At 40.5% G+C, this 576,716-nt stretch overlaps 6 protein-coding genes across 14 annotated transcripts; 3 read left to right on the top strand and 3 right to left on the bottom strand.

Moving 5' to 3' along the window:
• Nucleotides 1–31,127: 31,127 nt before the first annotated feature.
• Nucleotides 31,128–87,292, top strand: rpn2 (ribophorin II). 3 transcript variants are annotated; one of them, XM_059652764.1, is made up of 18 exons: nucleotides 31,128–31,283; nucleotides 43,133–43,320; nucleotides 45,168–45,263; nucleotides 45,944–46,119; nucleotides 48,031–48,106; nucleotides 52,756–52,890; nucleotides 56,842–57,018; nucleotides 58,920–59,038; nucleotides 59,281–59,386; nucleotides 60,814–60,905; nucleotides 61,052–61,166; nucleotides 62,711–62,905; nucleotides 65,063–65,149; nucleotides 67,007–67,102; nucleotides 70,505–70,580; nucleotides 73,791–73,920; nucleotides 82,746–82,823; nucleotides 86,981–87,292. In XM_059652764.1, exons 1-17 carry the CDS (start codon nucleotides 31,265–31,267, stop codon nucleotides 82,795–82,797), a joined length of 1,935 nt encoding a protein of 644 aa, XP_059508747.1. In that variant the 5' UTR covers nucleotides 31,128–31,264; the 3' UTR covers nucleotides 82,798–82,823; nucleotides 86,981–87,292. The 3 variants fall into 3 exon arrangements, with proteins under 3 accessions (XP_059508747.1, XP_059508748.1, XP_059508749.1); XM_059652765.1 differs by lacking the exon at nucleotides 82,746–82,823 and having other exon boundaries at nucleotides 31,139–31,283; XM_059652766.1 differs by lacking the exons at nucleotides 31,128–31,283; nucleotides 45,944–46,119 and having other exon boundaries at nucleotides 43,204–43,320.
• Nucleotides 87,293–100,340: 13,048 nt separating this feature from the next.
• On the bottom strand, nucleotides 100,341–188,491 carry LOC125461482 (glucagon family neuropeptides-like). Its single transcript, XM_048550312.2, has 9 exons — nucleotides 188,472–188,491; nucleotides 138,360–138,485; nucleotides 107,191–107,363; nucleotides 106,979–107,061; nucleotides 106,087–106,206; nucleotides 105,214–105,318; nucleotides 103,204–103,338; nucleotides 102,305–102,387; nucleotides 100,341–100,831 (listed from the first exon to the last, which is right to left on the bottom strand). The coding sequence occupies exons 4-9, from the start codon at nucleotides 107,056–107,058 to the stop codon at nucleotides 100,824–100,826; spliced, it is 531 nt and encodes a 176-aa protein (XP_048406269.1). The 5' UTR covers nucleotides 107,059–107,061; nucleotides 107,191–107,363; nucleotides 138,360–138,485; nucleotides 188,472–188,491; the 3' UTR covers nucleotides 100,341–100,823.
• On the top strand, nucleotides 108,230–161,284 carry manbal (mannosidase beta like). 2 transcript variants are annotated; one of them, XM_048550075.2, is made up of 3 exons: nucleotides 108,230–108,316; nucleotides 130,480–130,709; nucleotides 160,076–161,284. In XM_048550075.2, exons 2-3 carry the CDS (start codon nucleotides 130,560–130,562, stop codon nucleotides 160,181–160,183), a joined length of 258 nt encoding a protein of 85 aa, XP_048406032.2. In that variant the 5' UTR covers nucleotides 108,230–108,316; nucleotides 130,480–130,559; the 3' UTR covers nucleotides 160,184–161,284. The 2 variants fall into 2 exon arrangements, with proteins under 2 accessions (XP_048406032.2, XP_048406031.2); XM_048550074.2 differs by lacking the exon at nucleotides 108,230–108,316 and adding an exon at nucleotides 122,498–122,634.
• Nucleotides 188,492–189,633: 1,142 nt separating the features above from the next.
• On the top strand, nucleotides 189,634–359,173 carry LOC125461484 (proto-oncogene tyrosine-protein kinase Src-like). 4 transcript variants are annotated; one of them, XM_048550317.2, is made up of 13 exons: nucleotides 189,634–190,017; nucleotides 270,075–270,344; nucleotides 288,228–288,327; nucleotides 292,167–292,181; nucleotides 305,309–305,407; nucleotides 309,922–310,025; nucleotides 324,006–324,155; nucleotides 328,442–328,597; nucleotides 330,483–330,662; nucleotides 334,693–334,769; nucleotides 345,785–345,938; nucleotides 348,161–348,292; nucleotides 353,531–359,173. In XM_048550317.2, exons 2-13 carry the CDS (start codon nucleotides 270,083–270,085, stop codon nucleotides 353,737–353,739), a joined length of 1,638 nt encoding a protein of 545 aa, XP_048406274.1. In that variant the 5' UTR covers nucleotides 189,634–190,017; nucleotides 270,075–270,082; the 3' UTR covers nucleotides 353,740–359,173. The 4 variants fall into 4 exon arrangements, with proteins under 4 accessions (XP_048406274.1, XP_048406276.1, XP_048406277.1 ...); XM_048550318.2 differs by lacking the exon at nucleotides 189,634–190,017 and adding an exon at nucleotides 261,206–261,307; XM_048550319.2 differs by lacking the exon at nucleotides 292,167–292,181 and having other exon boundaries at nucleotides 189,635–190,017.
• A 42,051-nt stretch (nucleotides 359,174–401,224) lies between these two features.
• On the bottom strand, nucleotides 401,225–403,153 carry blcap (bladder cancer associated protein). The gene has a single exon (XM_048550046.2). The coding sequence runs from the start codon at nucleotides 402,867–402,869 to the stop codon at nucleotides 402,606–402,608; it is 264 nt and encodes an 87-aa protein (XP_048406003.1). The 5' UTR covers nucleotides 402,870–403,153; the 3' UTR covers nucleotides 401,225–402,605.
• Nucleotides 403,154–468,392: 65,239 nt separating this feature from the next.
• ntsr1 (neurotensin receptor 1 (high affinity)) lies at nucleotides 468,393–575,825 on the bottom strand. 3 transcript variants are annotated; one of them, XM_059652762.1, is made up of 4 exons: nucleotides 574,730–575,825; nucleotides 551,669–551,870; nucleotides 539,342–539,432; nucleotides 468,393–469,140 (listed from the first exon to the last, which is right to left on the bottom strand). In XM_059652762.1, exons 1-4 carry the CDS (start codon nucleotides 575,405–575,407, stop codon nucleotides 469,122–469,124), a joined length of 990 nt encoding a protein of 329 aa, XP_059508745.1. In that variant the 5' UTR covers nucleotides 575,408–575,825; the 3' UTR covers nucleotides 468,393–469,121. The 3 variants fall into 3 exon arrangements, with proteins under 3 accessions (XP_059508745.1, XP_059508746.1, XP_048406112.1); XM_059652763.1 differs by lacking the exon at nucleotides 468,393–469,140 and adding an exon at nucleotides 523,763–525,289; XM_048550155.2 differs by lacking the exon at nucleotides 468,393–469,140 and adding an exon at nucleotides 532,095–532,458.
• Between the last annotated feature and the right edge of the window lie 891 nt (nucleotides 575,826–576,716).

Raw genomic sequence — 576,716 nt, 5'->3', positions numbered from 1 at the left:
TTGGCAACATTGCCTGAGGAAGTTTGAGAGGTCTGTATTCCAAAATCTTAGATGCATTTATAGTGTCATAGAATTACACAACACGGAAACAGACCTTTCGGTACTTACATCTACCACTTCTTCTGGCAGTTTATTCCACACATGAACCATCCACTGTGTGAAAACATCACCCTGCAGGTCCCTTTTAAATATTTTTCCTCTCACCTTAAAAAAGCCGCCTAGCTTTGAACTCACCCAACCTAGGTAAAAGACCTTCGCTATTCACCTTACCTAGGCCCCACATGATTTTATAAACCTCTATAATGTCACCCCTTAACATCTTATGCTCCAATGAAAAAAGTCCCAGCCTATCCTTATAACTCAAACCCTCAGTCCTGGCAACTTTCTGTTGAATCTTTTCTGAATCCTGTCCAATTTAATAATATCTTTCCTATAGCAAGGCAACTGGAACTGTACACTGTACTCCAAATGTGGCCTCACCAATGTCCTGTACAACTTCAACTCAATATTCCATTTCATCTCCTCAATGGTCTGAGCCATAAAGGCAAGTGTGCTAAAGGCCTTCTTCACCACCATGTCTGCCTATGATGCAATCTTAAAGGAACTATGACCCTGGACGCCTGGATCTCCCTGACTGACATCACTACCCAGGGCCCTACCATAAGTCCTGCCCTTGTTTGTTTTACCAAAATGCAACACGTTGTATTTATCCAAATTAAACCTCAGCCTATTGACCCAATTGACCAAAAGATCCCTGTGTAATCTTAGATAAACTTTTTCACTGTCAACTATACCAACAATTTTGGTGTCATCCACAAATTTACTAACTATGCCTCCTACGTTCTCATCCAAATCATTTATATAAATGACAAACATAATGGATCCAGCACTAATCCCTGCTGAACACTGCCAGTTACAGGCCTCCAGTCCAAAAAAAAACCCTCTACCACCACTCTCTATCTTCTGCCATTAAGCCAATTTTGAATCCAATCGGCAATTTCTCCCTGAATCCAATGGGATCTAGACTTACTAGTTAGTCTATCATGCGGAATCTTGTCAAAGGCTTTACTAAATTCCATGCAGACAATGCCTGCTGCTCTTTCCTCATCAATCTTTTTGGCAACATTCCTCAAAAAACTTTATAAAGTTAGTGAGACATGACTTCCCATTCAGAAAGTCATGCTGGCCACTCCCAATCAGTCCTTGCCTCTCCAAATGTACGTAAATCCTATCTCTCAGAATCCTGTTCAACAACTATCAAACAAAGCATTTTTCATTCGTTTGTTGTTTTCTTTTACAGATGGATATTGATTTTAAACTGTTGTAATTGTAGAGTGCAGTTGTAGACTGTAATAATAACATTTTTCTATGGAATTTATCTTAGAAGGCTTACTTTAAGCATTTTGGTACTGGTAATGCAGATTGGAAATTGAGCTTTTAGTTTTAAAATGCTCTTTAAATGTGAATAGGATGAGACTAATGTTTGTAGAGATTTTAGTTGAACAGAAAAAAATTAATTTGCAAGCTTTAATTGACAGGTAGCGCTAACCTGCTGTGGGTGGAAAGCCTCAGATATACTATTGTTGCTGGAAGATTAGAGGCAGAAGCAACTTAAAAAGAAAGATGTAACCACGCCTGATCACTTTGAAACAGCAGCCTAGTCACTGGCTGAACTTTGCAAGAAATTGGCAAAGTGTCAATTCTGGTGAATTTCATGTGGCTTGTGAAATTTCTCATGCTATTTTTTGAAATTTACCTGATTACTAATGCACCATGCCTCCATAGTGCCCTACTCACCCTATCTTCACTCTCACTTGAGGCAGAATAGTTACCACTGCCAAGAGTTAGTGATTCCAAGCATCAGCACCATTTTTAGCATGCACCCAATTCAAGCAGTGACAGCCAGTGCTGTGCCTTTGCTGTGCATGTGGTGGGAAGGGATCCAAAATGAAATGCTTCTCAAAGCAGTTTGGTGGCACCATTAGCACATTATGCAAATACAAGTACATATTCAGACATTTATTGCTATTTGATTGAGGTCAGTTAGCTCAGTTGGCTGGTTTGCAATGCTGAGAGACACCAGCAGCTTGTGTTCAATTCCTGTACCAACTGAAATCCTGCCTTCTTAACCTTGCCCCTCCCAGGTTAGGGAGGCAGAGACAAGCTGAGCTTGTTTTGGGATGCGGTAGGGGGAGGGGAGATTTTGAAGCTTGTGAAGTCCACATTGATACTATTGGGTTGCAGGGTTCCCAAGCAGAATATGAGGTATAGTTCCTGCAACATTCATGGTGGCACTACAGGAGGCCCAGGATGGACATGTCTTCTGAGGAATGAGAGGGCGAGTTGAAATGGTTTGCTACTGGGAGGTGCACCTGTCCTCCCTCCCACCTATCCCCTCCTCCCACCTCAAGCCCCACCCCCATCTCCTACCCACTAACCTCATCCTGCCCCCCTGACCTGTCCGTCCTCCCTGGACTGACCTAGCTCCTCCCTACCTCGCCACCTATGCTCACTTTTACTGGCTCCATCCCCGCATCTTTGACCTTTTCTGTCTCTTCTCCACCTATCTTCTCCTCTATTTATCTTCTATCTGCCTCTCCCACTCTCCCTATTTATTTCAGAATCCCCTTCCCCTCCCCCATTTCTGAAGAAGGATCTAGGCCCGAAACGTCAGCTTTCCTGCTCCTCTGATGCTGCTTGGCCTGCTGTGATCATCCAGCTTTACACCTTGTTATCCCAGATTCTCCAGCATCTGCAGTTCCTAATATCTCTGAAGCTATAGCAGGCACCCACTTATAGCGTCATCCTGTCCAAGAATCATAAGGGACTCCTAATCTTTCCCTGGTGATTGTCAGACATTTTCTCATTGTTCAATGTGGGATGATCACATACTTGGAAGCCTTCAAAGAGTTGAAAATATCAACATTTGTTCAGCAGCAGCAGACTGAAGGAAAAAACAAAACAAAAGCTGCATTCCTTCTGGGGATAGATGTTGCTTGTAACCTGAAAGACAATTTACAGTGAACAAGTTAATACTGCACCCAAGTAACATTTATTGGAATAAAACAAATAACTCCAAATGCTGGAGATCTGAAACATTCAAAAACAGAACTTTCTGAAGAAACTCAGCAGGTCAGGCAGCATCTTTGAAGAGAAAACAGCATTAATGTTTTCAGTCCAATGCCCTTTCTTCAGAGCTGATAGGAGCTTGGAAAATATGGTATTTATACTGATGACATGAGAGTTGGAGGAGAAAGGAGTGACCTGACAGATAGAGGGGGGCCATCAACAATCAACAATCCCTTTGTCTGTCCATCCTTTTTTGCCTCTCTCTTTCTGGGCTCCCCTAACATTTATATTGGAACTATCCTGTCCAATTGTTACATCCAAAGTTGAGGCACCTGTCATGTTGAAGATTTTCCACCTCCTCACAGTCCTCATTTTCTTTCCTCAGAAGACAGTTGGTGATCTCCCAGTTTTTCATTGTCTACCCCATTCACTCTTTCCCCAACTAACTAACCACAAATTCGTCAACTGATTGCAATGGACCTGCAGGACTTACCATGGCCCACTCGACAGTGATATGGAACCCCCCACCCTGAATGCCCCAAGCAGCTGACAGGCCATGTCCAAGCCCCTGGTCTGAAATCAGATGCTGCCTTAGCTTACTCTGCCAGGTCTCCCAAACTGAAGGCAGTCTTCTTTGGCCTATCTGAGGGATATGGGCCAAATGCAGGCAAATAGGACTAGTTTAGCTTAGGAAACCTGGTTGGTACAGATGAGTTGGGCCAAAGGGTCTGTTTCCATGCAGTATTCCTCTATGACTATTTCCCTTAAACTTTGACACCTGTCCATTTGGTTGAAACCTATGCAGCATATTTGCCACACAGTGTAGGTATAAGATTGATATAGCATAATGTCATATAGCAACGTGTTCACCTCTTTAACTGATGATTGCTAACAACCGCAACAAACTGTCTAGCTTTGTGTCTGTACTAAACAGCAAGGCAAGTACAATGAGATTTTAAGCTCTGGTTGAGGAGGCAAATTGCTAAAAAGCATGATAGAGGTGCTATGAAAATCAAAATGGGCACAAAGTGAATGAAAGCAAATACTGCAAGTAAGGACCCTTGAGATGCACCCTCATTGAATCTAAGAGTTGGGTGCCTGTCCTTGAAAAGAAAGAGCCCTGGCAGCAGCATTGTCATAAAAGGTGCCAGTGCAATCTAAAGTGCAACACTGAAGTGCACAATCATGTTCTAAGTGCATCACAGATGTATCATGAAGATTCAGGGAGGTTGGCATGTGTCCATGGATGGGGCAACGTGGGCGGTCACTGCCTTTGGATTGTGTCCTGAAATGTTAGTGACTGCTTTCTACGATGGAAGCCTGGAGTCACCAGGTACCCACTCTTACTTTCAGTTTGGGAATAGGTACCATTTTGTTTCCCTCTGTCAGCTAGGAGAATGGGGAGGTCATGTCAATGAGATAAGATTATGTAATAATAACATGTTAGTCAATGAAAATGGATGGAAATCGACCTTTCATTACTCACGTATGTCATTCTTATCTCGACATTCAAAACTTGGTTGGAAAATCAGACTATTTTCTCTCAACTTGCAGTTCTGTTCTGCTTGCCTAATTGACTCACCAATTCCTAAGTTCTTTAAGAGTTTGGAAAATTTGCCCCTTGGTTGATTTTACTTGCTGGAGAATTCCTAATTAATGTGCAATGCTACAACCTTACAAAGCCAATGCTAATAGATTAATGACTACAAGTAGAAATTTATTGTGGCTTTGTGTCTCATTTAGATTGTGATGCCCAGAAAACAGCACATCCTGCACTCAAACATCCCTGTTAATTCTCAAGACTAATTATCTTCTTAAATTTGGTACTATTTTGCCGGGTAAATTGAACTCCAGTGGAAGCCAAACTGATGCCAAAACCTAAGTGTAAATTTGGAGAAAATTATTTGGGTTTATGTCACACAACTTAAAAACTGTAGATTGTTCTTTTGTTTTTTTTTCACTTCATAAGTGATGTTTAAGAGATTTCATGACTAACAACAGTGCTAACTTCAGAATAGTCTATTAAATCCTGCATTACAAAAGAGTGTGACATTGAAGAAGATGTTAGCAACTGTTTTATTTTGATCCATAATAGAACCTAGGAAATCATCTTAGAAACTTCAATGCTCACCAAAGCTAACATGAAATGGGATTAGATTGTTTAAATTATAATAATTAAATATAAGCCATTTACTTTAAATGTTCATTACTGGATTAAACTAACAATTTAATTAAGAACTTCCATATATAGATACAGTATACAACACACCTTCTGTAAGTTTTATGGACAAATGATTCAGCACATAGTTTTTAAAGCTCATAACAAAACCTTAGCTCACTCATTTCCTCTTTCATACCCTTAGGTGATCTGAGGTTAATTTCAGTGTTATATTTGACAGTAACCATCCCTAATCATCATTATAAATTCCTTTTTGTCACACTGGCACGTAGAACAATTCCATACATATTCTTTCCTGTTACGCACTTTTGTCCTGATTCTTCTAACATTATCCCTGCAGATCTTTCTTTAATCTGCCCTCGTACATTTTCCTTGATCCCTTTAGTTTGCAACTAATTTGGTTTAGCGCATGTTTCAATAAATGTCAGATCACTCATGCTCTTCACCATACTCTTATGCCTGTCCTTATCAAATGCTAACCACTTTTCAATGTTTCAATGTCTAGTCTATACAAAATTAAGATTCTATTAATCCATTATATAATTTTCCCCGTAGTGTTAACAAAGGTTAAACAGCATGTTGAAACATTAAATAATGTTCGAGTATATTTATTCTACAATTTTTTTTTGCTTCCCTGATTTATTTTTCTGTAATATTTTACATATCATCATCCACTTACTTTTGTACACTATATTTTTCCTTCTTTCATCATTTTTGCTATTGCTTTAAAGCATGTATAAATTGTGTATTTCTTTGCACTTTATCTATATTTATATTTTTAAATAATGTGCCTGGCACTGAAGATTGTAAATTATAGACAAAGCTAGGTTTCTTTAGTTGCAGTATTCATTTGTTTTTCACTGAAAGAAGGAAATAAGTCTTGAAATCGGGGACTACAAAAGTGCAAGATTCATGACTGAAGTTGGGCCCAGGCTGGAGCTGAACTGAGATAGTAAATGCTGGAATTCAGAGCTGGGAGCAAGTAACAGAAAAATCCCTCATATTGGGAAAGAGTCCGGTGGGAGCAGAGATTACATGTTGATTCACAGAATGCAGTACAGTCATAGAGATAAACAGCATGGAAACAGACACTTCAGTCCAACTTATCTATGCCAACCAGATATCCGAAATAAATCGAGTCCCATTTGCTAGCGTTTGGCCCAATCCTTTCCTACTCGTGTATTCATCCAGATGTTTTTTATATGTTATTATTGTACCAGCTCCACTACCTCCTCTGGCAGCTTGCTCCACACATACACCATCCTCTCGTGAAAAAGTTGCCCTTTAGGCCCCTGTTGAATCTTTCCCCTCTCACATTAAACCTGTACCCACGAGCTTTGGACTCCCCTATCCTGAGGAAAAGACCTTGACTATTTACCCTATCCATGCCCCTCAGGATTTTATAAACTTCTATAAGGTCACACCTCAGTATCCGATTCTCCACAGAAAATAGTTCCAGCCTAAAACTGACAAGCAGAATTTTGACACACAGCAACCAAAGGCTGATGATGAACATGGAACTGTTGGAAGGTGGAACAGAGAAATCAGTGATATCTGGAGGTGTGTGAAAGCTTCCTGAAATTGTAAATTGGTTGCCTTCTTGTGCTGAATTAACTTTACAGTTCAAATGTGCTGTTACAAAGTCGGATCATATAGTGCTCTTGGGAGTTGTGCAATTGTATGACTTAAGCAGTAACAAGCTCAATAATTATGTATTGCAGTGAGACTATTCCAGGTGATGAAGTTTAAGAAAGACTCACAAGGTGCATTCTAATATGCGTTTGTGGCGATTGTGAGAGAAGTGGAAGTAGGAGAGAGGGAAGTTGTTGAGATTAATGAATCATTGGATTCATAATTGTATAAGCAAGTTACAATGATGACATTGGTATTATTTAACTTGTAGGGACATAGATTTCATTATGAAGAAAGAATTATTTTATTGGGCGCATTTTGGAGAATTCTTTTGTTATGTTCTGAATATATAGCTTTGCTTGAGTGAATGGAAATGGGGACAACACTGAATGCAGGGATGAAGATAACATTTTAAACATATCAACATTAATCATATGCCAGTTGGTCCAAAATAATAAAGAATGAAATGGTGTATACGAGACTTTGGATTTCCCTTTCTAGTGGTAGAACCATTCATATCTGCTCATTGGTTGTCGGGGCAGCAAACCCTGCCACACTGTGCTCCAGGTCTTAGTGTGATATTTTTTCTCCAATTAATCAGTACTCCAGAAAATTAAACAATTTAAGCAACTATTATGCAATCATCTGAGCAATTTGTAGATTTTAATATCAAGTTCTTCTCCATTTTCCTACAAAAAGAACTGAATATATACTGAATCATAATATTTTAAGTCAGTATTTAAAAGTACAGTAGAATCTTATCAGCATCTTACTGACATGGATTGTGCTGCAATGGGCCTTGTCAGACTTCTCATCTTTGGGAGCATCGTGTTTCATCTTTTATTCTTTCCACAAGCAGTGTGCAGTAAATTTCTTGCTAGGCAATGGCAAGTTGCCAGTTAGGGGGGTTTATTACTTGTTCAGAGCCTCATTAACTGCCCAGCTTGCTTTATTAATATTAAGCTATCTATTCTACTAACTCAACAAACAAACTGGACATCAAGAAAATTCAACAGAGAGCAATTGACACTGAGTCATAAAGTGTATCTAAGGCTGGGACAGATAGATTTTTAATCAGTAAAGGAGCCAAGAGTTATGGGAAAAGGCAGGACATTGGAGTTAAAGATTATCAGCTCAGTGACAATCTCATTGTCCTGGGAACGATGTGAGGTAAGATGGAGCCCAGATGGCAAGAAACCTCATTAGACCTCAAAGTGAAATTCGCTCCAAAAATCTTAATCCAATTTAGACCTAGTCAAAAAAAGTAAGATTCAGCCCAAAATACTTTTTGCAATGGAAACACATAGATCAAGAGCTGTATCCAAAAACCTGATAATGGTTTATCTGTTTGTCTTATAGGTAGTAAAAGAAAGAAATTGATGGGGCAGCAGCATATCCAAGAACCAGTGGTTTGCTGGGTACCAACATGGAGTCAGTAGATGAACATTCTGGAGTGCATGTGATGTTACCAACAGTTTACGTCATGGAAATTTATAACTCATATATGCAGAAGTAAACAGAGTATGGGAATAGGATTTCATTTTGGATGCATTCAGCAATCCAAGGAGAAAATTGTGCCTAAAACTGTATTAGCTTTGAGATATATTTCCTCCTCAGATTTCTGATCAGTCATTTAAAATCTGTGTTAAATGCACGTAAAATCTGCCATGGATCAGCATAATCAGGCAGCATTTTAGAATGTTTTTTTTCAATGTTTTGCTTTAAAAATATTCCTTTATATATTTGAGTGGTATGATTATTGCAGTCAAATTTGTGTTTAATTACAAAAAATATGCACTTTTATACTGTGTTCAATGTTCAGTCAGCATGTATCAATGATCATTTAAATAATTTAAGACTACATTTAAAAGATATAGAACAATTTAGTTGGCATTTTGATGTAAATTAGTTTCATAGTTACTGTTGAAAAAATTATATTCAAAAGCTTTCAAAATATGCCTATTATTCATCCTGTGCCTAAATAATACTTAATGTTGAGACCCCTCTAAAAACCCAAAACCAGACACAATTAGTGGAAACTCAGATTATGAGGTTAAAGAACATACAGTGAGCTGAGCCATAGCAGTAAAGAATTTGGGACACAGCAGGATCAAGCAACCACATTAAAAGAAAAGAAACGATTGAGGCACAACGTGAAAAAAAGGCAGGGAGAAAGGAAAGTTCTTTATGACTAAACAAGGAAAAAAAGATTTCTTATTCTCCTAGGAAATGCCAGAAGTAATTGTTATTCAGAACTAAATTTTAGATTTAATTTAGTATTAATAGTTTGTAATGGTAGTAAATCTAGAAACTACACAATTTAAGTATTTGACCAGGTTTTTTGGAGAGTGGCAATCTCACACAGGTTATAGAAGAAGGGAGTTCTGCATTTTGGAGAGGAGATTTCTCTCAGAGATGTAGAGGCGTATTTCCATTCTGACAGACAGTTTGTAGCAGATGTCCCTGGGAATGTGTCAAATCCCAGGAGTGTCTGGTCAGGGTCTGGAGCGTGTAAGTGGTTGGGGAAGGTACAGTTGTGGGAATTGGGGGTCAGTTGAATAGTTGGCTCAGAAGGTAATCTACAAATTCAGTAGTATAACTTTTTCTGAGTATTTATTTTACTTAAATTCATTGTAACCATTCAAAGTCTTTGACTTTTTTGGAGAGTTCTTAGCTTGGAGGAATTGCCCACAGGAAAATTCAATTTCCCAGGTAATTCTTTTGAATTGTGCTATAATTGGGATTCCACAGGGTCACCAAGGACAACTGTTATGTACACTGGCAGAATGATATTATGGCCAGCAGAAAGTCTGCCCCATCACATTAAAATATATCAAATATTTAAGCTACGGATTAAGTTAAATTAGTTTCAAATGTACAGTTAAAGTGTAGTCTTACTTTTTAAATATTATTTCAATGTAAGCTATAACCAATTCTTAGTCACTACTCATGGAGGACCAAGGGTACACCACAATGTCACTAGTAACTGTTTCGGACATCTTCAAGAATAATAAGAAACAGTACTAGTCGCTATTCAAGACGGTACAGTTGTCAACTCTAAAATCCCCTGCTGGATTCCCTCAAAGTGCAAAGCTTACATTTTTGTGGAGATTTTGAAAAAGCTCATTATGACTAAATAACACTTTTCCAAGACTATTTTTAACCTGCACTTGTTCTGTTGAGAATATAATAGTACATATGTGTATATCCTGCAGACAGCGCAAGTAGTGGGAGTGAATGTTGCTGTGCTGCGGACAACCTTGATAACTAAAAAGTCTGTGTTTGTTCACTTGGGTCAGCTCCTAGCTGTTTTTGGTTGCATCACTGGAGCTCTTTGCCAGTGCTTTACCTAGTGATTCAAGAATCGATGCTATAAGAGGAGACAGGGCAGCACAGTAGGTTTTAACAGTATCCTTTCACTGGGATCCTGGCTTGAATTCAGCCCAGACTGATGCCATCAATGTCTTTCCCATCTGTCAACCATAAAAATTTTAAGAGCCCATGGACGAATATTTTGGATTTTAGTTTGATTAGATTGAGGATCTAATTTAGTTGAATTATGTGAAATTGTGGCTCGGGTAATTAAATGAGTGAAATTGACTTATTATAGGGTTTCTTGTACATGATTTGTGGAAGGCTTACTTGTCCTTCATCTAAATGGCCGTTTCTTGTTAGATATTTTCTAATGGTATTTAGTGAAACGGGGTTGAACAATCTCAATCCTATTCTATGGGCATAAATCCATAAAACTAAATTGCCCATAATTCCATGTTAATTGGCCAATTTCATTCACTGCAACCACAATAATTGCTGGTGTAGTAGAAATGAATATCCTATACTAATTTCCAACTGAAATTGAGATCAAAGAATTTCCAAAGAAATGCAAATAACCTTTACCCCGTCGTGTACCTAGTCTTGGAGCACATGACATTAGATATGATGTTTAAAAGTGAAGGGGGCATCCAGACTACATCAAGTTAAGGCAAGTTAAGATTTGAAATTCGCATTTTTCTAAGCCATCGCTACAAACATGCAGTATCTTGTCCACAATTTCAATCTTGAACCTATACAATCATCAGCAAATTACACATTAGCAAATAAGGAATAATGGGCTGAATTTTCTCAGCCCTGATCAAGGGCAATGGTGAGTCAGTTCGGTAAATACGGTGAGATTGGAACAATCAGATTCTCAACATAAATGAAAATAAGTCCGACTTTGCATCCAAGCTTTGAACAGTGAGATGGAAGTCGTGTTAGGCGATAACAAGAGGCTCATTTATAAGCAGTAACATTTCATTATTACCTATTCTCACCTCATTTATATGCCACTTCGTAGTTCTCCGCATGCCAGTGACCAACAAAATGGTGATAATTCTGAACACGGGAGTCAGAGCAGATACCTTTCACTCCTCTATGTCTCTATCTTAGATTGTAGCCCCTAACATTTCAGGAAACATACCATGGTTAACACTTCTTGCATCTCTGTTCATGGAGGTTGGCACCAGTCATTCTCCTGCCTTACCATATCTCCAAGTCATTAGAATATTGCGTTTCACTTCATTGCTGTGCTTGAGAGGGCACTGACACCAGACCACTTTCCTCTCTTGAATTGCAACAGAGTTCTTCTCAAGACTCTTTGCTTGTTCTCCTAATGTTCATTCACTCTGCACCTAACAGCATGCCTACTTATTTTGCACTTTTTTTGTGCATTGCTGAAGTGATCATAATTTACAGGTTCACTGTATTTCTGTTTTTGTATTCCCTCTTTGTTCAGGCAGGAACAGAGTCAGCTTACCATGTTTGTCAGCAGTAATCAGTCAAGGAGGTAGACTTGTTGCTATATGGCACTGCGCTACATCAATGTAGCATGAGTTTACATGCCAAACACACTGTTTCAATCAATCCCCATTCTGAAAACTTATGGGGAATAGCCCTCTGTCAAGCACAGGGGACTGTTTTTAATCAGAGAATAACAACACAGTCAGTCAAGGGCATCATCTGATATCAGTCCAGAGGCTCGGACACAATCAGTCGGGGTCTTGGAGCAGTCATGGTCGGGAGTTCTATATTATTACAGTCTGAGAAGTGGGCCACAGTCAGGCCTATAGGTCCAATGCAACCATTTCGGGAATTAGTGGTCAGTCAGTTGGGAGTCACACAGAGAGCAGTAAGGGGTCTGGTCACACATCAGTCTGGGCTGTCCTTGCTAGTTGGTCAAGGGAATGGCCCATAATCAGTTCTGACAATGATAAGACATTTCCTATGCTTGAATATTAAGAAAAGAGTGGAACCCCCACACTCAGGATTCTAACATTGTGTTGCATTAAGGCTGAATGGCCCCTGCAGTTTGATTCTTGGAGCTGCAGTTACACCAATAGTCAATCAAACAGTGTGATGACGTAGCGCCACAATACAATTACAAATATGAATTTTTATATGTTATGAAGAGTCTCGTGCGCCACCTATGTGCCCTCCGGAGAATTTCATTTTTATTTTCATTATAACCCATGTGCTGTGAAGGATTATTTATGGTTAACAAAGACTGACCTGGTGCGCAGCTGGATTTTAACAACAGCACTGTTGGCAGACACCCTGAAAGCTGGCCCAGCTAGAGGCACCTACGTCCCACTAGTTAACAAAAAAAAGCACTGCACCATACAACGTCCAATGAGCATGAACTGCTGTCAAGCAAATCTGTAATTGTTCTGGTTTACTCTTAAAGAGATCTGAACGTCTAACACCAACAGCAACCCCCACTTATTCTCTGCCTCTGGGGTCAGCTGACTTAATCTTACCTCCAGTCCTACAGAGTGAAAATCAGACCTTTTGTGGTACGTTCAACTGAAGTGGTCCAGTTTCCAAAACTCGAACAACTTGCCATAATACAATAAAGACAAAATACTGCAGATGCTGGCAGAGAACACTAGAGAAACTCAGCAGGTCCAGCAGCATCTGAGGAGAGAGAAACAGAATAAGTGTTCTTGATCTGAAGTGACCCTGCTTCAAGTTCTGAGGACGCTGCCAGGCCTGCTGAGTTCCTACAGCGTTCTCCATGTCTTTTCTGCCATAATCCAAGCCATTGAATATTGCTTGAAAATAAATCTGTTCAGTTCAATTTGATTTGAAATTGGTTTAAAATTTACTCCCAATAGGCAGAGTAAAAACAAAAAAGAAAAGAAATCATAGTTTGGTCATAACAATAGATTCTAAAACTCAAGTTTAATGAGGTTTTGTATTTTTTTCATTCAACGCAATTCATTCTTAGAGTGTAGATATTGTTGGTTATTCATCTTTGCTTGCCACGTGGGTTGGACAGAGGGCAATAGATTGATAAGCTACAGCCAGGTGAAGAAAGGCAGATGGAGGCTCAAGTGAAGTATAAATACTGCTATTGATAGGATGGGCTGAATGGCCTGTCAATGTGCTGTATTTCCAGTGTGTGTGTACTCCTATGTATACCAGGTTTGAATCTAGTCACCAACACAGACTGTCAAATTCTTTTGCTTCAATGGTCATCCGTGATATCAATTATTGAAAGTGATATATTCAGCAGATAATAATTCAGCTTCAATTCCAATGACATAACATGCTCTTTATACTAATTAAAAATATTATATGAAAGAAGCAGAACATTCCCATCATGGATGGCAATGAATTTTAGTTAAGATCTGTGACAAGCTCAACCACTAACCCTGCTGGATGGTTATGGTAAAACAGTTCACAAATCATCAAATTACAAATTGCCATCTTTGTTTTGCAGAATATTATAAAATTTGAAAAGAAATACGTGTTTTGGTTTAAACATCTGCACCGCAGTACTTCAGGGAGAAGTGGAGGTTAATTAGTATTTCTTGATCTTAACATGAATAAATGGGATACTTGTATTTCACAAGCAAGCTTCATCATGGAATACCTACAGTGTGCAAATGGGCCATTCAGCCCAACACGTCCACACCATCCCTCCAAAGAGCATCCCATCCAGAACCATTCTTCATGTCTAGCCCACCTAAACTAAACGTCCCTGGGCATTATAGCATGGCCAATCCAACTACCCTGCGCATCTTTAGACTGTGGGAGGAAACCCATGCAGACCCAGGAAGAACGTGCAAACTCCACACAGAGAGCCACCCAAGGCTGGAATCGAACCCAGGTTGCTCGTGCTGTGAGGCAACAGCGCTAACCACTGAGCCACCCCTTCAGGTGCATTAATCTTGAAAGAAACATCTTACATTTTACCTTCAGATTTGGCATTGCGTGGAACTTTACGCTTCCTTATAATAAGTTCCCAGATACATTCTCCAAATGCTGGATTATCCTTTTCTCAATGTAGATTCTGACTAAAGGTCCATGAGAGAAATGAAAATCACACATAGATTGGCACTGAGCTACATACACCAGGAAAGCTCGATTCTCAATCACTGATGAGTTACTTGATTGAACCTGAGCTGGCATTAAATGTTACAATTGGCTATAGTGTTGTAAGCTAGAGAAGATATAGCCAGAATAATACCCTCTTCCCATTCAATAATCTTATCTTTTCTCCCATAAGCACCTAGCGTATCTAAATAAAATCTGAAAGAATGGCGGATGCTGTAAAATTGGGGTGACATTGGCCGCCTCAATTTCTCTGCATCCCTTACCCATCCCAACCCAGTAACTGACTGCACTCTGTGCTCTCAGATCCAATCCTGACTTTGGAATTAAGCCTGCTGATAAGGGTGATGCTGCTGTTGTCTGGCAGAACAACCCCTACATTGCAGGGGCTGAGCACCTGCTCTCAGGTACCTTCTCCATCTCCCAGGACCATGACCCCACTGTGGAACATCAGGCCATTGTGTCAAATACTGTCACCAACCTTGTTTCATCTGGTGATCATATCCCCACTGCTTCCAAGCTAATAGTATCCCAACACTACAAACCTTGCTTCTAACTCCTTCCCGGCTCTGAAGCAGGGTCACTGGACACGAAACATTCACTCTAATTTCTCTCCACAGATGCTGCCAGATCTGCTTGAGGTGCTTACAGTGCCTTTGTTTCTTTTTTTATTTAAAAAAGTATACTTTATTCATAGAATATACAAAAAATAAACATATTTATACACCTACCCCGTCAAGCTAGCTGCTCTGGGTTACCAACTAAAGGGAAAAGCCAAAAAAAACAAAGAAAAAACCCCGGCGATCGTCTCCCCGCACAGTCCCCGTTGGCCTCCTAACCAGTTGGGGAAGGCGCCAGCTGGGCCCAGTTACCGAGTGGGGCCCCTGTTACATTGCGGCCGAGGGGTTTCATATGGTGGTCTTTCCCCACCACGCCTTGGCGGTGGCTGCCCCAAGCTTTAGCGCGTCCCTCAGCACGTAGTCCTGGACCTTGGAGTAAGGGGTGCTTGCAGTGTCCTGCATCATGAAGAATGATGCAAAATATTGGTTTCAAATGCCTGGCATTTTCTGTTCTCCAAAATCTATTGCCCAGATGCATCTTTCAAGCACCCCACACTTACTTTAGCTGTGTTCTTTTTTTTTAAATAGACATAGAAGCTTTTGCTGTTTGTTTTCATATTTCTTGCCAAGTTACTTTCATAATCAATTTTTCACTTTTTATTAGCTATTTAGTCATCAGCTGTTGATTCCTTAAATATTCCCAAATCTTTGACGAACGAATAGCCTTCACCAGTTTATATGCTAAGTGTTTGCTTGGATACTCTCCTTGACCACCTTTGTTAACCAAGAATTGTTCATCCTTCTCATTCTTTTTGACTGGAAGCAATTTTTGATGCTATTTATAAAATAGCAACTTAAATATCTGCCACTATTCATCTGCTGACCTTTCTCTATTTTCCCAGCCTACTTTAGACAATTGTTTTCTCATAGCTTCGCAATTGCTCTTATTTAAGTTGAAGATGTTGATTTGAGGCTTGACTTCCTCTAAAAAAAAATTTTACAAATTTGTTTTCCATGTTACTCTTACCCATTTGATTTGTACAGTCAATTTGCTGATTAAACGATTATAGTGCCCTTCTTATTGTTTCTCCAACAGAGAAGCAACTCTCAGAGGACTGTCGACAACTCTCACTAATAACTTGCTTCCATTGATATCCCTTCTAAGGGTGGCATGGTGGCTCAGTGGTTAGCACAGCTGCTTTGCAGTGGGGAACAGATTGGGAAGCAGATTTTGGAAAGGTGCAGAGGTAACAAGGTTGTTGTCATGGTTGTCTTCAACTTCCCTAATATTGGCTGGAACCTCCTAAGTGCAAATAGTTTGGATTGAGCAGATTTTGTCTCGTCTGTCCAGGAAGGGTTCTGACTCAACATGTAGATAGGCCAACTAGAAGGGAGGTCATATTGGATTTTGTGCTCGGCCACAAACCAGGCCAGGTGTCAGATCTCTCGGTGGTAGAGAATTTCAGTGCTAGTGATCACAACTCCCTGACCTTTAATATAGTCATGGAGAGGGATCGGAGTTGACGGTATGGGAAAGTATTTGATTGGAGGAGGGGGAATTATCATGCTGTGATAATGGGAACTGCAGATGCTGGAGAATCCAAGATAATAAAATGTGAGGCTGGATGAACACAGCAGGCCCAGCAGCATCTCAGGAGCACAAAAGCTGACGTTTCGGGCCTAGACCCTTCATCAGAGAGTGGGATGGGGAGAGGGAACTGGAATAAATAGGGAGAGAGGGGGAGGCGGACCGAAGATGGAGAGAAAAGAAGATAGGTGGAGAGGAACGTATAGGTGGGGAGGTAGGGAGGGGATAGGTCAGTCCAGGGAAGACGGACAGTCAGTTGTGTTAGGGACATTAAAGCGACTCTTGGATAGGCACATGGATGATAGTAAAATGAAGGGTATGCAGGTTAGTTTTGATCTTAAAGTCACATAATAGGTCGGCACAACATCGTGGGCCAAAGGGCCTGCACTGTACTGTGCTGTTCTATGTTCTATCAAATTATATTCATTTATTTCTATTTCTGCCATCAGCTCATCTATCTTGTTACATATGTTGCATGTATTCAGGTAAAGAGCTTTAAGCTTTGATCTTTTACCATGATATTTACTCTGGTGCTAATCTTTGCTGTAGTATTTTCTGAATTTTTTCTGCCCCTTCCTGTCACACCCTGTCGTTCTTCTCTTCACTATCCTGTGCCTCTGTTCTCTCAAAATTTGTCGAACTACCTATCCAATGCTAATAGTCATGAGAAATTAGTCACATCAAATTTTTCCCTAACTAATAAAGATAAGTTTGAGGCAACAAATATTTAGAACATAGAACACAGAACATAGAACATTACAGCACAGTACAGGCCCTTCGGCCCTCGATGTTGTGCCGACCTGTCATACCGATCTCAAGCCCATCTAACCTACACTATTCCATGTACGTCCATGTAGTTCATTTCAACAACAAATATTGTTGTGTTACATCTAATTGTCAGAATATCTGCACACCAGTCAGACACGTTTTCAACATATCATCACTGTATCATGGACCTGAGGATGAAGGTATCATATTTTTTCTTATCTCTCATCACTTGAAGCATAATATACCATTGGAAATATACTACTCAATACTGTTTTGTTGCAATGTAATCACTCAGTGTTAAACCAGACACTTTTGTGGCTGTGAATGTAATGTTTCACCCATGGGAGGTTCGCTATGAGAAAGTTTAACTCTTACACATTCATCAAGCAGGTTAGATTCAATGGTAATCTCTAGACTACTGATGTAGAGATCATGAGGCAAGACAAATTTATTTGTTTGTGGGATGTTGCCATCACTGGCTGGCCAGCATTTATTGGTTCCCCCAGTTGCCCTTAAGAAGGTGGTGGTGAGCTGCCTTCTTGAACTGCTGTGGGTTGGCCCACAATGTTGTTAGAGACGTAATTCCAGGATTTTGACCTAGCGACAGTGAAAGAACAGTGATATATTTCCAAATCAGGATGGTGAGTGGTTTGGAGGGGAACTTGAAGGTGGTAGTGTTCCCGTGCACCTGCTGCACTTGTGCTTCTAAGAGAAAGTGGTCATGGGTTTGGAAGGTGCTGTCTGAAGATCTTTGTTGAATTTTTGCTGTGCATCTTCTAGAGAGTACACACTGCTACTATTTTGCATCAGTGGTGGAGGGATTGGATGCTTGTGGATGTGGTGCTGATCAAGTGGGCTGCTTTGTCATGGATGGTATCAAGTTCTTGAGTGTCATTGGAGCTGCACTCATCCAGGCAAGTGGGGAGTATTCCGTCACACTCTTGACTTGTGCCTTGTGGATGATGGACAGGCATTGGGGAGTCAGGAGGTGAGTTACTCATCGCAGTATTCCTAGTTTCTGACATGTTCTTGTAGCCTCTGTGTTTATGTGGTGAGTCGAGGTGGGTTTCTGGTCAATGATAACCACCAGGATATTGCAAGTGGAGGATTCAGTAATGGTAACACCATTGCACGTCAGGGGATGGTGGTTAGTTTGTATCTTATCGGTGATGGTTCTAGCCTGGCATCAGTGTGGCATGAATGTTACTTGTCACTTGTCAGCCTTTGGAATATTGTTAACCGATTTATATTTCAAGTGTAAAGATTTTATTTTATAAACTCCACAGAAGAAATGAACAATGTACCTTTTACATCAACTTCTGCCATAACAACCTGAAAAGATAAAGAAACAAATGTCAAACTTAAAGAAAGCCAAGTTAGTTGCCAGAAAGCCAATATACAAAGCAGAAGCAGGAATAGGCCATTCAGCCCCTCAAGCTTGTTCCACTATTCAATAAAATCATGTGTGATCTGATTGTAGCCTCAAATCCACATCCACACCTATCCCTTGTAACACTTCAAGCCCTAGTTGCACAACCAAAAGAATTGTATTTGGCAGATTTCACTTGATATGAAATGCCGCAGAATGGTTTGGGGAAGTGTAGGTGGCCAAAAATAACTTGGCAGTGTACAGAAGGTTCCCTAGAAGCTGAGACAATAAGCTGAATGCAAGTTGGAATGGAAAATGCTGCTACTGGCCCCATGGTGCTGGATGCCAGTAGGATCTTCCCAGTTCCATTATGACTTTTCTGCGCTCAGCTTTAATTGGTGAAGGATCATTATACAAGAAAATGGAACCAATTTTAGTTTTATAAAATAGTCTGTTTAGGAATTGGACAAATTTTCTTTGGCACTCTATATTGTAAACGTGTGCGGAGAATTCCTACGTTAGCAGTCTATCGAAAATTGAATCTCTACACTATACTGCCAGATCTATTGAGTTTCTCTGGTAATTACTGTTTTTGTTCATTTCAGAACTCCAGGATCCAATTCATAAACTTTGCTTGTACTCCTTTGAGAGAAGGCTCATACTCCATTGAGTTGAGAAGTTTCAAAGGTGATCTAATGTTAAGGTTTAAAATGATTCACAGATTCGACAACGCATATATAGTGAAATTGGCTTCTTTTCTGACCCACAATCAGCACACAATCTTAAAATTCAAGCTGGTCCATCTAGGAATGCAATCAGCAGGAAGCATGTCTCCAAACAAAGGGTAATGGAAATCTGGAGGTACTTCTATTTTTTTTAAAGAAGCGTCTGGACCCAAAACAATAATTTTCTTGCTCTGTGTTGTCTCTACACTACACTGTGTTGTCTCTGACTCCAGCATCTGTAGTTCTTGCCAACTCTGAGTACCTCTACTGAAAACCTGGTTCGATCCAAATGATGAGATTCTGAGACAGGTAGGTTATTATTAGGTAAGCTGTTTCAAAACAAAGGCAGGTAAATGGAGTTTGTAAGTTGGATTCCAATTGAATGAAGGACTAGCTGATGTATCTAATAGTCTACTGTTGTTCCTGTGTACATTATTTAAAAGTTTGCTGAACAATGCTCAATAAATAGCAGACTGCTCCATCTGCAGGACAACTAATATGTGTACAGGTTTATGTAGGATCTGTGTAATTATTTTAAGAAGGTTATCCAATGATAATTAAAATGTTATATTGGTCAGAGCTGATATAATATTCATTTAACAGTCCAAGTTGTCACAATATACAGTCATAGAGTCGTACAGCATGGAAACAGACCCTTCAGTCCAAACCGTCCAGGCCGACCAAGTTACCCAGACTAAACAAGTCCCATTTGCCTGCAGCTTAGTAAGTTTGCAGATGACACCAAAATTCAGTCAACGCTAAGATTACAAAAGGATCTTGATCAGTTGGGCCAATGGGCTGAGGAGTGGCGGATAGAGTTTAATTTGGATAAACACAAGGTGTTGCATTTGGGTATAACAAAGGCAGAACTTACACAGTTAATGGTTGGGCCCTAGGGAAAGTGTTGTGAACAAAGTGGCCAAGGGGTTCAGGTTCATGGTTCTTTGAAGGTTGCTTTACAGGTAGACAAGTGGCTAAAAAGGTATTTAGCACGCTTGCCTTCATTGCTCAGACCATTGAGGAGTTGGAATGCCCTGTTGAGGTTGTATAGGACATTGTTGAAGCCACATTTGGAGTACTGTGTACAGTTCTGGTCACCCTACTGTAGGAACGATATTATTATATTGGAGAGGATTCAGAAAAGATTTACCAGGATGTTGCCGGAACTGGAGGTTTCGAGTTATTAGGATAGGCTGGGAATTCATTGGAGCATAGAAGGTTGAAGGGTAACCTTACAGACATTTATAAAATCATGAGGGGCTTAGATAAGTTGAATAGCAAAACTCTTTTCCCTCAATAAACATTGAGATGGGAGGGACAACATTATGTCAGTTCATAACTACACCTTCATGTTGCAATTAGACATATTTCTTCTTCACTTCATTGACTAGTTTATTAGAAGTTTGCATTTCTTTGTTTGTAATCTTATGGAGTAAAAATATGGAGGATGAAATTCAACTCATGGCTATCCCTTTGTGCCTGGAGAATGGGTGGTCGGGAGTTCAAAACTGGGACCAGAGTGCGGTTGTTGGGCTTCCCTGTTAATGTCCATTTGTCTCATTCAGAGATGTCCGAAACAGGATTGAGGTTGCTACTGTATTTTACAGTCAGGGGGCCATGCAGGTTGTAAGGATGCAGCACAAAATTCAGGTACAAATGGCATTATGCAAGATGTACCAGGTTTTGAGCTGCACTCGGAGGGGTGGTGGATCACCTACAAAATACCTAAAACTTGTTCAAGATTATATTTTTCTGGAATTAGATCAAGCAGAAGTGCTGCTCCTGATTCAGCATAAATAAAGAAAAGTGCTGCTAATGTGGGAAAGCTCCTCATTGCACCCCGCTTAGCACTCCTTGCCCTACACTCACCCCTCCTCCCAATGCTCTCCACTCATTCCTCCCCCCCCCCAACTAGGAAACTGGAATTTGTCAGGCTTCAACGAGAGGACTTAATTGAAGCATCCATTTGGCAGCCACAGTTCAACAAGTCCACTTAAATCACAGAGCCAATACCAGATCCAGTGTGGGTCTCAGGTCGATGTGGAACAACATCCTCAGCAATCACTCCGTCAATTTTCTATTCACTTTGAGTACATGCTCGATTCACCCTAAATGGTTTCCAATTCATAGCTGCATGGCAAACATAATTTTGTGCAGTGACAAGGATTTGTTCATATTAAAAGGGCAATAAGATTTGGAGTTTAAAATCCAAGAGTACTTTGCAGAAAAAAATGAATGAGAACCCAAAAATGTGTACTTCTGGTTATTTTTCACAGAACTTTTAAACAGGCTTGTGTTAGAGCTGGATTTAATTTTTGCATATTCTTCAGATAATTTATATGTAAAATGTAAATTGACACCATACTGAGATCAAAAGATTTCTTGGAGTATTTCCCTCATTATATATCCGATGATCGCTTGAACTCTACATGCAATATGTAAGTGAATGTTGGAGGTTTGGGCACTGGAGGTGAACCAATCCTTTTGCTGATATATAATTGATAGATACACTCCAACTCATTTGCATTTTATGCCTAAATTTAAAAATAAAGCCAATACAGTAGATATTAAATGTTTTTCTATATCACTCACGTTCATGCTCGCCCAAGCTTTTTTTGCAATCACTTGTCTTCCATACTATTTGTACAATCTTTCATCCTTTCCATCTATCAATATTATCCAATTGATATGTATCAGCTAAATCAGCTGCTTTCCATTGAGCAATTTGGATTTGGCCTCTTGCACAATTCAGATTTTACTGCTGTATCATGGGTAGTCACGCCTTTACCTGCACAAACTATAAGGTCTAGAGATCCCTCCTTAAAACTCTCTACATCTCTTCCACACTTGCCTTCTTAAAGAAACTCCGTAGAACCTGACTCATAGGCAAAACGTTTGGCCATCTGTCCTCACATTTCCCATATAGTACTGTGTCAAATTCCATTTGATGACAATGACATGAAGTACATCGGTTTGATTTAGTAATTAAACGTGGTAAGTGTGTGATACTGGACTCGATTTTCACAGAGTGGCTGATTACACGAGCCTTTAAAAGTGATGGGCAGGGCCCCATTCTAGGGTTCCCGCCTGATTTTCATCACTGGCAACATATGCCAGGTCCAGTATAAGGGTGTGGATAGTGACCCTGCAACCAGCACTCCCAACTTGACCCTTTCCATCATGAGGTAAACATCTCATGCCAATAGCAAATTTCATGTCATCTTGAGAAACCAATGTCTGGTCATCCATTTGCATTGATCCAGTTCACAGATAGCTTCATTATGAATTCTTATTTCCAGTTCCAATATTCATTCATGGATTAGCTCAGCTAAGGTCTGCTGCATGTTTGGTTTGATTAATTGATACCTTTGAAAGGTTAAGAAGTCATTATGTTTTAAATCTAAATGTTTATTTGGGTCAGATTTAGAATTGTGAAATGAGTGAAACTTCTGGCCTTGATATCATAATGGCCAACTCAGAATGCCACATTAATGGAGTTGAAAAAGCAGCAGCTTTTCTCAACATAGATTTTAAATTAATGTATTTTTACTAGATTTCAAAACTTGCTGTTGTTAAATGGCCAATATTTTTGTAATGAATACATGTGGTTTGGAGTGAGTCATTGGAGGTGGCATGTGAAGGATTCAAGGGGAGGAAATGGAAATGGAAATGGCCTAGTGGCATTATCACTGGACTGTTAATCCAGAGACCCCGGTAATGTTCTAGGGACCTGGGTTCAAATCGCACCACAGCAGATAGGTGGAATTTGAATTCAATAAGCATCTGAAATTAACAGTCCATTGTTGATTGTTGGAAAAACCCATCTGGTTCACTAATATTGTTTAGGGAAGGAAACTGCCACCCTTACCTGGTTGAGCTTACATGTGACACCAGGCCCACAGTAATGTAGTTGACTCATAACTGCTGTCTGGGAAATTAGGGATGGGCAATATATGCTGGCCTCATCCCATCAATGGATAAAGGAAATAAAAAGAAAAATGCATGAGACCAACAAAGGGGAATTGTGGGGGGCGCTGGGGGGATACAGAGGCTGCATGAGGACACAGATGTAGCATTGTGACTGAGTGGGTTGAGGGCTAGAGGGCATGACAGCCTTTGACACAACTGGGACAAAATCACAGAGAATTAAGTTCAGCCTGTTGTTTTAAACCATTGCAGCACTTTGGATGTGCCACATCCAAACTTTTTTCTAGAATCAATCAATGGGATGTGATCTCAACCTGCCTCCCCAGAGTGAAAACAATATGCATAGGTGTCAATTTTATGGAGATGGAATTGCAAAGCTGAGAACTCAAGTTTCCCTCTCAATGGCAAAATTCCAACCCATTATTCTGGTCACAGGTCATTGAACACCTTAACTACATCTTTGAAACTGACATGTCTGTTAGTTCCTAGCTGATTTCCTCCCCTCCATTTATTCTCAACCTACCTTTGTGAAAGTTACTATAATGGCTTCTCATCTTTCAGCATTCAGTCTATTTGAAGGATACATATTGGAAATGTTTTGACTCATCTTTTTCCTTTACAGATACTGATTGGCCCATGGTGGATAAGAATTGCTATTTTTGTTTCTGATTTCCCACATCTGTAGTTTGCTTTTCATTGCACAAGTGAATAGAATGGTCTGTTTAGCCCTAACATATACCAAATGTGCACTCATTTGCAAATGAATCACAGATTATTTCTCAGCAAAACTGGAAAAATGGAATCTCAAACATTAATTCTTCAGGATGACCACATTGACAATACCAATATTAAAATAGGCTTTTAAATGACCAAGAACTGAAAGAAACAATCATGAAAAATGATACTAGAACATATGGTAAACAATTGGAGATAATGTGGAAATAACTTTTCGACCAGTAACTTAAGCTTCCGATCAGAATACATTATAAATCACTCCCAGTTTATTCTGCCATTTGGATCTGGTGATTACATTGCTGTTTGGAAATCACTCCCAGATATCCATTATTTTTCATTTAACCCTAAAGGATTGGCACATTTAAAATTATAATATATTTTTTCAACAAACTGGAGTGTTTGGCTATCTTTCCTGAGAATAGTTACAATTGTTAACTTTGAAAAGAAAACTTTAAAAAGAGTAAAGCACTCTTTTTTAAATCCCATTGCCTTGTCTATGTCTCATATGGAAAATGGGTTCAAGCTGCAGGCAACTGAAAATATTCAAGCGCAGTTACCTCAGTTCATTTTCAATAATTCAGAATTTTTGGTAGTAACGACAGCAAAACTATCAGCACTCACCATTACGACTCCACTGAAATCAACTGCACCTCAGGATTTCTCAGAAGTGGAAATCCATAAGCTTCTCTCAGTGATTCAAAAGTTACCCACAGGGGACCAGATTTTTAAACAGCGGAGAGTGAGGACGGGTAAAAAAAATCCACAATGTCAGCATGCCTGCCAGTTTTGAAAACAGCACTTAGATGTAAGAGTAGGTCACTTGGCCCTTCAGGCCTACCCTACCATTCAACTAGATCCTCACCTTTCTGCCTTACGTTTTATTCCTTTGTATGTTAAAAATCTAACTCTGCCTCGACTCCTTTCTGAGAAGGAGAACTTGACACATTATTGACACACTGAAAGGAGGAGTTCTCTTGATCTCCGTCTTGAAAGGGAAATCTTTTGTTCCTAAATTCTGCTTCCTGGTTGTGGTCTTCCTCATATGAGGGAGCATCCTCCCAATATTCACCATATTAAGGTCCCTTCAGGACCTTGTATGATTCGTGAAGACCACCTCTCATTCCTCTAAACTCCAATCAGTATAGTGAATCTTCCCTGAACTGCTTCTGTTTTTTTAAAAACCTTTTTCTACTTGCGGCAACCAAGGCTGTCCACAAATGTGATCTCAACAAATGCCTGTACACCTGCTGCAAAACTTACCTACTTTTATATTCCATTAGCCTTTCAATAAATATCAATATTCCATTTGTCTTCCAAATCACTCATTGTACCTAAATCCTAACTTTATCATGAATCATGCACAATGACACCTAGATTCCTCCTGTACTACTAAGTTCTCTAATCTCTTTACATTTAAATAATGTTTTGCTTTTCTACTCTTCCTTTGTCATTTTCCCACATTGTACTCCATGTGCCAAATTTTCATCCACTCACCCATCCTTTGTATATCTCTCTGCTCTGTTCCTCCCTTTCATGACATACTGTCCTATGTATCTTGCTATCATTGGCAAATTTAGCTTCCATTTTGTCACTTCAATCATGTTATAGGTATAGATTGTAAATAGTTGCAACCACAGCACTGATCCTTGTTGCACTTCATTATTTACAGGTAGCCAATTGAAAAGACCCATTTATCACTACGCTTTGCTTCCTGGTATCTAACCTATTTTTTATCTATGCTAATATATTATTGTCTACTCCATTTGCTCTTATTTGGCAGTAACTTTTGATGTGGCATTTTACCAAGAGCCTTGGAAATCTAAGTACACCACTTCTATAGGTTCGCTTTTATCCACCTTGCTTGTTATTTCTTCAAAAAGAACACTCCAATGAACTAGTTAAAACATGGTCCCTTTCAAAAAAGTTTGTTGACTAATGTCATTTTGATTTTCTAAATATTGTACAATAACCTTCTTAACAAAGCAGTTTAACAATTTCTTACTTTAGATACTAGGTTAACTGGTTTATTGTTTCCTGCTGTCTGTTTTGCTCCTTTCTTGAATAAAGGTGTTCTATTAATGAGTTTGCAATTGCTAGGACTCTTCCAGAATCAAAAGAATTTTGAAAGGTTATAATCTAGCCATGTACTATTACTGCAGCCACATCTTTTAACACACTAGGATGTAGGAAATTGCGTCTTGGGGACTGGTCAGCCTTTAGATATGTTAATATTCTCAACACTATTTTCCCTGGTGATGAGAACACAGCGTGGAGGTGGAGGAACACAGCAGGCCAGGCAACATCAGAGGAACAGGAAAGTTGACATTTCAGGTAAGGGCCCTTCAAGAAGGGTCTCAAATGGAAACTGAGTTCTTCCTGGCCTGCTGTGTTCCTCCAGCTCCATACTGTGTTATCTCAGACTCCAGCACCAGCAGTTCTTACTTTCCCTGATGATGATAACTGTTTTAGGTTCCTCCCTCTTGTTCATTTCTTAATTTTCAGGCACCTTTGGAAAGTTTTCTATGTCTTCCACACAGACATAAACTACCAGTCTGATGCCTTTCTCTTTCCCTTTCTTTAGAACATAGAACATTACAGCACAGTACAGGACCTTCGGCCCTCGATGTTGTGCCGATCTGTCACACCGATCTCAAGCCCATCTAACCTACACCATTCCACGTACGTCCATATGCTTATCCAATGACGCCTTAAATGTACCCAATAATATATATTTATATTACTATCTCACTTCCTCTCATACTCTGATTGCTCTGCTATTTTTTGAGTAATGTTTGCACATCATAAAATCAGATCAAATTTCTGACCTACCACTAATACCTTTGCAGATTTGTATATTATGACTTTCAATTTCCTAACTCCCTTATTCAACCACAAGGATGCAACCTTCTTAAAGAGCCTTTTTTTTCTCACTGGGATAAATCTTTGCTGAAAATTATTAAGTTTCTCTTTAAACGTCTAACACTGCATCTCTGCTATTGTAGTTTTTAACCCAGGTTTTCAATTCATTTTAGCCAGCAGTGCCTTCATATCCTTAGAATGATCTTTATTTAGGTTCAAAATGCTAGACTCCATCCCTTGATATGATCCCAGAAAAGACGAACAATTTATGTTTCAATCCCTTTAAGAGACTGTTAAATTTATGTTATTATCTGGTTAGTGATCTGGTAGACAAAGTTTGAAGTCACAAGTGCCGATTAAAAAGAATAATGCCCCAAGATTCCTCCGTTGAACAGGTAAAATAAATATCACTGTCCAAAGTTAACAAAGCACAAAGATTTATAAAGTGGATATAATTATACTCTAACATCTGGAATGAAAATGAGACAAATATGGCTTAACAGATAAATTGTGGGCCAAAAGCTTCACAGAGTACATCAAATAACAAATGTGCTCTACATAAATTGCATGCATTTCTCAGCGATTCATTCTCAAATGTTATTGACACTGTTAAGACACTGCCTCAATGCAGTTCCTAGAGCTTGTGTTTTGTTTGTTGATCAGATAAAGCAGTATCTTAGAGAAGGGCTAAGACATTTATCAGAATGATGTTGGGAATGGGTGATTCAGTTTTGTGGAGAATCCAATAACGTGAAGATCAGAGAAAAGATATGAAAAATGTGTTCAAAATCATCAGGGATTTTCATCATCAATAAAGCGAAACTGACAAACGGATTAGAAATCAAAAGACACAGACATATGGCAAGATTTTATCATTTGGTATTCAGTGCCTAAACAATTATTTGAACAAAATTCATTTGTAATTTTCCAAGGGGAATTGCATTACACAAAAATTTAAAATTGCTGATGTGTAAGAACATTTGATAAGGGACCGTACGATCAATTGTTACATAATTAAGGCTTTTGTCATTTGAAGCAGTTGGCTGAATTCTAAATTGGGGAGATGTTTCATAATAGTGGATTAAAGTGTTTAAATGCCAATTAGGTGAAGTTAAGAGTATCAATAATTCTAAGAGGGCTCTTGTGATGCAGTGGTAGTATACATATCCAGGAACCAGGAAGCTTGGGTTCTACCTGCTCCCCCTAAGGAGCCGTCAAAACTCTAGTGCTGATAACACTGCTGCAATTGCCATTCAGTGAGATAAGTCAGTAGATTTTGAAGGTGGGATTTTCTGCACTAAGGGGCAGAAGTCTGAAGACTGTTTACGCCTCCCATAGCATGTTATTGATCCAGGACAGGCTGTGAAAAGTCAGTCTGTTTAGGACCGACTCATCTTCAGAATGGGGACCAATCCAGTCCCAGTAAAATCAAGTTCTTAATTTTTGCCAAAGAGACTCATATTTCAGCATAATATTAAGTGACACCTTGGCATAATGAAAAAAGGTAAACATTCTATGTCTTCAAATCACATCATGCAAATATTATTACCAAACTTCTGTGCAGGCAGAGTTCCTTTAAAATAGTCTTACTGCATAAATTGACACAGGGATATAAATGGTAACAGATGTTACAGTTATACAATGTGCAACAGATTCCTGTATTTCACCATGACCAGAGTTCTAAGTTGCAAAGTAACTGGAGAATCATTTCACTGCTGACTACATTTTTTGTTCAAGCTGTAGGGAAAAAATATGGTTCTGTTCGAAGCAGTTTTTGTCTCATAAAACAGAAAATAATATTCCCATTTATCAACAGCTCTTTCAAACATCAGTGCACATACAAGTCACTCCTTTATTATTGCAGCCCATTTCAAAGTGTGAGGTAATCATAGAGCCTGTGACATAGGATTCATAATCAGTGAAGAGAAGGTGCTTTATGGCTTGATGCCAATATTATTAAAATAATGAAATAATTTTTTCTAAGGATGCTACATATTCAATATTCTCCAGGGAAAAGTGGCTCGAAGTTTATAAATCTGTAATATTTTCCATGAAGCAAATGTCTATTTCTGAAACTGAACAAAATTAATCTTGAATTAAACTTGATACAAAACATATTTGCGGCTTTAACAGGCATGCAAGGTATATGATTCATAATGGAAGTAGGCAGTGATGGCTTAGTGGAATTATTGCTAGACTGTTAATCTACAGACCCAAGTAAAGTTGCGGAACCTGCGTTTAAATCCTGCTGTGGCAGATAGTCGAGTTTGAATTCAAAAAAAAATTGGAATTAAGAGCCTAATGATGACCATAAAGCTATTGTCGCTGGTTGGAAAACCTCCTGGTTCACTTCCCCTTTAGGGAAGGAAGTTGTCATTCATACCTGTCTAGACTACTTATGACTCCAGATGCAGAGTAACATGGCTCTTTACTGTCCTCTGACAACTAGAGATGGGGAATAAATGCGGCTTTATCAGTGATGTCAATATCCCATGAACCTAATTGATGTTACCAATTTTTTTTTGTAATTAACCTGTTCAGAGATGTTATTACACACCTCTGAAGCAGGTGAGATCTGAACTCAGGTCCCTGAGTCCAGGGGTATGGACATTACCGCAGTAGCACAAAAAAATACAATAAGTCATAGCAAAAGCCACTTAATTAACTTGATGCAGTTTATTGTTATAATACCAGTCAGATTCGCATTCCAAAAACAGAAACTGCCAGCAAAACTCTACTGGCCAGTGGGGAAAAAGCAACTTTAATGTTTTCAGATTAGTGACTCTTCATCAAACTGTTTCATTTATTCAATAAATGCATAAAACATTGGAAGATAGTAGGCCACTGCCATTGATCTTTCTCTACCATTCAATGAGATCAGGGCTGATTTGATAACCCTCAACTGCACTTTACTGCCTTTTCCCCACACCCCTTGTAGATTCAAGAAAGAAATTTACACTTTAGGGCTCTGCGGTTGTGTCCCTACCCCTGGGCCAGAGGGTTTGGGTTCAAGTCCCACGTGCTCCAGAGGTGTGCAATAACACCTCTGAACAAGCTAAACAAAAACCAAAAGAACTGTGGATGCTGTGAATCAGGAACAAAAGCAAAGTTACTGTAAAAGCTCAGCAGGCCTGACAGCATCTGTGAAGGAGAAAACAGTTAACGTTTCGGGTCCGGTGATCCTTCTCAGAACTGATGGCGGCTGGGACAACGTCAGTTTATATGCAGAAAATAGGGAGGTGGGTGAGGTAGGGAGTAAATGATAGGATAGAGCCTAAAGAGAGAGAAGAGCAGTTGGACAGATAAAGGAGTTGCTAACAATCTCTGTCTATGGCTTGCTGCAGTGTTCCAGTGAAGCTGGAGGAACAACACCTCATTTTCTGCTTTTGGACCCTACAGCCCACTGGACTCGATACTGAGTTCAATAACTTTAGGGCCTAAACTCTCCCATGTCCCAGCCCCCCACCCCACACACCAGGCCTTTTTAACCACATAGCCTGCCACTACACGCCCCTTGTTGTTAGTCACTAACAGTCCCCATTAACAATTATTCACCCTCCCAGCCCGATTATTATCAACTTTTTTGCCTGTCCAACTGCTCTTCTCTTTCTTTAGGCTCTATCCTATCGTTTACTTCCTTGCCCACCCTTCCCACTCTATTGTGCGCATGTAAACTGACGTTTTCCCAGCGACTACCAGTTCTGAGGAAGGATCACCGGGCCCGAAATGTTAACTCTGTTCCCTCCTCCACAGATGCTGCCACCCGCTCAGCTTTTCCAGCAACTTCTGTTTAGGTCTCTAAACAAGCTGACTGAGGGTGGGAAGCAATACAACATTTTCGCCTCAGGATCCATTAGAAATTAAACGTGGGATTTCTTTCCAAACTCCTTCCCGATCAATGAATGAAACGCTTCCATGAACTGACGCTGGGGCGAGCCCACGTGACTGCCGCGCTCACGTGTGCGCCAGGGCGGCGGGGGTTCGATGATTAACCGCCCACGGCAACCAATCGGCTCCCAACACATGCGCATCACCTCCTGCTTGGTCAGACAAAGCCCCGAAAAATATACATTTACAAATCATATTCGTCCATCAAAAGCAATTCCGAAATTGACCATCTCTCTCAATTTAACACATTTAATAACTTTGATTAATTTCATCAAACACCGACCGACAGTGAGGAGTACAGGGATGATGAAGGGAGCGGGAGAAGTCATTCTCTGCCTTCGCTGACGGAAACAGGACGCTGTTTGTCATACGGATTTAATAATTTAGTGAATGTCAAGTAGAGAAAAACTGAATCGATTAATGTCTTCACCGTGAACTGTTGCAGTGTTTATGTTCATTCCCCTTCCTCCCCACGTCTCCCCTCATGAAATGGATGAGTCTGCTAACCCGGAAGTGTATGTGCGGTGGGTTTGACCTCCTTCCCTCCCGTCGTCTGGTTGGGTGCCCTCCTCCCCCTCTCCGTGAGGCGCCATGACAATGAGAGCAGCAGGTAACTGGGGCAAGGGCAAGGTGGCATGAGGTGGGAACAGCTTGTTGTCTCCTTCCTTCACTCGCTCACTCCGGCCTAGAGCGCCGTGAGCCGGGGTGGTGGCCACGAGAGACACCGAGAAAAACCAAGCGCTTCGTGAGGACGTGGCTTCTCTTCACCACCCTGCCTTCCGTCTTTGGGGAAAGAGGGAGCCGACGGGCAGGCAGAAGGAAGGGGGTGTTGGCGCTAGCTAAGGAGGGGGATCTAGCTGCTCGTTGTGGAATGGGTTCGGGTGTTGCTTGTGGTTCAGCACCGAGTGCTGTATCCCGAGCTTTTGAACCTCGAGCCAATAAATATGGAGCCGCAAATGCTTAGCAAGTCAGGCAGTGCCCGAGAAGCAGGGAAGTCAGCGTTTCGGGCCATGGGTGCTGCTGCCTGCCACTCCTTTCAAAATTGTAAATTACACTGTTTCTTAAACCTCCCAGTGGACCCTTGATCCTTTAGTCTTCTGAAATGTGTTGTCTCCACTGAGATCCCAATGTTTTGTGACACAGTGGTAGTGTCAAAAGTTTTAAGTTCACGTACTACATGCCCTGGAAGTTTGGTGTAACATATCTGAGCGAGTAGATTAAAATAATTTGCAGGAATTGTAAACTCAGTTGGCTGGACAGCTAGTTTCTAATGCACAGTGACACTGACAGCATGGGTTCAGTTCCTGTAAAGGTTGAAATTTCCAACTCTGCCTGAAGTGCAGTGACCCTCAGGTTAAACTCACTACCAATTATCTCTCTAATGAGAGAACACTACATGTGGCTCTATGGGCTTTCATTGTGCCCAACTCTCCAAGCAGTCTCTTGAAATCTATTCAAGTTTACCCCTCTCTTCCCCCACTTTCCAGCCTACTCAAAGCCACAAAATCATGATGATCAAAGTTTTATCATGGTCTGGTGCATTAGTTTGTCTTTTCTGGCTTTTGACATGATGAATTATGTTATCTTCCATTTTGATCACTCTTTCATGATCTGCCTATGGCCAGCACATCTGTAATGCCTTCTCACTAGGTGCAATCTAAATGTGTGCAGAACAAGTTCTGAATTTTTGTTTCTCATTTCTATTGTGCTAGCCACTGATATGATCCATAATGTTACTGATGGTTCCCTACAATTGTGCATAACTGTTGACATTAATGGCTTTGAAGTTCAATGACAGCAATGCCAGAGTTTAAAAGCTGTTCAGTTTACCATCTGGCTCTATTTCTACTTAGTAATACTCAACCTGATAGTTCCCAGCTGAAACAAACTTCAAATTTTATTCGTCAATGGAATGTCTGTCTCTACACCTGTATGCACCACTGTCTAGCTTTAATCTGTTAACCATTTCGTCAATATATCAAGCTCTCTGTTTATAAACCCTTCTAGAATCATAGAAACCCTTACAGTGCAGAAGAGGCTACTTGGCCCATTGATTCTGCACTGAGCCTCTAAAAAGCATCCCATCCCGAACCACTGCCTCTTGCCATGTCCCTCTAAGCCAGCTTGTCATGGCTAACCCACCTAGACTACACATCTTTGGAGCAATTTCGCATGGCCAATCCACCTAATCTGCATATCTTTGAACAGTGGAAGGAAAATGGAACAGCTGGCAGAAACTCATGCAGACATGGGGAGAATGTACAAACTCCACATGCTTCACAACCACCCATGGTTAGAATTGAACCTTCGTCCCTGCTGTTGAGAGGCAGCAGTGTTGGTCACTGTGTCACAATGCTGGACCAGGACACTGCCCTTCATCAAATTCAGTGCAAATACTCATCCATTTTTCCCACTAATCTTTGCCAATCTCCATTTACCCCTTCCTGGACAATCTCATTGCCTGCCCATTCCATCCCACCGTGACATTACTGCATGTCTTTGCAATATCTTGAGGTCCAATATCCCTGCTCACATCCTGTGCTGTCAAATCTCCAGTATACAATGTTTCCTTACCTCTCAAACTTTAGCCATTTGTCCTGACATGCTGGAACTCTCCTAGCATTTCATATCACCATTGCTCTCCCCAGTTACTGTGTTCTCTTTAAAACTTAGTTGTTCACAATTCCTTCAGTTAGCTATATAGTTTTCGCTTTAACCTTTAGGTTAAAATTTGGGATATACGTAGAATAAAGTTAACAGCTAAAATACAGGGCAAAATTTAAGACTTCAATTTAGTTTTTTAAAATCTGCTAATTTGTCAGTTAACAGCAGTCCACAGAATAATACTTCAATTTCTATGGTTAGCATTGTTGCTCATCGCATTTCGTTAATTGTGTCACTGCTTTTCAGAAAAGATACCCTGATTGGACAAGATGTAACACTTAATGATATTATTTAAAGCAAGGTTGGAGCAGAAAAGCTGAAATTCTTGCTGATTTCAATTACGAGCATCTCTGGTGTGGTTGGTTACGGTACAGCCAATCCCCAAGCCTTGAATGGCATCTGCACATACATAGCACACTGAAGTTACAGTCAAGTTTCAGAGAGATAATGATGCTCAGCGCTGATAGTTTGCATTTGATCTCCATGGCAAGTCCATTCCCTAGCCACAAATTCCTTCCCTCTCCTTGGCAACTGTCAGGTTGAACTCAATTGTTTGCAACCTTGCTATTATACTTGGACTTTTAATCACATCCATGTTGCACTAAGACTGCCTATTTCCATCTCCATGAAAATGGAGACATGTCCCAACTCTCTCCCAGCCTCAGTTCATCTGTGCAAAACCCTTACCCATATCTTTGATTCCTTTAGACTATTGACCAGCTGCCGGTTTTGTGTGCTTCAAAAACTTGAGTTGACCAAAAATCTGCCCATGTGTAAAGTCACAGCAAGTCTGTTCACAAGCTACCCTTCTACTCTCTGACCTATTTTGGCTTCAGGTTAAGGAATTCAATTTTAAAATCGTCATCTTTGTTTTCACATCTCATGGCTTTGACCTTCTCTGTCTCTGTAATCTATTTCAGTTCATCAACCCTCCCAGCTATGTGCAGCCTAATTCCGTGGCCTTTTGAGGGTTCTTGATTTTATTCATTCCAGCATAAATGCTAAGATGCTACACTCTGTAATTCCTTTTGCATATCTCTTTCCTGCACCCCCTGTTTGATTTCTCATGCCGCCTCTAAGAGGTTCATAAAGCCTAACATTTTGATGAGCCTTTAGTACTTTATACTAGTGTCATTTTATGTTGACTATGTCAGATTCATTTATAACATTTCTGAAGCATGTTGGGGTGCTTTGTTAAAGGGGCAATGAATTGTTGCACTCATTTGAATGATAATGGAATGATATGGATTGCTGATCCACTGTGATCTTTACTGCAAAACTTTGAAGTTACAACTTTATAGTATGAGTTTTTGTTTCAGATGTGCTGCCTTGCAATTTTAATATTTGCTTTCTACGTGCCATTTCTCGTCGAAGTGTTCCAGTGTTTCACATCAGACATAATGTTTTGAAGTGTGTTGATGCACAAATATATCAACCTGCTATCTGTTTCAGTGGTTATGAGAAAAATGGCAGTCAATTTGTTGGTAGTATTAGATTGGGGAATATTGGCCAGAATACCAGGTGAACTCTTCGTTGAATGGTGCATTGGAATGTTTTTAACTGAGCTAGCAAGTGAGGAAGCATTTAACAAATTCATACTTTTGACAATGCAATATCTTCTTTACTACACTGGAGGTTTTGCTTGTCTTGGTTTGTGAAAGACCTCTGCAGTTGGATGCACTTAATTTCTGAATGACATTGTCAGTATCTAAACAAAAACAGTGCCACAGGAGCAGAAAATATTTGAAGCAAAAACAAAGTAACTATACTGAAGATATTGTCTGAAATGAATCTTGAGTTTTCTGTTGGCCAGAACTGAACTGGAACAGCTTCAAAAGTAGTGGTTATGAGAGCAATTTAGACATTGGAAATCTCTGGTGAGCAATTCAACATACATCCTGTAGATAGTGCACTAGTGGGTCTCCAGCATTTTTCGTACTGTGACCCCAGTTAGAAGCTTGACAATTGCCATAACTTCTTGATGTGAATTGAGAGAATAGGACTGGAGCAAAGAATAAGACCTGAGAGAGCAAAAGGATTGGGATGGGATTCGTAGTGGTCATTGCCCTCAACCTTGTAACCCTGCTTGGGGTCAACACCCTCACTTGTGGAAGCCCTTTGTACTCTCTATTGCAACTGAGTATAGGTGGTCAAAAGAGTGAACCTTAAAGGTGGTTGATGGTGTGCCAAATCTAACATCTCTCCTTGATCTTAAGACAGATCTAAAATCCCACATAGGGGATTAGTGAGCAAAATTAGGGCACATGGTATTGGGGGCAAAATACTGACTTGGATTGAAAATTGCTTCCTGTCAGCCAGCCAAAGAGAAGTGAAAACGGGGCCCTTTTGGAATGGCAGGCGGTGACCAGTGAGGTACCACAAGGTTTGGTGCTGGGACTGCAGCTGTTTATGATATACATTAATGATACAGACGAAGGCATTAAAAGTAATATTAGCAAATTTGCTGATGACACAAAGCTGGGTGGCAGTGTGAAATGTGAGGAAGATGTTATGAGAATACAGGGTGACGTGGACGGATGCATGGCGGATGCAGTTTAATGTGGATAAATGTGTGGTTGTCCACTTTGGTAAGAACAGGAAGGCAGATTACTATCTCAATGGAGTCAAGTTAGGTAAAGGGGAAGTACAACGAGATCTAGGTGTTCTTGTACATCAGTCAATGAAAGCAAACATGCAGGCACAGCAGGCAGTGAAGAAAGCTAATGGCATGCTGGCCTTCATAACAAGAAGAATTGAGTTTAGGAGCAAAGAGGTCCTTCTGCAGCAGTACAGGGCCCTGGTGAGACCGCACCTGGAGTATTGTGTGCAGTTTTGGTCTCCCAATTTGAGGAAGGACATCCTTGCTATTGAGGGAGTGCAGCATAGGTTTATGAGGTCAATTCCCGGAATGGCGGGACTATCATATGTTGAAAGATTGGAGTAACTGGGCTTGTATACACTTGAGTTTAGAAGGATGAGAGGAGATCTAATTAAGACGTGTAAGATTATTAAGGGATTGGACACTCTGGAGGCAGGAAGCCAGAACAGAGGACACAGTTTAAAAATAAGGGGTAGGCCATTTAGAACAGAGTTGAGGAAAAACTTCTTCACCAGAGAGTGGTGGATATATGGAATGCTGTGCCCCAGAAGGCAGTGGAGGCCAAGTCTCTGGATACTTTCAAGAAAGAGATGGATAGGGCTCTTAAAGATAGTGGAATCCAAAGTTATGGGGATAAGGCAGGAACAGGATACTGATTGTGGATGATCAGCCATGATCATAATGAATGGTGGTACTGGCTCGAGGGGCCAAATGGCCTACTCCTGCACCTATTGTCTATTGACAGCAGTAAGATTGCTGGATTCTCGATCAAATCCCTTGGACTTACTTTGACCACAACTGGACTAGAACAGTCATATAAGTAACAATTGTGAGAGCAATTTAGAAGTTATGAATTTGAGGTGAGCAACTCCTGTTTACCTAATCCCCCTCTACCAAATACAGAAGTGTGATCGAATACTCTCAGCTTGTCTGCTGTATCCAAATTGAGCAACATTCAGCTCAGCACCATCCCTGATAAAGTAGCCTAGTTAATTGGCATCTCAAACATCACCTTAAAAATTCACTCCCTCCCCTGCATGCGCACAGTGGCAACAGTGCTTCCCAAAGTGGAGGTGGAGACTCCCAAGTGAGTCGCAAGCTATGTGTTTGGAAGCCTACATTTCTTTGAACCTTAACTGTGTTTAGCTTTTCACTATTTAGGGATTGCAATGTTCTGTGCTTTTATGTCCAATATTGATCATCTTACCGTTACCTTTTTTTGTGAAGTTGGGGAGAAGTATTTGTGGATTGGGAGGCAGGGTGTTAGAATTTAGTGTTTGTGAGATATCGGGAAACAAATTTAACCCAATAGGGTGTTATAAAGTGGAGGCTGACACCTCCTCTTCTCCCCCCCCCCCCCCCCCCCCCCCCACCTCCTGAGAATCAAAACACCCAAAGAGGAGCATCTTTCCCTATAATCTGTTAAAAGGAGTGTGAAATGGGGTGTAACCTATCTTTCAGCAACTTCTAGTGGTCCCTTTTAAAAGATTGTGCTTTTTCTATGCTTGGAGATGTCTGTGAGCAGCTTGAAAGTTTTTAACCATAGAGAGCACCCAAATTGAAACATTTGTATCTATAGGCCATACCGTTACCAAGCCAAGCAGCATTTTTTTACCAAGTCAATGGGGGTTTTGAATTTCACTAATCAACGTGAACTAGGCACTTAGATGCAAAAAACCTATCAAATTTAAATCTGATTATTTTTACAACCGAGGACAAATCCAATTGCAAGAAATTGTTATGTCATCACGGGTATAAAAGAAGGGGGCTGTAGGAAAATCAGCAGAGCTAATTGCCATCTGCTAAAGATAACAGTTCTTAGCTCTTAGAGAAAACACCATCTATTCATAACGGTACCACCGCACTCCTAACTAAGATTCCTGACAGAAGGATTGTGAGCAAAAGCATTCCTGATGGAGAAGACACAACATCCTGGAAGATGTAACCTAGTTATAAGTTTGAGACACTAAATTCCATTGTTTTGTTATATTAGTGGGGCCTACAGTTATTGGAGCAACATACAGTTGGAATCTTGGGTTATTCGGAAATGGTTAGTAGTTAGAAGGGATTTGTTGGTTTAGTAACAGTGAACAAATTAAATAAACTATTAAGAGTTAAATAAATACATTGTTACCTGTTGATTGTAAAGTGAGTGTCAGGGATTTACTTGATTTAACCACTAGAAGTTGCTGAAAGATAGATTACACCCTATTTCACACTCCTTTTAACAGATTATAGGGCAAGATGCTCTTGTTTGGGTGTTTTGATTCTCGGAATGTGTGGGTGGAGGTTCAGCCTCCACTTTATAACACCCTATTGGGTTAAATTTGTTATACCTTGGCCCATTTTTTAAACATAGCTTTTTAATATTTTTATCTGAGCTACAGATAATGCCAACTAACTTTGAATTGCTGGTAAATTTGGATAAGATTTTCTGTGTTTCATGGAGTCTTGCCTCCTCTCCTTGCCCATACTTGAAAAATGGTGTCTCTCAAGCTATACTGAGAGAAATACCTATGTTCCTTGCTTATTTCCGTCACTAAAGAATATATTGTACTGTTCAAGCTTCAGCGCTGGTCCATGTGAAACGCCACTCGTTAGTTCTGCCTATTAACCCATTTTCTGTCATCTTCCACTCAGCCAATTCCCGAATCTCCCAATTCCCGAATCTCCCAATTCCCGAATCTCCCAATTCCCGAATCTCCCAATTCCCGAATCTCCCAATTCCCGAATCTCCCAATTCCCGAATCTCCCAATTCCCGAATCTCCCAATTCCCGAATCATCTATTTCCTTTCAAGACATTAACTTTCTTTTATGAGGAACTTCAAGTACCTTCAGGAAATCCATACAAATAATGTCTATAGATACTTATTTATTTGTCCATTCTTTCATCCTTTACAAACAAAAGTTCTACCAAGTTCACCAGATTCCTTACAAGTAAGGTGGCGCTGTGTCTTTTCAAGATCACCCAATCCTTAATTATAGACTCTTATCAATTTTCCTTGTATCTCCTTTTTTGGTCATAGAAGATAAAGGGTTGAGCATACAACCAATATTTATGTAACAATAACCAATGAGTGGCAATGTTTCTGGCATTTGTCCAATTGAATAATCCTAAACACTATTTGAGTAGTGACTAAGTGTTTTTTTTCCCCTCTGTTAATTGAAGAACAAAATGTTTTTGAAAATTCAATTTCACAGTTTTAGAAACATACAAAATAGGGGCCAGGAGTAGGCCATTCAGCCCTTTGATCCTGCTGCACCATTTAATATGATCATGGCTGATCATCCAAGTTGGTAACTTGTTACTGCTTTCGCTGATTCTAGTCAGTTTTCTTCAGTACAATGAGGAAAAAATTGCACTCAATCATCCTACTTACAGATTAAATCTACAAATAAATATTCATTTTATTCTTAAATTTACAATGGTTGTGGTGCCATCATCTCCCATCAGTCTCAGCTGAGCAGAATGGCCAGATTGGAGACTATTCACTCAATCCTCACCTGAAAAGTTAGCCAAAGCCAAACTGCAATATTCTACCTCTTTCAAACAGTAATAAATTGTAGCCTTGTCATTGTAGCAGAGGATAATTGGAAAAAATATTTTTAGTTTTGGTTTTTATTAACAAAGTGTTATCCTCCATGGCTACAGACTTTATGTGCGTGATTTTTTTAAAACTAAAGCTATATGTAAATTTATTCATTGTTATTGGCATCACTTTCTTTGGGAAGATTTGAGAAAAGTTGTTCTTCTGTCAGTGTATAAAATACTTTCCCTTAATAAACCGGAAAACTGTCTAGGGCTGGCTTTGAAGTTTGCCATGCATGTTTTGTGCTTGTTTCAGGGCAAAGGTTCAGGGAGATTCTTAAGCTAAGAGTCCATAATGTCATATTTTGCAGATTAGTTTATTGTTAGGCATCAGCCTAAGCTGTCTGGATACCTTCTTGCAATTGCTAGCATTCTTCTCTGATGCCTTGAGTTCTGTAACTGCTGCACAATTAATTACTTATCGGCAAATTCAACAACTTGAAGTTTGAGGGATAGTAGGAACTGCAAATGCTGGAGAATCCAAGCTAACAAAGTGGAGAGCTGGATGAACACAGCAAACCAAGCAGCATCAGAGGAGCAGGAAAGCTGATGCTGCTTGGCCTGCTGTGTTCATCCAGCTCTACACCTTGTTAACTTGAAGTTTGAATTGGATTCTGTACCTGTTGTTCCTCCCTTTGCCATGTTATCAGATGATGTGTGCTTGCCAGGAACATCTCTTCAATACAACCAGAGAAGAAAAACATATGAGCTGCGAAACAGTACATAATTCAAAAGAATCGGTAGATGTGCCCGTAATTTCAAGAGATTAAAATGGCAAATAGTAACAGTTTATCAGGCTTTGTTTGGCTCAGTGGGTGGGTTTGGTGGAAAAGCAATTTCAGACCTTGTAAATATTTGTGGTATCTGATGCCTTACTGGCATCCTGTGTCTAAATGGATACATAATTGGTGATATTTTTCATGTCAGCTTCATATGATATAATATGAAGCATGGTACCAGGGAATGTTCTGATTAAAGCCGAGGTAATCTAATAGAATGACTACAACATCAGGGATATTAAATTGTGGTAACTTGTGTTGAAGCCAAAAAACATTTTAAAAATATCATTCTCTCCCTCAAAAACTATCACAGAAGTGTGCCTGCATAGAAGGAAACTATTTGGCCCGACGTTTCTGCACTGCCTGTCCAAATGTGCATCGTGACTTGGTGCTATTTTCCTGCTTTTTCCCTGTATTCTTGATCATTGCATCTGTTTAAATAATCATCTTATGCCCTCATGAATGTCTTAGATGAGTGTGTCTCCACCACAATTCCTGGCATTCTGTGTAGTATCTACTGATGTATGAATAAGTTTTGTTCATTTTACATTACATTAGCTTATTTTGCAAATCATTTTAATTCTCAGTTTTGATCTTTTTACATACAGGAATAGTTTCTCCCCACCTTCTTTATCTGGACTGCACATAATCTTGTAAACTTCTGTCAGGTCTATTCTTCTTGGCAGCCGTCTTTCTAATTTTTCCTCAACTCAACTGTCTCATCCCTGGAACCATACTTAAATCTTTTCCAAACACTCCAATGTTTCACTCATTCTTATGGTCTTATGCCCTGAGCTGTACAGAGCACTCTGGCTGAGGTCAAACCGCTGTTTTATACAAGTGCAGAATCAACTTTTTGCTGTTGTACTTTATGCCACGCTTCATAACGATCAGCATACTGTATGCTTTATTAACTGCTGTCTCCACCTGCCATGCCTCCTTTAATGATTTGTACATATGTAAGCCCAGGTCCCTCTGCTCTTGCACCCACTTAAGAATTATATTCCTTATTTTGTATTGTCTGTCCATATTTTTGCTCCCAAAACGCATCACTTTACTTGTCTTTGCACTTCATATGATACCAATCCACCAACTCCTCAATTTGGGTGTATTGTTTTGAAGTTCTACACTGTCTTAACAGTTCATAATATTTCATATCATCTGTAAATTTTGAAACTGTCCCCTGTACACCAAAATCTAGTTCATCAATATATGAGGAAAAGCAAAGGACCTAGTACTGGGGAACACTACTGCAAGCTTTCCTCCAGCCTATAAAATATCCATTGACTGTTGCTTTATATTTCCTATCACTCAGCCAATTTTGTATCCACATTGTTGCTGTTTCTTTTGTCCCGCAAGCAATAACTTTAAAACTCTGTTGTGTAGCACTGTTTCAAAAGCCTTCTGGAAATCCATGTACACCACGTAAACATCATTTACCGTAATCAACAATTTTTGTGATAACAAGGTGGTAGATTTGGATGAACACAGCAGGCTGAGCAGGATAGCTGACATTTCAGGCCTAGACTCTTCCCTTAAAGAAAAGCTACCTCAAGTTAATTAAGCATGGCATTCTCCTTTAGAAATCTATGCTAGATTTTCATAAACAGACCACTTTTATCCTCTGACTACTAAGGTATTCTCATTAACCTGTTCAGAGATGTTATCTTACACCTCTGGAGCAGATGGCACTTGAACCTGTGCTTGCGTAGGTATCCAAACCATCTTTTATTCATGTGACTACTAGTTCTATCCTAAGTAATTGTTTCCAGAAGCTTCCCCATCATTGAAGTTAAACTGACTGATTTTAAATGTGTTTATAGCCTTTTGTTTTTGAACAATTGTGTAATGTTTACAGTTTTCTAATCTTGTGATGGGTCTACTGAGTCTAGTTAAGACTGTAAGATTATGGCCAGTGCCTAGTTGACTAGGATAAATGTATAAATGAGTAACATGAAAGATTTGGGGAAATTTTGACCATTACAAGTGTTAAGGTTAGTGTAAATACGTACAGTATTTTACTTGTAAGTACTAGTGTTTACAGTGTCACTGGTTGCTCGACCTAGGAGATCTCATTCTAGTGCATTGGCTTAGATGTAATCCTCCCTGATGTCATGGTGAAAACTGATGCATAGTTATCTAAACAAGCTTGATTTGAGTCTACTAAATAATTAAATTAAATAATTGAATTTTTTAAAAAAATTGCATGGGATATGGGTGCTTGCTGGCTTATGCCAGTCTTTTTTGCCCTGGAGAAGTTGTTGGTGAGCTGATTTCTTGAACATGTATGGTGTAGGGGCACATACAATGCTATTAGGAAGAAAAGCTACAGCACTCTAGGACCGAAGAATTGATTGCATGTTTCTGGATTACCTATTCGCAGACATACAGAGGTTCAGATAGTGTTTCAAATTCTTTATTTTTTTTGAAATCCTACTGGCATACAGATTATGTACAGGGTACAAGAAATTCCAAATTTAGCTTCTCACCAGTAAGTTGCAGAAATGCTCCTTACCACCGCAAATTTCTTTTTTTTTTCTTCAGGTTCACTGTCCAGTTTTTTTAAGCTCCTGACATAATTAGAACACTGAGCAGAAGTGAGAGATCTTCATTTATCAAAGGAATATTTGTCTCCTGATTTTTTTTTTAGCTGCCAGTGAATGATGTCCGCATCAGTCGATTCTGTAAATTCAGGGAAGGCCAGGATATATCTTTACAATGTGCTGGTTTTATTTTAATGGAACTCAGGTGTTGTTAATGTACTTCAAATTAATGAATGTTACAGAGGGAAAAAATGAGTTATGTTATGTGTTTTCTTATGTTTCAGGTACTGTGACTCTGTTCACTTTGGCTTTGTTAGCCATTACACAAGCTGCCACTGTTAAACACTATTTGTCAGGTTCTGACATTGAAAGATTAGCGCAAACTTTAAAACAACCTTATACTAATTTGGAGAATGCCTATTACACCATAGTTGGCTTGCAAAAGCTTGGGGATCAAGTACCAGATGAACAGGTAAGTAGTTATAAAAAGAGATATTTCACTAGCTCCAAAGCTATATTAATGCAACATCTTTCAACATTGTAAATTGCCCAAGCCATTGCACAAGAGCTTAATAAAATGGATTGAAACTGAACCATACAGTGAGACATTCACTCAAATGTCCAAAGGCTTGATTAAGGAGGTAAATTTAAATAGGGAAAGTGGGACAGAAAAATGTATTGTTGAAATTCCAGAGTTTAAATCCTAGAACACTTGAAGGGGTGGCTACTAATGGCAAAAAGTCTAACCTAAGGTCATTCGGGGGATGGGGGTGGGGGGGGCGCGGGGTGGCAGAGGCAGATGTGAAAAGTGTCTGTGAGGGTTATGGCTTGAGGAAATGAACATAAGGGAGGAGTGAGGCCCTGAAGGAGTGAACTAGCATTAACACTTGGAAATCAAAACTTTGATTGACCTGAAACCAACGTAGATCAAACATAGGATGAAGTCAAGTCGAGAGGTAAGAAAGGGATGATGAGAGTTTCAGTGGTAATGAGTTGAGGTGAGCATAGTTGGGTACTGTTACAGAGATGTCAGTAGGTAATCTTGATGGCATGACGGCTTGGTCAGAAACTCCTCTGAGGGTCAAATATGACACCAATGTAGCAAATGTCCTGGTTTTTACCGTAGCTGGAGAGACGAATGCAATCAGTCATTTGAGAACAGAATTACAAGTGGTGATTGTTATCAGTGGATTTGGTCTTCCACATATTTAATCGGAGGAAATCTTTGTTCATCCAGTTACGGATGTTGAATCAGCAGTCTGATTGTTTAGCAATAGCAGAGGAGATGCCTTGTCTTGTAATCTTTGCATTCTCGTAGAATCATCTTGACTCTCCCCCTTTGTTATGGATGTCATTACACCATCTGCAAATGTGATATCAGTTTTCACATAAAGACTGATTACATCCACGTACTGTATCCCTCTAGAAACCCTAAATCCTTGCACCATCTTGTCTTGCATTTATCCTTACTGGATGTGTCTACTCTCCCTTCCCCTCTATTTATTTTTATTCATTTATTTTTTGATACTGTTTGCACATTTTACCTATATGGATAAAGGTGAAGCATTAAATGGTGATGTGGTGTGATATTTTGGAACACTGGTATTATGTGCTGAGTTACAATGTTACAGTAGATGGTTGCAGTCAGTCTTTGTGAACAAGAATAGGCTACTCAGCCACTCAAGCCTGTTCCACCATTCATTGAAATCATGGCTGATCTGTGGCCCAACTGTAAATACCTGCCTTTGGCCCATATCCCTTAATACTTGCACTTAACAAAAAATTAATCTATCTCGTTTTAGAATTAACAACTGATCCAGCATTATTGCTATTTGTGGAAGAAACTTGCAAATGTCTACCAGCCTTGAGTGTAGAAGTGCTTTGAAGTAGTGTTTGATCCAATGTACTAAGGATTTCCCCACCCTTAAATGTACCTAGTGCCGGCTGATGCGAAATAAGGAAGGTAACAAAGGTTATGAGAACTTAAAAGTTTGGTTACACGTTCTGTGTTTAAGGAAAATCGGTAAGCTTCAAGAATAGAATATCTTTCGTGAGGCAATTAAGAGTTTTGTAATTCTAGTATCTTTAACATATTTGCTAAAGCTTTGACTACAGAGATTTGTGGTTTGTCCATGACTGCATTTTAATAATTTGGTTTTATACTCTTAACAATTTTGGAGCCACAGTGAATGGATTGTTCCATCAGTATTTTTTTTAAGAAGACGTGTAAGCAATTAAAACTATTTTTTGTTGGTTTTTGAATAGACATAATTATCTAACTAGCAGAAGGTGATTTCTGGTTTTGTTCTTTTCAATCAGGCCGCTTGCAACTTTTTGAAATCACAAGTAGATTCCAGAAATGTTGATTCTCTTTTCTACACTGCTGAAGCAAGTCAGGCCCTCTCTAATTGTGAAGTAAGTTATGCAGAAAATAACTTAAGAAATGTTTTATTTTACTGTTGTGAAATGTAAAGCTATTTAAAAGTAACTTGTGATTTATTTGGCTTTCTATGGACCCAAGCAAAGGTACAAGTTGCAGGACCTCTTTGGACAATTGTAATTTCTGTGAAAAAATGATATTTTACTGAAGGACCTGTATGAAAGTACAGAAGTAGTAGACATTCTGGAAGTGTGATGTTCTGAATGGCATTTGTACAAGCATGTTTTAAACACCAATACTAGCTTGATTAGCTGTATCTGTAAGATTTAATAATTATTGATAGAAATTTCATGACATTAATGCTGCCAGCTTTACATTGAGGTACCTCCATCACGTTTCTATAGCAGTGGAAAGTTAGTACAGTTCTGTCCAGCGTGAACTATTGTCATATAGTGTAGTGTAAAGGATGTCACAGGATTAGTAGCAATCTTCTTGCCTGGGACAGCACTTCACTACTATTTTTGTGGTGAAGTGCTGCCGACAAACTAAAATGCGGCCCCTTTACTTTATAGATGTGTGCGTCTATCTTGTTGAGCTGTGGAAAACAATGGTTTCCTATGAGAGCTGACAAGTGGGAGAGGGTGCAACTGTGAATGACTGTGCAACAAATAGGAAAGGCAATTAGCAGATCCTTTTGTCTCAAATGTATTCACAGATTAAAGTCAACAATGAAACTCGCGATCTCTTGTTGGCAGCGGTGAGCGATGATTCTTCAGTTACCCAGATTTACCACGCAGTTGGAGCTTTGAGTAATTTTGGCCTTCCTGTGGCATCTCGGGATGTTCTTGCAGCCCTTTCTGCTCACATTTCTAAGGATGATGGATCCTTAGGGTAAGGCTTTCCTTTACTCAGTCATTGGTAAGCCTTAGAAATTTGAAGTAATCAATTCATTTCAGTGTGACTGTAATGAAGGTGAATTGTGGGCTTGAAAGTACAGAGGGGCAGGGAAGTCTTGAGCCTTGACCCCTGACAATCAAATTCCTGAAGCCCAGGCAATTCAGCTATAGTTGTGCTTTTATTTCTTAATCACTGGTTTGTCCTCCTTAAATTAAATTAATCCTGGAAGTAGGTAATAAGTGCTGTTGTCTTAATAGTTGATAATCCAAAATTAGATCAGTGAGGCCTGTTTATAGCAAATTGAAATAAATGCAGCTGAATAAAAGTACATGGATTAAACTTTATATATACCTCCTAACATCCAATGGTGAATAAAGATGAATGTTTGAACAGACCAAAACCCCTTTAAAATAAATTAAGAAAATAGCCTATACCCTAACCTTTTTGTAAATTAAAGGTGAATTTGCATTCCAGATGCAATTTGACTGGTCAATCTACTTGATTATAAGCAAATCACACTTTATTTTGTCTGTATTTTAACTGTAGTGTAATAATAAAAGAATTGGCTTAACTGTAACTACTGAAATGCATGACAAAATAATATTAACAAATTAACTGTTCCAATATAGTAACATTCCATAAGCACACCCTTGGCGAAGGCAAATTCAGTAAAATGGATTGCCGCATTTGCAGTTCCAGCAGCTAGAAGAGAACCCCACTTTTAGCTGTAAAGTGAGGGAGGAATAAGAGTTTCCTCATCCAACTTCAAGACTCCAGCAACTACAGAAAACTAAAACAAAAAAAATCCTGCTTCTGTGGAAGCTTGACTCCACCAGTCAAGCTACTTCTATTGTTCCAAATGTTTAATTGAAAAACCCAAGGCCTCACAAGCTGTCTACTTCATTGGCTTTGAGCAGACTCGTCTTCACCTTTGTCTCAGCCTTGCTTCAATTTAAGAAAAAACTAGGACAACAGGCACCTCCTTAGCCTTGGTATTGTCACGCTGTACTTGGAAATACTGATCAGAGATTGCAAATGTAATTGAGATTATAGAAAATTGTTATGCTTTACTTAGTTACTAACTACCACGTAATGCATAAATTCGAAAAGCAGGAAAGTATTAGGACAGCACACTGGCTCACAGCACCAGGGACCAGATTCAGTTCCACCCTCGGGCGACTGTGAAGTTTGCGCATTCTCCTCATGTTGGCGTGGGTTTCTGCTGGATGTTCTAGTTTCCTTCCACAGTCCAGTGGTGTGAGGATTAAGTGGATTTGCCATACTAAATTGTCCATAGGCCCTGGTTGTTCAGGGATGTGTGGATTAGGTGTGTTAGCTATGGGAAATGCAGGGTTGTAGGGAAAATGTAGGGGGATAGGCCTGGTTGGTTGTTCTTCGAAGGATTGATGTGGAGTTGTTGGGCCAAAGAGCCTGTCTCCACACCATACGGATTCAGTAATTTCATTCTTCTGAAGTGTATAGAGAAAGTTATCTGAGAATGATGGTAAAAGTCATTTTGGTTCAAAGGGATAGTATGAAAATTACAAAACCAAATCAGCCTGAATCTTGGTAAAATAAGTAATCTCATCATTTCAACTTGTTGATTTATAAAAATAGTAAGATTACAGATACACTACGTTAGTATAATTTGATTACTCTAGTTTTTTTTACATTGTGACATGAGATTATAGGGCCGTTAAATGAAGCCTCTTCTGATCACCACTTCAATGTACAGTAATGATTGTACAATTATATAAATAGAGATTGCAAATATATAAATAGAAATTTGCCTTGGTGAGAATTGAATGAAAATAGTTAAGGATGCTGACTATAATAAATTTAACATATAAAGGGGAATGCAGCTCTTACAATTAACATCCTTGAATATGGTGTTGTTTCTTACAGAATTATCCATGCATTGTTTGCAGCTTCTTACCTATCTCAGCAGGCTGATCTAAGGAGCATTCTGGAAGAGATTGAGGTATATACTTTTTTTTCCCCAGTACTGGAATCAGGAAAAGAAAGGTTGCCATTGGTGACAAGTGGATTGCGTTTAAGTTTTTAAAAAAAATTCTGTTTGTCTTAGAATGAAGCATTCCTGTCGGCAGTACATATAGGATCAATGATAAATCTGTGTGTGCAAACACTAAACAAAGATTGCTATACTATACATGCAAATTCTAAAGTAATGATAATATTGTTTGTATGCACACTTGTGAATTTCTGCCCAGTTAAATAAAGGTAATTCGCAAGGTTTATGAGATTTTACAATTGATGTCTTTTATTTGCGCAGAGCTAATTTTGGTTTTGTTTCAAAAGTATTAACTTTTCAGCAAATAGTTACATGTATCTGTACTTGTGCACTTTGGAAACTACTTTATATTCAATATTATGAAAAGACCAAAAAATGTTTCTACCTTTTAAAATATAACTAAATTTACAATTTGATCATTATGACAATTTTACATGTCACCGAAGGCAGAATTTATGGCATGCTGTCATTATTATACTCGTGTAATATAATGCATTGAGCTATTTTCCCTTCCTACTAATCTTGTCTGAGAAGCTCCCATGTCCCGAGACAAGTTCCAAATTGCTTGTTGCCTTACTTTTCTTAAATATATGTAGTAGTTCTATTAATGGAAAAACAGACTAGTGGAACTCCCTTAGCACCCGGTAATCAAGCCTCTTATTTTACGACAGTGGACTAACTTAAGTGATTCACAGGTTGGCTTATACATTTGGAGGCTCTACTATTCGTATCCTACCGCAACAAAATCTTGAATGTTTTAAAAAATGTATTGAGATTCGGGTTGTATCCTTCACAAAAGCACTATCTTTGGGAAGCAGAGTGATGCCAAAGTTGCTGGCTCAATTCCCACACCAGGTGCCCAACTTTCTCCCCCCGCCCACCCACTAAGAAAAAGAAATGGAGGTATGATGATTATTGGGTTAAGCTCACTACCATTCACCTCTATAGATGGAGAGGTGCCTTTCAGGTATCAAATATCTCTCTGATTTAGAGTAGAATTGAGATTAAACATATTTCTTCAACAACAAGATGTAAATTACATTTGTACTGTCTAAAATCAAGCATTTTGTGACAAACTGTTTTGTTATGAGTATTTTTTTGGATTTCTGGATTTGTTTTACCCGTTGTCTCATTTTTCATTTGCTTCCAGACTTGTCGTTCAGCTTTATTGTTTTCCTACGTTTTGATGCCTAAATAAAATTAATAACTGTCTGGGAAATAGCACTTTATTTTTACTAGTCGCATCCCATACCTCACTGGATCTTTCTTATTTTCAAAAGATAGGAAAATAATTCAGTTCTAGACTTTGCTTAAGGCTGAAGTTGCCGGACAAATCCATTTACAGCTACAAAGCAAGCAATCGCTATGTTTTACAGCAGTTGTTAAAATGTTCAAGTGCAGTTAAAAATGAGTAGCAGGCACTTCACTAAAGTATGCTGAGATTAATTTTCCTACTTACTACTTGTTAGACACCAAATATGGAAGTATCTGATTTAACCAGCTTCCTGTGCGTGAGTTCCAGGGAATATGATTTCATTGGAAAATGCAGTCAGATAAATTGCTTTCTTAGAACTACCAAGAACTTTAGAATTCACCTAGTTTAAAGGCAGCTGTTAATCAAATAGATATTTGAACAAATTGCTCTCTGTATTTATACAGTTTTAAAAAGCCAGAAGATAATTGAAGCAAAAATAAGCCAGAAGATTCTCGAATGTATCAGAGATAATGGGGACTGCAGATGCTGGAGATTCCAAGATAATAAAATGTGAGGCTGGATGAACACAGCAGGCCAAGCAGCATCTCAGGAGCACAAAAGCTGACGTTTCGGGCCTAGACCCTTCATCAGAGAGGGGGATGGGGGGAGGGATCTGGAATAAATAGGGAGAGAGGGGGAGGCGGACCGAAGATGGAGAGTAAAGAAGATAGGTGGAGAGAGTGTAGGTGGGGAGGTAGGGAGGGGATAGGTCAGTCCAGGGAAGACGGACAGGTCAAGGAGGTGGGATGAGGTTAGTAGGTAGCGGGGGGTGCGGCTTGGGGTGGGAGGAAGGGATGGGTGAGAGGAAGAACCGGTTAGGGAGGCAGAGACCGGTTGGACTGGTTTTGGGATGCAGTGGGTGGGGGGGAAGAGCTGGGCTGGTTGTGTGGTGCAGTGGGGGGAGGGGACGAACTGGGCTGGTTGAGGGATGCAGTAGGGGAAGGGGAGATTTTGAAACTGGTGAAGTCCACATTGATACCATATGGCTGCAGGGTTCCCAGGCGGAATGTGAGTTGCTGTTCCTGCAACCTTCGGGTGGCATCATTGTGGCAGTGCAGGAGGCCCATGATGGACATGTCATCAAGAGAATGGGAGGGGGAGTGGAAATGGTTTGCGACTGGGAGGTGCAGTTGTTTTTTGCGAACTGAGCGGAGGTGTTCTGCAAAGCGGTCCCCAAGCCTCCGCTTGGTTTCCCCAATGTAGAGGAAGCCGCACCAGGTACAGTGGATGCAGTATACCACATTGGTAGATGTGCAGGTGAACCTCTGCTTGATGTGGAATGTCATCTTGGGGCCTGGGATGGGGGTGAGGGAGGAGGTGTGGGGACAAGTGTAGCATTTCCTGCGGTTGCAGGGGAAGGTGCCGGGTGTGGTGGGGTTGGAGGGCAGAGTGGAGCGAACAAGGGAGTCGCGGAGAGAGTGGTCTCTCCGGAAAGCAGACAGGGGAGGGGATGGAAAAATGTCTTGGGTGGTGGGGTCGGATTGTAAATGGCGGAAGTGTCGGAGGATAATGCGTTGTATCCGGAGGTTGGTAGGGTGGTGTGTGAGAACGAGGGGGATCCTCTTGGGGCGGTTGTGGCGGGGGCGGGGTGTGAGGGATGTGTCGCGGGAAATGCGGGAGACGCGGTCAAGGGCGTTCTCGATCACCGTCGGGTCCTTCAGGACCGCAACTTTCCCCCCACGGTGATCGAGAACGCCCTTGACCGCGTCTCCCGCGACACATCCCTCACACCCCGCCCCCGCCACAACCGCCCCAAGAGGATCCCCATCGTTCTCACACACCACCCTACCAACCTCCGGATACAACGCATTATCCTCCGACACTTCAGCCATTTACAATCCGACCCCACCACCCAAGACATTTTTCCATCCCCTCCCCTGTCTGCTTTCCGGAGAGACCACTCTCTCCGCGACTCCCTTGTTCGCTCCACACTGCCCTCCAACCCCACCACACCTGGCACCTTCCCCTGCAACCGCAGGAAATGCTACACTTGTCCCCACACCTCCTCCCTCACCCCCATCCCAGGCCCCAAGATGACATTCCACATCAAGCAGAGGTTCACCTGCACATCTACCAATGTGGTATACTGCATCCACTGTACCCGGTGCGGCTCCCTCTACATTGGGGAAACCAAGCGGAGGCTTGGGGACCGCTTTGCAGAACACCTCCGCTCAGTTCGCAAAAAACAACTGCACCTCCCAGTCGCAAACTATTTCCACTCCCCCTCCCATTCTCTTGATGACATGTCCATCATGGGCCTCCTGCACTGCCACAATGATGCCACCCGAAGGTTGCAGGAACAGCAACTCATATTCCGCCTGGGAACCCTGCAGCCATATGGTATCAATGTGGACTTCACCAGTTTCAAAATCTCCCCTTCCCCTACTGCATCCCTCAACCAGCCCAGTTCGTCCCCTCCCCCCACTGCACCACACAACCAGCCCAGCTCTTCCCCCCCCACCCACTGCATCCCAAAACCAGTCCAACCGGTCTCTGCCTCCCTAACCGGTTCTTCCTCTCACCCATCCCTTCCTCCCACCCCAAGCCGCACCCCCCGCTACCTACTAACCTCATCCCACCTCCTTGACCTGTCTGTCTTCCCTGGACTGACCTATCCCCTCCCTACCTCCCCACCTACACTCTCTCCACCTATCTTCTTTACTCTCCATCTTCGGTCCGCCTCCCCCTCTCTCCCTATTTATTCCAGTTCCCTCCCCCCATCCCCCTCTCTGATGAAGGGTCTAGGCCCGAAACGTCAGCTTTTGTGCTCCTGAGATGCTGCTTGGCCTGCTGTGTTCATCCAGCCTCACATTTTATTATCTTAGATTCTCGAATGTATTTGGGTTATTTTTAACTACTTATTGTTTTGTTTCTTATCTAGACGTTTCCCATTTATTCTGTGCTCTGTTCCTTATCCTCTGCTTACTGTCTTGCTGTCAAATCTATGGCATGCTTGTTTAAGATAAGTAATACTTTCTTTAATGCTGCAAATGTTGATGAGACTTTCACCCTTAGTGATAAAAGGAGTAGTGACAGAGTATTCGAGCAATCTTACCATTCATAATGGAAATAAATGTTCACAATTATGACTATGAAGTTATTCTAAAGTTGTAAGTAGAAGATTAACTACTGCCATGACAAATATCAATTATAACGTTTGGAGAAGAACAATTCAGAACCAGTTATGGAAGCCTCACATTGCTTCTGTGAAGTCGCCTTGATTTTAAACAGCATGAAGATATACCACACAAAACAAAACTTTTCAATGTAAACAATAACGGAAGTTCAAGTTTTTCTTAATTTAGGGGGAAGAAAGCCTCTTATTGTTAACCTTTTTGTTTAGGATCTGGTTGCACGTCTTGATGATCTGGGAGGCATTTATCTTCAATTTGAAGAAGGATTAGAAACAACTGCTTTGTTTGTGAGTGCAGCATATAAGCTTTCTGACCATGCTGGAACAGAGCCAGCAATCAAAGAGGTAAGCACAGTGAAACTGAAAGAATTAATTATGTTGTAGAGCTAATACCCAGTTTACTTAAAAAGGAAAGTCTTAAGTGATGTTGTACCTACAAGTATATTCTCAAACATCCACATATACATTTCCTGAAGATTCTCCAAACATCTTAATGCCTCTAGGCTTTTAGAATATTTTGTTTAAGCCACTTTCCATGGGCACCAAGATATGCTACGTCCTGGTTCATGGTAGAGCAGATGCCGATTGTATTAATTTTGTTTTTCCTGCATAGTATGAGAAAACCTGATAAGGCAGCCTTGGCTCTCTGGTAATGCACCAGCCTCCAAAGTAGAAACACACAGATGCAGGTCCCACACCGAGCCCGGAGTTGTACGTGGTTTTCAGAGCTGGGTCATGCTGAGATGTTATGTAGGTTTGTAATTTCAGCAACAGACATGTTCAGACTTTGCACCAATCTGATTTGGTTTGTTACTGTCACCCGTACCCCAAGGTACAGTGAAAAGTTGTCTTGCATGCTTTACAGGCTGATTGTGCTACATAAGTGCATCAGGGTAACAGAACAGCGTGCAGGATACAGTGCATGGCTGCTGAGAGATCTACATTAATATTTAAGAGGTCCATTCCGAAGCCTCATAACTGTGGTGAAGAAGCTGTTCTTGAATCCATTTGTAGATGTTTTCAAACTTTTACTTCTGCCCCGTGGGAGAGGGGTCTTTATTATGTTGGTTGTTTTCCTGATGCTGCCTGAAGTATGGATGGGAGGTTGGTTTGCTTGATGGACTGGGTTGTGTTCACAACCCTAGTTTCCTGTGGTCTTGGGAAGAACCATACCATGCTGTGATGAATCCAGTTAAAACTGAGAAAGCGTTAGTGGACCTTAAACATTAACTCTGTTCTTTCCTTCACAGATGCTGCCAGACCTGCTGAGCTTTTCCAGCAACTTTGTTTTTGTTGTGAAAGACAATATTGTGCTTTCTTAGCCACCACGTTGACATGGTTGGGAAAGAACAGGTTTTTGGTGATCATGACTGCCAGGAACTTGACACACTCAGCCATCTCCACCTGAACACCATTGTTGCAGACAAAGACATACCCTCCACTCTGCTTCCTGAAGTCAATGACCAGCTCCTTCATTCTGCTGACATTGATGGAGAGATTGTTGCCTTTACACCATGCCACGAAGCACTCTGACTTCTTCCTGTACACTCTATCTTGTCATTGTTTGATATCTGACCTATCTGTCATCAGAAAGCTTGTAAATGGAGTTGGACAGAATTTGGCCACAGTAGTGTGTGTGAATGACAAGTATAGTAGAGGGCTGAGTACACAGTCTTGCGGCGCACTGGTGTTGAGGATTATCACCAGAGGTATGGTTGTCGCCTATCCTTACTGCAGTCTTTTGATCAGGAAGTCGAGATTCCAGTTACAGAATGGGGAGCAGTGTCCTCGATCTCGGAGTTTGGAGATGAGTTTGTTTGGAATTGTTGTTGAAGGCAGAGCCTCTTCCTGTGGGTTTACCCCCGAGAAGCTTGATCTAACATCTGCAGCGGTGGCCGAGGGTCCAGGTGCACTTCGGACACGTGACATCAATTCATAGCCCTTCATTTCAAAGCAAGCATAGAACGCGTTCACCTCATTGGGTAGAGATGAACTGTTGCCTGCGATTTTGTTCGACTTCGTTTTGTAGCCCATATGTCATGTAAGCCTTGCCACAAATGATGGGTGTCCGTGTGGTTAGTCTGGGCTCCAAGCTTAGTTTGGTATTGCCTCTTGGTGCCTCTGATGGCCTTACAAAAGTAGTACCTGAATTTCCTGAATAGGTGAGGGCCGCCTGACTTGAACACTTACAGCCTGGGACTTCAGGAGAGATTGGATCTCCTAGTTCATCTATGGACACATTTAGTGTCCATTTCCCACTTGCTTTGTACAGGAGCATGAGAGCTTAGACTGGACACTTGAGCTGTAGCACTGAGATTGTTTTAATTTTCTTGATGAACTTTATAGTACAGTAATGCTGTGGACGGTCATTCACTCAATCAAAGGAATTCCAAATGTAGTTATATCTAGAACATAGAACAGTACAGCACAGAACAGGCCCTTCAGCCCACAATGTTGTGCCGACCATTGATCCTCATGTATGCACCCTCAAATTTCTGTGACCATATGCATGTCCAGCAGTCTCTTAAATGTCCCCAATGACCTTGCTTCCACAACTGCTGCTGGCAACGCATTCCATGCTCTCTCAACTCTCTGTGTAAAGAACCCGCCTCTGACATCCCCTCTATACTTTCCACCAACCAGCTTAAAACTATGACCCCTCATGCTAGCCATTTCTGCCCTGGGAAATAGTCTCTGGCTATCAACTCTATCTATGCCTCTCATTATCTTGTATACCTCAGTTAGGTCCCCTCTCCTCCTCCTTTTCTCCAATGAAAAGAGTCCGAGCTCAGTCAACCTCTCTTCATAAGATAAGCCCTCCAGTCCAGGCAGCATCCTGGTAAACCTCCTCTGAACCCTCTCCAAAGCATCCACATCTTTCCTATAATACGGCGACCAGAACTGGACGCAGTATTCCAAGTGCGGTCTAACCAAAGTTTTATAGAGCTGCAACAAGATCTCACGACTCTGAAACTCAATCCCCCTGTTAATGAAAGCCAAAACACCATATGCTTTCTTAACAACCCTGTCCACTTGGGTGGCCATTTTAAGGGATCTATGTATCTGCACACCAAGATCCCTCTGTTCCTCCACACTGCCAAGAATCCTATCCTTAATCCTGTACTCAGCTTTCAAATTCGACCTTCCAAAATGCATCACCTCGCATTTATCCAGGTTGAATTCCATCTGCCACCTCTCAGCCCATCTCTGCATCCTGTCAATGTCCCGCTGCAGCCTACAGCAGCCCTCTATACTGTCAACGACACCTCCGACCTTTGTGTCGTCTGCAAACTTGCTGACCCATCCTTCAATCCCCTCATCCAAGTCATTAATAAAAATTACAAACAGTAGAGGCCCAAGGACAGAGCCCTGTGGAACCCCACTCACCACTGACTTCCAGGCAGAATATTTTCCTTCTACTACCACTCGCTGTCTTCTGTTGGCCAGCCAATTCTGTATCCAAGCAGCTAAGTTCCCCTGTATCCCATTCCTCCTGACCTTCTGAATGAGCCTACCAATACAACTGCTCGTTTCTCACCGAAATCAGTTATGATTGAATATTATACATCATATGTACTCTTGCCATTTTAACTAAAATAGCTGTTTTTAACTGTTGCTAATATAAATTTCTATATTTATATGTTTGGATGATGTGCATACCATGTAAAAGATCTGAAGAAAAAAATATTGTTATGTACAGCCTGCTAAGCAAAAATGGACCACTGGAGAATAGAGAGAGTGTGTCGATTAAAGTTTTCGAAGATTTGTGGTTCGGGGCATGGATGATGTTGTAGACATGCTCACGTTTCATTTGCAAACGTTTCATCACCCTGGTAGGAACACCAGCTAACCTCCAAGAGACATGACCAATTCTCACTTGTCTCACCACACATTGATAATGCAGGGCACAAATTTGACTGGGGCAACACATCTATAGTCGCACAAACCAAACACGGACATGCCAGGGAATTCCTTGAGGCCTGGTATTCCAACCAGAATTCCAGCAGTAAACATGTTGGATTAGACCCTGTGTACAACCCATCGAGAAACAGAACCAGAAGTAATACCAACCATCCCAGCAAACTGAGGCATATAAATAACAAGCGGGACAGACACTCGACACTTCACTGGAGGACCACTGACAGTGTTACCTAGCAGGGTTGCAAAACATTTGCAACCAAACCCACAACTCCTCCGTGAGCATGTTTACAATCTCATACTGTGTTGGTTTGTCAATTAGTTTTATTTTATTCATATCGGTACATGTGCAAAATTTAACTTTTCTCTTACTTTCAGGATCAAGTCATTCAGCTTGTTAATGCTGTATTCAGTAAAAAACATTTTACCACAATGTCTGAGGCTTTCAGCATTGCCTGTGCTGCTGCAGCTTTGTCCCATAATCAGTACCATATTCCAATCATTGTGGTAGCTGAAGGAATTGCTTCTGTTTCGCACAAGAAGCCGAACCTAAAGGTAACTTCTAACCATTTGTACTCAGTGCAACTTTTGTAACAAAAGTAACTTTGTTGTTCAGGCTGAGAAACATTTCCCCTTACTGAAGTGATAGGAATTTGAACCTACTTTTGGTCCTTTCTCTGATTCACTGACTTCAGTTGCTGTCTTAAATAATCCGAACATGTTAAGAGTTAATTATCGCTGAACAAACTGCTGTGAATTGTGGAAGGGTGCAACAATAATATCCTTTCACAACTTGACAGCATGTTTTTTTGTCAGTGCGAATATATCTTCAATTCCTCTTGGGGTGAACCAAGTTAACATGGTGAATGAGATAAAACAGCTTAAACTTGCTGCTTATGTGAACATTACACTAAAGTATGTGCTGTATTTATAAAAATATGAATATATGCAATGTAAAATAAAATGTAGTGTGCGTCAGTTTGAGATGGAGTTGTTTGATGGATGTTGGGTCAAATACCTGTATACCTGGAATCCAGTTTTGCATAGATGAGAAATGACAGCAATGTGGGAAAATATGGATCTCAGCTATTACTTTTCAGTCTGCTGTTTTCACACTTGCTTTCCCCTACCTTCACTCTGCCTCTGAGTATAGAATCCGCTCATGTTTACGTCACCCATTTCTCTCCCCAACACCGTTATAATCTGGAACTCCATCCACTCTCCCCCCTGAACAGTGAATGGCAAAGGAACCAGAGAATCTTCAACTTGATTCTTGCTGTTTGTACTCAATTGTTTAGCTTTAAAATTTATTTTTTTGGACAGGGTAATAAATTACAGTAGGGAAACACTTATTTTTGCCTGCCTGACTTCTTTCTTCACATTTGTTTTCTCTTTCTCTTTTTTTTTAAAAAAAAGATCTAATTTACCCTTTTTTAACTTGATACATGCACTGGAAAATCTTTGAATATTCCTTTGCCTCTTGAATTGGGAGCAATTTATTGGAATTTATTCTGGCTCACATCCCTAATTTTGGATCCACATTGGTGACAAGGGAGGAACTGATATCTGGATTTGGACCTAATTCGGCTTAAAAGAGCATGTGAAGGTTGTGTAAGGTGTATCTGAAAACAAGTAATGTTCATCTTCTGATGCTATGCTGTTATTATTTTAGTCAATTTTAAATAAGATGTGAATCCATCTGGCCAAATGACTCGCCATGTGAGTGCTTGGCATTTTCAACATTGCCATTACTGTATAACGTTTGTCACTGGGGAAAACAGTGCACTTTACACTTATTCAGGTCACTGAACAAAATTGATAGCTATTTTATGGAGTGTTAAATTAGAAAAAGAACTAACTATATGGTGTACATCTGTTCTTGATATTTAAAATCAAATTATGGGAAATTAATTGGAGCAAAATAATGTTTCATGATGAAAATGGCAATGAAAGTTTTCGTTAGGGTGACAACTGAAGCAAGTTTGTTAACAAGAACATTTATTTTTGTTTTCATGCTGCACTTTTTTTTGTTTACAGGATTCTGTCTACATTAGGTGTTTAGAAAAACCATTTTTGACACTATCCTAAATATAATGTTGAGCTAATTGGACATAAGACTCGGCGTTTCTTTTAGAAAGGAAATCTGCCATTCTTCAATTCTGATTGGTGTGACTCCAGATCTACAGCAGTGTGTTGACTCTTAACAGCCATCTGAAATGGCCTAGAAAGCCGCTTAGTTTAAAGGCGTTTTCAACATTGTGAAAGATTTTAAAAAATAAATGCGCACAGTGTAGACTGTAGTGTCCATAACAAGAGGCCAATTGTGTTCATCTATGGTTATATTTTACAAGCAGCAGAATTTGACATGTAATTAGAACATATCTTCCATGAAGTGGCATATCTTAATATTTATCATTATTCTCCACTTAATTTTGCCTTCCATTGCTTGTTTCCAGTTGCGTGTGACGAATATCTTGTCTGAGAGTCTGACTTCAGCTGATGTTCAGCTTGAAAATGCCAAGTCTACTTTGACAAAAAACACAGTTCTTCAACAAACATCCTTTGCTTTGAAAGAGTAAGAAGAAACTTTGTAACTATTTTCTGTTGTCCCTGTAGACCGCCTGAAATGGTTAACACCAAATTTCACCATGCGTGGTCATGCTGTTATAAGTAACTTGTGTGTAATGGCTTTAGCAATGGACTGTTGGCTACATGAATTTAGAAAGCTGTTGAAAGTTTAGCTACAGCAAATAGTGCTGAGTTATTGTTAATCATCAAAGGATCACACTATGATTTTCTTGGTTTTTTTTTCTATAGTGATATCTTTGAATTAAATTTTATGGAGATAAAGCCACCAAGTGGATATTATGACTTTTCTATCAATGTGGAAGGTGATAACCGATTTATAGGAAACAGCGTGGAGGTATGTGTTTTGCTTTAATTGGCATGGATGCATTTTTTAAATCATCTATAAATATGAAAGGGCAGTTGCAGTAGCATTTATTTTGTTGAATCTGATGTAAGTTGTTGTAGTTGTATGCTCGTAGAATCCTAATTTCATTTTATAACGTCCTGGTCCAAAGAATTATCATGCTGGACTTGTAACATTAACTCTGTTTCACTTCCCACAGATGCTGCCACCTTGGCTTTGCCCTGATAGCCTGCTGTCTGCCATATATAAATCTGATCTTCCTTAGTTAACATCTTGCTTTAATTTTCTTCCTGTCACTCCTCCTTTTCCCCCAGGTCGTTAGGCTTCATCCTCTCTTTGGTTGTACCGTAACGTTTGCAAACAGTGTTTAAAGATAAATAGGTTTATGGTTGTCCTGTCTGAATGTTTTGTAACTTTTGCTTCCTTCACTGAAATGCCAAATCTTGCCTTTACAGTTTAGTTGAAACTATGTCCAGCAGGCCACAAGAGTGTAAACTTGATGACTTGATAACATGAAAAAATTATTAGATTCCATATTCTGCATCCACCAGAAAACTGGTCATGCACATAAAGTAAAAGAATTAAATGGTGCTGAACAGGCATCTTTATCCTGGGTTACCAAGCATTATAATATCAAAGTCTCTTTCTGGCAAGCTGTAATACAATGACTGGTAGTCTGGCAGCTCAACAGTGTTATTTCAGTTTTATATGTAACCTGGTTCTTCCACAGCATTTCTGTTGAACTTGTATTGATTCACTAATGCGGCTTTGCCATATTTGAACTTGTTTTCTATAGTCCTACCTTTAAAATTTCAATTTCAAAAGTACAGAATCTTAGAATCACCTTCTGTTGTGTGCCATAAGAAATGATGTGCCTTCTGTAATAGTTTAAATATCAGTTTTTTTCATCAATTCTGACAATTTGACTGATCCAACTCATGCTGCTTCCATGTTATGAGAGTGCAGTCACACATAAGTGTGGAAGATAGTTCATTTCTATATACAGTTTGTCTTTAATGTTGTAAAAACTGGTCCACTGGCTTGTCACTTGTCAGAATTTGAAAATTGTCATTCACAAACACATAGTCCTTAAAAGAATCCCATTTCATAACAGTAGTTAGAAACTTAGGAGCAAGCGTAGACTATTTGCCCCTTCAAACCCCCTCTGTCATTCAAATTGATCATGGTGATCCTGTGACTTAGTGCATATTCCTGCCTTCGCTGAAGATTCTGCTGTTGGCTATACATCATGGCTGAGGGGCACCCTCGAGCACCCTGACTTCTCTTTCCAAACTGTTCTCACACAGTTGCCTCTTTAAAACTTTGTTCCTTTTCCTATCTATTAGGACTTCTGTTGACAGTTTTCTTACATAGTAGTGATTTATAAGTCTTTAACTTGTCAAATTTTTTGATCTTAGATCAAAGTCAAGGTTGCCACTGAAGTCGATATCACTAACGTTGATCTCTCAGTAGTTGACAGGGATCAAAGCATTTCACCAAAGACCACCAGGTAAAGCAAAGTAGTATTAAATATACTGAAACATTTGTAGTAATATGTGCCACTTCTGAAATTAAAATAATGTTTTTGAATTTTTTCAGTACATAGATAATTGAGAATATTTTTAAAATTTAGTTTTCAATATTAATTCCCATTAGGGTGACTTATCCATCAAAAGCCAAGGGGCTTATTACTGCTGACAGTCACCAGAGCTTTGCATTATCATTCCAATTGACAGACGTGAATACTGGCACTGAGCTTACTCCACATCAAGTATGTATTATACAGTTTAATGCCAACTGTCTCTTTTCATTTGTCTTTTGAAACAAGGATGCAGTTTTACAGTCTTGTCTGTTTAGACTTGCAGAGTTTCTGTTCTAGAATTAGAACGCACAAATCAATGAATTGGTGCTCAAACTTATTTTGGGCAAATGCCCATTTTAATATTAGTCCAGATCAGTGGGCAGAATTTTTCAGGGTTGCCAAAAGAGGCGACCATCCACCCTGGGAAGAGGTAGGAGAGAGACATGTTGGTGGCATCCAATTAGAGGCTGTTGGATTACTTCAAGCCCTAAGGCCTGCCAGTTCAGTGAGAGGATCAGTACTCCAGCAAGCAGTGGCCCATGCTGAGGCTGCAATTTCAGAAGCAGGGTATCTCAAATAGGAGGACCTTTTTGGAGGGGAGGGAAGTTTAATGCAGTAAAGCATTGTCCAGACATGCAGACTCCAGCATTCAAGTGTGGGAAATGGTGCTCTGTAGTGCATTGCATTGGAGGTGACCACTGTCACTGTTCAGCCCTTCTATGATCTGTGGAATGCTTATCAAGAAGGCTCCCGTCACCATCCTGAGAGATATCCTGATTCAAGTAAAATTCTCACCTTAATTAGCCCTTAATTAGCCACTATTCAAAGGTTTTACCAAGGATCCCAGTGCTGGAAAAACACTGGCTGAGAGAAGGCCTCAGGCATGCCTCCTGATGATTCTCTCCACCATATTGACAGCATTCCCAGCTCCGAGAAGTTAGGATCACTCGCTAATTCCAAAGGAGCAAAACTATTTTGCCAGCCAAGGCAACATATTTAGGAACGTTGTTCTGATGGAAGGACATCAACTTGAAACATTTTAACTCTGGTTCTCTCTATGAATGCTGCCTGATCTGCTGAACATACCTAGACATTTTTGTTTTTGCTTCTGTCCACAGAATTTGTTAGACTGAATTTTTTTTTCTGAACTATGCTTTTTGTTTAAAGAATTGCTACAGTATTCTCCACTAAGCATCTATATTCTTTTGCCTGATTTAAGGTTGAAACAAGAATTTTGCATTCACCCACAGTGCTTTAAATACTGTTGTAGCCAAATTTCTATATAAACTCCACTTTTCCTGCTGTTCAACCTCCTCCCCAGACCAGTAAAATGTTATAGCAGTCTTCATAATTCCAATGCCAAATTGGGCTATTTTTAGGAATGATTTTGATATCTAATGTCTAGCGAGTTTTGAGATCTAATATCTAATGTCTCACTTTTGTTTTGTATTGGAAGCTGGAGTCATCCAAAAATCAAAATGACCAAACAACAAATTTCAGGAATTGAAGAAATCTGCTTGCAGTTTTCCTTAAAACTTTGAGCAAACTGTCCTGCCATTGGTGCAAGGCCTATAAGCTGCAGAGTTACAACGTTATGAAGTTTCGTGCATTATGCAATATTTAGTTATGAAAATGCCACACTTTCTGTGCAGAAATTGATTGAAGTAAAATATTGACCTTCTCAATAACTTGCTTGTGCAGTATTAAATTCCACGGTACTTTGTATGTTTTAGACTTTTGTACGTCTCTACAATCAGAAGACTGATCAGGAGGTCGTATTTGTGGCTGAACCAGATAGTAAAAAGGTGTACAAGTTTGACCTAGATGTGGCAGAGAGAAAATCTGAATTTAACTCAGTTTCTGGAACCTATTCCCTCTTTTTGATCATTGGAGATGCAACAATTGAAAACCCAATTCTCTGGCACCTGGTAAGTCTGTGTTCTCTGACTGAAAATTATTTACTGTTTCAAGATGAGTGCAATGGTAAAGCTAATGGCTTTTATTTTAATGAGCTCACTAATTTTCTGACTATCTTTGCATTGCTTGGACACATTTGATAAACCAAGACTTGAAGTTTTGCAATTCCTTTTTTCTCTGCTGCTAAGTTTATAATGATACTGTTTAAGGTCATGTTTTCATTTTAATATGGCAAATATATGCCCTTTGCTTTCTGGTTGAGTGCTGACATTACAAAGCTGTTTTACAGTTGACTGAAAATAACCAGAGTGCTTAAGTGTGTTTTCCCAAAGAAAAACTGCCACTATTTTATCTCACTTGTTGCAGGCAAGGTTATTTTAATATCTTTGTCTAAAGCAGGTAAAGTAAAAAGTAAAATATGATCACTAACTTTTTTTAAGCATATCTATGTTCTCAAGCTGAGAGGGTATTATGCGAGGCAAACCCCATCCATTAAAGCTCATGTCACACACATTATCAGAACGTACAATTGTGTTTTTCATTACTGAATGACATTCATAGTTTGAGCTTTCTTTTGTACTACATGATTCCAGAGCAAAATTCACATGCCCTATATTGAACACTAATTCATTGTCAGTGAAATGACCTAATATCACACCGCAAAGGAAGGAAATGTTCCATGATTCAGGACAGTCAGAACTCCATCTGATTGAACATGAGTGAAGAATGTATTGACAGAGTAACTGTGCATTGAGTCCAGTTAAAATATATGCATCCAGTTTTTAATAAAAATCTGAGTTTGGTGATCTATCTTATTTAATATTTTCAAATGTGATCAAGGTAGTAGAAATGGTAAGAGTTTATCCCTTAATAAGCAAATTTTTATCATTTTTACTTGTAGTTCCTCATTGATTATAAAACAACTTTTTTTGGTTGTTGAAAAATATTCATTTCATAGGATGGCTAAGTCCAATAGAATCCTTTTGTCAGGAATTGGATTGCCATTGCCTGTAGTTCAGTATATTTGATGCATTGTATACACTGTGTATTCTAATATTTACAAATAATTAAAAACCACAACTATTGTATTTGCCAGTCCATCTGTTTTGCTTTTTACTGACTGAAATAATTACTTCCATGGAATTCTATGAAGGAGTCTTGTCATTTTTCAACTCGAATCAAATCAAGGTATAATGGCAATTGTTTATTAATCCTAATACGCAATGTCCTGTAGAATTTAGCATGCTTGGTGCAAAATTTCCAAAGAAAATTGATTGGAAATGGCTATTTAAGGTATTTTACTGAAATTCATCATATAAAAATTGTTAGGCACGCCATTTCTGCCCAATGTGTGAGAATTATTAACCTACAGCAACTGTTACTGTTAAAGTAGCAGTTGTCAAACATCTTGTGGTTAGTTACAATTCTTTTGCTATCAAACTGGCTTTTTGAAAACTACTAGTTTTCAATGCACTGAGGTAGTAGGAACTGCAGATGCTGAAGAACCTGAGATAATAAGGTGTAGAGCTGGGTGAACTCAGCAGGCCAAGCAGCATCGGAGGAGCAGGAATGCTGATGTTTCGGACCCAGACCCTTCTTCTGAAACATCAGCCTTCCTGCTGCTCTGCTGCTTGGCCTGCTGTGTTCATCCAGTTCTATGCCTTGTTATCTCAGTTTTCAATGCACTAGCTGGATTTCAGACTGTGTTTCCAGTCCTCCTTTAAGATGTCCTTTAAAACCAACTTCTTTAACCAGACCTGTCCAAATATCTCCGTGTGTTTTTATTTCACTGCACTCCTATTAAGGACCTTGGAATGATTTATGTTCGAGAAACTATGCATGTATATTATTCTTATGAACTGGATCAAGGTATGTTTGGCATTCAGTAATTTTCTTTGGTTGGAGTAAAGCTATAATGGGAAAAATGCGCCATTTGAACAACATTAAAGTAATTCCTTGGCGGGGGGGGAGGAAATTGCTTGACATGCCTTAATCTTTCAGGTTCTAAACATGTGTTTTAGATAACTTAACCTTGCATGAAATGTTTTAGTTGTTTGTAATTCAAATGCAAAAACTAGAAAGTCAGATTATGACTAAGGCTTTTGATGTGATTTTTTTTTCAATCTACGCAGTAAATCTATAGATATATATTTTAATTCCCTTCATAGGCTGACGTTGCAATTAAGTTTCCTGATGAAGAGGCTCCAACTCCTGTGCAGACTCAGAATGTCTTTGCCCCCAAGCCTGAAATTCAGGTAGTTACTAGTAAAGTAGCTGTAAACAAATGTCATTAAAATAAAATGTTGTCTTGATAGAATATTATACTGTCCATTAGAAAAGCAAGACATTTTAGTGTGCACAATGAATTGTACTAATTACATAACTCATACTACATGTGACCATCCTTAAGATGATACCATGTTTTGGACAGAGGTGGGGACAAACATGCAGGTGATGTCACCAAATCCAATCGATGCATCGCTCTAACCAACAGATCAATTTTAAAACACATACAACTTATGCAATCAATAACCTGAAGAGTGGCGCAAATGAAATCTATAGAACAGGATCCATGACCCACTAGCCATTGCCAGGACAGTTGTCAGATCTAAACTGTTCTTCATGGTGCTTCTAGCTGTGACCTATCAGATCCCATTGCTCATCAATGCAACATATTAATTCATCAAAGTTTGAGAAGAGTAAAGTTCAGTATATATTGCCAGTGTGAATAAATTTTGTCTTAATCAAATATGTTCGGCCTTAGTCAATAGATAGCAATTTTCCTCTTCAAAAATCGCAGTGTCCTGTTGCTTCAGTTATTCCATCTCTGCGCTGTAATCGCTATTTGCTTAATGGAATATTTAATGATTTCGTCTCGCTCTTAATGTAGCATCCAAAATTAATGATCCTGAAGGCTATCCAACCTGAAGAAATGGTCTTTCTCTAAAGTCTCCCCATCTAACTGTAATTTCACATTTCTGAAGTTATTTTATGCTGTTTGGTTCTCTATGGTTTTATCATTTTAATAATCAGACTGCAAGTTTACTATAAATTTCTTATTCTCTGCCCCTGACCCCAAAATCCCCATTGCCCTCAACAATAGCTTTGACTGTATGCCTGCTGATTTTTGGGAAACTACAGATTTGGATTGCTCTGTTCAACTACATTCTTCACTATCATTGTATTTAAGCTTATTCACACATTACTGTATCTTTTTCCAGCGTAATTGTAATTTTTATTATTTTAAATATACACCCCTGTATATTAAATTTCAGCTGCCATCTTGGCACACCAATCACTTATCTACCAGGGATTTTGCAGTTTTTTGACCTTAACTTCAATTGTCAGACTTCACCTCCCATGTTCTCGGTTATGAATGCTGGTAGCACAGCATGGCAAGATTAGAGGGAACAGTTTGATATTTTGGGGTTGGTATCCCTTGTTTGAACTTGACCCGAATGTTGATCTGCATGATTGGTGTTAATTATCCTTTCTTCCAGGAAACTTCAAGGTCAGGAGTCTGTTCCACCTTGTTACCTCCTTTGTCCCACCTCTTTTTGCCTACTGCTAATATCACTGCAAGTTAGTCATCTTCTGTTCTCCACCAAAGTACACTTTCATGCCAGAGAGTGATTTTTAAATCTGAACTGTCATCTTTCTGTACTGAGTGAATTAAACAGAATACCTGCTTTTGACGTAGGTATTGTCAGCCTGATCCATTGTTTCTTTGTCATCTGGCAAACTTCCACCACCATGTAACCCCCAGCTTTCCAAACCCCATCCCCCAGTTTTCTTCCCGCTCTTTCATAAGGAGTTGGTCAACGAATGGGACGTATCGTTCAATGAACGTGCATGTTTGCAAGTAGATTCAATTCTCTGCTCTGGGCCTCTTCTTTGTAAAGCATATATGTGAATTTTGGAAAGTAGAAACCTATCCATTTAATTGATTATCTTGAAATAGCATTTCAAGAGTTTGAACTTAGAATGGCATCCATAAAAATGCAAATATATCGATCGTTTTAATGTATGGCCACAATCTTTAATGTTGATCTTCTTTTAAAACTCTGCTTGTTTTTAATATAGTAAGCTTTTAAACATTATTCTCTTCACAGCACCTGTTTCGAGAGCCTGAAAAGAAGCCACCCATTGCAGTCTCGAATACTTTCACTGCACTTGTTCTAGCACCCCTCTTGCTGCTTATAATTCTGGTAAGTAGTAACTTTGTCTGAGTTTTGACTGATTCCAGTGAACTGGTTTCAACTTAAGCAAGAAAAGACTTTTTAACTGCGGAATTTTGCTGAGCCCTTTTAGGGAGCAATGAATTGCATATTGTAATATTAAAACTAAAGATTATTCAATGTCATCACTTGTTAGAAAAATGCTCTTGTAATTAAAAGCATAGGTTTTCAGTTCATTACGGAGCCTTTTGGGAAATGTCATCAAAGCCTGCTGACACTCTATTCTAGCTGTTTGAGAACTTTATTTATTTCTTATTCATACATGGGATGTGGGCATTACTGACATAGCAAGCATGTGTTGCCTGTCCCTAATTACCTTTGAGAAGGCGATGGAGTTGCTATCATGAGATGCTGCAGCCCACTTGATGTAGGTACACCCAGAATGTTGTTACGGACCGTGTTCCAGGATTTTGACTGAATGACAATTAAGGATCGCCAATGTATTTCTGAATCTAGTTAGGTAGTGGCTTGGAGTAACTTGCTGATGTTGACGTGCATCTGCTGATCTTGTCCTTGTAGGTAGTCACACCACGGTAGTTTTTTACAGCATGGACAGAAGCCCATTGTGTCCACAATGGTGATTGAGAATGTATCTATTCCAAGTGTATTTTCCAGCACTTGGACCATAGCCTCTTGTGCTGTGCTGTGTTGTTTCATATACTCATCTAAAAGCTCTTAAATATCTTGAGGGTTCTTGCCTATATCCCACTGTAAGGCAGAGTATTTTAGATACCCTCAACACTCTGGGTGAAAAGAAATCCATCAAATTCCCTCCAAACCTCCTGCTGCCTCACTTAAAACTTTACCCCCTGTTAATTGACCAGTCCATGTGAGGAAAAGTTTCTCAAACTTTGTGCACCTTGACACCCACACTCTAACCCCCAGCTTTCTCTGCTCTAAGGAGAACAGCCCCAGTTTGTATCTTCAGAGTTGAATTATTTCAGCTTCATGAATCTATCCTGCGCTCTCTCTAGTGCATTCACATCATTCCTATTGTTAGTGACCTGAATGGTACACGGTACTCCAACTGTGGCCTAACTAACATTATGTACAGTTCAGTCAGAGCTCCTTACTCCTGTATTCAATGTTTTGATTAATGAAGGCATTCTTAACCACCTTATCTACCTTTCCTGCTGACTTCAAGGATCTATGGGCATGCATAGCAAGGTCCCTCTGATCCACTGTACTTCAGAGGGTCCTAGCATTCCTTTTCTTTGTTAGTCCACCTAAAATGCATCACATCACACTTTTCAGAGCACTACCATGTAAATTTTTGATCTGTGACTTTCCAGTATGCTGCCATGACCTGCCCGCAGGTCTTGTCCGGGACATTTTAGGCTGGGGTGTTATTGAAAGCGTACCAGAATTAGATCCTTCCCACTCCCTGTGTGCAGGTGTCGATAGACCTGAATAAGTTAGCAGTGGATTGTCTCTCTGGCGATGCAGACCCAGAAAGTTGTGTTCTGAAACCACAATTACGGATTGACTGCTACTCTGTTTCCTCAGTGGATCAGGTAGACAATCAGCAGAAGAAATTCCCAGTGAAGGAAAGATTTCTAGAGTGTAAATAGTGGTCTAGTGGTGTAAATACTTAAGTTTCTGATTACATTTTGAGATTGACTGTTAACTTCAGTAGAACAGGATCCACAGTTTCCTCTGTTCAATTGAATCAGTCATGATCAGAGTTTCATGAGAAGTTGAACTGATCATTCCAAACCCACTTGCTCAATAACTGTTGCTGGTTCTAAATTATGCTCTTTTGCTCAGTGTCCTCTGGAGTAACGTACATACAATTTTTAAAATCTTCATGCATACTGTATTTTACGGTGACAAAATTGTCATTTTTATGTCTATTCACGTAGATTTAATTAAAAGGTTTTTAAAATGGAATATGTTTAGATTCAATTTGGTCTGTGGTTTTCTTTTCAAATGTTATATGAATGATTTGCAGTACAGAACTATTATTTTTATACGTTTGTTTCTTAAATGTTAATTTAGAGTTCCTAAATGGAATGGGAAGACTAGTTTGAACATTAGGAATTTGTTTCTTAACCTGTAATTAATTAATTAAGCTTTTGTCTTTTAGTGATGATTGAGATTGTCCAATTAAATAATGATGAGTTTCAGTTTGAAATTAGTTGTACCAATTTCACAGTAAAGGATGGAGATAACTCAACTCAATTTCTGCAGTAACTTTAGTAACTGCATAACTTTGGCTGCTATCAGCAAGGATTTTTAGTAAGTGGTCTAGCTAGCACATGAGAAAAACCTACATGTTTATGATAAAATCCAAACCGTTGCATGCGTTTCTGGAAAAGCAATTGTTACATTCAGCATTATGCCAATGCATTTTCCTGGGAAGAATCTAAACTCTTAAATTGTCTCCTTTTTTTAATGACCTGAAGCTGTAGCTTTAATTTGCAAGATAATAAAGTGTGAAGCTGGATGGACACAGCAGGCCAAGCAGCATCTCAGGAGCACAAAAGCTGACGTTTCAGGCCTAGACCCTCTCCCATTATCTCCACTTTAATTTGCAAGATTAGTTGATCATCAGTGCGAGGCTTTGTTCCCATGCTGATTCATATTAACTAAGCAATGTCTAAGTAAATAATATCTTAATGTCTATTACAAGTATAAAAGGTAAAATTGGAAGTGTACAAAATACATGTTTTTAAGAACCAGTATAAACAAATGGAGATTTTCAACTATCAGTTATTAAACTACTTTGCAACCCGCTTCAGAACCAGCACTGCAGAAAGTAAACCTGACTTTGGAAAAAGTGACATTGAACTGAAGAATCAGCATTATCTTTGTAAAATAAGGACCTTAGAAATATATAATTTCAGTATGTGATAAACAGTTTGCACAGAAATGGCATGTACTTCATGAAGACTTGTGATTACAGATGCCTTCAGGGCTTCATTTCAGGGTTTTCTTGATAATTGGCAAGTTCAGATCACAACTTCTTCTGATCCATTGTATTATTATTCTAAGATGGTTTGTGACCCACTTTTTGGGAGTGTGGGTGTGAGTTAGTTATCTGTAGCAATATGCTATCAGCAATCTTAGGCAGCCTAGTGAGTCAAGATCTCCCATGTTTTTCTGTTTTTGCTTGGGCATCCCAGGATTTAACATTATTGGCAGAGGACATAACTGAAAGCTGCATCACTGATGGATGTGATGGGCTTTGTTTGCCGTCCTTTACATTTGCCCTGTACAAAGTTGTCGGTTAGAAGGATGAGATGACATCTTTTAAAGAAGGCATGTTAAGCTCTAAATCGTGATATATTTTAAGACTGGTTTGTGTTTTTGAAAATAGTATATTACCTTTGCAGATTGTGTTTTTAATTTTAAACAAAATGTTTTCTGCAGTGGATCAAACTTGGTGTCAACATCTCTAATTTCACCTTTTCTCCGAGCACCATTATCTTCCATTTGGGCCATGCTGGTGAGTTTTTAGCAAGTTAACGTTGATTTGATATAAGTGAACACGGTTATGATGAGCTTAGAAAAGATAGACAAAGGAAAACTCCTATCAGCTAACTGGCTGTTAGTCCTTGTACACAACCTGAAGGTTTTGGGGAAGATGGCTAGAGGAGGAAAAACTATTCTTTTTAAATGCATTAAGTGGTCATGATTTAGAAATTGTTTACAAGAGTGGTGGAAGTAAAGATAATCAATAATCAAATAAATCCAATTGGCACTTGAAGGTAATAAAATTGTGAGGTCAGCTATAAGAGGGGAAAAAGTACTAAATGGATTACTCTGCAGAGAGCTAGCATGGATCTTTCGGGCTATATTGCCTCTTCTGCAACCTGAATGGCTATGATCAGCAAACGTGGTACATTCAACATTTTTTTTAAATAAACTGGTATCAGGAACTTGCATCAGAATAAAAAATGGACCAAGTACTTAATAATTTTTCAATTAAACGTGTGCCCATGTACTGAACTTAACTCTCTCAAAAAGGAATAAAAAATTGCATCTGTTAGATAGTTAAAATTATGCACAAAATTGCCTTTTGTTTCTTTCTACTCCTTCATAAAAATTTTTCTATTTATTTTGTCAATACCTGGATTTAAATCTGATATTATGCCTGCTAGAACTCTAAACTGAAATTGGATTGTGCGATTGTGCAGAGCATTGATGTGTCTAATTTCCTACAATGGGCCAGTATTTAATCGCAATGATGGAATATGCTGTATATTTCTGCTCAAAAGTGGATCAAAATTATTTGAAGGAAAGCTGGAGAACAGATCTGTAAATCTTCTTTTAAAATCTGAATTTTTCCCCCTAATGTAGTGGAAATGTTGCATCTACGTACCCATTCGTTTGTAGGTTTTGTTTTGTGTTCTACACGCTCCAACAAGAGCATTATGTTCGGAAATAAAATGTTTTTCTATTGTAATTGAATTTAATTTTCAAAATCGAGTTGGAAAATTTGAAGCTGTTTCTAATTAACTTGGTTGACTATTACATATTGTGCCAGACAAATGAATATTCAACGTTCAGATAACACTTGGCCCTTACCCCATTCAATCAATCTTGAGACAGAATGAAAGACAGCTTCCCCACTTAACTTTTGGCTATGTATGGTTATTACTGAACTGTCAAATCAGAGGATCAGAATGAGTTTGAATTCAGTTCAAAAACAATAAAAATCTAATAGTGTAAGAAAAAATTGTGACCATAGCAATAAGATTGTTATAAAATCACAACAAATTCCCCAAATTTGTTTGGAAAATTAAACCCGCTGTAGTTGGCAGCATACCAGGTTGATAAAAGACTCCATTTTAATTCCCTCTAAAATGGCTATCCAACCTGCACAGTAGGTGTTCAATAAGGTGATGAACACTGTGTCCTCTAAGGTGATTTAGGAAGGGGAATCAAATCCCAGCCATGCTATCAATGCTACTGTCTTGAGAGATTTTTTTTAAACTTTTTTGTTCAAATTGAAAGAATCATTTTGATATGAAAGCAACAATCTCACGTACAGTTTTAAGTATTACTCAGAGGACATACATTAGCGTAACAGACAGATTCATTCTTGGAGATATAATCCTAACATAAGTAATGAATTTAGTGTTTAGAAAACTTTCCCAAGAAGTCTCCAACCAGTACTGTTAAAAGTGGGATATAACCTCAATGGGAGGGACAGGTAAGCAAACACCCACCTGAAATCCGTCATGGAGCAAATCCTTGCATTCAGTTCTGCATTCCACAGTTTCCCTTCCCACAGTAATGCCAGATTAAAGTGTCCCATATCCCCATGCTGCTAGACTCCAGCAGCCCTACTGCAACATTGCTAAAGTCCAGGATCCCGTTATAATTGACTAAAAATTCTGGTTGGGCAATGTCTTTGTTTCTTCAAAGTGTCACTTAACAAGGTAAATATTACCTTAAATATGTTTATAGGGCAAACTATCAATATAAGACAGAATGCCTTTTACACTCTGTGAACTATATGATGAGAGGTCCGCTTGTTAATGTTTTAAAAGATCTTAAAATGGGACATTAGCCATTTAACTATCTCTGAAATAACCTTAATACCACTTACACAAATAGTTTGCCGTTTTGAAATTGTGCAAAATTACATTTGTTTCAGAAATAGTTGTCACTTTCCCTGTGATTTAATAATTTTGACCATTTTGCTTTCATTCAATCATTGTTTTATTCCCCTATTGTCACAAAATCATGTGTGTGTTTGGCAAGAAGGAAATATTGGGCACAAGCTGAAAGTGAGGATGGAGCTACAAAGTTGATGTAAAGGTTCCAATGGAAACAGAAAAATAGCAAGAAAAAACTTAAATACAACACAATTGAACTCATTTAAATCCTGGTTTTGTATATGGTTGGACAAGTCAGCAGGGGCTCCATATTTAGCTTCATTGTGGACTGGTGTGAAGCTTTCTGTTGCAAGGTTTTGTTATTAGTATTATGTATCACTGATAAATGCCTTAAGAGCCATTGCATTGTTTTTATTTATTGGCGAGAACCTATTTATTAAATATTCTAAGTCAAAGTGTATTTAGTTTTCTAATGTCTAGCAATCAATTATTGATTTGAAACCATGACAGTTTATATGTCTTGAAAGACAAGCCGTATCCAGTAATCAGAGATAATGGGAACTGCAGATGCTGGAGATTCCAAGATAATAAAATGTGAGGCTGGATGAACACAGCAGGCCAAGCAGCATCTCAGGAGCACACCTCTCTGATGAAGGGTCTAGGCCCGAAGCGTCGGCTTTTGTGCCCCTGAGATGCTGCTTGGCCTGCTGTGTTCATCCAGCCTCACATTTTATTATCCCGTATCCAGTAATGATGGTGCACAATTTGAAATCTTAATCTGCTTGTCTTTTACAAAGAAACAGTTTAAAGCTTTGAAGAATTCAGGTGTAAGTATTTTAATGGTCTTATGTTTCATTAAATTAATGAAATCAGATGCTACATACAGATAGCTGAAGTTTAAACATTTATGTTGGTTAAAAAGAAAATCTGAATGCAACTAGCAGTTTTTGATAAGGAACATGTTGACCACACATAGCATCCTCATTTTGACCTGGTCAGTGGAGTATTTAGGTGCTGGCAGATTAAATTCAGCATGAATGATCTCTGTACTGATAATCCTTAAAGTTTCTTTTTTTCACTGCTTTCATCAGGAATGTTGGGACTCATGTATGTTTACTGGACTCAACTGAACATGTTTCAGACCCTGCAGTATCTTGCCGTACTTGGCAGCATCACGTTCTTTGCTGGAAACAGAATGTTAGCTCAGAAGGCAGTAAAAAGGTAAGGAATTCTCATCTAGCCCAAATACTTCGTTGATTCTTTATTGCTGTATGTTTGGTTGTTTTAAGCTAAATATATTTAAAGGACTTTTTAAATACAGTTGAAGTTAAATGTTTTATAGGTGTTATAAAGAAATTAAATATTTAACTTTCAACAAGCTAAATGAACAGAGCTGCAGCCACCTCTCACAATTCCAGAGTGATCAAGATTTTAGAAGTCCACAGAGGGCCAGTTTTTTTTAGGAAGGTGGAAGCTTCTCACTGAACATCTAAACTGTGGAGTTTACCACCTCTATTTGGAATGTCAGTATAACTGAGAAAATAAACCATGGGGGTTCCATCACAATCTTGATCGACTTAAGTGTGCTGAACAGGAAAAGTGATGGGAACTAAACAATAGGATTAATAGGATTTTGTAAAGAGCGATCTTGATTCCTAAATCTGTTGCTGTGGGTCAAAAACTTCAAGATCCCTAAAAGCAAATTCCACTACAAACAAAAAAAAAACTAAACGCCTTCTGTAACACATTATTTTTTGAGGTATCTGTAATAGTTTAACTAAACTTGTTTTAAAAAAAAATTGTTGTATGGGATGTGGCTACGCTGGCAAAAGTTGATCAGCCCTACATGCCCTTAAAGTGATTAACTCCCTAGGCCATGTCAAGTAAGAATGGCAAATTCTCTTCCCTAAAGAATAATACTGAATCAGATGTGTTTCTGCACTATTTAACAACGTTTAATTCCAGGTTTTTTTTTATTGAATTCACATTGTATCTCTGGTAGATGATTGCAATCAGGAGGGTAAGGTTTATTATTGGGGGAAGAGTAGTTACAATTCTGTTAGGCAAGAACTGAGTAACATAAAACGGGAGCAGATGCTGTCAGGGAAGAGCACTATAGAGATTTGGAGATTGTTTAAGGAATGCATACTGCATGTGGTCGATATATTTGTCCCTAGCTGACAGGGAAGATGCAGTCAAGTGACGGAGCCTTGATTCTCAAGAGAGGTTGAACAACTGGTTAAGAGGAAGAAGGATGCTTATATAATGTTTAGGAAACAAGAAATGGAAAAGGCTCCAGAGGGATACAAGTTATCCAGGAAGGAGCTGAAGAAAGGGCTTAGGAGAGCTAGAAGGGAGCATGAGAAAACCTTGGCAGATAGGATCAAGGAAAACCCCAAGGCTTTTTACACATAGATGAGGAATATGAGAATGACCAGAGAAAGGGTAGGGTCGCTCAAGGATTGAAAAGGGAATTTGTGCACAGATTCTAAAGAGATAGAAGAAGTCCTTAATGAATACTTATCTTTGGTATTCATATCTGAGAGGGACCCAGTTATGGAGGAGGACAGCGTGAAACAGGCTGGCCAGCTGGAGGAGGTCAGTATTAGTAAGGAAGATGTATTAGGAACGTTGAGGAACTTGAAGATAGATAAGTCCGCCAGGCCTGATTGGGATTTATCCAAGGATTCTATGGGAAGCAAGGGAAGAGATCACGTCATTTGGTGATGATCTTTTCGTCCTCACTGTCCACGGGTATAGTGTCAAAAGATTGACGAGAGGCAAACGTCATTCCCTTGTTCAAAAAAAGGAATAGGGATAACCCTGGAAATTTACAGGCCAGTTAGTCTTAAGTCAGTGGTGGGCAAATTATTGGAAAGGACTCAGAGAGAGGATTTATGATCACTTGGAAAGGCGCAATTTGATTCATGATAGTCAGCATGGATTTGTGATAGATCATGCCTCAAAAACCTTATTGAATTCTTTGAAGAGGTAACCAAATACATGGATGAAGGTAGAGCAGTGGATATGGTAAACATGGATTTAAGTAAGGTGTTTGATAAGGTTCTCCATCGTAGGCTCCTGCAGAAGGTAAGGAGGCATGGGATAGGGGGAAATGTGGCAGATTGGATTCAGAATTGGCTGACCCTTCGAAGACAAAGGGTGGTAATGGACGGAAAATATTCAACATGGTGCCCAGTTACAAGTGGTGTACCACAAAGGATGTGTTCTGGGTCCTCTTTTTCTATTTGTGATTTTTGTAAATTATTTGGATAAAGGAGTGGAAGGGTGGATTAGTAAGTTCGCAGATGACACAAAGATGGAATGAGTTGTGGATAGTGCAGAGGGCTGTTTTAGGTTACAAAAAGGAGATTGATAGAATGCAGAGCTGGGCTGAGAAGTGGCAGATGGAGTTTAACCCTGAAAATTGTGAGATGATTCATCTTGGAAGGACAAACTTGAAAGTAGAATACAGTGTTAACAGAATTTTCTTGGCAGTGTGGAGGAGCAGCGGGATCTTGGGGTTCATGTCCACAGTTGCCTGGAAGCTGCCTCCCAGGTAAATAGTTGTTAAGAAGGCGTATGGTGTGTTGGCTGTCATTAGTAGAGGGATTGAGTTCCAGAACCATGAAGTTATGCTCCAGCTGTACAAAAGCCTAGTTCGGCCACATCTGGAGTATTGTGTCCAGCTCCGGTCGCTTCATTACAGGAAAGATGTGGCAGCATGGAAAAAATGCAGAGGAGATTTACCAGGATGTTGCCTGGAATGGAGGGAAGGTCTTATGGGGAAAGTTTGAGAGAGCTAGGGCTTTTCTCTTTAGAACAACGATGGATGAAAGGTGACTTGATAGAGGTGTACATAATGATCAGAGGTATAGATAGAATGGACAGCCAGAGACTTTATCCTATGGTGGAGGTAGCTGTTATGAGGGAAGTGGGTTTCGAAGTGAGTAGAGGTAGATATAGGGGAGACATCAGAGGTAGGCTCTTTACGCAGAGAGTGGTCAGGACGTGGAATGCTTTGCCGGAGAGGGTAGTGGAGTCGGCCTCGTTAGGAGCATTTAAGCGGCTATTAATAGGCATATGGATGATAGTATAAGGTAGGAATCAAGGTTGGATAGACCTTAGGATTAGTCTAAAAGTACAGCAGTACTGTGCTATGTTCTGTGTTCTGTAGTGGAACCTGAACCTAGAACATTAGCACAGGACTCTAGATTACTAGCAGCGTTCCCTCTAATTATCTCTCTTGCACCACAAGTCTCCAAGACCTATGCGTGGAACCTTGGAGTGGCTGCATGCATGATCAGCTTAAACTGAACTTAGTCAGAACGTTGATTACTAACTCATTGACATTACAATGCCATCTTACTCTATATATGTAACCTAGTTAAAATAATAAAACATCTTTTCAAGACCTTTACAAGAGCATGTGAAAGAAAGATTAATGCTTAGCAACATGTGACAGATAATATGTGACCAGAAGCTTTGTCCGTGAATTGATTTTTAAAAAGTATTCTGATGGCTGGGAGAGGGGTAATAAAGTTGCCTGCCTGTGTTTACGAGAGCACAAGCAACTGACTTGACAAGATATCCGAAGTATTGATGGATGTATATATGTATGTACATATCTGCAGAGTTTTTATGTGAAGTAATTGCCAAACAGTCAAAGCCCTGTGCAGTGCAATGTAATTATTCTACCGAGAATACCTTGTTCTAAATTCCCCAAGCTATATCGTCTGCAACTATCGAGAGACCATTTTGACTTTTTTTAAAATTGGAGCATGGTAACGCATCATGAATGATAGGTCAATAATGCCTGGCTCCCAATTTGCAAAAATTAAGTGTAAACCAATTCAACTTGGGCAATTACTAGGGCAGTTGTAATGCAGGCAGCTAGGACCAGCTGTGATTGGTTGGTACAGACAGTGGTTACTCAAATTGGAAGTGACCAGTGCCAGTGCTTTCTAGTACATTTCCACAAGTGTAATTTTCCTAACAAAGTAGGAATAAACGGAACAGCTCTTTTCAGGGGGGAAAAAAATGCTTCAAATGTAATTTGCAGCACTGCATTCCCATAGAGGAACTAAAATCTCAGCCAGGGCCTACTGAATGAAACTTAATTGCAATAAAATGTTGTCATATCAAGGAACTAAATTGGTGTGAAAAATTAGATTTTCCTGCTTCTTGTTGGATGACAATCAGTATTAAATATTGCTATAAAAAATTTTACATAGAACAATACAGCGCAGAACAGGCCATTCGGCCCTCGATGTTGTGCCGACCTGTGAACAAATCTAAGCCCCTCCTCCTACACTATCCCATCATCATCCATATTTTGTGGCCTCTTTGATCAGAAACCTAATTATTTGAAAAAAGGAAGGAAAGTGGGACATTTTATTTTAAAAAAGTGAGTTGGTAGATCATTAGAAGTAATGTATTTTTAAATACTGTTATTTTACATTCTATTCTGACTACTATTTATGGAACTGATGAGAGAAAAATTCCGAAAGGTTTGATTAGATTAGCTTAGATTCCCTACAGTGTGGAAACAGGCCCTTCGGCCCAACAAGTCCACACCGCCCCTTGAAGCATCCGACCCAAACCCATTCCCATTCCCTGTAACCCACGTACCCCTGAACACTGCACGCAATTTAGCATGGCCAATCCACCTAGTCTGCACATCTTTGGACTGTGGGAGGAAACCCACGCAGACATGGGGAGAATGTGCAAACTCCACACAGTCACCCGAGGCGGGAACCGAACCCGGGTCCCTGGTGCTGTGAGGCTGTAGTGCTAATCACTGAGCCACCATACTGTGTCATATCTTTCAGCATTCAAATAGTTTTGACCCTAACCGCCTTCCCCATCAGGATATACTGTGCTGAGCACAAATGCTCAGTGTGAGTTTGTGTACCTGACTGTGCTAAGCAAATTAATAATGTCGGGAGTTTCAGAATGTTGTCTTTATATTTGAAAGGTAATTTTGATTCAGTTGGCTTCTGGAGCCTGAAATGTGTTAACTGTATTTTACTCTAATCTTCCACTTTCTTAACTCAAAAAATTGAAATAAATTGTAACAGAGCTGCCTGCCACTAATGTGTTCAGTTGCTCAATCATGCAATTGTATTTATTGTGTAGCCACAAAAATGATATCGGCACCTTTTGAAGACTATGACATTTCAGCTATAAAATGCAAAAATAGCCTTTTTATTATTCTGAGGAGGCCAAATCTAGTAGTTATTCAAAACTCATTTTTAAAAAAACACATTATTGTAAGTACTCTGTGCTAAAGTGTCATTCCATGGTATAACTGGCTGTCAGATCAAGATGATTCGTGTTTGACAAGATGATCAGTGAGATTTTCCCCACTTTGGTCAAGAAACGCCGTAGCGTGCCTTGGATCAGATCTGCTATCTCCCTGGATCATTGGATTAACATACTTTTCCAGTTGCATCATTGAGAGTTAGCACACTGCAATTTAGCATTATTTTGGGCAATCCATATTGTTTGACCTCAAGAGCAATTTGTGTTTATTAAAATACATTTTACATTGAAAGACAACTCAAAAACAAGGCTAAGGACAGGATTTTCAGCAAGATCCTACAGGAGACAGAAGTGGATTGAATTCTAAGCTTGTTTGCCATTTTTGAAAAATGAGGATGTTGTGATTTGATCATGAGAATGAGGTATGCCATGAAGAAGCAGCACCTAAGTTGGAGAGTTTGAGTGGTTTCTGGCCTAAAAACATAGCGAGGCTTTGGACGCCCCAGGAAAAACTGTAGCTTAAGCACTAGAGGTGAACAGGACTTGGTGCAGGATAAAATGTGAATAGCAAAGTCCTGGGAGTGATGCCATTAGTATGATGAAAGTTTGGGTCATCAGCAAAACATCAAGTAAACCTGAGATGCTGGTCAGAGGGCAGAGTATTAGCTCAGTCATTCTATGTGTTCTGCTCAAAAGCACGTCTTTGGCTTATTGTCTACTAATTCTTCCACTCCCCTCCAGTCCAAATTATTTTCTGTGCTATTTTGGTTGGTGATAGTTTGCCTTGGCTTCCAAGAGTTTTGCTATTGTTTGTTGTTGTGCTCCGTACTAACGTGCACATAATATTTTAGTTTGCATACATCTATTAGCTTTATCAACAAATGTTAGCTCATAAGCTAACAGTATATTGAATTGAGCCAAAAATTGGGATAACAGGACTAAATTGTGATTTTTTTTTGATATCTCAAATAATATTTAATTTATAAAAGAGCTGTGTATTTTCTGTTACATGGAATGTAATTTTATATCCTTTGAACATTCCAGGAAAATGACAATTTATATACCTATTTTGCATTTCAAAGTCTCAATACATGTGACTGAATTTATAATATATATTTTCTGTACGTATACAACATGTGCAAGTAAGCTGCTCGTCTTTTTGAATCCGAGCTTTTGATCTGAATTGTTGTGGGCTGGACCAAATCCCCTCAAAATATTTTAAGTGATACTATGGACCTTTCTTATTTTAAAGGCAAGCATATAACACGTTGCATTCCCCATGCAACTTGATTAGTCAACCTAGACTACTTTAATCAAAATACACTTTTTACTTTAATTGCAGCATAAAACAGACAAAAAGAAAAGAAAATTGGCTTCACTGTAACTCTGTCAAAATGCTTACCAAAATAAGAAGTATTAATGACTACTAATTAACTGTTCCAATATAGTAATATTCATTTAACACACCTTTGACAAAGGCAAATTCAGTAAAATAGATTGTCTCTCATGCAGTTCTAGCAGCAGGAAGAGAACCCCAGCTTTTAGCTATCACAGAGAGGGGAGTAAGAGCTTCCACATCCAGCATCAAGACCTCAGCGACTGCAGAAAGCTTAAAACTAAAAACCCTGGTTCCTTGGGAGCTTGATCTCGTCCATTTAGCCTGCTTCTATTGTTCCAATTTTTAAAAAAGCCCAAGGTGTCTTAAGCTGTTCACTTTATTGCCCTAGAACAGACCACTTGGTGTCTCTGCTTCAACTTATCTTCGCTTTTTAAAAGAAGGACAAAGTACACCTCTTAAAGCCAATGTATCGTCACAGAATGATCATCTTTATCACTGGTGATTCCACTCTTTTAACTCCCCATCACTTTGAAAACAATGAAAGTGTTAATCTACACACACCCAATTGCAAACAGCCATTCCTTCTACGTTGCCAGGCTGTTCAACCATGGTGACTGCCAAAACTGAGCCAACATACATTAACTGGCTGTCAGATCAAGATGATTAGTGTTTGACAAGGTGATCATGAGATTTTCTCCACGTTGGTCGAGGAACACAATAGTGTACTTTGGATCAGACTTGCTGTCTGCCTGGGTCATTGGATTAACAAATACTGTGCACTGTACACTGAGCTTTTGAGGGCAGTTTCATGCAAATCTGCAGAACAAGAGGAGGCCATGCTGTAAATCAAATCTGTGTCCGCCCTTTGAAAGAACCAGTTGACCCAGTTGTTGGCTGTAGCCCTGCAAATATTATTTTTGAGGATGTATTCAGTTTCCTTTTGAAAATTGCAACTGTATCTGTTTCTGCTACTTTTCCAGATAATACATTCCTAACCATTGCATGTCTTTTTGAAAGAAAAGGAAATCTCCATCTCCCTCCTGATTGTTGGCCATCTGGCAATGGAAATTTTTTTTTCCTGTATTTACTCTTAATGAATCCTTCATAATTTTGAATGCTTCTTGTCTCCCTTACCTCCTCTGCTCTAAGGGAAAGTGATCCCAGCTTGCCTGGTATCTCAAATTAGAGATCATTGACACTGTTATATTTTTCCAAGCCCCAATTGGAGATCAAACTCCAACTGAAATGTGACAAGTGTTCTGCATCACATCCTTGCTTTTGTCCTCTTATAAAACCATGACACTTTTTGTACCTTTTCAACATCCTTCCCATCTTTTCTCCCCCCTCGCTTCTCTCCATCCTGTTAATCTGTATAATTTTGCAGATAACTATTATAAGTAAATGTTTGTTTACGCTGCAGGCTCCTTTGTTCACAGATGACTGATCATATATTTTGGACGAATTCCTGTTGGATCTATAATTTTAGAAATGCAGTTAAAGCCACTTAAAAATAGATTGTTTGTATTTCCTCATAGGAACTTTGAGTCATAGGGGAAATATGTTTTACTGTCTCCCAAGGTGCAATGTTTTGAAATGAAAGGAGGTAAATGCTATGTCTATCATGATGTTTGACAGTTCTTTGGAATCTTCGAAATCAAATATATCTATTAGATTTATGGTGATTAGTTCTGTATGCAGAAGTAGAAAATCTTGTTCTCTATGTATTACTGGAGGACAGTTTGATCTTGGATGTGATGTTCCTTTATAGTTTGCGGAGAGTCAGTTGAGGCTCACGTGGCAACAGTAGAATAGATATCATTAACTTCAGTGACTCTAATTTGGGGAAAGGAATTAGAGGGAAAGGTTTCTTTTTGTAATTCCCATACAGCGTGTGTGTATGTATGTAAGTATATACGCATGATGACTAAAACGGCTATGCTATCATGAATCCTCCCAAACGGTGTAAAATTTTACCAGCACCAACTGCATGACAACTCTTAGTGACTCCTACTGAGATAGTGGGATGTCAGTTGTAGCCACATTCCATTTAGCATCCTGAGAGTGACAAACAAAAATGTCGAGGGGTGGGTGCTGTTAGCTGAGCATGGATCTATGCATTCAGGGAATAACGAAATTAAGTAGAATTTACTGTTTTCTTTTATACCCGTTATGGCTTGAACTCAAGTTGAGCTCTAACTGGAGCAATTTTTATTTAAATGTGTTCAAGCAAATTATACATGCAGTAAAGTAGGTGGGGAAAGAAAAAGAAACACTCCTCAGACCTCCAGGGATTGGATAAAATCTTCCATGTAAGCTTCAATAAGCTATCATTAGTGGCACTTCACTGAAGAATGTCTTACTCTGTGAACTTTACTTTGAATCATATTCTTCTGTCCTTAAGAACTTTGTCTTTCTAAATCTATATTCCTCTCTCCTTTGCCAGGATTGCAGCAGAACAAAGCAGTAGATTGGCAAAATATAGGACTCTTCGGTAAAAAGGTTTCTAAACAACCTAACCCAAGTAAGGGTTTTAAGCGTATCAGTTGTGTACATGTATATGTAAAAAAAAATTAGCTTCTCTGATATGCATGTGAACCATTAAACATTTCCCATTCCACTCTGTATGTTAACAGGTGTTATTGAAATTAGTTGCTGTATGAAATTTCCATGTTGGTTTTTAAAATTAAAATTGTCACTGTTGGGATCATTCAGTCCTCCCATCAAATCATAGGAACAGAGGTAGACCATTCAGCCCCTCAATTTTAGATATGGACTGTAAGTGCTTTTGCTGCTGGGCCTTATTTAGAAGTCCAATGCTTGTTCAGAACAGAATTTCTTTAAATCTGGTGCCATGATCATAAACATCAGAGTAACTATGGCTGCAGTACAGTGGGATTCAGGAGACAGTGTGATTCCTTCTTAATATTCTCCCATTTCAAATTATGTTCTGTTGACTATAGCATTATGTGGTTTTTCCCCACTTGGAATGGAAAAGGCAATGTATTTTCTCATATGTTATATATATTTTGATATATTTATACATAATACAGAAGGAATCCATTGACATATCATGCTCATCAGTTCTTTGAAAGTTTGTTCCATTAGATCCACTTCTCTTTGGACTCAAGCCTTCAGTTTTAGCATTCTATACTAGTATTTTTATTAAAGTCAGCCAATCTAAATAATATATACTTTAAAGAATCGGATAGGGGACAGGGAGTAAACCTGAAAAGGAATGAAATATAGGGGATAACAAAGTGTGGAGCTGAATGAACCCAGCAGGCCAAGCAGCATCTTAGGAGCACAAAAGCTGACGTTTCGGGCCTAGACCCTTCTTCAGAAAAGGGGGATGGGGAGAGGGTTCTGAAATAAATAGGGAGAGGGGGGGAGGCGAACCGAAGATGGATAGAAGACAAGATAGGTGGAGTTGCAGTGGGAGAGAGATCCCCTGAGCTTGGTCCGGAAGGAGGAGGGTAACTTCTTTAGGTTCGGCAACCCTGGAAGAGGCTTCACTATGAGGTTAAAATTGTGATCAGAGATAATGGACCCTCTCCCCATCCCTCTTTTCTGATGAAGGGTCTAGGCCCGAAACGTCAGCTTTTGTGCTCCTGAGATGCTGCTCGGCCTGCTATGTTCATCCAGCTTCACGCTTTGTTATCTGGGAGCTGCAGATGCTGTAGAGTCCCATTATCTCTGTAGGAATGAAATGTGTAGTGACTTGTGATGATGTGAGATAATTCTGAAAGCATGTTATTAATTTGTACTAACTAAGTAAAAAAATTAGAAATAAGGTAAGAATTTCATAGTAGAGATATGAGAACTTATATAACTTGAGCATTGATGGAACCTTGGATATATAACATTTGAGCATAGAAGATAGTGAACTTTTGACACTTCATCACCAACTTAATGAATTGTACTAGTCTTTAATTCTGATTCTGTTGAATGGGACATGTTTCACCAGTGTTGATTGTAGTCACTTGCATGTTGTCTTGCATGCTAAGCTGTCATGTTTAAATGTCACTTTTCATTTATGTGTTTTTCGAATTGCTAACAAGGCACAATTATTCAGGAAAAATGATTTAACCTTTCTAGCATCAGTACAAATGCAATTGAATTATTTTGAATCATTAATTTCTAGTTCTGATAAGTTATCTTTCCTGTTGAGTATTCCTTGAAATACAATGACTGCCTTTAATGGAAACTTGCAATATGACAAAGATTGCATTTGTAAGCTGAGATGACTCAATTTGTTTTAATTTGTATTTTTGCTTGGATAGTGTCACTTTAAGTTGCATTTTAACTTATGATCCTAAATGACATTATTACTGCACAAGTCCTATCCCAGACTGAAATTCGGCTAATTAGTTTGTTTTGTTTATTTTTAAATGTGATCTTTCACTGAAACACAAGCACAAAATATTGCATATTTGGTTTTAACAATATAATGGAAGTTGATTATGCCATATAATTTTCCCTTTAAAAAAAAATCAATTCTTCATTCATCTAATACCAAAGCAAGCTAATGTTTTTCAATGTTTACTATGTCCAATTGGAAACCTCTTGCAATGCAAACAAATTCCTATTATTTCTCCAGGAATTCCCTCAAACTAGCTTTCTTAAAAAAAAAGTCCTGGCTGTAGATGTAGTGACAAGTTAATCATTGCACCCCCTTGTGCGTGTGTGATACGCGCCCACGCGCAAGCACACAGACATACGTTTATTACTTCTCATTATTTTCCTTCAAAAAATGTTATTGCAAGGACTGACTTGGGTACTTTGGTCTTAGCGCTTCACAATATCTTGATCTTTTTCTCCTTAATCATTTTATGTAATACAAACTTGTTTTTTACCTTCGTACCATTCCCTAAATGTCTTTCGAAGAGTTATACTGAATGCAACCAAATCCGTCTATGTACTTTCAAAAAGATGCGCTATTTCTCAATTTGCGCAAACTGTACATGAGAATTAAAATACATTGGCTCTACTTTACTGCATTAAATCTTTAGGATTTTTTTTCAAACCAGGCAATGACCATATTTCCTTCAATTTAATGATTCTATATTGCTGAATCCCCCACTATCAACATTTTGGAGATTGCCATTGACTAGAAACTTAACTAAATCTGTCATAGAAATGGCAGGCCACAGGCTGGGAATTCTGACATGTGTAACTCGCCTCCTAATTCCCCGCCTACAAAATAAAAGTCAGGAGCTCTAACATCTTGACAGAGCAGCCCACTTGATTGATACTTCATTCGCCAACGCAAATTCATTCACTCTACCGCCAACAGCCACTAACAGCAATGCATGCCATCTGCATAATGCAATGCAACAATTTGTCAAGTCTTTTCTGACAGCACTTCTCAATTCTGCAACCTGGACCACATAGATTAACAAGGCCAGCAAATGAACAGGAACACAACCACCCACTACCCACAGCAAGACTTTTTTTCCCGATTATATATTCTACTTATAACATCTTATAAAAGTGACAACTATGCCTGCAATTTCACCTCCAAACCATAAACTAATCCAATTTGAAACTGTATCATCACTTCTTCGTTGCAGGGTCAAAATCCTGGAACTTTTCTTTTTTGACAAAACTGTGGGTGTACTTGTATCGTGTGGATTTTTGGTGTGGGTGCCCTCACTGTTACACTCACAAGCAACTGGGAATGGGCAATAAGTACTGGCCTAGCCAGCATGTGCACAGTCCATGATGGAATAAATTTTTAAAAAACCTGAAAGCAAATTGTCTTTATGTAAACGAACTTTTAATGTGTCTATTTTCTGAACCAGTGTTATAATGGATGTACTGTTCTTCAACTATTCTCCTCTCAAATGTTCAATTCACCCCATGAATTTAACTGAATTACTTATAATCATTTTGCGTATCTGACGGGGAAATGTCAGATTTAAATGCTTGCATCTCAATAGTGTTAGTTGAAACTTGCGTTGAACAAAAGGTGAGTAGAATATTTTAAACTAATCTGAATGGTGGGTAGCCATGTTTTTTGTTGCTATTTCACATTTGCTCCTTGAAAGTGACCTCAACAGTAGCCCAGAATAGCATGCTTTCTGATATGATTGTCCACCTTTACTTCAATCATTTCATGAAAAATTGCTGTTTAATCTTCATTTTTAAAAAAGTCTGTTTTCTGGGGTCATTTAAGAGACTGCTGGACATGCATATGGTCACAGAAATTTGAGGGTGCGTACATGAGGATCAATGGTCGGCACAACATTGTGGGCTGAAGGGCCTGTTCTGTGCTGTACTGTTCTATGTTCTATGTTCTATGTTCACTATGCTTAATTCTTAAATTTGTATATATTTTCTCTGCCAGATATGTTTTAATTGTAAAGTTAAACTGTTCAAAGAAAAATAATTATGAAATGTGAGTGAGATAGGTGTCATACATGGGTTAAGTATGACAGAAAGTGTCACAAAAGAAATAGACCGTATCTCTAGAATGTAGTTCAAGAATTGACTTTGCTGAAGCTCAAATAAGTGATTTATTGATTAGTTTTGCTTTAGGCAAATTAGCTGCATTTTTGTTTTGAGAGATGTCAGTCACTGATAACTGAGTTTAAGATGGTAGCTATTCACATTTTGCAATTGTATTCATTACATCCAACAGAGTTTTCTTTCTAAATAGATCTGGTATTCTCATTTTAGATCAGGGAATTGATAGAAGTTCATGAAGAGGAAATCTGTGAAGCTGAAAAAGATTCCTGAAGCTTGATGATGTGCCACCAGATTTTGAAACCTGATTGTAAATTCCTTCTTGAAGTGGTGAAGATATTTGTTTTTTTTAAAAAAGTGCACTGATGTATGGCCCATGTGAGGCCAATTCTGATTTCTTTCAAGTAATTGGGTACATCTCGAGCGTGCTGGCTTCCCTTGTGGTCCTATCTCGTACATGTTTTGTAATATCGGTTGTGTTTTCTGCAATAAACAGCAGGAAATAAAATATTGTCATCACTTTCATTGAAGCATCCATCATTCTTGAATGCATATTGTCAAGTTCACATCATCCAAGCCCACCAACTGTATTCTTCATAATCTTCTCAGGCACACATAAATGATGCCAGTGTTGTCAGTCTACAGTGATTGTAAAAAGAACCAGCGAAGAGTTAACAGGTGTTCCCTTAAGTGTTTCCAGTAAAGAGTCAAGGATAGGCTCTCAGCCTCTACTTGTTACAGAATATGTAATGGCATTTTTTTTTTGCTCGATTCATACTGTTACAGTGAACTAACCAGTATTTTAGATTTACTGGCACCTCCTGATTCTGGCGTGTATTGGATGCCATAAAATTTCCTATACGTCGGAAATGTTTGCTGTCACTTATTTTACAATGTAACTACCTGCTATTTGCTCATAATAATTGTATATCATGTAAATCGATATGATTTAAAATAACAATTGTTAAAATATGCAACATCTGCATTAACTTAGCATTTCAGGTGTTAAAAATTTGCATTTAGGTAACATGTTTATTTTTACAAACATTTTGAAGTGTATCAAACAATTTTTTACGTATAATGGCTTAAAATATGTTGGTAGACGCAGCAATGCCTTGTTACAGTTGATTATACTTTAATTAAAATTTAATTGAAATGTGGCAGCTTTTGAAATGATAGTGAACAATCACAATGTTGAGTACAGTTAAACTGAAATTAAAGTTACTGATTTCAGTTGACTTCTTCTGAAATTGAACTACCATGCTCTCAAGATTAAAGTCCTACAGCAAAATAAGATGAACTTTCAGTTACTGAATTTAGGCCATCAAAACTTGTGGCCGTTGCTTAATAATTCCTCGGGCTGGAGTCCATAGTTCAAAACAAAATTGATTTGTTTTGTGGGTTTTCTGTTTCAGAAGAGAAGTAGAGTTTTCAAAAATCAATTTTAATATGATTCGTCACTTCAAAGGCCCTTTTTCAAATTGATTAATTTCATTTCTGTTACACTTTGGTATTTGTATATGATTATGATTTAATGTGTCAAAGAAATTAGATCAGCGGATTGGACATACATTGGACCCAAACTGCATGTGAACTGCACTTTTAAAATGTTGTATTTCCAGCTTTTATAGGGCAAACATAACAATAACAAATTATAATCAAATGCCTCTGAGCCTTGCCACACCATATCTCTATCCTCTTCCAGCACTATACGCCTTTGAAATCTCTTCACTCAATTACTGACCTCCATGCATATGCCCAAGTTTAGTTGCACCTCCATTAGTGCTTTCAGCTGCAGAGGCTTTGATCTTTGGAATTCCTTCGTAAACCTCAAAATCCTACATATACTCTTTTAAAATGTTCTTTGAAGTCATCTTTGAACTAAGCTATTAATTGTGCACACTAATAACTCCTTACATGACTCTAACATTAACTTTACAATGTTCTTGTGGAATGATTTGTTTTGCACCACTTGCCTTCCATGCACACACTCCTTCAATCAATTTAAAATTATTGTTAGCGTAATTAAAGTAATGGAACATTGTGCTTATATATAAAGTTTGTTAGGATATTCCCATGAGCTGCAGCAGTTTTTGTCTAACTACTCATTTTTAAATCATAAGGTTATATTTCAAACCTATTTTGGCGGGACAGTGTTAGAGCTTTTGTTTCAAAGTCAGGAGAAAGGAAAATATTAGATGTGTATCACTGGTAGGCAGCTTCCAAAGAAAAGTCATATTGAACTTGAAATGTTAACTGTGCTTCTCTCTCCATAGGTGCTGCCAGGCCTGCTGAGTTGACCACTGGCTTCTGTTTTTATTTCAGATCTCCAGGACCGCAGTATTTTGCTTTTATGAGAGTCTGACATCACTTGTTTTATGCTTGCCAAGTTAAAAATATTCATAATGGCTTGTTACCTCACTGTTGCTTGTGAATTTCAAAACCCTGAATCCAAATTCTTCAGCGCTTGCATAGGTACGCATCCACTGCGTAACTGGGAATTATTCTGCAGTATGTAATTCAATATGATTAATTACCGTTCAAGGTTCTTTTGTAAATAATGGCATCTTAATAATTACATCAGTTATTGCTTTTTAATGAAGCAATTGTTGTTTTAAAAAAGGCAAAGAGTGACTGTCAAATGAAAGCCTTTCTTGGTTAATTGAATTTGACTACTCACTTTAAAACCTTGCTAAACCATCTCAGAAATCATACTCATTTGTTTTCTGACAAATATATGAATGTTGAGGAGGGCAATAAAGATAATTTGCACACAACAAAAAATAAAACAGTTGAACAGAAGAATTTTAGCCTGTATTTTGAGGATATTCCAGAGATAACTAGTTGTGGAAGGAAAAATTTTGCTTCACATAGATAAGTTCGCCACAGTGAGCGAGAGGAAACAAAGAATTTCTGTTTGAAGAACAGTGTACATGTTGGAGCAGACAACTGGAGAAATTCTCAAAAATGTCAATGATTACAATGGTCAGATTTGAAATTGATGTTAAATCGATTGCTACCATGAACCGGTCTACCACTATATGATTGAGGAAGAGGAGAATTTTGTAATCTAATTTAAACTATTTGTGATGATTTCTGACTTTTTTGTCAATTGGAAGTCTTCTGAGAATTGCTAATAATCCACGCCTGTTGGATTTTTGTTACATTAACAATAGGCCATCCACCCCTTCCATCATTTTTATTGAACTATTTGAGACATTGGGTTTATAAATTGCTATTGTTTTGGAGCAATGGGCACTACAAAAAATTTGGAGAAGTTCAGTGTTAGAAGTTATAAGGAAAAGTGATGCACGACTGTAATATCAAATCTTCCTCAAAAAATACAGTGTAGCACATAAACAAGGCATTCACTCCAGATCTGTACAGGTATTTTATGTTCCGCCTGAGCCTTCACTCACCTTAATACTACAAATCTTATCAACATTAAAACTTGTGTTCCTTTTGCTTATGCACTTTTAAGGAATTAAACAAAATACGCAGACCAAACAGACCATCATCCTAGCTTCCTGCTCCTTTTGAGTGACTTCCTGCCCCCTCTTGATTTCTTTCAGCATAGTCCCTCTCATCAGTTGCCATCCTATAAATATATTCCCTTCACTGTGATTGCCGATGTTGAACATGACCATAATATTCCCACACCTTCATTCAGTCTGTATGTAAAACAATCTTTCCAATTGGCGGTCATTTTAATTCTCAACCCCACCCTCCAAGCTTTCTGAACTTGGTCATTTGCATTTACTGTTCAAAAACAAGGGAATCTTGAGAAATAATATTTAATCTTTCAGCTGGACTCTAGAACATTCAAAATTTCACCTCATGTATAACCACCAGTTCCAGTTTATTGATTACAGAAGCTCCTGGCAATCATTCTGTTACCACCATTCAGCAATAATTTGAGCCAACACAGCGAGATGCTATTTGGTCATGTGCTTGTGCTGCCTGAAAGGGTAATGAAATTACACTACCAAGCTCTTTCCCCATATTTTGAAAAATGTTTCCTTTTTCAGTCTTTTACATTTTCTTATTATCTTTAGCTTTGTTTTGTCAGTAAACTAAATCCACTTCCTCTCACTACGTAGCCTGCTGAGAATAGTTTCCCCTTATTTACTGAATCCAAACGCTTAAAAGATGTTGAATGTATCTGTCAAATCTTTTAATCTTCACTGGTGTCTCCACCTAATTGAAGTCTTTCATTCCTGGTGCTATGCTAATAAATGTTTACTTAAGACCATGGCATTCATCTTAAAGTGATACGCTGGACTGAGTCCAACTCTCCAGCTGAAGTATTTCTAAGGGTTAGAGCTATATAAAGGTTTATCGTTTGTTTCTTACTTACATATTTTATGTTTCTTCTATTTAAAAAGCCAAAGAATGCACTTTTATTAAAATCATGTTTACATTTTGTCCTCTTGCCTTCATAGGCTTAGGTACACACACCTCAGGTCTCTCTGGCGTGATAGTCTTTAAAATTCTACCATGTAGTTTATCTCCCCTCCTCATTTTTTTGACCAAAATTAATTGCTTCCCAGTCTTAAACTTAATCTTGCTTTGTTTCTGCTCAGTTCACTAGCCTGTGTTATGCAGGTGTGCATTTTTCTCTGATTTTCAAGACAGCTGCAAACTTTGAAGTATGTACACATTCAAGTCCAATTATAACAAAGTGACAGTATCTAATGCTGGCAACTGGAGTACCAAACCATCTTAGAAGTTTGAGAAGAGAGGGCATGGGCTTTGAATTTTGCTGTAAAAATGTTCTCTTCCCCTCATGATATTTTCATCAGAATATATACATCTGTACACAAGTTTAAAATCAATTTTCTCTTACTATATTTTCTGTAGAATTTTTAGACAAAGGTGATCTTTGCATATGGAATCCTATATTCCAGTTATTCTGTTTATTGCTTAAGCAGATCCCTCTGTTATTTTAAACCAAAATATTCATGCAGCTGATGTGCACAACACAGCACTACTTTCTGCTTTTAAATTTGATTTCACAAGAGAGAAAGCCTAAATTATCTTACAATCGCCACAAGCAGTAAACCCATGAATAATAAGATAATAAAATGTGAGGCTGGATGAACACAGCAGGCCAAGCAGCATCTCAGGAGCGCAAAAGCTGACGTTTCGGGCCTAGACCCTTCATCAGAGAGGGAACTGGAATAAATAGGGAGAGAGGGGGAGGCGGACTGAAGATGGAGAGAAAAGAAGATAGGTGGAGAGAGTATAGGTGGGGTATACTCTCTCCACCTATGTTCTTTACTCTCCATCTTCGGTCCGCCTCCCCCTCTCTTCCCTATTTATTCCAGTTCCCTCTCCCCATCCCCCTCTCTGATGTTTCGGGCCTAGACCCTTCATCAGCTTTTGTGCTCCTGAGATGCTGTTTGGCCTGCTGTGTTCAACCAGCCTCACATTTTATTATCTTGGAATTCTCCAGCATCTGCAGTTCTCATTAACCCATGAATAATGTCATATTTTGATTGTTCAGTGGAATTTAATGGAATTGGACTTTCTTGTTGAGAGTAGATCGTGAAGAAATAAGCAGATGAAACAAAATGACCCATTCTGCATATAGTAGTAGAGACAGACTTCAGTTGTGTAAAACAACCATAGCACTCATTACATAGAGATGTCAGCACAATTTGTAGGCTACTGGTTATCAAATAGGCATTCAGATGAAAGAAGCTACTGTAATCACAATAGACTTGTATAACCAAAATAATATGCTAGTAATTCGAAAGTGCACGATTTTGATGATCCACAGAAATCCAGTATATTTGTAAAACCTTCAAAAGCCACTAGAATCTATGAACTCCAACTGTTTTCGTTTCAAATTGAGTTTTGTTGCCATCCGTGCTATAAGTATGTTATGTTGCAAGAAGTTGTTGATGAAGAATGCATATTTCTCAAGGAATGGGCAGTCTCGCAGTCTATCATTTAGATTTATTGAAGCAGGGACAAATAATATGTTCAAGGCTTCAAAAAATCTCATGTACGCTTGAGATATGGTCAGAGTTCATGTAAGCAAAGCTTAAAATCAAAATGAACCAATATTGAATTCCTGGAACTTAGCTCTAATAATCTGTCATTACATTTAAGTACAACCAAAGTGATTATCTTTTGAGAGAATTCATTCAAATCTCTTTTACAACAATAGGTCTGCTTTGTATTATAAATGGATGCAAATTATTGAATCCTATTACATAGGTATCATTAGTTTCATTTGGAAATTTATTACATTTTATGAAGGTAAAATAACAGATTGAAATGATATAATTGGATTATTGAAATATAAGGTAATATTGACCTTTTATTTTATCTTAAAGTAAGACTTCCCTTACTAAAGGAAAGAATTGTTTTCTATCTGTGAATTCTCCTCTTCCTTCAAAATCCCTTCAAACAAATTACCTATTCATTTCCTTATTCTGTTTGCCCAGTCTCTCATCCCCAGTATTCTCATTGCTAAACTTTCTCCAAAATCAATGCATCTCACCATGACTTAAAACTGACTATATCATATCAAAGAGAATCTGAGCTATGCTGTGTATAATTGTAAAAATGTTCTTATTAGTTTAAATTTCAGTGATATTTGTGATAAGACCAATAATCTATTCAAGTTTGTGGTGAGTAGACCCACAAGGAGAGTATTCTCAGGGAGTTTCATTATTATATTAATGACATGAATATTGTTATGGGACAAGCATTTGTGATAGGTGATGACACAGGAGTGTGGTCAATGTGACAGAGTCCTAGTGACACTATCTGAAAAGTTGTTTCAACATGGAATTTTGTACAGAGTGGGGAAGAGGTGGTTTAATTAAATTTACTGCAAAAAATGAAGTCTACAGAGTGAGAGGTGAGCAGGAGAGTTGAAAGGCACCTATCATGAGGACTATCTGCAGTGAGACCAATGGTAGAGTGACATCACAAACCATAAGGTGGCACTATTGTAGGAAAATGCCTAATGGATGAGTAGGATCAGAGAGTGTATTTCTGGTCTTCAGATTACTGGATGAAAAATACATTATACAGTAGCTAACTGACAATAGATCTTTAGCATCTTTATCTGAAATTTGACACTTCAGTACTAAGCACTCTTTCAGTACCCTACTAAAGTCGGTCTTGATTTTGTATTGAAGTCACTGTGGTGGAAGTTAAACCTTTAACTCCTGACACAGAGGTAAGGACAGACCAAATGCAGATTCAGGGACCAGTTGACAGGGCACCTGCGCTCTGTACACACCAACTAAGCCGACCTTCTGGTTGCCATCCACTTTAACCTCCCTCCACCCTCCTCTGCTCCCCTGGTTACATTTCCATCCTTGGCCTCCTCCACTGTAAGAGTGAGGCCAAATGTAAACTGGAGGAACAACACCTGATATTTTGCCTTGAGAGCTTACAATCCAATGGCCTGAATATTGACTTCACCAGCTTCAAAATCTCTCCTCCCCCAACCTGTCCGTCTTCTGACTCACTTACCTGCTCCACCCTTCCCACTGACCAACCACAACAACCCCCTATCTCCATCCCACCTACCTCTGAGACTGAAGTTATAATAACGGGGATCCAGGAAGTGGCAGAGGAGTTGAACTAATTTTTTGCATCAATTTTCACAGTAGAAGATGGTATTAGCATTCCAAAATACTAAATAATCAAGGGGCAAATATGCAGTAGAAAATACTGTCAATAACCACCACTAAAGAAATTGTATTTGGGAGACTAATAAAGTTAAAGATCAGTAAGTCCAATGACTTGAGGCGTTGTATCCTGGGATATTAAAGAATGTATAACAGAGGTGGTGAATGGATTGGTAACAATCTTCCAAGAATTCTTAGGTTCTGTGTAAATCACAGAGATTGGAAATGTGACACCTTTGCTATTTGAGACTTTTATTCAAAAAAGGAGACACAAAAATCAGATAAGAATCAGCCAGTTAGCTTAGTATTTGTGACTGAGAAAATTTTAGAGCCTTATTGTAAGGGATGTAATAGCAAAGTGTTTTGAAAGACATAATTTAAACAAGCAGCAACAGTATGGTCTCATGAAGTCGAAGTCTTATCTGACAAATCTGTAAGAACTATTTGAGGAGTTAACAAGCAGGTATAATAAATGGGAGCCAGGAGATATAATGTATTTTGGATTTTCAAGAGTCATTTGTTAAATAAGGCATATTAGGTTACTTAATAAGATGAGCCTGCTGTGTTAAGGATAATATATTAGCATTGATAGACGATTGGCCATCAAGTAGAGACGGACAGCCGGCACAAGGGATAAATTTTCAGGACGGTAAACAATTGGAATGTCATAGGTAGTACTGGGCCTACAATTATTTCCAATATATATTGATGACTTGGATGAGCGGACTGAATGTATTATCGACAAGTTTGCAGATGACACAAAATTAGGAAGATAAGAGGTGGGGAAAACACTGAGTCTGCAACAAGATATAGATAGGTTCATGAGTGAACAAAAACTTGGCAAATGAACATAATGTATGAAAATGTAAGGTTATGCACTTTGGCAGCAAGAGTAGAGGAGCTGAATCTTATTTTGACTTGATGCAGAAAGATTGCAGAAAGCCAAAATAGAGAGGGATTTAGTGGTCCTTTTACACAAATCACAAAAAGCTAGAATTCAGCAGGTAATTGGGAAAACTAATAGAATGTTGGCCTTTATTTCATATGGAATGGAGCATGAAAGAGGGACCTATACAAGATTCTAGTCAGACAACAGCTGGAAATACTGAGAATGATTTTGGTCTCCTTACCTAAATGTAGGTATTTTGGCTTTGCACACAACCCTGAGAACACTCACTAGGTTCATCCCGAATATGGATGGATTCTCTTATGAGGAGAGGTTGAGTAGTTTGATCCTGTACTTATTGGGGTTTAAAACAATGAGAGGAGTAGAGGAAGTTCCGTGAGGGGTTCAGGGTTTGAGCAAGTGGAGTAATAGATCAGTGGCTCATAATTGTTCGTTCATAGCTAGAATTATTTGGAACATGAGTAATTCTTGTTAAATACAGAAACCAGTCTCTGCTGTGTGTCACCCTGGGTCTAAAGGACAGATAAATTGGGGAATTTTGTGTATTTTTATATAATCTTTAACTTTTGTGATGCCTGCAAGTACAGTCAGGCTTGATTTCCAGTGCATTACCCCAGCAAGACCTAAAAATACTGTGTGTACCATCAGGATAGAGAATTATGTGATGCTAGCTAATGAATATGATTGTGAGCATGACTATGATAGGCTGTTGCTTGAAAATGTATGGGAAAGCTCTTTGAATTTTGGCACAAGTTCCCAGAAGTTAGTGAGGAGGGTTTTTCAGGAATGATTAGTTTGGGCATGCCTTTATTTAGTTTGTTTCAAGCTGCGATCAGTGCATCAAGTTTTGACTTTTATAAGTACTTCTTTTGCAGTGACTCGATACATCTGATTGACAGCAGCCTCATTTCTATGGGTCCGTAACTTTGAGGCCTGGGCAAGTATTCTGGATTCAGCACAGGTGATGAGAATCATAGCATCCCTACAATGTGGTAGCAGGGCCTTTGGCCTAACAAGTCCACGCCAACACTCGGCATCCCACCCAGACCCATCCACCTAATCTACACATCCCCCTGTAAACTACGGGCAATTTAGCATGGTCAGTCCACCTAACCTGCACATCTTTGGACTGTGGGAGGAACCAGAGCACCCGGAGGAAACCCATGCAGACACAGGGAGAATGTGCAAACTTCATACAGGATGGAATCGAACCCTGTGAATGAACCAAGTAGCTCATCAGGTCAATTTGGAGGCAAGAGAAAACTACTATGGATCTGGAGTCATTTGCAGGGCAGATTCAGGAAAGAAGGTAGATTTCCTTCTTTGAGGGACGTTAGTGAACCAGATGGGTTTTATAACAATTGACAATGATTTTACAATCAATATTACTGAAACTTTTTTTAAATTCCAGACTTATCAATTGAATTGAAACCTAACCTCAGTGGACAGCATGGTGGGTCAATGGTTAGTGCTGCTGCCTCACAGCACCAGGGACCCAGGTTCAATTCCAGCCTTGGGTGATGGTCTGTGTGGAGTTTGCACATTTTCTTGGTGTATGTGTGGGTTTGTTTGTGGTGGTTTAGTTTTCTCCCGTGGTCCAAAAATGAGTAGGTTAAGTGGATTGGCCATGCTAAATTTTCCCTAGTGTGTAGGGTGGGAAATACAGAGATACGGTAAGGGATGGATCTTAATGGGATGCTCTTTGGAGTGTTGGTGTGGACTCAATGAGCTGAATGGCCTGCTTCCACACTGTAGTGATTCTACAATGATTCAATAGCAAAATACTGTGATCAATAGAAATCATAAATACAAAAAAAACTGTTGGAAATACTCTGCATATGTCTGAAGAAAGGAACTTCCAATAGGTAGATCACTTGTCTGTTTTAGCCACTTGTTTAAACAGGAGGAGGTGATAGCCTAGTGGTGTTATCACTGGACTGTTAATCCAGAGACCTAGATAATGTTTTGGGGAACAAGGTTCAAATCCAGCCATGGCAGATGGTGGAATTTGAATTTGATAAATATCTGGAATTAACAGCCATGAATCCATTGATGATTTGTTCACAAAAACCCATCCTTTTCACTAATGCCCCTTAGGGAAGGAAACTGCCGTCTTTATCTGGTTTGGCCTACATGCAACTCCAGACCCACAGCAATGTGGTTGACTCTTAACTGCCCTCTGAGCAATTAGGGATGGACAATAAATGCTGCCTAGCCAGAGATGCCCTTGTCCTGTGAATGCATAAAGGAATAAAGGACATAATTGCCACATGCTGTTTGTCTTACTCTCTCTGGTCATTCCCTGTTTAAATACCTCAATGTGCAGTTATGATCATAGCACTGAACCACCTTTCTCCATTCACAAATTAAATTTGGGCACTATGATTCCTTTCCTTCCTCTCTGCAGCCGTTGGTACAGTCAACTACACCACTGCTTTCTCGTTTAAGATTTCTGTAGTGTGGTCTTTAATTGTTTTTACTCCTGGTGCTTCTAATTTAGCTAGCATATGCCCATGAAATGGCCTCTCTCTCCTGCATTCCCATCATCTATAGTCTGCCGGAAAATTCAGTTTTTTGCTTGTGCATCATAAGACAATAAGACCACAAGACATAGGAGTGGAAGTAAGGCCATTTGGTCCATCAAGTCCTCTCCACCATTAAAATCATGGCTGATGGGTATTTCAGCTCCACTTCCCTGCACTCTCCCCATAGCCCTTGATTCCTTTGTGAGATCAAGAATTTGTCGATCTCTGCCTTGAAGGCATCCAACGTCCCGGCCTCCACTGCACTCCGTGGCAATGAATTCCACAAGCCCACCACTCTGGCTGAAGACATGTCGTCTCATTTCAGATTTAAATTTACCTTCTCTAATTTTAAGGCTGTGCCCACGGGTCCTAGTCTCATGAATACATCCTGCCTCTTCATATTATTACTGATAATCTTTGGTTAAATTTCCAAAAGTGTTCTAAGGACAAACAATTTTAAATCCCCACCAACACTGTTCAGTCTGTGATGACTGCTGTGCTGTCTTACCATCTAGGAAACTAAAGCTTCCATCAATTAACTATTGCAAAGGATATTTGGTTTCCTGTAATAAATCTGTTCCTTACCATTGATCTCATCTTCAGTTGTTCATGCAGACTGAACCTAGTAATGTGCAATTTAGCCCTCTGCTGGACATTGACTTGAGTTTAACACTGTGTTTCGAAGTTGCTACCTACCTTCAAATCTGAATTTCCCTTTCCACTCTGTAAAGCAATTTGACACATTTCATCGCATTGAAGGAGCTTTAAGTCATTATTGTTCTCTTCTTTCAAAAATGGTTTCTATAAACCAAAGCTTGGAATGTATTGTTTATTTATAATTATCTTATGCTGCTCATTTCAATATTGGTAGTTTTCTGCACTATTGCATGTCAACTAAACTTACTTGACTAAAAATAAATATTCAAAAGCACTTCATGCTTAATCAAAGACATAGAATTACCTGTTATATTTCTACATTTTTGCAACTCAGTGCATCAAATTTTACTATTGCTTTATGTTTTAAATAGAAATTGTTCATAAGTCTCAAGTAAAATAAAGTTGGCAAAAAATGAGATGTTTTTATTCTCTCAAGTTTTGAGGTCAGTTTTAATTCATTGAAAAGCAAGGCAAATGATTTAATGATTTGCATTTTTTTGCTAATTTTCTCTGATTTAAATTGAGATAAAATTGTTAATTAATATAAAAAATACATAAACCAATCTTTATCCTATTCTAAATTAGTTCCTCAAAGTAAGAAATGTTAGTCTCATGGCATAGAACATTTTTTAACTTATGTTCAGAGTTACCAATAGATGTTTAAAAATTAAATTTACTACAGGTGAAGTGCATGGATTACACGCATTCAGTTATTTGTGGTTACTTTGACCTTCAAAGGTTAAAGTCCAATGTGACATTTTAATTTCCAATATCACCATACTGGCTACACTAAACAAAATCATAATTTAGTGCAGTGCAAGTTGTGTTGTTCTTTGCATTATGAAGAACTTATTATTTGTTCAGACTCACTTTACCACAATACTAATAGATAACCAATTCCTATGTCATTCAGTTAAATTTGGTTCAATTCCCAGGTTTAAAAGGTATGCTTATGTACTGCGTCACATAATCACTTTAAGAACTCTCTGCTTTTCTTTGGAAGCTATCACTGAGTCTTTTAAATCTGCCGGAGAGGGCAGATAAGACTTCATTTGATATCCAACCCAAAAAGTGCATCTCTAAAGCACATCTCCCTGAGTTCAGTTGAATTGTTTGTCTAAACCACGTGCTCAAGGTCTGAAAGCACAGTGCTCTGATTCAGATGTAAAAGCACCACCATCTGAGACAAACTTTTGTATAATTACATCTGTGCTTGTTTATCCTTCCAAAAATAAACACGTCTACAGATTAGAGGAATCATATTAGAAAATGTGATAATTCACCTCAAACTTTGCTTAAAATAATTCTGATATCATTCTTTCTACAAAATGACTTTTAACTGTTTGACAAGCAATGTTTGGAGAACATATTCAGAAATTGTAAGTGTATCAAGTAAGTTTAATAAATGTATGCCCTGCAGTAACAAGCTAAACCATGTGCTAAATCAATGATAAAATATTTCAGATACACACTTCATCATATAATTACACTATTTTCTTTTGGGAACGTTATGATTAATTACAAACAAAATCTTGGCAATTAAAAACAATTACAATTTAAGGATTTGCTTTAAATGGTATTTGCAAGAGTTTTATTTAAGCTTGTATACATCAGCACTATAATCTGAAACCAGTTAACTCCTGAACATTAATACAGCCAATTAGCAGTATAAGGAAACCTGTTAACTTTTGGTGGTAATTTGTGCTTTACAATTTACAACATTCCAGTATTAAGATATTGAACTCAGACATCATGTTAAGTACATGCAGTTGGTCAAGAATGTATAACTATTATAAATCATAATAGAGTATTTTTTCAAAGGTGACCAATAGAGCATCATTTATTATATTTAGCCTTATAGCATTCTAAGTCAGTAAATGGTACTTAAATCTATTATTAAAAATGATTATATTAGGGAGCGTGTTTTGTCCTAATGTTTGAGAAAACATGATTTCAACTTAGAATTTTCATTATCAAGATTTAGCCTTGCACAGAAAATGAAAGAAAGCTCCAATAACAGACATAAAGATCAGCATAACAATTGGGTTTACTATACAGCTCTCCATGAGTACTGCTGACAGAAATTAACTACAAACAAGAATGAAATGAAGAGAAATAGACAATTTCACCAGTTGTGCAGATGTAACTTTAATATAATATCACAATGCAAATTTCCATAGAAATAATGTTTACAGTGAATTGTATTAATAAATTTAGTGCATAATACTGTACATCAAAACTATTTTAATGAAGAATTTCTCTTTGAAAGAAACTGTATGATCCATTAGGGTGGAGAATTGACACTGCTTCAATTAATTATCTGTGAATAAAAAATGAGTATTTACTTTTATTTTTAATTCCATTAGCAGTATATTTGTATAAAATTTAAGTTGAACATTTTTGTTTTGGTTAGCTTGCATCTGACATACAGAAAAATATTATGAATCTGAATCATTTCTCAACTGAACTACTAAGAAATCGACAAAGATTGAATCCCATTTCTTTAACATGAGTATGCACTGTCCAACTATAGGGACATACCCCATTGCCTAAAATCCAGAGTTTTCAGGTCCAAGTTTTCAAAAAGCAAAGACCAAAGACTCAGAAGCCTGACAGTAGCAGTGCTGAAGATTGGAGAACTGAAACTGCACAATTCACCAATCCATTTCAGTGGGAAGATTTATATTGCTTGTTCAACTAAGAACACACTCTAAAATCAAGTGGTATAAATGCTCATCTCTATGGCAGATTTGTCTCTCCAACCTATAATAATGAACCAAACGAGTTGATGAATCCTCAAATGGCTTGGACTACGATCCAGCTGTTTAGTTATGGTATTGAATCAATTAGTCGGCTACAGAGGACAACCTATCCAAATCCATCATACAGCCAACATAACTGTAAGGAAGTGTTCTTGTGGTGCAATGGTAGTGTCCCCACCTTTGAGCCAGGACCCCTAGGCTCAAGTCCTACCAGTTGTAGTTTTTTCCTCACACTGTGATGATGATTTGCTACAAGTGCCAGTCATTTGAGAAATGAGTTACAGGGATTTGAATTTGTGCTTAGTGGACATGAGGTAATGGGTTGGAGTGATAATGTGAACATTATAAATCAACAATATTGTGCACGTGGTGTCAGTTTGGATGTCTGGTTAGCAATGCAGAGTGATGCCAACAGCGTGGGTTCAATTCCCACATTGGCTGAGGTTACTATGAAGGACTCTCCTTTTCAACCTCTCTCCATGCCTGAGACGTGGTGCCCCTCAGGTAAACCACTGCCAGTAATGTCTCTCTAGTGAGAGAGCAGCTCTATAGTGTGGTAAGACTGTGCCAATTTTATCTTTTAACCTGTGCAAAATTGCCATCATCCTACTGTTCACAGTTGTCTAAAATTTAACAATTGTTGACTCAGTGGATATGTACCCATGCAATGTAAGCCATACACACCAGAAAATGTTCAGGCTCACTGCAAAGTTAATTAATTGTGTTCTGACATCAATGGGTGTTTCATTTGACAATGTTGGCTTCAAAACTCAATGGCGGAAAACAAAACCTGGGTCCTTCTTTCTCGCTACTAATCAGTGCACTCTGCTGGATGCTTTTGTTTATAGCTTCTAAGTAATTTAAGATGAAAGTCTTCATTCAAATAAATTTTTGCAAGTTGTGGTTTAAGGACACAAAAAGCAATGAGTGAGACTGTAGCATTGGAACCATACTCTATTGTTATTTTCAAGAAGGCTGGTGAAGAAATCAAAGGGAAAAAACAAGAATAGCTTAATCACAAAAAGACTCACTGTAAGAGGATTTGCTTCCGTAATATGTTTCCAGAGCTGCAGAAAAGTCCTCAGGCAGCTGCCTGATGTTTATATTTTCAAGTCTGCAGTAGATAACAAATAACTTTTAACACCCAACCAATTTTTAAATACCCTAATCCGACTGGTATTTTGTTCCTCATTTTGCCCATATTATTAATAAGCATGTAAGAACACAAATTTTCAGCCTTTTGTGACTTGGTAATGGTTTCAGAGTACAGTGTGGAAATGTACAGGAACCAGCTCATAGTAGACCTTTAGCAGCTCATCTGAAAGATGATACCTCCAGTAGTAAACACTTTTCTGGTACTGCACCAGAGTGTGAGTCTTGATTTTGTACTCAACTCTCCAGAGTGGAGATTAAACCCTTAACTCCTGACACAGAGGCAAGAGTGCAACCTACTTATTACCCAAAGCTAATGTCTATACATCAAACCCAGGTATTGATGGTTTGTAAGCTATTTTATCAATGGGGATGTCCAACAAATTCTAATTCTATCGCCAGATTATGACTGCACACTGTTTACTTATCCAGAAAGGGGTTAGTGAATTTCACACTGCATTAAGATTTGTGACTGATTTCCCCTTATTTCAATATACTGAAGCAATTGTATCATCCCAGTTGCCATTGCAGGGAGCACCCAGAACTGAACCTCAAACACTCTGTTCTAGACAGCACAGTTTTATAATGCATGGTAACTTTACTGTTTGACCACATCAGAGCTGTGTGATTTTTATTTGCATCTTCTTTTTTTTAAAATATGAGACTCCCATTATTTATGTATTAAAATCTGTAATCTTCAATATTAGTCTGCACACATTGTATTAGTATTGAAACAAGATACTTATCAAAGACAATGAACTTGACCTATTAATTTTACCTTTGATTGCCCAGAATTTCAGCCAAATATTTTCTAAGTGCCATCTGCCGCTGGTAACGAGCATAGGTGTCTGTAAAGATGTCATCAGAGTTTCTCTTGGAAAAGAGCTCAGGCTCATCCTCAAGGCTGCTATCGCTATTTTAAAAAAGACGAAATCTTATAAAGGTTTGAAGATGGTATTTTGAAGATATGCTACTTAACTTTCATCACATACACTACCAGTTCTCAGTCTCTTATCAGGGAAGGACATACAGGTTATTGTCTACAAATTTCATTTTCCCTTTCTTGAACCCACAGGGTGCGAGGGAACTAAACTATACATCCTTTTATACAATTTGAATATTCTTAATATACTAAGCTGCGTAATGCATGCATTTTACAATTAATGCATCAACACAACAGCTACTCTACATTTAAAAAACAACTAGCTACATATATTCAAATAAACTCACTGTTCTAAGAATACGATGGATTACATAAACAAAGACTGAGATCAAGTATTATTCGGGCAGGAAAGATTTTTTGCCTTTTTTTCTGAAATGAGTATGCTATATTATGAGGGAACAGTGAAGTCTGAAGAAATGCCACAAATATAGTTTGCTATTTTCCAAAGCCCATGTTTTTTTTATTCCTCCTACCAAGTTGCACGTCCCCCTCCTTACAATTATCTATATTGTGAAAGGAACTCAGACAAGCATATACAGAGAAAAGAAAATTAAAGAGGATTAGCACTAGTGAGAGTGCTCTTGCAGACAGCTGACAGAACTGTGATGGGTAGGTTAGCCTCCATATATGTTGCCCCATCATATGCTATGATTCTATCATTGTAACTTTCCATTTTCTACAAATTTATTAATGTTTTCTTGTATTTTGTCTTTTTCAAACTGAACTATAAATACAGCCTCTCCTTCATTTGGCTCCATCTGCTAATTTTGATTTTGTATTCCTGATTTCATAGTCAAATTGTTTATGTAAATAGTGAACGATGGTTACAGTAATTATACTTTTGGAAGATCACTTCTCCTTATGCTTTTAACCCCTTTACTCGTAGCTTTCTATTACTTGTAGTCCATTATGGTGATTGAGCTCTGAATTCAGTCAAGTGTCAATTTGAGGGAGGCCTTTTGAAGTCCAAGCATATCATATCTGCCATATTATCCTGATCTTCTACTTGTGTTACTTCATCAAAGAATTCCTTAAAGTAATATGATGCCTTGCTTTTTAAAATGTCTTCATAAAATTTTCTGTTTACTAAATGTTATCAAAACACAAATGATAAAGAATTCTGATATCTTTCCTAGCACTTGTTTTCAGATAACGAGTTTATTTCTGTGGATTTATTCCACTTCCCTTTCTGAATATAAGTATCTCTTCCCTTGTATTTGAGAATGCATGGCCATAATCCCTCTGAAGTAAATGTCCTATTATCTATGGTGTCAATTATCTCTTTTCTTTCTATCTAGAATGTCATAATGCTCTGTTTTGATCATATAGGAATGACATGTCTCTTGCTTTATCCTTCTTGGTAAAAACTGAAATAAAATCAATATCTCTGCCGTTTCACAGTTATTGCCATGAAATAATCTTGCATACTCCTAAGTAGTCCTACCTCGAATTTATCCTGTCTGATTTTACTTCTTTATCTATGGTATATAATGCTGTTTCTTTTTATGTTCTTCGATAATTTCCTTCTGATATCTGAGTGTTCCACATAACTTGGGCCCATGAATTTGGTTTTTTTTTTGGTTTTAAGTTAATACTTAAGTGTGTGCAAAAATATATACTCGATGTCAAAACAAAATGTGGTAATTCATTTTCAAGGATCTTTTTCATCAAATATTCACTAGAATCTAGAACTGGGTGCAGGAGTAGGTCAATCACTAGCCTGCTCAGTCATTCATGTACAATAGTTTTAAGCAATTAATACCATATCATTCAAAAGTAAGACAGAAGCATTTAAAGTGATACACAAAAAATAAATCAAAATATATCTCTGACTAGTTAACTCACCCAACTCTTTTGCCCATAATTGTCTGAAGGAGCTTCCTTGCAGACATCTGACCCAAGACCTTCCTGTAGCTGTTGGTGAATACTGCATCCGCATGGCGTTCAGTTCTGAATGTACAAACAGCAAGAATTCTTAAACCAACTTATAAGGAACAAACTTATGATAAAGTGGTCCTATGGTTTTTCTTTTGAAAGTAAACTCCATCAAACAACAGACACACCCTATGTAATATTTCATATAATTTTCATAATAAATAATTTAGTCACCATCTGTCAAAACCAAACTGGAGCTGAACACACCAGCATTATATCTAAGGATTGATTATATAGCAACATGCATACATATTGATTGTGTTTATTTTGACACAATTAACACAAAGTATGATGGAAGGAAAGCTGAGTTAATGAAAAGTTCACTGTTAAAGTTTCAGTTTTAATTTTAGTTGCAAAGCCAATGTTCACAAGCAGGAAATTTTGAAAAGACAAGTGATGTATAGGTGTTTGCCTTTCACCCAGCAAGTTTTATAATTGTCCTTGACATCCGAATGCTTTATATTGTCACCATACACAGATACATAAACATTGATGTCATTCCATGAATTGGACTGTTGAAATTAGGAGATGTCATTGTGTCCATGGTTTGGTTAGTTCATTGTCTAAAGTAAATAACTGGGTATATTGTACAAAGCAAAATATATTATATTGGGAGAAGGGATTCTTCCTCTATATAATGAAAGGTGAACACATTTGCAAATGAGTTTATGGTTTGATTAAGCACAGTGTTGAATGGGAAAGCTGGCTGGAATGGATATTAAATACACAAATATGTATTGATAATTTAAATGCAACTTTTCAGCTGACAGTGTAAGGACTTGCCGTTTTCCAGTGGTATCCAGGGCAGACTCATCATCCTCACACAGCCTTCTGGCTTGGGCGATGTCACTCTCCTCTGCTGGGGTACTGAGCATTCTCCCCAGAATAGGACTATTTTCAAATCTACAGCCAGAGCCAAAGCAGATTTCCTTTTATTTTTCAACTAAACATAATATTGATAAATTACATGAAGAAGGGTATAGACTTGAACGTATTAATTCATAACCCAGCATACAAAATATGCAAAGCAATCATGTAATATTTACATATTAATCTATAAATAATTAATCAAGTCTTAAAATAGCCAGGATTGAAAATCTGTTTTCCCATCAATTTAAAATACAAGATTTGAAAAGTCTTGTCCACTGAACAAATGTTGCATTGATTTTTCATTGTCAGATTATCACTTTTTTTTCATTTCACCATTCATGAATATTATACCAAAGTCTTGCAGTTTACTGTTGTTTGACTGTGACCAGTAGAGTTTTTATTACACTTGAAAACATAATTGTTTGACAACATTCACTTACCTTCCATTGTTTCAGATTGTGAAAATGTCACATCAAAACCAGTAAACATAAGAAGGCTGCAGCATAAAATAACTTTGTACTTTTTGAAGACAAAACTTATGTAGTTACTAAAAAAAGTAGACCCTCTTTTTTTTTGTAATTGACATAACTTTAGTGAGAAGCTGATATTTCCAATTCAAAATATTATGGAAATTCAGCTCCAATCAAACATTGTTAGGTTTATATTGAGGGTACTTTCCGTAAAATGTTTACATTGTCCTAAAAGAAACAGGGGCCTATTGTTGTTTGCGAACAATTGTGTAGAATGCTGTAGCTGTGACAATCACTAGACAGGTACGTAGGTACAAAGCTATCGGCAAACTCACCTTCGTGCTGGATATACCGGTGAGCACATAGTGTGTACAGTCAGGCAGTAGAATACCAGGAGGGGAGCCTTGCCCAGCATGGTCTGTTGCACCGAAGAAACATAACACATTGTCAGGCAATAATTTAAAATTGCATACGGTTGTGAAAACCTTTGCGTAGAAAGTTTGATTTTTAACTAGAACATTGAATGTAGTGGCTCAATAGAACTTACTCTGTCGGGTTTCGCCAGTTGAGTCGATGTTGTCGCTGCTGTGGAGTGCGATGCTTTAAATTCCGTTCCCTTCACTGCCTATTTATACTGCTGAGCCGTGCTATAGCGGCTGTGCCCCACTGCTTACATCAGGTCTGATAATCTCCCCCACAGCAGGCGTCATCGATCCCAGGCTACAAATGCAAATAGCATTTTAAATTTCGGATTTACAAGAATATTTAATTGAAGAGTTATGAAAATTGTCCAGGTCCATAATAGTGTTGAGGACATTGACGCACACCTGTTGTTTACAGGTTTTCTCTTTAAACAGAGACAAGCAATCCTTGGAGCTAATTATTTTGCTTTCGTGGCATCACTTGATGATAAGACATTATTGATTACATCTCTTAAGTAAGTTTGTAAAAAGTTGGCGGCGGGCTGAGGGGCTTCGTGATGGGCGGAGCGAGTAGACTTAGAAAGCTATATCTTCGTACAGAAAATCTACTGCGCTCCCAGTTAAAAGCAGCAGATGGGCACAGAAAGAAATACAACTACAAAGAAAAGCCATGAATGCTTAATCATTGAAATAAAGCCAAACTAAAAATAAAAATTTTAAAAATTGGAAATAACTAAACGGTCCACGAAAAACACGAAAGAAAAATCTACGTTCCAAACTTGTACATTTTAAAATTTGAAATAATTTCCATAATAGAAAAATGAAGAAAAACGCCTTAGTAAGTAAAAAAAACAACTTTCTGTAAATGTATTATGGTCATAAAGCTCCGAAACTAAAAAGGCGAGGTAAAATTAATATCATCTGCGCAACATTAATTTGTGCATCAGGGATAAAGGGAAATGCAGGTGCGAGCACATGAGAATTTAAACATTTCTTTGACTTTAGATAAGCACAGAGTACTTTATTGAGAAAATCACCAGAGAGCAAGAGAACGTCATCCCAAAATCGAAAGATTGCGCAAAGTTTCTAATATTGCTCTGTAATTCGAAATTTACTTTATTATCATTAAGGCTGAAGATAGAGAAGATGTTCTGCACACCTAATGGGATAATGATTGTCCACGCCAGTTACACGTGTAGTGGTGACATTACCTACACGCTGTACACTCATGGAGTCCACGTGGAAGGGAAGGTACTGTCAATCTACAAACATTTTGATTGAAAATAAATAGTGTTTAAAAATTAATATTTACTTTATGATAAAAGTGCCTTTTTAATGGCACATTCACATGATGCATGGGAGTCTGCACTCATGCAGAGAATGTGTTATATCAATACTCAGAGCTGGAACTATGCATGCTTTTGAAAATCCTCAATTCACAAGAGTGCAAGGCAAGTTTTTCACACTAGGGGTGGTGAGTGCCTGGAACACATTGGCAGAGGACGTAGTCAAAGCAGAAACAGTAGCAGTATTCAATAAACACCTGGACTAATACATGAATAGGAAGGGAATAGAGGGATGTGGATCCTGTAAGTGAAGACAGTTTTAACATACAAGGGCAAAATGTGTTGGGGCAGACTTGGAGGCCCAAATGGCCCGCTCCTGTACTACCTTGTTCTTTGTTCTTAACAAACACTTTATTTAGAAAGCACCACTGTAGCAATGTGAAGAAAGAGATGATGGGCTGAACATTATCAAAAATTGACTAAGTATCAATTCTGGGGAGTCTTATGGAAGTTTTCTCTTTGTGAGCTCTGGTGAGCTTCTCAAACTATTCTTAGCTGCTCACCTCATTATGTATGGACCAGGGCTCTATGGCTTCACTCTTGCGCCATCTGGCACTAACCAGCAGCAGATGTACTCGCCACTATCAAATCCTTTTGGGACACGTACATTATTTGAAATCCAGCTGTGCATGAGGTCAATCACTGCCAGTCACAAATTTCCCTTCACGGTACACGTTAGGAAGGGTAATAAGAAAGAGCAGCTTCTGGGGAGTCATGAGTGACACTTCAGTGGGAATAGATGTTCACGTTTGTACATGTAATGCTCTTCTACACTAGCACCTGTCTGATTGACTGTGTTGTGACTAAAGCTATAAGATTCAAGTCACACCAGCTACCAGCCCTTAGTAACGCAACATCTTACAATCCTGTGAAAGGGAAAACTACTCTTTCTCTAACATGCAATGTGTCATAACATCCTGTCATTGTTCAATATGGGACCTTCACATGTTTGAAAGCATTCAAACAGTTGAAAACATTAAATTTATTGAATAATAGAAAAAAATAGAAAAAGAAAACCATAAAGGCTGCATTTATTTTTGGGAATAAATGGACCTGCTAACCCTTTTGAGCAATAATAGATTTACAGTCAATTAGCGATCACTGCACTCAGCTTATGTTGATTGGAATTGGCTGTCAATTAAGCCCTGTATGGCTTGTGGCATCTAATGCTGAAATATTCTATCGTGCTGAAGATGATAGTCCTTCTACACAGTGTGCTTGTTATCCACCTTAGAAAACTGCTGCTGGTCTCCAGCTCCAGCATCTATCACATATCTTCTTTGCCTGCTCAAGTTACACAGAGCACAGCATGCGAGGGTAATGCTGTACAATCTGTCTGGACTGTACTTCAAGGATTTGCAGACTGATTCAACCTTTTGAACGTCATCTTCAAGAGTCCTATTATCTGCTCCATAATTGCCCTGTTTGAAGCATGGAGTGTATTGTATCTACACTTGGCTGCTGTCAGGAGTTGGATAATAAAGTCATCAGCCACGATAGCAGAGTTCTCAAGCATATAGATACCATGCCAACTCTTAAGTTCCCTGATGCTGTCCTTTAAGATGTAGTACCACTTACCACATACATATTGATAGAATGGAACCCTTTTCAGTTGATGGTCAGCTACATTATAAAGGATATTCCCAATGTAACTTTTATACAGTCTACAGTACCCTACACCTGGATGAAGCCACTTATGATGGCAAAACCCACAGCAGCTCTACCTCTGACCTCATGTTTGAAACAAAGTGGTATAACAAGTGGTATAAAGTAATAGCCTTCATACATCTATGAGTCAGGAACTGAGAAAACATGCATACAAAAAGTTAGAGCAGTGATATTTTTGATGGTCACTGGGATAGGATACCCTCTCACTTGTTCAGGTCATAAGCCACACTCCAGCAGATGGCACATTGTATCAGAGTGGGCTGTATATTAGGGGTCTTTGTTTGCTTTCTTAGTGCTCTCTCACTTTGTGCCTACTTGGATGCTCACAACATATCTGCCTTGCCTTGCCTCCTTGCACAATTTAAAAACCGAAATAACTGCAGATGCTGTAAGTCAGGAACAAAAACAAAGTTGCTGGAAAAGCTCAGCAGGTCTGGCAGCATCTGTGAAGGAGAAAAACAGAGTTAACGTTTTGGGTCCAGTACTGAGTAACCAGTTCTGAGGAAGGGTCACCCAACCCAAAACGTTAACTCTGTTTTTCTCCTTCACAGATGATGCCAGACCTGCTGGGCTTTTCCAGCAACTTTGTTTTTGTTCTTGTACAGGGATAATGGGAACTGCAGATGCTGGAAAACCCAAGATAATAAAATGTGAGGCTGGATGAACACAGCAGGCCCAGCAGCATCTCAGGAGCACAAAAGCTGACGTTTCGGGCCTAGACCCTTCATCAGAGAGTGGGATGGGGTGAGGGTTCTGGAATAAATAGGCAGAGAGGGGGAGGCGGATCAAAGATGGAGAGAAAAGAAGATAGGTGGAGAGGAGAGTATAGGTGGGGAGGTCGGGAGGGGATAGGTCAGTCCAGGGAAGATGGACAGGTCAAGGAGGTGAGATGAGGTTAGTAGGTAGGAGATGGAGGTGCGGCTTGGGGTGGGAGGAAGGGATGGGTGAGAGGAAGAACAGGTTAGGGAGGCAGAGACAGGTTGGACTGGTTTTGGGATGCGGTGGGGGAAGGGGAGATTTGACCCTTCCGCCATCCACAATCCGACCCCACCACCCAAGACATTTTTCCATCCCCACCCCTGTCTGCTTTCCGGAGAGACCACTCTCTCCGTGACTCCCTTTTTCGCTCCACACTGCCCTCCAACCCCACCACACCCGACACTTTCCCCTGCAACCGCAGGAAATGCTACACTTGCCCCCACACCACCTCCCTCACTCCTATCCCAGGCCCCAAGATGACTTTCCACATTAAGCAGAGGTTCACCTGCACATCTGCCAATGTGGTATACTGCATCCACTGTACCCGGTGTGGCTTCGTCTACACTGGGGAAACCAAGCGGAGGCTTGGGGACCGCTTTGCAGAACACCTCCGCTCGGTTCGCAATAAACAACTGCACCTCCCAGTCGCAAACCATTTCCACTCCCCCTCCCATTCTTTAGATGACATGTCCATCATGGGCCTCCTGCAGGACCACAATGATGCCACCCGAAGGTTGCAGGAACAGCAACTCACATTCCGCTTGGGAACCCTGCAGCCCAATGGTATCAATGTGGACTTCACCAGCTTCAAAATCTCCCCTTCCCCCACCGCATCCCAAAACCAGCCCAGTTCGTCCCCTCCCCCCACTGCACCACACAACCAGCCCAGCTCTTCCCCTCCACCCACTGCATCCCAAAACCAGTCCAACCTGTCTCTACCTCCCTAACCTGTTCTTCCTCTCACCCATCCATTCCTCCAACCCCAAGCCGCACCTCCATTCCCTACCTAATCACCTCATCGCACCTCCTTGACCTGTCCGTCTTCCCTGGACTGACCTATCCCCTCCCTACCTCCCCACCTATACTCTCCTCTCCACCTATCTTCTTTTCTCTCCATCTTCGGTCCGCCTCCCCCTCTCTCCCTATTTATTCCAGAACCCTCACCCCATCCCCCTCTCTGATGAAGGGTCTAGGCCCGAAATGTCAGCTTTTGTGCTCCTGAGATGCTGCTTGGCCTGCTGTGTTCATCCAGCCTCACATTTTATTATCTTTGTTCTTGTACAGTTTTGTTGTCTGATTCAGAACTTACAGGTTCACAGTACTTTTGTTTTACCTTAGCACAGATGCAAAGTCAGATTGTCATGATTTGCTAGAGGGTGGATATATTGCTGAATGGCACTGTACTACATTAAAGATGCACCTACTGCACATGCCAACAGCGTTTGTGGCAAACACAATGAATGTGCTTCAACCAAATGGCTATGTCCCAAAGAATAAGTAGCCCACAGTCAGGGGCCTCACCACAGTCAGCCTATAGCAGTGGCCAATCTCAATCCAAGATCATTCCAGAGCAACTAGTCAGGGAATTAACAATAAATCAGTCAAGGAGCTGCAGAAAGATCAGTCAGAGTTCTGGTTACTCATCAGTTAGTGTTTTCCTCCTAAGACAGCAAGGAGGCGGGATGAGAGTCAGTCCTGGGGATTGCGGTGTATAGACATTTGCAGTCTTGCAATCACTTTCATGGTGACATAAAATGATTAGAAGTATACATTCATTTTGAAATCTAATTGTGGAAATTTTGTGCCAAAATTGGACACTGCACTTCAGAATGGAAACATTGCCACTGGAAGCAAAGAAGATCATTTGAATGTTACCAGGTTTCTAAGGCTTAAGTTAAGTTAAGGGAACATACTTGCTCTGAACTCTCACAATCTCTTCCTTGAATGCCGCCCACTGATCTGGTTATGCAATCAAGACTCCTTCAATAGCACATTCCAAACCTGTTACACCTATCACTTGGAAAGAGAAGAGCAGTAGATAGCTGCCTAAGGATTCATCGTCAAGATAGACACTACCCTGACTTGGAACTACTTCACCATTTCTTCACTGTTGCTGGATCTACTAGTTCACCCATAGTCAGACAGCTATCTAACAACAATAAGTCAAGATACAGAAGGGAGACAGAGGGCTTGGTGACATGGTGCAATGAAAACAATCTGTTTCTCAATGTTGGCAAAACTAAAGAACTGATCATCAACTTCAGAAAGAAAGGAGGAGAACACGTCCCCATCTACATCAATGGAACTGAGGTTGAGAGGGTGGAGAGCATCAAGTTCCTTGGAGTGAAGATAACCAAAAACCTGGCCTGGACTTTCCACATAAATGCAATGGTCAAGCTGGCCCAACAACGCCTCTTCTTCCTCAGGCAGCTCAGGAAATTTGGCATGTTCCATAAAGTCCTTCACTAACTTCTACAGATGCACATATTGAAAGCATACTCTCCGGGTACATAACAGCCTGGAATGGCAAATGCTCTGCCCAGAACCATAAGCAACTACAGAAAGTGGTGTGCACAGCCCAGACCATCTCAGAGGCCAATCTTCCATCCATGGACTCCATTTACACAGCCCACTGCTACAGAAAGGCTGCCAACATCATTGAAGACCCATCACACCCTGGTAATGAACTCTTACAACTTCTTCCATCAGACAGAAGATACAGAAGCCTGAACACATGCATAAAAAGGTTCAGGAACAGCTTCTTCCTGGCTGACTGTTAAATGGACTCTAGCCTCAAATAATGTAACCTGTAATGTAACCCATATGCCTCCAAGTCTTTTTGATCCGTACATCGTTGCTTGCTGTGATCTGCCTGTACCACTCACAAACAAAGCTTTTCACTGTATTTTAGTACACATGGCAATAAAATCATAATCAAATCGAAATCAACATTTTGGAGCTCCTTTCCTAGCAGCTCCGTGCGTATTCTTACTCCATGGCGATTCAAGAAGGCAGCTCAATACCAGCTTAGATTTTTTCTGAAGAAGGGTCTAGACCCAAAACATCAGCTTTCTTCCTCCTCTGATGCAGCTTGGCCTGCTGTGTTCATCCAGCTCTCCACCTTGTTATCTCAATACCGCCTCCTCAAGGTTAATTAGGAACGAACAATGAATGCTGACTCAGCCAGCAACACCCACGTCCCATGAATAAATTTTTAAAAACACATTCATGTAGTTCTTTTTTCCCCTTAAGAACTTTTTTCTTAGTCTGCCTTTGCGAACTATTCTAACTGTAACTGCATTTTGATTACATCCAGAAAATGCTGTCCAACTGATGCTCCTTTCCAGTTGCTTAAACCAAATTCCAGATCTGCCTCTTTCTTGTTGGCTTGTTTCTTTCTCCCTCAATGCTTTTTCACACCAATTCTATCTCAGTAAACACTAGAGTAGTTGAGCCTAATTGTGTTCACAAAGATTTTGCTTTCATGTTTGTCCTTCTATCTCTTTCTGACTGATTTTTGTGTTGGAAATAAATATATTGAATTTGATGTCCTGAAGCCAAAGGGTGCAAGAATATCTCTAAGAGGCCCTCCAAAAGTGCTTTGCATTCACAACAAAATATTATAACTTCAGGACAGTGACTTTAATTTTAAAAATGTTTAAGCAGTCAGCTTGACAGCTGGAAGCTTCATTGGAACACAGAAAAATTTATTCTGACACTTTATCTCATGTCAACTATGGGGGTTCAGCTGGTAGCACTCTCATCTCTGAGCCACAAGATTCTGAGATAAAGTCCCACTTCAAAGCTTAGTGTGAAAATGAAAGCTGACAATACTGAGGAAAAGCTGCACTGTTTGAAATGCTGCTTTGAGCTTAAGATGTCAAACTGCCTACTTGGGTGAACGCAAAAGATTCTAAGTTACTATAAAGTAGTGATATTAACCCTGGTTGCTTGGCTACTATTTATCCCTCAGTTAATATCTCAAAATAGGTTAATTGATAGTTAACCATATTGCTGTTTGTGGGAGCTGGCTGCGTGTAAATTGACTGCTGTTTCCTATAATACACCAACGACTACTGACAAAGCTTCAAAAGTACTTATGAAATGAAATCAAAATGTTGCGGATTCTATAAATCTGAAATGAAGACAGAAATTCAGCAGGTCTGGTAGCGTCTGTGGATGGAGAAACAGAATTGAGGTTACCAGTCTATTCCAGCACTTTCTGATTTTATATTAAATGTACTACATTGGCTGTAAAGCCCTGTGAGGCATCTGGTCATCATGAAAAGTGCGATATAAATGCAGGTTTTAAGGACAAAGCTTGGACATTGTACATATCAGCATCTGTATACAGAGCTGCAACATAACTACAGCATAGTGCCAAGTCAGAGTGAACCTAGTCTTTACGATGAAGCCTGGCCAATTGAATACTTCAGAGAAAAAAAATAATTTTTTTATACTAGTCTGATCTGGGCTAACAGGACTCTGCTGCAGTAATGAATTCTTCACATTGATTTGATACATGTTGGCAATACTCCGTGCCCCAATTTAACAGCATCCCCACAAATGTGTTTTTTTTTAAACATATGTCTCAAACAGAATGATTGAATTGCCCAGGTACATTAAAATTCTAACCTCATGGGATCTGGGCTAAGCTGCAACCCATTCATGATCTAAATAAGGTGATTTGATCTCTTGCTGAGTGTTGCCATATTCTTTGACGTTACAATGGAGAACTCTGAAGTTAACCTTCAATAACTTTTAAGGGCCAGTGGATTCACTCCTCAGTCGGTGGACACAGTACAATGGTTTGACAGTCTGAAGGTCTGACAGGCTGAAACTATCCTGTGGGAAGAGTCTTGGCATACTTCTTGTGAGATGGTTCGAGTCTTGAATCTGAATTTATAATGCAGTTAATCAAGTGTGGATACATTTCTACAATGGTGATAGACTTGCAAAGGAAGACACCTGCTAGAATCACTATGATTGTAGATTTCGTACATTATATTTGGAACTTCAGATCATTCATTAAGCATCCCCTTTCTGCTCTTTGGTGGATTAGTGTACAAAAGGGTCCGCATAATCTAGTGCAAATATTAGCTAGAAAGTTTCAAGTCGACAATGTCCTCGTAGCAGAATGCAATTTCAATATACGTAGCTTCTGAACTTGACACAGTGTCACCTGTTCTTGCTCATCTTTCGGTTACATCTGATAATTTAACTTCCATTCTCTTTTAGCTTCCGAAGTACCGGCTGTTCCTGACTATAATGAACACAGGATGTTAAATTAGATTTACACAGGAAAGAAAATTGGTTTCCTTTTTTGTATTTGTTAAGTAATCAAGGTAAGGATTAGACCGGGCAAATATTTCAGTATTTCACCTATGTAAAGAACAAGACGTTTGTTACAGTAATATGGAAAACGCAATAAGTTTTTATAGTTGTGGGTAACATCAAAAGATCACTGTAATTGCTGTGGTAAGTTCTAACGACACAAACTACTTGATTGCCTTAATGTCAGAAGAGTTGTCCTTTTGCCCAAAAACACAGACCTTAATGCTCCATATGACTACTCTCAGCCCTTCTTATATGTATAAGTGGGAAAAATTGGCTTCTCAGAAAACCCAAACTTTGGACTTTGAAAATAAAACTTGATTAAAACTTTCAGCCCAATGTTGAGGATAAAACATGAATGGCAAAAACTTCAAGCAAGTTGAGAGACCATATAGGGGTTTATAAAATCATGAGGGGGGCAAATATGATAAATGAAAAGGGTCTTTTTCGTAGTGTGGAGGAGTTCTAAACCAGAACAAAGAACAACACAGCACAGGAACAGGCCCTTCTACCCTCCAAGACTGCGCTGACACATTTTGCCCTTCCATACTAAAACTGTCTTCACTTACAGGATCTGTATCCCTCTATTTCCTTCCTATTCATGTATTCAGCCAGGTGCAACTTGAATGTTGCTATTGTGTCTGCTTCCACCACCTCCTCTGGCAGCATATCCAGGCACTCACCACCCTTTGTGTGAAAAACTTGCCTCGCGCATCTCCTTTAAATGTCCCCTCCCCCACCACCTCCCAGCTTGAACCTGTGCCCCCTCGTACTTGACCCCTCCACCCCAGGAAAAAGCCACATAAATTCCACGCTATCCATGCCTTTTACAATCTATGTACTTCTATCAACCTCCTATGTTCCAATGAAAACAAATCCAGTCTTTCCAACCTTTCTTCATTGCTAAAATCCCCCATACCAGGCAACAGCCTTATAAATCTTTTCTGTACCCTCTCTAAAGGATCCACATCCTTCTGGTAGTTTGGTGACCAGAATTGTATGCAATATTCCAAGATTGGCTGGACTAAAGCTCTATAAAGCTGCAGCATAACTTGTCTATCCTTATCAAGAACAAAAACAAAGTTTCTGGAAAATCTCAGCAGGCCTGGCAGCATCTGTGAAGGAGAAAACAGAGTTAACATTTCGGGTCCAGTCACCCTTCCTCAGAACTGATGGTGGCTGGGAAAATGTCAGTTCATATGCAGAAAATAGGGAGGTGTGTGGGGTAAGGAGTAAATAATAGGATAGAGCCCAAAGAGAGAGAAAGATAGTTGGACAAACAAAAGGGTAACAAGGTGTAGAGCTGGATGATCACAGCAGGCCAAGCAGCATCAGAGGAGCAGGAAAGCTGACGTTTCAGGCCTAGACCCTTTTTCAGAAATGGAGTTGCTAACGATCAGGCTGGGAGGGTGAGTAGTTGTTAATGGGGACCGTTAGTGACTAACAACAGGGGGTGTGTAATGGCAGGCCATGTGGTAACCGCAGCATTTTGCTTTTATATGTCAGGAACTAGTGTTTTATTTTGATGCTAATTCTAGTTGAGGGATCATTTTGGCGTAACAGCACCATAGAAAATTGAGAATGAATGAAATGAAATAAATAAAATGTTTAAGACCATGAAGGACCAGAAAGTATTTCATAGAATGATACAGCACCAAGGCAGATATTCAACCAATCATTCCTGTGTTATGTCAGTAATAGAGCTATGCAGTTAAACCTGCTCCGAGCCACTATTCCCCTTTTTTTTCTGATGAAGGATCTAGGCCCGAAACGTCAGCTTTTGTGCTCCTAAGATGCTGCTTGGCCGACTGTGTTCATCCAGCCCCACACTTTGTTATCACTATTCCATGACTTTCTTGTTTTCCTCTTTCAAGTTTTATGCCATTCTGTCATTGAATGTTACTATTAAATCTGCTTCCATCATGTTGTCGGCACCATATTTCAGTGGATCTCACACAGGAAAGAAAATGTTCTTTTTTGTTCTTTTTAACCATACATCAAACTTATCAAATGAGGGATTAGTAATTATAAACTCAATGAAGAATCCTCAAAAATGTTTCATTAATATGCCAAGAGCAAGATGTAAGCAAACAAGGAGTGGTGCCTATTAGAGACCAAAATTACAATGTGAGTGGAATGCCAGAGTTGGAAATGGTTTCCAATGAATACATTGCATCTATTGTCAAAAAAACATAACATTGCAAGCTCTGTAGTTAAGGGGAAGTAATGTGAAACATTAGACTGGATAAATATAGAAAAGGGGTGAAATGCTTGTGGATTCATCATCTTTGAAAGTGTATATTACATCAATCACAGATGGAATGTATCCTTTTTACTGTTACGAGAAACTATGGAGAAACACTAGAGGTTGTGGGTATTATTTCCCAGGTGACTCTGTCTGCAGGCTAGAGAATTGCTCATTTTGTGCCATTATTTTATAAAGGGATAGATTAGATAAGGACAGATGTGTCAAACTGACACCAGAGGCAGGCAATTATTGGCAACTGTTAGGAGAGACAATAGCGAGTTTTGAGAAGATTTGTAGCTCAGGTTGATGTTCTGGATGTGAGTTTGCTCGCTGAGCTGGAAGGTTAGTTTTCAGACGTTTCGTCACCATTCTAGGTAACATCATCAGTGAGCTTCTGACAAAGCGCTGATGTTATGTCCCGCTTTCTATTTATCTGGTTAGGTTTCCTTGGGTTGGTGATGTCATTTCCTGTTCTTTTTCTCAGGGGATGGTAGATTGGCTCCAAGTCAATGTGTTTGTTGATGGAATTCCAGTTGGAATGCCATGCTTCTAGGAATTCTCGTGCATGTCTCTGTTTGGTTTGTCCTAGGATGGATGTGTTGTCCCAATAAAAGTGGTGTCCTTCCTTATCTGTATGTAAGGATACGAGTGATAGTGGGTCATGTCGTTTTGTGGCTAGTTGATGTTCATGTATCCTGGTGGCCAGCTTCCTGCCAGTTTGTCCAATGTAGTGTTTGTCACAGTTCTTGCAAGGTATTTTGTAGATGACGTTCGTTTTATTTGTTGTCTGTATAGGGTCTTTTAAGTTCATTAGCTGCTGTCTTAGTGTGTTGGTGGGTTTGTGGGCTACCCTGATGCCAAGGGGTCCGAGTAGTCTGGCAGTCATTTCGGAAATGTCTTTGATGTGGGGGAGAGTGGTTATGGTTTCTGAGCCCGTTTTGTCTGTTTGTTTGGGTTTGTTGCTGAGAAATCGGCGGACTGTGTTCACAGTGTATTCAAAAAGAATGGGTACCCTATGAACACAGTCTGCCGATTTCTCAGCAACAAACCCAAACAAACAGACAAAACGGGCTCAGAAACCATAACCACTTTCCCCTACATCAAAGACATTTCCGAAATGACTGCCAGACTACTCAGACCTCTTGGCATCAGGGTAGCCCACAAACCCACCAACACACTAAAACAGCAGCTAATGAACTTAAAAGACCCTATACAGACAACAAATAAAACAAACGTCATCTACAAAATACCTTGCAAGAACTGTGACAAACACTACATTGGACAAACTGGCAGGAAGCTAGCCACCAGGATACATGAACATCAACTAGCCACAAAATGACATGGCCCACTATCACTCGTATCCTTACATACAGATAAGGAAGGACACCACTTTGATTGGGACAACACATCCATCCTAGGACAAACTAAACAGAGACATGCACGAGAATTCTTAGAAGCATGGCATTCCAACTAGAATTCCATCAACAAACACATTGACTTGGAGCCAATCTACCATCCCCTGAGAAAAAGAACAGGAAATGACATCACCAACCCAAGGAAACCTAACCAGATAAATAGAAAGCGGGACATAACACCAGCGCTTCGTCGGAGGCTCACTGATGATGTTACCTAGAATGGTGATGAAACATCTGAAAACTAACCTTCCAGCTCAGCGAGCAAACTCACATCCAGGAGACACAATATAAATCATTAGTTAAGAACACATGGTTTTCATCAATGGGTCACCTTATTAAGGGATAAATATACCATTGGAGGCAGTTCAGAGAAAGCCCAATGTTAGACAGGTTGAGACTATACTTACTGGAGCTAGGGAGATTAGGACATGGTCTCATTGAAACATATGGATTCTTAAAGTGATTGACTTGTTAAATGCTGAGACAATGTTTCCCCAGATGGGAGAGTGTAGGTCCAGTGGGCATAGTCTCAGAACAAAGGGACACCAATTTAAGACTGAGATGACACATTGGATCCAAAACTAGCTCAATGGCTAGTTTTGTTATAATAATGTAATAGTTTATGTGTGTATTTGTGTTGGAAGACTTTTTCCAGTTATATTTCATTGTGTTTGGTATTTGGTCCTTTTTAAAGACTGAGATGAGGAGAAACTTCTTCTCTCAGATGGTTGTGAGTCTTAGGAACTCCAATCCAAAGAGCACTGCAGAGGCACAGTCCTTGAGTCTTTTTAAAGCTGACTTAGATAGATTCTTGATCAGTAGGGGAATCAAAAGGTACCGGGGAAATGAAGAATGTTGGATCAGCCATGAATGGTGAGGCAGGCTTAATGGGCTGATGGCCTACCCCGTTCCTATTACTGATGGTCTTAATGACAGCCAGCATAGTTTTATTAAGGGAAGGTTGTTCTGATTGATGACTGATTTTTTTTTGGCAAGTTAACTAGGAAATTCAATAAAGATAGCATATTTGATACAGTCTACATGGAGTTTAGCATGGCTTTTGACAAGCTTGTCCATTACAGTCAGTTAGAAGCTTGAAATTCCATGTGTTCTAAGGGAAAATCAAACTTTGGATCCAAAACTAGCTCAATGGCACAACACAAAATTTAATAGTCGATGTGTGTATTTTTATTGGAAGGTTTTTCCCAGTTATATGTCATTATGCTTGGTATTTGATCCTTTTTTGGTGAATTTCAATTACTTAAGTTGTTGACTTGCTCACTGAGCTGGCTTGTTTTTGTTCAGATGTTTCGTCACCATGCTAGGTGACATCACCAGTGGAGCCTCTGATGAAGCGATGTTGTTATACCCCACTTGGAATTTATACTGTCTGGTCTGTTATGGTGAATTGGACCCCATATACAAACCTACACAGACCAAAACTGGAAATGACACTACTCACCATAACAGACCAGACAGTATAAATTCCAAGTGGAGTAGAACAACATCGCTTCATCAGAGACTCCACTGATGATGTCACCTAGCATGGTGATGAAGCGTCTGAATGAAAACAAGCCAGCTTGGCGAGCAAGATCACCTAGAACCTGAGCTACAGATCTTTTCCAAAACTTTAAATCAATTACTTAAGCTTCAGAGAGAGGTTATGGTTAACATGTTTGCAAATGATACAAAATGGCATATGCTTAATGGCAAGAAAGGAAGGTGTGAGTATCTGGAAGACCCCAGTATATGGGAAGAGTAGGCTGAAAAGTGGCAAATTGAAATCAACCAGTAAACATCTGAGGTAATACAATTAGGAGAACAAATGAGACAAGGAAGTGCACAGTAACGGGTAGGATACTGCCTATTGTACCATTCAGGAACAATAAGGGAACTGTGATCTTCACATACACATATCTCAAAGTAGCAGCACAGAAAGATACTGTGTTTAAAAGGCATGCAGGATACTTTCCTGTTTTAGACAAGGCACAGATTACAGTTGGAGGCAGCTCATGCCTGAATTAGTGTAAAATACTAGTATCTAGCTCAAGGGAAGGAATTTGACAGATTGTCATTACCACATCATGGTAAGATGTTCTGAGGCCATTGCCAAGATTGGAACGTTTCAGCCCTTAACTGTGGTCCTTTTCTTCACAACAGAGGAGCTGAGGGGAATTTTAATATTGAGGTGTTTAAAACGAAGTGCAGCTTTGATGGTGTAGATAAGTGCCTATTCTATTTACAAAAAGGTCCATAACCAGGGGACATAGATTTGAAACAGAACAAAGAATTGTGGATGCTGGAAATATGAATTGCTGGAGAAACTCAGAGCAGAAGGGGTTGCATCTATGGACAAGGGTCACTGGACTCGAAACGTTTGTTCTGCTTCCCCTCTACAGATGCTGACAGACCTGTTGAGGTTCTCCAACAATTTCTGGTTTCCATTAAAAAAAAGTGACGAAAGGGGACTGAAAGAATTTGTTGAGAATGTGGATCTCTGCCTCAAAGAGTGTTAAGAGACAGAAATCCTCATCTCATTAAAAGTAAAACTTGGTATGAAATTGAAGGCTGTAACCTACAAGGCTTCGAATCAAGAGCCGAAAACACACGGTACGTCAGCCATCTCCCGCTCCGTTTTAAATCTCAAAGTACGCCAAGGTATTTTGAACCCGCACAGTGAGTGCAGAGCAAACTGGAGTTGAGGTTACTCTGAGAAAGGAGAGGGAGAGTGGGTGTTACTTCCGGCTGTCAAGGGGCTTGAATGAGCAGCAGCTTCCTGGGAAATGTGGAGTGCAGATGGTGAGTGAAAAAGGCCGTTGAAAACAGGGGTTTCCATTGAGAGTGAGAGCGAGAGCTCAGATTTTCGGGAGCTGGTTCCTTGTGTGGCTCCCACCACAGCGCACACCTTTCCCCTGTGATCTGGAGCTCTATGTACCGAGAAGGGCTCAGGCCGTAAAGCGGCGCTACGATGTTGCCAGGCTGGCTACTCTGTTACAGTCTTTACCCAGGGGCCGGCGGTTCAGGCTTATCATGGCTCCAACACTGCAACATGTTGCAAATTATGGTGCATAATGCAAAGCAATCCAGGCTTTTCTTTGGCCGTGAAATTTAAAATCCATGTTTCTGAGGGAGGTGAAGGGACTGTTCAAAAGTGGACTGTGTGTGTTAGCGGGTGGGTACAAGGCCGTAAGAGGTTTAAATTCGTCAAAGCGATCTTCGAAATGATCCAGCAACAGTTTGGAGCTGACATCGGACACTAATTTTATTATCATAGAATGGGAAGGTTCACTAGGATTAATGATAAAACTTTTTGAAGAGGCTACCAATTTAAAATTTTTAGGAATTAGGTAAGTTTCAGTTCAGAGAAATGCCTTCAGTTAAGTGGACTTGCATTCTTTGCTGGAGGAGCCAGCTGAGAAAATATCTTTTGAGGAAGAAGTTAGGGGTGAATGTGAATAGCTGGAGGACGTGGAGCCACTGGGGTAGAAATTGACCATTGGTTATAAATTGTTGTAACAAAGAGCCAACACAGTCATGATGGGCCATATGGCTGTTATAAGCAACTTTTTCTTCTCCTTGATTGCAATCTATCTTAAATTGCTGATATCAGCATTTGGATTTATTCACAAAAGAAGGATTAACGAGCATCAAATAAAAGCAAATGGCTGAACACACTGGAGATCTGAAATAAAAATAGTGTACTGGAAGAACTCAGTGGGTACGGCAGCAAGACGCAGTTACTATTTCAAATATGATATGACTTCTTTCGACTTGCTCCAGCATTTTCTGTTTTTATTTAAGATTTCCAGTCCTCAGTGCTTCTGTTTTTATTTGTTCCACCTGGCAAGTGTGTTTGTGGCCTTAAATAGCGAGGGGGAGAAAAAAAATAAGGGTGACTATTACATCTGTGAAGGGTTCAATAGTGGCTTGAGGAAGTATTTGAATTGGACCAGAGTATCGTAGAAGGAACAGTTCCTGTAGCATATTGACAAGAGAAGAGAGGAAAGAAAAAGGTGTTTTGTGGAGTCCTCCTGAAGATAGTGGAGATGGTGGAAGATGATCACTTATCCCATCTTATCAGGAAATGAGACATAAATAAATAGTTAAGCTTCAATCTGGATAGTGTATATTTATTCTGCCAATACTTTTAAAACTATTTTGTTTCTTCCCAGCTATAACTTATTTTAAAATTGTAACTGATGTACCCTGTGTTGTAGCAATTTGATCTGTTCCACAACTATCCTCCTTAAAACATGTTTTAATATGACTTCACTTCAATGTTAATGCCCACGTATTTTGATGTAAGTTCAAGTCAACATTCTGACCTGACTCGAGCAAAATTTACAAACTAGTCTCCCTTATCACTTTGTTTTATCCCACTTAGAAAAAGGGAGACAGCCCTTCTACTGCTTAAAACTGTTCAGCCATTAAGTCAGATCAATGCTCGTGTTCAGTTTAACTTTATTTATCTGCTTTGGCTAAGTTGGCTTCATATCTCTTTATGCACCTGGCTGGCAATAATGTATTGATCTTCGATTTAAAGCTAGAAATTGGGGACTTGGTAGAGCAGAGCCATGTGATGGCTTCATTATAACCCTTTTGTACTTCTAGCTGAATTTTTGCGTAAAATGTGCCAATAGATTTTACAAATAAGTGATCTCCACTATTCCAGATACTTATGTTCTGTGATTGCAAAGCTGAAAAAAATAATTTTTTAAGAGCTTCAGTCTTGTGGAAGAGGCTTCAAGCCAACCTAGATATAGCAATCTGCTTTGAAAACTCTGCTCACGTGTTCACTGCTGTGACAAATTCTAAACTAGCAGCTGAGACATAACATTCCCATACCATTCTAACACAGATGACAACATTCTTTAAAATCAATTAATGTCACCCAATGTCGGTGGATACTTTGAAACATCCTAGAACCTGATTCACATGATCACCAAAAACCAATACGTTTTACATGGCCTATATCCTATCTGTGTACTGGGTTTCATTTACATCTGCTCATCATAGGGTGGAAACATTGTCTCTTCCCATCTTCAGCTGTGGAGCTAATTATTAATAAAATCTGCTGATTTTCGTGGGAGAGTGTTCCACATTTCTGCCAACTCTATGGAGAAGGGTTTCCTAATTTCCCTTCTGGATTAACTGGCTTCAGTTTTGAGATCCTAGTTTAGAAGTGGGTATCAGCTTTTCAGGAAGAACGGAAGAGAATGGGGTTGAGAGATGTATGACTGAATGGTGGAGCAGACTCAATGGGCCAAATGGCCTAATTGCATTCCTATACCTTATGGTCTTATAACCACTATGCCACTTCCTCCCATTATCTATTAACCGTTCTGAGATACATATTCATTGTCTTTATATGCTTGTACAGTTTAGCCAAACATCTAACCAGGCTAAAAACATTTGCTTAATTTCATGAACTTCAATTTTACCTTAGAATTTTTTTTGAAGAACTATATCAGTTATCAACTGAAAGTGAATGTAAATCACGTTCATTGGTATTCACCTGTCTACACTTCAGACATTTTCCCCTGAAAATTCAGTTAGATTCTTGACCTTGGCTTGACAACAATATATAGATTTTAAAACTTTTAAGAAAATTATTAATGTCATAGAGGATTGTAACAAAGATTCACCAGAATTGTATGCGGAATAGTAGGACTGTTCTGTGAAGAGAGACTGGGCAAACTGGGCCTGTACTCACTTGAGTTTCAAAGAACGAGAGATGACCCTTTAAAACTTTGAAAATATTTAAAGAGATAGATAGAGTAGACACAGGTACGGTGTTGCCCCTGGCTGAAGGGTCTAGAACAGGGGTGCAATTTTGAAAAATAGGGGAGATGCCACTTGGTTCCAAGATGAGGAAAATGTTCACAGAAGCTTGTGGAGGCTCAGTGTTCGAATCTGTTTAAGGTTGAGATTGAAATATTTCTAATTACCAAAGACATACAGGGCTATAAGGATGAGGTGGATACAAGATATTGAAGTGTTTGATCATCCACGATTGTTTTGAATGAAGGAGCAGATTCAGTGAGTTGAATGGCCTACACCTGTGTTGGCTCTTCAAATAGGCTCAAATTTTATTTAATGCTTATCCCTCAGTTACAGATTCTAATTACATGCCCAGTATAGATGTTAGTCTAACAGTTCTATAATTTTCCGGTTTTTCTCCCTCTCTTTCTTCTTTCCCAAGTAGTGCAGTTACAGTTGCCTTTTGAAATTACCTGCAGTTAATTTGCCTAATTTTGCCGCTGCCACCTACAAGATGTGAAGGGTTAAAATTTAACTTCAGGCAGACAAGTTTGTGTTTTTTTAATGAAACATGTGTTGGTGTGGTGCTGTGTCCTCAGTAACCTGTGTGAAGTTTGAATGAAATCTTGTGATTTCAAGCCAGTGGTTAAAATGTAAATATCAGCCTTTGGTAAAATTATGCAATCAGTTGTAAATTTTATTTCAATGTACATTGAATGCACTGTATTTCCAGTGCAGATTTATAATGAATTGTGAATGTATGTGAAATGTTTCTACAATATACTTGTCTACCACTGTTACAGATACCCATTAATGACATGAATGGCAATAGTCTAGAAATGCCTTAAATGTTCAAACTTGCAGCTTTTGTTCCCATATTTGCAGATCTGCCTTGATACCATCTATATAGGTTACCAAAAACTATTAGATTGAATGTTGGACTGAAATTTTTGTTGATCTGAAAAGTGGGTCTGAAAAATGATGTCCAGTCATCGTGCCAATGATGACAATGCTAAGATAATCATGTCTTACGGTATATCTCCTCAATCATTTCAATATTGCTGCTTTACGTAAACCCCAGAATTATAGTGTAAATGTGGAGTTATAAGCTGCAACAGAAATAGAAATTGCAGGAAAAGCTCAGCAGGTCTGGCAGCATCTGTGGAGAGAAATCAGATTTAACACTTTTTAATTGAATGGCCCTTCCTTCAGAACCATTATAAGCTGATCTGCTGGAACAAAATGAAGTGAAACTCTGTCCTGCTATCAATTTTCTGACATCATTTTAGTTTAACAATATACTACACAACAGTGAAGTATCAGGTCCTTACTTGGAATTCCAAAATTACCTTTATGTAGACCATAACGCTCAGTACATACGTAGAGCCTCCTGCAAGGTAGTAGAATTCAAGATTTCCCTTAAACTTTGCAAACAACCAGGATTAAGCTTGGACTGTAACTACTGAACCTATCCGGTATGTAGCAGTCTGAAGTTACCTTTGATTGCTTTGGTAGACACAGGATTGTGATTGTATAATAAGCAATGTGCGTTTATATACTTTTAATATAATGTAAGATTCACCAAGATACTTACAAAACGGTACCAGTGGGTGACAAAATGTAACAAAATCAGTACAATCATCTTGAAATTTATCTTAAAAAGGCCTGAGGTAAGGTTTGCTTAGCAAGGTTGCAGCTATTTCAAATAACTGAAAATATTGGAAACACTCAGCAAACATGGCAGCATACAGAGTCAGAGTATACGAGTTATTTTTTCCGGTCTGTGACCTTTTATCGGAGCTATTTATTTTAAGTGAAATGTTTTCACTGTTTCTCTTTCCACAAATGTTGGCAGATCCAGTGGGTATTTCTTGCATTTTAATTTTTTTATATATCAACTTTCCAGCATCTGTAGCAATTTGTATTAGTCGTTAAAGATACTTTGATCCCTGCTACAATTTTTCTTAAATGTTTGTTTTCTCAGGACTTGTCATTTTGTGACTTACATTTATCTTTAATGTATTTATTGCTATTTCGCAGTTACTTTTCCGGGGAGTTTCTTCAGCTTTGTTTTTCTTCTAAATATTGTTTAAATAAAAGAAGGAATAAAACTATAAGAGCTGGCAAATTGATTTTCTCCATGAACTTTTAAATGAAATGCTGCAAACTTATTAGGTATTAACTTTCATGAAAAACAATACACCTTTCATATTCATTTGGGAACTCTTTCCATTTTCTCCAAAACAATTTTCAACTTACTGAGGTACATTAAATATCGTTGCCCCATTCACTGCTGGATTTCTCTCTTTCTACCACATTTTATCTAGCCTTTTATTTATTATCACTTGGTTCCACTTTTGATACACAATGTTCTTCTTTCTATGTCACTTCAGATTATTGATGTATTAAGAGAGATGGTGTGACACTTGGATAGGAACTGTTCATCCTGCTCTTTTGTTATTATGTTCATTGCTCTGTAGACTTGCAAGTAATCCCAACTTACAAATGAAAAGCAGTGTCATGCCGGTTATGTCGTGAAAGGAATAAAAATAATTCACTATTGTGAATTTGAACTTTCTATTGCTTTCCAGCTTGCACAGTGTCTTGGCAAGCAAGCCTGCTCATCTGCTGATGCTCAGCTCCTGAACAACCATAGTTCCCTAAAGTACAATTTGATCCAAACATCTAAAAAGTACAGCATCAATCACTCATTAATTTTGTATCAAAGTTGTGAATCCAAAAGATTTCTTGGAAGAATCATATTGAACTCCTACTACAGGTGACTTATTGGGCTTATCTACTGCCGTCAAAAATGAGAGGATTGTAATTGATGTCATTTATACAGCAGTATTTGGATCTAGGTACACTATAAAAGACTTAAGATGTGATGAGCACTTTATAATAATTGTACTTCCCAATTTCTGGAAGTCAAAATGTCAGTTAGTTTTCAATTAATTAAAATGCACACTTTTAATTGCTTAAACAAGCCCCAGCTGAGTGAAATGATTGTCCCTTCTATGGCCAGCAAGGACACAAATGTAGCACAGTTGTGGTGTCTCTTTGTCTGGGCCAGGAGACATGAGTTCAAGTATCACATGCTCCAGATATGTGTAATAACAGTTCTGAATAGGTTGATCAGAAAATATCTGTTCACTAGCAAGACTGATATGATGTGCAAGGAAATGTTTAATATTACAAGGGCAACTAGACTGTTCTGCAGGAGTGACAGGTGGAGCTTAATTTAGATCAATGTGGCCTGTTGCATTTTGGAAAGGTAGATTGGGGCAAGGCTTATACACTTAATGGTAGGGACCTAGGGAGTGTGGCTGAACAAAGAAACCCCAGGGGTGCAGGTTCATAGTTTCTTGAAGGTGGAGTTGCAGGTAGGGTAGTGAAGAAGGCATTTGGTAGGCTTGTCTTTATTGGTCAGTAAATTGAGTACAGGAATTGGGATGTTGTGTTGAGGCTGAACACAGTTTTGGAATACTGCATTCAGTTCTTGTCTAGGAAAGATGTTGCTAAACTTAAAAGGGCTCAAAAAAGATTTATAAGGATGTTGCCAGGGTTGGAGGGTTTGAGCTATAGGAAGAGGCTGAACAGGCTGGTCTAATTTCCCTGGAACTTCGGAGGATGGGGGATGATCTCTTAGAGGTTTATAAAATCATGAGAGGCATGGATAAGGTGAGTAGCTAAGGTCTCTTTCCCAGGGCAACAGAGTCCAAAACCAAAGGGCAGAGGTTAGTGGGAAGAGAGGAACAATACTAAAGTGGCACTTTTTCATACAGAGGGTGATATTTTGTATGGAATGAGCTACCAGAGGACATAGTGGAGCCTGGTACAATTGCAACCATAAAATGGCAGCTGGATGGGTACATAAATAGGATTGGTTTAAAGGGGTATGTGTCAAATGCTGGCAAATGGGACTAGATTAATTTAGGATATCTGGTTGGCATATATGAGTTAGATCTAAGAGTTTCTGTGCTGCACAAGTCTATGATTCTATGACACTAGTCCAGAAATTATCATTCTCATATGCTGGTTTTGATTATCACAGTGTAAGCTCTGTGGTGTAGCACTGTTTCCTCATAATTTCCTACTGAGTTTGATGATATGCTACCATGTAGTTGGGGCCGAAGGTAACAGTTGAGTAGGTTGGGGCTTTTTATTCCCTGTGGCATCAGAGGCTGAGGGATGATCTTATAGAGGTTAATAAAATCATGAGGGGCATGAATAGGGTGAATAGCCAATACTTTTTCCTCGGATGGTGGTGGAGGGTGGGACCCCAACACTAGAGGGCATAGGTTTAAGGTGAGAGGGGAAAGATTTTAAAAAGGACCTGAGGAGTAGCTTTTTCAAGCAGATAGTGTTGTATGTATGGAGCTGCCAGAGGAAGTGGTGGAGATAGATACAATGACAAGACTTAAAAGGCATCTGGACAGGTATATGAATAGGGAGGGTTTAGAGGTATATGGGCCAAATGCTGGCAAATGGGATTAGGTCATATTAGGATGTCTGGTCAGAGCAGACGAGTTGGACCGAAGGATCTGTTTCTCTGTGTATAAATATTTATGGATTCCTACAAGTTTCAGCTCTGACATTTAGCAGTAAGTCAAGGATTTACAAAAAAAAAGTGTTCCTTTTATTGAAATGCAAAAACAAAAGATCATGAGCCATTCATTAGAAGAAATGAAATCTGGCAACAGGCAGACAACAGTTGACTGAATGTCGTTAGGGCCCAAGGATCGCTAATGGAAGATATATCAAATGAAATCAGAATATATTGATTTAGTGAATTTTAAATGAAAGCTGGCAATGAATTCTGTAAGTGTTTTTCGATTACACACTGATCATGTGTCTCTCTGTATTCTGACTTTTCCCCCTTAGATACGTAGCTTGGCAAAATAAAACTGTTAGAAGCGTTTGTGAAGGGCGTCCAGAAAGACAAACAGAAGCACAGCAGAAGAATGGCCACAGAATTCGATCTGTCTCCTCCAGAAATACCAGAACCAACCTTTTTTGACAACGTCCTGTGTTATGGCTTGTTCCTAGGGGCAATTTTCCAGATTATCTGCATATTGTCTATCTTATTACCTTCCTCTAAATCATCAGAGCCAGTAAGAACAAATTCACTCACTTTTCTTCTAATTTGTAAAAAAGACAGTGCTTCTAATTTGAAGGGGATCAAAAAGCCATTGTTGACTTCATTGCTCAGTGTGGTGAATTTAGTGGTGGCTTTACCATGAAATTTTCTGCCTTAAAAGAATAATTTTGTGCTTAATTCAAGAATATCTATTGATTTTAATTGATCATCGTACTCATTCCCAAATTGTCATATAGCGGTTAACTTTATTAACATTTGTCTCATTGTAAGAATTTGGCAGAGGTTGTGTGAGGGTGAAATAGTTTCCTTGATATTGGAATGCTGCCTGAATTAAGTTGGGGTTAGTGGGAGTTCTGCCCCCAGGTCTGACCCTGCTGTGACATCGATCCATTTCCTGGGCATACCAAGAAGAATTCCTGAGATATTGGCATTCTCCATTGGCAGTCCATTAGTTCTGTGGTGCAGTGTTGCAGTGTCCACTCAGCAGAATCTGATGTAGGACCGAGCCTCCCAATAAATGAATTGCTGGAGTTTTTAATTAAGCACTGAAAGAACCTTGTCGCCAGGCAGCAGATGAGGTAAGGACTCAGACAAAGAAGATTTCCCATCTCTTCTATCTCAGACCTATAATAATCCATGCTTTTTTTGCCAGTCAAGGCTCAAAGTGCCCTCCCTTTATTGTTCGCCACTCCGTCAGCACCATGAATGGAGGAAAGATAGTTGAAATCGTAATTGTGTCGCTGTTTGAAGCGCTGATCAAAGAGGCAGTGATTCAGCAGGAGGTTTTCCTTCGTTATTCTCTCTGCTTACCTTCAAATCACCTCTTTTTGGGTACTAATTGAGTAGTGCTCTCCCACTCTTGTCTTTCGCAATAAGGAGCAAGTTTATTTGTTGCTTGCTGTCAGAAGTGGTCAGCAAGTCCTGAACTTGGTCAGCAGTCTGGGAGAGTGATTTATGCCTGAACTGCTCACTGGTGAAAGAAGCAGCATGAGAAGAAACTTATTTCATGGGGCCAAAGGCACAGGAACTAATCGAGTAGCATAGGTTTTGAAAAATTGGATCTGGTAATAACAGGTTATATGAACCTAGCACTTCAAGAATCATCAAAGGAGACTTTTCTGATGAAGGGTCTTGCCCCGAAACGTCAGCTTTTGTGCTCCTAAGATGCTGCTTGGCTTGCTGTGTTCATCCAGCCCCACACTTTGTTAGCAAGGAGACTTCCCCTTTGGAATATGATAAGTTGAACATATTTGCTTAGGCATTGGCAATATATTTACAAAGTGTTTTTTTTTCCACACATATTTGAAGATGATTGTAAGTTCTTCTCAGTCAATATTTGTCTTGGCAGGATGAAAATCATTTGAGATTACAATATAGTAACAGCTGGAAAAGCAAGCAATTAATTCACTTTCCTGTCTGCCAGTCACAAAATATTCCACTTTCAATTCTTAAAACATTTGTAAGTGAATATGAAGGAACTTGGATCCAAGTTGCCACAGGCTAGAATCACAGAGATGCACAGCACGGAAACAGACCCTTCGATCCAACACGTGCATGCCAACCAGATATCCTATATAAATCTAGCCCCATTTGTCAGTATTTTATCCATCTCTCTCTAAACTCTTCCTATTAATTTATCTGTCCAGATGCCTTTTAAATATTGTGATTGTACCAGTCTCCACCACTTCCTCTGGCAACTCATTCCATACATGCACCACACTCAGTGTGAAAAAGTTGCCCCTTAGGTCCTTTTTAAATCTTTCCCTTCTCATCTTAAACCTATGCCCTGTTGTTTTGGACTCCCCCATCATAAGGAAAAGACCTGTCTATTTACCTTTTCCATGCCCTTCGTGATTTTATAAACCTCTATAAGGTCACCCCTCAGCCTTTGAAACTCCAGGGAAAATAGCCCCAGCCTATTCAGCCTTTCCCTACAATTCAAACCCTCCAATCCTGGCAACAACCTTGTCAGTGTTTTCTGGACCCTTTCAAGTTTCACAACATCCTTCCTATAGCAGGAGAACCAGAATTGCATACAATGTTCCAAAAGTGCCCTAACTAATGTCCTGTACAGCCGCAACGTGACCTCCCAACTCCTATACTCAGTGCACTGTCCCATAAAGGCAAGCATACAGAATGCCGCCTTTACTATCCTATCTACCTGTGACTCCACTTTCAAACATTACAAATTTAATAGTTTGTGATTTAAACCCACAGACAAGCAGATGATCAGAAAAATCAATGCTCTGTTCACACTTTTGGTGCAGTGAGTAAAAACAGGGCATGTCTTTACAGCTGAGCAAGCTGCAGAATTACATGTAGAAACATTTAAAACCTATTTCTGAACTAACCTTCTAAAATGACGACCTGGAAGATTGTTGATTCAGAACACATTTTTTTCAAATGACTTCCTGCACAATGATTGACTTTTTAAACTTACATATAATTTAATAGGAAATGTGAAAGTTTCGATGACCATGAGGAAATTAAATATAAGGATACAGTGAACCTTTTAAACAATGGAAGAGGTAGATGAAGCAAGGAAGAGTTGCATCAAGCATCAATGGAGGAGAGAGAAGGAAAAAATAATTTTGCAAGAGTTGAGTAAAGCTAAATAAAAGGAAGTGCATGTTTGTATGTCCATAAATAGTTCTAGTTTACATGTTATCACTCAATTGAATTGAATCACAAAGTATCCAGGCTAACTGGGGCAGCACGGTGGCTCAGTGGTTAGCACTGCAGCCTCGCAGCGCTAGGGACCCGGGTTCGATTCCAGCCTCGGATGACTGTCTGTGTGGAGTTTGCACATTCCCCCCCGAGTCTGCGTGGGTTTCCTCCCCGGTTTCCCCCCACAGTCCAAAAATGTGCAGGCTAGGTGGATTGGCCATGCTAAACTGCCGGTAGTGTTCAGGGGGGTGTGGGTTATAGGGGAATGGGTCTGGGTGGGATACTTCAAGGGGCGGTGTGGACTTGGTGGGCCGAAGGGCCAGTTTCCACACTGTAGGGAATCTAATCTATCTCCAAACAGAACTCTGTAAAATGAGTAAATGGTCAGGAAGTTCCTAATGTTATCAGTCTGAAGAGTCAGCTTAATAGCTAAATTGTGCTGATTAAATCTCAGGTCCCACAAGATAAATTCAACTTTAGCTGTTCATTGTTCCACATTTAAGAAAATGAAAATCTGTCATCTGCACTTTTTGCAATTAATTTATTGTGCGCCTGAGGAAACCAAGTGAGGACAGGATTAGTTCACAGTAATGCTCACTATCTGCACTGAAACATTAACAATGGCACTAGGCTGAGGCACCTACGAAAGGCAAATGATAGTAAAGTTGTATTGCATTGAGAAATCCGTGCCTTCAATGAAAATATAGCTTGGAGAGCAAAAAAAAGAGAAAATGGAAGAAATAAAATGCATGATAGAGAACCAAAGGAGGAAATTTTACGATGCTTCCTTATAATGTCCACCGCACTTTATTGCCATTTCCAATCTGTCATTATGCAGCTTTCACTGTTTATAGCAGATGTGTTCATATTAATGTAATTTTCCCATTAATCAATGGACGTTAAAAATGTAAAGAGCCCAGATAAACTCACCATAAGCAAGTGAAATATTTGCTTTCTTTATCTAAATCTTAAGTTCTGTGCTTCATCAGCCCAGAAAATTATAAGAAATACCATGTAAGCAACTGTACCCTAGATTCAAACCAACTTCAAGCATGACCCAGCATCCAAATTAATTCTTACAGAAGACCTCTAATCATTGATGGCAAAGAGAATGATTGGGTGTCATTAGTGTTGTTTTCTGAAAAGTCTCAGACAGCAATTAAACCCAGCTACAAGTAGCAATTAGGCACTTAACTTCCCAGTTGAATATATCTAACAGTGCTTAATTGCCAGTTGAAATGCTCACAATAACCAACATTTTATATGTAACAGGTGGCTTTATAATTGATTTAGGTCAAAGTAGCGTACACTTCAGTTTTTACGACTGTAGACTGTTGTCCATAAGACTAAAAGATGGGCACTGTGCCTTGAGGAATAAACCACAAAGTGGAGGATTTTAGTGAATAGTATAGATTATAGCTTCACTTGTAAAATACAGACTGTATTTAATTTATAAAATATTCAAAATTTCATACTTCATTTTAAATCTTCCTCTTTGTCTTCTCTGGAGTTTAGAAGAGTCAGAACTGACTTAATTAAAATAAATAATATGCTGAGGGGACTTGACTTGGTGGATGTCGGAAGGAAGAGGTGCCCGTCTATATCAGAAATGAGGGAACTTTTTTCCTCTGAGAGGTGTGAGTTTTTGGAATTCCCTTCCTCAAAAGGCAGTGGGTCCAGAATCTAAAGGGAGAGATACATGGATTCTTGATGACCAAGAGGATGAAAGAATAAGTGGAATATGCAGGAATGTAGAGTTGAGGTTAAAATCAGATCAGCCATGATCTTATTGAATAGCAGAGCAGCCTCAAGGGGCTGAATGGCCTACTCTCATTCCTTGCTTGTATATTCATCCATCCCTCTCCTCACCTGAGAATAATGAGTTGCTTTGGGTTAGGTCCCTTGGTAACTCCAGTTCGCTGACAGTTCTTTACTCAAGCAGGTACTCTTAATATCCAAGGGTCAGTATATATTCAACCATATAGTCTTCAAATAACATTTAAGTACATTAAATAGGAGCAGAAATGGACCTTTTGGTCTCTTGAAAATGCTCCACCATGCAGTAAGATCATGGCTGATTTGTTTATCAAATTCCCCATTCTGATCTACCTCATATAATCTGTGGTCCCCTTGCCTTATAAGAATCTGTCTATCTCTGACTTAAAAATGTTTAATAACCTGACCTGTGCCACCTTGTGATCAATTAATGATCTCATAGTTAAGACTCCTCAAAGGAAGAGTGATCACAGCATGCTGGAACTTCTAATTCAGTTTGAGAATGAGAAAATTAAGCCCCACAACAATGTTCTTGTGTTTAACAAAGGTAATTATGTAGGCATGAGGGCAGAGTTGGCCCTAGTGGACTGTGCAGAAAGACTAAAAGGTGTAGGACAGCTGATGAACAGCAGCAGATATTTAAGGAGATAATCAAAGCCTCCCAACTTAAAAAAAATTCCAGAGAGAAAGAAAAATTGTAAGTGGGGTAAAAAGCATTCATGGCTAAGCAAGGAATTTAGATATAACACAAGGGCTAAAAACTAATGTATACCAGGTTGCAAAAGTCATTAGCAGGCTGGAGAATGGGAATCTTTTAGAGACCTACAAGGGCTTAGTAACAAAGAGCAAAGGTTAATTATGAGATAAAACCTGAGTAAAAATAAAGAAGCAGATAGTAGAAACTTCTATATAAAAAAGGAAGAGAACAGGTAAAATGAATGTGGGTTTTTAGAGAATAAGACTGGGGAGTTAATAATGGGGAACATAGAAATTGCAGAGACCACTAAATCAATATTTTGCTTCTGTTTTTATGATGGCGGGTACTGAAACCATCCCAATAGTGATCAATAGTCAAAATCAATTTTGACAAAATTTTCTTTGAAGGTGTAACAAGCAGCACGGATAATGGGAGTTCTCTAGACGTTGCATATCTGGACTTCCAAAAGGCAGTTGAAAACGTGATGCACAAAACATTAATGCACAGGTGAAATTACATGGATTAAGGGAATGTGTTGGCCTTGTTAGAGGATTGACTAACCAACAGAAAGCAGAGTCGGAGTAAATGGGCTCTTCTCTAGTTGGCAAGCTGTAAGTAGTTGGGTTCTTCAGGCCCCAACTACCTACAATCTATATTAATGACTTAGATCCATCTATATGAAGGACTTAAATGTACTATAGATAACAAAGTGTGGAGCTGGATGAACACAGCAGGCCAAGCAGCATCTCAGGAGTACCTTGTACTCCTGAGATGCTGCTTGGCCTGCTGTGTTCATCCAGCTCCACACTTTGTTATCTTGAATTCTCCAGCATCTGCAGTTCACATTATCACTAAATGAACTATAGCCAGGTTTACAGATGACGCTAAGAAAGTTTGGAAAGTAAATTGCAACGATGATGTAAGAAGTGTATAAATGGATATGGATAGGTTAGATAAATGCACCCAAAATGTGGCAGATATATTTTAATGTGAATAAAGTGTGAGCTTATCCACTTTGGACAGAAGAACAAAATTCAGCTTGTTATCTAAATGGAGAGAAACTTCAAACTGCTTCAGTGCAGGAAAATCTGGGTATCCTTATGCTTGAGTTGCACAAAGAAAATAAATACAGCAGGTAATAAGGAGAACAAATGGGATTTTGGTATTTATTTTAAAAGAAATCTTGAAGTACGGAAGTGTTGTTAACAATCATACAAAGCATTGATGAGACTACACTTTGACTGCTGTGTAGTTTTGGTGCTTGAGGAAGGATGTAATTGCATTGGAAGCAGTTTAGAGATGGTTCACTACATTAATTCCAGAGATGAAAGGCTTGTGTTGTGAGGATAGATTGAGCAGTTTAGAAGGATAAGAGGAGATCCAGTTGTGGTATATAAGATGCCAAAGGGCATTGACAAAGTAGACTTAGAGAGGATGTTTCCAATTGTGGGGTAACCTAGAACGAGAGGTCATAGTAGGATATGTGGTAGCAGATTTAAGACCAAAATTCGGAAGAATTCCTTTTCTCAGGGTCTCATGAATCTGTGAACTTCACCACCCCAGAGGGTAGAGAACAGTTGAAGGAGATTTTTAAAAGAAAGAGATACTGGGAGTGGGCAGAAAAGTGGAAGTTAGGCTGGCATGACAGCAAGCAGAATCATATTAAATAGAGGAGCAGGCTCAAAGGGTTGAATTGCCTACTTCTTCCCCTAGCTCTTGTGTTCTTGCATCTTTCAAGATAGATTTGCAAATTTGCAAAGCCATCTGTGAGAAGGGCATTTTCCTCATCTACTCCTAAAAGGACAACTCCTGATTTTAATACAGTGCCCCCAAGTTCTACACGCACCCTCGAGAGGATTTATCTTTTCCAAGCCAACCTTGTTAGACACCTTTCAATCAAATCACGCCTCACTCTTCCAACTCCTACAGAAACAAGCCCAGTCTGTCCAACCTATCCTTATATGACAAACCACTCATTCCAAGTATAAGCGTAGTAAGCCTCCTTTGGACTGCCTCCAATCCACTGACCCCCTGCTTTCAATAAAGAGACAAAAACTGCAGATAATATTCGAGATGTAATCTGACTAATGCCCTGTTTAACTGAAGCATTAATTGCATGCTTCTTTGATCAATTTTTCTCATAATAAAGGACAGAATCCCACTTGCTTTCTTGACTATGTGCTATGCCAATACAGGGATCTTTTGTTACATATGCTACAATAACTAAATCCCTCTGCGCCTTGGAATTCTGCAGTTATTCTCCATTTAAGTAATGGTCTGCTTTTTCATTCTTTCTGCTAAAGTGAACAACTTTGCCTTTTCACACACTATATTCCATCTGCCAGATTTTTGTTTACTCACTCAGTGTATCTATTATCTCTTGGACATCTTCATGTCTTGTTCACAACTTGAGTTAAAGATTCCATCTGCCAGATTTTTGTTTACTCACTCAGTGTATCTATTATCTCTTGGACATCTTCATGTCTTGTTCACAACTTGAGTTAAATCTATGCATGTGTTCACCTTATGCTGTGATTATTCACTTCCGGGTGTGGTTACTGGACAGTGATCGAATTTTCGTGACCATTTTGCTATTCTGGCGATTAGTGGCTAACTCAGCACAAGCTCACCGATCAAAGCTGGGAACGTCTGAAAGAGAGATGACAGTAAATTAAATCTCAGGTTATGACAGGTAGTACTGAGCCACTATGGAATTCTTATTACAGTTTCAATCTAAATATGCAATCATTTAGGCACTTCCTCAGTACCTGAGATTGTCAAGGAAAGATGCATATTTCAATTTGAATATTGACAAAATGCATTATATTTTATGAATACAATGTCTGAATTCAATATTTGCTTGTGTTTGAGATAGAACTAAGTTTCAAAATATATTTGTATTGCCGTAAAAATTTTATGTCAGTGTTTGCTCTGGAATATTTGATGACTGAGCATATTTCATTCCAGGTGAATTCAATATTGGTAACTCAGTACGCTTAGATAGTGATGACTAGTAATATCCTTTGCTTTTCTTATTACTTCTCATTACCTTTTTTACAGAACAGAGTGAATCAGACAGTTACAGCCTGCTTATTTTACTGTGTTTTATTGCTTTGTTTCTTTCGAATTTTATCTGCTTTTATCAAAATTTCCACTAGACCCAGATCTTGTCCGTATCCCCTGGTTCAGTATCAATACTGTATAATCAGCTGTTGATGCATGGGTGTGATATCCAGGAGAATGAACTTATCTTTTATTTTCTGACTAGTTACTTATACTCAGTGACACAAAAACAAAATATTGTGCTTGGTAGATGGCTGGAATCAAAGTAGAAAATATTGGAAATGGAAGGTTTGGCAGCATCTATGGCAAGCGAAACAGTGGTAACATTTCAGAGCAAAGAATTTTCATCAGAATTGTCAATGCTCAGGCTTTAAGCAAGAGTTGAGTGCAAGAAAAGAGCAAGAGGATAAAAGATGGAAGTTTTGTGGTGTGATGAAGAGAAGGAGAGAAGAATATAACTTTAAATTATGAGGATTATTGATACTAGAACAAAAACAAAGTTGCTGGAAAAGCTCAGCAGGTCTGGCAACAGTTGTGAAGAAGACAGAGTTAACGTTTTGTTCCCCTCTGAGGAAGGGTCACCGGACCCGAAACATTAACCCTGTTTTCTCCTTCACAGATGCTGCCAGACCTGCTGAGCTTTTCCAGCAACTTTTGTTTTTGTTCCTGATTTACACCGTCTGCAGTTCTTTCATTTTTTTTTATTTACCGATACCAGAGTTGCTTTAAATAAAGAACTGGAAGAGTTGCTTAAATTGGGGTAGCTTTGATAAGCAAAACCTAGCTGATGTGTCATTAACAGGAGGCTGACTGCTTGTTGCATGATGCCAGAAAGAAAGCCTGTTGGAACATACTGAGCTTCAAGTAAGAGAACCCCGCAGCCATAATGTATCATGGGTGGACTAACTTGGTTCATGGGGTACATCCACCATCAGTGGGAGGAGGTCCAACCTCCAGAATGTGTCAGACAATCCAACAGCTCCTTCATTCCAGGCACTGGCTGAGCTCAAGAGTGGGCACTACTGGGACTCTAGGAAGATATTCCAAAAGAATCATGATTTCTCCAGAATGGTAACTCATGAGGCTTTAGTGCAGGGCACCAAGAAGGAAGGAGGTGGGTGGCATTGAGATGATGGTGGCAATGAAGGCAGTTGCCCTCAGTGTGGAGAGGGCAGCCCTTGAAAGGTAGCTTTCCCAATTGTTACCAACGCCCTCTAGGCTTGCCCACTCACACCCAATGCCTACAGTAATTGTATTTTGCATCAGTGCCTGTTTATTCGGGTCTGTAATGCCCACCTGATATATTTATGGGCCTCAACTTAGGGTTCAGCAGGAAAGGGGTGGGCGAGTAATTTGCCTTATTTCACATTACCCAAGTCTGAAAACTGACCTGAGGGTTTTGTGAATGAAAGGGGTCACATAGATAGAAATGTTGGAAACCAATATCTATGATTCATTTTACAATGGGAAGCAGGTAACCTATTTTCAGACACGAAAATTAAAGGATTATGCAACAAATAGGCAATGGTATGGTGGTAATCTCACTGATGTAGTAATCTAGAACCAGGCTAACTGGCTTTATGATAGGAGACAGAAAATGGTGGACGAAGGTTTATCAGCAGTGCTGCTGAGGGATTGGTACAGGGTCCACTTTTGTTTTTCATTTATATAAATGATTTAGATGAGAAGATAGAAAATGTGGTTAGTAAGTTTGCAGATGACACCAAAATTGGTGGGTTCGTGGACAGTGACGAAGGTTATCTAAGATTACAAAGAGATCTTGATCAATTAGGTCAATGGGCTGAGGAGTGGCATATGATGTTTAATTTGGATAAAGGTGAGGTATTGCATTTGGTAATATAAACAAGACAGCACTTATACAATTAATGGTAAAGGGCCCTAGGCAGTTTTGTAAAACAGAGATGCTGGGTGGCTCAGGGACTTAATTCTTTAAAATTTGCATCACAGGTAGACATGGTCAAGAAAGCATTCAGCATGTTTCTGACCTTTGAGTATAGAAGTTGGGATGTAATGTTGAGGTTGTACTGATGTTGGTGAGGCCTCTTCCGGAGTACTGTGTGCAGTTCTGGTCACCCTGTTACAGGAAGGACATTATTAAACTGGAGAAGGTTCAGAAAAAATTTCCTGGGATGTTGCTGGGAATGGAAGATATGAAACATAAAAATAGACTGGAAAGACTAGGTCCTTTTTCATTGGAGCTTACAAAGTTAAAGGGTGGCCTTACTGAGGTTTATAAAATCAGCGACATGGAGAAAGTGAATGACAAGGATCTTTTCCCTAGGTTGGAGAGTTCAAAACCAGGGGTCACATTTTTAGGGTGAGAGGAGAAAGATTAATAGAAAGGACATGAAGGGCAACTTTTTTTTTGCACAGAGTGTGGTTCCTGTGTGGAATGAACTGCCAGAGAATGGGGTGGATGCAGGTACAGTTACAATGTTTAAAAGACATTTGGTTAAGTTCATGAATAAGAATGGTTTGAAGGGAAATGGGCCAAATGCACACAGATGGTTTAGTTTAGAAACATGGTCAGAGTGGACAGGTTGGATCAAAGGGTCTGTTTCCATGTTGTATCACTTTATGACACTAATGGTCTGGGGACGTGGATTCAAATCCTACCATGGCAGATAGTGGAAATTGAATTAATAAAGATCTGGAATAAATAAAAGAAAGCACTTGCCAAATGTCAACCATGTAACTAATGACCGTTGTCCCAAAAGCTCATCTAGTTTACTGATTCCTTCAGAGAAGAAAAGTAATCATCCTTAACTAGTCTGGCCTACATGTGACCCCAGAACCACAGCAATGTGCTTGACTCTTAACTGCCCTTTGGGCAATTAGGCATGGTCAGTGAATGTGGGCCAAGCCAGTGATGCCCGCATCCCATGAACAATTTTTTTTAAAAAAGACACAGGTCACAAGGATTAAATTGGAGATATCAGTTTGACTGTTTGAAAGGAAGGTATACCATAACAAATTCAATTGGACTTCCCTCTCACAGGAATTGTTTCTGAATCTCAGTTTTGTAAAAGATATGATCCTCTTTTCAGCGCACCTATCATAGTCAATCTTCGATTTTTTTTGCTCCCTTCCATAATAATTTCTATCCAAACTGCTGTCCATAGTAAGAATAACTTTAAGACCTTTTTCATATCCCCTAAATTGATTTATGCTATTTTCAAACAATTTGCAACCTTTATTTGATTTGAACTATTGAAGAGGCTTGTCAGGATAGACACTAAGAGGTTGTTTCTCCTTGCCTGGGGAACCTGGAATACAGAGGCACCATTTCAGGATAAGGGGTTGAGATGAGAATAAATTCTCAACTGAAAGGAGCACATTTTTGGAGTACTCCACTGCCCAAGGTTGTGAGTGCTCAGTCTCTGAATATATTTGAAACAAATGGACAGATATTTGATGCGTCAAGGAATCAGTTTGAAGCTGAGGATCTGACATGATCACAGTTTCGGAAATCACACAATACTAGGATATAGTCCAACAGGTTTACATGAAAATACAAGCTTTTGGAGCCTCAGTCCTTCTTCAGGAGTCAGTAAGAGAGGTCGTATCAGACGCAGAATTTATAAGTAAAAGATGAAAGGTTCACACCATTGATGAGTATGTACTAAACAAACTTAAGATGCTGTTAAATCTTTAATCAGTTATAAGGTTTTAATTGATTAATTGATTGAAGAAGGACTGATGTTCTGAAAGCTTGTGTTTTCAAATAAACCTGTTGGATTATAACCTGGTGTCATGTGATTTCTGACCTTGTCCATCCCAGTCCGACACTGGCAGCTCCACATCAAGATCATATTGAACTGTGGAGCAGGCTGCTGGGGCTATGTACCTTAGTCCTGCTCTTGTTTTTATATTGTAAAATTACAGAGACTGTGGTACTACTCCTAAAGTCTTCAGCCTTGTGATTAAGGAATGGGAATTGTACCATTGAGACAATCAAACATGAAATTTTATGTGGTCTCATAAAAGCACTGGTTTATGTGACATGATAAAGTATCAAATGAGTTATGCAGAAAGTAAAATACAGGAATAATTTATATTGTTATTAAAACAAAGGGCCCAAATTTTCACAGATTTACAGCAACACAGCAAATAGGAGCATGAGCAGGCCATTCAACCCTTCAACCCTGCTCTGCCAGTCAATATGTTCATGGCTGATCATCCAACTCAGTACCCGGTTCCTGTTTTCTCCCCATACCCTCTGATCCTTTTACTTCTTGAAAGCAGTGAATGTTCTGGCCTCATATACTCTGCGGCAGCAAATTCCACAGGTCACCACACTCTAGGTGACGAAATTTCTCCTGAATAGCATACCTATTCCTAGACTGTGAATCCTGGTTCTGTACTCCCCAGTCATCAGGCACATCCTGTGTTTACTTGTGTATAGCACTGTCAGAATTTTCTTTGAGAACCCCCGCCCCACCCTGTCATTCTTCTTAACTCCTGTGAATATAATTCTAACCAATCCAGTTTCATTTCATGTGCCAGCCCTGGAATTCCAGTAAGCCTCCATAGCCAGAACATCCATCCTCCGATATTGAGACTAAACCCACACTCAGTATTCCAGGTGTGGTATTACCAAGGTCCTGTGGATTTTGCAGCAAGACATCCGTGCTGTATTACTCAAATCCTCTAACATACCATTTGCCTTCTTCATGAGATTCTCCACCTGGATGCCTTCTTTAAGTGTCTTATGTACAGAGTCACCCAGGTTGCATTGCTGTTCCCCCTTTCCTGATATTTTGCCATTTAGATAAAGAGCTGCTTTCCTGTTTTTGCTACCAAAGTGGGAAATCACACATTTATCCACATTATACTGCATCTACCATGCCCACTCGATCAAATCACATTGAAGTATCGCTGCGTCCTCCTTAGCAGCTCAACCTCCCACTCAACTTTTTTCATCTGCACATATGGAGATATTTCATTTTTTTACCTGAACTAATGAATTAATTTATATTGGGAATAGCTGGGGTCCGAGTCATTTTCTGCAAACTTAGGGAATCGTGGAGTCATAGAACTATCAGTAGGTTCTGAAGTGCTGCTAAAGGTACCTCTTGGGTGAAAATAAAAATAGAGCAGAGAGTTTCTTGAGAAATTTTGGGGCTTAAGGAATAAGCATTTGTGAAATCATGTGAAGAGAGTAGTATGTGCTTTGAACATTTGTGCAGTTAAAGCTTTTATTTAAAACATGAAACATTGTGGCATTTTTCTCTGATAACTGAAAGTTTGACTTTTTGTTCCCATCAAATGCACATCATTATTTCCTATTGAAATCATTGAATACCTTTAAAACTGTCATCCCAGGAGGCAGTGATTTCCAGGTCATCGTCATGTATGAAGTAGTTGTTTCTCACATCTCCCTTTATCTCTTTTACACATACTTACATCTGTATTTTCCATTGTCTGATATCATCAGCTGGCAACAGCTTTTATTTGTTACTTCATGAAAACCTGTCATAATATTGCACACTTCCAGCGAATATCTCGTCAACCGTCTTTGTTCCAGAGAGGACAGCTCCAACTTCTGCAAACTAACCTCGAAGCTAAATTCTCTTGTCTCTGGGACCATTCTGCTAAATCTGCTCTGCACCTTCTCAAGGACCCTGGCATCCCACTCAGATTAGAACTGGCTGCAGCACTCTTGTTAAGGCCTAACCAGAACTTTATAAAAGTTAAATAGATTCTCCTGATTTTTTTCTGATGCTAATTGTTTATCTCAGCAAGCCCTTTAACCCTCATTCATGTGTGGTCTTTGGTGTTACACCTGCATGTTCTAGAACTGTCAAGAGCTATATGTTTTATTTTCCTGTTTCTCCCAATAAATTGTGCCATCCCTTACATCTTTGGACTAAATTCTATCTTTGATCATCAGTGGAGATCTGGAATAGATGCGTATTGATTAATTAGTGATCATTGACACATCATGTTTCTCGGCAAAGAAGACCACTCTTCATTTTATTAAAGTTACTGCCCAGACAAAACAAAATGTAGGTGCAGCCTGATTGATTTATGCATCTAACTAAGCTTCCTATTTACAAATTGGCTGCTACTGTCAGGTCGCACTGTTTTGCATGTCCACCCTTTGCAAATTTGTTTATCCCCACAGTACACTGAATCTTTTTTACCGATTGCAGCTCCATCATTTACTTTTCACTGTTTTCAAGTAGCTAAAGTGTGCACCATGCAGGTATTGTGTATCTGCTCACTGCAACATTTTTCATTAATGCATCCATTGCGAACGGTGAGATTTCACTGTACATTTTTGACAATACAGCATTGGCAATGCTTCAAAAGTGTATAATCAGCTATAAAGAGCTTTGAAAAAGCAGTTTATAAAATTTTGGTGTCCATAAAAAGTGCTGTGTTAAATGCAAATTGGTCTTTTTCTTTTTAAAGCAGTGATATTCCTTTGAACTGCATTTCCATAGTTTGACAGTAGGGGTCAGTAGAGTCTTCCTTATGAGATTGTAACCAAGTGGAAGTCAGGCTGTATTCCAGTGGAATCTATACTGAGGGACAAGCTGAATAAATACGATACCTTTATGCATACATCTGCTTCTAAAATGGATTTTTTTTTCCAGTTTCTATTCAATTCAAAAGTTTTGGCAATGTGTTTTAATAATGTTATACCATCATGAGTACATCTTTTCTACAAAGGAGAAATATTTAACATGTCATTCAAAAAAATTCAATATTACTTCTCCTATGTGACTACTAAACATGCTGTATGTTTTAACAATGAGAATGTCATGTAAAAATGACCATCTCTGTTATTTAACATGAGGGAACATCTGAAAAGATGTTTTCATGATTGCATCTTTATAGTTTACAGAATTGGAATAAGCTTAAGTAATTATTTATTTTTATTGCACAAAAATATTCATGTAGACCTAAAGGGTGACTTACAAAATGATGAGGAAAATAGACACTGTTATATGTATGGAAAATGAGATAAATCTGTTGTGGATATTAATAACAGTTGCAGTAATTTGTGGTTTCTGGAATGCACCTGGTTGTACTTCTATGACATGCCATTTATCACCACCTGAGGGCTATTGTGGTTCAATAGTAGTGTCCCTACCTCTGAGCCAGGACGCCTGGATGTAAATCCTAACTTCTCTAGAGTTGTATAATAACACCAGTTAATAATTAGATTAGATTACCTGACCCGAATCATGACATGTTCACACAAAAGTCTGCAAATTTGATTCTTGTTTCTGTGTAGAATATTAACTGTGTTGGGTGATGCTTATTGTTTTCACTGGGAAGGGATATTGCTGGACATGGTGTTGGAAATATTTCCATCTGCCCAAGTGAGTCAGTATCTTGGGAGCTGTCTGACACTTCTTAGACCGTGATACGATCAAACCTTAGCCACACGCTTCTTTCATTTTGTTCCTTTCACTCACCATGCTCCCATCCTCGCCCCTTTCTGACTTGTGTACAGCACTGCTCCATTATTGTGGGGTGCCTTCCAACACTTGTATGTTACTTGGCTAAGACAGCAATGGTCAGGAGACTGTTTAACTATAAGGAGCATCTCAGCTAGGCTTAATCATAGCTCTGCACAGGAATCTTGCAGCAATAATCAATGTATTCAGTGATAGTTTTCCCACCATCCAAAAAGCAAAGCCTTTCTCATTTCAAAGCCCGGCTCAGGGACTGTTATAATGATTTTTTTCTGCTGTTGCCTTGGAAGCAGATCCAACCTGCAACCTAGCCTGCTTGCACTAAATGAGAAGAAAAGAACTGCAGGTGCTGGAAATCAGAATCAAAAACAGAAATTGCTGGACAAACGCAGCCGGTCTAGCAACGTCTGTGGAGAGAAATCAGAGTTAATGTTTCGGGTCCAGTTCTTCAGAACCCTGGGCTCAGAACCTCTGGATTTCCTTCCATAGATGCTGCCAGACCTGCTGAGTTCTTCCAGCAATTCTGTTCCTGGTTGCACTCCAATTCTTTTCACGTTTGATTAAATTTTATTTAATCCTTATTGTACCAAGAGCTATTAAACGTACATGTCGACACTTGTCTCAAATGAGAGCTGGGTATTTCTGCTGTTTTCGTAACCCTCAGGAACTATCCTTCAGTTAATGGCCTGTGAGAATTATTAGTGCTCTGTGGCATTCTCTCTGCACTCCGCTCCTGAATCCAGTGTAGGCATGAATATGGAGCAATCAGTCATTTCCATATTCTTCATCCTTTTGTAGAATCGACCCTGTTTCCTAAATTACAATTCTATGAAGCAGCTGCTAAATCTCATTCCAAAAGAAGGACAATTGTTTCTTTTGTGTTTGTTCGTGTACGCTTTGGCTGTCATCAGAAGCAGCACCGAACCTCACGAGAGGCCTTGAGAATTCCACTTCTGTCTAGATCCATGTAAACTGGAAAGCAAAAATGCTTACAGGCAGAAAGAATGTGCTTGATCCTCTCCAGATTTTTAAAATGTCTTTTTGTGTTCCTTGCTTTACCTTAGTTACTGAAGAAGATGTGCCATTAACTTTACTGACAAATGATTGCTATGCTGCATATCCATTGCCAGTGAATAAATCATAAGATCATAAAATAAATTCTCTCAGGTGGTGATTTGGCCCATCAAGTCTGTACTGGCTGTTTTGAAGAATAATTGGTTACAGTAGTATAAGCTGTCTTCAGGCATAGACGCTCTGATGCACGACTTGAAAATTACATCAACCTATGCTGAGTGAAGGCACCTGCAAAATATTTTAGAAGCATGCGCCCTTTGTTAAGCCTACAATTTATTTATCACTGTCATTGAATTGAATATTTTACAACAATATCTTTTCCTGCCCAGTATTGTCTGGCAGCTTGAAGGGGCAATTTGTGTTGCTCCTGTTCAGTCCAAAGGCACACAGACTCAAGTACTGGCATGTTAATTTTTTTTTACCCCGTGCATCTCTGGCTTTCCTGTCCAATAATGAATACCTCTGATATATGTAGCATAGTCTTATCCAGCCGAACCCTCATGGTGTAGGATAGTCAATCAATGCCAAACCTTCTAATGGCAGTAATATGGTGGTAAAATCATTCATTTAATAACACAACTGAACAGCAGTAGGGCATTTAAACAGCTTTTCAATGTATTCATGAATGAATGTGGGTCTTTGTAAGTGGATGGGGTGAGTGAAGTGGGTGGAGTGGTCATTTGGCAGGTTTGTACTGGTGGGGCAAAAGGGTGGGTGACTGGATAGTTGGATCGCGGTTCCGGTCGGATTGATTTGGGGTAATGCCAGGTGATCAGCGAGGTTGGGTCGTATTTGAGGGATGGATCTGCATCTGGAAGGTTCGGGAGGTGCAGGCCTGGCAGTTAGGAAAGTGGAACTGAGACAGCAACTAAATCAGCCATCCTCCTCTTGAATGATAGAACAGGCTCAAAGATTCTGAATGGCCTGCTCTGCTCCTAAATCGTCTGTTCTTGTCATTGACCATCCTTCACCAAAATATGATTACATCAGGCCCACAAGCATTTTAGCCCATTTCAACATCGTTTTCGAAAGCGAAGATTACACTTAAACAATCTTAAAAAAAAATCCTCCAGTTGAAAATGTCAAAACTTGGATAGTGTGGTGGATAGTGTTGTGGATAAATGTAGAAGGTTGTCAAAGGATACAGATCATCTGTGGATATGAGCAGAGAAATGGCAGATGCAGTTTAATATGGCTAAGTGCGAGGTGCTGCACCCTGGGAGATCAAATGTTAAGGGAAAATATACAGTTAATGGCAGGATCCTGAACAGTATTGATATACAGAGGGATCTTGGAGTTCCAGTCCATAGCTTCCTGAAAATCGCCACACAAGTAGATAGGGTGGTAAAGAAGGTGTATGGCATGCTTGCCTTAATGGTCGCGGAATTGAATACAAGCGTCGGAATGTCGTGATGCAGCTTTATAAGATTTTGGTTAGGCAACATTTAGGATATTGCATTGAATTCTGGTCACCACATTGCAGGAAAGGTGTGGAGGCTTTGAAAAGGGCGTAGAAGAGCTTCACTAGGATGCTGCCTGGATTAGAGGGAATGAGCCATAAGGAGAGGCTAGAAAATCTCCAATTGTTTTCTTTGGAGCAACGGAGACTGAGTGGAGACTGATCAAAGTCCATAAAATTCTCAGGTACATGCAAGGGTTGACAGTCAGAATCTTTTTCCCAGTGTTGAAGTGTCTACAACTAGGAGGCATGCATTTCAGGTAAGAGGGGGAGAGGGTGAGGAACCTGGAACAGAGAGTGGCAGAAGTCTGAAACATGCTGCAAGGGGTGGTGGTGGAGATAGGTACAATGGGGACGTATGAAGGACTTTTAGACAAGCAAGTGAACGTGCAAGGAATGGAGGGATATGGATGAAGGCCAGGAAGAAGAGATTAGTTTAATTTGGTATCATGTTTGGAACAGCATTATGGGCCAAAAGGCTGTGCTGTACACTTGTTTGTTCTATGTTCTAACTTCAGAGAACACATTTGAAACCTGTAGTATTTTTTAGCTCCAGTCCTCCAGGAACACTTTCTTGAATGTCTGCATAGTTAATCGTGACTGGTTTGCTGGATCATGTGTTGGACTGTGGGGAACCCATTGCTTTTCAGCGCTCAAGTGTAATTTATTCTAATTTCCCTGAGCTTTTTCTGTAACAATGATCAGCCCTTGTTTCACACTTGTTACATTATCTGAGGCTTCACTTCACATTATTCAACTGAATACACTAAAATGCACATCTGATCAGTGATCTTTTGCCAGTCAGTCTCCAAGTGAAAGGCTTAGCTTTGTTTATTCTGAAGGCCGCAACCAAGGATTAGTTTTCTCCTGTTTAAATACCGGTAACAGCTGATGGCCACTTACCGAGCAGTTTCTGCAAAGTGAGTTGTGATAATATTTCTTCGTTAAATATATCATTTTCCTCTGTATGCTCATCACAGGTAAAAGTACAGTGTGTCCAACTGAGAAACCATTTACAGTTACAGCTGAGTTGTGAGTAAAGATTAATCAGATTGTTGGCACATTGTGTAGTTACGACTGTGGTGGGGAGTGAAAACAGGTTGAAGCTTTCCAACTGCTTTTCATTTCAATCCGGTTATGATTTTGATGTGTCTGGTTTTGAGTCGAAAAAGATTTTTTTGACATTATTAATGAAGTTTTAGGCGTTTCCTGATATAATCATGGAATATTAGTTTGAAAGTAATTAAATGCTTTCATTTTTTTCCCCTGAAGTAGCCTTCCCACATCCAATCATTTTTTCTGGTGTATGAAAACATACTTGAAGTATAATTGCAGTCACTCAGTGAATGTAAGATACTGTAGGAGTTTGTGTCCTTCATTTGATTGCAGTGGCACTGACCTCAGGGAAATGCATGGGTCTCTAACTCCCAAATGCTGTGTTGTGACCCCTGCTATGAAGTGTACAAGCCAAAGAAGAACAAGGTAAGAAATAAAAGCAGAAAATGCTACAAAATGGCAAACTACGCAGCATTTGTGGACAGAGGAAAACAAAGTTGACGTTCCAGGCTGGTGACCAGACTAGGGGGTTGAGGGTTGACCTCAGAGGTTTATAAAATCATGACGGGCATAGTTAAGGTGAATAGGTCTTTTCCCAAGGGGGCATATTTTTAAGGTGAGAAGATTTCAAAGGAATCTGAGGGGCAGGTTTTTCACACACAGGGTGGTTCAATTGTGGAATAAACTGCCAGAGGAAGTGGCAGATACAGGGACAGTTACAACATTTAGAAGACATTTTGATAGGTACAAGAAAAGGAAAGGGTTAGAAGGACATGGGCCAAATGCAGGCAGGTGGGACTGGCTTAGTTTGGTCAGCAGGGACGAGTGTATTTTTCCCCAGAATTCTATTGCAGCTTATGGGTGTGTCGCGCTACCATCATCCTCTTTTCAGACTCCAGTAATAAAAGATTTAGCTAATTTCATCACCTTTCCAAATGACTGTTATTTCATTTGCCTAAATTGGATTGCAAATCATCCAAAGATATTTTGAAATTTGATCGTGTGAAGTTTTCTTTTCTTGTCAACTTCGTCGTGATGTTTCTCCCATTTCTAAAATGTGTTTGCTCCTTCATAACCTAATACTGCGCATTAGTTTCCTCTAATATGTCATTGATGGTCATCATATAACAATGTCCTCTGATATATGCATGAGTTGAGTGATGTTTTTGGACATCCCAACTAATTGCAGATATCCACATCACTACACTATTAACTCCACTAAAATTGCTAGAGTCATAGAGTCATTCCTCACACGAACCACACTCTGCTTGAAAAGGTTACCCCTCAGGTCCCTTTTAAATCTTTCTCTTCTCTCCCTAAAAATATGCCCCCTAGCTTTGAACTCATCCAGGCAAGGGGTAAAAAACCCTTGCTATTCACCTTATCTATGCCCCTCATAATTTTATAAAGCTTTATAAGGTCACCCCTCAACCTCCAATGCTCTAGTGGAAAAAAGGTCTCAGCCTATCCTTATAACTTAAACCCTCCTGTCTCGGCAACATCCTGGTCAATATTTTTTGGGCCCTGTTCGATACAATAATATCCTTCCTATAGCAAGGAGACCAGAACTGCACACAGTATAAAAGCTACCTCACCAATGAGCTTTACAACCTCAATATGATGTCCCAACTCTGATACTTAATGGTCTGAACAATGAAGGCAAGCATTCTAAATGCCTTCTTGACTACCCTGTCTACCTATAATGCAACCCCTAGGTGTCTCTGTTCAACAACACTTCCCAGGACCCACCATTAACTTTAAGTTCTACCCTTGTTTTACCAAAATGCAACATCTCACATATATCCAAATTAAACTCCATCTGCCACTCCACAGCCCAGTGGCCCATTTGATCAAGATCTCTTTGTAATTTTAGATAACCACCTTCATTGTCGACTACACAACCAATTTTGGTGTCATTTGTAAACTTACTAACCATGCCTCCTAAATTCTCAATGAAATCGTTTATTTACATTAAAAACAAAAGTGGACCCAGCACCAATCCCTGCAGAACACTTCTGATTACAGGCCTCCAGTCAGAAAAATAACTCTGCACACCATCCTCTGTCTCCCACTGACAAGCCAATTTTATATCCAATTGACAAGCTTTCCCCGAATCCCAAGCTAAACCTTGTCAAAGGCTTTACTATAAAGTGCATGTAGACAACATCTACCCATTCTGCCCTCATCAGTCTTTTTGGTTACATCCTCAATAAAATGCATTCAAGTTTGTGAGTGACGATTTTCCACGCACAAAACCATGCTGAACATACCTAATCAGTCTTTGCCTCTCCAAATGTATATAAATCCTAAGTCTGAGAATCCTATTCAGCAAGTCACCCAACACTGATGTCAAACTCACAGGTCTGTAGTTCCCAGGCTTCTCCTTACAGCCTTTCTTAAATAAAGGCACAACATTAGCCTTCCCCTGGTCCTCTGGCACCTCACTTGTGACTGTGAATGATGCAAATATCTCTGTTAGGGCCCCTGCAATTTCTTCCCTAACTTTCCACAGCATCCTGGGATACACTTGATCAGGTCCTGGAGATTTATCTATCTTTATGTTTTTGGGACCTCCAGCACTTCAGACTTGCGGACTGTTGTCAAGACATCAAATTTATTTAGTTCCCTAGCCTCCATTTCATTCTGCACAGTTAAAACGGGTGCAAAATATTTGTTTAATGTCTCTTTCCATCTTCTGCGGTTCCTCACATACACGACTTTGTTGATCTTTAATGGGCCCTATTCTGTCCCCTAGTTGTTCTTTTGCCCTTAGTAGAATCTTTTTAGATTATCCTTAACCCTGTCTGCCAAGGCTATCTCATACGCCTTTTTTGCTCTTCTGACTTTGTTCTTAAGAATGTCCCTACAGCTTATACTCAAGAGATTCACTTGATCTCAATTGCCTGTACCTAATATGACTGTTTCTTATTCTTAACCTGAGCCTCAATATCTTTATTCATCCATTGCTGCCTACTCTTAGCAGCCTTACCCTTCACTTCAACAGGAACATAATGCCCCTGAACTCTTGTCATCTCACTTTTGAAAGCCTCCCACTTGCCAGTTGTCCCTTTACTTGCAAACAGTCTACCCCACTCAACTCTTGAAAATTCCTCAAAATTTGCCTTACTCAAATTAAGAACTTCAACTATTATACAAGGCCTTTCCTTTTCTATAACTATTTTAAAACAAATAGAATTATGATCACTGATAACAAAGTGTGAAGCTGGATTAACACAGCAGGCCAAGCAGCATCTCAGGAGCACAAAAGCTGACGTTTCGGGCCTAGACCATGAAGGGTGTAGGCCCGAAACATCAGCTTTTGTGCTCCTGAGATGCTGCTTGGCCTGCTGTGTTCATCCAGCTTCACACTTTGTTATCTTGGATTCTCCAACATCTGCAGTTCACATTATCTCAGAATTATGATCACTGGTACTTTGGACCCTCTGACATTTCAGTCACTTGCCCTGACTTATTTCCCAAGAGAAGTCAAGCTTTGCTCTTTTTCTAGTTGGTACATCGATATATTGATAAAGAATGTTTTCTTTAATACAATTTGTTGAAACATTGCCCTCTGAGAGGGAGCAAAAATAAGTCACAGTCCGCAATTGGGGCTGCAGAATATGTAGGCAGGAACATAACGCTGAGGCTTGTTCTAATTTAAAACTGAGTGACAGGTTACAGGAGGGACTGGAGATATAAAATGATATTAAAATCTGTATGTTGAGGTGGCGATGAGGGGATGGAATTGCTGGCCCAGACATGCAAAGAGTACAAACAGGAAAAAGCCAAAAAATGAGTCAACTAGTTACTTTCCTTCTCTTGGAATCATTGCACACTACTGTGAAAAGACCCATCATAAGAGAATAGCACCTGATTATCACTTTATCACAAAGATGTTCTTCAGTTTTTTTTCTAAGTTTGCACACAGTATCAGGATTAAAATAAAATTTGGTATGAATATCATGCTTTCTGCTTGAGTTTTTGTGTAAGTGCTGGAAGTGAGGATACATTTTATTTTTATTTCCATTGCTGCGCAAGAATAACGTTGTTCACTTTGTCAGGCTAAAGTTGATATTCTCCTGAATTCAGTGACACTGACCATTTTTGTAATTGAACTTTGTGTTCTCGCAGATGTGCACTTTGTGTTTACCCAGTACCAATCCTCACATGTTGGTTCTCAATCTTTCAGATGATGGAGTGAAAAGCATTGTATTTATTTATGGCTTAGCAATTACTTTAGGAATGAATTTAGTCCCATCCCTAACATTCTCCGTAAAATTAAACATCAAACCATGCAATTTCGCTGTTTTTCAATAACCTTACCAGTTTATTTTTATTTTTGGTTTAGGATTATTCCACGGCACAACATCATGGGCTGAAGGGCCTGTACTGTGCTGTACTTTTCTATGTTCTATGTTCTATATGTCCTTATGCTACCTTACTTCCTCTGCAATGGACTACCTAATGGGTATAATCCAGTCCCAGTCTGACTGTCTTTACCAAAAAGAGGAACTTCATTATGTCTTGGCCTGTCTCCAACTTTTAAATTAATGGGGCAGAGAAGTAGTGAAAGGGAAGATATGAACCATTGCTGTGACTTGCCTTATGTTCTGTGTGCCTGTGCTCAGTTGCCAAGCTTCCAAATAAATCTGCCAACATGGAATGTAGTACCTCCACTGCCTAGCTATCCTCCTCCCCCAGTGCTTTCAGCAACTTGACAAAGGCCAGAAATTAATGAACTCGGTTGTCTCAGAACTAATATGACCGATGAAAGTAGACAGTTTGACATCCACACTATCTGCTATCTTGTCCTGGGAATCAAAGCAAAAATACATAGTCCATTTAGAGTTGATGCTTTCTAAGCTGAATCTAACACTGTAGCTATATTGTTACAAATTAAAACAAAATTATTTCTGATCATTTCAGTGAACATTTCGACAGCAAATAAACTGGGACAGGGCAATATTAGGCAAAGCAAATGATGTGGAAATAGACCATCCCGATGATGGTATGGATATGTGGTCAGATCTCATCTTGGGATCAGCTACAATAACAGTGTTGCAAACAGATTGGTATAGTTTCAGACTGTTGCCTGGATGGGGAATGGAGTGGGGACAAAAAAAAAGTGACTTCAATCTTTCCACTGCCTAATTGAAGAATATATCTATTAATTCAGTATGAAGTAAGATAAGCCGTTTGATAAATTGACAAGAATATAGGAGTTGAGAGGGGTGGTAATGAGGCTGGGCTGGATCCTATAAGCAGATGAAAATTAATGCTGTGCTTTCAGATGTGATATAGCTAATGGATAGCAGGTAGCTGAGAAATAGGATAGGACCAAGGATGAATCATTGAATGATAGAATAATATGGTGGGAGAAGAAAGAAAAACCATTAACAGTGATACTGTGACTGATTTTGATAACTAAGAACGGAATTAGTTGAGAGCAGTCCCACTCAACAGGATGGTAGTGGAGAAACACGGGAGGAGGATGGTGTGATCTACCACATGAAAGGCTGCAGACGGCTTGAGAAAGATAAGGAGAGATAGTTTACCTTACACTCTGTATGGCTGATTAAAGTATTTTTGTCAATTTTTTCCCCCTTCTTTTAATCAACTATTTTGTTGATCTTTGGTTTTTTCCTCTATATCTCAGTCTTAGCACTTCTAAACATTATAAACTCATTGCTTAACCTAATTATGTTATGATTTACATAGAACTGCTGGATCTTTATACCATTTGAGTTATGATTTTAATCGAACATATTTTTACTGAAAACTTTTATCTTTCTTCACATATTTCCCAATATTTATTTGCTCATTCCCAATCAATACATTCTATCACCCTTGGCCATCTCTCCTCGTGCATCTATATAATTTGCTTTGATTCTAGATTTGGACTTGAGGACGTCACTCTCAAACTTTATGATTATATTTTCTCAGAAGATTTTCTATTATGAAATTACCTATTAACCCTTCCTTATAATATCCTAAATCTAGAAGTTTCTTCTTGTAATTTATTGTTCAAGGAAACTGTAATTGCAATCTTCTACAACCTCAACATCCCGATTACATTTACCACTTTTATTGGTGTAGTATGATGTGCTATTTGTTGCTTGAATGCAGGTATAATTTTAAATAGGTTAGAATTTCCAATAAAGTGATAGACAGAAGAATCGCTTACAAATATTTTAAGTGTCTCCTTATGATTATCTAACTGTGGTTGTTGCACGTAGATGTATTGAGAAAACTAAAAATTGAACTTCTGAGTCTTTTTTCTTAAATCCTCCAGCTGTCTAGAAAGTAAAAGATTGGGCTTGTCATATTCCTACTCCATTCACAATAACGTCAGTAGTTTTGCTATGTGTACTTATTGTTTTTTATGGGATCCTTTGTTCAAATTCACTTCTTATACTTGGGCTACTTCTCATACACAGGGAACCTTCTGCATTTTGTTTAAAGCATGTTCAGCTGTAAAGTTTTATATGTAATACAGTAGAAATATCATTGGTTTATGTAAACCAATAGAATCAATAGTTTGAGCCCAACTACAACTGCCAGTTAATGCAGGTGTTCAAAGTTACTTTTAGTCTTTTTTACATTTTATTTAAAAAAAAATAAACTTTACCTCTTTGCAAGGAAAATGTCATTGGCAGGAGAAAGAATATTGTGAATTGCATGATAGAAGAAAGCAAATATGTTATCTTGTCAGTTCTGTTGAAATAATAACTCAATCTGCAAACCAACTGTTTTTCACAGAGGACATAACATTGTTTCATATTACGTGATCCTAGACCATTTTAATTTTCCTCTACTGTCTGAAAATTGCTAGAGGTACACTGTAGACTTTCAGGCTAGGCTGAAAGCCATAATTTGAAACTGTGTAGGATGATATTTGAAAAGTTACAAGTCTGATACCAACTACAAATCATTATTGATTTTACGACAAAGGGGCCAGCAATGGAACAAAACTCTGAGTTTGTTCATGTAATGGGGAAAATCAGATCTCTGCACAAAGGTAATTGAGGCTTTTAAATGTATGTGAGGATAATGTGACTGAACTTGATAATGCAAAGATTGGATAGATTATAAAAACAAAATCAGCAACATTTAAGACCGGCAATTTATGTACTTGAGAAGTGTTAGTCAGAATGGGCTTGACAAGTTTAAGCATATCCGGGAAAGTGAAGAAATTTTAGCAGTTCATCAAGGAAGTAGTCCTGAAAGCAATAGACCAATATGAAAACCAGTGGTATGAAATTTAAAGGGTCTGTTGTTTGTTTGATTGGGACTAAAGCAGCTCTTAAAGATGAAAAGTTACTTCAAGCAATGAAGAAAAAAGGTTCAGATTTACAGATACAATATGCAAAGTTTTTTTGAGAGTGTGAAATATTAGAATGGTCAAAAATGAAAATTGTGGGAATTATGTAGTGGTTTCTGTGTCCCTATGTTTTCTAATTATGGATACAAAGAGAAAATGGAAAAGACTGGAATAGGGCCACAGGAAGTGGAACTGAGGACGAGACAATAACTGACAATATATAGGAATGCTGAATACTACTTTTGTCACCACTTGTTTTCTCAAAAATATGTTTAACTCATAAAAACTCATTACATCACAACACAGTGCAGTTCAATTTCTCTCATTACAGCATGTGGCACTGAAGAGCCTCATTACAGTTACAAATGCAGGTTCCTTTTACGATGTATGCTTTATGTCAAGTATTCTCTGGCACATGCAGTTCAAGAAGTTTTAGGCAGGTTTCAGTCCTTCACTGTACTGTGGCTGGAGGGTTTTAGACTCTGGTCTTTTACTATTGAACCTCTGTAGCAGCCACCACAAGCTTTAATGTGTCCTCAGTACCTTGGGAATGACTTGGGAATGATCCTCCATTATGGACAACTGTTTCCACTGGAAGACCAGTAGAACTTGTACAAGCCAAAGAGCATCTTTCACCAAGTTGATGGTCCTCCAGCATCAGTTGACATTTGCCTTGGTCTGTTTGTCTGGATACAGCTCATGGAGCACAGAGATTAAAAGATTTCACCACAAAGAGCCATGATAGGAAAAAAAGGTCATAAAAGATAGTTGGTATCATTTACTGATGAGGCAGTCGTGCTACTTTACTGGTTTTGTTCTTGGCTTTCAGGATGGCTTTATAATTCAATTCATTTCGAAACACTGGTACTGACAGTAACATACACAATCACTGGAGATTTTACTATTGACATGTAGCTTTATAATGTACGTTATCCAAAAGATAATAAAGAATGTCAATCCTTTTCTCAGTCAATGTTAGTATAAAAAAATGTTAGAGAGAAAAGAGATCTGTGAGATAAGGTAGGTTGTTGCAAATAGTCAAATATCGAACTACTTTACAAAATGGAATAACAAGGTGTAGAGCTGGGTGAACACAGCAGGCCAAGCAGCATCAGAGGAGCTGGAAGGCTGACGTTTTGGGCCTAGACCTTTCTTCAGAAAATCATTGAATTTTTCCAGAGGGTAACTTCTTCAAGGTAAGCATCCTTAGAAGAGGCTTCACAGTGGGGTTAAAATTGTTTGAGAGATAGTAGGAACTGCAGATGCCGGAGAATCTAAGATAACAAGGTGTAGAGCTGGATGAACACAGCAGGTAAGAGCAGCATCAGAGGAGCAGGAAGGCTGTCATTTCGGGCCTAGACTGTTCCAGCTATACACGTTGTTACAAAATGGAATGTTTGCTCAAAAATATTGTTGGTGGTTCTAGAAGAAGGTTGGCTTGCATTGTGATGAGTTATATGAAATATTTTTTAAAAATCTTTATTTTGTAATTATTTGAGTATGTTATAACAAATTTATTTAAACAGAAAGAAAAGCAGATTTTACAGGATTTCCATTAAAATGTTTAATATTTGATCCCACCTCTGTTGCTTCAGCTACAAATCCCATGTTTCTACAAATAAGGTACTTTCAACCACCTATTTTATTTTCCTGACTTCCCAGGCCAAGAGACAGCACTCTCAATTTTCACCCAGTAACAGTTGTATTGAATACCCATTTGAAAGTTTGACATGAAAAGCCACACTAAGAAAGACTAATTAGGGTTACCCAAGATGGAAACTTGAGTGCTAATTTCTATGAATGTAATTTCATTAATTTTTTGCTTACCGTCCAAACTGCTTAGATGTAGTATGATTCATCATTGGACTAAGTTGCATTACCTCGTAATTTTATATTCACACAGGTGGGTGTTGCTGGCCGGGCCAGCTTTTATTGCCCATCCCTAGTTGCCCCTGAGAAGGTGGAAATGAGCTGCTTTCTTGAACCACTACAGTCCGTGTCACAACTGGCCTTTTAGCTAATCAAGCAATCTGTTTGCTGTGTTTCTTTGTTATGAGATCATCTTTCTGTGATTCTGATTTATTGGGCTACGTATTTACAATTTAAAAACATGACTATTTGTTCACTCCTGAACTATTCTGATTAATGTCTAAACTCATCTGTTTAAAATTCAATATATGTTCAAACTTAACACTGTTTTGTTGTTATATTTCTAGTTAACGTCAGTAAACAAAACACTGAAATGTAGGTAATAGGTCAACTTCATAATGACTTCAACATTCCAGATGATTTGACGCATAAACAAGAAGGGCATTCAGAATGCTGTGCTTTAACATTGCCCTGGTAGAGATCTGCAGTACAGTGGTTATGAAGGGAAGTAAAGCATGTGCCCCAGTTTCACTGAGCCCCTTGCTTTGACAGTTTGTTGTAATTTCTGCATCTGTTGCAATGGGGAGCTATGCATGGCCACTTGCAAAATGGAAGTCAATGCTGCAAAATGCACTTGTGGTGAAACAATTTTTAGGAACCACAGCCTGTGGTGTTTATTTAAAACTCAAAGGATGGTATTTATTCCACATGCTTGCAGTTTTTTTTTCAGTTTGTTTGAAAGCATTACCAAGATGTTGAGGATGCACTAAAGCTTGTGGTGACTATTATAGAGTTTCAATGATGTTGGACCTCTGTTAAACTTATATAAACATTTGAATGTGCCAAAAATGAGAAGTCTGAAACTAAGAACAGTATTTTTTTAAAATTATGTCTTCTTAAGCATTTTGATAATATTTTGTTTCCTTCTGAATTTTATCCTCATCAGGAATGGGAACAATCTGAGTCGAAGCCTGCGGATACAAGTAAAAAGCAGAAGCCTCCAACTCCTTCCTCAGGCAAGAAAACCAAGAAGGAGAGCAAAAAGAAGAGATAGCTTACCAGGAGAGAATGAAAATTAAAATAACACTGACGTTTCTGTAGTGGTTCTGCTTTTATATGAATTGTTCCTGAAAATGGATAAACGTTTTTGTAAAATTCCATGCCACTTACATGTATGGTGGCCTTTCACAAAAATGTTGCAGCTTCAAACTTAATTTCACTATCCCACTTCTCTTGTGTTGTCCCTGTAAATTTTAAAAATGACCAATTTATAACCAACTTTGTAGTGTTAGTTACTGTATACCTAAAGCTACACGTGAACCTTCCATTACCACAAAAGGTTCTTTAATGTTGCTGTAGATGATGGCCTCAGGAGAGCAGCACTTCTTCATACACTGCTTAAACACTACTAACACACTATTTCTAAAAATAAATAGGAATAAATGTTTATAACCTGTATTCCACAGTGAGCCTGGGAACAACTATATAAGTTCATCTCACTGTGTAGCCCAATATGATAGATAAAAATGAGCATTTTTATAATGCAGGAATGAGGGCTTTTTAAAACTCCCAGAAAAATTTAGGTCCAGAAATTTACAACAGTTTCCTCGTTAACTTTTGGATACCTTCTCCTCCTTTCAGCACAAATGCCAGGAAGCAATATTGATAGTTATCTTGTTTTCTCTAACATCCCTTCTTTGAGTATTTAGAGCCCGGATTTCTGCTACCAGCCCAACTGAGACTTTTCTATGGAAGGCTGAGTGAAAATGGCTTGTCAGTAACTCACCTTCAGCCTATAATCATTAAACAACTTGGAAATTAGGTAGCAAATGTTTGTTAAGCTGTCCAGCCAAATCTGTGACTTGTTCAGAGAAAAAGTATTGAACTTAGACCACACAAACCCTCTATCTTATCTTACATGTTTTGGTCCGATCCATACAATTGTGAATCAACTGGAGTATCTCTTTCCCTTCTCTAGTACAACTTGTTATTTTTTTAAAAAAAGCCTTCTGATGATGTGTTTGGAGCCATAAACCTATTGAGTAGATATTTTTCCAGTTGCCTTTACATTGCTGTCAAGATTTCCAATTTTTTTGTGGTAGAGGTTTTTTGCACAATTATTCATATTGAGATAATAAATTATAACTGCTTCAAACACTGTGTAGAAAATTCTTTACCGTGTGAATGGAAAGCTTTCCTTTGCATTTTCTAAAAGTCAAGTAAAATAGATTTTTTTTCTGTCAGTGTATTTGCTCTATTTACAGCAATGTGAATTTGCTGATCTGCTGAAATGGCTCATTCAATGTATGAAGATGTATGGGTTCCTTTCAGAATTATGGTAATGTTCCCAGCATCTAAAAGTATTGAAATCATATTTCTCATTGCCAACAGCACACTTCACACGCTTGTTAAATGTAAGTGAATTTTGTTACTATTATTCCTATTTTCTTCATATCAGGAATGTAAACAGTTGGCTTGCATTGCCAGAATCTAGCTTTAAAATGTACAAAGCTATTCAGGATATAAAGAATATATGAATATGATTAGTACTAACCAAATATGACTATGTATGAAAGTTAATTGATACTGTTAGAAAGTATTTTGTAGTATCTGGAATATTTTTACCAGGAATTCATACTTGTAGCTAGTAGTCTGAAATTGGTACCTGTGGGCTATATGGTGTAAATCTGCAGACTTGAGTAATTCTATCAATCTTACTGGAATTCAGATTCTCTGTGAACATATGCTTACACAGATGTGGGCTGCCTCACTTTGTTATATGAAATCAGGAAATATATTTGCCTTCTCCGAAAAAAATTAAGAAGTTTAGAAAATGCCGTTGGAATTCTATTGCAATCAGCACAAATTTAGGCCTGTTTTATTTTGTCCTCTATTGGGAATTTCCACAACATTCTTGAGAAACAGATGAGGATTTGATGACTATGTTGTAATTCCACGTTTGTAAAAACACATATTCAAATTGAGGTTGGTTGGCTCGCCGAGCTGGTTTGTTGTTCCGCAGATGTTTCATTACTGTGCTTGGTAACATCCTCAGTGCAGCCTCTGATGAAGCGTCGGTGTGTTTTCCCACCTGGTTTTTAAAACTCTGGGGTCCGTTGTGATGGATTGCCTCACTTCGGGTTTCCTCCGTAGTGGAATGTATACACTGTCGAGTTCAATGTGTTTATTAATAGCATGCTTCAAGGAGTGCCATGCTTCTAGGAATTCTCGTGCTTGTCTCTGCCTAGCCTGTCCCAGGATCTTGGTGTTTTCCAAATTGAAGTCGTGGTTCTCCTTGTCCATGTGGATTGAGTTGAGTGAGTATTGGTCGTGTCTTTTTGTACCCAGTGGGTGTTCATGTACTCTTGTTGTTAGTTTCCTTCCTGTTTGTCTGATGTAGTGTTTCTCGCAGTCTCTGCAGGGGATCTTGTAGATGACATTGGTCCTGTCCGTAGCGGGGAGTGGGTCTTTAGTTCAGGTGAGCACTAGTCATAGGGTTGATGTGGTCTTGTGTGCCACTCTGATGCCCAGCAGTCATAGAAGTCTTGTGGTGAGTTCTGACGTGTTCCTGATGTAGGGTAGTGTGTTGGGGCATGTAGAATCTTTCTGATGCTGTTCCTGTAGGCATCTCCTGACAAAGTTCTTTCGATATCCATTATCCTTGAACACTTGGAAGAGGTATTTCTCCTCCACTTGGCATAGTTCCATGTTGCTGCAGTGTGTTGTTGCCCTTTTAACACACTACCGCTATACTTAACATTACCACTATACCAATTCCTCCATCCCAATTCTCAGGTGTTAGACATGTAACATTTAGTTTGGGGATTTAAATTCTTACATATAAGATAAAGAGGGCCACCTAATTGAGAAGCAGGTAAACAAACATCCCATGCTAATTAAAGGGGAGCTGGTCTTTACATAATAAGGTCAGCATTGGAAGTAGGAAAATCCTAAGCAATGGGTGAGCACCCTCTGGAGCTCTTTGGCAGAGCCAGAATGTTTACAATTAACCATCAGACATACAAAATTACTAGCATGTGTCCAAGTCTCAAAAGGTAAATCGGTTTGGAAAGTATGGCATGTTTCACAGGAAATGGATCAGCAGGGAGTCACTGATTTGTTTTGGGCTCTGTATGTTTTCTCACAAACCAGCAGCCTATTTATGAGCAGCTTTGAAACTGGCAGAGAGAAAATCTGCCAGGAATTAGAGAACAGCTGGAACAATGAAGGCTATAAGAAACTAAGAGGCTCTTCTGATTTTGGAAGCCAATAAGTGAGAATACAAGTGAGGCCATGCTTGAATTGCGGAATCCACAAGTGTGAGATATTGAAGGGGAATTGGGGAGTTTATTATCTGAATGCTAGTAGAAGCATTCTTCAGGATATGGAACTTTGAATAGGTGGAACACTAAATAAAACAGAAGTGAATTCCAGAGAGTTGTGGCATATGCTGATTCAATTCCTGGTAAAGTGAATGAACACTTGCAATCAGGGAGTACATTGGGAACTTGTAGTGAAATTAGAAGCACACAGAGGTTGCTGTAGCAGTATTTATGCTGAGGCTTTTGAGTCTAAAGTAAAAGTATTTACAGATTATAGTGTTAATAAAGCTTGCTTTGTTTAATTCTCAAGCAGTAAAATTTATTTTTGTTTAATATATGAAATCATGATGTGTGGTTCTATCAGTTAATTACTGGGAGTTGAATTTCTCTTTAAATGTTACTGGTCTTCATTGAGATCATAACACAAACGTTTGGAATAAATGCCTGTGCAGATACTGTAGAAAATGTCAACTTGTTGAAAGAAAAATAATTGCAATGGTTCGGAAGCTGGACCATCTGTATATTTTAACTTTTTTTTTAACAGGACAGTTGCGCTCCAAAATTTGATAATTCAGTAAACATAAGGCTTTTTCTTGCGTAGTACCCTTTTTTTTAAAAAAAAGACAAATCTTTCATCAGCAGCAGCAGTTCTATAAATTCTCAGGGACTGGGGAGAAGAAAAAATTGCTTCCTTGATTTAAATGTGTTGTTGAATGGAGAAGTTGAGAGTAGCCCCAGATCATATGAGAATTATTTGGAGGAATGTTCCAATAAAACACTTGTGTTGAGTCGCACTCTATACTTAACAAAGAGTTTACAAAAAGAGTGGAATCCAACAGAACTCTTACAGCAACCCCTGACAGTTGCAAATATGCTCCGCCTGAGGGCTCTGGATTTGTCCAGTATCCACCAGAAACTACATCATCACAACTGACCAGATCACTGATATTTTTGGTATATGTGCTCAGATGGTTTTTGAGACTGGTCTGTCGGGTTTGACGACAGTGTAAATTGCAGTCAATACTGAGCTAAATGTACAACAGCACAAAATAATCCTTGCTACTAAACTAGAAGTAACACATTGAAGGAAAACTTTATATTAACTTGATTGATCATTGTCATATCTTTGGCCAAACAGAGCCTACTACAATATACAATTAGCATTGTTTAGTAATGCAGTGTTTTCTTCAGGTACAGAAGTTACCAGCTGTAGCCTCAGCTGAGGAATGGAAGTATTTCAGCACCAGCTGATGAAATTGCCATCGCAGCTCATGGAAATATTCCATTCCTCTTAAAAATTGATTTAAATAGTTGAGATACTTCAGGGAGTGAAAGTGATGCAAGACATTTTTCATTTATGCATTTATTTTTCTGTGCACCAAAGACATTTCTACACAGGCAAACTATGCAGTGTTACAATCCCTGAAGAGATTTATAAAGTTTTGTTATAAATTTGTGGAATTTTCAGAGTATAACCGAAAGAATATTATATCATGATTTTAGATGTTTAGGGTAATAGCTGACTAACATAATCTGTTAACCAAGCATACTCTTTGTAGGGCATTCTATAAATTGTAGATTGGAATATCTACTCTGTTTCTAACTCCTAGCCCAAATCAAAGAGAGAACACGCTTGGAATACAATACATTGTCGTTTTACACAGACATTCTTTTTTTTTTCAGAATCAATTCCAAGTGATTCTTAGCTCTTGAAGGTTTAATCTCAATATTTTCTTCCTCTCAGTCTGGAAACATGAAATTTTAGAACTGTCTTTTTTGGTGAGCCTTACATTTTGCAGAGACTTGCGTTTCTTTGAGGCAGTCCATTGAAGCTTCTTTGATTTTGGCTGAAACCCTCTCTGTTGAATCCAGACAGACTCAAAACTCTATCATATTTTTGGACAGCCTATAATCTCAATTTTTATCATGGCTTCTGCATTTTTTTATACCTGGCAGTGCTATCACACACAACAACTTTTCTCACCACCAAATTACTGTGACTTTTCTCTGATTAAACACTACCCATAAATCACCTGTTTTTTTTCCTAATTGATTAATTTACATGCAAAGCCCATTAAGGAAAATGCAAACCACCAACAGTAAGGGAAAGAAATGAATAGAAGGAGGGGGCTAATTCAAAATGGAGTTGGAAGGTTTGGCTTCTGTTATTTCCTTCCCCAGGGCAATCTGAACTAAATTTCCCTCATCTGTAAGTGGAAATGCTAACTGGCTATTCTTGAGAACTCAATTCTCTTTCATAGAGTTGTACAGCATGGAAATAGACCCTTTGGTCCTACTGGTCCATGTCAAACATAATCCTAACCAAACTAGTCCGAACTGCCTACTCCTGGCTCATATCCTTCCAAACCTTTCCTATTTATGTACTTTTAAACATTATAACTATGCCCATATCCGCTACTTCCTCAGGAAGTACATTCCACATGCCAACCACCCTTTGTGAAAAACCTTTGTCCCTCATGTCTTTTTAAAATCTCTCTCCTCTCATCTTAAAAATGGACCTTGTAGTCTTGACATTCCCTTGTCCCAAGGTAAAGACACCGACCATTAATCCTATCTACTCATGATTTTGTAAACCTCTATGGCATCACCTCTCAACGGCCTATGCTACAGTGGAAAAGAATCCCAGCCTTTCTCTACAATTCAAACCTTCCATACCTGGCAACATCCTGGTAAATCTCTTCTAAAAACCTCTCCAGCTAAAAAATATCCCTCCTATAACTGGCCGACAAGAACTAGACATTGTACTCCAGAAGAAGCCTCACCAATATCCTGTACAACTTCCAAAATGACTTCCCAACTCCGTGCAGGACTGAGCAACAAAGGCATACGTGCTAAATGTCTTTTTAATAGACCTGTCTAAATGTGATGCAAACTTCAAAGAATTATGTAACTGAAAACCTAGGTCCCTCCGCTCCACAATGCTACCCTTATTAATGGCCCTACCATTAATTGTACCTGGCTGTTGTACCAAAATGTACCTTGCATTTATCCAGATTGAACTCTGTGTTCCATTTTTCAGCCTTTGACCCATTTGATCAAGATCCCTTTGTAATCTTAGAAAAACTTCTTCACTGACTGCTCTGCCACCAATTTTGGTGTCATTTGAAAACTTACTAAACTTGCATTTTATATTCTCATCCAAATCATTTACATAAATGAAGACGCAGAACTGATCCCTGTGGAACACCACTGGTGACAGGCCTCTGGCCCAAAAAACAACCCTCCACCTTTTACTCTCTTTCTCCTACATTAATTAAATTATCTAACCAATTGGCAAGCTCGCTCTGAATCCCATCTTGGAACAAAATGGACTGTTTAATGTGCAACTGATTTGAAACTGACATTGACAATTCCTACATGATTTTGGAGCCTCTTGGTCTCCATTGTTAACATGCAGACTCCCTGCCATTGCCTCCAACTTTAGATAAATGACATCCTCTTCCCAGTAAAATGATCTAAACCTTCCTTTAGTTTCTAACAATAAAATGATCCAGGCATTGTGTAAGGCAGACTGCACAACAATCACATGACCTCCACCTTCATGTCATCTTAAGTTTAAGACACAGTTCCAAAATGTAACAATTTTATAAACCTCATAATTATAACACCAGATTAGCACTGCCATTATTCACACCCTTCCTTTCATCGGGGATAAGATGCACAACATATGCACAATGATCAAACTGCAGCTGCAGGACACAAAATCATTGAAATAAGCGTTTCAGTAATCGGAATATATGTCCTATTTGTAAATACTGCAACAAGCATACTGGGCTTAATTTAATTTCAAACAAGCATTCTGGTGTTGTTTGAAAACTTATTAAACTTGCATTTTATATTCTCACTACTGAAATTGTCCTCACTATTGAAAATGTGATCATGGCTTTGATGATCATTCTCTGTAGACGTGTGCAGTTTTCTGATAGAACCCAAAAGGAGGACTCTTGAGATTAAATGTTGAAAATATGTACAGCAGTCAGGAAAATGAAGCCAAGACCATAATCCCATTAGCCAAGATCTTATTAAAAGGTAGAAGAGGTTCAAGAGCCAAGTGACCTGCTGTTGTGTGTGACCTTATAAGTAACAATAAAAAAAAATGGCAAGCATCCATCAAAATATTTTAAGAGGTTATCTCATTATTTTATTGTACAAATGCACTGAACTGTGTTTCACAGAACCGTATTTAACAAGATATTTCATGTTGAGTGCTAAATTTGTTGGTAATAACCAGGGCAGATACACAGTTACTATAGTTGGCTTATGTGCAGTTGTAGTGGTCTGAACAATCTCTCAGCTGTTGAACTGAGAAAGCATAAAAGCTCAACAAACCGCTGACCAAATTGCTTCTTATGGAGCTCGAAGAGCTTTCAATTTGTTCATGACATTTGGCCAATGTTTCCATTACTTGTCAGTTAAGTACATTTTCCTCCACCTCCAGAAAAACTATTCTCTTGCCACCTGGGAAATGGCATTATAATTTGTCTCTGAGGCAGTTGCAAGATTATCTTTGATTCCATTCCCGTTTGAATACATGCAGGAATATATTCAAGAATGGCTTCTTCCCCGCTGTTATCAGACTTTTGAATGACCTCGCAAATATTAATTCTGATCTCTCTCTCTGCAGCTGTCATACTGTATTCTGCGCTCTGTTCTACTACCCTGATGCACTTTGTATGGTAGGATGTGTACAGTACATAAAATAACACTTCACTCTAACTTGATACATGTGACAACAACAAATTAATCAAACAATCAATCAATCAACATAGTTGTCTACAGTCAATGGCTAGTTTTCTTGCTATGGTCAACCAGTATTTTCAATGTTTCATTTGATCATTTGTTAAGACACTGGGAGCTATTTAACAAAGCTAAACAGATGCAAAGACCATTTATGAGAAATTTATATCAGTCATACATCACAACGATTCTGAAAACCCTGTCTCGTATTCCATTTTTCCTCGACTGACAATCCTGCACACTAGCTGGTCATTCTAAGTTTAACATTTCCTGTTTTGTTACAAAAAAGTGCTTGTTTGACATTAAATTAAGCCCAATGTGCCAGTTGCGCTATTTATGAATAGATCATATATTCTGATTACTGAAAAGCTTATTTCAATGATTTAATAAATAATTGTTATGATACCTTGACAAATAGAAAAAAATGCTCCTTCTACCTTCTCAATTAAGCTCATATGATCTTCATTATTTTAGAGTAATGGCTTTAAAGACCTATACTCACTGTGAGAGAGCGATAATGGGAACTGCAGATACTGGAGAATCCTGGATAACAAAGTGTGGAGCTGGATGAACACAGCAGGCCAAGCAGCGTCTCAGGAGCACAAAAGCTGACCCCTTCGAGGTCGAGGCCCAAAACGTCAGCTTTTGTGCTTCTGAGATGCTGCTTGGCCTGCTGTGTTCATCCAGCTTCACACTTTTTTGACAGCCATATTAACTCTTGATAGCTCAGTTTTGTCTGGTTGAAGCAACTTCCTTATAGGGTTCTGAAGTTTTGTCAATATCAAAATGGCGCAGCAGCAATAATATTCAGTTCGGCAGTATTGTTGGTAAATCCATGCATCAACATTCCATGAAGTGCATGTTGAGAGTAGCTCATAATAGCGGCTCCTTTTTTTGCTGAGAGTGGCCACTTCACAAATAGCTTGATTGTTAAGAACTTGAAGGACTAATTCAGCTCATAGCTCTAATAGTGCTGTGTTCAACTTGCTAGAGACACTTTGCCTTCAGAACCTGCTGGGGCCTCAATCATTGAAGTAGAAGTGCTTGATTTTCCTTTACAACAACTTATGTACATTGATGAACAATGTCACTGTTAGAAATACTGCCTACGATTTATATAAGACATTTTACTTCCAAATTGTGAATGTGTATCCACAATCCTACCTCCTCATACCCCACTGCTTTAAAGAGCCTGAGTTTGGATTAGGGATGGCTTGTTGCCCCAGAGGAGGCGGCTGAAATGCAAAAGTAGAGTCATGCTTCAATTAAGTCTTCAGGACAGGCATCTACTTTAATTGCAGACCTAACAAAGGTCCTCACAATATCAAACCCTTTAACAACAGTTGCTGGCAAGGATCCTAGCCACAGGAGGCTCAAGTAAGCGTGAAGAATTCGTTTTTAAAAGAATCGAGTTCTGTGTGGAACAGGAGGAGCAAATATCTACAGTATCAGACTGACACTTGTGAATTTTGACTTGCAGCTGCCAGTGGCCACTTCAGTCCAGGCAGATTTCATAGTTGCAGCTTCAAATAATTCGTCAGTAAAGCTAATTCACTGCAGGGATTCCCTGTAGCATTACCAACTCTGGAGATTTCATCATAACCTGCTGCCTCCCTCCACAGTCCTGCTGCTGATCACCCAATATCTCCATCCTCATGGTGCACCACTTTCCCACATTAACTAGAACACCCGATTGATGATTTTTGACTGTCAAAATAATAGTTTTTCACATCTGCAGTATGTTTAAAAGAAGCTAAATTTTCAAAGCAAATGAAAAAGTCCCATTTTTTAAACTATTCTGTGGTTTTTCTCTGAATGGCTAGCATCATTATCCTAGAGATTAATCTTCAATTTCTGGAGAATCCAGGACAAACCTGAAAAGCTGTCCATCCTAGTTACAGCCCAATTTGGCATTCAGACACACAAAGAACTATAGACAATTATGGAATTGTCTAGGTACAATTCATACAAGGCCAAATTTTATATAAATAAGAAACCAAGGCAAAAAGGAAACAATATATAAATGAAAATGTTTTAAAAATAATAGTTTAACATTAGTTTGTGGAAGGGTACTTATGCCTAAATGACCTCTTCTCATTGTTCTCAACCTGAATGCAATGTTTGACATATTAGCATCCTTCTCCAAAACATCTAGTGTATTGTCCATCAGTGGGCATGGCTGCCTTTGCCTCATTCCATTCCTATCTAACTAGTGTCTTGCAATGGTTTCTCCTCCAAAGCCTGCACCATCACCTCTTGCATCTGCCAAGTATCTTTCCTTGGGCCCTTGTATTTCTAATTTACATGCCATTCCTTGGTAACTAAAACAAAATGTTAGGTCGCAGAGATAATGGGAACTGCAGATGCTGGAGAATCCAAGATAATAAAGTGTGAAGCTGGATGAACACAGCAAGCCAAGCAGCATCTCAGGAGCACAAAAGCTGACGTTTCAGGCCTGGACCCTTCATCAGACCCCTCTGATGAAGGGTCTAGACCCGAAACGTCAGCTTTTGTGCTCCTGAGATGCTGCTTGGCCTGCTGTGTTTATCCAGCTTCACACTTTATTATGTTAGGTAGCATACAGTTTTATCTTGCCATTATCATCCATGCCTGCTGATCTGTTTGTTTGACATCCATAAATGGATGAGTAGAAACGTTCTCCACTGCAAGTTGTGAGGAACAAAGCCTTTATTTTTGGATCCAGCCAAGTCATCAGTCTATTGTTAATAGCTACTGCCTGGAGTTCAGAAAAATTGTTCTCAACCTTGAGTCTTGTTTGGTCAGGACTGAAGCTTCTTACTCCATTCATTCTCCATCGCCAAGGCAATATACATCCACTTCTGTAACATCACCCATTTCTCCTTCTGCCTAAAGAAATCTGAAAGAAACCTTCATGAAACTGAAACATTAAGTTGGATTTATGCTCTCCATCACACCCCACCTCAGCCCAAAATATCCAATGACTAGCCCACCTGCCCACTCTCAACCTGTCAGAAATTTTACAGCACGAGTGCTGGGGAAATCCATATGTTTTTTGAAGCCAAGCAGCCATCTAATGGTCACTTAAGGGCCTCATCCAACTATGGCCTGTATTTTACCTGCATTAAAGCAAGATCCATGCCATCTAAAAATGCCGATGACTTTATTAATGTTATTTCCCCGGATTTAACCCTTTCACTGACCTCCTGGATCAGGCCTCGCAATCTCATCTATGAGGGCCCTGACCCCGCCTGGCCTCCTTAATGTGTGTAGTCTCAGTGTTGTAGTATTTTGCTTTTGTAATAGTCTTGAAATAAGTATGATCTCCTTGCTGCTGGTGAAATCTTGCTGTGCCTAGTTTGTATCTTCCATTCCTGTACTATTACGACACTTTACAGCTGATTAGTTGGCTGTGCAGTGTTTTGGCATTCCTAAGATCATAAAAGATGCTGAGTAAGTGCATGAATAAATGAATATGTTGGATCCTCTTTTTGACTGAAGACTGGATAGAAAGAAAACCTTCAAAAATATGAATAGTAAGGAACTGAAGACATCTTGAGGGTATGGAGAGTGAGGGCACTCCTCTGGGAGGAAATTTGGAGGCAAATTGGAACAGCCAGTAAATGAGTGTCAGCAGGTGAGTAAGTTATTTTAGAAGTCACCTCATTTTCCTTTATTGCAGTAAGGGAAATTGGGAGGTGCGCAAAACATATGACTGATCCACTGCACTTGTTCCCTGGTTCAATCAGACACTGAGAAGAAGAGAAGGACTGAAAAACTTAACAGGGTAAATCGAACATGACTTTTTGAGCACTTTTCACTCAGCAATAGGGGAGAAAACCCCAATGCTGTTTCTTAATCTATCTGACATTCAATCCCTATTACACAATCATTCTACTGGTATCCTACCTTATGTATTTTTAATGCAAAAGGGATGTTCACATTTTTTGCCCTAGACATCATGAAAGATGATAAAGTAATAAGTTTCTGAATGGATTGGCAATTCACTGAGGGACTACAGAAACAAGATGTAGGAGTGCAGACTGTTCATTCTAAAAGGCCCTCTGCAGTGAGAAACAAACATGACAGCTGGTCGTGAGTATTTTAACTGGAGGTCAGAATATCAAAGGTTTCCTTGATTGTGTTGATTTCTGTGATGTGGTCTTTCAGAGGCTGTATTTGCTTCTTACTGATTTTGAAGCACGAGAAGCAGGCTATCATTACAGCCAATCAAAATAATGCAGGCACCAGCAGAAATTGACTGTTTTATCTATGGAATCCACTTTATGCCAACCTTCACCAATATATATTGGAATAACAATTTTCCAATTGTGAATTGCACTTTTAAAATAGTTACCATGACACAGAAATTACCCTCAGTCCTCCCTGCTTCAATAAATTTAATGAAATATTTATATATTTGGTCTGCAAAAGTGAAGTTAGAGACAAAAGCTGGGTATCGAGTGCATGCCAATCATTTTTTGCTGGTTCAATTGCAGCAGAAACTTCTTGAGCTGTCAGTGTATCTGAGACTGCACCAGTGGAAGCAAGAACTGTAAGACTAGATCAGTAAATGGAGATAATTTCCTTTTCATAGAAGTCTTAAAATATATGTGTTGTTTCCTCATTGTGGTTAATTTTACAACCGAAATATATTTTATAGTAATTGTTTTACCATGTGAAGAAATGGCATTGTTCACAATGGAATCCATATTAACTCTTTCACAAATTATTTTTTCTATAAATGAGGAGACTCAGGATTGAATCTTACATGTTCTTGACATAATAATTTGCTTTCAATGTGTGAAGAATCCTGGATTATTCATAAAATAATTCATGGTAACTCATTCTCAAATTATTCTTACGTCTTTCCTCATAATGAAAAGACTGAGGTCTGAATCTTGTGTCTATGACTGAATTGCGTCAAGTTTTTGGAATGTTTTGCCATGAGGCTTAGTGAGTTCCGTCACTGTATCTTACCAGACTCACTGCATTAATTACCTGTCCCTTTAGTTCAGTTCTCGCTCCATCTCACCTCGTGCAGTTCCATGACCAACTTACCACTCAGCAGATAGCCTGGAATTCACTGACACCCTTTAGAACATAGAACATTACAGCACAGTACAGGCCCTTCGGCCCTCCATGTTGTGCCGACCTGTCATACCGATCTGAAGCCCATCTAACCTATACCGTTCCACGTACGTCCATATGCTTATCCAATGATGACTTAAATGTATCTAAAGTTGGCGAATCTACTACCATTGCAGGCAAAGCGTTCCATTCCCTTACTACTCTCTGAGTAAAGAAACCACCTCTGACATTTGTCCTATATCTTTCACCCCTCAATTTAAAGCTATGCCCCCTCGTGCTCGCCGTCACCATCCCCCGAAAAAGGCTCTCCCTATCCACCCTATGTAACCCTCTGATTATTTTATATGTCTCAATTAAGTCACCTCTCAACCTTCTTCTCTCTAACGAAAACAGCCTCAAGTCCCTCAGCTTTTCCTCGTACGACCTTCCCTCCATACCAGGCAACATCCTAGTAAATCTCCTCTGCACCCTTTCCAAAGCTTCCACATCCTTCTTATAATGTGGTGAACAGAACTGTACGCAATACTCCAAGTGCGGCCGCACCAGAGTTTTGTACAGCTGCAGCATAACCTCATGGTTCCGGAACTCGATCCCTCTATTAATAAAAGTTAAAACACTGTATGCCTTCTTAACAGCCCTGTCAACCTGGGTAGCAACTTTCAAGGATCTGTGTACATGGACACCGAGGTCCTTTGCACCCATGCTGCCTTTAAAAGACCACCACGCGCCCAGGCATTTCTGACATTTGACTCAAACATGACAGAGAAGGGGAATTTGGTGCAAAGCCATGTGGACAGGTCATGCTGAATGAGTTTGTGCACAGATGTGACTTCCTCTTCCTCCAGAACCAGCAATGGAGGCCAAGACACCAGAACATACCTGCCTGTCCAAGGTTGCCACCTGGATCAGTGCAGTCTCAGGCATGTGAATGAAAGCCCAGCCAATGTCCTTCTTCACTTCACCCGTGCTACTATCCTCACTCCAATACCTCACACTCACTCTATTTCTGCCACTGCCCCCACCTCCCACCAAGGCTCATGGTCTACTACTCTGACTGTTGCTTGCAATATCTTCTTTCGCTCGCTGTCACCCAACCCAACCCTGGCATCACTAAACCTGCATGCTCACTGTGCGACCAAATCTCTCACTCGAGATACTTCCCCACCTACTCCAAAAGTAATAGCTGTGCTAACTCTAAATACCAGTCTTTGAGAAAGCATCCTACAGGACAGAATGGCTCAAGGCAGGTGATGGGCTTCCCAGCATTCAGATCCTCAATCCTTGTGTGGAAAGCATCCTGAATCAGACCACCTTGAGTAGCTGATTTACCACTTCCAAGCCCCTGGGTTGGTATAGATGCCTGCCCTTGCCTTACCATGCCACAACTCCCTGACTAAAGACTACTCCACTTGTTTAACAGAAGCCTGCTGACAACCATAACAAACTTCCTTCCTTTGTATCTGCACTCAGCAGCAATGATATGAGCCTGGCATCTCTATGAGAAAACAATATGCAAAAAGGCAAGGCAATTCAGAGATGCTGTGAGCATCCAGTTAGACTCAGACTGAGTGTGCACTATAGCAAAGAGCCCAGAGATGCATATTGATCCAATTCATGAGCTGGATGCATGTCCTTGAATGCTGCAATATTACAATGACAGTTGCCTGTGCAGGCTGAGGTGCAGCACTGCAGTGCGGATTAGATTAATGCTTGGCACATATCAGATATCAATGTCACTGGACATGGAGTGCATATGCCTGGTGTTCATGGAGCTTCACCAGACATGCTGGTGCCCAGTGTGCAACACAGACATCATTAAGGGTAAACAGTGAGCTGAATTTGTCAGGTACCCACTCAAGATTTTATGTCAATTTTTTTCAACATCTACCTTGTTTAATGAGTTTGGTAAGAGAGAAAATTGAATATTAACAAGACAAGTTGAGCAATCAAGCAATGACAAGCAATGACCTCTGTAATTCGCATTCACTGGTACTGGCAAGAAACTTACCAGGAGCACAAATGGAGATTGCTGGAAAAGCTCAGCAGGTCTGGTAGCATCTGTGAAGAGAAATCAGACTTAATATTTCGGTTCCAGTGATCCTTCTGCAGAACTGATGGTAGTTAGGAAAATTTTGGTTTATATGCAGAAAATGGGGTGGAGGGGGAGAGAATAAGAAGTAAGCGATACATAGGGATTAAGTCCAAAAAAGGAGAAGAACAGTTGGACAGGCAAAGGAGTGGATAACAATCAAGACAGGAGTGTGAATAACTGTTAATGGGGGCTGTTAGTACCTAACAATAGGTAGTGTGTAATGGCAGGCTATGTGATAACAAGGCCTGCGAATGTGTGGGGTAGAGTCTAGGACATGGGAGAGTTTAGGCACTAAAATTATTGAACTTGATATTGAGTTCAGAGGGCTACAGAGTCCCCAAGTGGAAAATGAGGTGTTGTTCTTCCACCTTGCAATGAGCTTTGCTGAAACAGTGTAGAAAGCCAAAGACTGAGATGTTGGCCAGGGAATAGGGAGGTGCATTAAAGTGGCAGGCAACTGGAGACTCAGGGTCTTTTTTTCAGGCAGAATGTATATGTTCTGCAAATTGGTCACCCAGTGAACACTTTGTTTCCCCAATGTAGAGGAGACCACATTGTGAGCAGTAAATGCAGTAGACCAGATTCTGGGAAGTGCAGGTGAAGTGTTGCTTCACCTGGAAGGTATGTTTGTGCCCTTGGATACTGGGGAGGGAGGAGGTAAATGGGCAGGTGTTACCCCTTTGCTGGCTGCAGGGGATGGTGCTATGAGGCTGAGGGGGGCTGCTGGGGGTGAAGGAAAAGTGGACCAGTGTGTCCTGGAGGCAATGGTCCCTGCGAAATGTGGACAAGGAAGGTAGGGGAATGTGTGTCTGTTGGTGTCAGCTTTTTGGATGTGGTGTAAAGGGCATCTGATGATCTTCTGGATGTGGATGCTGGCGGTATGGTAGGTAAGGACAAGGCTAACCCTACTGTTGTTGCAAGAGGGAAGAGAAGGGGTGAGGGCGGAAATATGGGAGATGGATGACACCTGGTTGAGGGCTCTGTCGACAATGGAGCTGGGGAGTCCTCTGTTGAGGAAGAAGGTGGACATTTTGGAGGCTCCCTTGTCGAAGTTGGCCTCATATGTGATGGAGACGGAGGAACTGAGAGAATGGGATGGAGGCTTTACAGGAAGCAGAGTGTGAGGATGTATAATCCAGGTAGCTGTGGGAGTCAGTGGATTTATAGTGGATATTAGTGGCCAGTCTATCACCAGAAATGGAAACAGAGATGTTGAGGAAGGAAAGGGAGGAGTCAGAGATAGCCCATGTGAAAGTGAGGGCTGGTTGGAAATTGGAAGCAAAATCAATGAACTTTTCCAATTCTGGATGAGAGAGGGGAGCAGCACCAATGATGGTCTCAATATGTTGGAGAAAGAGTTGTGGGTGTTGGCTGGAAAAGGTTTGGAACAAGAAATGTTCTCACAAAGCAACAGGCATAACTGGGGCCCATGCGGGTACCTACGGCCGCCCGTCTGACCTGAAGATAATGAGAGGAGATAAAAGAGAAGTTGTTTAGGGTGAGGATGAGCTCAGCCAAGCAGTGGAGGGTGGTGGGTGGGGATGGCTCAGGCCTTTGCTCCAGGTAGAAGTGGACACCCTGAGACTGAGTCTCTGATCGTGTTTTTGGGATCCTTAAGGGGGAGGGGAGCAGCCCCAAGTCGTGGTCCACATTGGCACCAATGACATAGGTGGGAAGAGAGATGGGGATTTAAGGCAGAAATTCATGGAGCTAGGATGGAAGTTGAGAGCTAGGACGAACAGAGTTGTTGTCTCTGGTTTATTGCCCATGCCACGTGCTAGTGAGGCGAGGAATAGGGAGAGAGAGGAGTTGAACACGTGGCTACAGGGATGGTGCAGGAGGGAGAGTTTTGGATTCTTAGATAATTGGGGCTCTTTCTGGGGTAGGTGGGACCTCTACAAGCAAGATGGTCTTCACCTGAACCAGAGGGGTACTGATATCCTGGGGGGGAAATTTGCTAAGGCTGTTTGGGTGGGTTTAAACTAATTCAGCAAGGGGATGGGCACCAAGATTGTAGTTCGGCTATAGAAAAGGTTGAGAGTAGGGTGGTCCGAAATAAAGTTTCAGGGAAGCAAGATGGCACCGGCAAGCAAGAAGTTGGATTGAAGTGTGTCTACTTCAATGCCAGGAGTGTCCGGAATAAGGTGGGTGAACTTGCAGCATGGGTTAGTACCTGGGACTTCGATGTTGTGGCCATTTCGGAGACATGGATAGAGCAGGGACAGGAATGGTTGTTGCAGGTTCCGGGATTTAGATGTTTCTGTAAGAACAGAGAAGATGGTAAAAGGGGCGGAGGTGAGGCATTGTTGGTCAAGGACAGTATTACAGTTGCAGAAAGGATGTTTGGGGACTCGTCAACTGAGGTAGTATGGGCTGAGGTTAGAAACAGGAAAGGAGAGGTCACCCTGTTGGGAGTTTTCCATAGGCCTCCGAATAGTTCCAGAGATGCAGAGGAAAGGATAGCAAAGATGATTCTTGATAGGAGTGAGAGAGACAGGGTAGTTGTCATGGGGGACTTCAACTTTCCAGATATTGACAGGGAACACTATAGTTCGAGTACTATAGATGGGTCAGTTTTTGTCCAGTAAGTGCAGGAGGGCTTCCTGACACAGTATGTAGATAGGCCAACAAGGGGCGAAGCCACATTAGATTTGGTACTGGATAATGAGCCCAGCCAGGTGTTAGATTTGGAAGTAGGTGAGCACTTTGGTGATAGCGATCACAATTCTGTTATGTTTACTTTAGTGATGGAAAGGCATAGGTGTATACCACTGGGCAAGAGTTATAGCTGGGAGAAAGGCAATTACGATGAGATTAGGCAAGATTTAGGGAGCATAGAATGGGGAAGGAAACTGCAGGGGATGTGCACATTAGAAATGTGGAATTTATTCAACGAAAAGCTCCTGTGTGTCCTAGATAATATGTACCTGTCAGGCAGGGAGGAAGCTGTAGAGTGCGGGAGCTGTGGTTTATGAAGGCGGTGGAATCTCTGGTCAAGACAAAGAAGAAGGCTTATGTTAGGATGAGATGTGAAGGCTCAGTTAGGGCATTTGAGGGCTATGAGGTAGCCAGGAAAGACCTAAAGAGAGAGCTCAGAAGAGCCAGGACGCTCTTATGGTGAAGCTGTACAAAACTCTGGTGCGGCCGCACTTGGAGTATTGTGCACAGTTCTGGTCACCGCATTATAAGAAGGATGTGGAAGCTTTGGAAAGGGTGCAGAGGAGATTTACTAGGATGTTGCCTGGTATGGAGGGAAGGTCTTACAAGGAAAGGCTGAGGGACTTGAGGCTGTTTTCATTAGAGAGAAGGAGGTTGAGAGGTGACTTAATTGAAACATATAAAATAATCAGAGGGTTAGATAGGGTGGATAGGGAGAGCCTTTTTCCTAGGATGGTGACGGCGAGCACGAGGGGCATAGCTTTAAATTGAGGGGTGAAAGATATAGGACAAATGTCAGAGGTAGTTTCTTTACTCAGAGAGTAGTAAGGGAATGGAACGCTTTGCCTGCAACAGTAGTAGTTTCGCCAACTTTAGATACATTTAAGTCGTCATTGGATAAGCATATGGACATACATGGAATAGTGTAGGTTAGATGGGCTTAAGATCGGTATGACAGGTCGGCACAACATCGAGGGCCGAAGGGCCTGTACTGTGCTGTAATGTTCTATGTTCTATGACCATCCTGGTGAGATATGGAGATATCTCCATACGAGATATACTGGACATATTAAGGGATTGCACATCCATGGTAAAGAAGAGGTGGCTGGAGACTGCAAACTGGAAATTCCAAAACTGACATTTAGATTAGGAGGAAGTGTGGTGTAAGCGGGCAGGGACTGGACCAGGGGAGAAAAGACTGAGTCAAGATAGATGAGTTCTGTGGGGCAGGAGCAGAGTCTGCCCGGGCAATTCTGTGTATGGATTTTTGGAAGGAGGTAGAAGTGAGCTGTGCAGGGCTGGGGGTCTATCAGCCTGGGGGCTGTGGCGGATTGGGGGTAGGTAATCAGATGACATGACGTTAGTGAGCATAGTTGATACAATGGCCTGATGTGCCATGGTAGGGTCATGGCGCAGGGGAAGACAGAAGGAGGATCTGAGAGCTGGCGCTCAGCCTCTGGTATGTAGAGGTCAGTGCGCCAGACTCCAACAGCACCACCCTTATCGATAGGCTTAATGATAAAGCCAGGGTTGGATCGAAGTGCACAGAGTGCAGTCAATTCTGAGGGAGATAGATTGCATTGGGTAAGGGAAGCAGAGAAATTGAGGCAACATCTATGCTCTGCCTGAAAAAAAGTCCCTGAGCTTCCAGTTGCCTATCACTTTAACACCACTCTGTTCCCGGCCAATATCTCTGTCTCAGGCTTGCTGCAGTGTTCCAGTGCAGCTCAGTGTAAGCTGGCAGAACGACACCTCATTTTCCACTTGGGGACCCTGTAGCCCACTAGACTCAAAATTGAGTTCAATAATTTTAGAGCCTGTACTCTCCCGTGTTCTAGTCCCCAATTCCACACACCAAGCCTTGTTACCACATAGTCTGCTATTACACTACCTATTGTTAGCCACTAATAGTCTCCATTAACAGCTATTCACCCTCCTAGCCAGATCGTTATCCACTCCTCTGTCTTTCCAACTATCCTTCTCTCTTTCTGGGCTTTAATCCCCATGTGTCATTTACTCCTTACCTTGACCCTGAACCTTATCTTCTGCATAGAAACCAAAATTTTCCTAGTTACATCAGTTCTGAGGAAGGGTCACCGGACCTGAAATGTTTACTCTGAGTTTTCTTCACAGATGCTGCCAGACTTGCTGAGCTTTTCCAGCAATCTCCATTTGTGTTTCTGATTTACAGCATCCACAGTTCTTTTGGCTTTCAGAAAAAGAATTACCATGCTGTTCGTGGAAAGGTTAGAAGATAGTGTAAGTTTATTCTGACGTCAAGATGGGTGTCACTGGACCTCTTGTTGAATTCTCCCACAGATCTCCACCATAACCCACCTTTGCATAGATTCCTATAAGATTCCACTCTAAAAAATGATTAGAGAAGCCTCTATTTACTATCACAGCAAAGGTTAATGCATGAATCCAAAGAAAGTGTTCAATGTTCTGAGGAATCTTAATAAAGAAAGAGTGTTCCTACAGGATGGAGATTTGGCAAAGGTTTCAGATTATTTATGACCGATGTGGGATATAAAGAAATATTTTATGCAGTGAGTTATATGATTCTATGGATATTATTTTTGTTGTGAATCAATATGAATCCAATTCAGATGTCAGTCACTGTTGCATTTTACCAGCCATTACCTGTCATGTAAATAGAACATATATAAAGTCATGGGTACATTTGGTCCACGGTAGGTTATATTGCTTCGCTGATGGTGTAAACAATACATTATATTTCTCATGCTGTCTCTGTTATTCTCCCTCACACTTGAACAAAATATTCTTTGGTATAAACCATTTGATGACTTTGGCTATATTCCTACATGCGGATACTAGGCCACAATACAATAGCTTCATCAAGGCAACAAGCCTGTCAATAATTTTGCCAAAACTGTCCGAGTCAGTAAGAGATTCCCCACTGGGCTGTAGTAGTTGGCAACTAATCTGCTGGTGATGTTAAGATCCTCTCCTCCTACCCTTGCAGAAAAAAATGCAAGTGTCTCCTTTTAAAGAAGGGCCTTTTAACATCATGGTGAGCTTCACCTGCCACTGGGTAGGTTGCTTTGCCTGGTTGCAGCCAGCAATACAATGAGTTTCTTTCCTTTCAACTGGAGATAATAGCTCTTGGTTTAGGAGTTACAGCTGCTTGTCACGTTTTTCACCATGGCACTGGTTTCATTGTTGTGGATGAAAACTGCCCTGGCAGACAGTGATGCAGAGTTTTACAATCCTGATCTAATTTCAGACCAGTCATACCAGAGAAGATAATCTTCTGCTTCCTTTCCCCTCAGTGTCAGGTAAAGTTGTGACAGCCAAGTTAAGCTCCAAAGGTTAGATCTTCATTTTCACCACCTGGGCACTGGTTTGATAAGACAGATTGCATATGTTTTATAGAACCTGTGGAATTTTTGTTCAATTGTAATCTATACCTGCCAGAAGTGAACAATGGTTTATACTAGTACAAACTTTTAATATGAAATGTGTAATTAAATAACTCTTTCATAAAGTTAAATAAAGTAATGCATTATATCATACCTGTTGATGTCTCCTCCATTATTTATTTGCTGAATTTCATGGACAGTAATTGGAAACCCACTGAACTCATGAAATAAAATTCTGTCCAAGTGGCATTAGAAGATTCAGTTCAATGTCAATATCAATTTAGCTACTTTAGAGTACTTGGAAGGATGGTGGGAAAAGGATTTAATAATAATTTTTGAAGAGAATTGGATAAAACCTCATAGAGGAAAATTTACGCGCAAATGTGCAGGTGGATAACACTAACTGGATAGGTCATTCCAAGTGCAAATGCAATGGGCTGAATGACCTTCTCATTTCTAACAGACATAAATTCTAATTTTAAATTATTCTTCCATCACAAGTATTTACTTAACATATGACATATCACGCACACCACAGGTTAGCAGCTCTGCCATTCATTACATTATCCATAAGTCATTCAGAATTTCTTCACAAGTGTATTGGATATTCAACCTACTTGAGCTGTAAACCATGTTCAACAAGTGCTTATCCTGCTCAATGCTTTTTTTTCACTTTCTAGTACTAAATGAATAGTGAATGTCACGTGACAACAAAAGTTTATATACAAAATTAATGAATGTGTATGTCAACTTTATAAGATGTTTTTGATCAGATTGCTTCATTAAGTTGACCCAATCTCTGTTTGTCAATCCTATTAAATTGTTTTTCCCTTGCTGAATGTTTATTAGTAATGTAGATTGCTGCTTACAAATATATGCATTCTGATGGCGAAATAATGTAACAAATTATTGAATAGAATGATATGAACTAATCCTGGTTACTTCAAGCTTGTGTGTAAAGAGTATTGTTGCATCTTTCAGTATTACATCACTTCATTGAATAACTGCATCCCCACAGTGGAAGAGTAAGCCATTTGTGCATCAAGTTTACACTAACCCTCTGAAATGCATCCCACCCAAACCCACAACCCTGTATTTCCCATGCATAATCCACCTAACCTGCACATCTTTTTACTGTGGGAGGAAACCAGAGAACCCAAAGGAGACCCACACAGATACTGGGAGAATGTGCAAACTTCACACAGACAGGTGTCCAAGGCTGGAATCAAACCCAGGTCCCTGGCACTGCAAGGCAGCAGTGCTAACCACTGAGCCACCATGCCAGCCTACATGTCAAAGGTTTTCTGAATTATCTTGGAAAACAATTTTGTTTATGCGGTTTTGTATTTTTATGCTAATGCATTAGATTTCCTGGCAGACCTTGCATTTGATAATTTTTTGGTATCCATGAATACAAAGTCAAATATTATTAAAATCTCATGGAAATGAACAAAATCATTCTTATGACCTTATAGAGATCAACAAAGTCATAAGGGGCATAGATAAGGTGGATAGCCAAGGTCTTTTTCCTAGGGTAAGAGATTCCAAAACTAAAGGGCATAGGTTTAAAGTGGGAAGGGAAAGATTTAAAAGGGGCCTGAGGGGAATCTTATTCATACACAACGTGATGCGTATATGGAACGAGTTGCCAGAGGAAATGGTAGAGGTGAGTACAATTACAACATTGAAAGGACATTTGGACTGATACATAGATAGGAAATGTTGAGAGGGATATGGGCTAAATGCAGGAAAACAGAACTAGTTCAAACCTGTTTGGAATGGACGAGTTGGGCTGAAGGGTCAGTTTTTGTGCAGTATGACTCTATCACTTGACCAGTGTTATGTCAGGAATAATGGAAATCAATATTATAAAGATGATGCAATATTATGGTTTCCGTAATTTACTGTACTTTGTGCTAGATTGGACCTGTATTGAATTTGAAAACGTGGGCTGTTTATTAATGCATTGCTTTTCTCTAACAGTTCAAAACATCTGGTGTGCATCAGGATGATATGCTGTCTGATGGCTGGAATCGCTTTAGACAAGATCAGTAGGGCATTTTAATTGTAAGTAACCAACGTCAATATCTGATCATAAAACATGTTATAAAAATTTTAGGAACAAAACCAGAAACTCAGCAGGTATGGCAGCAGCCATAGAGAGGCCCTCAGCTATGTCCAATCCATTTGCTGTACTTCTGCCCTCACCACTTCCCTCCCAATCCCTTCAACAACAATGATATTCAAAGGATTATAAGCCACCATTCCTGCCATCTCCAGTGGGATGTGACATCCAGAAACATATTCCCCTCCCTTTCAGTGTTCTGCTGGCACTATTCCCTTTAGGACACCCTGGCCCACTCGTCCTCAACTCTTATCACTTCTTCACACCCCCACAGCACCCCCAAGGTGCAACACTTACAGTTTACTGCTCCTTCTTTGATATTCAAAGCCCCTGGGACTCCTTCCAGGTGAAGCTGCAATTTGTCTGCACTTCACGCAATTAGACTGCCACATTCATTGCTCACAATGTGGTTTCCTGCACACAGGGAAGACAGAACACAGACTGTGTGACTGCTATGCTGAACACCTACTCTTTGTCTGTAAAAAATGACCCTGAACTTCCAGTTGCCTGACATTTCAGCACACCGTGTTTCCATGCCAACATTTCTGTCTCAGGATTGCTTCAGTACTCCAGAGAGGCTTATTGCAAGCTGGAGAAACAACACCTCATCTTCCACCTACTTCCTTACAGCCTGAGGACTCAACATTGAGTTTAATGATTTCAGAAAGTGAACAACTTCCTCTATGTTCATCACCTTTCCCAAACACCCCAAGATCCTGTTTTGTATGGGTTGCTCCTACCATTTGCCAATCCATTTTTTAGCACGCTACCTCGCATTTACTTTTCTCTCAATCTACCATCAACAATATCTCTGTTTGCTTGTCCCTTTCATCTCTCTCTCACTCTCTGGGTCCTGACTCCATATGTTCGCTCCCCTCACCCATTATCAGTATAAATACCAACTTTTCCCAGTTATTTTCAGTTCTGATACAGGGTCACTGGAATAAAAATATTAACTGTTTTTCTCTGTATAGATGCTGCCATTCCTGTTGCGTTTCTTCAACACTTTCTGTTTTTGTTTCAGATTTCCGGTATCCACAGTTCTCTGATTTTTAAAAAAATTTAAGTATTTTGAATTACATTTTGTCAATTACAATTTGGTATAATAAATTCACGTGTGTCTTCCTTATATCTTTTATACTGTCTGGTGAACAAATTATTGAAAAGTACTTGGTTTCATTAATCTTACATTAACACTACTAAAATTTCAAGTACTACTTTGAAGCCCAACTGTGTAGAAACAGCGTTTGTCGCCTGGGCTTTTCTAATGACAGTTCTAGCAATATATTAAGGTTTAAGACCAGTACTTACTTTGACAGAAAATGACAAAAAAAACTCACAAATTTGAACTTGCAATGCCCTTGGAAAGTAAATGGAAACAATTATTAACATTGATTGCACAAGATTGTGCAACACATATTTATCAATATTAACTGTTGGACCAGCGATCTTGCTGCTAATACAAAGGTGATAACCAGCGTATACTTATAGTGAGGTGAAATATCAAGGTTATTCATCATCAGATGGAGACTTTTTGGACAAGAATGTGAGCACATAGTCAAAGTATGTTAAATCTGGTCATTAATCAACAGAAGTACTAAAATCCATTTAAAGGCTATGGAAACTCCTGGAATTATTTTTATCCTGGACAAAAGATGGAGGGGAAAGAGAGCTTATCACATATCATCATCCAGTCTCTGACAATATTTTTATTTTCAATGCATTCAATTTCATGGAATCATTAATTCTAGACTTTGTTTAAACATTATCTAATTGCTTCATTATATTATCATGAAGCATCATGTACAGGTAATTGGAGAATGCATGGATTAGATGAGAACTTGTGATAAATTGGCTTAAAAGTTTTAAAAAAGTATGGATTTTCAGAGACATTTGGTGGATTTAGTTTTTAAGGTAAGGGGGGAAAGAATTAAAACAGACCTAAGGCACCACTTTTTCACGCAGAGGGTGATGCGTGAATGAAATGAGCTGCCAGAGGAAGTGATGGGGGTGAGTGCGATTACAACGATTAAAAGGTATCTGAATGATGACACGAATGGGAAGAGTTTAGACGGATATGGGCCAAATGCTGGGAAATGGGACTAGATTCATTTAGGATATATGGTTATCACAGACAAGTTGGACTGTGAAGGATCTGTCTCCATGCTGTACAACTCTATGACTCTTGTACACTATTCAATATTTTCATGAGTAGAATATTTTGTTTCCTGCTCAGTTGTATTGCTCAGCAAACATTCATTACTTGTCAATGCCTGTTGAGTCAGTTGTTACAAATGATTTATTCCAAACACAACCTAAGAATTCAAAATGAAAAATTGTTAGTATTAATGAGAAGGAAATTTTTGCAATGTGTGACTATTGTCATAATGCATTTGCCCTTTTGGGTCCATGGCAAGTAGTACCCTGAACGAAAGGTCAAAGAGCATCAACCACAGCTCAACAACAGCCCAACCTCCACTTCAGAGTCCGGAGGTTCAAGTCTCATTCCATTGACCAGAATACAATCTATCCTATGAGGAGAGTTCAATGCAATACTGAGAGTGTTGAGATAACACAATGTGAAGCTAAAGGAACACCCGCAGGCCAGGCAAGAAAGTTGACAGTTCGGGTTGCGACCCTTCTTCAAAAAAAGAATGATTTTCTGAAGAAGGGTCCTGATACAAAACGTCAGCTTTCCTGTTCCTCTGGCGTAAATTTGGAATCATAAAATCCCTGTGCTGTGGGAACAAGCCACTTGGCCCAACAGGTCTACACTGCCCCTCTGAAAAGCATCCTACCCAGAACTAGTCCCCTAACCATGTATTTCCCATCTCGAACACTCCTAGCCGAAACATCCTTGGGCAGTATAGCATAGCCAATCCACCTATCATACATAATAATAAAATGTGAGGCTGGATGAACACAGCAGGCCAAGCAGCATCTCAGGAGCACAAAAGCTGACGTTTCGGGCCTAGACCCTTCATCAGAGAGGGGGATGGGGGGAGGGAACTGGAATAAATAGGGAGAGAGGGGGAGGCGGACCGAAGATGGAGAGTAAAGAAGATAGGTGGAGAGGGTGTAGGTGGGGAGGTAGGGAGGGGATAGGTCAGTCCAGGGAAGACGGACAGGTCAAGGAGGTGGGATGAGGTTAGTAGGTAGCTGGGGGTGCGGCTTGGGGTGGGAGGAAGGGATGGGTGAGAGGAAGAACCGGTTAGGGAGGCAGAGACAGGTTGGACTGGTTTTGGGATGCAGTGGGTGGGGGGGAAGAGCTGGGCTGGTTGTGTGGTGCAGTGGGGGGAGGGGATGAACTGGGCTGGTACACCTCCTCCCACCCACCCACCTGCAAATATTCCATCCCCTATTCCCAATTCCTCCGCCTCCGCCGCATCTGCTCCCACGATAAGACATTCCACTCCCGCATATCATCCCAGATGTCCAAGTTCTTTAAGGACCGCAACTTTCCCCCCACGGTGATTGAGAACGCCCTTGACCGCGTCTCCCGCATTTCCCGCGACACATCCCTCACACCCCGCCCCCGCCACAACCGCCCCAAGAGGATCCCCCTCGTTCTCACACACCACCCTACCAACCTCCGGATACAACGCATTATCCTCCGACACTTCCGCCATTTACAATCCGACCCCACCACCCAAGACATTTTTCCATCCCCTCCCCTGTCTGCTTTCCGGAGAGACCACTCTCTCCGTGACTCCCTTGTTCGCTCCACACTGCCCTCCAACCCCACCACACCCGGCACCTTCCCCTGCAACCGCAGGAAATGCTACACTTGTCCCCACACCTCCTCCCTCACCCCCATCCCAGGCCCCAAGATGACATTCCACATTAAGCAGAGGTTCACCTGCACATCTGCCAATGTGGTATACTGCATCCACTGTACCCGGTGCGGCTTTCTCTACATTGGGGAAACCAAGCGGAGGCTTGGAGACCGCTTTGCAGAACACCTCCGCTCAGTTCGCAACAAACAACTGCACCTCCCAGTCGCAAACCATTTCCACTCCCCCTCCCATTCTCTTGATGACATGTCCATCATGGGCCTCCTGCACTGCCACAATGATGCCACCCGAAGGTTGCAGGAACAGCAACTCATATTCTGCCTGGGAACCCTGCAGCCATATGGTATCAATGTGGACTTCACCAGTTTCATAATCTCCCCTTCCCCCACTGCATCCCCAAACCAGCCCAGTTCATCCCCTCCCCCCACTGCACCACACAACCAGCCCAGCTCTTCCCCCCCACCCACTGCATCCCAAAACCAGTCCAACCTGTCTCTGCCTCCCTAACCGGTTCTTCCTCTCACCCATCCCTTCCTCCCACCCCAAGCCGCACCCCCAGCTACCTACTAACCTCATCCCACCTCCTTGACCTGTCCGTCTTCCCTGGACTGACCTATCCCCTCCCTACCTCCCCACCTACACCCTCTCCACCTATCTTCTTTACTCTCCATCTTCGGTCCGCCTCCCCCTCTCTCCCTATTTATTCCAGTTCCCTCCCCCCATCCCCCTCTCTGATGAAGGGTCTAGGCCCGAAACGTCAGCTTTTGTGCTCCTGAGATGCTGCTTGGCCTGCTGTGTTCATCCAGCCTCACATTTTATTATCTTGGAATCTCCAGCATCTGCAGTTCCCATTATCTCTCCCCACCTATCATACACATCCTTCAGCTGTGGGAGGAAACCCACGTAGACGCGGACAGTCGCCCGAGGCTGGAATCGATCCTCGCGTCCCTGGCGTTGTGAGGCAACAGTACCAACCACCGAGCCACCGTCCATTTAGAAATTCACATATTCGTTAAACAGCCCTTTTCTGCTTTTGGTGGGTTAGTGTGCAATAGTGTCTGCATAATCTAATATAAATATTAGCTAGAAAGTTTTAAGTCGACAAAACCTAGTAGCAGAATTCTTCAGAAGGATCCTGACCCGGCTTTCCTGCTCCTCTGCTGCTGCCTGGTCTGCCGTGTTCCTCCAGCTGCATACTGTGTTATCTGTGACTCCAGCATCGGCTGTTCTTACTGTCTCTGACTGTGAGAGTGTTGCCCTGCCAAAAGTGCTGAGATGTTAAAAGTTGGCTGGTCTTGCCCTTTCAGATGGATGTAAACGATCTGAGGGGGCTACTTTGAGGTGTAGGATTTCTCTCCACTGTCCGTCTTGTCATCAAAACAGACTAATTGTCCTCCAACGAATTGGTGCTTGTGGGATCTTACTATGCGTAGTTTGGTTGTTGGATCTCTCTCCTTACATTATTAACCACAGTTCCAATGTGCTCTTTTACCTGTAAAGCGTTTTTAGGTCATGAAAGGTGTGATATAATTGCAAGCTTTTTGTTCTTTTTCTGATTGTTAGCAATGATCGCAATTCCCGTGGCGTCGACGTGATTATCGACACAGCATTAAGGGCTCGGGATTTTGGCTCAAATATTAAAGGCTTTAGATACTGGATAGAAAAACAGAAAGTGCTGGAAAAGCTCAGCAGGTCTGACAGCACCTGTGGAGAGAAATCAGAGTTCACGTTTCGGCTGTTCAGTGAAGGTCACTGGACCCGAAACGTTAACTCTGCTTTCTCCCAACAGATGCTGCCAGACCTGCTGAGCTTTTCCAGCACTTTCTGTTCTATCTTCTGGCTTCCAGCATCCGCAGTTCTTTCGGTTTTTCGATGCTGAATGAAACATTATCCTAGTTTTTAGTATTTCAGTGATCGCGATGAGAAAAGACAAAACGATGGTCAAACAGGAATAAAGGGTGGGAGAGCAACAATGGTAAAACGGTGAAATGAAACTGAAAGGGAGAAAGTTGTAAGTCGTGTGCATAAAAATGAGACATGAGTAAAGGGTAACCAAAGCACTAGGAGAATATGACCAAAAAGTGGATGCAGAAAGGATAAATCAGACCAAGACACAAAGAGAACAGGCGCTATATTGTCTATCGCTTTCCCAATGTCCAGAATTGTACTGGATTTCATCTCCTACAGCCACGAGTGGAGCTGTTTGCTTTAATTCCGTGGATCGAAAAAAAAAGGTGGCTTCTGCTGTGAAGCGTTTCCGGAGCAACACTCCCCAATTGCAGCACCAACAACTTCCCACCCCCAGCCACCCTCCTCCACCCCAAACACACCCACCCAGAGCAAACCCCCCCGCAAATCGGATTGAACAGATCCGCGAGCCGGGCACCAGAGGAGTTTTCCGTGACGTGCCCATTCTCCCCGGTTCACTCCCAGCCCTTGCCTGGGGGAACCAAGCGAGACATCAACCATTTCCAAGTGCGGATTGTAGGGGAATCTGCTGCTTCTCGGCTGTCACCGGCTTGGGCAGGAGGTCTGTTCGCTCTCACCGTTCCTCCTCCCTCCTCACCTTCCAGGCTGGCGCTGGGTTCGTGAAGCCACATCTAACCTTTCGGTGTTTTCAATGAGCGTCTCAGAGGAGAGGAGGGGAGACACGTGTACGGAGCAGCTGTAGGTGCAGAGGCGGAAGGTAAGTGACCCATTGTGCAGTCGGTGAATGAAACTCCACCAGATCCCACCGTGGCCTGGGGGGGGCGGGTTAGCTCGGCTGGACAGGAAACAGGAGCCGGGCACAGCTCGGTCTTTAATAAATCGTAAGGAATTCCACCCCCACCCCCTTTCTCTACTTGATTTCTCTTTCTAAGTCGAGACAAACAAACCCCCTGTCCACCCCCTCCCCTTTTTATTTTGATTTACTAGCAAGCGGAAGTCTCTGACCCTCTCTCTTATGCCTGTGCTGTAAAGTTTGGTTCGCCCCTTGCATATTAACTGTCCTTTCACTGCGTCGGAATGTCGTTCGACCGAAAACGAAAGAGGCCAGGCCAACATCTCTTACTGTGCAAGTTCCCCTTGCCCCTGGCTGAGTGAAACCCCAGTTTTTCTCACGTCAAATAGTCAGCCGTTTACAATCAATAGCCAGTTCATGAAAGGTGACTGGAAAGCAGATGCTGCACAGCCAGATATTGGGAGGAAACCCTTTCAATACCCACAACTGCAAACTTTCAAATCTTCCTTAATATTCTTGTATCTTTTTAGTTAATATTGATTTGGAGGTTGTTTATTTTTCCAATAACTGAAGATGTCCTAATTGCAATATTGACTTAATATGGTATTTAGCATTGCTAACAGTAGCATTACGAGACATGCAGTGTAGTTTGCCGGAGCGGGCAAATTATTGTCCTGATCCGTATGAACATGATGCGCGGTTTCGTGCTGGAAATGTACATTTTCACCGTCTAAAGCAGCTCTCCGACGTCCACGGCCGGGCACTCCCAGTATCCCAGCGCTACGGGATATGCCCAATGTGTACAGCAACAAAGATAAACCAATCCACCTCAGTGATTCATTCTTCATAACTGCATCAAAAAGAAATTGTGTAAATAGTATGAAAACACCGACTAAATTGAAGGGTTGAAGTCCGTCATCCGGTGAAGCCAGACAGGAATGTGCTGGCTTTATTGAAGTGGTATCCCTGGACGATGTTTGACACCTTGTTAGGCCGATCCCATTTACTCAGTGCAGCTGGAGCTGTAGTTCTCAGCTTGGGGTTCCTGCAGTGCCAGTTTATCATTTTCTTGAAGAAAAGAGCATTTGTAACCAATGTATATTTTATTATACAATGTTATTATTGGTGTGTTTATGTATGTTGCATAACAAGACAGAACCTTTCAGGTTTTTGTCCTGGTGTTTCCTTTCTTTGGGTAGTTGATTTGGTTTTGTAAAATGTCAAGCGAAAAATCAGTCTCTCCTTTTATTGACACACCTTGTATGCACATTCCTGATGAACTGAAGACCAAAATGCACACGGTGTTCTTTGATTGAGCATTAGTAATCAGTGAAAAGAAAAGCTTGCATTTGTGTAGCAGTTTTGAGGAGCACTGGACATTGCAAAATATGTTACTGCCAGTAAGTTACTTTCAAAATTAGTGACTGTAGTAATGCAACAATCAATACAGAACAGCAAACTCTCACAAACAGTAACATGAAAGTGACCAAATATGTTTTTGTGATGTTGACTGGGGGTAAATATCAATCAAAACATCAAGGGTATTCCCCTAAAAAAAAACTGAAAGAACTGAGAATGCTGGAAATCAGAAACAAAAAGAGAAATTGCTGGAAAAACTCAGCAGGTCTAGCAGTGTCTGTGGAGATTGATTGATCTATAGTTGTCACGTACAGATATACAGTGAAAAATGTTTTTCTGCAAGCTATACAGGCAGATCGTATCACACAAAGTGTATGAGGGTAGCAGAACAGAGTGCAGAACACAGTGTTGCAGCTCAGAGAAGGTGTGAAGAGAGAGATTAGAATTAATGTTTGAAAGGTCCATTCAGAATTCTGATAACAGCAGGGAAGAAGCTGTCCTTGAACTTATTTGTACAAGTATTTAAACTTTTATATCTTTTGCCTGACGTAAGAGGGTAGAAGGGAGTATGTCCGAGGTGGCAGGGGTCTTTGATTATGTTGGTTGCTTTCCTGAGGCAGCCGGAAGTGTAGATGGAGTCTTTGGAGAGAAAACTGGTTTGTGTGATGGACTGGGTTGTGTTCATGACGCTGTAGTTTCTTGTGTTCTTGGGAAGAGCAATTGCCGTACCATTCTCTGGTGTACCCAAACAGGATGCTTTCTGTGGTGATCTATAAACATTGATAAGAGTCCCTGTGGATGTGCTGAATTTCCTTAGCCTCCTGAGAAATTGGAGATATTGTTGTGTTTTCTTGTGTCATGTCGATGTGGGTGAACCAGGATAGGTGGTTTGTGACCATCACTCCCAGGAGCTTGACACTCTCGAAAAAGCTTTAGAGTTGATGTTTCAGGTCCAGTGACCCTTCTTTAGAATGAAATAACTCTTCTTCAAAATGGTGCCATGGGACCTTTAACATCCTCATGAGCAGGGAGATGGGATCTTGGTTTAAGATACATTTGAAAGACTTGGTTCTTTTATTTTTGAACTGCCGTGCTAGATGCTGAATGATTTTGGCTGTCATTTTGTTTATGGGCGTCTTCCATGAACTACTGGAATCAAAAACACTTCTAAAATGTATTTTTATTAAACAAGATCTTTTTGGTCTGCCTCAACTTCTTTAATTTCATGGGTTTCATAATGAGGGGCTTTTAATGTAATTAGGGATTTTGAAAATCCAGCTTGAAAATGAGAGCGATTTATATTCATTTAGGAAGTTAGTGGTCTGAACATCATTCCAAAAGAGGAACCAGCATTACCAGAAACTTAATAATGGAAATTTGTAGCTGCTCGGAATAAATGAGACCACTATGGTTTGACTTTTTTTCTCCATTGTTTATTTTAGAACAACCAACTCAAAATTCTTAATTGGTTCATAGATTCTGCAGTAACCAGACTTAACATACTAGGTGTAAACTAAGTTAATTCCTCACCACCTGCTATTCGTCTTAGGCAGCACACTATGTTGCATTATAAATTGTAGGCATGATTCAATCTGTGGTAATTTTGTCCTAGCCATTAATGTAAATGCAAATGACATGTTAGACAGGGCAACCAATATTGAAGTATTTTTGCACAATGGTGTCAGAAATATGAAGCACTAATCATTCATGTCCATGGATGTGCCTTTTTGAATGGTGGTAAATTGTAAATAGAGTATCAAGTGGCTCTGATCAACACCGTCTTTGTTTTTGAGAATGAATAATGAGTCTGAGTTTTTGCTGACATAGACTTCTTGGACCCAATGGCCTATCTTGCTGCAATGGATTCTGTGATGTTAATAACATCCTGAGAAAAATTTGCCCAAGAGAATTTTCTGTTTAGCCTTAGTTAGTTATATAAAAGAAATAAAAATATACATCCTTTAAAGTGATCAACTTGTATTCAGAAACTTGTGGCAAGATGTTATGGTTGCTTTGTTTTCTTTTGATGGACAAGTTATGTTTTCATTGGCATGTAATATCTTTTCAGGTGCATTATAAATATGATCATTTTAGAATTGCTGAGGTGAGTCCTCTGTTTGAGAGGAAGGTTGTAACCAAGATTCCTAAGTTCCTTTCTTTTAAATATCCCAGCTTTAGTGCCTCCAAACAAATTGTATTGCTTGAAAATTCAATCTTTAATGATGGGATTTTACTAACCAAAAATGAAATTGTTGTCGTTGTGTCACTTGGGCACATTAAAAAACAAACCTTGTAGCATTTTAACCGAAAACTCTGATGTTTATGTTGGACATTGGAAGTGTTTACTTGGATATGATGTTTATAAAGTCTCCCAACTGTGGAGGTTGATTAACACAGTTGTCTATATGCCTGGTTTGCAATGTGGAGTGACACAAATAGTGTAGGTCAATTCCCACACTGGCTGACGTTACCAGGTAGGACTCTCCGTCTTAATCTGTCTGCTTGGCAGAGATGTCGTGATCCTCACATTAAACCATCTCCAGTCATCTCTCGCTAATGAGAGAGTAACCCTACGGTCTAGTAAAACTGTGGCAGCTTTACCTTAGTCTCCAACATGAGAATCTTTAAATTCCTTTGTTAAAAGAAAGTATTTGATTCTCACAATCTCTTCTAATATATACAGAATGCATGAAAATACATTCCCTGATTCCCAAACATTAACAAAATAATAAGATTGATAATCTAGAACTTTTCCAAAGTTTTGAAAAATGCAGCAAATCCATTTTAATCCTAACCTAGTTTTGCAGACTCTCTTAATCAAATATTTAAACCATAATAAATGCATTTACAAGTGCTAGAATGATGTACTTTTCTCCAAATAATATGCATTCTGCAGAGATGTCTTTGTATTCAGAAACTTGTTGACTGAACGTTATTGTTTCAGATGGTGAAAGAAATTCTTTGATTTTATGAACTGCAAAGGGTGATCAGAGGGCAAAACACATGAATGAAATTCTTCAATAATGTCACAACATTTTATAACAAAAAAGATTGTGAATATTTGCGGGTGGTGGACTGTCTATCCTTTAGTCTTTTCTCTCAGGATCGAAAAGTACTGAATATTTTTACCTGGAAAGGCAAATTACTGATGTTTCTATTGCCTTTTAGAGCCACATTAGTAATCTACAGCATAACAATATTATATGTTTTATACAATTCATTGCTGAGGTGAAACTGCTTCCCATTTACATTAAGTAGGAAACATTCATCTTAGAAATATTAATGCCACTTTATCATAGATGTTAAAATAATTTTAATGGCAAGGACATATTATTGATATTAGATTTATCCTGTGTGAAAATAGTCATACGTCTTCAAGTTGTTTACAGATGGTTATTATTTTTGCTACATTACATAGTTTGACAGATAAATGTCACATTTTGATTATGTCACAGAGCTGAATTTATTTATAAAATGACAGGAAATGTAATAATACCAACCTTTTGACCATGGAAGTAGTGAATTGCTGGTTGCTAATTGCAGGTGGAAATTTAGGCCAGCGTTTTGTAACAGTAAGAGTGGGGTTATTAGCATTGACAGTTATAAAAAGAGTAAATCAGAAAGCAACGTTTCGTGTCTGCATAGTTAAAAGCAGAAGTCACTGCCCGAGCTGCTCTTATTTCACAAGCTTCATTGTACTGATACCTCCCCATGTGCTTCAACGGTAAAGGGAAGAAGTTGCAGTTCTCACCTGCTAGTTACCCACGAAAAATGCCAGTAAAATTGAGGGCTTATACATCTGGGTATAAATGAATTTTTATCTGTGGTAAGTCTAAATCCTTTCAGATTTTGAGAATTATTCGTTTATAAAAATTAAGACCATAAGGTATAGGAGCAGAATTAATCCATTCATCCCAACAAATCTGCTGAACCATCTGGGAACCAGATCATGGCTATTTCTTGAATGTTTCTCAACCCCATTCTCCTGCTTTCTCCCCATAACCCTTGTTACCTTGCTAATCAAGAACCTACCTATCTCTGTCTTAAATACACTCAATAACTAGGCTTCCGCAGCGTTCTGCGGCAATGACTTCCACAGATTTTCTACTCTGTGGCAGAAGAATTTCCTCCTCATCTCAGTTCTAAAGGGTTATTCCTTCACTGAAATTGTGTCCTCGGGTCCTAATGTCTCTTATTAGTGGAATATCTTTTCCATGCCCAGTCTATTCAGGCCTCTCACTACTCTCTAAGTTTCAATCTGATTACCACTCACCCTTCTAAGCTCAATTGAATACAGACCCAGAGTCCTCAAGCCTCCTGATATGACAAGTCGTCCATCCCTCTGGGATCATGCTTGTAAACTTCCTCTGGAACTCCACCACAGCCAACATATCCTTTGCTTTGTGCTTTTTTTTTAACCTTTTAAACCCACCTTGTTCTCTTTTACTTCAGCTCCTTTACATGATTTTACAGTGAATTAAATATTACGATTCGTACTTCTTGCATTTGATGGCCTGGCAGAAGCCTAACTTAAAAACACCTTGCCCATTTCAGCCACATGGTAGCTTAATGCCTCTAAACTCTAGATCCTAACCTGCCTGCACTTCCAGCTTTAACTTGAGTTGGACATTGGGCAGTAGAACAACCCGATCCAAGAGGCAAATTTGAACTTTACATAAGACCATGAGAACATAAATCTCTTTAACATGCAGGTATTAAATTATAATTGCTTTTGACTGGGTTACCGACAAATCAGGGATTTCAGCAGCTTCATGGAGGCTATGATTTGGTAGGTTAGGAAGTAAGTGCCTTTACCTCTACCTTCTAGGTTCAGGTGATTGACTGAGAAATATCTACAAAGGGATCCCAACCTCCAATCCCAAATGAACGTCCCACTGATGTCTCTGACCTGTGCATTCAGTTGACCCCGTCTGTGAGTGGTTTACCCTTGTCATCAATCCCAGTGGTTAAGGCCAGTAAAAATGAAGGCTTCACAAACTGATTTGGAGGAGGCATGATTCCTTCCTCCGATTCACCCAAGTACCAGATCCCCTCTAAATGTACTTCACTGATAAAAATCTACTTCCTGTAAGATGTTTCAGTAACTTACAAAAATATATAGAGTACAATAACCTCAATAAATGGTTAGCATTGTTCCATTGCTATAGATCACAATATCTGTCACGTTTTGTGGCAACACATTCCTCCCAAATTTAGTAGGTGAATCGTCCTTGAACTCCTGGGTTTACAGTTATAGAATAAAATTAATAGACAGCAGCTAGAAATCCAGCTTTCTGGCATAGTATCCAGAGAATGGTGTATAACATGAATGTGTGATGAGAAATTTAATGAGAGGGGAAAGTAATTGGAAAAATGATTCATCCCTAATCATATTTATATGCCTTTGAAATTCCTAAACTCTCATTAATAAGCATTGAATGGGCGTGCCAGACCAGAGCTTGGCAAATGCACTGAGTGAGTGTTCACAGCCAGTTCATTATATAACAGCTGTTGTATGTTGTTCATGACACTGCCTTTATCCCAATACAGTTCTGGACAGTACAATCTCTAAATAATACCTTATTGAAAAACTCTAATCCAAATACTGGTACAGACCATGTTCTCAGGAAAATTCCGTCTTCATTACCTGTTGTATTGGAACTTCACGTCCATTGAAAACACTTTTCCAGATAATCAGAGAATTCCTACAGTGTGGAAGCAGGCCATTTGGCCCATCAAGTCCACACTGACCTTCCAAAGAGCATCCCACCAAGACTTATCCCCTACCCTGTCCCTGTAATCTTGTATTTCACATGGGGTTAATCCACCTAGCATGCACATCTCTGGACGTTATGAGCAATTTAGCATGGCCAATCCACCTAACCTGCACACCTTTGATTTGATTTATTTATGCCACACGTATCTAAGTGCAATGGAAAGCTTTGTTTATGAGCAGCACAGGTAGATCGTAGTAGGTAGTCTTTGGACTGTGGGAGGGAACTAGAGCACCTGGAAGAATCCCACATGGACACGGGGAGAATGTGGGAATTCCACATAGACATTTGCCTGAGATGGGAATCAAACCCAGGCCCCTGGTGATGTGACGCAGCAGTGCTAACCACTGAGCCACCGTATTGCCCCTTAGTGCCCCCAAGTAAGGCTTCTAATATTCTACAACCAAACTTGTTTTTTGTCACTGCCACACGCTATAGCTAATGGCTCTTTCACACTTGACTGGTTTCTCTGTATTGTTGTGCATGTGACAATTTTAATAACATTGCTATACTGTGCACAAATTTGTATCCTGGAGCCATGGTTGCATAACCTGGAATTACTAATCCCCTTCTGTTTATGTAGTGCAACTTAGTTGATATGCATTCTGTCATTCCTGTTTTTGAATAAATCTGGTGATTCTGCATAGCAATTGACAGCGTTGATACAGGTCTCAAACTGCTGAGACTTGCAATGCAAAATCAGGCTTCTAGCAAGTAGCTTCAATGCCAAAATAGCTGCCATGTTTACCTACATAACAACCATAGGCAATCGCATGTGAAGTATGCTGGGATCTCCTGAGGATATGATGATGCACAACAAAACATATTTTTCATTTTTTCCATGTTAGTTGCTCTGGGAAGTCAGAACTTTAAAATAGGAGTGAAATTGTGAAAACCTGTAACATGGATCTGTGTCAGTGCATGCCAGGGTGCTTTATCATTCACAGAAGTGGTGGGGGGGCGGGGGGGTGGGGGGGGTGGGGGTGGGCGGGAAGAGTCTTAGCCTGTGCCTTGTTTGTATGTCTTTTAATGGTACACCAGCAATAATGACAACCTAAACCAGCGTGTCTCCTGGAAATGTGACCTAACTGAGGTGGAAAGCCACAAAAAGGGTGGAGAATAGAACCAGTTTAGTGTTTCGTTGGAGAGGAAAGTAAAATTGAAATCAGAGGAGAAAGATAACACGTCTTTCCAACTAAAAGATTTATACACTGAACTTGCGGCATGGTGACAGAGCTTGAGCAATGATTTCCACAACCTCTGCTAAAATTCTGATGAGTTCAAGCTTTGGATTGAGTTTAACATTCTTCCCCAGTTAAGTGCCTGTCTTATTTTCTGTCTTCCGTTGTGAATAAAAAGTAAATTTATTTGTAGCTAACCTCCAGACAGTGAAAAAACAATGAACACAATTTTCAGCCATTTGTCTTGCACTGGCACGGTAAGGTAGCAAAATAAACCATTAGACACACTGGTGTGTTCTCAGCTTTTGTCATCTGATGCCTCATCCAAAGATAATTCATGCTGTCTTCCCAGATAATTCCTTGATGATATTAAGAATTTGTCCAGTATTAATTTAATCCGGAGGTCAAGCGCACTTGGTATTTTTTTTTAATTTGCTGTCAACCTGTGTAATGTTATTTATTCAAAGAACTTTTTATTTAGGTGGTTCCTGAATATCTAAAACTAAGTAGATCTTTTCAAATTCAGTCAAGTTATTTTAACCAGTTATTGTCAGTAAAATTCTAGATTATGCTTGAAGATCTATAAATGTTTAATGTTGTCAAGTTGTTACCAAATATTTATCATAAAAGGTTTTTGAGAAGGGTTAAATAACTTTGGAAATTAAGCTGCAATTTTAAAAGCAACTTAGACAAATAGGAAAAAGTGAAATTGTGCAATAATTCATTGTTTAGTCCAACGTATCAGTTATTTAAGTACTCCTGAAGTCCCCACAATCATAGATGTCAGTCTTTAAACAATTGCAATTATTCCATGAGATATCAAGGAATGACTGAGTAAGGTAATGAAAGTCATTGCTGTCAGTGTTATCAAATATAAATTACCCTGCAGCAATCTGCTCCGCAATATACGGATTCACTCAGTTCCTCACCTTTTTACAGCCTTGATCCAAGTATGGGCAAAAGAGTGTAGTTCCAAGAGGTGAGGTGGCAATAATTGCTCTTGGCTTCACTGGTCATATCTGGCACACATAGAGATGGTTGTGGTTGATGGTTATTGATGACCAATCATCAAAGCCTGGGAGTTCCTCAGCATAAAGTCCTAGAGGCCAAAGCATCTTCAAGTCCTTGATAGCATTAAGCTTTGGGATGATAAGTGGTGCATTACATTCGTGTCACTCAAGTATCTGCTACCATAAGTTTGTCTCTGACAACTTCTCCTAGACATTCAAAGACATTACTCTGGCTTAATCTTCTGTGATTACCATCCTATTGATCAGAAAATTATTCTGGACCAACCATATAAATAATGCTGACAACTAAAACAGCCGGCAATTCTATGGTGCATAACTTTCCTTTTGACCCCCCAAAGTTTGATCTATCATCTACAATGTACAAGTCAGAAATGTGATGGAATATTTTCTGCTAGCCTGGATGAAAACAGCTCCAATAATACTTAAGAAGTTCGACAGCACCCCAGAAAAAGCTGCATGCTTGATTGGCACCCCACCCATACCTTAAACATTTGCTTTGTCTGTCACAATTGTTCAGTGGCAGTAATGTGTGGCAGTCTACAAGAAATGCTGCAGCAACTCTCCAAGACTGCTTTGACAGCATCTTGCAAACCCTTTATCTGTGCCATCTAGATTGTAGATAGTAAAATGTGGGGCTGGATGAACACAGCAGGCCAAGCAGCATCTCAGGAGCACAAAAGCTGACGTTTCGGGCCTAGACCCTTCATCAGCTCTCTGATGAAGGGTCTAGGCCCGAAACGTCAGCTTTTGTGCTCCTGAGATGCTGCTTGGCCTGCTGTGTTCATCCAGCCCCACATTTTATTATCTTGGAATCTCCAGCATCTGCAGTTCCCATTATCTCTTAGATTGTAGATAGTATAGGTTGTGAATTTGGAAGATGCCGAAGGACACAGGTAGTAGATACCTGGGAACATTACCACATCTCCCAAGTTGAACAGGGTCTTGATGTGGAACTATATAACCATTATTGCATTATTGCTTGCTTAGTACACTGGAGCTGCCTACCTAGCATCTAGCTACACTGCATGGATTGCAATGCTTCAATTTGGCAGCTCACTACTTTCTCCGGGGCAGTTAGAGATGGTCAGTAAATGATGGGGTAGTCAGTGACACCCATATACCATGAATGAAACCTAAAAGAAAATTTGAAAATGCTGCTGCTCTTGTCAAAGTTTTATTGTAGATAGTTCCTCAAATCTTCTACTAGGAATATCCAGTTGTTTTTTAACAGTTTGCTAGTGCACGATTAAGAACATTTGAAGTTGATAAATAGAATTCAGTTATAATCAATGCATTTTCCTCTTAGCTTTGGCTGTTTGGCTTGTCTTGTTTAAAGATGTTTGAATGATCATTTTTCAGTTAGTTTCAATGTTAGGAACATTGGGCTTGGAGCAGCAGGAGACCATTTGGCTTCAAACCTACACTGCCTTTGAGGTGATCATAGCTGATCTGGTCATGATTTCAATGTTATTTTTCTGGCTGCAACCCCCTCCCCAATAGCCCTGGACTCCCTTTTATATCAAAAATGTTCTCACTGTCGCTTCTGATTTAATTGACCTGGAGAGTTCATATAAAAGCAACAGACACCCTCTTGTAGTTTGATGTTGATCCATTCTGAATCTTATGAAACTAGATTCTATCTAGATTAGTATCAGACAGTTCTCGGCCTGAAAGCCTGTAATTGTTTTTGGATTGGTGTCAGGAGGAGACTAAAATATAACTCTTGGTCATGTTTAAAATAGTATCACATCCATTCTTATGGCTTCACTCTGTATACTTTAAAAGAAATGTCAAATCCCTTTGGAGGTGTAATTGACAAATGGGTAAACATGACTGAAGTTGCACAGAAATCATTGAGGCTAAGAAAAAGAATAGAAATTGCCTTTGAGGAATTTGAGCTGTCCCAAAGTGCATTTTCTGAAGAAGGGTCCAGAACTAAAACATCAGCTTCTTTGCTGTTCCGATGCTGTTTGGCCTGCTGTGTTCATCCAGCTCTACACCTTGTTATCTCAGCATCATTGAAGATCTCTTGCTGAATGAATCACTGTTGTAATGTGGGAATCGAGACAGTGATTCTGCGCATTCTGTGAAAGTTCCTACAAGCAGCAATGTGATCACAAACAACTTTAGTTCTGACTGAGGGACAAATATTTGCCGAGGAGTAGGTTAAAGTCTCTCCTCGGTCCTTTGTGTATTTGGGTTTTTAATATGCACTTGCGAGAGCAGAGGAGGTTTAGTTTATCATTTCATTTGAAATATGACACCCAGACAATATCAGGCTAGAAGTAACATCAGTCTGTACGTAAGATTTTATTGGTTCAGTTATATAGAAATTCTGACTGAAAATTGATCCCAGTCTGTACCATTTTTTGATACCAATCTTAGTATATTCAACTTAACTCAATTCAAGCTTTCTGCAAAAATGCGTCTGATTACATTTTGCAAGCCCCCAATGAGACAGCATGGGAAAACGGGGTTGAAGTAGATGATTAGCCATGAATAGGAGACCAGGCTCAAGGGACTGAATAGCCCGTTCTTGCTCATACGCTCCTAATATGTTGAAAACAGTGCAACGATAAGCAGATTGCAAGGTTTCATGTTGCAAAGCACCAACTGGATTATATGCTCAAGTCCCTCGGTACGCAACTTTCTCCTCCAAATTCACGAGATATCTTGAGTTTTGGCGAATGGTTCCATTAGATTTTATATAACCAGTAGGCAATGGTAGAGATGCAACTTAATTTTTGTATCTATTCTCACTTTTCCTTTAAGCAGTTTGTGCTTCAGTGTTAATCCTGAAATATAAAAATGAGACAGGAAGAAAAAAAGCATAAGTCAGATCTTTGTCATGACTTGAGTATAATGGAGGTGCTGGAGCTTGGCATTTCTAAAATTATCTGAAGCAGAAGTGATTTGCGGGTGGAAGTGCTGTAATCTCAAAGACTGAAATTGTTTGGACTTCTGCCAGGGAGTTGAGGATCTGTGATAATTACCGGAAGTACTTTAGGACATAAAATCTGATAGGTTACACACATCATACTGAGATGAGATACTAGTGAATACGGTGCTGAATTGTATTGCCAGAATAGAAAATCAGCTCGAAAATTGAGCTTTTTAATGCTGTATTATAAACATTACCTACACTATTGCAGTTGGAAAGTGATTGTAAGATGTCAACCACTATTCCTATTGGACACTCTTGAGATTTTTAAAGAAATTCTCCTGAAAAAAGCTATTGTTGATTTATTTTCCATTGACCTAAAGATCAAGAGCCGTGTTCTGTCTGTTAATGCGGCAGTTAGCATCATAAGCTCTACCTTGTAGAATAAATGTTCAGGCCAAATATGAGATTGGCTTATTGATGTAATATTTTTCAGCACATTGTTCTTGTGGCCCAGCTCTTGCAAAATGTAGCCATATTCCTGTTTATTGGTATCTTAAACTGAATTGAAATAAGCGTGTAAGCTCCTTGTCAAGAAAATGAAACATTTAAATGGGATTCTGCTTCAGTCAGGATTACTATATAACAGGACCAAATGTTACTTCAGAGTTGCTGTTGCTTTCAGTTCTGCTCCAGCTTTGTATAGTCTTTATTAACTTCCACCTTGGCTGTGGAGCGTTCTGTATTTGGATGTGCATTTGACAGCTGCTGTCTTCTGCATTCTACGTTGTTGCAATTTAGTGTACAGCATCTTTGTGGTCCAATATATATGAGCAAGAAAAATGCATGAAGAATTTTATGCTTTTAAACTGAGTACTACTCTGTCTATTTATAATGTTCTGTAGGAATTTAACTATTTAAACAGAAGAATTAAATTTACAATTACATTGTTTGCTTGACTTTCATTTAACTGAAACTAATGCTATCATTTTTAATTTATTGAATCATAGAATCCGACAGCACGGAAATAGACCCTGTGGTCCAACTCTTCCATGCTGACCAAGTTTCCCCAACTAAACTAGTCCCAGTTGCCTACATTTGCTCCATATCCCTCTAAGCCTTTCCTATTCATGTACCTGTCCAAATGTCTTTTAAATGTTCGAAGTGCATCTGCATCTACCACTTTGTCTGGCAGTTCATTCCACATATGAACCACCCTGTGTGTGAAAACGTTGCCCCTCAGGTCCCTTTTAAATATTTTTCCTGTCACCTTAAAAATACACCCTCTAGTTTTGAGATGAAGGGTCTAGGCCCGAAACGTCAGCTTTTGTGCTCCTGAGATGCTGCTTGGCCTGCTGTGTTCATCCAGCCTCACATTTTATTACCCTCTAGTTTTGACTTGCTCAATGTAGTGAAAAGACCTTTGCTGTTCACCTTATCTATGCCCCTCATGATTTTATAAACCTCTATAAGATCACCCCTCAACCGTCTGTGCTGCAGTGAAGAAGTCCCAGCCTATCCTAATAACTCAAACCCTCCAGCCCAGGCAACATCCTGGTAAATCTTTTCTTTACCCTCTCCAATTTAATAACATTCTCCCTATAGCAGGGAGACCAAAACTGTACACAGCCTACTCCAAACTTGAGATAACAAAATGTGGAGCTGGATGAACACAGCAGGCCAAGCAGCATCTTAGGAGCACGAAAGGTGATGTTTCGAGCCTAGACCCTTCGTCAGAAAAGGGGGATGGGGAGAGGATTCTGAAATAAATAGGGAGAGAGGGGGAGGCGGACCGAAGATGGATCGAGGAGAAGATAGATGGAGAGGAGAGTGTAGGTGGGGAGGTAGGGAGGCGATAGGTCAGTCCGGGGAGGACGGACAGGTCAGGGGGTGGGATGAGGTTAGTAGGTGGGAAATGGAGATGCGGCTTGAGGTGGGAGGAGGGGATAGGTGAGACGAAGAACAGGTTAGGCAGGCGGGGATGAGCTGGGCTGGTTTTGGGATGCAGTGGGGGGAGGGGAGAGTTTGAAGCTGGTGAAATCCACAATGATACCATTGGGCTGCAGGGTTCCCAAGCGGAATATGAGTTGCTGTTCCTGCAACCTACGGGTGACATCATTATGGCACTGCAGGAGGCTCAGGATGGACATATGGTCCAAGGAATGGGAGGGGGAGTTAAAGTGGTTTGCGACTGGGAGATGCAGTTGTTTATTGCGACCTGAGCGTAGGTGTTCTGCAAAGCAGTCCCCAAGCGTCTGCTTGGTTTCCCCAATGTAGAGGAAGCCACAGTGGGTACAGCGGATGCATATTGGCGGACGTGCAGGTGAACATCTGCTTGATGTGGAAAATCATCTTGGGGCCTGGGATGGGGTTGAGGGAGAAGGTGTGGGGCAAGAGTAGCATTTCCTGCGGTAGCAGGGGAAGGTGCCGGGTGCGGTGGGGTTGGAGAGGAGTGTGGAGCGGACAAGGGAGTCGCAGAGACAGTGGTCTCTCTGGAAGGCAGACAAGGGTGGGAATGGAACAGTGTCTTTGGTGGTGAGGTTGGATTGTAGATGGCGCAAGTGTTGGAGGACATACTACCCCTCATCCCACCCTCTTGACCTGTCCGTCCTCCCTGGACTGACCTAACCCCCTCCCTACCTCCCCACCCATACTCTCCTCTCCACCTATCTTCTCCTGTATCTCGCTTCGGTCTGCCTCTCCCTCTCTCCCTATTTATTTCAGAATCCTCTCCCCATCCCCCTTTTCTGATGGAGGGTCGAGGTCCGAAACGCCAGCTTTTTGCTCCTAAGATGTTGCTTGGCCTGTTGTGTTCATCCAGCCCCACGCTTTGTTATCGAGGATTCTGCAGCATCTGCAGTTCCCATTATCTCTGATCACAATTTTAACCTACTCCAAGCTTGATGTCAGTAATGTCCTGTACAACTTCAACTTTTTATCTTATTTCATTTTTATCATATTGAAATGTTAAAAGTCAAACCTGGAAGCAGTGAGTTCATTTTAAATATTATAGTCATGTAAAATTTTGTTGAAAAATGGCATGTTTTCATTATTTGATTTGATGAAAACTTCCATGTTTATACTATGAATTTTACTGAGAAACGTTTGCAGACATATATGCCTTGGTTTCTGAAAATAAACTTGGAATTTTGCTCCAGCCTTCAATCAGCCTCACTGCTGTGAAAGACTAATGGTGGGTGGCATGGAGTAGTTATCCCTACTGCTTTATAGCACCAGGCACCCAGGTTTGATTCCAACCTTGGATCACAGTCTGTGTGGAGTTTGCATATTCTCCCCGTGTCTGCATGGGTTCCTGCCGAGTGCTCCAGTTTTCTCCCACAGTCCAAAGATGTGCAAGTCAAGTGAATTGTTCATGTGTTCAGGGATGTGTAGTTTAAATGCGTTAGCCATGGGAAATACAGGGATAGGGTAGGAGGATGGATATGGGTGGGATGCTGTTTGGAGTATTGTTGTGGACTAGTTGGGCCAAATGGCCAGTTTCCATGCTGTGGGGATTCCATACTTTTAAAAAAAAATTTGTCAAGTTTTCCCATTATGATAAAAAAAGGTTTTCATTCTTTCCAAGGTTGCTTGTGATGTTTCAGTTTCAATCTTCATGCTGTATGCATGTCTCAATTCAATCTTTATTTTGCTCACTGTAACGTGATTGAATGGAAAATTACTCCCTGGTTTGCTGGCCATGTTAGATGCTTCATTGTGACTGGCTGTGTACCCTGCTTTCTGGTATCGCTGCTGGATATCAAAGATCCTCTTTATTTGGAGCCAGAATCAAATCACCATGAGGCAGGATACGATCTGTGTAACAGGCACCCTAGATCTTTGAGGACACCTTTTTTTCAAAGTTAGCTGTTAGCACCTTAATTTCACAAGTAACTAAAAAATCAAAACATTGTATTCTTAAACTAACAGAGAAGATCACAGAAACTCAACATGCATTGAACTTGATTAGCACTCAAACTGCTGTAATTTTGGTGCACTGAAATACTTTGAAAAAGGTGTAATGAGGTTCAGAGATGTCATGACACACCCCTGGAAACCTAATACGAGGAAATATTTTACCCAGCTGGTTTCTGTCTTGACAGAGCAGGTATTTTGATAATAATAGTAAAGTTTCCTTTCTAACTAATTTCACAAGATTTTATTCTTACTGTTTTTGAAAATCAAATGATTTCTAAGACTAGTTTATATACCAACTTCATATCACATCATTTCAGGACATAAGTATATAACCTAGGTTGACAATTCCAGTGAGATCTTGAGGGTACATGACATTGCCAGTGCTACCCTAGATGGATGGATTTCCATAATGTGTCCATGGCACTAACTGAAGAAAAACAGACATGTAGCCCACTGTCTTGGCAAATATAGTTCCTTCAAACACAGCTGAACATGAATCAACAAGTCAATTCATCATGTTGCTGTAACTGGCACTTTGCTGTACTCAAAATGACTTGTGTTTTCCTGTGTTCTAAAGAAGTAACTATGTGAAATCATTCACTGTATATGAAGTATGTTGGGATATTCAAAGAGGTGAGGTGTTATATAACTGCAAGAATGGGAAAATAAAATGTTTTGCTTCTGTTTCTTTTACATTCAGTGTTAGCAGCAAGAAGTCCTAGTTCAGGCTAACACTGACCAAACAAAAACTATAGATAAAAGTTTGCAACACTGGCCAATCAAGTTACCTTTATCCTTGCCTCCTATTCTTTCCTGCACTCCCCCTACCACCCCTACACAAGACTCTGTCTCGCATACCAGGATGAGTGTTCTATGAGCCAAACTTGCTGACTGTCCTAGAATTGTGAATGGTTTGTTCTGTACCTCCATGCTCTTGAGAGACGTCAATGAGGTTGAGAACGCTTGTTTCACATTATGCATTATGAATAAAATAGATGGTGCTTTCCATAATTTTGAATTCTGTATTTGAATGTTCATTGAATTTGTGACTGCAGGTGAGGGTACTTGAATATCTTGCCAAACACTGAGTCAAATAATGTGGAAGGCACAGATCTCCATTTTACTGGCCGTCATTGAACAATTTGTTAAATATTGCAAAACAAAACTGTGGATGCTGGAAATCTGAAACAAAAAATATAAATTTCTGGAGAAATTCGGCAGGTCTGATAGCGTGTGTGGAGAGAAAGTAAAGTCAGTATTTCGAAAATAGTAAACCTTCCGCAGAATTGGTTTCTCTCCATGCTGTCAGACCCGCTGGGTTTCTCCAGCAATTTCTGTTTTTGTTAAATATCGCATGCTGATAAAGAGAAATAGTGAGCATATTTGTCACTGACCTGCCTGTAGTTTAGATTTTCCACACGCTACGGATGTAAGTGTTGCTGGCAAGAACTTACATTTATTGTCCATCCCTCATCACCCTTGAGGGTCATAGAATACCTACAGTGTGGAAGCAGGACATTCAGCCCATCAAGTCCACACTGACGCTGTGAAGAACATCCTACCCAGACCCATCTCCCTACCATATCCCTGTAACCCCACATTTCCCATGGCTAATCCATCAAGCCTGCACATCATTGCAGAAAAATTTAGACAGTTTAGGAGAGTGGTCCAGGAAATGGCTGATGAAATTAAATGTGAGCAAATGTGAGGTTTTGCACTTTGGAAAAAAGAATACAGGCATGGACCATTTTCTAAACAGTGAGAAAATTCGTAAAGCAGAAGTACAAAGGGATCTGGGAGTGTTGGTCCAGGATTCTCTAAAGGTTAACTTGCAGGTAGAGTCCGTGATTAAGAAAGCAAAAGTAATGTTATCGTTTATCTCAAGAGGGCTGGAATATAAAAGCAGCGATGTGCTTCTGATACTTTATAAAGCTCTAGTTAGGCCTCACTTAGAATACTGTGTCCAATTTTGGGCCCCACACCTCAGGAAGGACATACTAGCCCTGGAGCGTGTCCAGCGGAGATTCACATGGACGATCCCTGGAATGGTAGGTTTAACATACAATGAACGGCTAAGGATCCTGGGATTGTACTCATTAGAGTTTAGAAGGTTGAGGGGAGATCTAATAGAAACTTACAAGATAATGTTTGGCTTAGAAGAGGTGGACGCTGGAAAGTTGTTTCTGTTAGGTGGGGAGACTAGGACCCATGGGCACAGCCTTAAAATTAGAGGGGGTAAATTTAAAACGGAAATGAGATGACATTTCTTCAGCCAGAAGTGGTAGGCCTGTGGAATTCATTGCCACGGAGTTCAGTCGAGGCCGGGACGTTAGATGCCTTCAAGGCAGAGATCGACAAATTCTTGATCTCACAAAGAATCAAGGGCTACGGAGAGAGTGCAGGGAAGTGGAGTTGAAATGCCCATCAGCCATGATTTAAATGGCAGAATGGACTTGATGGGCTGAATGGCCTTACTTCCACTCCTATGTCTTATGGTCTTATCTTTGGACTGTGGGAGGAAACTGGAGCACTCGGAAGAAACCCACAAATCGTGAGGAGAATGTGCAAATCCCACACAGATGTGGGGAGAATGTGCAGAGCCCACACAGACAGTCACCAAGAGTGGATTTGAACCTAGGTTTCTGGTGCTGTGAGGCAGCCGTGCTAACCAATGAGCCACCATGCTGCTAAAAAAAAGATGGTGCTGAGCTGTGTTTTTAAACTGGGTTTGTTAGTTTGGTGAAGGAATAGTAATAGTGTTGTTTGGGAGTTAATTCCAGCAATTTCACCAACTGAAGGTGAAGGAACAGTGACTTAAAATGGAATTTTAAACTCTGCTCAAGAAAGCTTTGAAGTAGCTGGGGTGTTTCTTTTAATATTCATTCACGGGATTTGGGTGATGGGCCTATGCCAGTATTGATTGCACATCCCTAAGTGCCCAGAGAGCAGTTGGAGCCAACCACATTGCTGTGGGTTTTGGTTTACATGTAGCCCAGAATAGGTGAAGATGGCAGTTTCCTTCCCTAAAGGATATTAGTAAACCAGATGGGTTTTTCTGACATTTGGCAATGGTTTCATGGTCATCATTAGCCTCTTAGTTCCAGACACACCATCTGCCACAGTGGGATGTGAACCCAGGTCTCCAAAACATTACCTGTGTTTCTGGATAAATAGCCAAGTGATAATATCATGAAGCCATCATGTTTCAGTGGGCAAGAGTGTGCTGGCTTGTGGCTCTGTTGTCTTCCTCCTTCTGCCCCTATTGAAGAAGGAGTGGGAAAATTCATGAACTGACTTCCTGACCTTCAGTTGAAGCCCTTAAGTGACCATAATTTGCCCATTTGAGGGCCTCATCCTGTTGCTGCTATTATTCAACCAAGGATAAATGGGAGCCTTGCCATACGGAGCGTCCGACTAGCAAACACTGTCACTTGCAGGGTCCCATTCAAAGTAACTGAGTATCTAATCAAGGGGGCTGGCATTAGCAAGCATTTGAGATTGGGGCTGGTTGAGGGGCTGGGGGTGGTGTTGCTACTGTGAGAGACAACTCACACCCTATCCCTTCCTAATCCTATCCCATGACACAGAATCCATGATCCTCAAACTATTCCCGTTCACCTAGGGCCCTCTCCAATCCTGGCTCTCCGGTGGGTGTGTTACTGACAGCTAGCTCTGCCCCTCTGACACCACCTACAATGGACGGCCGTCAGCCTCTGATTAGTCAGCAGCCTATACTACACACCCTCCCTAAAGCCACTGGTGCATGATCTCAGGGAAGGTCTGCCACTGCCCATTTAAATGCCTAATTTTGGGAATTTCGCTGTAGCAATTTTGTTCTGGTCAGTCAGAGGATGTTGGTATCGCTGGCTCGGCCAGCATTTATTATCCATCCCTAAGTGCCCAGAAGACCATTAGGAGTCAACCATATTGTTGTGGATCTGGAGCCACATGTGGGCCAGACCAAGTAAGGATGGTAGATTACCCTCCCTGAAGTATGTTAGTGAACCGGATGAGTTTTTCCAACAAGCGTCAGTAGTTTTATGCTCTTTATTTTTTCTTATTTGCTTGTGAGATGCAGGCATTGCTGGTTGGCCAGCAGGCATTGCCTGTCCCTCACTGCCCTTCAACTGAGTGGGTTACCAGGCCATTTCAGAGGGCAGTTGAGAGTCTTCCACATTGCTGTGGGTCTGAAGTCACATATAGGCCAGATTAGATGAAGATGGCAGATTTCCTTCCTTGAGCCAGATGAGTCTTTTTGACAACCAACAGTGGTTTCATGGTCATCAGTAGATTTTTAAAAAATGAATTTAAATTCCAACATCGGCAATGGAGAGCAATGGTGATCCAATCCTAGATCCCCAGGATTATTAATGGGATTTCAGGATTAATAATCTAATGCTAATACCACTGGCCCATTGCCTCCCCGCAAAAGTACAATGTGGCCTTTCATCAGTTCTCCACTTAGTATGTGAGACTTCCCATCTCATGGATTAAATATCCCATAGTTTCAATTTGAGATGGTGAATAGATTATTGGAGGGCTTGCCATATAATGCAATTCTTGTCTATCTTCTTTAAAATGACTTATTCTTGATTAGCTGCAGGTATTTTAGATAATAACTGCTATATGACCCAAAACTTGCTTAAAGACAAGAAAGTGATTTGCAGGTATGAAGCGCTAGGGTCACTTGGAATGTGCAGGTATTATGAAATTTACCGTTTGTGTTCTCAGAAGTGGCCCTGAAGAGGTTATTGTCGGTATCGGAGGGCTTGGTAATACCAATGTTTATTGAAAAGGATATGACGCGAATAGCATTGCCCATTGCATATTTTGTTTTAATATTTTTAAGCCTAATTTCAAAGAAGTTTTTAATGGAAATGTTTCTGAAACTGCTGGGGATTTCCAACTTTCCTTAGCTGCATTTTATTTGAAGGTTTTGCTGAGGTTGAAAGAGGAAATTGGCAAGTTGCAGAGCCGATACTGCACGTAGCTGTAAATGGCGTCAATTTTTAATTTCTAGTCTTTTCCGCGTGAAGTAATGTAAAGTTATCAGTCTCTGTTACTCTTCCACCGTGATAAGCAGTATCAACATCCAAAAGAAATGGGCAGGAAAATGCTGCTGCATTTTTTTCCTTATTTCTTATGACGTGCATTGCTGGCAAAGCCAGTGTTTTGTTGCCTATCTAATCACCCTTGAGGAGATGATGTGGGGTTTTTCTCAAATGATGGCAGTGCATGTAGTGTCAGTCCACCCACAGTGCTCAGCCTTTCCAAGCTCATTGCTTCATAACTAGCTACTACAGGTGGGTAGTTGTGGCTTGAGTTAGGATTCTCCCTCTCTCTTCTTCTTGCCTTTTTGTTTCTCCTGTAAAGATATGAAAAGTTTCTGCATTGATTTTGGGTTGGCAGATCTTCATTAGTTTAGATTACAGTGCTGTATTAGCTAATATAATGAAAGTAAATTCGAGTCTTTTGACTAATCCTGAACCTTTTGACAACAAGCACTAGCTTGTCAGTAGTATGGTTTACAATGCACCATTTGTGTTGAACCAGATGCACTGTTTGTGGAATCAGCCATAATTCAAAGAGGGCAAACTGTCAAGGATATTAAGATTTTAAGCTGTTTTTAAACAAGTGCTTGTTTAAGTTGGAGTTTGCCATCCAGCCCTTGCACATACAATGCTAGATCCATCTCTTTTATATCAGTCGCATACTTACAGAAGTAATTGGGTCTGTAGGTTTACTACTGGCATTAATGAGCAGATTTAGTAAGATAAACAAGGTTTACGCATGGATGCTGATCATCTGGCATCTGAGCTTAACAAGTGCTTGTGCAAAGGTAATTTTAAAGTTCAAACGGTAGTAGTCCTGGTATACCTCCGTGTGTCTGCCTATCTGTTCATAATATAGCATTTGTGTGTCATCTGTTTGAAGTATTGTATTTGAAAGTAACTCACTTTGACATAAAAATAAATGTTTTCGTACACTTTTTAAAATTCATTGATGGGATGGAGGTGTCATTAGTTGGGCCAGCATTTATGGCCCGGCTCTCGTTGCCCTTGAGAAGGTGGTGGTGAGTTGCCTTCTTGAACTGCTGCTATCCATTTGGTATGGGTAGACTGTTAGGGAGGAAGTTCCAGGATTTTGATCCAGTGGCACTGAAAAAATGGCAAAATAGTTCCAAGTGAGGAGGGTGTGAGGCTTGGAAGAGAACTTGGTGGTGGTGTTCCAATGTATCTGCTGCCCTAGTCCTTCTGGATGGAAGTGGTCATGGATTCAGAGGGAATGGTCATTGTTTGTTTAGTTTAGAAGTTAAAGCTAAATTAATCAAAAGCATTCAGTGAATTCTGAAAAGCTTTAAAAAAATCTGATCAAGGAAAGTTGTAATGAGGGATACTTAAACGTCAGTCAAGGAACACTTAGAGAATACTGTGAGGTGGCTGGAGGTGAAGAGATTTCCTGGTTTCAATGTATCTGTGTATATGCTGGAAAAAGAGTTAATTGAAGTTTGGAGATGGGAACATGAAGAAGCAGACGTGGGTCCAGGTAGCACACATGCTGCTGGTAGCTGCCTCCAGGCCTTCAGACCACCTGTACAGCGTGAAGGTGCAGAGTGGGAAAAGATAAGGCTAATGTGAAGTTGGAGGAAACATTGATACTTTAATGCAGCTTAGATTGGAGCACTGGAAGCCCAGAAGCGGTACTTAATGCAGTTAAGCGAGGTTGGAGAAGAGGTTGTACAAAATGCGGAGGAATGGAATTGTGGGAGATATCGCAGTTTGGATTGGAAATTGGCTTGCTGAAAGAAGACAGAGGGTGGTAGTTGATGGGAAATGTTCATCCTGGAGACCAGTTACTAGTGGTGTACCACAAGGGTCGGTGTTAGGTCCACTGCTGTTTGTCATTTTTATAAATGACCTGGATGAGGGCGTAGAAGGATGGGTTAGTAAATTTGCAGATGATACTAAGGTCAGTGGAGTTGTGGATAGTGACGAAGGATGCTGTAGGTTGCAGAGAGACATAGATAAGCTGCAGAGTTGGGCTGAGAGGTGGCAAATGGAATTTAATGCAGACAAGTGTGAGGTGATGCACTTTGGTAGGAGTAGTTGGAAGGCAAAGTACAGGGCTAATGGTAAGATTCTTAGCAGTGTAGGTGAGCAGAGAGATCTCGGTGTCCATGTATACAGATCCTTGAAAGTTGCTACCCAGGTTGACAGGCCTGTTAAGAAGGCATACAGTGTTTTAGCTTTTATTAATAGAGGGATCGAGTTCCGGAACCAAGAGGTTATGGTGAAGCTGTACAAAACTCTGGTGCGGCCGCACTTGGAGTATTGTGCACAGTTCTGGTCACCGTATGATAAGAAGGATATGGAAGCTTTGGAAGGGGTGCAGAGGAGATTTATTAGGATGTTGCCTGGTATGGAGGGAAGGTCTTAGGAGGAAAGGCTGAGGGACTTGAGGCTGTTTTCATGAGAGAGAAGAAGGTTGAGAGGTGACTTAATTGAAACATATAAAATAATCAGAGGGTTAGATAGGGTGGATAGGGAGAGCCTTTTTCTGGGGATGGTGACGGCGAGCACGAGGGGGCACAGCTTTAAATTGAGGGGTGAAAGATATAGGACAGATGTCAGAGGTAGTTTCTTTACTCAGAGAGTAGTAAGGGAATGGAACGCTTTGCCTGCAATGGTAGTAGATTTGCCAACTTTAGGTACATTTAAGTCGTCATTGGACAAGCATATGGACGTACATGGAATAGTGTAGGTTAGATGGGCTTGAGTTCGGTATGACAGGTCGGCACAACATCGAGGGCCGAAGGGCCTGTATTGTGCTGTTATGTTCTATGAAACTAACTGTTCAATAAAAGCTGAAAGCTGCATTGTGAGCAGTGCCAGGAGTCCTGGAGAACTCAATTTTGTGGGAAACGATTGAACTACCAAGAAGTGAGCAATCATTGAGCTAGTTGTGTCAAAGAGGCTTTGAGGATGTTGCAAATCAAGATTTTCGGAAGTGAAGAACTGGAATTCCTTTCGGAGGGCACAGAGTTTTAATGAGATTTGGTGAACCCACAGTATCACCAATATCAGGGTGGGATGCATCTTAGCAGCTAGCCACTTGGAGTGCAGTCTTTTGGGTTTTTGACCACATTAGGTATGTTAACTTATATTTACCTTGAGTTAATCTTCAATGTCAGAACTCAAGCTGTATAGTTTAGAATCAAATCTTACCTGTTCATTATGCCTATTTAGTCATTATTATTCATGGTTGTTTTGTTGAAGTTTGTGTCATAAATTTTTCTTGGTGCTTTGATTCAACCCAGGAATCCTACCACGTCTTTTGGTACCTTCGGTTCTCCCGCACACTATATTCTTTGAAAGATTTTGGTCTTTTTCATCAGATTGCAACAAAAATCACAACTAGCTTTTCAAATATTGTCATCACTTGGACCAAAACAAAGCTTTCACTTGATTGACTCAAATGTGTTCTCTCAGTTTTTTTAAAATATGCTTATCATGAAGGAAGTCAGTTCTTTTTATTCCCTCCTGAGCTGTCGGCATTTCTGGCTAAGTCAGATTTATTGTCCATTTCCAACTACTATGGGGAACTTAGCGGTGAGCTGTCTTCTTAGTGGCTGCAGTCCTTGCAGTGTAGGATCATGCACAATGATGTGACTCCTAATGTCGGGGCCAGGGATTTACAGTAAACTACAAATCTAAATAAATCTCCCTCTACAACAGCATGTAGATGCTAGATTGTAACACATAAAGTAGGAGCAGGCATTGGCTATTCGAGTCTTCAAGCCCCTTCTTCTGCCATTCAAGACGATCATGGTTGATCATCTAGCTCAGTACCTCATTATTGCTTTTACCTCACACACTTTGGTGCCTTTATCCCCAAGATCTATAAATAACTCCTTCCTGAAACAATGTTTTGGCCTCACCTGCTTTCTGTGGCAGAGAATTCCACAGGCTCACCACTCTCCTGGTTAAGAAATTTCTCTTCATCTCAATCCTAAATGGCCTACCTTGTATTCTTAGACTGTGATCCCTGGTTCTGGACTCCCTGATCATAAGAAACATCCTTCCAGCATTTATCCTGCCTAGATCTATTAGAATTTTACAGGTTTCTGAGAGATCACCTTCTTTCTTCTAAACTCCAGTACATACAGTGTCAATTGGAGTCTGTCATCATACATACATCACTCCTGTCATCCTAGGAATCTGTCTGATTAGTCTTTGTTTCACTCCCTCCATTCTCAAATAAGTAGACCAAAATTACGCACAATACTCTAGGCGTAGGCTCATTAAGGCCCAGTGCAATTACAGCAAGACATCCCGTTCCTGTACTTGAATCTTCTCATTATAAAGGCCAATATATCATTTGCCTACTTTAGTGCCTGCTGCACCTGCATGCTTGTTTTCAAAGTGTACACAACTCTCAGGTCTTGTTGCACCTCCTCCTTTCCCAGTCTTATCACCAACCAGAGAAATAAAACCTGCCGTCTTGTTTTTGTTACCAGTGTAGATAACCTCTCATTTATGTGGAGGCAGGTAGCATGGAAGGAGTGATGGGTAATAGCTTGTGGGAGTCCCTGATTACCAGAAAGGGGTGCCCCACCTGTTGTTATGTCGGCCATTGGAATGGCATGCCCACTCCCATCTCTCTGTCCATGCCAAAATCTTTTTCTTAACCTATGGAGGGTATGTCGCTGATTTTGGCAGTTGGTCACTTAGTGTATTATGAAGGTGAGCTTGGAGGTAATGGACTTGCCGCTGGGTATTTTATATGTTCCACCCTGCCTCAAATGGACCTGGCAGGGACGAGTGAAATCCAGCCCTGTCTGTCCACAGCAGCTTTTGTCCTGAACTACTCGTTTTAGTACGTCACCCTCTAAACATCTAAAGATGGTGGATCATCAACCTGAAATGTTAACTCTGGCTTCTTCAATGCTGCCTGACTTGCGGAGTATTTTCCTTTTGTAAAAGCAAACTTCAGAAGTGCTGTAGATTGGCTGAAACAAACTGTGTTAACGTGTTCTGGCACTGTTCTTTCTTTGTTGTGTCACAGACATTTGGATTTTCTTTTCCCTATTTTCAACAGTGATATTCCACGACTTGATAATAATGATTTTGCGAGGGAAATCCAAAGCAAATACAGACTAAATTTACATTGCACTCAATTATGCAAAACACTGGGTAAAGGATTATATAGAATAATCTTAGTAGTTTCTTAATATATTATCAGATACAAGTATTAATTGTGTCGAGGGAGATGGATTCCCTGATATTTTTAAATATAATTACAAAAAGCCTGTATACTAATTATTTAAACTTAACCAACAGAAGGTAATTAATTTCTGGCTAACTGCTCCGGCAACTGAAAATGCTGTCATGAGCAACAGCTAATAAATTATGTCGGTATATGTGGATGGATTCACAATTTTTTTTAGGTTCTGCCTTTTCAGATCTGGGGTGTCTCAACATTTGTATTGTGATCTTACCAGCGAATAATCTGTACCGTAACACAAGACTCAAGTAAAGGGTTGTTTCCTTATGAATGTGGGACTGTAGATGTCGCAAAAAATATATAATGTAGTTCTAACAATGACACATTAAATGAGTGATCTTGCCTTTTTATAGTGTGATTTTCATATCCACAACGCTTTATAGCTATAGCATTAACAAGTAACAATACAGAGTGGGGCTGGAGGTGCACAGCAGACCAGGCAGCAGAAGAGGAGCAGGAAAGTTGACATTTTGGGTTGAAATCTTTCTTCAACTATCCTGCTCCTCTGATGCAGCCTTGCCTGCTGTGTTCCTCCAGCTCCACATTGTATTGTCTCTGACTCCAGCATCTGCAGTTTTTGCTATAGCTATGACATTACTTGTGATTTGTAATAGGTAGATGCAACTGCCACATTCGTGCACAGTAAGGTCATATACAAATTATAACTGACTTAATGTGTTTTGGGAGTGACAGAACTTTGGAACATTTCACAACCACCAGGCAGAATCTAGCTTTAACCTCGGTTGTAGAGAAAGCACTAGTGAGGTTGCAACACATTTTTGGTGCTGGAATGAGTCGTATGAATAGTCTATATGGGACCATTGGTTGATTGTTCTGGGCTACCTATGGATGGGAAAGCAGGCAGTGGAAGAGAGTGTGCAGCCTGGCAGGTTTAATGCAGGGTGGAGCTGACTAGTTAATGTCAGGGTGTGAAAATGGGTGGTGCCTCTTGCCAGGCCCCTGGTGCCAGCCTAAACACACCTCACTTCCAAATCTGCCCACCCTGTTGCCAACTCCTCCCCGCTCTACCACAAACCCCTGGCCTGGTCCAACATGTTTCCTCTGTCTCCGCACTCTGGCCTGTTGTTCTGACCCTAAAGATATACCTGAATGCCCTGACGTCTTGCTGATAGCCACTTCGTCGGTCAACCTGCAACAACAGCAGTGACTCCTGCTCATGGCACTGTCAGTCTGCAGAGCTACTGACTGCCCATTGGATGGCAGCTCAATGAGGCAGGACATCCTCATGGAGACGGAAGGGCGTAATTAAAGGGCCACCACCTGTAAAATTAAAGTAGGATCAGCTGACTAAGCTTAGTCAGGGCTTACTCCTGACATCTTACCCTGGTTGCAGGGTGCTCATTCTCAGTTTGTAATTAAACCTCTCTTCTTAGAAAGAAAGATTTGTCTGTAGGTAGCGCCTTTCTTGCCCAGCACATGCTTCAAAGTACATTACAGACAATGGAATACATTTGTGTGAACTGCAGCAATCAATTTACCTACAGTAAAATCCCACAAACTGCAATGCGATTATGATCAGGTAACCTGATTATTTTAGGATATTGATTGAGGGGTAAATGTGGGCCAGGAATCCAGGCATAATACCAATGTCCTTATTCAGATTAGTGGTAAAGGTCAATTACACCTACCTGAGGAAGCAGATGGAGCCTTAGTTAAGGTATCACTTGAAGGATAGCATCTCAAACAGTACACCTCTCTGACTCACTCTTGCTCCGTCTTTCTACCTCTGTCCCTCTCTCTCTCTCTCTCTGTCACTGTCGCTGTGTGTCTCTTTTTCCTCTCTCACTACTACTCAGTACTGTTATGTTAAATTTTGTGTTCTGATCCTGGAGTAGGTGAGTGACCTTGCTGCTCGGGAGTAAGACTGAGCCACGGCTGACGCTCGGAGCATGTTGAACGTAATACACTTTCAAAGTTCTTGTATTACCTAACTGAGCTGTGATTTTGGTGAGTGACGGTAGCCATATATCCGCTGCTGTGTGTAACTCTAGCTTTGTGTACATGACCTCTTCTCTACCTACTGGTGGCAGAGCCCTTTTCTTCCTTAGTCCTACTCTACCCTCACTGCTTTCTACTTGCTTTTCAGCCATTATCTCATGCAAAGTCATCCATCACCTCTTTGTGTCCATCCTGTATTTCTTTTGTAAAGCACATCGGTGCATCTTTCAATGTTAATTGCTGTTAATTGGGATATAACCATTTAGACTTTGTGCTAGGGGAATGAAAATGAAACGTTTTCCTCAACCCTTCCAGCAGATCTTATGTTGGGCAGGGACTAGACTTTATTCTTTGATTTCTGTCTTTGTATCCTCTGTCTCCTCCCCTTCCTGTGAACAACAGATCCACAGTGTCCACTTTTACACTTGCATTCATTCATGCCGCAGGAGAACATCCATGGTTGTTCAATCAAAAGACCCCAGCTATCAATCTGCAGGGCTGTCAATAATTAACCACCCAGTAAAAGATGTCTGTGATAACATGTCTGTAGAGGCAAAAGGAAACTGACAGTTTGAATAAGACAGTCCAAGACTTTGCTGTAGAAAGGCTTCTTTCTGCAAAGACTGGTGAATGACCTGAAGCTTCAAGCAGACTAGGCAATTTTAAAGTAGAGCGAAGGAATTAAAAAGGGGTCACTAACTTCATACATTTTGAAAAGGGCAGTTTAGGCATAAGTACGTTTGAAAGGCACATTCCTGACAGAAGTCGATGTTGAAAGTCAAAGGGGAGCCGCAGATAGATGCTAAAATGAAATGGGGAGCCTCAGTGAGAGATGAGCCAAAATTGCAATGAGGTACCCAAGGAAATACCAAAGAAAGGAAGGTAAGTTAAAGGACACTTGGATTAAGAAGGAACACACGAGGTGAAGGTGGATTGATAATGGAGCAGCGGAAAGAAATAAAATAAAAATTGAGCGGTTGAGAGAAAATAATATTTGTACCAAACAGGACACAGAAGCTTAGAGAGACACAGATATGTTGGAGAGAAGTGAGGTTATATGCTTGGAAGTGGGACGACCTTTGATGAGGCTGGATCTTACTGTTTCTGATCGCTGCCACCTTCCTGTATCCACCAGAATTAAGTCAGGGGCTCAGGGTCAGTGGTTGACCTTCTTTGGCCACAATTGAGGCCATTAAGAGGTGAATTAAAAACCACTTAAGGGCCTTCTGCTATTGCTGCTGGTATTGACAAAGTGGTAGTGTCTGTACCTCTGGGTCAAAAGGTCAGGTTTAAAGCCCCACTTGCCACAGAGGTATGTCATGACATGTCTAATCAGGTTGGTTATAAAACCATTTTAATTCAACTGCACATGGGTCTGTCACATAAGAAAGAGGAAAAGCAGTAGGCCATTCAACCCTTCAAACCTCCTCCACCTTTTATAGGATCACAGCTGATCTGATATTCCTCACATTCCAGCTCTTACCCCATAACCCTTGGCAGCTAAACCACATGGACAGCTTGTCACCTGCTATTGGTTGATTTCAGGAGGTGGGAGAGGAATGTAGCAATGCAATCCCATGATTCTGGTGCTTGTCCTTCCGGTAGCAGCCACAGACTCTCAGTGGTGCTGCTAAGCACACGAACTGCAAACCTCAGATAACAAGGTGTAGAGCTGGATGAACACAGCAGGCCAAGCAGCATCAGAAGAGCAGAAAGGCTGATGTTTTGTGTCTAGACCCTTCTTCAGAAACTGCAAACCTCAGAATGGTTGGCAGCCCTCAGTAGGTGAAGCGCCCTTTACTGAACAAACCACTGCCTGATTAGGGTCATAGAATCCCTACAGTGTGGAAACCGGTCAGTCAGCCCATCAAGTTCACACTGACCCTCTGAAAAGCATCACACACATACACAACCCTTTCCCAAAAACCCTGCTTTTCTCATGGCTACTTATCCTAGCTGGCACATCGTTGGGAAATTTAGCATGGCCAATCCATCTATCCTGCACACCTTTTGATTGTGGGACGAAACCAGAGCACGCAAAGGAAATACGTGCAGGCATGGGGAGGATGTGCAAACTCCACACACACAGTTGCCTGAGGCAAGAATCAAGCATAAGGTCCCTGCCACTGTGAGGCAGCAGTGCTAGCCACTGAGCCACCACGCCACCCTTTTCACGGTTTGGCTGACATTGCCCACAAGTTTTGGCTTGAGTTCCTCGCCGACTCTCCAGCTGGCTGGCAGCACCCCACATCTCAAGACTCATCCCAAGGAAGCAATATGCAATGGAGGCGGATGAGAAGTGACAAATCTCATTGATTTCATGTGTGCCTGAACACCACATACAAAAATGCCAGGACTTGAGGCTACTGTGTCAACAGTTGTGGGTGCCAACTTATCGAAAAATGTGAACGCATTGGAGAGAGTGCAGAAACAGTTTACACGAATAGTTCCAAGAATGAGAAACTTCTGCTTTGAGGATCGAATTAAGAAGTCCTCCTTAGAGAGAAGAAGGTTGAGAGGAGATTTCATCAAGGTTTTCAGAATAATGGGTATGCCGGATACAGTAGATTAGGAAAAACTATTCCCACTCACAAAAATAACAAGAATGAGAGAGTATAAATTTGAAGTGTTGTGCAGGAGAAGCAAGGATGATGTGAGAAAAAATGTTTCCTCACAGTGAATAGTTAGGGTGTGGGTTAGACTGCCTGGAAATGTGCTCTAAGCAGGTTCAATTAAAACATTCAAGAGAACTTTGGATGACTATTTGGATAGAAATCATATGCAGGAGTATGGGGATAGAGCAGGAGAATGGCTGTAGGTGATGATGCTTGTTTCAAGAGCATGTGCAGGCGTGATGGGTGGAATAGCTTCCATAGCACTTCAGTGATTCCGTGAACAGATTATTACAATAAAATAAAATGTTCAAAACATAATATAATGCCAAAGAGTGGAAGTAATTGGAACATGCAGGAGAAATGTGTCAAAGGGTTATAGTATTATACAGCACAGAAACAGACCCTTCGATCCAACTAGTCTATGGCAGCCAGATATCCTAAATTAATCTAGTTGTCCTTGTCAACATTTGCTCTATATCTCTCTCAGCCCTTCCTATTCATGTATCTATCTGGATGCCTTTTAAATGTTGCAATTGTATCCGCCTCCACCACTTCCTCTGGCAGTTCATTATTGGAAAAAGATAGGAAGCACAGCAATGTGGGTTGTGTGGCTCAATGGGCAGATTGTAATGCTCTCTGCCCCTTGAGGGAATTTTGAATGCTGGAGCAGGTGCTAAATAGGAATGTGACTTCCCACTTCTGTTATCGGTAAATCCAGGCAGGGAAATCTCGATGAAGATCTCCTCAGCCCACTGGCAATTAAGGACCTTGTTCTGCCACAGCTGCTCTTCAACCAGTGACAGGTAGAGAAATTGGCATGCCAGGAGTCCCAAATACAGCCTGACTGGGTTTGCTGACTGGTACTCATAGGTTGCCGTTGAATGAGGGTACCCATGCCTGATCAAAGAGTCTGGCATCAGGAATGGGACAATTTCCTGACATTCCTGACCTTGTTGTTGACCGGCTCCCAATTCAAAGCCTCACTCAGTGTTGGCCTGGAGATCTTGGCTGTCCTGTGATATCTTCATTGGCAGCAGTGACCACCACTTCTGTTGGCTCAGCCTTCAATGCACAGATTCTGGCCTTCCAGTTGACTGGCAGTTCTCGGGGATGAGACATTGGCCTTCAGTATCCTTGATATGGGAAAGCCAACTTGTGTCCACTTCAATGTTGGATAAGCACTCACTTTGGTAGTGCTTCCCAAATGGAGATAACAAGTTGGTGTCATCCTATTGCCCATACTAAATATTGCCTTACATGTTCAGGACTGAGGAGGAATCATGCGACTCTATAGGAAGCACAAGACTGTGTAATGTCTTCTTCAAGTCAGATATGTCAAATACAGATATATCCAGGCTAAATTGAGTTACAGACTGGCAACTCAGCAGAAAAGGAAATGAGTTTGATCGGTCAGAAGATAGAGATGGTTTGTGACAACAAGAAAGATACGTTAATGGATGACTTAGCTCAATCAAAAACAGTTAGGGAAAGTTAAAGAGTTCATAAATGTACTCTAAATTACTTCAAGACCAAGAAACAAGAAGTAGTGCTCATCTTAAGTGAAAATGATCTCGTTAACGTGCAGAAATGAGGGACAGCAAAGCTTAAATAATAGAACTCCATGCATGATCTGAGATTCATTCTGGAATCAGGAGCCAGTTATATTACCTTGTAAGACCAATATTTAAAAGGTGATTGAATATCTTAAACAAAATGACCATAGGCTTGGGTGGGGGTGAATTGACTGAATTTGCAGAGAATAAATAGGACTACTTTTCAAGCAGCCTAATGTTGAACTTGGAAGATAAATGTGTATCTTGAATGAACAAACTACGTAAACGTGACCTCAAATAGATTAGCAAGTTAGTTGAACATGAAATAATAAGGAAAAGCAACCTTCGCAAATACTGTGGATGAACAGTAGAAGAAATTAATTGGAGTATTTATAGCAATCTGAAGAAACATACTAAAATACTGTCCAGAAAGGCAACGAGAGAGATCTGATGGGGGAAACCTATCTGTGGGGACAAAAAGACTGGTGCCCTTCTTATTAGTGCTTCTGAAATCAAGTGGCAATTGGAAAAGAAGTTAGAGTCATGAATAATATAGAAATATGGAATGCACACTTGCTTGTGCTTAAGGAATAATGTGAACAACAGAGATTCACTAAGCAGACCATGACGGTAAAATTAATGTCTTGAATATGAATGGGAGAAGCATAAAACAAGGTGAAAAAGCTCGAAACAATAAAATCCCAAAGGTGACAAAAGAAATCTAAAATGAGACTTGTTGGATCGTCATCATTGTAGACACTTCTGAGTTACTAGTAGATCGGAAACATAACTAAAATGGTACATGACTTCCAATAGGCAACAATTAAAGTCATTCATTTCAATTCTATTTTATTGTAAAACAATGAAATGTTTTATGAGATGAACTTAATTTATATAAATAACCAATGCAACAACTATCAAAATGGATTCAGAAGGAGGTGATTGTTCCTGATAAACCACCTTGCTTGCTCTGTGAATTAAACCTCGGAGCTAGGCTGTAGAAGAGTGTACAAAGTAGCCTACTGTAAATTTCAAAAGGTTTTTGAAAAGGATTCACACAACAGTCCAAGTAATTCTCAAAATGGTTCATTAACTGGCTGAAGGATAAGTAAAAGCAATTCATTTGTGGATCTCTTTTTGTAGTAGTCATGCTATTGAGTGGAGTGCCACAGGGTTTAATGCAAACTTATTTCCAGAGTACGGAAAGTATTATTTTCTCTATTTGTTTGTAGAATACAGGCACTGCTTGTTTCATGTCCCATGAGAAGATGGTGGTGATCCACCTTTTTGAAGTAATGCTTTTCTAGAGTAGTCACAGTACAGTTAGGGGGCAGGAATTCCAAAGTTTTGACCCAGTGACGGTCAAGTAGCGGTAATTTAGTTTGATGTCAGGATGCTCAAGGAGGATAACTTGCAGGTGGTCCAATGCCCATATGTTTGATGCCCTTGTTCTTCCCTAGTGAATTTGGAAGATACTTTTGAAGGAAGCTATGTAAATTGCTGCATCGAATCTTGTAGATAGCGTACAATTACGCAAGTGAGCTAGTGTGGGAGGAAGCAAATGCCAATCAAAGCAAACTTGGAACATTATAATATCTGCAACTCATTCTAACCATCCATTAATCTATATATAGCAAAGTCATGTACATATCAAAGACACTTGTATTACAATTAAAGAAGTTTCACATCAACTGCTTTCTGCAAGGAAAGGATAGCACTGGATCCATGGGACCCTACCATATGGCAAATTTGATAGAGTCTGTAGAAAATTAATCCTTAAATTCCATTGGAATTTGTTTCCAGTTGATACTTTTAAAACTGGAAAACATTGGCTTACTTGAATTTTCACATTATTTGTTGGATGCAAGGAAGGATTTTAAAAAATGCTTTGTTTAGATTAGGATCATATATACCTGAAGTTCAGTAAATATGGGGTGTGACTTATTATTTTGTTGAAACTTTCCTTTCCTTTGTTTGTAACTGGTGTGTTTCAGCAATAATCCAGTGCAGTCAAACTTATAAGTAGCTCTACCGCAATTCTTTGACAGTCTTTTCTTTCACAAAAAGCACTTGTCTCTACTATTGGTGGACTGTAGAGTGTCACCGGGTAATGAATCGTTGTAGATGTTGATAAAAGTGTAAGCTGCATAAAAGGAACCTTCTGCCTGCCACTGTTAGTTACAGTTTCAAGTATATTATATTTTGACTGGGAATGTTGAAACCAGGATTGACAGAGTGATATTGATTTTAGAAAAGAGACACGAAGCCAGTTACATGGAGGCTCTGTTATACTTAAGCTTCTTCTAAGGTGCCATTGTGAACATTTTGGATCCAAGAAAATGTATCACTAAACTAAGTTTATGCAATTACTCAAAGCTGTTCAGTAAAGTGGGCTTGTAGAAATGGGCAGATATTGTTTTTCTGCCACAGATTCCTTGCATTGAGATCTTGGATTGATTATTTAACATGCACAGTAGGAGAAGAAAGTCTGGTAAAAAGTCACCCAGGTCTATTTCATGCTTTCTAAGGGTGCCTTGCATTGGCAAGTTGCCTCCTTGCTCACTTAATGGGGGAAATAGAAATCTTAAAAAGCATCTTGGAGAGATGATTATTAAAGTAGCAACAGTAAGTTGACAAAACATTTTTCAGACGCCTGATGGGGAATCTACGATGCTTATTTCAATAAATAGCTATCAGTATTTACATCTGTTGGATAGAGATGCCAGAGTGAATTAGGAATTTGCACTTTCCCTCTAGATAATAAATCAATAATTCTGTGAACATTTGATCCTTTTGTTATGTAAGTATGGAATAATAAGAATGTAATTCCGTGGAGAGGCCTGAGATGTTCAGCGAGAAGGATGCAGAGATGGGCTGAGAGGTGGCAGATGGAGTTCAACCTGGATAAATGCGAGGTGATGCATTTTGGAAGGTCGAATTTGAAAGCTGAGTACAGGATTAAGGATAGGATTCTTGGCAGAGTGGAGGAACAGAGGGACCTTGGCGTGCAGATACATAGATCCCTTAAAATGGCCACCCAAGTGGACAGGGTTGTTAAGAAAGCATATGGTGTTTTGGCTTTCATTAGCAGGGGGATTGAGTTTAAGAGTCGTGAGATCTTGTTGCAGCTCTATAAAACTTTGGTTAGACCGCACTTGGAATACTGCGTCCAGTCGTGGTCGCCCTATTATAGGAAAGATGTGGATGCTTTGGAGAGGGTTCAGAGGAGGTTTACCAGGAATCTGCCTGGACTGGAGGGCTTATCTTATGAAGAGAGGTTGACTGAGCTCGGACTTTTCTCATTGGAGAAAAGGAAGAGGAGAGGGGACCTAATTGAGGTATACAAGATAATGAGAGGCATAGATAGAGTTGATAGCCAGAGACTATTTCCTAGGGCAGAAATGGCTAACACAAGGGGTCATAGTTTTAAGCTGGTTGGAGGAAAGTATAGAGGGGATGTCAGAGGCGGGTTCTTTACAGAGAGAGTTGAGAGAGCATGGAATGCGTTGCCACTAGCAATTGTGGATGCAAGGTCATTGGGGTCATTTAAGAGACTGTTGGACGTGCATATGGTCACAGAAATTTGAGGGTGCATACATGAGGATCAATGGTCGGCACAACATCGTGGGCTGAAGGGCCTGTTCTGTGCTGTACTGTTCTATGTTCTATGTTCTATTTAGTCCCAAAGAGAGAATACTGCTGAGAGGGAAAGATAGTTACATGTAAAAAGAAAAAGTTGTTTAGCTCACCAGATATAAGCTTGAAATCAGAATCCAAGAGATTGAATCTAAAGTCTGTAATGGAATTGTGAGAGTGAATACATGAAAGATGTATGATAGGTATTGTTTTACAGAGGAAGGAATATTTATAATAAGCAGAAGTCAAGTAGTCACTTGTTGGAAACTTGGGTTTTGCTGAAAAAGATACATTTTGTTGAATGTTTTCATCTTGCACTCATCACTACAAGTCAATATCTGTTTCCATAATTCAGCAACATTTTCTGAAAAATCCTGAATATGTGTGGAATTATGCTGATAATCAATTTATGATGCTGACTTGAGCTCACTGGGTAGCATACTTGCATGTGCTAGAAGTTACATATATTTATATGTAGCCTTGAGTTCTTTACAAACACAAAACATATACACACAGTATACCTGTTTTGAATGAAGCAAATAGGTGACAGCCATTCAATGGTTCATTTCTCAGGGCAATGTCTTGACCAATCAGAGTCAACCTGCCTGCTTTAAAAATTAAACAAAGCTTGGAAATTAACTGTCAGTCATCATTTACCTGATGCATTCTCATGGTAACATCTCTACCAATCAGAGTCCACCTTCCAACAGTTTAAATATTGTATTCCTTTGCATTGGTAATTCTTTCCGATTGTTCTGATGAATGCAAGATGAAAAGCTTCGACAAAATGCCATCCTTCAGCAATAATCAATTCTGTACTGCAAAATGACTATTCGCTTATTAGTACCCTGGATGCATTAACTTGGATCTGATCCATAATTTGATAGCTTAATTAATTCTATAGACTGAAGGCAAATATTTTGAAAAAAAGTCCTATCATGATTAATTTAGATGGCAATGTGTTCATATTTCTTAATAAAACAGTATAAAGGCTTTAGACATTTCCAGTCATTGGGATGTTGTATTATGAAATTATAAATAAACAGACACAAGTACTTTTTTTCTCAGTTGAGGAGAGGAAATAGTGTGCTCCCATGATAACAAATACTGGAAAGTATAAAGCCCTACACTGAAAAGTGGTTCATGCTCTGTTTGGCATACTGTATAAATGTTTAAAGATGTGTGTACAGCCATTTAATCCAGTTGAAGCTTAAATTGATATCCTGACTGTCTGCAACTTTTTGCCAATATGTAGTAGCAAGGTCATTCATATTTAAGACAACTCACAAAGTTTTAAAACTGTCTTATTCTTTGTTTCGCTTTCACAAAGAAATTGCACTGACCATGGTGTTCGCTAAGCATGGAATCCCATGAAGAGTGAAACCAGACTTTTTGTTGTGAGAATGAAAGACAAGTACAATTGTACAGTATCTTTCTGAGCCACAGGACATCCTAAAATGCAATCCAACCAGTAAAGCGTGTTTGCCTAAACACTTCTGTCGTATTTCTTTTGATCGCGTGATTATATGATATAAGAAACATGACAGTCAGATTACACAATGCAAGCTCCCAATAACAACAATGATCAGAATACCCGGTTTGATTTTGTTGGTTGATAAGCAAGTATTGACCAGGATACCAAAGAATTCCAGTGGTCTTTAAATAGTGCCGTGGTATCTTTAGTGTTGGCCAATATGGTCAAAGGGAGCCTATAATTTAACAGCTATCTGAGGGACAGTGCAATCCCTGAAATGGTTTTTAGAAAGTTTCAGTATTGTGTCAACTGTAAGTTAATGGTGTATTTTCAATCTTGCTACCCTGTTGCTGTCAGTTTTCTTGTTTTCATGAATACTTTGTGTAGACGGATTGACTAGTATTAAATATTTATTTGCTTTTCTATTGATTTCCATCTCTACTGGGTGTCCATTTGATGTTGGTACATGTCCTAGTTGTTATCTCACTTCAAAAGTGCTTTACGTCCAGCGACATCGGCCACCTAGAAAGACAATGGAAGCCAGTGCATGAGAACACCACCACATGTAAATTCCTCTCCAAGCAGAAACTAGTCTCTTCGTCCAGCTGCATGGATTTTCTATGAATCAGCAAGAAAACAAGCACAGCATTTACACAACACACTGTAGGCTGCTTGTTTCGTTGGACAGCAACAGGCAAACTGCCCCTCCTGCCCCTAAAAATAATTGAAGTAGTGGACTTGATATCCCAGTCTGCTGATAACAATTAATGTAAGTTGAGGGGAGCAGGGCATCTTTGAGCTGATAAATAACTGAGTCCATACTAATTCAGTACTGGATTAATGACCACTCCAAAACACTGTTAAGTCTGTGTAAGAGAAAAAAAACAAATTTGTGAGTGTCCTTCATGAGAACAACAAACTTCTCTAAACACCGTGAAGATTATCTTGTGATATTTTAAAATATACCAGATGGAGAATGGCCAATTCTACAGTATGTATAGTGTCATTCAGCACAGCATTTCAGATGGGCAAGGACCATCCAAAGGTCAAAAGCTCATGAGGTTTAAGATGTGAGACTGTTATAATGCCACTGTTCATGACACAAGAGGAAATGTCAACTTAATGGAACAATATATGGTATTTTGGGAACTTTGCCAGAAGCCACCAGTATAAAATCCCATAACTGGATTGTGATCATATTATTTTGTGGTGCAGCTATAGTTATAAGTATATTTATGTTTATTAACTGTGGTTTCTTACTGACACAGCAAAACATTTCTGTCTGTTTACTGCACATATGATAAATGCACAAGTGAAATATCTGCACTGTTGGCAGCTGTTAAAGACTCTCAGTGTGGCGAAAGTGACTGTTCTCATTTTCATTGTGTATTCCAATCCTTTGTGTAGTACATCCACCAACTGAGCAAACATAGATTATTAAACCATTGATTGAAGATACTCAAAAACAATCATTCACACACTCTCCCTTCATATTTGTATTGTCATTCATCCTCCTCTCTTCTGTTCCCACACAGACTTTCAATCTAGTATTTTCTTCTTTCCTCCCACATGCTTGTGATGTGATCCATACTTCCCTTTGGTTTGGCATGTACTCCCATCTTTGCCCTTCAATATTTGATCTGTGATGTGCCCTTCACTCTTATCCTGATATTTATGATACGATTCACAATTACGGTTTGATTAATCCTTCTGTCTGCAGTGCCCTTCCTTAACCTGACAGTATTGCAGTATTGTTGATCATGGTTAGTGAACAAAAAAACTGCGAACAGTTGAGAGTGAATCTTTATCGTTTATGTATTTTCTGTTACGAATGTAATACTTTTTCTTTCAATTATTAATTGACCTTTCTTGACTCATTCTTATTCAGGAACAATCTCTTCAGTTCTGCTCAATGGACCAATATACCAGTCCTTCCTATCATACTGAAAGTGACATTCTAAATCGTAAAACTGCACTTTCACATTGACGTATTTTAGTGATTTATAAATACAATGCCAAAAGTCATTAGTTTGTACTTATTATCTGAATGTGAAATGTATGTGATGGCAGTCAGCGATTTTGGCTTGTATCTATCATGATTATGAAACTATCAGCTTTAAAACACTGTCAAACCTTTCAGACTCTTCACCAGCATTTGGATGTTGAATTCCAGAAGAGAAGGAAAACCAAAAAGAAATGATTCGAGTAGAAACCAGGTTGAAAATAATTGGGAGGTACAGGTTTAGGCAATGTGTTTTGTTTAGTAGGTTTAGCCCAAAGGTGTGCAGGTTAGGTGGATTGTCCATGCTAAATTGTCCATAGTGTCCAGGGATGTACAGGCTAGGTGGATTAGCCATGGGAAACGTAGGGTCACATGGATTGGACAGAGGAGGGTGGGTCTGGGTGGGATGTTCTTCTGAGGGTCAGTATGGACCTGATGGGCTGATTGGCCTGCTTCCACACTGTAGGGATTCTCTAATTGTGGCCTCAAAGCATGTCTTTTATATTTGCCTTTTGTTTGAAACTGAATAATATTCATGATGACTTATAGAACACCTTCAATGTAGTAAAATGAGACACAGTTCTTAACAAGATTACTGACAAACAGAATTTCACACTGAGCCTTATAAATAGATGTTAAGGCAGGTGACCAAAAGCTTAGGTAAAGAGATAGCTTTTAAGGAGTATCTTAAAGGATGGAAGTAGAGGGATGATGAGTTTTATACAAGGAATTATATTACCGCACAGCTTGACAACTGAAGGCACATCAGTGAAAAGTTAGGAGATTAAAGATTTGGAGCAGTGTGGATATCTGAGTACTGTGGAGCCGTGTGAGATTATATAGATGGGGAGGTGTGAGGTTAAGATATAATTTGAAAACCAGAAGATGATTTCAGAAGTGAAGTATTGCTGAATTCAGGAACCAATATCAGTAGCAAGTCATGGTTAATGAGGATGATGCAAGTTAAGCTGCAAAGAGGAGAGGCTTTGAAAACAATATTTACTTTTCAACAGGCTAGGACTAGTAAAGAGGTTACGATTGAGAAAAAACTTGAGTTAATAACACTGAATTATACAACTCATAGAGACTATTGACACTGAGTAATGCCACTGCTGGGCAACATTAGAACATTGTAGATTTAAACAATGTTATGTGTTGTTGGAAGAGGAGTTCTGAAAGTACTATTGGTAACAAGCCTGTAGTGCCTGAATATTTTAGACAGTTTAACCACTAAGTGATGTAGTCCTAGTGTAGATTAGTTTTTCATTGTGTTGTTTGAAGTCAGTCGAGAATGCAGTAGAGTTTCCATAATTATCCTGGCACAAGAAAAAGAAGAATTGGAGTTTTTCACCCTAGTCATCCTCTGTTTAAAATCCAAGATAACGAAGTGTGAGGCTGGATGAACACAGCAGGCCAAGCAGCATCTCAGGAGCACAAAAGCTGACATTTCAGGCCTAGACCCTTTCCCTGATGAAAGGTCTAGGCCCGAAACGTCAGCTTTTGTGCTCCTGAGATGCTGCTTGGCCTGCTGTGTTCATCCAGCCTCACATTTTATTATCTTGGATTCTCCAGCATCTGCAGTTCCCATTATCTCTGTTTAAAATCACCTGTTGTAGCTTCAAGACAACATTGCACCTGTTTGCGGATTTCCATGGTCAAAGAACATGCTGGCACTAAATCCTTGAGGGTTCTGCTTGTCCATCACCATGGCTGAGGTAAGTGACCAGTGAAGCACCTAATTTCAACTCTGAAACTTGATGGGAGATCAGGCTGTGCCAGGTCTATGCTATTTTCAAAAGACACCACGTGGAAATGGCATCACCTTCACTCACCCCTTTCAAAGCAAATGGCACCTGAGATTGTGGAACTAGGAATAAAGACTCATGTCAAAACTAGCTTCTTTAACTGGCTGCCTTGACCCACTATAATTAAGAAGGTCAGGATGGTCAGTTAGGGAAAGATGACAGCCTCGTGGTTTTATCCAGGTAATATTCTGGGGACTCAGGTTCACATTCAACAATGGCAGATAGTGAAATTTCAGTTCAATTTTTTAAATTCTGGAATTAAATGTCCAATAACGACATTGCAGTTTGTCGGAAAAACCTGTCTGGTTCACTGGTGTCCTTTAGGGAAAGAAACTGCCATCCTTACCTTGTCTGGCTTACATGTGACACCAGATCGACAACAAATATGGCTGGCTCTTAGCTACCGTCTGGATTATTAGGGGTGAACAACAAAAGTTGGCCTAGCCACCAATACCCTCATCCTGTGAATGAATTTTTAAAAAGTTAAAAATTAAGGAATGCTAATCTTGATGGAGGAAAGTTACCCCCATAGGTGGTCTTTTGGAAGTGGACAACTAAGGAAGAGGAAGATTATTTTTAATAAAAACGGATTGACTTGTTGAAGAGAATACTGGAAATGGGGGCATAGATAATCCTTACAGACATCCCTTTCTTTTCATGATACTTCTCCATGGCAAGTAATTTCCAGTCACACAAAGCATAACGTTGTGCCAACCAATCTGATGGAAATTTGTTGCCTTCCCATTGAGTGTACAAGCTATAAGAGCATCTGTAAGAGTGTTTCTGTTCGGCACAATGAGACATGATTGTAAGGCTGATTTCCTGTGGATTGACTGAGAATTACCGAGGACTGTGTGTTCAACTGCAAACATGCAAAAGCCCACTTGGGTGAATTACTGGGGCCGTACTAATTATCTCTTCACACTAGATACTTGGATGAGTCATTATACAGCAATTTGGTCAGAATGGATGCTTGTCCATGGTAAAACACATCTGAGCTTCATGCAACTGAGAAAAAAGATTAATTTTTTGAAACACGCTAACAAGTAATGTTTTAAATATCGCGCCTCTGTCAGTTGGTGCACCGATTTATGAGATACAGATGTGTTAGGATAATTAATAAATTAATCTTCATGCTTATGAACTGATGGTGTGAGTTGATTTTCGGTGACATGATGTTATATTTTTGAATAGGTTCCAGTGATGAGAGCTTATCAAATGTGTTTCAGTGATAATTCTATTAGATTGTTTCAAATTTAATATTTTCACCTCTACAAGATCCCTGAAGTCTGTCTATAGAGGATTTTGAGTATCTAGGAGGATACTTGTTTGGTACAGAGGTGGCCTGGACAATAAGTGGGAATGGGGAATGTAGAGGGAATAGGGGATTCACGGAATGTGAGAGGGTTAAATCATAAGGATTAGAGGATCTTGCAGCTTTTAATAGAACTGAGCTAAAGTCCCAGACAACTGAGGTGGACCTTTTCACTACTTCACTCACTTGCCGCTGTGGCAGCAGTGGGGCTCAGTGAGTAGCACTGCAGGCTCACAGCGCCAGGGACCCGGGGTCAGTTCCAGCCTCAGGCAACTGTATATGTGGAGTTTGCATGCTCCCCCCGTGTCTGCATGGGTTTCCTCCGGGTGCTCCGGTTTCCTCCCACAGTCCAAAGATGTGCTGGCTAGGTGGAACGGCCATGCTAATTTACCCATAGTGTCCAGGGGTGTGTGAGTTATAGGGGGATGGGTCTGGGTGAGATGCTTCAAGGGGCAGTGTGGATTTGTTGGGCCAAAGGGCCTGTTTCCACACTGTAGGGAATCTAATCTATCCAGAGACAGCAGGCCAAACTCAGTCCAAAATGCCCCAGAACAAAAATAGGGAGGGTGCTGGCCCTTTTAAATATTAGCTGAGTTGGGAAGTTTCCTGGCTCCATGTTTCAGCACAGCTAAAAGCCAGTCTGTAGTCTCCTTGTCTTGTGGAAGCATGAAGAAGATTTCTTTTGGGAAGCTGAGACTTTATGAACAGAGCTGTTTGTAGTTTGCACCTCTTTTTTTGCGGGCAAACCTTTGAAAATATCGGCCTAAACCCAGGGGTTTCTATTCCCCATTGACCAAGACATTGTGAGCAATTCAGAGGAAAATAGTGATTTTTTTTAAACAAATAAACACCAGAAAAAAAGTTGCAGGGGTGCTAAGAAAGGCATTTGGAAACCACTCTGAAATAATGTGTGTGTGATTTCGCCCAGTGAGTCTAAAATAATTATTTCTAATGATTTGTCATTTTGACACAGGCAGCCTTTTGAATTAAATTGAATCTTGTTTTAGTCAGCTGAGGATAATTCTTATATTTTGATTTACGTACTATTTGTAATTAGTAATTCTCGCATTGAATTTGCAAGATATACACTGGCAGCCTCAAATATTTTAGAATTGAGAGGGTTAAATCATTTGCTTACGCCCAGTTGGAAGTAACATATCACAACGTATGTAGAGCAGTCATCAGCATGCCGAATAAAAAAGCTGTGCAGATTTTACCGAACGTTAGATTTAATTACCTATTTGTGCAGTTTTTCATTGTCATCCTTCATGTGTTTATCATGTCAGTTATCCTGGAGAATAAATTCCTTTCAGGATTCTGTTAATGAATGAAGTATTGCTGTTGTTTGAGGGAAGATGAAGGGGTGGTGGTAGGTTCTGGCAAAGAACAATGATAATATGCCCTCAGTCAGGTCTGTGCTTTATAGAGCTCCTAGATTGTGAGGAATGCAGACTGATTTACTGTGTATGTTGTTATGAAAAAAAAACACACCCAGAAATTTAAATTGGCCTCACATTGCAGGGAGTCTTGAGAAGAGCTTGCATTCCAGAGATTTCCTTGTGGCAGGTTTCTGCAGTCCTTAGCATGGATTTATTTGTACAGGAAAAGCTTCCTGTTTCAAAAGAATGCTAATTCTAATCAGCAGCAGATTGTCGTTAAAATGTTAAGTCTATGCATGTAGATTCCAGCTGAATAATTAGCAGACTCCCATGTCTCTTCCATCCTCTGCCCCTCCAGTCTCCTGCACCACCTCCTCCTCCTGCCTCAAACCCCATTGGCTGCGTTAACGTTATGGAAACAAAACCCTGGTAGTTGTGAAGGGATGATTGCATTCCTCTTTCCTGTTACAGTGCTCTAACAGATGCCCACATTCACCCTTTAGTGCCATTGAAACCATTGAAGATGATTTGTTTGTGAGACAAAGCCTCACAAACAGGAAAGGACATGAAATTGGTGCGCTTGACATTGTTTCCACTTAAGCAGGCAGTCATCTCACTTAAAACCTGATTGCTGCAAGTACAAACATTTTAGAAGTACGGTCATGCAGTAGAATGGTTTATAAATGTAAAATAATCATTGAAACATTTTTTTAAATTCCAAGGCGCCTGATGTTCTGGGAGGCATTTCCTCTTGTGCTATAATGAAGGCTGGTTTTGGGATATTTTACCATATTAAAGGTGCTAAATAAATGCAGGTTTTTGTTGTGGAGAATATACATGTTACTGCTGTTATTTTCTCTCTTTGTCTGGTTGCTGTTTAGGAGTACAGAGGCTTGTGCTCTGCCTGTCATTACCTCCGAATGATTTCAGTTTGAATATTTTCGATTAGGTTGCTTTGAATGCCACTGATGACCTTTTGTTAGATGTTCTTAGTTGTTCCCCATGTTTACTAGCCAGAAGTGGATCTAGTGGAAGCTTTAAAATTTTACAATAACTAAAATCAAGAGTGTTTTGTTTTACTGAAGCTGACAGCGAGATGAATGTAATCTTTCTGAACACGTTTTTTCATGATTTTCTCTCATTTCTTTCTACCACAAATGGTGTTTCAATCCACCTTTACTTCAGTCCAAGAGCTAATAAAAAATCAGGTACATCTTCTCACTTTCCGAGATGTTTCTATTTCAATTTACTCCTGCTGGCCTTTAATTTTCCACACTGAGCACTGACTTTACATAGAACAAAGAGCAAAGAAAATTACAGCACTGGAACAGGCCCTTCTGCCCTCCAAGCCTGCACCAACATGCTGCCCGCCACAACTAAATCCCTTACCCTTCCACGGACTGTATCCCTCTATTCCCATCCTGTCCATGTATTTGTCAAGGTACCCTTTAAAAGTCACTATAGTATCTGCTTCGACTACGTCCCTGGCGGCGAGTTCCAGGCACCCACCACCCTCTGTGTAAAAAACTTGCCTCATACATCACCTTTACACCTTGCCCCTCGCATCTTAAACCCATGGCCCCTGGTAACTGACTCTTCCACCCTGGAAAAAGGCTTCTGACTGTCCACTCTGTCCATGCCCATCATAATCTTGTAGACCTCTATCAGGTCACCCCCTCAACCTCCATCGTTCCAATGAGAACAACCCAAGTTTCTCTAACCTCTCCTCATTTCAAATGCCCTCCATACTGTGGCAACATTCTGGTAAATCTTTTCTGTACCCTCTCCAAAGCCACCACATCCTTCTGGTAGTGTGGTGATCTAAGTTTCTCTAAAACTGCGACGTTTCCCGCCAATTTTTAAACTCAGTACCCCAGGTGATGAAGGCAAGCATGCCATAAGCCTTGTTGACTACATCTTCTACCTGCATTGCCACTTTCAGTGACCTGTGTACCTACATACCCAGATCCCTCTGCCTATCAGTACTCTTAAGGATGCTGCCATTTGCTGTACATTTTCCATCTGGATTAGACCTTCCAAAATGCATTACCTGACATTTTTCTGGATTAAACTTCATCTGCCATCTCTCTGCCCAAGTCACCAACCAATTTATATCCTGCTGTATCCGTTGACGGTCCTCAAAGCTATCTGCAATTCCATGAACCTTTGTGTCATCATCCAACTTACTAATTAGACCAGTTACATTCTCCTCCAAATCGTTTAAATATATTACAGACAGCAAAGGTCCCAACACTGATCCCTGACGAACACCACTCGTCACAGCCCTCCATTCAGAAATGCACCCTTCCACTGCATACCCTCTGTCTTCTATGACCATGCCAGTTTTTTAAATCTATATTGCAAGCTTACCTGTGACCCTATGCAACCTTACCTTCTGTATCAGACTGCCATGAGGGACCTTGTCAAAGGCCTTACTGAAGTCCATGTAGACAACATCCACTGCTCTACCTTCATCGATCATCTTTGTCACTTCAACAAAAAACTCAGCCAAACTAGTGAATCACAACCTCCCCTTCACAAAACCATGTTGCTTCTTGTTAATGTACCCATTGATTTCCAGGTAGGACTAAATCCTGTCTTGAAGAATCCTGTCCAATAATTTCCCTACCACTCATGTAAGGCTCACCGGGCTGTAATTAGCTGCATTATCCCTTCTTGCTATTGAAGGAGTGCAGCGTAGGTTCACGAGGTCAATTCCCGGAATGGCGGGACTATCATATGTTGAAAGATGGGAGTGACTGGGCTTGTATACACATGAGTTTAGAAGGATGAGAGGGGATCTGATTGAGGTGTATAAGATTTTTAAGGGATTGGACACTCTGGAGGCAGGAAGCATGTTTCTCCTGATGGGTGAGTCCAGAACCAGAGGACAAGGTTTAAAAATAAGGGTAGGCCATTTAGAACAGAGTTGAGGAAAAACTTCTTCACCCAGAGAGTGGTGGATATATGGAATGTTCTGCCCAGAAGGCAGTGGAGGCAAACTCTCTGGATACTTTCAAGAAAGAGATGGATAGAGCTCTTAAAGATAGTGGAATCAAGGGTTATGGGGATAAGGCAGGAACAGGATACTGATTGTGGATGATCAGCCATTATCATAATGAATGGTGTTGCTGGCTCGAAGGGCCAAATGGCCTACTCCAGCACCTATTGTCTATTGTCTATTGTCTATTTTTGCCTCCCTTCTTAAACAAAGGAACAACTTTGGCTATTCTCCAGTCCTCTGGGACCTCCCCTATAGCCAGTGAGGATACAAAGATTTCCCTCAAGGCCCCAGCAATTCCTTCCCTTGCCTCTCACAGTATTCTGGGGAATATCCCATCAGGCCCTGGGGACTTGTTTACTGTAACGTTTTTCAAGACCCCCAATATCTCCTCCCTTTTGATCTCAACATGACCCAAATTATCTACGCACCCTTCCCCAGACTCGTCGTCTACCAAGTCCTTTTCTATGGTGAAAGCTGATGCAAAGTGCTCATTTAATACCTCGCCCATTTCCTGTGGCTGCACACATAAATTCCCTTCCCTGTCCTTGAGTGGACCAACCCTCTGCCTGGCTACCCTCTTATTCTTTATATTACATTAAATCCTGCTTTCTAATCTCCTCTGATTTGTCTTGTCCAGTGACACCTTCCCCAAACCCTTGATAATTTAAAATTGGTGTTGACTCACCTTGAGGCCTTGATCTATGCGTTTAGACTCAAAGTAACATTTTGTATAATGTAAAGCAGGGTTAAGGCCCTTTCGCCTTCAGATCTAAATGGAATGAGACTTGTTGTTCCAGGGCTAATAACCCTCGTTTATCCCCTTCGCTGTTACTATCACCTTAATCCTGGACATATGTTGCATATTCTGTAATAAAATCAGAAATTGCTCGAAACACGGGTCTGGCCGCGTCCGTGGAGAGAAAGCAGAGTTAACGTTTTGGGACCAGTGACTCTTCTTCAAAATATAATTTGTAATATTGGCTTTCAAATGGATTTTGACCAACTGAAAAGCAGATTTAACTGACTGCAGTGTACTAAAGCTAAATATTAGCATTGAAAGTCCACATGCTATGCTATAAATTGGCTTTGTGCAGCATAGTTTGAATATCCTCCAAGACGTCTGAGTTAACATGACTCTCTCGGGCCCCATCATTTGGTACAGGCTGTGTTGAGACTGTAACTGCAGTGCAAAGTGAATAGTTGCAAATTGACAAAATGATACATTGTAGCTTTAAGACCATTATCTACACAAGAGATTAAATGCAACTTGTTTCCAAATTGTCGATTTGTAGTTGACTTGTGATGCAACTGTAAAAGAGAGGAAGGCTTACAGAGTAATCATTAAGAGATCTTATTTAATCAGGAAATCTTTAAGGTATTTGAAAAAATTCTCATGTAACAGCGTAATTTGTTCAATCTTAAGTAATTGATTTTTGAACGTATTTCTGAGCAAACTTTCAAAAGTAAATGCAATTTGCCTTAAATAAAGTGAATTAAAAGTATCAGAGATAATGGGAACTGCAGATGCTGGAGAATTCCAAGATAATAAAATGTGAGGCTGGATAAACACAGCAGGCCAAGCAGCATCTCAGGAGCACAAAAGCTGACGTTTCGGGCCTAGACCCTTCTGTGTTTATTTGTCGATTTCATCTTGCTTACACTTTGCAATGCCTGACTGTGGTGAAACATTCCAAGGCACTGTGCAGGAACATCATCAGGCAAAATTTGATACCCAACTGCATAAGGCAAATTTGAAGAGTTGATCACAAACTCAATCAAAGTTTTAACAGGTGTCTTAAGAGTGGAGAGGAGAGTAGAGAAATCCAGAGAGGCAGAAATGATTAGGGACGAAATTCTAAAGCTTGGGGCTTAGGCAGATAAAAACAATTGTTTTCGTCAATCTGCAAGTTCTTTTTCTTCATAAACTCTGTTGTACGGTTTATGATACATTCACAACAACACAATAGGAATACTTTGACTTTGGTGAAACCTCATGTTTCTCAGTAGGATCTTAAATCATGGGTAACAAGTGACTTTGAAATGCAATGACTGTTAATGTACGGAATTATGATACACATATATGTACAAAGTCCAAAAATAATGATGAGATGAGTAACTGTTTAATGTATTTGATGGGTTATAGATCAAAGTTTTTAGTTATTTTTATTTCCCAATGTTATACACCAGTGTTTTTCTTATCCTTGACTAAATCTCCAGCATGTATTGTCCTCAGTGGGCTTCAGTCATATAGGGCTGAGTCTTGTCATATTTTTTGCTAAGTGTCAATTTTTTTTAATGTCATAGAGTGCTTTTCTCTGAGGCCCAGCAACATTCTCTTCATATTATCCCAAACCTAACCCATTAACTTCCTCCCCTTCCCGTATGGTGACACTCTTGTCTCATACAAGCCCAATTCTACCACTCACAAAACCTGAAGAATTTGCCGCTGCTGGGATATCATAATATATTGTTAGCCCTGGCACCAGCACCATCTTCAAAAGTTCATTCTGCCTATGGACAAGAACTGTCTGTCCAAACCTGCTTCACATTTGCCCAGGACACGGCAGAGACCTTGCTTTGTGAACGGGGAACTAGAGGTTCTTGTGGTTGATGTGACACCGAGGAAGGCCATGCTGTTCTCCCAAGACTGCCGAGGAGACCACTACACCAGACCCTGCCAGCCTGGGCTGAGGTTGCCACCTTGTCAGTGTGGTCTCAGCCATCGAGATGAATGCCCAGCTGCGTAGAAAGAAGGTACAGTGAAAGCTAAGAGCCACCGTCTTCTCTCTGCTATGCCACCCGTTTCTGCTATTGCATCTGTCTTCCATCAAGGCTCATGCTCTACCATACTCACTATTGCCTGCAACATCTTCCCTCACTCACTCTCAATCAACTCAGCACTTGACACTACCAGCCCTGCAGACCCTTTTGTAGTGACTGCTCAATCAATCAGGGCAAATCACCACATTTCCCCACCTGCACCAGCATTAGCTGCTATATGCCACCGTTTCTCATCTCATTTACAGGAGCAAATAGCCCACAGTAGGACAGAGAGATCTAAGAGGCGAGATGGGACATCCGGCTCCTCACCTATAGCAAGGAGATAATCCTGACCCCAAGCTGCTGAATGACTGTATCTAAGCCCTTGGACTGGTATCAGAGGTAGTCCTTGTCTTGCAATGTCAGGACCACCTTAGTGAAAGCTGCCTTGATGTGACTGAGTACCACTAACAACTATGACAAGCTTCCTGGCTTCATGTCATCATTAAAACAATATCCCTGGAGTGAGTGGAAAGGACAAAGGACAAGGCAGGGACACTATGAGCATTCAGGTCAACTCAAGGTGAGTGAGCTGTAAGAGCACAGGTGAACATCCCTGAGATGCAGCCTGCTCCAATCCATGTAGGTGCTGCTCAAAAGTCGTATGGATTCAAAACATTAACTCTCTTTCCGCATCCACATATGCTGCTCGACATTCTGAGTTTCTGTAGCATTCTATGTGTTTGTTTCAGAGTAACGAGGTTGTGGGGTGGGCAATATACGCTGGCCTACCCAGCAATGCCCACATCCAATGAACACATGAAGGAAAAATATCCAAGAGAAGTTAGGAGAAGGCTTCTTCTTTCTCTTACCCTTCTGGTCAATTTTCCCACATGGTGCCCATCTAGCAGACAGTATGTTTGCTTCAAGTGGGGAGCCATCTCTGAGCTAGCCCATCATTTTCTGATAAGCAATATGAGGGTAGCATGGTGGCTCAGCAGTTAGCACTGCTACCTTACAGATCTGGGGTAGCTCAATTCAATCCCACCTTGGGGTGAAAGCCTGTGTGGAGTTTGCACATTCTCCCTGTGTCTGTATGGGTTTCTGCTGGGTGCTCTGCCTTCCGCCCACAGTCCAAAGATGTGCAGGCTGGGTGGACTGGCTATGGGAAATGCAGAGTTACTGGGATGAGTTGGGTCTGTGTTAGATGCTGTTTGGAGAGTTTGTGTGAACTCATTGGGTGAAATGACCTGCTTCCACACTGTAGGGATTCTAAGTACCTGTTATTGTGAATATCATTATTGAAGGACTGGTATAGGGCTCTACCAGAGAAGGAAATAAAATCAGTGAAAAAATAGGAAGAAAGGGAGGATTAAAAATGCACATAGAATAATTGCTTTCTGCCATTTCACAGCAAGTATAATATTGTGTAAAATGTCGATTGCTATTTTATCTGTGTGACAAGCTGCGGTCTTGGATGCATAATTGCAATTTCACATCATGACCTGTCTTGCAATCTTAAGCTTTCCAGTATTATCTTTTCTTTCATTCCTCAATGAAGGTTTAAAGGAAAACGTAGTATTTTTGTATTATGCACCAAATTAGAGTTGTTCTGCCTTCTAGTAGATTTTTTTTTGTTAAAAAAGGCAACCTATTCAGACATCCATCTGGAGCAGGTGGGACTTGATGCCAAGCTTTCTGGTTTTTAGACACAGATACTACCACAGCACCACAGAAAGCTCCAATTCTCTAGCTGCAATAATTCAACGTCACGTCTACTAATTAATCCTCAGTCGCAGTGAACAACTCGGAATATGATGGATATCCTTATATTTATTCTCATTGCCTCACAAAAATACTCTGTTAGACCATGACACGCTGGCTATGAGCACAGATCTATTTACTGATAAAATCCTTTATTAAAATCTATAAAAATGCTAATGTAGTGCAATAACTAAAATTACTTAGTTTTTATAATAGTGTGATGACTAAAACGAAAGCAGTAATCTTGAACTCTAGCAGATCATTCCAAGATATTCTTAGTTGTGCAATCTTTGACACTTAAAGTGAGATGGTTTTTCACAGAGCTCCTACTGGAGATCAGCATGAATTATTGACACAGTAAAAACTGAACTAATGACCAACTGTGGGTCCTTGACTTATAGGAGTGTCCTTTCAATGTCGAAGCATTCATCATCAAAACTACTCTGGTGTTTTGGACTATGGCACTGATGATGATGATGCTGATGTTAAATCGCACTGTGCAGTGGTTTCACTAATGGCCTTGAAATTTTAAAGCACCAAGGCATCTTCAGAGGCTTCTCAATCATTGTTATTAACACCTTTGAGTTTTCTTCTGAAGGGGTCAGAGGGAATACTTTCTTTAGTTAAGCTATGTAATCTTCTGCAGGCCTCATTGTTTTAGTCTGTGAAGGTGTCTATACTGTCAACTATTGCTAAAAAAGATGAACAAGTAAGGCAGACTTTTATATTGTTCTGATAACATGCTATTGATATTCGGATCATTTGAGGGCCTGTGTTACTGATCGAGGCTTCACAGCTGAACAAAATGTTACTGTACTAGCAGCTCTTGAGTTACTTTGGTTTGCAGTTCATTCCCAAAAACCTGCAACTAGGTAAGTTGGAAAAGCACAATGGCTTGTCTTTCTATCACTGAGTTAAGGTTGCCAAAGGATGTATTTCTGGGAGTTTCACCATATGATCTGTGAAGTGATGCTCATACTTGCCCTTTCATATTCACGTTTAACAATTTATGACAGAAATATAGCCATGGAAGATACTTTTCATGAAATTAGTGGGCACAAGCTTGTTATTGTATAGAGATGAGATAATGGGAACTGCAGATGCTGGAGAATTCCAAGATAATAAAATGTGAGGCTGGATGAACACAGCAGGCCAAGCAGCATCTCAGGAGCACAAAAGCTGACGTTTCGGGCCTAGACCCTTCATCAGAGAGGGGGATGGGGAGAGGGAACTGGAATAAATAGGGAGAGAGGGGGAGGCGGATCGAAGATGGAGAGTAAAGAAGATAGGTGGAGAGAGTGTAGGTGGGGACGTAGGGAGGGAATAGGTCAGTCCAGGGAAGACGGACAGGTCAAGGAGGTGGGATGAGGTTAGTAGGTAGCTGGGGGTGCGGCTTGGGGTGGGAGGAAGGGATGGGTGAGAGGAAGAACCGGTTAGGGAGGCAGAGACAGGTTGGACTGGTTTTGGGATGCAGTGGGTGGGGGGGAAGAGCTGGGCTGGTTGTGTGCAGTGGGTGGGGGGGAAATTGTATATGTTGATGATCTGTCTTTCAATACTGTGCCCAAGTGGTTGTTGATTGGCATTGACTATTGATGGGTTAATTTCTGATGGAGCCACCATTTCTTGAGCCTATTGTGTATCATCCCCACATCTTCATAGGTTTGCAGCTGATATTGTGATTCAGCAGTTAACCAGGAAGGGAAACCTTACCTAATTCCCATTGTATCATCCTTCTTGCTACTCAGCTTGACTCAACACTGACCAGAAGTTGAACTCAGGGATTTCCATGTAAATGGGTATTGCACAAAGCCATCAGAAGTGCTCGATATATAATCATCAAGATCAGCCACAAAATAGTTGCATTATTTCATTCTTGCAGATTCATTGTTGAGCTGTTAACCTTTGGTATTTCTCAGAGAACTGTGATAAGTATTTGCTCAAGGCTGTTTTGAGAAGATGGTGTTTCATTTGTCAGAATAATCTTGTGCGCAGAGTTCTGTTAAAATGTTCAGCGAGCTAGAAAAAAAAGTTTTCCATGAAAGCATTTATCAATGAAAATGCCCTGAGATGAGAGAATTTTGTCTGATCCAGAGCTAAAACATGTGGAGTGGCTGTTGTTTGGATGATTAGCACAAGTAACGAGTGTGCCATTTCCGGGCACCACATTGGGAAGTGAGAGACTTAGTGGTGTGGAAGTCACACCTGATTTTCCATAATTGAGTTGATCAAATAATAAACCCGAATCATGGCTAACCTCCCTGGCACACAGAATAATGGCTTACAAAATAAAAGCAGAATCTTCTACCCCTAGAGCTAAGAGGCAGGTAGGGCATTTAATTAGACAGTGTGGTGGCATAAGTAAACCCTTCTAATTTCTTGCCACTAAAATTCAGTTCTGAACTGGAATACCCATTGCTTTCCTACCCTACTTCCAAATCACATCTGAATGCCCATTTAAGGATCTCAGCCCCTGTGCCAATTGGAGTTGGGCATATCACCAAGCAGTGTGCCCCCAATCCCCTGGATCAAGTAGTGGCAGCTTTGACCCTTGATCAAAGACTTCAAGGCCACATCAAAGGAATGAATGTAGAGTGTGGGATTTCAGCTGAAAATCACTGGGCCACCTTTCTGCCATTGACTTTTAAGCCTCCCTGCTGTCTACTCCCTCAGCTTCCAACACCAGAAGCCTCTTTCTCCACCTTCCCCTGCCCCTTGGTCTTCTGTGATTCCGGGATGGCCACAAGGGATCTTCCTGCAGTATCTACTCTCTGCATGGTTGAATGCAGGAGCTGCTGCCCTCTGATTGACTTGCAGCACTCATTGGGTGGGACATGTGTTGTAGGGGCATCTTAATTTCAAGAACAGTGCCCACCAGTGTCTTTGCTTGTGCCTGATGGTATTAGCTTCAATGGGCTTTCCTTGGAAGAGACAGCACCCTGTTCTCACCAGCAGTACATTCATCTGTCGAACCTTCACTGCCAGGAATTTTCAAAACCTGTGCATTTTCTTGGATTGTGAATCACGTGACATCCTACAACATTCTCTTTCCTATCCCCAATATTTTTACATTGAATGAACAAAGTGTTCAAAGACAATGAAAAAAAAGACAATGCTCAGATAATATTTTCCTTGATGCCTGTATGATTTTGCTGAGGCCCACTTGTAACAGTGTTCGGGAGAATAGTGTTTAATTCTTGAAATCTCTAGGACAACCTGAGAGGCTTTGCATCCCCAGTGCAAGCTGTGTCATCTGCCTGAAAGAAAAACACCCTAAAGGGGGCAACATATCCACCATATTTCAATAAATGTCACTGTTTTTGCCACACCTTTCAGCCCATGGAACCTCTGACCTAGATCATTGCAGCAAATAAGAATGTAACAACATATAAAACAGGAGCAGCCATTGTTTTTCATTCATTCAGGGGATGTGGCTGTCACAGCTAGGCCAGATTTTATTGCCCATCATGCAGTTAAGAGTCAACCACATTGCTGTGGGTTTGCAGTCACATGTAGGCCACACCAGGTAAGAATGACAGTTTCCCTTGCTAAAGGATATTATTGAACCAGAGGAGCTCTTCCCCAACAATCAATTCACCCTTAGATCTTTAATTCTAGATTTTTGTGTTGGATTCACATTTTACCATTGCAGGATTTGAACTCAGATCCCCAGAGCATTACCTGGGTCTCTAGATTAGCAGTCCAGCAATAATGCCACTAGGCTGTTGCCTCCCCATTTTTCCCTTGCACACTCATGGCTGATCAACTACCTCATTTCCAGCTTCCTTTACTGTCCATCATGGGCCTCCTGCAGTGCCACAATGATGCCACCCGAAGGCTGCAGGAACAGCAACTCATATTCCGCTTGGGAACCCTGCAGCCCAATGGTATCAATGTGGACTTCACCAGCTTCAAAATCTCCCCTTCCCCCACCGCATCTCAAAACCAGCCCAGTTCGTCCCCTCCCCCCACTGCATCACACAACCAGCCCAGCTCTTCCCCTCCACCCACTGCATCCCAAAACCAGTCCAACCTGTCTCTGCCTCCCTAACCTGTTCTTCCTCTCACCCATCCCTTCCTCCCACCCCAAGCTGCACCTCCATCTCCTACCTACCAACCTCATCCCACCTCCTTGACCTGTCCGTCTTCCCTGGACTGACCTATCCCCTCCCTACGTCCCCACCTATACCCTCCTCTCCACCTATCTTCTTTACTCTCCATCTTCGGTCCGCCTCCCCCTCTCTCCCTATTTATTCCAGAACCCTCACCCCATCCCCCTCTCTGATGAAGGGTCTAGGCCCGAAACGTCAGCTTTTGTGCTCCTGAGATGCTGCTTGGCCTGCTGTGTTCATCCAGCCTCACATTTTATTATCTCACATTTTATTATCTTGGATTCTCCAGCATTTGCAGTTCCCATTATCACTTCTTTACTGTCCTGCTGGGAAGGTAGTGGAGGCTGGAAACCTTACAACCCTTGAAAAATATTTGCATGAGAACTTCAAATATCATAATATTTGAGAATATGGGACATGTAGAGGAAATTGTGACTGGTGCGCTTTTAGTGGTGGTTATGATGGTGTAGAATCGAAGGGCCGAAGGGTCTTTTCCATGCTGCATGAATTTATGAATCTATGAGTCATGTTATGACTAGATTAGTTAAGCTTTTTCCCAATCAAACACTAACATGTTGGGAGCTGCACTTTGGTATTTGGAGATCAGTCTGATACTCCAGTATGATTTCTGTTGAAGTGTCTTGCCTTTGCAGAAACCCTGTTCCACACATTGCCCGCAGATCATTCTGTCACCAAGACAAGGTGGAAGCATTGCAGTGTTCACGTTTCCTAGATGTCACCAGATCAGTTCATTCTGGATCTAGAATTTTAAAAATACTACAAAGATGCAATGAGTGGGCAAGTGAGGGAAACAATAACACCATCTCACATGTAATTAACTGTGTGAAGTGCTTTGAGATCTTCTGAATTGTTAAGTTGCTGTTGACAATAAATGCATTCAGTGACTACAAACTCTGTCATGGCTTCAGTGTCATCAAAATCACAGGTTTAAAAATGTTCATAGTAGATTTTAAATGAAACCAAAAGAGAAATGTATGAACTGATTAGAACTCATTTTATAGAAATGCATTTTGCACATGGAATCCACAAGTAATTTTGAAGGGTTTGAAAGTTGCATCTCTCACTAGCAGTTCTGGCCATCACTCACTATTGAAGGATACCCCTTTGTCTTTGTGTTCTCCCTCTTTCTGTTAAAACTCTCATATCCTCCATCGTCGCACTCTCCCATAAGACATTGTTGGGGTGGGGGGTGGGGGGCGTTGTCATTGCTGGAAACACAGCCAGTAGGTCACTACCGATTCTTTTCCCTCTCCTGCAGTCTGCTGTTTATCATCTGTGTACTGTCCCCCATTGATATTTGCAGATGCAAGGTCAGCTGATCATGCAAAATTTTGTCTCTGCACCATCTTTTCCAACTCTATGAAGATTTTTATGGACTGATATCAATGAGTTGAATTAGCCCTGTCTTCAACTGAACATCCTTGGTAGCCCTGCCTCAAAGTCCATGTGAACTTCCTCACTCCATCTCTTCTCAAACCGTCTGAGCCAGACAATATAAAACCTGTGCTTTTCAAACTCCTGCCTTACCCAGAACTAAGATATATTTGTTTTCACCTTTAGAAAAGTTCCTATCACCATCCTTTGCTCAATCACTCTTCCACTGAAACCTTTTCTGTATACTGCATTGCCTGCTTTTTGATCTCCACATCTTACAAACTTCAACTTGCCTAAAAATCAGCGGCTCCCGTTGTGTCTGATACAAAGTGCCAGCTGTCAATTATCTCTTGCCTTGATAACAGACATTGGCTTCTTGTGGCCAGGTACTTTACTTTTCAAAATGGTTGTCTTGGTTTTCATTCTCATCCACAGTTCCCCAAATAACTTATTAATTCTTCTAGCTTTGTATACATTCCTTCACATAAAGTTCCTCCACTTCTGGTCATTTGTGGCTTTCCTTCTACCTCAGATCACTGGCAAATTTTAATAATCTCAACTGTATTCTCGAGAGCTCCTTCTTGAAATCATTAATTTTTGGTTCTACCCTTGTCCACCATTTAAGAAGCCTCTGAAATTCAACTCATCAAGTTGTAGTTCAGACCAATGAGCCACTCCTTCCATTGTCTTGTTCTGCATTTCCCTACCTTTGAAGCATTTGAAACATATTTAAATATCTGTGTTTAAGTTGAAGTGTGTGCTCTAAAAAGTTGCTTCTTTCTAGAGGTGTGGGAAATCCTATGAACTAATCTAAAGAAGCCCCTTTGTGAGAGAAGAAAAGCAAAAGTAAATTTGACTGGGTCATGATCCTAAATGATTATGAATGAGGCTTTTGTTTGTTAATCAGTCAGAAAAATTGTACTTTTGTACATCTGGATTAAGATGTCTGGAGTGCTTAAGTACCATTCAATTACTTGGCCAATTAATTTTCAAAATAAAGTTACCAAGCAAACAAAGGTTAAAATTCCAGCTGAATTCTTTAAAAGCTGTAGTTCTGTTACCCCTTCTGTTACCAGATACGTTTCAACAGGTTGATATCTCTGTTGAAAGAGCTCTGAGGATAGCTTTATGAGTCTGGAGCTTTCTCATTTTACTATTCATTGCATCTGTCTGATATTTTTAAACATCAGTTCCAATGTGAGCAAATAGATGCGTAAAAGAACTTGCTTGATGTCACAACCTTAGTTGGTAATCAATAGTAAGTAAGCTAGCTGCCTGGTGTGACTGTCAGGCTGCAGCAGCCTGACAGATACAGTTAGATTTGATCACTTCTATTGTAAAGGTTCATTGTCCTTCTTCTTGGCCTGTCATTGTTTTTAACAGGATCGCAATCGATAAAAATATTGTTTGCTATTCAGTCTATTTAGTTTGGCTTTTCCAGAATTTTATTGCAATGACCTTTTTACTGAGGGAGCTGTCCTTCTGAAAATCTGATAATTACACAAACCACTGTTCTACAGTGAATTAAATTGATCTTGCCTGTGAAATGATGAGGGTGGCTGAGAAAGGGCTTAATGAAGTTTCAATTAGTCTGTAAAAGCAAGTGGTGTAAATATTGCTGATTTATTTAAAATGAGGAAGTGCACATGTGCCAACAAAGGAACAAGAAAAGGCTACTCGGCCCTTCAAGTCTGCTCTGTCATTGAATAAGGTTATGGTTGCTCTGTTTTAACCTCACCTCTACATTTCTGCATACCCCCAATAATTTTTTATCCCTTGGTAATCAAGAATCTACCTACCTCTGTCTGAAAAATATTTAAAGATTCTGAATCCAATGCCTTTTGAGGAATGGAATTACAAAGACTCACATCCTCTAAAAGTAAAAAAAAATCTCTATTTTAAAGTGTGATGGCTTATTTTAAAGTATAACCCCCAGTTCTAGATTCTCCTTTCAGAGGAGACATTCTTTCAACATCACCCGGCCAAGTCCCTCAGGATCTTTATATGTTTCAATGAAGTCACCTCTGAGTCTTCGAAACACCAGATAATACAGGCCTCACCTTTCAATCTTTTCCTCACAAGGCATTCCACTAATTCTAGGTAGTAGTCTAGTAAAACTTCAGTGGACTGCTTCTAATGATTAACATTCTTCCTTAATTATGGTGACCAATATTATACTCGAGATGCAGCCTGACTAATGTTGTGTACACTGAAGCCTAACCTCCCCACTCTTACAGTCAATTCCCTTTGCAATATAATATGGCTTTCTATTGGCTTTCCAAATTAAATGCTACATCTGCATGTCAATCATATTTCTCTTCTCCTTTACTGAGCTCTTGTTGCTAGAAACTGGTTTCAAGAAACAGTCTCACCAAAGGAACCATCTTTTCATGTATCATATTTTTTGTCCAGTGTGTGCAGGAGGGCTTCCTGACGCAGTATGTAGATAGGCCAACAAGGGGCGAAGCCACATTAGATTTGGTACTGGGTAATGAGCCCGGCCAGGTGTTAGATTTGGAAGTAGGTGAACACTTTGGTGATAGCGATCACAATTCTGTTATGTTTACTTTAGTGATGGAAAGGGATAAGTGTATACCACTGGGCAAGAGTTATAGCTGGGGGAAAAGCAATTACGATGAGATTAGGCAAGATTTAGGGAGCATAGAATGGGGAAGGAAACTGCACGGGATGGGCACATTAGAAATGTGGAGCTTATTCAACGAAAAGCGCCTGTGGGAGTAGAGACAACCCTGATAATTATAGACCAGTGAGCCTTACCTCAGTTGTTGGTAAAGTGTTGGAAAAGGTTATAAGGGATAGGATTTATAATTATCTAGAAAAGAATAAATTGATTGGGGATAGTCAGTACGGTTTTGTGAAGGGAAGGTCGTGCCTCACGAACCTTATTGAGTTCTTTGAGAAGGTGACCACACAGCTAGATGAGAGTAAACCGGTTGATGTGGTGTATATGGATTTTAGCAAGGTGTTCGATAAGATTCTCCACAATAGGCTATTGTACAAAATGCGGAGGAATGGAATTGTGGGAGATATAGGAGTTTGGATCGGAAATTGGCTTGCTGAAAGAAGACAGAGGGTGGTAGTTGATTGGAAATGTTCATCCTGGAGACGAGTTACTAGTGGTGTACCACAGGGGTCGGTGTTGGGTCCACTGCTGTTTGTCATTTTTATAAATGACCTGGATGAAGGCGTAGTAGGATGGATTAGTAAATTTGCAGATGACACTAAGGTCAGTGGAGTTGTGGATAGTGGCGAAGGATGCTGTAGGTTGCAGAGAGACATAGATAAACTGCAGAGCTTGGCTGAGAGGTGGCAAATGGAGTTTAATGCGGACAAGTGTGAGGTGATGCACTTTGGTAGGAGTAACCGGAAGGCAAAGTACAGGGCTAATGGTAAGATTCTTAGCAGTGTAGATGAGCAGAGAGATCTCGGCGTCCATGTACGCAGATCCTTGAAAGTTGCCAGCCAGGTTGACAGGGCTGTTAAGAAGGCATACAGTGTTTTAGCTTTTATTAATAGGGGGATCGAGTTCCGGAACCAAGAGGTTATGGTGAAGCTGTACAAAACTCTGGTGCGGCCGCACTTGGAGTATTGTGCACAGTTCTGGTCACCGCATTATAAGAAGGATGTGGAAGCTTTGGAAAGGCTGCAGAGGAGATTTACGAGGATGTTGCCTGGTATGGAGGGAAGGTCTTACGAGGAAAGGCTGAGGGACTTGAGGCTGTTTTCATTAGAGAGAAGAAGGTTAAGAGGTGACTTAATTGAAACATATAAAATAATCAGAGGGTTAGATAGGGTGGATAGGGAGAGCCTTTTTCCTAGGATGGTGACGGCGAGCACGAGGGGGCATAGCTTTAAATTGAGGTGTGAAAGATATAGGACAGATGTCAGAGGTAGTTTCTTTACTCAGAGAGTAGTAAGGGAATGGAATGCTTTGCTTGCAATGGTAGTAGATTTGCCAACTTTAGGTACATTTAAGTCGTCATTGGACAAGCATATGGACGTACATGGAATAGTGTAGGTTAGATGGGCTTAAGATCGGTATGACAGGTCGGCACAACATCGAGGGCCGAAGGGCCTGTACTGTGCTGCAATGTTCTATGTTCTATATTAGTCTGTGGGTATTGTGGGTGATTTAACTGTGGAACAAAAGGGATAACCAAGTCTGGGTATACCTCTTCTTTGGATGATCATCAACGTCAATAATGGGAAGTCTGATCTTTTTTGCTTCTGCATCTGGGTCCGAGGAAGCTGATTTCAACTATCGGACGATGGTCAACATTAAAATTGATATTTCTGACCTAAACAATTCCTTTTCTTGCTGATTATGAAGATAGACATCAGTGGACAGTTTTCTTTAAAGAAAGATGCGTGTCATGAACATATTATGGTGCCATAGTAATAAACCTGCTAATATGCTGAGGTAACATGAACCTATTCGTGTCAAATCTAATCATACTAGAATATAATTATGTGGTTGAAGATTTGATGTGCCAGTAAACAAAGATTGCTTGGTGCATGGGATTGATGTGTCTGGCCTCTGATATTTCTCAGTCAAGTTGGTTTCGTGTTAAGAAAGGGTGGGAACTATTACATGCAGTATATAATGATTCTAATGTCTGAAAGGCAGAAGAATGAATTCAACAATCCCTGCAGGGATCTGTGATCCAAGTTTGTATGGATTAGATGTAGGACTAGAAAATGGTAACAGCAACGGAAGTTGGTGGAAAATCTCAGCCGGTGTGGAAGCATCAGTGAAGAAAAGATCAGAGTTAACGTTTCGGGTCCGGAGACCCTCAGAACTGGTAGAAAATGATAATTCTACTTACGTAACCTGTTGTCTCAATGAATACCGCTCTGTTTGATTGCTGATGTTAATATAAGATGCACTTTTATCTAAGGGGTCACCTGTAATTTTGTCCTTAGAAAACTTTTACACCTTAACATTTAAGTCTTATTTGACGCTTTCAATCCTGTTTGTTCAGTGACCGCTCAGTGAAAATTTAAGTTTGAAGGTGGTCATCACTCAAATATCTAAATCCATTCTTGTAGCTAGGCTATAAATGACAAGTGAGACTAATGACCTTAGTTGGGGTTTCCTATAATATATACCAGGGGTGAGAAATCCTGTTCTCATATCCAGAATGCTTTTGGTTCAGGGCCAACCAAGATGATATGCCTAACATGAGGTCAAATTTTATTACATTAAACTAAACTACTGCACATTAAATATTATTTTTGTATATTTTCTCCAGCTGACTAGGTGTGGGTCAGGTTAACACTAACAGTGCAGCTTAGCTTCTGGCTGAAGTAAACTTGCTTCACCATCCTACCCCTGTCATGGGAAGACAAACAATGTGACCTGGAAACGGTCAAGAGAAATGGCTCAGCAGGAAGCCTGAGTAGACAATAACTAAGAATCTGCCTTTGACAGAGAAGAAGTTGTTTTCCTTCTGTACTATGTCTTGTATCTTCCATTAGTTTGAATTTCATGCAAAGCAGTAAGAGACAACACAAATGTTGTCTACAAACTGCTGCCTTAAAGTATATTTCCTGCATCCTTGTGAGTGGTCTTTTTCCCCTTCACAGTTCACCCCCAACATGATCCTCAGTCCAAGTAGTGAAAGTACCTTGTGTATCATTATTTTGTTAAAGGCCTCATTTCTTGCTGAATTCAGTAGGCAGCTTTGCATTTGTCGCTGTTCTAAGTCACAGTGGTAGTTTGTTCACATTAGCATCTTCTTCATAGATAAGAGATAATGGGAACTGCAGATGCTGGAGATTCCAAGATAATAAAATGTGAGGCTGGATGAACACAGCAGGCCAAGCAGCATCTCAGGAGCACAAAAGCTGATGTTTCGGGCCTAGACCCTTCATCAGAGAGGGGGATGGGGGGAGGGAACTGGAATAAATAGGGAGAGAGGGGGAGGCGGACCGAAGATGGAGAGTAAAGAAGGTAGGTGGAGAGGGTGTAGGTGGGGAGGTAGGGAGGGGATAGGTCAGTCCAGGGAAGACGGACAGGTCAAGGAGGTGGGATGAGGTTAGTAGGTAGCTGGGGGTGCGGCTTGGGGTGGGAGGAAGGGATGGGTGAGAGGAAGAACCGGTTAGGGAGGCAGAGACAGGTTGGACTGGTTTTGGGATGCAGTGGGTGGGGGGGAAGAGCTGGGCTGGTTGTGTGGTGCAGTGGGGGGAGGGGATGAACTGGGCTGGTTTAGGGATGCAGTGGGGGAAGGGGAGATTTTGAAACTGGTGAAGTCCACATTGATACCATATGGCTGCAGGGTTCCCAGGCGGAATATGAGTTGCTGTTCCTGCAACCTTCGGGTGGCATCATTGTGGCAGTGCAGGAGGCCCATGATGGACATGTCATCAAGAGAATGGGAGGGGGAGTGGAAATGGTTTGCGACTGGGAGGTGCAGTTGTTTGTTGCGAACTGAGCGGAGGTGTTCTGCAAAGCGGTCCCCAAGCCTCCGCTTGGTTTCCCCAATGTAGAGAAAGCCGCACCGGGTACAGTGGATGCAGTATACCACATTGGCAGAATGTGGTATACTGCATCCACTGTACCCGGTGCGGCTTTCTCTACATTGGGGAAACCAAGCGGAGGCTTGGGGACCGCTTTGCAGAACACCTCCGCTCAGTTCGCAACAAACAACTGCACCTCCCAGTCGCAAACCATTTCCACTCCCCCTCCCATTCTCTTGATGACATGTCCATCATGGGCCTCCTGCACTGCCACAATGATGCCACCCGAAGGTTGCAGGAACAGCAACTCATATTCCGCCTGGGAACCCTGCAGCCATATGGTATCAATGTGGACTTCACCAGTTTCAAAATCTCCCCTTCCCCCACTGCATCCCTAAACCAGCCCAGTTCATCCCCTCCCCCCACTGCACCACACAACCAGCCCAGCTCTTCCCCCCCACCCACTGCATCCCAAAACCAGTCCAACCTGTCTCTGCCTCCCTAACCGGTTCTTCCTCTCACCCATCCCTTCCTCCCACCCCAAGCCGCACCCCCAGCTACCTACTAACCTCATCCCACCTCCTTGACCTGTCCGTCTTCCCTGGACTGACCTATCCCCTCCCTACCTCCCCACCTACACCCTCTCCACCTACCTTCTTTACTCTCCATCTTCGGTCCGCCTCCCCCTCTCTCCCTATTTATTCCAGTTCCCTCCCCCCATCCCCCTCTCTGATGAAGGGTCTAGGCCCGAAACGTCAGCTTTTGTGCTCCTGAGATGCTGCTTGGCCTGCTGTGTTCATCCAGCCTCACATTTTTTTAGCATCTTCTTCATTCCTGGTTTGGATTCTGTATTCATTTCTCTTCAGATGGACAAACTTGGATTTATTTAAAATATTCTGACCCTTCATCCCCTTCAGGCAATGGTATACACAAATGATGAATTACGTGTTGAGACAATGCCAACATTGTGTCCTTTTTTCTCTTCCTGCACAAATTAATCTTTAACATCAACTTCAGATGTGAACAATTTATTTTATAATGCGCAGCTGTCATGTGGATGTATAATTCAAGAGATACCTGTGGCCATTTGGTACCTCATATACAATGTTGGGACAAGGAAGGCAGTGTTCAGCTACTGAAATCATTGTTGTCCAGCTCAATCTCACCTGCCAAGACCTCCACATTAGCATTTTTAAAGTGTATTACTGGATAACAATTAAGAATGTCAAATGTAATCATTTGTACTCCTTAAGCTTGGAGATGCTAGATGGGGCTACCTTCAGCCTTGATTTTGGAAAGATTCTGAAAAGGCTTAACAAGGTAAACACTGAGAAATTGTTTGTACTGGGTGGGGGATCTAAAATGGGGCAGGGGTAATGTTTTACGATATGGTGCAATTATTTAGGACTGAGGTGAAAAGAAATTTCTTCACTTGAAAGTTTCAGAGTCTTTGTAATTCTCTGTCCCAGAGGATCTTTAGTAAATAAATATAGTTGAAGCTGGTTGCTGAGGGAATCACAGGATCTGGAGAATGGGTGGAGTAGCAGATTTGAAGCTGAAAATTAGCCATAATTGTAACGAATGGCAGAGCAATCTCAGTAGCACATGGTCTGCTCAGGCTCTATCTGTTGTCTTCTCATGGACGTTAGTAGTGGCACAAGATCAATTTCCAAATGCACATTGGTAACTTCCAGCTGCATCTCTCCTCTTTGAACTATAGCTCCCTGAATGCTTTAGGCTGCTTGACTGACATTACTTCATTTTCTCTGCGTGCTATTATAAGTACCATTTGTTGTGCTTCAGACTTTGATAGTGGTGGTTGGATTGTTTGATGACTATCAAGAATCTCAGTAGTTATATATATTTAATGAAGGATCTAAGCCCGAAACGTCAGCTTTTGTGCTCCTGAGATGCTGCTTGGCCTGCTGTGTTCATCCAGCTTCACACTTTGTTATCTTGGATTCTCCAGCATCTGCAGTTCCCATTATCACAGTTATATATATTTGTTGGCTTCATTTGTGATATCTGCCCAAGGGATAGTTTGCTCTAAAGTACAGAATAATCGGAAAGTATAGTTCTTGGTTTCTCATGTCACTTGAAACATGTCTGGGCATATTTCCAAATCTGCTGTGATCTATTGTTATCCATATTCCAACTGATGGTTGGAATTTTGAATTCAGCAGTAGTTTAATCTGAAATGAAGACCTCTAATTCCTTGCCCTCCTGTCTTGCAATTCCACAATGTTAAGTATCTGTGTGGAGAAAGCAAGCGTGCCTTAAAGGAAATCTCAAAACGACAGCGTGTATATTCTGGAAGTTGTAAAGCATTGCAATAGTTAAAGACCAGAATAACCTTTCCATTTTACATATGAGATTGGTGATCAGCATCGCAAACTACCAACATTTCAGCAGATGTGTGACTACCCCATAACTTTTGTTTTATTGTTGACTGGTGGGAAACCTGAGATTAATTTTGTTCCATCTAATTGTTTCACAATTGCACCTCCCCTGGGAGCACTTCAGATTGCTAAATACCTTTTGTGCTCTGTGAAGAAAGGAACCAGCGAAGCTTGGGATAGCCTTTTATGTTTCTCTTGAGGGCTTTCACCAGCTCTGCCGTAGTACTTGATGAATAACTCATGAGATCTTTCCAGTGCTGTTCTCATCAATCCAGATTGGTTTGGATGAAGAATGAATTGATCAGCTCCTTCCCTTCTAATCTAACGACTGCTGGGTAGAAGCAAACCACATTAAGGTGGTTTAGCTGATTAAGCAAAGTGTGGAGAACTCCCATCAGTTATACAGAGAGGAGCAATTGAAGTATTGAAGTCATTGCATTGAACAATACATGCAGCAAAATAATCAATACCGCATATTTTGTGCTCCTTAGTTGGCTGTTATGATCTATTTGCTTTCCATGCTCATTCCAGTGTCTGGGAGCTCTACTTTCCAGAAATGTAATCACACTGTCTATGGAGAAACAGCAGTAATGGCAACTTACATTTACATAGCACCTTTTTAGCATAGTAATGCACCCTAAGCGGCTTCACAGGAATGTTATCAATAGAATCTGAATTGGAAAAGGAGATATTGGAGCAGATAATGAAGAGGTTGGGCAAAGGTGTTGGTTTTGAGGAGTGTGTAAATAGAAGAAAGCAAGGGAAAGAGACAAGAAGATATAGGGAAAGGATTCCAGAGCTCATTTCCAGGACAGCTAAAGGCTTGCGTACCAGCACCAGGGGTTATGTTAAAATCAGGAGGTTGGTATTAGAAGAATAATTAATATGTTTCAAAAAATAGTACAGCTGAAGGATATAACAGAACAAATAGGGGTGAGTGCCTGGAGATATATTTAAACAAGGATAAGAATTTTAAAACTGAGTCACTGCTTATGTGAGCATCATTGTAGGTTAACAACAAAGGTGTCATGGAAATATACATGAGTAGTGCAAAGGCAGCAAAGTTTTGGATGATCTCGATTTACGGAAGGTAGACTATGGGAGACAAGTCAGGGAGAAGTTGGATTAATGTGGCCGAACTAAAAAGGGAAAATTTGCGAGAGTCCTGGCAGACTATCGGGCTGCTCTCTGTTTAAAGATAGACGAATGGTGGTGGTTTGACCTGAGGGTCACCATGCCTCACACGAGGAGAGACATCGAGAAGGAGACTCCTTTATGGTTACATAAGCTGATGCAGGACTTGAACACATAGTGCTGGTGTCCCTCTGCAGTACAAAACAGTCATCCAGCCAACTGTACTGTCTAGCCCCTTTAATCTGGTCTAAAGTAATCAGGGTAAGGCTAAAGACAAAGGGGAAAATCTAGTTCTACTAGACTATTGGGTTCCTCTGTCATTAGAGAGGGACATCTGGTGATGGTGAAATCAGAGGGTGACCGATGGCCAAGGTAAGCGGAGAGAGTCAAAAGAGAGTCTTTCATGATAACCTCTGCTGGAGGGAATTGAGCCCACAATGTACATGTTGGAAACTAGCCATCTAGCTAACTGACTCCACTTAACTCATAAAGGTGTGGATGAGGGTGTTAGCAGATGATGAGCTGAGGTGGAGGCAAACACGGTAGGGGGTGGCAGTGGTACAGAGGGGAGGTACGCCAACTAACTAACAGTGTGGCTGGTTATTTGGAGGTTCATCTTGAGGTAAGTTATCACAATTCAGCTGGGAACAGACTGGTTCAACCTCACAGTTGCCAGATAGAGGATAGAATGGTTGCTAGGGAGTAAAGCTTGCAGTCAGTATCGAAAGACTATGATTTTGCTTTTCCCACTATTCACTCTAAGCAAATTTTTTACTCACCCAGTACTGGATGCTTCGCAAGCAGGCTGATAACTTAGAGGTTGAGAGAGAATGGTGATACAGTAGATTTGGGTGTCACCAGTTCAGGTCTAGAATTGATGCTGTATTTTTTGATCCGATTGTTGAGAGGCAGCATGTAGATGAGAAAAAGGAGGGGGACATGGATAGATGTTGCAGGACATGAAAACTAAGAGAGTTGGAAGTGAAATATTTGATGACTCTCTGGATACCATTAGATGAGTAAGAAAGACATGAGATGAGCGTCATCTGTTCCAGTTTAATAATGATGAAAAGCCATTAGAGGAGAACGATGCGATTAAGTATGTCAAAGGATGCTGGTAGGGGATAGTTTACTTCTGTGACAATCACATTAAAGATAATTTTTTACTTTATGACGAACTCTTACCACTGTGGCAAGGGTGGAAACCTGATTGGAAGGATTCAAATGTCGATTTCCAGGAAGAAGTAACATGAATCTGGGAGGTGATAGCACATTTGGATATTTTGATAATGGAAGTGAAGCTTGAGATGTAGTATTAGTTTGAAAAGTTGCAGATGTACATTAAATCACTTCACGGAGGCCAGTATTCGGCACCAAGTTACCCTTTGCTGGAAGGACCTTGATACTGATCCTCAGTGCCAACTGTCAGTATGAACATGATGTCCGACACTCCTCTTTTTATCTGTCAGACAGGGTTCTCTGAATGGACCCAATTAACAGCCCCAATCAGGGAACTCATATTCTATGAGGCCCACCTAGCTGACCTCATTACAATCGCGGCAAATAGAGCAGATTTTTGAGAAGTGGGATGAAAGCAAGTATAATAATTTGGCAAAATACATACTCTGTGTTTATTTTCTTGTAGTTTTTAGATTCAAACATAAATCATAAATATCTCTTTTATACAAATCCATGTTCCCTGCTCATTGGATTGCATGCACGGTCTAGGGAGCTTGTTTGATTTAATTTGCTCCCAAAGTTTTAAGTTTTAGATTTTATCATATACTGTTTGGCTCTAAAATTAATCTAGGCAGCCATCATATATGGCTAAATGTAATTTACGTTACTCAGCAGTAAGCGTTTTGACCGATTTTGTGATGTTTTCAAACTGTATTTGATTATTGTCCTCTGTGACATGCCTTTGGATGATTTACTATCATAAAGATGCCAAACAAACACAATTTGTTGCTGGACAGTGAGCCAATGTAGCATGACATACGTGATAGAATTGAAGATACTTGGAAGAAACTTTTTGAACCTACATCCTTTTGCATTTAATTTATCAGAAGAGCATATCGTTTAAAAGCATGCAGTCACAAACATATCCGTTGTGTCTTTATTACTAGCAGTTTGTAACAGGACTGTGGAGCTAAGGAACTAAGGATTCCTTGACTGTTATTAATGGATCTAACTTCGAGGAGGAAGTTAACTATTTGCTGGGGAGTGATTTTATCACACAATAATTTACTAGAAAGGCAAAGTAGCTGTACTTTACATAATGAAATTAAGCTCCGTGTTTAGAGTTCTTTTTTCCTATTCATTCAGTTTTTGCTAGTTAGTTGGCTTAATGCAATAAGGAAATGCTGTGTAGGATTATTAGTATACTGTGCAGTTATATTCACAACAATGGTTGCGATGTGAGCCCTATCAAGTGTTTGCAAAAGCTAACTAACAAAGAGTTAGTCAGAACACCACAATTAAGGCTTGTTCTTTCAAGCAGTGACTGAACTGAGAACTGCCAAATGTTGTCAATCAGTGGGATGATGTAAAGTGTCTACTGCTGTGCTGTGTAGCATTGATGCTACTAAATGTGTTGTTTGAAGAAAATATAATCGTTGTACAGCTGACAACATTTTTCAGGTTTTAGTTAACAGAGATGAGTCCTGCAATGTTTACTTAACATTATCTAGACTTGGTAAAATGGGTTTAAAACTGAGTTTTAGCTTGGGAATCCTAATGAGATTCGGATTGCTGGACGTGTACATTTCCTGTTCTTACTCTATTCTCAAGACATACACCTGGCCTTTTTGCAACAGACATATCTTGAGCTCTTCATTGTTTGCATTTATTATGTTCACTATTTTAGATTTATTACTAATTATTGTGGACATTGATCTCATATAAGTTATTCATCTCCTAAAAGATTCTGCAATTCAGAAGAAAGAACAATCAAGTGTATCTGCACACCAACTGGACCTGCCCGATGAAGTGTCAGTTAGATTGTATTTTCGCTGAAGCAAAACATGCAGAAGTGAGGGAAATAAATAAAGGTTTTAAACTTTTTGCTGTTACTTGCAATTTTAGTTCCTCATTATTTAGTTTGGGAAACCTGACCAGCATGGATGAGTTGGACTGAAGGGTCTGTTTTGCTGCTGTATGACACTGACTCTATAACTTACATTTGTATAGTGCCATTCTCAAGCTCAGGATGTCCCAAAACTCCTTAGAGAGGATATTAAATACTTTTGAATTGCAATCATGACAATGCAAGCAACCATCGAAATCAGTCTGCACATGTTGAAGTCCACAAACAGCAATAAGTAAAGAAGGCACTGAATAGAGCACATATCTCTGCCATGCTGTAGTATTTCAACATTATAATAAGTACACCTGTCTTATTTAGGCTTTACCTTGACTGTTTGCTGTTCTGTAATGATACAACGAGGAAAGGAAGTCCATGTATTACAGCTTCCATCTTCCATCTTCCATCCAGGACATTTCTACCTTTCTCTTGTGGGAATTAGATAAACATTGATAGAAGACTCACAAGTACATAATCTACATTAAAAAACATAATCCCCCGACAAACATCTTTCTTCACAGAGGGACAGTTGCAAGGAAATCTAATCAAAACTTTTCCCAAATTACTGGCTTTGTATTGAAAGCCGCTTTCTTATTGTATTTTTGCGGGAATATCTCTTGCTCTCACTCCCATATATTCTTGTCAGTTTTATAACTGAATAGAGGGTCTTGTGGTACAATGAATATCGATGCGGCGTTTGAGCCAGAAGCTCGGGTTTCAAGTCCCCGTACTTGGCGGTCAGAGAATGCGCCTTTGTAAGATGGCAAAACATGTTCATCATTCACTGCTGAATCTTTGCGATGTGCCTGTTGTAGGCAGTCAGTGCAGTGAAGTGACTTGGTCAGCCCATGTGGGTGTGGAGCTTCTGCCAAAAGGCTGGTGACCTGTTCCAGGAAAACTAGTCATCTTGCCTTGTCTGTCTCGTGCATCACCAGCTTTGAAGAAGGAACGAAAGAAGAAGGTAGAAATGATCACTACTCACTAAAACAAGCTGTCCACAAAACAAATACTTCTCCCAGAACAAGCACATACTTGTTCTGAGGCATGTTGGTTCATTTGTGAGGTTTACTATGTGCTGGCTCACTGATTTAAAACAGAATCATTGCGGAAATGTCACACATTATGATCTATATGTCTGTGCTGCAGCTAGTGCTATGAGTTACAGCAACAAGTTTATTTTGAAGCAATAACCTTGCACCACTATGCTAGTTTTCATTTTATTGCATGTTTATGCCACAGGGTTTATCAGCAGCGGTTCTTGAGTGTGATACAAAGTGCTGCAGCTATTTTTCTAACTACACTGGGAGGTCTAACTTCTTCTTTTCATGTGTGTTTAGACACTGTCTTCAGATCTTCAGTTTTCTTTGTGTTTATGCTTAACCAGTGTTTTACAATCGTACCAGAGTCAGCTGTCCCGGACACTCTTAAAACAAGGAAAGTAAACGATCAGCCTTTCTGGTGTTGTCAGAACTGGGTGGAGTCCAGAAACTGATCTCACGGCACACTAACAGCTGACCAATATTTATTGGGCAATTGCCCACTGCTGTGCCTAAGGCGTTAGTTATATGTGATACCATAAAAAGCTGGAATGCAGTCTGCATCCAAGTCTATGACTTCTTATTGAAGGAGGGATGAATTTGCATTGGAAACTGTTCAGAGAAGATTTTCTAGGCTGATTGCTGGCTTGTGGTGATTATTTTATGCAGGAAAGTTGGGCAGTTGGGGTCTGTACTGAACCCTGAGCCTCTGGCTCAAAAGCAGGGATGACATCCTTTGCACCACAAGACCATGTAATCATTCATAAAGCTGACGAGAAAATATGAGTGTGAAAGCAAAGAAATGCTCCTCCAAAAATACAGCTGTACAACATGCTTTCAAAACAAAGCCAGTAATTTGGAAAAGGTTTCTATTAGATCCCTTAACTATTGTAGTGCAGAAAAATAGTTGGCATGGATATGATGGTGCAACTGACCTCCTTCTGTATCACTTTTAAGAATCTGAGATGAGCTTATTGAAACATTTAAGACTCTGAGGGGTCTTCACAGAGTAGATATTGAAAACATGTTTGCAGTCATCAAGAAATTTAGAACTAGGGGGCGTGCCATCACTTCTGAAGGGCACTTAGGAATGTGTAGTCCGTGTGCCTAAGTAAAGATTTAAGAAGTACAATTTCAGCTGAAGGCATCTCCTTTCAAGATAGAAGCAAAGGAATAGAAGATGTAATAGAATTTCTCCATCACTGGGTCTTTAATCTTTGTAATTCTCTACTGTATTGAACAGTAGAAGTTGGGGCATTGAATATATTCATGGCTAAGTTGGCAGATTTTGAGATTTTGATTTTGAGTGTTTCAAACAGAATGGAGTGTAGGAGACGTTAAATTCACAGAAATTGTAAGATGAATTTTCTTGGCCCCGGCTGATGAAGTAGGATAGAAAAGGGAATAGACCGCCTAAATAATAGACCGCCTCATGCAGGAAGCTCCCCAATGTGTTTCCCATCACTTGGGAGGCTGAAAGTGGGCTGGAAGAGAGATTGCTGCTCGATGAAGAAGGGCAGCCAATTGAAGTCATTAAACCTTCAATCAAGGATGACTTTTTCACACTCACTGCCATTTTTCTGGCAAAGAAATGAACTTCAGCTGTTTGCAGAGGATGGTAATTTAATGGAGGAGCTGTTGAATCCAAGAGCTTTATCCCCAAAGAGGGGGCTACAGCAGGAAAGACACACTCCAACTTTAAGCAGTGTTTGCCCAAAGGACCTGATGCACCAAAAAACTGAAAATATCTTTTATTTGAAAACCATTTGACCCCTGGGGTTCTGGATAAATGATTCCTGATGTGTGTCAAAGCTGGAACCCCCATTTGAAACACTGGCATAGATTGTGAAAAGCTGAGGCATCAAGCATGATTCTTGTGGTGTCCCATTGATCATAGTCTGCCAGCCTGAGAATGACTTATTTGTTACTGCTGTCTGCTTTCTGTCTGTTGACCAATCCACAATCCATGCTAGGATAGTACCTTCATGCCCATCCACTTTAATTTTGCTTACTGTGGCCTTCCCATTACTATGTGGGCCAGAGAAAGATCTTCAATTTTTGGATATCTCCATGTTGCATCTGTACAACATCCAAACTCCTTTATCTTCCATTAATTAGTTTGGAATGTGGTTATGTGCTGCTGCTATGTAGGCAAGCCAGGGAGCCAATTAAAGCATGAGTTTACCCCACAAGCAACAAATAAGATCACAGGCTTGTTAGTCTGTTTTGGGTGGAGGTTATTGATTGAGAAGGTGCCAAGGGGCCTAGACAACCTCTTACTCTTCTCTGATTGCTACCATTGGGTTTTTTTAACGACAGTCAAATGAGACATTTGTTCTATATCACACTTAGAAGAATGCACTGAAGAACGATCACAGAAAATGTATACACACCTTGAAGTGGGACTTGAATATATAACCTTTTGACCTTGAGTCAAGTTGCTCCCAACTGGGACAAAGTGAGTGACTCAGTACAAGGGAGTAAATCTCTGAGGTTTTGGTGGATCACTTGCTCACTGTGTTTACTTGCTGAGTCATCTGGAAACATTGTGACATTTTCCAGTGCAGTTCTTTTATTTGCACTTCCTCTGCATGGAATCATGAAGATCAAAGAACTTTTCTGACAGATACATCCTCTGTGGCATCCCTTTTGCATTGATCAGCAAGTGAGAAGTTATACAGGTTGGATTGTTTTAAGGTTCATTCCCATCACCCTTCTCCCTATTTCCATGAATATACCCAGTGCGTTATGTGGTACCGAACTGAGAAGCAATGACAGAGGCCTGTTTTTTTTTAGTTCATTCATCACACTCAGGTATTGTTGTTAAGTCTAGCATTTATTTGCTCTCAATAACTGCCCAGTACAAATAATATTTGTGTTTGTGCCTTTTTGGGTGAGAGTTATTGGTGCATCCCTTACTGAATATTTGCTCTGATAAGTGCAGTCTAGCCTTTGGTATTTGGAGATCAAATGGAAATGTATTTACGGCTTGAATTCTGCTTTTACTTCTCCTTTTTTCTCTCTACTGCACATGTTTGGTTTTCAATTCCTTTTTGTTTTAAGATTCCGTCCGTTAAGGAGAACAGAAAAATGTGTGACTCATCGCAACCCAGATATTAGTTATTGTTGATTTTGTGTACTTTCCAGGTTTTATTCAAGTTGGCAGCTGTGGCTCAGTTGATGACGCTCTCACCGTGTCACAACATCAGAACATAGGACCTCGGAGCAGGATCAGGCCATTTAGTCCTTTGAGCCTGCCCTCCCATTCATTTAGATAATAGCCAATCCGATTGTAGTTTCAATTTGACCCTTTTGTTTGTCCTCATAACTCTTTCCTCTTTATCTGTCAAAAAACCACGTAACTCAGCATTGAATTAATTTACTGACTCATAAAGAATATTACAGACTAATGATCCTCTGAGAGAAAAATCTTCCTCATCTCTATCTTGAAAGATAGACGTCTTAATTTTAACTGTGTCTCTTAAACAATCTTTGCCAATCTAATTCACCCAAACTATATGTAGAATAAAGTCAACTGTGATTATTGCAGTAGCGATCATAATTCTTCCTCGACACCCTGCCTTACAGTAGGGAGTTGGTTGGCGCATTTGTTTGACGATGGGTTTGTAATGCTGTTTAATACCAGCAGCATGAGTTCATTTCCTGTATTGGCTGGATTTACCATGAAGTGCTTCCCTTCTCAATCATGCTCCTTCCCTCAAGTGTGAAAACCATCAGAGTAAGTTACCACCAGTAATGAGAGATTAAGACTCTGGTGACTTTACTATTACCCTACAATATAATGATAGGCTGTAAACTAGTCCTGCAAGTGACCTTTCTTATTTCTTACCTCTCAGTAATGTACTGATGTCATTCGTTCTTAAATAATACAGCTCTCTCACCACTTTACCTACCTTCTTATCAGAAAATACTGGGTACCTTAAATATTCAGGACTCAGGCTTAGATCACCTTTGAACCATATCTAATGAGTATCAGGTTATAAATATGTATTTCAACTGGTGGTAAAGTTTATCCATTCTGTTTGAAATGCTACGCACATGCAATTACAGGGCCTTTAAGTCTGCCTTTTTACCATTTCTTGCAATATCAGGCCTTTATCTTCTGCTGCACTCTTAGATTTGGATGTTCCATTCCTTTATGGCACTCTCTGGTTATCATTGCCCAAATTACTATCTTGTTGTTTCCCTTTAATTTGCCAGATCATGTTGCCATGTTAGCAAACTGAGAATAGTCCTTGTGAGGAGTTGACTGTTTGGAAAATCCAATCTGGAAATTAAGTGTGAATTTTGGGGCTGTTATGTCACAGTGGTAATGTCCTGACTTTGAGACAGGAGGTCTGGGTTTATCTCCCACCTGCTCCAAAGATGTGTAATAATATCTATGTGCAGATTAATTGGAAAATATAAAAAAAAGGCACATAGTTGTTTCATCTCTAGGGATTGGGTTCAAATCCAGTCCAGACTGATGTTACGAAGATTACGAAGTCTTTAAACCGTCACTAATCAAGTTCTGAATGACAGCAAACACCATGTAATCTGTTTATATGCTTGAGCCAATAAGTGAAATATAATTTTTCCACAATAAAGATTTTTGTAATTTTTTTTCCCATCCGCTTTACAATCATAAAATAACTCAGTGTGCAAAAATAATCCAGAAGGAATTTTCAGGAAGCCACAGGTGGAGAGAAAAAAAAAACAACACTAAACTAAATAGAGATTTAGTCACAGAGTGCTTTTAATCTTTGTGTTTTATTCACTTCCAGTGCATCAATCATCAATACTAATTGAGGAAGGGATAGAGCCACAAGCAACTAAACCATGAGGAGAGTGAACATGAGATTAAAGGGCGCTATCAACAAAGTAGAAAACAAGTAGCAGTGCTTAATCTCATTGGTGATCAGAAACTAATTGTTGATGGTTTTTCATCTTGCTGCTACAGCTGATCTCTTAAATTCACGTCAGTTCTCCTTTGAAGGACAGAGATGGTGAGAATAGATCCCCAAAATGCAGCCACGCATCTGTGATAATATGACCTGTATAAATACCACAACTAAATTCTGGATGCTTTTGACAGATGAGGATTGGAAACCTTGCTATTGCAAACTAATGGACGTTCATTAGCTCCTTAGCAAGCAATCATTCCATAATCTCACAGGACCATAGGGCTGCTGTCTCATTGAAGAGAGATGGCTGGTGGTGGTTTAACCTGACGGTCACCACACCTCAAGTGGGGGGAGAGCTCGAGAAGGAGGGACCTTCACCGAAATTCAGTAGGAGAATAGAATCCAGTTCATTGAAGCCACTCTGCATCACAAAGCAGCCATCCAGCTGACTATGTTAACTGACTCGTATCGTTGTCAGTTATGTAAGTAGAGAGCTGGTTCAACAGGATTCCATTAGCGTCTTCTTCCCTTAAGTCCCAGTTTCATGTGATGTCGCATCACTAATATTGCACTCTGCCTATTTATACAACAGCCCCTTATGCTGCAACATGTAACATATGTAGTGCCCTTAACGGTGTCGCAAATAAAGTGCATATCATACACACATTATGTGAGTGGGAAAGGAGATGGCAGATAGCTTACCACATGACACTCTATGAGGTAGGGAAAACAGATTGATCCCGGAGGAGAGTCTAGAAGCATGAGAAGTGATCTTAATGAGACATAAGATTCTGAGAGGGCTTGAAATGGTAGCCAAGGAGGGCTGTTGAGAACTGGATGTTATAGGCTTTGAATAAAGGGTGAGGCAAGGAGAAATTTCTTCACTCGGGTGGTTCTGAAATTTTGGAATACTCTATGTGCAGGGTGATGGGTGTTTCATCATTGAATATCTTCAATATCAACATAAAGAGATGCATGGGATTTAAGGGAATCAAAGAATATGGAGGAAGGATGGGTAAGTAGTGTTAAGGTCAATGATCTGCCATGATCCTGTTGAATGGCAGTATAGACTTGAGTACTCTATGGCTTATTATGTTCTTTTGCATTTTGGTATTTAGCATTTTCAGTGTAATAACCATGGAGAATATGAACTTTTGAATTGAAAGATGGGAAGAAGTAATTTATCATGGAGGGGAAAGAAATCTAAACATATGCTGGAAGTCAGTACTCTCTTACTGAGACATAGCAGCAAGCCTAGAAGTTGCGAAGAAATGTCATATTGGACTCAAAATGCGAAGTCTTTCTTTCTCCACTGATGCTGTCAGACTTGCTGAGATTTTCCAGCACTTCTTGTTTTTATTTCAAACCTCCAGTGCCTTTAAATGACTTTGTTATGGTTATTGAATAAATCAATGTTTTCAAAACTACATTGCTGTTGGGGATTTCAATTAGTGTGGCTTTGGTTGTTATCTCTCAATCCTTAACACTTTACAAACATTGATCATTGGTGACTGATTAAAACAAATTCCATTATTTTACCATGTGAAATATGGGAACATCTGAGAATTTTATGTTGGAGATTGCATAGCCAAACTCCAGCTATTTTTTTCATCAAATCAGTGGGCAGAAATCTTGTTCGGAACCAGCAATCGAGTAGAATTCTATGGAATTTACAATGTAGAGGACCCTTTTGGCCTATTCCTGAGGGGTCTAACTTTATTGTTTTGTTATCCTCCTTTTAAATATTTTCTGAACCTTCTCTAGTGTTTCTAAATCGCTTTTCAAAAAAGAATCATGAACAGAGCTGCACACATTACTTGCCACATTAAAAACCAAAAGAACTGCGGACGCTGTAGATCAGAAATGAAAACAGTAATTTTCTGGAAAAGCTAAGGTCTGAGGTTGCAAGTCATGAGGAAGTGTCATTCGACCTGAAAGTTTAAACTCTGATCCCTGTCCACAGATGCTGCCAGACCTGCTGGGCCTTTCCAGCAATTGCAGTATTTGTTACTTCCCATCTTGTCTAATTCAGGTTCAAGTCAGGTTTAGTATATGAGTCCTGATGAAACCTGAAGTTTTAACTTACCATGCCTGCAGATTTAGCAAATTTGTACTGTTTTCTCCCCAGCATTTTGCTTCCATAGATGCATACTTTCTCTACATAAAAATTCCATCCATTTGAGAAAAAGGCTGGGAACTTGATTTGCTGTATTTTAGTATTTTTTTGACCTCTGTTGCTCCTTGGGACAGTCCATGTTTTGTGTTCCGAGATCACTTTGCTCCTTCATCCTGTTTGAATTCATATTTTCTAACATGTGACCTCCTTATTTTGCTTACCAAAATGTTGTACTTCACGCTTCCCCCTGAGGAGGTTAGCTCCTTCTTGCCCCCAGTATTTGTTCCTGTGGCTCGAAACAAGAACCTGTCCATTTTGAAGATCATGCTCTTTATCTTGAAGAAGGGTTCTGACCCAAAACGTTAACTTTCCTACTCCCCTGATGCTGCCTGGCCTGCTGTGTTTCTCCAGCTCCACACTGTGTTATCTCATCCAAAATTAAACTGTTTGTGGAACCATAATTTTGCAGATGACAAAAATGGTCTTCTTTGTCTCAAAGGATGAAAAAGTAAGAACTCACCTGAGATAGTAAAACTGCCGATGCTGAAGAATCTGAGATAACAAGGTGTAGAGCTGGATGAACACAGCAGGCCAAGCAGCATCACAAGAGCAGGAAAGCTGATGTTTCAGGTCTGGACCCTTCTTCAGAAATGGGCAGCTTTCCTACTCCTCTGATGCTGCTTGGCCTGTTGTGTTCATCCATCTCTACACCTTATTATCTCAGAACTTACCTGATCTGCCTGACTCTATCCCAATTTGCAAGCTTCTTGGAATAAATCCAGAGATCATTACCTGCAAGGTTCTGCTTCTTAAATGAGTTCCCCAATGCTGTTAGTTGGTCCCTCATCATAACTGCTTTCTGGTTCCTGTCCATATCATTGTTCCAACATAGACGAGAACGTGGCCATTCTGGATTTCTCTCTAAATGCTTTGAGATATCGGTTCCCCTGACAAGAAGTGGACAACATGGTCTTCGCGATTCCTGTTCATAAGTTTGTAATTTTTCTTTGAGCTCGTGTAAAGTTTGAGCTGACAACTGCTGTATGTGCTGCTCTTTTTATGCTGGGCTAGGGCTAATGCAAATAAAGAGTGATGTGATTTTGTATTTAGGCTGCAAAGTATAAATTTTACCTCCACCTGACTGTAAGATTTTACCTTTACAATTAAGATAGACTTGATGTTGTATGAAAATATTAAAATCTACCTCTTTGACTCAGCTTATCTATTCTTAAATATCTTATATGGATCATTATCATATTTTATTTGATAATATTTTGTGAACTGTTGCAGAGTGATGCCAACTGCATGAGTTCAAATCCAGCACCAGCTGAGGTTACAATGAAGGACTCTACTTCTCAACCTCTCCACTTGGCTGAGATGTGGTGACTCTAAGTTTAAACCACCACAGTGTTTCTCTCTAATGAGAGAGCAACCCTTTACAGTGAATTTGCCTTTCCCTTTGCTATGTTAAAGGTACTACATAAATGTTAGTCCAAGCAGTACTGTCATATTTCTTCTGCAATTATAATTTTAAAAGTCATTTTTAGCATAGTTTTCATTAAGGCTATGGTTTCCCAATTGATCAGAGAGAAAGAGAAAAGTGCTTAAATGTGATTTATTATGCTTAAAGAGTATTCTGTCTGTTAATAATTTTAATCCTTTTACTTGTAGGTTAAACCATGGGGAGTAGTAAGAGCAAGCTGAAAGATCCTTCTCTGAAGCCAAAGGCTGGAGACAACAGCATTTCCTCCAGCACACAGAATCTACGTTATGTACCTGATCCAACACAAGAATCCCAGTCGACACCTGCAAAAGCTTCAGGCCTGGATAAAAATAGCTCCAATGTTACGCCGTTTGGAGGAACTACGGAGTCAACATTATTTGGGGGGGTCATTTCGTCAAATGCACCTTCACCATCACAACGAGCTGGCCAACTGGCAGGTTAGTATGGGGCACTGGAGCTGTGGTATGGCCCTGGGAGAGGGAGAGAGAAGTTGTGATTAATTAGTAATTCTAAATTAATTTGAGAACGTCAAGATATTGATTGCTAAAAATTGGGAAGTTTCACAAGAGATACTTCTGAGTTCTTGATGTAAGATATTTATACTACGAAGTAGCAGGTAACTTTGTGTCATTGTGGGAAAGGTGTCCTTGGAGGTGATGCTGAGGGCAGATTCACCAGGCTTTTGCTGGGGCTAAGAGAGCCAAACTATGAGGACTTATACAGAAACTAGGACTGTATTTCCTGAAATATGTTTATTACGTGTGCTCTAATAATGATTTTAAGATGTTGCCAGGTGGTCCTCTGTTATTCAAAGGGAGGTGTAAATCAACTGACCTGACCCCTTTGGGGAACTCTCTGCCCCAAAGGGGTCAGGTCAGTTGACAGTTTTAAAACTATGTTTGATGGATTTACATTAGACTAGGGCATTAAGGGTTAAGGAACTAAGGCATGTCGATGGAATTAAAATATAGATCAACCACAATCTATCTAAATTGCACAACAAGCTGGAAAGGTCTAAATAGATTATGCCCAGGAGAGTTCCAGTCAATTGATGCACTTCATGCAGACGGAAAATGGAGGGTGGGGAGTGGGTTTCTATTGATTGGAGTCATACTTAAGCATTTAGTAAGGATGCTGTAGCCATTGTAATATGCAGCAGGCTTAATGAGCTAGTTGACCACTGCCTGCCTGCAGATGAGCTGAAATTCAGTGAATATTATGTCAGGAAATGGAGCAGATGCTTTACACAAGACCCAAGAATATCTGGTTGAGAAAGAAATATTGGAGGAGCACATTTTTGTTAAAATAGTGCCTGGGTGTTGGAACCCATACACTTAAAAAAAACATTTAAACTTGCCAATTCTGATTGAATATATTCCAGGAAGTTTAACCATTTGACTCTGTTACAGCATGTGACATTTTCCCTACTGTTTGCAAATGTTAATGAAAATGTGTAAAATCTTCTGTGATGTTCCCACAAAATAGAACTCCATGTGAAACATTAAGCAAATACCATTGTTTTGCCAAAGGTTTAGATTATTGTGACTGCTAATTGAAATGTTTGTAAAGTTTTGTGACTTTTTGACAATAGCAATTTCAAAAGCTAAAATCAGGGCCTAAATCAGTTTTCTGATTCCTACACCCTGCCACTTTTTATTTTGGGAGAAGTGAGGCTCATTGCTTAGAGAACAGTTTTAAAGGATCTGATTTTATGAACAAAACCCATTGTATTGAGAGAGGTCATCATAGGCGAGCATGACATTCTCTATCTCAATTTTTTTTCTCTTTTCCATAATTTGTGATTCATTCTCTCTGTCTCTCTCTTTCTTTCCCCTGTCTTCCCTTCCCCACCTCAGTTTGTGGTTCGCTTTGTCATGTTCTCTTTCTCACTGTCAGTTGCTGACAGGATAAGAGCTTGCAGGCCATTTCTAATGCTGTCATTCTCACAATTCCCAATGAAGGGATCTGTTCTGAATTGTCAGAAGACCAAAAGGGCTCAGAAAAGATAGTCGGCCATGCTTCAGTTCAAAGCTCTCTGACCTCTGAGTAGAAGTTTGCACAGTAAAGGCCTGCTCAAATATCAATGATGACAACCCCAGTGCAGTATTCAGGCAACACTGTACTATTGGAGGTGCCACATTTTGAATGAGATGTTAAACCAAGATTTAGGTGAATGTAGAAGCTGCCAGTGCACCTTTTTCAAAGGAGTGCACAGGATTTATGCCTGCTGTCCTGGCCAATATTAATGTCCAAGTCAGCATCCTGAGAGCAGCTTATCATATTGTTGCTTGTGTTTGAACATGCAGTCCACTAACTGGCTCCAGTTTCTTTTACTACCACAGTGAAGACACTTCATGAGATCATGAAAGATGCCACATCAGTGTAAGTTGTTATTTTTCCCTTAGGTTGCAAGCTACATCAATCAGGGTACCCTTCATATGTGAATTACACATCCAGGAACTGTTCCTGCCAAGCAGCATTTTGAGACTGATGCCCGATAATAGAGGCCCATTCTGCTCATTGCACCTACAACAGAACACAAAAAACGACACAGGATTCCCTTTCTCCTCCTTTCTTTTGTTCAAGTTTTTTTTATAGTAAGTCCATTTTTTAAAAAATCATTATGGTGGGAAATTCCATATTGGAGGAACCATTGGCATTAAAAAATATTCTTAACATCCTTTGGTGGTGAGCCAATGCTCTTTAATTACTGGCTCAATAGCAAGTACATTTTCCATACATCGAATCATAGAGTAATACAGCACAGAAACAGGCCCTTCAGCCCAAACGGTCTGTGCCATCCAGGTTTCCTAAACTGAACTAGTCTCCTCTTATCAAAATCTGTTATTCTTTTTAACAGTAGAGAAAATGTCTATATCATCTGTTACGACACAGAGGGAGACCATTCAACTAACCAAATCCATATAATCTCTCTGTAGGGAGTTCCAGTCTGTTTTATTCCTTTACACTAATCCAAAGCCCTGCCAGCAATTTTTTCCTCAAACGTATGTCCAATTTTTGTTTAAATCATGGATAATAACTTCCAGGTCACTCCCATTTTGTGTGTTAAAGAGTTCTTCCTCAAATTTTTCAAGCATCTGTTGTTGAGAGTCTTAAATCTGAGTCCATGTGATGAGGGCTGGTACAATAGTGAGGTCTATCTGTTTTACCATGACAGTGTAACTCCAGTTTATACCTAGTGTCAGCATTAAGCACTCTTAGAACAGCTACAATATTACTGCATGTCCGTTAACCACTTTAGACTATGTCATTTTAGTCTTTGTCACCCTTACTGTGCTTCTGTCATTTTTTTATCATTTATCGTTACATTTCTTCAGCTGGCCGTTGTACAAGTTACTATTACTGACTCCATCAACCACGTAAAACTTGGTGCAAGTCAGTCGGCTGCGTGTGCTGCATGATAACTGTTCAGTACATGTGAGCCAGTGTGACTCATTTAGTTTGTCCTGTAGTATCAAGTGAATTTCAAATGTGCAAGATGAAGCCCAGCTGAGTCAACACTGCAGCTTGTCTTCATTTGGATGAGACACAATGTGAAATAACTGGCAATGGAAACTGAGAAGTAATTTCCCCCTGTTTCACTTATTTTCTAATACGTCCTGTACAAATGAAGATCTGTCGTAGAGTTGTGCCCATCAAATTGATTTTATATTTCAAGAGATACTTGTCTGTCTGATCAATGACACAATTGTGCAGCGACCAATATGCAGTGCACATAATCTCATTCAATGACATCCTTACTTAATATCTAGTAAAAAGTTTGCTGTCTAGTTTGTAACTTTGATGTGATTTTATTTTAGAAATTATTTAATATAAGTTATTGAGTACAGGGATTGAGTGCTGTAGTTGATTGGCACAGTGTGTTCTTTCAACATCTAAGACCTGATGAAATGAAAATGTTATTTGCTAACATTTGTGGGCTGTCATGCTCCTCCTTTTAAGTTTCTAGTAAGTATAGCTTACAGGAGAAAAGCAGCACTGATTTTGTACCAGTCAATTTTGCTCAGTTGCTATATCCCCTCACGCCATTGTCAGAAAGTTGAGAAGTTTCACTGTAGACTCGGGCAGTCTGCTCTGGGTCTGGTGAATTGTCAGATGAAATGAAGACCAAAATTTTGTTTACTTGCTCAAAGTGAATGTAAAGAAGTCATGATGCTACTTGGAGGAAAGAAATGGCATTTTCCCAATGTTTAGCTGAATATCCATTTCTTAACCATCTCCAATGAAAGCATGTAACTGTTTACTTTCTCGCTGTTTATCAAATCTTCCTATTTGCAAAAGGGCAAACACATCTGCTTGTGTGAGAAGAGACTGCACTGCAAATGTAATCTGTGAATTGTAAACTGTTTTGGAACATCATAAAGACGTGATTAGATATTATTATAAATGTAAATCCCTACCTCTTTAATTTTCATTGAATTGAAAAGTACGGTCAATATAGAATATGGAATTACTGCAATCAGGTAATGGAAGATTTTCTTTTTGAGTTGGAGTTGAAGCACATTGTTGGGACATAATTCAGAAAGCATCACATCAAACTCTTAAAATTGGTGACTTGAAGTTGTTTAATAACATTGGTTACAATCCAGATATGTTATAATTCATGCTACTAAAGCACTGAACATAAAAGCTTAATAGTGAAAGAAATGTATGCACCAACTGGCTTTGAGTGAATATGCAGATTATATTTAATCTTTGCTCAAATTTTGTTTTTTGGTTGGGGTGTGCATTGTAGCTGTGTGCACCATGTTCACAGGGCACTTGGACACATGTTGGTCATACCTGTGAAGCATCTTGACCTGATTTTAGCAATACTGGGCAGGAAAATAAATGGCAGAACAAAGTTTCAGAATGAATGATGCTGATAGTCTGAAGGCTATCGAGCCAATCTATGATAGAGCACACTGAACATTCAGGTGCTGAGGGCTTGACGCAGTGAGAATTAATTTTCAGCTGCTGTGCATGTCATTGAGTTAGTAGATCATCAGCAAATCAGGCAAATAGCTTCCATATTGATTTTGCTTTCCTCCCTCTGGCTCTGTTGCATTGTTGTGTCTGTGATTTCACATTAGGCTGAAGCATCTAGAACAGCTTGTTCTTGCTGGGGATCTTATTTCTTCTTCTTCTTCAGTTTGAAGTTTCAGGCACTAATGTGGCTTTACAGCTTGCATGCAGAATCGACTTGCCAGATATAAAGATGCTCGGGGATTGGAAGTAATTATGAAGGCATTAACAACAGGGGAAGCGACATGGTTGAAAGTCAAGGGGTGTAAATCCGATGTGGTGATTTTCAGAAAAGTTGTCTTGATGTCAGGCATTACCAGCAAGAATATTTATCCCAAATTCAGGCATTGTGCCTCCATTTCCTGAATCCCTGCCACTCCATGCCTTATGACCAGTATTTTTCAGTTACAACAAGGCTGAATGCCATAGGGGCATTTACTGAATGCCAGGAATGCAAACCTGCTAGGCAAAGCACTTTTTTTTAATAACTTCATATAAGTTCAAGATCTTTGATGTCAATGCTTGCTTTCCTTTCTGAATGTTCACGTGATGTCAGTGAAATATGAACCGAGTCACTTCTGCAACAGCAGGTCACTCCACTCCACCAGAACATTGCCCACTCACCAAAGTTCTCTTCTTTTATCATTTCCTGACAACTCCTTTTAGAGCTCAGTGTTTGTCTGATAAAATTCCTGTGATGTGCTTTGAGTCACTTTACCACACAGAAATTGTTATATACGTGCATGTTGTCACTCAAAGAATTCTGAGCAAGGCAGATATTTACGTGCTGCTTTTCATGACCACCAGATATCCCAAAGCACTTTGCGATCACGGAAGTGTAGCCGTTGTAGCCAGGACAGCATGATAGCACAGTGCTTAGCATGGCTGCCTCACAGTGCCAGGGACCTGGGTTTGATTCCAGCCTTGGTTGACCATGTGGAGTTTGCATGCTCTCCCTGTGTCTGTGCAGGTTTCCTCCGGGCGCTGTGGTTTCCTTCCGCAATCCAACGATGTGCAGGTTAGGTGAATTGGCCATGCTAAATTGCCCCACCGGACACAGACTTGGTGGATTAGCCATGGTTAATGTAGGGTTACAGGGATAGGGTGGGATTCTGTTTGGTGGGCTGAATGGCCTCTTTCTGCATGCAGGGATTCTGTATCTGTTGTCATAAAGGAAACAGGGCAGCCAATTTGTGCACAAAGTGATGACCTGTTTGTATGATGTTGCTTGAGAGAGAAGTACTGAATGGGACCCTAAGGACAACATATCTGAATTTGTCTTTGAAACGGTGCTATGGGATGTTTAACATCTGCTTGAGAAGGCAGATAGAACCTCTGCCCATAGTGCAGTAGAGTGTTAATCTTGTTTTTTGTGTGTGGGTCCTGGAGTGGGACTTGAACACAGAATCTTCTCATTCAGAAGCTAGAGTGCTACTGACTTAAGGCACATTTGTATAGGATTTCTGAATCCTGTCTCTTAAATGTCTTAAATTCCTATTTTGTATAATCAAACTATTGATTATCCACAACCTTTGTCAGCACCATGGTCACTGATGTACCATGAGGTAAAATCACTGTAGAGAGATTTTTGTGAATTGAGAGGCCATCCTTTTCATACTCTGCCTCCAAACAATTAACATGCATAATATACACAATTACCAGGGAATGAAAAGTAGGCATAGGGTGGGCCTGGATGTGACAATGACTCTTTGTTGCTGTTCTTTATGTTGTAATAAGTCAATGTGTACTCTGTCATTTTACTTTTGGGGTCAGATTGATTAAAAAGCCTCGCCATCTGCACATATGAGCAAACTATAAATTGGGAAAATGTGGTTGAATTATTCTTTAATCGCTGCCCAATGAATGCATCAGCAACACTTTTGGGTTGTTGAAATAGTTAATTTACTTGCCCCATTGGAATCATATACCTCACAGGGTCAGAGCCTGTGACATTTGAAGTAAAAGAATTCTGGCATTCTTCCTCTTTCCTCATCTGGGTTAACGTGATAGAGGAATAACTATTGTTAACAAGAGGCTCTTGTCTTATCAAAATAGAGGAATAAATACTGTCAACAAGAAGAGACTCCTGTCTTGACATGTAGTTTATTCCAGATAGCAATTTGGTACAAGTTACATTAGTTGGTTTGATGTTATTATTAAGACTTTTGAGAGACACTGATGACGCATCTCTCCCTTTTAAGACCTAGAGGTATTCTTGCAATTTACCAGCCCAAGGCATTATGACATCATCAGATTAGGTGGACTTTGGTACAATCGACAATAATAACCCTTTCAGAATAATAACAGTACGCAACCTTTCCCCCAAGCTTCTAATTTGCAGTTAATATTTGTACATTGACCGTAACAGACCAAAGGCACAAAAGTTAAATTAGGCCAGTCAACTCATTGAATTTGCCTTGCCATTCAATCATGGCTGATATATTTCTCTATATCATTCTCCTGCCTTCTCCCTATAAACCTTGATCCCATTACTGATCAAGAACCTACCTATCTCTGCCTTAAACACACTCAATGACTAAGCCTCCACAGCCATCTTTGGCAATGAGTTTCACAGATTAACCACCCTCTGGCTGAAAAGATTCCTCCCATCTCAGTTCTAAAGGGTTGTCCCTTCACTCAAGCCCTAGGCTCTCATAAACGTGGAAACATTTATGTATATTCAGCTGCTTTCCTCACTACTCCACCTGTCCTCCAAATCTCCATCTTCACAAATTCAGGTGTTCTGGAAGTTGCGCAATTGTTCCAGAACACCTTTTGTTCAGACCTAGAGGATTGGTGGGTCTTTGGCTTAAGGACAATTGATTGTGATTCTGATCTTGTCTGTGCCTGGTCTGTAACCTTTCTCTACACTATAGGACCATTTATTCCATCTCCGAGGACATTGTTCCTGTTAACTAGTCCATTAGCTTGTCTGGTGGACCTTTAATCTTCTGAATGTCTTTCACAGAGAAATTCTTTCCTGCTGAATTGGGTAGTGTTCCCATAACAATATCTCAGGGACGTTTTATCTTGTAAATTTCCATCATGGAAGATGTCTGCTTCGTAGAAACAATTTTTGTTCTCTTCGCTGTATCTTGGATTTCTAAGTCAGATATATTTTTCTTATGAACAAAGTCTTGAATCTTCAGGCTTCCGTGGAGTTGTTCGCAGCTCATTGTCAATTTGTGCAAGCCAATCTTTATTCTCAATTTGTTGATAGCTCCGTGTTGAAATATGTGAATGCTTTTCTTCAGCTGGTTTGATCATTTCGATGCCTTCATTCTCCCTCCATGGATGTTCCACTGGTGCGTCATACATTTTCTTATCCTCAGTCATGGTACTAGACGATTGCTGCTGAGCAAGATCATTGTCACTAGTGCAGTTAGTTTTCCTTTGGAAGATGAATAATTGAAGTGTTCTTCTTGCACTTCTATTGTTGTATCCTCTGACATCAAATTCAAATCTGCGACAATTTGTTTTGCTGATAGTTTAATTGTTTACCTTCAGTTAAAGATTTCTCAATGAGCTTAAAGGCTTGCACAGGTTATTCACATTGTCAGTATTTGCATCTGCTCACAAACTCAGATGATGTCTGTCACCTGAAGGTTCATTAGTGATGATAGTAATATAAAACATTTATATCATTCTTACTTAGTCACTGCTTTCCTTCCAGTTGATAATATAAAACATTTTTTTTACTCCAACATGGGTAATATCAGTAGATTCTTTCTTCTTTTTGGGTTATACCGTTACTCCAGGAAGCCCAATGAAAACCTTTGTCCAACACACACATCACATCTCCGTCGCATATGTTTGGACGAGGCCAACTTCAACAAGGGAGCCTCCGAAATGTCCACATTCTCCCTCAACCAAGGACACCCCAGCTCCATTGTCGACAGGGCCCTCAATTGGGTCCGACTCATCTCTCACACTTCTGCTCTTACCCCTTCTCTTCCTTCCCGCAACAGCGTTAGGGCTCCCCTTATTCTCACCTACCATTCCACCAGCGTCCACATCCAGTAGATCATCAGACGCCATTTCCGCCACTTCCAGCATGATGCCACCACCAGATACATTCCCCTCCCCTCCCTTGTCCGCCTTTCATGGGGATTTTTCCCTCTGGGACACCCTGGTCCACACTTCCTTCACCCCCAACACCTCCCCATTGCCCTACGGCACCTTCCTCTGTAACCGGCGAAGGTGCAACACCTGCCCATTTACCTCCTCCCTCCCCAGTATCCAAGGGCCCAAAGATACGTTCCAGGTGAAGCAACACTTACCTGCACCTCCCAGAATCTAGTCAACTGCATTCACTGCTCACAGTGTGATCTCCTCTACATTGATGAAACGAAGCATAGACTTGGCGACCGCTTCGTAGAACATCTATGTTCTGCTCACAAAAAGGACCCTGAACTATCTGTTGCCTGCGACTTCAATGCACCACCTTGTTCCCTGGTCAACATCTCTGTCTCTGGCTTGCTACTGTGTTCCAGTGAAGTCCAGCGCAAGCTGGAGGAACAACACCTCATTTTCCGCTTGGAGATGCTGCAGCCCTCTGGACTCGGTATTGAGTTCAATAATTTTAGGGCCTATATGTTTCCATGCCCCAGCCCCCCACCCCACACACCAGCCCTTGTGACCACATAGCCTGCTACTACACTCCATCTGTTGTTAGTCACTAACAGCCCCCACTAACAACTATCCTCCCTCCCAGCCTGATGGTTAGCAACTCCTTTGTCTGTCCAACTGACTTTCTGTCTCTCTGGGCTCTATCCTATCGTTTACTCCCTACCCCACCCGCCTCCCTATTTTCTGCATATCAATTGATGCTTTCCCAGCCACCATCAGTTCTGAGGAAGGGCCACCAGACCCGAAACTTTAACTCTGTTTTCTCCTCCATAGATGCTGCCAGACCTGCTGAGCTTTTCCAGCAACTTTGTTTTTGTTCCTGACTTACCGCATCCACAGTTCTTTTGGTTTTTATGAAAATCTTTGTCCATTCTCTCTTGATGATTTAGACAACAAAAATTTGCTCCTGGACTCATTGTTTGCTGACTAACTTTTCGTCACGTCGACTTGCAGCTAGTATTTTTATTAACATGTATGCTATCTCCTAGAACTAGTTGAACTACTTCAAGGATGTGGAGGCCTGTGTGCATGCTCAAATAGAACATAGAACATAGAACATAGAACAGTACAGCACAGAACAGGCCCGTCAGCCCACGATATTGTGCCGACCATTGATCCTCATGTATGCACCCTCAAATTTCTGTGACCGTATGCATGTCCAGCAGTCTCTTAAATGACCCCAATGACCTTGCTTCCACAACTGCTGCTGGCAACGCATTCCATGCTCCGACAACTCTCTGTGTAAAGAACCCGCCTCTGACATCCCCTCTATACTTTCCTCCAACCAGCTTAAAACTATGACTCCTCGTGTTAGCCATTTCTGCCCTGGGAAATAGTCTCTGGCAATCAACTCTATCTATGCCTCTCATTATCTTGTATACCTCAGTTAGGTCCCCTCTCCTCCTCCTTTTCTCCAATGAAAAGAGTCCGAGCTCAGTCAACCTCTCTTCATAGGATAAGCCCTCCAGTCCAGGCAGCATCCTGGTAAACCTCCCTCTGAACCCTCTCCAAAGCATCCACATCTTTCCTATAATAGGGCGACCAGAATTGGACGCAGTATTCCAAGTGCGGTCTAACCAAAGTTTTATAGAGCTGCAACAAGATCTCACGACTCTTAAACTCAATCCCTCTGTTAACGAAAGCCAAAACACCATATGCCTTCTGAACAACCCTGTCCACTTGGGTGGCCATTTTAAGGGATCTATGTATCTGCACACCAAGATCCCTCTGTTCCTCCACACTGCCAAGAATCCTATCCTTAATCCCGTACTCAGCTTTCAAATTCGACCTTCCAAAATGCATCACCTTGCAGTTATCCAGGTTGAACTCCATCTGCCACCTCTCAGCCCATCTCTGCATCCTGTCAATGTCCCGCTGCAGCCTACAACAGCCCTCTATACTGTCAACTACACCTCCAACCTTTGTGTCGTCTGCAAGCTTGCTGACCCATCCTTCAATCCCCTCATCCAAGTCATTAATAAATGTGCACAAGTTGGTTCTAAAGATACATTTTTAATATATTTTCACAACTATTATGCTCTTTTTATCACACAATGACTTGTAGCTTACCTTTTTAGTACTGAGAGTTAAGCAACCTGTGCCATGTGACTTCCTGTGTGGAGGTTTCAACTTCTGTTTCTTCTGCCACAAATTTGGATCAGAGAACATGTTGACACTTGTTTTGTATCAAGATTAATGATGCATCCATTGAAATTAACAGGTTTTCTGAAACTTGAGCTGTTTGAATCACCAAATTCCCTTAGGAATGCATTGACTATCTTTTCTAATGCTGATGATTCTATCACATTGCTGCTGTAAAAGCTGCATCCTACCTCTGCACATCTTTTGGAAGAGACTAATAATTTTACAAATGAGGCATTCTTTTGTCAGAGCTGATCAATAATTCCAATAACAATTCTGTGTCTTCTAATTTCAGATTCTAATTTCAAAGCTCCATAGTCAAAATTTTCCATACTCAGTAGTTTTCGCTGTTGGAATTATTGATGGATTCTCCTGGATATTGAACTCTTGTGTTTGATTTTGGCCTTCAAAACTTTTACTTTTTCCAAGATTAATGTAACTTTCAAAAACTTGTAGGACACTTTCAAAAGTATAAAAGTTCCTTCCTTTATGTTTAAGTAATTCATAACGTCATTTGTTCTAGATCATACTGCAGATAAAAGTACATATACTTGTTCAGCTTGTGATTTAACAATTAAGATTGAAGCAGTTCTTGATCTTAAGAACTGTTTTCTTCAACATGCCCAAACCTGTGTTCTCTTTTGCCATTTGCTGATGTTAGATTTTACAAGTTGTATCATTTCTCCTTCCTTTTAAATTCTACAGATTCTCAATGCTGCTGTAATTTCTTTCACTTGAAGAGCTTTAATCCTGTAAATAACATTGCTGTTTTATTTTCCTTGTCCTATAGCTTTTAAACTGTGCAGTATAAAAACATGGTATTATTTTTCTCTTAAGGCTTCCAATTCTGTTGAACAGTAATATTTGTGTCTGAATTGATTATTTTTGATTGATTTTATGGTCATATATGTCGAAATACAGTGAATGCTTTGTTTATCAGCGGTACAGGCAGATCATAGCAAGCAAAGGATATATAGATCAAAAAGACCTAGCGGCATACAGGTTACATTGTAAAAGTTTAAAAGTGGAGGGTGGTTATAAGAAATGTTTGTTAAATCTGCTGAAGGATCTCACAAGTTCCAGCATTTTGTGGTCCCATCCACAGCAGGCAAAATAGTGGTTCCTTACTTTTACATGGTTGAAGTGGGCAAGTTACCACCTTTCCCAGCCTAGAGTACAATATCTGGCTTTTTCCAGAATCCCCTCAAATAAAGCCTTGAATCTACAGCTGCAAAAATTCTCTCCAACCAAAAATTACTTTATGGATCTTTTGTTCTTATTGCAATATTGTAGTTATGTTCTTCTATTAGATTCCCTGTGCTTTGGCTTTAACATTATCCATTTTGTCACCTTAATTGTTCTGTACAATATTCCCATTGCTGCAACCTTAGTATAAAGTATTTCGATGGCTTTTAGCTTCCCTGCTCTAGCCTTGTCTTTTTGCATCCATTCACGACGGCAGCATTGTACACTGTGAGCAGTAAGCACTTCTCTCTTTTACTTGTCACCTTCTTGGTCTTTTATCTGTGCTGTTAAAAATTCCTTCCCATATCCAATGGGACTTTTGTACAATTTATTCAGAGCTTCGATACATTCGCTTTTTAACTCTAACCAGGACAGATTGTCCCTTCCTGATCGAAGCTGTCACTGTCAGCTGAGACTCATCTTTAAGCCCACCACTCTCTGACTGAAGAAATGTCTCCTCATTTCTGTTTTAAATTGACCCCCTCTAATTCTAAGGCGGTACCCACAGGTCCTAGTCTCCCCGCCTAACAGAAACAACTTCCCAGTGCCCACCCTTTCTGAGCCATACATTATCTTGTAAGTTTCTATTAGAAGTTAAGTTTCTATCAACCTTCTAAACTCTAATGAGTACAATCCCACAATTTCAATTGTGCCATTGCAATTAGGTACAAGTTACGTTAGTTAATTAGACATTGTTACTAAAGCTATTAGGAGGCATTAACGTGTCTGGTCCCTTCAACATCCAGAGCTATTCTCTAGATTTCTCCCCCCAAATCTGAATTACATAATAAAATTGGGTGGATCTTAATGCAACGCCCTTTTCAGGACCATTATCTCAGACGTGAGTCCAGCTGTGGTCATCTGTTCATAGTCACTCAGCCAAGTCTGAAAATGAGTTGGATATCTAGCCCAGATATTCTTTCCTGCTTTTAATAGTAATAGCTTAACTTTTGGAAGAGGTAAATTGATACAACAGATTAGACTGTAATAGTTTTCTGCATGTTGTAAAGCTATTCCAACTGGAGAGATAAAATGCAAGCTATAATTTCTTGAGAGTATGAATACATCTGCAATACATTTCAGTCAAATAATCTGGCAATATCAATACTTCTGAGTAAAGAACTAACTATGTATGTGGTGTAAAGATCATATCTTTTAATTTTTCTGTATCTTTGATTGTGAACTAAAATGTGAAGAAGACTGCTTGAAAAACAAAGGTTCGTGGAAAGGATTGCTGCACTTTGAAAAAGCAAGTTATCAACACTTACCTGTAAATGCTATTCACACTGTTGTTTGTTGAAGCACCGGTAGAGGTTACTGATTACAAGCTGGAGCCAGGGAGTGTGTCAAATAAAACCTGGATTTGGTTGGCAGCAGGTAGCTAATTGTTCTATGGCGAGATAACCAGGTGTCGATGACAGAGGCTTTCTGTTGCCAACAAAGTTGTAATTGCCTCAGAGGTAATGTGACAGCCAGAAACCTTTGGACTGCAGTAAAAGAAGGTGCTGTAATAGACTCTAAAGTTTAAAAAAAACTAAAGGCTGAAAAAAGACAGTTTATTTTCCCTCACCAGCTACTGTAAGCTGTTGCTTTTAACCAACAAGTCAGAGATGTTATATGTTATGAACCAGCCACTGTGTGCCTCCTGCAAGCAAGAGAAAGTACCTAGAGAAAAGAGAGACAGTTGAACAGTGAACCCTGGCAAGCAAAATGATCAGTTTGGGGCACTGTGTGGACTGGGCCCAGTGAAGTGCCTTCCTAGTTTTTCCGTCCATTAAAAAATCTAACTGTATTTGTCTGCATGTGTATGTAGGGGGCTAATACAAGGATGTTAGAGTTTTAACAGGTAGAATTGTATGTTGGTGAGTTTTAACCTGTAAATAGAAGCTGGTTATTTAGTTCTTGTTAAGCCAAGAAACCTGGCCTGTGCTTTCTATCAATCTAAGTCTAAAGTTTTTGTGTATTTTGTGATTCTATACACACAGCAACATGGTTGACACCTGTCTCCCTTTAGACAAATGGGGATGGGCAATAAGTGGTGGCTTATCCAGCAATGCCGTCATCCCATAAATGAATATTAAAAATCTTAAAATGGACTTCAACTATCAACACTACTGTAAAACCCATTGCAGCACACGCAGCATTCAATTTTTCATTCATCATCACAATTCAGAGCCTGTTCCTTAATTTTAAACATGTATCGTTTTGGACACTTAATTTGTGTGTTTGTGTGTGTGTGTGTGTGTGATGCTTTGAAACCATTAAGTTCATGTGAGTCAGAGAGAAAGGTATGCGCAAGGGAAGGGATCCTTTTAAAATTATCCTCATTGTCTCCACCCGAGGGAGTGTGAGAATAAAGGAGCCAATTCACCGATCCTCGGGTCCCAGGTTACTCACATTTCTGGTAGAAGCGAAGAATGATGCCACGACCAGGAATCACAGTATGTGCAAATGTGATGTCCTTTTGACCTTTCTCATAGTCCCCTTGGAAGGAATTGTACTGCAGCCATCAATCAGTGCATTGAATCAGCCCCAGGAAGAGCAGTTCCATGTGAGGAAATCTCATAAATATGGATCTTCTGGGCGGCAGTGCCAAAGAAAACTCAGCATTTATGTTTTGATTGATACTGCAGTGCAAGACCCACACATTGACAACTGGTGGTACAAGGTTAAAGCAGCTATAACATAGAAATAGCAGTCTAAGAAAGTTGCCTACTTTTTAGTGTAATTAACAATCTGGTGAAATTGCATTTTTGGAGACTGCTGTGATTCAGTTGGTGTGTTTTTAATTAAATGAGAAAAATGGGCATTAGCCAGTGGAATGATATCTCTTGTCATGTATAAATAAGTGCTGTGAAATTTACAGAATTGTTACAGCACAGAAAGCCATTCATCCCATCATGTCTGCACTGGCTTTCTGAATGAACAACTCACTTAGTGCCATTACACCAACTTCTCCTTATAACTCTGAATGGTCTTCCTTTCCAGATAAGAGCCTAATTCTTGGGTGCCTCAGTTGAACCTGCCCCCACCACATTCTCAGCAGTGTGTTCCAGACTTAATCACTCATTGCATGAAACTGTTTTATTTTTCATATCACTTCTGCTTCTTTTGCCAATTACTTTAAATCTGTGCCCTCTCCTCCTCACTCCCTTTGTGAAGGGAAACAGTTTCTCCCCATGAGGATGATTTTTGTTGCTTGGAATAGCTCTGACAGAAAACCAATGCAGCAGTTTCTGTTGGAGAGCAGAAAGGTTATTGTCATCCCCCAGCACAATCTGGTAGAATTAATATTTCATAGTCAGGGACACATGGAAGCCGAGCACTTGTGCTGCTCCAGTGCATCTCATTCATCAACAAACTGAGAAATTTACCTTTGAAAATACAATTGAAACACAGAAGGGAAGAACAAAATTCTTTTGCCTCAGGTTGGTGGCAGGCCTGAAATGAGATGATTTTAATATAAAAATGTAATTTTTGTGTGCCTCCTCCATCTTCCCTTTTCACTACGTTAACCCCACCGTACAGGTGTCTTGTGTTGTTCTGAATTACACTAACTGGCATTATCACAGGCATGAAATGAAATTTGTATCCCAGTGTGCCTGACCAGCAAATTAATTAGTGTTGTTCCTCAAAAACTTTTACTGGATAATGCAAGCAAAGATACAGCACCTTTGACCTGAGCCTGTGATCTATGTACAAGGTAGATAGGTTGCCACTTCTAAAAGTTTTTTGGAAACTACAATTTATGTAGTTACAACTAAAATTTAAAAGCATTAAAGATTTGGAAATTTGGGATGTGCAATACCTGTGTCTAAAAAGTTTAAAGTTTTACTGTAACCCTCTCCTGCATCATTTCCTGTGATGTGTTTGGTGTATGTAGGAGTCTGGTAGCTCAATTGGCTGCATGATTGGCTTGCAATGCTGAATGATGCCAACAGCATGGGTTCAGTTTTTTCATCAGATGAGGTTACCAAAAAAGACTTTTAAATCTCTCTACTTGCCTGAGGCATTGTGACCTTCAGGCTAAACCAAGGCCAGCCATCTCTCTCTGACAAGAGAGCAGTCTTCTGGTACTGTGGCATTTTTACCTTTATATTAACAAATTAACAAATGTAGATTTTTATGACAAAAGACAGTGGAACTGTGCTGATCAGTTTTTTGCAACAATTCTTTAGAATGCTCCACTTTTTCTGCTGCTTTCTCATTGAAATGAAATGTACATTTTTAGATTGTTAGCAACTCTTTTGTGTAGTTTTCTCATGAAATTTTTCTTTGCCAGAATGCTGTTTGATATCTCAATCGCATATTTGCTTTGTTGATAGGAGATGGGGTCTAAATCAGGTTTATGATGTGCTTATCATCTTTATGTTGTTGACACACAGTTTTGAAACATTTACTAGAAATTGAAACTCAGTGTTCCTCTTTTTGCATCTGATGTGTACCATCAATCTCATTGGTTAGAGTTGCCCTGTAGGTACACAGAACATATGCCCATTCTTCTTTGTAACTTCAAACCTCTTTTCCAGAGAGGGTGTGAACTCTTGTAGTATAAGCTATGCTTACTGTGGTCTCTTCCTTCAATCACTGAGCAACTCAACTGGTTATTCTTAAAGGGCTGCTTGACAATCTAATTTTAAAGTATTTTTGAGCGTTTTATTCTGGAGCCAGAAGAATCAGGCTGTTTCTTACCAGCTTTTCATTACTTTCTGCATACCACCCCCACCGTATTGTCCACACTTCTTTGTTTAGGCTGACCTTTGTGCTTTGTTAATGCAACACACGGCCCTAGACTGCGCTGTGGGGTCCTGACTTACTAAAGCAGCATATCATTATTATCTTAACGTTAAAAGTGGCTGTTCCTCTCTAAATCAGAAAGATATTCCTCCTCCATGAACACAAACCCAAGGCAGACAGCCCAGTGCAATACTGAGAGGGTGATAGACTATCGGAAGTTTCCGCTTTTACATGAGACATATAGCATGACCTTCTCAGGTAGATGTACATGATGCCATGGCACTGTTCTAAGAAGAGCAAAGAATTATTCCTGGAATTTGTGGCTGAAATTTACCTCAAGGGAACAGATTCTCCAGTCAATATCACCTTGCTGTTTGTGGGAGCTTACTGTGCACAGATTGGCTGCTCAGTTTCCAATGTTACTTTTCAAAATTACTCCACTGGTTGTGGAACTTCTGTATTTGAATCTCTTAATGTACTGAAAGGCACAATATCAGCATATCTTTCAATCTTAATGAATTGGGCTGCACAATTAATCGTGATCTAGCCACTGATACTGTAAGGTACAAGTACCATGTTTTGTACTGGAATCACACTGCCCCTCCTACCTCATGCGCAGAAATACCTTGCTGCATCTGCATTCCTTCTTTGTCTGCTGCTTTTCTACATCATTGCCAAAAATCAGTCATGTTTTATATATCATTATTTTTCATGTGCAAGCCAGGCAATTCTGATGATAAATATCCTTTGATAGATCTGGCAGCACTAAGGCAATAAAGTCGGTGATGAAACATGCTAGCTCAATAAGGATGATAAAACTATCTGATCAACAAATACTCCTAGGCCCTGCTGTGTGGATCATTTGTGGCCACCTGCACCTGTATTTCAAGCAGCAGATACTGACTCAAAACAAGAGTTCTCAAAACAACATGAAAGTGAGAAGACAGGCTTTTGTTCCCTGCAAAATGTGAACTAAATGAGGATGCCATTTGCAGCTTTCTGCAAGGTGTGATATTTTTTCTCAGATTTCTCTCTTTTTCCAGGTGGAGTCACCACATTTGTGGCACTGTATGATTACGAGTCCAGGACAGCGAGTGATCTGTCCTTTAACAAAGGGGAGCGATTACAGATTGTTAATAATACGTAAGTATGAAATTAGCTGACCTCACTGGCATTTATCTTAGCTATAGTATTTGCTGAACAACAGTTTCTTTCAGAGTAGTTTTTTTTAACCCATCTTCCTCCATTTGTCTTTAATATCATTATCTGAGGAGATTCAGTTAATCTGATGAATCTTCCTGACCATTTCAGATTTTTTGGATTAAGTTACTTATTTAGGATTGAGTTCCAAACTGAATATTATGTATCTGAGTTTAACCAATTTACATGTTAACATTTTGGCCAGTTTAAGTGGCTTTGAATGGACAATTCTATCATTTTAAAGAAAGAGCTGTTCAGATAGAATGGGGCTGATTACCAAACCCTACCCTATCTGTGGATATTCGACAAGTAGCCTGTCAAATATTTAGTGTGCACCTTCATATTAGCAAATGCCATGCAGTGCCATCAGCACATTGTTGGACAAGGAAAAATGGCTAATAAGCTCTTTTGGCATCTGATACATTCCTTTGATGAACTTTGTGTGCTGACATTCCTTTCACTTGCCTTCTGTGGAGTTTATGTCAACCGCTGCTAACCTTGCAATTAAGATACCATTTTTGAGCTGATCAAAACTTTAGCGTCTGAATTAATCTAACCATCCACCTGTAATGATTCTTAAAAATCCCTTGGTGTCATCTTCTGAATTGTTTTACCTTAATTTATTACTGTTTCATTTACTGTTGAGCATTTGGGAAACCCGTTTCAGTGTTTGACAGAGTGGTAGGGTCAGATCATACCCAGTTTTGTAATGTTCTTGCTCAGTTTTATGAAAGGCACATGCTTTATGCTATTTCTAATATATTGTCAAGCCACATCAACTGAAATACAACTGAGCCTAATGTTTAATTAAAATTGTACTGCAAATTACCATGCCTCCAAAAAAATCTTCTAAAAACTACACAGAAAGCAATTTTGAAATGCAGACTCTGCAGGTGAATGTTTCAGCCAAGTTGTCCATAGCAAAATCCCATGAACACCAGTCCAATGATTCATCTGTTTTGGCGGTGGCAGCTGAGTGTTGAGCTTCTTTTCTCTTTTGAATAGTGTCTTTTATCTCCCTGAACAGGGATTGTGGTCACTAATGTTCTCATTTCATATAATACACTGATTCATTAGGACTATATTGAAATGTCAACTAAGATTAAGTGCACGATCTCCCAACACCGCCCCCCCCCGCCCACACTCAGAGTTGCTACTAACTGAACCAAGTTGTTCACTTTGATGTAACAGTAAGGGCATTGAGTCCACTATAAGGCCACAGTATATGCCCTGGAGCTTGCAGGGTGTGGTCACCATCAGACAGCAGGGAAGCCATTCTCGAAAGGACCTGATCCTGCACTCCTTGAATAGTTAACAAAGCAGATAATATTCTGTGGTTTGGGGTGACTGTGTCAACAACGTCCATTTTAGCAGCTGTCAGGAATTCTGTGTATTTGTGAGTAGGTAAGCAGGATAGGTTACTTTCTTCAGTTCTCAACGTGTCCTCACATGTTATATTTCTTCAATAGTCAAAGGGATATGTGTGTAACTTACACCTGATCATGTACTCATACCATTGGGATTAAGTTTGACTTTAAATACTTCCATGATAGAATCTTGTGACCTCCACTCAGCTCCTCAATTTAGAAATGCAATTACAAATATGAAGTTAGTAAAGAGGCAGGGAATCACTGTTATGCTCATTCTTCCATTCTGTTTTCAAAGTCTTTGTGTTCGAGGACAATATAGTTTAGAAGATAAATTTTATGAAATGGAAAATGGTTGTAAAAGAAGATAAAATTAATTTATCTTTTCTTTATTTATTCACAGGATAAGGGCATTGCTGGCTAGGTAGCATTTACTGCCCATCCCTCATTGCCCAGAGGGCAGTTAAGATTCAGCCACATTGTTGTGGACCTGGAGTTACATGGAGGCCAGACCAGCTGAGAATAGTCGTTTCCTTCCCTAAAGCACATTAGTAAATCAGATGGGTTTTTCTGACAATCGGTTCATGATCATCATTGGATTCTTAATTCCAGATATTTATTAAAATCAAATTTCACCATCTGCCATGGCGAGACTTGAACCCGGGTCTCCAGATGTTACCTGGGTCCCTGGATTAACAGGCCATTGCCTCCTCCAATTAATTAATTTAGTAATTATTACTACCCTTCCTGAATAACAATGAATATAACTGTTGTGAAGTGACTATTAGTGAAATCATTTTTCCACACTGTGTCTGAATTTCACTGCCTGTTCAGTTCATCATCCTTTTCCCCCGGTGTAAATTACTTCCACTGAGTTAACAAATAGGGCATGGATAATGATTGAGCTCGTAATTCTATAATCTACACATTTTAAATCCTCAGGATTCTTGACACAGTTCAGTATAAATTCATTTGGAATGTGGTGAATGTAAGATTTTCTAGATACTACTTTGGCGTATGTTTGGTTTAAATTGATCTTTAAAACTAAAGTTTCGGAAGAGGGGTATGGAGTATGTTTGCATATGTTATTTCTTGTGTATAAGGGAGAAGGCAGTGAAGTGGTTATGTGGACCCACAAACCAGAGACAGCTGGTGGAAATGGAATTCAGCTAATAAGTGTAAAATACAAAACTAGTCTTAGTCACGGTGTCCATGACTTTGTCATCAATTGTCACAAAACCCCATTTAATTTACTGATGCCCTTTATCGAAAGAAGTCTGCCAACCTTAATCTGGTCTGGCCTACGTGTGACTCCAGATCTACAGCAATGCAATTGACTCTTAACAGCTGTCTGACATGACCTGTTAAGTCTTGTAGTTCAAGGGCAATTAGGAATTAGTAACAAATGTTAGCATTTCTAATCACCCACATCTCGTGAAAGAATTGTTCCTATGATTCATGTTTCTGTCAGGAATAGTTCTTTACAAAATATTATGTATGTGATTTTGGTTTAAATTGCCTGTCCATATTTTGTTAGAATTTCAGTGTTATAAGAAGAGATACTGCCACTTTACAGAAACTTTATCAGACCATTCCACCCTGCCATTAATGCTTATAACTTCTGCACTTTTGGATGAAAGTCTATAGGAATTCTGTATATTTTTTGTTTATCTTTTACTCTATTCCATCACAGCCCCTCAACTCATCAATTTTCTTATGATGGAAAATAGATTAACTCTTCATACTTCTGTATCTGCTAAAGAAAAGGAAACAATATATTTAAATTAAAATGACACAAAAGTACTTTCGGGATAATTTTGGACTTCAGTGTTAGTGTGAGACAGTTAATGTTGACTGAGCATCCTGTTAAAGTATTTTGAATCATACTGTTCAAATAAATATATTATGACACACATCTACAGCAGGTGAGATTTGAACTCAAGTCCCTTGGCTCAAAGACAGAGGCATCACTGCTGCACCACAGGAGTCCTAAAAATGAAGCATCATTTCCTGACTGGGATTTGAACCCAGCAAGCCTCCTTTTATGCAATCCTCCAATGAAGTTGGTGCAAGTAAAAGTTAAGAGAGATGTACAATCAGTGATTGAATCAGATGTGCCCTTTTCTTTGGTGTCCTCGATCAAAATTGATTCTTTTGTGTTCATATTTCCTAAGAATGTGGCACGATGTTTTGTTGAGAGAATGTTATAACCTCTTGCTGTTCATGGCATATCTACTATTTTTGTTACATTTGAAATTTCTAGATTGGAGGAGAAAGAAGTGCTTTTGAACTTGTGTGTTGCTTTAATGAATGCTAAATTGTAACTACTGCTGACCTTTAAGAGCATGATTTGTACAACATAGGTATAATCTAATTCCCTTTTCTTTTTTCACATGCAACATTGATTAAATTTAGGAGATTGGATGGCAGGTCTGTATGATACCTATATTTATCCTTTCTTAAATATGTTGTCCCTTTATGGATTTACGCAACTGCTGAGAGTAACCACTGTAGGTAGCCTTTCCCTTGGTTGGTAAAGAGATTTCCCCAACTCTACATGGTGAACCAGAGGGGTGGGTTTTCAACCTTTAAAGATGAGGACATCTGTTGCATATATTGTGTCAGCTCCTGTGACGACCAATCCTCCACTGCTTCTCTACCTCCTCCCTGATCATCACCAGGCCCAAAAGACATGCTGAGCAGCTACAAGTCATGGTACAACCCACTGACGTTGACTTTTGAGCTATTGTGCTATCATTGTAGTAAACCATATTTATTAATGTGCAGTAATGGAAAAAAAAATCTTAACAACTCAACATGTGAAAAAAAAGCTGAGATTAGGGCAGGGATCTACTGATTCTATAAACAAGTGGAGTCCTTGGGGCCCAGAGTCTTCTGTTCGAAAACTTATGCTGTTAAATGAACAGATTGTACATTTGAACTCATAGCTTCTAGAGATATGCACTTACTGCCTTGCCACTCTTTGAGAGCTGTTGTCGGTTATCTGTAAAGCAAGCTTCCTGCACAAAAACATATTGCACTAAAACAATTTGAATGCAACATTTACATATTGTGAATTAAGTATGGAAACGAATGTAAATAAGCACCAGTTTGGGTTTTGTTGATATGGCGTGCCCAACTGTGTTGTGCCTCCAAACATGCACTACCTCTCCATGCGTGACACTACTCAGGCAGGGGACAGATGATCGGTGTTGAGCCACCCTTCAGCGAAACTTTCTGATGTACGTGCTGTCAGTGAAATCAGCCTGTGGCTGTGATTTAGAATTATTGCAGATAAATAAGTCTGTGGCGTAGATTCACTTTGATCTGTTTCTGTGCTCACAGCATGTGGTTGCCTGCCTGAAATAGCTGAGATTCAGCATTTGGAGACGATCCTGAGGAGTGTTGAAAATTCACAAATGCTGTTGCATTTCTTATAAATGATGACGGAAGGTCTTTTGACTGTTTGTATGGGAGTGATCTGGTAACTTTGTACATCTTGGTGGGAATATGCTAGCAAATAGCCCAGTTTGATATATGTTCTTCACATCTCACCAGAATAAAATGTTCAGACAGATGATTATTTGTTGACTAAGATTTTTGAGGTGAAAACGAGGGAGATTTGTGATTCTGATTAGGAGGCCCTTTAAATTCTTCGGAGTAAAATCTCTGCTCTGTTGTGATGTTTCTTCAGAGCAATTCACCCAATATTGCCAGAATCTATGCAAGGGATTGTTGAAATTCAAATGCAAATTGTATTCAGCATAATCAGGTCTGTGTGACCTTTTTAGCTAATTTAAAACACCTCCAAAATTGAACTATTGTCATTATTGGCATAATACGTGAAAAAAAAAGGTCTGGACACTGTATCAGTGATAACAGGAACTGCAGATGCTGGAGAATCCAAGATAACAAAGTGTGGAGCTGGATGAACACAGCAGGCCAGGCAGCATCTCAGGAGCACAAAAGCTGACGTCTCGGGCCTAGACCCTTCATCAGAGAGGGGGATGGGGGGAGGGTTCTGGAATAAATAGGGAGAGAGGGGCAGGCAGACCGAAGATGGAGAGAAAACAAGATAGTTAGAGAGGAGAGTATAGGTGGGGAGGTAGGGAGGGATTAGGTCAGTCCAGGGAAGATGGACAGGTCAAGGAGGTGGGATGAGGTGGTAGGTAGGAAATGAAGGTGCGGCTTGAGGTGGGAGGAAGGGATGGGTGAGAGGAAGAACAGGTTAGAGAAGCAGAGACAGGCTGGGCTGGTTTTAGGATGCAGTGGGGGGAGGGGATGAGCTGGGCTGGTTTTGTGATGCAGTTGGGGGAGGGGAAGAACTAGGCTGGTTTTGGGATGCAGTGGGGGAAGGGGAGATTTTGAAGCTTGTGAAGTCCACTTTGATACCATTGGGCTGCAGGGTTCCCAAGCAGAATATGAGTTGCTGTTCCTGCAACCTTCGGGTGGCATCATTGTGGCACTGCAGGAGGCCCATGATGGACATGTCGTCTGAGGAATGGGAGGGGCAGTTGAAATGGTTCGCGACTGGGAGGTGCAGTTGTTTATTGCGAACCGAGCAGAGGTGTTCTGCAAAGCGATCCCCAAGCCTCCGCTTGGTTTCCCCAATGTAGAGGAAGCCACACCGGGTGCAATGGATACAATATACCACATTGGCAGATGTGCAGGTGAACATCTGTTTGATATGGAAGGTCATCCTGGGGCCTGGGATGGGGGTGAGGGAGGAGGTGTGGGGGCAAGTGTAGCACTTCCTGCGGTTGCAGGGGAAGATGCCGGGTGTGGTGGGGTTGGAGGGCGGTGTGGAGCGGACAAGGGAGTCACGGAGAGAGTGGTCTCTCCGGAAGGCAGACAAGGGTGGTGATGGAAAAATGTCTTGGGTGGTGGGGTCGGATTGTAGATGGCGGAAGTTTCAATCCAACTGACTCCAACAGCTACCTAGAATATACCTCCTCCCACCCACCTCCCTGCAAAAATTCCATCCCCTATTCCCAATTCCTCCGCCTCCGCCGCATCTGCTCCCATGATGAGGCATTCCACTCCCGCACATCCCAGATGTCCACGTTCTTCCAGGACCGCAACTTTCCCCCTGCAGTGGTCGAGAACACCCTTGACCGCGTCTCCCGCATTTCCCACAACACATCCCTCACACCCCGCCCCCGCCACAACCGCCCCAAGAGGATCCCCCTCGTCCTCACATACCACCCCACCAACCTCCGGATACAACGTATCATCCTCCGACACTTCCGCCATCTACAATCCGACCCCACCACCCAAGACATTTTTCCATCTCCATCCTTGTCTGCCTTCCGGAGAGACAGCTTTCTCCGCGTCTCCCCTGTCCGCTCCACACTCCCCTCCAACCCCACCACACCCGGCACCTTCCCCTGCAACCGCAGGAAATGCTACACTTGCCCCCACACCTCCTCCTTCACCCCTATCCCAGGCCCCAAGATGACCTTCCATATCAAACAGATGCACACCTGCACATCTGCCAATGTGGTATACTGTATCCATTGCACCTGGTGTGGCTTCCTCTATATTGGGGAAACCAAGCGGAGGCTTGGGGACCGCTTTGCAGAACGCCTCCGCTCGGTTCGCAACAAACAACTGCACCTCCCAGACGCGAACCATTTCAACTCCCCCTCTCATTCCTCAGATGACATGTCCATCATGGGCCTCCTGCAGTGCCACAATGATGCCACCCGAAGGTTGCAGGAACAGCAACTCATATTCCGCTTGGGAACCCTGCAGCCCAATGGTATCAACGTGGACTTCACAAGCTTCAAAATCTCCCCTTCCCCCACCGCATCCCAAAACCAGCCCAGTTCTTCCCCTCCCCCCCCGCATCACAAAACCAGCCCAGCCTGTCTCTGCTTCCCTAACCTGTTCTTCCTCTCAGCCATCCCTTCCTCCCACCTCAAGCCGCACCTCCATTTCCTACCTACCACCTCATCCCGCCTCCTTGACCCGTCCATCTTCCCTGGACTGACCTATCCCGTCCCTACCTCCCCACCTATACTCTCCGCTCTAGCTAGCTTGTTTTCTCTCCATCTTCGGTCCGCCTCCCCCTCTCTCCCTATTTATTCCAGTTCCCTCTCCCCATCCCCCTCTCTGATGAAGGGTCAAGGCCCAAAATGTCAGCTTTTGTGCTCCTGAGATGCTGCTTGGCCTGCTGTGTTCATCCAGCTCCACACTTTGTTATCTGTGGATACTGTAGCTCTGATCATTGTTAGCAACTGTGCTTGTTTCTCGGGCTTCAAAAATATTCTTTAAAAATTGGATGGAAAGACATCAATGAAACATTTTAAAAGCTGCTGAGTTTAAAAACAAAACTTAGAAACTGCCTACTGTGCATTAGTATAACTAACAATTGGTCTTACATCTTTGTTAAAAGTAATTTTCAGTCATTCACAATCAGCCAGTCACATAGTGAATTAATGCTGTGGTCTAAAATGTTTATTCTTTTGTAATAGACTAATATTCAGTTGTATTACCAAACAGCACCTTTCTACCACTTGTGAAAGCATTACATAATTTTTTTCAAAAAAAATTATTAAAGAAAAAGCAGTTTTATTTTAGTATGATGCCTGAATGCACAGTTCATGGCAAATTTCGGTTTCACAATATGCTTTGAGCTTCAGCAATATAATCCCAAGAGGAAAAGCAATCTCCTTAAAACAGCCAAACCTTTGGATTGCTGAATGCAGCTGAAGCAAAAGCTTTTACCATGCTTTTTACAAAGTTAAAGACTGGCAGAAAGTCATGCAGTTAAAAACATTAAAAAATTATCCAGTTACCTTAATTTGGCCCACTTCAATTAAAAGATCACAAGATTTTTTTTAAAAAACACAACTAATGTTGATAGCACCCCTCATCTTTTGTAGCATTATTACTTTTCTGATAAATGGTAGCATTGTTTTATTTTTTTGCTCGTTGAGCCCTTCCTTTCCTAAATTTGAAAAATTTAGGATAGATATTGCTAGTCTATCTTCATCTGAACAACTTGAAGAAAGATAGGTCATATGCAGAGGGTGATTTCCAAGGCAGTCAATAATTCAGCTGCTTCCAGGGACCCTGTCCAGTTAAGGTATCCTTCAGTGGCTGGAGGACATGGTGAGAGAACTTCCAGAGCCAGAGCTACAGCCCCACTGTTAAAAAATGGAGTGTTAATGTTCCCAGTGTAGGAGAAAGGAAATGTGCTTCAAGATGGAGATTCCCTCAGTGGAGTATTTATTTTAAAATCGAATAAGCAATCCCTCCATGGACAGTCAGTAGCTTCAGCTGAGACTCTCTGCATGTGGAGGTAGGAATTTTTGAACTGGGTGGAATGCTGCCATCCTTGACTGCTATCACAAGGTAGCCTCAGTCCCTCTTCAATGCTTTGGCTTCAGTGAAGGTCATCACTGATGAGTAGCCATTACACAAACCCAGTCCACCACCTTGACGCTGCCATCGCTAAAAATCATCGAGAGACAAAACCATGGCAGGGAACTGTCACATGGGCGACAGTGGGAAATTGTGGGCATGTCCCCCAGCTTCACAGATAAATAAAAACTCAGCATTTTGGCCTTTTGCCATCATTAGTGTTTGCAGTTAGCAATTACAGGCCTGTTCCTAACCTAAGTAGCAGCTATTAATCTCAGTCTGATCCTGATCCTACCCATTTTTGTGACCCAAACTTCCATCATGGAGTATTAGGAAGTGACCATAAGATCAGTGGACAGTCCTGTTTGTGGATTTTTGGCAGGAGGTAGAAACAAGCTGTGTGGAGTTGGGTGACTGTTAGCTTGGAAGCGGATGGGGGAAGATCACCAGATGAAATGAGATCCATAACGGTAGTGAATACAATGGCCTGATGTGCCATGGTGGGGTCATGGTCCAGGGGAAGGTAGGAGGATGTATCTGAGAGCTGGCGCTCAGCCTCTGCAAGGTAGAGGCCAGTATGCCAGACAACAACATCACCACCCTTATCGGCAGGCTTGATGACAAAGTTAAGGTTAGATCTGAGCACACAGAATGCAGTCAGTTCGGAGGGGGATAGGTTAGATTTGTTGATGGGGCAGCCAAATTGAGGCGACTGATGTCATGTCAACAGTTCTCAATGAATAGATCGAGTGCAGGTAAAAGGCTGGAGGGAGGGGTCCAGGTGGAGAGAGAGTGTTGGAGTTGGCCAAAGGGGTCTGTGGGATGGGGAGAGGACTCTTGTCCAGGTAGACCCATTGTTTCAGTCTCTTCATTCCCCACAGAACTCATCTCTTCCTATCTTGACTCCATCTTCTCGCTCTGGTCCAATCTCTACCCACGTACATCTATGATTAATCTGACACCATATGCTGGTTTCAAAGCTTCCAATTTACCGGCTCCAGCCACCCCCTCTTTACCATGGATGTGCAATCCCTTTACACATCCATTCCCCACAAGGAAGGTCTTAGGGCTGTCTGCTTCTTCCTGGAGCAAAGACCTGAACCATCCTACCCACCACCACCCTCCTCCGCTTGGCTGAGCTTGTTCTCACCCTCAACAACTTTTCTCTCAACTCCTGTCATTTTCTTAAGGTAAGAGGGGTTGCCATGTTACCTGTATGGGCCCGAGTTATGCCTGTCTCTTCATGGGATATGTGGAACATTCCTTGTTCCAGTCCTATTCTGGCCCTCACCCACAACTCTTTCTCCAAAACATTGATGATACGATCAGTTCTGCTTCCCTCTCTCATCGAGAATTGAAAAACCTTATCAATTTTGCCTCCAATTTCCACCCTGCCCTCACTTTCACCTAGTCTATCTCTGACTCCTCCCTCCCGTTCATCGACACTTCTGTTTCCATTTCTGGGGATAGACTGACCACTAATGTCCACTACAAAACCACTGACTCCCACAGCTACCTGGACTATACATCCTCACACCTCACTTCCTGTAAAGACTCCATCCCATTCTCTCAGTTCCTCCGTCTCCGTCGCATATGTTCAAATGAGGCCAACTTCGACAAGGGAGCCTCCAAAATATCCACCTTCTTCCTCAGCCAAGGATTCCCCAGCTCCGTTGTCAACAGGGGCCTCGATTGGGTCTGACCCATCTCCCACACTTCTGCCCTCACCCCTTCTCTTCCTTCCCGCGAAGGCGATAGGGTTCCCCTTATCCTCACCTACCATCCCACAGCATCCACATCCAGAAGATCATCAGACGCCATTTCCCCCACCTCCAGCATGATGCCACCATCAGACGCATATTCCCTTCCCCTGTCTTGTCCGCCTTCTGCAGGGACAGTTCCCACCATGATATCCTTGTCCATAGTTCCTCCACCCCCAACATCTCCCCACAGCCCTATGGCACCTTCCCCTGTAACCGGCGAAGTGCAACACCTGCCCATTTACCTCCTCCCTCCCCAGTATCCAAGGGCCCTAGATACCTTACAACTGAAGCAACACTTCACCTGCACTTCCAAGAATCTAGTCTACTGCATTGGCTGCTCACAATGTGGTCTCCCTGACATTGGGGAAATGAAGCGTAGACTCGGCGACCACTTTGCAGAACATCTACGTTCAGCTCACAAAAAAGGACCCTGAACTATTTGTTGCCTGCCACTTCAATGCACTGCCCTACTCCCTAGCCAACATCTGTGTCTCCGGCTTGCTACAGTGTTCCAGTGAAGCCCAGCGCAAGCTGGAGGAACAACACCTCATTTTCTGCTTGGGCACCCTACAGCCCTCCAGACTCAATATTGAGTTCAATAATTTTAGGGCCGAAACTTTCCCATGTCCCAGCCCCCACCCCACACACCAGGCCTTGTTACCACATAGCCTGCCACTACACACCCCCTGTTGTTAGTCACTAACAGTCCCCGTTAACAACTATCCTCCCTCCCAGCCTGATGGTTAGCAACTCCTTTGTCTGTCCAACTGTCTTTCTCTCTCTCTGGGCTCTATCCTGTCGTTTACTCCCTACCTCACCCACCTCCCTATTTTCTACATATAAACTGATGTTTTCCCAGCCACTATCAGTTCTGAGAAAGGGTCACCAGACCTGAAACATTAACTCTGTTTTCTCCTCTACAGATGCTGCCAGACCTGCTGATCTTTTCCAGCAACTTTGTTTTTGTTTCAGAGACAGTAGGAACTGCAGATGCTGGAGAGTCTGACATAACAAGGTATAGAGCTGGATGAACACAGCAGGCCAAGCAGCATCATAGGAGCAGGAAAGCTGATGTTTCAGGCCTAGACCCTTGGTCTCGGGTCTAGGCCCAAAACGTCAGCTTTCCTGCTCCTATAATGCTGCTTGGCCTGCTGTGTTTATCCAGCTCCACACCTTGTTATCTCTTAACTTTATTTTTGTTCCTGATTCACAGCATCAGCTGTTCTTTTGGTTTCTAATCAGTACGTAATTGATTAGTGTAATATGAGCTGGATAGAAACTAGATGCTGGGCGTCCCTGACATGAAAGTCAGAGCAGACACCCTGGCAACTCCGGTTGCTGGCTTCATCTTGGACCTGTTGGTAGGTTGAGGCAAACAATGTGGAGACATATAAGTAGAAGCTAGATAGGTAAATGATGGTGAAGGAAGCAGAAGGTAATACTAATCAAATTATACAAGGAAAGAGAGGTGGAAATTAGCAAGGGGAGGCAATGGCCTGAGTTGTATTATTGCTAGACTATTAATTTAGAAACTCAACTAAAGTCCCAGAAACCCAGATTTAAATCCCACCACAACAGATGGAATTTTTTTTTCAAGATCTGGAGCTATGAGTCTATTGATGACCATAAATCTATTGCCCATTGTCGGTTGTTAACAAAAAAATCGCCTGGGTCATTAGCATCCTTGAGGAAAGGAAATCTGCCATCCTTACCTGGTCTGGCCTACATGTGACTCCAGACCCACAGCAATGTGGTTGACTCTTTATTGCCCACTGGGCAATTAGGGGTGGGCAATAAATGCTGGCCTAGCCAGAGTGCCCATGTCCCATGAGTGAATAATAAAACTGGAATGAAGCATATGCATTGGTATGGGCTGCATGAGCCTGGATTGTGGTATATTCCTTTGAATTCATTTGCAGGGTATTGCTGGCTTGACAGCATTCATTGGCTATCCCTAATTACCATTGCAAGGTGGTGGTAAACTGCATTTTTTTTAACTGCTGCAGATTAGGGGCTAAAAGCTGACCCCTGAGAACTGTGCATTCTATTCATTGCACTGATAATAGGATGAAATATTAAAAGGTGAAAGCAGGAGAACTCTAGGACTTCTGGCTGAGAATAAGGTGCTGTGGTAGGGTGTGAAGCATCTTTCCATATAGGTGGAATTTTCGCTTCCCTGGTGTGGCATGAACAATGGTGAGAAATGATGGGGAGAATGAAAAAATAAGAGACTCAAGAAAATGGCTTCACATTTTCCCATCAAGCCTAAAATAGCAACTTTAGAATCTTGCATTTAGAGGTGACTATCTTACTTATGTGTATTATTAAAGCCCTAATGCACCTTATTTAAATGCCACTTCCAATTCTCCTCTCCATTGACAAATAAACCAGGCAACACAAGTTCCTAAAAATTAATTCAGAGCAGGTACCTGGCAACAGCAGCCTGCTGAATGAATGTCCCAGCTTTCATCTGACTGGTTCTTCACAATAGTGACCCTACAAGCTCTGGGGCTTCCAGCCTCACCATGTCATTTTGCCTATTCATGGACCAACTGTCATATAATTTCAGTCTTTCAATACTTTGCTTTAGAGCTGAGACACACCAATAACTTGCATGCTTCTGTCAGGTCACATTGAGTGCAGCGACACACCTGCATCTACACGGATGCATCTTATAGCTCTCAGCCACTGGGAGACAGCCTCTGTCTATTTCACATTACTTTCTTAGCGTCGGACCACAGACGTAAGCACTGACTTACTGACTTAGGTGGCAAACACACTGCATGTGTTTCGAACAGCTGAACATGAAAAACATGCATTCACAGGTGTGGGTTTTCCTGGCCATTCCAGCATTTATTGGCCATTCATAATCACCGTTTAGAGGTGATGGTGAGCTAATTTTTGTTTTAAACTACTGCAGATTGTGGGGTATAGGTACTCCTCATGATACTGTGAAAGTCGAAGGGGCGCAGTCCTTAGTGAGCTGAAGGGGTCTAAGGTCGGTGAGGAGATACTGTCACAGTCAGTAAAGGGGTTTGTCCTATTCCAATCAAAGAGGTTAGCCATGATCATTTAAGCACTTAGCCCTTCCATATTGAGATCCATACCCTTTCAGTCCCTGGATCAGGACACAGTAAGTTCTGCAGGTCGAGTACAATCAGTCCAGGGGTTACAAACAATCAGTCTGGAGTGTGGGCCAATTTCCCTGTATTGAGATGAAGAGAGCAGTTGAACTTAATGGATGTAGATGGAAGAGCAGGTGTGATAGTGAGGCTAATCCTCTGTATGAGTAATACATGCAGAGGGCTGAAAGAGTTATTGGTTTGGGAGGATGAGATGAATCAGAGCTTTTAAGTGAAAGTTGTCGTTCATGAGCCTTGGTGTGAGATGCGTGCAGTGGCAGAGTTAGAATGAGTGGTGGTTCTGTCATTATGATGTAGCAGAGTCTGACACCGTGGCTTTCTCTGGTGATTCACAGCAGATAGAACTACTGTCCCTTCCACCACGTTTCCCATTCATACCTTCAGGTCTTTGTCCTGAAGCAGGGAGCAAGCTTATCTTTCTTTTGGGTCGTGCCCTCAATGATAACAGTTAAGAGTAAAAGTACCTGTGGCAATTCTCTGAGTACTTCAAGTATGTTTTTTTCAGCCAATGCATGTGTCACAGCAAAAGCAAGTGTTATTGCTCTGAATCAAATTACTTCAGAAATTCCAAAGTGACTCCATGCTTACAAAACGCTGGCAACATCAGTTTCTGCTGATTTGGCTAATATTTTCTTGTTGTAAAATATTACCACTGCCTCTTGAATTCCTGGTGTGTCCACAGTTTGAAATCAATAAAGAGTATTAATGTTTATGAAAGTTGCTCATACTAAACGAAAGCACAATTAATCCAGTCAGAGTCAAATGGACTTTAAAAATGGTGCAGTGGTGTGAATGTTGGAATGTCTGAGCCATACTGAGCACTTCCTTTTCTCTGGCAGCAAGATTCCGCCAGAAAGGCAACCGAGAGACAGGTTGCATAATTAATAAGACAGAAAGCAGAAGGCTATGTGAGAAAAGTTGCCCTGAGCCGTAGCAAACAGTTCTGAAGTGTGAGACTGACCGATTTCACTTAATAAAACACTTTAAATAAAAATAGGCAAATTCCATGTGGAATTTCAATTTCCAGATTGTGATAGTAGCCTTACAATTTCAACTAATCCTTTGGCTGTTGAGAATATCCCGAATATGTAGCTACTTTTAACTCGGGCTGTGCAAATTCAAGTAATTGTGACAGTGAAATAGGTTCCAATATTTATAAAGAATAAAGCTTCACAAATGATAAGTGGAGGTTATTTTCTCCTTTATTAAAAATGATTGTGTTTGCTATGTGTTGTACTGCAGATACAAGAGACTGATGTACCCAACTGCTTTTATTCAAGAATGCTGCTATAGAACTGTCTCTCTTAATGGGGTAGGGCAAGAAATGACAGAAAATAACAGCATCAATAAATTATGCATGCCCACGTTCTGCAACTCCGTTCATTCATAGCTACATTCAACCACTGCATCTTTAGATTACAAAGGAAAAGTGTTAATGCAGCTGTAAATGACATTTATTCACTGGCATTCGGAAGAAATCCAATATCTACAGCCACATCTGACAACCTGATTGTTGAGTGTGGGAAATGTCCTGCAATGTGTAGCACACTGATTTGATAGTTACTGAGGATGGAGATTAAACCTCAAAGCGGTTGTGCAGACTGACCCAAGGCTGGGAAAACTAGCATTCAAAGTATGTTTAGGATTACCTCTAAAAGGAATTTGTTTTTTGAACGCAAATAAGTGATACATTGAGAAGTTAACTGTTAATGCAAAGACATGCGTACATAGGGTTTTCACCAAATTATTAAGGGGAACATATCTGTTCTTGCTTATTAGTGTCAAAAAAAAAAGAAAATGATGATTTAGGGACCAGAATCTTCCTAAGACAGTCACTGTTCACCCTTACCTTGTTGTGTTTCTAAATACACAACACCAGGGCACTAATTTAATTGAAACGTGCTACACTGCCACTTTTGTTGGACATTATTGTTTATACACTGCAGAGGCAATGGCCTAGTGGTATTATTGCTGGACTGTTAATCCAGAGACCCAGACAATGTTCTGGGGACCTGGGTTCAAATCATGCCACAGCAGACGGTAGAATTTGAATTCAATAAGTATCTGGAATTAACTGTCTAATGATGACTGTGAATCCATTGTCAATTGTCAGAAAAACCTATCTGGTTCACTAATGTCCTTTTAGGGAAGGAAACTGCCACCCTTACCTGGTCTGGCCTATATGTGACTCCAGACCCACAGCAATGTGGTTGACTCTTAAATGCTCTGTGGGCAATTTGGGATGGGCAATAAATGCTGCCTAGCCAGCGATGTCCTCATCCTGTGAATGAATAAAGAAAAAAAAATGGTGAAAGGCCTATTTGGCTTTACTTTCTTCCCAAAGGATAAATACAATAATGAACGGGGTGGCTTCTTAAACCCATGCAATCCAATTTTCTGACCCTAACCGAGTTTGGGTTCTGATTGCTTACAAATGTGTGTGGACTTTTATTTTCATATTTGCAACAGCTTTGATATGAAGGTGTGGTGGCTCATATAATATCTTGTCCAATTTTATTTTCAAGAACGCAGCACTTTTCAAGAGTTTGAGGGGTTAGAAGAACTGATTGCAAAGCAGTTAAGAGTACAAGTACCTCAGGCAATTCTCTGAGTACTTTTTTATACGTTTCCTTCAGCTAATGTCAATGTCACAGACAAAAAAATGCATGTAACTTGCTCTGAATCAAATTACTTCAGAAATTCCAAAGTAACTCCATGTGGACAAAACATTGGCAACATCAGCTTCTGCTGATTTAGCTAATATTTTCTGGTTGCAAAATATGGCCAATGCCACTTGAATTTCTGCTGTGCCTACAGTGTGAAATCAATAAAGAATACTGATGTTTATGAAAGTTGCTCATACTTAATAAAAGCACAATTAACCCAGTCAAGAGTCAAATGAACTACATATTGTATTCAGTGCAAAGATATGGAAATAGGTTCAGCAAATATGTACTTCTGTAAGCTTTTGCTCACATTTTTACCAAAGTAATTGTCCTCTATTTGGAAGGAGAAAAATAAATGATTTCTTTATATGCATTTAAAAGGAAAATGGAGAAAATCACTGTCACTTTCTCCAGATTCTGACTAAAAATCTATCCAGCACTTTCTGAATTTCAACGCTTTCTTCATAATGGCTGACTAAAAACCTGCACTACTCATATGAATGAATTTGTCATTCAGACTGGATCATCAGTTATTTTAACGTTAGCATTCACTTGAAACTTGGACAGAAATGGTTCATCGCAACATAATTCTTTCTTGTCCCTTTTATATCTTACAGGGAAGGAGATTGGTGGTTAGCCCGTTCCCTCGCTACAGGAAATACTGGATATATCCCCAGCAATTATGTTGCACCTTCTGACTCCATTCAGGCTGAAGAGTAAATAATTTGCTTTAGAGATGATAAACTGTGTTTTTGATTATTCAAAACAAAATTCTTCTGAAGAGGAGAATGCTTGTGAAACCTTGCATTAATATTTTATGATTAGATCCTGCTTTTTTTCCATTGTATTTATAAAATGTGATGATGCAGTAAGCAGTCTCCTCCTCCTTCAGCTGCTGGCTAGACATTTGGCAGAGACTAGGCTCTTCTGCTTGTCTGAATCCTGGACTGGCTGCATGACGTCTGTCTCTGACCATCAATTCTGCCAGGACTGCAGTGGCATTACTCCAGCATGAAATCTGCATTCTCCACTATGATGTCCTTTTAAATAGATAGCCATCTCGAATTGATGGTTCTATTTCCACACATTTTACTTAACGTTAAACAACATTGTTTGGCTCCCTAGATATAAGCAGATAATGCTGACTGCAATTCAATAAAATAGACACATGAAGGGGAATGTCAAGTTTTGTTTGATCTCCTTCCCAACTCTCTTCAAAACACTAGCTCAAACTGAGTTACGGGTGATGACCGCTGCTCAGATACCGCATCCAAATTCCCTTTCCTTATCTGCAAGCTGAATAGGTTATTTAACTGGAAGGTGGGGGGAGGGGAGTGAAGAGTGGCCTCTGTGGCTGATTTCAATCACGGTCCTCCCCGCCCACTTATCCACTGTACATTCCAGATGCAGAATACTGGCATTCCTCAGCTGGCTTTCAGGTTTTATAGCGCTTTTATCCTAGTGACAGATTTGCAGGTCCAGAAACAAACCTGCGATTCTGCTGGTACGGTAAAGGGTTGGATTTAAAAGCAACATAATCACAGGTTCTAGCTCAACTGGAGTCTCCACAAATCCAAATCAAATGGCACCAATATAAATAGATACATATATATTATCAGATTTACCACATGACATTAACATCTTTCGCTTAAGCATTATGTCGATAGTGTAATGATAGTGTGAAGGTCAAACATTGAATAGCATTAATCTAATTAAACCCCATAGCAAAATTGAAAGTGCTCTAGATGTGGCTTTTCCTGATATGAAATATTGCATGTTAATAGATTAGCTCTGTTTATAAAAGCTTTGTCAAATGTGGAGCTGGGCTATATTAAGTCCACTGCCCAGGTTGAATTTGCTGGTGTTAGCTTTTGGGGAGCAGCAATGACCATATGGAGGAATCAAACAAGGCCCATGCTCCTGGCTATTATTTCATGACTTTTGCAGCAAAGTGTGTATTTGTAAACTTCATGTGAGACTGGGATTAAATGTGATGGTCCACCACTGTTATCTACGATATACTGGGTTTCACACTGGACCTTGCCTTCTTAGCAGGCAAGGCAACTGATGTACATTTAAGTCATCATTGGACAAGCATATGGACGTACATGGAATAGTGTAGGTTAGATGGGCTTCAGATCGGTATGACAGGTCGGCACAACATCGAGGGCTGAAGGGCCTGTACTGTGCTGTAATGTTCTATGTTCTAAGTAGTTTTGAATCTGGTGACTCTTACCAGAACTGTTAGCAGCGAGGGACAAAAAGTGGTATTTATGCTTACACTGAAGTGGAGGGGGAGAGGGGAAAAAGGAGAGGTGGGAGGATATGTGAAGATAGAGCCCAGAGACCGAGAGATATAAAAGGGATAGGTAAACAAAGAGATTATGACCCTGAGCTTCCTGTTGCCTGTAACTGCAACACACCAACATGTTCCCATGCCAACATTTCTGTCATAGACCTGCTACCGTACTCCAGCAAGCCTCAGCACAGTCTCAAAGAACAACATCTCATTTTCTGCTTGGGGCCCCTGAAGCCTAAAGGGCTTAACAACGAGTTCATTAACTTTCTAGCCGGATACCATCCTTCCATGATTATTACCCACCCCATACCCAGTCCTGTTCTGACATGGGTTGCTTTTAGCACAGCCATACATTCCATATACTCCTGGGTCCATTATCACCTTATAGAGGTTCCATTAAGTACAGCTCAGCCATTTTTTTTATAGCTCGCCCCTTTTATCCTGCTCGTCATCCTTATTATCACTTCTCCAGCTTTTCTTCGGTCCTGGCCTGCTATTATTATCTCCTTATTAACTTAGTCCTTTCATATTTCCCTCTGTGGGCTCTGTCTGCACCTATCCCCCATTCACCAACACCCCCCATCCTGCACTTAGGCTTCAGCATAAATACCATTTCTTCCTAGCCACTAACAGTTCTAATGAATAGTCACCGGACTCGAAACATTAGCTCTGCTTTCTTCCCACAGTTGCTGCCATACCTGCTGGGTTTCTCCAGCAATTTCTGATTCTGGTTTATATCTCTAGCATCCGCAATCCTTTCCTGTATGATTATAAAGAAGTACTGGGGTTGTGGATGTACAGGATCATTAAAAAAAAATGAAAGTACATCAAAAAACCAGAAGAGGCATTTTGGCACATCAGAGGTTAAATGCACAGTTCAGTAAGCTGCAGCTTTTCAGTGATACAAATACAGCAGGTTATTGGTGCCTGCTCTAGTGCTGGCCATGGTAATAGTGCCACAGGGACGTAATGAGGGAATCTGCACACAGGTCCTCAGAATGGCAAGGATTAAACCCCGCCCTCGATGCTGGTGAAGACATTATAGTCTGACCTGTAGAGAGTAAAATTTATGCTCCAATATCTTTCCAAATTATACAGAGACAGGCAACGTCCTGAATTATTGAAGTAGCTTTTGTAGGGGGCATATGCATTATTGATGGTGTGGGGGTCTGCTTGTAGTGCATCAAGGGTCATTTTGACACACAGATGAGAGAGATGAGAACTTTCAGATCTATCTATAAAATATAAAAAGAATTTAAATGGGTTTCAATGTTAAACAGGCAGCTTATGTTGTCGAAGGCAGAATTGTGAAAATATGTGGCAGTGACATAGATTATGTGGGCCTATTAATATGCAAACACAACCATTGCCACCTCAGTGATTATCATAAGCAACTCAAATCCATTGTTAAGTATTAATATTTGCCCAATTTAATCATATCAGATTACTTTGCCCAAAATGCACAGACTATAGGTTAGAAAGTACAGGGCTAGATGCAGAAGCAGTAACTACTGGAGTTTCTGTCCCCTTTTTAATATTGCAGCATTATCAGATTTTGAATGAGAGAAATTACCAGTCTGTTCTATCTTAATCCCATTCCCAAGGAGATCTGGGGACATGACATGAGAAATGCAGGTAATATTGGACTAAGGTGCTACAGCTGATTTGAAGGTAGAGTAGCTGGCAGTTTAAAGAAACTCAGATGCCTCATCACAATAGTTTGATGCTTTGTAAAGTAATTATAAATGATTTTGATGGAACAAGAGGCAGTGGACTTATCTTCCTCTGTTTGTATCCTGAGGGACATCTCAAAGTGCTTCAGAGTTGGTGAATTATTTTTAAACTGTAGCAATTTTTATTATGTAGGTACATGTGGCAGCAGACACTTGAACAGCAATGACCACAAATACGATTAGATTATTGGACAGTTGATCATGTGGGTGAAAGGCTAAATGTTAGCTGAGACCTTTGGCAAGTAGCACTTATCTTGACTTTTGACCATATTAACAGTCAGAGCACTAGGTCAGTGACTCATCTGAAACACCACATCTTTGAAAATGCAGCACTTCTCGAGTACTGTGCTTAAGTGTCATCTTAGATTATGTGCTCACATCTGGAGATGTACTTGGACGTAACATTTGGAGGTGAGCAGGGAAGATTGATTTTTTTTTAAATTACGCATGAAAGCCTGAAACTTCCCAAGAACCAAATAGACTAAAAGCATCCTAAGCTTGCCGCCTCTGAAATGCATGCAGAGGATCATGAAAAAAAAAACATTCAGCCCATCTATCCCATTCATTCTGCACAATTAACTAAGGGATTAGCTGGCATATATTCTAGTGACTGCCTGGGAAAAATCCTGAGAGGAAATTCTCCAATAACAAGGTTAATGGAAAAGCCAGTCTCCAGACAAAGTGCAACTTACCTTGCATAGAATTACTGTTGACATTTTCATTAACATAACAAATTTATGGACAGTAGTAGTGTTAACCGTACTGAGAGAGAAAAAAAAATCATGCTCAAGAGAAATGTTTCCTGATTTAAAAAACAATTGTGAGACCTAAGACCAGTATAACTTTAAAATTTAGTGGATAATCTGCTGTTTCTGAATAATCTGAATTCTGAATAATATTCAATTATTGCTTATTAAAAGAAGCTTTGAATGGTTTCTGCTCATCGCTTAGAGATACTTTTGAATATGCAGCAAAATAGAGTGGAGGGGAGCACGTTGGTTGTAAAAGTAAACAGTGAACATCATTCAGTCCTGCTTTATCTCTGTTACTGCTGACACCTTGTATGAGTGTTCTTCTGAGAAATGAACGGAGGTTTGGTTCTGGCTAGTGAGTCAGCTTTAGGAAATGCATAGAAATTTAGTGTTAATGCTTAATTTCTCCAAATGATGGCCATTTTTATTGACTGTTATTGTTTCAGGTGGTACTTTGGGAAGATTACTCGAAGAGAATCGGAGCGAATGTTACTCAGTCCTGAAAATCCTCGTGGTACCTTTTTGGTAAGGGAGAGTGAGACCACAAAAGGTAATTATGACTGAAAATTAAGTGAATTAAATCCTTTTACCATCTGCATAAAGTGGATGCCTGATCTTTGAAGCCCATTAGCTCAGACTGTCACAATTGATTTTATTTTTGCTATGGTGTGGTACGCACAGCCCTTACGCATGAAATGTTTCAGCACATTAATGTGCAATGGAACAAGTCAGTTTAAATCTGCAGTTTTCCACTTGTCGGGTTTTTTGTCTTAACAATACCTTCAGGGAGCTGAACTGAAGTCAGTTGAAATCTATTCATCACTGAAGCTGAAAAATCGGAAGGGAGATTTCTGAAGGGTGTTCTTGTACATCTATTACTGAGTGACTTAATGAAGAGGTTTTGGAACAAGTCTTTTTCGCCTCTGAAATGGTATTATTGTTTGGGGTGATTGAAGGATGAGCAGCAAATATGGGTTCAGAGATAATGGGAACTGCAGATGCTGGAGATTCCAAGATAATAAAATGTGAGGCTGGATGAACACAGCAGGCCAAGCAGCATCTCAGGAGCACAAAAGCTGACGTTTCGGGCCTAGACCCTTCATTAGAGAGGGGGATGGGGGGAGGGAACTGGAATAAATAGGGAGAGAGGGGGAGGCGGACCGAAGATGGAGAGTGAAGAAGATAGGTGGAGAGGGTGTAGGTGGGGAGGTAGGGAGGGGATAGGTCAGTCCAGGGAAGACGGACAGGTCAAGGAGGTGGGATGAGGTTAGTAGGTAGCTGGGGGTGCGGCTTGGGGTGGGAGGAAGGGATGGGTGAGAGGAAGAACCGGTTAGGGAGGCAGAGACAGGTTGGACTGGTTTTGGGATGCAGTGGGTGGGGGGGAAGAGCTGGGCTGGTTGTATGGTGCAGTGGGGGGAGGGGATGAACTGGGCTGGTTTAGGGATGCAGTGGGGGAAGGGGAGATTTTGAAACTGGTGAAGTCCACATTGATACAAATATGGGTTGTTGAGCTGTCTGATTTCTCACTGGCTCAGAAGAGTTTCTCAGCTCTCAACCTCAACCAGGACATGGCTTTTCTTCAGTATCACAGGTTGAAGGTTTCAGTGTGCAGTAGTCGGGCAAAAGGGTTGGCCATTCAATGCTCAGTACGGACTAGTCATTATTTCAGAATGAAAAGATTGGTGAAGTCAGTGATTAAACAGCCAACTGGTGACTGAAGCAATAAAATCCAACCTAGATGGGACAAAATGAAGCTGCATGGTCCTGAGGCGGTGGCTGTACTATTTTTGGAGATTGCCATGTTGTCTTTCCAGTAGCATCGGTTTTCTGACAAATCATTCTGCAACAAGCTGATGCCAATGAACCCGCCCGGAATCACAGACGAGAATGAGCGGTGCTCAACTATGCCTGAAAATAGAGAATGAATCTCAATGAAATAGCTGCCAGTGAAGTTGAGGGGTCAAGGGAAGAGAGGAAGTCTGCAAATGAATTGATTTGTGCACAAATTTCTATGTATGGGGTGGGGGGAGTTGCTGGGTGGACAGCGACAGTGGTTGTTTAGATCGCAGTTCACCATTATTAACAATTGCAAGTCTGACTTTCAGTGGTTTACAACCTTCGCACTCACAAGTAAACATTTCCAATTTGCTGCAACAATTTGAATTGCAATTTGTCTGAAGTGAATGAAAGTGCAGGGGAATTCTTTGTTCCCAAGCTCCTGTGAGTAGTGTGCAAGAATGTAGGATGTGGAAAGTGGTGCCCTCAGGCTGTGCGTTGACAGCTTCTGTCCACCACATTCCTTTTACATCAGTGTTCCTTTGTAAAGAGTAGATGTGCGTAATATAGTGATTAAATGAACAATGTTGCACAGAAACTGTTTGCAGAAAAGAAACAAAAAGCTCTCCTGTTTTGACGCAAAGAATGCATCCCATTTCTTATACTTTTTATGTATCAATTTACAAATGACACAAAAAAGCCATCTGGGACTAGACCTGTTCCATTGGCTTCAGGATAGAGCTTCTAAATATTGTTGTATGCAGCTTATCAACACAGCATCATGGGGGTAAAATTCATGGGAGGGAAACCCAATTACACTCTATTCTTGATATTGCGCTACCATTTGATGCAACACAGAATTGATAGTTCCGGCCAGGTATCCTAAACAGAGTGGCTGTTATGTTTGAAGTGAAGATATAACGGAGTTATGTTCGATGGAGCAACTGCAAAGACTGTATAGGCATCACATTTCATTGATCTCACCATTGCAAGACCTTGTTTTAAAAATGTATCATTTTGAAGTTGAAAAACTCAGGTTTTGAAGCAACAATGCCATTGTTGAGTAGTGATTATAATAATGATATCATCCATTGAGAACAAAACGTACAATACTGAAGCCTTTTACATATCAAGCCCTGGGTAAAACTCTACGTTCCTGGATTGGATTCAGAGGATTTGTTTTATCAAAATTAAACAGCTTGTTTTATTCAATAAAAAGCATAAGAAGTGAAAGGCCAAGGTCATTATTGAAAATGCTGAAGTTGTTTGTTAAGGTCGGACATCTGTATCTCAGAGAGGGGAATTGTGAGATACAGTCAGAATGAGAAATCCCACTGTGGCCAGGGGCAGAGCAGTGTGAAAAGTAGGTCACTGAATAGATAAAAGCTAGTTCTTTGGCACAGCACAACAGACAGACTTCAGATCTCAGCAGTACGTTAAATTATCAGAACACATTAAATACCACACACGAGATTGTAATCCTTCACTGTGTAAAATAACTAAGTAAATCAGATAGTTAGTTAATTGGTTGTAGCATTGCTGCTTTATCTGCAGCTCAAGTAAATGGAGGATTTTCAGTCCAGTACTCAACGCTCCATTTCAGAAATAAATGTGGAAATTTGTTTTCATGCTGATTACTTACTGGTGATGGCCTGCAAAATGAACGAAGAATGTTAAAATCATTAAAAAGACTGTCTACAGAGGATAACTGATGAGGCCATTGAACCAGGAAACAAAGTCTTGGGGAATAAACTACAGAACACTTTGTCACGTATAGGGAAATGGGGGTGTGGCTAATCCTGAGAGGTCACTGGGGAAGCATCTGGTGAGAGATGGGAAGAAACTACTTACTGCACACCAGGATCAAACAGACAGTGGTGCATATATGAAACGGGCTGCTGGAGAAAGTGGTTGAGGCAGCATTTAAAAAAACATTTGCGTAAGTACATGGATGAGAGGCGTTTAGAGGGATATGGATCAAATGCGGGCAATTGGAACTAGCTTAGTTTGGGCCAAAGGGCTTGTTTCCATGCTGTGTCGCTCTATGATTCTATCGTCTTCAGTTTGAAAGTCATAGCATATTGTAATGTGGGGGAGAAATGGGATGTGAAGAAGAGATGAAGTGTGAGGATACATCCATCTACAATTGATTCAGCCACTTCACTCACTTCTAGCTCTGCAGTTTTCCATTTGGATCAGGACATGCATGTGAATCTATACCCCATCATGTTAGCTCCTTCCATGCCCCTGATGGTGTGTTGCTGGGATCGGTGTGCGGATGCTGTGTATTTGGGTGATGTTGATTGTTTGTACATTGTATTGTGTTCTATTGTATTGTGATTTGACCGTGGGATCAGCAACAGTGTTAAGTGTGGGAAGATGAAGTGACACATGAATATAGCATATGAGTTCTGATTGAAAGACATTGTTGTCAATTTTTTTTCCTTTATTCATTAATGGGATGAGGGATTAATGCCCATCCGTAATTGCCCAAAGGGCAATTAAGAGTCAACCACATTGCTGTGGGTCCGAAGTCACATGTAGGCCGCACTAGGTAAAGACTGCAGTTTCCTTCCCTAAAGGGCATTAGTGAACCAGATAGGGTTTTTCCAACAATCAGCAATGGATTCATGGTCATCATTAGACTCTTAATTCCAGATATTTTATTGAATTCAAATTTCACCACCTGCCGTGGTGGAATTCAAACCCAGATTCCCAGAACATTAGCAGAGTCTCTGGAATAACAGTCCAGCGATAATACCACTAAGCCATTGCCTCCCTGATGATGTTGATGATAATGTTGTAGGAATTTAAGGGATATCTGCAGTTCATGGTGTAGCTGGTAGGAAAAAGAGGTTGAGGCTGTGCAATCACGTGAGGCTAGTAAACTAATGTCACTGCTTCTAGATTCTCAGGATTAGACTCTAGCATTGACTTCCATGTTTAAATGCACACATTGCCTTTGGAATACATGTCTGGAAGACCTCTAAACACCAATGGATAAAGGGGATCTTTACTATTTTTCACCAACCACCAGCTCATTCCATTCAAGAATGAGATGAGAAATGTTTTAATCTGAGAGGTTTATGATGCTTTGAAATTCTCTTCCTTATAGAGTAATGTGGGCAGGGTTACTGAATATTTTTAAGGCAGATGGAAATAGATTCTTAACTAACAAGGAAGTCAGAACATGTTGGGGATGGGTGGAAATGGAGGTGTCAGCCATAATCTTATTAAAAGGTGGAGCAGCCTCAAGAGCCTCCATCTTTGGAGCCTGCTGTTTGCCAAGTGGTCATTATTGTTTGGCACATCAGATTCACTTTTCACATAATTCCTAGCATGGGTTCCATTCATAATGCACCACCCCTTTAAGAAATGCAATCTAAATATAAGCCACGTAAACTGGCAGTGCGGTAAATGTTGGGATCCTTGCTGATGCATGCTGCCAATTAACAGTATGGTTTGTGTTGATTATACTCAGCAATTATTCTAATAAGTAACCAGCACAGAGTTAGCTGCATTTCAATCAATGGGTGGAGGTTAATTACACATTGTGAAAGACATGCCCATTTTCAGGACCTATCCGATTTTGTTTTCAGTTTCATTTGTGGGATTTTGGTATCCATAGCTAATTGCCCTTGAGAAAGTGGTGGTGGTGAGCTGCTGCAGTCCTCCAGGTGTAGGGATAGCGATAGTAGTGTTAAAGGGAGAGTTATAGAATCATAGGATCAGACAGTACAGAGGAGGTCCTTCAGCCAATTAAGTTTGCACCTCTAAAGCTACTTAAAATCTATACTAGTCCCATGTTCCAGCACTTGGCCCATACCTTCGAATGTTATGACATATCAAGTGCTCATCCAAGTAGCTTTTAAAGATTGTTGATATTGAAGGGTTCATTGAGCGTCATGCCATTGGACATTAAGGGGCAATAATTAGATATACTTGTTGAAGATAGCCATTGACTAGCACTTGTCTGGTGCAAATATCACTTGGCATTTATCAGCCCAGGTGGTTATTGACCAAATCTTGTTGTTTATGGACATGAAGTACTTTGGCACCTGAGGCATCGCAAATGTGCTGAATATTCTGCAGTAGTCAGTAAAATCCCCACTTTTGACCTTATGACTTTGGTAAGCTGATCAAGGGTCATGGGATTTGGCAGGAGATTAGGCCTAAGAAACATATCAATCACAATCAAATGACAGAGTAGACTCAATGGGCTGAATAGCCTAATTCTGTTCCAATAGCTTATGGTCTTATGATGGAGTGAAGATCACAGATGAAGCAGCTGAAGGTTATTGAGCCTAAGGTGCTACCCTGAGGAATATGAAAGGCTCTTATGATGCACTGGCGGTGTCCCTACGACCAGGAGACTCAGGGCCAAGCCCCTGCCTGCTTCAAAGATAAGTAATGAAATCTCTGAACAGGTCAATTAGAAAATTTTAACCCTGAGAAACTCCTGAAGAGATACCCTGGTCTGAGGTGATCGCAGTGCAATAGTTATAATAGCCTTCTTTCATGCCAGATATGACACTAATCAATGGAGAACATTTCCTGGATTCCAAATGATTTTTTTTAGCTAGGATTCCTCGCTGTCATGCCCTCAGTCAAATGCTGGTTTGAAGCCCGTGGTAGTCATTTTCACCTCACCTGTGAAGTTCACCTGTACCTATGTTTTGACTAAGATAGTATTGAGGTCAGGAGTTGGTGGCCATACCAGAATCCAAACTGAGTATTGGTGAGCAGGATATTCCCTTTTGAGTGCATCTTGATGGCACTGTCAATGTGTCCCTTTGCTGATGATCGAGAGTAAACTGAAGAAGTGATAATTGACTGAGGTGGAATTGTCCTGCTTTTTGTGTACAGGCAGCTTTAAGATGCTCTCCTGCATTGGATTTTATTTAATCTGTAAGATTACTGACATGAAAACTGGCTTTGTTTGTTGAAACACTTTTAATTCATTCACTGGATGTGGTGTTGTTAACAAAGCTAGCATTTGTTGATTGTCCTTTAGAAGTTAGTGATAATCCTCCTTCTTGAGTATACTGGAAAGGCTTTCTGAGCCATTTCATTGGAAGAATCAAACACATTGCTAAGAGTCACATGGGGACCATACCACATAAGGATGGCAACTGTCCTTCACTAAAGAACAAAAGGAAATCAAACTGGTTAATATGATAATCCGACAGTTTGATGGTTACCAGTACTGATATTGTTCTAGTTTCAAATTCAGATTCTCCTTCTGCTCAGTGCGATTTGAACATTATCATTAGATGAGTAGTTTTGATTACTACACGAGTAGTATAACCATCTTACCTACAGACCCATTTGAGAGTCGATACTATGCTTTAACAAAAATATGCTGTAATCACTTTAAGTATTTATCAAGAGTTCAGTGCTGATTTAACTGACACAATGATTGGATGCTTAGAGGACAGGTTCAATGGGGAAGGAAGGCACAATACATGCAGTTATTGTGCTCACTTCAGGTCGAAGCCCAGGATATGGGAATGGAAGACTCATATGATAGGCATGAGGCTTAATGACTACAGAGAAGGGGTGCACATGTTAGATACATGGTGAGCTTAATTACAAGCCCTGAGGCCAGTGTGCTGCTAGTGAGAAAAGGAAACGAGACAGGGTTATGTCAAAACTTAAATTCAGAATGTATTATTGGCAAACATGTTACATGAGTAGGGTTGTTCATGCCCCCCAAAACTTGTTCAAAACAGCTGAAATCAGCAATAGTAGTCGTGTCTGTGTGACTCTCAGTGCTGTCTAGTGATGGGAGTTCTGCAAATATAGTAAGAAAGCAAGTTAGATATTGGATCCTTTATGATATGTTTTCATAAGTTCTTCCCTTTTTAAATGTCATCCAGTTTAGTCTTTAAAGTGAGAAGTAACATCAGGGAAAAGGTGCATGATATTTAAGTTTAATATATTGTAAGATTTGCAATGCTTGATGAGGGGAGGGGTGACCAATTGAATGCCTATTTCTTTTTAACAACCCACGTGAAAGCCTGTACAATTCTTAGATTATTGAAAAGTCTCCCACTGATGCAACGTATTGATTTTTTTAGACTATATTTGTTTAGCCTGCAAAGCAATATAGCATGAAGTTCAGCACATCAGGCCTTGGAATTCTTGAAGAATGCAGAGGTCTTTGAAGCAGGAATGAAGCCAATTTATATACAAGTTAAATTCCAGCTTGAATCAAAAGTTTATCCAAGTCCCAGTTTATTTTATGGAGTGGTGTGGTAGGTCCTTTTGTATGCAAGCCATGTCTGTCTATAAATTTGTTTCAGTCTTGCATGGACATTGTTGATGGGCCATAATGTCACTACACTGAAGCTGCTTGTTTTAAAGGATATTGGAACATTCCAACCATAATGCTCAGAGTTAGGAATTTAGTCTTTGATATGGTCAGATGATCAAGATACCCTGTAGTTCTCAAATATCCTTGTTATTTCCCTTGTCTTCTCCTCTTCCTGAATCAATTAATTTCACTGGGATATCAATGTATCGGTATGGAAAACACTCCAGTAGCACAGCTAAATGGCCACTCCAAACCTGTGAACCTAAACAGTGAATGTTGGGAGACCATGGAGGGGAGGCATCACAGCAAGTTCCAGATTTATGACACAATTGCCAGTTTCCAGCATTGGACAGTAGACTAGTGGTCCAATGATTTGTTTACCTCCAGCCTCCTCCCAGGACCTCCGCCCCTAGCTCCACAGTACCTCCTTTACCATGCCAGTTCATTCTCTCTGTATGATCCAGTGGCATAGTGATATTAAGCTGTTAGGAAGGGGAAGTTAACTTAATATTACCTGATTGACAACTGTACATATTTCCAGTTCACAGTAATATTATACTACATTTGATTTGCATTCTAAAAGAATAAATATTAGGGAGCCGTACATGGATTGTAAGTTGCACTGCAAAATTATGGTGGCTTCAGATAGATAATGTACAGTACTGTTGGGTAGTGGTTCTTAAATTTTCTTGACTATTCAAGCCTTCAATTCACCAAGCTATACGAAGATCCCTGCGATCTTCATTCTTCTTTAAATTCTTCAGTGGCTGGTATTTTAAACCCAGTAGCTCACGCATCCACCTTGAAAATTTGTAAAATTTGACAAACAGCTTCAAGAATGCCTACACCAAATCCTTCCAACCCCAAAGTCCTCAGCCAGTCCTGATATGTGAAAACAAGTAGCCACACTCATGTTTTTGTATCAATTATATATTATTTTCTGACCCCCAAAATATAAGTGCCCTATCCGTCTCTCAGCAAGTATGAGCCAGCAAAATCTACGTGTTTCCTAATCTTAAATGAGTTGCTAATTGGCAGAGTTCTGTATGAATGGTGACAAATTGCATGCAAATCTTTACATGTTAAAAGCTTGATGCATTCTGGCATGACAAAATTCACCTTTGGGTGCGAGAAATTGTTTTGCTAGCACCATTGTTGGCACACCAACAGGGCAGAAGGAGCACATGAATCATCGATGGTTGGCACTTGGCAGATATGGAAAAAATCCCTGAAAGCTTAACAGAGTTTGTATCAAATTTTGTGGCTTGGCTTAATTCAGAATTTAAACCATATCAATAATCATGCATCCTCAGGGACAGTTTTCCACATCAGTGGTATGGAGTCTGGTGTTTTAGTTGGAATTTCCTGTGCATATACAATTTTGTGGCTGTATTAGAAAAATGGCTCATAGTTATCTGAGTTTTTTTTCTGTTACCTAAAAGCCAAAATATACCAAGCTTGTTCAGTTTTGCATCCTGAAAAATCCAAGAATTTAAGCTTTTTTTTGCAGGTTCTTTGGAGTTGTTTTTGACTGCTTGATGTAGTGTAAGTGTAGAAAGTTACAGGATGGACAGGGACCATTCGCTTATCATGTTGCTGCTGCCACCAACTAAGCAGGTAATGACAAAAGCTGTGATTGCCTCAAACTAGAGCAGCAATAGAGCCAGGTATAGCGTTGTGAGGGAAGGTATCAGCTCAGGGATCCTGCTCTTACAAAAGCAAAATACAAACAGAAAAGCAGGAAATGCCCAGCCGGTCTGACAGCATCTGTGAAGCCGCAATGGTGGAACCTTCTTTATCTGGCAGATATCAAAAAATGATGTGTCAACAAAGCAAGGGTGATGTGAGGAAACTGTTTCTCACACAGCGAGTAGTTAGGAAATGCAAGGCACTGCCTGGAAGTGTGGTGGAGGCAGGTTTAAATGAAACATTCAAATGGGCATTGGATGATAGTTTGACTAGTAGGTGTGCAGGGGCATGGGGAAAAGGCAGGAGATGGCACTAAGTAGAAGAACTGGAGCAGGTATACAGGGCTGAATGGCATGCTTCTCCTCCTTAATATCTCTGTGATTCAACCTTGTCTACACATGTGATGCAACACCCACACTAATTTATAGAAGGACGACAGCCGGGCCCTGTGTCTACTGGCATTTGTGTGGACACCTGCAGGTTTTCCTCCTGACTGAGGTCCTCTGGATAGAACATTTTAGCTGCTTGAGACTGCTGAACCAATCAGAGGCCAGCAGCCCTAGAGACGGCAGCATAATAGAGGAGGTGGTGGCTACTGCCAGCACAGCATCTCTGGACTCCGAAGATGTGTCAGTGATCGTGGACAGAGTAGGTGTTAGGGGAACTGTCTTGCATCTAGAGGTCAGAATAAAGTACATTCGCATGTTTATGCCCTTGATCAGGCAGAAACTAATGTGCATGTGGGAACTCCAGCCACTCACATCTCACCGGGCAGGCGGGCCCCTTGTCCCATGTTCCACTTGGAGCCTAGAAAATTTCAGCGCAGGCGGGAATAGGGCCTTAGGTGATCCTTAATCAACCAATTAATTGATCGCAAGACTCCTAACTGAAATCAGATTGGAAAGGTTGCTCATGGGCTACCTGTCATATTTCCCACGCTGCTTATAAAATTTCCCAAGGCTGCCGCTCTCCTTTATACAGGCTAAAGGATCCTGCAGAATGTTTCAGGTCTGTGACCTTACATCAAACTGAGATTAATTAAATGTTCAGTTTATTTTTTAATTTTACGCAGGATGTGTGCCTTCCTGGGCAGCAGCATTTACGTCCCATTCCCCAGGAAGCTTTGAGAAGGCGCTGGTGAGCAGCCTTCTCGAACTGCTGCAATCCATGTCAGAAGGCAGACCAGCGGTGCTGTTAGAGATGGAGTTCCAGGATTTTGCCCCAGCAACAGTGAAGGAAGGATGATGTAGTTCCAAATCAGGATGGTGGGATACTTCCAGCAGATGGTTTTCCCATATATCTGCTCTCCTTGTTGTTCTAGATGTTGCAGGCTGTGGACTTGGAAGGTGTTATCAGGAGAACCTTGATGAGATGCAACAGTGCAAATGGCACATGCTGCTGCCACTGTATGTAGTGATGGAGGGAAAGGATATTGAATGGGGTGCATGGTTGACAGTCAAGTAGGTTGCATTGTCCTCCATGGCATGTGGCTTGCCCAGTTTGGTTTCTAGCTAATGGTAATCCCCAGGATGCTGATAATAGGAGATTTCAGCAATAGCAATCCATTGAATATCAAGGGAAGATGGTGGATTCTCCATTGTTGTTAATGGCCCTTGCCTGGCACGTATTATTTCAAAAATGTGAAGGTAAAAAGAGCATGAGGGAAAGCTTGTGATTGGGTATAGGGCAAAAGAAGTTAAATGATAGAATATTTCATGGTGTAAGATTGTATTGAATGGTAATGGGAGAAGTAAAGGAACAGATGTTGTGTGTAGAGGAGGTGAGAAACTACATTTGCTTGTGTTATGCTCATGTTTGCTGGAAAGGGTGTTTGCATGGGCATTGGCTGAGGACACAACTTAACCTGTCTGTGATGTTACTCATTGATCAATTAAATAACACACTGGTACGCATTATCTAAGTCGACATCTAAACAATGCCCACTTAAGCTACAAGTGGGCATTATTTACACCTCCACCCAAAAGAATGACCACTTCAGCCTCTACTGCTGAGCTGCAGTATACAGACAACACTTGAATATGCCTGCACTCAGAAGCTGAGCTTCATACCATTGTTGATACGTTAATGAAGGTATATGAGAAAATGGGTCTGAAGCTAAATATTCAGAAGGCAAGCCTCCTCCTACCAGCCTCTTACTGTCATGCAATACTATCCACTGACTCTCAGGATCCATTGTAAGTCACTGGGCAATGTTAATCAATCCCTGTATCTTGGCAGCAACAGCAGATGTCTATAATTGAACTCAGCATCACCTCTAATGTGCCAACAGAGCTTTCAGCCCTCTGAGGGAAAGAACATTTGCTGACAGAGACCTCACACTCAGCATCAGGCTCACAAGGACCTATACCCTACAACATGTTGAGTCCTATGAGAGGAGTGGGACAATTGGAACAGAACATAAACAGTTGGTGCGTCATGCTGCAGGTGACTTTTATCTGTGCAGCTTTAAAGTGTTTTTTGCAAAACCCGAATCATAAAATCCCGAATTCGGAAGCTGGCCATTTGGCCCATCAAATCCATACTGACACTGTTACGGAAAATCCCAAGGCCTTTTATTCATACATTAGGAGCAAGAGGGTAACTAGAGAAAGGGCTGGCCCACTCAAGGACAAAGGAGGGAAGTTGTGTGAGGAGTCAGAGAAAATGAGTGAGATTCTTAATGAGTACTTTGTGTCGGTATTCACTGAGGAGAGGGAACTGGCAGATATTGAGGTTAAGGATAGACGTTTGATTACTCTAGGTCAAATCAGCATAAGGAGAGGAGAAGTGTTGGGTATTCTAAAAGGCATTAGGGTGGACAAGTTCCCTGGTCCGGATGGGATCTATCCCAGGTTACTGAGGGAAGCGAGAGATGAAATAGCTAGGGCCTTAAAAGATATTTTTGCAGCACCCTTGAGCACGGGTGAGGTCCCAGCGGACTGGAGAATTGCTAATGTTGTCCCCTTGTTTAAGAAGGGTAACAAGGATAATCTAGGAAATTATAGACCGGTGACCCTGACATCAGTAGTGGGGAAGCTGCTGGAGAAGACACTGAGGGATAGGATCTATTTACATGTGGAAGGAAATGGGCTTATTAGTGATAGACAGCCTGGTTTTGTGCAGAGAAGGTCATGTCTTACCAACTTGATAGAATTCTTTGAGGAAGTGACAATGTTGATAGATGAGGGAAGGGCTGTAGATGTCATTTACGTGGACTTCAGTAAGGTGTTTGCTGAGATTCCCCATGGTTGGTGCATCATGCTGCAGGTGACTTCTTTCTGTGCAACTTTAAAGTGTTTTTCACGAAACCTCCAGATACTACAGAATCCTATAGGTCCACCCTCAGAGCTTGTTCTAATTGATTTTCCTAGTGGAGCACTGTACTAGATGAAATATTGAGCATGGAGAAGTAAACGGTTCAGACAACTTTACTACAGACGCGAAAGGAAGCCTTTCTCTCAGTTTTCGTTAAAAAAGCCCAACATCTATGGAATGACAACAACTGCAAAAATACTGAAAAAAAGCCTGGAATCACAAACCTAGTGTACTAAAAGCTTTGAGTTATCAGAAATTTTGGCTTGAGAATTGGATTCTGCAATGATCCGAAAAAAGCTATCAACAGAACGACATAAAATATGGCAGTAGACAGATTCAGCCTGTGGTGATTTTTATACTGAAGCTAATTTAATGCTCTTGAGAGCAGCTTCTTTGTAAATATATGCTACAGTGAAAATGCAGTTTTTCAGGCAGAACATTGTTCAACATAACAATGAACTGCCATCTTTGGTATTACAAGCAATTCTATTACACCCCCTTAAACACCGTACGTTCCTGGTAACACAGAGCCTGTTTATTTTAATCAGCAGTTGAGTTATGGGACATAGTCTGCCTTGCAAAGTAGAAGTAGGAAAACATGACGAGGAATAAAATATTTTGTTGACATTTGAAAAACAACAAATGAAAATGTCCAAGTTTATACTTCCAGGAAGTTCAAGGTGATAAACAGAAAACTGTGTAGGTGGTTAGTAAATCTAAAATTTAGATCAAGCAGGAACTTGCTGAAAATGACCCAGATGTGCACCTATTGTTTTTACCAGTTGTTTTCAGCAAATCTAGCAAGCTGTCAGTATCATCAGTTCTGAAGTTTTATTGAAGCTGACATGAAATACATTTCATTGACACAGGGCATGTGGATTTTTGCATCATCTGAATCAGATCTTAAGATCGTATGCTACATTGCGATTAGTGCACAGAGTAATTATCTTCTGCAAGTAAATATTTCATTCAAAAATATTAATTAGTGAAGCCTGGGACCTAACTATGAGGAGTAGCTAGAGAATTCATTACTTTTAAGGGAGAAGAGCTGCAACAAGCAGCATATGATCAGGTTAAGCAAGAAAGCCACAGTAAAGGACTGTTATTTACATGGATTAAATGATTGACGCACTGTGCATAATTTTGAAATGCAATGAGTGCAGTAAATAACAGCTATGAAGGATTGGAGGAAGTGCAATTCCGATATTGAAGTTTCTTGCAAATTAGCAGATTCCTTTACTTCTTAGCATGTTTGGCCCAACAGGAAATTTGGGCAAATCAAGTCGTTTATATGTGCTTCTGCTAAAATCCATAACCACAAGTTCACTTCATACTTCACACGAGTGTCTAGATCATAGTAGTGCAGTGGGAAATGATGTGATACAAAGCTCTTGTATGCATAAAGAGCCTTTTCTTTACTTGCCTTTCATTCAGGTGCTTATTGCCTCTCTGTATCTGACTATGACAATGCGAAAGGACTGAATGTGAAGCACTACAAGATTCGTAAACTGGATAAAGGTGGCTTCTACATTACTTCACGAACACAGTTTGAAAACCTGCAGCAGCTGGTGCTCCACTATTCAAGTAAGGTCTAAAGAACTACCTTTCAAATGGAGAGACGGTTCCACGCTGCAAAGTAACTTTGAATGAAATGATTATTTTTAGTATTATAGCTATGTTGCAGGAGACCAGTTACCTCAATTTATAGGCAGCTAGAATGTGGTTTGGAATAATGCCTATGGTATGGGACAGATCACAGTTCCAGTGAGAGTAGATTTGGGACCTGCCTCTTTTACCCACCTCATAGCAAAATCATGGCATAAGCTTTTATTCAGTGACCTTAGAAAAGAAGTAGAAATTTGTTGCAATTATTATTTAAACATCAAACAGCAGTCAAAGCAAAATACTGTGTATTAGAATGGTGCACTTGCCAGTACAAAGAATCTGAATAAAATTTCACTTTGAACACCATCTTCAATATTTTTTGTTTTTAACTCAGTATCTTAAGACTGGAGAATTGCTAATGTTGTCCCCTTGTTTAAGAAGGGTTCCAGGGATAATCCAGGTAATTATCGACCAGTGATCGTAATGTCAGTGGTAGGGAAGCTGCTGGAAAAAATACTGAGGGGTAGTATTCCCATTTGGAAGAAAATGGGCTTGTCAGTGATAGGCAACATGGTTTTGTGCAGGGAGGGTCATGTCTTACCAACTTAGTAGAATTCTTTGAGGACGTGTCAAAGTTGATTGATGAGGGAAAGGCTATAGATGTCATATACATGGACTTCAGTAAGGCATTTGATAAGGTTCCCCATGGCAGGCTGATGGAGAAAGTGAAGTCACATGGGCTTCAGGGTGTGCGAGCTAGATGGATAAAAAACTGGCTGGGCAACAGGAGACAGAGTAGTAGTGGAAGGGAGTTTCTCAAAGTAGAGATCTGTGACTCGTGGTGTTCCACAGGGATCTGTGCTGGGACCACTGTTGTTTGTGATACATGTAAATGATTTGGAGGAAGGTATAGGTAGTCTGTTTAGCAAGTTTGCAGATGACACTAAGATTGGTGGAGTAGCAGATAGTGAGGGGGACTGTCAGAAATTACAGCAGAATATAGATAGATTGGAGAATTGGGCAGGTAAATGGCAGATGAAGTTCAACCTGGGCAAATGCGAGGTGATGCATTTTGGAAGATCTATTTCAAGAGCGAACTATACAGTAAATGGAAAAGTCCCAGGAAAAATTGAGGTACAGAGAGACCTGGGTATTCAGGTCCATTGTTCCCTGAGGATGGCAACTCAGGTTAATAGAGTGGTCAAGAAGGCATACGGCATGCTTTCCTTCATCGGACGGGGTATTGAGTACGAGAGTTGGCAGGTCATGTTACAGTTGTATAGGACTTTGGTTCGGCCACATTTAAAGTACTGCCTACAGTTCTGGTCACCACATTACCAAAAGGATGTGGATGCTTTGGAGAGGGCGCAGAGGAGGTTCACCAGGATGTTGCCTGGTATGGAGGGCGCTAGGTATGGGGAAAGGTTGAGTAAATTAGGATTATTTTCATTAGTAAATTGGAGATTGAGGGGGGACCTGATTGAGGTCTACAAAATCATGAGGGGTTATGGTCAAGGTGGATAGCAAGAAGCTTTTTCCCAGAGTGGGGGACTCAATTACTAGGGGTCACGAGCTCAAAGTGAGAGGAGGCAAGTTTAAGAGAGATATGCGTGGAAAGTTCTTTACACAGAGGGTGGTGGGTGCCTGGAACGCGTTGCCAGCGGAGGTGGTAGACGCATGACACGATAGTGTCTTTTATGATGTATCTGGACAGGTACCTGGATGGGCAGGGAGCAAAGGGATACAGACCCTTAGGAAATAGATGATAGGCTTAGACGGAGGATCTCAATCCACGCAGGTTTGGAGAGCTGAAGGAACCGTTCCTGTGCTGTAATTTTCTTTGGTCTTTGTTCTTTGTTCTTAACAGTTTGAAATACAGTAGAGGAAAATAAGAATTGTCAATACGACCATAAAACTCAACCTGTAGGATTTCATTACAATAATGAATGAATCTGTAGGTTAATTGCAGATGCATGCCTGTAAGATGTGAAGAACAGAGCACTGCATTCAAAGAGAAATGAGCTGCCTTGACCCTATGGCCACACACCCAGCTACAGAATTTAATGCACTGTCACTTTCCTGCCATTGTCAAAGAATGCCCGCTTAGTCTGATGCCATAGCAGTTGAAGGGGACGTAATATATCCGCAGACATATGGGATGGGTGCCTCTCATTCAAAAGCACTTAATGCCTAATTGAGAGACCCAGCATCAGGAAGGTGGTGATCTGCTGAGAGTCATTACTCTGTCCTTCCTATTACCTGCCTCTTCCCACCTTCCACCTTTAACTCTCACCTCCCCCCGCCCTTCTCCTTCCCAGCCCTTCCCCTACTCCTTACCCCTCAACTACCTCTTTTGCCTCAAATTTCATAACATTTTTTCTATAGCAAGGAAGCCAGAATTGCACACAAAATTCCAAAAGTGGCCTCACCTGTAGAGCTGCTGCATGACCATCCAACTCCTATTCTCAATGCACTGATTTGTTTGATATGCTGACCATTTTCTTGAACTGAGCCAGACCATCAAGAAGATATTGGGCCAAAGCAATGGCATCTTTTATGGGTGGTAGGAGAGCTGACACAAGTTTCCAATTAATTGGTTGAAGAAGACATTAGCAGATGAATAATGAAGTGTTTCCACCATTTCTCTGGCGATTTGGGAATGGAAGCTGCAAGTTGGTATTAGAATTTGGGCTGCATATCCTTCACAGCAGTGGAAAATATCCTCCTTTGTTTTATTAATGAGCAAATGGCACAGTGGCTAGCACTGCTGCCTCACAACGCCAGGGACCTGTGTTTGATTCTAGCCTTAGGTAACTGTTTGTGTGAAGTTTGCACATTCTCCCTATGTCTGTGCTTGTTTCTGCCAGGTGCTCTGGTTTCCACCCACAATTGTGCAAGATGTGTAAGTTAGATGGATTGGCCATACTAAATTGCCCTGTAGTATCCAAGGATTTTCAGGCTAGGTGGTTAGCCATGGGGAATGCGGGGCTACACGGATTGGGTGGGGGAGCTGGACCTGAGTGGTAATCTGTTCAGAGGATCAGTGTTGATTTGATGGACCAAATGGCCTCTTTCTGCATTGCAGGGCTTCTGTTCTAGGATATTGCATGAATTGTAAACAAAGCATTTTGTTCCTTTCTTCTGGCAGGAAGTTTTGTTACCTGGGTGGTAATAATGGAAATTTGGTGGCATAGTGTACATTCCAAATCTCCGCTATGTGCTGCCAGCAGGTTAGAACCAGTTCAAAGTACAGACCAGGAAATCCTCCCTACTGTGCATTCATCTGTTGTGGAAGTAATGTTGCCAAACATAAAGAGTGGCACAGCAGCTTATTTTTTTTTGAGCACTTGCGCACTCAAACAGTTCCATTTTATACCTACTTCTCAGCCCCTGTTGGATCAACTGAGTACAATAACTCTAGTCATGGGCTTCTTGCCACCTAACTTCTTGTCTACACACCCCGCTGAGCAAGCCTAATGCAACACCCTGGAAAAAAACGTGAAAAATCAGTCTTGTTTTCCTCGGTTCCTATGGATGTGTTAAGTTCCATTCTGCCAAGTGAAGAGTGTCCAAGCTGTAAAATATGGTAGGTGGAGTGCAGCATACAAGGGCTAGTATCCTAGCCCTTTGAGTCCAGGCACCTTTTTCCTTTTCAAGATAGTAAAGCAAATGTTCTGACTTAGCACTCGAGCCAGAGTTGGAAATACTCATGAGAAATACTAGTTTAGAGGGTGGCAACACTAATTTACAAGTTGTATTTCACTATCCATGTGCATGTATCCCTGGTACATTTTATCTTAGACAATAGAATTATTTTAAGGAAAGTAACAAATGGAAAATCACATGTCTGTATGCAGTAGCCTCCTGGCTGAAACTCCTGGTTGAGGCCCTTCCTGCAGTGAGCATTAAATCAGAAAGTTTATCCCTATGTTTCTGACTTGGAGACTTGTGGCATTTGCATTTTGTGGGCCTTGAGACCTGGCAGAATCTGCTACATTGGGAGGTAGACTTGTTAATTAGGACCTTTTATTTTAGGATTTACCAGTAGTTAGGTAGGGTAACAGTTAGGGTTAAATTGTGGATCTTGATAGGAGCGGTAAATTTACTTGCGGCCTGTGAAATCTCTTAGTATATGTCAAAGCAGGCTACAAAGTTGAAAAGTGCGTGCACTCATGCTTAGTTGTGGGAGCCGGGGTGCATTAGCTGGCATAAATGTTTTGAACGCTAATGAGATGTTTACACTGGATAATGGTCTTTCTTTCCAGAGCACGCTGATGGCTTGTGTCATCGGTTGACAACTGTTTGCCCAACTGTGAGGCCACAGACCCAGGGATTAGCTAAAGATGCTTGGGAGATCCCACGGGAATCACTGAGATTGGAAGTGAAGCTCGGACAGGGTTGCTTTGGAGAAGTTTGGATGGGTAAGAGACCTTACACTATGTCTGATATTAGAGATAATGTATGTTACTGTGTTGATGGAAAGATTACTTTGACAGGGAATATGAGCAACTGCTTCAACCTCATCACTATTTCAATTACAGATTTTAATTAAAGCTGCTTTTCACAGTAGCATAATGTAATTTATTTCACATGCGGTTTTGTGATTGGATAGTTCAATGTTATTACCTCTCCGAGTACCTTTGTGTTAGATTGTAACATAGCTTTTAAGAAATTGGCAATTTATCCCTCACAATGTCTGTACACTTTGCAGAGATTGCTACATCCCCAATAGGAATAATGCTTTATCTCAGACGGTATTGAATGTTTCACATCAACTCACAGCACAAATAAAATGGATATGCAAATACTGGAAATCTGAAATGACAATAGGGAAATGTACAGCAGGTTGATTAACAACAGTGGAGAGAAAAAGCGAACTTCAGCTGTGGTTTCTAGTGACAATGAGTGCACACTCAGAATGTGAACTTGTACTCGCTGTTTGCAAATTACAACCTACTATAGTGTGTTTCCAGAATTTGGTAAATTTAATCTCAGTCAGTCTTATGTGTGCCAATTGCCTTTTCCTAACTTCAAAATACCTGCTAAGTTCTTAGTATATGTATCCATTATTAGAAAGATTTGTTTTCTTCCCTCACTAATTAGATTCAGGAAAATATGAAATCTTCGTTTCAGGATAGATTAATAGTGTTACACACTGAGATAAATTTGTGCAACACATTGTGCAAGAATATTGTACTTTTTGAAAGAAATTAAGAGCTTTATAATATTGTGATAAGGATGTTAACTTAAAAGTGGAGGGCTCTGGTTCGAATTCCTGAAACTGCCTAATGAGTTTTCCTACAACATAGTGGTTTACCTGATGCAGCAATGCTTGTGATATCCACTGCAACATAAGAAACTCTGCATGGCTATCTTGGTTTTGAAGAATCCAACAGATATTACAATTATCTGTTAGGTACAAACATTGAATTCCTGTGTTTAAGCAAAGATTAAGCTGTTAGTTTACAACAAAGGAGCTTGCTTCCAGTAAAGTGTTATGCTTCAAGTGAACTGAGGTAAGATGGTGTATGAGAACCTAATACCCTCACGTCACATGCTATTAAACAGTGATGATTGTCAGTACACGTCTTAAAGACGTAAAGTCACTGTCTGTCAGAAATACTGAAACACAATACTGATAATCAGTAGAGAGTGCTAGAGGAATTCAGCAGATCTGGTTGTGTCTGTGGACAAAGACACAATATTAATATTTTAAGTTCAACTTGACTCTTTGGCTGAAGAAGAATAGATTTTGAAGAAAAGTCATATTGGACTTGAGACATTAACTCTGTTTCTGTCTTCACAGATACTATCACACCTGCCGAGTTTCTCCAGCACTTTCTATTTTTATTTCTGATTTCCAGCATCTGCCGTACTTTGCTTTTATTTGACTGATGATCAGTTTTTTCTGCTTAGTCTGTACTTCATTAGATCACTAAATGGGTCAGTTTTAAACTTTCTTCAGGAGATGGTGTTGTGTAACAGTACAATGACTAAATATGATATGTGAGGTTCTCTGATTTGTTTTTCCCAGAATTTTAGGGATCAGAAACACCAAACATCTGCATTTAAAGTGATTAACTTTCTAACAACCATTAGATTATGCTGAAGTCTCTGAACTGCTCACAGAGAGCACTATGAATGAGGGGGAGAAAAGGAGGTTCTGCATGGTACTGCACAGCTTTAGGAATGAGGTGATAGAGACCACAGAGAGGAGACCAAGGGGAAGAGAGGGATTACAGCAAAAATAAATGAATTGATGTTGAGTTTGTAGCAAGTTTTTACACGTGTTTTGCTCTACTGTAGGAACTTGGAATGGAACAACAAAAGTAGCAATCAAGACTTTAAAGCCCGGTACAATGTCTCCAGAGGCTTTTCTGCAGGAGGCTCAGATCATGAAAAAACTACGGCATGACAAACTGGTGCAGTTGTATGCAGTCGTCTCTGAAGAACCAATCTACATTGTAACAGAGTACATGAGCAAAGGTAGTTATATGTGGAATTGAATGGGATGTTCATCACAAAAGATTTAACTGTGGCCTATTTCACTGGAATGGAACCCAGTATCGTTAAAATATAATTGTAAAAACTGGTTTTAATATGAAACCTGGGACTAAAATCGATATTATTTTTTCATCATGAGAGTAACACTTCATAATGCTATATGTCTTTCTGAGAAATTTAGTTCTCAAAAAATGGGCATGGAAGAGGATTTCCTGAATGAATTCCAAATGGTTTTGATACTACTTTGTATTCAAATTTGTAGCTTGCTAGTCTTTGGTGCCTTTTGAATTGTATTCTTTTGTAGTGACCAGCAGTATTTAGATAAGACTAATTGACCACAGTTCTGTCAACCATATTAATGCTGTTTTTTATAAATTATACATGGAAAAAATAAGTTATCGATGGGAAAAAGGTAAGTTATTAAAAGTAAGTTTAGATAGAGGATCTGGATCGGTGCAGGCTTGGAGGGCCGAAGGGCCTGTTCCAATGCTGTAATTTTCTTTGTTTTTTGTTCTTTGAAGTATTGATGAAAATTTTATGTTGTTGCATTATCATTCTTTTATGTTAGTGTGTGGGGTTTCACGTAAATGCTGGTCACATCAAAATAACCACTTCAGATTCACGTAGCCTGGTAGCTGAGAGAATAGTCTGTCAGGTTTATTTTGAATTGTGTTTTCATTGCCATCCAGCTTAGTGAATCCAACAATTTAATAAAGGTTTTGTGATCACTTATATGAGAATAATCCACAAGCATCAATAATACTAGAGCACTATGTACAACCACTGAGCATCCTTTGAAACCTTGCACCTTGTTTTCAGTTTACATCATTGCTGGAAAATGTATTTCTATGTATGGAAAACATTCTAATAATCATTGTGGAAATGTGGCATGATAGAAAATATTTGAAACCCACTGAGTAAATAAATATGGTAATCCTGTTTGTTTTAACAATTTACTCTCAGTTCACTGCCCTGGGGTAGGCCACCTGCCTTTAGCTTCAGTTCACTCCTGCACCTCTGCGTTACCAATCAAATTTTCCAATTGTACTTTGTGTATAAATGTGCCTAGCAAGTTCACTTCATATCAGGAAAGTTATTGAAAAGGATTTGGTTGGCTGTGTCGTTGAGCCATACATTAAACATGAACTTGTAAGAGTCTGAACTCCCTGTCATGTGATAGGTATAAAATAAAGCCAGGAGAAAATTATCAGGGGGATGGTGGCAGTGGGTACCCAGCATGCCGTATTTCAATTTGATGGAAGAAAGTTGGGGAGGATAGTGCGACATTGCAATGTTTTTTTGTGCTGAAAAACTTTTTAAATTGTCCAAATTCATATTTTATGAATCTGCATAGGTTCTATTGAATGGGTTTCTTATAAATATGCTAATTGGGAAGAAAAATAAGATTAAAATTTATTTTTCTTTTTAGTGGGTCTCTTGGATTTTTAGGTTCTGATGTTCAAGACCCTTAAAACAAGCACAAAATAACCTTGCTGTTTTCGTGAAGTTCAGCAATTGGGATGCCTCTTTACCTTAGTGCCCCTCTAAACCAATGCAAATTAATTACCTTTATTCTGAGAGATCTGAATGCTTGATGTGGGAAATAGAAAGGAAAATGTTGCAGCCGGGCTCTTGAAATTGGGGATTAAGGCAGTGATGTCCAAACTTGTCAGTATCAAGGCACACTTCAATGAGACAAACAATTTCAGAACACACATTCCCTTTTTCAGCTGAATGAAATGGGTATAAATGTCGCATTTACTTGTATACTCAGGTCATCGCCTTACTAGAGAGGTTTGCAAAATAACGTATACAACAAGCATACAAGAATATATCCATTCCTTCTTTGAATCTATTCCAAAACTTAGATTGGTGGCTTAACTAAAAAAAAAAATTGAATATTTATGCACCTTGAAATCTGTGCCAGTGTAGAAATGTGTCCAAGCAGTATTTTCTTTTAACGGTCTTAGGATCATAAAATCCCGAATTCGGAAGCCGGCCATTCAGCTATCAAATCCACACTGACACTGTTAAGGAAAATCCCAAGGCCTTTTATTCATACATTGGTAGCAAGAGGGTAACTAAAGAAAGGGCTGGCCCACTCAAGTACAAAGGAGGGAAGTTATGCGAGGAGTCAGAGAAAATGAGTGAGATTCTTAATGAGTACTTTGTGTCGGTATTCACTGAGGAGAGGGAAATGGCGGATGTTGAGGTTAAGGATAGACGTTTGATTACTCTAGGCCAAATCGGCATAAGGAGGGGAGAAGTGTTGAGTATTCTAAAAGGCATTAGGGTGGACAAGTTCCCTGGTCCGGATGGGATCTATCCCAGGTTACTGAGGGAAGCAAGAGATGAAATAGCTGGGCCTTAAAAGATATCTTTGCAGCACCCTTGAGCACGGGTGCGGTCCCAGAGGACTAGAGAATTGCTGATGTTGTCCCCTTGTTTAAGAAGGGTAACGAGGATAGCCCAGGAAATTATAGACCGGTGACCCTGACGACAGTGGTAGGGAATCTGCTGGAGAAGATACTAAGGGATAGGATCTATTTACATTTGGAAGGAAATGGGCTTATTAGTGATAGACAGCCTGGTTTTGTGCAGGGAAGCTCGTGTCTTACCAACTTGATAGAGTTCTTTGAGGAAGTGACAATGTTGATAGATGAGGGAAGGGCTGTAGATGTCAATTACATGGACTTCAGTAAGGCTTTTAATGAGGTTCCCCATGGTGGGCTGATGGAGAAAGTGAAGTCACATGGGGTCCAGGGTGTACCAGCTAGATGGATAGAGAACTGGCTGGACAACAGGAGACAGAGTTATAGTAGAAGGGTGGTTCCCAAAATGGAGAACTGTGACCAGTAGTGTTCCACAGGGATCTGTGTTGGGACCACTGTAGTTTGTGATATACATAAATGATCTGGAGGAAGGTATAGATGGTCTGATTAGCAAGTTTGCAGATGACACTAAGATTGGAGGAATAGCAGATAGTGAAGGGGACTGTCGGAGAATGCAGCAGAATGCAGATAGATTGGAGAGTTGGGTGGAGAAATGGCAGATGGAGTTCAATCCAGGCAAATGCGAGGTAATGCGTTTTGGAAGATCCAATTTAAGAGCGAACTATATGGTAAATGGAAAAGCCCTGGGGAAAATTGATGCACAGAGAGATCTGGGTGTTCAGGTCCATTTTACCTTGAAGGTGGCAACGCAGGGCGATAGAGTGGTCAAGAAGGCATGTGGCATGCTTTCATTCATCAGACAGGGCACTGAGTACAAGAGTTGGCAGGTCATGCTACAGTTGTACAGTTGTAGAACACACCTACTTAAATAGCAATCACTTGCCTTCCCAACAACCTCTCTGCTCCGACCACACTGCCGCCCATACCCCCGGCGCTCTCTGCTGTAAAAAATAAAAAATTCCATCCAAACCCAAACCCCCTGCCAGGTTTCTGTAACCTTGCAATTCCCATAGCTAATCCACCTCACCTACATAACCCTGGACACTAAGTTTAGCATTATCAGTCCACCTAACAAATCCACAGTCATATAACAACTGCACACCTCTTTACTGTGCAGGCATAGGTACTTCTCATCCCAGAGATCCAATCCTCAATTGTAATGCATGCTCAGACTGAATGTTTGGGTCTTCACATGTGCAAGCAAGCTGAACAATGAGCAGATTTCCCATCTTCCCACAGTCACAGTGACAAATGTCCATGCATGCATGTTGTACGCTTCTAACATTACTGTGGCAGACTGATTAAAAACCTCTGGGCTCAGGCATATTTGGTAGCAACGTAGAATGAAATGTGACTGTATCTTAATGTATTGTATCTTGACCTGAGATTCCTTGATAGTTTCTTTCCCTGAGTATTAAAAAAAATCTATCTTGTTGCTCTATGGCTCTGTTTTGTCGATCACGCAGATACAGGATGAAAACGTAATAGCATAGAAAGTAATTGAGTTGAAGCCTAAGGCATCACTACTTTCTTATCTTTTGATTGGTCTGCTATTACAGGAAGTTTATTGGATTTCCTTAAAGGTGAGATGGGAAAGTACTTGAGGCTTCCACAGCTGGTTGATATGGCTGCTCAGGTTAGTGCCAACTTATTGCTAATAAAAAATGCATGAGTTTTAAAAGTCCTTCATACTCTCGTGGTTTTATTTAATATGTTATGTTACCAATGGCATGATCTATTAATTTAGCATTTCCTAAAAGGGACCTCAATAATCTGGGATCGTTCAATCCATAATTACATTCATTCAACACATCAAAGAACAGCTCTGGGTTAGAAGTCAACCACTTATTAGGGACAGGTGAAAACAAATCTGTGCATGTACCAATGATGTTCATATCTGAATTTCAAAAGCAATGTTAAATAGAGTGCCTTGCTGTGAATTTTACTGTCGTGTCCACTGTGCATTTCATTTCTTTAAACATTAAATATTTAGTTGCATTTGGTTAACTTTTTAGCTATCAGCTAATTGTACTGGATGCAAATGTCAAGAAATGCTTCAAATGCAAATTATTTCTTGAATTAAAAGACTTTGACGTCAGATTTGTTTCATTAGTAAGGCTTCGCTGCATCCTCATTATCCCAGTAAGCCAACAATTGTGATAAATGAATGACTAGTTTGGTAGAGAATGATAATTACCACCTTTTTCTGTGAAACCAGTGAACTCAAAGACAGTTTGAATGCTAGCTGTGGTTTGGCAAGAACAAAGTCCAGAAGATGAGGTAGAGAAGCAACAACAAGGTAAAGAAAAGGAAGCAAGTCCTTCACTCTGCCTTCCACTACCGTGTGGGGCCCATGCACCCAAAGCTGTGTAGCTCGAGAACTGGCATGCTGAGTTACATAAAGAACCAAAGCAGAAATTTGCAACTCTAAATGAGTGTCATCTTCAAATTGAGGGACAGCTGATGACGATGGGTTCTTATTTCTGAGTCACAACATTTAAGGTCAAGTGTTATGGTCCTGGCTGACAGCATTACTTGACAGAGATAATGGGAACTGCAGATGCTGGAGAATTCCAAGATAATAAAATGTGAGGCTGGATGAACACAGCAGGCCAAGCAGCATCTCAGGAGCACAAAAGCTGACGTTTCGGGCCTAGACCCTTCATCAGAGGGTCAAACCAGATCCCTGAGTAAGATTTGATGTGATAAGTTTTAATGTTTGCACTCGTTTACAATGGCAATTAGTGATTGAACACATTCACACGGCCCTGCTAATGTTCTTTAACAAAAAAACAAGTTTATTTTGTAGAAGACAAAGAACTATATATCTCTATCATATGTAAATATACATATTTTATATTATATATATATATGTGTGTGTGTGTTTGTAAAATATGCATGCATGTACATACAGGATGATTTAGAAAAAAAAGAACGTAAATATTAAAACAAAGGTTTATCCTTTTTCCCACCAGTACCCTTGAGAGATATTCAGTCCTTGCACAATGTCCCTCCTATCTTTGCTCTTTAATTCCTTAACTAATTTACTCTTTCTGGCCTTAATAGCTCTCATTTTGATGGCTTAGGTTGTTCTTTGCAGTTCTGATGGCCTAAACGTCCTTAAGTTCTGATTGCTTGTAAAACTCTATAAGGGCTGTTCTGGTGCAGTGTTAGTGTCCGTACCTCTCAGCCTGGAGGCCTGAATTCAAGTCCCATTTGCTGCAGCAGCGTAAACCAACTCTGTGAGCAGATTAATATAGACAATATCTGAAAACTTCTAGACAAAGCCCATGGCTTAGAGACTTCACAAACTAATGTGCTTTTTGAAGCTATTCTTCTGAATTGAAAGTTGATTCTGAACTGAACCCAAAATATGAGTGACCTATGATCTGTTTGCTTTGAATGTCATAAAAGTTCAACTTTGAAAACACTTCAGCAATTAATACCACAGGTAAAATGTAAAGTTTACATAGCTCTACCAGAGTTGCTCTGTTATTAGAAGAGACAACTGATGACAGTTTAACATAAGGGTCACCCCACCTCAGGCCAGGGGAGAGGTTGAGGAGGAGAGTCCTTCATGTTAACCACAGACAGGTGGGAAATGAACACATGTCGTTCAGCAAAGCAAACCAGTCATCCAGCAAACAGAGCTGACCAACCACCACCCAACACCACAGTTAAGGTAAAAGTAAAGTTGGCATAGTCCCAGAGGGATACCATTTCATTAGAAGGAGAGAGAGGGAGGAATGACTTGAGTGTTCAGTTTAACCAAATGGTCGCCATGCCTCTGGTAAGAGGGGGTTGAGAGACAGGACCTTCTTAGTGACTTGAGCCTGTATGTGAATTGAACCAGTGCTGTTGGTGTGACCCAGTGTAGCAAACCAGCTGTTCAGTCAACTGAGCTAATCAAACCCCAAATGCCACAAGTAGGCTGCAAGGCACTTAAATTATATGTCACCTTGAAATTTAGGTCTTTAGCTCACTGTTCTATATCACTGTCTGACCGCTTTCCAAAAATTCCATGCACATGATTACAACCACACAACTAGTCATCTCTACTTTAAAATCCAATTTGCTGAACAATGATATATGACTTTCCCATAAAAGCTGTATCTGGGTGTTTGCTTTGCATAAATTAAATGCTGCCTTTCCTACACTACCATAGTGACTACAGTTCAGAAGTACTTCATTGGCGCTAAAGAGCTTTGCAATTTCCGGTGGTTAGGTGAAGGGCTATATAAATGCAATTTTTTTAACGATCTTAATCTTACCAAGGGTGATATTTTGTCACAATATTATCATCTTCCTTAAACAAAAATACTCTTTTATCTCATAACATTACCTCTATCTCTGGCCAGTGCAAACTGCTTAATGAAATATATAGATTTGGGCAGGAGAGACATTCCTTTTAATTCACTTTAGGATGTAAAAATGTCTAAAGTCGTGGATGATATGAGAAAATCCAGATGAGTATTTGGACATGTTACATTGAGTGTTTATCTCAAAGTGCAGATGAGCATTGAACAGACTTCTAGTGGGAGAAAGCCATACAGTTCAGTAGAAAATTGTATAGCTATAGTAATGTTTAATGCTGGTTGAACATGGAGAAATCATTCCAATAGTAAACTGGCATGTATTCCGAACCTAAAGCTGAGTCATTCAGAAGCACAAGGTCTGAAGTTGCTTTGGCATGAATTGAGAAGTTCGTTACAAACAGATTTCTGTTTAATGTTTTCCATAAACAGTTGCTGAGTGCTGTCTTTTAGATTGGTTGCAGGTAGATAGCACTGAAACATATGGAAAAAGGCAGGCACTGTGGGCTTCCTGGTGTCACCTACTAATCCATTTGGGGTGCACTTTAAGGTTTATATTATCTGAAGTAAACGAACTCATGCCAATCTGGAATTTGAGAAGGTAAAGCTGCCCTCAGATTCACCAATAGGCATTGATAGAATCAACTAGGTGAAAGTAGGGAAGCAAAAGGGTCACAATTACCTGGTAAATGCTGCCATTCACCAATCAAAGGATGGTATGAGATGCATTATGGCACTTCAGGGCCCTATCTTTGTTTTTTGTTAATTCCATGGCCTGGAAATGCTAAATACTTTCATAACCTGTGAAGCTGCAAAATGGTTAAGATAACAAAGTGTGGAGCTGGATGAACACAGCAGGCCAAGCAGTACTCCTGTGAAGCTGCAAAATGGTTCTCTGGTACTGCTATTATACTGATGCTGAAGTGTGTCTGGACAAAGATAATAAAAAAACGCACTGTAAGTTCCACAAGAGTACATTGTAAAAAAAATTGATAAGTTATAGGTCAATTTTTGCTGTGCCTTCAAAGACAAATGGTATTCATTCAAAAGTAAATCATTCTACCTTTTCTCTTTAAGCTATAAATATTTATATATTTGCCAAAAGGGTATGTTGCTCTCCAATTTTTGACTGATGCTGACTAAATGTAAGAATGTCTTTTCCTCCTTCCTCAATCGATTGATGGTCACCCTGTTTGGATGGTTGTCTAAATCAAAGATATGAGCAGCAATTCAGTACATATAGAACATAGAACATAGAAAAGTACAGCATAGTACAGGCCCTTTGGCCCACAATGTTGTGACATGGAATAATCCTAATCCAAAAATAAAATAACTTAACCTACATTCCCCTCAATTCACTGCTGTCCATGTGCATGTCCAGCAGTCGCTTAAATGTCACTAATGACTCCGCTTCCACGACTGCCACTGGCAAAGTATTCCATGCGCTCACAACTCTCTGGGTGAAGAACTTCCCTCTGATGTCTCCTCTATACTTTCCTCCTAACACCTTAAAACTATGACCCCTCGTGGCAGTCAAACCTGCCGGGGGGGAAAGCCTCTGGCTATCGACTCTATCCATGCCTCTCATTACCTTGTACACCTCGATCAGGTCACCTCTCTTCCTCCTTCTCTCCAGAGAGAAAAGTCCGAACTGAATCAACCTCTCCTTGTAAGACAAGCCCTCCAGTCCAGGCAGCATCCTGGTAAACCTCCTTTGCACCCTCTCCAAAGCCTCCACATCTTTCCTATAATTGGGCGACCAGAACTGGACACAATATTCCAAGTGTGGTCTCACCAGGGTTTTGTAGAGTTGCAGCATAACCTCGTGGCTCTTAAACTCGATCCCCCTGTTAATGAAAGCCAAAACACCATATGCTTTCTTAACAACTTTATCCACCTGGGTGGCAACTTTGAGGGAGCTATGCACTTGAACACCAAGATCCCGCTGTTCCTCCACACTGCCGAGAATCCTGCCTTTAATCCTATATTCAACAGTTAAGTTCGACCTTCCAAAATGCATCACTTCGCATTTATCCAGGTTGAACTCCGTTTGCCATTTCTCAGCCTAGCGCTGCATTCTGTCAATGTCTCGCTGAAGCCTGCAATAGCCTTCAATACTATCAACGGCACCTCCAACCTTTGTGTCATCAGCAAACATACTAACCCACCCCTCAACCTCCTCGTCTAAGTCATTTATAAAAACTACAAAGAGTAGAGGCCCAAGAGCAGAGCCCTGTGGGACACCATTCAGCACTGACCTTCCAGGCAGAATACTTACCATCTACAACCACTCTCTGCCTCCTGTCAGCCAACCAATTCTGAATCCAGACAGCCAGATCACCCTGTATCCCATAACTCCTGACTTTATGAATGAGCCTGCCATGGGGAACCTTATCAAATGCCTTGCTGAAGTCCATGTACACCTCATCCACTGCTCGACCCTCGTCAACCTGTCCCGTGACTTCTTCAAAGAACTCAATAAAATTTGTAAGGCATGACTTGCCCCTCACAAAGCCATGCTGACTCCCCCTAATCATGTTATGCTTTTCCAAATAGTCATAAATCCTATCCCTCAGAATTCTTTCCAAAACCTTGCTGGCCACAGACATAAGACTGACTGGTCTGTAATTTCCAGGGATTTCCCTATTCCCTTTCTTGAAAAGAGGAACAACATTTGCCTCCCTCCAGTCTTCCGGTACGACTCCCAGGGAGAGTGAGGAAGCAAAGATCTTTGCCAGCGGCTTAGCAACCTCCTTTCTCGCTTCCTGGAGCAACCTAGGATAAATCTGGTCTGGCCCTGTGGAATTATCAATCTAAATGTTTGCCAAAATTTCCAGCACATCAACTTCCTCAATCTTGATCTGTTCAAGCCTATTTTCCTGCTCCTGAAAGTTCTCATTCACAACAAGGTCCCTTTCCTTAGTGAAAACCGAAGCAAAAAACTCATTTAGGGCTTCCCCTATCTGCTCAGACTCCATGCATAAGTACCCTACGCTATCCCTGATCAGCCCTACCTTCTCCCTGATCATTCTCTTATTCCTCACGTATGAGTAAAATGCCTTCGGGTTCTCCCTAATCCTTCCTGCCAAGCCTTTTTCATGCCCCCTTTTGGCCCTCCTCAGTCCACTTTTGAGCTCCTTCTGAGCAAGCCTGTAATCCTCTAAAGCTCTGCTAGACCCTTGCTTCCTAAGGACAGTATTACAGTTGCAGAAAGGATGTTTGGGGACTCGTCAACTGAGGTAGTATGGGCTGAGGTTAGAAACAGGAAAGGAGAAGTCACCCTGTTGGGAGTTTTCTATAGGCCTCTGAATAGTTCCAGAGATGTAGAGGAAAGGATAGCAAAGATGATTCTCGATAGGAGTGAGAGAGACAGGGTAGTTGTCATGGGGGACTTCAACTTTCCAGATATTGACTGGGAACACTATAGTTTGAGTACTATAGATGGGTCAGTTTTTGTCCAGTGTGTGTAGGAGGGCTTCCTGACACAGTATGTAGATCGGCCAACAAGGGGCGAAGCCACATTAGATTTGGTACTGGGTAATGAGCCCGGCCAGGTGTTAGATTTGGAAGTAGGTGAGCACTTTGGTGACAGCGATCACAATTCTGTTATGTTTACTTTAGTGATGGAAAGGGATAGGTGTATACCACTGGGCAAGAGTTATAGCTGGGGGAAAGGAAATTACGATGAGATTAGGCAAGATTTAGGGAGCATAGGATGGGGAAAGAAACTTCAGGGGATGGGCACATTAGAAATGTGGAGCTTATTCAAGGAAAAGCTCCTGTGTATCCTAGATAAATATGTACCTGTCAGGCAGGGAGGAAGCTGTAGAGTGCGGGAGCCGTGGTTTATGAAGGAGGTCGAATCTCTGGTCAAGAGGAAGAAGAAGGCTTATGTTAGGATGAGATGTGAAGGCTCAGTTAGGGCGCTTGAGGGCTACGAGGTAGCCAGGAAAGACCTAAAGAGAGAACTCAGAAGAGCCAGGAGGCGACATGAGAAGTTGTTGGCGGATAGGATCAGGGTAAACCCTAAGGCTTTCTATAGGTATTTAAGGAATAAAAGAATGACGAAAGTAAGATTAGGCCCAATCAAGGATAGTAGTGGTAAGTTGTGTGTGGAGTCAGATGAGATAGGGGAAGCGCTAAATGAATATTTCTCAACAGTATTCACTCTAGAAAACGACAATGTTGTCGAGGAGAATACTGAGATACAGGCTACTAGACTAGGTGGGATTGAGGTTCACATGGAAGAGGTATTAGAAATCCTACAGAGGGTGAAGATAGATAAGTCCCCTGGACCGGATTGGATTTATCCTCGGATCCTCTGGGAAACCAGGGAAGAGATTGCTGAGCCTTTGGCATTGACCTTTAACTCGTCATTGTCTACAGGAATAGTGCCAGATGACTGGAGGATGGCAAATGTGGTTCCCCTGTTCAAGAAGGGGAGTAGAGACAACCCTGGTAATTATAGACCAGTGAGCCTTACCTCAGTTGTTGGTAAAGTGTTGGAAAAGGTTATAAGGGATAGGATTTATAATCATCTAGAAAAGAATAAATTGATTAGGGATAGTCAGCACGGTTTTGTGAAGGGAAGGTCGTGCCTCACAAACCTTACTGAGTTCTTTGAGAAGATGACCAAACAGGTAGACGAGAGTAAACCGGTTGATGTGGTGTATATGGATTTCAGCAAGGCGTTAGATAAGGTTACCCACAATAGGCTATTGTACAAAATGCAGAGGAATGGAATTCTGGGAGATATAGCAGTTTGGATCGGAAATTGGCTTGCTGAAAGATGACAGAGGGTGGTAGTTGATGGGAAATGTTCATCCTGGAGACCAGTTACTAGTGGTGTACCACAAGGGTCAGTGTTGGGTCCACTGCTGTTTGTAATTTTTATAAATGACCTGGATGAGGGCGTAGAAGGATGGGTTAGTAAATTTGCAGACGACACTAAGGTGGAGTTGTGAATAGTGACAAAGGATGCTGTAGGTTGCAGAGAGACATAGATAAGCTGTAGAGCTGGGCTGAGAGGTGGCAAATGGAGTCTAATGCAGACAAGTGTGAGGTGATGCACTTTGATAGGAGTAACGGGAAGGCAAAGTACAGGGCTAATGGTAAGATTCTTAGTAGTGTAGATGAGCAGAGAGATCTCGGTGTCCATGTACACAGATCCTTGAAAGTTGCCACCCAGGTTGACAGGGCTGTTAAGAAGGCATATAGTGTTTTAGCTTTTATTAATAGAGGGATCGAGTTCCGGAACCAAGAGGTTATGGTGAAGCTGTACAAAACTCTGGTGCGGCCGCACTTGGAGTATTGCGTACTATTCTGGTCACCGCATTATAAGAAGGATGTGGAAGCTTTGGAAAGGGTGCAGAGGAGATTTACTAGGATGTTGCCTGGTATGGAGGGAAGTCTTACGAGGAAAGGCTGAGGGACTTGAGGCTGTTTTCATTAGAGAGAAGAAGGTTGAGAGGTGACTTAATTGAAACATATAAAATAATCAGAGGGTTAGATAGGGTGAATAGGGAGAGCCTTTTTCCTAGGATGGTGATGGCGAGCACGAGGGGGCATAGCTTTAAATTGAGGGGTGAAAGATATAGGACAGATGTCAGAGGTGGTTTCTTTACTCAGAGAGTAGTAAGGGAATGGAACGCTTTGCCTGCAATGGTAGTCGATTCGCCAACTTTAGGTATATTTAAGTCATCATTGGATAAGCATATGGACGTACATGGAATAGTGTAGGTTAGATGGGCTTGAGATCGGTATGACAGGTCGGCACAACATCGAGGGCCGAAGGGCCTGTATTGTGCTGCAATGTTCTATGTTCTATGTTCCTCCACCTTACATACGCTGCCTTTTTCTTTTTGACAAGAAGCACCTCTGTACCCGTCATTCAAGGCTCCTTAATCTTACCCCTTCTTACCTGTCTCAGAGGAACAAATTTATACATCAATCGCAATAACTGCTCCTTAAACAGCCTCCACATGTCTGCTGTGCCCTTTCTGTGGAACAGTTGCTCCCAATCTGTACTTCCCAATTCCTGTCTGATAGCGTCATAGTTTCCTTTTCCCTAGTTAAATATCTTCCCCTGGTAACTGCTCCTTTCCCTTTCCATGGCTATGGTAAATGTGAGGCTGTTGTGGTCACTGTCTCCAAAGTGTTCTCCCACCACAAAATCTGATACCTGTCCTGGCTCATTGCCGAGCACCAAATCCAAAATGGCCTCCCCCCTCGTCGGCCTGTCCACATACTGAGTAAGGAAACCCTCCTGAACGGCTCCATCCAAACCATCTGCACTAAGCAGGTTCCAATCTATATTCAGAAAATTGAAGTCACCCATAACAATAACCCTGCTACGTTTGCACTTTTCAACAATCTGACGGCCAATGAGTTCTTCGATTTCCCTACTGCTATTTGGGGTTCTGTAGAAAACCCCCAATGAGGTGACTGCTCCCTTGCTGTTCCTAACTTCCACCCATACTGACTCAGTCGATAAACCTTCCTCGGCAACCTCAGCCCATACCACCTCAGTAGACGAGTCCTCATCAAAAGTTATTTCAGCCACCGTTATACTGTCCTTGACCAACCCACACCTCCCTCTCTTTTACCACCTTCTCTGACCTTCATGAAAGATCTAAACCCTGGAACCTGCAACATCCATTCCTGACCCTGCTGTATCCATGTCTCTGAAATGGCCACAACATGGAAGTCCCAGGTACCTATCCAAGCTGCAGGCTCACCTACCTTATTCCGGATACTCCTGGCATTAAAGTAGACACACTTCAATCCAGCTTGCTGTCTGCCAGCACACTCCTATGACAGTGAGGTCCTGACCATGTTCTCCCTACGCTCATTCTCCTGTGTACTAGGACTACACCTCAGTTTCCCATCCCCTTCTGAGCAAGTTTAAATCCACCCGAATAGGACTAGCAAATTTCTCACCCAGGATATTAGTGCCCCTCTGGTTCAAGTGGAGACCGTCCTGTTTGTAGAGGTCCCACATTCCCCAGAATGAGCCCCAATTGTCCATGTACCTGAAGCCCTCCCTCCTGCACCATCCCTGCAGCCACGTGTTCAGCTGAAATCTCTCCCTGTTCTTTGCCTCGCTATCACGTGACACGGGTAACAAACCGGAGATAACCACTCTGTTTGTTCTAGCTCTCAGCTTCCACCCTAGCTCCCTGAAATCCTGCCTGACATCCCTATCCCTCTTTCTACCTATGTCGTTGGTGCCTATGTGGACCACGACTTGGGGCTGGTCACCCTCTCCCTTCAGGACCCCAAAGACACGATCCGAGACATCACGGACCCTGGCACCTGGGAGGCAACACACCAGCCGTGAGTCTCTTTCGTTCCCGGCAAACCTTCTATCAGTCCCTCTAACGATTGAGTCCCCAATGACTATCACTCTCTTCCTATCCCCCCTTCCCTTTTGTGCAAGAGGGACAGACTCTGTGCCAGAGACCTGCACCCCACTGCATGCCCCGGTAAATTGTCACCCCCAACAGTACCCAAAACGATACACTTGTTTTTCAGGGGAACAACCACAGGGGATCCCTGCACTGACTGCTTTTTCCCCCTTCTAACGGTTACCCAGCTTTCTTCACGCTTAGGAGGAACTACTTCCCTGAAATTCTTGTCTATCACTGACCCTGCCTCCCGAATGATCCGAAGTTCATCCAGCTCCCGCTCCAGCTATTAAAGTTACTTTTTATAAAGCACCATACCATGAGCTATATGTAATGTATTTACAAGCAGGGTGAATAGTCAAGGTCTTTTCTCTGGGGTGGGGGAAGTTTAAGGTGAGAGGGGCAAGATTTAAAAGAGACTTAAGGGGCAGCATTTTCACATAGAGGGTGGTGTGCATATGGAATGAGATGCCAGAGGGAGTGGTGGAGGCTGATGCATTTACAACATTTAAAAGGTATCTGGATAGGTATGTGAATAAGAAGGGTTTAGAGGGATATGGGCTAAATGCTGGTAAATGGAATTAGATTAAAGTAAAATATCTGGCCAGCATGGACGAGTTGGACTGAAGGGTCTGTTTCTATGCTATACATCTTAATGGCACCTTTTTTTATGAAATCCCATCCTGCAAAACTTACTAACAGTTCCATTTACATGTAGAGTTCTTTTTGCATTAGACTTTTCATATATCCTTATCTACGTCCCCAGTGTTCCCAAAGAGCGTATCATTTGGTTTTATGTGCTTCACATTTTAGAATACATCAGTCTATACCACCCCTGCAGAACTTTGGAAATGACTCCAGAAAGCAAGCAAAATTTGATTCTCCTCCACTTTCTTTGTTAAATTCAATGCTGTGTTGCTCCTGATTTACAGATTGCAGCTGGTATGGCGTATGTGGAAAGAATGAATTATGTTCATAGAGATTTACGAGCGGCTAACATTCTTGTAGGCGAAAGCCTAGTGTGTAAGGTTGCTGACTTTGGCTTGGCTCGATTGATTGAAGACAATGAATACACAGCCCGACAAGGTTAGTGCTGGGTCTTTCAAAATTGAATAGTACAACTGACTACATTTATTGGCTTTCGGAAATGTCCTATCATAATCAAATACTTATAGTTCATTATTTTGAAAGATTATGGATGTATGCAGTCGAACTAATATAAAATTTAGAGATTCAGGTTTTGGGACATTTTCCTTTGTACTCAGCTAAGAATCTCCTCAACATTGACTCTTGTTTCCAGGATCTCATAATAACTCAAGATGGTTCATTAATTATGGCTTCCAGTCCCAGAAAATCACCCTCATTCAATCCAACATGAATTTTCCATTGCTCAAATGTTCCTTTTTGTCTGACATTGCCAGTACATTTCTGATAATAGGCAGTTTGTTCTTTGGATCCTCTCAAATCTACTTGAATGAGGCTATAATGTAATCTTGTGTTTAAGCGTGGAAATAGGAAACATTCACTCATTGCACATGTCTGGCTTGGATTCCAGCTCTGAACCCAGAGATAAAATGACATGAACCAGTTTTGTGCCGCATTGTTTTCTTTCCCTCATTTTTTTTCTCAGTTTCTTTTATGTCAATTTTGGACTGCTCAGTGCTTAATCGGATCAAGTTGGTTAATATGCCAGATGGAAAAGCTGAAGTTTTATTCCCTTTTGCCTCAAGGCTACAACAGGGCTAAACTAGATAAAGTCACATATTGCTTCAAGCCACAATTTCATCTTGTTCCAATGACCTGATCTTATCAAGATTTCACAGTGTAAAATGAAATGAATTATTAAAAACCTTGTGGATTCTGCAACTGTATTTCATATTAGCTCAACTAATCCCTCAAAAAAAATCAGATTATAATGATTGCAGGAAAAATGAAATAGTACTGAATGAAACAAGGCAAAAGAAATACTGGTGTCGATTTAAAAAGAAGTAAATTATTCATACAAAAATAGACATTGTGAGTTTGAACATTGTCAAATTACTTCCCCACCCCCTGTTTTGGTAATGTGGACCTTGGTTTTATATCCTTATTTCTTAATGCAAAATCTGTACATCCAACCAGTGAAGTTAAACAAAATAAATATAGTTTCTGAAGACCTTCATAAGAACACAAAAGGCTGCATTTCTTCTTTTGCTTTATATCAGGAGTTAACCCTATAGATATAGGACAAATCAATGGAAAACATTTGTGTAAATAGGATTGAGTTACCTGGTTTCTAGGACTAGGGGCTAGAGGTGAACTACCTCCTAACTAGACAATCATAGATTCACACAATGATCCAGTACTTGCGCCCTTCACAGTACCCCGAGGGGGAGGCTAATTAGCAACCAGCCATGGCTCACACAGGTAATGTCAACACAGGTGGAAAGAGAGATGTAGTTTTGCAGTCAAAATTCAGCTAACAGGGCAGGAAATTAGCAAGCAGGACTTCAAAAGTAGTAATCTCTGCATAACTCACAGTGTCACACACAGGTAGTACAGACATGAGTGTGTGGATAAAGGTGCTGCAGGAGAAATGGCTTTAAACTCTTGGGACATAGGGACTGGCTGTGGGGTTGATGAACCTGTACTGGATCGTTTGCACCTGAACAGAGATGGAACTGAATTTCCTGCTGGACGTTCTGCTAATGTTATTGGAGAGATTCTAAACTCACGCAACAGGGTGTGGCCAGTAACACTCATATCCCATGAACAAATTAAAAAAGACTCAGCTGTCAGAAGTTTGGACAAAGCGGGTATGGAGAAAATATTCCCACTCATGAAAGGTTCAAGAGCAAGAGTGTGTAGATTCAAACACATTTCTGAAATAAGCGAACGTAATATGATGAGAAACCTTTTTATGAAATAAATGGTTAGGGTCCTGCATTGCACTGCCAGAGTCTGTGGCAGGCAGATTCAATCAAGGTTTCTAAATGGGAATTTGATGATTATTTGAAAAGGAACAATGTAATATGTTGCAGAGAGAAGGCAGGATAATAGAAATAAGTGAGGTGCTCATTTGGAGAACCAGCACAAACATGACGGGTCACAGCACAAATATAATGGGTTGAATGGCTCCCTTCTGCTCTGTAAAAATTCTGTGGTTTTGTGAAATTGACCAGAGCGGATTGCTGAAATCTACTAAGTTCCATCTTTGAATTAGATGTTAAACCGAAGCCTCCCTGCCTCATTCAGGTGAAAGTTAAATATTGAAAATAAATTTGCATTCCAGATGATTTTCATTATCAATTTGTCTTTGCTTGATACAGGTGCCAAATTCCCAATCAAATGGACAGCTCCTGAAGCTGCACTGTATGGGCGTTTTACCATAAAATCAGATGTATGGTCATTTGGAATTCTAATGACTGAACTAGCTACAAAGGGAAGAGTGCCATATCCAGGTAAATTTCAAAATAATAAATGATGAATTTATTTGTGCAACAGCCAATAATCCAGAAAGCAGCAGAAGTAGCCGGTTTTGCTAAATAAAAATTTATAATCCTCAACAAGCCTCCACCAGTGAAATTGGTGTTGGTGTTAACATGATTTACCCAAAAGTAAGCAAGCTAAGATGCTTATGAAAGTTAGTGGATCTAGGGAAATGTTTGCTGGGCCCCTTGCTGAGACATTTGTATCATCGATAGCCACATGTGAGGTGCCAGAACGCTGGAGGTTGGCCAATGTGATCTCTCTATTGAAAAAAAGTTGGTAAGGAAAAGCCAGAGAACTATAGACCGGTGAGCCTGATATCTGTGGTGGGTAAGTTGTTGGAGGGAGTGCTGAGGGACAGGATTTATATATATTTGGAAAGACAGTGACTGTTTAGGGGTAGTCAACATGGCTTTGTGTATGGGAAACTGTCTCATTAACTTAATTGAGTTTTTTGAAGAAGTAATGAAGAGGATTGATGAGGGCAGAGTGGTAGATGTGACCTTTGTGAACTTCAGTAAGGGGTTCAACCAGGTTCCTCATGGTAGATTGTTTAGCAGGGTTAGATCACCTGGAATACAGAGAGAACTAGCCATTTGGATACAGAACTGGCTCGAAGGTAGAAGACAGAGGGTGATGTTGGAGGGTTGCTTTTGAGACTGGAGGCTTGTGACCAGCGACATGCCACAAGAATCAGTACTGGGTCCACTGCTTTTTGTCATTTATATAAGTGATTTGGATGTGAGCGTAGGAGATATGGTTAATAAGTTTGAAGATTACACTAAAATTAGAGGTGTAGTGGACCACAAAGTAGATTAGCTCAGAATGTAATGGGACCTTGATCAGATGGACCAATGGGCCGAGGAGTGGCAGATGGAGTTTATTTTAGATAAATGTGAGATGCTGCATTTTGGACAGGCAAATCAGGGCAGGACTTTTACACTTAGTGGTAAGGTCCTGGAGAGTGTTTCTGAACAAAGAGACTTTGAAGTGTAGGTTCATAGTTCCATGAAGGTAAATATGATTGTGAAGAAGGCATTTGGTAAGCTTGCCTTTTTTGGTCAGTGTATTGAGTGTAGGGATTGGCAGGTCATGTTGCAGTTGTACAGTACATTGGTTAGGCCACTTTTGGAACACTGTGTGCAGTTCTGGTCTCCTTGCAATGGGGAAGGACATTGTGAAATTTGAAAAGCGTTCAGAAAAGATTGACAAAGATGTTGCCAGGGTTGGAGAATTTGAGCTATAGGGAGAGGCCGAATGGGCTGAGGCTACTTTCCCTGGAGCGTTGGAGATTGAGGGCTGACATTATAGAGGTTCATAAAATCATTAGGGCCATGGATAGGGTAAATAGACAAGGTCTTTTCCCTGGGTTTGGGCAGACCAAAACGAGAGAGCATAGGTTTAAGGTGAGAGGAGAAAAATCTAAAAGAGATCTAAGGGGCAACCTTTTCACACAGAGGGCGGCGCATGTATGGAATGGGCTGCCAAAAGAAGTGTTGGAGACTGGTTATAAGCAGTTATGACATTTAAAGGGCATCTGGGTGGGTATATGAATAGGAAGAGTTGAGAGGAGAATGGGCCAAATGCTGGCAAATGGGACTAGATTTATCTAGGAAACTTGATTGGCATGAGCGAGTTGAACTGAAGAGTTTGTTTCTGTGCTGGATGTTTCAATGACTGTATGTCACGAAGTGACTCTCTGCTTTAATCATTAGTAATTGCATCCAGAATCTCTTCATTAACTTTGACAAGCTGATTGAAACAATGTGAAGACTTATTTTTCAAATAAGTGCAGCCTTTCAATTTGGCAAATTTAGGGTAAAAACTCATTGAACTGTACAAAGTAGTTGCTATTTTTACTCTAAACAACACCTTCATAATAGAGTCAGATGGCTGTATCCCAGGATTAACACATTTTGCTTTGTACAGCACATTCCCATGCTATGCATGGATAGTGTAACAGGAGGACCAGCATCTCCATTAAGTGTTGTCTAACTTCACTGGATTGAAATAATCTGAGAAAATGGCACAGGATTTTCAACATTTGAAAGGAGCTGTTATGTTGGTTACCTAAGTGTATCTTGCCTGAGAGTAGTTCTACGCCCTTCTTGTTTATTGCTTGGTTGTGGTCAGTTGTGAAAAATACATGTATAGTGTACTGAATTAGCTGATCTCAGTCTAGATTTGCAGCCAGAGAGCTGAATCTTGCAAGTTTCTTGGAGATGATAACAAATGGGAGGGATTGGTTGACGGGATATCAGTCTCTGTGGAGTTATTCCAGGAGGGATTTGAAGAGGGGCAGGGAATTTCTTCAGAAAACATTTCTTTAGACACATTTTGGGCAATTTTCCATGTAGTGTACAGGATGAGAGACAATTTGCACTATTAATGGCTGTACTTGGGGGCATAATCAAGGTGGTCTCCAGAGCCAGAGCTAGCCCCTCTGGGAGGTTTCTCCTCCATCCGATGTGGGATATACAAATCTTGGCCTCAAAGGTTCTGAATTGTCTCAGAGGTGCCCACCTCTTTTAGTCAGGGAGTTTCAGCTTCAGAGATGCCAGCCTCTGATTTGACCATCAGCATCAGGAGCCCACATGCCAGGCCAGCCTGCAAGCAGTTAATGAGAAGACCTCAGGCTGGCCATGATGTGTTCACCAAGCTGGGGTACCACTGCCAACCTGTGTCTACTTGTCTACCTTTCAGCCCATGTCAGAACCTAAAGCCCATGCTAACACTTCAGCCCAGAGAGGGGACAGTGGGAATCTGACTCCCTGCAACTCGGGAAAGGTAAATTTCGATTTACTTCACTGTCTTGATTGCTGCATTAAAACCAAATTAAGCAATCTAGTCGGACATGATGCAAAATACCTTTGGGGTCAGGTGGGACTTGAATCCGGAGTTTCTGGTAGGCAACACTACCAGTGCATCACAAGGGTCCCTGCTTTTTTATAATTCACCAGCTACCATCCTGGGATATGGTGACCCCTGCTGGAGTGCATGCGTCTGGATTCTGGTTCTGAACTGGCCTGCAGGTCAGTGTTTCTTCATGAAAGCCTACCTTGCTCAACAGGCAAGGCACAATGAGTAATGATCACTTGGGCTTGGTTCTGGAAAGCAGCTTGTCACCACACAGCAACAACTTGACCTTTTTCTGAAGCCTTCTGGAGGAGAAGCACGGGAAGTGTGCAGAGAGGTAATATTGCTCAGGAGAGAATAATTTATTTAAAACAGTATTTTGGTTGCAATTTAACCAATGTATGCAAAGGACTGAGAGGTAATCCACCAAGCTTGCCCCTCACCATCACAATGGACTTGAACATCATGGTTCACAGCAGATCCAGCCACTGGCAGCCATTTCACATTCAGCTGAGCTAACTGTTCAGTAGTTCTAATATACTAATTCAGGTTCTGCATTTGTCAAATTATAATAATTTGTGAGCACAGTGACTGCTGTACAATATTCTTTCAAATTTGGGTGTGATGTGAATGCACATAATCAAAAGGAAAAGTTATTCTGTGTTAATGCAAATTTTGAAATCTTAACAGTCCATGATTTTCAACTTTCAAAGGTAATGAATGCATGAATTGCCAATGCTTGAAGCTGTGCAGGTAACTGCAGACCCTAACTATAGATTGTATAGATTCAGGCCAAATATTCCTTCAGCTGTATTTCACTCCGAGTTACACCTAAATTCTAATAATCCAACACCACAACCTGCCTTTTCCCGTCTAGCAGCCTTTCCACACTAGCAATGCAAACACATTTGTCATGTGCAAAAGTTTTTGTGAATCAGGATGTGTCATACAAAAGATTCCATTAGAAACTGTGGATTGGGTGGTTTGTCCTATTATACGGTTGGTGAAGTAAGTAAAGAACTCACAAACTTCATATGTATGGAATCTGTCACAGTTCTGGCTATGTTTGCTTTTATTTGAAATGCTGTGGAACGATTGAATTGAATTTCAACTACAAAGCACTTTTGGTATAGCATTAAGGCACAAGTGATTCACTAACTGTTGCTTTATGCTTAATAATAATTGATGGTCCATACATATTTTCTGTAAGTGTCCATTCTGTAATGGGTTAGCCCTGTACATGGTGTTTAAACTCTCTTGTAACTGCTTCATCCAAGAAAATGTTATCTTGTTAAACAGTCGACTGAAAGCAACTCTTTCATTTAGTTAATTTATCCAAAGTTAAGAGTGGATATTATTCAACTTCTTGTGTAATGCATTGCATATTTGGCAGGATTTTTGTGTTAACAGATGCAAATTTTCCCTTCTGAATTTCCTGTTTACAAAAATATGAATATGTGTTTACACTGCACCTTATTACACCTTGTGTGATATCGCAAATTATTTTGCATCTAATTAATTATACTTTGAAAATCAATTACGGCTATGTGGATCATCAGATCAGACAATTGATGCAGACTTGGTTAAGTGATTGACTATAAACAGGTCCAATACTTTACTTCTCCACTCATTGTTTGGAAACAGAACTTGACATCTTGTCTTTGTAGGTGGCCGGAGCAGCAAAGCAGGTGATTTACATCAGTTGGCATTAACCTCTGATGGACATCATCTGATTATTTCATGAATGAAACAAATAATAAACACTTTGATAGGCTGGTTATTTAATAGCATGCACTCAATCGAATCTGGCTGGGCATTAGTATAAACACTTCAATCTATTCAAGTAAATAGAACATAGAACATAGAACAGTACAGCACAGAACAGGCCCTTCAGCCCACAATGTTGTGCCGACCATTGATCCTCATGTATGCACCCTCAAATTTCTGTGACCATATGCATGTCCAGCAGTCTCTTAAATGACCCCAATGACCTTGCTTCCACAGCTGCTGCTGGCAACGCATTCCATGCTCTCACAACTCTCTGTGTAAAGAACCCGCCTCTGACATCCCCTCTATACTTTCCACCAACCAGCTTAAAACTATGACCCCTCGTGCTAGCCATTTCTGCCCTGAATCATCGTGATTCAAGGCAATTGCAGTCTGTGTTATTCAGCAGGGGAATTGTAGCTTATTGATTCTTTAGGGCCGTACAAACGAATTGTAGAACAGTACACAAGTCTCATTAACAGCAAGTTCACATAATTATTGTTCTTCTCTCCTTGACTGGTTATTTCTCCAAAGCAGATTGTTTGGAGACTGAATTCTTACTCATGTCAGTTTGTTCTGATTGGCAGGAATGGTAAATCGGGAGGTATTGGATCAGGTGGAACGGGGGTATCGAATGCCCTGCCCGCCCGAATGTCCTGACTCTCTTCATGATCTCATGATTCAGTGTTGGAAGAAGGAGCCAGAAGAGAGACCAACATTTGAGTATTTACAGTCCTTCCTAGAAGATTATTTTACTTCCACGGAACCTCAGTATCAGCCTGGAGAAAATCTATAGGCCCAGCTAATACTTGCAACACCATGGACATTGTGCAGCTTAGAATGCAGAAATTCACAAAGTCTAGCTGCACGCAGCCCTTAAATCTGCTTAATAACTGGAATTCCTGTACACTGTGCACTAACTCATTTCTGCATATTGTTCCACACGTTGTATAGATAATGTTGTTGATGAGGCACTCTAGATATTTAATTTCCATTTCACCACTTTTTGGTTCAAAAGATTCTGACTAAGAGGTAATGAAATGTTTCCTGGTGCAAGCAAAGCAAAGCTACGACAGCATCAAGGAATTCTGTTTCCATAGTTACGCTTCAATTATGTCTAGAGTTTATTGACTGTCCTTTCTATCCTTCAACAGCAAAAACAAATCAAGATTGATGCAAACCTGTCTTTCCAGAAGTTAATTATTTTTTAAATTCAGCTTGTACCTTGACAAAAATAGTCACCCTACCTAGGATTAACATAAACCAGAATTATCTCTTGTGCATGTGGTGCTAGGTTAGTTCATCTAGATTCAAACAAGACATATTTATCTTCAATTTACATCACTGGAAATTGCAACTGCATTAGGATATTTTGCACATTTCCTTTTCTTTAAATTGTGGTACAATTTGCCATTATTACTATCCAATATTATTTATATTTTAATCCATTTTATATAAATTGAGGAAAATTAGTTCTGATCGAAATGGAAAAATGGAGCTATTTCAGTGTTTTAAGCCTCCCCTGGTGTGTATATAATGATATCATTGGATGAGCGGAACTGAAACACTAGTTAAGTCAGTTCTGACGTGATATAGCAATAATGTGAACATGCAAGAGAAAAGTGTTTTTTTTTAAGGAAAAAACACGTAAATTGATTAGGTGGCTGAGATTGTAATACTCCTGTAGGTTAATAACAAGTGGATTTTGTAGCTGTAAGACATGCACCACTGTTTAACTTCTGTAGTTTTATACTAGTGCAACCAATTGTATTTAGTTGTCCTCAGGACTTCCCTCTGGTGGTCATCCTGAATATGAAAAACAATTCTGTTTCCCTGACAGAAGTACTGAGATGACATGGATGTACATTATTGATACATAATTGATCTCACTACAACATGTCACATTTACAAAGTGTTATACTTGGTTTACAACTGAACAATTCAGTTTCCAACAATATTTTTCTTTTCAAAAGTGAAGTTTTTGAAATCTTTGGACTTTGGAATTATGTTGTAAATATTCAAGTATGCCGAATATAGAAGTATACAAGTGTACAGATGTATACAAGTATACAGAAATTCCACTATCTGTACCACACACATACAGTTCAATGTTAACCATTTTACTTTAAACTGGTTAATACTGTTACAATGGTAAAGTAATTTCATATAAATTTATTAATTAGTCTGCACTAATACTTACAGTCTGGAATTTCAAGGTCTTTTACATTTTAATATGTTGTGTTTCCACAAGCTCTGTGTTGCACACAACAGTAGAGTTGTTTATTGGGTTCTACCCCATGCTTCCTGACATGGTGAGGATCGGCTTTTAAGACCATATAACATAGGAGCAGAAATTAGGCCATTTGGCCCATCAAGTCTGCTCTGCCATTCAATCATGGCTGATACGTTCCTCAACCCCATTCGCTCGCTTTCTCCCTGTAACCCTTGAACCCCTTGATAATCAAGAACCTATCTGTCTCAGTCTTAAATGTACTCAATGACTTGGCCTCCACAGCCTCCTGTGGCAATGAATTTCATAGATTTACCACTCTCTGGCTGAAGAAGTTACCCCCATCTCCCTTCTAAATGGTCTTCCCTTTACTCTAAGGCTGTGCTCCCGAGTCTGAGTATCTCTTGCCAATAGAAGCATCTTCCCAACATCCACTCTGTCCAGGCCATTCAGTATTTTGAAAGTTTCAATTAGATCCCCCCTCATCCTTCTAAACTCCAACGAACATAGTCCTAGAATCCTCAAACGTTCCTCATATGTTAAGCTTTCCATTCCTGGGACCATTCTCGTGAATCTCCTCTGAACCTGCTCCAGGCCACTACATCCTTCTTGAGATATGGGGCCCAAAACTGCACACAATACTCCAAATGTGGCTTGACCAGAGCCATATAAAGCCTCAGGAGTTCATCCCTGCTTTTATATTCAAGCCCTCTCAAAATAAATGGCAACATTCCATTTGCCTTCCTGACTGCTGAGTCAACCTGCAAGTTTACCTTGAGACAATCCTGGACTAGAACTCCCAAGTCTTTTTGAACTTCAGACTTCTGAATTTTCTCCCCATTTAGAAAATAGTCCATGCTTTTATTCTTCTTACCAAGTGCATGATCACACTTTCCCATGTTGTACTCCATCTGCCACTTCTTTGTTCACTCTCCTAACCTGTCCAAATCCTTCTGCTGCCTCCTCAATACTATCTGACTCTCTACCTATCTTTGTATCATCTGCAAACTTAGCCAGAATGTCCACAGTTCCTTCATCTAGATCATTAATGTAGAAAGTGAAAAGTTGTGGTCCCAGCGCTGGCTCTTGTGGAACACCACTTGTCACTAGCTGCCACCCTGAGAAAGGCCCTTTTATCCCCACTCTCTGCTTTCTGCCAGACAGCCAATCTTCTATCTGTGCCAGCACCTTGCCTCGAACGCCACGGGCCCTTATCTTACTCAGCAGCCTCTTGTGCGGCACCTTGTCAAAGGCCTTCTTGAAGTCCAGGTAGATAACATCCATTGGCTCTCCTTGGTCTACCCTGCTCATTACTTCATCAAAGAATTCCAGCAGATTTGTGATTTATTTGTAATTTTGAGCATCCTGGATGAACAAAGGCAACTTGCTTTCATGGTTCTCTACTCACTGCTATTAAAAAAAGAGGCGCAGCAAAATGTGGGGACTATAAGCCACTGATCGTTATGCCTTTGACTGCATTATTAATACAACAACATTTTATAATACAATTATGTAGAAGAGATCAACTTTATTGATTTCTCTTTAAGAAATCTCCTTTAACTCATGTGGTACTCGCTGTATTGTGGCTTTTATAGTAACACCTTCATAGTTTTGTTACTATTGGGTACTATGATAATCTAGAAAAACATACGAGATCCCAGAGCTTCCCAGTAAAATACACATTTTTCATAATGCAAACTATTTATTCCTTTTTTCTTTGTTTGCATTATTTCCTGATTTCTTCTCCATTTAACTCCTGTGAAGAATACTGTTGAAGTTTACCCCCCCCCCCACCAGTATTGATCAGTTTGTAGATTAGTATCGACACATTGCTGACATAAACAGCTGTTGCCTTAAACATTGAAAACATTGACTTTGATTGCAGGTTGGAGAGTACAGGCTACAACCAGGTCAGGAGGGTGGATTGGCTCCCTTCTTTTGATCACCTCAATTGCTAGTAACAAATATTTATTGTTCTGTTGAGTACAAAGCTATATTTATCTGTAATAAGAATGTAGTTTTGTTTTAGCAGTATGGAGCCAAATACAGGGTTTTTACTTGATTGAAAGAAAGAGCAATGTTATTATCTGCTGAATATGAATAAGTAATAAAATGCAGTGTTAAGTATGGATTTATGTAGGTAGAATGATAAATATCCATACAACCCAGTACTAAAGGAAGATGAAAAGCACAAATAGTTTAAAGTCATTAGGGTGTCCTTGAAATGTAAAAGCTTTAACCTGAGACTGTGGTTGTTTAATTGATGTCTTTCATCTTTGATGGTGATACATTTTGTAGTAATTTTAATTCTTGTTGTTCAGCTGTTTCTGTCCAGTTTGTGTTGTCACTGGACACTTAGTCCATCAAGAGGCCAAGAGAGTGATTTTCCTAAAGATGGTTCCATCACAAATCCATCCCCCTAGCCTCCTCCCAAAAACAGTTCCTTGAAGTACAACCTTGTTTTTGGGTAATTTGGTCTTCAAAAGTTATGTTTCTTTTGGCTTGCTAATCATTGCCAAGGCTCCATTCCCAATTTATGAAAATTGCATGTAGGGGTAAATTAGAAATCGGACATGAGGGTTTCTTCACACATGACTGAGTTTCAGTGCCTTTTAAAAAAAATGTTTATGGGATGGTCTTTATTTATCTTAATCTTTGTTTCCTGACTTGGCCAGCTTGTCTTCAGCTGACTTCTGTGGCCATTCAAATTTATGTTCTTACTTTTTTTAAAACCATTTCAGTCAACAAAAGTCCCAGGTATTGAAATCATCTGATGGCATTCAGAAATCATATTTTATCACTCTCATTACAAACCTTTGCCATTAGCTGTTTAGATGAGTGCAGTATTCAATTACTCATGGTTTGAAGCACACAGAGACTTGGCTGAAATGAAAAGTTGATAAGAGATTGTCCTTGTTGAAACTGACGATCCCAAACCTCTTTACACCTGTCATCATATTCACCCATTTCATTGGAACAATCTTGCTTATTTAAACATTGCAAGTGAACATTAGCTTACATGCTTTAATGTGAGTTTAGGTTTGAACTACATGCAGCCACTTAAATGAATAATGCATTGCCTGGGCCCTTATTTCATTTTCTAACCGTGAGCAAACAGTAATCACTACATGTGTTTACATTTGGAAGGGCAAGAAATTGTGAAACTGAAAATGCTTGTTAATATTTCCCTGTGAATTCCTAATGAGTGTGAATAATCATTTTGTGCAGACTCAATTTATTATTTAACAGCATCTAACTGTATTTGGCAATGCCTCCTACATGGAATCGCAGACATCTCTCTTATCCTTCCTATACTGTGAATACAACACTGTGTACTGAATCTTGAGTAGGTGTACATTAAGGGTGTGAGGAGAAGGAATAATAAAGTCTGTAATGATTTGGCTGGAACATTCTTCATATGAACTGGGGGAGAATTCCAAACTTGTGGGCAAATTATTATAAGGACACGGGAGTCAAACAGGGGTGTCAGTTCAGTCAGTCCTTTGTATGTACTATACAGTATTAAAGATTTTAGGTGGATAACATACTGTTCAAGATTTGAATTTTGGGCTGGATAAACCAACAAAACATGCGCTGAAGTGACAATTTTAATAATTCCTTTCCTTTAAATCTCTGGTTTTCTATTGCCTATATATTGAAAAGCCATTTTTTTTCTTTTCCATTTAAAAAGGAATGATTTGTGTATGTAAAGCTTTGGTTACTGTGGTACTTTTGACATGGTGTATACATTCCCACAGCCTAAGCAGAGAATATATTTATTTCTCGCTCTGCTTTTGTTTTGTTCTTATTTTTTTACGAAAAAAAACTTTGCATTTTGAAAACCTTAATAAAACTCACCTTTGTATGTAGTTGCACACATTTCTGCTGTGTATAAATTTCATGTTCAGAATGGAGTCTCTTTTGTAATTTTGGGAAGGGTGGGGAGGAAATTCATTTTGCAAGTCCATGTTCCTTTTATTGTGCAATTAAACAAACATGATTAAACCTCTTAATGATGTCATGGCATTTTTCTGCAAACTTACGAAAATGCAAATTATTTTTGTGCCTGATTGTGGAGCAAATTTATTTTTTCCCATTAAATTGCAGTTGCAAATGAAATGATAATTTGATTGATAGAGTCATACAACACAGAAGCAGACCCTTTGGTCCATCTTGTCCATACCGACCATGTTTCCCAAACTACTTCCACTTTCCTGCTTTTTATCATTAGTCTGTTAATTCCAGGATTTTTATTGAATCCACATTCCACCATCTGCCATGGTGGGATTCAAACCCCAGTTCCCAAATCATTAATAGTTTACCGCTAATATTATGAGGCCATTGCCTGCCTTCTGATCATTAAAATTTTCTAACTAGCTCAGAAGTTTAAAAACTTGTGTGTGAATAATTTTGTGTTGTTAATAGCAGGATTGATACAGTACAAAAAACTACATCTAAGTGCCACATGTTGTTCACAAGATGCGCAAGGCCATTCCAGCCGATCAATAAGGGGGTGAACTTATGTTTCTTTACATTTAGAGAAAAGTTCCTATGGAATTATGGAATACAGGTACAGTCAATGAATAGGAGGTTATTTATAAAAGCAAAGTAATTTTCAAAACTTTATATGTTAACAGCTAAGTTTAATCAAACAGAATCCAAAAATGTTTTATATCCTTTTCAATGGACAATTGAACATTGAAATCTGGATAAGCTTCAGAATAAGGCAAATCTAATGAGATACTTAGATGGTATAACTATTTAAATACTTCAACACTAATAAGTTAGCAAAGGGCTCAATAAGTATAGTCATATGCTTGGAGTTCTATTGTTGATTGTGATCAGGATTGTGGAAGGGGTCTAGTGACACAGAGGTAGTATCCTTCTGAGCCAGAATGCCAGGTTACAAGTCCTACCTGCTTCAGAGGTGTGCCCTAGCATGTCTGAACAGATTGATTGCAGATTTTTACTCAGAATTATGTGTAATTTGCCATTTCAACAGGAATGTTAACATGCTTAAAAATCAATGATGATTCAGAGCTATATAGAGTCTGCAACAAAATGCACCAAATAAAGTAATAGCTTCTGCTTCTGGCCCATAACCTTTAGGAAAAGAAAAATTGGGAAATGCATTACTTCAATTTTTAACGTGATTCTAATATTATTGGATAAAGGTCATTTGTAGAAACAAAATTGTAAATCTATAGTTTATCAGGTTCCTTAAAAATATAATAGAGGAAGGGAGTGAGAAGAGATCCTCGAATTCTCCTATTTGCATAAAACAAATTAACATTAACCCCAATCAGTAGCACGCCAGTCTACTCCTCTTGAGCCTTATTAACAGTAGGGATACGGGCTTCTCAACACTCCAGTGGGAGGAGCAGTTCTGCCCAGCAGCCTAGTCAAGCAGCAGCTTCAGCAACATACCCAATTCCACCCATCACCCGTGACAACCGCCTCTTCTATGGTGAATAAACAGAATGGTCAACAGCTCAACTCTCATTTTCCCTCACTCTTGTTTTTTTTATGTTTCTTTCCCATCTTTTTCACACTGTTGCCTCACTCGATCACTTCTAATGTACCACATACCTTCTTCAACGCTTTTGAATTCTGCAGCATCCTCTTCCATTGTTCTGCATTTAGCCTCAGTTTACCTCAGCTCTGAAAAACCTCAACGGAATAAACAATTTCAAAAACGGAATTGTACTCCAGCAAGCAGTCAAAATCTTCAGGATGGGAGAACCAGAAGTGATTTTACCAATTGCTTGCATATATTTATTCAATCATATGTGGGGTGGAGGTGTTGCTGGTGAAACTAGCATTTATTGCCATCTCTAATTATCCTTGCTGGGCCATTTCAGAGGGCCATTAAGAGCCAATCACATTGCTGCTAATCTGGAGTCATGTGTAGGTCAGACAGCTAAAAGTGATAGGTGTTCTTTTCCAAACGGCAAAAGTGATGCAACTGGGCTTTTGCAACAACAATCACAATTAGGCCAACTTTTAATTCCAGATTTCACTGTCTGCCATGGTGTGATGCAAATCCATGTCAATGAAGAATTGTTTCTTTCTTGTATTAAATCATAGGATGAGGGTGTCACTGACCAGGCGGCGTTTATTGCCTAGAGGGCAATTCAGAGTCAACCACATTGCTGTGGGTCTGGAATCACATGCAGGCCAGACCAAGTAAGGACGGCAGTTTCCTTCCCCAAAGGACATTAGCGAACCAGATGGGTTTTTCCCAACAATCAACATCATTAGATTCTTAATTCCAGATATTTTATTGAATTCAATTTCCACCGTCTGCCATGATGGGATTCGAATCCAGGTCCCCAGAATGTTATCTGGGTCTCTAGAGGCCATTGCCTGCCCTATTCTGCCAGACTTGCTGTGTTGTTCTAACACTTCCTATTTTTATTCCCAGAGCGTTTTGCAGGAATCTTTATTACTAACATTGCCTTACGCCACTGCCTTCCTCAGCTTCTACAATGTTTTGTTTTGCATTGATATCAGAAGCCATTCAGCATTTCCTGCATATCCTTCTATAAAAGATATGGCTAGAAGCCACACGACACCAGATTATAGTCCATCAGGTGTGTCTGAAATCACAAGCTTTCAGAGCGCTGCTCCTCTGTCAGGTAAGTGACTTGACAAAGTCACCTGACGTAGAGACAGCACTGTGAAAGCTTGTGATTTTAGATAAACCTAGAACATAGAACATTACAGCACAGTACAGGCCCTTCAGCCCTCGATGTTGTGCCGACCTGTCATACCGATCTCAAGCCCATTTAACCTACACTATTCCATGTACGTCCATATGCTTATCCAATGACGACTTAAATGTACATAAAGTTGGCGAATCTACTACTGTTGCAGGCAAAGCATTCCATTCCCTTACTACTCTGAGTAAAGAAACTACCTCTGACATCTGTCCTATATCTTCCACCCCTCAATTTAAAGCTATGCCCCCTCGTGCTCGCCATCACCATCCTAGGAAAAAGGCTCTCCCTATCCACCCTATCTAACCCTCTGATTGTTTTATATGTTTCAATTAAGTCACCTCTCAACCTTCTTCTCTCTAATGAAAACAGCCTCAAGTCCCTCAGCCTTTCCTCGTAAGACCTTCCCTCCATACCAGGCAACATCCTAGTAAATCTCCTCTGCACCCTTTCCAAAGCTTCCACATCCTTCTTATAATGCGGTGACCAGAACTGTACACAATACTCCAAGTGCGGCCGCACCAGAGTTTTGTACAGCTTCAACCATAACTTCTTGGTTCCGGAACTCGATCTCTCTATTAATAAAAGCTAAAACACTGTATGCCTTCTTAACAGCCCTGTCAACCTGGGTGGCAACTTTCAAGGATCTGTGTACATGGACACCGAGATCTCTCTGCTCATCTACACTGCTAAGAATCTTACCATTAGCCCTGTACTTTGCCTTCCAGTTACTCCTACCAAAGTGCATCACCTCATACTTGTCTGCATTAGACTCCATTTGCCACCTCTCAGCCCAACTCTGCAGCTTATCTATGTCTCTCTGCAACCTTCGTCACTATCCACAACGCCACCGACCTTAGTGTCGTCTGCAAATTTACTAACCCATCCTTCTATGCCCTCATCCAGGTCATTTATAAAAATGACAAACAGCAGTGGACCCAACACTGACCCTTGAGGTACACCACTAGTAACTGGTCTCCAGGATGAACATTTCCCATCAACTACCACCCTCTGTCATCTTTCAGCAAGCCAATTTCCGATCCAAACTGCTATATCTCCCACAATTCCATTTCTCCACATTTTGTACAAACTGTTGGATTTTAACTTGGTGTTGTGTGACTTCTAACTTTGCTCACCCCAATCCAACACCAGCACCTCCATATCCTGGCTATAAAAGATATGGTTGCCTTATACATGGCACTTAACTGTTCCTTGATTAATTCTGGAGTTTGTATTTCTATTAATTTACCTGAGAAATCAGATATTTGTCACCTTTCACGTGAATAAGTATACTGAACAATAGTCCTGAACTTGCCATTAATCAATTTGTTCTCTTGGCCCACCATCTTGATTTAGCATGATATAAAACTCAAGGTTAACTGTTTCTACACCATTTTGTACTTTGCATACCTCAATAAGATGCCATCATCTTGACTTCCTACATCATTCAGTCTCCTGAGACCATAGATTTGAAATGTTAGAGATAGTAAGAAATGCTGATGCTGGAGTCAGAGATTGCAAAGTGTGGAGCTGGAGGAGCACCGTGAGCCAGGCAGCATCAGAGGAGCAGGAAAGCTGACGTTTTGGATTGGGACCCTTCTTCAGAAATGTTAGTTTGGCTCAATAGCAAGATTGTCTTTCCATGAACCAGAAGATCATGGATTCAATCCCAACTACTAGGACTTGAGCACATAAAAGATGACTATCGAGTAACAGGGTGAGAGTGCTATATTCTGTTCTGCCTTTGGATGTGACATTTAACAAAAGCCCTGTCTATTTATTCATATGAATCAGCACTGGCATTGTCCACATCCAAGTGCAATGACTGGGCTACAGCCATTAATGGCATGGTTACAGGACCCTGACATCAGCAGTTAAGGATTCGAAAGCTTGTGAGAGATGAGCAGTGCTTGGCCATTACAACATCTTTCATTCTAGGAATGCCTGAGGAGTTGCTCATTTCTCGAATCACACGCCTGTGATTTAACCAGTGAAAATGACACTAGAGTAGACCTTAAGGACTGCACATGAGGATTTAGTTACATAATTTACAAAATGCTTTATCTACAATGTGTGACCCATGCCATTTCTGTATCTTCAGTACATTTTATTTATTTCCTCCCATTGCATCTAATTATAATCCTGCCTTCTGCAGTTGGGGTGGAGGGAGTCTGCTCTGTCCTAGGCCCTGTTGGCCTGGAAGACTTGGGTGGTTGTCTTGGTTGGTGTTTGGACTGAGAGAGCCTAAGGTCACTGAGAGTGTCATCCTTGTTGCGGACTTAATCTCCTTGGCTTAGACTTCTACAGACTTTGGCATCAGAGGTGCACCATTAAAATGGAAGATCATCATGCAAGTGGATCAGAGATATGCCACAAGGGTTGTTAGAGGCTGTCACATATCAGATGCCAATGTCTGGCTGGTGCCCATAGAGTGTTCTCCAAAGTGTTGATGCCCCGAGGTGGTATGTGGTATGTGGGTCACCTGGGACAAGTAGTAAGTTGAATGCACAAAGTTTGAATGCACGAGCTCTGATACCTAGCTTATTTTTTGAGGTTGATACGCTAGAAAACTGAATATTAATGAAGCAAGTTGAACTGTCAGAGAATTGTTTAGCCAGCAATTTGTCTTCCTCAGTTGAAAACTCACTGCTACCTAATGAGGAACTCGCAAACACCATTTGTGAAAAGAATGAAAGTTGGCACAAGTTACTCCCATGTCACCAGACATCTCATCCAATTCTGCCACAAATCCCATCATTGTCCTCAGACCCCTATGGGATTCCATCCTTTGAACCTATTTTGAGCCCAATCATCCTCCAAGATACTGTTTGGAATCTATGTCATGTTGTAGATTTCAGTTTAAATTGCTAGAAGACTTTTCTTGATAGTTTTTAATTGAGCTGTAACCTAATCTGCAGAATTCTTGTGCTAAGTTATCATTTACCTCAGGATTAATTTTTGGGGATGGGCCATTTTTAGGAACATCTCCATTTTAGTGGCAGAATAATTCATTTCCCATTGAATTGTTTTGTATTCCGTCGTCTTAAATCCATATTTCCCCAGACCTATAGCAAGAAAAATGATAAGAAACATATTGGCCTTATTTTTCTGTCTCCAAATAGTTGCAGAGTAGATGTAGCCAAAAAGATGAGCACTGGGGCCTTTTGCAAGTCCTTACACACTGCCTATATAGTAATTTTCAAGGAAGTTTAATCATTGATAAGAATTTACCCAGTGTCTGGAACCTTCTGGAGAAGTTCCAAACTGTGAGGTGGATTCCTGATCAACTAACCCCATTTCCACGAAACCCAAATGACAGCCTGGACATCTGAAACCGCTACCCCAGCCCACCAGTCACCACCCTCTCCATCCGTCAATATATGCCTGATACCGCCAGTTTGGCTCAGTCTACTTTCTCACCTGCTTATCTGCTACTTCCAATCTACAATTGCCACCCGAACTCCTCATCTACCTGTCTCATAACTCCCCTACTCATCCGGCACTGTGCCCTCCTAACCAACCAGCTGGCACTATATTGCCTCTTCCACTTACTTTACACATTTGCCTTTCTCATCTTTAAGAAAAAATATTAAATGTAATAAAGTAGTCATTGATTTAAAAAGGGTGTGTGTTTTGGCCTCTGATGCTGATCTTGAGCTCCATGGATTTCCTGCTGACTTCCCGGGCTGCAGGCATGTGGAATGGTCCAGACTGATGATAAACACAGATAGGTAAGTAAGACATCCTTAACAGGATTATCATTTGTCAGATCTATTCTAATGGTAATCGGAGGTCCTGGGCCAGCCAACATATTTAAGTATTTGCTGAGTATTTTAAGAAATTATTCTGCTGAATTCTCACATTTAAGAGTAATGCTACCTTTTTGCAATTTTCACAAATTGCAACCCTTGACTAGCTGCCAGATCTCATGCCTTAGGTCATGCCTTACGAACCTTATCGAGTTTTTTGAGGATGTGACTAGTAAGGTTGATGAGGGTCAAGCTGTGGATGTGGTGTATATGGACTTCAGTAAGGCATTTGATAAGGTTCCCCATGGAAGGCTCATTCAGAAGGTCAGGAGGAATGGGATACAGGGGAACTTAGCTGCTTGGATACAGAATTGGCTGGCCAACAGAAGACAGCGAGTGGTAGTAGAAGGAAAATATTCTGCCTGGAAGTCAGTGGTGAGTGGGGTTCCACAGGGCTCTGTCCTTGGGCCTCTACTGTTTGTAATTTTTATTAATGACTTGGACGAGGGAATTGAAGGATGGGTCAGCAAGTTTGCAGACGACACAAAGGTCGGAGGTGTCGTTGACAGTGTAGAGGGCTGTTGTAGGCTGCAGCGGGACATTGACAGGATGCAGAGATGGGCTGAGAGGTGGCAGATGGAGTTCAACCTGGATAAATGCGAGGTGATGCATTTTGGAAGGTCGAATTTGAAAGCTGAGTACAGGATTAAGGATAGGATTCTTGGCAGCGTGGAGGAACAGAGGGATCTTGGTGTGCAGATACATAGATCCCTTAAAATGGCCACCCAAGTGGACAGGGTTGTTAAGAAAGCATATGGTGTTTTGGCTTTCATTAACAGGGGGATTGAGTTTAAGAGTCGTGAGATCTTGTTGCAGCTCTATAAAACTTTGGTTAGACCGCACTTGGAATACTGCGTCCAGTTCTGGGCGCCCTATTATAGGAAAGATGTGGATGCTTTGGAGAGGGTTCAGAGGAGGTTTACCAGGATGCTGCCTGGACTGGAGGGCTTATCTTATGAAGAGAGGTTGACTGAGCTCGGTCTCTTTTCATTGGAGAAAAGGAGGAGGAGAGGGGACCTAATTGAGGTATACAAGATAATGAGAGGCATAGATAGAGTCGATAGCCAGAGACTATTTCCCAGGGCAGAAATGGCTAGCACGAGGGGTCATAGTTTTAAGCTGGTTGGTGGAAAGTATAGAGGGGATGTCAGAGGCAGGTTCTTTACGCAGAGAGTTGTGAGAGCATGGAATGCGTTGCCAGCAGCAGTTGTGGAAGCAAGGTCATTGGGGTCATTTAAGAGACTGCTGGACATGCATATGGTCACAGAAATTTGAGGGTGCATCCATGAGGATCAATGGTCGGCACAACATTGTGGGCTGAAGGGCCTGTTCTGTGCTGTACTGTTCTATGTTCTATGTTCTATGTTCTATCTCCTAAGATGGGTTATTCCTTATGAGATTTAGTTTTATCAATCTTGTTCAGCTGCACACAGCATGCTGCGTAACATCAGTTTTCTCCCAGCGTAGCATGAAAAGGCAAATCACGAGCAGTAGCTAACTTTAAATTAAATCTTAACTTAAGCCCAAACAAGCATGCAGATTATATTTTACCATGAGAGGCTTACACTTTTCACATCCACTTAACAAAAATCCAGTATTCTATTTCCTTCTACCTTTTTACCTCTCTTTGTTGTAATGTTATGGGATATGGAACTCTTCCTTAGAGCATGGCAGAAGGTCAGGTCATTTAATATTTATAATATAGATGTTGGTAGGATCTTGACTGACAAGAGAGTCAAAGGGTATTGGAAATAGTCAGGAAAATGGACTTGAGGCCACAATCTGATCAGCCATTATCTTATCCAATAGTGAAGCGTGCTTCAGAGGCTGAATTGCCTACTCTTGCTCCCAATTTGTATTTTCATACAACTGTAAGTTAGCTCATTTTTACTGTTTTTTTGCCTGAATTTGGTTAACGAGTATCACCCATTATTATCTCTATTAATTACAGGAAGCATGCAAAGAAGACAAAATCTAGCTAGACAGCACCTAGGACCCATAATGAGTAGCTTATCTGTCTGTACACACATGAAAATGGTTATTTGGATCAAATAAGTGTCTAGGGAGTCAATGGCCTCAGGACGTTGAGAAGCTTGGCAAGGAAAGAACATCACAAAAACAAACTAACATCATGAAAACAGATGAGTACGACTAAAACAAACCGAGAACATATGTAATGTTTACAAAGACAACGTGGAAGTGGACTATGCCCACAGACAGGCACAGAAACAAAATGTTTATTGTTCCCATTAGCAAACTGCAAATATCCACGTTTTGACTGACATCTGTACTGTCTGTGACTGATGTGAATTCTAGTTACTGCAAAAGGAGACCATCCAAAGATGGCCATTCAGTTATCTCCTTCAAATATTAACAAATTCTGTTGGCGCAAAGCAAAAAGTTATTAATGGTTTTAATTAATAATATTGCACATTGTGATTGGTCTGCAGTGCTAGAACAAACAGCAGCATTCATTAATTTTGTCTTTGAATATGTACATAAGAACATAAGAACTAGGAGCAGGAGTAGGCCATCTGGCCCCTCGAGCCTGGCCCACCATTTAATAAAATCATGGCTGATATTTTTGAGACTCAGCTCCACTTACCTGCCCGCACACCATCACCTTTAATTCCTTTACTGTTCAAAAATTTATATAGCCGTGCCTTAGAAACATTCAGTGAGGTAGCTTCAACCACTTCACTGGGCATGGAATTCCAGACATTCACAATCCTTTGGATGAAGAAGTTCCTCCTGACCTCAGTCCTACATCTGCTTCCCTTTGTTTTGAGGTGATGCCCTGCAGTCCTAGTTTCACCTGCTAGCGGAAACAACATCCCTGCCTCCACCCTATCTATTCACTTCATAATCTTATATGTTCCTATAAGATCTCCCCTCATTCTTCTGAATTCCAATGAGTATAATCCCAGTCTACTCAGTCTGTCTTCATAATCCAACCCTCTCAACTCCGGAATCAACCAAGTGAATCTCCTCTGCACTCCCGCCAGTGCAAGTATATCTTTTCTTAAGTATGGAGACCAAATCTGCACACAGTACTCCAGGTGTGGCCTCACCAGGACTCTATACAGCTGCAGCATAGCTTCCCTGTTTTTAAACTCCATCCCTCTAGCAATGGCAGACAAAATTCCATTTGCCATTTTAATTACCTGCTGCAGCTGCAATCCTACTTTTAGCAATTCATGCATAAGGACACCCAAGTCCTTCTGTACAGCAGCATGCTGCAATTTTTTACCATTTAAAACATAGTCCATTTTGCTGTTATTCCTATGAAAATAGATGACCTCACACATATTAACACTGTACTCCATCTGCCAGACCTTTGCCCACTCACTTCCCCCGCAGACTTTCAGTGTCTTCTGCACACTTTGTTCTACCACTCACTTTAGTGTCATCTGCAAATTTTGACCCACCACACTTTGTTCCTAACTCCAAATCATCTATGTAAATTGTAAACAATTGCAATCCCAACACTGGTCCTTGAGGCACACCACAAGCCACTGACCGCCAACCAGAAAAACACCCATTTATTTCTACTGTTTGCTTTCTACTGGTCAACCAATCCTCTTTCCATGCCAATACATTACTTGTAATACAGTGCAACTTTATCTTACGTAGCAACCTTTGGCATGACACTTTGTCAAAAGCCTTCTGGAAATCCAGATACACCACATCCACAGGCTCCCCATTGTCCATCATGCAAGTAATGTTCTCAAAGAATTCCACCAAATTAGTTAAACATGATCGACCCTTCATGAACCCATGCTAGGTGTTCCCAATGGGAAAAATTCTATCCACAGGTTTTGCTATTTCTTCCTTAATTATAGATACAAGCGTTTTCCCCACTACCAAAGTTAAGCTAATTGGCCTATAGTTACCTGCTTTTTGTCTACTTTATTTTTTAAACAGTGGCGTCACATTGGCTGTTTTCCAATCTGTGGAAACCTCCCCAGAGTCCAGTGAATTTTGGTAAATAATTACTAGTGCATTTGCCATTTCCCCCATCACCTCTTTTAGTAATCTGGGATGCATTTCATCATGACCAGGACACTTGTCTACCTTTAGCCCCATGAGCTTCCCCAGCACCTCCTCTTTAGTGATAATGATAATTTCTAGGTCCTCACCTACTACATCCATCTTGCTGTTAGATTTTGGCATGTTATTTGTGTCTTTCACTGTGAAAACCGACACAAAATAATGTTTAATATCTTGGCTATTTCCTCATTCCCAGTTATTAAATTGGCCTTCTCATCCTCTAAAGGACCAATGTTTCCCATTCTTTTATGATTTACATACTTACTGAAACTTTTGCTGCCTGTTCTTACATTCTGAGTTAGTTTACTCTTATAATGTCTTACTTTTCTTTATGACATTTTTTGTGGCTTTCTGTTGGCCTTTAAAGATTTCCCAGTCTACTAGTTTCCCACTACTCTTTGCTTTTTTGTAGTGTTTTTTTTTCAATCTGATACTTTCCTTTATTTTCTTAGACATCCATGGCTAGCTCTCTCTTTTCCTACAGTTCTTCCTCAGCACTGTGAAAAATCGTTTTGAAAGCCCTCCACTGTTCCTCAATTGACCTACCGTAAAGTTTTTCCTCCCATTTACCTTAGCTAACTCTTCCCTCATTCCTTCATAGTCTCCTTAGTTTAAGCACAGGACAGAAGTACTGGATTTAACCTTCTCACGCTCCATCTGTATTTTAAATTCGACCATACTATGATCGCACCTTCCAAGAGGACCCCTAACTGTGAGATCATTAATTATTCCTGTGTCATTACACAGAAGTAGATCTAGGTTAGCTTGCTCCGTGGTAGGTTCCATTACATATTGTTCAATGAAATTGTCGTGGATGCATTCTATAAAACCCTCCTCAAGGCTGCCACGGCTGGCCTGGTTTGATCAATTGATACATAGATTGACATCCCCCATGATAATTGCTGTACCATTTTAACATGCATTAGCTATTTCTTTGTTTATTGCCTGCCCCACCACGATGTCATTATTTGGTGGCCTATAGGCCACACCTATCAGTGACTTCTTCTCCCTGCTATTCCTAATTTCCACCAAAATGGATTCAATGTTTTGTTCAGTAGAACCTATATCATCTCTCACTACTGCCCTGATACCATCCTTAAAAATCAGAGCAACACCACCTCCCTCACTTTCCTGTCTGTCCTTCAGAACAGTTTGATACCCCTGGATATTTAACTCCCAGTCATGACCATCCTGTAACCATGTCTCTGTAATGGCCACTAAATCATACCTGTTTGCCATGGTTTGCACCATCAACTCATCCACCTTGTTTTGAATGCTCTGAGCATTCAGATAAAGTGTCCTTATGCCAGTTTTTGCACCTTCTTTTTGGGTCCTATTATATCCATTATTAACAGCTCTTGAGTTCTCCTTCCCTTTAACTTTTTCCTAATTTTCAATGGAGTTGAAGCTTCCTCGTCACCTGCTAACCTGCTGCTTTGCCTTACATTACTTGTTATTCTCCCTCTATGCTCACTTCTCCCTTGCCCCTACTTACTATTTCAAAGTCCTATTCACCTTATTTACCCCTTTCGCCAGAACACTGGACCCGGTCCTGTTCAGGTAGAGTTAATCCCAGAGGTATAGATCCCTCCTGTCCCAGAACTGATGCCAGTGCCCCATGAAAAGGAAACCCTCTTTCTCACACCACTCTTTTAGCCACATGTTTACTTCCCTGATCCTTGCCTCCTTATGCCAACTTGCATGTGGCTTGGGCAGCAACCCAGAGCTTATGACCCTTGAAGACCTGTTTTCTAATTTTGTTCCTAGCTTTTCATAATCCCAAAACAGATCTTTTTTCCTGGTCCTGCCTACGTTGTTGGTACCTATGTGGACCACAACAACTGGATCCTCCCTGTCCCTCTCTAGTATCCTCTCAAGCTGATCAGAGATGTCTCACACCCTGGCAATGGGCAGGCAACACACCATGCGGGATTCTCTATCCTGCTCACAAAGGATACTGTCTATCCCCCTGATGATGGAATCCCCTACAACTACAATCTGTCTTTTTGCTCCCCCTTCTTGAATGGCATCCTGGGCCATGTTGCCATGGTCAGTTGACTCATCCTTCCTGCAGCCCTGTTCCTTATCCACGCAGGGAGCAAGTGCCACTTACCTGTGGAACAATGTCAAGGGATGTGTCTCCTGTGTTCCTGTCTGCAGGGTCCCTCTACCTGCTTCACTCGTCGCCACACACTGCTGTCCCTGCCCACCGATTGAATTACCATTAGTCAATCTGCTAGGTGTGACTGCCTCCTGGAACACAGCATCCAGGTATTTCACCCGCTCCCGGATGTGCCGCAGTGTTTGGAGTTTGGATTCCAGCTCATCAGTTTTGAGCTGGAGCTCCTCAAGCAGCTCCCACATCATACAGCTAAGTTCTTTATGTGGAAGTTCTTTATTATGGGCAACATTGTCTCAATGTGTACATTTCATTAGCCTTGGGCATTTCATAGTCAGGAAACAGGTGCACAATATCTTCCCGCATTGGTTCCTAAATTTAACAGGACTGTTAGGAAGGAATTATATTGAGACTATTTTTGATCCATTTTTTGTGAAGACCTGACCTTATTGGCATTTATTGCTTCTGAAACAAAACAAGCACTTCATAAGTTTGATATTTGAAGCTATAAATGTGAAATAGTATAGGTGACACTCTTTGTGGAGAATTTTATTGAAGTTCTTTATCAGATCTAATAGGGAAATAGGAAGAGGGGTCTCATTGAGAGCGCAATCTCTAATGAATGATGCCACAACTCCATATTTTTAATGAATTGAATGTAAATATCACCAGCGGCTGTGTTGGAATTTGGAACCCATTCCCAAAGACCGTTAATTTAGGCCCACCAACCAATTGCCCAATGAGAATAAAGAAAAGTTTAGAATAGGAAGCTATTTCCGAGGAAGAGAGTTCCACAAGCTCATGACGCTTAGAGCAAAAATTGATTAAAAAAAGGGGAAAGAAAATGAATACTGGAATTTTGTAAGTAGCTGTGAAATGTGCTTGTTATATCATAACCTTTCCTTTGCAATACATAATCCGTATGTTTGATTAATCTGAATTTTAGTAGATTCAAAGTTTTAAGCGAGCTAATGCTTGTGACTCATCTTTTCACAATGCGCCAGGGAACAAAAAGCTGATGTATTGAAAAATTGTCTCATCCAAGCATTGCTAGGTAACCTGATGGGGAATATATGTTCTGTGAATCAGTTAAGGTGGGACTCCCTTGTCTGCATCTGTTTTGGGATCTTAATTAGTTACATTGAAGCTTAGGTCAGGATTTAATATGATGTTTGAAATAAGGTTTGTATGAAAAAGGCAGGACTCATCTTGTAACTTGGAATTTCATGACATGTCAGTATGAATTGTTCACTTGTATTAATGGCATGTAGGGTACACACACAGGGCTCCAGCTCTTGTGAAAATATTACTCTGGGTGTACAAGCACCCAGATATTACATTAGGTTTGTGCCCATGAATGTTGAGTTGCGCTAAAATTCAGAGATACAAACTGAGCAGTAACTGGGTAATCTTCCTAAAAATTCACTGGATGTCTATTATGTTTATGTTGTACCCACCATTCAAACCATTATAGCTGTGTTTTCTGACTCTGGATGTGGAGCTGCTGAAAATGGATTCACATTCAATGGATTTATACTTTTTTTGTGACATGATATAAGCACATTTAGAAAATGTAGAGTATTCACAAATTGCAGTCTGTAGTCTCAATGGTTTAACCTATGTGTGCAAATCCTAACATGGTGGATATCACTATTTATCATCCTGGGTTATATCTTTGGCCAAATTTTAATTTAGTAGCTACACTGAAGTTGTTGAGTAACTGCAGTGACATGATGCTCAGGACATCATTTATTGATGCTGCAGGTGATCCCAGTGTTGATGTGAAAGAAGCTGCAGGCTAAAATAAAATAGTCAGTAGACGTGACAGCCACTCCACTGCTGCATGTTGGCATCAGCTATCTTTGAAGCAGATGGCACAGCTCTATAGCTAGCTCTGCATTGATCTGAAATCTAAGCAGTTAGTTGTCTTCCATCATTTCCAGACAGATGAGCCAGTTTGTAGCTATTATTGATGAGTGAATATCCAATAAGGATAGTCAGCTCTGATAGCTGGCATGCCATTATAGCTGTGTTTTCTGACTCTGGATGTGGAGCTGCTGAAAATGGATTCACATTCAATGGATTTGTCATTTCAGTTTGCTCATTAAATAATGCCTTTGGGGCATTTTAAACCAAACTTCATCATTAACTTTGAGTTGGCAATCATGCCAGCAGCAACTTGTATTTTGCTTTGTTGGTTGGTCTCAGAGTTCTTGTGAAAATGAGGTGTAAGAATCCCTTCATTTATTCCTCTTTCTCAGAACCTGCTGTTCTGTTTAACCTTTGTTAATTCGACAATTTGCAAATATCCTTCTGTTGATTTTTCGAATGCTTTATTATCAATTGAACAGGAAAATTATAAGCATAAACTTACACCTTATGTTTAAGAATAGTTAAGGAACAAACATTAATGAAGATGAGCACAAGAAACTGAGAAAGGGCAAATGAAATTAATGATATTCAAAAAGCATTTAATTTTTGCCTTTTGGAGCTATATTGCATGTGCTGATTACCCTTAAAGGCCAGTTTAAATGGTCAACCACAATGTACAGCACACTTTGAGTTTTAATTAGTACTGTGTCTTACATCAATTTAATTGATCACTGTTTAAATTAAACAGTCATGAATTTTGTGTGACTTTGCTGCCATAGGGTCATTCCAGTCAGTGACATCAATGATTATCCCTTTACATGCTCCTCACCTTTGTCTCAGAGAGGTCACCAAAGGGCTCCATGACAGCTAGATTAATTTCACATTGAACAGACTAAATCAAGATTGGACACATTAATGCAAAAAATGTCTAATTTTATGATTTATATATTGTGCTAAAGTAACTTTTTGTTTGAGGGTTGAAATGTCGACATGGTAATGGGATTGCAAAGTACCTGCTGAGAAGCCTATAAACAGTAGTAACCATTAGTCTAGGTTTATTTAATAAAGGTCAGTGTAAAAATGAATAGCATTCAATAATGAATGGCTCTGTTTGAAGTTTTGGTAGGAGGAAATATCTACAGTTCTTTCATTAGGGTTTAAGTTATTCATGTAGATTCAAAAATCAAAAAAGCTGTTTGGAAGGTAAAGATAATTATTCAAACCTCAAGCTGGGAAATTGTACATGTTGTTTCGATGGAGATAATTTACCAAAGAGAATTTCATTTTGTTTGAATTTATCTGTGTTTTCTCACAGACGCAAGTGGATTGCATCCATTGCTGTAACAGCTTAAAAGGAGGGAGATAGCTGTAGGCAGTGGATGCTTGAAGTCAGCAAAACCAGAAGTAAAAGGGTATAATAAAAACAGAAATTGCTGGAAAAGCTCAGCAGGTCTGGCAGCAACTGTGGAGAGAAATCAGAGTTAATGTTCCACGTCAGTTGACCCTTCTTCAATTCTCCAAGAGGGTGTTTTCTGATTTTGATCTCACTGAGCAATAAAATAATGTATCCATGCTTGAGCTGGATTGTTCACAATTAGAACATGAGTGAGAAGCACCTAGCTGGATGCTGGTGGAAAGGCGAAAAGTAATCATGTACTTTAGTGAATAGCTGGAGCACTGAAGAATCAAAGTGCATTCCTAGGAACTCTACATATGTTGCTGTGGTTTTAGGAATAGTGAAGGAACCTTAAAATCCTGCAAAGTGTAAGAGATTCCTTTGTGTGGAGATATAAAGAGAAAGGGACATGACTCATTGGCATTTTCATTCTTGAATAACAAGTGCTTAAAACATATAGTGTTAAATTAATAGTATTTAATTTAATTTTTGTCCAGTAAAAGTTTCTCTTTGTTTGAAACATGAAAGTATTGTGGTAAAATTCTCTCCAACAATAACTGGTAGTTTAACTCTCTTTTTAAGTTACTAGTCCCTAAAGATCAAAATAAGTTCTAGGATGCATCTACATTGCTGACTTCATATGAGTAAAAGTTACTATTGATATAGAAGTCTCTATCACCCTCTTGTCATCATTAAAATTAGAATGGGATTCCACTCCCTTGATATCCATTGTTTGTGTGGAAAAACAATGTATCACATAGATCCAACCCTGCTTTCTTGGCAGTAATCATGAGTTTCTCTCCTGTGCCAGTCATCTAACCAGCTGGTGACAAGGCATACTTCCTTCTGAAATGACGTGACTAATAACACCTGTCAGCAACGTGTGTGGAGTTAAGAATAACCTATTATCACATTGCAAAGGTACTAATCTATCAAGGCAAGCACTCTACTTCAGCCAGTGAAGGGCAGAGGTCCTCCTGAACAAATCTATTAATGTGGACAGGAGCTCAGCTATGCTTTCAAAATAAGGCCAGTTGAAGGAATAGAGTCTGGCCTTCTGTTTCTATTGATAGTGTCTTGTTCACTTATCCTATTACTTCAACAAAATGGATTTTCTTCAGCTACATTTTGGGAGGTGTTAGGCATGCTACACTCGCCATAAGGATGCTTCATGTGGCTCCGAGCATTAAGACAGGAGCTGCAAATTGTTGGTCCTCCACTCCCGTTGTGGAAAAACTGAGTTAATATTTTTGAGAATTCAAGTTGTCACCATGACTGTAATTATGTAACATTTTTCTGTGAATTTGATTTCATATGTTGGGCATTTGCACTGGGGAGCTACCTCTTCTTTATCATTTGCATCTGCACCATTTCTCAGCACTCCTGGAATGCATTTTTCATGTGACTGTTTTTCTAGTTTACGGTTACATTCTAACTTCTGAACGAAACATGATGTAAACAGATGGGAGAATAAGGACTTCAGTTAAACAGTAGGCTGAAACATTTGCAATGAAGTTTGGAGAAATTAATGCTTGGAGGCTGCTGTACCAGTGCCAGTCCATTCTACATCAGTGATTTCAGCTGTTCTTTTGTTCTGTGCTTTATCAGATAAAGGACTTGTCTTGTACTGCCCTCCCCTCTCATTGCATTTTTTTTCCCCAATATATAATATAAAAATATCTCAGCAAGATAATTACAATGAATTGATCATTTTATTGCACCAAGTAGAGTTGACATTCTGTCTAGACATGAAATGCTTTTCTTCCATATTAGCAAAGCTTGAGATTAGTTATTTTTAGTGCTGCTGTTATGGATATTAAGTACACGAATTAGCATTTGACAAAGATGGATTATTTATAGTAAAATGTCAAATTGAACAATAAATCATCCCTGTATTAACACGTTACATGATACTTCTGGCTAAATTGTTACAGTCGACAGTCACTCCAAGTAAAAAGCTCCGAGTCAGAACAATTCTCCTGGGTGTAATTTCAACAGCACATTCGCCATAGTCAAGCTCTCTCCTCTATTATTTACCCTCCAAACATCTAATTTATTGGCTCATTATAATTGGATTTTTATAATGCTGGCAACAGTTGGTTAAGTAGATTAACATAATATCATATGGCTTCACCCAGATTTTAGTGGCATCTGTTTGTAATTTTCTGTAATTTTAATTGTTTGTGCAGCACATTAATGAGCTAGCCTCAAGGCAGTATCTATCAATATGTATATTACATTCATGTTACAAGGCCTAGGAATTGGGGGGTCTGCTTTTTGGGTGCAAGATATGGCACCCCCCCTTACATCCTTTAACAGATTATTAGGATGTCGAAGGTACTGCCCCAAGGAAATGATAATGGCCCCAGGAGGTGAAAACCATTTCTATCTACTAGGCAGCAGGAATGGCACTACCAGCCAGCCAATGGAGTTAACTTCATTTCTTCCACTATAGATGCTGCCAGACAGACCAAGGCTTTAATTCAAACTTTGAGCATTTTACAGTGTTGCCCTCATGTCGTGATGGTGTCTGATTCTGTAATGGCTAACGAACAACACTGACTGGTTACTAATGGTTTTGAACTGATGAGATTCACGCTCAACTGAGTGAACACAAGGCGGTAAGAGAGGATGTTTTACTTGACACCTGCTGACCTGTTCCACATGATCCAACATCCCCATAATATAGTCCTTGCACATGCTTCGTAAGCATAGTTAGAGAAAAGGTATTATTCACTTAGTTCTTCATCTGACCCCAAGTTCTTTCACAGAAACCCACTTTTTTTTTTACCATTAACATTTAACACTTCTACTCCAATTTCCTTCCACAAAACCCTGCTCCCTTCCACCTACACACCTTGCCACAAATCTCGTGTATGAGAGACTAATCTGAGACAGCAGTATTTTGTCAGGACATGTAGTGCTTTGTCTTTTCCTTGAGGGCAAACAAATCGATTGAGCATAATGACAGATTTTGATGGCAGTTGCTGCCATCCCTACAGATCAAACAAGTAGTCCTGGCCATTGAAGATTGGTATGATCTACTTTGAATTTACAAGCTTCTTCTCTCTGGATAGCTCTTTATTAGCTACTTAATGTTGTAACATGCGTTCTGACAGTCTGTTTCTGAAGAGCAAAGTATTTCTCTGAACATGTTGAATTGATTTTGAAATTCTCTGTATATAAGTGTAAAGATCTTTTGCATACAACAGGCTTCTGCCCATGCAGGAGTGGCACCATCCACCCTGTCTGGAACTATAATGGTCCTGAAGATGGTTTGAAGCTCCAAGGCATATTCCTTGTACAATTGAAGATCTTTTCTAATTCTACAAATTTTTGAAATCTCAGATTCTTCAAATTGTTCACTGGCTATAGCATTTCTTACACTTTCACTTAATCCTGTTATGATCCCAGCTGATGGTAATACTGGACATATATTCAAGAGCTTGATGGATCATAAATTTAATTTTTACATTGGTTAGTGATGTAACATTTATAAAAGGATGCCAATATTTTTTCTTTAAGTAACACAAATTTATTACACCAAAAGAAAATTTAAAGAAAGCACCAGACAGTTGAGCAAAACCTTAACATAAACAGCAAATCAAAGGACACTCATCTGCATTTAACCCTGCTCGGACAAAATTTCACATTGGGGGCAAAGTCCTGAACCTCATGCAGGAGGCTGCACCCGACAATCTGAGCCACCTCCTGAATGTGTGCTGTATATCTTTTTGGACCTAAAACATCAGCTTTCCTTCTCCTCTGATGCGGCTAGGCCTGCTGTGTTCATCCAGCTCTACACCTTGTTAAATCAAAGTTGCGACATTTACCTACCAATAGCCTTTAAGATACTCAAACCTAGTCAAGTGTTTCACCTCTTTTAATACTTTATTTTCTTATTTAACTGACTCTTACCAGTTATGATTGTTTCAACATCTATTCAGTATAGATTGTCCAAATTTTTTTTCTGTCCTGACAGCTTATAAATTTTTGCATCACTCTTCACAAAACTCACAATTTGTAGATTCCCAAACGCTCAACTTATTAAAGATTTCATTAATTAGCAGCACAGCTATTCTGCTAAATATTTAACATACATCTTCTTGGAAGTGATGTCTTGAGTCTACTATTGCAAAAGACTTTAATCTCAAAAACTACCTTCATAGAATACATCTATTTTACCTCTGAAATCCAAATTTCCAAATTATAATAACATAAGCTTTTATAGCATCCTCATTCGCAATTGAGCTAAAACAAGATGAGGATCTTGCTTCCCAGTGGTGTTGGTTTGCTATTTGGGAGGAATTGCAGTTGCAGTCACTGCATCTCTTTGGTACATTTTGTGCAATATGTAGAAAACTATCACTATCTTCTCCAAGCAAAGACTGAACACCTTTGACAGAGATAGTACTATTCTCAGTAACTGTGTCAATGGAATCAAAACTAAAGGAAGTTCTGATGGTACAGACATGAGTGTGAACCATGGTCTCATGGAGCATAAACCTGATCTCATCTCTCATGACGACAGCATTCATCCTCCTGCCAGTGCCTGCAGCCAACGACGTTAACTCCATTTCTTTCACCACAGACACTGCCTGACCCTCGGAGTGTTTACTTCAGGCTTTCAGTATTTGCAGTGATGGAGTCTGATTTTGTAATTCATAATGCCGGCCACTGACTGACATGAGCAGTAAGGCGTGGTTAACGCTAACCTGAGCGAACATTAACAATCAAGATAATGAATGCCTTTTCTGTTAGATTCCTTCTCCTCAGCTCTATTCTGAAGAGCAAATTGCTGAGTGCCCTCTGGTGGCTGCCCACCGCCATGTTTCCCCACCAGCTCCAGCTGCTGTTTGAAAATAATGGCAGGTCCTCTCCACTGACTGGCAATGAAAGCAGAGTGTCTTCAGTGTCTACTAACCAGAGAGTGTCTGAAGGCACACCAGAGATCCATCCAACCAAATAGTGAAGCAATTAAGAATTATACAGTAAATAAAAACTGTAAGAACTACAGATGCTGTAAATCAGGAACAAAAAGAGGTTGCTGGAAAAGCTCAGCAGGGTTGGCAACTTCTGAGGAGAAATCAGAGTTAATGTTTTAGGTCTGGTGACCCTTTCTTGCTGAGCTTTTTCAGCAACTCTTTTTGTTAAGAACTATATAAAATGGTCTATTAACATTAGTAATGAATACAAAAGAGTTAAAATGTCAACTCCTGTATCTGACTGTAGTTTTTCTCCCCCACACCCTGAAATTTGCTGTAATAACTGCATATCAGGATTCCTCTGAGTCTATTGATTCATCCAAGAAAAAAAATAATATTTTTTCATCCAGGCCATCAACTTCACATACTACAGCTGACAGAAATGGTCTATACTTAAACTTCTGAACTGTATTTTGAATTTGTCTATTTCTGCTTTGGAAAACTGATTGAAAGTATCCTGTGGCATGCATGACATTCTACACAGTGGCTGTGTAGGATTGTCATCAATGCAAAAGTGGAAGCAGCATTATCTTCCTAATGTGAACAGTGACTTTCTTGCTGATTACTATTTTTCTGATTAACAGAGTAGACTGAATCAGAATCACTGTTCTGATGTAAATATGGAGTTTCTCATACAACCTAGTTTAAAAAAAAACTGTTTTCCTTGTGAAGTCTAGCCTAAAATACTGCACTGTTTTTGTAATGAGTTCTTCTTTGGACTGTAAAAGCTCTGATGGAGCTTCATCCCTGTAAATCCACTTGAGATTGTCTTTCAAGTTTCCATACTGGTAATCCTCTGAGAATAAATCAATAGATAGCATTTGACCAAATATAGTGAGGTCAACCCCAAAGACTACAACTGCCTGCAGTCTCGACAATGCCATGATTGATACTTGAAAAGCTCCTGGATTACATGTTGCATGTTCCCCTTTGATGTTGTGATGACAATTCTATTCAAACATACGCCACTTAAGCTGCTGGAAACTGCTGTATTGTAACACATCCACTGCTTCTGGGATTTTTGCATGTACACTTCAACGTTTCCTGGAAAGCATCTTCTCTCTCCCTCCGTGCCAATCCACTACCTGTAAGGCAGAAGTCTGCACTGAAGCAGTAGCTAAATTCATTATCCATGTCACAAATACTCCCTCCAAACCAACAAATGATGCTTGAAACAAAAAAAAACAGAAGCTTCTGGAAAAGCTCAGTAGGGCTGGCAGCATCTGTGAAGAGAAATAAAAGTTAATGCCTTGGATCCAGTGACCCTTCCTCACAACCCTGAGTCTGACCAAGGACAAACAGCCAACTGATGCAATTCCATTGCAGTTGCGTGGTAGAGAGTCCAAGGAGAGCATTGCCATCAACCACAGATCAAATACTTCAGTTGAATTTTTCTGTGTGATGTTAAGAAAAGTAGGATAGTTGGCACAGTCACAAACTCACAAGGTCTGCTGTGTTTCAATAGGCAGTTCACCACCAGCTTCTCCAGGACAATTAGGGATGGGCAGTAAATACTAACCTAATTAGTGATGCTTGCATACCATGAACAAATAAAAAGAAAACTTGATGCTGAGGATCCAATTCGTCAGTTACCTGCTTAGTTTCTTCTGATCTTGAATAATTGAATTCCTCAACTGGGAGAAGTTAACTGTGAATAGAAAGTTAATGGGGCTGTTTGTGAAATTAATGAGATGCAAGTATATGTTAACAAGCTTCTCCAATTTAATGACTAGATTCTGATGTCATCATCCAAAAAGGGAGAACTTAAATTGGGAGAGCTTTTCTTGATGGTGAAAATCTAATCTTTAGAATCTTGCCCGGATAACTTATCATGCTTGAAATTATTCTGGCCCACTAGAGAGGGAAAAGATCTCACTCCTAGTCTTATGAGTATGTCTTCTCTTGTCTTTTTTAGTAGAATTCTAATTTACGAAACTTAATATTCTCTGTGGCTGTTTTACTTCTTCCCTTTGCGTACAATACACCTAGAGGGGTGCCTCATCCAATTTTTCCTTTTTTTGCACCACCTTTCCCATTTCAAGGTTCAGTACCCAGGTCAGCCTGCAACCCCACTGCTGGCTGGTCCTCATCTCCACTGGGCATCACTGAGTATTTTTCCCACCGCTTCTTCTAATTTGGAGGGTTGACCTTGCAGTTTACTGGCACTGTTTTTCACCTCATTTTTTTCAGCATTTGCCTCCTGTTCCATGAGTTTGAGCCTCATTGAAACAAAGAAACAAGGAGGAGTAGGTCATTCAAGCCTTTGAGCCGGTTCTGTTATTCGTTATGGTCATGGCTGATTGTCTATCTTAATGCCGTATTTCTACTTTCACTACATACCTCTCGATGACTTTAAAATCTAGAAATTTGTCTTTTTTTTGACAGTAACCTACCCTCCACAGCGTTCTGTGGTAGAGAATTCCACTACCCTTTCATGAAGAAATTTTTCTTCATCTTTGTCCTAAATGTTCTACACTGCATCCTAACACATTGTCCTCTGGTTGCAGACTACCCAGTCAGGCATTCCATAGCCAGTCTGATTGGCCAGTTTAAAATGTATGAAATTCTAGATCCCCTCACATCCTTCTAAACTCCAGTGAATAAAGACCCAGTCAAAACAATCTCTTCGCATTGGACAGTCTTGCCATTTCTGGTATCAGCCTAGTGAACTCCATTTCACTCCCTGAATGGCATATAGCTCCTTCTTTAGGAAGGGAGTCAAAATTGCATGCAATACTCCAGGTTTGGTCTGACTAAGATTCTGTAGTACATAGAACATAGAATAATACAGCGCAGAACAGGCCCTTCAGCCCTCGATGTGGCGCCAACCTGTGAACTAATCTAAGCCCCTCCCCCTACACTATCCCATCATTATCCATATGCTTATCCAAGGACTGTTTAAATGCCCCTAATGTGGCTTTCCACTTCTCATAGTTGTCTCCACATCTGCTGTACCTGACCCTTTCCATACTCTTTGTCCTTTCACTTGTTTTGTTAAGTTTAATAACCCCTGCTGAGCCCTCCTCCTTTAAGTTTTCCACAAGTTTCCATGCAATTGAACTTCCCATGCGTACTATAAGACTTCTCTATTTCTGAACTCAAATTCTCCGGCAATGAAGACTAATACACCAATGCCTTCCCAATTGTTTGCTGCACCTGCCTGTTTACTTTCATGCACGGCTATATAAGGACATCAGTTTGTACATTCACTCTTCCCAATACAAACCAGTTAAATAATAACACCTGTCTTTCACAAACTGTACAACATCACATTTAGATAAATTGTACTGCTGCTGCCATTTTTATTTGTCCACTCACTTCATTTGGGATGTTTGAGGATTACATTAACAACAATTTTGTACTTCTAGCTTCATTGATTAATCAGCATTTAAATATCAAAATAATTATGCTGTGACAGAAATGAGATTCCATTTCTGTGATAATGCTCATTCTTCTGGGGAGTATTCAGGATTACATGGTAGATAATGAGGATAGACTGTTACCAAAATATGTGGTAGCTGAGAGACCATCTAACCTTGGTCCATTTTAAAACCCAGGACTCATTAACCTAAATGTGGTAAATATTCAAGTTTATAGTTCCAGGTTCAGGATGACAAACAACGAGTGAAAGTAAAAACACAAAAAAGCAAGTGATTATATAGAAATAAAACTTATGGATAAAAACATAGAAGTCCTGTTGGTGTTGCTCCATCCTCAAGTATTAAGTTACTTGGGAATTGTAATGTTGCAGTAATGGGTTAATGAAGAGAGTGCCATTGAAATTATTGAGCGTCATTCCCATTTGAATGCTCTACTGTCAGATCTTGTTCAGCCCTATTAAAGAGGAAAATGTCCGGTTTGGGGTTAACGTGACAGTTCTGTTTGGGGAGAAGGAATTGGGGCAAAGCAATAAATAAATCAACTTCGCTCAACTGTATTTTTTACTGCCTGTGTTAAAAGTCTTCATATCAAATTTCTATTGTTAGAAGAGAAAACTGAAGTTATATTCTCACCAACTTGCATATAATTGCTACTGACCTTCCAGGAATGTCCTCGAGTCTCGAGGAGTGAAAAAATAATAACCTTTTGATCATTGCTTGGAAAGTAGTGGTAGTAGGATGAGTGTTAAGTAAATTTTTTTAAAAAAGTGTTTTCGTTGAAATCTTCTGCTTAGTCACTTACAAAATGATTGGAGATATTTATTTTAAACAAAGGGCTCTTTTGCTTAGGGTTGGGGGCAGGAGATTTGATGCTAGAAACAAAGTCTCAGGAACATATTTAGAATTTGCCAAAATTGTCTGTCAAATTGCAATTAAGTTTAGACATACTCTAATTCCAAAATAAATTACATATACAAGAAACAAAACTTTTATTCTACATACAAGCAAGCTTGAATGGGGTGAGAAATGAATTAACATTACATCTGTTGCTCAGGAAACTAATAGAAAGTTGTTTACTATGTCTAAATCAAATAAGCACTTAGACGCTGTGTGTGTGTGTGTGTGTGTGTGTGTGTGTGTGTGTGTGTCATGGTAATGAAGATAAATGGCCAAGGATGATAACTGCTTACAATTATAGGTTAAGTATGTTGACACTGCACTGTATCCAAATGAAAGTTAAAATAAAGGCCCTTTATCTGAATGTACAAAATATTCATAAGACAAATAAATGAATGGCACAAAGTATAACTGGTTTCAATCTGGTTGCATAACAAATGTGGATATGACGTGGCCAAAATTTGGGGTGTAAGTATTTCAGAATAGACACAATTTCAAAATTTCAGGCAGAATGGAAATGAGGGTATAATCCTAATAGTAATGAAAGAAACAAATACACTACATTAATGAGAAATGATTGTGGCTAGGAAGATCAAGAGGCAGAATTAATATGGGTAGAGATTAGAAAATATTGATGGGAATAGTTTCTAGGTCCATGAGTAGTAGTTGAAAGAACCCGAAACAAGACATAATTTGAGTATGCAACCAGACAATATAATAAATTATACAGGAGCTTAAGTATCATGCGAATTGAACAAGTCAAACTAACAAAGCTGGCCTGGAATATAAGCTTCTTGAGTACTTTGGTGACAACTTCCAGAATAATATGGTGGAACCAACTTTGGGTATCACTATTGTAGAACCATATTTTTCATTTTTCTGTATTTTTGATTGTGGACTGACAAGGGAAATGAACAGTTTTAAAATCCAAGGATCATGGAAGGGATTGCTGCACTTTTTTACAAAGTAAATTTCCAAATATTTATTCCAGATGGCGTTTACACCTCTGGTTGGTCAGCCAGTGAAAGCAAATTAGTTGCAGGCGAACTTACATCTGAGGGGCTGTATAAATGTGATGTTCAAGGGTAACAAGTAACAGATTGGTTTGTGGAGCGATGACCAGTTGTTGATGACAAAAATCTACTTGCCAACGACTATGTGTTTGTGGGTGTAAACGATCTGGCCTGCAGCCTTCATTCCTCCAAAAAGAGGAGCTACTGTTTCTCAGTCTGCAGTTTAAAAAAATCCTAAAGCCTGAAGAAAGCAAGTTTAATTCTTCCCAGTAGCTATTGAATCACCTTCTACCAATAACAGCATTAGAAGAGGATTGGAGTTTTAACTAGTAGAGTTATATGTCGACAGTTCAGTGTAACTTACTGAGAGGTAGATTCTATTTATTGGTAATAAATAGAAATTCCTGTTAAGGACAAATACCTGATCCATGGTTTCTAGCAACCTGAGTGGACGATCTAACTTCATCTCCTCCTGAGGTCTCTAGTGATTCCGATATCAGTCTTCACCAATTCCATTCATTCCACATATACAGAAACAATCTAAGGTACTCAAGACCACAAATAATGATGGCCTCCAACAATATTCCAATGAGATCGAAGACATTTGCTCCAGAAATAACCGTGCCCCGAACCAAGCTGTTCTAGTCAGAGAGCAGGACAGAATTCAGGGGATCAAATGCTGCACCTTGTGCAGTCCCCATCTGAGTGCTGTGGACCTGCCTCCAACTTGGGCACTATGCTCCCAGCCTCAGCTCCTGATCTATGTTCCTAGCTCAAACGCAACAGGTGGGTAGAGCTTCTGGACCCTGATGCACAGCCCCCCATCTGCTGCCCCGATACCGATAAAAGTTACAATTTTGTTATCTACTTGATACGTAAGTCTGACCCACCTAAAAGCAGGAACACAGGCACCCAACTAATTACCGCCCTAATCTACTCTTGATCATCAGCAAAGTGATTGAAAGGGTCTTGGATAGAGCTATTAAGTTGTACTTGTAATGAAATAATTTTCTCACTTCGAATCAGTTTGGGTTCCAACAGGGCCACTCAGTTCTGATATCATTCCAGCCTAGTCCATACAAGAACAAAGATCTGAACTGCAGAGGTGAAGTAAAAGTGCCTTGAAATCAGGGCAGCATTGGACCAATTATGACAAAGGAGACCAAAAAAATCAAAATCAGGGAACAAAGACTCCACCAGTTGGAGTCACATCTAGTACAATAGAAAATGGTTGTGTTTGTTGGAGATTAATCACCCCAAGTCATTGCAGGACTTCCTCAGGGTAGTGTCCTCAACCCAATCATCTTCAGCTGCTGCATTGATGATCTTTCCTCCAGGTTTGCTCATGATTGTGCAATGCTCCACACCATTCACAACTTCTCAGATAATGAGGCAATCAACGTCCATGCGCAGCAAGTCTCGTACAACCGCCAGGCTTGGGCTGATAAGTCTTAAGTAGCATTTGTGCTTCACAAGCATTTGGCAATGACCATCTTCAACAATTAAGAATCTAACAATTGCTCCTTGATATTCAATGGCATTACCATTGCTGAATATCCTGCTATCAACATCTTAGGCGTTACTATTGACAAGAAACCCAACAGGGATAGTAACTGCTGCACGGCCTTTAAGTTCTTAACTTCTTCTGGATAATCTGGATAGGTCTTCCATTCTATGTTGCCCTGCGGCAGTGACAGAGAACCCCCGTAGGGCTTTGTTTGTGGGAGTTCTCTCCCTTTTTAGGATAGATGTGGAGTGGAGGCATGCAGTGGTTCCATGTAAACATAAGTTAAGTGGGTACACAAACTCTCAGGCTGATTTGGAGGAGCCTGTGGGTGATATTTAGAGATTTAAAAGATTTCCTTTTGAAAGTACTATTGGTGAAGCATTGGTTAAACTTCAGCCATGTCTGCTTCTGGGACCGGTCAGGTGGGCATCAACAGGTTGTGGCAGCAGACCTTGGAAGGGGTTCTTGCACATGACTGCCTGCCTATTTTCTGGCAAAATCTGTCAGCATTTCTATGGTTGGTGGCCACTGTTGGTGCATCAATAATTCAAAGAATGTTACTAAATTTGAAATAAGCTTCCTTTGGATTTTAGTTTTCCTTTCAGTGCCCCTGAGGGTTGGTGCACATTAATTTTGTTTAATTTGGTAATTTAAATGCATATAAACTGAACTGGATCAGCCATATAAAACCCTGTCTAGAGTTCTGTGATAACACACTTCCAGCCTTTTCAAAGTCAGCCCACCACACACAACACACAAGTCAGGAGTATGAAGGAATACTCTCCAATTGCCTGGAAATGTGCAACTCTAAAACTACTTGAGAAACTTGACACCATCCAGGACTTCTTTAAGTCCCCATCCACCCTGTTGAACATCCATTCCTATTACGACTGAGGCAAAATGACAGCAGGATGTACCATTTACTATGTGCACTGCAGAAACTCACCAAAAATTGTTCAAAAGCACCTTCCAAATCCACCAGTTCTATCAGCTAAAAGAATAAAGGCAGCAGATGCTTCTACTGTTATAAAGGGGTTTTATCTGAAATATGAATTTATAGTATCATTGACATCTGTCTCTTTGGCTTTTTGAAAAGAATGCTGGCTACACCAGCAACAACACTGCAGTTTGCAAATGTAACAAAGAATACAAGTTGGTTGATTGGAATCACCAATTCTACACTGGGAAAAAAAAAGAGAAAGGTCATATGAACTAATTGTGGATGTAAACCATATTGGCTTTGAACATGGACAATGAGAGCGAACTTACTACAGAGGCACTAGATTTTGCTTTCTTTCTGTTTCACTGAAACCTCTCTGACTTAGAGATTTGAAAGCCGACCAAATTAAATGCCACAAGTGGAGAGTTCTTAAAAAAGAGAAGTATGAATCTACACTACTGACTTCAGAAATAAAATTCAAACCTTAACTAGCCCAGGCAGAAACCCAAAGTTTAACCAGTTTGTGAGGAAGGTGACTTCAGTTGCAGACCATCGTGAGGCACAATATATCTTTTTTTCCCCCTCCTGAATTTAATTGTTACTTTGCCAAAATACTTTTAAGATAATACTCTGCAGAATTGTTGGGAATAGTGTACGCACTTTTTTTTTCCCAAGAAGTTAGTTAGATTTGCACATTTTAAAACAGATTACTCACGTTTTTGCATTTTACTCAAAAATATTTTTCTTCAATGAACATTGTTAATTTAAGAAACCTGGTTGATCTATTTCTAATATTAAGCCATTAGCAATATCACCTTTTCTTTAATGATATATCAAAGTTTCAAATTCAAGCTGTTGTGGCCAGTGCAGTAGGACAATGAAAAGAATCAGTCCACCTCCTGGTTATGTCACAATACAATGAAAAGGCACTCCACTGTAATGTCAAAGATCAATGCCTCCTTGATCCCTCACACTACCTTCTTGTAACAACTTTTCAATTGAAATCCTTTACACCAATGCAAAACAGTTCAAAGTCCAAATGTCTGCATTTTATTAGCCCCAAGTAAATGAAAATGTGACTTGATGATTATTTTTGAGATTAAATAATTTGGATCAAATTCATCGTACTGTCTTTGGAATGTTACAAAGGAAGCCCACAGTCCCTTGATCTATGTTCTAGCTTTTCGATTTAACACTTGCATTTCCTTGCATCTTTGTAATGATTCCATTAGATTTCAAAAGTGCAATCAATATTAGTGGTTCAAACTATAGTCTCACAGAATGCCAAGAATGCAACATTAGCAGTGGTTTTACCAAGATAAACAAAAATTACAAGTTGAATCTTGAAAATGCTTTTTAAATGGATGATCCTGAAGGGTTTTTTTGCCCACTTACTTGCTAAAACAGTTTCAAGCCTGAAACAGCTACCAGAGTTGCAGGTGATGTACCCCAGGCAGTTATCTTGAAAGAGCAGGACAACTTCAAGTTTCTGATGGTATTTTACTGTTTAATTATAGCAATATTTGGGAGATAAATAATAACAAAAGACTTTAACTTTCTGGGTCAGTTTTGAGTCAATCGTTCATATTCCTTTTCTTTCCTCAAGTTTTTTAAAAATAAATCTATATGGACATTAGAGATATTGGCCCAAAGTTTTCTCAAAATCCATAGCACCAAAATCATCAATGACAAGGAACATGAGTTTATGACATAGCAGAATATGTAATTTTACCAGCATGCATTTGAAGGAAATCCTGGCTTATTATTAAAGAACTAAATAATTTCACTTAATTAGTTTGTACTTGACTAATCTCTTCAATAAATGCCACTGCTAAACGGCTAACCGCTGATTTCCAGAAAGCGCATACTCTTCACTGAATTTAGCTGTTCTAGTTACTCAGTTCATTGAACCATTGAATTCTTAGAGTGTGGAAACAGGCCATTCGGCCCAAAGGGTCCACAATGACTCTCTGAATGGCCTCCCACCCAGACACATCCCCCTGCCTATCCCTGTAACTCTGCATTTCCCAAGGCTAATCCACTTATCCTGCACGTTCAGATACAGAAAGCACCAAGATCACTTTCTAGCTAGCACCCAACTTCATGTGCACTTGAATGAAAGATCAGGATACTATTTCCTTCCAAGATCAGAAGGAATGGATCCATGACAAATTGAACTAATAAAAAATATTGCATTTTGTTTAAAAATGGGGGAAAAATCATTAACCATTTGCTTAGTAGATTTAATCAGCACGCTAAATACATTAGCAAGTAATTGGTCAGTGGCGATGAGAACCAAAACAGCTGGTCAGCACTGCAGTTTTTTTTACATTCCTTTCTCTGACAGGTGCACCCATTAATGACATCAACATCCAGTGACGTCAATTTGAATTCGGAATCACAACCCAACCTCAGGAAAAGGGGATTATAATGCCCATTTACTACTGTCAGTAGTATGTGTTTAGGGATTTTCGAGTAAGTTTGTCATGATACATCACAATTAAGCACGCTGTCCTGCAATATGATGGGGATAGCCAGGGAGGAATATTTCAAGTCTATTTGAAAACTGTTTCTTCAACTTCTTTTCAGGATTACTAATGATGAGGGAGGAGAGGGCACAAAGTTGTAAAATTCTATTGCATGGACTGGATGGTCTTCTTAACTTTATTGTGTATATTTACAGAATCCCAAAAAGTGTATTAGAATTGGCATTTGGATTTTAAAAGACTGTTTGCTCATGTTCATAACAGGAGTATAAGACTACAATACAAATGAAATATTACCTTATAAGAGCTGTTTTTTGGAGTACATTAGTAATGTGTATTTGGGCTTGGTGCTAAGATGCATGCCTTACTTCTTGCCTTTGAAAGTCACACTTCAAAATGAGTTTACATCCCTTTAATAAGTAATAAGTAATAAAATAATTTGGCAAGGATACCAAATGGATTGATCCAGGAGGCAACCATTTACAATTTCTGCATCATCAGGTCTGGGCAGTGACAGGTCTATACTAAATTCTGAAAGAATTTAAAATCCTTAATTTCAACAGTCTACAAATTAATGAAATTCTCCAAGTGCACTGAACAACGTACAAAGCTTCATTTGAAAAAAAAAGTCCGCTTTCAGTCTTGCAATAATGTGGGAACCGCAGATAGGAAATATGGTGCACTGAGGTGCCCTATTAAGTCATTAAAATCCCTAAATCTAATTACTTATATTATTTGGTTTACAATTGGAATGCAAGTGAAACAAGTACAATCTTATAAAGAATCTCAAAAGGCCCAAATGCACAAATTATAATGCACATCTTAGAAAATGAATCTGGGAAGGAAATAACTAAATGGTTGAGGAGTTAAGCAGATACTTTGCATCAGTCTGAACAACAGAAGATAATTTGAACATCCAATTAATACTAAAGAATATAGGGAAGGAATTAAATACCATCTCTAGAGAAGTAATATTAGACAAAATAATGGGGCTAAAGACCGATGCATCCCCTGGCTCTAATGGCTTGCATCTTATAATCCTAAAACAATAAGTGGTTACAAAAATCATGGATGCATTGGTTGCAATTTTCAAAAAAAATCCTTGGACTCTGGAGAATTAATCGGAGGATTTGAAAACTGCCAACATGACAGCCCTATTCAAAAAGGGAGGCAAAAGTGGGTAACCAAAGGTTGATTAGCCCAATGTCTATTGCTGGAGAATGTTGGAAAAAATTAAGGAAGTAATAGCAGTGCATTTGGAGAATCATAATCAAACAAGCAGAATCAGCATGGCTTTGTAACAGGGAAATTGTGTCTGACTAATTTGGCAGAGTTTTTCACGTAAGTTTCAACCAGTGAATAGACAGGAACTAGTAAATGTGTTGTATTTGAACTTCCAGAAGGCATTCAACAAGCTACCTTACAAAAGGCTAAGTCATTAGAGACGTTAGCATTGGAGGAAGTTTATTGGCATGGATAGAGAGCTGCCTAGTAGGCAGGCACAGCAAATAGGGCAGAGGGGTTCTTTCGCAGGTTGACCACCTGTAACCAGTTGAGTTCCACAGGCGTCAGTGCTAATACTGCAACCGTTTACAGTATTTAATAACTTGGAAGGAAGCAGAAATACTGTAGCCAAGTTTGGAAATGATGCAAAAATAAGTGGAAAGGCAAGTTGAGAGGAGTATATAATCAAATTACACACATAATGAAAAGTTAAATGGGCAAAAGATTAAAAAGTAGAATACAATGTGGAAAAATGTGAAGTTGTTCATTTAAGAAGGGAGAACGAAAGCAAGGTATTATCTAAATGGAGAGAAACTGGAGAAAGATTCTACACTCAAGGGACTTGGGTGAGCTTGTGAAACAGAGAAAGCTAGCACACTGATGCAGCAGGTAATCAGCATGGCTAATGGAATGTTGACATATTTCAAGGGTGTTGGAGAATAAGAATAGGAACTGTATAAGGTGTTGGTGAGATCACATCTGCAGTGCTGAGCAGTTTTGATCCCCTTATTTAAAGGAATGATATCACTTAATTGGCAGCAGCTCAGAGAAGGTTCTCCAGGATGTATGATCTGTGGTATGGAAGGATCGTCTTCTGACGGTCTAAGGCTAAACAGGGTGTGATACTTCTCACTGGAGTCTAGAAAAGCTAGAGGTAATCACCTTGAAACATACAGGATTCTTATGGGGCTTGACAGGGTAAATGATGAGAGGATGTTTCCTTTCATCGGAAAGTCTAGGACCAGAGGGCATAGTCTCAGAATTAAACAGCACCAATTTAAGACTGAGATGAGGAGAAATTTCATCTCTCAGATGGTTAAGTTTCTTTGCAACTCCTTGCCACAAGAGAGATGAAGCATGTCCTATTTAAGGCTGAGATTGTATTGATCAAAGATTGATCTGTACAGAAATAATGCAGGAAAGTGCACATGAAGAATGTCAGATCAGCCATGATACCAATGGGTGGCAATGCAGGCTTGAGGGGTCGAATGACCTTCTACTGTTCCTATTGTTTTATGGAACATTACAATAGTTTAAAAGAGAGTGGGTGAAAATAGGATTAGATACAAGCCTATGTCGTACCCATTATAATAAGGAACCAATAATATTACGTTAATATTTAAACAAGGAAAGGAAGATGACAGAGTTTAAATAGTGATTTTTTAAAAAACGGCAAAGAAGGAGATTTAGAAATCCAACACAGTGCAAATGAAAGTATTTATTCCTGTCCTTTTCGTATATGCATTCGCATACAAAAAATTTAATGTATTGCATACATGATGGTATTTGTCCAGGTACTGCTGCAAAATTGCTCTGTCCTAACAGTAAAATATCAGAAATACAGCAACATTAGTCCATACACAATGTACTATGTTTTTAATGCAACTTAAATGATGAATTTTAATCTGGTTGCACTGAATATGCTTGCCTTACTCAAAGCACCAGGGAATGGAAGTTGATTTCATTTAATAAATATGGAAATGTAATTTAGAATTAAATAGCCTCAACATCTTTATAATCAAGAGAAAGAAAGGTGGGAGGGGGAGAGAGTGAGAGAGAAAACACATGAGAGCGAAAAAAAAGGCACAAACATTTTCCTTGTTTGCAACAATGACAAAAAACATCAGTCTCTTATAGTTGATTGGTGTTAAATTCAAAAACTTTCTGCATGCCCTTGAAGCAATAGCTACATTATTTATAATAAGTTGCCGATCTTTCTTGATTGACTGAAAGAGACATTTGCTCAATGTAAAGCCTTTCTTGAGGTCAAGATATCGCAAACACTTTAGTCAATGAAGTATTTTTGTAGGCACACCAAGATCAAAACTTGGTAGCAAATGCGCATCCATGTTTCATAAGCAGCAATGAAATAAATCACCAAGATAATCTGTTTTGGTTACATTGGTTTGGTGATAAACATTTGAGAATATTTATAAGTAATGCCATAAAGTCTTTAATATCCAGAAGAGGCAAACCATACATTGGTTTAATGTCCCATCCAGAATAAAGCAGTACTCCAACAGTGCTATATTGAAACATCAGCTTGGATTACATTCTCAAGTTTCTGCAACTCAAAACTGCAACTATCTGACTCAGGTAAAGTGCCCTATTATTAGGTTAATGGTGTCATTTCAAATGGGAGATCAAAAGAAGAGTGGAGAATACAGAAGCTGGAGTGATAAGAATCCAGAGTTCTTGGAGCGTTGTAGATCTGATTGAAAAAAAACCTGACAGGGTGAGTGGAGGTAGTGAAGAGATTTGAATCCAAGGAGGTGAATTTTTGATGACAGGTACTGGTTCACCAGAAGCCAATGTAGATCAGCAAAAACTGGAGGGAATGGATGAGGACACAGACAACAGTATTCAAGAGATGAAGTCAATAAAAAAGGTGAAGTACAGAATGCCAACAAGAAACACATTGGAATGATCTGATCTGGATGTAACAAAACCGTGTTGGCTGAGACAGGGGAGGAGACTGACAATGTTTGACATAAATCTGACATTTTTGTAAAAAATGGAGACTGGAGGCTGGCCCAATTGCTAATTACATTGATTTTGCTGTCGCGATAATTGTGGCTGTATTTTGTTCTGCCAATTTGCATTCTTGCCCTCTGAATGCACCCATTATTTCAGATGCTAAACAGTGGCCACTGGAAAGTAATTTAGTAACTTAGTAAGGTAAAGTATGACAAAACATTAGCAATCATCGTACAAAACACTAAATAATATCCAAAAGGAAAAGAGGCAAAGTAAGTTAGGAAGTATTGGGTAGGTGACAAAGCTTGAAAATGGTGTTCAGAACCATTTTTTTTGACTCAGCGCTACTGCAACCACTTCTGCAAAGCTGGAACTTCCTGATCTATATGGTTCAACTGATATTGCAGAACTGACATTTTCATTTCAGGCACTGGTCAAATTACATTCAGAGTTTCAATTCCACAAATAGTCCTCTGCAACTATTCAACATTATTTTCACAAGGTACACATGAATGCCCAGTGGAAGGTAAAACTTCAAGGCTGTGGTGTTACGCACAGCAGCAACACAAAAGCTAGCTGTATTTGGAATTGCTTCTAACTTGCCTGCTTGGGACACACTGTCATGAGGGTTCAAAGCAATGTGACCAAAATGCTTCCAGACATCCATATTTGTGTTTACAATGCTATCTTCCTTTCTGTACATTCCACATCATTCTGAAAAGATCAAGGTGCAGGCCAAACAGATACGAAGAGAAAAAAAGTTTTAGATAAGAGAAAGGTCAGCGGTGTCAACAGTTTAAAAAAAAATTCTCAAAAAAAAGGAGATTGAAAGACACTAGCAACAAGTCCACAAAGGCATCAGAAATCACAAACTGGATATCCAAACAAGGGCCCACCTTATATTTCCTGAAGTAGATGCATTATCACTTGGAAGAAAAATAAAATCCACAAGTGAGTTAAGACAACACCCTTTTTGTTACTTATAAACTGCACTATTGACTGATGCAGCAGGAAACAAGTAACAGCAAGTTTATTGTTGTGGAGAAAATAATCCTTCGCCTCTGCCAGAAGAATATGACCCATGCATGGTTATTGTTCAAAACTTGTAACTTTCTATTAGGTAGCCAACTACTTCCTTTACATAGTCAAATCTTAATTTCATTAAACAGACAAATGATCTGAAAACAAGGAAGAAAACAATACAGGTTGAACCTACATTTTCCCCCCACCACCCCCATATAGTTATTTGCTAAAAACATGGTCAGGCTGAAGGAAGTATAGCAGTTTGTTGAAGGTGGAAAAACTGGCAGGTGTTGCCTGCTTGCCATTTGATTGAATACAAATAAGGGAAAGCAAGAATATGAAAGTTTTATAAATTTGCTTTTTGTGTTTACAGCTTTGTTGAAGAAAACACCATCTGAGAAGTGAAACAGCTGTCATACACTGCCAGGGTCAATCATAACATCACTTGATATATTTATATCTGTGGCGTTATTAGAACTGGAACATGAGAAGACTGCTCAGCAATTTCACTGAGATATGTTCACTTTAATAAGAACTGAAATGTGACAACTGTTAAATTATATTGCTTTAAATATTTCCCCTGAACACAAGACTTCAGGTGTCAAATCTTTTCTCTACATATTTTGTATTTTAGCATTCTAAACAAAGGGTTAAAATAACATTATTTAGTTTAACGGGATTACTCTGATGAATTACTGGCCGCAACTACAGTATGTATTTGGAAAGGCAAACCAGGGCAGGACTTATACACTTAATAGTAAGGTCCTGGGGAGTGTTGTTGAACAAAGACACCTTGGAGTACAGGTTCATAGTTCCTTGGAAGTGGAGTCACTGTTAGATATGGCAACTTTTGGAATGCTTGCTTCTATTGGCCAGTGCATTAAGTGTAAGAGTTGGTAGGTCACGTTTTGGCTATGGGGGCCATTGGTTAGACCACTGATGGAATATTGGCTTGGAATTCTGGTCTTCCTCCTATAGAAAGGATGTTGTGAAACTTGAAAGGACTGAGAAAAGATTTACAAGGATGTTGCCAGGGTTGGAGAGTTTCAGCTATAGGGAGAGGTTAAATAGGCTGAAGCTATTTTCCCTGGAGCGTTGGAAGTTGAGGGATGATCTTGTAAAATCACAAGGGGCAGGAAAGGGTAAATAGACTGTCTTTTCCCTGGGGTGGAGGAATCCAAAATTAGGGGGCATATGTTCAACGAGAGAGGGGAAAGATTTAAAAGGGACCTAAGGGGCAACTATTTTCCATGCAGAGGGTGGTGCGTGTATGGAATGAGCTGCCACAACAGCTGGTGGACACTGGTACAAGTACAACATTTAAAAGGCATCTGAGTGGGTACATGAATAAGGGTTTAAGGGGGATATGGACCAAATGGGACTAAAATTTATTTAGGACACCTGGTCTGCCTGGAGAAATTGGACTGAAGGGACTGTTTCTGTGTTGTACATTTCTACGATTCTTGTATGCTGTGTTTCCTTTGCTATACTGAGCAATCGATAGTGGTCCAAACAAAATGATCAGCAAAATAAATGTCATTTGAATTGTCTCAATAAAGGCACACAATGGCTGCTGGATACTCAGATTGAATTTGTTGAATTCCATTTTGGTTTAAACACATACAAGTTTCAGGACAGCACTGTCTCCTCACACAGATGCTGCTGTAAGGTGCAGGTACCACAGTACCTCATGTTTCAGGTCATGTGGAAAGATAGCTGATTTCTACTCTAAGTTAGACATGAAGGGATGACATGGATTCCAGGAGGGCCCCTCATGCTTTGGCAGTGGAGCATGTTGCAGCTGTTTCAAAGTTGGCTCAGAAAGACAGCTTTGCATTTCACTACCTCAGGACATCCTGAGCCCCTTGCAGACTAATATTTTTGAAATATAGTCACTGTTATAAATATAGAGAAACTTATCAGATCAATTTGCAGATATTAAAACCTCACAAAGTTTACTATGAAAATAGCTAGATAATGCCTTGGTGATGTTAGTTGTGGGAAAGCAAGAAGAATTCCCCTCCTCTTCTTCAAACAGATAGTTGAAGTAACTTTAAACGACAACTTGAGTGGAAAGACAGGATTGTGATTCAACATTTCATCCGAAACCTCAAAATGCAGCTCCACTTCAGCAAATGAGGAGCCAGTCTAAACTATATACTCAAATTTCTAGTGTGGGATTGGAAATTGCGGCCTTAAATACAGGAAAGACTGTTAGCACCAAGCCACAACAACAACACAAACAGCTTTACTTGGAAACGGAAATGAAAATGAAAATATACACGTTCTCTTTGTGAGCTCCCCCAATGGTCCTCTATGCTGGCTAAGTTGTTCACACAGGTACAACCATGCAGAGCACATACTAAAACTCAACATATTTGCAACTTTGGGGAATGTCCAATAGACAGCAGATGCAGATTTACATTTCTTTTGAAGAGGAGTTCAAAATTTATTCCTCTCATACACAGAGGAACCAAAGGGATCCGATGACAATCACATCTCTGGTCTAATTCAGATGAATTATGACTAGAAAACGAAACCGATGACTTGGCTTTGAATTTCTCCCATGTAAACATTTAAAAGAAACAATTAGAGCAGCCACAGCTCTCTACAACTTGAAAATGTCATTTCTCCTGCAGTTATTATTTGCATTTCATAAATGAATTGAAAGCATTTATAAGAAGCAACATGACAGAGCTTAGGGATAGTGGGAACTGCAGATGTTGGAGAATCTGGGATAACAAGGTGGAAGGCTGGGTGAACACAGCAGGCCAAGCAACATCAGAAGAGGAGGAAGGCTGACGTTTCAGGCCTAGACCCTTCTTCAGAAATGGGGGAGGGGAAGGCAGTTCTGAAATAAATAGGGAGAGAAAGGGAGGCAGATAGAAGATAGATAGAGGAGAAGACAGGTGAAGACGACATACAGGTCAAAGAGGCAAGGTTGGAGCCAGTAAAGTTGAGTGTAGGTGGGGAAGCAGGGACGAGATAGGTCAGTCCAGGGAGGACGGACAGGTCAAGGCGGCAGGATGAAGTTAGTGGGTAGGAGATAGGGGTGGAGCTTGAGGTGGGAGGACAGGATAGGTGGGAGGAAGGACAGGTTAGGGAGGTGGAGATGAGCTGAGCTGTTTTGGGATGCAGTGGGGGAGGGGAGATTTTGAAGCTTGTGAAGTCCACATTGTTATCATTAGGCTGCAGGGTTCCCAAGCAGAATATGAGTTGCTGTAGCACCATTGTGGCACTGCAGAAGGCCCGGGATGGACATGTCATCTGAGGAATGGGATGGGGAGTTGAAATGGTTCACGCCTGGGAGGTGCAGTTGTTTAGTGTGAACCGAGAGTAGGTGCTCGACAAAGTGGTCCCCAAGCCTCCGCTTGGTTTCCCCAATGAAGAGGCGGCCACACCGGATGTAGTATACCACATTAGCAGAAGTACAGGTGAACATCTGCTTGATGTGGAAAGTCTTCTTAGGGCCTGGGATGGGGGTGTGGGGGGAGGTGTAGGGGCAGGTGTCGCACTTCCTGCAGTTGCAGGGAAAAGTGCCAGGTGTGGTGGGGCTGGAGGGGAGGGTGGAGTGGAAAAGGGAGTCCCGGAGAGTGGTCCCTCTGGAAAGCAAATAAGGGTGGGGAGGGAAAAATGTCTTTGGTGGTGGGATTGGATTGCAGATGGCGGAAGAGTTGGAGGATGATGTGTTGGATTCAGAGGTTGGTGGGGTGGTATGTGAGGACGAGGGGGATTCTGTTTTGTTTGTTATTGCAGGGAGTGGGTGCAAGGGATGAGTTGCAGGAAATCCGGGAGACAGTCGAGGGCGTTCTCAATCACTGAAGGTGGGGTGGGGTGGGGTGGGCAAGTTGCAGTCCTTGAAAAACAAGGACATCTGAGATGTATGGGAGTGGAATGCCTCATCCTGAGAGCAGATGTAGCAGAGGCAATGCTATTGGGAATAGGGGATAGCATTTTGCAGGAAGATGGGTGGGAGTCGGTAGGCCTGAAATGGATATCGGTTTCAAAGTGGTTGCCAGAGATGGAGACGGAGAGGTCCAGGAAGGAGAGAGAGGTATCGCAGATGGTCCAGGTAAAATTAAGGTTGGGGTGGAAGCTGTTGAAGTGGATGAACTGTTTGAGCTCTTTGTGGGAGCATGAGGCGGCGCCAATAGAGTCAATGTAACGGAGGAAGAGGTGGGGTTTAGGGCCAGCGTAGGTACAGAAGAGGAATTGTTCCACGTAACATACGAAGAGGCAGGCATAGCTTGGTCCCGTGCGGGTACCCATGGCCACCCCCTTTGTCTGTAGGGGGTGGGAGGAATTGGAAGAGAAGTTGTTGAGGGGGAGGACGAGTTCGGCTTAGCCGATGAGGGTGTCAGTAGCGGGGGAGGAAACTGGTCGGGCCTGTAGGACAGGAAGAAGCGGAGGGCTTCTAGGCCACCTGTATGTGGAATGCAGGTGTATAGGGACCAGGAAATTGGACACTTTTGAGGAGGTGGAGGGTGAGGGTGGTGTCATAGACGTAGTTAGGCAGTTCCTGGACCAAGGGGGAGAAAATGGAGTTGAAAATATGTGGAGATACGTTTGGTAGGGTTGGAGCAGGTGGAGTCAAAGGGTCGACCAGGGCAATCAGGTTTGTGGATTTTGGGAAGGAGATAGTAGCAGGCAGTGTGGGGTTGGGGAACGATGAGCTTGGTGGCTGTGGGTAGGAGGTCACTTGAGGTGATGAGCTTATTTTGTTTTAGATGGCAGGGACTGGTAAACTGGACCGAGCAGTTTACTTATAAACTTTATAATGTAGGGACATGTCATTCCAGCTGTATTCATCTTATCATGGACTAGCTATTTTAAAAATTTATTGACTGAATACGAAAATGGCTTCCTTAGTCAAATTTAATGAATTTCCTCAGGTGCCTCATCGTCTGAATGACAAATAATGTTATAACGAAGGATCCAATTGAGTTTTTGCGTTGCAAATCTGAAGGAAAAACAAAAAGTTGATTTCACCCAAAGTCCAGCCTTCTTAACTCAAATCACTAAAAAAAACCTTGCAGTTATGTAGCGCTTTTCATGATGAAAGCACATCTTAAGTTGATTTAAGTCAATAGAGCACTTTTGAGATGCAGTCACTTTTCTCAAGTAGCACAAAGTGGTCTTTCACAGTAATCGATCTTTAACGTGATGTTGAGGGATAAATATTGTTTATAACATCTGGGATAACTTCCCTGATCTTTTATAAAATAATGTTGTGGGACCTTTTACATTTAGCTGAGCAGACAGGTGGAGCCTTTGGAATGACATTCATACAAATTCAAAACAACAGCAAGCCAAACCCTCAATTTTGTGAGCCTGCTCTGCCATTCACTAAGATCATCATCAATTTAAAAGGTTCATTTGAACGGCAGCATCTCCCACACTATAGGGGAGCAATCAGTTCTTATGCTGAAGCCCTGGAACAGAGCTTGAAACTAACACCATGCAATTTAGAGGAAAGAGAGTGTGCCCAACTTACAACCGTCATTGGTATTAAAAAAAAAAATCAACATAAAACAGAAAAAGTTTTGATGTTGGCCAAATAGTCCAAATTTACACAGATCAACAAGTTCTGTACTTGTTCATTAGCTGAGTTACCTTACTGCAGATGGGAAAAGTTAAGTAGCAGCTATGTTCTACCTCATTTACTTAAAGATCATAACTCTTGTTTAATCAATCACCCCTAACATGCTCAGAATGAACGTACACTCATGTAAACATTGGATAAAGACACTTTGTTGAGATGGCTCTTTGTGTCAAGATTAGAATGTCAACTTTCATTGTTTATTGTAACAGGAAGAAAGAATAATAACTTTGGAGACAGATGAAAGAAAAAAAATGAAAGTGACGCACTACATCTCACATCAGGCTGCCTTTATCTGCAACAAAAAGTAATCTAATTTAGGAGACTCAAATTATTAAACAGACAGCCCAAATAGAAAAATAATTAAAAATACAACTGAGTTGGCAAAATTGTGCTTTATATCCACATGGTTACTGGGTTTAGTGATTCGAAGTTAGAATAGTTTTTGATCAAAGTTGAGGGCTAGGTGAACCAGAAACAAACTGACTGTAACGTGTACCATACATTAGCAAATGGTCAGACTTATTGATAAATCAGAAAAGAAACAGTTCCAATAATGCTGTAAACCCGTTTTATTCTCTGAAGCTCACTTTAAAAAAAAATTTGGTGCTCTCGACTGCATCATGCAACACGCTTGCACATCACAGACGCAGATGGAAGTGCACTAGTGGGTTCAAACATGATCAAAGAGTGAAGTGGAAAAATCACAACTGAATAAAATTATCTTGTAATTTGTTTCCCTCTATAATCATGAGATAAAATATCAATTAAATGTCTTTGTGCTAGCACAAAGACAGTCAGTAAGGTTTGACACTTGTATTACCAACAATTTTTGTAATAATTTTCAATAGTAATGACTGGCATAAAATCTCAAACCCACTGTGCAAATATAAACTAGCTACGTAAACTGTGAAACATTTGCATATTTAATCACAACCTACACCAAAATCCCTGCATTTTTAACACAAAAGCGATACTATTTGAGCTAATAATTGTGCTAAAATAGCATCCTTCTCATTGAAAGACTAAGAAACAAATGAACACCCAATAAAATATATAGGTATGATGCCCTAAATTAACCACAAAACACTAAGATCTCCGATAAATGACGTCATACACATTATTAGCCATAAGGTGTTTTCTAAGTCATCCTTAAGAACTTGAGAAGACAGGTGATGAACAGTAGGTCTCTGTTACACAGGTTCATTATTTACTACCCAAGTTTGAAAACCGATACGAAATGTTTCCACTATTCAGGCGATTGCGAAAAGGCCACTTCTTCCGAGGGCTTAAGAAAAAAAGTAGAAATACTGAACTTAGTTCGTGTAATCATACACAGGGCAGGCTCCAAATACAAATCCATGCAGCACTCCTATTCCACATCCGCGAGAACGTTATCCTTTGCAATGGAAGCTGCCGTCTGCAGACGAAATTCTACTTCCACCAACGGTCTTGGCGCAAAAGGGTGTACCAAGATACACAGGGAAAACGGGAAGAAATCCTCTCTTTTCTAAAGTAAAAGTAATCGCATCCCCTTGACGGAAGGACGGTCAAACAGACGGGAGGAGGTTGACAAAACAATTGAAGGGAGAATGAGAGACCATCGGAGGCTGAGTTGGCGGAGGTTGTCCGAGTGGAGGCGGCGGCAGGCTGGCGCTAGGTGCCCACAATGTTGGGGTCGTGAGCGGAGTCAGGCAGCGGGGCTCCGCCGCAGTGATAGAGGAAACAGTTCCCCCAGCAGCTGTAGCAGATGAGGAAAAGGGCGGCCAGGAAAACCAGCGCGCAGATGGTGCAGGGTTTCCTCTCCAGCAGGAAGCTCAGCAGGTAGAAGCCCATGAACATGGAGTGGTTGAACCACAGGGCCGGGTTCAGGGGTTTGGGGATGAGCAGGACGGGTAGCAGCCACTGCAGACAGTACATGGCGGATCCGGGAGGCGGTGGGCAAAGCGGGTTCACACCCACCTGGGGAGAAGGCGGGTTAGGCCGGCGCCAAGCAGCAAATCCCACTCCCCTGGGTGATCCGTACCCACTCTCCTGCAGGCTCCGAGGCCGTGCCGAGTCTTCACAGTCGCTGGGAGCTGCCCTTGCTTTCCCTCAGGTCTCTCTCACGGAGGCGGCTCTATCTCAGGCCTCACTCCCACTCTCTCCTGCTCTCCCTATGCCTATTACCTCTACCTCGGTCCCAGTCGCTTCAGCCCCACTGCGCAGCCGCAGGACCGAAGTTAGTAGGCCAGTGAGCTCGCCCGCTTCCACCCACGGCCTCGCGTTGGCTCTGGCGTTTCGAGTCCGAGTTCCGTTTTTATTGCCACATTTTTTATTTTCTCCAGGTTATTTCAAACATGTACACTTTTAAAGGAAAAGAGGTCACATCTTACGGTAGTTTGGATAAATTCGTACGGGCGCTCGCTCGTTGCCCCTGAAATTGGGGACTTCGTGGCAGCTGTTGGAAGAGCAGGAGGGAGAGTAACCATGGAAACGGGCGGAGAGGCGAGGAGAGGAATGACTGGAATGAATGAATGAATGAGGACGGAGAATCGAGGGAAAGGGTCAGTGAGGGAACTGTAAGAGGGGGATGGAAGGAGGAGGAGTGAGGAAGGGGGGGTACTGGGGATGATGGAGTGGAGGAGAAGTGAGGGGAAGTGGGGGATGGAGGAGGGAGTGGGTTGGGAGGAGTGAGGATGGAGTGGTGAGTGGGGGATGAGGGAGTGAGGAATGGAGTGGGGATGGAGGGGGGATGGGGGAGTGAGGATGGCTGTGGGGTGATATATGTGAGTGAGAGGAGAGGGAAAGGTGTGGGACAGTGTGGGGGTGGGGGAGAGGAGTGGCGAAAGGATTGCAGGGGATCCAAGGTGGAGCAGGTTGGTGGAAATGGGCAGAGAACAGGATTTGGAGGTAGAGAGGGAAGTTGAGTGGATACACAGGCGAAGACAATTGTGCAGAGAAACATAACTGGATTGACAAGTGGGGTGTGTTAATGTGGCTGCGCAGTGCGGCTGAAGCGACTGGGACCGAGGTAGAGGTAATAGGCATAGGGAGAGCAGGAGACAGTGAGAGTGAGGCCTGAGATAGATTGGGAAGGAGTGGGAAAACAGTTTGGGGAAGGAAATGAAAGGGGAAATGCAGTTGATTTGCAAAGCGAAAGGTCTAAGTGTGAATGGGTTTTCAAGGAATGAGAGACTGAGGACAGGCTAAGAGCATGAGGTGGGTCACCGGTAAATGGGAAAGTGCACAAATCAACCTCCACTAAGAAGAAACAACTTCTGAATGAAGTAAAGTCAACAATAAACAACAAAATCAAAGCCATGACTACACTCTGAATAAAATCACCTCTTCATCCTCTAAAGTCCAGTGGATACAAGTCCACATGCGTAACACTTCACTCTTCTATGTAAACTAGAAAGCTCACTGAAGACTGGTAAGTGCAGGTACAGATATTACTTTGTAAGGCAACTGGCACATTAACCTTGATTGCTCCAAGATTTGTGCACAGCAGTAGTGAAGTCTCAGTTTAATCATATAGAATTGTGATTAAAGCATACCTGGAGTGCAGTTTTGGTTTCTTTTAGCATAATGAGGATATTATTGCCATAGATGGTGTGCAAAAATAATTATTTGGGTTTGTTCCTGGGGTAGCAGTACTGGCCTATGATGAGAGATTGGGGAAAGTGGGCATATATTCTCTAGATGTATGAAGGATAAGAGGAGATCACATTGGATGCTTAAAGGAATAGATAAGTAAGATGTTTGCACAGTTGAGTCTAGAACGAGGGATACAATTTCAAAATATGGAAGCCAGTTGCACAGAGATGAGGGAAAAAATGATTTTGCCTTGAGCATTGTGAATGTTTGGAATTCTCTACTCCTGTGGAGGCTCAGTCATTCAGTATGTTTAAGGTAGATATTGACAAATTTCTAAACATCAATGAAGACATTAAAGTAGATAATTATCCATGATTGTATTGAGTGGCAAAGCAGGCTTCAGAGGCTGAATAGCCAACTCCTGTTTCTGTATCCCTAAAATGCACTGTCACTTATGGGCTAAATGCCCTGGTGTCATTAGGCAAGCAATAATTGAGCATCACGTACTGAAATAACTCCACAGAGGCTGGTATCTCATCAAGTCACCTTTTGTTTACACATGGCGAGACCAATACACTAATCCAGCACTCTCAGATTGAGCAGAATGCTTGACATTCCTGTTCTTATTTGTCAGTCAGGGCTCCCTGATTGGACAAGATTAACAACCTCAATTAGGGAAATCCATATTCTGTGATGTCCACCTGGCTGACCTCATTACAAAGACTACGTCCCTCCCTCTCTGACTCTGAGGACATAGGTCAGTTCTTTTTGTTTTGTAGCTTATCCTGGAGCATTTTAGCACTGGGTCAGATTCCTCCTAATTCTGCCTTAGATACGGGCAGCATGTAAAGCACACTAGCTTGCTTCTTGCACCTGGACTATCTTGGAAGAAACTCATTCTTCTTCAGGCAGCAAAGACATTGAGGCAGCGACATCCATTGTGTCCATCTCAGATTCTGAGGTAGCCTCAATGCTTGATGGAGAGGGACAACCCACAGGTTTTGGAACAATCAGAAAGGCTGTCGAGGAGATGGGCATGTTTTGATTCCACCCTGCTTGCAAGTTTGCAGCTATCATATGGTCCATGTGCTTGTTCAGGACCATTGAACTTTATAGGTCACTGGACCTGACCTTGATCTGACCATACATCCTACCTGTGTAGTGCAATTCCCATGGTTCCTACACCAAATGTGATCCCCTAAAGTAAACTGCCTCTTTTGCTTGCAGAGTCTTGTGTCCAGCACTGATGCCCCTGATGCTGTTTAACGCACCCCCTAGCTCTGAGAAGTTCAGATTTAACCTGGTGCAGGTTTAGCATGAAGGTAGTGCCGTACAGTGCAATTGAGTGTGAAAATGGGATTTCATTTACACAAAGACTTTGCTATTGTTACCCTTTCCCAATATTGTTATAGACAAAACTGTAGCAGGTAAATTGGCGTTGTCAAGTAGATTTTTGCCCTTTTGTTGGTTCCCCCACTGACTGCTGTAGACCTAGTAGTTATGAACTTTAGGATCCATCCAGTGCTGTTACTGAGCTATTTTCAGTGATGGATGTTAAAGTCTTCTGCCCAGAATACACTGTGCTTCTATCAATTGACATTCAGCAATGAAGAGTACTGATCCATTGATTGAGACAGGATTGATGGTGGGAGTGGGTGTTGGCAATCAGCACAATGTTTCCTTGCCATCTGATGCTTTGAGCCCTCAAGGCATCCTTTCTGATGCTTAGGTGCCAAAGTCACATGGTCTTCCCTTATTTAGTCTTTGTAATGATTTGATATAATTTGTTAGACCATTTCAAGGGCAGTTAAGAATCAACCACATTGTTGTGGGTCTGCAGTCACATGTAGACCAGTCCAGTTGAGGATGGTCAGTTTCTTTTCCTAAAGGGCATCAGTGAACCAGATGGATTTCTACATCAATCAACAATGCTACATTGCAATCATTTGGTTAGTTTTTAATTGCAAATTTTATTGAATTCAGTTTTCACTGTCACCATTCAAAGCCATGACCCACAGCAGTAGGCTGGCTTTTTAATCAGTGAAATTACCACTTTACCATGAATTGAATTGAGTTAGCCTCTATTGTCACATGCACTTGAATGAATGCAGTGAAAAGTTTGTAATGTTGCGGCTTTGGTGCCATCGTAGGTACAGCGTACCTAGGTACATAATACTTAAGTACGTGTTACAGACATGAAAGAATTATAAATAAAAGTTCAGCATAAGAATAAGGAAGTTTTCTTTTTAAAGAGTACTCAGTATTTTAGTATTTCCATCAAGTGCGTGCCAGCACCAAGCCTTGAGACTATCCGGGCAAAGTGTCTAGACAGTGCTGGGCTTCAAACCTCAAGGCCTCACTTCCAAGCCCCAAGGGCCTTGCCTGTGGGAGTCACCTCCCCCCACCACTCCCTCCCTGTTGGCCTCTGCTCCGGGACTTGCTGCCCCACGCTGGCCTGTTCTGACATGCGTGGATTCACTGCCCCTGTGCTGGCCTGGCCTGGCCTGACACTCGTCTCCAGGACTCACTGTCCCCACACCGACCTGGTCTGGGACTCACCTCGAGGACTCGCCAGTGACGACCTTCGATCTCCTACATTCGCCTCCAGATAAGTTAAAAATTTGAAGAAAAGTGAGAATTGAAAGAAAAAGAATGGGCAGCGCAGAGCAGCACTGGCTTGATGGTCTTGCTCTGTTCACATCTTGGGTTGATGTCCCCTAGGCAAAAGTGTGAAAGGCAGAGAAATTTTGTTACTTACTAACCCCAAGAAAATAATAAAGACTCAATACAAAACCCAGAATTGAAACACTCTATCATGTCCAGTAGGAAAATGAAGATAAAATACATGCTTAAAAGTATTTAGAAACCTTGAGGCTTTTTTTATTCATATGTTGGATGTGGATAATGCTGAATTGCCAGCATTTCTTGAGCATCCCTAGTTTCCCTTGAGAAGATGGTGATGCACTGCCTTCTTAAACTGCTGCAGTCTGCGTGTTGCAGGTTGGCCACACTGGAGAGGATGTCAGAATTTTGACCCAGTGACATTAAAGGAACAGTGATATATTTTCAAGTCAGGATGGTGAGTGACTTGGTATTCCTGTGTACCTGAAACCATTTTTATTCCAGCTGGAAGTAGTCGTGGGTTTGGAAGGTGGTGTCTAAGGACTTTTGGTGAATTCCTGCAGTGCATCTTGTGGAAAATACATACTACTGCCACTGAACATCATTGGTGGAGGAAGTGGATGCTTGTTGATGTAGTGCCAATCAAATGGATTGCTTTGACCTTAATGGTGTCAAGCTTCTTGAGCATTGTTGGAGCTGCACCCGCCCAGGCATGTTAGGAGTATTCCATCACACTCCTGAGTTGTGCCTCACAATAGTGGGCAGGCTTTGGGAAGTGAGGTTACTTGCTGCAGTATTCCTAGCCTCTGACCTGCTCTTGTAGCCACTGTGTTTATGTGGTGAGTCTATTTGAGTTTCTGGTCAAGGGTAACCATAAGGATGTTGATAGCTGGGGTTTCAGTGGTGGTAACACCATTGAATATCAAAGATGGTGGTTAGATTGCCTCTTACTAGTGATGGTCATAGCCTGGCATTTGTTTGGCACAAATGTTATTTTCTACTAGTCCGCCCAAGCCTGGATTTGTGCAGATCTTGTTGCATTTGAACGTGGACTGCTTTTGTCTCTGAGGAATCATGAATGGTGCTGAACACTGTCCATCATCGTGAACATCCCCACTTCTGATCTTATGAGAGAGGGAAGGTCATTGATGAAACAGCTGAAGATGGTTAGGCATGGGACACTATCCTTAGGAACTCCTTCACAGTTATTCTGGAGCTAACATGATTGACTGCAAACAACCACAACCGTCTTCTTACATGCCATGTATGATTGCAACCAGTGATTCCAGTTTTGTTAGGGCTCCTGGATGCCAGACTTAGTTGAATATGGTCTTAATGTCAAGGGCTGTCACTCTCACCTTATCTCTAGAATTTAGCTCTTTTGTTCACATTTGAACCAAGGCTGTAATGAGGTTAGGAGTTGAGTGGCCCTGATAGAACCCAAACTGGGTGTTACTGAGCAGGTTATTCACGAGCAGATGCTGCTTGAAAGCACCCCCCTAAAACTTCACTGATAATCCAGAGTATGCTGGTGGTGTGGCACTTAGCTAGGTTAGGTGCATTTTGATTTTGGGTGTACAGGACATACCTGGGCAATTTTCCACATTGTTGGGTAGATGCCAATGTTGTACTTGTGCTGGAACAGCTTGGCTACAGGAGTGGCAAATGCTCGAACCCAAGTCTTCAGTATTGTGCCAGAATATTGCCAGGCCCCGTAGCCTTTACAGTATTCAGTGCATCCAACTGTTTCTTGATACCACATGGAGTGAATTGAATTGGCTGAAGACTGATATCTGTGATACTGGGGACCATTGGAAGAGGCTGAGATGGATCATCCACCTGGCACTTCTGGCTGAAGATTGTTGCAAATGCCTCAGCCTTATCTTTTGCACTCTTGTGTTGGACTCTTCTGTCATTGAGAATGGGGATATTTGTGGGGCTTCCTCCTCCAGCAAACTGTTTTATTGTCTACCAAGGTATAACTGCAGAGCTTAGATCTGATATGTTGGCTGTGGGATTAATTAGCTGCCTGTACTTGCTGCATATGCTATTTGGCATAGAAGTAGTCCTGTTTGGTAGCTTCACCAGGTTGACACCTCATATTTAGGCATGCCTTGTGCTGCTTCTAGTATGTCCTCCTGTACTGTCTACTCAAGTTTAAACCTGAGACCATTGTTGTTTTCTTGTTGTCTTGCATCCTCAGCAGTAGTGAATATGCAGATAACTTTCACCTTTAAGTGAATGATGTTTCTCTAATCTCTAGAAGGTGATTTCTTTTGAGAAGCTAAGAGAAACCTGGAAGAGAGAGAGAGATTCTTCCAGTTTTGCTGTTATTTTTCTCTCCCTGCTGCTCTGCTGGTACAGTTTCTTGAAATACAGTTTGTTTATTCCTGGGCCAGTTGTTGCAGGGCTATAGAAATGCAAAATATCCCTGTTGATTTATCCTGCCACTGTTTAAATACATGCCATTTAATGTTCAGAAAATATCGTATTAGCAATAGCCTAACTAGCTAAAACTCTACGATTCACTAGCAGGCAGCCAATTTTGATTTTTGAGTACACTGCTGGGTAAATTTTGGAAATGTATTAAAAGTCAGTTTTTTTTTAAAGAAACATCAGTTGTGTTTAATATCCTGTGAAATTTTGAATTCTTGATCTCAAAGGGCTGTGGAAACTCAGTCATTGAGTATTTTCAAAACAGGAGTAAGTAGATTTCTAGATACTAATGGCATCAAAGAAAATGGGAATGGCACGGGAAAAATAGCATTGAGGTAGATAACGAGCCATGATTTAGAATGGTGGAACAGGGTCAAAAGGCTGAATGGCCTAATTCTGTTCCTGGTGTTGAAGATATTGCCTGTCACGATTACAAAGATGTTCAGATTTATGAGGGAAATCCCACTATTGGGGATGCTCATCAATAACTAAATGTGTTAAATTTAAGAAAACTTCTCTCAGAAAGCCATAATCAATAACTGCACCTGAAGCAGAGACTCTGGCTGGTCTGTTCACCAAGAGTTAGATACAATACTCTTTTTATCACTCCACATCATGGATGAAAATCAAATACCTGATACTGCTGTATCATTAAGAACTGAGGTTTCCATTTGCTGTGTCATTGACATCATTGGCAGCAATTAGTTGACCAAAACAAATACCCTGAAGTCTGCAGTTCAACTGGGATTGAAACCACAATTAAATAGTCCACTTGCCCCAATCTAGAATTAACTCTGATTTTGGAATTTCCCACGCACTCAAGATTTTCACGAACAATGAAAATTGGGAGGAATGTACGTAACCCATTTTATGCTGCCACCCATACTCAAACGACACCTGGAGGATCCAAAATCTCTGGGGCTCTGCTCAAATGCAGTGGGGTATCAATCATCACCAGTCTATTAAGGCACAGACGCCCATTCAAAGTCCCAAAGATTTTGATTAGCTTTATGGGATCTGGAAATCATGTTCTTGGTGTGGCAGGGTTATCTGTTATGGCAGGAATTTCACAACAGTAAATTAGTGTTACCTCTTAGAACTGACAATTCTAGTCAGAGAAGATTGAGATTGAAATGGAAAAAAAAACATTCAATTGTAAAGTTGTGGCATGAGAAATCTTATCAATCCTTCATATCCATGTCTTCCTACAATGCTATCAGAAGTTTGCGAGATTCAGCTCAACTTCTAGCAGAATCTGACAAACAATAAGAAGGCAAAAGAGCTAGGTCCTTATAGAATCCCATCTTAAAATTATTTCAGGCACCCTAACAGGGTTACCATTGTGATACCCTTCCAGGCACAGGATTTTCAAGTCTAGAAAGTGTGTTGTATTGTCTTCTATGGTTTCCACATTGTGATGTTTATACATGAAAGGTCACTGGTTCAAGGTTATAAAGAAAACTTAAGCACGAAATTTAGGTACCAGCCGTATCTCAATTGATAGTAGCATGATAGCCTCTTGAGTCATACTATTCTGGGTTCAAATTACACTCCAGCATATATGCACAAATACTTCGGACAGTACTACACCAGCATCCGCCATAGGAGGTGCTCTACTTTGGATAAGAAGCTAAACCAATAGAGACATATCTTTTTTCAGCGAATGTTAAAGACCCCACAAGGCTATTTACAAGAGTACAGGAGTATCCCTACTATACTGAGCAATATCCACCCCTAAATCAACAGCATGATTGTCTGTTCATTGTTGTTCATGGGAGATTTCTGTGCAGAAATTGCTGCCACTTTCCCCAAATGTAACTATAACAACACATTTTTTAAAATGGACATCATTGGTTGTGCTTTTCCTCAGACCCACAAAAAGAGTGTACATGCTATTAAATGAAAACAACTAGTGCAAGAATTTATTCAAATATGTCAAATTCATTATAAGTTATATTTTATTTCAGATGCCAATTCTTCAAAAGGAATGGAACTGAGACTATACAACTGGATTTTCCAAAATAGATACATGCCCTATTCTGCAAAATAATTTCTCAGTTTGCCACAAGATGGTGTCAAAGATAAACAGAGATAGCAAGAACTGTAGATGCTGGAATCAGAGACAACATAATATAATTTTCTGAAGAAGGGTCAAGGCCCGAAACATCAGCCTTCCTGCTCCTTTTGACCTGCTGTGTTCATCCAGCTCTACACCTTGTTATCTCAACACAGTATAGAGCTGGAGGAAACAGCAGGCCAGGCAGCATCAGAGGAGCAGGAAAGTTGACATTTTGGGTCAGGACCTTTCTTCAGAAATCGGAAGGGAGAAGGGAGCTCCAAAATAAATCCAATAACGTTACAAAGGTCTAATTTCAAGACTTCTGGCAGCCCAAGCTAAAAGTGGATGTAAACTAAGATTACAGAAGTGAAAGATGTTACGACTCTGACAGGAGGAGGGCACTGATAATCAAACCCCACTACTCCATAAGCTGTGCCAAAAGTATAAATGTGTTATTGAATCTTTAATATGATTAGTTTGTCTCGCTTTTGTACTGCTGTCCAGAATAAATGAAGTGTTTGCCAGGCTTCTTTAGTGAACTCAAAAATAACTCACTTGTTTTAAGGAAGACTTATGCTTTAAACCAGTGGCAAAACACTTAACAATCAAGCTATTATTCAAACTAAACTATATGTCTTTAATCCCGAACACATACATTCATACACAGACAAAACAATCAAAATAATACAACACTGCTCAGCAGAGATATCATGTATTTAAAAAAAAGGCAAAAAAGGGAGCAACACCTCTGGTTCAAGGATATAAATTTTCAAGATAAAGTGTGTAAGTTCTCTCAGGTTCTTTTTAATTTCATGTTCAAAAACATAAGACTGCAGACAGTCATAGATGGAATATCTGCACATTGGGTTTTAGATTCAGTTGAGAAGTCGTTTGGAGGCCTGATTTTTTTTATGCAAGTGCATCTATGAGAGATCTTCCATCTGGTTTCACTTTGTTTCATACTAACAGAGAGAGAAAGAAACATCTGCTTTCTCTACAAGTTTCTCTGACTCCTTCTAGATGTGAAAATATATATCAACTTTGTCCTGAAGCTGTTGCTAGTCAATGAATTTCACAAAGATTGGGCCTTTCCCAAGTCTTTGTCCAGTAATCAGTGGCTATAAAATCTACTGATTATCTTCTTTAAAAGGTTCTTCAGATGCTTCTGTAAAAAATATTTCCTTTTCCAGTAAACAGCAGATAATCCATGGTAGGATCATGATGTAGAATGTAATCTTAATAGGTGGAGGAAACATCCAATTATAATGCCCATCAGCCATGATTAAGTAGCGGAGAGGACTCGATGGGCCAAATGGCCTTACTTCCACTCCTAGGTTCTCTTTGACCTTTTGACTTTTCATTTCCAAGAAATCACATAATACATCAATTTCAACCTAGAAGTGTTCAACCTGTTCCAATTTCCAGTTGCTAACAGTCCATGCGTATATTTGTACTCATAACAATGGACTATATGCCAACTTACTGGGCCACCTCACCTTCTTACAAACTGTTGTATAACTTACTGTGATGACACATTTTTTCATTGAATTTCAATGATTCTGTTGAAAGCCAATATGAAATAGATATATGTTTATATTTCTGAAACTACCTGGAAAACTCCACTCTGAAAACAAACTATTTCTGCATAGTGTGAAACTTCCCTTAGTTAGAGCCTGAAAACCAAAAGTTGAAATGTCTTTGCAAAGAAAAATATTGCCCTTCATTCATGCCAAAGAACTTCCACAGATCAACAGCTCTATTAAGGGTATTAGGTGTAAATAAGTAAACACGAGTTCTTGATCCAGACAGATGTAACACAACATTTAAGGATATAGGTGACCTGAAGATCATGAAACAGGGATTCTACATACCACTGGTGTCAGGTCTTTACAAAAATGAAGGGAAATTAAGGTTAACCTAGGTAAACGAAGAATAAGCATGTAAGCTGCTTGAGTAGCCCAGTTTCGTGCTCTCCCTCACTATCTCCTTATGCTACGACGGGTCTTATTGGATGGAGGCGAGGCTATTGGTGTGGTGAAGTAGCCAGACAATCAATAACATGTTGGTAAAGGCACAAGCATACTACAATGCAATAAATTGATAATAGTTTTAAGACAAATTGGCTCAAATTTATTGACACAGACAAAAAATGTGGGAAGGGGTCAGCTAGAATGGAATGGGACAGTATTCTATCCTTTTACAATCTTAGAGCATGGGTGCCGGAAATCAGAAACAAGAACAGAGGTTACTGGAAATGCTTAGCAGGTCTGGCAGTGTCTGTGGACAGAAATCAGAGTTCAATGACCTGGCCCAGAGGAAAGGTCACTGGACCCGAAACATTAACTCTGATTTCTCCCCACAGATGCTGCCAGACCTGCTGAGCTTTTACAGCAATTTCTGTTTTGGTTCCTTTTGCAGTCTGGTTTGGCTGCCTATATGTTTTAAATTGAAGACATCAGGACATTTGGCCTAAGATGGTGAGATCTTCTTTGAATATGCAGATTGGTCTTGGATGACATCGTGCATTATTTTAATGTAAGATCTGAGCGTATGAACAACGGTTGCCTTCTCAGCTGGCCAAACCTACTAGGAATAGAGAAGAATTGCAAGTTTTTAAATTTATTTTTGTTTAGTCTCCTTAATGTCAAAGAGGAATAAGAAAGACTGACTGACCATAATCAGGAAACCATGGACCACTCCTCCGAGGCTTCCTCACCCACACCTGTCCCATTTCCCCAGCTGTACCCCTATCATTGCATCAACCAGCATTTTCCATCCAGGCACACTTACCTTTTGCAGGAGACCATAATCCTACAATTAAAATATGTACAGAGATTTAAATATTTTGAAGAATTTTGCATTATAATTTATAGTCTTCCCAGATTAATTCCCAATTGCTGGAGAAACTAACAAACAGTCACTTATTATACAACTCATCCCATTTTCAAAATCATTCGTGTCTGGTAATGATTAGAATAAGCTGCTAATCTATTAGTGGTCAAAGTCAAAATGATCCCCAGCATTCTCCATCAATGATCCTGCATAGACTGACAGTGACACAGCCTACCACGAGTTTATTCACTGTACATTAATATTAATATCTTCAGGTGAATGTGATGAAAAGCAAATCATAAATTTTATTCTAATAAGGATTGTAATTGTTTAATTAATTAAAATAAACTTCAAGATAGAGTAAATTGTGAACCTTGGATCTTCATTTTAAATATATTTATTTCTATTGAATGTTTACTGACTGATAGAAAGCAAGAGAAACAGAAAGGTGGAAGGCAAGGAAGAAGAAAGGAAAAAAATGTTGTCATATTTTTTGCTTTTTTTTATCCACTTGTCGCTTTCAGTATTCAGGATAAATCGTTTGGTGCAGCAAATTTGCTGAAGATTGTTGGGCTATTGCAAAGAAAGTGGCTAAAATCTCAGGTGAGAATGAATGAGAAACAACAAGGTGTAGAGCTGGATGAACACAACAGGCCAAGCAGCATCAGAGGAGCAGGAAAGCCGACATTTTGGGTCTGGACCTTTCTTCAGTAAAGGGAGAGGGGAAGGGAATTCTGAAATAAATAAGGAGAAAGAGGGAGGCGGATAGATGACAGACAGTTTAATCTACAACATTTCAAAGTTCTTGTTTTCTACCTTCCTCAATCCACCTGAAGTTAAAGGAACTTTCATTTGGATTTTGTCACAGTTTGCTGTTTAATCATTGTTTCAAGCAGTGAAAATGCTTGTGGATTAATGTACCCATGAGTGCAGCACTCTCCAATGGTACAATTGTTAGAATGACCAGCTGAGAACACAATTTCATTTGCAAATATATGGCTGATTCTAATGGAACTACACTCAAGGAGAAAAAAGCTAATGGCATCAATATTTGCTGTTGCCTCATTCTAATAAGATTTCTGGCTTTTAGCCTTTACTTCATTCTTTGCTTGATTGATCCTAATAGGAGCTTATCTGCCAAGTCTAATGATAGGTTCCAACTGAAATGTTAACTTTTATCAGATGCTGATGATTCTGCTGTATGTGGTTTCAGTGCTTGTGATTTTTCAATCTCTGCAGCAATCAGTAACACTTTAATATATCACTCACATCCAGATTAATCCTCACAAAAACTGAATAATATGTTTGTGTGGTATTTTGGGTGGTATGATGGCACAGTGGTTAGCACTGCTGCCTCAAAGTAGCAGGGATCCAGGTTTGATTCCAGCTTTGAGCAACTGTTTGTGTGGAGTTTGGATATTCTCCCTGTGAATGCGTGGGCTTCCAGCGAGTGCTCTGGCTTCCTTGCACTGTCCAAAGATGTGTAGATTGGTGGGATAGACCATGTTGTCTTTGAAGAGGCTTTACATCACTACAGAAAAGTTGTAGTGACCAAGGACTTTTCAAAATAACTGGTTATTGACGTTTTACTGACTATGTATAATTAGACTTAGTACAAGGTCCAGACTTGTTTCTGTCTTTTGAGTCTCTTCATGATTATGTCATCTATACATCATCACCAACATTGCTTTCTTATTACGTTGTCAAGACATAACCCTTTGCCCAACAGTATTAGAGTCTTAGTCATAAAGTCATACAGCATGGAAACAGACCCTTTGGTCCAACCAGTCCATGCTGATCATAATCCCAAACTAAAACCCACCTGTGCTTGGCCAAGATCCCTCCAAACATTTTTTATTCATGCATAAATCCAATGATGTTTGAATATTGTAACTGTAGACAGATCCACCACTTCCTCCGGGCGCTCATTCCATACATAAACTACTCTGTGCAAAAAAATTGTCCCTCATGGCATTTTTAAAATCTTTCTCCTCTCACCTTAAAAATATGCCCTCTAGTCTTCAATATTCCCACCCTTGGGAAAAGACACCTGCCGTTCACTCATCTTTATACTTCATGACACCATCCCTCCTATGCTCCAGTGAAAAATGTCCCAGCCTAAAGGGTCTCTCCTTATGACTCAAACCCTCCATTCCCAGCAACATCCCGGTAAATCTCTTCTGAACCCTCCATAACTTAATAATGCCCTTTCTATAAGAGGGCAACCAAAACTGCACATACTACTCTGGAAGAGGCCTTGCCAACATGCTGTACAACTTCAATATGATATCCCAGCTCCTATACTATAAGGTCTGAGCAACGAAGGCAAACATACTAAATGCCTTCTTAATCACCCTGTCTTGATGTGATGCAAACTTCAAAGAATCATATTCCTGACCACGAGGTCTCTCTGTTCTACAATACCACACAAGGCCCTACTTTTAAATGTATAAGAACTAGGAGCAGGAGTAGGCCATCCGGCCCCTTGAGCCTGTTCCATCATTTAATAAGATCATAGCTGATCTTTTTGAGACTCAGTTCCACGTACTTGCCTACTCACCATTACTTTTAATTCCTTTACTGTTTAAAAATTTATCCAGCCTTGCCTTAAAAACATTCAGCGAGGTAGCTTCAACTGCTTCATTGAGCAGGGAATTCCACAGATTCATCACTCTTTGGATGAAGAAGTTCCTCCTGACCTTAGACCTACATCTGCTTCTCTTTATTTTGAGGCGATGCCCTCTAGCCCTAGTTTCACTTGCCAGCGGAAACAACCTCCCTGTCTCCACCTGATCTATTCCCTTCATAATCTTCTATCTTTCTATGAGATATCACCTCATTCTTCTGAATTCCAATGAGTATAATCCCAGTCTACTCAGTCGCTCTTCATAATCCAACCCTCTCAACTCCGGAATCAACTGAGTAAATCTCCTCTGCACCCCCTCCAGTGCTAGTATATTTCTTCTCAAGTAAGGAGAACAAAACTCCACACAGTACTCCAGGTGTGGCCTCATTAGGACCCTATACAGCTGCAGCATAGCCTCCCTGTTTTTAAACTCCATCCTTGTAGTGATGGCAGACAAAACTCCAGTTGCCTTTTGAAATTACCTGCTGCACCTGCAATCCTACTTTTAGCAATTCATGCACAAGGACACCTAAGTCCCTGTGCACAGCAGCATGCTGCAATTTTTTTACCATTTAAAGCATAGTCCATTTTGCTGTTATTCCTATGAAAATAGATGACCTCACACTTTTCAACATTGTACTCCATCTGCCAGACCTTTGCCCACTCACTTAGACTGTCTCTATTCCTCTGCAGACTTTCAGTGTCTTCTGCACACTTTGCTCTATCACTCACCTTAGTGTCATCAGCAAATTTTGACACACTACACTTCGTCCCCAACTCCAAATCATCTATGTAAATTGTAAACAATTGCGGTCCCAACACTGATCCCTGAAGCACACCACTAGCCACTGACCGCCAACCAGAAAAACACCCATTTACCCCTACTCTTTGCTTTCTATAGGTCAACCAATCCTCTATCCATGCATCTTGTGTGTGGCATCTTGTCAAATGCCTTCTGGAAATCCAGATAAACCACATCCACAGGTTGCCTATTGTCCACGATGCAAGTAATGACCTCAAAGAATTCCACCAAATTAGTTAAACATGACCTACCCTTCATGAACCCACGCTGGGTGCTCCCAATGGGACAATCTCTGTCCGGATGTCTTGCTATTTCTTCCTTAATGATAGAATCAAGCATTTTCCCGGCTACCGAAGCTATAACATTTATTTGATAGGGCCGCCCACCTTCGGACGATCCCTATCTAATTTGCACCATAGTGCTATTGTCGCAGAGGAATGCGATATCAGGCATTCTGCACATCATTGAGATTATCTGTGAAATGGGAGGGTACAGATCGAGGTACAGAGCTAAAATGGACACATCCTTTAACCACATGCACCCCGCATATAAAGATCATAGCATTTGACACTACCAGCCATCGTAGTTGTGATGAGGTCTCCTATAGATATCTTGGAGATCCCCAACCTTTTGAGGTGAAGCTAACTGGCCTATAGTTACCTGCTTTTTGTCGACTTCCTTCTTTCAACAGTGGCGTCACATTGGCTGTCTTCCAAACTACGGGAACCACCCCAGAGTCCAGTGAACTTTGGTAAATAATTACTAGTGCATTTGTCATTTCCCCCATCACCTCTTTTAGTACTCTGGGATGCATTTTCATCAGGTCCAGGAGACTTGTCTACCTTTAACCCCATGAGCTTGCCCAGCACTGCCTCCTTAGTGATAATGATAGTTTCTAGGTCCTCACTTGCTATTATCCTTCTTGCCGTTAATTTTCGGCATGTTATTTGTGTGTTCCATTGTGAAGACCTACATGAAATAATTGTTTAATGTCTCAGCTATTTCCTCATTCCCAGTTATTAAATTGGCCTTCTCATCCGCTAAAGGACCAATGTTTACCTTTGCCACTCTTTTACGATTTGCATGTTTATAGAAACTTTTGCTGCCTGTTTTCATATTCTGAGCTAGTTTACGCCCATAATCTATCCTGATTTTCTTTATATCTTTTTTGTGGATTTCTGTTGGCTTTTAAAGATTCCCCACTCTACTAGTTTCCCACTACTTTTTGCTTTTTTGTATTTTTTTTTACGTCTGATACTTTCCTTTGTTTCTTTAGATATCCATGGCTAGCTGTGTCTTTTCCTATAGTTCTTCCTCATCACTGGAATATGCTTCTGCTGAACACTGTGAAAAATTATTTGGAAAGTCCTCCACTATTCCTCAATTGACCCACCATAAAGTTTTTGCTCCCATTTACCTTAGCTAACTCCTCCCTCATTCCTCCATAGTCTCCTTTGTTTAAGCACAGGACAGAAGTGCTGGATTTAACCGTCTCATATCCATCTGCATTTTAAATTCAACCATACTGTGATCGCTCCTTCCGATCATTAATTATTCCTGTCTCATTACACAGGACTAGCTCTCATACAGCTTGCTCCCCTGTAGGCCCCATTACGTATTGTTCAATGAAATTATCACGGATGTGTTCTCTCAAGGCTGCCATGACTGGCCTGGTTTGACCAATTGATATGTAGATAAAAATCCCCCATGATAATTGCTGTACCATTTTTACATGCATTAGCTATTTCTATGTTTATTGCCCGCTCCACCATGATGTCATTATTTGGTGGCCTATAGACCACATCTATCAGTGAGTTCTTCTCCCTGCTATTCCTAATTTCCACCCAAATGGATTCAATGTTTTATTCAGTAGAACCTGTATCACCTCTCACTACCGCCCTGATGTCATCCTTAAAAACACCACCTCCCTCACCTTGCTGTCAGTCCTTCCGAACAGTTTGATGCCCCTGGATATTTAACTCCCAATCAAGACCATCCTGTAACCATGTCTCTGAAGTGGCCACTAAATCATACCCATTTGCCATGATTTGCAGCGTCAACTCATCCACCTTGTTGTGAATGTTCTGAGCATTCAGATAAAGTGCCCTTGTGTCATTTTATGCACCTTCTTTTTGGGTTCTATTACCTCCATTACTAACAGCTTGCCCTTGTTTGTTTTACCAAAATTCACTAGCTCACATTTATCCAAATTAAACTCCATCTGCCACTCCTCTTCCCATTCACCCAATTGATCGAGATTTCCTTGTAATAGAACATAGAACAGACAGCACAGTACAGGCCCTTCAGCCCACAATGTTGTGCTGACCTATTATCCTGCTATGATCAAACTACCCTGCGAACCCTACATTACATTATCATCCATCTGCCCATCCAAGAATCGATTAAAAGTCTCTAAAGCATCTGACTCCACTACCACTGCTGGCTGCACATTCTACATGCCCACCATTCTCTGTGTGAAGAACCTACCACTGACATCTCCCCTATACCATCCTCCAATCACCTTAAAATTATGCTCCCCTGTAATAGTCATTTCCACCCTGGGAAAAATTCTCTGGCTATCCATTCAATCTATGTCTCTCATCATCTTGTACACCTCTGTCAAATCACCACTCATCCTTCTTCGCTCCAATGAAAAAAGCCCAAGCTCTCACAACCTTTCCTCATAAAACCTGCCCTCCAGTCCAGGCAGCATCCTGGTAAATATCCACTGCACCTTCTCTAATGCTTCCACATCCTTCCTATAAGAGGCAAGCAGAACTGATTATATTCCAAGTGTGGTCTGACCAGGGTTTTATAGAACTGTAGCATAACCCCTTGACTCTTAAACTCAATTCCCCTGCCAATGAAAGCCAATACACCATATCCCTTCTGTACAACCCTATCAACTTGGGTAGCAACTTTGAGGGATCTATGGACGTGTACCCCAATCTTTGATATCCTTCTTCACTGTACACTATACCACCAATTTTGGCATCATCCACAAACTTACTAACAATGCCTTCTATATTCTCATCTAAATCAATTATATAAATGACAAACAAAAGTTGACCTAGCACTGACCCCTGTAAAACACCACTGGTAACAGGTCTTCAGCCTGAGAAACCATCCTCCACCATTACTCTTTCTGCCCTGCTGTTAAGCCAATTTTGTACAAATTGGTAAGGTTGTCTTGAATCCCATGTGATCTAACTTTACAAATAAGTCTACTATGCGGAGTCTGTCAAAGGCTTTACTAAAATCCAAGTAAACAATGTCTACCGCTCTGCCTTCAATCCTTTTGGGTACTTTTTCAAAAAACTCAAGATTGTGTGACACAATTTCCCTCATATGTTGACTATCCCTAATCTTTCCTTGCCTCTCCAAATCCATATAAATCCCACCTTTCAGAATCACTTCCCCCCACCACCAAAGTCAGACTCATAGGTCTATAGTTCCCAGGCTTCTCCTTACATTCTTTCTTAAACAAAGGCACAATATTAGCCACTGTCCAGTCATCCATACCTCACTCATAGTCACAGATGATACAAATATATCTGCAAGGGGCCCTACAATTTCCTCTCTAAACTTCCCACAATGTCTTGGGATAAATTAGACCAGTATTGGTAAATTTTAATTTGAGTTCTTCCTTTCTGTCAATTTTCATGGCATTACCATGCCGTAACACAGAAGCTTAGCTTTGTACTTAGCTTTAATAAAGTAACTTACCTCTCATTAGATTAGATGCATAAGTGAAAAGAAAGCAGCAGAAATGGTTTAAGCGGGTTTAGGATCTTTCCTGTTACTGGGTCGAAACGCAATTAAATTCTTTTCAGATGCCCATTAGCCATATGACTGTTTATTTGACAGCAAGAAGAAAAGTCTTTTCAATTAATTTCAATCTCAGCTGATATTTGCGAAACTCTGTGGAAAATGGTTTGTTGTGCTTCCATTCAAAACAAGTTGGTGGGCAAACAGTTGTTGGTTGTTGATGACATCAAAGTTAAGGTTCCTCTAGGGAGTAGTGACCGTAGTGTGGTAGAATTTAAAATTCAGTTTAGGGGTGAAGAAGCGGAGTCCCACAGTAGTGTTCTGGAATTAGACAAAGAGAATCACATCAGCATGAGGTCAGATTTGGCCCGAGTGGATTGGGCAGGAAGACTAAAAGGTAAGATGACAAATGAGCAGTGGCAGTTGTTTAAAGAGCTACTCAGTTCGTCACACTTAAAATACATCCCAGTGAGGAAGAAAGACAGTAAGGAGGTAAAACACATTCATGACTAAACAAAGAAGTCAAGGACAATATAAAATCAAAAACTAAGGCATACCATATTGCAAAGGCCAGTGGAAGGCTGGACAATTAGAAAACTTTCAAACATAAACAAAAGGATGCTAAAAAAAATAAAAAGAGCCAAGATAAACTTCAAAAGAAAACTAGCATAAAATGTCAGAAAGGATAGCAGAAGCTACCATAGGTGTATAAGAGAGAAGACAATCGCTGAGATGATTGTTGGTGCCTTAGAAGATGAAACCAGAGAGTCAGTAGTAGTAACACCCAATGGCAGAGATGCTAAATCAATACTTTGCCTCAGTTTTCATTGTGGAAAACAAAAGTACCATTCCTATTGGAACAGACAAGTCAGAGGCAATAGAAAGGGTAGAACTTAGAGCAATCAACATTGTCAGGGAAAAGGTATTCAGCAAACTATTAAGGTTGAGAGCAGACGAGTCCCCCAGGCCTGATGGCCTAAATCTTTGGGTATTAAAGGAAGTGGTGGCAGAGATAGTGGATCCATTGGTTACAATATTCCAAAACTCCCTGACACAGAAATGGTTCCTTTGGACTGGAAAAATGCTAAAGTAATGACCCTGTTAAAAAATGGAGGGATCCAATACGTGGGCAATTACTGACTGGTTAGTTTAACATCTGTTGTTGGGAAAATGTTAGAATCAATTGTCAAGGAAGCTACATCAGGACATTTGGAAAGTCAACTGCTATCTGAGTCAGCATGGTTTTATGAAGGGCAAATCATGTTTGTCTAATTTGCTAGAGTTCTTCAAAGATACAACAAGCAAAGTGGATAATGGGGATCCTGTAGACATAATATATCTGGACTTCCGGAAGGGATTTGATAAGGTGCTGCACAAAGGTCAATTTACAAGGTTGGATCATATGAGATTTTTAGGGATAATTTATTAGCTGGGATAGATGACTGGCTGATAGACAGAAGATAGAGAGTTGGGATAAATGGTTTCTTTTTCTTTGGCAAGAAGTAACTAGTGGCGTGCGACAGGGTTTGGTCCTTGGACTCTCGCTATTTACAATCTACATTAGTGACTTGGATACAGGGATATAGCTAAATTTGCAAAATTAGGCAGGACGGTAAATAGCAATGAGGAAATAAGAACCTTAGAAATGGAGGTGGATAGGTTAGGAGAGTGGTGAGTATGTGGCAGATGGAGATTAACGTGGATAAGTGTGAGGTAATGCATTTTGGTCAGAAGATGGGAAGGCAACCTACTATCTAAATGGGGAGAGATTCGGGGTACTCTGGTGCAGAACAACCTGGGTATCCTCATTCATGAGTCACAGAAAACTAGCATGCAGGTACAACAGATAATAAAGAAAGTGAATGGAATGTTGGCTTTTATAGCAAAAGGAGCATAATATAAGGGTAAGAAAGTATTGTTGCAACTATACAAGGCACTAGTGAGATTGCACCTGGGGCATTGTGTACAGATTTGATCCTGTTACTTGAGGAAAGATGTGATGTCATTGGATGCAGTTCAGAGGAGGTTCACTTGATTGATCCCAAAGAATGAATGGTTTGTCGTATGAAGAGAGATAGAACAGTTTAGGCCTATACTCTCTCGAATTTATAAATATGAGTTGTGAGTGCATGGAATAGCTTACCAGTGGTAGTCGTGGAAGCGGAGTCATTAGTGACATTTAAGCGACTGCTGGACATGCACATGGACAGCAGTGAATTGAGGGGAATGTAGGTTAGGGTATTTTATTTTTGGATTAGGATTATTCCACGGCACAACATCGTGGACCAAAGGGCCTGTACTGTGCTGTACTTTTCTATGTTCTATCTGTTCTATGTTCTATGAAGGAAGATCAAATTGAGGTATTCAGGATGATTAAGGTATTGATAAAATAGACGTGGAATGGGTGTTTCCTCTTGTGGGGCATTCTAGGAAGAAATACCATAGTCTTAGGATAAGGGATAGCAAATTTAAAGCAGAGTTGAGGAGAAACTACTTCTCCCAAAGGGTTGTGAATCTGTGGAATTTATTACCCCAAAGTGTGGTTGATGCTGGGACAGTGTTAAGGAAGTGTTAGACAGATTTTTAAATTGGTAATGGGTTGAAGGGTTGGAGGGAGAGGACAGGGAAATTAGTCTCAGCCAAGATCGAATGGCAGAGCAGATTCGATGAGCTGAATGACCTAATTCTGCCCCTATTTCCTATGAACCTATGATACTTCAAGTTAAACCTTGTGAGTCTATTGTTACAGAGACAGTAGGAAATGCCAGTGCTGGAGAATTTGAGATAACAAGATGTAGAGCTGGATGAACACAGCAGGCCAAACTGCATCAGAGGAGCAAGAAAGCTGATGTTTTGGGTTTATACCCTACTTCAGAAATGGGGGAGGGGTAGGGGATTCTGAAATAAATAGGGAGAAACAGGGGAGGCAGATAGAAGATGGATAAAAGAGAAGTTAGGTGGAGGGGAGACAAACAGGCCAAGGAGGCGGGGTTGGAGCCACGAAAGAAGAGTTTAGCTGGGGAGTTAGGGAGAGGATAGTCAGGTCAAGGGAAGACAGACAGGTCAAGGAGGTGGGATGAAGATAGTAGGTAGGAGATGGGGGTGGGGCTTGAGGTGGGAGGAGTGGATAGGTGGGAGAACTGGTTAGGGAGGTGGGTACAAGCTGGGCTGGTTTTGGGATGCAGTAGGGGGAGGGGAGATTTTGAAGCAAGTCCACATTGATACCATTGGGCTGCAGGGTTCCCAGGTGAAATATGAGATGCTGATCCTGCAGCCTTCGGGTGGCATCGTTGTAGCACTGCAGGGGCCCCAGGATGGACATGTTGTCCAAGGAGTGGGAGGGTGAGTTAAAATGGTTCGCAACTGGGAGGTGCAGTTATTTGTTATGAACCGAGCGTAGGTGTTCCACAAAGCAGTTCACAAGCCTCTGCATGGTTTCCCTGATGTAGAGGAGGCCACAACGGGAACAGCAGATACAGTATACAAGATTACCTGATGTGCAGGTGAAAATCTGTTTGATGTGCAAGGTCTTCTTAGGGCCTGGGATGGGGTTGAGGGATGAGGTTTAGGGGCAGGTGTAGCACTTCCTGCGGTTGTATGGAAAAGTGCTGTGTGTGGTGGGGCTGGAGGGGAATGTGGAGAGGACAAGGGAATTATGGAGAGAGTGGTCCCTCCAGAAAGCAGGTAACGGTGGGGCGGAAAAAATGTCTTTGATGGTGGGGTCGGGTTGCAGATGGCAGAAGTGTTGGAGGATGATGCATTGGATTCGGAGGTGGTGGGGAGGTGAATGAGGATGAGGGGGATTCTGTTTTGGTTGTTATTGCGGGGATGGGGTGTGAGGGATGTGTTGCAGGAAATGTGAGAGACACGGTCGAGGGTGCTTTCGACCACTGTGGAAGGGAAGTTGCGGTCATTGAAAAACAAGGACATCTGAGATGTCTGGGAGTGCAATGTCTCATCTTGGGAGCAGATGCATTGGAGGTGAAGGAATTGGGAATAGGGGATGGCCTTCTTGCAGGAAAGTGGGTGAGAAGAGGTGTATTCTAGGTAGTTGTGGGAATCCCTGGGCTTGAAATGGATGTCGGTTTCCAGGTGGTTGCCAGAGATGGAAACAGCGAGAGAGGTATCACAGATAAGTTCACCTGGACCAAGGTTGGGGTGGAAGGTGTTAGTGAAATGGATGAACTATTTGAGCTCCTCATGGGAGCACGAAGCAGTGCCGATATAGTCATTGACGTAATGGAGGAAGAGGTGGGGGGTGGATAATGCCAGTGTAGCTTCAGAAAAGGATATCCTACAAAGAGGCAGGCATAGCTTGGGCCCAGGCGGGTAGCCATGGTCACCCCATTTGTCTTTCGGAAGTGGGAAGAATTGAAGAAGATTGTGTACAGCTTTCATCCTCTTCCTTGAGGAAAGATGCGATGGCATTGGAGGCAGTTCAGTGGAGGTTCACTTGATTGATCCCAGAGATGAGGGGTTTGTGGTATGAAGAGAGATTGAACAGTTTAGCCCTATCCTCTCTCAAATTTAGAAGAATGAATGAAAATCAAATTGAGGTATTCAGGATGATTAAAGGAACTGATAAACTGGATGTGGAGTGGATGTTTCCTCTTGTGGGGCATTCTAGGAAGAAATACCATTGTCTTAGGATAAGGGATAGCAAATTTAAAACAGAGTTGAGGTATTCAGGATGATTAAAGGTTCTCCTCAACTTTGTTTTAAATTTGCTATCCCTTATCCTAAGACTATGGTATTTCTTCCTAGAATGCCCCACAAGAGGAAACATCCACACCACATCTATTTTATCAATACCTTTAATCATTCTGAATGCCTCAATTTGATCTTCCTTCATATTTCTACTCTCTTCATGCGACAAACCCCTCATTCTCTGGGATCAATCAAGTGAGCCTCCACTGAACTGCCTCCAAAGCCATCACATCTTTCCTCAAAGAAGAGTATGAAAGCTGGACACAATCTTCTTCAATTCCTCCCACTTCCTAAAGAGAAATGGGATGGCCATGAGTATCCGCATGGGCCCAAGCTATGCCTGCCTCTTTGTAGGATACGTGGAACAATCCCTCTTCCGAAGCTACACTGGCATTGTCCCCAACCCCTTCTTCCGTTACATCAATGACTGTATTGGCGTCGCTTCATGGTCCCACAAGGAGCTTGAACAGTTCATTACTTCACTAACGCCTTCCACCCCAACCTTAAGTTCACCTGGACCATCTGTGATACCTCTCTCTCCTTCCTGGACCTCTCTGTTTGCATCTCTGGCAACCACCTGGAAACTGATATCCATCTCAAGCCCACTGACTCCCAAAACTACCTAGAATACACCTCCTCCCACTCACCTTCCTGCAAAAAGGCCATCCCCTATTCCCAATTCATTCACCTCCACCGCATCTGCTCCCGAGATGAGGCATTGCACTCCCAGATATCCCAGATGTCCTCATTTTTCAATGACCGCAACTTCCCTTCCACAGTGGCCGAAAATACCCTCAACTTTGTCTCTCACATTTCCTGCAACACATCCCTCACAGCCCCTCCACTCAATAACAACCAAAACAGAATCCCCCTCGTCCTCACGTACCACTCCAACAACCTCTGCATCCAATGCATCATCCTCCAACATTTCTGCCATCTGCAACCAGACCCTACCACCAAAGACATTTTTCCTGCCCCACCATTACCTGCGTTCTGGAGGGACCACTCTCTCCATAATTCCCTTGTCCTCTCCACATACCCCGCCAGCCCCACCACCGCAGGAAGTGCTACACCTGCCCCTACACCTCACCCCTCAACCCCATCCTAGGCCCTAAGATGACCTTCCACATCAAACAGATTCTCACCTGCGCATCAGCTAATCTGGATTACGGTATCTGCTGTTCCCGATGTGGCCTCCTGTACATTAGGGAAAACAAGCGGAGGCTTGGAAGCTGCTTTGTGGAACATCTATGCTCAGTTCACAACAAATGACTGCACCTCCGAGTCGCGAACCATTTTAACTCCGCCTCCCACTGGTCGACATGGTCGACATTGGACGACATGTCCATCCTGTGCCTCCTCCTGAGCCACAACGAGGCCACTCGAAGGTTACAGGAACAGTGTCTCACTTTTCACTTGAGAACCCTGCAGCCCAATGGTATCAATGTGGACTTCACAAGCTTCAAAATCTCCCCTCCTGCGAACACATCCCAAAACTAGCTCAGCACATACCCGCCTCCCTAACCTGTCCTTCCTCCCACCTATCCACTGCTCCTACCTCAAGCTCCACACCCATCTCCTACCTACTGTCCTCATCCCGGCTCCTTGAGCTGTCCATCCTCCATGGACTGACCTATCTCTTCCCTACCTCCCCACCTACACTCACCTTTACAGGCTCCAACCCCACCTACTTGACCTGTCTGTCTCTTCTCCACCTATCTTCTCCATTATCCATCTTCTATCTGCCTCCCCCTCTCTCCCTTCAGAATCCTCCTCCCCTCCCCCATTTCTGAAGTAGGGTCTAGACCCGAAATATCAGCTTTCCTTCTCCTCTGATGCTGCTTGACTGCTGTGTTCCTCCAACTCTACACCTTGTTATCTCTTGTGAGTCTATTACTTAGTTTAGCCTCTTCTTTTATGATGTGAGACATACAGCAGAATTGGAGCCTCATATTTCAGAGACAGAATATGGTTAATCCAATAGATGAATATTGATATTCATCAGGTAAAGTGCTCAGTGGGTGATGCATGATTGAATCTGTTCTTGAAGGTGACTTCTTCAATTGAGCAGCGAGGATTTTGCTTTTTTTTTGTTAATGATTAATCTGTTGCAGTAGAAACATATTATTTGGTGGGAGAAATACATTATACAGTGCAAATTGTAGAGGACAGGGCAAGCAAAGTAGGGAACTATTTGATTCGAAAAGAAAAATGTCCAAAATCCCTGTAATTTGTTATGTCTTTCCCTAATTTCTTCTAGTGCTCATTTTGTCCATTGACTGCTTGCTTGGGTAGTTTCACTAATCTGTGAGCCACCTCACTGTCTGTTAATGACCCCATGTTAGCTCATATAGTTAATAGCCCCTCTCCTTCAAATTTGCAATCATACATCATGCCTGACAAATCTGTTGGAATTATTTGATAAGGTAACAAGCAAGTTAGATAAAGGAGATCCAGTGGGTGTGATCTGTTTGGATTTTCAGAAGACCTTCAACAGGTATAGTACAAGAGGCTGCTAAATTAGATAAGGGCTCATGGTGTTAGGTGCAAGGTACTGACATGGATAGGGAATTGCTGACTGACAGAAGGCAGAGAGTAGAGAGATAAGGGTCTTTTTCATGATGGCAGCTGGTGACTAGTGGAGTTCGGCAGGGGTCAGTGTTGGATGACAACAATTCATGATGTTCATTAATGATTTGGACAAAGAAACTGAGGACATTGTTGTTACATTTGTAGATGACACAAGAATGGGTAGAGAAACAGTGTTGAGGAGGTGGGGTGGCTGCAGAAGTTCTTAGAAAGGCTAGGAGAGTGGGTAAAGATGTGTCAGGTGGAATACAATGTGGAAAAGTGTGAAGTGATGTACTTTGGTTGGAAGAATAGAGGCATAGGTTATTTTCTAAATCGGAAAAGACTTTGACAATCTGAAGCACAAAGGGACTTAGGAGCCCTAGTTCAAGATTCTTTTAAGGTTAGCATCCAAGTTCACTTGGCAGTTAGGAAGGCAAATGCAATATTAACATTCATTTTTAGAGGGCTAGGATACAAGAACAGGAAGGGTAAGGCTGTATAAGGCTCAGAGGTGGTAAGAACAGCTGATGCTGGAGTCAGAAATAACTTGGTGTAGGGCTGGAAGAACACAGTAGGCCAGATAGCATCAGAGGAGCAGGAAAGTTACTGTTTCGGGTCCGGACCCTTTTTCAGAAATGGGATAGGGGAAGGGGAGCTCAGAAATAAATACAGAGAGGAGGGGTGAGGCTGGGGAAGGTAGGTAGGATGGTGATAGTGAGTGCAGGTAGGCAGTGGTGGGGATTGGTCAGTGAGGTGGGAGGAGCAGATCGATGGTAGAGAAGATGGACAGGTTGTGTCAGGTCAAGGAGGACGGTTTGAGAGGGACGGTTGGTCATGGGATGAGATCAGGGGTGGGGCGATTTTGAAATTGGTGAATTCCACCTTTATACCATTAGGCTGTAGACTCCCAAAGTGGAATATGAGGTACTGCGTCTCCAGTTTCTGGGTGGGGTCATTGTAACACAGGAGGAGGCCCAGGATGGACAAGTCACCCAGGGCATAGGAGTGGGAGCTGAAGTGGTTGGTGACCGGAAGGTGTTGTTTGTCATGATCCGAGTGCAGGTGCTCTACAAAGTGGACTCTGAGCCTTTGCTTAGTCTCACCAATGTAGAGGAGGCCATATCGGGAGCAGTGGATGCAATGGACCACATTAGCGGATGTGCAGGTGAACCGCTGTCTGATGTGAAAGGTTTGTTTGGTGCCTCAGATGAAGGTGAGGGGGGAGGTATAGAGTCAGATGTAACACTTCCTACAGTTGCAGGGAAAGGTACTGGGAGTCAGGGGGCTAGTGGGGAGTATGGAGTGGATGAGGAAGTCATGGTGCGAGTGGGACTTTTGAAAGGCTGATGGAGTGAGGGGGGATCTATATCTTTGGTTGTGGTCAAACTGCATTTGCAATATTGTGAGCAGTTTTGGACTCCTTTCTAAGCAAAGATGTCCTGGTGTTGTTGGGGCTGAAAAGCTTGCCATATGAGGAGTGATTGGGGACTCTGGGTCTGTGCCCAATGGAGTTTTGAAGGATGAGGGATGATCTGATTGAAACCTACAGAATACTGAGAAGCCTGATAGAGTGGGTGTGCAGAAGATATTTCTATTAGGAGGACAGACTAGGACCCAAAGGCACAAAGAGGCCTTAGAGTGCAGGCCCATAATTCCTCAAAGGTAGAGTCACAGGTAGACAGGGTAGTAAAGAAGGCATACAGCATGGAAACAGACCTTTTGGTCCAACTCGTCCACACCTACCAAACATCCCAATCTGGCTTACGCTTGATAATGCTATCAAGGCAAGCCATTCTGACATTATGGTGGAGTAAGTATCATTGATGAAGCAGCTGAAATTGTTAGGTCTTTGGGCACCACCGTGTGGAATTCTGGCAGAGGTGTCCTGGAGCTGAGACAACTGAATTCCAACAACCACAACCATTTTCATTTGTGCCAAGTATGATCTAACCAGTGGAGATTTTTCTGCCCTGTTTCTCATTGACTCCAGTTTTTCCAGAGTTTTTCCAAATTGCAGAGGACCTTGCAGAGATTTTTGCTTCATATTTAGTCACTGATAAAGTTCTGGAAAGCTGGAGGGTGGCTAATGTTGTTCCATTGGTTAAGAAAGGTAGCAAAGACAAGCCAGGAAATTACAAACCAGTGAGCCTGACATCAGTGGTAGGCAAGTCATGAGAGGGTACTGAGGGACAGAATCAACCAACATTTGCGTAGTCAAGATCTGATTAGTTATAGTCAGCATGAGTTTGCATGCAGGATGCCATGTCTGACATACTTTTAGAGTTTTTTGAAGGGGTAAGAGGATAGATGAGGATAGGGCAGTGCAAGTTGTCTACGTGGACTTTAGTAAGGCCTTTGACAGGGTCCTGCATGGCAGGCTAGTCATGAAATTTAGGTTGCATTGGATCCAGGGAAAGCTTGTTAATTGGATTCAAGATTGGCTCGATGGTAGGAAGTAGAGGGTGATGGTAGAAGGTTGTTTCTTGGACAGAAAGCCTGTGACTAGTGGTGTGCCACAGGGGTCAGTGCTGGGACCTTTGTTATCTGTATGACATAAATGATTTGAATGTGAATGTACAATGCATTAGTAAGTCTGCAAATGATACAAACTTAGGAGGTATCGTTGATAGCGAGGAAGGTTATCAAAAATTTCAGCGGGATCTTGATCAGATGGGGAAGTGGGCTGAGGATTGGCAAATGCAGTTAAATACAGACAAGTGTGAGATAAGTGTGTTGCATTTTGGAAAGTCAAACCGAGGTAGGACTTATATAGTAAATAGTAAAGTCCTGACAAATGTTGTGAAACAGAGGCACCTAGGAGTACATAGGTGCCACAGAGGACAGGGTGGTGAAGAAGGCATTCAGTATGCTAGCCTTTATTGTTCAAGGCATTGAGCTTAGGGGTTGGGATGTTATGTTACAGTTGTACAGGTTGTTGGTGAGGCCACACTTGGAGTATTACACACAGTTTTGGTCACACTGTTATAGGAAAGACATAGTTAAACTGGAAAATGTGCATAGAAGATTTACGAAGATGTTGCCAGGATGAGTAGGCCTGAGTTATGGGGAGAGGGTAGGACTTTATTCCTTGGAACATAGGAGAAGAGGGATGACCTTATTGAGGTGTATAAAATCATGAGGGGCATAGATAGGATAAATGCATATAGTTGTTTTTCCCCAGGGATGGGGAATTGAAAACTAGAGGGCACAGATTTAAGGTGAGAGGGATAGATTTAAGAAGGATGTGAAGAGTAACTTCTTCATGCAGAGAGTGGTGCATATATGCCAGAGAAAGCGGTTGACACAGGTACAATAGCAACATTTATGAAACATTTGGATAGATACATGGATGAGAAGGTTTTAGGGGGATATGGACAATTTGAACTGAGTGGCATGATGGTCAGCATAGTACAGTTTGGCCAAAGGGCCTGTTTCCATGCTGTATTATTTTATGACTGTATGACTCCAGTCTGCTCTGCAGAAACAGGTCACCAGGGTTCAGAGCCAATTTGTTGCACTTGGCTGATTTTCTAAGCAGATTTTGACCAGCAGGTGGCACCAAGATATGGACATACTGAGCTTTGTGTAGATCTTTTGCTTTGTTAAATCATCACTTCCAATTTAAATCTTTTTTAAAATAATGAAATAAAAGCAGTACTCAATAAACACAATTCCACATTATGTTGCTTTGTATCAACTGAGCCTTCAATAAAAGTGTCACTTAGAAATGGTCTCAATAAAGACTGGTGTGAGAAGTGGAGATGTCACAATACTATATTACAGGCTGAAACACTCAGTTAAACAGACCGTATATTATTGATGGAAGCCAATGATTGTTCTCAATTTAACATGCTTAAAAGTGAGTAAAAATAATGAAAACTGAAGGAAAAAATGCTTATTGATGAAGTTATATTCAGCCATTTTAGCTCCATTCTTGTGTAGCCTTATGGGCGTCCATGGAGAGACACTGATAGGGGTTAAAAATAATTTTAATTTTTCATCAATGTAGTTTTAAGAATGACAGTACATGATAATTTGATAAAAAGAACGATGGTCGGGAAAAGTAACTTGAAATGATTTGTATGCTACATTGTCAAGGGTTGAATAACAGGCATCAGGCTGAAATCCGGAATGAAACCAAACATCTATTGACAAAAATGCCAACTTCTCCAAATAAATGTATTTTGGTGAAACAAACAAGGCCAGGACTTGTATAATTAAAAGTAGGGCCACTGGTAGTGTTGCAAAACAGAGAGAGCTACTGATTCAGGTACATAATTCTTTGACATTTGCATCACATATAGTTAGGGTGGTTAAGAAGGTGCTTAGCAAGCTTACCTTCATTGCTCAGACCTTTGAGTGTAGGCGCATTATGTTGCGGTTGTTTAAAACATTGGTGAGGCCTCCTCTGGAGTACTGTGTCCAGTTCTGGTTGTCCTGTCATAGGAAGGATGTTATTAAGCTGGAAAGTATATTATAGCACTGGAGAAATGCACAGGAGAAAAATAAATCAAAACTGGAGAAGACAAAAATTGAATGCTTCCCCCCCCACTTAAGAGAGATCAGATATTGAGTAAATCTTTCAACATATTTATGCATGTTCATGTAACAATTTTATTCTTGCAACTTCTGGCCCTGAGGGCAGCTGGCAATCCAGCAGCTAAATTGCAAAATAGTACTACAGGCAAATTCTTCTTTCTCTGTGCTGCTATCATGCAGGGAAAATCTCAAGGTAGTCTCAGAGACACCAAGCACACACATTTTATTTGAATACACGAAAAATATTTCTAATACAAGCCAAGATAACAAAGTGTGAAGGTGGGTGAACACAGCAGGCCAAGCAGCATCTCAGGAGCACAAAAGCTGACGTTTCGGGCCGAGACCCTTCATCAGAGAGGGGGATGGTGAGAAGGTTCTGAAATAAATAGGGAGAGAGGTGGAGGCGGACCGAAGATGGAGAAAAAAGAAGATAGGTGGAGAGGAGAGTATAGGTGGGGAGGTAGGGAGGGGATAGGTCAGTCCAGGGAAGACGGACAGGTCAAGGAGGCGGGATGAGGTTAGTAGGTAGGAAATGGAGGTGCGGCTTGAGGTGGGAGGAGGGGATAGGTGAGAGGAAGAACAGGTTAGGGAGGTGGGGACAGGCTGGGTTGGTTTTGGGATGCAGTGGGGGAAGGGGAGATTTTGAAGCTTGTGAAGCCCACATTGATACCATTTGGCTGCAGGGTTCCCAAGCGGAATATGAGTTGCTGTTCCTGCAACCTTCGGGTGGCATCATTGTGGCACTGCAGGAGGCCCATGATGGGCATGTCATCTGAGGAATGGGAGGGGGAGTTAAAATGGTTAAAATGGTATCAATGTGGACTTCACAAGCTTCAAAACCTCCCCTCCCCCCACTGCATCCCAAAACCAGCCCAACCTGTCCCTACCTCCCTAACCTGTTCTTCCTCTTACCTATCCTTTCCTCCCACCTCAAGCCGCACCTCCATTTCCTACCTACTAACCTCATCCCGTCCCCTTGACCTGTCCGTCTTCCCTGGACTGACATATCCCCTCCCTACCTATACTCTCCTCTCCACCTATCTTCTTTTCTCTCCATCTTTGGTCCGCCTCCCCCTCTCTCTCTATTTATTCCAGAACCCTCTCCTCATCCCCCTCTCTGATGAAGGGTCTAGGCCCGAAATGTCAGCTTTTGTGCTCCTGAGATGCAGCTTGGCCTGCTGTGTTCATCCAGCTTCACACTTTGTTATCTTGGATTCTCCAGCATCTGCAGTTCCCATTATTTCTAATACAAACCAACTTGATTTGCCATACTATTTTTCTAAAACTCTTCACATTGTGATACACATAGCCCGGTGTTGTGTGATTTCTGACAGTTAAAACATGAAATGTGCTATACATGACCCCAATTTACCGAGCATGCATTTATCAACGTTTTTCATGTTTCCTGGGTGCTCAGGAAACCTGACCTTGAAATGTAGGTGGGAAACTTTGGTTTTATCGCCATATGTTAAAAAGTGCCTTTTTTAACATTACTTCTGGACCAAGAATACTCATTCCACTCTTTTAAGGAGGAATTTGGCTTCTTTTGCACTGATTGTGCCTGCCCTTTCCTTTCCAATTTCTGACCAACAGGAACCCAGACACCTTCCAGTCCTGATATTCACATGGTGAGTTCTGACCTCTTCATCACTGCAAGTAGTTACTTGTACACAATGTAATTGTTAGGGACTAACACCCAGAATGATTAGTTGCAGACTTCAGCTGCTGCTGATGTTTTCTCATGGGTGATGGCCAAGACGCTTGGTCTACACCATGCTCCAAGCAACCTAATGTTTAGAAAAATCGTGATTCGACCCCGGCTGCTTGTAGTCATGCGACCCTGGCCTCCACTATAAGTGCATTTTTTGTGCAGTCGGTGGGAACCATTGAGCTGACATCACTTCAAACATGGCATTAGGGTGTTGCAGTTGAACATGTTTGGATTTTCGGAATGATAAGACAGCCAGATAGTAAAAGAAATAGCAAAGAAGTAAATTTTTAAAAAAGAGAACCGTTTACAACTTTCAATTTCTGGGCAGTCAAAATGGCTACATTTTTTCCATTCTCTGCTATTGTGGAAAAGAAAAGAGATGTGAGACAGAATTGCAATCAGTGGCAAAACTATTCAAATGCAAAATAATTAATTACAAAAGCTGAGCATATATATTAGCATTACAATGTTGCGAATAGTATTGAAGAACAAGTGCTATAAGCTACATTGCACCATACAGTCTCACTAAAGCACAAAACAAAACAGAGAGATTTGAAAGTTTTGAAAATGCACTAGAGCCCCATAATAATGATACATATGAATGGTATCTTTTCAACATTAGAGTTGGGGGCAGAGAGGAATGTTCAGCATGTGTACCACAATCGTACATCTGGATGAATCCTGTGAGTTTGGATATCACAAAGATGGTTTTATCATTAGGATTGTTTTACAACACATTTTGAGAGTGCTCTTCTGCTGAGAGAGGAGAAATCTAATCTCAAGAAGGTTATCCTCATGAGCAGAAACTCTGAGATTGTAAATCACAGCATATTAAGGGAAAAACAGACAATGCTTTGTGTCCTACCGAGAGGGCTAAATTTGCAGATGTCACAAAAGGTCAGTGGAGAGACAGGTAGTGTCAAGGAAATGGCAAGGCTGCAGAAGGACTTGTTCATTCTAGACGAGTGAGCAAGGGAGTGACATAGAATTCAATGTGGCAAAGTGTGGTGTAATGCAATTTGGTAGGAAGAATAGAGGCATAGACTATCTTCTAAATGGGAAAAGGCTTTGGAAATATGAAGTACAAAAGGACTTGGGAGCCCTAGTTCAGGATTATTTTAAGATTAAAATATTTGTTGAGTTGGCAGCTAGGAAGGCAAATGCAATGTTAGCATTCATTTCAAGAGAGCTGGAATAAAAGAGCAGAAATGTACTGCTGACGCTGCACAAGACTCTGCTCAGACCATATTTGAAACATTGTACACAGTTTTAGGTCTCATATCCAAGAAATGATGTGCTGGCATTGGAAGTGTCCAGAGGAGGTTTCCAAGAATGGTCCTGTGGATGGAGGACTTGTAATATAAGGAATGCTTGAGGACTCTGGATCTGTACTCAATGGAGTTTTGAAGGATAAGGGGGATCTGGTTGAAACTTACAGAATACTGAGAGGCCTGGATAGAGTGGATGTGGAGAAGTTGTTTCCATGAGTAGGATAGACTAGGACCTGGGGCAGAGCTTCAGTTGAAGGATGACCTTTTAGATCTGAGAAGAAGAAGAATTTCTTCAGCCAGAGGATGGTTAATCTGTGGAACTTATTGCCACAGAGGTTTGTAGATGCCAAGGCGTTGAGTATATTTAAGACAGAGATATATAGGTTCTTAATTAGTAAGGGGACCAAGGGTTAAGGGGAGAAGGCATGAGAATGGGATTAAGAAAGATTACAGCCATGATCGAATGGCCTGATTCGGCTGCTATATTTTATGGTCTTATACCTAATTGTCATTCCAGGCTGAATGAGAACAACAGATTGGGAAAAAAAAACTAAGAAATATTTGCAGAAAAGCGGCAGAAAGATCACAATGGAGGTCAGGTTGTAAACACGGTGGAGGACATTGCACAAGAGGGAAGAACGCATGTCCAATATGGGGGAAGCAGTGCTTTAATGCAAGAAGCTGATTCACTTTGCACACAAACATCTAGCTTGAAAAAGGCAAAGCAAATCTATAAAAATGGCTATTGGAGCGATAATGGCTGATAATTCTGAAGAATCACTTCACAATATTCAACAAGTTGTCACAATTAAATCTAAATGTGATAACTGGTTTCTGACTGTTATTCAACGCCTGCAAAAGTAGAGCATGAAGTGAACATAAACGTGTCAGACAGCGCCAGTACTCATGTAGCAACGTGAGTTTTGCAGAATTGTAGTCCAAAATGAAATTCTCAGAAGTGAGGTTGAAGCTATATAATGGAATAACACTGACGTTGAGGACAAATTAAGGTGAGTGCCCAATGCAATGGGAAGAAAGAACATTCAAAGTTCATGGTTGTAAATAATTGAACAAAATTCACTCATTTTAACTGAAGCATCATTATGGCTTGGAGGAGTAGCCCTAAACATGCCAGAAGAGATTTTCAGTCTTTCACAATCCACTAAACTATTCATTCCCAAAAGATTTGAAAAGTTAACAAAGATTTTGCTTTAATATTTTCCTGGCGACCATCAACTTGATATAGCTAGTGTGAGACAGAGACAGCATCTGTTGAAGAGAGTTCCAGCTGCCTTCACATGCTGGAAAATTTGGAAATAATCAAAAAAGAGGCAACTTCTACAGATGGGGTTATTGGCATGATAGCAGTGAAAACCCCTGAGAAAAGCTGGGAGTGTGTATGGATCCAAAGGATCCCAGTAAAGCTTTAAAGTGTTCTTACTACCCATGCCAATCTGTGAAGAAATTTTATCTCAACTTGCCAAAAGAAATATCTTTATAACCTTCAATATGAAGGATACTGAAGCTCGATGAAAGCAGCTGTCTACTAACTACAATAACAGTGTGGAGCTGGATGAACACAGCAGGCCAAGCAGCATCTCAGGAGCGCAAAAGCTGACGTTTTGGGCAAGGGTCTAGACCCAAAACATCATCTTTTGTGCTCCTGAGATGCTGCTTGGCCTGCTGTGTTCATCCAGCTCCACACTTTGTTATTTTGGATTCTCCAGCATCTGCAGTTCTCATTATCACTGTCTACTAACTACGTTGCGAATGCCATTTTGGAGGTACAGATGGTGTTCTCATGCTGTTTGGCATTTCCACATCACCAGAAATGTACCACTGCAGACAATAAGAGAAGGCCAAAGATGAATTTTGGTACCAAAGAAATTTGGTAATTTGGATACACAATGGAAGAAGCCATCACAGATAACAATCAGAATCTATTGACTGTGAGAGACAGAGCTGAGCACATAAACCTGAAGCTGAAAATGAAAAACTTGCAATTTAAGGTGTGATTGAACATAGAACGTAGAACATTACAGCACAGTACAGGCCCTTCGGCCCTCGATGTTGTGCCAACCTGTCATACCGATCTTAAGCCCATCTAACCTACACTATTCCATGTATGTCCATATGCTTGTCCAATGACGGCTTAAATGTACCTAAAGTTGGCGAATCTACTACCGTTGCAGGCAAAGCGTTCCATTCCCTTACTACTCTGAGTAAAGAAAACTTAGTCCAAGTTACATAAGTCATACACTGACAGCAAAAGGAATTCACTTTTGGTCAATGTCCTGACAGAGACCAACAAACATGAAAGTGTTGCAACAATTTGTTCGATTCATAAATTATTTAGTAAAGCTCTTATCTAATTTGCCATCAGACTGTGAACGCCCAAACCATCTCACCAAGTAAGGTGTGTACCATACTAGGGAACAGAACAAGAAGCAGCTTTCACTACAATCAAACATTTAGTGATGACAATGATTGTGCTGAGGGCCAATGTCATTAAGTTGCATCACAATGCCAGCAAGACAGAATTTGGAGCAACTCTTTATGCAGCAAGAACAAGCAGCTGTATTTGCACCCAGGGTTTTAACACAAACTCAACAATGCTACACACAGGCTGAGAAAGCTTGTCTGGCTATTGACTTTGCTGGTGAGCATTTTCATCAATAGCTACTTGCCAAAGGCAAGTGAGAGTGGAAACAACCACAAATCACTTCAAAAAATCATTATCAAAGTGCTTCTTTCTGCTCCAAAACATCTAAGTAGAATGTTACTTTGTTTACAGAGATAAGATTTGGGAGATTAGGGGAGGCAACAGTCCAATAGTATTATTGTTGGACTGTTAATCCAGAGATCCAAATAATGTTCTGGGGATCCAGGTTTGAATCCCACCAGAACAAATGATGCAATTTGAATTCAATTTAAAAATCTTGTATTAGGAGTCTAACGATGCTCATGAATGCATTGTCAATTGTCAGAAAAATCCTATCTGGTTCACTAATGCCCTTTTATGGGAGGAAATTACCATTCTTACCTGGTCTATCCTGTATGTGACTCCAGACCCACAGCAATGTGATTGACTCTTAACAATTAAAGATGGGCATTAAATGCTGTTCGAGCCAATGATTACTTCATATAGAGAACGATTTTTTTTTAAAAAAGCAAGAAAAACAGCCATGTTGATAAACACTGAGTGCAGCACTCGACATGGAAAAAAATTTGAAGAAAAGACTTGCAGATTCAGTGACAAGTAACAACTTGATATATTCTGGAAGGTATCAACCCTGGAAGAAATACTGAATCTGAAAGTTGAGAGTCCTTTTTGATGTAATAAGATGCACATCTTCAAGTGCTTGTAGGAAGTCATGATGAAAGAAGGGCCTGAAAGTATCAAGGGCACATCTGTTGCTATCAGAGTGTGTTGAGTTTCCAGGGTGCCAAACATGAGCCATGATATCAAGAATTAGCAGCAACAGTTTTGCATGGGAACACCGCACCCAAGGAGAAGGAATATCACCCTAGCAATGATAAAATACCACTACAACCAACAAGAACACACATGTATCATTCAATGATTTGCATGATTTAAAGACGATGTATACAATGCTTGTGCGAAGACTGATCAAAGTGAAACTGACTAGAGTCAACACTGTTCTGTTAATGAATGGTCATTTTCTTTGTGTTCACGTATGTTAGGTAACTTGCATAACTTGTAACTGCAAATCATAGAGCATTCCAATTTTATTTGTTGCTTTTTTTTAAAAAAGAAAATAGTGGATGTTTGGATCAGTGCAATGGTACCATTTATGTACTGGCTGGCTAGTTCTATCACATGATCTCTACCTCACTGTAAAGTTTTTGTGTGCAGTCAGTGTCAGCCTTCAAACACACATCACTTGACACACCCTTAGCTCCTCGCTTCACTTTCTCAGTTACAATATTAAACTGATGATGTTTGAATCCTCAAATACCTAACTGCAGGAATAGGCTTTCCACATGCATTCTAATGGAACATTTCATCATGTTAGAAAGCTTTGTGATTAGAATTATTTGCTTGTTTAAGGGTAAATCCAGGCATGGACTGATGGCGTCAAATAGCTTGGTAATGCTTCTACAATTTCAACAAATCAATGGAAAACTTATGCTAATCTTCTCTACTGTCAGATAAATTGTCTCAGATTTTAAAGTCTTTCCTCTAATATATGATTCTGAACCTAATATTAATCATTAAATTTACCACATAATTCATTTCATTTTGGTATGAAATATGACACTACTCTATTTCCTTCCAGTTAATATTTATCACCATTTTACTGTATGAATTTAGAATAGGATCAAAACACCAGAAGCATTACATTAAACACTTTCAGTCAAAACCTAACATTGACAGTTAGCTTTATAAAGGAATTGGCTCACTTTTGTAAAATTCTGACTTACTGGCCTAGCATTCTGTCAGAGGAATATAATGAATGATGTGCATGCCTGCTACTTGTAACTTAGCCAGCAATAGTGATGTAGACTTTTTGTTTGCAAAAATATATTTTATTCATAAAAAACATCTTTATGGGCATATTCTGTTACTAAAGCAGTTCTTGTACAGTCTTTGCATATGAAGAACAAACAGACATTGGAAGTCGGCATTTCCAGCAGTTGTAAAAATATCTAAGGCATTTCTTACTTATGCAGGACAATTTGAAGCACCGAGGGCATCTGAAATTTCTGCAAGATGGCGGCAGAGTAGGACACTTCAGCCAGAGCTCATCTGCTCTATCCATTCCTTTCTCTTTCTTTTTCTCTTTTTGTTTCTCTCCTTGTTTTTCTTTTCTGCTTCCTTCTCCTGGCCTCAGTGGAGACCCAGCGAGGCATCCACCAGAACGACGTGGGGGCGCCCTGGCCCAGCATGAGAGTCTTTCATCGGCCCGTGGAGACTGGGGCCTCAGCAAGCACTCAGCAAAGACTGCTGAACTTTGAACTTTATTCCTTTCTGTTTCTAGTTCATATTAAGAAGGACTTTAATGTTAACTAATACTTTATCTCTTCACTTTTCTACTTATTCTATGAAGGTTTTCAATGCTTCACATTTTAACAAAAACCACTGAATCTCTCTCCGGACCTTCTTTGTAAAGACACATTCCAGAAGGAGATGTGTAATGGTCTCTTGCCTCCTGCGGCTGCATTGAGGGCAGTGTGTACTGAGAGTGTCCGGCCGTACACGGAAGGTTTCAAAGGCACTGCCCTTCTCACCACCACCCAAGTGATGTCTACATATTTGTTGGAAACGAATGGCAAGTCACTTTGATAGTTTGTTCAGGAAGCCACCCGAAATGATCAACACTTTCCTTTTCCTGCAGGGTCTTGAGCATGCTATGTGCTGACCACTGCCTGTTGGACTTGTGCTCAAAGGTGTTTTCCTTCACAAACTTTTCCACGAGTGACATCTCATACAGAATGGTTCAACTACTTGTAGCATTCCATGGCAAGGAGGTTAGGCCCATCCTTCACAACAGCAAGTACAGGTCAAACCACAATACATTGTGATACTTGGTGTTTGGTACAGAGGGTCCACCCACAGATTGAGGCAGCCACACACAAAGGTGGCCATCAGGATGAGGGCAGCGTTAGATCCGTTCTTCCCCCTCTTATTCAGAACTTTATACTTGGTGTCTCTTTTGGCATGGTCCATCTTTGATCTCCAGATCAAGTGGAAGATGGCATGGGTGACTGCATAGTTATGTAGATGTACAGCCAATGTCATTTTCTCTGCTTGTTAGCTGCATAGCTCTCTTGTGGGCCAGCTATGAGACCACTTTGATGTTATGTAAACATAATCTCAATTCACAAATCAACAAAATAGAAGCAGATGAAGGTGATTCAGCCCCTGAGCCTAGTATGCCATTCAAAACGTCCATGGCTGAATTGTTTGCGTTTCCAATTCCATATTCTGTTGTATATGGTTATGGTTCTGGAAGAGATAATGTCAAAGGATATGTTAGACTCCATCCATTCTGAAGATGCCAGTTTTGGTTTGAAAATGAAACATCTAGTTCTGGATCCTGATGTGGCCAGGCATATCATCTTTGGCTCCCGATGGTCATTGTACTGTTGTCTAAATAGCTAATATAATGTGTACCTATTACTATTACAGAAGAAATTCAGGCTTGTTGCATGCTTCTTATTGTTAAAAACCGTAAGTAGTGCATCCTCTATCACTGTTAACCAAACACACCTCTTAGACTCAGTAACGACAGGAAGATTAGTGACAGCGATAGTGGGAACTGCAGATGCTGGAGAATCCAAGATAACAAAGTGTGGAGCTGGATGAACACAGCAGGCCAAGCAGCATCTCAGGAGCACTAAAGCTGGCGTTTCGGGCCTAGACCCTTCATCAGAGAGGGGGATGGGGTGAGGGTTCTGGAATAAATAGGGAGAGAGGGAGAGGCGGACCGAAGATGGAGAGAAAAGAAGATAGGTAGAGAGGAGAGTATAGGTGGGGAGGTAGGGAGTGGATAGATCAGTCCAGGGAAGATGGACAGGTCAAGGAGGCGTGATGAGGTTAGTAGGTAGGAAATGGAGGTGTGGCTTGAGGTGGGAGGAATGGATGGGTGAGAGGAAGAACAGGTTAGGGAAGCAGAGACAGGCTGGGTTGGTTTTGTGATGCAGTGGGTGGAGGGGACGAGCTGGGCTGGTTTTGTGATGCGGTGGGGGAAGGGGAGATTTTGAAGGTTGTGAAGTCCACGTTGATACCATTGGGCTGCAGGGTTCCCAAGCGGAATATGAGTTGCTGTTCCTGCAACCTTCGGGAGGCATCATTGTGGCACTGCAGGAGGTCCATGATGGACATGTCATCTGAGGAATGGGAGGGGGAGTTGAAATGGTTAGCGACTGGAAGGTGCAGTTGTTTGTTGCGAACCGAGCAGAGGTATTCTGCAAAGCGGTCCCCAAGCCTCCGCTTGGTTTCCCCAATGTATAGGAAGCCACACTGGGTGCAATGGATACAATATATCACATTGGCAGATGTGCAGGTGAACATCTGTTTGATATGGAAGGTCATCCTGGGGCTTGGAATGGGGGTGAGGGAGGTGGTGTGGGGGCAAGTGTAGCACCTCCTGCGGTTGCAGGGGAAGGTGCCGGGTGTGGTGGGGTTGGAGGGGAGTGTGGAGCGGACAAGGGAGTCACCGAGAGAGTGGCCTCTCCGGAAGGCAGACAAGGTTGGGGATGGAAAAATGTCTTGGGTGGTGAGGTCGGATTGTAGATGGTGGAAGTGTCGGAGGATGATATGTTGTATCCGGAGGTTGGTGGGGTGGTATGTGAGGACGAGGAGGATCCTCTGGGGGCGGTTGTGGCGGGGGCGGGGTGTGAGGGATGTGTTGCGGAAAATGCGGGAGACGCGGTCAAGAGTGTTCTCGACCACTGCGGGGGGAATGTTGCGGTCCTGGAAGAACGTGGACATCTGGGATGTGCGGGAGTGGAATACCTCATCCTTGGAGCAGATGCGGCGGAGGCGGAGGAATTGGGAATAGGGGATGGAATTTTTGCAGGAGGGTGGGTGGGAGGAGGTGTATTCTAGGTAGCTGTGGGAGTCGGTAGGCTTGAAATGGACATCCGTTACAAGCTGGTTGCCTGAGATGGAGACTGAGAGGTCCAGGAAGGTGAGGGATGTGTTGGAGATGGCCCAGGTGAACTTAAGTTTGGGGTGGAAGGTGTTGGTAAAGTGGATGAACTGTTCGAGCTCCTCTGGGGAGCAAGAAGCGGCACTGATACAGACAGCACTCTGCCCCAACCAGGCTGCCAGTCTTTGATTCCACAAACATGCAACAGCTTTAACTTAAATCGTATAGCTTTCCTTACGGATTTTCCTTACAAACAGGTTCTTGATGTGTATGATTAACAATGATCCCATTTGCAGTTACAGAAATCCTGGAATGTCATTGCTCTTACACTACATTATATTATGTTAGGTATAGCAAAGTATGAAGTGCAGCCAAGAAAGTTTGCAGCCCGAAGCAGTTAGTACATTACTTTACAATTAAGCAGAAATACGTTAACCATCTCAATTATGAAGTCGGAATCTAAAATTAAGTGTCATAAATACAAGATGGCCAATAATCAAATCAATCAAATAAGGATTTTGGAGAAGCATTTTTACCTGAGATTTATGAGGAAGTAAATAACTATATAGATGAGTTGAAGGGGAAGCCAGAAAAATACATTAGGGGAAAAAGAATAGAATATTTTTTCTTATTCATTCATTTATGCTGGCTGGACCAGCATTTATTACTTGTTCCAAGTTGCCCTTGAGAAGGCGATGGTGAACTCCTCCCTTGAATCACTGAAGCACACTTGGTACTTCTGACTGAAATTGTTGCAATTGCTTCAGCCTTATCTTTTGCACTGATGCAGTGGGCTCCCCTATTATTGAGGATGGAGTTATTTATGGAGTGTCATCTTTCAATGAGTTTTGAATTGTCCACCACGATTCACTGGGATTAGATCTCATTCATTAGTTGTGAAATCACTTAACCCTGTCTATCACACAAGTAGTCCTTTGTTGCTTCACCAGGTTGTAACCTCATTTTTAGGTATGCCTGGTGCTGTTCCTGGCACCCTCTCTTGCACTCTTCACTCTGGACCAGGATTGATCTCCTGGCAGGATAATGATGGCACAGAGGATGACATGCCAGGTCTTGATATTGCAAATTGTGTTTGAGCACAGTTCTGCTGCTGAAGGCCCACAATGTCTCACGGATGCTTAATCATGAGTTATTAAATCAGTTTGAACGCTGTCCCATTTAGCAAGATGATAATGCCACAGAACATGATGGTAGGTACTATCAATGTGAAGACAGCACTTAATTTCTACCGTGTGGTGGTCACTCTTACTGATACTGTCATGGACAGATACGTCTACAGCCAGCAGATTGGTGAGGCTGAAGTCAAGTATGTTTTTCCCTCTTGTTGGTTCCTTTAGCACCAGCTGAATTGGGTAGGATGGGGTTGGTAGGAGGAAGTTCATGTGGAGCATAGAGGTCAGTATAAAAGACCTGTGTGAAATGCCCATTTTGTTCTGGTGTCAATTTCTGTGTATCACAGAATTATAGATATTTTACAACAGAGAAGGGGGCCATTCAGCCCCTTGTGTCTGCTTTAGCTCTCCAAATGAGCATTATGACTTACTGCCATCTTGCTTTTTCCTTGTACGTTGTTATTTTTTCTATTCCCATGCAATTCATGGGCATCTCTGGCTGTGCCAGTATTGATTACCCATCCCTCGTTGCCCTTGAGAAGATGGCAGTGAGCTACCTTCTTGAACCACTGCACTCCAAATGCTGTTAGTAAGGGAATTCCAGGATTTTGACCAAATGGCAATGAAGGAATAGTGATATACCTTCAAGTCAGGATGGTGAGTAGTTTGGAGGGGAATTTGCAGATGATGGCGATTATTTCAAATAATTATCCAATGCCCTCTTGAAAACCTCAACTGAACCTGTCTCTAATCGAGGCAGTGCCCTCTAGGCCCAAAGCATTCATTGTCCGAAAAGTTTTTTTCTCCCAGTGCACATTAATTGAAAGTAAGTGTAATGATTAATTGTGGGGTGTTGAGGTTTGGGATGTAGCTGGTTAGTTATCCCAGTTAATGCCAACATTAAAGACACCAGCTGAGGAAGGCCTGGGGTCTGGTGCCTTGATCCATACAAATATCATAGCCTCAACCATAGTCAGTAAACCTCAGACAACAAGGATATTATATGGAGAGGGAGAGAGAGAGAGAGAGAGAGAGATGTAATGAGCAATGCCTGGAGAAGTTAATTGATTTCTTCCACTAGTTCAGTTTCTCAACAATGTTCCATGCCTGATTAGCATTCAGCAGTGGTTGTGTTTATAAACACATCATTACAAATGTACATTTTATGGCTTACCAAGTGTTTAAAATCTGACTCAGTAGCGGTATTCAATTATATGTAAGACATCATGCACCTGCTGGCAACTTTGCATTAGCACATTGCTTAAACTGTCACACACCGTTTAGCAAAATAAACAAAACTTGCTCTTGCTTTCTTGACAACATTGAAAGCAGATATTTTATTATCAATTCCTGGTACTACTCATCTTTGCGAAAAATGTTTCATAAGTATAAAGTCAGATCACTTAGAATGTCAAAATTACCTGAAACGTCAGCTTTTGTGCTCCTGAGATGCTGCTTGGCCTGCTGTGTTCATCCAGCTTCACACTTTGTTCATTTAACATATTTTAATTAACAAGGATAACTGATAAAAAGGGTTTGGGCTGAATCTCACCAATTTCTGGCTGAGTGTCAAGTTAGTTGGAAAGCTTCTGACCCTGAGGCTGTGCAAATTTTCTCGTGTGCCTTATCAAACTCATTGCTTTAATTTCAACCCTTGTTGCAAGATCCACTCGCTATCTCTGCCCCCACTTAGCATCCGCCATTCACAGGAGAATTCTCTGCGTCCCTTGGAGCTGCACCATCTTTCAAAGCCCAACACATGTGCAGGACCACAGCCATCTGCAAGATGTGCTACTCAATTGTATTAGGCATCAGGACAGATAGCAGAACAGGGGAGACTGGCATCATGCTTTATCAAAAAGGGACCTGGAAGTCCTTGTGGATGGAATGGTGGAGGGCTGAGAAGTCCTCTTCTTAGAAGACCAGCAGATGAGGTCAGGCCATCACGACATCACCACCCGGCTTATTGTCACCACCAGGATGAGGAGGACTGGGCAACAGAGCAGGAAGATGGCCAATGACCTTCTCTAATAAGTATAATACCCTGCTCTCTGCTACCTCTCACTTATCTGTCTGTACTCACCTCCCATCAAGTTTAATGCTCTCTGTTGCAGGCAACACCTTCCCTCCATTGCTCTAGGTAGACCACAACCACCCCAACACCCACCCTCTTCCTCCCATACCACTAACCCTGCAAGACCTCCAGGCTGCATCTCTTGGAACACAACAATGCCTTCCCCGCGCCCCCCCATGTGCACTATCCACTCATGTGTTGCTTATTTGGCCCCATTTAGGTTATTACATGGAAAGACATCCCATTACAGGGTTGAGTAGTACTGCTCAGGTAGAGGGGTGCTAGTTATCTGTATCTCCACTATCCACTGAGGACATGAAAGACACAGACTTACAGGGATGCAGAAGAGATTTTCCCAATCTCCCAGAGAAGGGATCATCCTGGAGAAGCGAGAGAGAGCCCATTGTTGGCACTGCCTATCTGCCTTGCCCATCACTTACTTCAGACCACCACCACCCCTTTGATTTCAGGAATGGACACAGTAAGAGGACTTTGGGCAGCTCCTTGAGCAATTGGACTTGCTAGCACACGTCAGGTGGTGGACACACATGTCTTAGACTGTGCATCCCCCTGCAAATATTGTCCCAAGGGAGACAAAGGGCTGACCATGACCCACTCATGGCAATCCCCCATTGCAATGCCACTCTGGCGACACACTTTACCATGGCTGAAACCCAGGAATGGTACTGGAGACTGTACATGACTAACTGTGTTGAGCCTCTCCTCCTGATGGGTTCCCCCAAGGACTTTATTGTGTACTTCTTCCAGACATGTTGTGCTGCTTGCTACAGATGCAGTGTGTTTGTAGCAAATCGTGAAGCCAAGGTTCAGGTGCTGGACTGATGTGGCACACTGACGTACAATTCAATGCATGTGCCCCCTGACTAAGGAGTGCTGCACAGCACGGGCATTTGCTTGATTGTTTGACTGCACCAGTACCCAATGCAAGGAAAGGCGTTGCAAGAGAAGGCAAAGCGTGTAGGCTGAGGCCATGCCAGTAGGCATCCTGTGCTGTATGCCACGATGATTCTGTACCCAATGCAGCGCACACTGCTGATTTCTAATGTGCCCTCCTAGCGTAGTACCCAGGGCATAGTTCAAGTGCATTGGAAGGTGCCAGCATGGTGACAATGGCTCACTGAAGATGGAGCGTCACTATCTATGTTGGAAGAGCTGCAGCTGGTGTTGGAGGGTCATGCCCTACTCTCCAGTTTGTTTGTGAACAACCTGGATCTCCTGGACCAAGTGACTGGTTGAAACTACCAAGATGCTGCTCTGGTTTCCATATTGAGGTTTCCTGATGGTTAGTTTATATGGTGAGGTTCGTAAGATCACAACCCATGATGATCAAGCCACTTAACATGCAACAATGAGTGTATCATGGAAACATGACACTCCCTGGACAGACAAGCTCGAGCAGATCAGGGAGAGTGCAGTGAGATGGTCTTGATGTCGAGGTGGCCATCTCATCACAGCCCACATTGTGCAGAGCCTGTTGAGATTCCACCCTTCATGTTGTACACCACTATCCACAACAACAGGAAGTTCTAAAGTTCTGTGAAGTTGACAAAATACTTTCGAGTTATATAAGGCCTGATTTTAACAGAATCATTATCCACCCTATTTCACAGAATTAAAATCTATAATCTCTGTTGTAACGTTGGTTCATTTGACAGTTATTTGCATCTCAGCAAGGACACAGAAATAATGAGATAAACAACAAATAATCCAATTTAGCAGGATTATGAAAGTTAATGTCTGGAAAATCAGGAGAACTCAACAGATTTTCTTCGAATGGTACCATGGAATCTTTTGTACCCACTAGGAGGGCAGTTGAAGCTTCGACTTATAGCTGGGACTCACAGAGTAGCACATTCTCAATAATACCACAATGTAACAGATTTGGTTGTTCTGTTCCAGACTGTCAATTAGTCACTGAGCCAGAGCTAACACTGTTGATTTCTTTCTAGGAGTTTAAAATTGAACATAGTCTGGCACTTCAATGCAGCACAGTTATAAATGCTGTCTTGTGGAAGAGATATTAAATCGAGACTGAGTCCATTTGCCCGAGTGAGCATAAAAGATTCAATATCAAATAAAAGTAGAATTTACAAATTAGTTGCAAATTGACTTGAAACAACACCACAAAAACAAGCTGCTTGTTCATTTAATTTCTGTTTATGACTTCTTTACAATACTAGAATCAATTGTAGAATTTCCCAAAAGGTCCACCAGTGGCTATATAACTTTTTAAAGTTACTTTGGCTTTTTCCTGGCTATTTCGCTACTCTAGCTATAACTCAACTATCTGCATTGTCCATCACAAATACAGAAAGAAATATAGAAGTTAAAGTGCTGCGGTTGCACTGAAGAAGTCAACAGGCTGTGACTTTCTAATGCAGGGTAAACTCTCGGTTGCTGTGCCCTTCCATCCCCAATGTTTGTAATTTTAAGATGACGGCAGCATTCGCAGCAATCTTCAGCCAGAAATGCCGAATGGATGATCCGTCTCGTCTCCTCCAGTGGTCCCCAGCATTACAGATGCCAGTCTTCAACCGATTCAATTCACTCCATGCGTTACCAAAAAACAGTTTGAGACACTTAATACTGCAAAAGCTCTGGACTCTAACAACATTCCAGAAATAATACTGAAGACTTTGCTCCAGATCTTATGATTCCACTAGTCAAGCTGTTCCAGTACAGTTACAACACTGACATCAAACCAACAATGTGGAAAATTGCCCAGGCATGCCCTGTGCATAAAAAGTGGGACAAATCTAATGCAGACAATTACCATCCAGTTTGTAATGCGTCATCTCCTGACCTCAGTACAGCCTAGATTCAAGCATGGACAAAAGATCTGAATTCCAGAGGTGAGCTGAGAGTGACAGCCCTTGACACCAAGGCTGCATTTAACCGAGGGTGACATCAAGGAGTCCAAACAAAACTGGAATCAATGGGGATCAAGGGACAATCTCTTTGCTGGTTGGAGTTATACCTGACACTTGGAAGATGGTCATGGTTGTGGGACATCAGTCACACCTGCTCCAGGCCATCTCTGCAGGAGTTTCTCAGGGTAGTCGTCATAGGCCCAACCATCTTCAGCTGCTTCAGCAATGACCTTCCCTCCTTCAAAAGGTCAGAAGTGGGGATGTTCATCAATGATTTGTCCAATTTTCAACACCATTTGTGACTCCTCAGATACAGAGTTAATCCATCTTCAAATGCAACAGAATGTCTGCAATACCTAAGCTTGGGCTGACAAGTGGTAAGTAACGTTCACATTGCACAAATGCTAGGCAATGACTATCGCCAAACAGAGATAATGTAACCACAACCCTTTAACATTCGATGGTGCACCAAATCTCCCACTGTCAATATCCTGGGGATTACCATTGACCAGAAACTCAACTGGGCTTGCCACATAAATATAGTGGCAACAAGAGTAGGTCAGAAGCTGGGGATACTGCAGTGAATAACTCACCTCCTGACTCCCCAAAGCCTGCCCACCATCTACAAGAACAAATCAGGAGTGTGATGGAATACTCCCCACTTACCTGAATGGGTGCAGCTTCAACAACACACAAGAAACTTGACAACATCCAGGAAAAAGCAGAACACTTGATTGGCATGATACCCACAAGCATCCACTCCTTCCGTCACCAATGCTCAGTAGTAGCAGTGTGTACCTTCTATAAAATGCACTGCAACAATTTCTCAAAGATGCTTATACAGTATCTTCCAAACCCATGATCACTTCCATCTGGAAAGCCAAGGGCAGGAGAAATACGGGAAGACCACTATCTTCAAGTTCCCTTCCAAGCCAATCTCCATCCTGACTTGGAAATATATCACCATTCCTTCACTGTTGCTGAAGTCCTGAAATTCCATCCCTGATGGCATTGTGGGTCTATCCATAGTGGGTAGACTGCAGTGGTTCAAGAAGGCAGCTCACCACCACCTTCTAGAGGGCAACTAGGGATAGGCAATAAATGCTGGCCAGCTAACGGCACACACATCCCAAAAATGAATTTAAAAAAGGGCACCTCAATTCAAAAAAAAAGTCCCCTTGTTTTAAAATACCTTCATGGACCTCCCTTCCCCAATTCACTGCAGCTCTTGAAGATTGATCAGGGAAGCGTATGGGATATTTGCCTTTATTAGCTCACATATCAAATATAAGAGGCTGAGATGTTTGTGTGTGTGAGGGAGTGTAAGAAAAAAGTGCAACAGTGGAAGCATGTGTCTGTGTGTGTCAGAGGGATATTAAATTGGCAACACACACACAGGAAGAGATAAATATACCCTCTCCCTCTATCCCCCATCCGCCCTCCCCAAAACCTACTTACACACTGAGCTGTGTGAGGAATAGAACTCCGCCTGAAATGTAATCTGCTTTTGACACTGAATTCCAATGAATTTTGGTGAAGCTAACTTGGCGTACATGCTACCACAGATGTCTACAAGTTACACTCGGCTCTTTTGCTTTCTTTTGTTCCTCTTCCCATCCCCGGTCACCAAGATTTAGAGTCTAGTCTTTCTGTTTCGAGCTTTTTGTCTCAAAGGAGACAAAAAAATTAATTAACTCTGCTGTTTGGCTCTTTGTAATGGTCATATTTATTATTTACTCATTTATTGAAATTACCAATTTATTGCTTTGACATCGATTCTTTCACTTAGCAGGTAATTCATCATTTCTTCCTGCCTTGACCTCTTTCTAAATTCATATTTAATATTGCACCAATCCCAAGCAGTTGCTGCTGGCTTTCTTGCTGAAGGAAAAAAGTGAGAAGCCGAAAAGGAAGCTGGCAAAAGTGTTAATGAAATAACTGCACAGAGGCCAGTATACCATCATCAATTACCCCTTATTTACTTGTGAACAGAACCTGCCAGCTCGGAGTCAGTCCCCCGAACTGAGGAGATTTTAAATCCCCCATTAATATTGATCAGCCAGAGCTTCTAAATTGGCCCAGGTTACCAGCCCTAATCAAGGACCTCGTAGCCAAGGAGGTCCGTCTGGTTCCAATCACTACAGTTACTTTTGCTTCAATAGACACAGGAAGTGTTGGAAGAGCTTAACAAGTTTGGTGGCTTGTGTGCAGAGAGAGAGGTCAGTGATATTTTGTGAGGTTTACAGGAGCATAGAAACACTGAATATAGGAGTAGCCGTCCCCCATTCAGCTCTTTGAACCTGCTCCCTGATTCAATATGATCATGGCTAATCCGAGCTCCCTATTCCTGCCTTCTCCTCACATCCATTGGTCCCTTAAGATCAAAGAACTATATCGAATTCCTTCTAGGAAATATTTGATATTTTTACCTCAACCGCCTTTTGTGGCAGAGAATTCCACAGGCTCATCACTCTCTGAAGAAAGAAATTGCTCCTCAGTCCCAAATGGCTTGCTTGTATCCTTAAACTGTGACCCCTGTTTCTGGATCCCTTAGTTATCGGAAACATCCTTCCTGCATTTAACCTGTTTGTTCTTGTTACAATTTTCTAGGTTTCTATGCCATCTCACTCATTCTTCTAAACTCCAGTGAAATAGTCCTAAGCAATCCATTTTACTTCATACAGCAGTTCTACAAACCCAGGATTCAGTCTGTTAAACCTTCATTGCAATCCCTCAACAGCCAGAACATCCTTCCTCATTCAAGGAGATCAAAACTGCATAAAACACTCCAGGTGTGATCACGTCAAGGTCTTGTACATTTTTTGCAAATCACCTCTGCTCCTGTACTCAGATCCCTCTCACTATGAAGGCCAACATACCATTTGCCTTCTTCACCACCTGCTCTACCTGTATGTTAACTATTAGAGGGCTTACTGACAGACTGTTAATAAAATGAGAAATATGGGACCTGTGGAGGTGACAGGTAGTACCAGTTGCCAGAGAACTAATTGTCTCATATTGAAGATCTCTTTTGAGGATGAACATCAAATACAAAAAGACACATTGTATTGTCGATGAAGAGTTCGGTTGATGAAGTTTAATGAATGGGTATTTCTTATGTGGCATATTAATATTATATCTTGACTTGTTGGGGGAGTTAACATTATTCCCTTATCAGTTAACCAAAATTGGAAGGTAGTAGATATTGTGCAAATCATCTAATTTACCACCAGACTGCCCAGTTTCACTTCTGCCTGATCATTTGCTTTGTAACAGGCCATCAATTAAATATTCTTGTGATTCTTGGAGTATTTAGTTCCAATATTTAAACAGAGGGCTTCTAATGGACTACTCGGGACTAAACATGGGCTACTAGGGACAAATGCACTCCACTGCAAGTACAGTTGGAATACAACCTCTCAAATTAATCACTGAGGATGGATTAGAAGAGCTTAGGTATAATCACTGATTTACATACACACAAAACAATGGGCTCTGTGGGAAGGGTGCTTCACCATGAAGTGAAGCACTAGCAATAAATTGGACTGACATATAGGATCCTGTTCTATGACATCACACAGATCTACCCTGGTGACAGCAAATGTCATCTCTGAAAGTTCATAAAGGAGACCCCTTGCACTGCTCCAGAATAATTAGTGTTGATTAGAGTTACCTTTTTACAGCTTCTTAGTTGCCCAAGCTGTCTTGTATCTGTGCTTCTCTCTTAGAAAGCACAGTGATTCTATATCTGCCAAAAAATGACAAAAAAGGGGCACGCTTTATGTGAATTACACGCATAAGTAATTCATTTTTAAGATATTTCACAGTTGATCATACTTTCCTTGAACAATAAATGTCATATAAAGTGCCAAACTCAACTGGTATACACTGAGGATGTCTGAAGATACCCTGAAGTGAGAAAGTAACCTTCTTTATTAAACTAAGATAATAAAATGTGAGGCTGGATGAACACAGCAGGCCAAGCAGCATCTCAGGAGCACAAAAGCTGATGTTTCGGGCCTAGACCCTTCTTTATTAAACTCACTACTTTCAGTGCAGGAAAAAAAATCTACCTTTCAATTTGGTTGTATGCGTCAGATACTGTATGATTACTGTTGGCCTTAACCATGTGTTAAATAGCAAATATTCATAGAATCATAGAATACTGACAGTGTGGAAGCAGGCCATTCAGCCCATCGAGTCCACACTGGCACTCCAAAGAACGTCCCAACCAGGCCCACTACGCTATCCTATGCCTGTCACCCTGCATTTCCCATGACTAATCCACCAAACCTGCTCATCCCTAGACACTTTGGAAACTTAGTATCGCCAATCCACTTAAACTGCACATGTTTGGATAAATTGGGGACTGGTTTCATTTGCTGGTCTTCTGCAGTCATTTTTTGAAAGTGGAACACCTCAATGGGTCTCTAAGCATAGACTAACAAGGATGATATTGCACCCCATCACCTTCTAGTTAAACTGCAGAGCAAAGACCTAATATCATAATGCAAAGTATGATAACCAAAAATGTGCTTTCCTCAAAGTTTGTGCAAAAAAACTTGAATTTTACAGAATTTGCAATAAGTCAACATGTCCTTGTACAGCATGCTCCGCCCAGCATAACTATAATGGACAATATTTACGAGATGCATTCCATATCAAGCATGTAGCCCGCGTTGAAAGCATTTCAAATTGGAAAACACAGGAAATGCAAAAGATTTATTTTCCTGTATGCACCACATTACAATCTGAACGGCCTCATAGCAATTTCAATATTCTTGTTTTACAATGCACATTTTTTTTTGTAAAACACACAGCATGAGGTTTTCATTGTCCCAGTACTTTGTCTGAAAAACCTTAGACAGTGACCTTACCTCATTGTACCTCTGCAGCAGCTGCCCCTAGCTTTGTGCATCCCTCAGAATCTGGCCTTAACCTTGGAATCCACCAGTCTCGGTCAAGGACAATGCCTTGCATTGGAATGTCACACGGGTTTCAGACAGACCAAAGAACATCTTTTACCAAGCTAATATTCACCATTCAGGACTAGTATTTGTGTCAATGTGTGTTCTTGTATATAAACTGTAGAACAGAGCCCTACGTCATGGAACTACTTGGGATGAACCTTGACAAATGCCATTGCATCTCCATTCATACCTTATTTGCACAGGCAGAAGTCTACAAGGAGCTGCACAGCAGCCTTTTCCCCATCACAGTCCCCACGAGGGCAATATGTAGAGGGATGAGACTCCAGGAGTATAAGAAGGATCTGACAAGAAGTGTTTTTCGTATCAGCAGCCAAGCTACAATTTGATGCTTTGTCTATGAGTTCTGGCAATGAGCTATTCTGTCAAATAACTCCACCAGCCTGTTCAGTGAACCATTCAACATGATCTTCTTTCTCCTTTTCCTCCAGATCCTCAAAGATATTAGGAGAGTCCACCACCTGATGAACCTGTGATCAAAGGTTCTTTTCTGCATTGACTTCTCCCTCAGGTTCAAGTGATATGGCACAGTGCAACCATATGAGGCATTCTATAGCAGTGAAGACAGGTCCATTCTTTACAACAGAGGGGACAGATAGAACCTCAGCATGTAGTGTCACTTGCTGTCTGAGTATTGAGGAATAATGCACAGCTCAATACAGGTGACACAATGGTGGTTATGAAGATGAAGGCAATGCTAGTCTTTTCTCCCTTACCTAGAGGGTTTGTGTATCATGTTGCTGTGAACATGGTACATTTTTGCTTTCCACATAAAGTAGAACATGGCTTGAATGTTAGTCACAGTGCTGAATTGAGAAGAATAGTAAAGCTCCCGTAGCAATGGCTTACCAGGTGAGTCGTAATCACTTCTGTAGGGCTTGATCGGCCAGGACATGCTAGAAGTCTGTGTGAGGATTTTTCTGGCCAACAACTTGTCCACGAGGAAAGATACTATCACTCTCATCACAGACAAAATGGTGCAAAGGAAACATGAGATATTGGTGACCTAACTCACTGCTGGATGTGGACAACAAAATTCCATGCAATGTCATCACCAATTCAGTCAGGTCCTCCTTGGAGAAGGTGATTCATTCTGATCAGACCCATAATGAACCCAGCAGGGGAGGATCTCTGAAATCTCAGTTATCATCGGTTTGAACAGACCTCGGAAGCCAAGGTAACTCAAAGCCAGAGCAAGGCCATTTTCTATGAGAACTGGGCCAATTGATCTTTTGTCCCCTTTGCAGCCAGGGCAGAGCACCTCAAGGCACTAATCATTTGGTTTGGATCAGTTTAAGCATGTGCTGAAATTTGGAAAGAATTAATATTTGTGATCAAACAAAAACTGAACTTGTGGCAAAAATGTTCCCTTTCCATTGTGGTTAAGAACCTGTTCATTAGTTGCGAGGTGCTCTCAGTGTGAAGTTATGAAGTGCTTGGGAAGCCCATTCCTCCCTCCTGAATCTCATAGTTCAAGGTGAGGTTAGCGAATTGTAAGCCTTTGTGTATGATGCACTGGAAGTACTTCATGAAAGGAATCATATAACAGAACAACAACCCCTCCCCCACATGCCTCCAGTGTTACAGAGAAAACTGCAAGAGATACAAACATATCATGATGAAGTAGAGGCTTTGATTAAAAAAAAACACTTGGAACATTTAAAAAGGTCGGGGCTGAATTGGTGAAAGGGGGTATCATTTGCAAATTGGAAGACATGCTTGGAAGGTACACCTGTTTGAATATCTAGTTTTAGCCTACAGTTTGGTACAATACTTTTATTACTGCGCTTTGGAATTACCTGGAGGTACCAAAGAAAACAAGGTTAAGTACTCAAACACTGATTTGAAGGACTGTTTGCGAAGTGATATAACCCTCACATACTCACTTCCACTGAAGGTGTGAGTGTACTGGCAGACACATACCTGTACTGTTTAAGGTAACCCAGGGCTAGTGAGACAAAGCTTACAGGCCTTACAGCCTGGGATGAGGTGCTGAAATTTCTGGTGGCTGTGGTGTAGAGGAAAAGATACCTTTACTTGTACATTGTAAAGAAGGAAGAAGTCCACATCTGCCTATCCCTCTACCCTGCAATCGCTCATATTTTTCTATATGACCTCATCTCCTTCTCTCAATCTTCCTCCAAATCAAAGAGAGCTGCTGGCAAGATGCAGATAACTAAGGTGATTCCTGAACAGTGTCCGTTATGATAGTGTAGCACAATATTCTCTGTCTTTTGGAAATGTCCTCAGAAACTCTTCAGAGTATGTGTTGATCAACTGTATATATTTTGATAAAGTGCTCCAGAAATTATTCCCATTTATCTCAGAAGTTCTCTTCAAGACTCCAGCAACAAGCATATAGTAACGTTTGAGCATATCTTTTATTAATGCTCAGAAGTATGAATTATTAAAGCTATTTAGTGAGTAATTATAAGAAGAGGTGGATACACAGAACCTACAAAGTACAACTGCTCAACCTACGACGCTGTGTTGAACATGACATCAAATTTAACTAATCCCTTTTGCTTACCCTTGGTCCATATTCCTCCAATCCTTGCATATTCATGTGTTTATCTAAAAGTTCCCTGAATGCCCCCATTGTATCTGCCTCCGACACCGCCCTGGCAGTGTGTTCCAAATTCCTACTACTCCGTGTAATAAAAAAAAACTTGCTCCTCACATCTCCTTTGAACTTTCCCCCTCTCACCCTAAATGCATGCCCCCTAATTATGAACATTTCAACCCTGGGAAAAATATTCTGACAATCAACCCTATCTATACATGTCATAATTTTATAGACTTCAATCAAGTCTCCCCTGAATCCCCGATGCTGCAGAGAAAACCACTCAAGCTTTTCTAGCCTCTCCTCATAGCTCCTTGGAGCTCTGAGATTCCAAACAGTCTGGTTTAATTTTGATAATAAAGTGTGAAGCTGGATGAACACAGCAGGCCAAGCAGCATCTCAGGAGCACATGGTTTCCAAAGCTTTCAGTGTCAAAAAGTCTTGCACTAAAGACAAACCAATACCAAAGCATACAATATAGTCCATGAGTATGTGGTTGGCTGACTAGTGAAGCAGACTTGATGATGTTCCAAATGAGCACAATGGGATCTTCCACAAGCAACAGTACACCATGCCTTACTGAAGGTGATCAGTCAGACTGAATCCTTTGGACAACATCTGGAAAAGCTGGAAATGAATACAAGAGAAAATGGTAATAGAATCCTTACGAAGAAAGATTAAAAATTCATGCACTTGGTTGATCGTGCGGAAGTAAGTGTCACTAAATATTGTTTTGCAACTTGTCTTGCAAAGCAACATTCACTGAGACATGATCCAGATTGTTGCACTTCATCAGCTGAGACAAGTTTGATAAAGGTAAGGTTGATGTACAGTGTATTTATTATCTATTTTTTATAAGTTAAGTACAAAAGATTTGACAGAGTGATTGCGACTGTGATTTGTGGGATTTTCCTGAAGAAAAACCATTAGAATCTTTCATAATATTAGCCTAAGAGTGATTCTATGACAAGAAGTATTTACTCCTTGTTACAATCCACCTAGGGGTCATTAACATTTAAAATGAATTATAAGCTTGGTCTTTCCCTTTGCTTACAATGCAAACTTTGCTATCATTTACTCCAGCAATCTCTTAGTGAAATGCAAACTAAACAAAGTCAAAACTGCAATGACTGAGCTGAAATTGCTTTCTGTCCTTTCACATAGTCTCAAACAGTTTCCGGTTGCCCAGAAATTTTGCTTTCAAAATCTTTTTTTTTCCCTTTGAAACTGCACAGGTCAATTTGCTTGCTGTGTTTCCCTTTTTTGTTTCCATTTTCAGTTTCCAATTTGGTTATGCATTATTTAGGTTTTTCCTCTTGCTACTTTAAAGCTCCACCGCTTCTATTCTGAACCTTTTAATAATCTTAGTTTATTCTTGTTGTATTTACCCAGTTTTTAATAGATAAAACTTTAAATCTGAAACTGTTATTCAGCCATCAATATTGCCAGTAATAATTTCCAGGCTGTTACTTTCTGTTCACAGTTTTAGAGAGTGATGAGGATTGATGTGCGTGAAAGATATTCAAAGCATGTACAAGTGCGCAGAAAGGGTCCCTTGAGGTCAGTATATAGTCAGTTTGGTACATTTTGTGTAGATTATTGGCTTAGTTGTAATTCCACTTCTCTTGCAACATTAATCACCCTTGGATATAGACAATTGACAATTGATCTAAACTTGATCGCAAACTGTTATTTCAGATGTGAGCATTTATTGTTCATTATGCTGTTATCACATTCAGCAAAGGTATGAAATGGGATTGTTTTGCATTGGTACAATATAGGGTTCTTGTATGATTGTTGCAAATGAGGTAAATTATACTAATCGTGAAAAAAGCGTCAGAGCGATATGATACAGGCATGATGTGATTTTCACTATTGATTCCCATGGATGGCTCTCATTTCCATTCACTTTCGTTCAAGTGGTTCCTTGTCCTGTGTCAGTTGCCCCATGCCTCCTTTTGGATAAAGGAGTGGTAATCCATCACAGACTTATTATTCAAGGAGCCCCCATTCCGTAGAGCACTGCAAACACCTCAAGAAGCAAGACCTTTACTGGAATATACTGAAAAGGTGACATTGGAGGAACCTAAAAGAGAAATTGCTTGAAAAACTCAGCAGGTCTGACAGTATCTGTGGAGAGAGCAAAACAGAGTTAAAGCTTTGAATCAGGGATTCAAAACTTGAAGAAGTTTTGACCCTTTTTAAAAACTAGACTTGAGAGGTTAGCTCTGTTTCTCTCTCCAGAGCTGTTGCTAGACCTGCTGAATTTCTTCAGCAATTTCTATTTTTGTTTCAGATTTCCACCATCCACAGTTCTATGTTCTTTTTTACTGTATTGGGGGGATCTAGGTAGCTAAACCTCATCTACAGCCATCTTGATGAGAAAAGCAAATGTCCTAATAGCTGTTTGTGGATGACAGAAAAATAGATAGGAAGTGGTGAGGATAACACAAAGATACTGCAGATAGATATTGACAGGTTAAGTGAATGGGAAAAAAAAACTTAGCAGATGGAACATAATGTGGGAACGTAGGAAGTCATACATTTGGCAGGAAGAACAGAAGAATTTGACCTTACTTAATTGGAGAAAGACCACAGAAAGCTGTAGAACAGAAGGTTTTGGGAGTCCTTATCCATGAATCACAAAAAAGCTAACCTCCAGGTTCAATAAGTAATAGAGAAAACAAGTGGGATGTTAGCTTTTATTTCAAAGGAAATGGGGCATAAACGTAGGGAGACCTTGCTAATATTATACAAGACACTGGTCAGATGAAAGCAAGAGCACTGTGAACAGTTTTGAGCCCCTTATCTAAGGAAAGATATATTGGTATTGTAGGCAGCCTAGAGAATGCTCACTAGACTGATGCCAGGGACAGAAGGGTTACCTTATGAGGAGGTTGAAAAGGTTGGCCTTGTACTCATTGGAAATTAGAAGAATGGGAAACAATCTGATTGAAATATGCAAGATTCTAAGGAGACTTGACGGGATGGATGTGGACAGGTTGTTTTCCCTTGGAGAATCTAGGACCAGAGGGCATCATCTCAGAATAAGAGGTTGCACATTTAAGACAGAGATGAGAAGGTAGTGAATCTGTGGATTTCTTTACCACAGAGTACTGTTGAAGCTGAATCATTAATTATTGACATTTACATTAAATTCACTAATAATTCTGAACAAATTTGCCTTTTTCCATTTCTGACTTTAAATTTGACTCCTAATGTCCACTGTTGTAGACAAATCGCAGTGATTGCACACCTTTATTATATTCTGAACATCTAAAATTACTTTAATTTATCAAGGCTTGCCCTTGTCATCCATTACTTTTCCCTAACTCCGAGTTAGATATACTTACTTTCTCAATTAGCTTTTTGTTCCTCCAGCAGGTCCCCAGTGGTGTAAAGAAAGGAAGTTCCAATATTCAGAGAACTCATTTTACAGGGATGATGGAGGCTTTGGTCTCACAAGGTTATATAAGAAACTATTGTTTAAGGAAGGGAGTTCATATCTAATTTCTGACTGTTCTGGACTTGTAAGTGAAAGAGGGGAAATAAAACAAACAGCCTGGGTTCCTTTAAAATACTGTATATGGATGACATCTGATCCAGTTCACCCACTAGATACTTCTTTCTAAAATGAAGTTTTCCAGTCCAAGCATTGATTTAACTCATTAAATTTCATTCATTGTACCACACAAAGTTTTTGATATAAAATAGAAAGTGGTCAATACCTCATGATATCTACTTCATACATTTTCACTAGATGAAGTCACACAACATTCAGTTTAAATCAAGTTTTATCCTTCAATGTCTGTCAAGCTGCATAGATTGTCACTTATAGACTGGAGTAGATTTGATTTTTTGCAATTGTGGAAAATGCCTGGAAATGGATTAATGGCATGTTATATATTTCCACCCAAATCCCAGTGCTTTTATTCAGGATTTTAGATGTGTGCTTGAGTTACCCACTCAAAGCTTCATTTTCATATGCAGAACTTGTTGGAACGTGAGTGCAATTTTAATTGAGGCTGAACTGGGAGGACTTTTGAATTATGTACAAACAAACTAAATGACAGAAAAGACTCACAGATAGAAAGGTTTACTCCCAGTTCTCATGTTTCTATGATTTTTCCTGACAGGTTTGAGAGTCAAGACTTGCTAGAAGGGTGAAAGGTCCCAAAAAGGTAAAGTTTTTTCTTTCCTTTGTAGGGTCAGGAATGTTAACTGGCCTTTTGGCTCTTGAAAGAAAGTCACTGTGTCCTCTCTCCCTACCTCCAACACCACCACACACCCCCAGAACCTCTTTACCTGGCATATCTCCAGACAGCCATTTGGTCAAATGTCATCCAACTGATTCGAAATTTTTTTTTAGCAAAATTCCCACTTTTATTACATTTTCTCCAATGACTGCACTTTGCAATTTCCCTATACCAACCATTGTTTAGAAAAACTTTACCCAGAGTGAAAATCAAGCTATCATTTACAGGTTTAAATAATGCAAATTATTGTGGAAATGGCATGATGTAGGGTTTGTTTCCTGCAGAAACATTACTTTTGTGACAACGCCTAAGTTAACTGTTCTCAAAAAATATGTGGATAATGTGGTTAGAGTGAATCTTGACTACTTTAAGTAATTAAGTGTTCCAGAGTGGCAGAAGCAATGAAGTATCATAACTTCAAATATTTTAATAGCATTTCTAAATGGAGCCATTTGAAAATGTAATAACTGTCTCAGCATTTCTGCCAGTTGTAGTTTCCTTAATTTTTATTTATTATGTTCAACCCCACAAAAATAAAGCAGAATAGATAAACTATCTGATGATACTCCATATAATTTTATGAGGTGTAATAGTAACAGCTTGAAAATGTGCAGGACCATGAAAGACTACTTGTTTGGTCTCATCTTTCACAAAAGATCACCCTAGGCGATATCTAATGTCACTAAATTGCTTGCTTCACCAAATGAATCCAGTACTCTCAAATTGCTGCCATTAAGTGCCCTGCTGTCTTCCTGGATAGTCAGCTCCACTCATAGGAAACTTTTTCAATTGGCAAAAAGCCTCAAATGCTTAAATTATTGTGAATTACAGCAAGCAAAAGGATAGTGCATCTCTGTTAAAGTAAAAACCAATTATCACTTAAACATAAGAGACAGGTTTCAACTTATTTTCAACTCTTTTCCTGAGACTTCATCATCCATCAGTACAGAGTCTAAGTCTTCCATAGATTCTTCCATAAGTTAATGCTTCAGATTGTGTTGCACATACTGTAATATATGGGAAATCTTAGACACTTTTGCCAGATGGATGGCTCTTTCTGCAGGGAATGCCATCAGTTTGATCAGACTGAGTGTAGGGTTTTGAGCATGACCATTTACTAGTGATTTGCACGTGCTGCACCAGATCCCAGCAACACAAAGAAGGAGGGAGAAGAAAGAGAGGAAGAACAATAGTAGAAATAATCAATAGTGAGGGATACAGAGAGGTATTTCGCTGGCTTCAGACAAGCCTCTAGGTTGGGTTATTTCTTCCCTGTAGCCAGGGTGGAAAATGCTGCTGAGCAGCTGCAATGATTTCAGAAAGGGGAAAGTGAACAATCAGAGACAGTGGCTCACCTTATTACCATGAAGTCAGGAGAAGAGAGATGAGAACCTGCAGCAAGAATTTACGGAGATAGGTAGTAGATTGAAAAGCAGATCCTTTAAGTTTGTAATCTCTGGCTTATTCCTGGTGTCACATACAAGTGAATATAGGAATAGGTGAATTGAGAGAGGAAAGCTTGGCTGAAGAGTCAATGCAAGAGGAAGAACTTCAGATTCCTGGATCACTGGGTCCATTTCTGGGGATGTTTAATCCTGTGCAAGTCTGATGGTTGTACCTGAGCTATAATGGGGCCAACATCTGATATGGTAGGGGTATGTGGAATGGTGGCACAGTGAAGGCGATACACAGACAATTATAGCAAAGAAAAATCAAATAGATCTGGAAGGCAGGGCATATATCATTAAATTAAGACACAAGGGAGCACTGCAAAGATGACTGAAATTTATTTTAATGCAGAGTCTTTCAACCAAGGCAGATGAGTTGAGGGATTTGATGTACATTTTGGTGTACCAAGAGCAGTTGATGGTGTCATAAACTGTCTATCAGAACAAAAGCAGATGTTGGAAAAGCTCAGCAGGTCTGGCATCGTCTATGAAGAAAAAATCAGAGTTAATGTTTCGAGTCTGATGGCCCTTCCTCAGAACACAGAGGAAGGGTAATTGGACCCGAAACGTTGACTCTGATTTTTTTTCGTCGCAGATGATGCCAGACCTGTTTAGCTTTTCCACCAAATTCTGTTTATGATCCTGATTTACAGCATCCGCAGTTCTTCCGGGTTTCTCTATCAGAACATCCTTAAGAAGAGACACTGGGGCATTTGGGCATTTCCTAGTAGTGGGCTTAGGCGTAACTGTTGCAACCAGGCCTTAGAAACACCTTGGTGCCATACTCTTCAAGTTCGAAGGAGCAAATCTCAGATAGTAAACCTACCCACTTCAGAGACCATGATAACATCTTTGAGAAACATCTTTCTCACACAAAGATTCCAGATTCGTCATCCCTGATAATGAGCCACAACTTACCACTGCCTGTTTCAATCCTTTGCAGCTTCATACACCCATATCACAAAGCTTATTGCAGTACCACAAATCAGTGGTGAAACAGAGTGTGAGGGATACTGACTAAAAAAAAGCTTTGATGAACATTAATAACTTTCATCAAGTTCTACTGAAGTATTGCACCACACAGCCCAAGGGTGGCTTTGCTCCATGCCAACAGGTAATTTTGTTTTCCAAGCCGATATCCTTAAGTAGTTGTTGTAACTTAGCTATAAATGACCAAGCCAAGGCTTGAAGACTATCAGGGCAGCAAATGCAATATGCACGGACCCTCCACAACATACAATGTAACTCTGTAACACATTCGGAGTAATGAGTCAAACCATTCTGCAGACCTTCCCTCTGAATTTTGCCTGTCTTAGTGTAGTGAGCAAATAAGTGATATCCCAGTCTTTCTCAACCTGTGCTAAGCATGGTATCCAAATGAGACTTAGAGTAGGGGAGAGTGAGAATGAAGAAAATATTGATAGCGAAATGTTAAGACAAATGTTAGTCATTGATTGTTGATAGAAACAATAATGGTTAAGGGATGATGATTTAATATGATAGAATTAATGACGAGGGAAGATCAAAGGCAAGCATAAGTTCCAAATTTCTAGGATATGCTATTGGTGATTCCTGCTTATGTTGATACACATTGCTGGAGCTAGGATTGAATCTCTAAAGCTCTGCGAATGCTTTCTTTTGTTTACCTCTGTAAATGTTATATATAATAAAATAAAAGGGTTTGGTTGCAAAGACCTGCACCTTATTCATCACTGAATACACTTATAACTGTCTGCAACTGTATACAAGATACCAAATGTTGGCTGAAATGATTTACAGTATATAAAGTCAGGATAATTTGTTTCGGTTCAGAGTCAAGTCTCTTGGAGAGGTGCCCCTGATAGCTAATACACTTTGGTGATAACCATTTCACACTGACTGTTCAGATCATTTTTGTAATCCCCAGTGGTCTGCTGTGAACCTGCAAGTCACTGATACTGTGGTTTATGAGCAATTGACCTGCCATACTCAATGTAAACCCATATATATAATTTCAAATTGCCAAGAATGGTAGCTTATCTTAAAAAAGCACATTGCTTTGTTTGAGTATTTGTCTTTAACATTATTGCTATGATGCTTCGTTTCTGCTTTTTACTTTTTTTGCTATAGAAAATCTCTCAGACTGCAAGCCTGCTTGGTAAAATCTGTAGAGACATTTTAAAACATTTAAAACAAAGAACACTTCATTGTTGTTCTCAGCTGGGAAACAATAACAAAACTGAGAAACAGTGGGATATTGGCAAGCATTTTAGCCAAACCTGCTTTTCTGGCAGCTTCTTCAAAGGTCTGGAAGCAATATGGATGCTCACGTTGGCTTTCCTGGACTAGTAAACATACATTGTGTAGAAAGTAATGGTGACCTTGATTGTACCTCTGTCATTCAAGATATTTGAATCATAATACAATGAATCAACTCCATCCACATCAGATTTTATTTCAACACTAAACAGAATTTAAACCAAATATATCCCTCAAACAATGGTTTTCAAAATAAATGTGTAAAAATCTTGCAGATCCATGTATTTTACAAACGTAAGAAAACTGCGCTATCACACTGTGGGTTTTAGAATTTGCCAAAATGTGTACGACACTCAAATTCTATATAAAATGAAACAACTCCCAGCTGAAAAGCTATACTGTGCTCCCCATTAGATCAGTTAGCTAGACTGCAGGCTTATGATAGAGTTCATTCCTACGCTGGCTGAGGTTACTGTAAAAGGATTCTCCTTCTCAATCTCTCCCCTCATCTGAGGCACACTGACCCTCAGGTTAAAATGCCACCAGTTGTCTCTCTCTCTCCATTGAATGAGCAGCCCTCTTGTCTGGTAAGACTATAATGACTATGCTTTATTAACCACTCTCTCCACCTGCATGCCACCTTCAATGATCTGTGCACATATTCTCAAAGATCCAGCTGTTCCTTTGGCTCCTCACAACATTTAATTCACCAGTCAGGTTAACTACCTCTTAACCTATGCTACATTCCTCTCTTTCAGTGACTACGCCTCTTCCTGGTTGGTATCCTATGCCACTACAATGCCAAAACAAGAGATATCGAAACTATAGCTTTACAGCCACATGCTGCTACAAAATGTAGTCAATCCAGCCCTTAAACCAAGTCTAAACTACACTCCTAATTCTTACCTATACTCTTCTCCTCTTTGAAGTATGACCAAGGTCATTTTTACTGCTATTTACTTCATTAGTGAAAAGTAATAACCGAAAGTATGATCTTTAACAGCAACTTAAGATACATGCAAATTAGTGGTTCACTTGTTTGAACTCCAGTGAAAAGGTATGCAATGAATTCAAAAACAAAGTTGCTGGAAAAGCTCAACAGGTCTGGCAGTATCTGTGAAAGAAAAGACAGAGAGTTACCATTTTGGGTCTGGTGACCCTTCCTCAGTCACCAGACCCAAAACGTTAATTGTTTTTTCCTTCACAGATGCTGCCAGATATCACTGAGCTTTTCCAGCAACATTGTTTTTATTCCTGATTTACAGCATCTGCAGTTCTTTAGGTTTTTATGTAATGGCTCATATAGTCAAACACCAATGAAGTTAATTGAGACACCCAAGGTCATTGAAAAATATTGTTACTACCTTTTAAGAATTCTCTTAAATTGAGCCATGTATTGTGTTTGTGTGTGTAGGTTTGGTTGGTCATGGCTTTTATATATTGTAAGATCATTTTCTTAAATTTGAATCCAGCACATCTGGATGCAAGTGATTCTGTAGTCAGTACACTTGATTCCTGGGCTCCTACTGCTGACAGTACTCTTATCATGGTGATTGAAAATACATCCTATTTATAATTTCAAAGATGGACTGGGTTTCTTCTGGAGCCACCTTTTATTTGTTTAAATTGGGGACTGACAAAGTGGTAAGATGGCTGCTGAGAGTCATGTGACCTGATTACACAATTAAGACTATCTCAGCCTACAGAAGATTCTAATTGAGTCACTCTGTCTCCAGTCAGAAGTGGAAATACCCAAGAAATGTTATCTTTGGAATTCACCTGCCTTGTTCAACATCCATTTCCAACACATAGCGATCAATCTCCAGACTTCCTGTCTCTAAGTTTAATGCTTCGTCAAAAAGATGTTGAAATAACTGCACAGAGGCCAGTGTCTTGTAATCAAGTCACCCTTTACTTACATGTGGTTTGTACATGGATTCTGAGCAGCCAACTCAAGGACATTCCCTCAGATCAGGAGACTCTTCAAATCCCCTGTTTCTAACTGTCAGCCAGCGCTTCCTGATTGGACTTGTTAACCTGGGCCAATCAAGGATCTCCTTGTCAATGAGATTCACCTGGTCATGGGTCCAATCACTACAGATATAAAAGTTATCTACACAGTTAATTTAAAGACCACCAACTATCTTCTATGGTTTAGCTATGCCTTTCACCTTCTGAGCCATTCTGGTTAGACAAATCAGAATTAGAGAGTTGACCACCTCTGACTGGAAATAAGAAAGTTTGATCTAAAGATCCAGAAAAGACATGTGCCACCATCAAAAGATCACTAAAGGCTACCAAAAAAAAAGCAGGAAAGAGGCTGTATCATTTCTTTTTCTTTTAGGAATTGAGAACTGCAAAGTCTGTAAAAGTTTCTCAGGCTGGTTCCAAACATTTCAGTCCATGTCTAAATAAATTTGGCCTCCTGGTGTAGGAGTCACAAGAGCCTTACATTCCGACCTGCTTAACATTCATTTTTCAAGGGAATTCTGAACCAACCTCCATATCTGACCTTGATAATAAAATGTGAGGCTGGATGAACACAGCAGGCCAAGCAGCATCTCAGGAGCACAAAAGCTGACGTTTCGGGCTTAGACCCTTCATCAGAGAGGGGTCTAGGCCCGAAACGTCAGCTTTTGTGCTCCTGAGATGCTGCTTGGCCTGCTGTGTTCATCCAGCCTCACATTTTATTATCTTGGAATCTCCAGCATCTGCAGTTCCCATTATCTCTCATCTCCATATCTGACCTTAGCTACTTTAAGCCCAACAGAATCACAATTGAAGAGTGGACAAAGAGCCCTCTTTTGCAGCATCACACTTGCTAAACAAGTGGACTTTTGACTGTTCTTTTAGTTTAATACTTGTAGAAATGGACCTTTTTTAAAATGGTATCTTTCTTGATGGCGTACCATGTGAAAAATGTAGCATTTCGACTTTGTCAGGGTGAATTTTCTTTATTGTAAGACCCATGAAAGACTGCTGCTATTTATTCAAATTGACCACATGCTAAAGGGGTCTTTGACACACACATGTCTACCTTTGAAAAGACAACACAACTGATTGCTGACAGTAAGCAAAGGGAACTGGGAATTTCACATTATTTCTCTTCCCATGTCCATAACAAACAAATTAGTAGTGCATCAGTTTGTCATCCATGGATAAGGCTGAAACAGTGGAGCAAATGCAACAATTTTGTAATCTCCAAGGAACAATGTCAAAAAGCATGTCTGTGAAACCAGCTTTCTCTCTGAAACTGGCTGAAAGAACATCTCAGTACAGGTATATAGAAACTGATTTGTTGTTCTTTATGATGCCTTGAGGGTAAACAAGGAAGGTAGATCCATCATATAATTCTGTAAAGCCATTTCATTGAACCTTGGGGATATCTTCATTCACAAAGCTCAATATTTGCAGATGCAAAAGTTGTCTGTTGTAGGAATTACATGCGCTTGACCATCCTAAAATAAGAAACAAGTTGTTCCATCATATTTTTCTTTGAAGCAATAAACATAGATTTTTGAACAAGGAATATATGCGTTAAGTGCACCCATTTACTTGTATAAATTTTCTTATCTAATTAAACTATGTGCAGTTAAAAATTGGGTATTAATTGCTTCTCCCTGGTATTAGTTTGAAATCATGATAAAATGCAAAGAATCACTCCTGTTGTGGATTACTATCCAGCTGCATTTCCTAGTGCCTGTCTGGAAATATACTTTAACATTGGCATTTCAACATATATTTGTCTCAGTTGCATATCTACACTGGAGTACACTAATAAACTGCAAGATTTGAAATATGTTAAAATAATTGATTTGCTGATTTCTTTATTTGCATAAATTATTTCTTGAGAGTGGAAAATCTAGATTGTGTTTATTTATAGCATCATTTCTAACTAAAACTTTGTGAGGTTAAAATTGGAGAGACATTAATATTGGGCAATCATGGTTGACATTCAGCATTCCTGCAGAACATATAGTCCAGCAATGTGCAGAGTCTCTTATGACAGTATGCCTCTATCCCACTCTAATGAGATTATGATCTAATTAATCTGTATTCAATTTGACTGGAGCCAGAAGGAAAAGTCAGTGTTTAAGCTGCTGCACATTTTCAAAAATTATTTCCTTCATATCTTATTTTTATCAGCACTCTGTATTCATCTATTTAGTTAGATTTCCATGCATTAGCAGAGGTGATAGCTAATAAATTCAGTAGTGCTGTATCCATTTGTCAGGTGCTATGAATTCAAATTTTCCAGATGACAGGACAAATAGGCACATTGCAAGCCAGAAGTGCTCCATTTATAGTATTGGTCAGGGCAAGACAGCAAAGCAACCAGAGCCTGCATCTGAATCAACAGCTAAAACCATACTCACACTTCTGACAGCAATATTCTACAATAGTTGCAACAATATAGCTGAAACTTTAAACTAGTATATTTTAGCACGTAATTTTAGCTAGTCATATTTTGAGATAGAAATCTACTGCTTCTAAAAATAGCTTAAATTATTTTCATTCATTTGCTATCAATGGAATCTTGCCAAGCCCAAATTCACTGTTGTTTGTTGCAGTTCAACCTATTTATTGTCCTAGACTTCCTCAGAATGAAGGGCTATATGAATACAAATTATTTAGTTGTAATGAATGGGCCAATTTACTGACCTAACTAATCCATTATTGCACCTTACTCTGTCCTGACTTGTGCTATGTTAAACATGTAATTGATGAAAATTATGAACTTACATTCTTCCAAATCCATGGTAAGGATTTTAAATTGTTCTTTTTAAGACAAAATGTAGCTAACAGGAATTCTAGTCTAGCTTTAGATCTCCAAAATATAATATCATCTTTTTATTGCACTTCACTGAACAGTAAGACAGCTGTGCACTGTTTAAGTAAAAATCATTCACTTCCTAGTAGTTAATTCCTTTATGTGCTTCTACTGTGGTCACCACACACAAAGGCACGTTCCAAATTTTTCCACCTCTGAATAGTCTGAAAGAACAAAATAAAAATGCTGAATGATAACAAAATTGTTCGGTTATTCACCGTCACACTAAATGAGTTAATACCTTTGTTAAAATAATTCTTATGAAATTTAATCATAATGCTTCAACTTTTTAATTTACAATACCATTTACAATCAGTTCAGTTCATAAACATTGACTAGCAGAAAATTGTGTACTAGATAATCTGTGCATTAAAAGGAGAGAATTTCGTTTCCTCTTTATAAAATTGACAGGGGCTATCAAATGGACAACTTTCTTGGAGCTAGAATGCTCTGCTATTAATGCATAAATGAGTATGCTCTACAGAACATATACACTAACAGTGATTAATGTTGGAAGTACCTAATAGCTCTGTAAGTTTAAAAAGGGATAATGAATGCCTGGAAAAAGCAGCACTTACAAATGTACAAAGGAATCTGGCCCAAATTAGCTGGATGTAAATATTAGTGATAGTTTGATGAATAATGGGAAATCTTTAGACTTGAGATGAAAAGGGTGACAACATAATGGGAGTAGTAGTTTTAATTTTGTGCAGTTGTGTAAATTGAGCAATAATGAATCCCAATGTTCATTTTCATTGCATTTAATAGAAATAATAATTGGAGAATTAGGATTAAATGTAGAGTCAGGAACCATACTGAACATTACCATTTCCATCTACCAGCCAGAAATTGAAATGCACAAATGGGCAAAAAGGTTAGGGCTGTAAGACATGAGGAGAAAGTGCCCCAAAATCAAATAGCATCAAGATTGAATGGAACCTCTTGAGTCACAACAAGTTTAGTACATGAAGGTACAACACATAATGAAGAACGCTATGGGATGCTATTGTTATGAAGTTGGGTAGATGTTTGTAAAATGATAGTGGGGAAGAGTGTATGGTCCCTTTAAAAGATGATGTGGGTTTTTTTAGGCTAAGAAATTTTAAAAATCTATAAGCAGCATTTTTACCATGAGAACAGGTTTTTGAATTTAGCCAATTAATTTAAACTAGACCCTAAATATCAAAATACGATTAAGTTTAAATTTGATGGTTTTGACAATTTAGAACCAAGCTTATTGTCAGAGCTTAATAGATCATCAAGGGTATAATAGAAGAGGTCATTTCAAAATCAGTGGAAGAACAAACTGCCATCTGAAAAGAAACTCACTGGCTCTCACAGAAATCTCTAAGATCTCAGAGTAAGCGCCATCTAAATAAAGGTACTACAGCACTCTTAACCAGTATTCTTGACACAAGAATTCAATGGAGGAAGGCGTTCCTGACTGGAGAACAGTGGAGAAAGTAAGGAACATTCTGGAAGACTTATCTTGACTCTAATTTTGAGATATTAAATTTTTTTTATTAATTTGTTTTATGTAAGTGGGAATTGTATCTATTAGAACAGCATACGTTAGAATTTTGGTTTATTCGGGAATAGCTACTAGTTAAGGGAGAATTGTTTAGTTTGTTAGCAGTTCTATTAATTTGTTAACTGGTAGAGTTAGATAAATAAACTATTACTTGTTGATTGTAGAGTGACCATCAGGAGTTCATTTTATTTCACATCTCCTTTATTTGAGATTTGAGAGGCAGGAAATACCACTTTTTACATTTCCTTTACCAGATTATAAGATGAGGCAATTTTTTCTAGGTGTTTTAGTTTTAATTATGAGAGGTGTTGACCTCATCTCCACTGCATAACACTATAATCAAAGTAAGGATGATATATGTCATTTATAAAATGGTATTGGTGAGACCTCATCTTGAAATACCACGTGTACGTTTGGTCTTCTTACTTTAGGATTTAAATGTATTGAAGGTAATGCAGAGGAATTCACTGCGTTGATGCCGGCAATGCATGGTTGGCTTTATGCAGAGGAGATGGACAGACTGGATTTGTTTCTACTACTGGAGTTGCAAAAAGTGAGAGATGATTTGATTGAACCAAATAATGTTCTGAATTGTCTTGACCAGGTGGATGTAGAAAGGCTTTTCCTGTTATGGATCGGTCTAAAACTAGTGATGCAGTTTTAAAATTATGGGTTGCATTTCCATGACAGAAATTAGATTTTTTTTTCCCCTGAAAGCATTGTATGCTTAAAGAACTGTGCACTGCAAAAGGCACGGGAGGCGAGGTCATTGAATATTTTTTAAGATAGAGTTAGATTGTTTCTTGTTCTGCCAGGGCATCTAAGTTTATTGAGCATAAATGGGAGTGTGGAGTTTGAAATACTAGCAAAAACAGCCTTATTGAATGACAGAACAGGCTCAAGAGGCCAAATATTGAGTTCTCCTATTTTGTGTGTTCTCCCAACATGGTTAATCAAGCTCTGAAGATCTTGATTGACTACCAATTCCAGCAGCTAGTAGCCAGTCCTGCTGTCACGCCTCCTCCTGCAAAATTCAAAGGAACCAAGACTGGGTTGTGGATCCAAAATGATGGGAGTTTCCTCCTGTTCTAAGCCCCAACCCCTCAATTACCATTTCCAAATTCTCTTGAAATGTCTGCCTAAAGTGACTCCCTTTGTTGGCACTGAAACTGCTTTGCAGCAATGCAAGTTCTGCCTTGTAATTCGCTAATTATGAATCTGTTTATGCTGCAACAAAGTGTCAATTCATATCTGTACAAAATGGAGCTGACCAAATGCAGTGGCAAGTTGCATTTCTTCAATCCTTGTTGATTTAATGTTTTTACAACATTTGACTGATTGTGGCATCAAGGAGCCTAAGTAAGTTTACAGTCTATGGGAATCAAGGGCAAAGCTCTCTGCTGGTTAGATGCAAACCTAACAGAATGGAGGATGGTAGATAATAAAATGTGAGGCTGGATGAACACAGCAGGCCAAGCAGCATCTCGGGAGCACAAAAGCTGGCATTTCAGGCCTAGACCCTTCATCAGAGAGGGGGATGGGGTGAGGGTTCTGGAATAAATAGGGAGAGAGGGGGAGGCGGACCGAAGATGGAGAGAAAAGAAGATAGGTGGAGAGGAGAGTATAGGTGGGGAGGTAGGGAGGGGATAGGTCAGTCCAGGGAAGACGGACAGGTCAAGGAGGTGGGATGAGGTTAGTAGGTAGGAGATGGAGGTGCGGCTTGGGGTGGGAGGAAGGGATGGGTGAGAGGAAGAACAGGTTAGGGAGGCCGAGACAGTTTGGACTGGTTTTGGGATGCAGTGGGTGGAGGAGAAGAGCTGGGCTGGTTGTGTGGTGTGGTGGGGGGAGGGGACAAACTGGGCTGGTTTTGGGATGTGGTGGGCGAAGGGGAGATTTTGAAGCTGGTGAAGTCCACATTGATACCATTGGGCTGCAGGGTTCCCAAGCGGAATATGAGTTGCTGTTCCTGCAGCCTTCGGGTGGCATCATTGTGGCACTGCAGGAGGCCCATGATGGACATGTCATCTAAAGACTGGGAGGGGGAGTGGAAATGGTTTGCGACTGGGAGGTGCAGTTGTTCATTGCGAACCGAGCGGAGGTGTTCTGCAAAGCGATTTCAGTGCGCCATACTACCACTGCGCCACCCTTGTCTGCGGGTTTGATGGTGAGGTTGGGGTTGGAGCGGAGGGCTGCCCATTCTGCGGGGGAGAGGTTGGAGGATGGTTATGATTTTTGCAAGTCAGTCATCTCAACTCCAGGACATCTCTGCAGGAGCTAGTCAGGATAGTGTCCTAGGCCCAATCGTCTTTAGCTGCCTCATCAATTATGTTCCCTCTAACATAATGTCAGAAGTGAAGATGTTTGTTGATGATTGCACAATGTTTAGAACCATTTGTGACTCTTCAGAAGTGGATGCTGTCTATATGGAATTTCAACAAGAAGTGGTCAGTATCCAGGCTTGGGCTGACAGCTGGTACTTAATATTGTGATCATGCAGTTACCAAGCCATGACCATCTCCAGAAAGAGAAAATCTAACCATTGTTACTCGTTGTTCTATCATTTAATACTGTTATTTAATTTCCCTAATATGAACATTCTGGGGGCTTATTAACCAGTAACTGAAGTGGAATCCTATGTGTACAGTGCTACTAGAGCAGTTTAGACACTGGAAATGTTGCAGGTGGGTAACTTACCTCCTAAACACCCCTCACCATCTACAAAGGCACAAGTCTGGATTGTGAAGGAATACTCTCCATTTGTCTGGTTGACTGTAGCTTCAGTAACATTCAAACAGCTTGACACAATCCAGGATAAAACCATCCAATTTTTTGGTGCCACATCCACAAGTTTTCAGATACAATGATCTCCACCACCTGCAAAGGCCCCTCCAAGCCACTTGCCATCAAGAACTATCACTCTGGTGTCACTGTGGCTGGGACAAAGCTCTGGATTTCCCTCCCTAACAGCAATGTGGATGTATCTATGCCAAACGGACTGCAATGGCTCAAGAATGCAACTCTGAGCCACCATGTTCTCAAGAGCAACATTAAAATTATGACCCAGACATGAAACCCACTTCCCCTGAATGAGTGGGTAAAATTCAAACAGGCATTTCGGCACTTGTTTAGGAAGGTGCTTGAATACAAGTAGAACTGAACTTGCAATGAGCTTTTTAAGAATAAGTACAGCTTAAATTTCTGATGAATGATCTATGCCTGAAATTATAAGATTTATGTTTTGAAAGTGCTGTTGAATTTTTGTTCTCTATATTATATTTTTAATTTCCGATTTCCAGCATTTATCAATGTTCTTTTTCTTTATTATCTGGTTGTGTTTTAGTTGTGGTTCTAAATGGATTCTGACTTTATTCACCCCAGGTCTCTACCTTGCTGTAAAACTAACTACTCACACTATCAGGTGTAGTAAAACTTCAAGTGAACTTCCTGATTAACGAATCAGCAGAAATTGTTTAAAATATATTATTTTTGTTTTAAATCACCAGAAATAAGGGGAATTTTTGTTTTTACTACATTAAAAATCAAACTCTTCAAAGGAACTTTTGGAAGTTCTGTTCCAAGTTCTGGAAAAGGGTATTTGTGGCACGAAAAATGAGATAAACATGAGCTGTAGATTCAGCTCTCTATATTATGTTAATAATTTTATTGGAAATACTACACTCTACCTGACAATATACCTGCTCATTAAAAAAATCATGTTTACATATGTCAGGGAATCCAAGCATATACAACATTGTAACTATTCTTGGAATGAGTTACAGTACTGACTACTTGTCAGGTTTGATTACAAGTTTTATGGCAAATATGGATTGGATTTATTGTGCCTCTGGGACTAAAAATTATTTTGTAATTATACTGTGAAGTTGGATATGATACTTGTGGATTGGAAGGCAGGACATTAGAATTTGATGGCTGTAAAATAATAGGTGGGAAGAGTGTGTGGTCCCTTTAAAAGATATGTTTTCTTCTGTGCTTTGAGCTTCAAAAAAAAGTCTGTGGGCAGCTTGTGGGTTTGCAGGTACATAGACCTCCTAAAATTGAAACACTTTATAAAAAATAAAATGCTGTATGGTTGGCAATCCAGGCAGCAGTTTTGTTTTGAATATCGGTTTTCTGATTCAGAATATCTCTTTGAATATCCACCAATTATTTTAGACCAAGCACTGGGAGACCAAAAACCAATTTAGTTTAAATCTGATGATTTTGATAACATAGAATTAATCCTATTATAAGAAATTGATATGTCAAAGGTATAAAGGAAGAGGGCATTTGAAAATCAGTGTGAGAGCAACTGTCACCTGAGAGTTAACAACCATCAGTTCTTAGGAGAATATAATTGTTCTCTCAAAATTCCCTAAACTCTCAGAGTAATCATTATCTAATCAAAAATGCAGTGGCACTCTTAGCTAATATTCCTGACACAAGAATTTGACAGAGAAAGGCATTCCATGCTGAAGATCAGTGGAGATGCCACAGAAGATTCTAGAAAATGTATTCTGCATGTAATTTTGAAAGATTAGGTTTTAATTTTTTAAAAAATATTATTTTGGTCTATAGAAGCTGGAACAGCATATCATTAGAATTTTGTTTTATTTTGGAATAGCTAGTAGTTAAGGGGCAATTGTTCATTTTGTTGATGGTTCTGTTATTTTTTCACTGTTAGAGAGTTAGAAAAATAAATTGTTACTTGTTGATTATGGAGTTACTGTCAGGAGTCAATTTCACTTAACTTCTCTTTTGTAATAGCTTGAGGTTAAGAGGCAAGTTATATCACTTTTCACACATCTTTTAACAGATTGTAGGGTGGGACGAGCCTCTGAATGTTTTAATTTTAGTTATCAGGGGGATCAACCTCCATTTCATAACAATTAACTGTGCATGGGAACACATGAATTGCAAAAGAGACAAAAATTAATGCTCATACCACACCATTATGTTGTGGACATGATATTTTCTATGTGGTTATTTTTTGCTGGCAGCAATTCTGCACTTAAAGACTACTTCCCTGACTTATGCAGTGTGATTGATGGGATATTATTGCTTTCACTTACTGTATTTGCTCTTGGAGCAATGAGTTCAAGCAGCTGAACAGTCAACATTCACTATCAAAAGTCAGGGACCACAAGATAACATGCATAATGGAGTGTACATGTTACAGCAACAGTGTAAAACACATCATGAGAAACCCAGGTGAGTTTATAGTATATAGGGGAAAACTGCATCTATTTCTGTTGTGTTAATTTATGGTTTGCAGATCAGGCAGACACTGTACCTTTCAGACATTTAGATGAAATCATGATGTGTGGCATTCCAGTATAAAGGTACCTGGATCATCATCAGTAACTATTATTATTGGAGCAACAGCAGTAATCACAAAACACCAGAGCAAACAGCATCCAAGCTTTGAGTATTTCTGAAATCTAGTAAGTGTAAACAGTTAATTTTTAAAAATTTCATGACATTCGTCTCATCAAGAAGTCAGTCTTTTAGCCAGAAACCACTTCATGGTGGAAGCTACTTGGAACTAAATGATAATAGGAGCTGCGGAAGTTGCAAAAACTTTTCCTAAACATCAGTAATCATCTATGTGACATAAGAGTTGAAGTTTACAACAAATCACCCAAGGCCTAAGGGTTCTGCAGCAAACTTATTTGAAAGTACCTTCTCTTTTCTGAAGGACCAGCATTCCTCACCTCTTCAGTCAGAAAGTGTTGCAGCGCATGTTCTGGCCAGCAGATTCATAGTTTATTTCTTGCTAAACGATCAGGACTCCTCCTGACACCAGAAGGCAGCTCCTCTTCATCAGACTTTGCAGGGCATATACAAAATTGTAGGTTGACTGTGCCCTCTCCACAGTCCTTCCACCAGTCAATTCTGTAATCTTATCTTGTTGAACATGACGTGAAAGCCACAAAAAGGCCTGTGCAATGAAATCCAGACTTTTCTTTAGGTGGGAGTACTACGCACAGGCACAAGACTGCTATTTTAAAAGCAACATTAAAATATAAAAACAAAAAGAAGAAAACAATGAAAGAAAACAAAAGGAGCATTATACGGATTGCTGATTCTGCTGGCAATTTCAAGAAAATAGAGCTACAAAGGAAATGGAAAACAAATTCTTCAGCATGGTTTAGCAATCAAAGACATCTGGTCTGCCTTAAAGTTATTTAAATAAAGGAAAGTCTTTATTTAATTGATCAACAAATGGCTAATAAGGAAGGGCAGACAATCAAGCTCCTTATTGGCTTGGAATATGTAGGATTTAGAAAAGTAAACTGCACAAGTATTTTTAACTGTGACTAAAAAATGTCCCGGCAAAAAGAAACAACATACGACCAGTTTAAAGTTTGAGTCAACTTCAGAATACACAGGCTTGAGTTATGTCTTACTCACACCAGCCCGGTAAAGCAGTTAACAAATTCATAAGCAGATGATGATGCAAATGAATTTCACGAAAGCTGATTTAGCTGAAAGGCTCACAAAACTGGCCACTACCTCTGCATGAAGTAAATCCTTCAGAAAAGCACCAATGGACAAACCCAAGATAACAGTGATGAACTGACAGATAAAGAACAAAACCAGAAGTTGATAGAGGTATGTCGTGAGCCTGTCAGTATCTCAGAGGATGAATGACAAACTCAGATTAATATTCAGCCTGGAGTCCGGTCACTAGTGGTGTGCCTCAAGGATCTGTTTTGGGACCACTGCTGTTTGTCATTTTTATAAATTACTTGGATGCAGGCGTTTGTGGATGACACTAAAGTCGGTGGAGTGGTGGACAGTGTGGAAGAATGTTGCGGGTTGCAGGGAGACTTGGATAAACTACAGAATTGGGCTGAAAGGTGGCAAATGGAGTTTAATAAGGATAAATGTGAGGTGATTCACTTTGGGAGGAATAATAGGAAAGCAGAATACCGGGTAAATGGAAAGATTCTTGGTAGTGTAGATGTACAGAGGGATCTTGATGTCCATGTACATAGATTCCTGAAAGTTGCCACCCAGGTTGATAGTGCTGTTAAGAAAGCTTACAGTGTATTAGGTTTTATTGGTAGAGGGATTGAGTTCCAGAGCCGTGATGTCATGATGCAATTGTACAAAACGCTAGTGTGGCCTCATTTGGAATATTGCATGCAGTTCTGGTCGCCCCATTACAGGAAGGATGTGGAAGCATCGGAAAAGGTGCAGAGGAGATTTACCAGGATGTTGCCTGGTTTGGAGCGCAAGACCTATGAAGAAAGGCTGAGGGACTTGGGTCTGTTCTCATTGGAGAGAAGGAGGCTAAGAGGGGATTTAATAGAGACATACAAGATGATCAGAGGATTAGATAGGGTGGACAGTGAGAGTCTTTTTCCGTGGATGATGACTTCAGCTTGTACGAGGGGGCATAGCTGCAAATTGAGTGGTGATAGATTTAAGACAGATGTCAGAGGCAGGTTCTTGACTCAGAGTGGTAAGGGCGTGGAACGCCCTGCCTGCCAATGTAGTTAACTCAGTCACATTAGGGGCATTTAAACAGTCCTTGGATAAGCATATAGATAATGACGGGTAATATAGGAGGAGGGGCTTAGATTAGTTCACAGGTTGGCGCAACATCGAGGGCCGAAGGGCCTGTTCTGCGCTGTATTGTTCTATATTCTATGTTAAGCTTCCTTTTATCTTCTTAGGTGCTAAGAGGCCTCTTGCACATTGCTCAAATTTTCCATTGCATTGGGAATTGTTTTATTTGAACCAAAATAAACTATAAATGAAGGCACCCCTTCAGTTACTATTAATAATGGCTGATCTTCCAAGTCCAAACTGCAAACCAGAGCTGTGTCCACGTGTCATGCATCATGGTTGTATTACTTAAACTTTCCAATAACCAGAATTGAAGGATAAGTCTTTTAGCAGTGAACTCAAAAATGACCCAAAGATGCATTAGAGTCAAAATACAGAATTCTATACTTTTTTTTAACTTAATATTCAACTATTTAAAGACATATTTTCTTGTTGTGAAATGGAAACTGAAACAGGCCTGGCAGTACCTGAGTAGGGAGAAAAAGAAAGTCAATCTGCCAGAATAACAATCTTACATCAGAAGTGAAAAATACTTAAACTAGGACTACTGTCAAACAAGTATGATCCAGAGAAAGGGGAAAGTAGAGAATAGAATCGAAGGGAACCTATATAGTGGGATTGAAGGCGAGAGTGATTAAATGACAAAAAAAATACAGTGCAAGGCAAAAAGAAATTAGTGAACAAGTGGAAAAATTGTTGTGACTAATGAAAGTGACAATTGCAAAAGCAGAATTATTATCGAGAGCTGTTATGCAGTAAAATGAGAACAATGATTGTGATCTTAAATTGTTGAGCTAACTGTTGAGTTTGGAAGGCAGTAAAGTATCTATTGGCAAGGTAATGTATTGCTTCTTGATTAAAAACTGAATTTCATTGGAACGGTATGTAGGGCCAAGGACAGAGGGGTCAAAGTAGGAGTAGAATGAAGAATTAAAATGATAAGGAAGATAAACCATTTGATGATGGAAGTGTGAAAATTGGAAATGAAGTTGATGCAATTTTTAAGGTTCTCGGGAGTAAGCTTGGCACTAATCCAATCAGCAACGTACAACAAAAAGAGTGACTCTCTGAATTAGGAAATATTAGTAAAACAAATTGGCAGGCATGGCTAGGGCACGAGTTCCCACAGCAAACCTTTTAACTGGTGGAAATCAATCAAGTCCAAGGAGAAGTTGTTCAATGTTAGAATAGGTTTGGAAAGTGGATGAGGGTGGTCGTGTCTGAGGAATGGTTTGGCTTCTGTTCAGGGAAGAAATGGGGAAGGGTAGGCGTTCAGGCTTTCCCAGGGCAAATGGAGGTGTAAAGCAATGGACATTTTTATTGGAGAAAGTAATGGTTCTGAAAGAGTTAATGTGGAAGTTGCATTAGCTCCACCTGATTTAATAATGACACAAAGGTTTTGGATGGAGAATTAAGCAATCTTGAATAAGATCCCAATGGAGACGGTTTTCCCATCTCTGACTCCTGATTGTTTTAATTACCCCTAACTAATTAATGTTAATTGTACTGTTTTCATCAAGCAAGAAACTACAACTTGTGATGTGAGACAAGTGCCTTTTCTTGTTAAGATTGCCTAATAGTTTAATCTCTGCTACTAATAATTTGACAGGCCCGAGACTCCGCATTGATATGAGGATTTGGAATTTTGACTTATGTTACAATGCCCCTTAGGGGCTGTTTAAAGTAATTTTGTCTAATTTGTTTATTTTAGAATAATAGAAAGAAGGAATGTTGGCAGCAAAGTATCCCATCTACAAGCGACCCGTGGTTGGTAGCAGAGTACAATACAACATGTTTATCATGAAAAGTAGACAGTTATGATCAATAAACTAGAAACTGTTAAAGTGGAAGTCTGCATCAGAAGTGTGAAGATTAGGGGAAACTGAGCAAAGGGGGAAAAAGTTGAATTGAAGTAGGAATCTTTCAATAAAGATTCCGATAAAATCCTGGAATCCTATAAAAATAATCTACTTCCTTTAACCAACTCACAGGCAAAAATGTCGGTCTGAACCTTCCGAGGAGAGATGGTCATCATTGGCTTGCTGCTCTGCTCAGATGTTACTCTGCAGTAAAAAAAATTACAATTCTAGCTGAGGCTTCTGAAGACAGCCTCTTCAAATATACGGTGAAAATATGGATTGTAAGGAGATTGAAAGCTATGCCCTCTTTTTATGAGATAACAAGGTGTAGAGCTGGATGAACACAGCAGCCAAGCAGCATCAAAGGAGCAGGAAAGCTGATGTTTTCGGGCCGAGACACTTGAGACCCTGGTTACACTGTGCTGGTAATTGTTCACTCACTAAGGCACTGAAAAGGTCTGAAACATTGAAATAGCTTTTCAGTTTGTCAGTGAATAATGTGAGTGTGCTAATTGCCTAGGGTAGGTTGTGTGGTGAAGTTGGGCCAGGTCAGATTGGGCTGAGTAGAATTTTGGAGGGTCAGGGGAGAGATTTGGAAGGTCAAGTGAGTTGGAGGGTCAGGACAGTCAGACAGTCGGCAGGCAAGAGACATTCAGGGGGTGATTCAGTGAGTGAGATGATTAGAGGGCCAATGGGGACTTGGGGGGGAAATATTAGAGGCAATAAGAGGGAGTTCGTTCTATAGTTACCCAGGAGTTTGACATGGTTTATCCAGTTAAGAAAACTAGAGCCATCCAAAGTCAGACTCTAAAACAGAGTTGGAGACATTGTAGAGGGTCTCAGATTGTGGGGGAATTGTCTGTCGGAAATTGAAACATCCTGATTCTCTCCTGTGGAGCCAGATCATTGAGATTTATGTAATGGCCCAGATGTGCATTATGGGCAGCACAAATTCCTATCTAGAGACTAAATGGTCTGGGCAATAATCCCATCATCAGCATAAACAACATCAATCCTTGTAAATGCTTTCCTTTCAGCATTACAATGGCAATGTTTTGTTATAAAGCATGCCTGCTGTTTTACAATGGTTCCATTGCCTTTAAGCATTCAGTTCAAATAAAAGGCTGAACAAAAGTACAGAAGCTATTTGATTAAACCTGAATAGTTATCGTGTCAACTAAGAATTCAGTGAATACATTTTCTATTTCATTTCCAAATCAATCGTACCAAGAAATTACTGTGAATTCTTAAACAATGACATGTGTAAGTTTGTCATAGAGCTATGAAGATTTATCTGGTAGCTATGATGTTGAATATGAGTTGAGCTATGCCATCAGAACAAAATCATTTCTGTTATGCGTGCAGTATTCTCCAAATATGTAAGTTCTTTAGGGCCCAATGTGGTTTAAGGTTAACTACTTTCTGGTCTAATGAGAGGTGTCTTGCAGAGTAAACGTGAATTAGATTATTGCATCTCTGTAAATATTTACAGGCTATAAGAGTAGGCTGTGCATTTCTATAAAGACTGTTGAGAAGGCCAAGCCATGGGTCCATTTCTTAAGTGATTCTACTTTACTCTTCCACCAATATTGTAGTTATTGTATCAACCAATACAGAGCCAGCTAAAACAATGCGCTGGCTAAGAGATGGCTCATTGTACTCATGCAAGCTTTGACTTCAAAGATTGCCAAACCAATAGAATAACTTAAAATGGTTCTAGACAGAAGGAATTAGAGAATTTCAATACCTGTACAGAAACACAAAATTGATTGAGAAATGGGAACTGTAGATGCTGGAGAATCCGAGATAACAACGTGTGGAGCCGGATAAACACAGCAGGCCAAGCACAAAAACTGACGTTTTGGGCCCAGACCCTTCATCAGAAAAGGGAGATGGGGAGTGGTTTCTGAAATAAATAGGGAGAGAGGGGAGGCGGATTGAAGCTGGATAGAGGAGAAGATAGGTGGAGAGGAGACAGACAAGTTAAAGAGGTGGGGATGGATCCAGTAGAAGTGAGTATAGGTGGGGAGGTAGGGAGGGGATAGGTCAGTCAAGGGAGGACGGACAGGTCAAGGCAGCAGGATGAGGTTATTAGGTAGAAAATGGGGGTGCGGCTTGAAGTGGGAGGAGGGCATAGGTGAGAGGAAGAACAGGTTAGGGAGGCGGGGACGAGCTGGGCTGGTTTTGAGATGCACTAGGGGGAGGGGAGATTTTGAAGGCTGTGAAATCCACATTGATACCATTGGTCTGCAGGATTCCCTTTGGGTGGCATTGTCATGGCACTGCAGGAGGCCCAGGATGGACATGTCATCTAAGGAATTGGAGGTGGAGTTGAAATGGTTTGCGACTGGGAGGTGCAGTTGTTTACTGCGAACTGAGCGTAGGTGTTCTGCAAAGCGTTCCCAAGCCTCCGCTTGGTTTCCCCAGTGTAGAGGAGGCCACAACGGGAAGAGTGTACCACATTGGCAGATGTGCAGGTGAACATCTGCTTGATGTGGAAAGTCTTCTTGAAGACTGGGATGAGGGTGAGTCAGGATGTATTGAGGGAGGTGTAGCACTTCCTGCGATTGCAGGGGAAAGTGTCGGGTGTGGTGGGATTGGAGGGGAGTGTGGAGCGGACAAGGGAGTCCCGGAGAGAGTGGTCCCTCTGGAAAGCAGACAAGGGTGGGGAGGGAAAAAAGTCATTGGTGGTGGGGTCGGATTGCAGATGGCGGAAGTGTCGGAGGATGATGCGTTGGATCTGGAGGTTGGTGGGGTGGTACATGAGGATGAGGGGGATTCTCTTTTGGTAGTTATTGTTGGGACGGGGTGTGAGTGATGAGTTGCAGGAAATGCGGGAGACACGGTCGAGGGCATTCTCGACCACTGCGGGAGGGATGTTGCAGTCCTTGACAAATGTGTTCTGGTCAAAGCTTGATGACAGGTGCATCAAAAATTCCTTTCATGTTTTCAGTTCTTGACATTTTGTTTTGGACTTGCCGCTACTCACGATCACATATCCGCACTCAAAGCAATCGTAGAGGCATTTGTTGGACTTAAAGAAAATTGGCAACTTGCCTGGTGGGATGCATAATAGGATTCATCCTCATGGTTCACTGTGCCTATGCATGAATGGGCTGCCCATTTATAATGCTTTATACCCTATTTTATCGATGACTGCCTAACATGATTTTGCCAAATGATAGAATGAACAACCAATTTGGAGTTAGTTTCCACACACATTATGAAGGATTTCTTCACTTTTACAAAGACAGTACAAGCACCACATATGAAGAGCAATGTTGTGATTATAATCTCATTTGATATTGCTAGCTTTTTCACCAATGTACCATCGAGGAAGCCATTGAGATTTGCACGAGGTCACTGCATCATGGTAATCTAAATGTGTACAGTTCAGTTCAGTTTCAACAACACCATATACAACCGAATAGATAGTGTTGTGTGGTATCCACTCTAGGCTCAGTTCTTGCTAATATCTTCATATGGACTGTTTGCCTTTGTGTTTTGAAAACTGGATCTGATTGAGTTGTTTAAAGGGCAATTATGGAGAAAAACTGTTCGCTGGTGGGAAATAAGAAAAAGGAAACACAAACTCAAAATAAAGGCTTATCTATTCAGAAATGAAATCCAAAAACATTTTCCACATTGATGTTAATAGAAATTCAAAACTCCCTCCTCTCAGAACATCAGCTCATTGCAGGCCCAGACTAATGAACCTTTCAAGATTGAGATAGGTAAGTTGTCATTAGATAAGGATTTCAAGATTTATGGACAAGGTCAAAAACCACACAACACCAGGTTGTAGTCCAACAGGGTTATTTGAAAACGCAAGCTTTCGGAGCTCAGACCCTTCAAAAGCTTGTGTTTTCAAATAAATCTTTTGGACTAGAACCTGGTGTGGTGTGATTTTTAACCTTATCCACCTCAGTTCTTCACTGGCACTTCCACATCAAGATTTATGGAGCAAAGGCAGGAAAACAAAGTTGCAGTGCAGATTTCCCAATTGAATGGCCGAGCTTGAAGTGAATGGCCGAGCTTGAAGTGAATGGCCGAGCTTGAAGTGAATGGCCAACTTAGCAGCATCAGGAACTCACTTAGCTTTTATAAATGGGGAATGGGCCCAGCTAATTAGGTGGCTGAGTCGGTTCTACTGCCACTCATTAGAGTTTTAAAGCCCGTGGTAAAAAACAGTTCAAATTAATAGCTTGTGAACTGAAATGGGCTTTTATAAACAGTGACATGAATAAGATTTTCTACCGTCTGTTTCCGCAGACATATGAGATTTAACAAATCCGAGCAATACGACTTGACTTTTAACACATTGTCACCAATTCAATTCCATGTTCAACACTAAATAACAGTTCTATCTTAGTTGCCTGTATGGTTCTGTATTGTGCACAGTTATCAAATTGTGATCTCTCTGCAAGGTATTATTGGTGCAAAGTGTGGAAGTGATTTTGGTCAAATGCAAATGATATAATTCACAGACAATGTGCTATGCAATTATGATTTAAACCTTGGCAATGCCACAAAAAGGTAAAGTTCATCCTTCACTTTCTCTCATAAAGATATTAGTACAGATAATTATTTACTTATAATAAATTGGTCAGGGCTTCTGCACTAAATGTGTAGAGAAGGATTTTATTTAATTACACTCAACCTTCCATACTATTGTCTCATAACATAATTTCAAGGCTAGAGACTGACATTTAATCGCAACAGTAGGATTACACACATTGATCAGTGCGCCCTTTCCCTTTCAGCTTCCGGGGAATAATAGTTGACAGGTGCAAAACCATTAACTAACTTAGATACATTAAATATTAAAAACTGTTTAAACTTTAAAGCTTAATTCATGAGCCACGCAATTGAATTCTTTCGTGTTAGCTGTAACTACTGAGAGACTGAGGTGATATGTGGAAAACAAAACTATGGCCAGAAAAGTTTAGGTCAATGACCGCAAGATAATTATAAAATTAAAACTAGCTGTAAAGTTCAAAACTTCAAAATTTAATGCTTGGTTTTATAGAATATTGAAATGAGAAAAGTAGTTTCAGTGATTCAGTATAGATCTATTAATAATTTGAGGGGTTGAAAACATTCTTAGCAATATTAAATTTATGTGAAATATATTCATCCACTGCTTGAACAGAAGAATAAATCTTGTTATACTATGAGCACTTATAGCTGTTGCCTTAATAAGTATCACATTCAACATGCTGAATGAGGCATTAATTTGCATTTTAACAAGAAGTAGTTTACATTGATTGGTATGAGGCAGGATGTGGTTGAGTTTTTCATGGGAAACCTGGGAGTTTAAGGGCCCTCACATTCCATGCAGTCAAAGCTCATGTATTGCTAAGTAGATCAAATTAAGGACATTCCAGACCCAATCTTTACAATAACAGAATCTAAAATTTCACAAAAATTTATTAGTTCTTTCAGTATTATTCTTCAAATGTGATTTCATTTAGATGAGAGGTCAGGATAATTATGCATAGAGCCAATATTTTATGATTGATGTGGGTGGTTGATCAGTTCTTTTTCAAATGGTACCATAAGCTACAAGACTGTGTATTCACCATTTACACTATCCTAGTCAATTTCAGTTTTATGTAAATACACATGATTTGTTTCTAGAACTACATGCAATTGCATGAAAATATATTGTACAAATGTGGAGCTGTTTTTTTTCATTGACTGGTTCCAGGGAGCATTAACTTTCCTGGAGGAAAAGCTGAACATCAAATTCTTAATTGGTAATTCAATATGAGTTATTCCATACTGTTGTCTGCAACATCAAAATAATGTTGGCTTGAGCCTTTTTTATTCCCCAACCTCAGAATCAACCCTTACTGTGGTGATTAGATTTCTGATTGTATTTTAGCAATGACAAGCACTCTGAGTGACTCGGAACTTTTCTGTTTTGATTATTTGAAAGGACTTTCAATCTTCAAAGTCATAAATGTCAGCTTTGTATCGCCCTGAGATGCAGCACAGTGGGTGCTATTTTGGTACCTAAATGGCATCCTCATTGTGCTATACGATTCTACATGATGTGTACTGATGACATTTTGTTGAGAGCTTTAATCCTAGTATTAGGAGCATGGTTCAAATGTATATAGAGTAGTAGACAGATTGCAACAAAATAAAACCAAGAAAGGCAGATGCTGGAAATCTGAAACAAAAACAGAAATTGCTGGAGAAACTCAGTAGGGCTGGCAGTATCTGTGTAAAGAAAACAGAATTAATATCTCAAGGCCAGTGACTCTTCTTCAGAACTGACAGGAGCTCAGGAAAAGTGGTATATATGTTTCAGACAGGGGTCGGAGGTGATAGTGGCTTAGAAGGAGTGAGTAGATTGACGGAGATAGTGCCCAAAGAGAGACAAAATAACAGTTAGGGAGACAAAGGGATCATTGATAATATGCCAGGGAAAAAAGAAAAGCTGACAATGGGGAACATAATTAGGTCAAAATGAGTTGGCTGTGATGAAGACAGTCCATGTCCTGAGGGGCCTGGGGTGTGAGAATGGGTAAAGGACATGGAAGAAGGCATTCAGGTTATAAAACTGTTGAACTCAATATTGATTCCTGAAGGCTGCAGGGTTCCCAAGCGGAAAATAAGATGCTGCTCATCTAACTTGCACAAAGCCTCATTGGAGCAAGCCCAAGACAAAAATGCCAGCCACTATCTTCTTTTTCAACTCCATTTCCAGCCCCCACCCATCCTTTGTCTTTAGCATATTTGCCACCTTTTCCTGCAGATTGCAATGTCTAAAATAAAAACAGATGTTGTTGGAGAAACTCAGCAGGTCTAGCAGAATCTGTAGAGAGAAAGCAGAACTATTGTTTCAGAACCAGTGAGCTTTCTTTAGAACAATATCTGTTTGCAGATAGTGAGATGTGATTCCAGCTCTCCCAATTTCAACTGCACCACTCTCTCGCTAAAACCTCTCTTAAAGTACACAGCTGATCAAACATATACGGAACAGCAAGAAGGACCCTACGCCAGCACTATTTATAGGATTCATCAACTTTTCCAGCCAGTTGCTGAATGAGTTCCATTTCTGTCTGAGCTTGCTGAAGTGCTGTGTATTCTGCCAACTCTCTCCGTAAGATCTATAGCCTTGGATCAGGATAAGAGTGGTACTGCCAATAGAGTGAAAGTGATCATAGCCCTGAATTTCCCCATTTAAGGATTTTGCAGTCAGGTGTATCACTAACTTCTCTCAATTTGTCACCCACTGGAAGTGACTGATACTCTTTTAGCCAAGACAGGAGTAAACTACGAATTCTGAAGCTAGAGAGGAGGTGACAGAGCACAGCCAGGGCATTATCACAATAATAGACTTTTCCATGAGGTACAGTGATGGACAAGACTTGCAGAAGCTGTACCTAATTGTGCAGATGTACCACAAATGCAAAGGCTTCTACTCCCTGAATATCCTACTGTTGTATGAGGCATAAGGGTGTGAGAGTTAATGTTGAAGAGTGACTAAAGGACCACCTATCATGAAGATTTGGGTGAGGTAACAGGTTAGGATCTTATAGGAGTAAGACTACCATTTGGGTTTTCCTCGTAGTCTCTCTGTAACACTGTCTATTTCATCAGAATAACTTGTACATGTTTGCCATCATAATAAACTATATATCGCTCAAGCTAAGAATATCTTCTTTTTAGACTGCCAAGTGGCTTTCCTCCTAACATACTTGATCACTGGACCAAGTAGGCCTTGTAGATTCCTACACAGAAAGAGGATGGTGGTAGCAAATCTAACAAATAGCACGATGTGCAGGAGTGAGAACTCATCTTATAGCATAGTGACTGAAATAACTGTACAGAGGCTGGTGTCGCTAAGTCACCTTTTATTTATATGGGCACAGCACACTGACTATGACCAGCCCCCTTGGAGTCTGTCTCTGAAGTAAGGAGACACTGAATCCCCTTTATATATCTGACAGCCAGAGGTCCCTGATTGGCCCAGAATAATAACCCCAATCAAGGATCTCCTAGTCAGTAGGATCTACCTGGTTCCAATCACTATAGTGACAAGTAATGTGGGACCCTACTTACAAGCTAGCAAAGATCGGGGTCAGAACACTTCTTCAGGAGAAGTTTTGAGAAGACTGCTTATGTAGAGTCAGCAGCTGGAAGGGCTGAACACTTGAGATTTCTATAGAAAAGAACCTTCCATTCACAATACACAAGGGAGAATCTACATTTCATGCTAAAAGCATTTCAGATGGTAAGGCAAAGTAAGAACTACATGTATTGGAGTCAGAGGTAAGACAGTGTGGAGCCAGAGGAACACAACAGGTCAGGCAGCATCAGAGGAGCAGGAAAGTTGATGTTTTGGGTTGGGACCCTTTTCTGAAGAAGGGTCCCGACCCGAAACGGCCGCTTTCCTGCTCCTTTGCTGCCTGGTCTGCTGTGTTCCTCCAGCTCCACACCTTGTTATCTCAGATTGGTAAGGGATGGATAGCTGGAGAAGAGTGTTTGGAATTCCCGGAGCTAGAGTATTATGGAGTCAGTGGGGCTATATGCAAATTTGAAATCATTGGGAGACAAGAATAAAATTGTAAAAAGAGAGTGCAGTTTAGAGGCTGGGAAAGCAAGATTTACAGTTCAGATTGAGCATCACAGGCATAGCAAGTGAACACCACAAGCACAGCACAGTAAAAGGAAAATAAGAGGTTTATTTTCATTTAAGGTTGCAGTTAGAGGAACATCAGAAAGCTTTAAAGTGAAGAAGGCATAATTTGGAAGCCTAGGCAGAAGAGGTCTAATGGAAGAAGCAAGTTAACAGACTATTGAGGTCACTGAAAATTCAGGAGATCCATTACATAAATTGTGATAAAGATGGGAATCATTTATTTAGACTTCCCACAGCATAACTCTTCCAGGAAAAGAATCAGGAAAGTTACAGATCGTGCATTTTGTATGGCTGCAGACATTGGGATTCATATAGTAAAGCTGTTAAGAAAATAAGAATTGTTATCAAAGCTGCAGACAGCAGAATTAATTCAGTAGAGCTGTTAAGGAAGTAGGAATAATTTATCAAGGCTGCTATGAGAAGGATTCATCGAGAAGAGCTGCAAAAAAGACAGGAATCATTCATTTTATTCAAAGAAGGGAGAAATTATCCAGTTTACTTGCAAAAGTTGGGAGTCCTTCATTTTGATCCCAAAAACATAACAAACCTTCCATTAGCGTAGAACAGCATAACTTTGCTACAGAACTAAAAGCCATTGAAGCAAAGGGAGAATGTAACTACATTGGATGCAGTTCAGAAGAGGTTCACTAGATCAGCAACTGGAATTAGTTGGTTGTCTTACAAGGTTATGTTAAGCAGGCTTGACATGTTTCCAATGAGTTTAGAATAGTGAGGGGCGATTCGGTTTAAGATCCTGAATAATCTTGACAAGATGGACATTGGATGTTTCCTTTTGTCAGTGAGTCTAGAACTATTGGGTATTGCTTTAAAATTAGGGGGTCATGCTATAAGGGGCAGAGGCTTAGACAGAAATGAGACAAACTGCTTCTATTCACTAAAAGTAGGAACTGCAGATGCTGGAGTATCTGAGATAACAAAAGTGTAGAGCTGGATGAACACAGCAGGCCAAGCAGCATCATAGGAGCAGGAACGCAGTGGGGTGGCACGGTGGCTCAGTGGTTAGCACTGCAGCCCCACAGTGCCAGGGACCTGGGCTCAATTCCAGCCTCGGGCGACTGTCTGTGTGGAGTTTGCATTTGCACATTCTCCCTGTGTCTGCGTGGGTTTCCCTCCGGGTGCGCCAGTTTCCTCCTACAGTCCAAAGATGTACAGGGTAGGTGGATTGGCCATGCTAAATTGCCCATAGTGTTCAGGGGTGAGTGGGTTATAGGGGGATGGGTCTGGGTGGGATTCTTCCAGGGGCGGTGTGGACTTGTTGGGCTGAAGGGCCTGTTTCCACACTGTAGGGAATCTAATCTAATCTAAAGCTGGCGTTTTGGGCCTAGACCCTTCTTCTGAAGAAACTTTCCTGCTCTTATGATGCTGCTTGGTCTGCTGTGTTCGTCCAGCTCTACACCTTGTTATCTCTGCTTCTTTTCACTGAGAGTATTGTGCAACTTTGGAGCTGTCTGTCTCATAAGGCAGTGGAGGCAAAGTCATCGAATAATTTTAAGGCAGTGGTAGGATATACCTTCACATTACAGAGTACAGACTGACTTTAAATAGTCAGGTTAGCTTGAAGTGTTGCTAACCTCACAGGTACTTGAAGCCCACAATCTGTGAAAAAAGAGTTGTACAGAGCAAACTGCCCCCAAAAGTAGTTTTTTTTCTCTTTATTCATTGGATGAGCGTGTCACTGACCAGGTGGCATTTATTGTCTGGGGGGCAGTTGAGAGTCAACCACATTGCTGCGCGTCTGGAGTCACATGCAGGTCAGACCAGATAAGGATGATAGATTTCCTTCCCTGATGGACATTAATGAACTAGATGTTTTATCTTTCCCCCAAACAATTGGCAAAAGGGTCACGGTCATCATTCTTAATTCCAGATGTTTTGTTGAATTCAAGTTCCATCATCTGCCTTGGCAGGATTTGAACCCAGATCCTTGGAGCATTACCTGGGTCTCTGGAGTAACAGTCCTGTGATAATGCCACTAGGCCACTGCCTTCCTTAATACTACTGATCATATAATGGAGGTAGTATTGGACTTTCCCATAAGTACAAAATTGTTTGCAGTGAATCTGCAGCCTATAATGCTTTGTAACAAACACAGAATGCTAGAGAAACTCATCAGGTCTAACAGCATCTGTGGAGAGAGAAAAACAGAGTTTTGAGTGCAGTGTGACTCTTCTGCACAATTCATGTTGAATGAAACACAGAATAAACTGGAACTGGGTATCAGGCCAGCTCTGAGATTGCATGAACCAATGCTGATGGAGAGAGAGTTCAAAAGTGTGCATGGGCAGCACACAGCACTAAGTGTGGATCTCAGGATGACATGGAGCAACTGAATGAGGGGTGTTGTATGTTTTGGAGATACCTGTAATCCAAGTTGTGTTTGAAATATGAAGGATGGAAATTCACTTGGAATCTGTGTGAGGTAAGGTGGAGTCGGAGACAGTCACTGACGAAGGAAATGGGGTTGCGAAAGTGCGTTTTAAGCAAACACTTTATCCAACACCAGCAGGGGCTAGGAAACAGTGAAAGTGAGCAAGCTGAAATGTTAAAATGGAAATCCCATCGGAGAAAAGAGCCGAACTTCTTCAAGGTGGGCTTGCCTGGAAGAGATGCGGCAGTGAATTAAACACTTGAATAAAAGCAAAATATAGTAGATGCTAGAGAAACTCAGTAAGTCAGGCAGAATCTGTGGAGAGAGAAACAGAATTAACATTTTAAGTCTATTGCGACTCATCTTCAGAGCTAATGTAACTATAATACACTGCACTTCTTTCTATTTTTCATTGAAACATTTCCAATTTCAAATATGTAATAATTATATTTGAGACTAGGAAATCTGGCTTTAAACAGAAAAACGTGAAATTCAGTGAAAGGAGATTGGGCATGGTGGATATTTAGTTGCTGATTTATGACAGGTTATCAGGTTGAATGAGGTAGCCCCAGTGGATGTCATGTGAACGGGTCCAAAGTTTGGAATTTATCCCAATTTGGCAGCCAATAGGCACTGTGTCAGCTTCCTCTCTACAGCACTTCATTGGCTGCCAACTGCTAGCCACCTTCATTATGGATGGCTACCTGCTCAGGAGGCAGGATGATGACTCTCAATATCTGTAACCCTACTGGGAGCTGTGACATCTGGAAGAACAGTTCACCATTGGAAGGGCAATGTCCTCACCATCATGTAAGAAATGCATAAGGGAACCATGGCCAACCAGTAGGCCTCAGTAAGGATGAGGAAGGTGTTGTTGAGAGCAGTCATAGCCATTGCTACAAGTACTGTCATTGCAGCAGACAAAAGATTTCCCAAATATGAGGACCCAACTTCAAGGCAATTGAGAAACACTAGCGGGTTATCACCCCCTGCCATTTGTAACATGCCAGTAAAAGCAGGGAAAGGGCTTTAATTGGCTACTTAATAAATTGATTTGGCCTGTAGATGGGGGGACCATCCTTCAATTTTCCCACTGCTGGCATAAAGGAATGGAGGTGGGGCATGGCATTGGCACTCCACCCCTGCTTGTTGTTGCCATTTCAAGAGGCTGCTGCCTCACCTACCTCCCAAGTCCATCACCAGAGGGCTAGTCAAATTCGGTCTGTACATTCACAAAGCCATAGTGGCACAAAGGGATTTAGTTCAGCCTATTGAGTCCATACCAAGTCTCTGTGAAGTTATGTAATCAGTCCCATTCCCTCGCTTTAATACCAGTGACCTGTAGTTTTGTTTTAATATATACATTGCTGGCCTGGGCCAATTTTACTCTGTGTGTTTTAGGGATGTTAGATGAGAAATAAATGTTCAACAAAGCACAGGGGAGAATTCCCTTATTTGTCTTCAGAATAGTATCGTGGAATTATTTAGGCATTTGAGACTTCGGTTTAACATCATATTTGAAGGATGTTTACTAAAGAAAATGGTCCATTTTCAATCCAAGTCCCTGTATTTGATAAAAGTTATTGCTCTATCAGTTTTCGTTAATGAAAATTGTCAATCAATTGTTAAACACTTTTTTTTTCAAAAAGCTAACAACAAACAAACAAGCATGTGAACAAAATGAAGACCAGCTCCTTCCAAATCCCCACATCAGTAAAAGTTATCTGCCTCCTTTGCTATCACAACTAAAGTAAGGTTACAAGTTTTCCCTCATGGCACTGTAATAATGTAGGATTATTGGAGAGCATGAAAAATGACTGCTGCTGTAGGAACCAGATACCTGCAACAGTTTAATGGGGGAGGTATCCTAGAAAACAAATTGTAACTGTTAAGTTAGACTAATGGATTAGTAGGGTCAAAATCAGTTTAAAAATTGGCTGATAGACAAGAAATAGCAAATTGTGGTCAATGATAATGGGAACTGCAGATGCTGGAGAATCCACGATAACAAAGTGTGGAGCTGGATGAACACAGCAGGCCAAGCAGCATCTCAGGAGCACAAAAGCTGACGTTTCGGGCCTAGACCCTTCATCAGAGAATGTCTGTCTATTTCTCGGACTGGAGGGTAATAATCAGTACTGCCACTGAAAGTTCAATGCTAATCTGTAAGGATTTTCAAATGCAGAATACAATTTCAAACTCTGCTTATGATACCAAACTCAAAATTGTGGAAGACATTGAGGATGGAAAAAGTTGATTGCAACAGAACACTGATAGAAACTGGAGGAGGTGGAAGTTAATGCAGAGAAGAGTGAGGTGACGCATTTTGGCAGAACATACAGGGAGAGGCTATCTAAACCTAATGCCACTGATCATTTAGGTAGAGGATATTTCGGCTTACATGCACAGATCCTCGAAGATGGCAGGATTTATTGAAAAAGCAGTTCACGCAGCCTCAGGGATTTTAGTGTTCATCAGTTGAGCTATTGAGTACAAAAGTAGGGGTATTGTGTTGAATGCTGATAAAGGTCATGTTAGAAAACAACTAGAGCGTAGTGTGCAGTTCTGATAACCACACTTAAAGAAAAATGTGTCAATGCTTGAGACCATGAAGAGATTTACCAGAATGGCCCCTAGAATTAGGATGTTGTGTTTTATTCTCTCTTGAACAAAGCAAATGGAGGGAAATTACATAGAGGTGTGCAAGGTTGTGACAGATTCAGCGAAGGTAGATAAACAAAACCTGTGGCCATTAGTTAATGGTACAAGGATTAAGGAGCATTGACTTTGGGCAAGAGGTAGAGGCTGGTGTGAGGAAAGAATTTTTTCAGTAGCATGTGGTAGTGATGTGATTACTGCCTACTATGAAGGTGGTGGAAGTGGAGACGATGAACTTGCAAGGCTACGCAGATAGGTCAGGGAAAATGGAACAGACTGGCTTACTCTGCAGTTACGTTCAGTGAGCCAAATAACCTCCTTCTAGGCCATAATGACTCTGACTAATGAAGTAACAAAGTGCATAGATCTTCAACAATGCACTCTCCAGTGATCCTACTAACTGTTTCATATTTAAAGACTATACATCATTCAGCAGTATTGGGAATCTGTTCTGACCTGGAGTTCCTAAGAGTAAATGTTGATTAGGTGTAAACAACAGAAACTGTGACATATTGAAGCACTCCTCATGAACATCTGATTGTGATGACTTGCATACAATTTATTAGGCTGTAAAATTGATGGAGTGGCCAATGGTACAGGCCCCTGTGCAACATTCCCAACTCATTCAACTTCTTACTCTTAAATTCAGGAGGAAAATGCTGACCTTTACTTCTGAAGTGAATATATGTGCTTAGTGTAAAGTCAATCTTATTCAAATATGTCTGTGTCACTTAAGTCACATGTTTAACCTGACAATATGTTCCCAGCTTCTGATACAAAATAGGATGTGATAGAAAGAAAACTGAAAAGCTGATTAAGTAAGTGTATTCAAAAAAGGTTACATATCTTCTTTATAGAACATAGAACAGTACAACATCGTACATGCCCTTTGGCCCATGATGTTGTGCCAACCAATTATCCTACTAAGATCAAACTACCCTGCATACTCTACATTTCACTAGCATCTATGTGCCTATCCAAGAGTCGCTTAAATGTCTCTAATGTATCCAACTCCACTACCACTGCCGGCAGCACATTCCACGCACCCACCACTCTCTGTGTAAAGAACCTACCTCTTTCATCTCCCCTATACCTCCCTTCAATCATCTTAAAATTATGACCCTCGCATTAGCCACTTCCCCAGGCAATAGCATAGGAAAAAAGACGTATCTCATGAAAAATATTTAATACTCTAAACAGCTGGATACATGACAGCAGGTAAAGATTTTGGACATAGATGAGATGTTTAGCTGATGTTCTGGTCTTTTAAGGATACTGTTCCAAAGAAGCACATGCAATAAAGGGCTAAATAGCAGCATGGATATGGAATTAGTTTAATGTCAGGAAGCAGAGGCTGGTGTTTGGTAGATGCATTTCAAACTGGCAGGTTGATTGCATGGTATATCTCAAGAGTTAATTTTGGCTGTTTTCAATGTTTTTGAACGTCCTAGGCTCCAATGTACAGAGCAGCATTATACAGATTATAAAGGAAACAAAACTTACGAATATTGTAGTGAATATGGTTGCTGACTATAGTCTTCAGGAAGACCCAGTTAGGAAGTTGGATTTGTTCTCTTTTGAGCAAAGGAGATGGAGGGAAATTAGAAGGAGGTGTGCAAGATTGCATCAGATTTAGAGGAAGTAGATAAACAAAACCTTTTGCAGTTAGTTGATGGTACAAGGTTTATGGATCATCGACTTTGGGCAAGATATGGAGAAGATGGTGAGGAAGCGCATTTTTTAAGTCGTGGGTGACAGTGACCTGATACTTCCTACCTACAAGGCTGGTGGAAGTGAAGATGATGAATTAGAATAAACCTTTTTTTGTTGAGTATAATGAAAAGTTTATACATTGTACCTAAAGATGTGCTGGAAGTGGCAAAGGTAGCTAGGTACAGCTTCTTTATTTCAAAGATCTTAGATAACAGAGAAATAAAATGTCCAGCATTGTAGAAATACAAGTTCAGAAGAACAGACCACACTGCATCTAGCTTTTGGTCCTGGTTCCAGACTGCGCCAGACTTCACCTTGAGAACCATGAGGCTGGGAGATCACTTCAGACTACCACACCAGGCTGAGGATGCCACACCAGGCCAAGGACACCACATTAGATGGGCAGGTGCTACAATAGACGGGGATGGTGCTACACCAGGCCAATGTGTTGCCATGCCATACTGGGAGGCCACTAAGGGAAAAGGCTGCTGTACCAGGCCAGGAGGTCACCATGCCACACTGGGAGACTGGGAAGTCACCATGCCACACCGGGGAGGCCGGTGTGCCAGGCTGGGTGTAATCACCAGAGGCCGGGAGTCATTGCTGGAGGCTGGGCTTCATCAGAGGCTGTGAGAGAAGAAGAATAAAAGCACTAAGGTGAAGAAAAGAGAAAATAAAATAGGAGAAAGAAGAAGATGTCCTACTCAGTCACCATCTTAGTTATCCTGTTTTCTTTCTATTTATTTGTGGGATGTGGGTGTCACTGGCTGCTTAGCATTTCTTAATCATCCCTAGTTGCCCTTGAGAAGGTAGTGATAAGCTGCCTTCTTGAACCATTGCAGTTCTCCTGCTGTGGGTTGACCCACAATGCTTTTAGGGAGGGAATTCCAGGATTTTGACCTAGCAGCAGTAAAGGAATGGTGAAATATTTCCAAGTCAGGATGGTGAGTGACTTGGAGAGGAACTTGGAGGTGGTGGTGTTCACATACGTGTTCTGCCCTTGTCCTTCTAAAGATGGAAGTGGTCATGGGTTTGGAAGGTGATGGCTGAGGATCTTTGGTAAATTTCTGCAGTGCATCTTGTAGATAGTACACACAGCTGCTACTGAGCGTCAGTGGTGGAGGGAGTGACTACTTAAATAGTTTTGTGAAAAGGAGATTAATAAATTCATTACTTGGAGTCTGCCACATGCACAAAGTGTTTACGAAGTCTCTGCATCCAACTGCCTGGTCCATTGCCTCCTCCTTGATTTCAAAAGAAAATCACATGGGTACTCAAAGAAAATAAACTGGCAGGGCTACATGGATAGAGCAGGAAAAATGGAACAGATTGGGTGAAATGGGAGGAAGAATGGTAGAAGAAGTTTGAAGCAGAGGAAATGACAGCTACAAAGCCTCTGCCATCATCGTCTCCTCATCCAGGTCCAGAATGAAAAGATAGATCTGTCTGTTCACCCGCCACTAGCTTAGACACTGACACCTCAGTGTGTACCTGATCTAGATTCGCCTTGGCAGCACATTCTGGTGAGAACATCACTGGCACATCACTGCAGTTGGTCAGGGAAGAAATGCCCCAGGGTCACTGACACTGAAAAGACTGCCAGAGACAACATGCCTGCCCAGCCCCAGGTAAAACAGGACCCAATGGTCTTGGCTACAAATAACTCAAAAGAAATGTACAAATGAATTTGAGAGCAGTTGACTGACTGCTGACAACATGAATGGTAAACTAGATTGAAGGTAGGAATGTGACCCCAAAGTTGCCAGAATTGTGCTAACTCCAGTGAATGTGTGACTGGCTGTTTTCATAAACAGGTTGGTGGCTCCATTGGAAGCCCAGGTCTACCTGAACACCTGGTGTCTGCTGGAGATGCCTGCAGACCCTGCACTCCATCACTTTATCCATTGTCCCTCAGCATCAGCAGCAAACTGAGAGGGGACGGAGACCCCAATCTTTCTCCATGTGCCCCTTCCTCTCAAGCTCTTAGCACAGAAATTTTTAAATTGAATACCATGATCCAAGGAGAGCTAGCCAAGAATGTGGTTGACTCTGAACTACCAGGTCAGGCAGGGATGGGCAATAAATGCTGCCTAGCCAGGGACACCTTTATCCAATTAATGAATAAAAAAAACAGTTGGATACAAATTTGGCTTGAAGGTAGGAGGCAGAGGGTGCTGAGGCAGGGGGTGCTGGTGGGGCGGTTGCTTTTTAGACTGGAGGCCCATGGCCAGCGGTTTGCCAGAAGGACCACTGCTGGATCCACTGCTTTTTGTCATTTATATAAATTATTTGGACTTGAATTTCAAGATGCGTGGTTAGTAAATTTGCAGATGACACCAAAATTAATAGTGTAGTGGACAGTGAAGAAGATTATCTCAGAGTACGACAGACCTTGATCAGATGGGCCAACAGGCATTAGAGTGGCAGATGGAGTTTAATTTCGATAAATGTGAGGTGTTGCATTTTAATAAGGCAGACCAGGGCAGGGCTTATACAGTTAATGGTGGAGACCTGGGGAGCAAAGAGACCTAGGGCTACAGGTGCATAGTTCCCAGAAATTGGAGTCACAGGCAGACAGGGTGTTGGGAAAACATTCGGCACTCTTGCCCTCAATGGTCAGAGCATTAATTTAGAATCAGTTCTACTGAATTCTCTGCTCACAATGTGGTCTCCTGTACATTGGGGAAAAGAAGCATAGACTGGGCAACCGCTTCACAGAACATAGAACATAAAAAGAACATAGAAAAGTACAACACCGTACAGGCCCTTCGGCCCACAATGTTGTGACATGGAATAATCCTAATCCAAAAATAAAATAACCTAATCTATATTCCCCTCAATTCACTGCTGTCCATGTGCATGTCCAGCAGTCGCTTAAGTGACTCCGCTTCCATGACTACCACTGGCAAACTATTCCATGCGCTCACAACTCTCTGGGTGAAGAACCTCCCTCTTACGTCTCCTCTATACCTTCCTCCTAACACCTTAAAACTATGACCCCTCGTGGCAGTCAATCCTGCCCTGGGGAAAAGTCTCTGGCTATCGACTCTATCCATGCCTCTCATTACCTTGTGCACCTCGATCAGGTCACCTCTCTTCCTCCTTCTCTCCAGAGCGAGAAGTCCGAGCTCAGTCAACCTCTCCTCGTAAGACAAGCCCTCCAGACCAGGCAGTATCCTGGTAAACCTCCTTTGCGCCCTCTCCAAAGCCTCCACATCTTTCCTATAATAGGGCGACCAGAACTGGGCACAATATTCCAAGTGTGGTCTCACCAGGGTTTTGTAGAGCTGCAGCGTAAACTCGCGGCTCTTAAACTCGATCTCCCTGTTAATGAAAGCCAAAACACCATATGCTTTCTTAACAATCTTATCCACCTGGGTGGCAACTTTGAGGGAGCTATGCACTTGAACACCAAGATCCAGCTGTTCCTCCACACTGCCGAGAATTCTGCCTTTAATCCTATATTCAGCATTTAAGTTCGACCTTCCAAAATGCATCACCTCGCATTTATCCAGGTTGAACTCTATCTGCCATTTCTCAACACAGCTCTGCATTCTGTCAATGCCTCACTGAAGCCTGCAATAGCCCTTGATACTATCAACGGCACCTCCAACCTTTGTGTCATCGGCAAACACACTAACCCACCCCTCAACCTCCTCATCCAAGTCATTTATAAAAACTACAAAGAGCAGAGGCCCAAGAACAGAGCCCTGCAGGACGCCACTCAGCATTGACCTCCAGGCAGAATACTTACCATCTACAACCACTCTCTGCCTCCTGTCAGCCAACCAATTCTGAATCCAGACAGCCAAATCACCCTGTATCCCATACCTCCTGACTTTATGAATGAGCCTGCCATGGGGAACCTTATCAAATGCCTTGCTGAAACCCATGTACACCACATCCACCGCTCGGCCCTCGTCAACCTGTCTCATGACCTCCTCAAAGAACTCAATAAGATTTGTGAGGCATGACCTGCCCCTCACAAAGCCATGCTGACTCCCTTTAATCACACAATGCTTTTCCAAATAGTCATAAATCCTATCCCTCAGAATTGTTTCCAAAACCTTGCTGACCACAGACGTAAGACTGACTGGTCTGTAATTTCCAGGATTTCCCCACCCCTTTCTTGAAAAGAGGAACAACATTTGCCTCTCTTCAATCTTCCGGTAAGACTCCCATGGAGAGTGAGGAAGCATAGATCTTCGCCAGCGGCTTAGCAACCTTCTTTCTGCAAAAGTGACCCTGAATTTCCAGTTGCCTGCTACCTCAACACACCACCCTGTTCCCTGGCCAACCTCTCTGTCTTCGGCTTGCTGCGGTGTTCCAGCGAAGCTAAGCATAAACTGAAAGAACAACATCCCATTTTCTGCTGGGGGATGCTGCAGCCTTCTGGACTTAATAATGAGTTCAATAACTTTAGGGCTTAAACTCTCCTCTGTTCTACCCCCCAACCCCACACACCAGCCCTTGTTATCACATAGTCTGCTATTACACACAACCCACTGTTAGCCATGAATGGCCCCCATTAACAACTATTCACCTGCCCAGCCAGATCATTATCTACTCCTTTGACTGTCCAACTGTTCTGCTCTCTCATTGGGCTCTATCCTCACCTGTTGTTTACTCGTTATTCCCTCCCCCGCCCTATCTTCTGCATAAAAAAAAATTCCTAGCTATCATCAGTTCTGAGGAACAGCCGCTGGATCTAAAACATCAATTTTTATTTCTCTTCACAGATGCTGCCAGATCTGATGAGCTTTTCCAGCAATTTCTGTTTTAGTTTCTGATTTATGATATCTGTAGTTCTTTTCAGTTTCTATTGAATGGAGGAGTTGGGACCTCATGTTGTGGCTGCACAGGACATTGGTGAGGCCACTTTTGGAATACTGCACACAATTCTAGTCACCCTTCTATAGAAAGGCCATTGTGAAATTTGAGAGGGTGCAGAAAAGACTTACAAGGATGTTGCTGGGATCGGAGAATTTTAACTATATGGGTAGGTTGAATAGGTTTGAGCTTTTTTCCCTGGAGCATCGGAGACTGAGGGATGACCTTATAGAGGTTTATAAAATCTTGAAGGGCATGGATGCATTTTATAGCCAAGGTCTTTGCCTAGGTAGGGAAGTTCAAAGGTAGAGGGCATAGCTTTAAGGTGACAGCAGAAAGATTTAAAAGGGACCTGAGGGGTAACTTTTTCACAGAGAGTGGTGCATATGGAGCAAGCTGCCAGGGGAAGTAATGGAGGCAAATACAATTACAACATTTAAAAAGCATTTGGATGGGTGTATAAATCAGAAGGGCTTTGAGGGATCTGGGCCAATTGCTGGCAAATGAGTCTAGATTGGATTGAGATGTCTGTTTGGTGCGGATGAGTTGGACCGAAGGGTCTATTTCTGTGCTGTATAACTCTATAACTGTGGATGGGCAATAAATGCTGATTTGCCAATAGCTCTGAAATACTGCAATTGAACAAAAAAATTGTGAAGTGCTGGACTTTGGAAAGACAGTACACTTTGAAGGTTTTGAAACTTCTCATCATCCACTACGTAAATCCAAATTAAGTTGATAATATGATTTAAAACACGGTTTTGTTACTTAGTTTTTTAAAATAGAGGCATGGATATAATGCAAAAAAAATTATGCTGAAACTATATTCATTTCTGATCAGGCATCAGCTGGAGAAGGTGAGTAATTCAGAGCACCATACATTTTGATTTGATTTATTATTGTCATACGTACCTGCTACAGTGAAAACTTTTGTTTTGCATGCAGTACAGGCAAATTATACAATGCAAAGTGCATAAGAGTTGAACAGAGCAAGGAACATGATTTGATGGCTGCAGAGAAGCTGTACAAAGAGGAAGATCAACATTAAATTTAATCTTCAGTAAAGATATAAAAAAAACTACATGAGATTACCAGAATATTAACAAGTTATGGTCTGCTTGTAGCAAAAAAGATCAAGAAGTGGCAAGTGAATCTTTAATGAAAGGTCATAGATTTTAAATCATTGGTAAAAGATTTAAGATAATAAGGTGTAGAGCTGGATGAACACAGCAGGCCAGGCAGCATCAGAGGAGCAGGAAGGCTGATGTTTCAGTGTGGACCCTTCTTGACAGAATGTGAAATGATCTGGCTGTACAAATGCTGATTTTATAAATAATTTTTAAAAGGAGTTAGAAAGGTATTTGAGGACGAAAAACTTGCAGAGTTATGGACGAAAAGCGAGAATGAGATATTAAATATGACTGCTTTTTCAAAGATCCAGTTCAAAGATGAAATGCTGAATGAACTCCTTCTGTGCTTTATGATTGTATCATATTAGGAATTTGTGTTATTCTTAATCTGCTGAGGTCAGAGGCCAGCTTCCAGGTTAATGCTGGTTTTCCTTAAAGTCAAGTCTGTTTTATTACAACAAAACAATTAGATTTTCCTCTAAATGGCTTTCAGGTGGTATAGTAGCTGAGCATGCCAACTGGCAATAAAATAACACTAAAATGACCAATACTGTGGGCAGGAATGTCAAGACCCAGAGTAGGAGAGATGAATGTAGCAGGGTGAACCTTGTTGGGTAAGAGGCAAAAGAGTAGATTCTTGCTGTCAAGATAAATGTTAGCATTTAAGTTGTCCCTACCCAGATGGTGGATTGACCTTCTCACCCTCAGGTGCTGAGAAGTTTCTCAGCACGTGTTAACATTTCATTGGAACTTACTGAAATTAAGTTTACTTTCCTTTAACTTTAACTTTGTTACCTTGATCACCAAGAAACTTGATGCTTCAGATATCTGACTGCAAACAGCAAGTGCATACCTGGTCATTGGTACACCGTTTCTGGGCTCCAGAGAAAGCATTTGCTGCTTTGGCTTGATCACAACACAGCGTTAAATGATGCTTCCATTCAGTTGCACTGTAAATTCTGCGAACACAGTCAATGCATTCATGTGGAGGTAAGTAGGCTTTTTGCATTGGCCATCTTAAAGTCAAAGTTGGCAAACAGCAAAAGGAACATCTTGCGACTGAAACCAGGGTATTGTGCAACCAGAGGGTGTGTGTGGCTAATCAGCATGGATGTGAAGGAGTGGTGAAGAGGAGGAAGACTGAGTGTGGCTGTGGTGTGTTCCAGTCAGTCAGGGAGCTTGTGTTCCAGTCAGTCCGGGGTGGGGGAAGTCTGGCTGCAGTCAGTCCAGAAGGTCTAGACTATAGACAGCATGGCACATCTGGATTTGGGAGGCTTGGGGTCCAGACAGTTCAGGGGCCTGGGCTGCAGCTATGACATGGGTAGTATAGACTATGTCCAGGGTGTCACTCCAGCTGCATGTCTGGGAATTTATTTGGAGCCATTAAGCAGCAGAAGAAATGATTGCAGTGACAGAGGACTGCTGAATGTGGTAGGGTTTAACTGAGAAACTGAGGAAGCGATGTATACAGAGCCATGCTGGTGGGAGTTGGGAGAAGGAAGGGCAGTCAAGGAACATTAGGATGCTAGTGGCCTTGTTTAGGGTAATAGTGAGCGTCAGCAGAGGCCATAAATATAAGATAGGAAGTGCTCCAGGGACTGAATTGGTATGTCAATGGTGAGCTTGAGGGGCTTGGTAGACATGGGGGAGGTGGTGTGTGTGTGAATGAAGGGTCATGGGGCAACAGGGAATGCAAACTGAGTGTGGAGCTGGAGGAACACAGCAGGCCAAGCAGCATCAGAGAAGCAGGAAAGTTGACGTTTTGGGTCAAGACCCTTCTTCAGAAATGACCAGAAACATCAACATTCTTGCTCCTTTGCTGCCTGGCCTGCTGTGTTCCTCCAGCTCCACTCTGTGTTATCTCTGGCTCCAGCGTCAGCAGTTCCTACTATCTCTGAGGGATTGCAAACTGGTCAGGAAGGAAAAGAAGTGATTGAATTTGGAGAGTGACAGAGGACGGTTTCTACTTGAAATGTTTAATGGGAATTGCGAAATGTCATCACTTTTTCTTCAAATGGACTGTGCAATCCTCTTTCAATTTTGAGAGTTCTGTACATGAAGTGGGAAAGATTTTCAGGCCAATGAAGGAGCATCATTTTGGATCGAGAGTTGCGATCAGCTGCTTTTAATCCCAATGTAGCCACCATCTCAGCACAATTCTGGGATACTTTTCAACAATTGTAGGTTGATCACCATCTGGTTTATCTCACATATTCATTAAACAATGCAATAAGGAAGTGACTTCCAATCCATTAACTGCGCGATTGTTGCAAACTGTCCATCACATTGCATGGGAAGCCCTGGCATGATGGCTGGAACATACTGACACACAAGGCTAAGGCTGGCAGGAAAGGTGGAGGTGGCCCATGAGTATTTCTGGCATCTTCATCATAACAATACATGATTAGAATAGTATGACATAGTAAGAACTGCAGATGCTGGAGTTAGAGATAACACAGTGTGAAGCTGGAGGAACTCACCATGCCAGGCAGCATCAGAGGAACAGGAATGCTGACATTTCGGGTTGGGACCCTTCTTCAGAAATCTTCAGATTAGAATAGTCCTTCTTTAAGCTCCCTGAAGGGAAGCTAGATATTGTAAATGCGAAAGTCCACTGGCTTGCTTTCAGTACTCACAACAATGCTCATTGCCCTGTTCTGCATTCGGAGATGTCCTTTGAAGTCACACAGGATGGAGCTTCCTGTGGAACACGTTTTTTGCACGGTGAAGGTGTTTGCTGAGGCTGACAGGATAAAATGCAAAGAGAAAGGTGACAGTGTGCATTAGATTACTAATTGCTAGTAACAGGAGCAGGAGCCAACATCGAATGCAGGCCAGCCTGTGGAGGTACAAGAAACATGGCAAGCGAATGCAAGTGTTGGCGCTGGTTAACCCAAAACTGCATCCACATGCGTCAATGCAACGACCCTACAACTGACAGACTTGCAGTGCAGAATGTTGCCTCCATCATCTGCCCACTGCTGCACCTATACCTGCACACTCATAGAATAGGAGGAAATCCTATTCCAGTTGCCTTGAAGGTGATAACTAACCTCACTTTCTATGTAATGGATCACTTCTGGGAACTAATGGGGACCTCTGTGGAATTTCACAGACATCCACCCCTGAACGTATCTGGGATAGTAAGGCTGAGAACATAGACGTAGAATCCCTGCAGTGTGGAAAACGGCCCTTCAGCCCAACAAATCCACACTGACCTTTGGGGCATCCCACCCAGACCCATCTCCTTACAACTCACTATACACATCCCTAAACACAACAGGCAATTTTAGCATGGCCAATCTACCTATCCCACACTTCTTTGGACTGTGGGAGGAACCAGAGCACCTGGAGGAAACCCATGCAGACACTGGGAGAATGTGGAGACTCCACACAGACAGTCACCCAGGGGTGGAATTGAATCGGTCCTTGGTGCTGTGTGGAGGAGCAGTGCTAACCAGTCCGCCACCGTGCTGCATAGTTTCACTGCCACCAATCCTTGGTAGTATTAGTCTAAACTAGCAGTACTGTATGAGGAAGGAGATGGCACAATGACTTTAGCAAAAGATTGATCCTACCTTGACGAACAGTTAACATGTTTTTTTTTACTTAATAGCTAGATCAGAAATACATGATGGTCTTTTGTGCGACATCAGGCTCAATTTAAGAGTAAGTACACATTATGCTACCGAAACACTCTTACATTGAGTTGATAGCACCTGTCTGGAACAGTCCTATATAATCTGATGGGCATAGTTTATCTCAGTTATGCCAACAATTTCTTTCTGATATTAGCCAATACAACAGTGAATGATGCTTTATTTGATACAGCACAGCAATTTATTCACTTCCTCTTTAATGTAGGAAATCAGGCAGCAGGTAGCTTTGTTACCATTACAGGATTTCCAGAGGTGCAGGGTTCAACCTGTTGAACAGGGTTCTATCCACATAGCGATCAGAATGCCCAGTCAGTGACAATAGTGCTCATGAACAGGAGTGTCCTCCATGAGTCTGCATATCACTGCAGCTGGTGGAAAATGCAGGTTTGTGCATGTTATGCAGGCAGCTATCTCAATACCTACCTTCCAGAACACTGATAGATGCCTGCATCATTCAAGGCTCCTCAGTGCACACACGGATGTTTGATTGATGACAAAGATGTTTCTCCTACCCTGACATGATGTCAGTCTGGGAATCCTCAGACCCATGCTGAGGAGTAATACAATGCTGCAGGGCTTCCACAAGCTCCAGTGGAGCACAGCACTGGTCTCTTGAAAAAGAGATTCAGACGCCTGGACTGGGTAGGTGGGGCACTGTAGGATACCCGAGAGAGTATGCCCAACAGCACAATGGTTTCCTGTGCCCTCCCTAACCTCATTCATCAAAGTGGGGGAGGGTGGTTATCTTGGCAGAGGAAGTTATGAACGAGTAAGAGGAAACAACAGATGAGGAGGTCGAAGGTGAGGATCCTGAGTTGTGCCAGGAGACCACACACAGACAGCAAGAAGATAGGGGTATGGTCTAGTGAACAAGAAAATGACAAGCTTTCCAGCCAATCTTCTCCTGTGGGCTGAGGTACACAGACATGCTTCTTTTAATAGAGATAACAAGGTGTAGAGCTGGATGAACACAGCAGGCCAAACAGCATCTTTTAATGTTATGTTGGTAATGTACCAGCTGGCTGAGAGCATGCCTCATTGACCAAGAGATTCCAGTTTTGCACTATTGTTTGCAAAAAAGACTATTTCAAGGCTATGTTGTTTTCGTTATCTACTTGCAACTTTAACAATTTTTGAAGAAGTAAACTGAATGCACAAGCAGTGATAATGGGAACTGCAGATGCTGAAGAATCCAAGACAATAAAATGTGAGGCTGGATGAACACAGCAGGCCCAGCAGCATCTCAGGAGCACAAAAGCTGATGATTCGGGCCTAGACCCTTCATCAGAGAGGGGGACGGGGTGAGGGTTCTGGAATAAATAGGGAGAGAGGGGGAGGCGGACCGAAGATGGAGAGAAAAGAAGATAGGTGGAGAGGAGAGTATAGGTGGGGAGGTAGGGAGGGGATAGGTCAGTCCAGGGAAGACGGACAGGTCAAGGAGGTGGGATGAGGTTAGTAGGTAGGAGATGGAGGTGCGGCTTGGGGTGGGAGGAAGGGATGGGTGAGAGGAAGAACAGGTTAGGGAGGCAGAGACAGTTTGGACTGGTTTTGGGATGCAGTGGGTGGAGGGGAAGAGCTGCACTGGTTGTGCGGTGCAGTGGGGGGAGGGGGACGAACTGGGCTGGTTTTGGGATGCAGTGGGGGAAGGGGAGATTTTGAAGCTGGTGAAGTCCACATTGATACCATTGGGCTGCAGGGTTCCCAAGCGGAATATGAGTTGCTGTTCCTGCAACCGTCATGTGGCATCATTGTGGCACTGCAGGAGGCCCATGATGGACATGTCATCTAGAGAATGGGAGGGGGATTGGAAATGGTTTGCAACTGGGAGGTGCAGTTGTTTATTGCAAACCGAGCGGAGGTGTTCTGCAAAGCGGTCCCCAAGCCTCTGCTTGGTTTCCCCAATGTAGACGAAGCCACACCGGGTACAGTGGATGCAGTATACCACATTGGCAGATGTGCAGGTGAACCTCTGCTTAATGTGGAAAGTCATCTTGGGGCCTGGGATAGGGGTGAGGGAGGAGGTGTGGGGGCAAGTGTAGCATTTCCTGCAGTTGCAGGGGAAGGTGCCGGGTGTGGTGGGGTTGGAGGGCAGTGTGGAGCGAACAAGGGAGTCACGGAGAGAGTTGTCTCTCCGGAAAGCAGACAAGGGTGGGGATGGAAAAATGTCTTGGGTGGTGGGGTCGGATTGTAGATGGCGGAAGTGTCGGAGGATGATGCGTTGTATCCGGAGGTTGGTGGGGTGGTGTGTGAGAACGAGGGGGATCCTCTTTGGGTGGTTGTGACGGGGGCGGGGTGTGAGGGATGTGTTGTGGGAAATACGGGAGACGTGGTCAAGGGCGTTCTCGACCACTGTGGGGGGAAAGTTGCGGTCCTTGAAGAACTTGGACATCTGGGATGTGCGGGAGTGGAATGCCTCATCGTCGGAGCAGATGCGGCGGAGGCGGAGGAATTGGGAATAGGGGATGGAATTTTTGCAGGAGGGTGGGTGGGAGGAGGTGTATTCTAGGTAGCTGTTGGAGTCGGTGGGCTTGAAATGGACATCAGTTACCAGCTGGTTGCCTGAGATGGAGACTGAGAGTTCCAGGAAGGTGAGGGATGTGCTGGAGATGGCCCAGGTGAACTGAAGGTTGGGGTGGAAGGTGTTGGTGAAGTGGATGAACTGTTTGAGCTCCTCTGGGGAGCAAGAGGTGGCGCCGATTCAGTCATCAATGTAACGGAGGAAGAGGTGGGGTTTGGGGCCTGTGTAGGTGTGGAAGAGGGACTGTTCCACGTAACCTACAAAGAGGCAGGCATAGCTGGGGCCCATGCGGGTGCCCATGGCCACCCCCTTAGTCTGTAGGAAGTGGGAGGAATCAAAAGAGAAGTTGTTGAGGGTGAGGACGAGTTCGGCTAGGCGGATGAGGGTGTCGGTGGAGGGGGACTGGTCGGGCCTGCGGGATAGGAAGAAGTGGAGGGCCTTGAGGCCATCTGCATGCGAAATACAGGTGTATAGGGACTGGACGTCCATGGTGAAAATGAGGTGTTGGGGGCCAGGGAATTGGAAGTCCTGGAGGTGGTGGAGGGCATGGGTGGTGTCACGGACGTAGGTAGGGAATTCCTGGACCAAAGGGGAGAAAATGGAGTCCAGATAGGTGGAGATGAGTTCGGTGGGGCAGGAGCAGGCTGAGACGATGGGTCGACCAGGGCAGGCAGGTTTGTGGATTTTGGGAAGGAGATAGAAATGGGCCGTGCGGGGTTGGGGAACAATGAGGTTGGAGGCTGTGGGTGGGAGGTCACCTGAGGTGATGAGGTCATGAATGGTGTTGGAGATGATGGTTTGGTGCTCGGGTGTGGGGTCATGATCGAGGGGGCAGTAGGAGGTGGTGTCGGAGAGTTGGCGTTTGGCCTCGGCGATGTAGAGGTCAGTGCGCCATACTACCCCAAGCCGCGCCTCCATCTCCTACCTACTAACCTCATCCCATCTCCTTGACCTGTCCGTCTTCCCTGGACTGACCTATCCCCTCCCTACCTCTCCACCTATACTCTCCTCTCCACCTATCTTCTTTTCTCTCTATCTTCGGTCCGCCTCCCCCTCTCTCCCTATTTATTCCAGAACCCTCACTCCATCCCCCTCTCTGATGAAGAGTCTAGGCCCGAAACGTCAGCTTTTGTGCTCATGAGATGCTGCTGGGCCTGCTGTGTTCATCCAGCCTCACATTTCATTGTCTTGAATGCACAAACACATGTTTTGCACTAACTATGTACAATTGTAGTTGCTAACTAAGTGGCATTGATCTTTAACTCGTCATTTTCTACAGGAATAGTGCCAGACGACTGGAGGATAGCAAATGTGGTTCCCCTGTTCAGGAAGGGGAGTAGAGACAACCCTGGTAATTATAGACCAGTGAGCCTTACCTCAGTTGTTGGTAAAGTGTTGGAAAAGGTTATAAGGGATAGGATTTATAATCATCTCGAGAAGAATAAATTGATTAGGGATTGTCAGCACTGTTTTGTGAAGGGAAGGTCGTGCTTCACAAACCTTATTGAGTTCTTTGAGAAGGTGACCAAACAGGTAGATGAGAGTAAACCGGTTGATGTGGTGTATATGGATTTCAGCAAGGCATTCGATAACGTTCCCCACAATAGGCTATTGTACAAAATGCGGAGGAATAGAATTGTGGGAGATATAGGAGTTTGGATCGGAAATTGGCTTGCTGAAAGATGACAGAGGGTGGTAGTTGATGGGAAATGTTCATCCTGGAGAGCAGTTACTAGTGGTGTACCGCAAGGGTCGGTGTTGGGTCCACTGCTGTTTGTAATTTTTATAAATGACCTGGATGAGGGCGTAGAAGGATGGGTTAGTAAATTTGCAGACGACACTAAGGTCGGTGGAGTTGTGGATAGTGACGAAGGATGCTGTAGGTTGCAGAGAGACATAGATAAACTGCAGAGCTGGGCTGAGGTGGCAAATGGAGTTTAATGCGGGCAAGTGTGAGGTGATGCACTTTGGTAGGAGTAACCGGAAGGCAAAGTACAGGGTTAATGGTAAGATTCTTAGTAGTGTAGATGAGCAGAGAGATCTCGGTGTCCATATACACAGATCCTTGAAAGTTGCCACCCAGGTTGACAGGGCTGTTAAGAAGTAATACAGTGTTTTAGCTTTTATTAATAGAGAGATCGAGTTCCGGAACCAAGAGGTTATCGTGAAGCTGTACAAAACTCTGGTGCGGCCGCACTTGGAGTATTGTGTACAGTTCTGGTCACCGCATTATAAGAAGGATGTGGAAGCTTTGGAAAGGGTGCAGAGGAGATTTACTAGGATATTGCCTGGTGTGGAGGGAAGGTCTTACAAGGAAAGGCTGAGGGACTTGAGGCTGTTTTCATTAGAGAGAACAAGGTTGAGAGGTGACTTAATTGAGACATATAAAATAATCAGAGGGTTAGATAGGGTGGATAGGGACAGCCTTTTTCCTAGGATGGTGACAGCGAGCATGAGGGGGCATAGCTTTAAATTGAGGGGTGAAAGATATAGGACCGATGTCAGAGGTAGTTTCTTCACTCAGAGTAGTAAGGGAATGGAACGCTTTGCCTGCAACGGTAGTAGATTCGCCAACTTTAGGTACATTTAAGTCGTCATTGGATAAGCATATGGAAGTACATGGAATAGTATAGGTTAGATGGGCTTGAAATCAGTATGATAGGTCGGCACAACATCGAGGGTCGACGGGCCTGTACTGTGCTGTAACGTCCTATGTTCTATGTTCTATATTCTAACCCCCTACACATGAGGGGATCATGAGGGTGGAAGATTTATTGGCCAACTGTTGTTGTACTTATTGTTATCACACAATAAACATTATTGCTACTTATGAACAGTGCTTCTTCTGTAGTTTGAGGGGCATGTTCTTTACCACTAGTCATAATAATGGCCCAAGACAGAATGAAGACAAAGATGGGCTGAGGCAGCAATCTACCTCAAATAATCCTTAACTAGTGCCATACACCAGTAGAGTTGGAAAATACCACTTTGCATTTAAATGGTCATCTTGGAAAATATTACAGTGCCTGGTGCCGAAGGTCTCAGCGTCTCACTGCCCAAGAATTTTTCTTATGGCAAGCATACTCTGAGGTAAGGGGAAAACCACTATATATTTGCTCAGACAATCGACCAATGGTATAAAACATTAATGCTATTTCTCTCTCCAGAGATGCTGAATGACCTGCTGAGTATATATGAGATAATGGGAACTGCAGATGCTGGAGATTCCAAGATAATAAAATGTGAGGCTGGATGAACACAGCAGGCCAAGCAGCATCTCAGGAGCACAAAAGCTGACGTTTCGGGCCTAGACCCTTCATCAGAGAGGGGGATGGGGGGAGGGAACTGGAATAAATAGGGAGAGAGGGGGAGGCGGACCGAAGATGGAGAGTAAAGAAGATAGGTGGAGAGAGTGTAGGTGGGGAGGTAGGGAGGGGATAGGTCAGTCCAGGGAAGACGGACATGTCAAGGAGGTGGGATGAGGTTAGTAGGTAGCTGGGGGTGCGGCGTGGGGTGGGAGGAAGGGATGGGTGAGAGGAAGAACCGGTTAGGGAGGCAGAGACAGGTTGGACTGGTTTTGGGATGCAGTGGGTTGGGGGGAAGAGCTGGGCTGGTTGTGTGGTGCAGTGGGGGGAGGGGATGAACTGGGCTGGTCCATCATGTCCATGTCCATCATGGGCCTCCTGCACTGCCACAATGATGCCACCCAAAGGTTGCAGGACATGTCCATCATGGGCCTCCTGCACTGCCACAATGATGCCACCCGAAGGTTGCAGGAACAGCAACTCATATTCCGCCTGGGAACCCTGCAGCCATATGGTATCAATGTGGACTTCACCAGTTTCAAAATCTCCCCTTCCCCTACTGCATCCCTAAACCAGCCCAGTTCATCCCCTCCCCCCACTGCACCACACAACCAGCCCAGCTCTTCCCCCCCACCCACTGCATCCCAAAACCAGTCCAACCTGTCTCTGCCTCCCTAACCGGTTCTTCCTCTCACCCATCCCTTCCTCCCACCCCAAGCCGCACCCCCAGCTACCTACTAACCTCATCCCACCTCCTTGACCTGTCCGTCTTCCCTGGACTGACCTATCCCCTCCCTACCTCCCCACCTACACTCTCTCCACCTATCTTCTTTACTCTCCATCTTCGGTCCGCCTCCCCCTCTCTCCCTATTTATTCCAGTTCCCTCTCCCCATCCCCCTCTCTGATGAAGGGTCTAGGCCCGAAACGTCAGCTTTTGTGCTCCTGAGATGCTGCTTGGCCTGCTGTGTTCATCCAGCCTCACATTTTATTATCTTGCTGAGTATATATGTTTTATTTCGACTTTGCAGCATTTTGTTTCTGATGCTATATTTTTGTATTGCTTCTTGTTGTTTCCCAATAGGATCTTTAGGAAGGTCTCATAACTTGCTTGCAATAGCAGTCAATTTATTTCCCTGGTCATGTTGTAAATACTCCTACTTCACATTTCTAACCAGATGGCCACACTGGAGCCTTCACTGCAGAATGTGATATCTCTGTGATATGCAGCCCTGTCCAACAATGGCAAATTAAACTGACTAAAAAAAAAAGCTGGACTGCCAAGTGTAAACTGTAGCTCCAGAAAAAAAAAGATGAATTCTCATGTTGCAAACAGATTCTTTCCAAATCTTTATTGTTTTTAAATGATTGCCAATGGGGCATGAACAGTGCCATCAAATCATTACATGTGCATTTGGCTAAATGTTTGCTGGGTTTCGAATTACAGCTTGCAAAAGTTAAAAATTCTTTTCAACACATGGGATTTGGGACCCGTGTAAATTCGGCAATTTGTTTTTGCATTGCATCACTGGCAAAGGCAATATTTATTGTTTATCACTAATTTCCCTTGAGTAGCTGCTGGTGAGCTAGCTACAGCTGAGTAGTTTGCAAGGGCAGCTCTAAGTCACCCACACTACTGGGATGCCCTAAGGTAGACCAGACTAAGTAAGAAAGGCAGAGATGTTGCCCTAATGAACATTAGTGAATCATGTGGATTTTAACAACAATTTGGAGACTTTATGATTAGCATTAATAAAAAATAACATTTTATTACAAAATTATTAACTGAATTTAAATTTCACAAGCAGCCATGGTGGGAGTAGAAGTTATATCTGTTGAGAATTTGTTCAGTTCCCGGATTGCTAGGCTAGTAATTTAAGCACCATGCTAACATGCATATCCTTGACCAGCTAGGCTGCAGAACTTTCACTGTCACATGTAAATAAATGAGACCCTGGGACTGATCCTTGTGGCATCCACCAGTTAGGGCATTGACCTTCGTCCTACAGTGATATACACTGCTTCAGATTTCAGAAAGTGCTTTAACCTGAGTGTCAAATTCAGACTTGGCTGACATGGTGTCATGGCCACCACTGTTGGTCGTAGGGGCAAAGGATTTGCAGCTTCATCTCAGAGCCTCCCAGAGCCCAATTTAGCCCCTTGTCTGCCATATCTGTGTCAAATGTCAAACTGGCAAGAAAGCTCCAGAATGATAGTCCTTGTCTGGGTCCACAATGTCCTTTAGAAACAACATGGGTGCAAGAGATGCTGACGTATTCCAGAGTATCCTGTCAGCGGCAAGTTGTTCCAGGAACAACATGTGGTGAGATGGGGTGGAAATTGGATTTGATAGCTTGCCACTTGGGCTTAAAATGCCAATTAATACAACGAGTTTGTTAAGATATGGCAAGAAAACTCGGCCCTTGTGGCAAGAATCACTCCATAAACTTAACAAGTTTTGGACTTAGCTAAAAGACCATAAGATTCAGCCCTGTATCTTTTAGCATATGGTACCATGACTAATAGGCTATAATCAAATCCTATTATTAAAATGACACCAGGACCTGTGATCGTCAGCATTTGGACTGTACAATTGCCATTAGGAGCCTAAGTCAGTCTATACCCTTTGACACTCCCAAACAAACATTCGTTACATGAACTTTATGAGGTTTTTTTATTCATTGTGGAACATGAATAAAAGACAGAGGACTGAAGCAGCATTCTACCTCAAATAATCCTTATCCAGTGCCATAAACCAGTAGAGTTGGAAAATACCACATTGCATTTAAGTGGTCATCTTAGAAAATATTACAATGCCTGGTTCCCAAGGTCTCAGTGTCTTACTTGGCTGCGATACTAGACTGATTCCTGGGATGGCAGGACTGATGTATAAAGAGAGATTTGAATGGTTAAGATCATATTCACTGAAGTTTAAAAGAATGAAGGGGTATCATATAGAAGTCTATAAAATTCTATTGGGTCAGGGTAAATCCAGGAAGAATGCTCTCACTGACTGGAAAGTCCAGAACCAAGGATCAATTTTAAAGATATCGTAGGCTATTTTGGTCCAAAATGAGGAGAAATTCCTGTACCTAGAGTTAATTGAGCCTATGGAATTCATTGCCACTGAAAGTGGTTGAGACCAAAACATTGAATGTTTGCAAGAAGTGGTTAGGTAGAGATCTTAGGGCTAAAGGTATCAAAGGATATAGGGGTAAAAAGAAACAGGAATAGGGCACTGAGTTGGATGATCATCCATGGCCGTATTCAATAGCAAAGCAGACTCAAAGGGCTAAATGGGCTAGTTCTGCTCCTATTTTCCTATTTCCATTTGCACCATGTGACATTGATATAAGAGGGCATGTCCACAGATTGATTAAAATCTCAGATAATATTTCATAACTATGAACAAATTATGGAAATTTGCTGCAGGCAATATGCATCACAAACATTTAACAATATCTTCTCTTAATGGTTTGTATGTTCAATTTGTAAAATATATAATGGCCATTCAGTGTGAAGAATCAATTATTTAAAGAAAATTTCCACAAAATATTTTTCAAGGTAATTTGGAAAGAAAAAAGTTAATGGATGGATTTTTTTTTAAAGCAGTGCGTTTTTATGATCTGAAATTATAGTATGGTGGAAGCAATTGCACTGGAGACTTTTAAGAGAGAATTGAATACGTCCTTGAAAAGGAAAATGCTTCTGGGTTTTGGGGAGCAAATTTAATTCCTCCTTTAAAGATCTGGCACAGATAGAATGGGCCGAATAGCCATCTCTGGTGGTCCGTAATTCTGTAATAATCCCTGACCAATTGAAAGAGCCAAGTTATTTGGAGAGAATGACAATATTGTGATGAAGAGTTACATATGAAACATGACCCTGTTTTTCTCTATCACATACTAATCAACTAGGCATTCATTTCCAGCATTTTATACTTTGATTTCAGATAACCTGATTTTAGTTTCTTTTCTGATGCTAATGTTGCTTGTCCTTTAATGAAAGCATTTGTCCCTGGTTGAGAAAGGAACTCCAGCAGATGAATGATTTGAAATCTGCTCAATCTTTTACACTGCAAACCGAACCAATTTTGTTTATTACAGTCTCAGGCTGAAGTGCAAGGCTTTCAGATAATATAATAGTTTTATTTTCTTCATTCTAAGAGTGAAAAATGCAAAGCATACTGAATAGGGAAAAATGCCATTTGTGTTTTAGATGAACCTTTGTACCAATGAAGCATGGACTATTCCTGAGAGATAATCCAAAAAAAGACTCAGTCTTAATGTCACTTTTTTCAGCCCAAGGTTTTCTCTCATTTTAATGAATCACGAGTCGTAGACCCATGAATTGAGAATGTGACTAAATTTCATTATGTGCTTCTTACTCACAAATTGCTGTGCTGGGAGCGCTGAAGGCACAATAAAATAAATAACCATGCACCACAACTGGACGCTTTTTCTCCATCAATATGATTTTGCAGTTTTCCACATGAGCTATCATCAAGATCCATCTGATGAAACCATCAATTCTATAACAATTGGCATCAAATTGTCATTAATCTTGAGTTGAGAACCTGTGCCTGACAAGAAATGTCTTGAGATACATAAAATTGATTCCAGACTCAACATTATAGTAACAACTTGCATTTATATAGCACTTTAATGCAGAAATGACCCAATGGCATAATATAAGAAAGAGAATATGAAAGTTCACTCCATTTTTCTAGGATTGATTCAAAATTAAATCCCACAGGCAGACATGTGTGCTCACCTACTGCATTATTTGTGTATTTGATCTTTTAATCTTCAGACTTTGAAAGATTGGTACTTATCTATTAGTTTGTGTATATTTGTCTGTTCTAATAGCATGATAATTAGAAACTACATTACCTACCTTAGTGTGTAACTTCACGTTTTCAAGACTTGTCTAAACACAAGAATAGATAACAAAAAACCCTCGATTGTTCATTGGTAGCATTTTTTGGTTCAATGATTTGATTTATTGTTTGGGAATATTCATCTAAAGGCTCCTTGACTACAAGAGGTCTATTTATTCAGTTTCATTCTTAATTAAAACATTTAATGATTAACTCAGGTCCATAGACATGAGCCGAATGGCATACAATGGACATTGTTTTTGCTGCTGTACACCTTTTGATGTCTCTGCAATCAACCCGTGAGCTATAATGCTGTTACCTTCTGAACAGTATTCAGTGCAATTGGTGCTTGAGGTCGACAGAAAAGAGTGTGTAAAATGTTTTGAAAATAGTGCAATACTTCATTAGACACTGTGATGGCTTTTTTTTTGTCAGTCTTTTAAGTAAGGTCACTCACATTGTGACTGTTTTATCTGGTTCATTTAAACACTGAAATCCACAGATATGATATTACATTATGGGGTCAGATCTTTAACAAAACATCACACTACACAATCCAGTATGAGCACTTAATTTTAACAGATTTCACTATTATATTGTGCGTACATGGATCTTCAATAAACTTGTATTGCATGATCCAGTAAGAGCACTCCTGTATTCCATGCTTCATGATGCGTACAGTCATAGAGTCATGCAGCATGGTAATAGAACCTTCTGTCCAACTTGTCCATGCCACCTGAGATTCCCAACTTAACTTTTCCCACTTCCCTGCATTTGGTCCATATCAACCTAAACCTTTCCTATTCACATACCTATCTAAATGTCTTTTAGCTGTTATAACTGTGCCTGCATCTACCACTTCCTCTGGCAATTCATTCCACACATGAACCACGCTGTCTTGTGAAAAAGTTGCCCCTCAGGTCGCTTTTAAGTCTTTCTCCTCTTACCTTAAAAATACACTCCCTAGTTTTGAACTCCCCCCATCCTACGGAAAAGACCGTTGCTATTCACTATCTGTGCTCCTCGTGATTTTGGATCCTCTCATATTAATTTTGTCTTTGTTCTGAAACTAAATCCATGTGATACTAAATCACAATATATCAATCTCTTCTAATCATTCTGTTGTATGATTAAATGATGCACTCTATTTGTTAGTATAAACACCAGTGACTATCCTAGATCATTAAAGACATGCATGACTACATTTCACACATTTCATTATTTCCTTAAGATTAAGGAAAATATTTGCGTAGGCCCATTTACAAGATTATCCCATATTCAGCGGAAAGATACTTTAACTCATTGTTCACTGTATACTGATTCCACAGGCAAAACTTTCAAGATAGGCAATCCTACAAACAGCCCCAGCATAGTGAAGTATACAGGTAGTATGAACCTTCATTTCTACAACAAGCAGTTACAGCTCTTCCCTTTTTCCATTTCCAAATTATGCTCAAGCATTGTTCTTTGCTTTACTGAACTAGAATGATTATTTTTGGCATTGGATCAGGCCACATTTGATCAAACATCTTTTACATTTCTTCTGATTTTCATTTCTGGAAGCCAATCTGAGGTAAGGCTTGGAATAACTCTATAACAGATGTCTGGTCCAACGGTATCCTTTTCACATAATTGCTGAAGTCAACCATTACCATTTAGAAGTCCATGACTTTTAAGGTTAATGCTACTCCATCATTAAATCTCGAATGCTACATTTTGCTCTAGCGAAAAGATTTATTAAAATGTAGGCCAGAAGCAATTTTCTGTAATCACTATCTCTCATAGGTACTTAAAAGTTGTTCACTTAAAAATTGGTGAAAGCTCTACAAAACATTACTAATTTAGGTTATCACTTTTGGTATGGAGGAAATGGTCTGGTGGTATTACCGGGGACCTGGGTTCAAACCCAGCCAAGGAAGATGGTGCAACTTGAATTCAATAAAAATTCCTGGAATTAAGAATCTAATGATGACCACAAATCCATTGTCAATTGTTGGAAAAACCCATCTCGTTCACTAATATCCTTTTTAGGGAAGGGAACTGCCATCCTTACCTGGTCTGGCCTATTATGTGACGCCAGACCCACAACAATGTGGTTGACTGATCTACCCTCTGAGCAATTGGGGATGGGCAATAAATGCTGCCTCGTCAGCGACGTCCACATCCCGTTAACGAATAAAGAAAACAAAATCTAGATATTCTTTGGGTTTGGTGTAACAACAAAAAGTGTTTCTGAAAACAAGTCTAAATTCAAACACAGTAATTTTTTTTCTGATGAAGCGTCTAGGCCCGAAACGTCAGCTTTCCTGCTCCTAAGATGCTGCTTGGCCTGCTGTGTTCATCTAGCTCCACACCTTGTTCTCTCTTACAACAGTAAAATATTGCCTTCAGAACAGATTCTGGACTATTAGCGCTCTCTGTCCTGCAGGCAAGACAGGGAAATTAAGGAAAGTAAAAGCAATATGCCTGAAAAATGCCCATCTTCAAACTGAATTATCAAAGTCCTTGAACACACCCAACATCAACCTCCATACCTTTTGAGTTCGGCAGTCTCACTGACATAAACAATACCATGCCTTGATATTTTAACTACAGATGTACATTCAATTCTCAATAGTTAATAACTGGTCCTAATCTGGAATGAAGGGATGGAAATATTCAAATTTGATGGAAATTCCAAATAAATGATTATGAGCTGATTTCCCAATAATTAGGTAGACTATAAATTTGAATTTATGCCAGAATTAGGCACTTGAATTTCTTTTATCAGAATATTTTCATAATTATTTGCCTGTAGTCTTACAGTTTCGGGTGGGGGTGAAGTGACCGTGTCAATGATGGGAGCAAAATACAGTGTGCCAATGAAACTTAAAAAGATGAGTCAACTAAAACAATGTGTTACATTGCTACAAAAAATTTGAAAGCTTTTCAAAAAAATAGTCAAAGTGCATCTTAATCTTAACTATGACTGAAAGAGCAAAATATTAATAAGTGACAGGGTGAAACAAATTCCAAGAATCTGCAGGCAATTGATGAAAAATAAAGGCCCATTTGAAAGATGCTGGAAGCAATGGTTGCATGTGCCAATTGTAAACGTTACACTTCGTTTCCATTTCACAGTAATAGTCCCGAATGTCTACATGCCTAGCAGGAGGCCGGATAGAGGCTAGGTTGTTATGAATTTATTGACGAAACCGCTGGATGTTAGCAGCAGTGATCCTTGCAGTAGATATCAGAACTCTACTTCTGGTTCTATTTTTCTGCTGACTCTGATCCTGTTACCTACAGACTTTGCTAGGTAGACTTAATAATATCTGTGAATACAATCTGACATACCTTCCTTCATGCAATAGAATGCAGACATGTTATAATTATATTTCTGAAGCTGCATCAAGGTCCTTAGACATGTTTTTGCCATTGGGTTAGCTTTTGATTGATTTGATTTATTATTGTCACATGCTAACCAGACAAATCATACCTGACGTAAGCACATCAAGGTAATAGAACATAATGCAGATTTAAGAGGTAGTCTTGATCGATTTGCAGAATTATTTTAAATTCAGATAAAGATAAATTAGAAGTGGAATTGCCTGCCAGAGCTAAGAAAGCAGAGGTCATTGAAATATTAGCAAAGCATTTGTGGAAATGAGGGATCAACTAGCTACGCCACGTGGTAACCACTCCAGTCGATAAGAATTCACTCTGGGTTGAAGCAGCTTGAACATGAAACAGAGGTAAACCAGTTCAAATTAGGAAATAAAAGAAATTTAGAATAAAAGAAAAAGCATGGAAAAGAAACTGCAAGCCTGAAACCTTAACTTCAGAGAGAGGAGAAAGAAGAAAAAGAGCATTTGAGAGAGAGAAACAGTATAAGAAAGAAAATTTAAAATTCTGGGACTGGAGATTTAGAGAGAAAATGGCGTAAAATAAAAACTGAAAAAGTAGACAGAGATAGGGTACACTGGCTTAAAATTATGAAATTTAAAAAGGGACTTCAGATATTGATGAAGGCTCTGATGAGAAAAGCCATAGTTATAATTAAAGTGCACCAAAGAAATATTTGTATTTGTACAGGTTTTAGCCATTTGTGAGGTAGGGTGTGGAGGCATTCTTTGTGTCATTTGTAAAGATAATAAAACAAATAAGTGGAATAGGAAGCTGTTAGGCAAATTTGTAACTTTGGCGGTCTAACTAGGATTTTGTGTTTTATGGCAGCTTGAGGAACATGATTATCAGTGCAACTTTCCTAGTTAAGTGGTGACATCCTCCTGTTGTAGTTTACTGGTGCATATTAACAGCCAGAGTCAAGTCTGCAGATAATGTAAGCAGACATCTGCAAGTGTTTGTCGACCACTTGCCATACAATCTGACATAGTTGCAAATTTACAAGAGCGTCCTCATCATCCTGTAAGACATTAGGATTGCCCAGTTTTTTTAAGAAGAAAAATGTTTTTCGGCAATTTGAAAAATGGCTCATGAAATCTTAGGTGGACGAGATATTACAGGCTCAATAGTATAATTTTGAGGGGAGTGCAGGAGATGTGGGGGTAGGGATGCTGCAGAAAAAGGGGGAGTAGAGAGATGTAGCAGAATGGTGGTGATAGGTGGACACTGGTAGTAGGTATGACATGGTTGGTTGGTGGAAGTGATGAATCCAGTTGCTAGCTGGAATGGAGGGTCAGATGGTGGAATGGAAGGGAGGAGGTTGGTGAAAAGGGAGCTGGGGGATGGTTGGGAAGGTTATTTGAAATTAGTGGACTCAAAGTTGCATCCTCCACGCTATAGGGTGCCCAGGCGGAAAATAAGGTGTTGTTCCTCAAATTTGTGTTCTGAATCACTGCAACACTGGAGGAGACTGGGGATGGTTATGTCAGAGGGAGAGTGGGGGAGGTTGCGATGGAGAGTTGAAATGGGTGGTGACTGGGAGATTAGGCTGACCATTATGGGCAGGACGAAGATACTCGGCAAAATGTAGCAAGCTGCGTAGGCCTCCATGCAGTGCAGGGAAAGTGATGTCACACTGTCCCACCATACGGCTGGAGGAGCCGAAATATCCCTCAAAAGTAGTAGAAGACAACATAAAGTCAAAGAGATGCACCGCACAGAAACAGACCCTTCGGTCCAACTCATCCACTCTGACTAGTCCCGTTTGCCAGCATTTGGCACATATTCCTCTAAACTCTTCCTATTCATATGCCCAACCAGATGCCTTTTAAGTGTTATAATTGTACCAGCCTCCACCATTTCCACATTGTTGAAAATCTAGTTGCACCTTATTCAACAAATATAATTTTTTCAAGGAAGACCGACAGCATAAAAAAGCAAGTTTGCATCAGTTTGGAGCTCTCTCATTGATTGGGAGAATTTGAAATTCTGCAAGGTTTAGAATCAACATTCTGTGTCTCTACATATAATTGCACATGTGAATGCCAAAAATTGCTACTCCAGTAGCTTCAGAAGAGTAATGACAGTGAATACTGATAATTTCACTTTTGCTATCTCAGGGTCCGGTCCAATATTATACAAAAGCTGAATATCTGACGTTTTAAAGCGCATAATTCTAATATCAATTTGCCTCACTTCACTAGTCCAAATTAGCTAAGATTACATTTTCTACATGGTGGGATACTCAATTAATTGGCTAGTTACTGCAAGTAAGCATACAAATATTAATTTGTGCAGACTGCTTAATACAGGTTCTACCCAATAGCGAAGTTATTTCCATTGGAACACTGCAAATGTTCTTTTGCTGATGCATTTTACTACAGATAACATCTGCAGCCCCGATCTCACCAAAATGCCTTGTAAAATGATTGCCTCAGGCAACTGTCTGTGTGGTGCTTTCGCATTCTCTCCATGTCTGCGCGGGTTTCTGCTGGTGTTCTAGTTTCTTCCCACAGTCATGAGACGTGCAGGTTAGGTGGACTGGCTATGCTAAATTTCTCATAGTGTCCAGGGATGTGTAGGTTGGACGGATTAGCCATGGGGAATGCAGGGTTGCAGTGATAGAATAGCGTGTGGATCTGGCTGGGATATTCTTTGGAGAGATGGTGTTGACTTGTTGGGCTGAATGGCCTGTTTCCATACTGTAGGGATTCTATGGAATTGGTCATTACAGAAAACAGTTTATATAATAGGTTGTCTCTTAATCAACCCTTTGAGTCTCACTCAAGGTGAGTTGAGACAGCGAAGTAATGATCAAATTAATCCATTTATTTCATAAGAAATGTGCATTCAACAATATTCTTTAAATCGGTGCATTCTCTCATTATTCTCATCAACTCCTCTTCAGCAATAAAAGCCTTGCTTCTCAGAAGTAGAAGAGGAGTGGCTGTTTTGAAAACCATAGTTGTATTTCGGTCCCCAAAGGATTAATACAAATATCCAGGCAAACAAATTTTCTTGAGAAGATATATGGACCTATAAGCAGCAATTACACTGGCTGTGCACAATTTGAACCCTTTAATCCCCAAGTTTCACAGCAATTGAAAGACAAGAAACTCCCAGGGATCTCTGGCTTCTCAATTGAACCAAATGAATTTCCACATCTGAAACTTTATTGTTCTCTTTAATACCTACTGCTAACTTAAAACTCATATCATTGGTAACCAATATTACAAGTAAAGCAATGTGTAAGCCAGAACTTTGTGTAGTTATTTCTTGGGAACTGATTTGTATATCTTGTGAATTTAAAGGGTCAAAAGAATCAGTAAATACAGACAGCGGAAACTCACACATTGACAGCCATAAAAAACATTAACAGAGCATAACATTGTAAGTTGAACAATGCTTAACACTATATTAGACCAAACGTAGACTTAACAGATAAATATCAATCTGAAAATACTGATACACTGAACAACATCTGTACTTTCAAACATTCATTGCACTAGCCATTGCTGAACATGTTTTTTTTAAAGATCTAGTCATGTTTTACATACAATCTATAGCACAGACAGTCTAACAAGAATCCTGACCTAACACACACACAGTTTAGAAAAGCCTTTATATTAGAAAGCTAACTTTTGGCTTCAGTTAATCAAAACCTGAAAGTTTCTTTGTAAACACTGGAAATATATATGCAATTCCAAAATGCAAACAATCTGCTCACAAAAAGCTTTGTAAATGTTCCCAAAAAGGAGACATATGGAGAAGATCTACTATACATAGCCGATACCTGTCATAAGACTTCAATGATTAACTCCATTGCAGCAAAATCACTGTAACAAATTTACACCGATGCAATGTTATGATATCATTTCTATGGCAGGTTACTCTTTACAGAAACTGTCTCAGGAATGTCATTTCATCATTTGCAAAAAATATGAATCAATATGTACTTTTATGATTTATATCACTTCCTTCTGAAAGGAAGGACAATGCTATTGAAGGATAGTTCCACTCTCAGGTTATTAATTGCTTGGCACAATATGGAGTAGGCATACATTGTTGTTTGCATGTTGTAATCTATCCAAACATGCAGGAACAAGCTTACATTCAGACACATAATATTACACATTTTTGAGGTTATGTTGAATATAGGAGAATAAAATAAAAAGGATTCACATTGGAATAGAGTGACGATACTGAAAGCAACAGTTGTCTAATGCCAAATTTGCCTTACATAACACTCAATCATTGGTGGTTGACCTAATGTGCCTAGTTGTCAGGAACAATCACAGTGAATGAATTGAAGTAAATTGCAGGCATTCCATCTATTCGTTTTATTAATAAGCTGTAAAATTGTGATTACTTAAAACATTCTGACTGTTAACTCAATCCGACTCATGTGAGTGTGTGTGCATGCACATATGTGTTAATGTACTTATAGTTATGTGTATGATTGCACGTGCACAGAGCAAGGAAGTTGTAGATTTTGTTCTCATTTTGGTTTACTGGCTGCATTTGCTCATTTTTTGAGTGTTGCTTTGATGATATCTCTATTTTCCCATCATGGTTTGAATCACTTATTTTCATCCTTTTTGCATCAACACAAAATGATGTCAGTAAGTTCCAGGGAAGTACAGTAGTTAAATAAAAATAGAAAATGCTGTAAATACTCAAGTCAGGCAGCATCTGTGGAGAGAAAAACATAGTTAATGCTTTGGGTCTGTGACCTTGCATCAGAAAGGATGAAAAGTAGAAATGTAATACGTTTTGAGCAAGGAAAACATTGGAAAGTTAGGAGAGGTGGGTGGTTCAAAGGAAAGGGTTAGATAAAAGGGAATGTTTGTTTTAGGCCGTAAATTTGTAGAAATTCAACACCAAAAGGCTTTATTGTACAAAAGACAAAGTGAATGGTGCCTGGTAAAGAAATACAGAGCTTGATTTCATGATCCTCCTGGGACTGAGTTGGCTGATATTTGTGGGAGAGGTGTGGAAGTGGCTTAAAATTGTTACCATACTTGATATTCATTCCCAATGTCAAGCCTCCCATCTCTTTCCTCGCCACATTGCAACAATGGCAGCAGCCCATTAATGGAAGGCCTTATGCAACTAATTAGTAGTCAGTTAAGGATTTCTCCCAATACCACTGGGATGTATTCACAACTAATGGCCAATGAGAAGGTGAGCCTCCTTTATCTCCTGTGGCCATCACAGGCCCCCTCTTGGTTTTTCCTCATTTCGTGTCCAGCCTCTTGCCCCTCTTTGAAGGTATTGCCTACCTAGGCCCCATTTTTCCCTTAAACTCTGGGTTTTATCACAGAACACTTTAAAAGGGATGGACTGCAGTCCCAGATGTGACCACTGCTCCACATTGTGCTGCTGGGAGTAGAGAAATGCTGACTATCAGAGCTCTCGGAGATGGGATTCAAGCCAATTTACTGCCAAGCAACCATTAAATACAGTCATTCAATGCGGAAACAGACCCTTCGGTCCAATCAGTCTGTGCCAAATGTAATCCCAAACTAAACTAGCCACATCTGCCTGCTCCTAGCTCATATCTCTCCAAACCTTTCCTATTCATGTACTTATCCAAATGTCTTTTAATGTTGTTATTGTACCCAGATTCACCATTTACTCTGGAAGTTCATAGAAAAATTGTCTTTTTTAAATCTCTCCCCTCTAACCTTAATGTGCCAGCTAGTTTTGAAATCACCCATCTTAAGGAAAAGTAACTACCATTACACCTATCTATATCCCTTATTATTTTATAAGCTTCTATAAGGTCGCCACTCAACCTCCTACACTTCAGACAAATAAATCTCAGCCCATCCAGTCTTTTTTCAGAACTCAAACCTTCTACACCCATTAACATAGACAATAGGTGCAGGAGTAGGCCATTCAGCCCTTTGAGCCAGCACCACTATTCATTATGATCATGGTTGATCATCCACAATCAGTATCCTGTTCCTGCCTTATCCCCATAACCCTTGATTCCACTATCTTTAAGAGCTCTATCCATCTCTTTCTTGAAAGTATCCAGAGATTTGGCCTCCACTGCCTTCTGGGGCAGAGCATTCCATATATCCACCACTCTCTGGGTGAAGAAGTTTCTGCTCAACTCTGTTTTAAATGGCCTACCCCTTATTTTTAAACTGTGTCCTCTGGTTCTGGACTCCCCCATCAGCAGAAACATGCTTCCTGCCTCCAGAGTGTCCAATCCTTTAATTGTCTTTAACGTCTCCTCCTGGTAACATCCAGGAGGAGACATTAACATCCTGGTAAGTCTCCTCTGGACCCTGTTGAGCTTATGCTTCCCTACTTCAGGATGTGGATCTCCCATACCTCTCCCTTCTCTCATTAAAACTCAGGCCCAAAGAAGTGCCTTGGTGAGATATAAATGCTTTTGCAGATCTGCTATCCAGTCAAAATAATGGGATAAAGTAAGAAATAAGAAAAGAACAAGCCAGTAAGAAAATTAAATACAGAAAAAAATGGAGGGAAACTTATAGTTGAGCCCAGAAGGCTTTAGCATTAATATGTTAAAGGTGAGGTACAGCTCCTTACAATGCATTGTATTTCATTGGAATGCTGCAGCAGGACAGGAATGCCAAAGTGGGATTAATTCGAGAATTATAATGACAAGCAATGGGATTCACAGAACCATGCTTGCAGACTGAACAGAAGTGTTTTGAAAAGCATTTACCCAGTCTCTATTTGGTCTCACTTACATGGAGGAGGCCACACTATGAGCGGCAAACACAATGTAGTAAATTGATAAAAGCATATCTTATTCATTTTCTTACTGCAACATCTACTGTATTTTGCCTTTGTTTTTGGAGTGTTCAATTGTTGAGTTTGATGGCATGAGTTTGTTTGCTATTAGTGTTCACTAGGCTTGATTTGTTCAGTCCGGCTGTGGCTGAGCTTAATATAAACTAGCTGTAAAAAGAGCTGGAAGCCAGAGCTGACACGTGGAATAGACATTTTCAAGCAATTTAAATAAAACATGTTATACATGCAAAATCATCTCAGCATTGATCCGTGATATACAGTAGATATCCGTAAGATATACAATGGCTTTTGAAATGTATTAATTGCTCTTCAGACACATCCTAACTTATTATTTAGTTCAAAATTTGAGATCCCTTGGTATATTTTGTTCAGACCAACAAAAGTAACAGCAAAATAGCTGAGAATATACAGGAACAAAACAAACTAAAAGAAGATGGTAGCAGAATGTGCCAATGCTTTGAGTCTTGATTCCTTTGGAATAAGTCACCAATCCATAGTTTGTTAATTTTTATTAATTAGATCAAAGGCTGATTATGAACTGAAATAGCACTGTCTAACAGCTGGTGTGAATTAGAAATGAAAGATTGTTATGAATTTCAAGATAGACTTGGTGTAACATTTTATGGGGATGCAGATATATTTAACCCTCTCCACTGCCTAAAAGGAAAGTGACTACCTGACAGGCCCAAAGCTGCCTTTCCCTCAGACATAATGCACCTGAGGGCTGAATTAAATTGGTGGAGAATGGGACTTCTGTAAATTGTGGGAGAAAACTCCTGCCTCTGGTGATGCTGGCTAATCTGCATCAGAATTAGGTCATGGGCATGACTGAGACTGCAAACAGTTCCAGCATTTGGTCCCAGTGGAACACTGGATCAGTATGTAAGGGGAATTGAGCACTGTAGGTTTGTTCACCTTATGGCAGTGAGATCTCTTCAGGGCTTTATTTAGACCATCTGAGTTGATGCATACTCTCAGGTCTCAATGTTGTTTTGTGGCTCCCATGCAGCTGATCCATTCTGTAGGAGTGATTACTTTCTTGATCACTTCCTACTTTACCAGCTCTTTCATCTTGTCTTTCAGGCTGGCCTTGAGGATTGCTGGAACTTTCCCCATACTGAACCTTGACTCATGGATGCTGAATTGTCTTACATGCTTGTCTACTTTGTGACGGTGAGTCCCCGGAAGACATTCTAAACCCGAGAACCCATTGATGTCCTCAATAGGTCAATGTAGTGTGACATTTTGCAAATCTGTTTCACCACATTGGGGATTACCAGTCCAAACTTTAGATTTATTTTGGTTGAGATGAATGGCCTTTGATTGCTGTCTATGATCTACAATGCCAAACATTTGTTTATGTTATTGCATTGGGCTCACAGAGTAATCTGTCTTCTTAGCTTGAGTATGGTGCCATCATATAGCCTCAACATTATTTTTGAGAGATTCATTTTTAGATCATCAGTTTGAGCCAATTTTCACAAGTCTGCAAACACATTGGTGTCTATCAGTCAATTTTTGTTAACTGGATATCCTTTGTCTGCAGTCTTCACTACAAGCCACAAACCATGTATCACCTTATCAACCAGACTGAACCAACTGAGATTGGGTGAGGTGGTTTAGATTTGTCAGAAGTTTCCATTATTTTTCTTCCATTGGCCATCTGTGTATCCTTGTTGGCCTTGTAAATGTGTACTTGTGCACGAAATGATTCAGCTTCTTTCAGTGAGAGCATTGCCTTTCCCATCCTGGGCATGCCCTTTTCTCCTTTGCATGATGTCCCCCATTGTATTTTCATCCTACCCTTCCTCCATGATTATTCTGCCATTTGGGCTTGAAGTATCTATCAGAATAATGCAAAGGCTAATTTGTTCTACCATGAATATGTTTTAGCTGCTCATTTATAACCTCAGTACTTCTGCACATGCCAATTGTCTTCTTGAAAAAGAATTTCCCCACTTTCAGTAGACATTCTCTCACTGCAGGATCTCTTATGCCTAATGCAAACCTATATTTAATTTGATTGCCTTTCATTTGTATGAATTCACTGGAACTGTGCTAATGAGATCACATATTAATAACCTTTCTCGTTTAAACTTGGGGTTTAATGTTGAACATGTATCGTTTATAAATTATAGTTAAATGGGATTCTAAGTGTATCTTCAAGAATTCCAATCTGTTTTGTTTCTGCTCATGTGAGAGATTGAGGAGGGATACACTTTGGAACAGTATCTTCCCAACAGTGATTAGAAAGTAGCAATGTGGAAAAGCTACTTTAGCTTGTTAAACAGATCTGTTGTTATTTCATAACTTTGCCACGGTTTATGCAAAAATTGTCAGTTTTGATTCAGATCATCTTTTATTTCAACTGGAATTCAGAGGGGTGAAGCGACAGCCTTACTCCTTCTGCTTAAATGTTTCAGCTGTGACCTGCTTTCTGGTTCTTTTTTAAAAATTTATTTTAGATGTGTTCACAATTCTGAACAATCTTGTCATCTGTGTTTGTTTACACCTCTTCAGCATTCAATTTCAGCTTCGCTTCTGATGCAATGTTTGGTGTTCACAATAAAGAAATCTGATCAGAATGGTGATTTTAATGAAGTAACTTTAAGATAGCTGCCTGCATGGTGTGTGTCTCATGGTTGAGGTCGCATGAATATGGTCGACTAGGAAAAACTTTTCTACATGATTGTACTTCAGTTCACAGTTTGGCAGCCAATCTCATGGACCTAACTTCACGGAAGGTAGTCTGTATTTGTGAGACTTTGCCAGGATACTCCATCTGGAATGAGGAGGGAGCTAACCTTTAAATGGGGCCCAGGGATTAAAAGCCTTTCTTAAAATAAATTTCTGAATAGGTGAATTTTGAACTGAAAACAAAATTCCAGTTAAAATCAGGACACAACTGACTTCTGTGGAAGAATGGTCCATTGGATCAAAAGCTTCATAGACAACCTCCCTTGTGCTAATTCTTAAAATGAATTCTCAATAGTTGTAAATTTTGGTGCAAGCTATTGACATTACTGATGTTTAAATATTCTTCTTACCAAAACAAAAAGGCAATAAGTTATCTTTTAAAATATAAAACCTGCCTTCAAAGGATTATATCATATCAATAATCATATTATTAAATTATAATAAAATTATATAAAGTCACAATTCACATTACCAATAGATTTATGCACAGATGCTAGAATGCACCTTTAGAGTATACCATATATTCTTAGTAATGTATAAATGTAACTTCTTGCAAAGCAATTTTCCTCAGGATGTAACTTTAAATTTCAAGTTGCTTTCAGCCATAAATACTGTAAAGCAACCATAATGTGAAAGCTGGATTACTATCCAATAGTTACTCTTCAGACAGCTACTTCGCAACATAAGAAGTGTAAAATGGTTGCTATTAGAGTTGTGTTGTGATAGTGTGCTTTCCAGCCTGGCACACAAATAAAAATGTTTCACAAATACAACATTTTTGCAAAATGAAAATGTTTCTGTGAAATACAATTGGAAGTATATCGATGTGTTTTCTTTATGTGTGATGTTACCTTGACATTATTCTTTTCAACTGCATAGGAGAAATGAATAACTTATTTCAATGACAGTTATGAGAGTTTTCAGTTCTTAGGTAAGAGATATCAAACTGGAATAATGTGCAATATCAGAGAATACTTTAATGTTTTTAAGTGTTTTGAAGTGTTTTTTAAAGTACTTTTTTAGATTTAAATATATTTGTAGCCTCTGAACAAAGTTTTTTTTTAATGCGTTGAGCATGGACCTGAATAAGCAAAATCATATATGATAAATGCATGTCAGGATTGGAAAAAAAACTAATCTGTAATATTATTGAAGTATTACAATTACAGAATGTGGTCAAACTTACTTGCATATCAGTTAATTAAAACCTGCCATCACCAGCTGATATAACAGTGTGGAACTGGAGGAGCACAGCAGGCCATGCAGCATCAGAGGAGCAGGAAAGTTGACATTTTTGGGTCAGGACCCTGGGTCATTTTTGAAGGGTCCCAACCCAAAACATCTCTTTCCTGCTCCTCTGATGCTGCCTGGCCTGCTGTGCTCCTCCAGCTACACACTGTGTTATCTCTGACTCCAGCAGCTGCAGGTTTTACTATCTGAGTGACTGTCAACCAGCTGAATTGGGTTTTAAGCATTATTCCTTGGTATTTTGCAGAGTGGCAACTTGGTGCAGTTTGGCTAATGCATTCGAATATGGATTTATTACAAAAAAAAATTAATCAGTTCACTGTCTGCGAGTAATCAGATTTTAAATAACTCAAAATGACATGAAGGAACTATACACAATCACTGGCTCATGATTGTCTTCAATGATCAGCTTCTCAGCGGATAAGTGTTATAATCAGAAGCTTTTAGCATCACTGCATGCAAAAAGTAATTTTCAATGTCTAATGTCTGCTGTTAAGCACAATGAGTGGAAACTACCAATAGTGATTAATTCATGCCGGGGTGAGGGGCGGTTTTGCTGGGGTGCTTTATTGTAATATTTTATAAACCAGCCCAAAAACATAACAGAAACTCAATCTGCATCAGATATGATGTGTACTTGAAATCCTGTGCACTTTTGCCTGATGCATTTAGGTTGAAAACAAAAACATGAGGAAATCTAATGTAAACACCAGGCCACCACCTTACAATTTTTGCAAAGCTCTTTTGTGAAGCTACTTAGAAAAAAAATATTCAGAGAGCACTGTTGCGACTGCCCTCACAATTCCTGATTGTGATTATTCATCTTGTTACTTCCTCCCCATTCTATTTCGGCAATTTGAATTAGAATATGCTAATACACAGTTTCCCTGGTGACATTACTGGCGAAAGTATGATTGCTGGAAATGCTGTTTGACTTTCTGCTAAGTGCAGGTGTCTTTGCCTTTAGTCGCCTGTGAAGACAGAAGGAGCTAAGCGTTGAGAGGAAATCCTGCCTGAAGTTTGCAGAGACCAGGTTGTACAGGATAGGGTTGACAGTGGAGCTGACGTAGAAGAGGACATTTGTCACCATGTAGAAGTAATGATAGAAATCGTAGAGAAAGCTAGAAGAGGTAATAACAGAGATTAGGATTGTAAAATGCAGCAGAATTAATCACAAACACACACTAAGAAGCAAAACACAATGTGTTAGAGATACTCATTGGGTAGTCTGGTTAAGAATATTCCATCCAACTTTCTATAGACACAAGAGTCATTAACATTACAGCAAGTTGCAAGAGAATTTCTCAAATTTATAAAAAAGAATCCATCCAAAATTGCTGTACTCCAGAAGATGTCAGTTGAAAACTATCAAACTGTATTAACATTGTAAGAGTCTCATATTAAGAATAGAAAAAGAATTTTTAAAAAAATTAGGTCCATTTGCCCCCTTCTACAAGGTTAACTCCCTGACAAAGAAATAGCAATCAATCACACATAAACCACAAATAACAGAAAATTCTCATCATATTTCTTCATGGCCCTTAACAGATGCAAACTATCACAGGATTCTAATCTACCTTAAATTAATCAAGCAATATTACATCAGCCATAGCTTCCGAATGAACATTTAATAGCCTCTGCTGAATTTTGACATCAAGATTTTCTTCATTTATCCAAATGAGCATGCCAAGGGTTTGAATCCCATCTGCTATTTCCTCAATCCTCTTCAACTTTTATTACTCATCCCTAACTGTCCTTGAATGAGTGTCTGGCCTGGGTTATTTCAGAGACAGTTGAGGTACTGGAGTCACATGTAGGTCAATTCAGGTAAAATGATAGATTTTGTTCTTTAAAGGGCATTAATGAACCATTTAGGGCTTTGTCTGTGTTACTGAAACTAGCACTTCTTTATATGCGCTAGATTTATTAACTGAATTCAAATAGCTGCCATCGTGGGTTTTTAACCTGCACACCCAGGGCACTAGCTTGTGCTTTTGAATTATTAGTCTAGTTACATTACCATTACAGCATTATCATCCCATATTAGCTAATATTGTCAATAACTGATGGTCATTCTCTCCTTCAAATCTACACTCAATTAGCCTTCCTGGTTACCTGCTGCACTTGTGTGCTAGCTTTCATGTTTCAGGGGCAAATGCTCTCAAGTCCCCTTGTGTAGTTTTTCTCCACTTAAATAACACATTTTTTCGTTCTTCCTTCCTAAATGAACTTCACGGATTCCCACAAGATGTTCTATTTGCCAATATTTTATCCCACTTACTTAAACTATCCATATCTCTTTGTGAACTGTTTATATCCCTCTCAGAACTGACCTTTCCACCTATTTTTATGCTGTTTGCAAATTTGGCTGCAGTACATTTGCTTTTTTTCCTCCAAGTCATTAATATATATTGTAAACAGGTGAAGTCCCAGCACTGATCCCTTTGCAACCCCAGTGGTCACAGGTCACCAACCTGGTTATCGACCCCTCATCCCCACTCACTGTTTCCTGCTTATTAGCTAATACTACCTTCATCACTGTGGGCTCTTATCTTAGGTCCTAAACTTGTGGAAGTTCAGGTGTCCCATTGGCAGTTTTCCAAACCTTGGGTACTTCTCCAAAATTCAAGGATTTTTGGAGAATTATAATCAATGCATCCACTATCTCTGTAACTATCCCTTTTAAGATCCTAGGATGCGAGTCATGAAGACCCAGGGGTGTTATTTGCTCCTGGCCCATCAGTTTGTTTAATACTACTTCTCTGGTGTTTGTGGTGGTGGCCAACACCATCTTTCTCCCTGACAACTGTCTAAGGCTAAACAAGACAATTTTATTTTAGTGCCATATTTTACAATGGGATGAACTTTCAACCAGCTGTCTGTACTAGCACGAAGACTATTTCCACTGCCATAATATCACCCTACATAGATAGTTAGGAATTTATTGTTACTTGTATTTTTGAAAATACAGTGAAATGTGTATGAGTTACCACAAAGGCAGTGCCATTTAATTATATATTAAAAAAAAGATAGAGTTAAGACAAGTATCATTTTTTTGTTCATTCCATTGCCTCTTGGTTTTACGAACTGGTCACTGCCGAAGACTAGGGCCTGTCCAGCTGCCAAGGATGGGGCAGGCAGCCACAACTGCCTAGAACTGAGGCCATCTCCAATGACTGAGATCAGGAGGCCACTCTAACTGTTGAGGACCATGGGCTAACCAAAACTACTGCACCTCAGGCACAGAAATAAGAAAAGATTAATTTGATGCAAAAAGTGAAGTTAAGAAATGATACTAATAAGAAGAAATAATAAAGAAAAGAAGAATGTAGCCAGTCAGCCAAAAGGGAATGGACAACCCAGGATCCCTAACACTACCTAACATGCTATCTCCACCATCTTGCTCAATCATGATGGTCGTGTAATCACTATCATTAACAACTCAGATGGTTCACTGATTCCTTCAAGGAAGAAAAGCTGCCAACTTCAATCAGTCTGGCCAACATAAGCTTTCAGACCCAGAGAAATGTGGTTGACTCTTTGCTGTACTCAGGGCAATTTGGCATGGTTTAGCCAGTGACACACATATCCAATGAGCATTTAAAAACAAATGAGTGCATTAATATAGATTCCAAAGTAAAGAAGGAACAATGAAATTTAATAAAAGGCATATGAACTAAGAACAAAAACAGATGTTGCTGGAAAAACTCAACTGGTCTGACAGCACCTGTGAAGAGAAAATCAGAGATAACGTTTTGGGTCTCGTGACCCTTCCTCAGACCAAAATGCTAACTCTGATTTTCTCCTCACAGATGCTGCCAGACCTGATGAGCTTTTCCAGCAACTTCTGTTTTTGTTCCTGATTTACAGCATCTGCAGTTCTTTTGGTTTTTTTTACGTATGATATAAACTAGAACACAGTACCGTTGTCAGTGGTAAGTCTCTCATTATAAAAAAGAGCATTAAAGCTGTGGAGAATATTCAATAGGAATTTATCATGATAATTCAATGAATGAGACAATATGGTTATAAGAATAGTACAGGACTACTTTCACTGGATAAAGCTGAGAACAGACTTGAAGGGTTTTTGAATTATGAAGGATATTAATAGAATGAATACCAAAATCCATGTTTTCGGACTGGTTAGTCAGTAACAACGGATCATCAATTTAAAATGATGAACAAAAATGAAAGAAACACTTCACAAAACTTAATGGAAGATCAGAAATACTTTAATAATTACAATTCCCATCAATGTTACTGTTTGCCTTTGGACGTATTGTCAGGCACCTCATTGTGCTGGCAACCCTCAGCATCACTGGATGCAAGGAAAGCCCAATATCCCTTGCACTAAGCATTTCTACAGAGTAAAAGGACCATTTATTATATTTCAATTATTGCTTCATTTCCACATTGTCACAATACATCTGTTTGTACTATTATCTGCAATTTCTGACAGCCAGATAAATGGTTGGGGAAGCAGGATGTTGAGTCTGGTGGGATGTAGCGGTGGTTGGAGGGATGGAGTGTGTGGGTGGGGTGGGCTGATTGTGGTGAGGTAGAGCGTAGGCATCCAGGCCATGAAACTTTGGTCCATCACTTTCTGGGAGGATGTCTGGTCCAGGTCTGGGAGTTGAAATGGCACAGCCAAGGTGTAGGTCAGGTGAATGAGGTAAGTAAGTAATCAGTTGAATCGTTGTGTATGTAATATATTTGGATTTCCTGAAGGCATTTGATAAGTTTCCTCATGAAAGGTCATTGCATAACATAAGAGTTCACAGTATTGTGCATAATGCATTAATATAGATTGAGGATTGGTTAACACACAGAAGACAGAGTTGGGATTAATGAATCTTTTTCAGGTTGGAAAGGTCAAACTAATTGAGTGTTACAGGGGTTTGTTCCAGAGCCTCAAGTATATATTAACTACATTAGTGCCTTGCAAGAAGGAACAGATATAACGTATCCAAGATTGTTGATGATACAAAAATATGAGGAAGGGCATGGTATGATGGGGACATAAGGAAAATGCAAGGGAATGTAGATATGTTGAGTGAGTAGGCAAAACATGTCAGATAGAGTTGAAGATAGCAAACTATGATGTCACGTAATTTATTAGGAAGAATCAAGAGGCAGACCATTACTTAAATGGAGAAACTAGAAAAAAGTGCAGCACAGAGAGCTTTTTTTTTGTACATGAAACTCTAAAAGCTAGCACATAGTTGCAGCAATTAATTAAGTAGGCAAATGCAATTTTGACCTTTATTGCTAGGGATTAGTTTAAAACTAGGGAAGTCTCATTGCAACTGCACAGTGTTACTGAAGTTGCACCTGGAGTACTTTGTACAGTTTTAGTGCACATTTGAGAAAGAATGTTTAGCCTTAGAGGCATTTCAAACGAGATTCACCAAAAGCTGGTTGCTGGGATGAAATGTTTGATTTATTAAGAAGGAGTGTTTATCTTATTTAAATCATAGAATCTCTACAATGTGGAAACAGGCCATTTGGCCCAATAAGTCCACACCACCCCTCCAAAGAGCATCCCACCTTGACTCATTCCCCTACCCCTGCATTTCCCCATGTCTAACCCACTTAAACTAAACATCCCTGGACACTATTAGCAATGTAGCATAGCCAATCCACTCGCCCTACACATCTTTAGACTGTGGGAGGAAACCAGAGCACCCAGAGGAAACCCACGCAGACATGGGGAGAATGTGCAAACTGCACACAGACGGTCACTCGAGGGCAGAATTGAACTCAGGGCCCTGGTGCAGTGAGTTAGTAGTGCTAACCACTGAGCCACTGTGGTTTAAGATACTGAGAGATTTTGACAAGGGTAAATGCTGTAAAGCTATTTCAACCGGTAAAGGAATCCTGAAATAGGGGACAAACTTACAGAATAAGAGAAAATGCATTTAAAACCAAGAGGCAAAGGAATTTCTTCTTCCAATGGGTGGTACATGTCAGAAATCCTTGACCCAAAGTGTGGTGGAAGCTAAATCACTGAAAATATATAAAAAGGAGGCAGATTGATTTTTTTGAAATATTGAGAAATTAGGGACTATGCAAAACTGACAAGAAAGAGCAGTTGAAGCCTGGAACTGATAGTCATGACCTTATAAAATGGTGAGGAAGGCTAAAGGCTTAATGGTCTACTCCTGCTCCTATTTCTTAAGTTCTTATATTCTTACTGTGTCCCATTCAGTTTCTGTCATCTTTAAATCCGTGGTTACAAAAGCTGAACATGACGAATTATATTCACAAAAAAATTATCATAAATGTCAGTGACAGCAAAATGGTACATCAGTATGGGCAGTTGACAAAGCCTGAGATCTCCAGTCAGTTTTTTTTTCTCCTGTTATGAATAGGAAAATTCAGATTCACAAACTTGTGGTCCATTGATTCGGAGTTACCAGATTATCTAGAACATTGTGAAAGGTGTCTAATAATGTGAAAAATTGCATTGAAATATCTGCTGATTTCCTCTGAACCTTCTAAGCATATTTTATAGAATTTGACCATTTGGCCCAACAAGTCCATACTGATGCTCAGAGCATCCCACCCAGACCCATCCCCTATATCCCACCTGATCTGCACATCCTTGAACACTACGGGCAATTTAGCATGGCCAATCCACCTAGCCTGCACATCTTTGGACTGTGGGAGGAAAGCCACACAGACAAGGGGAGAATGTGCAAATTCTACGCAGACAGTTGCCGAAGGGTGAGATCAAACCCAGGTTCCGGCTGATGTGAGGCAGCAATGCTAACCATTCAGCCACACTTCTGACAAAATACAACACACAGCCAAAAAGTAATTTCACATCAGAACAATCAGGGAAACAAGTGGCTATTTGGTCAATGCAAGCACAACTCATCGGGATCCTAACTTGCTCAGACTGTCTCAAGTTTTATTTCAATCTCTTAGGTGCTTTTCAACTATAAAATAAGCATAACAGATATCATGTCATTGTAATCTTGGAGCAGTTCATGGGACCTTTAAACTGCTAACGATTATAAGGTATTTTCAGTTTGCAAATATTTTTGGCAAGCATAATGTAGATTGTTCCTGTAACCTCATAACCAACCACAAATGACCTGAGCAAAAACAAAGTTGCTGGAAAAGGTCAGCAGGTCTGGCTTCACAAATGACCTGAATTGATTGCACACAGGCTTCCTTCCTATCAGTCACATCTAAATCCCATGCAGAATAAAATCATCTTGCACACAATTGCTGGAAAGTTTTGAATTATGATATCTCATATTGTAATTGCTTAAATAAAAATAAAGTGGGTTGAAGGAAAGGCACCAAGTCAGGAGTTCTATGTTTTATAAATCGACAGATTTGCAAAGCTAGAAATGTCAATAGAGTCAGGCATTAGATCATGTTTTACAATTTGTGATTAAAGGCGATAGGGCTGTATTTACAGTTTTAGTTTTTGAGCGCGACTTAATAAAACTACATTTATTTGTTGATTCTGTGTCATTGTGCCAATAATACAACAATGTTTTAAACTGATACACATCATCTCATATATCCATATATATGAAACTAAACCTTTTTATTCTTAAAAATAAAGCCAAAACACCTGACAGTTCAAACTTGTGTGCAGTTAATGATTTGATGCAGGCAATCATTCATTTTTCCAGCCTCATAGTGGTGTAAACTACAGAAGGTGGTCATTGGTCAACCATATCCATCTTGATTCTTGTCATTTGGTTCTGGTCCCTGACATGTATCCAGTTTTGAATATTGTGCTTCATGTAGGAAAATGAAACTTAAGTGGAGTTGAATTTTAGAAATTAAACTCATTTGAGTCAGTGAAGTCAATATCAAGGCATGAGTGTTTTGCTCAGTACATCTGTTTATAAATCAGTAATATGCCGTATAAATCATAATAAAAGTATATTAATTAATAGAACACTCTTTTGAATTTTGCATCAGTATTAACCATGAACATGATCATCAAAATAGAACTCTAGTCAATTATTAAACTCTTACCCTGTCCAGCGATGCTTGGGGACATAACAGAACATAAGTCGGCGTATGTGATATGGGAGCCAGCAGACAACAAAGGCAATGACTACAGCCCCTGAGAAAGAGAAAACACAGATTTATTACTCATAGTATATCTAATTGTATTATATATTACTGCACTTTTTGAAGTAATCTTTTGTGAAAGAATGAAGAAAGTTGAAGAATTCTGCCGCAATCAAAGATATTTGTGAAAGGATATTTTTTGCTGGTCCATACAAGTAAGTGCAGTGTTGGAAATAAAGCAACATAGAAAATAGGAGCAGAAATAGGCTATTTGATCCATTAAGCCCACTGTGTTTTGAATATGATCACGGCTTATTGCCTTTCTCAACAACAAATTCCTGCTCTCTCCCCATGCCCCTTGACATGTTTGGCCTTCTATGATACAGAATTCCTCATGCTCACTATCATCTGAATGAAGAAATATATCTTTATCTTGGTTTGAGGTGACCTATCACGTATCCCGAAACTGTGGCCACTTTCCACAGATACCTGGGCCTGTCACTCTGAAAATGACACGTTTATTGTTCCTCTCTGTTTCCTGTTCTCAATCCATGTCAATACCTTGTCAATAATCCCATGCACTTTGATTGTGCACAATAATTTCTAATATGGGACTTTATTTCAAGCTTGCTAATGATACAAATACACTACAGAAACAGTTATCTCCTCAAATTACTCCAGTAGGTTAGTCAAATATTATTTCCCTTCCATAAACCCATACCAGCATTGTGTAATACAATTGGAAATTTATTTAAAGTGTACTGTTATCTCATCTTTTACAACAGACTCCAGCATTTTCCCAACTACTGATATTAGTCTAACTGGTCCCTAATCCTTGGTTTTCTTCCACCCTCCTTTTTTTAAAGAGTAGGGTTATATTTGTAACTTTCCAATTTATTAGAACAGTAGTCTTGCATTTGTGGTGGATGAAAGATTGGAGAGGATTCTGAAAGATAGTATTTATGATTATTTGGAAAAGCACAGTTTGATGAGAAATAGTCAGCGTGGCTTTGTGAGGGGCAGGTCATGCCTCACAAGCCTTACTGAATTCTTTGAGGATGTGACAAAACACATTGATGAAGGTAGAGAACTGGATGTGCTGTATATGAAGGCATTTGATAAGATTCCCATCGTAGGCTCACTTAGAAAGTAAGGTGGCATGGGACCCAGTGTAATTTGGCTGTCTGGATACAGAAACAGCTGTCCAATAGAAGACAGTGGGTGGTAGTAGATGTATCAGGTTCGTTTTCGGAGACCCTCACGGACTTGATGCAATAACAAGACACTGACCTGTTTAGAAAAACACAAATCCTTTATTACAAAGCAAGTACAAGCTGTGGAGAATCACTGTACTCAACCCTGTAAAGAGTGCAGAGTCTTGTAGGCAATTCTGTCTGAGCAGCGGACAGTCCCCGCTTTCTATACTTTACTAGGGACATAATACATAAATCAATTTTACATCTCACAATGACATGGTACATGAAACAATTACTACAACAGACAAAGACAGGATACAAAACAATTATTACATCAAAAACATAACAGACCAGGATATAGTATCAATCGTTCGTGAAGTGACTGCTAATGGCAGGAGGCGATTTCAAGTTGCCAACATGACAGAATGTAATTTCAAGTTGCCGAAGTGTCTGGCTTGAACAAAAGTCAGTGCCCTGGCCCCTTTGTCAGAGACAGAAGTTACATACTTCAGAAGTCTCACACCTTTACAAATGTTCCTCACTTAACCTTATTTGAGACAGTTTCCACATACCCCCTGTGCAGGAAGATAAAGATTTGCACAGTTTAACTCTAATGCTATTCAGACAGGAAGCTTAAGGCAGTGTCTGCACATCGATGAGTAGGAGGATAAGGTGTTACAAAGTTTTACACCTAATTTCTAGTTGGACAGGAAGTTTTAAGGCAGTGTCTGCATACCTATGTGTAGGCAGATAAAGGACACCAGCTCACCACCTTCTTAAGGGCAACTAGGAATGGACAATAAATGCTGCATTGCCAACAATACCCACACTCCACAAATGAATTAAAAAAACTTGAAAAATCCAGGATTAAAGCAGCCTGCTTGATTGGTACAAGATACACAAACATTCACTCTCTTCACCGCTGATGAAGAGTAGCAGTATTGTGTGCAAGATACACTTTTGAAATTCACCAAGGCTCCCTGGATAACACTTTCCAAACCATGACTACTGCCATCTAGAAGGTTGAAGGTGGAAAATACATGGGAACACCAATACCTGCAGGTTCCCTTCCTTGTCATTCACCATACTGACTTGGAAATATATTGCCATTCCATCAGTGTTTATGGCATTGTGGGTCGACACAAAGCAAATAGACTAGAGCAGTTCAAGAGAGCAGCTCACCATCACGTTGGCCTATCCAGTAGAGCCAACATCCTATGAATGAATAAAAATAAAATTCAGACCAACCATGATCTTAATGAATGTTGAAATTGGTTCAAGGTATTAAATGGCCTACTCCTGCTTCTAAGTTGCTGCTTGGCCTGCTATGTTCATCCAGCTCCATTCTTTGTTATCTATGATTCTTTTGTGGGTTTTTTTCAGTACTTTATCTTGAATATCAATTTTAGTTTATAAATTAATAAGTGGAGTCTTGCTGTCATTGACAATACTGTTACGGTTTTCAGAAAGAGTATGGTCATTTGATTGATTTTGTGTCAGTTGTACTACAATATCCCAATAAGACGAGATGGGTTCAATTTTGTATGATCATATCTTTGCAACGGTGAACATCTTGAACATGACATTGAATGTAAAACAGCTGTTCTTTAGTCAGCTTGTGCTAATGTTATTGCAACTTAATTACAATCTCCAAAACCTTTTGGATTTTCTATTTTGAAGTGGTAACTGGTCTGTAGTATGATATTTCTTCTATTATGAGAGATTCCTATCATTTTCTGAAAATGAAAGATGTCTATCTTTTGGATAAGATGTAAAACCAAGCTGCACATGTTCTTTAGGACAGCTGTAAAAGAAACCATATGCTATTTCCAAGAAGAGGGAAGCAATTGAAGGCAGAAACAAGGATTAATTCCTTCTCTCAACGGGCAGTGAATCTGTGGAACTCTTTGCTGTAGTAGGCTATGTTGTTAAGTATATTCAAGGCACAGAAAGAGATTTTTAATCTTTCAGGGATTCAGAGGTTAGAAAAGAATAGAATACATTGGAGTAATTTATCTTCTCTTATATTTTTTACATATAACTACAATGAAAAATGTTTAAGTCACTGTACTCCAGTGCCATTTTAACACACACAATGACAAATTTGAAATTTTGTCAAGACCAGCAGAAGTGGTAAACAGCTTCACACAGCATCCTGAGCAAGCCATAGGCATGAGAATGTTTATTTCAGTGTTAGCAATTTACACTGATTGATCTCAAGAATTCTAAGACATAGGACAACTTCAAAGTTGTTTGCAAAGCAAGGAATTTTCTTTAAACCTGATCTTTATGTGAGCATTGATGTCAAACATAGCCCCAGCAGAAAGTAACCATTTAGTTAGATCTCCTCAGCGCTGTGACAGGATAAGAACCACAGTTTACACCCTAACTGTAAATACAATTTTGGCACAGTTAAGTCCCTGTTATCTGATCTCAAGCATCCAGAATTCTCATGCAACTAGCATCCAAGATTCAAAACGGGAATTGTGCTTTGAATTTTTCTAGCCTGCATGGTTCAGCTAATCAATTGAAAGCCTGATGGAAGATTTTAACCATTCACAGCCATTCTTTCAGCTGCCGAGGCACTGAAAATCACCTCTTCAAATCTCTGTGAATCTCCATCTCTCTCTCTCTTCCCTTAAATCAGACCTCAAAACCTTAATTAAATTGCAATAACATGTTGCAATGATTTGGTCATCTGCTCTCATTTCACTTTATGAAACTAAGTGGCAGGTTTTTTTTAACATCACTCTTGTAAAGTACTTTGGGATACCTTACTACCTTAAAGATGATATATAATTACAAATTTCAACATTTGTTGCAAATATTTTGTAACATAATCGTGACAAGAGATGTTCCCCTTTTGCTCGACAGGGAGAACGTTTTAATCAGTTTCATGAGCAGTAGGGATGTTAAGTTGCAAGGGACTGAATTTTATGCTCAAAATAGGGCCCTCAATAACCTGCCAGAAAGCTTGGGGTAAACTGCACTTTCAACTACAGGGCTTGCAGTCACAGCCTACAGAACCTAGGTGACCAATCAGTAAACTTTAGGATTGCTGTCCCTTTAAATAATGACTCAGCGTTTTCCACCCTGTACAAGGGCTGCCAGCTCAGTAGTTTTGGAAACGCCATTGTTGGCCAAGGCTGAGAGCGCATTTGGGAGGAGATATCACAAAAGGTAGCTACCCCCCTGTAACCAGGTGCATGGCGTCTCAGGGGTTTGGGACCAGTCAATGGTGGTGTTGGGGCCATGGTGGTCTCTGGGCTGAAGAAATGTCCCCCATCTTCCCCAGAACTGGTAAATGTCACTGTGGCAGAAAGACTCAAATACACCAGCCTGTTTTCCTGCACTGTTTTACAGTGCCCTGCACCCACAACTCCCAGACAGCTGGTAAAATTCATTTCTAGGAATGCTTATCAGCAGGTTAAAAGCTATGCTTCCTGTGATGTTCTGCCCATTCAATTGAATGAATGGACAGTCACCGACAAGGGAAAATTCCCAATACTTTCTCCTGGCAAGCACAACTCCAAACGGTGAAGCGCGCATTATTAAAGCTGACACAGATAGCTGCTCTTCACAGCAACATAACAATGGAATAGATCATTCTGCCCCTGCCACTAAGGAAAACAAAGAAACCAGTCACAGTTAAAACAACTGAAGAAGCTGTTCCTCAGCTGCAGGCAGCTGATCAAGAGGTGAACACACCACATGCACAGATCACCCATCAACCATCAACCATCGGACCCTAAGATCCACAGCAAAACAACGCCAGAAATGGAATACAACTGGTGCCTTAGCAACAAGTAACATAAAGAGCAACAGTCCCTGGGAAACACTCAGATGAACAGCCAATGACAACACACATGTACCATAAAGAGATCAACATGATTTAAGGGCTGTGCAAAATGCATGCGTTTAGGCTGATCTGATTAGGCATGAGAATAGTCATGTGTAAATTTGCTTATTTGGGTAAGTTAAAATGCATGTGATGACATGCAATTTTCTTTTGTATAAAATGTTTGAAGTGTAATCACGTGGCCTCTACCATGAAGTAAGGACACAACATCCAGAAATCTTAAACCCACTTGAATAATGACCTTGTATTGAATAACTGCTGTACACTTGAAACAGGTCTAGCTGTAAACTGGAGCAGCTGCTGCATAGGAAGAGACTGAACAGTTTTCTGTTAACGGCCTGTCTGGTCCCCATTTCACTTCTGGATTCTCTGCTCGATCAGGGGTTTTCCCATACCTTGGCTACCTGCTGAAACATTGGTGGGTTGATTTTTCCAAAAATAATCACTCACAATGCTTCAGATCCATTGATTTAAAAAAAAACCTTCTCCATATTTCCTGCTACCCTGATATCTCTTTCTTTGAGAAAAGGTAGGAATGTAGGAGGTATGTAAATCTCCACATCTGATAATATTACTTCACAATAGAAATTATTGCATTAAGGTGCTTAAGACTGATCCTGCAAATATATTCTATTCAGGAATGAAAATTCCACTGTGGAGCCAAATACCAATGAGCTATCTGATCTAGCAATGCCCATATTAAAGCTTGTTACAATGGAGATGATCACTACATTATCTAATTTTAAAGTATTTCCTTAGAGAGGATAGCATGTCAATTTCTTTTACAGTTAAACTAGATAACATTGAGGTAATAACGTTATGAGCAACTTTACATTTCATTGCTTTAACAAGTGTTACAAAATATATGAACAGTCTGCTTAGGAAGGGAGAACAGACCAATAATCTCAGCATTAGTGTTACTGAGCATATATTTTTCAAAGAGAACAACTGAATCGAAAAGGTCCCTTAGATGGTCACAGTGAGATTTTCTGACCTCATATATTCCTATGTTTCTATCATTAGCAACTAGAGAAAATCTAGCAATGTAAATTGATATAAATGTAATGTATGCTCCAGCCCTGATATACATCAAACCCCTTGAAGCCTGATGGTGTATTTTTCAGTCAATTGTAGCTGTAAAGTCTTGTGCCCATTGAGGACACAAATGCAATTAATTGTAGGCACTTGAAATAAAATCTAACTTCATAACAAGACTAATGTTTTAAACATTCACAATTCAGAAAATGTGCTCTGTTGGTTTTATGAAATGATCAAAAAAATGAAAGAACTGTGGATGCTTGAAATCAGAAACAAAAATGGATATTGCTGGAAAATCTCAGCGGTCTGGCTTCATCTGTAAGAGAAATCAAATTTAACGTTTCAGGTCTAGTGACCCTTTTTCAGAACTTATGGAATGATATTTGAATTAAGAGCTTCCAACAGTTCCATAATTCCCTACATTTTGAAATTCACATTTCTACTTTATTACCACAGGTGGTAGTAAGCATGGGTGGTCATCTCTGCAGACAGACAGCTAAAATGAGAGGGAGTTAGGACATATCTCACATGTCCTGATGACAATTAAATGGCACAGCAGCAATGGAAAGGTATAGAAAGACTAAATGATGCAAATACACTTATTTGCAGCAACTACGTAAATGAATGTGCTTGTAGTATGAAACATTGTGCATTATCATGATGTGATGCCTCTATCATTTTATCTGATGCGCTGTGGGGAACACTACAGGACATAAACTAGCTATTTTTAAAAAACAACTAGCTTCAGTCAGGGTAAAATGTCACATCTGGCTTAATGCTATTCTAACTATTTGATCAAGGCATAGGGGCTGTCTAAACGTCATTCATGGCCCTTCCAGTATTGTCAAACATCAATGACATATGATTCACTTAGGTTTCAAATACTGAGCTACCCTAGTGATCCCACTCCTTGTCCTTTCTTCATCTTCTTAATGCAAAGCAACAATACAAACAGTTCAAAAAGCTACTGATGAAAGGATTCCCATGGCTAAAGTATCTCCAACTCTTCAATTTTAATACAATTTGAACTTAGATCAAGGGCGAATACAACAATCAGTGCTATTATGACATGACCTTTCTTCTTATCCGTATCATGTACACAAAGAATTAGAGAAATTAATGTCAGACTGTTGTAGCACAGCATGGATGTCAATGTTCCTTATTTTTGTCATCCCACTTATCATGCATTGGTCCCTTATTTGGAAGTTTAACATCCCACTGAATGTTACAGTCAGCAAAACCACAGAAACATTCAACACTTCCAATGTGGTAATAAGGGCATTATCAATTAGGGACTGTGGGTGCAAAATAAGTCATTGATTGGAAAGTGAATGGGTTGAATCCAACATATGCCCAGCACCGTATTGATATTCATTGTCTAGCCTTACACTTGAACAGTCGACACATGGATGAATTGATGAAAAATGACCATTGCAATGGAATTGAACTCAAACATCACTTAATGTCACAGGACAGTAGGGCAGTGAAGTGAAATGGATAGAATGAAGGTGTTAACTTCACAAAGGTCATCAATGATCTAATGGGCAGAGAGTATAGCAGGAAGTGGCTGACAAAAATAATACTGTCTTTTATATCCATAAGTGGGAAATGGTCGAAAAACATTTCTGAAGTTTGGGAAGAGTGCCAAGATAATGACAACAACAAAAATAATAGCAATCTTTATTTAGATAGCACCTTCGTGCATAAATTGTCCCAAACTACTTAACGGCATTATCAAATTAAATTTTAAACAACTACATTTGGAAATATTGGAGTAGATAACCAAGGCTATATTGGTTCTTTGGATGGGCAATTCACTTGCTGACCCCACCTGCAACCCAGTCCTGATGAAGGATTTGGTCCAAAATATTGACCTTCCCGCTCCTCTGATGCTGTCTGGCCTGCTGTGCTTTTCAAGTCTCACACTCTGGCTTCCAGCATTTGCAGTCTTTATTGTCTTCAACTCTCCTCTCTCTTAGTATCTGAGGTGTTGCAAATGGTGCTGAACCGTGCTCAATCATTGGTGAACATTTTCACTTCTGACCTTATGATGGAGAGAAGGTCATTAATGCAGCTGTTGAAGATGGTTAGGTCTAGGACGCCACCTGAGGAACTCCTGCAGAGATGTCCAGATGCTGAGATGACTGACCTCCAACAACCACAATCATCTTCCTATTTGCCAGTATGACTCCAACAAATGGAGAGTTTTCTCTCATCTATCCACTGATTCCAGTTTTGCTTAGGCTCCTTGATACCACATCAATTCAATGTGGTCTTGATGACACTCTCATCTCATCTCTGGAATTTAGCTCTTTTGTCCACGTTTGAACCAAGGCTGTAATGAAGTCAGGAGCTGAGCATTCCTGGTGGAACCCAAACTGGACGTCACTGGGCAGGTTATGGCTGAGCAGGTGCAGCTTGAGAACACCATCGATAACGCATTCCACCACTTTATTGATGATTGAAAGTAGATGGCAAGGGTGGTAATTAGCTGGTTGGGTTTGTCCTGCTCTTTATGTACAGGACACACTTGGGCAATTTTCCCCGTTGTTGGGTAGATGTAGGTGTTGTTACTTACAATTAGTGAACAATATGATTGTTTATTTCCGTGCTAATTGAGAAGGTTTCATTTATCTACAAATACCAGTATTGGTATTCGTGACATGCCTGCCAATTTCCGAATTCTGAATTGTAATGAAAGGGACAAAATACTTACCCACAAAATACAAGCAGAAGTAGACCATTTAGTTCCTCCAGACTGTTCTGCCATTCGATAAGTTCATGGCTGATCTGTATTTTGAATTCCACACTTCCCATCCACCTCAAATAACACTGGTTTCCCTCACCTAACAACAATCAATCCACCTCTGTCTTAAAAATATTTAACGACCAGGCTGCTAGCTTTTGAGGCAGTGAGTTCCAAAGCCACCCAACCCTTAGAGAAAAAAACACTCCTCGTCTCTGTGTTGAGAATGGAAATCCTAATTTTAAAACAGTGCTTCCTAGTTCTGGACTGACCCACACAAGAAAACATCCTTTCCATTCCCACCTTGTAAAGACTATTCAGGATTTTATGCAGGATTTTAGGACTTCAATCAAGTCACCTTTTAAGGGAACAAGCTTAGCCTGACCAATTTATTGTTATAATTCAGCTCATCCATTCCAGGTATTAATCTGGTAAATCTCTTCAGAACTGCCTCCAATATTTTTACATCCTTCCATCAATATGGAAACTAAAACTGCACACAGTATTCAGGATGTGGTCTCACCAATACCGTCTACAACTGAAGAATAACATCATTATTTTTATGTTCAATTCCTCTCATAAAAAAGGATAGCCTCTCATCAGTCTTCTTTATTATATGCTTTGTCTACATATAAGCAAGTTGTGACTTGTGCACTAGAGCACCTAAATCCTTCTGCACCTTAGAATTCCACAGTCATTCTCCATAATAGTAATACCCTGCTTTGTCATTCTTCTTGGCAAAGTGAACAACTTCACAATTTCCCACATTATATTACATCTGCCGAATTTTTGCCCACTCACTACCTACATAATCTATCTATATTTTTCTCAGGGCAATGAAGGCTGGTTCAATAGAAAATCACAGAAAATGCTAATGGGCTGGCACCACAGAATGTTGCCACTTCTTTCCATCTTTTCTAGAATCAATAAAGAGTGAGCCCAAGATCCCACACCCCTGAGTTGTGGAGGCAATTGCAGTCCTTAAAAAGGCACTGAATAGCCATTTGGTGAATACAGTCATTCTTTACCAACAGATGACATCACAGGAGTAATCCATCCCCGGGTGCAACGGAGGTTTTGGGTAGCCAAAGGGTACCCGCTGCCTTCCTGGCTCCTCATGGTCCAGTCAGGGGTAGGGAGGTCAAGAACAACCTTCACTCCCAAAGGCCGACTGAAGCTGCCAAATGTTCATTTAAACACCTCATCCTGCTATGGCTGCTGCTGTACTTCTGACTATCTGGCAGCTATTGGAGGAAGGATATTCTTCCTCAAAGGTTCAGATGTCCAAGCATCAGGCTGTTAATTGTCTGATAAGCACAGAATTGTGTTACGGCTCCCAGGACCAGCCATGGCAGGATTTCTATGGCTTTCCAGACTGCTGTCACAGACAACACCACTGCCATTAAATCCAAGGCCTGTGTCTGCAACTCATAAATTCAGAGGAGGTGAGTGCACAGTGGGAAGTCACAAAAGTATGAAATTGACATGAACTCATCACTAAAGAGGGAAAAATGGCAAGTCTTCTATCAGCTTTAGACAGAGACCTGTGTTGACAGGAGGCCAGTGGTGAGGATTTTAGTTAGGATAAACAGCCTCTAGTTCTCTACTTCAGGAGACAAGCTAGTTGGGTGGATAAATGGAGATATATGAGATAATGCAATTGGGAAAACAAAGTAAATACGGAGTAAATAGTGGGATACTAGTAAGTATAGAAGAACCAAGGAACCTTAGATCCGTATCCACAAATCCCTTCATGTGGCTATACAGGCAAATTGTAAGATCATGGACATACATGGGATGCCTACCTGTATTGTCTGATGCATAACATACGAGAGCTGACAAATTATGCTGGAATTATTTAAAACAATGGTTAGGTTACACAGGTAGTAGGAACTGCAGATGCTGGAAAATCTGAGATAACAAGGTGTAGAGCTGGATGAACACTGCAAGCCAAGCAGCATCATAGGACCCTGGGACTAGGCCCGAAACATCAGCTTTCCTGCTCTTATGATGCTGCTTGGCCTGCTGTGTTCATCCCGCTCTACACCTTGTTATCTCAGATTCTCCAGCATCTGCAGTTCCTAATATCTCTGAAACAAATTTAGTGCTGGCAGGTTCTCATCCATTAGTTTACATTATTCTGTATGTAGACTGATGCCACCTACATATTAATTGAACAAAAACCATTCCTAAATGTATATGCAACAGTATTATTATTCAAAGGCCTTACAAATGCACTTCTTCTATCATTTTGGACCTGTGCAAGGGGAAGTATTGGATCCTATTGAAGGAATACTCCCCTGTTCTGAAGAAGAGCCATACCAGGCATTCATTTTGGAAGAAGAGTCATGTCAGGCTCCAAATTAACTCTGTTTCTCTCTCTACAGATGTTGTCAGATCTGCTAAGTTTCTCCAACGTTATGTGTGTTTGCTTTGTATTTCCAGCATCTGCTATATTTTCCTTTTATATTCCTATGCTATTGATTCCTTTGCATTGGGAAAATGACAGAAACATTTCCGATGGTAAGCAAGTCTGTTGTCACTTACAGAGTGTAGCAGTGAACTGATGGCATTGATCATTGATGGTTTGGAAGGATATCATCATATAATAATTAACCTCTTCACAACTAGAAGTGGAGTCATCCTTATGGTAAATATTTATCAGGCTTCAATAAAGATGTAAACTCTCCATGAGTGTGCCAGCTGAAAGGCGAATCTCATCTAACATTCCCAAACAGGTATGCTCGGCCTGAGGAGTTTTAATTTATCTCTATAACTGACCGAACATTCCAATTTTCCTTTGCCTTCACCTTTACTATTCAACTACTGCAGCCACCAATGCCAAAAAGTGTTGCATTCTGTTTAAGAAAGAATTTTTCCTGATCCATTGTTTTTATAGTTTTTTTATTAAAAATAGAATTATGCTACCACTGTTAATGCAACTCATAGGATTGTGAGTCCTTCTTCCCTTTTGATCATGGCATTTTCTCCATGCTGATTGAGCCAACAATTTAATAAAATTGTGTTGGCAACAGTGGTATCTATTCTAATTTGATTTTGCTGTCTGCTTTTACCGAGTTAGTTTGAACCTTTAGTATTTATTCAGTTCTATATTTCCAAAAACTTGCGCCATCAGATGTCATAGTTGAAGTAGAAAAATGATGAGGACTTGGTAACACTGTGTGTCTTAGACTCAGGGGTGGATCTCAGGGAGGCACCAAACCTCTGTTGGAATTACAGTGGTTGGTTAACAGAATTTTGCAAGGAAATCATTGGTGACATTTGTATGTGTCTGACAACTCGTAGCTGACACCAAACTACTGGTTACATAATGTCAAAGTGATATGGATGAAGACAATTTGACCTCTACACATGGACACACAAAGGAAGTCTTTTCTGTAGGATACATTTTTCATAGTATAAATATAAAACGTAAGATTAATACTTACTGAGAACTTTGACTCCATGTCGGAGAGACTGGACACGGCTTGGCTCCACTGACATGCTTAGTGTGGTCTGCTGTCCTTCAATTGTGCATACCTGGCCATCTTGAGCTGCTTGTTTGAACATCGCTATTAGCTGATTAGCGATGATTGTATTCAGGACTGAAATGATTACCATGGGTATAACAAAGGAGAGAAATGCATTCACCTATAAATAAGACAAATGGGTGCAATTAGAAAATAGAAAAAAATAGTTGTAATAATCAGAAATATAGCTTTGGAATGACCCTGGAAATTGATGTGTTGTGTTCTAAGCTGCTACAATAACAGCTTATATTTTTATAACGTCTTTAGCAGAATGAAATTACTCAGGCTGCTTTATAGGAGCATTATAAAACAAAATATGACAACAAAGCACATAAGGAGATATTAAGGTCAGGTGACCAAGAACTAATTCAAGCAGCTACGTTTTGAGAAATATACTGCAGAACAAAAACAAGATAATGAGTTGGAAAGGTGTAGGAAGGCACAGCCACTATTAGAAGTGATGTGTCTTTCATACTTCTCACAGGCTCAAAAAAGGCACTTGTGGCAGAGGTACATTATATCAATGACTTAGCTACATGGATAGAAGGCTCTACAACCAAATTTGCGGACGACAGAAAAATAGGTGGGACAGTAAATTGGAATGAGGAAATGAGCACCTTACAATTGGATATCAATAGGTTCAGAGAGTGGGCCAAAATATGGCTGATAGAGTTAAACACGGATACGTATGAGGTCATACATGTCAGTCGGTAGAATGGGAAAGCGACTTATTACCTAAATGGGGAGAGACTTCGGGGTACTCCAATGCAGAGGAATCTGGGTGTCCTCGTTCATGAATCACAGAAAACTAACATGCACGTACAGCAGATAATAAAAAAAATGGAAGATCGGCTTTTATAGCTAAAGAAATAGAATATAAAGGCAAGGAAATATTGTTGCAACTATATAAGGCAGTTGTGAGACGGCACCTAGAGTACTATACACAGTTTTGGTCCTCATATTTGACAAAACATGTAGTAGCATTTGAGGAAGTTTAGAGGACGTTCACTAGAATGATCCCAGAGATGAAAGGGGTTTGTCGTATGAAGAGATATTGAACAGTTTAGGCCTATATTCTCTGAAATTTAGAAGAATGAGGGGAGATCAAATTGAGGTATTCAAGATGATAAAAATTTGATAAAAGGTATAGTTAAAATAGATGTAGAGTGGATGCTTCCTCTTGTGGGGCATTCTGGGATGAGGGGGCATAGTCTTAGGATAAGGGGTAGCAAATTTAAAAGAGTTAAGGTGTAACTCTTTCAAAAGTCACTGGAGTCAGGGAAAGTCCCAGATGATTGGAAAATTGCTGTTGTAACTCTCTTGTTTAAGAAAGGATCAAGGCAAAAGATGGAAAATTATAGGCCGATTAGCCTAACCTCGATAGTTGGTAAAATTCTTGAATCCATTGTCAAGGATGAGATTTCTAAATTCCTGGAAGTGCAGGGTCAGATTGAAACAAGTCAGCATGGTTTTAGTAAAGGGAGGTCATGCCTGACAAACCTGTTAGAATTCTTTGAAGAGGTAACAAGTATGTTAGACCAGGGAAACCCAGTAGATGTTATCTATCTAGACTTCCAAAAGGCCTTTGATACAGTGCCTCATGGGAGGCTGCTGGGCAAGGTGAGGGCCCATGGTGTTCGAGGTGAGCTACTGGCTTGGATTGAGGATTGGCTGTCTGACAGAAGGCAGAGAGTTGGGATAAAAGGCTCTTTTTCAGAATGGCAACCGGTGACGAGCGGTGTCCCGCAGGGTTCAGTGTTGGGGCCACAGCTGTTCATCTTATATATTAATGATCTGGATGAAGGGACTGGGGGCATTCTGGCGAAGTTTGCCGATGATATGAAGATAGGTGGACAGGCAGGTAGTACTGAGGAGGTAGGGAAGCTGCAGAATGATTTAGACAGTTTAGGAGAGTGGTCCAGGAAATGGCTGATGAAATTAAATGTGAGTAAATGTGAGGTTTTGCACTTTGGAAAAAAGAATACAGACATGGACTATTTTCTAAACGGTGAGAAAATTTGCAAATCAGAAGTGCAAAGGGATCTGGGAGTGTTGGTCCAGGATTCTCTAAAGGTTAACTTGCAGGTAGATTCCGTAATTAAGAAAGCAAATGTAATGTTGTCGTTTATCTCAAGAGGGTTGGAATATAAAAGCAGTGATGTGCTTCTGAGGCTTTATAAGGCACTAGTTAGGCCCCATTTAGAATACTGTGTCCAATTTTGGGCCCCACATCTCAGGAAGGACATACTAGCCTTGGAGCGTGTCCAGTGGAGATTCACATGGATGATCCCTGGAATGGTAGGTTTAACGTATGATGAACGGCTAAGGATCTTGGGATTGTACTCATTAGAGTTTAGAAGGTTGAGGGGAGATCTAATAGGAACTTACAAGATAATGTATGGTTTAGAAGGGGTGGACACTAGGAAGTTGTTTCCGTTAGGCGGGGAGACTAGGACCCGTGGGCACAGCCTTAAAATTAGAGGGGGTAAATTTAAAACTGAAATGAGATGACATTTCTTCAGCCAGAGATTGGTGGGCTTGTGGAATTCATTGCCGCAAAGTGCAGTGGAGGCCGGGACGTTGGATGCCTTCAAAGCAGAGATCGACAAATTCTTGATCTCAAAAGGAATCAAGGGGTACGGGGAGAGTGCAGGGAAGTGGTGTTGAAATGCCCATCAGCCATGATTTAAATGGCGGAATGGACTTGATGGGACGAATGGCCTTACTTCAACTCCTATGTCTTATGGTCTTATGGTAACTATTTCTCCAACAGGCTTGTGAATCTGTGGAATTCGCTATCCCAAAGTGCAGTGGTGCTGGGACAGTGAGTAAGTTTAAGGAGAAGTTAGACAGATTTTTAACTGGTAATGGGTTGTAGGGTTATGGGAGAAGACAGGAAAATGGGAATGAGGAGCATATCAGCCATGATCAAATGGCAGAGCAGACTTTGACAAGCTGAATGGCTTAATTCTGCTCCTATGTCTTATGAACTTATAATTTATAGGTACAGAACACATGAAAATAGAAATGCAGCTAGAATACAAAAGGGAACAAGTTTATTTCTCTAAATGTTTCCCAACCATTCTCCTGGACTTTTCACAGAAAAAAAAATGAATCATCTCATACACTATCATTTGTAGCTGGAAGTGACACATGTTACCAACATGCTTGGTCACAAGGAAAATTAACATTTATTAACAGAGCCACAAGTCTTGTCAGTTCAACTGATAGTCTCTGCACATATGACATACATACATAGTTTATCGAACATCTTCTAATGTGCACTTCCATTTACTGTTCATCTGGTAACTGCTCATTCCTAAAGTGATGTTCCTTCTTCAGGAAGTTTTGCTCCCATGCCAAGTGCTGCTGCCATAGTAACCATTGTTACTGATCCATTTCTGTTGCTGGTTGATGGTGGAGCTCTGGAACTGATCATCTGTACTCTGTGCCTTTGGGGAGATCACAGCTTCTTCATTCATTGCCTGTAGTGAACGAATGGCTTTGCCAATTGTACATAGGTGTCTGCAGTTATGGTGATATATTCAGCAGTTCATGTTCAACAGACATGATCAAAGTGGCAACTACTCAATACTTGGCTCAGTTTTCCATTGGGCTGACTTTAGTTGAGAGCAATGAATGTTTACACTCTGGCTCTCCAATATTCAGTTCTGGTCATGACTTGACAGTTTAATAGAACATAGAACAGTACAGCACAGTACAGGCCCTTTGGCCCACAATGTTGTGCTGACCTATTATCCTACAAAGATCAAACTACGCTGCAAACCTACATTATACAACAAAGAAAATTTTGGTTTTCTGTCATTTCACCTTGACTTATCACTTATACCCTGGTGGAACTTATGCCTTCAGTAGTGCTTTCACCACCAGAAGAACTGTTTGATACAGTGTGATATTATTTTTTGGACTAAATTAGTTTCCATGCCTTCAAGTAGATGTGTTTCTCTACCCAAGGGCTGCCTTGTGGAAATCTGCGCTGGATTTGATTGATTTCTTTATGATCCTTTGTTAATTTCCACTGCTGCCTCAGCCTTTCCATTTGATGAGGATAGTGTGGCGAAGTTGTATGATGTCGAATTTCACAATGTTTCAAGAAGAGACAAATTCTTCACCCATGATTTGAGGACCATTGTCATTCATCACAATGTCATGATCTCAGTTCAGTGGAATGTGGATGTTTTTAAACTGTAATTCCAAAAATGTGCTTTTTATTCAAAATAAAGGGGGCTGATACAGCAAAGAACGACTTGTAAAGTAAGTGGCTGGAAAGCCCATGGAATGTCAAATCTTCAGAAACTAAGGCAACTTTAAACAACAGCCCTCCAAAGGTGGTAAAAGGCAAGAGGCAAGTCAAAACAAACTGGACTATGATCTTCTGACTACAAAATTAATGAGAGGCTGCTGCAACAAGCAACTTCCTGTGGATTTATTTTTCCCTGTGAAGAATATACAATGGCAGGAGTTCAAAAGCCAGTTTCAACTCTACTAGAGTGTGCTATTGAATGTTCTCATGTGCAGAAGCTTTGGTTTGAGCACACTGTAGAGGTCAAAATTGAAGAGCTAGCCCCTAATTGCTTTTATGTTGCAGATATGTCTCACTCTGAGCAGCAGAAGTCAATCAGCCAGCAACCAGACAAAAACTAAAAGGACAACACTGGACTCTTTCTCAGCCTAAATGCTGGAATTCAATCATGGACAAAAGGAATCAAAACCAGAGAATCTCAACCAATCTGAAAAACTAACAAGCCATGAAATTGACTATTTACCAACAAACTTCAACACTACTGGCACCTGTACTGCAGTAGTGCAAGCCTGGATAAAGATTTCTAAAGGGAAATAATCCTTTTTATATTATTCTATCTGCAACCAACCAAGAGGGTGGGTGAATAAAGAAGGGGAGCCAGTTCATGCTTTCCAACCAGGGAGCTTAACAGTTTAGGGCACCCCATCTGAAACAGTAATAAATTGGGGAAGATTGATCAGGGCCCTGTCACAAAAACAACAATATCTGAACTTCCATGTTGATGGAAGTGTGTCTTTTGATATTCTACAAAATTACTGGTAATCATTAATATCAGATGGCTCACCTCCCAGTAGCCAAAATACTCATCAACAGTGACAAGGGAATCAATTACAGCAAGAACAAAGAGGACTACTCCAAACTTCATTCATGGTCTCTCTGGAATCACATGTGTCAAACATAGATCTTGAAGTTGTTATTCATTATAAATAGATCACTGGCTGATTTGGCTGATAGCCACTTATGGTTGATCGTAGGAAAATTTATCTTACTGCCTTCAAACTCGACTCAATTCCTTGATGATTTAGCATCTCTTTCCCCATGTTTATAAGGGTAATTACTCCATTTCCTCTGACCAAAATGCCATCTTAGGCAATCACTTAATCACTGTATGCCCAATAATCTGATAGGAACAGGTGTCTTCTTGACCATTTGTTCATTACTACATCCTTAAGCAATTGGACACTTGCCTGTTCTTGTGTTATTTTATTGACTTGAGCAAGGAGCTTATCTTTCAAATTCAATGTCTCTGCTGAGTTGATGACAGCCAGACCATGTTAAGCTATTGTTTCCCATTGAATCTTGAAGATTTAACATTGTATTCGCGTATTCAATGTTCTTACTGGGAGTACCAAGCTTGACAGCATATTGACAATGTATATTTGTTTCAGTTGTATATCCTATATCACATACAAATGATACCTCTGCAAATGAAGTTACACTGTTGGCAAGTGTTTCAGAGCACACAGAAGCATTCTGTGGACAATGATTTGAAGTACCTTATGGTTGGATTGCATTGCCAGTTTATCTCTCCAAAACAGGCATGACTAAAATGCTCATAAGCAAAGACAATAGCACTCTTCCTTTGTCTGAGCATGGTGTTCAATTTTTGTTAATGTCTTTGACTCAAGTGAGACTGTTTGGAGCTCCTCCAAATACTGTCATGCCCACATCATATTGTCAGGTCATTTCATCATTGATATCATAATGTCTCAGTACTGGCACCATCACTAAATGTTTGAAACTACTGAAAACTGTTACTTGTTTTGAGCCTCACTACCACTGCACATTCTTAGCAGTGAGCTTTCATAGAAGTTTACATTCTGATGACAAGTTAGACAAGAATTTTGCTAAACTGATCACCAATCCAATAAATTATAGCACATCTTTCACATCTCTTATACACTGTTTCTCAGACAATATGAGCACAAGGTGTAAGCGAAGAAATAGGTCATTTGACCATCTGAGTCTGCTTTGCCATTTAATAAGGTCATGGCTGATCTGATGACCCTCAATTCCATTTTCCTGCCTTTTCCTAGTGCCACTTGATTTCCTTACTGAATAAAAAGTTGCCTATTTCAGCTTTGGATATATTTAACGACCTGACCTTGACAGCCCTCTGCAGCAAAAAATTTGACAGATTCATTACGCTCTGTAAATTGAAATAGCTCCTCACTTTGATTTTAACTGGGTAATCCCTGACTCTGTGATTATGTCATCTGGTCCCACGTTCTCCCAAAAAAGGGAAACAATCCCCTCCATAATTGTTCTGTTAGGCATTACCCTCCCCACAACCTCAAGAATCTTGTATGTTTCAATAAGGTCTCCTCTCAAGTTTCTAAACTCCAACAAGTTCAGGGCCTACCTATTCAATCTCCTCACACAACAAAATGCCTCCATACCTGAGATCAACTGAGGGAGCTGCCTCCAATGCCAGTTTATCTTTTCATGGATAAGGGGAGCAATACTGTTAATAGTATTCCAGCTACAGTCTGTCATGTGCCTCGTATACTTTTAGCAAGACTTTCTATTTTTATAAAAACCAAAAGAACTACAGAAGCTGTAAATCAGAAACAAAAACTGAAGTTGCTGGAAAAGCTCAGCAGGTCTGACAGCATCTGTCAAGAGAAATCAGAGTTAATGATTCAGGTACGGGGTTCTGAGGAAGGGTCTGATTTCTCTGCACTGATGTTGACAGACCTGCTGAGCTTTTCCAGCCACTTCTGTTTTTGCCCCTATTTTTATACTCCATTCCTCTTCAAGTAAAGGTCACATAGAACATAGAACATTGCAGCACAGTACAGGCCCTTCGGCTCTCAATGTTGTGCTGACCTGCCAAACCAATCTGAAGCCCGTCTAACCTACACTATTCCATGTACATCCATTTGCTTATCCAATGGCGACTTAAATGTACTTAAATGTCACCATTTCATTTGCTTCCCCTGTTATGGACTGAATATCCATGCTAGGTTTTTTGGATCAAGCATGAATACCCACTTTGTGCTGCTGCTTTCTACGCACAGGCTGTGTTCAAGTAATATTCAGCTCCTCTATTCTTCCTGCTAAAGCACATAATCTTACATTTTCCTACCTTTTGACCATCTGCCATTTTTTTTTGACCATTCACTTAAGCTGCCAAAGTCTCTTTGTCGACTGTAGACTCTGTACCATTTACCCTTCCATCTTCATTTCTGTCATTTGCCAACGTGACTACAGCATATTATCGAAGTTAAAAAAACATATTGAAAGACCTACTCCTATGTTCTGATAATATCTAGGGTGGTAGGAATTTGAACCCAGACGTAAGGACACTACAGCAGTGCCACAAGCATCCTCTCACTTTCTTCATACTCTTTCAAAGAAAAAATCGTGATAAAATCAAATTAACACAATTAGCCAGTGAGCTGAAGCACCAGCCCGAAAGGAATACTGGAAAAAAGCTGAATTCCAAAGGAAGTTTGAATTTGAATGAAAATGTCATTTTGTGGGATTGGGGATGGGGGAATATCTATTTTACTTGTGTCCAAAGCAGTCAGTCAATAACTCCCTGCAGCTTTGTATCTTTTAACCTTGATAATATAAGCCCTATATCCCGGGCAGGAGGTCCAGGTTCACATGCACCTGCTCCAGAGGTGTGTAATAACATCTATGAACAGGTTTGATAAGGAAAGATCTTTAAATACTGTAACAATAACATCAAGAGCTGACCATTTGCTATCTGCTTAGTTCAGTCTGTCAACTGAAAGCTGTCCCATTTATTCTTAGTTAATGTATATTACAGCTTGCTGTTGAAAACCATTTAGGTCAGAATCACGCAGTCTAAATACTAAGCAATTTTATGTTGCAGCTGTAATTGCAGCAAATCTGCTAACAATGGCTACTAGGAGACAAAGGCCACCAGAATGATAATCAAGTATACACAGCTGGGCACCTCAAGGAATGTTTTCAAGCTTGGAAAGGTTTGATGACGGACTGTATGACAACTCATTCAGTCTTTCATTTTGAGGCTACATGCTGCATCTTGCATAGCCTTGATGCATTTTAAAGATAAACAGCAAACTGACCTCAGATAAATAAGAGTTGGAAAAAGGCAAGAAAGTGGCACATGAAAGAGGGCACATTATTGACTCGTTACCTGACACCAGGTTCAGGGAAATTGTAAAGAGGGGAAAATGACACTAGGTTTGAGCAGTATCAATATACTTTTCTTGAAACAGAAATAACATTTAACAAAACTGGTGGAGTTTTTTGAGGACGTTATTGGCAGAATAGGTAATCAGGAACTGGTGAGTATGAATTACTTTGATTTTAGGAAAGGTTTCAATAAGATTCCACACAAAGTTACAGCACATGGTGAAATAATTTCACAGAAGCTGATATCCCATCACAAATGACCCTTTATTTACATGTGGAAAGTCCTTGACACTGATTCAACTCCCTCAGAGCCAACTCTCTCAGTGAATAGAATGCTTGACACTCCTGTAAGTATCTGTCAGCCGGATTAACAGCCCCAATCAGGGAACTCATATTTTATGAGGTCCACCTGGTTCACCTTGTTATGATCACTACATATAGGATTAGGGGTTAAATACTGGAATGGACTGAGAATTGATCAACAGAAAACAGAGGCTAGGAACAAATTTAACAATTTCAGTTTAGCAGGTTGAAATTAGTACAAGGACCAGAACTTGAACACAGCTATTCAAAACTTGTATCAATGACTTTGATGAGGGGGCCAGTAGATGTATTATTTCCAAGTTTGTTGATGGTACAAACCTAGTTTGGAATTTGGCATGTGAGGAGAATGCAAAGAGTCTACAAAGGACAATTTAAAAGGCTACATGAGTGGGCAAGTACATGGGACATGGAATATAATGTGGATTCATGGAACTTCAGAATTGTTCTGGTGTAAAAGAAGGCAATCCAGTCCATTGTGTATATACGCGGCCTGCTGAATGGACATCATGATCAGTACCATCCTTCTACCCTTTCCTGACAAGCCTACCCATTATTTCTACTTAAATAATCAACTATATCAATAATCATGAATATGGCTCCACGACACTTCCAGGCGGTACATTCCAGAAGTGAATGACTTGCGGCATGAAAAAGTTTCTTCTCTCATCACATTTACTTTTTTTGCAAATCACTTTAAGTTCCTTTGTGATCTCAATCCTTTTGTGATTGCGAACAGTTTCTGCCTGTCTACTTTATTTAGATTTCTCACCATTCTGAAAACTTCAAATCTCCTCTTAGCCTCCTTGTCCCTGAGGAAAGCAGTCCCAATCAAGTCACCTAGGTAGCTATTACAAACTTCTCCTGCACGGTTTCCTACGTGCTCACATCTTTCCTAAAGTGTCACATCTGAAACAATACACTATACTGCAGTTGAGGTCTAGCTGGTTTGTTTTTTAAATACAAGTGCAACATCTTTCACTCTTTGGCATTATTAATAAAGCAAGCCTAGGATACTGTATGGTTTATTCAAGTAAAATGTGAAGTTATTTATTTTGGTAGGAAAAGCAGAAATATAGAATGTATCTTAAATGATGAGATTTTGGGAAGTGTTAACATTTAATGGAAAGTGAGGTGTCTTTATTCGCAAGTTACTGAAAGCCAACATGCAGGTGCAGCAAGCAAATGGAAGGGTTGAGCACAGTAGTAAATCTGCTTTGCTATAATTGTGCAGAATGTTGGTGTAAGCACGACTCAAACATTACATACAGTCTGATCTTTTAGAATGGTATACTTTCATAATATATTACTGTAACTTGGCTACTTGAATTCTAAAGTAGAGTTAAATGTCTTTTGAATTTCAGTTCTGTAAAGGTGACTTCTTTAAAAAGAGTTAGAAATGCATTGTTTTTGTTTTAATTTTTGATCAAAACAACATTTTCAAGAAGACATGTGACAACCCAAATTATTAGCAAAGCTCTTGTGAGAAACTACCTCTTAACTTTTAACTAATATTACTTTATCAATGAGCTATTATTTACCTGTCATGAATGTGCAGGAAGGAATGTGGTCTGAAAGGAAACACTCATCAGTTGAATACAAAAGTTTAAAGTGAAAATTAGGTGTAATACTGTATTGGAGTGGAGAGTCTGAAAAGTATGTTGCTGGAAGAAAGAGTTGAATATTTCCCTAAATTGGTTATGATATGATCTTTTAGAATTGTCGCATAAATATTTATACTGTTCTTTTCCTTTTGCATAATAAATATATTTTGTTTTGTTAAAGGTACATTGGAAGCCTCTCGTCAATAAGATCAGTAACTTACCATCATTGTAACTAAATAGCAAAAGTAAAACTTTTGCTCTATCATTAGGTTTCACTCTGGGATCTGACCTGTTCAGTATTACCATCAACTGGGATCATAACATTACCTAAAGAAGGATACAGTTGTTGTAGAGGGATTTTAAGGGAGATTCACCAGATTGGTCCCTGGGAGGACAGGATTACCTTATGAGGCAATGTTGAAAAGGCTGCAACTATACTGTCCATAAGTTTGAAGAGTAAGAGGCACTCTCATTGAAAAATACAAGATTCTTACAGGTATCCATAATAGAAATGCAGGAAAGATGGGCAGGGATGGTGGGGGTGGGGGTTTAGGACCAAAGGGACACAATCTCAGTACAAGGTTTAGGCCACTTGGAACATAAACAGAATTGATATGAGCAGGAATAGGCCATTCAGCCCCTCATGCCTGCCCTGCCACACTATGAGATCATGGCTGATCTGCCCCAGGCCTCAATTTCTCTTTCATGCCAACTTCCAATACAACATCTTATATGTGGCAGCCTAACATTGCGGGTTAGTGATCTGGAGATAATCGTGAAAAATGTGAAGAATAACTATTTAAAATGGCCTTAAGAACATTAACTTCATGTATTACTCATGATTATTTTCTTACATGTTATTTTAAACCTATCCTAAGCTCCTTTGAGCATTGTCAGCGTTACAAAATTCCACCAAAGCTCACCAACAGGGATCGGATATCAAATCTTTCCCTTTGGGTGATATGAAACTCTTCCATATACTTGGCAGCTAAGTAAAATGTTTCAGTCTTAATCCATTATGGGATAACAGTAAATTTGAAATACAAAGCTGGAGATAAATCAGCACGAGCCACATTGTGACAAAAGGCAGTCAAGCAGCTCACCAACAGAAGCTGAAATTCAGAAATTTTTGTTGCCACCAGCTGGGGCAATTTCAGAAGAATTGGCTCTAGATATTAACCCATAGTAATTGTACTGAGAAAAGAAAATACTTCCCTGAAGTGTCATTTCGTACGAAGTTAATTGCTTGGGTGGGCATTGGTCAGCAGGTCCAGTTGGATGGAACATGTATGTCAAGTTCTGTTAATTAACTTCTCGCATCACACTGAGCTTTCCAACAGAGCTCACATCTTCATCAGACCCCAGCGAGAGTCAACATAAAACACGGAAATGATTCTTTGCAATGTTTTTGCATGGCTGCTTTGGCATTGTAAAGGTCTAGTTTCAATCTGAATAAAACTCCCAAGGCAGACAATGAAAGAGGCATGGAATACAAAATCTACTCTGCTATGCTACACTTTTGCAAATAACTGTTCAATTCACACCTTTATGAATGAAACCCCAGATAGGGTACAAACATTTACTAGAATGACATCATAAGAATATAACATAAGAAATGGGAGTGAGAAGGGGCTGCTCAGCCCCTCAAGCCTGTCCTGCCATTCAATAAGATAATGGCTGATCTGCCCCAGGCTCCAACTTCCTTGCCTTACAGCTCCTCACAGCACTCAACTCCACAATATTTCAAAACTCTGCCTCCTCTTTAAATATTTTGTGGCCTAACCTCCACAAATCTTTGGGGTAGAGAATCACAGACATTCACTAGCCTCTGGGAGAATTCCTTCACATCTCAGTTCTAAATGAATGTCCTCATATTCTGTAACCTATATCCCAAAGCAAAACTCACCCACTAGTAGAAACATCTTCTCAATGTCTATCTTGTCAAGCCCCCTCAGAATCTTAAATAGAAACCAAAAGAACTGTGGATGCGCTAAATCAGGAACAAAAACAAAGTTGCTGGAAAAGCTCAGCAGGTCTGACAATATCTGTGAAGGAGAAAACAGGTTAATGTTTCAGGTCCAGTGACCCTTCCTCAGAACTGAGTTCTGAGAAGGTTACCAGATCCGAAACGTCAACTCTGTTTTCTCCTTCACAGATGCTGTCAGACTTGCTGAGCTTTTCCAGCAACTTTGTTTTTGTCCCTCAGAATCTTGTATGTTTAAAAGAAAACAGCCCTCATTGTTGTCAACTCTAACAAGTAAAGGTCTACCTTTTTTAAGGGTCCATGATCTGTCAACATTTTCATCCCAAGAACTGGCCTGCTGAATTGCCTTTGAACCTCCTCCAATGCCAGTATATCCTATTTTTCTCTTGAATGCAGGAACTAAAACTATACACAGTACTCCAGGTGCATCCTACAAACACCCTACACAGTTTCACCAAGACTTCCTTATTTTTAAATTCCAATTCCCAAGCAATAAAGTCCAAATTCAATTGTCAAATTCAATCAGGAATGAGGGATTTCAGTGATATGGAGGGAAGAGAAAAACTAACCTTGTTCTCCTTGAACCAGAGAATTTTCAGGGAAATTGAATAGAGCTGAAATCAAAAGGGTTTTGGTAAAATAGGCATTTGGAAATTCTTTTAAGGTGATTAAAGGTCAGTTACCTTGAAGATATAGATTTGAGATACAAAAGAAAACAAAATGTTCTGGAAATCTTTAATAGGTCTACCAATATGTGCAGAAAGAGGAACAGGTTTGTCTTTCATCTTAATCAGTCGTGAAGCAAGTCACTAGTTAAAAAATCAACTATCTATCAAACCGATTCTACTTGTGTGAGAGTATAAGTTGGTGCTTGGATATGAATCCTTCGAGTTAATCATCTACTGTGAAGCTACCTGCTGTGAAACTAACAAACACAAGCTCCAACAACTGCAGCTGCATGTATGAAGGCTCTGGCAGATAGTAAATACACTAATAAACACTGTTCCAACAATAGCTACAAAAACAGAAATTGCTGGATAAGTACGGCAGGTCAGCAGCAACTTTGGAGAGAAATCAGAGTTACCATTTCAGGCCTAGTGACCCTTGCGCAGACCCTTCCTCTGTTTGTTGTGCAAGGTCACTTTGAGATTGTCAGAGAATGTGTATGTGAGCCTCTGAAATGGAATGTTGGTAGTGTGTGCCACGGGCAGCACATTTCCAATTCTGTGTGCCATGCAACCATGTAGTTTATAGGCAAGGAAAACAAAGTTGCTGGAAAAGCTCAGCAGGTCTGGCAGCATCTGTGAAGGAGAAAACAGAGTTAAAATTTTGGGTCTGGTGACCCTTTCTCAGAACTGATAGTGGCTGGGAAAATGTCAGTTTATTTGCAGAAAATAGGGAGGTGGATGGTCCAGGGAGGATAGAGCCCAAAGAGAGAGAAAGACAGGGTCTAGGCCTGAAACATCAGCTTTTGTGTTCCTAAGATGCTACTTGGCTTGCTGTGTTCATCCAGCCCCACACTTTGTTGTCTTGGACAAAGGATTTGGTAACGATCAGGCTGGGAGGGTGAGTAGTTGTTAATGGGGACTGTTAGTGACTAACAACAGGGGGTGTGTAATGGCAGGCTATGTGGTAACAAAGCCTAGTGTGTGGGGTGGGGAGGCTGGGACATGGGAGAGTTTAGGCCCTAAAATTATTGAACTCAATATTGAGTCCAGAGGGCTGTAGGGTGGCCAAGCGGAAAATAAGGAGTTGTTCCTCCAGCTTGCACTGGGCTTCACTGGAACACTGTAGCAAGCCAGAGACAGAGATGTTGGCCAGGGAGCAAGGTGGTGCATTGAAGTAGCAGGCAACAGGTAGTTCAGGGTCTTTTTTGCGAGTAGAACGTAGAGGTTCTGCAAAGCGGCCACCAAGTCTATGCTTCATTTCCCCAATGTAGAGGAGACCACACTGTGAGTAGCCAATGCAGTAGACTAGATTCTGGGAAGTACAGGTGAAGTGTTGCTTCAGCTGGAAGGTATGTTTGGGCCCTTGGATAATGGGGAGTGAGGAGATAAATACGCAGGTGTTGCACCTTCGCCGTTTACATGGGATGGTTCTGTAGGGCTGTGGGGAGGTGTGCAGATGAAGGAAGTGTGGACCAGGGTGTCCCGGAGGGAATGGTCCCTGCGGAAGGCAGGCAAGGGAGGGGAGGGGAATATGCGTCCGGTGGTGGCATCTTGCTGGAGGTGGTCGAAATGGCATCTGATGATAAACGATATCTTATCATTTATTCCCTACCCCAATCACCTCCCTATTTTGTGCATATAAACTGACATTTTCCCAGCCACTATTAGCTCTGAGGAAGGGTCACCAGACCCAAAACGTTAACCCTGTTTACTCCTTCACAGATGTTGCCAGACCTGCTGAGCTTTTCCAGCAACTTTGTTTTTGTCCTTGATTTACAGCATCTGCAGTTCCTTTGGTTTTTATTTAGTTTATAGGCAATTTCCATATTTAAGTTGGCATGTTATCCATTAGTGTATGTACAATGAAGAGAATTTTTTGGTAGTATAGGACTTGCATATTGCTAAAGAAAGACATCTTGTTGAAACTTTTGCCTTGCATTATTTAGGAGAATTCAATATGTTATGTTGAATATTAGACCACAAGATACAGAAACAGAAGCATTCAGCCATTGTGTGCTCTCTACCATTCAGTGTGATCATGATCTGATTATCCTCAACTCCATTTCCTTCTTCTGTCCCCATAACATTTAATTTCCTTAATCATTATCTCATCCTTGAGTATACATAATGACCCAGTCTTGATACCCTCTGCAGTAAAGAATTCCACAGATTTACCACTCGTCAAAAGAAAAGTTCTTCCAATAATCTCTATCTTTAATGGACGGATCCTTGGTCTGAGATTATGCCAGCTGGTTTTCGTCTGCCCTACAAGGAGATGGAACTTCGCTGCACCTACGCTGTTAATGTCCTAAGAACCTTGCATGTTTCAATAAAGTCTCCTCTCATTCTCTTAAATTCTGAGGAATACAAGACCAAGCTATACAACTTTTCTTCATTAGCAAACCTGTCCATACCTGGGATCCTTCTCAGACTGCCTCCAATGCCAGTCAATCTATCCTTGGATTAGGAGACCAAAACTGTTCACTGTATTCCAGTGTGGTCTGACCAGTGCTTTGTATAGTCTGAACAAGATTCCCCGTATTCTTTTATTCACATAATGTTATGTATTAGAGGTAACAGGACATGTGGATAAGGTGGTTACAATGGCGTTCGGGATTCTCTCTTTACTAGCTGAGGCAGAAAATATAAAAGCAGGGAGCCTATGGTAAAACTATGTAAAATACTTTGTTAGACCACAGTTCAGAGTATTGGATCATTGCATTATAGGAAGTATATGATTGCACGAGAGAAGATAAAATTTAGAGGGTGCTTCCAGCAATGGGAAATTTCAGCAATTCGGAGAGATTAAACAGAGTGAGTTATTTTTCTTGGAGTAGGAAATATAAGGGGACAAAATTTAATTGAGGTATATATAATTAGATAGAGCAGTTAGGAAGGACCTATTTCCTATAGCAAAGTGGTCAATGACAAAGGACCATAAATTTAAAAGAATTGGCTGATGGATGGCAGAGAATTTGAGTAAAATGTGTTTTTCTCATTCAAAGAGCGATGGAATGCACCTGCTGAAAGGAAGGACAAGGCAAAAACATTAAATAAAATTATCTGTGTACTTAAATTTCCAAAATCTGCAGGACTGGGTTACAGAACCCAGAACTCAAAAATGTATTGGGCTGGACTGCCAGTTACCACCTGAACAAAGATGACGGGCTGAATATCTTGCTATTGTTGCATAAATTTTCTATTTCTATCTTTCCTGCATTTTTACCTCTGTCGGGAGAAAAGACCAAGAAGGAATTGAAAGTCAGAGCAGCTGTGAGCTACAAATTTAAAAATCTTGCTGCAAACGGAAATCAATTCTCACAGCAGTGGTAATTGTAAGGTAGCCACTTGATTTCAGAATATGCATAATCTCCATTTAAGTTTTTAATTTTAAATAATACCATCTGGTGGGAAGGATGTGACCTCAAAATTAATCATTTTGGTGTTGTCAATTACTCTAATCCTGGAATAAACTAAAGGCATCATTTCCATATTTGTGATGGAGCATGAATTTAAAGTGAGCAATAAGATTGCTCATAATGTATTCATGCTCAGCTCCATACCATGAGTACAGTATACAACCATGAATTAGCATTAGGAGTGTTATCGTGGAAAAAATATATGGTAAAAACAAGTTCTTCTCTCTGTTATTGTAATAGCAGTGCCAATCCATTTACTTTAAATGTGCTCGTAGCTCTATTAACATGATGGTGACAGGAATATGATATGACTTTGTTAAACATTCATGACATTGCTCTTTGTTTATAAAAGAGAAGTCTGAATTCTGCAGCCTGTGCTAATGTACAGTCAAGCTACACTCAATCTATAGTCATATCAATGATGCATAATAGATCGATACAGGAGCCTGTGCAATGAGTCAATATAGACAGCATAGGCATTACTTTTCTAATTATGGACAATCACAATATACTAATTATTAAACGCTCAGGGTTGGTAGGATACAGTACTACGAACAAAAAGTGCTGTTGTTATTCATATTGGTACCAGTTCTAGGGAGCTCCTAATAAACCAATAAATTCAGATTTTAATTTAATAGACTTTATTTAATTTACTTTATTGACATGGCAAACTAGTACGAATGGTAAAATCACACGGTATCGGGGTGAGCTGGCAAGATGGATATAGAACTGGCTTAGTCACAGGAGACAAAGGGTAGCAGTGAAAGGATGCTTTTCAGAATGGAGGGCTGTGACTAGTGGTGTTCTACAGGGATCAGTGCTGGGACCTCTGCTGTTCGTAGTCCATATAAATGATTTGCAGGAAAATGTAGCTGGTCTAATTAGTTAGTTCGTGGATGATGCAAAGATCGGTGGAGTTGTGGACAGTGAAGAGATTGTCAGAGGATACAACAGACTATGGATCAGTTGGAGGCATGGGCAGAAAAACGGCAGATGGAGTTTAATTCAAACAAATGTGAAGTGATGCATTTTGGAAGTGCAAGTGGAGGTGGAAATTATACAGTGAATGGCAGAAGTGTTAAGAGTGTTGATATGCCAAGGAATTTGGGTGTTCAGGTGTACAGATCACTGAAGGCAGCAGCATAGGTAGATAAGGTACTGAAAAAGGCCTATGGCATGATTGCCTTCATTGGAAGCGGCACTGAATATAAGGATAGACAAGTTATGCTGCAGCTTTATAGAACTTTAGGCCCCACTTGGAATATTGCATACTGTTCTGGTCACCACATTACCAGGAGGATGTGGAGGCTTTGGATAGGGTACAGAAAAGGTCGACCAGGATGTCGTCTGGAATGGGGAATTTTGACTATGAAGATTGAGTCTGTTTTCACTGGGATGCAGAAGGTTGGCAGGGGTGGGTGTGTGCTGACAGAAGTTTATAAGATTGTAAATGGCATGGATAGAGTAAAAAGTATGAGGCTTTTTCCCAGGGCGGTAGGGTCAATTACTGGGCGACACAGGTTCAAGCTAGGGAGGGGACATTTAAGAGATGTGGGAGGCATGTTTTTCACACAAACAGTGGCAAGTGCCTGCAGCACACTGCCGTGTTGGTGGTGGAGGTGGTGGAAGCAGACACAGTAGCAGCATTCAAGAAACATCTGGACGAATACATGAATAGGAAGGGAATAGAGGGATATGGACCTTACAAGTGACGACAGTTTTAGTATGGAAGGGCAAAGTGTGTCATCACAAGGTTGGAGGGCTAAAGGGCCTGTTTCTGTGCTGTATTGTTCTTTGCTTCGAGAAAACTGAGAAGTTTAACAGGTATGAATTGGTAATTGAATTAAATGGGCACATCAAATATGCATGATGAGTATAGGAAATAGCAGAGGTCTCAAAAAATAATTTGACAAATTGAGAACTAAAATCCACATACAGAAAATGTTGATTTGTTAATGAAATTTTAACAAGTGAACCTTGAGGTTTACATTTTCTGAAGAAGTTCCATTTCCCTCTCTTGTAGAGGTGCCAATTACAAGTTGTTTTACCATTAGCTTCCTATTATCTATTCGTCATTTAATCTCTCCTGCTTTCTACCTTATAATAGACTCTCTCTTTACTTTTTGTCCTTTTTTTTCACTTCTGTACTTTTTCAAATTCCATTACCTGTTCAAATTTTTCAAGTTCTGATGAAAGGTCAATGAACAGAAACATAAGCTATTTTGCTGTTTCTTCCAGCACAGATGCCGGCTAACCTGCAGAGTATTTTCAGCATTTTGTTTCTATTTCAGATTTACAGCATACATGCTGTTTTTGCTATCTTATTTTCAAATGTCTGCCTGCAATGGTATTTAAAAACAAGAGCTTACTCTGCAGAAATGATGCTACAACATGCAATATAGCACAGTAACCACAGATGAAACACTTTGCTACAAAGAATGACTATATTCAAAAGGAACCTGAGTGTTATACAAAGTAGATTGGATGCAAGTGGTGCTATCATTGTTTCTGACATCAGTTGAGCTTTCCTCTGGAATGACAGTCTTGTAATACGCCCACCTTAAATGCTATTAAAGCTGTTACATTCCCTTTGGAGATCAACATTTTTTTAAATGGAAAGAATTTTTCAATGACAGATCAAAATAACCAAATGACAAAATTTCACATTAAAACTTTTAATATAACAAACAAAACAAAATCAATAGAGATCAAACATTTCTTAGTAGCAACTAATACACCAAACCTAATCTCAGCCCAGAATTATAAGTTCTGTGAGGGGACCATAAATTATTCCTACTAAGTGGTTTTTTTTTTGGCTTTTGCTATTTCCAATTAGTTTCGTACTATTCTACTTCGTAATCTTCTGAGATTAACCTCTTTCACACCAAGGTTCTAATCACATGTTTTACTAGCAAGGCTACTCCACTTTTGCTGTTAGGTCGAGTGCCACCATACAATCAGGCAAGTCACATCATCAAATTGTTTTCATTTTATCAAAATACTTGCTCTGAGAGGAAGTTTCATAGAATTCATAATGGCAAAGTTACTTATTCTTCAGGAATTAAAATATTTAAACAGTTTTTATATATGGTGTCTAGTCAAATATAAGTTGCTAAGTTCAAATGTCCCTAAACGTCATGGTGCGGCTGTATGAAAATTTACCTGATGTGCTTTGTCCTGTTCTGGTTACCATGGCATCAGAAGAGCACAGACTTTAAAGGTAGTATGCAGAAGAGCAATAAGATTGATCCCCTGTGGTACAGAGATGAGTTATAAGGAACAATGACAAAATTTATTTATCTTGCTTCAGGAAACACTCAAGAGCTATGATAACTATGTACCTCATGTACAGGACAAGAAGCCCGCAGACCAGTATTTTTAGAATCAATGAAGCAATGAGAAAAGAAAACGCAGGCCTCTGAGACCAACTGTACAGCTAACATCAGGTAGTTTCTCTTTATACAGAAGGTGATGTTGTCCGGGAGACTGGTTGTGAACAGGTTATTGGAATTATTGTTACGCAAGGTTGAAAAGCTTGGGCCAAACCTTCCTTTGAGACACTCGTTACCAAAAAGCCTTTGCAATGCACGATTACATGCATAGACTTTGGTCTTCCATTAACAGAAATGGCAGTTCTCTGCGACACCGTGGAAGGCTTTGAATAAACAAATTCTTTTCAATAACATACAATAGTTTCTCATAATACTGCCCTCAAGAACTGCATCAGCATTTTTGTGATTACATTACCAAGATATTTGATGTCCAACTTTGTATTTTAGAAACTAAGAACAACTCTAAGAGAAAGGCTTACTGGACCATCCATATTTTGAAGCAACTGATTAGAGCGCAAGTATTTAAACATCAATATCTATATCCTCAAAAGAGTTCTTCAGTACCAGCTGGACCTCTTCCTAAACTTTTAACAAGTATCAAAATATGTCCAAAGCACACAGAATTACAGCAACAGCCAAAATCCGGCAACTGGCGTGTCTGTCAGTGCTTGTTAATCTGTTTAGCTAACCCTGATTAGTTTAGGTAATGCTGGTGTGGTGGAGGTTTCACAATGCTAAATGAATGCATCAGAAGGGGACATTAAAAGCACAGCACTGGTGCCAAATCAGCATTGTGCCCTGACTAATGTCATGATTTGCCCTCTGTGCATTTTTCTGGTAGATGTTGGCTGTGTACATGTTACCTCATTTATTAAAGTGACATCTGGAATCTTTGTGTCAGAAGTGTACACACACATTACCAATGTCATTTTGGCACTTTAAAGAACTGGAGAACACCCAAACAATAGACATAGCATTTTTATCCCTTCCAATTTTGGTAAATGCATCAACACATCATGCACAAAACATCTCATTTATCGCCATCGTGACATCACCGGTTTTCTCAAAACACCACGGACAACCTATGCATGCGTTGAATGTCAAGGATCTGCTGACCCTCCAGCCAAGTACAATCCCCCGTAAGCAGTGAGCTGGCAATATTACAGGAGGAGTTACTAAATGATCTACTTTGCCATTGACTCAGGTGCACTGTACAAGCAAGTCGTATCATCATCATAGTATCCATACAGTGTGGAAACAGGCCCTTCAGCCCAACAAGTCCACACTAACCCACTGAAGAGCATCGCAGCCAGACACATCCTCCTACCCTTTTTCTATAACTCTGCATTTCCCATGGCTAACACATCTAGTCTACACATCCCTGGACATTTTGGGCAATTTAGCATGGCCAATCCACCTAGCCTGCACATCTTTGGACTGTGGGACGAAACTGGAGCACCCAGAGGACACGGGGAGAATGTGCAAACTCCACACAGTATCCTGCGGGTGGAATCGAAGCCAGGTACCTGGCGCTGTGCAGAGCAGTTCCAGCCACTGAGCCACCATGCCGACCAGCTGGAAAGAAAGATGTTAAAAAATGCCCGTTAAATGGAACTACTATATTTTGGTTGGCATCCATTAAATGAAAGTACAGCATCTATTGCAATTGCCTTCTTTATTCCAGACAATCAAAGTCCGACACAAAATTAAACAGAAGATTTTGATTTTTACAGGGAAGGAGATGGCCTTGTGGTATTATAACAGTATATAACAGTAACTAGACTGTTAATCCAGAGACCAGATAACGTTCTGGGGACTTGGGTTCAAATCCTATCATGGCAGATGGTGCAATTTGAATTCAATAAATGTCTGGAATTAAGAATCTAATGATGACAGTGAATCCATTGTCGATTTTCAGAAAACCCCATCTGTTTCATTAATGTCCTTTAGGGAAAGGAAGCTGCCATCCTTATCCAGTGCGGACTACACGAGACCCGTGGCAATGTGGTTGATTCTTAACTGCCCTCCGGGCAATTATGGGTGGGCAATAAATGTTACCTAGCCAGCAGCTCCCTCACCCTGTGAATGAATAAAGGAAAAAAAATGCAATTGTATACTGCAAAAGTGCTCATGTATCTCTCTGCATCAGATATTGCAAACCTTGACAATGAAAAATATCTAACTACTTTCAACCATATTGTCAAAGCCGCTAACTTCTCCATTTCATATTATTGTCAGCATACTGCACTTTGTGGTAGTTTTTGTTTTACATCCTCAAACAGGCAGTAACCCAGTCAAGTTATTGCCTTTTATAGAATCTGCCTGCTCTTCATTCCACTTCATACTGAAACAACAAACATCAAAGACCAACATGCTAGAAAGGCATAATACAGCATACTATTCAGTTATTCATGAAACCTTTCATACTCATGCTTCTTACCAATCTACATAATTAGCTGTGCAGATTATATTCCTAAAGAGAGATTGATTCTGCAAGTTCTGTTAGTTAAACATTCGATTTGAACAGACGAAAGAAATCTTGAAGTAATCGTACAAAATAGCATAATTTATGAGTACACTTTGTGAAAGATTCTTTTGTAGAAATAAAAGGACTTGTATTCTGATGCATACTTTTCACAGACACAATTATTAAGAAGATGATCTGACATTTTCCTGCCTGGAGGCAAATTCTGATTCATTTTAAAGAGAACGCAGTCGGGGATGAAGGTAAATCATGGCTAAACGCCAAAATCTATTCCTTTCTCTTTGAAATTACCTATTTCAAAGTAACATACAATTCAACTTTTCAATACTAAATTGAGAGTACAGAAGCAAAATACTGCAGATACTGGTCTTTTGATTTTTTTTAGAAAAAACTTCTGGTAAAACTCAGTCGGTCAAGCAGCATTTGTGCAGAGAGTTTCAGGTTGTGACCTTTCATCAGGACTGCTTGCGGTTGGGAGACCCCAGTCCTACTTGGAAAGCTGGAAATAGCTCCTGCTTTCTGTAGACCCGTCTCTAAGGAAATCACTACACATCAAAGACAGACAATTCGAAAACCAACGCCAAATCAACAGGCCGGTGCCAGATTACAGAAAGGGGAAACATACTAGGGGCAATCTTGAGCATGAGTTAAATTAGTTTGCTCTGAACTATATTCACGGCCAGTGCAGGCGTATAGACAGCCAGTTGCTCACCTGGATGACTGTTTTGACAGTCGATTCGTTCACAATAGTGGTGCAGATCAAATCATTTGGATCAGGGTCTGTGGTCCCGTATTTTTCACCCATGGTGAATGTCATCGGGGTGGCCAGCAGGAATGAGAGGAGCCAGATCATGGAGATGAGCTTCTTGGTGCGACTGGTGGACATCAAGGTCTTGGCTTTGAATGGGTGACAGATAGCCAAGTAGCGCTCGATGCTCAGGCTGGCGATATTGAACGCTGTGGCGTAGGTACAGGCGTCCCGGAGGAAATAGTAACCCCGGCAGATGGCATCCCCGAACGCCCAGGGGTGATGCACCCAGATGAAGTTGTAGAGTTCGATGGGCATGCACAGGAACAGGGTGAGGAGGTCCGAGAAAGCCAGGCTGGCCAGGTGGTAATGCACGGTGCTCTGTAAGTTCTGCAAAGTCTTCTTCCTGACCAGGGTGTGCAGAGTGATCGAGTTTCCCAGCGAGCCAAGGAAGAAGAGGCCGAGGTACAGCAGAGTGACGACCACCTTGGAATAGATGTCAGTGTTCACATCTAGATCGCTGTCCCCGGCTCCTGGTTGCTCCTGGGTGACATTCTTAATCCCAAATCCAGCCAGATGGTCAGCTGGCAACCCATTCAGACCATCGTGCCTCTCCAAACTGGTGTTTAAGACAAGGCTCATTTTCAGTGTGTGTGTGCGTGTGTGTGTGTGTGAGAGAGAGATAGTGTGGGCTGCAGTCGGGACCAGTCCGAGTGCTCAGCCTGATCCCAGCGCCCGGGAGTGTACTGGTTGCTGGCGAATGGAGCAGGACCTTTTATAGGTTCGGTTGCCCCTCGAGGATCTTTCTCGGAAGGTGACGCACTGAGCGGAGGGACTGGGCCAAAATAATTGGCCAAATGGCTCAGATTCTGCGCTTTTAAGCAATACATTGACCGGAATTCATATTGGTTAGACGCTGTAACCGAGTTGGATGGGGCAGCTACAACAGACGAGCAAGATAGAAAGTGCATTGTTTGCGGACAATTTGACATTGCTTTGCTTTTGGGATGGAGTGCGGATTGTGAGGGGAGGGGGCGTGATATCCCCATGTGAGATTTGTTTCCCCGGGTATTTTTGTTTTAGCACAGTCAGTCACTAGTCGCCACCTGCTTGTATGTATATCCAGTTCCCAGGCTCTGCTGAAATCACCCCTAAACATTCTCCGCGGCACAAGTCTATTTTAGTCGCATTTCTTGCTTCAGGTTTTGGATTTCCGAATTGTTCTTCCTACGTTATTTAAGCGAATTCCGAAGGAGCTGGTGCTGACCATGTTTCAGACACCGGGGATGGTGGAGGGGAATATTTTGCCAGAATAAATGTCTGGGAATTCCGCCGTCCGCAACACTTGCCTCCCCCGAGCCCTTCACTCTCACCGAGCTAACATTTCGGGTAAATTGACTTGTTGCAAATCGCTTTCAAGATCACGAAGTGCGTTCGGAAGTTGGGCTGCATCAGATCTCGAGCTTCCTGTGAAATACTCAAGCTTGGGAAAAGTGCCGCCGGTTTTACACTGATAGGGAATCCGCTGGCGGAGGGTGGAAAATGGAACAGTTTGTAAATGCCGCAGCAGTTTCTGTGTCTAGAAAACGTTTTGTATGGAAGCGCCGGGAAAATCCAGCGAGGGATGAAGCTCTGAGCTCCTTCCGCCTTGAGAAATAGAGATAGCCCTTCGCTTTGCTTTCTGGCTCCGCCAATTCACTCTCAAATATGGGGACGATATCAGTTTCAACCATCCAGGCAGTGCTCACGCTTTCTGGGCGGAACTGTAGTTTTCTCCCACCACGGTTTTGAGAGCAGCTAACAGGAGGTAGGTTTTAAAAAAGCCTCCTTATAATAATCCGCTCTCCTGATTATATGCAAGTCGTGGGTGAAAAACCGAGATGGGGATTCGATAGCTGAGTTTGGAGATTAAAGAAAAACCTAATGTAGTTCAAGGTGGGGACTCGTACAG

Source organism: Stegostoma tigrinum, chromosome 19 (assembly GCF_030684315.1).
Source record: "Stegostoma tigrinum isolate sSteTig4 chromosome 19, sSteTig4.hap1, whole genome shotgun sequence".
NCBI lineage: Eukaryota > Metazoa > Chordata > Chondrichthyes > Orectolobiformes > Stegostomatidae > Stegostoma > Stegostoma tigrinum.
This window is presented reverse-complemented; position numbering and strand designations above follow the sequence as displayed.

Bases quoted from the DNA above. Each gene is read 5' to 3' on its own strand.
- rpn2 (XM_059652764.1), top strand. The intron at 45,264-45,943 runs GTAAGTTATGCA...ATGTATTCACAG, and splicing joins AGGCCCTCTCTAATTGTGAA to ATTAAAGTCAACAATGAAAC. The intron at 59,387-60,813 runs GTATGTGTTTTG...TTTTGATCTTAG, and splicing joins TTATAGGAAACAGCGTGGAG to ATCAAAGTCAAGGTTGCCAC.
- LOC125461482 (XM_048550312.2), bottom strand. From the start codon at position 107,058: ATGCTGGGCAAGGCTCCCCTCCTGGTATTCTACTGCCTGACTGTACAC. The intron at 106,207-106,978 runs GTGAGTTTGCCG...CTCTGGCTGTAG, and splicing joins CCGGTATATCCAGCACGAAG to ATTTGAAAATAGTCCTATTC. The intron at 102,388-103,203 runs GTAAAATTAATA...TATCTACTGCAG, and splicing joins GAAATTCTGGGCAATCAAAG to ACTTGAAAATATAAACATCA.
- manbal (XM_048550075.2), top strand. From the start codon at position 130,560: ATGGCCACAGAATTCGATCTGTCTCCTCCAGAAATACCAGAACCAACC. The intron at 130,710-160,075 runs GTAAGAACAAAT...TATCCTCATCAG, and splicing joins CCTCTAAATCATCAGAGCCA to GAATGGGAACAATCTGAGTC.
- LOC125461484 (XM_048550317.2), top strand. From the start codon at position 270,083: ATGGGGAGTAGTAAGAGCAAGCTGAAAGATCCTTCTCTGAAGCCAAAG. The intron at 330,663-334,692 runs GTAGTTATATGT...CTGCTATTACAG, and splicing joins AACAGAGTACATGAGCAAAG to GAAGTTTATTGGATTTCCTT. The intron at 345,939-348,160 runs GTTAGTGCTGGG...TGCTTGATACAG, and splicing joins TGAATACACAGCCCGACAAG to GTGCCAAATTCCCAATCAAA.
- blcap (XM_048550046.2), bottom strand. From the start codon at position 402,869: ATGTACTGTCTGCAGTGGCTGCTACCCGTCCTGCTCATCCCCAAACCC.
- ntsr1 (XM_048550155.2), bottom strand. From the start codon at position 575,407: ATGAGCCTTGTCTTAAACACCAGTTTGGAGAGGCACGATGGTCTGAAT. The intron at 551,871-574,729 runs GTGAGCAACTGG...TCTTATTTATAG, and splicing joins CTGTCAAAACAGTCATCCAG to GTGAATGCATTTCTCTCCTT. The intron at 532,459-539,341 runs GTAAGAGTTTAA...TACCTCTTCTAG, and splicing joins CCCAAGCATCGCTGGACAGG to CTTTCTCTACGATTTCTATC.